Here is a 469,169-nt window from a genome sequence, read left to right as displayed (position 1 = left end):
CACTTCTGACTAGAACCTATATATATTAGCATTATCAGGAGATGATAATGTCAGTGAATAAATTTCATTTTTTCATCAATTGACTTTATAGACAAAATATATAATCAGAGAGAAAGATCACGACCGATCAAGAGAAAGAGTAGATGGTTGGTGAACTGCAGCAACGTGTTTCTGCCTTCATCAGTGCAGTACAGCCATATATCAAAGATGGAAAACACCTGGTCACCATCATGAAAGCTAAAGCATGCAGATTCACCAGTAGAAAACCGATATATGTGGATCCAGTCAGAATATGTTGTATTTATTCTATTACTTTACGTAATACAAAATATTAACAAATTCACTTTGAATTCAGACATGCATTAGTACTCTACAAGAACAAGTAATCTACTCAGGATACTGAAACACACTTTCGCTTCACGAGAGATCCCTGAATTTTGTTGGTATAGGATTTCTCAATCGTCCCCCTCTTAGGATTAGCGGTGAACAAAATTTCGCGAAAATCATGGCCAAACTGAGGTCATACTCAGGTCATGAGGTCATGTTTTCACAATGTTGCAGATTATTGCCCTGTGATAAAATGCATACTTTCAACAAGTCTGTTTTCATATTTTGTATTTTTAAATGGTTTCTATGGTTTTAACTGCTTCTTTGTGTTGTATTTCGTGACGTATCCTATATCATGTCACTTATAGGTCATGAGGTTATGTTTTCACAGTGTTGCAGATTATTGCCCTGTGATGAAATGCATACTTATTTCAACATGTCTGTTTCCATGTTCTGTGTTTTTTATATGATTCCTATGGTTTTAACTGCTTTTCTGTGTTGTATTTCTTGATATAACATAACATAACAATCATAATCAAAGAGAAAAATCACGGACAATCATAAAAAAAATAAACGGTTGGTGAACTGCAGAGATGTGTTTCTGGGTCATTATTCTTCGTCAGTGCATTATAGTCGAGTGAGAAGGATGAACAACGACAAGTTAATGACTTATTGGACTCTCTAGAGATGTATATCACACAGTAACTATTTGGGGTGGTCCTTATTACACTCAAGTTGATGTAGATTAATTAATTTTCAAGATTGTGGAAGGTTGAAAACCTGAAAACCATTAAAAATCATTTCAGTTTTGACTCGAATAGACTGTACTGAAATGAGGTAAATTCTGTGAGCAATATTCTTCAGGGAAACCGTTTTTCTGACTGACATTTGAAATTTTTTTCTGAAAAAAGTATCATTATTTTGAATCATATTCAAGTAGAATCTAGAATCAATTCCATAAAATACCCAATGTTTATTGAATGGTGTGTCAAGAGAACGAGACGAAATCCTGTTATATCCTCGAGAAAGGGTGATATCCTGAAATCGATTTTCCATCAAAATGTGCACAGAGCGTGAATTACAGCCATCGGAAAATTGCGTCGCGAAAATAAGGTCCGATACGAGTACGTGACCTACCTCACGTCCGACAAGATCAATACCATAAACCGAGACGTAGTTTAGGGCGACTACATTCATGAACGACGTAGTTAGGAAATTCATTCCAAGATTAATCGCATATATCAGCACTTTTGTTTCCAAAAATAAAGAAACGCTGTATCCAAATACATATCAAAAACATAGTTGACATTTTAACTTGCGAATGAAAGCAAGAGTCATCCGACCCCAATTTACACATGGCACCAATTGAGTTTCGAAAACGACCCACATAAAGGGTCGATAAGGAATAGAACCTGCACACTAGCTATCGACTGAGCTTTACCTACATTTCTTATGAATGAATAGCGGTTTAATGATGGATGATTTTGGTGGATACAGCTGCAGCACCCTTGACATCGAAGGCATTCAATATGGATCTTCTTAAACTTTGTGCCTCAAGGAGAAATAATCTTAATCAATCCTTGAGGGTGGTGAAAGAGTAAACGTGTGCTTTTGGTATGGTCCATTTCAAAAGATATTTATTCGCAGAGGAGTGTAGAGGAAAAAGCAGCTCATACCATCTGTATACCGGAGAGTTATGTGGAACAGCTCCACACCAAAAAGGTCATAGCAGTAAAGAACTTCCTTCGCAGCAAGTATCAACATAAACTTCATCAGATCTGATCACAGATCCGTGGCCAATGGAAGAACGTTCCTGCTACAAATATGTTCAAATCCAACTTTATGCCTATGTTGGTTTAATAAATTCCTACTCCAAACTTAGTCAAACTTTAATGGAACTAGCTGATGCTTGATATGAAAATCAATATCAAAACTCACTAATCTGATTGTTTGAAACACGAAACACTTATCGAAGTTTTGTAAATTTTTTATAGTGAAAAAAATAATGAATTTTGAATGAAATAGGAAGGAGCATGAAACGGACAAGTCGGCTGTGACAGAAGACGCACTCAGTGAAGGAGACTACATGATTCTGTTTGAGAATACGGAACTACTATGGTATCCCCGACCAGGGATACCATAGTCGACTGGTACGGGAGGCGATAGAAATTCACAAACACACGGACAACTTCAACAGAAAAGAAGAAGCTGTGAACCTCAATCGAATATGGCAATATGGAATCCCATTTTAAAAAGTTCAAGAATAACACACAACATGACGGCAGGTAGAAAAGAATCAACGAATTTTACTGACAATTTACCTAATCCAAGTACAGGTATTATCACACCAGACTACCTGATCAACATAAGCGCGCTTTACGTTATTAACCTAAGCCAGGTTCAGGTATTGACACACCAAACTACTTGAAGAGTCAACATAAATACGCGGGGGCTTCATGTGTCTCGCTTCCGAGAGAGAGAGAGAGGTATGCTCTTAAGCTGGGGCTGCACTGCAGGAAGGTGAGAGTCATAGTTACGACCGCACCGGGGGGCCTGGGGGGCCGGTTAGGCCCCCCAGACGCACCCTGGCGTTGGTTGCGATCGGGTGTGGAGGGGTGGATTTTCATGAAATCCTTGCGGGTACCGCCCTTCACCCCACACCAACAGGATTTCGCAGGGCTTCCTCCCGCTCACCGAACCCGGAGTTGCCTCCTTACATCTACTTAGTGTGGCTAACCAAGAGACAGGACCATCGGCAGCGTTCGACCGAACGTTCGTACAAGTTAACTAAGCTCTTCTTTCGCCAGAGAGTGCTCGCGTCGCACACCTGCCCCCGCCAACCATGCCAAATCAGTTGGGAATATGGTCCCGGAAGTGGCCGGTCGGGGTCCTAAGCTTGGATACTAGTAGCTCCGTCCAACCGGGGTCCGACACCTCAAGCGTCTGCCTTGGTGCCCTCCAAGACTAGACTCGGATACTAGAGCCCGGAAGGACCGCGAGCCCCGACACCTCGAACGCTCGGATCCGTACAGAAGCAGGCGAGGATCACGGAACAGCATAAGCCGTCCAGTGCCTCGGTATGGGGCTGCAATGCACCCATGAATGGATTACCGCAACCCTGTATCCCTTTACCCGCTAGTGGAGCCGCTGCCCCTAAGAGGCCAACGCCAGTTGGAGATGAGGCTCGCTAGCCTCCAGCCGCGAGCGGGCACTCACCTCCCCCCTAGAACGCATGTTAGGAAAGTTCCCTTTCCAACGTTTGATGAGTAACCGTCGAGGACTCTTTCGAGCATCCTCTACCACACATCATATGTCGAAGATGTCGCGCCCATTACCCGTGTAGGTGCGGGATAGGGCGGTTCATCAACAACTTTTGGGTGTACGCCGTATGGTCTGCACCGCATACCCTTACGTTACCCTGAAGGTGCGTATTCATTTGCAACAAAACCAGCCGAACGAAGAAAGCGCGCAGCGCGCGCAGAACAAATTCCCCTAGTGAGTACGTCGCGCCGAACGCGCCAAACATTTTCCGAGATTTGTCGGTAAATGCGATTTGCACAAAGGAAATTTATTCGTTCGCCGGTCTTCAGTTAGTACGAGAGTAAGGAGCATTACGCGCGTTTGTGGTTTTTTCGTGAGTTTTTGGTGGTTATATTATTTTATTAATTTGATACAAATAATATTTTAAAATAAATTGATATGGATTGGAGTAAGGAAAAATGTTTGGAACTGATAGATGAGTATGAAAGACAACTCGTGTTATGGGACCCAAAAAATAATTGTCATTATAATAAAATAAAAAAGTATGATGCTTGGGTGGCGAATAAGTATTGTAGGCTACTGTACGAGTCCCCTGTTGCTAAAAAGCGAAGTGTGACTGCCAGACGATCTTGCACCGGAATTGCCTTTCGAAAAGTTGTGTCTTTTTTGGCTATTTTAGGACCTACTAAACATATCAAATTTTCAAAATCTTCTGCACCCATCCTTGTAAAATTTTGCATATACATATCATCTAGGTCATTAAGTAATGCCATATTTTGACGACGCAAAAAAAGGCGCCTCGCCCACATTCTTCGTTGTTTTCTTTTTTTATTTTTTTAAGCCTCCATTAATGCCTCTATAATTGAGAAAGCACCAGTAGCTATGGCAATATCGTTTGCATCCATCCTAAATACCAAGAGACTGAGTACTAAACACAGAAATTACAAGTATAATCGCAGCGAACAACTCAGGCGGAACGCTCCGCGCAAAAATGTTTGTTGCAGGTTGTTCGGCGCGATGGAAAAAATTTTGTTGCAGAGGGCGCGCGCGCTTTGTTCGTTCGGACTGTTTTGTTGCAAATGAATACGCACCTTGAGAGGCACTCATGTTAGGAAAGTTACCTTTCCAGCGTTGGATGAGTAACCGCCGAGGGCTCTTGCGAGACACCTCTCCCACACATCTAGCTTGAAACCGGCCAACGCCTGTTACCCGCAGGCGCGGGATTGGGTGGTTGACCGATAACTTTACTGGGTGAGTGCCGTGTGGTCTGCACCGGGGGACTGTCAAACACCCATAAGAGAGAGACAGTGATCCCCCGCCACTCACCCCCTGGCGAACATCATGCTATTTATAAACGTGAGTAACAGAACGACGGTAGCCGCAGTGGCCCCCAACACCATCTAACCTCCAGAAACCATCCGAAGGTACGCCAGGCGTCTATCCAACCTAATCTGTCGTGTTTGATATTCCAGCCGGGTAGCCTAGCTATGGAGGAAAGCGTAATAAGTTCGGTGTACAAAAGAAGGGCAATTTGCGACCTTTCAGTTGTCGCGGGTCCTGGCGCGACAAAAATGATCGCGGATGTGTCTCTCATCAGATACTCGACTTAAACTAATGAAAACTGTTCATTCATTTGACTCGAGGATGATAGTAAACAACGATTGAATGCCATAATGTTATTATAACATGTAATTTTCAAAATAAAAGTGATTCTTAAAATTAAAATGGGTAATATTTATCACATAAAATTGGTGAAAACTTCAAGAACTGTAAATCAGTAAATGGATACCTTTAAATCTTCTTTTCTTAGTAGCACCTGCACAACCATCTCGACAAACGTTGCTAGAATGTTGGAGACAGAGATGTGTCCCGCAGGAGGAACATTGAATTTTTTTTAATTTCGTACGCTTCTCTCTCTCTGACATAGTACACAACGTTTACGCTTTGGGTCATTATTTTGAATACTTGGTTGCTGCAAATTTTCTTCTGGATCAACTATTTCTCTGAGCCGGGTTGATATCATATGCGACAGACCAGTGTCTGTCGCAGGTGTTCTCTCACCAACTCATTACCAAGGGTTCGTAAGAAATGCCGCCGCTTTTCAGTTTGACATCCATTTCCAATATTGATAACTTGAGAGTTGATTCCTCCTACACTGAGCATGCTAAAGAATATTAACATTGGCCAACGTCTAGTATTCCGGGCTATATTGTATGAGGATCACAATTTATCTACCACGCCGACTCCTCCTTCAGTTTCATTATAAAACGTAATGATCTCAGTTTTAATTTTGTCCTCGGTAGATTCATCAATTTTATCATCGAAATGTAAACTTGATATGAGTACAATATGTTTGTTTTCTTTCTGTTTTCTTTTCTGAAACCAAACATACTGGATGGTACAGGACGGTATTTCAGGACTTTCAACTAGTTTGGAATTTGCCATTTGTTCTTTTTCAGTGTTTCTACTATGGACAAATTATGGTTTGTAGATAAATCTTGCAGAAGTGAAACATCGCAGAAACAATTATCCATAGTCACGTTTCGTCCAGTGTTATGTATGGGTGATATCATCCTTTTCACCACATCAATGCTTTTATTGCTCATGGAACATGGTCCATCTGGTTGTAGTCCGGCATATATTTCCATATTACTAGTATAATATGTTTTGGCATCAACGAGGGCAAAAGTCTTAATACCATACTTGGTTTTGATGGTATATATTGAATGAAATTGCATAGGCCACGAAAAGCTTCAAGCTTTTCATCAATTGTCACATTTACTTCTAGTGAATAACACTTTGTACTGTTGGTTACGAACATTTCGAATATTTCTCTTATAGGAGCTAAACGATCATTCTTTTTTCTCTCATCTCTGGTCTCTCGATTATCAAACCTTATAGAACGAAATAGAAACCTGAAGCGCATCAATCCCATGGTCAATCTAAAAATTTCGACACCGTGTCCTTCTGTATCCCACAGCTTCTCTAAATTCAATCGACCGCCTTTATACAGTCCAGCCAAATAAAGCAGCCCTATGAATGCTTTGATTTCAATGAGATTAGTAGTACGGGCGTCTCTAACTCTGCTGAAATTTACTTGTATACTCATTATATGCTGATTGGTATAGGTCACTATCAAGTTCAGAATGGTTTCATCGAATAGACATTGCCATATTTCAAGGCACCCCCTTGCTTGACCAGCCTTACCAATAACTCCTGGTAGGCGCAAAAGAATATTTTGCTTCTCTAACCTTCTTCTTCTTCTGTTGTAGCGTGTCTTTTTCCAAACGTAATTGTCGGTAATGTTTCCATTTTTCTTTCTGAGAGTTATATAACAATTTTCATTTTCGTTATCTGACGCTATACTTCCGTCCGAATCGTTTTGTTCACTATCCGAACATCCATCTCTTTCTTCTATGTGTTCAGAAGAGTCTGTGTCATTTGCTTCATCTAAGACCTCCCCAACTGGATCATCATCGTCTTCAAGAAGGAACCTTTGCAGCTCAAATACATCTGCTTCATTATCAAACTCATACACTCTTTTGGATGCCATAATTCACTGTAAGAATAAAAAACTATGATAAGTTATAAAAATATTTTCGCTAAGACAATTGTAGTCGCGGGTATCTCTCAGATACAAGTGACTCTTCATGTATTGGTTCTTAGTCCAAGAGAAAAATATTCAAAGGTATTGTTGGTAAAACATAAAGTATTGCCTTCACGTTGATAAAACAACAAGGATTATTGAAACTTACATTAATGATCACGGGGTATCTCTCAGATACAAATAGCACTTTTTAGCTGAACCGTTCACTGCGACGAGTTCTTACCAATACTAACATTTTCCAGTTTGTGAGACAGGAAGGTAGACGACGGCACAACCCCATTACTCAGCAGATTCACAACCAATGCGCTGAAGAATTTCCGGCATATATCTGTCAGATACGCGCGACTACTGGAAGGTTAAGGAAAAATTTGCAATCTGGAAAAAGAAATCAGCTTCGAAGAAGATCCAGATTTGTGTTTCTTCAGGAGTTTACTTCCATATATGCGGGAATTAAGCTCAGGCCATAGTCTGAGTCCATGGGAAAATTCGAAACCTTATCTTGAATGAATATGAAAAAAGAAATTTGTCTGTGGGAGCCCCTCAATTTGGCCACGAGTATGATAAATGTACCCAGTACTCATCATTGTCAAATTCTACTGATGTTTCATGCTTTTCAATGGAACAACAATCATTAGATTCGTATGGTGGAACATCTACAACTCAACAGCAAGTTCCTTTTTTAATAATATGTAACTCTTTTATTTAACGTTTATGTTCTAATGTTTAGTTTCAATGATTTTGTTTATTTATTAAAGAGAGGTATGATTGTTACTTTTCCGCTGTCAGTTAGATACTGGCTTCATTTCACTGCGTCCAGGATGCATTGCCCCTCCACCATCCACCTTTACCATCCACCCTCCAAGCGACCATCTAGCATCCTGCAGTGCGGCCCCGAGTTTAGCGCCACAAAGCAACGAGTCCAATGGAGCTTTCAGACGAAAAGTGGGAGCCGCCACGTCTAGGGAGACGATAGCTTTTACGTCTCCTGCACCTCGAGCCGGGGAGCCACGTCTCCACCTCAAAATGCATAAGGATGAGTGGGGACTTCCTCACGAGGAGTGAAAACGGCTCTCCCTAGTTAACGCTTTGCACTATCATGGCAGATAATTACTGTCTATAACCGACCCGCTCTTTGGTATAAAAGTCTCGGCATTTATAAGGACCGAAATGAAGTCGTGAAAAGTTGGGTGGAAGTCTGCAAGGTGCTGAACGTAGATTTCATAACTGTATCCATCCCATTCTTGAACGTTGACTTTTCTGTCGACGGTAGAGGAGGTACATGGCAAGGAACCTCAAGGAGCCAGGAGCTAAACAGGCTCCCGATGTGAATGGACGGTAGGTAAGAGTGGTAAACGTTCCTTTATGGGAGCAAGAGACGTGAAGCACCCCTTGTGAAAGTGTCCTTACGCTGCGGTAATATCTAGTCATCGGAGATATCAACTCAGGATGCATAAATTTCTGAAAAAAGATGGTGGATCTCCTACGCCTTTGTAAGAAAATGATGAATCGATGAAAAGCAAAATTTGTTAAAATTATTAAAAGTATTCCATAATATTTCGAATGAGGATAAGGTTATTATAAAAACACTATAACACACGATCATCGATACAGGGCCGACACGTTTTGAAACCATTCATTGTTATTATACAAACAATTAATAATGAATCATATGAACTTGACCACGTATATAAATGTGAAAAACCACATGTCATGGATAATCGATTGACCTAATGAAAATTGATCTTGTCACTTTTGTGTAATATAAGTCGATACATCTGCAGCCTCCTCTAAAATGTACCTAGCCCAATGAACTATCTGTATTATCTCATGATCAAGACTGGCAGACTGTTGTAAGTATAGAAATAAAGTACCTACTTACTCGTAAGTTCATAACGGCTGTGTCAAATACGTACTTTTTATTTCTCCAAAGTATTACTCACTAAGTATAGAGTACTAAAATTTGGTACTCAAGTATTAAGCATCCTTTACCTTACTCGAAAACCAAGTATCAGGTACCACTACTTTCGAAGTACGTTTCAATAATTAAGTTACCATCATCAAGAGACGAGACAGTTCTATAATACTGGTGTGGTGAAAGTGTTTTTAAATTCTCGAGTACTGAATTTTTCTTATAACTTTATTATTTTTCGTTAAACTTGGATTCTGAAAGATAATATTCACACTGCTTGAAGAAAATCATGGCAAACATATTCTATACTCTTGACAGGTTCTCAATACTTGAAAAACAAAATTTAGGTACGCAGTACCAGTCACTCAAAGTACAGATTCAAATTCAAATACCAGTACTTTCATTTCGAAGGAAAAAAATTCAAGTATCATCATCTTTTTTATGAAAGTACTTTAAAGCATATTACTTGGAGTTGCCAAAATACTGAGTATTACACCTCAAACAGCGTATTTGTATATAACGTGGACCAATCAGATGAACTCAGCAAAAGTGCGGTCCAATCAAGAGTGAGTATTCGCTTGGACTTCCTGGACCTCCCCCCGCCATTCCCCCACCACCATCCAGAATTATAAATATGAGTAAATACGGAGCTCGCCACTCAGTCGATGCTAAAACTTTGAGATATAACGTCCGTCTTCGCAGTCAACGCATATACCACTGCCGCAGTAGCAGACGAAACGTTTCGTACACGTTTCAACAATGGCCTCCCGGATTTTGTTTTCTCTGATAGTGACTCCGGTTGTGAGAGCATGTTCTTTCATAACTTAGGTATATTTTTGTTTTCAGGTGAAATATCTGTAGAGGAAAGGCAGAATTCTTATATATCACTTGAAACGAGCAGCTAGGGACTGGGGGATTTCGGATCCAATTCTCTGTATGATCCACACGACAGCAGGGGAAGCAACTGAACATTGCTTGATTTTTGACAATGGAAGTGATCCAAAAAATAAGCACTGCCCAATTCTTTGGAAATACTCAATTACTGGAAGATAATCATCGACATTGAAGAAAAACGATATTGGTTAAGTTGCAGATTTCAGCATTTGAGAATGTTCAACAATATGCTAGAAGATGGATGAGAACTGCTAATTAAGGTTTGAAAATTGTCATATTGAAATGAGTAAGATGGAAACAAAAAATTCCTTTGTTTTTTTTTTCGTTGGAAGTGTGGATGGTAACCCAATGTGCGTGGACCACATGAATATCTCGGATTAGTATGTGGGTATATAATGGGATGCACGAATGACTAAATTGTTTGTTGTTTATTACGACTTTCCAAATTATGACTGTCGAAATATTAGAGAGATATGATCATAACTTTCTCATTTACGAATTTACAGCGCGAGATTTATTTCTGAAGGAATGCGTTTACGAAATGTGTTTGTACGCTTTTGAAAACAAATAAGTTAACATTTATCCTTGTTGGAGAATATCACCCTTTGAATAGGTACAAGAAATACTTTTTTATGCCATAATTGAATACAACTGGCCGATACTTGATAAAAATCCATATTGAAACAAATTAATACAGTTTATTGCATGATTTTCATTAGGTATAAAGGGTTTTACAAAAACCGCGACACGTGTTTCGCTATACAATAGCTTCCTTAAGCTTCCATGTCATGTTGTATGAAAGTTTTTAAAGAAAGTTTGAAAAACATATTAGAAAAATGTTTATTTAGGCTTGATGAATATATATAGTTTGTTAAACCAGGCATTTTGATAAACAAGCCCTTAAATATCCAATGATACAGACAAATCACAAAACGTTACCCGAATTATCAAATCTAATACAAAAATAAACTACTCAAAATGAATATAGAGACATGTCCTCAAAATGCAATAAGTAAAAAAATATGTATTATTTTGTCAAGCATTTATATTTATAAAATAGTTTATAGGTGCCTTTAATAAATTTAACTCAAATTGTTTTCAAAATGCTGTTTGGTAATACGATTAAAAAGAAATACAAATGAGTGTCAAAAACAAATGAAATTTATTTCAGAAAAAAATTAAGAAATATGTACATTGATAGTGAGTATGTCCAACCCTGGCTCTAAGAAGTTCGGCACAACGACGAGACATGCTTTCCACCAAATTTCTAATTATTTGTTGTGGTAACTGCTTGTAAATCGTCAAAAGACCATCTGCAATTCGCTTCAGATTTTGGAAAGGTTGATGATCCTTCAAACGTCTTTCCAGTTCATCCCAGAGCTGCTCAATAGGATTTAAATCCGGACTATTAGCTGACCATCTCATGACAGTAATAGTGTGGTCCTGTAAACATTACATTGGCCCACTGCTCTGAATTCCAATTACGATGCTCTTGACAAAAGTTTCTACGATTTCCTCGATGAGCTGGAGTTAATCTAGGGGCTCTAGCAGGTCATCTTGCATGGAGTTGTACTTCGTGATGTCGGTTTCGTATCGTTTGGTTCGAAATTCGCGTTCCCGTAGCTTCTATAAGGCGATTTTGCAGTGTTCTAGCAAAATCGATGCGACCTCTAATTGCCCAAAGTCGTAACAAACGATCTTCTCTGCGGGTTGTTGCCCTTTGTCGATTGGGATAATGGGCTTTTTTTACTATGCCGTAAAAATGGTAGCGATTCCAAGCACTGGAAACCTACTTCGATCAATGCCACTGCTCTAGCAATACATCAACATTCATTGTTTGAATTTTAAAATTTAATACCTATCACGAACTAAAGTAAAGTGAAACTAAATACAGAATTTTTCATATTAATGATTTTATAGCTAAAAGTACAAAAACAAGTAAAAATAGTAAAAAAGTAAACAACTACCGAATGGAACATGATAAGAATTAGTATGGAGTACACACCAGAAGTGTTTATCATGAAATAATACATATTTTTTTACTTATTGGATTTTAAGGATGTGTCTCTATATTCATTTCGAGTAGTTTATAACTATTTAACTATTATAATATATCATTATATTGGTATTAGTATTGGTTGTATTGGTATTGATCATTCAGGTAACATTTCCATCACATCCGAAACTTTGTAGAGCAACCCCAATTATGAAGAGAGGTAATATAAATAACTGTGACAATTATGGATATATAACAACTACTCCAATGATATCAAAAATAACTGAAGTAATTATCAAAGACAGAATAACGGACTTTTTGGAAAACGGAAAACATCTCGATGACCATCAGTATGGATTTCGATCGCTCAGATCAACGTCACAAGCTGTTACTGGATAGTTCACTCAATAGCAAAAAATCTAGACATACACGTGCAATCCTATGTGACTTGTCGAAAGCCTTCGACATTGTCTCACACGGCATCCTATCAGAAAAGCTCCATAAATACAAGATACGTGGACCAGCACTTCGACTCATTGAAACATTCATAACGGGCAGACTACAATACTGTGACCTCTAGGAGTATACAAATCAAACATGGTGTGCCTCAGGGTTAAGTACTGGGGCCACTGTTGTTTGTAATCTATATGAATGATCTGCCAACCTTCTTAGACATCGCAGATGTATTTATGTAAGCAGACGACTGAACTTTCTTAATCAGAAGCAGGAATTTAAAGCATATAGAACAGATAGAGATAGAATGTCAAGTGAGACACTGTCACGAGGTGAAGCTTACTTCAACGCTAATATTTTATCCTTGAAAAAACAAAACATAACTGATTACGGTCAGACTGGTAGGCAAATGATCCATTCCAAGTAGTATTTTATCAGTTTTTTCATAAATGATTCTCCTAAGATTATTTAAGTACCAGTTTATTGTTTACAAAACCAGATTTTCATCAAGTATCGGCCACTTCCATCACACTCCTCAGATTATTTGGAAAACTTTCAAATTCACATTTTGATATAGGAATCGCTGCTATTCAAATATAATTGGAAGCGAGGAATTTACCCTAGTCCCTGAAGATGCTAACTCGGTAGGTGGAGGAAAGTACTACAGTTCTGTTCAGTGGGAGAATAAGTGTCTCTGTTTTATTTACTTATTACCTACTTCGATATAGTAAGTAAAATGTTCGTTGATGCTAGAATACCTTTTTGGGGTTTCAAAAAATTGAATTGAAATCGGGGCACTACCGGCCCTGACCGATTGCCACACTCTCCCAGAGAGTGCAAAGTGCAACAATAGTAGCCCACTACCCCAGACTTGTGCCCGAGTGAAAACGGTACAGATGGATGGCGTGGCATTATAAGGATACTTCATCAAAGACACGCGTATCAATTCCTTGCACAACACCAACTTCTAGCTCACTTTCGTTATGACATAAGTTGCCGGGATATACTTTCCTAAGTGCGCCAGTGTTATTCTGTGGTTCTACTGCGTGCGCATAGACATTGTGTACATTTCTCTAGCGCCATCAGTTAACAGGGGATCGATAAAGTTCAGTTGACATCCGTTTCCTGAAGAAAGAACACGTAGTCCTTCCTCATTTTATGTAAACATTGGATAAAGTTTTCTGTTATGACTAACGGTAAGTGCTTATGATTTGCCCTGGTCAAATACTAACGATATACATGCCGGTAAATTTGACAGATATCGACATTCCTCACTCACTGCTTATGCTTGTGTACCCTTCTCCATTTTTTATAAATGGATGATCCCGACTAGTTTCTATCGAATATTGCAAATTGAGAGAGAAAATCACACGTTCTTAGTCATGATTCTTGTTACAAATTTTTTTTAAGCTATTTTGATAATTACTAATAGTTGTGTACAACCGGCTAAACAAAAAGGTGTAACTTTCTGTAAATTTTTCCATCGACCGGTATGTGTGAAACGAACTTTAGGAAATCATTGTTTATATTTTACTTTCATCATATTCATTCCATGAAAGGTCATATTGAAATTGAGACACTTGTCTAAGATTATCATTAATTCCCTGAAACGTCCCATTATAATTCACCTGCACATCTCCATTATTAAGAGTTGGGATTTATTCAAATTTTCATTGTGTAACTGTTATGCCTCCAAAATAAGCTGATTCTATTTATATACTCGTATTGCTAGTGCCAACGCAAGCAAATTTCATTTTGTCAGGAATTCTGAGTTGTGACGTCATATCTTGAACACTGAACAGCGAGGATGCTCGAATTGTACTTCATTTGGCATCCTTATTGATTAATTAATTGCCGAAACAATTATCGGGCCTGAATGAAATACACATGGTAGAAATGAAAATGTCTTCCTTTGAAGTAATCATTTCTATTGGAAAAATATACATATCAGATAGCAACATAATAACCTTTGTATACTCTCACTAGCGACCCGCCCCGGTTCCGCACGGGTGCAATGCTGATACTATATGTAAATTCACCCACCGGAAATTTAACGGCGTAGATAAACAGTGAGGAAAAAGTAACTCTATTTTATGAAAGTGACATTTTTCCTCGCGGCTGGCCCCCCAGTAGGAATATTTAAAAATCATTTTTCATTCCACATCTTTAACATAAAACGAACCTACATTAAAAATGTCATCCTCCAAAAATATAGTGGTACGGAGAAACGGTGATGAAAAGGTAGGTTAGGTTAGGTCTGAAGCGAGTGGGTCTATTCGACCCTCCACCGCAACCCGCAAGGGTTTATTGTGACTTCACACTCACTTCACACTCGGCTAAATAAACCCAGCTTCTTAACGAAGCCGATTAGTTTGTAAGAGTACGGCTCTGCCGAACTCCATAATTCTTCTCGCCATCCAGGTGTTCAAAGTTTGTATGGCAAAGCCTAAAGCGGATGCCAATGACAGGTTGTGGTCCGGTGAAGCTGCTTGCAGTACCCTCCTTTGCAAGGGAGTCAGCAGCTTCGTTGCCTTCCAGGCCAGTATGGCTAGGAATCCAGACCAGAGACAATCTGTTAAGTCTTCCTATCGAGGAGAGTCGTTTTTGGCAATTTGCTACCAATTTAGATGTTGCTCGGTAGGAACCAAGAGCTACCAACGCCGCTTGAATGTCCGAGAATATTTTTATTGACTAGTGTGTTGGATTTATCCAATCTCTCCGCACACAATTCAATAGCGAAAGTTTCCGCTTGAAATAAAGACGCATAAGTTACTAGGCAAGTAGATATCTCTGTCCTGGGTCTGCGACTAAAAACACCTGCACCAGAACCGGAAGGTGTTTTTGATCCATCTTTGAACCAACAACTATCTGCTCTTAACATTTCCTTCTCCTGGAGGATCCAGTCCTCTCTACTCGGGAATAGTACTTTAAAAGGCAGTTCGTAGTTGACAGTTGGAGGCATAAAGCCAGAGATCATTTCCAGAATGCTGTGACTTCCAATGTCAACCAACAGTCTGTTGCACTCTGCATTAAATTGATTTGTGCAATTGGCAATGTGCACAAGTCTGTATACAGTCCATCTAACGTCTCTCTCCAGAAAAATGTAGAGAGGAGGTAGATCTAGAAGGATCTACATGGCCGCTTACGGTGTGGTACTGATGGCACCACTGATAGCCAGACAAGCCTGTCTCTGTAAGCCAGAGAACTTCGCTTGGGCCGTTTTCTGTAAAGCTTTCGGCCACCAGGCAATTGCACCATAAGTGATCATTGGTCTAACCCCAAGTTTTACCACAAATCCTTCGACATGTCCATAGATACAGTCTGGCTTTGTGTAAAACTTTTTCCAAGTGAGCGTTCCAGGTGAATCTTTTATCAAGGATAATGCCAAGATATTTCACATCCGTTCCAAATGGAATGACCTTACCATTGAGGAAAAGTGGCGTTAGTTCGTCCAATTCTCTCCTCTTGGTGAAGGGGATCAACAAAGCTTTGCTGGGGTTGACAGACATCTGCTCCCTCAAGCACCAACTGGGAACAACGTCCAACGCGCTTTAGAGGATATTTCAAGCTACCCTTCCTGACGGGGATCTTGCCAGAATAACAAGGTCATCTGCATAAGCTTACAGATCAACTTTTTTTTTGTCGAAGGCATCAAGCAGACTATCCATCAGGAGAGACCACAGAAGGGGAGATAGTACCCCACCTTGAGGGTAGCCCCTGGTGACCCTCAAGAGGGTCACCAGGGGCTAGAAGAGTCGTAGTTGCAGTTCTGTTTACTAGCATATCATAGATCCAGTCAGTTATGGTCGGTTCTATACCCTTCCTAGCCAGAGACAATCCTATAGATTTAGGTAGTGCATTGTCAAATGCTCCTTCAATATCAAGAAATACAGCAACCGCAATCTCCTTGTTGTCAAGGGATTAGGAGATTTTCTCAACGAGGTTGTTTAAAGCTAAATCTGTCGATTATTTGCCGGTTTGACAAGCATACTGGTGGTTATTCAGGGAAGATGCATATAATGCTACCCTAATGAAAAAGTAACTTTCATATGTAAACGCGCCCCTTTTACCCAACTATGGCGCCAACTATGGCGCCCCACGGGGGCGCCATAGTTGGAATATTCAAAATTCCTTCCTCAGTGCGCATCTCTGACATAAGAAGCACGTATATACCAAATTTTAGCTTCCTAGGACCCACCAGTACGGAGAAACAGAGATGAATGAGTGTTAAATGGGTGACATTCGCATTTATCTGTTTCTGTTTTTGTTAACCAGCTGTCGCACCCCTACGAACAACAACCCTCAGAAGTCGAAACTTGTGCGAGCTAAGGACTAACAAGGTCTTACCTTTTAACGTGTGATTCCTAACACGGGTTGGACGATAGCAAGTGAAAATCGATTGTTCAGCCTGGAGCCTGAACCATCGACCAACACGGTGGTCGATTTGAACGAGTAAATAAAGCACCCGCGTGGAACCGACCGACCGATTTATATATATATATATATATACATATATATATATATATATATATATATATATATATATATATATATTATATATATATATATATATATATATATATATATATATATATATATATATATATATTATATATATATATATATATATATATATATATATATATATATATATATATATATATATATATATATATATATATATATATATATATATATATATATATTGTAAATAACCAAAAAATATATATGAATTGTAAATAGACGGTAAGGAGATTCCTCAGGGAAAAATCGAAAATTAGAGCTTTAGAGCTTTTTCAAATGAAGTTTTAGAGTTTAGGAAACTCCGATTAGTTTCAAAGATATTCAAAACTAACCAAAATTCTCAAGATTCGTTCTAAGTTTTCTCAAATATTGTACAAGAAGATATCGAAAACAAAAACCACTTTCTTATTGTTACTTTTCAAGCTGCATAAGATGACGTTTACAGATTTTTCATCTACGAGAAAGCATCACAAATTTTTAGTTTTTATGTAGACCGGAAAAAAGAATCACTAGGTACCTATTAGTTTGATATTTTGGGGCAAGCAATTTCACTGATGGATCACCATAATCGTTTTTGATTCAATCGGTTTCCCGTTTTCCTATGTTGGACCTCTTTACCTATTACACACTGAATAAGCGAATAATTTTTTTTTCAAAAATGTTTGATGAAATTTCGTTTGCATATATGACAACGGTCCTATTTTTGTTCAATGTCAATTTTCGAAAATGGTAGGTGCTCTAATATTACAGCACATATGTTTAATTGCAAAAACCTACATAAGCCTCTTTATGAATAAGCCTTCATTTCTGATAATAATTACAAATATCCACAATATATTGTGAAGATATGCAGTTATTAAAGGTTTGTTTGAAGGTGATTGATAATGTTTCATGATGAATTTCACTAAATCGGACTTCTATTGTCTACTATATAAAATGATTTGAAATCCCTGAAACAACAAAAAAAAATGAATAGCTGAAAATAACAATTATATTAAGCAAAATAAACCTGAAATGAAATAATAGTGAAATAAAATACAAGTAAAAATAGAACAATTGAATAAATAAAAATAAAGAAATGTGGAGATATTCCAAGTCACGTTAGTTCACGACGTTTCGATTATAGTATCTACAATCGTCTTCGGGTGATGACTGGACTGATTCCTCCGAGAGATGACTTTATAGGTCGTTCGAGTACTTTATCCCCGCTTTCCATTTTCCGCTTCACTGGTTCCGTGGGAGATGACCGTTTAGCGGGAGTTGGCCATTTTTCGCTTGATGATGGGTTTCCATATGTTGCGTATTTCTACGCTGGCTTGGCTTAATACGTTGTTGGACAACATGTATGCGGCTTCCTTGAATTTTCTCCTAAACCAATGTTCCTCTCTGTGCAAGATCTCAGCTTGGGACCACTCGATGTTGTGTTGATGGGTCCAAACATGGTCTGCTATTCCTGATTTCCCCTCGCTGTGTGTGTTTCTTGAGCTCGGCAATGCGAACATTCAATGGCCTCTTAGTGTCACCAATATAGGATTTTCCGCACTCACAGGGTAGTGTATTTTATTTCACTATTATTTCATTTCAGGTTTATTTTGCTTAATATAATTGTTTTCAGCTATTCATTTTTAATTCTACTTTTTTAGTTGTTTCAAGGATTTCAAATCATTTTATATAACAATGGAAGTCCGATTTAGTGAAATTCAGTTATTGAAGGATTTGTAATTATTATCATGAATGGTGTTATTAATTTTCATCAGTGCATTGCAAACTCTCACAACTTTGATGAATTTATTTTTCTACGAAGGATTTTTCCTGGTATATTTTCAAAAAACTGATGGAAACCGTAGTGAATCCGAGACTTATGATGTTTTCAAGAGTTTGGATCAAACCCTAGTTGCTTTCAGAAAGAATAGCTCCACTCTTAAAACTTATTTTGAAGTTTTTGGATAGTTTCAAAAGGGATAATCATACTCTCTTGACTCTGTGCGACTCCAATAAAACTTTCAAACTGTGTTTCCCACAATCTACCTTTGGAAAAACGTCAATGGAGTCAGAGGTTTGGTAATCAATATCATTAAATTTTATCTTGCCATATATTGCAATCAGTGTGATTCGATAATGTAATACTTTCACCACGGTGTGCCCCAGGCTGCGTGTTGGGGCAATTTCTATTAATAACTTATCTAAATGATATCTTTCATTCCTCATCTTTAGGTTATGTTTGGCGGATACCACTTATCTCATCCAGTAGCATAAAAACGAATTCTCGTCTGATTTGGTTAATGAAGTAAAAAAATGGTTCACAACAAATTTTTCTCGTCCAACATAAACATACGCGAATCTCGGTCAGTCCAACTGTTTGGAGTTACTTTGGATGAGAGCTTGAGATGGCAACATGGATGAGTGGAAAAATGGCATTCTACTAAACACCATCACATGAAATGAAGACCACTTATTACTATGGATTGTTTTAAAAGTTTTGTCCGTTTTGAAGTCGTGTACGTGTTTTTGTTGCTTCATATCTCAATAAATATTTAATGTACTGCCTTCTTTCACCTCATTAGTATATACTTTTTCATAAACACTGATCAGTAAAGTCAGTAACCAACTAAAATGGGCGCAGTTTACACATAATCCCTTCGTAAAAATAACTTGACAAAGATTGATTGATATTACAGAAATAAATCCGTGATAATAAAACTCGTGGAATAAATGTGATCGATAAGTTATGGAATATTTCAGTCCATTTGAATTCGGGAATTCTGTTATCAGACTTGGCAAAAACAATTTAATTCCGGACGTCAGCAGAATTCGTTTATTTTGAGTGTTGAACCCGATGTAGTGAAAAAATTCTCACCTACGCTCTATTTTCGCTATAGACCATTATCCTGTACTTGGTGCCAAGTTTAAATACGAGACGAGGTGAGTCTAAAATTGAAAACGTCGGATATCATTCAAGGATAATTTATGGTGACATTTCAAATTTGTATTTTCGAATCGTGAACATAGTTTTAAGTTTTTTTCAACTTCTCATAATCGCTTTTAAGAAGAAAAAAAACTAATAAATAGAGTTTATCCTATGATTTTCACTATAAGGGTTTTATAAAAACCGCGACAACTATGCTTGAAGAAGCTATTGTATAGCGAAACACGTGTCGCGGTTTTTGTAAAACCCTTATAGTGAAAATCATAGAATAAACTCTATTTATTAGTTTTCAAATATGGATTTTCATCAAGTATCGGCCAGTTCTATTCAATTATCGCTTATAAGTGTTCCATGTATAGTTCAAGTAAACGATATAGTGCAACGTACCTTCCACCTCCCCAACTTCCCAGCTCCCCTTTAATAGTATAGTTATGGAGCTAACTAATTTCGTTATTCAATTATCATTTCTGATTATATAAGAATCACAATAACTATGTAATATACAGGGCTTTTCATGATGAGCGTTAATTAGCCGTTTCTTGCAAACTATTCAACGGATCAACCTGAAAATTCCACAGTATGCATAAGACAATATGACCTACACGCCTAGACGAAGCGGCGTTGTCGCTTCTACTATAAAGTAGCGGCTTTTTTGATTTTTCAAAAGGAACACCCCATATATAATATCATATTATGATTCATTATCCCTTTGTCAACAAATTCATATACTATTTCCCTATACCTATCTATTACCGTTTAGAAGATATAAATTAATTTCGATATTTTTTTACCAAACATGAACTTTTATAAATGCTGATAATCTTGAACTCTCTTGCCCTAAAACGATCAAATTTGAAATGGAGTGGAGTGATACTATGAGGATCTTCACTCCGAGTCATATCTTCATTTGCCTCATACAGGGTCTTCAAAAAATGCAGATACTTTGATCTCATGAAAAAATGAGTGGAACTCAATTTTTTCAAAAGGAACACCCTGTATATTTCAACATTTTTGAGCTCTACATCCAATTTTAGATTAACTTTGTTCAGATAATACTATTTCTATTTTGAACCGTTTTCGAGATAAACTGTTTCAAACGGAAATTGACATGGTTTCCTTGTTCATCACTCATTTTTGTAAAACAGATTTCGTTTGATGTTTCTCAATTAGTCACAGATAATACAATGAAAAGATAATTATTAAAATACTCCTCAACCATCGAATGAAACTTCTCTTCAAACAATAGTTTTATTAACGCTGAAACACGAACTGAAAATAATAAACCCATAAATTAATGAGTTAATATAATCGTCAGTGTATTTCAGAATATGTTCAAACACATATCCACTTCTACTTAAACAAACATGTAATCTCTTCAAAAGATTGTCATGTGTAGTGCTTCTGATTAAGTCTGGAGTCAAACTATTGAAAGCAGTTGTAACTCTCGATTTCATATCTTCCATTGTTGATATTGGAGTAAACCATATTTTTAATGAAACCCCACACGAAATAATCTAATGGATTGCCATCTGGTGTTCATTATTACCAATCCATCTGTCTTCGAAGATTTCGGTTAAAGCTTCTCTGACTGAATGAGAATTATGGGGTGAAGCAGCATCCATTTGGTACCATACACGTTCTCTTCCTGGTCTATTATTTAAAATCTTTTGAATTCCCCATTCCTCAGTAAATCTTCATATTTTGATGCATTCAAATTATCATCATAAAACTCGATATAAAAAATTACCTCATTCTTTATGGCACAAAATACATTGAATTGCCATCTTTCTTGAAAACCCCTTTGGCGGACAACATGGGGATTTTCTGGCGCCCAATAATGACTGTTGTGTCTATTGAAAACTTCATTTTTTGTGAACTTATCTGTCCATATGATATTGTCAAGGAAATGTTCATCCTCTTGAGTCTTGACAAGTAACCATTCAAAGAATTCCACTCTACGAGGTAAATCAGTCTCTTTCAAATGTTGGACACAGTAGAACTTATAGGGATGCCATTTATGCTTATTAAGAATTAGTAGTTGTTTACAGCTGATTCTCGGCCTCCCCCCACCACTATGACGTATTAATTGCTTTTTTTATTGGTTGTTGTTTGGTGAAGTTTTTTTGTTGTGCAGTGAAGTCAAGGCGTTGTGACCTTGAAGTGTCTGGTGCATGGATCGTTCAGATTTTTTTTTCATATGAGATTTTGTGTGTTTATGTGTGTGTGTAGGAGAATGCACGGTACAGGGTTTCATCATGTGCTTGTTTGTCTATGTACAAACATACGTCTGCATACTTCGAAGATCCTCCAAGTAATAAATGCTCCATCGGTGTTAGGGTACCAACTTAGTAGTGGAGTGACGTCACAGCAATAACCGTTCAACGGCTAGAGAGCGACATGTTCACTCCACGACGTGTGGCAGAGTAATGCGTATTCATCGGTCTGCTCTCACCTCTCCCGAAGCGATGAAGGTTCGCTCTAGCCCCGCTATCGATGGTGACACAACGGCAGCCGAGGACCGTTTGCCTAGCGTCTACCCTCTCCGAGACCGCAACGACCATTGCTTGCTCGTACCGGCAACTGTTATCGCATCAAGTTGGGAGATGGGCTTGGCTGTGACGTCAGGCATCTCTAGTGGATAGCAACTAGCAATGTGAATCTTTCACGGTTTCATGGTGGGGGTGACTCACACTGTTTAATATAAAAGAAATGCCTGGCACACTATGAAATCAGTAGACGAATATATCTGCAGCAGTTAGCAATTGGTAGAGTGTTATTCAGTTCGTAATAGAAGGAAGACGGTGAGTGTATTTGTCTGTTGGAAATTGTTTATATTTTCATATATATTTTCATCATGTCCGTTTCAAAAGTAGACTTGAATAAAATTAATAATTTGATTGTACAGGAGGTTGAAATACTAGAGCAAAAGGCCTTATCATCATTGCCAATTGATGAAGTGTACATAATTAAAAATATGTCAACTTATTCTACACGATTTGGTAAATCAATTTTATTAACTTTGCAAGATGTGAGCAATGATAAATTATTTAAAACATGGCTACCAAAACGTATTTCGTTGCAATTCAGTGATGACGATATATCTTGTATCAACTCATCAGGTGGTAAATATACGATGATGTATTTAGGACAGAGCCAACAAAGTTTTGCTGGCATGAAAACGCGATCTCTAGTCAAATTCAATATGATTGAATAATAGTAATAATTTATAGTGAATTTCTTTAGGTCATAGCTTACAAAGTTTTTTTGGTGTGAAAACGATAACTCTAGTCAAATTCAATATGATTGAATAATAATAGTAATTATAATGAATTTCTTATTGTTTTATTAATATTCATATATTAGATGATAATTATATGGAAATATAAACATTACTAACTTAGTTGAATACACTCACTTTGTAACTACAAGTAAAATGGGAATGTGAGTATTATATCACTGAAAAATTGGAGGTTGCTTATTGTTTTTTTTATTCGATTTCAGTTCCACCATTTAAAGATGTGGATGCAGTACGCAAGTCAAGATTGGGTCGATATTGTAGATCTCAAATCATCGGTTCAACATTTGTCGTCTAAATTGAAGGTGTTGGGTGATGGAGCCGAACATGCAAGCGTTTATGATATGAGTGTATGCTATGATGGAAAACAAATCGAATTATGCCTTCGTGATGCTGAGAACTATTGGAGTGGTGCAGAAGTTTGCAACAAATTTTTGGATAATGAATTGGAATTGTGGCAACTTTGTGAGGTTATGATTGAACTGAACCTAAGAAGATTCCTGTATAGCCTCCAACCATACTTGCCAGAATGGATTATTCATCACTTTGAATTGAATGATGAAAATCGAGAGGAAATTGAAGATGGTCGCGAAAATGATGATTATGAGGAAGAAGTTATTTTAGATAGTCTGTATGTTCCTGTAAATCATAAATAATGTCAAATAAAAAACTTTGTATTATTTTCATGTTTTATTTATTTAAATCTGATGAAATACAATAGAAAATGATTACAAAACAATAAATATGATATAAAATACAATACATGATATAAGTCAGTTACAAATAAAAAAAAAAAAAAAGATCATAAAACAGTACATGATAGAGTGAAAAAAAAAGTGTCAATATCTGCTATGAACTGAACCATCCAATGCATTGTATGTTAAAACTGTATCATGCAAAATCAATGCATATACTTTAGTGTTGTCTGGAAACTTGGTCTTCCTCGTCTCAAACTCAATCTTTATATCAATAGTTGATGATTTTGTTGCATTCGGTTGATGGGAACAATCGATGACGAATAGTGGATTCTCTCTAAATTGTCCAATGTCCATCAGAGGTTCACTCATATCTTTATCATAATAACTTCGCTGGAAACTCTCAAAAGCATAATAAGCAGGAGCATCAAGTTTTTTATCGAAATTCAAATTCCAACGCTCATATGGATAAACTTCAGAATTCAAGTATACTCGAATACTATTGATATCAGCAGTTGTGAATTTTGTAATATCTTGTGTTCTATCTTCAGATGTGGTAGTACTTTGGAATGCGATGATGACAAAACGAGGAGTTTCCAATGCGTTAGTTGTTTTGATGGCCCATATGTCTGAAGAAGTCCCACGTAATGATGGTAGTTCATAGAGGTCCCACATACGATACGCCAACTTGATTTTGGCATTCAGACCGCTTTTGTTTATTCTACTCAAAAGTTTGAGCTTGTGTTTATCATCTGGTACAATATGCCTTATTTTCCATTCGATTTTATTTATTTCCAAATCAGCATCAACCTCACCTATATATGAGTTTTTGAATGATCGAGCGATAATCAAAATCAATTCCTGTTTGGCATTCAAGATACTTTTGTTGTAATCTTCAGCAAAACCCATCAAATATTTCAGTGGTAGTTTTCCACTAAAAACATGACTGTTTGTATCCAAGATATCTTGCTTCAATTGTGAAAGTCCCCAACCAGATGTCAATAATGTGTTAGCATGAGATTGTCCAAATGATATCATGGTTTTCATTGTAGATGTTATCCCAGGTTTTCTAACAACAGCCACTTGTTCACCACCCATTTCATAACGAATTTCGTCAAAGAGAAATGCAATTGCATTATTCGAGAGATAGCATGTTTTCGCTACATCTTTGGGGGTGAATTTACCTTCTATGTAAATGAAGCTCTCGGCAATATCTAGTATAACATCTTGATTATTGATTGCAATTCTGATTTCATCCGAATTCCTGAATAGCGGTGATCCATAGGGCTTATATGTGTGCTCATGTAAACTTATGAGAGAATGATCGAGCACTGGTTCATTGAATATATTCAACTTTTCATTGTTTGTTTCGAGCACCATTGTTATTTTCTCACTTTCAATCCAATCGATTTCAAAAATTTAAGATCACTCACAGACAGAGCGTTATGTGCTAACTGTTTAGCATACACTTGTGGAATGAGCTTCTTTTTATGCACACCTTTCTTTTTGATAGTGCAACTCGTTTGGGATTGTTCAATGCGATTTTGTCTATTATAAATGAAACCCATAACAACAGTTATTCGATTTTCTTCAATTCCAAAATAATGAAAATCTCTTCTTCACTTCCAAAATCGATAAGGTTATTTTTTTCATCCAAAATACGCACTGTAATGTTGTGAATCAATTGACGACCTTCTGGACTGACAGGCATATATATAATACTGTGTGGTTCTTTAGTGAGATTGTAGCCAGGTTCAACATCAATATCGAATGAGAAAAGAATGTGGGATTCTTCACCATTTATATATGAACCAGATATTATATTGCAATCTAAGCGGATAAGTCTCACAGTTGTAATGTTTATTGGTAATGATGATTCATGTATCTGATTTGGTGGAAATATTTCATGAGCGAACCCCATCATTTCTGCTATTGAATTTGGATGTGTCAGATCAATTTCATATTTGGATCGCATTTCACATTTGAATGTATTATTATTGGCGTGTAGATAGAAAATATCATCTGCAACGACATCATTTGGTTTTTTATCATGAAACAATCTGAACATGATATGTTTCTGTATGACGGCATTGATCTCTTCTATTTCATAAGCACCACATGGAATTTCAATTGTCAACTTTTGGGGTATCGATGAGTTGTCATTACTGATTCTAAAACTAACTAAGTTATTAGCTTCAGTTATATTATTGATTGTATTGCACCCATAGAATCCCAAAAGTCCTAATCCATAACGACTGTTCCTATCCAATTCAATTGGTGGAAAAAAATCCGCACTCAAGACACTTGTCCCGACAGCTTGTAGCTCGAACTTTCGTGACATGACTGATGAATATTTTGAAACACATTTCAATTTATTATTGTACACAGCAACAGCACATTTGAGACAATTTACACTTTTTGGAAGGTGTTGTATTGTAATAAGTATCATTTTTATTGATACCAATATTCACATCCTCTATATTACAAATACAACACATAGATTTCCGAGGTATAGGACCGTCATTAACATCCGATTCTGAATTTTGATCGTGGTGGTGGTGCTCATAACAATATCTATGTTTCATTATATCGATGTCATCTTGCAGATGCTTAGGCAACTTTTCCCAAACATATGCAATCTCATGTGCAACACATGCAAGTATCACTTCCTTAGGCATATTTGCAAGCATCACTTTATCCATTTTTTTCAAGGTACCATATTTTGAAAACATTCTAAGTGAAAACCCCATTCCCTTGATAGCCTCCCGATCCAGTTTTGGTGTTGAATCCATTTTTATTTGGAAAATTATTTAGAGAGAAACTGCAAGCACAAGTGACCACAGAGAACTGTATTAAATTTCTGTTGTCGATCATAGTTATATTTGATTTTTACATTCGAACATTTTCGAAAGAATCGAGTCAATTCCAATGGTGGGGGTAGATCTCCAAAACTATCGAAATATGTGACTTCTTTCCCACATTTTTTATATGCCACCCAATGTGTTCCTGGTCCACTTATTCCATCTAAATTAACAATAGCTGTCTCGTTTTGTTTTGGACCTGAAGATGGTAATCTATCACGCATAAAAACACCACGAAAATGTGGAATTTTCATTTTTTGTGCATAATAACTGAGATCGAGATCAGTAAGAGGCCTCTGAGGTAGGGGTTCAATTAGTTTTTTGTTTTGTTTGTGGCTTTGTATGGTTTTAAATATAGTCCTAAACCTTTACGGTATGGTTTGAGATATATTCCACTTCCGCGTTTGCCTAATGCTACAGCCTCCATGGTTTTATTGTGACGATTGGCTTCCATTAAAGCCGCTCTGCTGGCTTTTGCCGAATTCACGGCCTTGGTAATACCAGCAGCGGCTCCCGCCAAACTTCCTAGTGCGGATAGTCCAGCAAAAATTGGTATCAATGGTAAAAGTCCACCGATCTTGGGAACAGGAATTATGCGTGGTGTGCGGATTTTCTTCTTTCCACCGGCAGCTTTAAGGTATTTACGTGCCGCCTGCAATGCCACAGTGATAGCTTTTTTGCTATTATTCGTCACAAATTGATTCCCACCAGCTTTCTTCAATACATTTCGCACTTTATGGACTATCCCAGCACCAAATGCAACTTTTTTAATTTTATTTTTCTTCGTTTGTTTCCTCTTACATTTTTTCTTATTGGTACTACAACCCATGCCCATATGTCTTTTCGCTTTCATAATGTTGGTGACAAGTAATGCAGCTGCTCTTTCCCCAATACTCGCGTCCTTCGATTTAACCCTATCCCAAGCGCTGTATTCAAGTTCTTTGTCGGCTAAATGTCTTGCTGCAAGATCGGATGGATGCTTAGAATATTGAATATCGTGTTTTTTGCATTCAATATCTAATTTATTGATTCCAGGGTCGTTACGAGCTAAACGTTGTTTCAATTTTGTACCCGGTCCACAGTATTGATAACCTCCGGGTAGATGTAATTCGAAAGGAAGTTTGTTTATTAAATCATTAACAAAACCACAACCTCTTTTAATTTTACGATCACTTTCAATACGTCCGTATCGTTTGATGGTACACATTGAAATGAATAAGCTAATAACATTTATATAGTCTCCAACCACGGCACGATGCGCATTGTAAAACAGAAAGAAAAGTTTGCTGTAGATAATCTAGATGAGAAATTTGGTTGTGGATTGAATGGACAAAGGGTATTCAGACATGGTCCACTACTTCCATCATCAGTTCGAGGACTCATTATAGGACCTTCAAATTGTGGAAAGACGAATGCAATGATATCACTATTAACACATCCACAAGGACTGAGATTTAGAAATGTGTATCTCTATTCGAAATCACTCAATCAACCTAAATATCAGTACTTGCGAAGTGTTTTGGAACCTATAAAAGGATTAGGTTTTTATACATTCAGCAATAATGCAGAAATAGTGGAACCCTCCGACGCTAAGCCTAATTCTGTTTTCATTTTCGATGATGTGATATGTGAAAAGCAAGATATTATTAGATCATATTTCTGTATGGGACGTCATAAGGATGTTGATTGTTTTTATCTAGCACAGACATATTCACGGGTACCCAAACAGTTAGTGCGTGACAATACCAATTTCATTATAATGTTCAAACAAGATGAGACGAATTTACATCACATTTATTCAGATCATGTTTCACCCGATGTAACATTCAAACAATTCCAATTGATGTGTGTTAAATGCTGGGAGGACCAATATGGATTTCTAGTCATTGATAAGGATAGAAAAATAGATGAAGGTAGATATCGCAAAGGATTCGATAGTTTTATATACCCATGATCTTGTTTTTGGAACTTATTCGATCACTGAATATTGTAGTGGTCACTTCACCAACGAATTAAGCTTTAATTCAAAAAAAGGGCATTATGAATACAAAAAAAGATCCTGAAAATAAAAACAATGAAATAAATTTGAAACGTCAACTAGTAGAGACAACAGAAGCTGTCAGGCAGAAATTCAACTCTATCAAGAATGATAATATTGAAAATCGTACGACACTTGAAAGATTGTATGAGCCCATAATGAAACCATTGAATGTTTTATCATCAAACGCTACTTCTAAATCACCAGTGTTATCACCAAATCATGGAACTGTTCAATCTACTTCAAATTATCCCATGAGTACTCCAATAGGAAGAAAACAATCTTTTGGTAGTGTATCATCTGTGAATAGTGACACGAGCACACTTCAAGACGATATGAGAACAACTCTATTCGAAACACCATCATCGTCCCACATCGATTCCTCGGATCCTGACATCTCACCTGTTATGAATGAAAGTGGTGAAGATGTTTTGATGAAACATTTGAATAATATAAAATCTAGAAATCCAGCATATGATGGAACATTTGGCGTACGTATGGATCCAATTACACAAAAGCTGAAAATGGGAAGTCTAGTGGTAAATTTCAAAGATGGAAACATTTCATTTTGGGATGCTAATAAAGTGAAAAAATATGAATGCGCAGGTAGTCCAGAATTGTATGATATGATTTTTTTGAAGAATCCACAAGATGTTGATAATGAAGAAACTCGTCAAGTATATTCCAAAATATTGAAAATAACGAATGCTCCATATAAACAATATCATCTGAAGAATGGTTTTAAAAATACAAATTCTAAAAAATTTCGTGAAGTTATCAAACCTCTATTAGACTCACGACAATATCCAATAAGAAGTAGAAGTAAAATTGGTGGAGCACTCAAACGAGTGAAAATGGAGAAAATATATAATTCTAAACCTGTGAATTATGTGTACTGGAATTCACCGAAAGAGTTAGTTGCTCGCCTACGACTATTGGTAGCTTCAAAGTCAGCCGGACATACCGGACATGATAATGAAATAATTTCAATAATTGAAGAATTACGTGAAGAAGGTATAATATATTAACATATTCACATGTAATGATCACTGTCACATCATCATTCAATGCAGTAACATTATCACTTTTTCTCTTTAATCATATTGAAATAGAATGACTAATGAAATAAGTGATGTCAAACGACAAGTTGTTAATGAATTACATAAACCTGCAAGACGTAATTTTCGTAGAAGAATAACCACCATCAAAGGTTTTGCAGATCTATGGCAAATAGATTTAGCTGAACTGCAACCTTATGCAAAAAGTAATGAAGGATACCGATATATACTTGTAGTGATAGATTGTTACTCCAAATATCTGTGGACTGTAGCAGTTAAAGATAAAACAGGTAGTACAGTAACTAATGCAATGAAACATGTACTGAAAGAAGCCAAATACTCCCCCAAACACATACAAAGCGATCAAGGGAAAGAATTTTTCAATAAAAGCTTCTCATCTCTCATGCGAGAATATAATATCAATCATTATTCAACATTTAGCACAAAGAAGGCAGCTATAGCAGAAAGAGTGATTCGTACAATAAAGGCATGGCTCTACAAGGAATTTTCGATGAGAGGTCACCACAAATGGCTTGATATTCTTCCAATTATAACTAGTAGATATAATAATAAAGTTCATCGTACAATAGGTATGGCACCCATCAATGTTGATTCAACAACAAAATTAAAATTCAAGGGTATCAATGGAATTGGAGGAAGACAAAGTAAACCCAAATTCCAATTAAATGATATTGTACGTATAAGTAAATACAAACATATTTTTGAAAAGTCTTACACTGCGAATTTTACCACGGAGCTATTCAAGATTGTTAAAATTAATAAAACCATCCCAACGACTTATAATCTTGAAGATATGAATGAACAGCCGATTAGAGGATGTTTTTACGAAGAAGAGTTATTACGAACCGAGAATCCTGACGTATATCTGATTGAGAAGGTGTTGAAGAGAAGAAAAAATAAAGTATATGTAAAGTGGTTAGGCCTTCCTAGCGAACAAAATTCTTGGATTGATGAATCAAATATGGTTTAAATGTATATAATAGTGACTTTTATGAATAAAGTAATATTAAAGTTCATTATTGTTTTCATTTCAATTATAAGTATGTGAACTGAAAAATATTGCAGCGGTAAACATTGCCCCAGCCATTCGCAATGTTCTGTGTATACCAAACCAAATTAATTGTATACTCCATTCCCGCTTATATTTTTCAACTCACGATATTGAAAACACATTATCATTCCCAAAACTAATCGCCGTCACTTTGAAATGCAGTATCCAACTCTTTTTGCCAATTATCTCTCACTGATAATGCTGTCTCATAAAGCTTAGTCGACTCCTCAAGCTCAGCCTGAGCTTGCATTCTCGAACGTTGATGGAATTGCTTATCTTTACCAATTTTTGAACGGAGTTCATCAGCATCTTTAGACATTCTAGCCAATTCAACTTCGCTAATGCAATCTTGGCATCTAATGCTTCAAGAGTTTCATTATTAGCATTAATAGCTCGCTCACTCTTTTCAAGTTCAGCAATAGTCATCTGTGCCTTTACAAGACGGCATTTTGCTTTCCTTTTCATTTCCCCAAACCGATGGAGGGGGCTGAAAGAAGATAGCGGTTCAGCTTTCAAATCACTCTTCATTTCTTTAGGAGTACCTTTTGGCTTCCTCTTCGATCTGTCACTTTTCGTTGCGGGTTTTTTCTGTCGCACAACACTTTTGGATTCTTTCTTTTCTTTAAAGTCAGTGACAATCGATGAAGATGCCTTAGTAACCTTCCTCTTGATTGTTCTAGATTTCTTATCAACACCAAGAGGAAGGGTAGATGAAGAGTGTTTGAGTGATGATAATTGCGAAACGATCGGATTTTCAATAATAATTTGCCCATTTGGTTCTGGCACATCTGCAAAGTTAACGAAGTCGTTAATATCAAAATCATTTATCGAATCTTGACTCGATAAATGTAATACTGGAATATTTTCAAAATCAGTCTGATCGATATCAACAAGTGGTGAACCATCTTCAGCAATCAATAGCGGCATAGAGCTCATGATTATTAAGGTCTGAGGAATGATATGTGATAGCAATAGAATGTGGATAGGAAAGGTGATGATGTTACTGAGACCTCACCATTTATAGAAGAAAATAAACTAGCGCATGCGCTCTTTCATCAACTGACACATGCGCTCTCTCACTAAACTATTCACGCATGTAACAATCTTTGTCATTTAAGAGGAAAACTTTGTGTTGCATGCATGTATTTTTAAATGTTAGAAAATAATACAAATAAATTCAAAATATATATATTTATTAATAATAGAGGACAATAACGATAATAAAAAATGAAAAATGTTAATATGTCTCTGTGGATGTGGAACTTTCTTTGACTCTATTCCTCAATAGTTGTTGCTCGTGCGTCAAACACCAACATTGAAAAAAATGGATTCTCCTATTGGGGTAGAGTTGACCAACCTTCTCACACAGATCCCAAGTACTTCTACATGCATTGCATACATGATTCCAACAATTCATGGAATATGTATCACAACGCAAACAACGTTGCAGTGGAGTTGGAACGGCAGCACAGGTACCACAAATATTTCTACAGATACCTATATTGTTAAATATTATAGGTTCGGAACACTTCAGACACTGTAACTGTTGTTGACGATAATCCGATTTTGTTCGCTTCGGTGGATGAGAAGGAGGCGATAGTTGAATCCGCAACACGCAATCACTACACATACCAGTACATGGATTGATTGAATCCTTAGGTCTACTTATTTGACAAAAGTAGCACACAATAGCCCCTGCAATCATCATTGGGTAGACACACACTTTTGGTTTTTCATTCCACTCTTTTGGAAACGGCATTTTACTAATTCGATTAGAAATATTAAGAGATGACTTACAGAAACTCTGAATGCTCTCTCCTATACCTACGATCTCTATTTATACAAATCAACATCATGTGGAAGTATAGTGGGATAACTTCTCCTACTATTCCACTCTAAACGAGTCAAGTGGGAGTCGCATCACCTCCTATATAAGTTGACTTGCAAACCTAGAGTTCATTCATTCACTCTCTACAACTGTGAGCAAACAACAACAAGATGAATTCTGCAAAAATAAATGCTGCATTAAATAGAATAGCTGCTGTTGATGAAAACAATTGGATAGACGAATCAGATGATGAGGATGTCAATGTTCCGCTAGAGGAAGTAATAGTTGAAGCAGAAGATGTTGGAGTCGATGAAGATGAGATAGACGAAGTTGAAAACGAGGCCAACCAAAGCGACGAAGATGATGACGTGATGGAGTTTGAGAGGGTCATGGATGAAGAAGGAGATGATGAAGGGATAGAAGCTGACACAACTGAAGGTGATGGTGCTATGAGGATCGGTATGCGAACACTCAATGTCAGTGAGACACTGGAAGATCCCTTGGATTTGTATTGTGCATTGGATGCATACGTATTGATCAGCACAATAGATGGAGAGAACAAAAAACTATGTTGGTGCTGCTTTCGGTTTTATTCGCATAGAAACAATAATGGAGGGTGGTATGCCCATGTCAACACCCACAACACTGTCTCAATTATGGAAATGGGACAGAATTGGTGTGAAGCTTGCGAGAGGCCACTAACAAACTTCACCCGAGTATCTACATGTATTATATGTAATAATGTCCAACCTGTGGCACAATAACCGTGGACCAACTGGTCAAAAAAAACAACAGCCCTTTTCAGGGCTACATTATTCACACAAACAGTAGTTAGTTGTATTAGTATTCATAGATTATGTGACAAATGAATACTTTGACTAATAAAAGTCTAAGTTGGAAATTTGTTAGTCTTTGAATATCTATACATTATATGACAAATAAATTACTATTTGTTAGTCTTTGAATATATATACATTATATGACAAATAAATTACTACTTTGACTGAAAAGTCGAAATTTGGAATTTGATAGTCATTGAATATCTATGCATATGATGAGTACTACTTTAAATGAAAGTTGAAGTTGGCATTTGTCAATCATTCATATGCATATAATGATGAATACTTTCACATACATATATTTCGTTTGAGATTATAATGTTAACATAATGTTAACAATGGTATGAATCTGTTTCTGTTTGAAAGTATAATGGTAGCTCTGAAAAGAGCTATTTTTTTATTGTTTCAGTCTTTAATTGTAGCCCTGAAAAGGGCTGTTATTTTTTATTAATCCATGCAATGATATGGACTAACGCTCCTCATCTTCAGAAACAATAATTATGGTATCGTCATCTGAATCAGATGATATACTAATGATATCATCCTCATAGTAGTCATCTGAATCAGATGATATACTCATGATGTCGTCGTCGTCATAATCATCTGAATCAGATGATATACTAATCACATCATCCGCATTATTATCGTCAACAGCATCTATGTCGTCCTGAATACCTTGTTCCACTCGTTCTGCGAAATCATCAGGAAGATCATAGATTCGCTGCAGAAATTGAGCGAAGGTTGTACTCAAATGATCAGACGTTGAATCTATTTCATGTACTTGGATGGGTCCTGTACTCGACATTGTGGAAGAATGATATAGAACTGGGATTGTTGCTATATTTATATTGGAAGAAATGAAATGGAGGGGGTGAAATGTAGAACAGTGTTTGAGATTCGAAAACATCAAGAATGAAACTCTGAGCGATTATTAGGAGAAATTCTTAGTGATTATTATGGAAAAAAAACTAATAAGAGGGGGAGGAAGGGAGAGGAAGGGAGGAAGACACTGCCCCAGCCTCGCAGTGCCTCGTGTACACCAACCAAAAAGTGTGTACTCCGTGGAAGGAAAGGAAAGGAAATGATGGACGAGTAGATGATTATATGTCATCATCGGAATTGAGGACATCATCATCGATCAGGATTGGGGATGGCGGAGGACTATCCTCGATGAGGATAGGGGATGGTGGAGGACGTCTAACGTCAAGCTCGTCATCAGCATCATCGCCAGAGTCGTCGTCGTCATCATCGTCGTCGTCGCTGCTCATTGGGACAATGTCATCATAAGCAGGGTCCCACCATCCGTCAGGATCTGGATATTCCGAATCGTCCAAGTGTCCTTCGTCACTGCCAGTGACATGTTGAACTTGCATCCTGATGTCGTGATCCTGGTATTCATATGGCGGACTGTGGGGTTCCGTGGTGGAAGAGACTACCTGTACCTGGCTGTTATCCCAGTAATTGAAGTTGTACCCCTGATCCGGGCAGCTATAGGGTTCGGAGGTTGAATCGGGTTCCATCTCGATGCTAGCTGATCAACTGAATGTTTCATCAGATGATTTCTACTTTTATACTTTCGAGAGGGAGTGGGAGAGGAGTGGGACATTGAGTAGGGGTAAATTGCAGTGAGACATAAGACATATTCAATGAGTAGGGGTAAATTGCAAAGTGACATAAGACATATTCAATGAAAGAGATACTTGAATGGATAAAATACAAATGAAATATACTTGTCGATTTCACTATGAAACATGTCTATTTTTTTATTTTTTAAATTTTCTTCACATGGAATTATTTACAAGTGATTAGAGAACACAAAAATTGATGTGAGGTATTTGTCTAGAAGAACTTGGAATTGAAATAAAAAAATAATAATAATAATAAGAGGAAGTGAAGAAAAATGCTCCAACCATCGCATTGTTCAATGTGTACCAAACCAAAAAACAGTGTACACCCTTTATTTCACTTCCTTTTCCTTTATTCAATATAAACTTAACAAATATAAACTTAAAACTACCATAATTAAATATTCCTAACTAACCTAAAACTAATCTTATATTTATACTTAATCTACAAAAAAGGGTCCATAGCTGTCCATAACCTTTTGTGTAGCTCTATCGAAGAGGTTGCCGCTTCACACCTTTCCTCCAGAGATGCAATGTCACGATCTAGTTCGGCCATTTCTTTCTCTATTTCCCTACGTCGCTTAACCTTTTCACCCTTTAGGCGGTTCATGTTAGTCAACGCGGCCTCACTAGATCGGGCAGCATGTTCTATTTCTTTGCATCTCTGTAGAAAAGTATTCATCTTTTCACTCACCTCTCCGATAGGCTGTCGCACTTGTGGCACCAACACCTCAGGATCCGCCGGTGTCGCTGGCAGCGGTGGTAGTCGCGTCACCAACGGCGACAATATCACCAACTCCGGAGAAGGACTCCTCGGAATTTCCACTGCTGCTGGTGCTGCTGCTGGTATGGAGGCCCTCTTACGAGAGGTCGAAAAACTACCTGCATAAGGATTAGTCCTATTGCAAGTAGCTCGGTACTTTGAAATAGGACCAACCCTTGCTGCAGGTCGTTGGCAAACCTTCTTCACAGCCCTGACTTCCTCCTCCTCCTCGAATAAGTCAGGGCTAGAAGATCTACACCTAACTCGCGAACGCGAAGTGGTTGCCTGGTCACCCGTCACCGCTCTCGAAGATGCTGCCTCCTCCTGGTCAGCGGACACCGGCAGAATAGACGCCACAGCATTATTCACCTCCTGTGTATTGGTTGCCATTCTGAAAAAGAAGAAATAATACAAAGTTAGTTGATATAAAAAAAATAACATTCTTAATTTACTTACTCAAATGTCAAGTTAGTCGTCGGAAGCTACTGCCTTGAAGTGGAGTGGACTGCTCTCGATGAGATGACTTCTCGAACTGAATGTTGTGTAGTGCTCTCCGGAGGGTATCGACTTCGATGCGTGAGTGGTGGGAAAATGGTGGGAGCGCACATGCGCGTTGAGGGTAGGGGTGTACATGCGCAAATGTTGGGAGTCGGGGGGGGGGCGGGGCTTCGGGGAGGGGAGGGGCGGGGCTTCGGAAAGGGGGCGGGGCTTCGAGAAGGGGCAAAAAACGCGCCCCGGATGCAAGTGGTGGATGTTGAGCGCTAAAATTCGGCCGCTCCGCGGTCGAGCGGTCGCTTGCGGTCGCTCGGCCGCGGAGCGGCCGAATTTTAGCGCTCAACATCCACCACTTACATCCGGGCCGGATGCAAGTGGCGGATGTTGAGCGCCCCAGGCCGCGAAGCGGCCTGCTGAGCGATCGCTTCATGATCGCGAAGCGATCGCTTCGCGATCGCCTATTAACCTAACGTAAGTATGCAGCTAACCTAACGTAACTGTTAACCTAACCTAACGAGGGAATACTAACCTAACACCTAACCTAACGTAACTATGCAGCTAACCTAACGTAACTATTAACCTAACATAACGAGGGAATACATTCACCATGTTGGTTCCATTAATACATCATCAGTTGGTTTTGGTTTTGGTTGTATTATTCTATGATTTGGATTAACGTTCAGTCCTGGATATCCCAGTCCACCTGATGATGATGGCTTGACTTTATAGTTTCTCTCCAAAACTTCTTTATGGTTTTTCTCCAATACTTCAACTCTCTGTTCCAGTACATCATACTTTTTCATTGTAGTCCCTGTTATGTTTGACATAGCATCAAATTTTTTATTTGTAGACGCTGTTATGTCAGACATTTTTATGTCTACATCACTTGTAAGTTTGTCAAATTTACGAGTGAAAGTTATCCGAGCCTCTGCAATTTTATCGTCAAATGCTTGCCGGGCGTCCCGAGCAATATTGCCTATTGTGGATTGTATTGCAGCTTGTAGGGCTAGAAGTATAACTTCCTTTGCTCCATTAATTTCCCCCTCAAGATATGATACAGTTACACAATCACTCTTGTCAATTGGTTCACTTGTATTTTTCAATATTTTCCTTTGCATGTCATAATGACCATCTTTTGTTAATTTAAAACCATTCCCAGGAGGACCTCGAATGACATTACCACCCCATTTTCTTTTTCTACCAAACTTATCGATTGTTTTAGACATTGTGCACTCTACGATGATTCTCTTCAAACTGATATTTCTGTCATTTACATTATACTATATATTGCAGTAATTGATTAGGGAAATAGAAATAATACAAATAAAATTTTAATCATTTTATATTCATTACAGTAATACATATACATACATACATAATACATTAATATCACATTACTTCTATCATATATTATTAATTATAAATGGCTACATAAATATCAATATTGAATTTTCCGGTTTTGAAGATATTGAATGATATTTCAATCATTGATCTCGGCAGATAATAAATTAATCAATTGATCCAATGGAGTCTCCTGAGATTGTGATTGTTGAATAATATTACTTATCCAACGAATGTTCTCATTTGGATCGTTTTCATAAAATTCAATATCATTATGACCCCAAGGAAGAGTGTGGGTAGTATTCGGAATGATAAATCGTTTATCGTCGTGATATGATAATGCAACTTTATTTTTCAATTCAGTATACATATCATGTAACACGCTTCTAAATGAATTCATCTTTCTGAATATCATACCACCTTGTTCGACGATTTTTTGATAATCTTCGCATGTCAATTCATTCTTTATTACAGATCGTTTAACCCCTTTGGCTTTCTTAAATTCACCATCAACAGATTTCACATAATATGCTTTAGCACCTGTACCATAAAAACTCATGATTGGATCATTTGGAAATTCATCTTTGAAGTTACCCAAGACTGAACTTGTTACTGGAATATTGAATTGGTTAACTATACTGTAATTGGATGTATCAAATCTACTTATGTTAGTTTTTATGAATTCATAAAAATTTTCTGTGTTTACTTTAAGAATGAGCGAGTCGGTATCTGTGTAAAGTAAAGAGACATTTTCATCAAAGTGTTGTTTGATGCATCCATAGAAAAAGTCATACATGACTGTTTTAGATAATTCTAATATGGAAAATCCCAAATATAATGGTTTATCGTAATGAACCTTCACTCTACCCAATTGAATGGCAACGAAATTATCAGTGAAAATTGAACAATTTTTGAAATTTGGTTTGGCTATGAGAGTGCTGGCACCTATATTTTTCTTTATATTTTCCCAATGTGTAACGAGTCTAACATCAATTCGATTATCTACATTCTCCATTGTCTTTCCATACACCGCATTATTCATTAGTTTATAGAAATCTTTAACAGATTTGTTGTTAGACCTATTACGCATTTCAGTATTAAGATCTATATAGGGTTTCATCCAGCATGATTGTTTGAATTTCAATACTCTATGTGTATTCATTACAATCAATCCATTTTTGACAGCTTGCTGTAGATTCCTATAATGAACAATATATTTTCTTTTATCATTCAAATTTGGAATTAATTTGGGAATTTTCGATTGTGTACGAGGTGGTATTATTTTTTCGACTAAAAATGGAAGGTCAGAATGTTTATCATGCAACTCTTGTGGATAATGAATGTCCACTTCAAATACATACCCATACGGACTATCAGTACTCACATCCATCACATCAAGATTAAGAATTTCATTTGGTGTCAACCATGTAAATTCACTTATTGGTAGAGGTTGTGACATACTGTGACCGTATAGATTTGTTGCATCTAAATATGTAATGAATGTGGAAGGTTCATTGGGATTATAATTGGGTAAAAATCTATTATTTGCTATATGTTTCCTCTCGCTACATTGACTAATTCCACCTCGTATACCTTTTTGAAAAAAGTGAATCATATCAATGTCAGTTAGTAATTCCAATTCAACATTAGTGAACTTCAACATGGCATCCCATGATAATCCAGGTGCAGTGTAATATTGTGCCGGATCTAAGTTATATATCTCTAAACTTGTGGTGCGGAAATTTTCAAAAATATCACATAGTAGCAATACATCCGACTTCAAATACAAATCAGAGTATTCCCCCAAATTCTGACACTCGAATAAATTCCAAACATTTCTAGCCCTATCATAATCAGTTTCCGATATATGTTCACAATTGAGTGTGTCATAAAACTGATTTTTTGTCGGAAGTAATGGATAATTCAATTTGTCAATGTCATCAACAAAACTATATGGAAATACACCTTTCTGTCTCATCAAATTGAATTTCTCAATTTGTGGGAAATGTTTGTGCATCTCCAAACATTGATCGGAGGTCAAGTTTGCACCCAACTTCTCCAACGAATTAGTCATAAATTTATAACTATCGATAAATCTCATTTTGAGATAATTCTTCCTAACCACACCATCTTTATCGGTATAGCTGTGTGTAAAGAGATGCTTCGTGAAAGATATATATTTCTCTTTAGTTTGCGGGATAACATCAACTTTCTCTTTATTCCTATACAATTCTTTTATGAATAAATGACAATCATAACCACTTAAATTATGAAAAATGATAGGTATGAAGTTTGGTATTTTGAAATTTAAATTACATTTCGAGTGAGCGGCATGTGATCTTTTCTTTCCTGTGACATGACAATGATCTCTTACTTTGACGTCACCATCAGTAAATGCTTTATTACATATACCACAAGTTCTGGCTGCAGCAAACTGTTCTTCTTCTTCGACAGTTTGTGTATCCATTGGTTTAGGGTTTCTGAGATGATTTTCATGTATCTCTTTCAAATCATCTTCAATGCTACTCACAAATTTCTGAGCTGCATCTACACCCCTATATGTAACAAATTTTGTCAAATCATCATTATATGAACACTTTATCAAATAAGCAAATGAATATGGGGCATGTTTGAATGTTTTAATCGTGTATGAACTTCCAGGATTTGGCTCATTCACATGAATCGGTTTAAGCACTGATTCAAAATCAGCATACACTACAAATGGCACCCTCATTTGCCTCTCAAAGTTTTCAAACATTAGTTTATTTTCCGCAACCATTCTACCATATTTATTGATCTTTAAATTAGTAGTTGGTGTTGTGGTACTAATGTGATTACAATCATACATATTATGACGTAAAAGCAATCTCTCATCAGAAAAATATATCAAACATCCGTCACAAAAATATTTTTTCTGTCTATGAGCTGATAGTTGATTAGAAACTAATCTTGAAAGATCTTTGATCCAACAATAGTGACCATTACCGGAGTCATCAGTTATAAACAACAAATTGACATGTCTCCGGAGTCTTCTCTGTGAGTATCGCAATGGACCAATCACTTCATACTTCATTTTACCCTTCTCAAATGTACTCTCTAAACCGTAAACATTAATTGAAATATCATTCCTATCTTCGAATATTTCGATACTCTTATTATTAACTTTAACCGGAAAATCCATACCTGTGACATCTAAAACAGTGGAAAAATGTGGATATGACGTAAGTTCGGACACTCGACTATCTGCAGGATATAATGCTGATGTTATAGCCCAAGCAAAACAATATTGATCTTCATTACGAACATTCACAACAGCTTTCTTCCATTGAATACATTGAGGCAGCTTCACATATGAACGTCCTTCCAGTGGACTGTATTTATTAATGTTGACCTCGAGAAACAATATTTTTTCACAAGTCCAACCTGAATTATAAAAAAAAAAATATTACTATTCAATCTTATTGAAATTTTTAAAAAATAAATACCTGAGTCACGATCCTGGAACTCAGTCGTTTGAGCCACAATTACATCACGGAATCCATCAAAAACAGCATTCAAATCTGATGATTGGTCCACTATTTTATTTTGGGAATTAAATGACTTCGTGTCCCTCGAATCATCAGTCTGAAGAATATAATTCCCAAAAACTTCCATATTCACCTTGATGCTTTTATGGATCCTGATGGCTGATTCCAGTAATTCAATGACCTTCTGCCTAATCTTATTGAAAAATGACATGTAGTCACTGGTTACAATCGAACTCTCCACCCTGTATGTAGCAATGCGGCAATTGAATGCATTCGTTATAATTTGAACACCGTCAGACAATTGAACACATGCATTATTTTTATGACTCATGGTTCTTCGGTGAGAATTCACTTGGCTCATAGGAATTGTCACATTACAACAATTGCACGTATACATAGGTGTTGCATTATCCACTCTCACCCGTTTCACTGCAGGCCCTCCTTGGCAACTCTGGAGCTGATGCCGACGAAGATTATCACTACGAGTGAAAGATTTACCACAGTCACAGGAATACATTTTATTTAATAGTTCTCACTAACTCACTTGATGTAAACTGACATAGCCAACACTCGTACGCTTCTTAAATACACTCTGATAGGACCCGTCAAGACGTCATAGCCAACCCCACTTCTCAACTACATGCGCCAAGATTACCTCCCAACTGAATGCGATAACAGATGTCGATATACGAGCAAGCAGTGGTCGTTGCGGTCTCGGAGAGGGTAGACGCTAGGCAAACGGTCCTCGGCTGCCGTTGTGTCACCATCGATAGCGGGGCTAGAGCGAACCTTCATCGCTTCGGGAGAGGTGAGGGCAGACCGATGAATACGCATTACTCTGCCACACGTCGTGGAGTGAACATGTCGCTCTCTAGCCGTTGAACGGTTATTGCTGTGACGTCACTCCACTACTAACTTGGTGCCCTAACACCGATGGAGCATTTATTACTTGGAGGATCTTCGAAGTATGCAGACGTATGTTTGTACATAGACAAACAAGCACATGATGAAACCCTGTACCGTGCATTCTCCTACACACACACACACACACACACACACACACACACATAAACACACAAAATCTCATATGAAAAAAAAATCTGAACGATCCATGCACCAGACACTTCAAGGTCACAACGCCTTGACTTCACTGCACAACAAAAAAACTTCACCAAACAACAACCAATAAAAAAAGCAATTAATACGTCATAGTGGTGGGGGGAGGCCGAGAATCAGCTGTAAACAACTACTAGAATTCGACAAATTGTCACGTAGGGTATACCTAACTCCCTTTCAGCCTCGTGCAGAGAAGCATTTGGAAATGCATGAAAGTATCCCAAAACTGTAATACCATTGTCATCATCATCCACTTTAGTCTTCTTACGAATGATTTTTGGACGGAAGGTTCCATTCAACCTACAGTTTTTTAGTAGTCGATTCATCACAATATTATTCGGCTTCGGAAGTTGTGGATATCTTTCATGAAATACTCGACATGTTCTACTTGCAATTCTATTGCACTCACCATAAATTATTAATAAATTCAAGAAATCTTCATTACTGTAACCTAATCTTGACATTATTCTATTATAATTGGTAGCTATCACAATCAGTCAAAACCACCAACGAAAGTCTGACGTTAAATAATTGGTTTATTTATTCATTTTTCCAAAGCACACTATTAAAAAATATTAATGTGTACTGTTGTACGTTAGAGACCAATACCTCAATGTTTACAAATTGTAACTTTTTCTAAGGTAGGTACATACCAATTTCGAAATGACTGATCTGAGACAGTTAAAAAACTGGATCAAAATATTACTGAGTATAAAAAAAATGTTGAATATCTAAAATAAGTGATGAATTCAGTTTCAGTTTGAAACAGTTTATCTCGAAAACGGTTCAAAATAGAAATAGTATTATCTGAACAAAGTTAATCTAAAATTGGATGTAGAGCTCAAAAATGTTGAAATATACAGGGTGTTCTATTTGAAAAAATTGAGTTCCTCTCATTTTTTCATGAGATCAAAGTATCTGCATTTTTTGAAGACCCTGTATGAGGCAAATGAAAATATGACTCGGAGTGAAGATCCTCATAGTATTACTCCACTCCATTTCAAATTTGATCGTTTTAGTGCAAGAGAGTTCAAGATTATCAGCATTTATAAAAGTTCATGTTTGGTAAAAAAATATCGAAATTAATTTATATCTTCTAAACGGTAATAGATAGGTATAGGGAAATAGTATATGAATTTGTTGACAAAGTGATAATGAATCATAATATGATATATTATATACGGGGTGTTCCATTTGAAAAATCAAAGAAGCCGCAACTTTATAGTAGAAGCGACAACGCTGCTTCGTCTGAAATATTTTAGGCGTGTAAGTCATATTGATTTATGCATACTGTTAAATTTTCAGGTTGATCCGTTGAATATTTTGTCAGAAACGGCTAATTAACGCTCATCATGAAAAGCCCTGTATATTCGGTCAAATCTGATGTTGCTTATAATAGTTTGTTCCCCCCCGAAATCAAACTTGCGATATAGATTCTTATATAAATGGAAACTTACTCTCTGTGTTTCAGTATTCAAATGCATCCGAATCTTATTTACTGTTATCTTTTTTTTGCATTGTTCACCATCGCTATTGGAATCACTACACAGGAAGAAATCTGCATTGTTATCAATCTCGTCATTACTATTAGTACTTGTCCAAGGACGCCACATTTTAAACAGAAAATTTTAAGTAATTATAACTACCCCAATATCGAATTTCAACACTCAAATTGCGATCAGTCAATCATAAAACTCGATTGCCAAGTCTACAGTCTACCTGGACTAATTCGCTGCCGGTTCAATTCTATGTATTGATTTTTTCGCCTTTGAGAGTGCCGCCAACTTTAAGATTGTAAAATATGGTTTACTTCAACTATACCTACTTTGGAATATTCATAATAGGATCTTAACTTTTACTGAAATATTCTTCGTTTAAATTTTTTAATTTTATTTTTCATTGTTTTTTATTTCCAACAGTAGAATGTTAAATAGAAAATAACCTGATTTTTCAATCTCTTAGTATGCTGAGCAGAACTGATCAGAAATTCCATGATACTGAATTAAAATCATTCCCAAACCATGTGTGACTTCCTTACAAAATAAAAAGAATTTAGGAATTTCTTGATATGCAGCGAAGAGAATTCTCTAGAACCGGTGAAAGAAACTGTCTTCGAAAACGTTAGTAATAATAATAATTGCATGTTCCAGTTAATGTCTTCGTGAGGGGAATGTCAACGCCGTTTCCAAGCGTTTACTTCTTTTCATTGTTTGTCATATAAACATAATATTTCATTTTACTTTCACAGGGAATGAAGATACAAACAGACAAAGTTCGCTACTGTATCCACAATTAGGTTTTTAGCCCATTTTTATGAGTCTACTTTGAACTTTGAATACTACTTCAATTCAATTAAAATAAGCGCCACTTTTATCACTTTTCCAGCGTTTTGGCCTTTTCAATACGTTTCAAACCACCAAAAACCGAATGGGAACTGACGCCCAGTTTTTCCGCCATCCAATGCACTGCTTGTGATGGGTCAGTCTCTACTAGGGTCTCCAAATGTTCATCCTGGATTACTGGATCCTGGATTTCAGGGTTCATCTTCAAGGTTAAAATTTCCGCAACGAAATTTCGCAAATCAAAGTCGCACTGTGTGTTCATTAACACTATCATTCGTAAAGGATAATTGACCTAATATCTAATATCCTAATATACCTAATATCCGCTGTATGATACCCAGATTTGTCGTGAAAGAAACCATATTCAATTCAATACCACAAAAACCCAGGCAGTGGTTTTCTCCAAGAAGATAAATGTCTCCGAACCGGATGTCAGGTCAGATAATTCCGCTTTCTGCTTTGATAAGTTTGTTGGGGGTTGAATTGGACACTAATATGTATCACTTCTATATATACTTTCAGAGGGGGGGGGCTTGTTCAAGTGACTTGGCACATTTGATTCCACCAAAAGCGGTACATATCAAAAATACGCGACGGACTGTGGCTCCTCATCGTTTTGAGGTTCAACTCAGTACACCTCGAACTTTACTGATTAAAAAATCGTTCATCTGGAGAACTGTGTTTATGTGGAATCAACTTCCTGAGAATGTTTTTCGAAATGAATTTAATCGCCAGCGATTCAAATCCAATGTGAATCGCTACTTTCGCACAGGCACCGCTCTGAGAGCGCTTTGAGGATTTTCCTGTAGTGCTTGTGTTTTGTCCATTGAAAAATGACGTATAAAGTGGTATAAGGTCGAGGTAACCCTACCAATGAAATATTTTGAAAAATATGTTGTTGAATATGTCACATCAACCAGTGAGAAAAATGTTTTTGAAGGATTTTGGTGCAGATAAAAAATTGCAATTGTTATTAACAAAATAAGATAAAAAAAATGGTATTTAGATTTTCGTTAATAACTCAAAAAAAATAATAATTAAGCAATTTTGAAAAAAGCTCGTTAAAAAGGAGGAAATTTTTAATGAAAAAATCCTGACTTCCGAAATTCTACCTCCAATATTTTTAATTTTAATTTGACGTTGAAAATAGGGTTCCGCGCGGCTATTACGGCATGCGCGCGCTGCCGCTAAACAGAGTTTATCAAAAGAAATAATTTTTTTATAACATAAAATTTGAAAAAATCTAGTATCTTCTTAACACTTGAATGAATCGAGTTCCGTAGAAAAAAAAGTTTCATTACCATTTTTCAAAAAGTTATTCAAATGTTAACTAACAAATTTTTTTCCATTCTCCGTTGGTATAAATAATGGGATAAAAGGTACAAATAATTGGCTTATACATTTAAAACTTCGTGGAGCCCTTTTGAATTTGTTTATTAAATTGTTTTAAACAAATAGAAAAATTCAATATTTTTGAAAAATTTTTTTTGCTATTTTTTTGTCTAGAGATAATTATGATTAAAAAAATTTTGTTTCCAAATTTTAATTTTTAACTGTTTGAAATCGATTTTTTTATTTCGATTGTTTAAATGATTGGTTAAGAAATAATTTTGCTTTTAAAAATCATAATGTACACTTTCAAATAGTTTGTCAAAAAAAAGTTTATTAGTTTAACAATTTGTTATAAACAAATATTGACCAACGTTATATTTTTTCTGAAGCAGAAAAAAAATTATAAAAACAGCTATATATAAAAAAATTCATAATTTTTTTTTATTTATTAAATTAGAATTTTTTTCTGTTTCAGAAAAAAAATATAACGTTGGTAAATATTTGTTTATAACAAATTGTTAAACTAAAAAACACTAAAATGAAAAATTAAAAATAATTTTTTTGCTCAACTAATTATTCAAACAATGGAAATATGAAAAAATATGAAAGCTATAATTATCTCTAGACCACAAAATAGTGAAAAAATTTTTTTTTTCAAATATTGAATTTCTCTATTTGTTTAAAACAATTTCATAAACAAATCACTTAAAAATTCATATCCTCTGGTAATAACTGCCATTGTTTAATGTGAAAACAGACAGCTAAATATCAATTAATTGAAAAAAATGTTTATCAACAATTTTTAGATATTTCATTTTGCAATAGTTATAGAAAATCATGATTAACAAATTGATAAATGTTTATGAACCTTTATAGCAGGATCGTGTGAAGTATATATATCAAAAGGGCTCCACGAAGTTTAAAATTTATAGGCCAATTATTTATACCTTTTATCCCATTATTTATGCCAACGGAGATTGGGAAAAAATTTGTTAGTTAACAATTGAATAACTTTTGGAAAAATAGTGATAAAACTTTTTTTTCTACGGGACTCGATTCATTCAAGTGTTAAGAAGATACTAGATTTTTTCAAATTTTTAAAATGAAATTTTATATTAAAAAAAAATATTTCTTTTGATAAAATTCTTTAGCGGCAGCGCGCGCATGCCGTAACAGCCGCGCGGAACCCTATTTTCAACGTCAAATTAAAATTATAAATAATGGAGATAGAGTTTCGGGAGTCGGGACTTTTTTATCGAAAATTTCCACCTCTTCAACGAGCTTTTTTCAAAATTGCTTAAATATTAATATATTTTGAGTTATTAACGAAAAACTAAATACCATTTTTTTCAAATCTTATTTAGTTAATAACAATTGCAATTTTTTACCTGCACCAAAATCCTTCAAAAACATTTTTCTAATGGTGATTCCGAATCGAATGAGCTATCGCCAATGTTTTTAGGACCTTTATCTCTATTTTTCATGTTTTTGAACTTGTTGATTAGACTATTCACGATAGAGTTGCCAGATTGCAACCTTAGGGTTGCCAAATCCCGAAACATAAAAAGCAACCTATCGAATTTTACATAGCTGAAACTGTGAAAATTATCCTTATATGTTACGAAAAATGACACTAATTTGCAATGCCCAGAACCCCCCATACTGATATGTGTAACACCACTGCCTTATCTATCGTGTAGTTTTCGTCAACCCTGTATATTTTGTAGTTCACAAAGTTAAAACTGTAAAAAATATGTTACGAAAAATCACACTAATTTGCAATGCCTAGAACCCTACACACCGATATCTGTCAATACCGCCGCCCTATCTAACGCTTCATTTCGTCAACCCTGTATTTTCCTTATTTTGCAGGTTCGAACTAGTCAGCGTCCGAGACCGAATAGTGTGTGGCGGGCCGGACTCAGGCACATGCTGAAATTTCGACTGGTTTCAACGCACTTTTTGAAACAGCCATAGATTGCCATGTGTCGTGATAGAGATATGAACCCGCTGTGTTTGACATCGTCCATCATCTACTAAGAACAACTCGTTCATTTTTGTCGTAGCTAGTAAAAGTTTCTTTATCGCGAGTAACCGCGGCCGACACCGATCTAGTTTTAAAAAATCTTCCAGAGGCTGCCCATCAGATACTACGATTCAGGTAAGCATATTTTTCATGTAATTTTTTTTCATTTTTGACGTATTTTATTCAACATCAACAGTTCAGAATACAACAAACAAAATAAATATTTTCTAGCGGGGTGGATTTAAGATTTGATACTGGAGGAAGCTCTCAGAAGCCCAACCGTTATTAGTCTAATCAACAGGTTCAAAAACATGAAAAATAGAGATAAAGATCCTAAAAATATGAGCGATAACTCATTCGATTCGGAATCACCTCTAGAAAAATGTTTTTGAAGGATTTTGGTGCAGGTAAAAAATTGCAATTGCAATTAACAAAATAAGATTAAAAAAATGGTATTTAGTTTTTCGCTGATAACTCGAAAAATATTAATATTTAAGCAATTTTGAAAAAAGTTCTGATAAAAAAGTCCCTACACCCGAAACTCTATCTCCATCGTTTATAATTTTAATTTGACATTAAAAATAGGGTTCCGCGCGGTTGTTACGGCATGCGCGCGCTGCCGCTAAAGAGAGTTTATCAAAAGAAATAATTTTTTTATAACATAAAATGTCATTTTAAAAATTTGAAAAAAATCTAGTATCTTTTTAACACTTCAGTGGAGCGAGTCCCGTAGGAAAAAAAGTTTTATCATCATTTTTCATAATGTTATTCAATTGTTAATTAACAAATTTTTTCCCAATCTCCGTTGTCATAAATAATGGGATGAAAGGTATAAATAATTGCCCTATAAATTTTAAACTTCGTGGATCATACGATCCTGCGATAAAAGTTCATAAAAATTTATTAATTTGTTAATTATGATTTTTTATAACCATTGCAAAGGGAAATATCTAAAAATTGTTGATAAATTTTTTTTTCAATTGATATTTAGCTATGTCTGGTTTCACATTGAGCAATGGCAGTTATTATTGTGGGATATGATTTTTTTACGTTATCTGTTTATTAAATTGTTTTAAATAAATAGAGAAATTAAATATATTCGAAGAATTTTTTTTGCTATTTTGTTGTCTAGAGATAATTATGATTTAAAAAAAAATATTTTTTTCAATTTTAATTTTTAATTGTTTAAAATTGATTTTTTTTCATTTCGATTGTTTAAATAATTAGTTAAGAAATAATTTTGCTTTTGAAAATCATAATTCACACTTTTAAATAGTTTGTCAAAAAAAAATTTGTTATTTAATTGGTAATTAGTTTAACAATTTGTTATGAACAAATATTGACCAACGTTATATTTTTTCTGAAGCAGAAAAAAATTATAAAAACAGCTATATATAAAAAAGTGTCATAAAAACATTGTTTAAATTTATTATAATATGATTTTTTATGGCACTATTTTATATATATATCTATTTTTATAATTTTTTTTCTGCTACAGAAAAAAGTGCCATAAAAACATTGTTTAAATTTATTATAATATAATTTTTTATGCAATAGATTATTATTCAGCCAAAGAAGAATTTTTCTCACATTGATTTCAGCAGTTTCATAGACTGTATCCCAACCTTCACCAGTGAAGATCAAGGCCGTATCATCAGCATAACACACTATATGACCGTGAAATTCATTAATTTGTGCAATTGCGTTTATGTAAACAAGAAAAAGAATCGGGCCAAGTACTGAACCTTGGGGTATACCAACATTGATTTGTAATGTTGTACTGAGCTTGCTACCAATTTTAACAGTTTGGGTCCGTTCTTTTAAATAATTCTGCATTAGTTGCAGAGCATGACCTCTAATACCATAATTACACAATTTTTGGAGTAGGATTTCATGTGACACAGTATCGAACGCCTTTGCCAAGTCCATAAATACCGCAAGACATTTCGAAGATTTGTCCAAGGCCCTTACTGTTTGTTCTACGAAGTCGAGCACGGCATTTTCTGTATTCGATTTGTTTATGAACCCGAATTGTTGTTGTGTTATTACCTGATGTTTACTAAAGAAATCCATTATTCGATTTTTGACAGATTGCTCGAATAGTTTCGCAAAATTATTGATGACAGAAATTGGTCGGTAATTGCATATTTCACTTTGACTTCCAGATTTAAAGACAAGTAACATTCATTTTATCTTGTACTTAAAAATGGCTCTACCATATTCACCGGATATTACCTCACAATAGATCACCTTTCCATATTTTGCAGTGTGAAACAAACATTTGATCATCACCTTGAACCTGTCTTTTATGTAACAGGCAATTCAATCCATTACGATTTTATATTCATTAGTATTTTCATTGTGGAACGAAATTTTAAAACCAGTTTTGGCACCAGTAACTCTAAAATTATTAAACTGGTGACAACCGTTGAAATTATTTTGTGTCATATATAGGGCGATTCTTCATAATATTCAAGGAGATTATTGGGTAAATATTCGTTTTGAAGGCACCCGACAATTTTGAAAAAATGTTAGAGTGTACTTACGTATTTTGATGTTACGGCTCTTCAAAGTTCAGAAAAGGGCAACTTGTCAGCCTTCTTCTTCACAAGATTGACTATTTAAAAACACAAGCATTTATTTACTAGGTCACCTTTACACCATATTCCTCCTTCCTTGACACTTTTCACTTTAACAATCAACATTTTTTCAACAAAAATGTTAAAAAATGTACGGAGCTGCTTTTTGGTTATATATCTCTGTATTTTACGTTTTTAAGGTTAAAGGCATTCTTGGTACGACTGATGCTGTCAGTATTCCTAAAGTAATTCAAATGTTTTTCATTCTTTAGATCATAAGTTAGTTTTTGGTGGTATATAAAATGAATTTAAGAACTAAACTAACAGCAGCTTATATTCCGCAAAATAAACCTAGTGAGTATGAGTTATACACAAATTTTGTACAGCACAATTTTTTCCAATTCCAATTTACAGTCAAATAAGGTTCCCATTCTAGCACTTTTTTTAAAACTACAGCAAATGTACGAAGCTTCTTTCTTCGGTATTTTGATTTTCCGTTTTTTGCTACATCTATACAATGAAGTGTCATAATTCAATTTGCACTTCTCATTGCAATTGGTTCGACGTATTGTTGCTGCAAACACTCCTACTTGAACTAAATAAAGAATTAAATTTTCTCTTACTGTCACAAAATTATTAATTTCATTCAAATTAATGTTGTGTTTTTCTAATCACTCACGTCAAACTAAAAATCCAAATCTACGAATTTGAAATAGTAGGCGGCGGCAAATACCAACCGCTTTTTTCTGAAATGTCACTAGTAAATAACCTAGAAATAAAAGAATATCACCAGGAAAAGCATTCGTTTTTAAATTAAGTTTTTTATAAGAAAAATGTTGATTATTGAATTGAAAATTGTCAATTAAGGAGGAATAAGGTGTAAAAGTGACCTAGTGAATAAATGCTTGTGTTTCTAAATAGTTTATCTTGTGAAAAAATAAGGATGAAAAGTTGCCCTTTTCTGAACTTTGAAGGGCCTTAACTTTGTGAATAATGGAGAGCGCCGCTTTTTCCTCTCGGATTCGTAATCTACACATCAAAATACGTAAGTACACTAAAAAATTTTTTCAAAATCGCCGGGTGCCCTCATATCGAATATTTACCCTAAAGTTTGAAATATTTTTTTTAACGATAACTTTGGTATGATTCTGAAATTCTCGTGAAACACACATATAGTATGTATGAAAACATAATTTTTCTGTTTTGGCTAGTGGTGTCTGTGTCGAATTTGAAGAAGAATTGAAAATGAATAGCTGAAAATAACAATTATATTAACCAAAAAAAACTTGAAATGAAATAATAGTGAAATAAAATACAAGTAAAAATAGAACAATTGAATAAATAAAAATAAAGAAATGAATAAAGAAAATAAAAATAAAAAGTGGTGAGATTCCAAGTCACGTTAGTTCACGACGTTTCGATTGTTAGTATCTACAATCGTCTTCAGGTGATGACTGGACTGATTCCTCCGAGAGATGACTATTTATAGGTCGTTCGAGTACTTTCACTTATCCCCGCTTTCCATTTTCCGCTTCACTGGTTCCGTGGGAGATGACCGTTTTGGCGGGAGTTGGCCATTTTTCGCTTGATGATGGGTTTCCATATGTTTGTTTGAAGGTGATTGACAATGTTTCGTGATGAATTTCACTAGTTCGGACTTTCATTGTCTACTATATAAAATGATTTGAAATCCCTGAAACAAGTAAAAAAGAATAATTAAAAAAGAATAGTTGAAAATAACAATTATATTAAGCAACAATAAACCTGAAATGAAATGATAGTGAAATAACCTACAAGTAAAAATATAATAATTGAATAAATAAAAAATTAAAGGAATGCAAAAAAGAAAATAATAAAAAATAAAAAAGTGTAGAGATTCCAAGTCACGTTAGTTCACGACGTTTCGATTGTTGGTATCTACAATCGTCTTCGGGTGATGACTGGACTGATTCCTCCGAGAGATGACTATTTTATAGGTCGTTGAAATACTTTCACTTTCTCTACTTTCCATTTTCCACTTCACTGATTCCGTGAGAGATGACCGATTTGGCGGGAGTTGGTCATTTTCCGTTTGATGATGGGTTTCCATATGTTTCGTATATATACGCTAGCCTGGCTGAATACGTTGTTGGACAACATGTATGCGGCTTCCTTAAATTTTCTCCTGAACCAATGTTCCTCTCTGTGCAAGATATCAGCTTGGGACCACTCGATGTTGTGTTGATGGGTCCAAACATGGTCTGCTATTCCTGATTTGCTGGTTTCTCCTCGCTGTGTGTGTTTCTTGTGCTCGGCAATGCGAACATTCAATGGCCTCTTAGTTTCACCAATATAGGATTTTCCACACTCACAGGGTATCCGGTAAATGCAATTCTTGGAATCGCAGTCCGCGTTTGGTGGCCTGATTTTCGTGAGGCTGCTACGGATAGTGTTACCGGATCTGAAGCAGGTTCTGATGTTATACTTGGAACCAATTCTTCTTATCCTCTCCGATATTCCTCTAATGTAGGGAAGTGCAAGCACTGGTTGTGACGGCTTCTCTTCCTTGCGAGGCTCCTGCTGTCTTCTAGCCAAAGTCTTTTCTACCATCGCTTTAGAGTAGCCATTCCGTTGAAGATCATTTTTGATGATGTCTAATTCCTTCTCAAGACCTTCCTTCGTATTACAAAGCCCAAAAGCACGGTCTAATAGAGTCTTGATGATTTCTTTTTTTTTTGAGGTCACACAGGATGATCAACTAATTAGTTTCGACGTGGAAAGCCGTTACACCAACGTTCCGGTCGAAGAAGCACTCCAAATCATACAGAGAAAGCTATCCGAAGACGAGAACCTGAAAGAGAGAACGAATCTACCTATAGAAGTAATCATGGAATTACTAGGATGCTGTGCACGAAACTGTTATTTCCAAGTGAAAGACGAATTCTTTACACAAGATGAGGGACTGCCAATGGGATCGCCACTTTCACTAACGTGACTTGGAATCTCTCCACTTTTTATTTTTATTTTCTTTTTTCATTTCTTTATTTTTATTTGTTCAATTTTTCTATTTTTACTTGTATTTTATTTCACTATTATTTCATTTCAGGTTTTTTTTGGTTAATATAATTGTTATTTTCAGCTATTCATTTTCAATTCTTCTTTTTTTACTTGTTTCAGGGATTTCAAATCATTTTATATAGTAGATAATGGAAGTCCGAACTAATGAAATTCATCATGAAACATTGTCAATCACCTTCAAACAAATAGAAAGTTTCAATTCTATTTTCTTCATTATGATTTCCTACCACGTAATAACGGCTATAGATCCATCAATTTATTATTTGTTATTCTTGGAAATTCCGAGGTAAATGTCGAAATGACAATTTCATGCTCGTTCTTGGAGTAAAAATCATTTCTGAAATCCTCTATACTTTCCACGGAAGTCTAGAAGGGCCATACACTATCATTTGTTTCTCTTAGAGATTCCGACCTCAAAAATCCAAATTTCTAATTGATTCTAAGGAAAAGAGGCCTTAAGATATGAAAAATGAAAATATTTTCTGTATTTTTTTAAACAGATTTTTAAACCTACTTTCCTGTGTTGGAGTTATCTATTTTTTGTACTTCAAAAGCCTATAGACTTTTTTGGATTTTCCTTGACTTTCTACCCTATCAACATTCACCTAACTGTTCACATAGCATTTACATTTTTCTAAAATATATATACTGCCCAGTACTTGTGAATATCACTTCGAACGTCAGTACCTATTTATCTAAATTTGTAGATTATAAACCAGTATTATCTTATCTGGTAACCCATTTTGTCTTATAATCTATTCCCTATAATCCAGTATTATCAGTATTAACTTTTTGAGGTTGAGTTTCATCTCTGGTATCTTTCACCCTTGTTATGTTCTCTTTTAGTTGTGTACAGATTTGCTTAGCGCTTTAACTTAACGTAACTTTTTGTATCATCGCCATAAGATCCTCTGGAGGACGTAAAATAAATAAATCAATATATGTGAGTGTGTGGTAAGTACGTAGTTTCAAAAATATCATTTCAATAGCATAACCTCTAATATTAATCTCTCAAAGGAGTTTTTTCATTATTTGTTTTTGAGAGATTATTATTGTGCTTACATGGAAGTTTCAACATTTCTAAATTCTGCTGATCAAAATTCAATGCTTGGTGCCAGAAACTCTCCCAGTATCAACTAGTCGGTTCTAGGCACAGTTTGTATTTTAATCCTGGTTCTATGGCTCATGCTATTTCACTTTCGGTTTAACAACACAACAAAAGAAAAAAGTCACTGTGAACAATATTGAGTCCTGAATAAAATAGCGTCGAGTATTACTGTTGTATTATACAAGATGTAATATTCGTTTGTTTACTCTAACTTTACTTAATTTGGTCTGATTGGCGTTCAAGATATCAAATGCATTAATAGGGTTTTTGTTAAATAATTACATCATTTTAGTGATTTGTACCTACTATCAACATGCCTATTTCTATACCGGGTGTCCCAGAGCTTTTAGGCCAGCAGATATCTCAGTCACCTGCAGAAAAAAATTGAAAAAAAATATGTATATCATAGAAGACCACCAGCACTTTCATGTAGCAGAGCAAAATCCACCCCCTCGCGAGCAACCCCTGCGAAACCACCCCTAACTTTTGTTTTTCAAATGGCAACCCCATGTTTGTTTTGGTTCAACTTACAGTCTTTTTCATTTCTCGGTCAATGATGTATCATGGTAGGTAGAATGACATGCAGAATCATAGAAAATAAAAACACAAATGAAATATTAATGTTTAAGGTCATCTGTATTTTGATACATGATACTACAGAAAATGTTCAAAATGTTGGCCAGCACTTGCCACACATGCTTCAAGTCGCCGAATCAGCGCGCGAGTACAGGAAGCCCTAATCATTTCCGGAGTAACGGTATGACAAGCCTCTAAAATTTTTTGGGTTAAATCGTCAATATTGATTGGTTGTGTTTCGAAGGCAACTCGTTTCAGATATCCCCACAGGAAAAAGTCCAGTGGCGTGAGATCTGGAAACGTGCAGGCCATCGCACAGGTCCACTATTTCCAATCCAACGGTCTCGAAAAGTATCATTGAGGAATGTAGTAACTACATTATGGTTATGTGCAGGAGCACCATCTTGTTGCCACCACATTTGTTGTCGTTCTTCAAGTGGAATATTTTCCAGGAGGGCAGGTGAACAATTTTCCAAGAAATGTAAATATCGGTGGCCCGTCAAAGTGTCTTGGAAAAAATGGGGCCCGATGAGTCGTCCATTATGTAAACCACACCACACGTTCACACCCCACATTGTTTGGAAATTGGTTTCTCTAATCCAGTGAGGGTTGTCCTGTGACCAATAGTGCATGTTATGTCGATTAACAGTACCATTATTATGGAAGCGGGATTCGTCACTCCACAAGATTTGATTGAGGATGTTTGGATTGTCATGGACTAAAACTTGAATGTGAGCAATTAATGCCGTTCGTCTTTCGAAATCGGTAGGTCTGAGTCCTTGGTGTAAATGAATTTTGAAGGGATGATACTTGTACTGTTTGAAAATTCTTTGCACAGATGACTTACTGATCCCAATCTCTACCGCCAATGCACGAACCGAAATATGAGGATGTGCTTCGGCGTAGGCCAACACATTTATGCAATTTTCCTGAGTTCGCACGGGAGTAGGATGTACTTGATCTGTTTTTCCTGAAAATGATCCCGTTCACATGGTATTTTCTACATACGAAAACGTATTACGACCTGGTTGTCGACGATCAGGAAAGCGCTGCCCATACAGCCTCTCCGCAGCACGTTTATTCTTTCGGCATTCACCAAAAATTAAAAGCATATCAACGTATTCGTTGGGAGTGAAGGTAAAAGGCATTTTGATATACAACAACAATATCACGACTGATGGCAATGTGTCATCCAGATATCAGAGGAATGAAAGGAAGCACAAAAAGTTCTAACATTTTATCGCCTCTTTTTCTGCGTAGCGTCCACTTTTTCTGGTGTCTACAATGCAGAACAATTCGATCAGTCCAGTTAATAGTACCCACTAACGTATTCAATTTTCTCGAACAATTATAATATATCGTTGGTTGAGAAATAACAAGAGCTGTCAGTTGAACGACAAACAACATGGGGTTGCCATTTGAAAAACAAAAGTTAGGGGTGGTTTCGCAGTGGTTGCTCGCGAGGGGGTGGATTTTGCTCTGCTACATGAAAGTGCTGGTGGTCTTCTATGATATACATATTTTTTTTCAATTTTTTTCTGCAGGTGACTGAGATACCTGCTGGCCTGAAAGCTCTGGGACACCCGGTATATGTTATTTTTGAGCATACATTTTCGAAAATGATGTTCGCCAAGTGTGCATTTGAAAGACAATTTGTTTACCTACTTATTTTGTATATTGAATGTCACAAGATATTTTGTTATTCAAATTATCCTCGGTTTTTCCTCAATATTGTGGTACCGTTTGCAAACAAGAGTTAGTTTACAAACATTCAAAAGGTCATGAACATAAATCAGGAAGAGCATTAGGCCTAGAACTGACCCTTGTGGAAGTCCATAACTCATTCCAGTTATGACATGTCAGATATGATTCAAACCGCCTTCACAGCCTTATGCGTGAAAATTCCTCATTATTATATATTATTTGCTAACTAGAAACCTGATTAATGTAGTATTTCAATTATTTCTGTATATTTGTGTTATTTGTGATCATTATTGCGAGAGCTTTGATCAACAACTCGATTGAACCTACTATGCGTGAAATAAGCGATTAGTAAACGGATAACGTTTATTTTCATGATTCTATTTTTAGGAAAACACTTCCGATTAGAGTTAATTCTGAAAACAAACATTGGATTTGTCATAACAGAGGCGTACCAGTAGACGAAAACACTTTAAGCCTTGACTGTTATCACATTTCCCCTCCACTTCTGTTTTGTAATTTTTATCAAGAAAGTTGGACGCTCAATGTGAAATTGGATGATGCCGTAGATTTTTATTTTGGATTTAACTGAAATTAATGTGAACAATCGTCTATTGTAGCCTATTGTAGAATACAAAAAAATAGATTCTGGTTTTCGGCACCAAAAGGTGCCGAAAATTTACGGGAAATTTTCAAAAATCCGAATTTTCCGAAATTCTAATATTTGGTTATTCATATCTTCTTTTTTGAGTTTATTTCGGAAAAAGATATATTTGAGGCGCCAAAAAATCTTAATACAAGATAACTACTAGTATCGATATGATGTTCAGTTTCATCGTGAATAATTGTATCTTTTTGTTCAATCTCGCTATAACTTCTTCCTTCCTGTTCGTGTGTGCCCTATACTGAAAAAAAAAAAATTCAGAACGTTTCAAAATCACCATTTAAAAATTACGTCTCAAATGTACCTAGTGAGTTCCAAAATTACCTTTAAAAAAAGATATCCCAGTACGTTTCAAAATAACGTGTCAAAATCACTTAGTATGTTCCAAATTTACCTGGAAAGGGATATCCCGGTACATTTCAAAATTACCGTTTTGAAATTACGTACCAAAATTGCCGTTTCAAAATTACCTAGTATGTTCCAAAATTACCGTAAAAAATATATATAAGTGCGTTTTACCTGAAAAAAGAAGCCCTTGTGCGTTTCAAAATTACGTATGAAAATTACCGTTTCAAAATCAACTAGAACGTTTCAAAGTTACCTGAAAATAGATATTATGGAACGTTTCAAAATTACCGTTTCAAAATTACGTATCAAAATTACCTAGTGCGTTTCAAAATTACCTAAAAAAATAGATATCCCTGTACGTTTCACAAAATTGCGTGTCAAAATTACGTAGTACGTCTCAAAATTACCTGAAAAACATATCCCAGTACGTTTCAAAATTACGTGTCAAAATCAACGGTTCAAAATTACCTACTAGGTTTCAATATTGTCTTGACAAAAAGATATTCTAGTACGTATCAAAATCACCGTTTCATAATTACGTGTCGAAATTACCTAGTGCGTTTTAAAATTACCTGAAAAATGATATAGTACGTTTCAAAATAACCTTTTCAAAATTACCTGGTACGTTTCAAAATTACCAAGAGGCAATAATCTGCCTCTTTTATAAATTGTTTGATTACACTCAAAAACATATTTTTTGGCAGGTAACAAATAATATATTAGTTTACTAACATTATACCACCATAAGTCTTTCATTACTAACCTCACTTTTCATTATCAATTATCCTGTCTGAATTTAAATACATGGGTTTCACGGATTCTCTGATACTAAATTCTAAGTTATGTTGACAGAAAGCAGTTTATTGAATACAAGTTGTTGAAATCTCATAATTATTCTGTTAGTTCAGGAATGTCACTGGGTTCTAACTTGGACTCGTTGTTATTCATAATTTTTATAAGCAATGTCAAACCATAAACGTTCCAAATCAATTTTTTGAAAAGAATTTGAAGTGTTACAGCATAATTCAATCCTTTCCAGGCTGTCATCATTTGCAATCTGCTTGCGATAGTAATTGTATTGGAATATTGCGAAATACCACATTGTATACCACACTAAGGAAATTATCAGCTTGTTCTATAACTGCACTACTCGCCATAGTACTATAAATCGTTAAGAGGAAACAAAAGATTTGGGCATTATATACCTATTACAGAAAGTTTGTTTAACGCTAATTGACGAAATTGATGAACAGCTACGTTCAACAATGTATGGCAAAAAATCATGTTTCAACAAAAATTATATTCTTAATAAATTTAACAACGTTGCATTCATTTTAATCTTTTAATACAAACAAAATTTACTTTCATAAATAATTCTGTTTATGATTATTTGGTTTGCTGTAAAACATTCAAAGCACAAGTTTTAAATGAAACGAAATGTGGCAAATGACTAAATTAGACGATATTTTGACTTTTGAGCAGCCGTATATCCGAAAGTATATAAATTGGCTTTTATTAACAGCGTATCAGCGGACATAAATATGTATGTATCTGCGAGACCGCAAAGCTAGTTAATTAACTAATTGCCTTTGGGAGAAAATCGACCCACCGCCAACCCATCTCAGCCACCCATGACTAAACACAATTATCCATCTATTTCAGTCGATCAAGGCAACTGAATGGAATTTTTTCACAACGTGGCAAAACATCTGACATTGTGTCACAACCTCTAGGAAGGATACCCCGCATCATTTCCACCGTACTTGAAAGGATCTTTATTTATTGATTGCTTTTCCTTGTTTATTTTCAATAGTGGCAAGTGAGTGACAGGATGAATAACGTCGAGGTAGAATTAGAGTGTGAAAGCAAAGAAAGTTACAATTTCTCGGATATCGATAACGTTTTGCTGCTCCTTTTTTGCGATCATGTGGAACTTTGGCAAATGGTGCAAATACGTCGGTAAGCTTAATTTTCAGATAGAGAGTTGCCAATGATCTTTTATTTCGTGGATTCAACAGATATAGTCAATTTACAAACTTAGCTGAAAATGATATTTTATCTGACAGCTCAACTTTCTGGTCTTTCATACACAGTAAAAAAGATCATTCACGTATACCGGGTATAAATGAAACTTGATGATGAAGTATTTGATAAGCCTGGGCATATTGTCAATCAATTCGCCAAGTACTTCAGAAGTTATAGTTGGTTTCGGACGAGAATATGCTTCGTGAAAATTCTCATGATTCTGATTTAGATGCATTAAACATCCCTGCCTTCTCTAAAATCGATATTATATCTGCTTCAAAAAAATTAAGAAATAAACTCATTGCAGGCGTTGACAATGTTCCTAGTCTTGTGATAAAGGACTGTATCGACGTTCTCTGTATACCTCTAATAGGGATATTCAACTTAATTTTATCAACTTGTGCCTTCCCTGAGCAATGGAAAACGGCTCGAACTTGTCCGATATTAAAAAAAGGCGACTCTAGCGATATCACAAACTACAGGGCAATTTCAACTTTATGTAACTTTTCTAAACTCTTAGAGATACGTGTGCAAAGTGTTATGTACTCCCATATTCAAAAAGTTATTTCTCCTGCTCAGCATGGTTTCGTACAACAAAGATCATGTATGACAAATCTTGCATGTTCAAGTCAATATCTCTGTACGTACCTGGTCAAGAAAGAACAAGTCGATGTTGTTTATTTAGACTTTTAAAATGCCTTCGATAGAATAGACCATTACGTTATTTTCAGCAAATTGACAAAATTGGGACTCTCGAACCAACTGCTTACTCTAATCGAATCATATTTTGTTAACAGAAAACAATTCGTCGAATATGAATCTTTCAAATCGGTCCAGTACTCAGTTACATCTGGGGTACCACAAGGTTCTAATTTTGGACCTCTTTTATTTTTATTTTTTATTAATGACCTGGCAACGTCTTTGAATATTCCCAGCCTACTATTTGCAGACGACCTGAAACTATATTATAAAATCGACTCTGGTTACAACCTCTGGTTATAAGCAGAGGTTGTAACCAGAGTCGTAACTCTGGTTATAACCAGAGGTTGCAACCGGTTGAAACCACAGGGAAAAATCCTCCTGTTACAACCTTATTATTTTCATCGGAGTCTTTAAGAAATTAAAAACCTCATCAATTATATAATTATAAACAAATGTTAAATATAAGAACAAAAACATTCCCATAAAATATAAAAAATAAACATTTCCAACATAATAACTTTCATTGACTGATAAGAGTTTAGTTGTGGTGATAACTGAAATACCTAACCCAGTCGAATTAGGATTTGAAGAGTTGTAATGATCTCCTGAGGACGCTAACTTGGTTAGCAAAACGTCGAGAGACCGTATTTTTATCCTGGTATTGGGAAAGTGTTTTCAATAGATACAAAAAATTTTACTGACAATTTTCTTTCGGAATCCTTTGAAGGGGCTCACTGGCAATCTTATCATTGTATTATCAGGTTTATTTTCAATTTCACGAGAAAAATTGTGATGAATGAAGTTGTATAAAATTAAATTTCTCACAATTTTGGTCCCCATCAATTTTTTCGTAGAATCGATATTTTTCGATTTATACCTGAGAAGAGGTGAGGGTTAACCTAAGTATTCTATTATCGCGTTTATTATTGATGTTTTCGTATTATTATTTTTTGTTTTTTTTTTTGTTGATTGTCTTTGAAAATTTGATGTGTTGATAATGTGATTTGTTAAAATTATAATACCGATTATGATTCTGCCATAAGTAAATTCACATCAGCAAATATTGCAGTAATTATGAGTTGAAGAGAACCTGAATTATAGAAAATTCCAAACAACTTTGGTTATGAACATTTTTTTGTGTCCAATGAAGATTTAACTAGTTATTCAATACACGAAAAATATTTCCCTCTTTTCGAACGTGATTCGAAAAATAACGATCGTACGAAAAAATTGATAGGGACCAAAATTGTAGAAAATTTGATTTTTAAACTTTGTTTCATATAATAAAAAAAAGCGAGTTGTTCAATAAAGAAAATCACCCCCTTTTTCCGGGTATAAATCGAAAAATATCGATCCTAGGCAAAAATTGATGACAACCAAAATTATAGGAAAATTGATTTTCATCAAGTATCGGCCAGTCATATTCAATTAATTTTGTTATAAACAACTTTATGCTTGGAAGATTTTTCTGGCCCTATTTTTCGTGTAAAACTGACAATAACGATTTATTCGAAAAACAAAAAATCAACCCACAAATTCAAGATGGCGGATGGCGCCACAGGTCCGGTACCCCGGAAACTTGAATTAAGAATGCTGTTAACCCCCTAAAGAATTCTGAAATTGACAGTAAAAATGTTTGCACTGCTGGCCCCTTTTTTGAGCTAATTCGACTGGGCTAACTAAATATGTTTACTATTAGTTTCTTTACTTCAGCTGGAGCTTGGTCCGTATATTTCCAAATACAGAATAGACTCGCTCACTTGCAATATATCTGTGTATATATTGCTGTGTAGGTTTGCACTAAATCACATTAAACAATCAACACTTTAGACTCTGATGATTCGTAGTTCTTATTTGATTTAAACAATCTGCTACCATTTGCGAATAGAAATATTGTTTATCATACATTGAAAGGGAAAGATTTTTACGAGAGTTAATTATTGGAAAATAAAGGTTTTGGTTTTCTTAACTTTATACAACAAAATGTAGGAATCTTCCAAAGGATGAAAATTAACTCTTTACAGAGATGTGTAGATTATCCAAAGAAGTAACTTTCAGACTCAAACTGGAAAAAAAAGCCTTTTTGAAACAGCTCCTTCCATGTAAACATTGAATTGCACGAAAACAAAACCTATATGAACATTTATATGTCTTAGAATAAATGACATGAAACCTGAAATGACTGAAAAACTCCTCAGAAGATTATACACTGAGTAAACCGAATTCTCTTGAAAAACAAATTGTTTGATACTCAGATTGTTGAGTCTCATCTCAATTATTATATTGATAGTACAATTTTCATTAAATCCACATTCTATTATTTTTATCATATTGCGCCTTTTAACGGGATTGAGTCATAAAATACCAAGCCTTAAGATTGTTACTTTCAGAAATTCTCATCATTCAAATTTCAATTAGTTTTTATACCTAAGATTGTATCCCTCAAAATCCTTATAAAAATCCTTATAAATGGCCAGCTTACCTATTGCTCCGTAATCCATCACAAATCTCGAGAAATATTTGAAATTAGTAGAATTATAAAAGTACCCTATTGTATTTACTCTCTTGGGTTTTTCTAAGATTACACAAAGGATTAAGTCTGGTTCTGTAATATTTCTTTCATGAGTATTTCCATCTAGCTGTAGAAACTGAAAAGGTTGGTATTTGTGAATTTTCTCACCTGTGGGATGGGCGTTTTCAAATGTCTACCCAATGAGGTGCCTCCACCCCCGAATTATTCTCCTACCATAGAAAGTTGCTCAAATCTCAGTTCGATATTGTAATTTCAAAATTAAGTTAGTATAAGTTGAACCTTTGTAGAGAACAGTTGAAATAAACACTTATCTGTGCTATCTTAGCATTCCTTTTATTTGACACAAGACTTAGTGCAAGCCTTGTGTGTAACTCAAATACGGGCGATAAAACAATCATACGTCAAAACATTGGTCCTTCGAGCCGGATTAGTGTAAAAATGATCAGTGTTGTTTCTATAATCCGGAAAGCAGTAAGCTTTATTCATCGCAACTTTGCTGTAATTGCACAGTGATCATCCATATTCATTTGTGTGTCATTCATCGAAAGCCGGAAGTTCGCGCAACAAATCAGAGTCAAAAAAACCATCCAGTGTTCATCGACAACTTGAAGAAAATTAGTGCGATTTTCATTAATCATCATTCATTTGCTGACACTCCGACGAGTTAGTCGCCAGGAGCAAAACTCCAGTTCCCGGTGCCAATAGTCAATCATAATCTTGCCGAGTCTATTTCAATTACAGTTGGACAACAACAGTATCAGGAGATCCATATTCAGCGTGCAGGTAAGTCAGTTGGTACCACCTAAAACATACTTTTTTTTCTTTTTACTTCACCGCATCTATTTCGTACCGTATATTGTTATATACCATAATAAGATTCCAGTAATTGTATTAAAATGGCAGCGGAACAAATCAAAGCCTTGAAAAACAAACGCGCAGGTGCTAAACAATCGTTAACCAGGTATTCAAATTGCCTTAAAGCATTTGATCCATCTAGGGATTTTCCTGCTCTGGAAAAGAGATACAAGGAAATTGAAACAACTCGTGAAAAATTTGAAAGCGCTCAATCAGAGCTCGAATCGCTCTGTGAGCTTAGCGATGAGCATCACGAGTATGGCGATGAATTCGAAGATCTATATTTTGAAACTTATTCAATTGCTACAAACCTTTTATCTAACCGATTGCTCGAAACTACTGTTACAGCAACTCCTACAAAAACAAACGTATCGGTAACACACGCGAGTACAGATTCTGTTTCTGATCCGGAATCCCACAATTATAGCCAAACTAACAATATTGCCAACCCTGTAACTCAAGTTAATGTCGATTTAACATTCACTAGTACCGTTTCATTACCATCCAACGTCAGCCCTGCGTCAGTAAGCGCAGATCAGCCTCAGCAATCAATTACACAGCAACAACAGTTTGCTTCTGTTATCCCAAGCTCGCAACTTAGCGCAAAACTACCAACCATTGGTCTTCCTACATTTGATGGATCCATTAATACATGGTTGGATTTTCGTAACTTGTTTACTTCTTTAATCCATGAAGAGCCTAGCATCCCGTCTGTTCATAAGTTATTTTATCTTAAAGGCTGTTTACGCAAAGATGCTCTCGAGCGATATCATCTATGGACTTGTCGGCTCAAAACTATCTCATAGCTTGGAATTTACTGAAAGAGCAATACGATGATCCAAAATTCATTCGCGATAGCCATATAAATACACTACTGGACTTACCTAGTATATCGAAAGAATTTTAAACGCGAGAATTCGTAGATGGCGTCCAAACAAATATTCGGGTTCTTCAGACGTTGGGAGAACCCATCGATCAGTGGAATTCAATTTCAGTTTTAGTATTTCGAAGAAAGCTTGGCGAGCGTCTCTAAGAACGTTGGCAAGATTACAGAATTGACATTCCTAACCCGACACTTTCGCAGATGCTCACATTTTTCAACCGGCACGCTCGGCTGGAGGGTACTAAATCTCAAAATCAAGCACCGTTAGCCAAACCGTCTATATCTCGAGAAAGGGGTGAGACTGCTTACCAAAAGGCGGACTCACGCCCTCAGAAGGTCTACATGGCTGCTACTTCGCCAAATAGATGTCTTCATTGTGAAGGTGATCATTGGATATACTATTGCCCTGAATTCCTTACACTTAAGCCAAAACAGCGTCATGAAATTGCCAAAACGAGCAATTGGTGCAATAACTGTCTTCGCAAAGGTCATCGATCAGCTCAGTGTTCCTCTAGTAATTGCCGCACTTGCAATCGGAAACATCACACTCTATTGCATTTCGACAGCAACAAGCCAGCAGCTCCTAAAACTTCATCGTCGACAGCGGCTGCATCTTCCACTTTAACCTTACATACTCGCGTTGCTTCGGAAGCAAGATAGTGTCACCACCAAGATTCGTGTCGTGTTCGATGGATCAGCAAAGTCTTCAACCGGTATCTCACTAAATGATACCTTAATGGTTGGTCCCAAGCTGTCCCGCTGACATCGAAAAGATGTATAGGCAAATTCTCGTCGACTCAATTGACGCTCGTTATCAAAAAATTGTCCATCGGGACCATCCACCGGCTGTCATTAACAACTATGTCCTCAATTCTCTTACTTACGGTACAGCTTGTGCATCTCATTTGGCTGTTCGATCCTTGTACCAGCTAGCACAGGACCAATGTCATCTGTACCCTTTGACGGCTGTCGTTCTGACTAGGGACTTCTATGTTGACGACGTCCTCACTGGTGCCAACACCCATGAGGAGGCGTCCTGCCTGCGAGATCAGCTCGTCGAGCTTTTGAGAAAGGGAGGTTTTTACTTGCGCAAATGGGCCTCAAACGAACCCTCTCTTATCGTCAATTGTGCCGAGCATCCCACTTCTACACATATGTCTCTAGACCTCGAAGCTTCTATCAAAACTCTCGGTATACGGTGGAATGCTCGGAAAGATACGCTATTTTACCGCGTAAACATAGTTGCGCAAGAATCACACACCAAGCGAAGTATCCTTTCCCAAATTGCTAAATTATTTCATCCACTGGGTTTGCTAGGCCCAGTGATAGTATATGCCAAAATAATTACCTGGGATGAATCAGTCCCTCAAAACATACATGATATGTGGATCGCATATCAGTAACAACTTCCACTCCTGGAAAAATTACTCTTTCCTCGTTGTCTCATTAGCCCGAACGTTGTAAGTATTCAAATGCATGGATTCTGTGACGCGAGTTAAAAGGCCTACGGGGCTTGTATTTATTTGCGCACCACAAACTGCGAAGGTATTGTGCAAATTACTCTCATATGTTCTAAATCTCGTGTAGCGCCCGTCAGCGCGGTAAGTCTACCTCGCTTAGAGCTGTGCGCAGCAGCTTTGTTGGCAAATCTTTATTGTACTGTGCGAGAGTCACTTTTGAAGCCTATTAACGAGGTTCACCTCTGGTCAGATTCCACAATCACTCTACATTGGCTGCAAACAGCCCCTCATCGACTTAAAACTTTCGTAGCCAATCGCGTGGCAGACGTTCAGCGGAAAACTTCATACTGTCGTTGGCGCCACCTTTTTTCCACACAACACAATCCCGCCGATTACATATCTCGTGGCCAGCTGCCTAGCGAATTCATTCGAAATGGTTTATGGTCACAAGGCCCTTCTTGGCTGCCTCTACAGTCAAGTGCGTGGCCCGAAGGAGCTTTACAATTAGTCGAGATTCCCGAGTTAAAAACAAGCTCTGAAAAAATAACTGCTTGTATTGCTTTAAATTCAACGGGGGCAAGCATTCTGGAACGATATAGCTCATATATTCTACGAATTATTTTCAACACGCGTAATAAAAACCAGCCTCGTCGCGAAAACTTATCATTGAAGGATATCTCGGAGGCTCATACGCTAATTATTAAGCTTATCCAGTGCTCGACATTCTCAAAAGAAATTAATTGCCTCAAGAGAAACGAAAGTCTTTCCACGAATAGCCGGCTAATCCTACTCAACCCCTATCTCGATGATGTCGGCTTACTCAGGGTTGGTGGGTGACTCCAACTCTCGGAGCTACCAGAAAAATCTCGGCACCGTATATTGCTGCCGCAATCGAATCAAGATAAAGGTTTATGTAGCTATATATGTATGCATGGTCACCAAGGCCGTACATTTAGAATTGGTGTGTGACATCACCACCGAGGCCTTTTTAGCTAGCCTTAGGCGTCTTTTTGCCCGACGGGGAAAATCCCTAGAGATTCACTCTGATAACGCGGCTAATTTCGTAGGAGCTTCAAGAGTTATTCGAGTCCACAGATCATAAAACTGCTATGCAAAAGTTCATTGAGCATGAACGTATAGTTTGGCATTTTATACCACCCAGAGCACCTCATTTCGGAGGGCTTTGGGAGGCCGCCGTGAAATCTTTCAAGTTACATTTGATTCGATCTGTTGGCGACACACTATTAACTTACGATCAATTGGATACATACGTTGTTGAAATAGAAGCGATATTGAATCCCCGACCACTTTCCGCCATGTCTTCCGACCCTAACGATCTCCTTCCCTTGACCGCTGGTCATTTCCTCATTGGTGGTCCACTGACTACCTTTCCACAGGAAAATTTGGCGGACCTTCCTGCAAACCGCCTCTCAGCTTGGCAGCACGCTCAGAAGCTGAAACAGCACTTCTGGAATCGATGGCATCATGAATATCTCAACAATATCATCAGTCTTCACCGTCAAACCAAAGGACCTGAACTTAAAGTTGGCGATCTGGTTATCATGCATGAAGATAATCTGCCACCATTGGCCTGGGCCGTTGGCCGCATCATAGCTACCCATCCGGGTCCGGATGGCGTCATACGAGTTGCAACCGTGAGGACCAAGAACGGCGAATATAAGCGATGCAGCAAAAAAACTATGCCCACTGCTTATAGAATAGCGGTTCCCTAATGCTCTCATTTCTTTGAACTCAGTAGTTCAAGGGGGGCGGCCATGTTGAGTCTCATCTCAATTATTATATTGATAGTACAATTTTCATTAAATCCACATTCTATTATTTTTATCATATTGCGCCTTTTAACGGGATTGAGTCATGAAATACCAAGCCCTAAGATTGTTACTTTTAGAAATTCTCATCATTCAAATTTCAATCAGTTTTTATACCTAAGATTGTATCCCTCAAAATCAAAATCAAAAGGCTTATAAATGGCCAGCTTATTGCTCCGTAATCCATCACAAATCTCGAGAAATATTTGAAATTAGTAGAATTATAAATGTACCCTATTGTATTTGCTCTCTTGGATTTTTCTAAGATTACACAAAGGATTAAGTCTGGTTCTGTAATATTTCTTTCATGAATATTTCCATCTAGCTGTAGAAACTGAAAAGGTTGGTATTTGTGAATTTTCTCACCTGTGGGGTGGGCCTTTTCAAATGTCTACCCAATGAGGTGCCTCCACCCCCGAATTATTCTCCTACCATAGAAAGTTGCTCAAATCTCAGTTCGATATTAAAATTTTAAAATTAAGTTAGTATAAGTTGAACCTTTGTAGAGAACAGTTGAAATGAACACTTATCTGTGCTATCTTCGCATTCCTTTTATTTGACACAAGACTTAGTGCAAGCCTTGTGTGTAACTCAAATACGGACGATAAAACAATCGTACGTCAAAACACAGATAACGAATTTATATATCTGAAACAATTTTGACGAGGCGGAAATCGGAAATTAGTTGTTGATTCACAAATAACCTTAATTGAAAAACAGGCAAAAAAATATTGTGCCGGCTAAGAATTCGGAAAATATTTCAAAACTGACCGGCAGCTTCAAAACATTATCACCATGGCGTCAATTTATCATTGTTTTAATCTCATTAACCCACTGAATTAAATATCGGTACGGTTCACTGAACGAAATCGAGGCTCTCAGGCAGAGTTTCCATTCATCAAGTCCAAAGTCCATTTATAATACTTGGTGTTAGTTTTCATGCCGATTTGCTGATGATTCATGTAAATCTTTACAGTTCGCCTCGGATCAATGGATAATGCAAGGCTCTAACAAGGTTCACCATTATTAAATGCAAAATGAGCGAAGAATTTTTCGAATCGAAGATTTTACAACACACAAAAAATTCCAATTGTAACTAACAAATTGAGAACGAAAAAGAAGGCAATTAATGTTTCGTTAATAACTCAAAATCTGTCAGTACTCAACAGTTAAAAATAAAAGACATAACTCTAATTCAAATATTTTTATACAGGATCTTGCAAAAGGGATTTCTGAACTTTGACAATTGATAACGGTCATCTTGTTATAGCTAGCTACATCTGTCAAATTATTTGTCATTCATGGTGATTTTGCCAAATCACCATGGACTGATATAGCATTCAATGACACGTGCAAATAATGAAATTGTTTCATAAAAAAAGGGTGTTCTGTTCGAGCAACGTACCGCGCGCTTCGCCTATTTTTCGGTCGCCATAATTGTTCTACCGAGAGGACTATTCGCAATGTGGTAGATAAATTGGAGTCTTCTGGTTCAGTAAACGATCGACCAACACTCGTACGTCGACGAAACGCAAGATCTTCCGAAAACATCGCCGCTATCTGTGAGAGTGAGAGATGTTTCGGAATAAGACACTTGCCTCACTGCCTCTTCAGCACCAATTTGAATAATATTTCAAGATGAAGCATTCATTTCATTCATGAAATTACGAATTCATGTTACAAATGAGTTAAATCAACTCATGTTATTGATTACATGACGTTTATTCGCTTATTTGATTCAATCCGAGCCATAGAAATCTTGTTTAAATTGAAAGGAGTATATCTTTATGAAAGATTAATTTTTGGAAAAGAAAGGTTTTGGTTTTCTACTTTCATCGGAAGATTCCCACATTTTTTAGCCAGAACGCTTCTCTTCCACTATTTTTGTTCTATTATTGATATTTCAATATTATTATTATTATTTAGTAATATATTTTGCCAATCGATGGTTTACACTGTCGATTATGGCTAATAGACAGTTTGGATCGCCGATTATAGCTGTATCGACAGTTTCACCAGTCGATCGTGGCTAATAGACAGTTTGGATCGTCTATCATAGCTATATCGTCAGTTTGAACAATCGATTATGGCGAATCGATGTTTTGTACTGTCGTTTGTGGCTAATATATAGTTTGGATTGTCAATTATCAATAGTATCAACCATTGATTATGGCCAATCGATTGTTTGAACTGTCGATTATGGCTAGTTGACAATTTGTTTCGTCGATTATGGCTGATCGATAGTCTGAACTGTCGATTAAACCGTTTGAATCATTGATTATAGGTGTATCAACATTTTGAACAGTCGATTATGGCTATTAGACAGTTTGTATCGTCGATTATAGCTATATCCACAGGTTGAACAATCGAATACGGCTAATCGTTAGTCTGAACGGTCGATAATGGGTAATCGATAGTCTGAACTGTCGATTATGGCCAATCGATGGTTTGTACTGTTGATTGTGGCTGATTATTAGACAGTTTGGATTATCGAACTGTAGATTATGGCTAATCGATAGTCTAAATCGTTGATAATGGCCAATCGATTGTTTGAACTATCGACTATGGCTAGTTGAAAGTTTGGATTATCGATTATGGCTAATCGATAGTCTGAACTTTCGAGTATGTCTATAAGACCGTTTGGATCGTTGATTATAGCTGTATCGACAGTTTGAACAATCGATTATGGCTAATTGATATTCTGAATTGTCGATAATGGGTAATCGATAGTCTGAACTGTTAATTATGGCCAATCGATGGTTTGTACTGTCTATTGTGGCTATTGTAGATAGTTTGGATTGTCGATTATAGCTATATCGACAGTTTGAACTGTCGATTATGGCTAATCGATAGTCTGAACTGTTGATTATGGCTAATCGATTGTTTGAACTGTCGATTATGGCTAGTTGAAAGTTTGGATCGTTGATTATAGCTATATCGAGAGTTTAAAGTGTTGATTATAGCTAATCGATAGTCTGAACTGTCGATTATGGCTAGTTGACAGTTTGGATCGTCGAATATGGCTAATCGATAGTTTGAACCGTTGATAATGGCCAATCGATTGTTTGCACTGTCGATTATGGCTTGTTGAAAGTTTGTATCGTTGATTATAGCTATATCGAGAGTTTAAACTGTTGATTATAGCTGATCGATAGTCTGAACTGTCGAGTATGGCTAATCGATATTCTGAACTGTCAATTATGGCTAATCGATAGTCTGGACTATCGATGGTTTGAACTGTCGATTATGTCTAATAAACAGTTTGAATTGTTGATTATAGATAATCGACAGTTTGCACTGTTGATTATAGACAATTCTGTGAACTGTCGCTTATTGCTAATCGCCAGTTTGAACGTCGATTGAAAAATGAGAATGAAATGTGGTCCTTCAATGCCCCAATGATCAAATGAAATATTCTCAAATAAACATTGCCATCTCTTCCACAGCACGAAGAATGAAAGGACCTACAAGGAAAGATGATGCTTCGCCGAAAACGTGCAAGGCGAAGAGACTCGCCAACACCGTAAAAGCGCCGACAATCCCCACCACGTTCGACGAAGCGAAGGCGGCCATCAAAGCGAGAAAGCGAAAAGAAAGACAAGAGAGCATCAGCTCGCTGTACCAGGAGCGGAAAGTGATCAGGTCCAACTCGGAAGAGCGACCCACGCAGAAGAAACACGTCGAGATAGTGGACAGCATCAGGAGAGTGTCTAGCAGCGAGGACTTCCAGAGTCAGAGGTCGACGTCTTCGGAAAGGAATGCGTCGCCGTACAGGGGCGGAACCAGCGACAAGATTTTGTTGTACGAGGACTGCGAACATGAGAAAAGAAGGTAAGGCTAGTAATATAGAGAGAAACGTTTGAAAAAAGTTGCCAAGTACACACGACGATCCAGTTGAACTCACCTCAACTTATATACAGTGCGACCACTAAATTTATTAGAAACTAAATTAACAATATCAGGTAACAATCATTTCCGAAACAGGTTGATTATGATTTTGATTTTTTGTAAAAAAAACAATTCACCACTGATGAGACCTGTGACGGGTCGAAACAGCACTGTCTGGTGTTGGATCATGAATGCGTTGAGTTTGGACTCAAGGTTAATTTTGGTCAATAGAAACTCAGTATCTATAGATCGTCAACAATTCAACTTTCAAATTCAGTAAATATTAATTATGAATATATATTTTCACAAGTAAATCTAATATCAATATATAATATTTAGTTGGAATTGACGCCACAACTCTTATCTTTCCCAAAATCTTCAAAAAGAGGGTTGGGGAAAGTCGAAAAGGAATTTGAACTAAAGTTTGATAATTGACCCTTTCAGTCTCCTGTTTTCTTTCCCCCCCTCCAATCCTTTCTTTGCAAAGAGCTTCCTGAATCCCTTCGATTCTTGCTGAAGAATTTGAAACTACAATGTCACGAAAACGATTTTTTGCACAATATTCTTTTTCACGACGGTGAGGATCCTACCAACTGCGCCAATTATGTATTAGAAATCGAAAACTCAATTTTTTGAAACGAAAATCGATTCCACCTAAGACAAAAAAGCGTTCGCTCGTATTCTCTTCTAAAGCAGTACAAAGAATCAATTTTTATTGAGACAGTTATTAAGAGATTTGTAATGCAGGTAATGAGTTTGGATTTCCTGGAAAGTCTCGGGCTCCTGTAGATAAGGCATATTGATAGCCGGTACCGTGTAACTAGCTCTGAGCTTCTTCAGTAAGTTGACGAGGAGTCAAGATTAAAACATGCTTGAACTATTGAACTCAGCTACCCATTCAGGATAGCCTCATTGAGATTTTTCTTCAGAAAAGGTGCAGATAAATTAAAATACTCTGAGGGCATTTTATTTAGCTGATGAGGTACTAAGTAGGAAAAGGATGGCTAGAAAATTGAAGAACGATGGACAAAAATAGAAAATCTATCATTGATGTTCTTCATTGACCTGTTGTGAATGTCCTCCCTTCGAACTATTTTTGAGGCAAGGTACTTGGGTAGTCCAGTAGCCATAATATTATTGACAAGACAAGCATTGAGAACAAAACGTGTTTCAGCCAATTTCAAAAGTTGAATGTCCAAAATTGTGATTTTGATCTGCACAAAGCGACAGTGTCCTTTAGCTGCTTCATAGGATAACTGAAGTTGTTCCTGTACATGGTCTGTACAAGACCATGTACACGGGTTCCAAAAATGCAGTGTATTTATTTTATTGAGGCACTATTACAGTGCTAACATATTCGCGTACTGACAAAGGACTCTATAAGTATCATATTTATATCTAAGCTCTGAATGAGTAGAAAATATAACCAAGAAACATTACCGAAGACGTAGATTATTTTATTGTCGGTCAGATATATATTTCCTTATAAATATTACAGCTACCCCGGACTGAGTCATGACCTGTGGAAGAAATCGTATCTGCGTAAAGTTTGGGTCGTAAAATTGCGTATGTATATGCAATTCACTTTTAAACTCCATCACTAATTGAATACGACCCTGAATTTGGATGTTTACCGCTCGAGTAATCTGACAGACTGATAATAGATTTCTACACATCTACTGCACATCTTGAGGGCGGGGCTTCTCACCGGCCAGGACACAGTCCGGCAGCAGTATATGATGAATTAATTTGTCTCAGAATGGTTGAAAATCACAACACCATCACACCTCAATACAACAATTGAATTTATATGGTAGCCCAACTCAAAATATTTATTTCAGCCACTTTATAGATTACATTAAATATCGTTATTTTGTTTTCCGTACCGTAATGTTACCGACTCCTTTGGTGATAATTAGTATATGCAATGCAATGAATATTGATGTACCTACAAAGTTTTTATTATCACTCACAACGTGATATTGAAATGTGATTGCAACTTTCATTTTTATGAAAAAATTTTACCGTAAATTATACAGTCACGCACTATTCAGTAGGATTGAACATCTTTTCAGAGACAAAATGCCTACTGCTGGAATATAGGTAATGGGAGAATAAAGTTCATTAGCCGCAACCTCTCTTTAAATTTAAATCAAACAAATTGTATGTGAGATATCATCCAAATTTTTTATTCGTTGAAAGACCTATTAATGACATTATGTGTGGAATAAAACATCGTTCAAACACAGTAGAATAATACAACCAGTAGGCTCTCTTACACGTGATCCGTCCGAGTTGCCGGGGATCTTCAACCGCTCTTAGGATGAGTTCTCAACCAACGCGTTCAGTGCTGTAGTATCGAAGGATTCGACGGTACGACGAGCATCGGATTAGTTATAATAAACGGTCGGAAATTGATATTTTGTTTAGTTTATTCGCTATTGTTATTATTGTTTTTCGTTTTTGTAGTAGATTATAAGAAATTTACCACAAAATATTCTATAATAACCTTGAATTTCGTTTTCCATTTTGATAAAACAATTTCATGCTATATCCATCCATGGTTATTTGACAAAAAAGATTGAATAAATGATATTTGACAGAGTAACTTCAAGAAGCTGACTGTAATCAATTGTCAAAGTTCGGTAGTCCCTATCAAGAATATGATAGGTACTCTTTCAATAACCCTAATTATAGATATTTGAAATAAAATAAACTCACACATTCTAGTGAAACATCGATTCCAAACATAAGAAACTCCAAAATATAATTCCAAAATTTTGTGAAATTCGGGTTCAAAAACTCTAAATGTGGGGTTATAATAAAAAGTTGGCGAAACCCGTTGAGAAGTGATTAGGGGATCTATTAATTACGTGAGGCGTTTAGTGGGGGAGGCGGTCGAGTCGAATTGCACGAGGGGGAGAGGGATCTCGGCTAATATCACGCATTTTTTTCCTAAGAAACAACCCACCAACAATGTGTTAAGTTCTGACCCTCATTGTCTTGAAATAAGTTCTCACGCTGTTGAAAGTTCCTGCTCGATTAAAAGTTTCAACGAGTTGAGAATTGGCATGCTAACCTCACTGAATGCCTCGTTGTTTAAAATAAACGTGACTTCTTTGAACTTCCTTTCAAACCAGTGTTCCTTCTCATCTCTCACTTGGATGATCTTGATCCTAGTCTTGACTTTCTGGACCACTTGGTGGTTTTTCTTCTAGTTGGGTGTTCTTGTGCTCTTTACATCGTATCGTCGTCAAATGACTTCCTGTGAAAGTAGATCTTAGAGTTATTAGCATTAGGTGGTTTGGTATTTTTTATACTTTTACGTTCTCTGTCCTCTGATCTGAATCGTTCTAAGTTGTACTTAGCTCTAGTACGTTTCATCTTCTTCGACGTAATTTCTGATATCAGAGTATTGTCTGACGTTATTCCTCACGTCAGTGGAACAGAGAACACAGGTTGTAACGACTTCTTTTACTTGAGAAGTTCTTGTAATCTTCTGGCCAGTGTCTATTCCAAATTCTTGGACAATGTCTGGAAATGCATTAAATCACTTTATGATAGAGCCAAAGTGAATTCATCCCCAACACACAATTTTGACAACGAAATTGCCTTTATTAAAGATGATTTCATAGTTAGAAATAAATGTAATTATAATGTTGCTGAAATTGCAAATAATAAAATTTGTTTGTATAATTTTAACGCGCTCGACCCTGACTAGTAGATCGTGATGTTTTGTTATTATTGTAACCTCGGCCTCATAATGTAACTACAAGAATCAACAAAAACTATTGAAATTCTGTTAGTATTTTTTGACAATCAAGTGGAATAGGAGCTCATTCAATATTTTATACAAAAGCTTAAACAGTGGAGTTGATTTCTGAACTACTATCCAACACCGATATACAGGGTGGACTAGCGACCATGTACCGCAAGGCGTAGCTGTCAAGAATTTTTTTTCATAAAAACAAAAACCTGTGCAAAAGCTTTAACCTTTGATCGAAGAGTTGCCCCTAAAATATTAAAATTCCTCAGTGAAAAGGGTTTTCGATTTCTTACAATTATTTTTAGATCAAAACTTACTCACTTTATAAAGAAACCTGACAATTTTTTGGATTTTTGCATTGCAGTCCCTATTTGATGACCCATCTGTAGTTTTACCTAATCAAACATCTCGACAAAACTGTACCTATTCATAAACAGACGCAAAGTAACATCTATAAACTGTTATGGAATTTGTGATTATTGTTTTCTCACACTCTATGATCATACCTGCTTCTATTTTTTGTTCAAAACATTCCCAAATAAATAATCATTATAAATATTTTCTAGGTCCCACGAAAGATTCGCTAGACCCTTAACCCTCAAGAGCCGAAAGCACCCGAACAAACGCTTAAAGGTCAAATATTTCCCGAGGACGAAATACAAGCCCGAACCACCAATCGAAAACAGAGAGCCTAAGAAAGCGACGCCGCCTGTGATCTCCAAAACCACCGATTACGAACCACCTTCGGATTTCCTCCAGATCCACGGCCACGACAGAGGCCGATCGCCCAGCCCTACTGAAGAACTCGTATCTCCGGTGGTCGATTGGTCCACCATCCACGAACTGGTTGATGGTTCGGAGCCTGTTCTGGCGCAAACTTCCAGGCAGATCAGCGAAAATACGGAAACCATGCCCGGGCTATCGGTGGCCTTGAACCGCCTTCTATCATCTCCTAGGAACTCGATCATAGCGACCCACAAAATATACCTCGACCCGGACGTTCCCAAAACGACCTCCGATTTGGATAAGAAGCCGCAAAACCCCGTGGATGAAAGATTGCACAAAACCGCGAAGAAGATCAACAGCTTGAAGAAGAAGATAAAGAAATGTGAGGCGGACTTTGAAGTAAAGCACGGATACTTACCCTCGCACACAGATAAGATGAACGATAAGAATTTGAAGAAGCTCTATGCCGACATCAACAAACTCAAGAAGGAGCAGAAGCACTTGGCGGAAATTTCCTCCAGCTGTTCTTTGCTGATGAACGCGGGAGAGAAGTCGGAACAGCTGAGCCTGGTTAGTCTGCAGATCACCATAAGCGAGATAGAAAAGGTAAGTTGGAGAAAAAGCAAGCAGACTCTAGATCGCAAAACTAAAAATGGGATGAAATTTTTGAGACAAAGTAAGAAAATCATGTTTTCAAAAATCAGAGGATTCTCTGTTGGAGTAAGATAAAAAACCTCGATCAATGGGTAACATAGGCACTATAGATATTTTGAGCCTTATAATAAATTTTCTGATTGATTTGGCCGTTACTTAATGAAGATCTACAGTAATTTCATAAACTACCACACCCCACGATTTTATCTCCACAAACTTAATTTTTTTTTTAATATCGTAGTAACGTAATAGTAGTGAATAACGTACTTAGGTGGGTAGTTCTCTATGAAAAAGCTACTGTGTTAGCAAAACATTCCGTGAGGTATCATGAGGTATAATTTATGAAACTTTATAATAAAAATAAACAGTAATTAACATGTGATTGAACATTTATTAATTTGTTAAGTGTATTATACATCCAATTGAAGAGATCTGTTCACAAATGTATCTCTTCAACAGACAATCAAAGATGGATGTGACACTGTCAGTCCTTGACAGACATCCATCTGAGAATGGGGAATGTTCCTCAATTTGGGTTATTACAGCAAACGCAAGTTTGAACAAAATAAAGTTGAGTTTAATTCATGAGTTTTTCAAATTCACTCCGAAAAGTATTCAAATTGATGTTTCAAATGTTGGGTTTTAATTTTTAAAGGGATTTGTTTCTAATTAACATATTGGCAACAGCGCCTATATCAAGTTGAAATAATTCATACGTACCTAGATATTCTGCTTTAAAAAAGTAAAATTATCTTTATAAATCAACAATTAAGGCAAAATATTAATTATAGTTCAATACCACCTCCACAAGCCACATAAACAACAGTTGTTTTGTTATTTATTTATATAGAGGAAGATAGGTTAGATGCACAAAATGTCATATGTCACAGAATGTCTCGGAACTCGGAACATAAGTAAACAGAACAGCACGCCTCTGAAATATGTCATCTTTGTTTGTCTCATCCAGGTAACAGATTCATTGTCCTTTATTAGATATAACCGATGTTGCCAAATGGTGAAATAGAAACGAATCCCTTTAAATGTTGAATGCATTTTAAGTATTTAAATAATTTTTTGAAGAAAAAGGTTGAAATGATAAGTTTAAAATGCGTTGTTTTAGAGCTCTTTCATGAAAACTACTTGATTTTCGTCAGGAGGAACATTCCCCATTGTCAAAGTTCGAAGTCCATGTTGGATGACCCTATGCTTTGTTAAAAATATATTCTATTTGATGATAAATGGACTGTAAATTATGTTATTTTCTGAGAAAGGTATAACTTTGTACAAGATTTCAGGATAAATGACTTCAATAGACAAGACGGGTTTGTTATCACTGTCTTTCACATGAAACTAACGTCTCTGCCTTGTTTTCGCACTGGTATATATGACCCTTGGAGTACAGGAATGCATGTTTTCTATTAGCAGGTATAAATGCCATGGGCGTACGGCCACTTAGTTGCATATAGGTACGATTGATTAAATTCAGTTAATTGAAAATAATGACAAGAAATTAGATATGAATATATGCAAGGGAATCTTGAATAGTGAGAATTCTCATACAGATATAAAACTCTCCATTTTCTAAAAAAAATAGTACCCTAAAGACGAAGAGCTCTTGACTTTTTCATTAGAAAGTACTAAAAATTACATAAATTTTGTCCGACCTTGATATCTTATCACATTCATAAATTGAGAAGGAATGAGGACTTTTTACATCTGCACTATATGTGATAGAATAACTGTTTTGATGTATTTTTTTGAAAACTATCTCCTATGCACAACAGTCCAAAGGTGTAGAAATCACATGTTTTTCAATATCTTCCATAGACTTGTTGTACCAACTTCTGCAATTTTTATTCGTTTCTCTTCAAAAATGATATTCTCTGAAGTAGTGTAAGAATTTACTCAACAATTGTGGTTGCTTCCAGTGCTCTTTAGATGAAGTCTATTCTGGTTCTCTTCAAATACTGAATCACCCTGGTCGATGTTTATCACACCGTAGGTTCTGGTAAATGCCTGCTGGCAAACAACTACTTCCCCGGCTAATACCACGCTTGATATTGAATTATATCCAACAGACATTTATACAAGATACCTCACAGAGGTTAGTCAACACCTGATGACGCCAATTTTTTTAATGAAACGGGTTGAGGTGTGTGGGAGAAATGTTTATGTTAGTTCAAGTGATAAATTCCTAACTCACCCGTTTTCGTCAAAATAATGGCTTCATTGAATTTGTCTCGTTTTTCAGAAACTGACTGCAAAGAGGGAAGCAGCGAACAGGAGCTTCAACATAGAGGAAATGTCTGCAGAACAACTGATGGAGGAGAAGATAGCCGTACAGAAAGCATTACTTTTCTTAGAGTCTATCCACGGTAGACCAAACTCCAGGGAGGATCGCGACATTGTCAGACCTTTTTACGATAGGTACAGGACATTGAAACGAAAAATATCTGCGGTAAGTTTAGAATATGGACAAAATTTTTCAAGTACTCATTACTTTTCCAATATCGATATCCAATTGGATAGTGTTGATCACCATATGGTGAATTCCATTGTATGAGTACTGGTCAAAACGTTAAATATACAATGAATCAGAAAGGATGGTATTATTATCAATTGGCGAAAATTTGGTTGAGTCGTACGACGTCTTTCTGCAAAATCTTCCCTTCAAGCTCTTAGTACAACCCAAAATAAAACGAACCAGTTGTTCGTTCTTCTCTAGGGATCTGATAGGAAAATGGTTCACTAAATCTAGACAGCCTTGAGCTGAGCAAATAATAAATTAAATTTGAGAATAGGTTGCTCAGCCCGTTCTCAAAGAAAGTTCAAGAGACTCTGGCGTTGAATAAGATGGACCTAAGACTAGTAACAACATACCTCATAGGTCACATAGGACACTGAAGTATCATCTCAGTATATCACTGTATTCCGCAAAAGTTACAAATACCTTGAAATAATTCTTTCAATCTCTGCCATGAAAAGTCTAACCTGCAGGAAAATAACCCTCCACTGTAACCCGCAAAGGGTTATTCTCTACCGAATAAATCCAGTTTCGTGACGAAACCAATTACTTGATTTGCTGAGTGATCTTTCAGGTCAACTAGCGAGAGTTGGAATCTACCAAAGGCAGAAAACCTGAATCTACTCCAAAATTGACATAGCATGGTACATTTTCCTCAAATAGTGAGGATCTGATCTGGTCCATTAAGCTACTACCTTCGTCAGGTACGTAAGCAATACTAATGTGTGGCTTGGCTGTAATGCCCTTCAGAGGGACGCTCTCCCATGGCTGCAGGATCCTAAATGCACCCACCATACAGGAGGCACCCTATTTATCTTCCCAAGTCACCTCTAGTCATCCAGGTCGAAATGTGCAAATCTGGAATAGTACCTGTGAACCATCTTCTGAAACACCCTCTGCGACAGCCATGATGACATACTGGAGAGATTTCATTTGATAGGTCGATATTGTGGTTGTCAGATATTTAAGATGCAGATTTCCAGCTGACCACAGCAACCTTCCAATATGAAGGCATCTGTAACCTAATGATACAATTTTTACTCCATTGGTTTGTGTGAATCATCGTTTGAACGTAAGCTTTTGCTGACGTGCTCAAGGATAATTTGTTTTCTCTTCTGATGCAGATTTTGCTTCTGCTGCTCAGGAGTTTGCTACAAAGGAGATTCATAAGATATCTCGCTGTTGAAGAGGTAATAAGTCGCTTCCTAGCTGCATTACCTTACCTCCTAGGTTTGTAAGCAGGATTAAGAGTTGGCGGACTGAGATCTTGCTCTTTTCCGATGTTACGGGTAGTCGGGTTCAGTCCATATCATCTGTAGTCTTAAGGTCGGATTTTTTGGTTCTGCATAGTCCATGAAGGGTCCCACGAGTATATAGGGGAAGCACAGCAAAGCCCCCTATTATCGCGACAAAGCCGGGTTGCGATTTTGACACAAAGTGGGCCGAGAGACATACATCCCTCAGGGAAACTCTCACCATTTCTAGTGTCAACTCACCTAAAAGAGCTATTCTAGCTTGGGTAGGAGAAATATTTGTGAAACTGAAAAGTACCTTCACAATCTATAAACAAAATATAATTTAATTTTCTTTCCAGAACAACCCCTCCGGGGCCGAGTTGGCCACCATCCACGAGAACGAAACGATGAACTTTGTAACACCAACTTCTTCGTCCCAATCAAACGACACCGAATCTGAGAAAACGACGGTACCGCCATCTATGAGCACCGACAGCAGCGACTCGGACAGTTCTGTGGGCGAAAACCTCCACTCGCTCTCCAAATCCGAAATGATAGAACAGCTCAAACTAGCGATGGAAGAGAAAAAGCGGTTGAAGCGAAAAATAAAAGAATTTGAAATGAATATCCAGCTCAAAACGGGAAAGATGATTCAGAAGGAGGAAAGAGCTCCGATGGAGAGTATATACGCGGCTTATAAGAATGCGAAAGCGAAAGCGAGACTGCTTGAAGCTTTGGTTGGAAAACAGGGTAGCGTCTAAAGCTAACTATAAATACAGGTGGTTAAACATGAGATTGATTTTAGAATTATTTTTCAGACTGGGTATAGTGTCACAAACTCACAACAAACTTGTAACAAGCGAAAGTTTATTGATGAAATAATTTTCATGCCTCAGTTATTCACAGCAATCATAACTGCCAATAGACCTTTACAATTCCCTAGAAAAAATTCATGAAGTTAATGTTATTCTTCAGTTCTGAAAGAAAATTGTTCATTCTTCAGGAGGCAACTCCAAAATTTTCCATTTCGGAGGAAATTCGGAGTTTCAAGAATGAATGTGACGTCACTACTATTGAGACTTGCCCCCTCTTTAAAATCGCGTTCCAAAATGAATGATTTTCGTAAAGGAGAAAAAAGTACATGAATGTACTACTCAATCAAATATCTCTTGAACAAAATTTTAAATATAGACTCCGTTTTGTGATATAAAACGCTTGTTAATTTCGAAAATGACCATCAAATCGACCTTAATAACAAGTTGGCAACGTCGCACGCACAAGAATACAGGAAGAAGAAAATGTTAGTGACCTTCATTTTTACTCCCTATTGATAAAACTGGTGACAAAAAAGTGTAAACAGTATAAAACGAGGCACTATCATGCATATAGTTTTCACCTATGCAGTTATCCCGGTTAGTGAAAAAGTGCATTAGAATTTGAATAATTCAAATGAATTTCAACCTCTGACAGACTAGGAGGATATCTCAGTGTATGTGGTCACAAAAATTTTTCAAATAGAAACTAATAATCTTTTGGAATTGAATAACTAATTTCAGCGCCTTTATCGCACAACTACCGGACTATTGAAATAGCACGATTTTTGCAAAGGAATTCAATAAGCTTCGTCACGCTGGAACCCGCTTTGAAAAAATCTGCCTTTTTTTAGTCTACTTCACCTGCAAACGATAGGTACTGATGAATGTAATAATGTTCATTTTTTTGTAGTCTAATCGGTTACTGAGAAAGCACTATCGATATTATTCAAACTACGAAATACAAGTAATAATGCGATAAAAAGTTTTGAAATAGGTTCTGAATTGATTGTAGTTTATTGAAGTAACAACACAATATCAATTTATTTTATATACTTTCGAAGTATAGCAAAAAAAAACTACGATAACAAGACTTCAAATCATAAAATAACAATTGTCCCCAAACTACAAAATTTGGAGTTGACTGTACCTGAAATTAGATGTTTAGTTACCATTAAAATAAAGCTTTCTAAAATACGTTAGTTTTTACTTCAGATTTCAGGTTACTTATGTTGGTTAAGTTAGGTTAGGTTAGTTTAGTTGAAAAATTCTCGATTTTGTTTCATTCATTTGTGATGTGTTTAATGTCAACTACAAACATCTAATTTCAGCTACAATCAACCCCATCGTTTGTAGTTTGAGGACAATTGTTATTTTATGATTTGAAGTCTTGTTATCGTAGCTTTTGCTATACTTCAAAAGAATTTAAAATATAGTAAAATATATATATAATAATAGATAAACTACAATCAATTTAAAACCTATTTCAGAACTTTTTGGCACAATATTACTCGTCATTCGTAGTTAGAATAATATCAATAGTGCTTTCTCACCAACCGATGAGACTACAAAAAAATGAACATCACTACATTTATTAGTATCGTTTGTAGGTAAAGTAGGCTAAAAAAAAGATAGATTTTTTCAATGGAGACATTGTATTGACACATATGTCGTGGCCCCAGTCTCTGATATGATCAAGGCTCACTTTCGAATCAGATACCATTTTTGTTTTTGTAAATTGTTCACAGTTTTTGTTTGACCACCCTGTATATGTTTAGAATAGAAATTCGAATGTAATAAAACCACTAAACCGATATTAGCCTTGCAAAAATTCTGGATGCGATAAAACATCCAAGGGCGTTTTTGCACAGATTATTCTTCATTCCACAAGTTTCTCTGATAAACGTTAAGATTAGTTTGGCGTGTAAATATCTTACTATATCCAAGAACAAATATCTGAATAAGTCTGAACCTTCCAGATAATTTGGAAGTCTCTAATTGTTGTGAGATTGCTCGAATGATTATTGTCATTCGTGTTCATGATTCTTTAAATTTTTTTTATGTATTTCTCCCCTAGATGGACAAGATACGCAACAATCTGTTGTAACACTTCAAGCGTTAGAGGTAATCTCAAAAAAAAAGTTGTTAGCTGTAGTTGTAATAATGTAACACAAGGAATGTTTTATAATTGATTACGTTTTTGAAATATATTATTTATGTTGACGATTTTATATGTTATATTTTAATGTTCAATCAGTGATTAGTACTCATCAGTACTAAACATTGTAATATTTGTCGCTCACAAGTGAGTAATATTTCAGCTTATTGAAAATATTATGTTATAATAATATTGTGAAGGCCGAAAAATTTCGGATATATTTTGGGGACCCACCCATTGTTTGTATCTAATGCCTCTAAAAAATATATGGACTATATATAATTATTGGTTTTATTCTTCTTCTTTTTCTTATCTTTTTTATGGTCTTTGCTTCCTTTCGGCGCAGTAGACCAATTCGTTTTATTCTTGTGTTCGCTTATATTGCAACGGAAATCAACAATTGTAATGACCACAAAAAATACGGATTCAGAAGAATTTTTTCAGTAACTTTCTCAGTGACTGATTAACTTACGCGATTTTTGAATGCCCAACATACTATTAGGTTATTTCAAAGGTTTTCTCCGTTTTTATGAGTGCTTCAAGCTGAAATATATCAGTGAATACTTATAGAAATAAAAATAGATTGGAAATATATGTCCTAATATAAATAAAGATTATACGCATATATCAGTTATAAAACTAAATACAAAATATACAAAAACATATAAAACCTATATAGTAGAATATAGTGTGTAAAAACGTAGCAGTAGTAAATGATGACGAGATTAATAGATTCAATTCAATCGAGCTTTGCGCAATTTGAATCGATACACTTGTGCCAACACAAGTCGCATAATTTCGCTTTGAATTTGGATGCTCGGGATTCGATGACATCGACGAAGGCCGTTTTTTTCCTGGTCGTGATTGGCGAAAGTTATCGAAGTGCTTGAAAAGATGGTAGTCGGTTGGCGAGAGGTCTGGAAAGTATGGTGGGTGAGGCAAACTTTGACGCTCAATTCGTTCAATTTTCCGCTGGTGATTTGTGAAACGTCCAGACGGGCGTTGTCATGGAGCAGAATCGGACCTCTTTTGTTGACCAGTGCTGTCGATTTCTTCACAATAGGACTCTGCTGTGATGGTTTGGCCTGGTTGTAGAAAGTTTTAGTGAATTATATCAGTCGATGACCACCGTAAAGTAACCATGGTCTTTTTTGGTGAGTTTTCGCCTTTGGGAGGTGCCTGAATGGCTCATCTGTATCCAACCTGAACGTCTCCTGTTGTCGTAGAGGATCCACTTTTCATCACCCGTGATGATCCGATCCAAAAAAGGATCGTTTTGGTAGCGCATTCAAATCTTGGGGCACCCACTTTTCGAGCTTTATGACCTTTACAATACATTTTAAACCATCAAAAACAACCGCATGGGAGTCAACGCCCAGTTCTTCTAATTTAATTCAATTCAAGAATGTATATTCAAATTTGCATCAAAATATATTCAGTTTGAGATAGTGTTTTGAGGGATCCCTGCTATAGGCCTATGCCTCTTCAGGGTTAGGACTTAGTGTGAATGTTGTATATAGTAGGGAGCACTTAGTAGGCACATGTGACCCATTGTACATCCTCCCGAGGAGTTGTCCTTCTAGGTCAAGTTTCTGGAAGGTGCAGCGACATTACTGTCTTTGCGCGGCTTCTTCAATCTTCTTGAGGTTACCCTAGTGTAGGTGTTCAAGTGAGGGCGCTTTCCTGCAGGGGCAGCTGGTGCCTTGCCTTTATTCAAGGCGAAGATCTTGGCGCCTGCCGCAGGAAGTGCTCTTGCTGTTGGAGGTGGAGTGGGAGAGGAGGAAAATGCACTTTTAGTCGCTGGACATAGCTGATCACGAAGTGATCTGACTGCCCCTGACCAGGAGTCTGGCGATCCCGTCCGTAAGGCCATAAATAGGCTTCCCGGACAGGGCCCCCAGTCCCCTGGCCGGTCCTCCTATCCGCCACCTGGGGACGCGCCCGATAGATAGCCAACCCACGGAGTGTTTAGTTTGTTTTTCCGTTTGTAGTTCTGTTGGGGTAGTCCGGGTCCGTTGCAGTTGCAGTTTTTGCATATGTTCAGGTTGTTAGGCCAGGAGTGGATGTTGTACGGTTTCAGTTCCTTCAGGGATATAGCTGTACGCTATCTGATTTCCAATTTGTACTCCTCCAGGATATCTTGGATCTACTCCGATGGATCTTCCATTGCTCCCAGGAGCCTGGCTGGGGGAAATTGGAGCTTCTTCCCAGGTATCCTTCTGGGTCCTCCACGAGGAGTCGATGATGTGGTCAGCGTGTTGATGGCATCGGTGTTGCTGCTGCTCATCGTTCTGGCCTCGACCAGTTCTTCCGCCATCTCACGCACCGTTTGTGATAGTCAGTCTCCACCAGGGCTATCAAATACTCGTCCTGGGTTACTGTATATCGACCATTTTGGGGCTCATCTTCAAAGGTGAACTCTCTGGAATGAAATTTCGCAAACCAACGTCGAACAGGACGTTCATTAAAATCATCATTGCCAAATTCCTGCTAGCTTTTTCGAGATTTCAGCGATTTATTGAGATTGGAGCTACAAAAATAAATTGAAATACACAACACTTTTGAAACAACCCGATACAGTCTCAAAGTGTATACAAGTTTAATAAACGACACGGCAAATATATTCAAACGATCCACAAGACAAGATTAGTGAAAAGGAATTTATCTGAACTAGAGTGTTTGGAGTTGAGATATCTCTGTACTTTGTATGAAAACACCGACTATTCAGAAACAGTATCAAATACACTGAAGTCAAAAATACAGAAACACAAATCATAAAATCGATTGCATTCATTGCCAAGATTGCCTCAATTAATTTTTTCTATACAGGTAAATATAAATCGATGATAGTTTAGGCAAGTAAAAAAAAATATCGATTAAATTATATAACGAATTATCAAGGCGATATTGAAAAACTGTTACAGTTTGTCGTCCATACTGCAAAAATTTACGAGCGGCCTTCAGATTGTGCAAACAGCGGAAATTGTAAACAAAACTTTAACACTCTTAAGATACACTAATCCAACAGAAATAGGATGATTTCTGGTTTCCATACATATTTACATGCAGACTAGTTTTTCCAAATCATTAGTGAGTATCGATTGAGAGTTCATCTTTTGAGCCATAACTCAACAAAAAATTACCACGCACACAGTTACGTCATAATATGGACTGGCCATTGAAGAGAGAACATTGACTCCAACAATTAAACAAATATGAGGATATTTACGTTTCGGCATTTGCGTCACTTATACACTCAACGTCAGATACTGCTACAGCGTCATATTTTACGTGTTGAATACTTCAACTATGAAAATTGTAGGATTTGATTTGTTACACAGTGACCTGTCAATATTATCATGTCTCAGTGGCGAATCCAGTGCGGGGAGAGAGCTACCCCTACTTGGACGCAGAAAAACTTTTTAATTATGGGGCCTAAGCCAATCTTACACTCTTGCCCATTACCATGAAATAAACAGAATATATAACGCCAAGTACAGTAGTTGGTTTCATTTGAAACCCTCATCATGTTCTCTAAATATTTTAATTCTTTTTTTATTCATTGTGGAAAATTTATCTCAAGTGCGCCCCCTTAATAAATTCCTAGATCCGTTCCAGTCGTGTCTATGGCACACAAAACATGAGTTTTTGGGCATTTGATAAATATTCTGAAACTCGAGATAAGAAGAATGTTGAAGCTTTGGCACGTGAAACACTACGATTAGCCATATTCAGTTCTATAAGTCTGTCACTGAGGTTTTTGAGGTCGCTGAACACGAATCTGAGATCAGATTATCGATATCGTGACACATAGCAGATCTCCCAAAATGAGGCAAGGGCCTCCGAACATTGAGCTGCTGCTCTAGCTGATTCATTTTTGAGCTTTGCATACATTAAACTCTTTGTTCTTCATATGAAAAACAAACTTATTCCCAAATATCAGAAAATTTGACGGGTATTCACAACTTACATATTTTGTGTGTCCTTTTCGCGAGTGTCTAAAATTAGTTTAAAATACCACTATCATTATAGTATATATGATTATCATCATATTATATGTTGTATAGTTCAGTCTCGAATGATTAAAACATGGATGATGTTCACTGTAAACCGTAAATTGGAAAACTTTTATCAAACATTTTTTCCTGGCTTTCCAGGCTTTCCCACATAGACCCCTAACAGATTTAACGCATGAATTCCATCATTATTAAACAAATCCTACGGACTGCGCCGATTATTACGTATTTTGAATGTATTACAAAACTAGTTTCAAGAACTTACAACTGAATTTTATAAACTCAAAATAACGTGTCTCTACTAACACGTCTGTTGAAGCTTTGTACAGTGAAACACGTGTATGGATTTATATGCAATGCTATAATTGAAATTCGACAGATGATTTAAATAGTATATACTGGCATGTGCCTACTCTACCAAAAGAACCTAGCATTTTCAAGTTGAATTGGTCGATATGAATTTTCTGTCTTTGAGCTTATACAAAATCTTGAGAAGCGTATTTCCGGAAAACACAAGTGACCTTCGCATTTCTAAATACGGCGTTTGCATTCCTCATGGCCGACATTTTTATTTCAACTTTTTTCATAAATCTAATCAGTGGTAATATTCTTGTGTGCACAGTAGCGTAAAATTCGATATTTATAAAAGAGAACTGCGTTAAAACTTTTACAAAGAAACTAAATTTGCGGAAGCAGCACTACAGTGAATGAAAGAAAATGGTGAGTGTTTGTCAAACCTTCAATCGTCCTATTTGAATCTTTGAAAAATGTCCTATTCCCGACAGTATATACAAAATATCTAAGCTTAACATTAAACTTCTTGTGATCCACTATTTGGAACCTTTGGTGTTGTAATGAATATTATTGGAGTGTAATCCCAACACCAAACCTTTAAAACCTCGACACGTGTTTTAATCACCAAGTGATCATGTTCCAGAGGAAGATTAAACCAAACTACATACACTATTGAATACCTCTGCTACGTACCTGCGTCTTAATTATCTGAAATTAATTTTACATGTTGCCTTATCCACTAGTATTAAATTAATTCCACAATATTGCCTCATCTGGGTTAGGTTAGCCTAGGTCAAAAGTGAGTGGCTCTATTCAAACCTCCATCGCAACCCGCAAGGGTTTATTGTGGCTCACATATATTCATACTTGATCAAATAAAACCGGATTCGGTCCGCAGCGGGGCAGGAATAAAGTATGTGCTCTGCTGTTTCATCATTTTTCAAATAGAGGCGACAGACACTGTCTACCGACAGTCCGAGTCTCTGCATATGATGATTCAAATGACAGTGACCTGTGAGAAGGACTGTTAGACATCATAGCTCATCCCTACTATTGTCCAACAACTGTTTGGTATGAAGCTTCGAAGGGTGAATAAACGCCTTGGAGTGAGCCAATCCTGGAAGAGTCTGCCAGAAGTTCATAAATCTTCTTGCCATCCAGGTGTTCAATGTTTGTTTGGCAAAGCCCAAAGCGATGCCAATGACAGGTTCTGGTCCAATGAAGCTGCTTGCAGCTCCCTCCTTTGCAAGAGAGTCAGCAGCGTCATTGCTTTCCAGGCCAGTATAGCCAGGAATCCAGACCAGAGACAATCTGTTGATTCTTCCTATCGAGGAGAGTCGTTTTTGGCAATTTGCTACCAATTTATAGGTTGCTCGATAGGAGCCAAAGGCCTTACCTAACGGTCAGGTAAATCTGATAATAAAATATTATTTCAACAAGCTATATAGTATACTATAAGGTATCGGTTCACTATCGTTATTCATAATATTTCTACATTCTCATAGGCATCTAGATGCCTGTTGTTGTTAACTTGTCCAACTAATCCTAATGAACTGAAGTTTATAGAAAGGTTTTTTGCAAAATATTATAGGCGGCTGCTGATTTTCCTGGTCTGCCATATTGTAGGTGTGCTAAGTATTCCTTATATCTTATTTTAATAGATCTTTCAGTCTGTCCATAATATTTTGCATCGCAGTTCTCATTTAATTTAGTGAATTCCAGATTTTTCCGAATTCTCGACTTTGTCCTTAGGATTTCCTAAAAGGCTCTGTAGTGTAAGACTTGTTTTAAATACCACCTTGAAAATCTTTCCAAAGTTATTCGTATATTGGTGGTATGGAACTGAGATATATTCGTCTTTTTATTTATTCATTTATTTTTATTTATTCTAAATTCGGGACACATACAGGTAAGAGAACCCAAACAAGTATCCACTAAAATACAGATTGTGCTAACAAAACTGGCGTTCAACAGGTAAATGATCTAAATGCTTAATCTAAAACATAAATGATTAAAAATTGAATATTTTCCTTATGTTACTTTTACACATTTGTAAGGACATGGAGAAAACGTCCAAATTGGAACAGTATCTGTTGAATGAGTCTGTAATTCTATTTATTGGAGAGTTTTTCCCCACATTGGTGTTATATGTGGAAGTAGCTAATAAATATTTATTCCTTGTGTTTCTCTGGGGTACATGAAAGGACATCATTGCTATCAACTCAGGCGAGTCAATAAGATTCGTTAAAATTTTATAGCCAAACACTAGATCCGAAGTGATTCTCCGTTGTTCTAGAGGCTGAATGTTATAATAGTTACGGATTTGATTAATACCGTGAGTTACATAGACATTAGTGATTCGGTAATGAAGATGTCTAACGAACCTATTTTGCAGTCGTTCTAAACGCAATTTGAATGTATTATAGCAAGGATTCCATATAATGCTAGCGAAATTCAACTTGCTATAAACAAATGCATAATAGATAGTTTTAATAGCGGCTCCGTTGTTGAAGTCTCTGCACATTCTATTGAAGAAACCCAGTGTTCTGTTGCTTCTATTTATGACATATTCAACATGGCGATTGAAATTCAATTTTGTGTCAAAGTATACTCCAAGGTCCTTGATATATTCTACTCTATTCAATTCAATACTATTCAACAAATACTGAAACAATATGGGTGAATGATTTCTATAAAACGAAATACATGTACATTTTTCCACGTTGAGTTTCAGCTTATTGAATTGAATAAAACTGGCTGATGTTTGATGAAAATCCATAGTAAAAAACTAATCAATAAAGTTTATTGTATGATTTTCACCATAAAGGATTTTACAAAAACCGCGACACGTGTTTCGCTATACAATAGCTTCCTCAAGCATACCTGAGACTTACTTCTGAATTACAATCATTTTATATTCTAACCTAGTACCTACTCGTCTACCTAAATAATGAATCTACCTGAAAAGGTCAGGTATGAATTCATTAACAAAATCAATAAATTTTTTGAAAGTGTACCTGAAAATATACCTAACTATTTTTACCTGGAAATGAACAGATTCAATAATGGCGAATTATTCAATTCAGTTTAATCGTTCATGAGCTGTTGAGAGTTTTTGTTTATTTCCACACTCTCCAACAGGTTAAGTTTCAAACCTTTCTGTGTCCAGCGGTGCAGCAGCTTCATCAGCGGAATTGTCAAAAACACGGAAATACAATTATTTGGGAGATAATTTCATTTTTTATGCAATAGGAATCGAAACATTTGGTACCTTAGGCCCCCAAGCATTGGAGTTCATTCGTGAAATCGACATTAGCATATCCAAAGAGACAAATGACCCAAGAGCTACCCCTTTTTTGATACAAAAAATCAGCATTCTATTTCAAAGAGGAAATGCAGCTTCATGTTTAGGTACAATTCCTCAATCAAAAACCCTAAGTTAATTACCAATGTTTTCCATGAACAAAATATATCAGCATGTACAGACAGTGCAAGAAATGGTGAATCATCGTATCCGTGTTTACTCAGAAGAAGATAGTAGTGGCAAATGTAGTTGCAACAATAAATCGGTGATACATTCTTCAGTAAATACACTTGGGTTCAATGGTTTGAAAAATCTTGGAAACACCTGTTATATGAACAATATAATCCAATGTTTATCAAACACGGGATGGTTGCTGGAATACCTAAAGAAGGATACATGCATGGAAGATATCAGTACTAGTATTTCTAGTATGAAAGGTGTTTTAATCAAAGCGTTCGCAGAAGTAATCAATTAATTGTGGTCAGAAGATTCATCTGATAGAGTAATCAACACAGTCTACTTCAAAAATCAGATTCAAAGATTTGCCTCTCGATTCATGGGTTCTGCCCATCAAGACGCTCACGACTTCCTTCGATATCTTTTAGAAGGTTTACATGAGGACCTCAACAGAATTACTGAGAAACCTGAACCGATATAAACTGAGATTGACGAAAAATTGACCGATAACGGAAAAGCACAAGAGTCCTGGCAGAGATATTTGAAAATGAACAACTCCAAGATTGTAGACTATTTCGTTGGTCAATTAAAATCCACTATGAAGTGCACACACTGTGGACACTCATCAGTAACCTTTGATCCTTTCTGGGATTTGTCTCTACCCATACCACAAAGAACTGGCCGCATTGCTTGGATTCTTTCACAAGAGTGGAAACTCTGGATGGAGATGAAAAACCAATGTGTTCGAGGTGCAAGCAAAAGAGAAAATGTACAAAATCATTATCAATCTATAAGTTTCCCCGTATTTTAGTAATTCATTTGAAAATATTCTCTCCAACGGAAAGATTCAGAGACAAATTGAATGTTTCCATTGACTTTTCTTCAGATGGATTAAATATGAGCAGTTATGCAGCAGACAATATGGCTCCTTGTCGTTATAATCTATATGCACTTTCAAATCACAGTGGGACTACTTACAACGGACATTACACAGCATATTGCAGACACCCATATAGTGGCACGTGGCATGAATACAACGATTCACACGTGTTCCCAATTTCGCCAAAATCACTTGTGAGCAATGAGGCATATGTCCTCTTTTATGAACAGGAGGGAACGAAGCAGCACCTTTGATGTGATTTTTTTTATAATTTTAGTTTTTTGAATTGTGTTGTATTTCATGATTGTTCCAAATTTCATATCCTAGGGAAATACTGAATTTTATTTGGCCACGAACAGGTTTGCCAGGTAGGGAGACAAGGGTTTATACATAGCAATTCCCTCCTCTTGTTCATAAAAGCAATCTTCTACCTGGAAACGGTTCCATGACACGTGTTTCAATCACTTGGTGATTGAAACACGTGTCGAGGTGTTGAAAATAACGGTTTGGTGTTGGAATGAAACTCCAGTAATATTCATATTCATGTAACTACTGGCAATATCTCAATTATCTCTTGTTGTGAAGTTCACTATAGTTACTGCTATCTGAAGACTACTCAATTGCATCTAACACGTTTGAAGACGAAATCACTGATATATTTGAAGATTCAAATATCTCTGACAAAGACATTTTAATCGACAATTTATTGTAAGATTGAAATACAGAAGAAAGAAAATAAATAATTTGGTTGTCGAAACGCTCGTCGAGAGACATCATTTTTGTTCTGATTAAGGAAAGATGTAAAAAGATGTAAAAGGTGTAAAAAGTGCGGACAATAATGTGTCATCACTCGTCGTAGAGGGCGTTCTCAACTTTTTTGTTTCAAATAGAAGGGGTGTCTTGTGGCCATCGCTCGAAATATTTTTCAATTCTCTTTACAATTACCTTTACTGTTTTGAATTTGGATAACCGGGGCGGAGTTATTGGTGCATGAATTGGAGACTAGTGAAAATGATAATTCGTATATAACTTTGCAACCAAAAGAGGATTAAAACAGCTCCAAACTCAGTCATCACAGGTTACACACAGGTTTTGTGACGAATGTACTTTTTAACGGAAATGTTAATCACCAAAATGTGCGAGATTGGTCAGATATGAACCCACATAATTTTCGAGACAGTGACACTAAAACTCCTAAAAAACTAAATGTCATATCATTGGTTATAGCCAACAATTAGGATGATTTCGAAAATCCAGTTGTTGAGTGGTTTTCCAATATGGCAGCGCGTCCCCCACATCATTAGGCCTGTGAGGGATTATTTGGATCACACATACAAAGGCATGTGGATTGGCAGGCTCGGTCTGTAGGAATGGCCTGCTCGTTCACCGAATTTGACTCCTCCCGATTAATTTCTTTGAGGCATTATCAAATCGAAAGTTATTGTTACGCAACTAGGGATAATACGGTAACTTAGGGACAGAATTACCAGAACTTGTGCCAGCATTACCCCAAAAACATTCGAAAATAAACTGTTTTACTGTCAGGGGGTTCAAGGAGAACATTTTGTACATTTGTTCAAATGATTTTTTCCTGTTTAAGATAAATAACAACGAGATCGAAATAATCCTTTCAATCCTGTATCTTTTTTTGCCAACAAAAGTCCGAACACCATGTTTACTATTTTGAAAAATATCGATATTCCAATCATCGACGCGGCAATTAATACCTCTCAGTCTCGAAACTACCGTCCAACTTTCTCTGGACCCATCCGTTTCATGTTCCGGTGACTTTCGCTAACATAGTCTGTAAAAAACGTTCGCGATTGCAAGTCGACCACGTATTTTGAGCGAAGTATGGGAAAAGGTGGAAATAACATTCATAACTGGGTATGTCGCAATTTTTATAGTCATCACACTACGTGTATGTGATCTCGTAACACACCTTGCATAAGATTTTACAATTGGAATCTACCCAATGGTAGAGAGAATTTTGTTACGGTCTAAGAATGCGCTATTTCTAAAACGTTTTCAGTAATGAAATTATAGAGGGAATTCCCTCCACAGAAGTCTTCGATTTTTCAAATTTCGCCCATAATCTGTTTCTAAATAGTAAAAAGTAATAAACGCGCATTATAAATGCAAAACGGAATGCTCAAACAAAATTTTCGTTATAATTTGCAACAGCTGATTAGGCAAACACGAGGGTTTTTCAGATTCTTGTTTATTTCTCAACACAGTCTCCTCTCAACTCTATACACTTATTCCGCTGATTATACCATCTTTGTAACCCGTCCAAATAGTAGGTACTCGGCGTTTTTTCTCTGCAAAATAATTGCTCACAAACGTAATTTCCTATTCATTTGACGAAAATATCTGTCCTTCAAGCGCAATTTTCAGATGAGGAAACAAAAAGAAGTCGCTTGAGGCTAGATATGATGAGTGGAGTTTCGCCATGGCAACCGCGAGGTGTGAGACGGGGCTTTGTTTTGGTGAAACATGATTTTCTTTTTCGTTTGCAAATGTGGCAGTTTTTCTGCAAGTCCTGTCTTCAGCTTGTCAAGTAATGATGCGTAGTATGCTCCTGAAATGGCTGTTCCTTTTTTAATATAATCAAAAATCAAAATAAATTCATTGATGCCCCTAAAAACAGTCGCCATCACTTTCCCAGCCGAAGAAACAGTTTTTACTTTTTTGCAGCCGACTGTTTGGACTGTATTTTTGTTTCGGACGTATAACGGTGTATCCAAGTTTCATCATTTATCGACCCCAAAACTGGGATTTATTGCGTCTAAAATGTTCATGTTCATTACCTTTGCTATCTCTTTCACTTTATTTCGGCGGTCGTCTAGCACCGTTTGGTGCTAGGGCCTAGTGTATTATTCTAAGCTTCATACACTGTGTCAATTTTAAAAATTACAATGGGCTATATCTCACGAACGAAAGCTGATATCGAAACCGTTTCTAGGAAAAACAGATTTCAAACAGAGATTGGAGTAGTGGAGCGACATACTTGCGTAATTCTTTCTCGCAATTCCCCAAGTGACGCAGGTTGAGTTTTAACTGACTTGAGGTGACCCCACAGAAAAAAGTCAGGTGACGCCAAGTCTGGTGACCTCGGTGGCCACTCAATGGGACCTCTCCTTCCAATCTATTTGTTCGGATAATTAGTATCCAACCAGTGCCTAACTGGAGCTGCATAGTGAGGAGGTGCTCCATCTTGTTGGAAGTGCAGCAAATCTTCGTCTACAGCGAAGTTGCTTTGGTCGTCCCTTTGGTCCTCTAATTCATGCACAATTAAAGGTTCGATGGTGCTTTCCAGCATATCGAGATAAATGTCGCCACTTAAATTGCCTGGTATGAACAAGGGACCCATCGCCTAATATTCCTGCCCAATTCAGGGCATTCAGTTTTTCAGGATATTGAGTGAGACCTTCTCTGAATCGATGCGGGTTTGCATCACTTCAGTACCGACAATTTTGTTTATTTACATTACCATTCAGCATAAAAGTGAAACAAATATTTTTTAATATTCTCGGTACAATGCGAATTCTTTCAGTCATGAGTTCACAAAACTCAATTCGTCGGTCTGGATTATCATCGCCTAGTTCTTGAAGAATTTGTATTTTATACAGGTGAAACTTATGTAATTCCAACACCTTTCTAACCGACTCATGTGAAAGTCCTGTCACTGCAGATACTTGACGTGTTGATGCAGTAGGCTCCATTGCTCCAAGGACCTCATTTGGGTTGCTTTATTCAGTAATTTCGGGGCATTCCTTTTTTTATTTTGCACTGATCCCGTTTCTCTAAACTTTTCAACTAAATCGCGGACGGACAGACTCACATTTTTGTCCGGATACCTTTCATGAAATATGTTTTTAAATAATACTGGTTCTGGGAAGCAAATATGAAAATTATCTCCACGCGCTCAGGTATACTGTAAACTATCGTGACAACTACAGGTGAATGACAGTACAGATCGTACAAATGATGAAAACTAATGACATTTAAAAGTCTCAAACAAACCAAAAATTATTGACTCTGACAGAACCCAAAAAAAAACAGATCTTTCCAAGTTGTTTTGCAAAAACGGCAAATTAAATTTTTATTTAACAAAAAAAGTATCGACGGACACTTATCATTTGAAATAATAGTCCGGGAGGTAGCATTACAAATAAAAAAGTCATAGTAAGAAGGCTGATATTAAAGTAGGTGCAGACTTTGACAATATACTATATTATTGTTTACAAAACAATGGAACCCACTTTGAACATTTACTTAATTGACATTTTTAATAAATTTGTAGTCCAAAAAAAACCTTAATATTCCATTTAAGCCAAAGTTTCACAATTATTGTTTCAACCTGTACAATTATTATTTATACCATCGGATATAATTTTTTATCATCTTTTCAATGATGTATCCACAAGTAGGGGTTTGCAATGTAAACTCTTTGAGTTTTGGTGGGTGGGGCCTAGGGGGTTGATGGGGGTGAGTTTTCTTTCATGTCACTTTAGTTCCTCCTTACTATCCTAGAAACAGTTTCAAGCATTTTTCGATATCAGCTTTCGTTCGTGAGATATAGTGTTCGTGAGATATAGTGAGTAAGTTTTAAAATTGACACATTATATAAATATTACCATTTGGGGACACCCATCAGAAATAAATAAAATCTTTATAATGCAATGATCTCAAATACAGAGGATCTTGTAAGTAAACATTCAAAGACAAAAAAATTTCACATTACCATGTATTCATCTCTACAAAATATTGACCTACGTTCATACAAATTCCCATTAGGAAATGAGGAAATTCGCTCTCATCAAACGAGACAGAGAAACGACTTCCACCAGAAAACAATAAACCGTAACGAGTACAAAGGTTCGTCACTTTATGCCGGGGCGAAATATTTTAACTTATTACCGCAGAGCATCTGAAGTGGAACAAATTTGCTCAAATTCAGGAAAAAAGTCAAAGACTTTATGGTAACAAGTTGTTTTTACTCCCTGAAAGAGTATGAAAATAATATGTTTGTGTAACATGTGTTGTAAACTATATAAGTGATATTATATCAAAAATATTTGTGAATGATGAATAAATATTGACTTGATTGAATAAATTCAGGTAGTGATCACATATAAGTGATCACTTACTAAAGTGATCTCACTCACAAATATCGAGTGATCTGACATAGAGACAATACAAGTTCTCAAGGAAATTAAATGAATTTTAACTGTGTCATGATTTCGTTATTTGTTGTTAAAATCCACTTCAAGATCCTAATTGCTGACTTTAGATGATATCTCTTGCTAGTACTGCTTGGATTTCTGTGGGAATATAGAAAGCTATTCAAGCTGATATGTGGTTCAACAGCTCTATACAATTTGATGTTATGAGATAATTGGAGGAGATTACATACTAGTTACAAGGTTGTTTCAAAAGTTTTGCCCGTTTGTTCCGTCAACACAAAAATGGTGTGCTTGCTATCTTGCCTGGCCCTGATTGGTGAAAGTTCTACCGGTGGGAAAAATATCGAAGTGCTTGACAAGATGGTGGTTTACGAAAGGTCTGGGATCCAACAGGACTCTGCTATGATGGTTTGGCCCGGTTGCAGAAAGTTATAGTGAATCACAACAGCCGCTGACCACCATACAGTAACCATGATCCTTTTTTGGTGGGTTTTTGCCTTTGGTAAGTGCCTAGGTGGCTCATCGGTGTCCAACCACTGTCCTCAACGTCTCCTGTTGTCGTAAAACAGTGGTTGCAAAAGTGGTCCAGAAGGACCACTGCTGTGATGGTTTGACCCGGTTGCAGAAAGTTATAGTGAACCTCACCAGCCGCTGACCACAATACAGTAACCATTGTATTGGTTGGATTTTGCCTTTGGAAAGTACCTGATCATGAACGTCTCCTGTTGTCGTAGATCGTTTATGTAGATCGTTCAAATCAAGCTTTGTAACCTTTTCAATACGTTTTAAACCTTCCAAAACCGTTTCAATTTAATTTTCTTTTTGCAGGAGATCCAAAAAGCAACCAACGTGAAACTACAATCCCATCATGTGTCCCGTGAAAAAAGAAGTCGAATTATGGGAAAAAATGGGAATGACAGATTCCGTGGATGCACGATATGGTTCACAGGGCTTTCAGGAGCTGGAAAAACAACAGTTTCATTCTCCTTGGAAGAACGCCTCGTGTCTATTGGATTGGCAGCTTACAGCCTCGATGGTGACAACATGAGGCACGGATTGAACAAAAACTTGGGATTTTCCGAGGAAGATAGAAAAGAGAATATCAGGAGGGTTGCAGAGGTAAAAAAACTTCAGTAGTTCTATTTGATCAACAAAAAATAATGAAATCGAAAAGTAAGTAAGAGTAAGTAGTTGTGCATTGAAAAACAACAGCTAATTGTTTGCGATGTTTGCTATTTGTTACATTTATTACATTTATTGTTGTTGCAATGGATACTTACAGTATTGATACATAGAAGGATTTTTTCAGAAAAGTCCAACAACCTGTATTTTGGAACAATTTATTTTCGGACATTCGTTTATATGAACTATTTGTCATGAAATTAACTCCTAAACAAATTCCAATACTTTTTCACCACAGTTTTAAAAACCCAATTTGAATAAAGTTCTTTAAAATGTTCAAAATTTAAAATTTTCTATAATGTGACCAGCAATATTTTTAGTGTTTTAGAAAATATACAGCGAATTTCTTTAATGCCCCCCCTCTTTTATTTTTTGAACGGGTCAACTAAAAAAATTGAAATTTGGGATAATGAAATTAATGCATGAATACTTTATTTTGAAGTGAAATTGACAGATAAAACTCTCAAGATGGCGACTGGGCGGCCAATCCAACGACCGGAAATCCAAATAATTTTTTACTTGTCTGTAGTAATGTGGTGGTGCTCCATCTTGTTGGAATACCATATCCATATCGAATTCATTAGGATTCGCTTCGACCATTTAAGAGGGTCAACAGTAGTTTCCAGCATATTCAAATACAATTCCCCTGTTAAATTTTGATCAATAAATAGAGGTCCTACAATATGGTTTCCCAATATTCCTGCCCAAACGTTAATTTTTTCTGGATACTGGGTATGTGTTTCCTGGAAAACGTGAGGGTTGGTGTCACTCCAATAACGGCAATTTTGTCTGTGAATATTGCCGGTTAAAAAAATGTACATTCGTCACTAAAACAAATATTGTAGAGATAGGTAGGATTCCTTGCAATGATTTCCGTCATGATTCGCAGAATTCTGTTCTTCGATCAGGGTCATCTTCAGTTAATTGGTGTACCATTTTAATTTCGTATGGATGATACATTTGCTGCGGAATAGGTAGACTGTTCAGGAATTAGTACCATCTCACCAATTATTTGCAGTTGCTGTTCTTCAGGAATGGACGGATGACCTGGGGACTTTTTGTTATGTACACTACCGGTAGTTGTGAATTTGGATACAAGTTCCCTCAAATATTTTCGGAAAAAGTTCATTGAAAATCCTTTCGGTCTCGTGAAAGTTACGCGTCGCACCGTAAATAAAAATCGCTTCAATTTTTTCTTCCAATGGACGAGATTTGACCATTTTAGAGATTGTTGACGTGGTACCTTTCTACTAGTAAAACCGAAAACTAAATTAGAATATTCTAACTAAACAAAATATAACTTAATAAACCTTATCGGGTTGTTGGAATTGCCATATGGCAGATAAAAAGGAATATTTCTAGAAATATCGATAATAATGTAATTGTCTTCAGAAAATTATTAAATGTTTGACCATTTTGTAGTAGGTGAAGATATTGACTTCATATTCTAGGAATGTGAAGTATTCATCAGGATCTTCACAATGATGTATCACAAGACCCCTGTCCATTTAATTTTTTTTCGTCCCAGTCGCCATCTTGAAAGTTTAATCTGTTAATTTCACTTCAAAATAAATATGCATGAATTAATTTCATTGTCCCAAATTTCAATTTTGAAATTTGGGAAATTTGACTCGTTCAAAAAATAAAAGGGGTGCATTAAAGAAATGCACTGTATACTGTAATAAAACTGAAAAACGGTGTATTTACAATTGTCTACTCCAACCTTGAAGATTCTGATTTTCTAAAAGAACTTCATAATTTAATATTTTCAAAATGTAGTTCCACGGTACAAAGAAATAATTTCACCTCAGCAGTCGTCAAGTTATCGTTCTCCTCCAAACTTTAAACCAACCCTCAATACTGATCCAAAGGAAGTCCAGCTAGTAATAACATGGCAATGGTTTGGTCAGTAAGCTCAATTTTTCCCCGAATAAGTTTTCTGTTCAAGCCTTGCATCTTTGAGAAATATTCTTGCATATTCATATCATTTGTCTTCTCTAACCCTGTCATGTATTTTATGGTAATTATACTATGTAGCAATGTAAAAGTACCATATAATCCTATCAACGTTTACCAGATAGTTTTTGCAAGTTATATATCTCCTATGTTTTCTAAAATAGCATCTGACACCAAAGAAAAAATCAAGGACCTTGCTTTCCTGTTTTGACGAGCTTTGTCATTATTCAGACCGTTAATATCATTTCCAAATCCTGGCTCTATAGCTTTCGAAGTATTTTCACTCACCAACTTGGCTTCAGTTCTAACTGACCAGGCAAAGTAGTTGTCTTCACCTTGCAGCACGTATAATTTCTTATTGTCCTCCGCAATTTTGCACTTTGATAACCTCCGTTCTCGTTCACAATCAATAATTTCCAATCTTCATTATCGATCCAATCTGCATTCCAATCTTTAATTCGGATACCCTAATTAATCACCTTAACAAAAATGGATTCTACACAATTGCATACGCAGATGACATAGTTATCTTGCAGACCGGCAAATTTGTAAACACACTGTGCGATAGAGTGCAGGATGGGCTCAAATTGATAGAAACATGGTGTAAGGAACACTCACTGTCGATCAATCCCAAGAAGACTGAGATGGTCCTTTTCACCAGGAAAAGAAGTTTAACGGGCTTAAAACCTCCCGAAATCTTCAAAAGCCAACTAAACTTCTCTGAAGAGGTGAAATACCTTGGTATTATCCTCGACAAGAAGCTAACATGGAACTCTCATCTACAGAGTAGAGCAAAAAGAGCATACGTGGCTTATGAGCAATGTCGGAGGACAGTGGGACGCGCATGGGGTCTTTCACCCCGTGTAGTCGCCTGGATCTACACTGCAATAATAAGACCTATGTTAACGTATGGAGCCATTGCATGGGGACCGAAAGTTCTACAAGCAACGGCCATCCAAAAATTATATCAAATACAGCGACTGGCTTGTTTAAACATCACAGGAGCCATGAGAACAACACCAACCGCGGCAATGGAAGTAATCACGGGTCTGACCCCTCTGGATCTGTTCGTTAAGGAGGTTGCGTTAATGGCCATGTTACGATTGCACACGGCTGGTGTAAACCTAGAAGTAGGAATGGGTCGATTGAGGCTGGGCCTGTGGCGGGAAGCGCTTACTGCGCAACCTCTGCTTCAGGCAACAAGTGATGCAATTGAACCCAGGTTTGTGTTTAATAAACCCTACAAAATACAAATTAAGCAGAACACAGAGTCAGATGCTACAAATGCAATACGGATTTATACAGATGGCTCAAAAACCAAAGAAGGTTCAGGATGTGGAGTGTACTCCAGATCACTAAGCCTAAGGATCAAATGGGGAATGGGAAGAAATACCAGCGTGGTCCAAACAGAACTGGCTGGTATCTCAATCGCCACAAAAGAAATAACCAAGAAAAGAATTTCGGGCAAAAACATAACAATCTGCACTGATAGCAGACAAGCACTATTAGCCTTGAACAGACACCGTGTTACTTCAGGGCTAGCACTAGAGTGCCACCAAGATTTAGCCAAAGCCTCGGTAGATAATAACATTATCCTGAGGTGGATTGAAGGGCACGAAAGGAGTAAAGGTAATCGCATTGCCGACTCTTTAGCCAAGGAAGCGGCTGGACTGAGAATTTTAGGACCAAGTGGCACCCACGGCCACAGATACAGCCACAGATACAGAACACTCGGGACCCATAACCTGTTGTTACATTCAATGTAAACTGTGAACAGTATACAACAAGACCAAAAAGTTAAAAATTTGGTAATGGAATGTAGCCCACGAAATTTGAAAATTCGCCTCATTTTTTTAATAGTCCCCGTACTTAGTAGTTAGTATAAACATCCCTCCTTTCACAGGTAGCAAAACTATTTGCCGACGCAGGACACATCTGCCTATGCAGTTTCATCTCCCCTCAAGCCTCAGATCGCGAGATGGCTAGAAAAATCCATGAAAATAGCGACCTTCCTTTCTTCGAAGTCTTTGTTGATACGCCTTTAAATGTTTGCGAAGAGCGAGATATCAAGGGCCTCTACAAGAAGGCTAGGCAAGGCCTCATCAAAGGATTCACTGGAATCGATCAAGAGTACCAAAAACCAGAGCATCCGGAATTGGTCCTGAAAACTGTCAGCGCATCCATAGCGGAGTCCGTCGAATTAGTTCTGGAGATGCTGACAGAAAACGTAAATATAACTGGAAAGTTTCCATATCTCAGATTTTATTAATTAATTTTCGATAACTGATACAATTTACTGCAAGATATTCGCTAAGAGGATGTTACAAAAACCTCTACATGTGTTTATCGCTTCCTCAAGCGATAATGTTGAATAAGTTAAAGTATAATACTTTCCAGTTCAATCAGGTGATTAATTGATTCAAATACAAATACAGAATTCAAATATAAAATTTAAAATCAAAATATAAATACGAATACAAGTACAAAATACAAATTCAAAATCCAGAATACAAAACACAGATACAAAATATAAATACAAATTCAAAATTAGAATATGAAATATTAAATATAATATACGAAATAAAAATACAGATTCACATACAAAATACAGATAATAAATACGATTACGAATACAATACAACATACAAGTACATTAATAGCCTACATACATAGCATACATTGAACGCCTACATTTCTATATACAAATACAAATTACATTACAACATACAAATACGAGTCTAAAATAAAAATACAACATCCAAATACAACATATGAAGACAACTCACAAATAAATAATACCCATTCAAGTACAAAAACCTCGACAACCGCTTTTCGCTATACAATAGGTCCCTCAAACGATAATTTTGAATAACATAATTCACAATCATTTTGATACTCTCCAGTTCAATCAGATAATCAATCAATTCAACTACCGAAACGACCGTTGAATTCATGTTTCCATTCTGGAAGCTGTTTCTATGTTCTCTCATGCGTACATCGAAAGTTCTTCCAGTTTGACCTATGTAATTCATCTGACGTCAAACAGGTAGCTAGTTGCCTGATTGTTTGGAAATGATATAACAATATTTTTAGGAAATCATACCAAAATATCTGGACAGTACCCAAGTGAATGGGATGTCTAATGGAGATGTGTTTTCCGGGAAGCATGATATCACTGTTCCAGAATTATTTGTTCCTGAACATAAACTGAAAGAAACGTTACTCGAAGCTGAAAAAAACCCGAAACTCGATATAGGAGTGGTGGATCTGCAGTGGATTCAAGTACTAAGTGAAGGGTGGGCATATCCTCTGAAAGGCTTCATGAGAGAAAACGAATTATTACAGGTATGAGCAAGTGAATTTTATTAAAGATTTCATCAATCATCGGATATTAACTCCTGCATCAATTTTTATAATGGAGACAGTGTTCTTAGCCCATAAAAATAGAGTTATTTATTTATTTATTTCATACACTATTCTACAGGATGAACCCAATTACAGAATAGGGAGTAACAGGGGCATTTACAAATATGTACTCACATAATATAATTTGTGAATCTATATAAAAAAAATTAAAAACAGAACTGTCAGTTAGCTAGTAAATGTCTTTTGATTTGTATAATCTGGCAGTTGAATATATCTAGGACATGACTAACAGAATTAGAGGAATCGCACACTGTATGAATTTAAGATTTTTTCATTATATTTGTACGCGGGGTGTTGAGATGAAATGTGACACTATTCCTAGATGACCGTCTAGGAACCCAAAAATTCAACATATGTAACAGTTGAGAGCAGGTGATGATATTGTTTATGATCTTGAATAAAAAAAGAAATGAATAATATTCACGCCTTACCTCGATACCACAAAAAATGTGAGTTACAAGCAATTCATAATAGGGTATTCCTACAGTAGGATACGTGACTTCAACTTTAAAAGACACATATTTAAGGAAGCGCCTCTGTAGGGCTTCTAGTTGATTTATATGAAGCTGATAGTAGGGACTCCACACGACAGATGCATATTCCAACCTAGATCGAACAAAAGTGAAATAAAGTAATTTCAATCTTGAAGCTTTTTCGAAGTCTTTTGTATTTCTAACTGAGAATCCATACATGCGATAAGCTGCTGTTAGAATAGTGTCAATATGTTTGTTGAAAGAGAGGGATGAATCAAAAGTAACACCTAGATCAGTGAGTGTGTCAGGACGCTCCAGAACTTGATTGTTCATGACGTAGTTGTGTAAATTCAAGTTCGTTTTTAGTTAGTGAGACATTACTTTTGGATATGTTGAGAGATAGATTATTCTTCCGACATCATGTAGCAAAGCGATTTAAATACAGACGTTCCCAATCATTAGAACATGTTATATTGTGATACAGTTTCAAAGCATCTGCGGATAAAAGGAAATTGACATCAATCTCAGCTCCGACATCATTAATGAACATATTGAACAGTAGGGGTCCTAGATTTGATCCTTGTGGTACACCAGATGTGACTATATATTCGACAGATTTGAGGCCATTGAGTTGGACGTACTGCTTACGGTTGTAAAAATACGATTTGAAGAGGGTAATGGATTGGATAACACAAACGTCGAAAGCTTGTTGAGAAGAATACCATGGTCAAGTATGTCGAACGTTTTAGAAAAATCAGTGTAGATGACATCAGTCTGAGCCTGACAATCAGTAGCCCCTGGAATACATTGAGTGATTGTTATAAGATTGGTGGTGGTTGAACGTCCTTTCATGTTGCTGACATAACAATAGTTTGTCTTTTCAAGAAGAAGCATCTCAAACACTTTACTAAAGTTGCATATGATAGAAATTGGTCTGTAATTTTTTATCTCACTTTTATCTCCTTTTTTGAAAATTTGGCAGACTTTCGAACATTTTTAATATTGATTGATTGATATTGATGCTACAGTTGATGTTTTCGGGCATATATTAATTAGGGTTGTTAGTGGTTCAACCAGAGCAGAGGCACAATATTTAATGATGAATGCTGGAAAAAATGATCAGGTCCTGCAGTAAATTTTGGCTTTATTTTTTTAGGGTAGGATAAACATCTTCAATACTAAAGTTTTTATGATGCACTGTTTGGAACCTTTGGTGTAGTAATGAATATTACTGGAGTTTTTTCCCAACACCAAATCGTTATTTTTAACACCTCGACACGTGTTTCGATCATCAAGTGATCATCTTCATCATCCTCTTCGAAGATGATCACTTGGTGATCGAAACACGTGTCGAGGTGTTGAAAATAACGATTTGGTGTTGGAAAAAAACTCCAGTAATATTTACTGATTACTAAGCTGGGAATATCACTACTGTTGTTCGCATGGTCACTTGATGTTGACACTATATAAAAACCACTGAAGAAATCTGCAAAACCATCAAGAATATCTGAGGGATTATCGAGTAGCGTGCCTTCATGTAACATTTTATCTCCGATTCCATTCGTATATTTTGACATGTTATTGAATGACCAAAACTTATTGGACTTATGGGTAATCTTGCTCTCAGTTTTCTGAATAAATTTTTTATAAGCTGATCTAATGGCTCTTTTGATGCCTGCCCGAAGACGTTTGAATTCGTGAAAAGCGTGAATGTCGCCCTTTTTTTGTATTTAGACCAAAATTTTGTTTTAGTTCGAATTTTCTTTATCAATGCACCATCGAAGAAGGCTGGATAATTATTTTTATCTAGAATTTTGGCACGCAGCGATCAAATACACTGTATAATTTTTCATGAAAATGAAGACAGGCATCATCTGCATTGCGAAACGCATTTAGAAACGCGGTTTTTTGTTCAAAATTAGCTTTATTCATCAACGTGATCTCCATCAAGAGCCATACAATTGCAGCTTCAATACCACTTCTGTAGAACGATTTATCGTTTGCCACAGAATAGGCCTCAGTTTCAGGTCTTCATTCGAGCCAAATTTCCCACCAGTGAGCATTTTTTGAAGTATACCAACAGCCAGTAGTCGCTAGGAGCCAAATCTGGCGAATACGGTGGTTTTGATTGACTTGTTTCAGGGTACGTTTTCTTGATGAAACAATTTTTTTTTCTTTACCAAAGGCGGTCGTTTTTTTGCAATTTCGGTCTCAAACGCTCCAACAACGCTATACAATATTCACTGTTGATGATATTTGCCTCCTCAAAATAGTCGATGAATATTACACCACGCACATGCCAAATTACCGAGGGCATAGCCTTTCCAGTCGTTTGTTGTGCTTTGAGGCACTTTGAATGAGGTTCACCACTCAGATGACGATCGTTTTGGTTCTGGAATGAAGTGATAGATCCATGTTTCATCCATTCTCACATATCGATGCAAAAATTCAGGTTTGTTATGTTCAAACCTTGGCAAACCCTGCTCAGAATCAGAATGACGTTCTTGTTTTTGGTCCCATGTTTTATGAAAAAAAGTCCTGAGGACTAATCTTATAACATTTTATGACCTACTATATGTAGGCAATGGTCAATAAATATCATTAATCATATCATTATTATTTTAGGCTTTGCATTTCAATACCGTAGAGAAAGACGGTGAAAGGATCAGCCAGAGCATTCCTATTGTGCTAGCCATTGGTACGAGCGATAAAGAGAGATTGGAAGGATGTAACGCAATTTCACTGTATTATGATAACCAGCTGTATGCAGTTATGAGAAATCCCGAAATTTACCATCACAGAAAAGAAGAAAGAGTAGCGAGGCAGTTTGGAACTACAGATAAAGGTCACCCATACATCAAGGTGAATATACGCTATTCATTTGATGTTAGTTTCAACCACAACCCTTCCTGCGATTTTGTAAATAAGTAACCAACTTCATTAACACCTTTGCAGTAGATTTGGTACATTTCATTTGTTTACAAACTTACCTCTTTCCATCTCCATCTCCAACTGACGATATATTGATCAATTTAAAGGGGTGTATTATTTGGAGAGATTCATTTTTGGGAAAAAAGGGCTTTTTATTTCTCTACCTATATACAAAAATGTAAGAATCTTCTAAAGAAAAGAAGACAGCAATCAATTTCAAAACAAACCCTTTACAAAAATGTGTAGATCATGCAAAGAAGTAACTTTCAGACATTGGAAGAAAAATCTCTCTCAAAACAAATAAATACATAATATACAACTATATTTATACATTTTTAAGAACACACAAAATTATATTCTAAAAGTTGATAAGCCCAAGCTGTAATTTCATCTACAGTTTTTTAATAAGACATTGGCCTCATTTCAAATGTTTGATATTTGAAACAGGCCACTCTTTTACTGCCTATTTTTTTCATGTTATTGTTTGATTATCGTGCTTGCTCTTGCTTCAGTCTTCTTCCAATTACTAGTCGAATGTTCTACATCAGCTTCAGTTTTTGTTCTCCTTCCAAGATTAACTTTCAATGAGTAAATGAAACGCTAGCTGGAAAATATCTGAGAGAAAGAAGTTTTTTATTGCATACAAACACGGGTAAAATTCGCAATTTTACTCTCGCTTTCTAATAATATTTGAGTATCTAACATTTATATCGTTCTTACGTGTTTATCTACTGAATTAAGAAAATAATATTCGTTTTTTCCTCAGCATAAACTTTGTTTATAGCTGGATTACATACAACAAAACCTATTCCTAAAACTTATTAATCACTAGTGAAACATTTGCTTATACTGTATCAGCGTTAACTACCTAACAATTCAAATTACAGAAAAATCACACACCGACTCAACTTGGTAGATTGATACAGTAAGGAAATAAATAAGAGGTGGACTGACATAACAAATGAGAAGTATATATTTTCTTCTTCTCTTTTTTATGTTATTTGCTTCCCTTACGGTGCAGTGGACCAATGTCTATTTGAATTCCATTTTATAGAATAAAAAACCTAACGAGTAACTATTCACATTGAAATTGGGATTTACCTATTCCAGATGATCTACGACTCTGGCGACTGGTTGGTAGGCGGCGACTTGGAAGTTATGAAACCCATAAAATGGAACGACAATTTAGACGAATACCGTTTGACTCCCAACCAACTCCGAGGGAAATTCAAGGAAATGAAGGCGGACGCTGTTTTTGCTTTCCAACTTCGCAATCCCATTCACAACGGGCATGCACTCCTGATGACTGATACAAATAGGCAGCTCCGCCAAAGGGGGTACAAGAAGCCGGTGCTGCTCTTGAATCCTTTAGGTGGTTGGACGAAAGACGACGACGTTCCGCTAGAAATACGCATGAGGCAGCACCAGGCAGTGCTTGAACAGGGCATTTTGGATAAAGACAGTACCGTGTTGGCGATCTTTCCCAGTCCTATGATGTACGCGGGTCCAACAGAGGTAAAATTATTACAATTGACTTAAACTTTACAAAAAGATAACCTTAACCAAATATTGTCCAAAAGCATCGTTCTCCAATCTTATGACTATTTTCTTTCCTCTTGAAATTGAATCAGACTTTATTGAACTATTGAGGCCTAAAAAATCCTAACCATTTGGAGAAGATGATGTAGAAAAATTCTACCTAACCCAACTTCTTGTACTTCTCATAAATTGATTTCTGGACTGAAGGTATCTTCCCAGTCAAACGTAAAATAGCTGAAATAAAACCAGTGTGAGTATAATATAAATGAGGTGCTGGTACTGAAATTAACAATTCAATTCGTTACAATAATTCTATTTGCCCAGATACTAGAAAGAAGTTCAAGAATAGCAAACAGCATGCAGGTAAAAGACTGTCGACGAATGTTATTGACACTTTACCTAATCCAGGTACCGATATTATCACATCAGACTACCTGAGTCAACATACAACCGCTTTACTCAATTTACCTAATCCAGGTACGGTATTAACACACCAAACTACCTAAGTGAAAATGAATACGTTTTACGCAGTCATAATACTTAGTCATCGGTGATGAAATAAAGATGTATGAACCAGTGAATAAGCTAGCCACTTGCGTCAGCGAAACGCCAGGAAAAAATCTAAAAATTGACGATCTTCAAACCCAAAATATAGTAACACTGTACGATATACTCTGTATGATATACTTCAGAATCAATAAATAATTTACTTGGAATGAAGCGTACAATAAAAAGTATCTTAATTATAAACTACCCCTAATCCAGGTCCAATGGCATGCAAAAGCAAGGATGGTAGCAGGTGCCAACCACTACATAGTAGGAAGAGATCCAGCAGGGGTGCCACATCCACAAGGAAAACACGCTTCAATAGATGGAAACTTATATGAAGCCACGCATGGGGGGCGCGTTCTCAAAATGGCTCCCGGATTAACTTCTCTCGAAATCATTCCATTTAGAGTGGCAGCATATGACATGACAAACAAAAAAATGGATTTCTTCAAACCACAAAGGAAGGACGAATTCGATTTTATCTCAGGAACCAAAATGCGAAGTGAGTATGCTTTTCTAGCAGCTACTGTAGAGGTTACTGATTATATCAGTAACCTTGTAGAGGCTAGGTAACCTCTACAAAAGCTTTATACTTTTTTCCAAAATAATAGTCTCTTTTAGATGATCTGAATGAGAAAAACTTCGTAAACTCAAAATGCATTTGTTCAAAATGTATAAATTAATAAATCGAGTAAAACTTTTTTTCAGAATTTGCAAGAACAGGAGAAGATCCACCAGAAGGTTTCATGGCCCCGAAAGCATGGCAAATCATATCGGATTACTACCAATCTCTAGACATCAAATCGTAATTTTAACTCTAACTTTGAATAGATTCATGACGTATTTAGTAATGCAAAAAGCAAAAATTATAATACTTATAACCACTCACCAGAAGTACTGCTCTGAAAAATGGTTACAATAATAGGGGAAGCCCAAGCGGGGATTTCGGGATTTACTAAAGCGCGGCAGATTAATACACAGGGAGATACCTTGTATGAGCCCCATATATAAGGCCGCCTGTGAGGGATAAAGGATCAGATTAGTAAAAAAAATTGATCATCAGAAATTCTCGAGCGCATCAGATTAAGATAGGGTGAGTTAATTACCTGCTAAAGAGTGTATATTCCAGTAATCTGACAATTTGAGAGTGACGTAAAGAAAGGGGAGGGTAGCAAAGTTGTAAAAAAATAACGTCATTTCGACATTATCGAGCGTAGCTAATTTTTTTTTATTTTGAAGGAGATAATTCAAAATTCAATGCGTGCAGCTGTGTGATACCTATATTTCTCTTTCCGAGTTTCTATTTCTCTACTCGCTTTTTCTGTATCTATTACTCTCTCACTCTGTCCCCACTCTGAATTCTGATTCATTGAAAATGTCCTTATATATTGTATAAGTTTGAAAATGTCCTTATAGGACGAAACTGCAGTAACGTTAGTTACAAATAAAAGTGGTAAAAAAAACATAAAAAGTTTCATTTCTCTTTTCTTCATTAATTATTCAATTGATTATAAAAAATTAAATTTTTTTGAGCATTTCTTTAAAATTATTTTCTTATAAATACAAGTATTCTACTTGAAAAATATACACTTATTTATTTGCATGCTATTTCCTGAGCTTTTCAATTAATTAAGTTCAATGAATTAAAAAAAAAATTAAAAATATTGTTTTTGTCAGATTAAGCGAATCCCTCTAGATAATCGTCAGATTATGAGACAGCACGTCTAAAACATAAAGATGAACCATATATATCTTAATCTGACGCGCTTGAGTATTTCAAAATGACGAATTTTTTTTGCACATATCGTCTCTCATTGCATCGTCTCTAATTGCATAATCGTCAGATTATTGAATGAGAGCTTTTTTTTGTTGCACTTAACACCCCCTTAGAAAATCTGACACGCTCGATTAAATTTGTTTCTTTTCACTTTTAACCCTTACGTACAACCGCCCACATCATGCAAAGGATCAGATTAACATACCAACATTATTAAAAATACGTAGGGCATTGATGCTATCAATATCTGAGGCGCTCGAGTATGTCCATGCAACAGTATTTTTTTACATATTCAAAAATCTATAGCTGCTTCCCCCACCGATGAAAAGGTATATATTATATAACATTTTTTTCTTATCATCCAAGTTTTGCAACCTAATATGTCTCAATGACGCTCGAGTAAATCCCCATTTTGCATCGTGGGCTCCCCTGCTACAAGTGAATATAAATGCATCTAAGCATAAATTTTAAAGGAGACTTCTAGAGGATTGTTAATAGAAATTTATTCTAACTTACTTAAGTTAAAGTAAAAAAAATATGTATTCCAATTGACTGTAAGAAATCGTCCTTTGTAAATATACAATATTTTGTTAAATAGTGGACTTATTATTCATTTGAATTGTCTAAAAATGTGTTGACAAAATATGAGAGAAGATGAATAAAGTATTAGAAATACTAAGACCAAAACATTTTGTCAGGCTACTGGAGGAAGTCAAAATCACAGAATCAGTTTTGACGAGGTATGCCTATATACCAAAGTCTTCATTGTGAAAGCAGCAGAGAGAGCTCTGTATCTGTAGAGTAGAGACCACACGGGACCCATTGTACATCCTCCCAAAGAGTTGTCCTCCTAGGTCATCCTCCATCCTGTTCTTTCCAGGAAGGTGGACAGGTCACTAGGAGACATCTCCTTTATATTGGCAGGTGTAGGTCAAGACTCGTCGAACACACACTCCCTTTGGGAACCTTGAGGTGTCTTACGGTGGCCTCCGCGAATGTTTTGGAAGGTGCAGCAACATTACTGTCGTTGCACAGCTTCTTCAACCTTCTTGGGGTTCCCTCCGTGGAGGTGCACAAGGTTTCCTGCATGGGCAGCCGGTTCCTTGCCTTTCTTCAAAGCGGAGCTTTTGGCGCCCATCGCAGGAAATGCCCTTGCTGTTGGAGGTGGAGTGGGGGAGGTGGGAGGGTGCACTTATAGTTGCTGCCACTCCTTCTCCTTTTTGACCTCGGCGCCACAAATGCGCTCACGCCTTGGCCTTTGTATTACATCACGAGGTGATGGTGATCAGCCTCATTCCAAGCGGTAGATTGGAGTGGACATTTCTGTTCATCCCCAGCCACCGCCTTAGATTGAGGTGAGCACTTCTGTCCAGCCTCGGGATTGGTTTTTGTTGTTTCTCTTTTCGTGTTTGTTTCATTCACGTGTGTTCCCACGAGTAGCAAAGGAAGAGTTGGTCATCTCTGGCAGAGCCCCGCATTACCAGAGGTAGGCTGATTACAATGAGATTTCGCCCAGTTCCCCAAGGGATCGTTCGTAACCGCATATCACCCTGCTGCCATTCAGCTGTCGGCACGATTCCTTAGCTTGGATAGACTGTTTGCAAAGGCTTGCAAACAGCCCTTTGCAACGACATGTTTTACACAGGCTTCTGTGGGATTTTAGTTCCCCTCACCCTACTTATTTCTGCCACTGACCACAAGTCCGGCGACCCCGTCCGTAAAGCCACATTGGCTTCCTGGACAGGGCCTCCAGTCCCTTGGCTTTTCCCCTATCCGCCACCTGGGGACGCGCCCGATAGGTAGCTCAACCCACGGGAGCAGAGAGAGCTACCCTAAGATATTGTTTTGGAAGTCAGAATGAAGTTAGCAATGAGAGGAATAACTAGGTTCCTGTGTGAAAATTCTTGATGTTTGAAGGCCTTGGATTTTTGGAATTTCTTCCTGAAGTTTCGCTGGCGTGAGTGGTTACCTTCTTCAGGGGTTTATACATCTTGAGTTAATATCTCTGATGACTAGATATTACGGCTACGTTCAGCTGACTCCTCAGGTAGTTTGGTGTGTTAATACCTGTACCTGGCTTAAGTAAATTTCGTAAAGCGTTTTTCTGTTGATTCAGGTAGTCTGGTGTGATAATATCTGTATCTGATGACCTGCCGTCATGCTGTTTGTTATTCATGAACTCCTTAGGATGGTATTCCATATGCGATTGAGAATAACAGCTTCTTCTTTTCTGTTGAAATCATTCGTATGTTTGTGGATTTCTATTGCTTCCCATACCAGGCTATGGTATCCCTGGTCGGGAGAAATGAGATCCGTGTTTTCAAATAGAATCCTGTAGTTTCCTTCAGTGAGTGCGTTTTCTGCCACAGCCTCATAACAACATGATATGACAACATTTTTCCTATGGATCTTTTGGTGGCTCAGATTTATTACCTTCCCACAAGTGCAAGTCAGGGTTGATACTAATCTTCCAGAGGTTGGCCCACTCGCGTAGTCTGTCCGCTTGTTATCGCAAGTATCCTGTAGCTAACGCGTGGATGGTGGATTACGCCAGTAGGGCTGTGTCGTCTGCGTAGAGTGCCAACTTGTTGAAGTTGTTCTCTGGCATTGGCACGTCTGCTGTGTACACCGAAAAGAGTTGTGATCATGAAACTACTCCTTGTGGGACTCCTATGTCAAGAAGTCGCCTGGTGGAGAGTTCTTATCCTACTCTGCATTGGCATCAGCTGGAAAAGAATCGATTAGTCTTTCCATCGGTCTTGAATATCCAAAATTTGTCATTTTGACTACGACTCCATCGTACCAGACTCTATCGAACACCTTAGAGACGTCTAAGAATATCGCTCCGGTATGGTAACCATCAATCGCGTAGTATAAAAGCATTGCTGGACTCAACGGTCTTCGGAGAACAATCCTGAGTAAACAAGAGCGATGACATCTGCCCTCGCGAATACCGTCATCTATCTGGGATCAACAGAGAACTCAATCCTCGAATATCAAAGATTAATGTGTTGCTACTGATCGTTTTGGGGATCCTCGTTTATCTTTGATATTTGAAGATTGAGTTACCTGTCGATACCACAGATAGTGTCTTCGTAAAGGGAGATGCCATCGTCCCAGATACAAGTTTGAACCGGTTTTCAGGAATAACTAAAAACTGATCCACTTTCGGAGGCCCTTGACTCATTTTGGGCCCACGACCTTCTGTGGGTCACGATATCCACAATCTGACATCAGATTCAATTCCATGACCTCAAAAACCTCATTAGGTTTACCATCATAAAAATGTTTTTTCACTACTAACCTGAGAAATTGCTATTATTTACTCCATTCTCCTAACGAGAATTAATATTTCTCACCCTTGGTAAATAATGATAATAAAAAAACACCTAGGTAAATAATGAGAACAATTCTATAATTTTAAAGATATTCACAGAAACTTTTGTTAACTTTAACTAGAAGTAGGAAATTGAACATTGGAAATACGCTTGGAAATTATTTGAAATTATAATTAATTGTACAATTGTGACAAAGTGACAAATCATGTGTATTCCAGCATTTCCTGTATTAATGGAACTAACATTTGGACCAGGTAAATTCACTTCTGTGTTACAAACAATCCTCGTATTTTGAACGCATTAATTACCATTTTCCACTAAATTATCTTCAACATGGACGTTTTCTAAGACAGCATCTTGACTTGCAGAAGAAGTTATATTTGAAGCTTCATTGGGTAAATTACATTTTTGCACTAATTCGGCGATTCTCTTCTTATCAGCTATTGATTCCTCAATATATCCTTCAGCCACTGCAGCCGACTTCCACCCACCGTGCCGTTTCAGGCTTAGTAAGTCTCCTCCGTTTTCTGCGAGAAGTGTTGCTGAGCTACGTCTTAGAGAATGACCAGTATAACACTCAGGATTTTCTAATTTGAGATAATTAGCCACGACATATGGTACTTTACTAATAGTATTGTGCCCAATATTTTGTTTAATATGTAATGTCAGTTGGCCTATTAGCTAAGTATTTTTTAATAACAATAACCCATTGTAGCTCAACAACAACAAACTTCCTTGATGTTCTGTTCTTTGAATTAAGAATATTTATTAAGATAATATCATCGCATACATCTAAATCGTCAAGGAGCATATTGCATAATTCATCTGTTCTGCAAACACAGGCAACACCAATTACCATAACATCCTAAATATCATTTCATTACAAAATTAAAAACAATCTAATAATGAAAAAGTATACTTTTTTTGATAAATGTTCGTCACCAGGAGCTTCAACTATAAATTTGTCAATTTCTTCCTTTATAAATACTTTTGATTTCTCAGGTTTATAATTGTTGTTTTTTCGTTTTAAAAATGCTACAAGCTTGAAAAACTTTGAAATATCAATATTTTCTTTTATTGCTAGTGTCGATTTTAGCATGGAATAATTTGCCCACAATGTCGATACCTTTTTCCAGACTATCTGAAAAAATAAGACGAATTGGAAATAGTTATGATGTTAGCAAAGCAAAAAATACACTGAGATCTATACTCACACATACAAAACCCAACAACAATGAAGAAAAAACAAAAAATTGTATTTATAAAATACCTTGTTCTTGTGGTAAAAGTTACATTGGTGAAACCTCAAGACCATGGAAATGCGTGAGAATGAACATCGAGATTATATAAAAAATAGATAATTGACAGGATCAAAATTATCAGAACACATTTTAAAATCAGACGATGAACATCGGGTGGAATGGAATAGGACAAGAAAAATTACCAATGAGCCTCATTCTAAGAGACGTAAGCTAAAAGAATCAACGTATATTCTCATGTCTGGAGAGAATTGTATCTCGAATAGCTCCTTAGAAATAGACCGTACTTGGCTACCCATCTTGAAGAAAACTTTGGATAGTGGCGAAATGGCAACAAACTGATATCGAAGAGTACCTTGTATTACATCGAATGTTTCAGTTGTCAATCAACAACATTAACATAATTTCATATTTCAAAAATTTGACATCTGTCGAAAAAGTAAAGAAATAAGCTATCAAAAAAGGAATAACTGCGTATATATTCGAATTTTTATCCATTTCTGAAGACGGAGACAGATTTTGGCATCCGAAACGTAAAAGATAAGTATTATTTCCTAATAATTTTTTTGATAGGCAAAATTGTTAAATACGACAAGTTACTGATAAATAGAAGATTTTTCTTTGTGAAAAATACTTTGATTTTCATGCAGTAACTTATCGGGGTAAACTAAAAAGTTTGCCCTTCTACACTTGTATAAAGTTCTCCATTATAATTTTTCTATTTTTTCAGATTGTGGAAGGTAACAATTACCCAAAAAAGGTCGATAAAAAAACTGATCTTTTAACTTCTTCAAAATGACATCTAAATTTGAATTAAAACCGCATTTGGCAGACTGACAGCAATAATAATCATTGTAGTGTTTGGTTGTCATGGAAACGCCGGCAAACGTTTTCATGGCCTAAGTAGATGTTGCGCGCTTATCATCGACATCGCGTATTCAACATGGAAACTGTACCGTTTCAATTTGACATGCAACAATTCATAGCTGCCTTGGGAAGGAAATTTTTTTCTCACTATAATGCAGAATTGAGAAATTCTAAGTTGTGCACATACAGAAGCGATGAGAGAAGTGGAACATTGAAATATATAAAAAATGCAATGAGGCATTTCCTAGATTCATATTAAAATTTGACACATGCCAAATTTTCACATAAATAAAGCCAGTCTGATTAGAAACACGCTCCAGTCTACTTGATATTCCGATATATTCAACAAATTGTTAGAAAATTACTAATGCCAAAATTAAAATTGTTAATATATCAATGTAAGTAGTGAAAAAAATTCTATATATACCTCGGCTGAGAAAGCTATTATGAAAATGCTCGGTAAATAATAGCTCACTTCTCACCCTAGATATATAATATACTATTTATATAGGGAACCGAAAATAGGCTGAATGTGCTGTTTTACGCATGAAAGCTCTAGCTTTGAGCTGTTCTAGCTCAAAACCGGTTCATTTTTAAGTGGCACTCATGAAACTTTTCATTCTACTCATCAAAAACCAACTTTTTTCGACTTCGTTGAAAATTTGACAGATATCCAAAATCTCACGTATTGTGTGCGTGGTCCTTTTGTCAACTCACACACAACAAAAATCATTTTTATACATTTCACTATTTTAGAAAAGTTGACGTTTTCAACCACAAGTTCTCTTCAACTTATTTTCAACTAGATAATTTTGTGAACTGTGGAAATTAACAGATATTTGAGGGGCTCAGAGGTAAAGGTGACTAAACCACAAACTATAATTTTTTGTGTTACATATCGCATCTACTTATTTTGGTACGTTATAATCCGTGTGGCAATTGTGTCTAAGCCTACAGCTATTATTACGTGTATCCATCTGTCGAGTAGTTTTTGAACTGACAAATAATCATAGAACGTGTGTGACAAAACTGCCTAACCAACACAAACATGGCGGCCGTCAACATGAGCAGTGATGAACACGAGCCTTTTGGTTCGGATTATAGCGATCAGGATAGTGATTATAATCCAGACTCATCAAGAAGTAAGTCTTCATGTGAGTTTCAAGAGTTTTTTTAATGTTTTATTGGCCGAGAAGCAAATCGTTTGATGCAAAAATGACTTAGTAAAGAATATGGGTTAGGCACTTTTGCCGCACATTTTATTTAGTTTTCTTTTGTTTGGTTCCTAGGCGAGAATAATGCAGAAAATGGTATGTCAGCTTTCAAAACTCATTCATACTCCAAGAAAAGATTGCGAAGGCCTGAAACTCACGCGAGATTCATTATGAAGCTGGCAAGGGGAAGAGGAGCAAAGTACAAGACAGAAAAAGGAAAAAATAAAGATGCAAAACAACTGGTTATTAGACCATGTTCTTGTAAAACGGAATGCCATTTGAAAATTTCTGATGAAAGAAAAAAAGCATCTTTGACAATTTTTACACTCTCAACTGGACCATGAAAAATGCTTTCATTCAGGGTCAAATAAAAGTTACAGACAAAAAACGAACTTACACTAATAATCAAATATCACGGAGATCGAAAACCCGTGTAGGTATATACTCTACATGACGACAATGGTTGCGACCAACGTGTCTGTAAATCCTTTTTCAAACAAACTCTATCCATAACTGATGGAAAAATTTCATTAGCCCTGAAAAGAAAACAACATCCTGGGACACCCCTTCAGGATGGCAGAGGCAGGCATTCTCCTCCTAACAAAACAAATCTTGAAGACCAACAATTTTTATGTGAATTTATTAATCTTTTTCCGGCATATGAGTCCCATTATGCCAGAAAAGATAATATAAATAGAAAATTTCTGTCACCGACTCTAAACATGTCAATAATGTACAGATAATATAAACAAAAATGTTCAGATAGCTCTAGACAACCTTTGTCCCTATTCATGTTTCGCCATATTTTTAATACTAAATTCAATTTACAGTTTCATGCACCTCATACGTGTCAGAAATGTGATGCTCTTAATGCGGAAATAAAGTCATCTGGTACTTCAGAAGACCGCGAACGTGTCGCACATACCGAGCTGGAATTTCACCAAAGGCGAGCACAAGCAGTTAAGGCAAATAAAACCCAAAATGTTTACAAAGTAAAGGGATCTGATGGGAGGATTTCTGTCTTGGTGTTTGAACTTCAAAAAACTCTTCCGACGCCAGAGTTACAGACAGGCGTGGTTTACTACAAACGACAACTTTGGACGTACAATTTGGGCATCCATGATGAAGTTTTGCAAAAGGGATTCATGTATGTATGGAGTGAAAATATAGCTTCCAGGGGGTCTCAAGAAGTAGCTTCATGTTTGATAAAGCATTTATCAACAAACTTCTGTTAAAAAAAAAAAAAAATCTGTTTTTCCGTTAACCAGCTGTCGCACCCCTACGAACGACAACCCTCAGAAGTCGAAACTTGTGCGAGCTAAGGATTAACGAGGTCTTACCTTTTAACGTGTGATTCCTAACACGAGTTGGACGGTAGCAAGTGAAGATCGATCGTTCAGACTAGGGCTTGAACCACCGACCAACACGGCAGTCAATTCGAGTGAGTGAACAAAGCACCCACGCCGAACCGCTTGGCTACCGACTGACCAATAGCAAATGTTCTGCACAAACAGAACATTTGCTATTGTACAGTGACGCATGTGGTGGTCAAAACCGAAATATCAATATGGCTGTTATGTTGAACGATTACCTCCAAAGAAGTACTACATCACTAAAAAGTATTGAACAAAGATTTTTTGTGCCCGGTCACAGTTTTAGTTCTTGTGATCAGGATTTCGGCATTATTGAAAAGGAAAAAAGATACCATGACCGTATTTTCAGTCCTGAAGATTGGATATCCATCAATAAATCTGCAAAGAAAAGAAATCCAAAATTCGAGGTGACGACAATGAGGTGCAACGACTTTTTTAGAAGTAAATCTCTTACCCAAAAAATAACAAACCGGAAAATATCTACAACTGGCGAAAAAATAGAATGGCTAAAAATACAGCAAATAAAGTACATAAAAAATGAACCTAAAAAGATTTATGTAAAATATACCACTTAGGAGGAAGGTTTTTTTTATGAGGTTGACCTAAGCAAAAAATCTAAAGGGAGACCATCGAAGAACACAGTCAATGACCTGGACCTTCTTTATCCAACTGGTAGAGCAATAACTAAGGAGAAGAAGAAAGACTTGCTAAAGTTTATTCCACCAGAGTTCCATGATTTTTATGAAGGGCTAAGGGATAGTTCTGAGACAGTTGACAATGATTTGGCTGAAGAAGCTGCTGAACAGGAATAAATATGAAATGTTAGAGTATTATTAGTCATTATGTTTCGTTCTGTTGGGGCCTAACCCACATGTTATTTCTTATAAAATACATTTTTTGTAACAGCAAAGGTGCCTATTATTCTAAAGCACATAATACTAATATCAAAACATAGGATATATTTTTTTTCATAGCATAATGTGATTTAGAACTTTCTCTATGAAATCGTGAAATAATTCTCTTGACCTTTCATCAAAAGGTGCATTTTATTATTTGGTTTCGACTTTACCCCAACCTAACAAAAAACTGCGGTATTGTGGCTTAGTCACCTTTACCTCTGAGCCCCTCATTTCATGTACTTCTCACTCTTCTTAACGTGCGTTTCACCAAATGTCTTGGCATTTTAAGGAGACATACTTTATATCCTGGAGACGCCAACTTGGTTTGTGAAACGCGCGTCGAAAAAGTGTTGCAGGTCAGGTGTTTGGGAAAAATGTTCACACTAGAAGTTCCAGTTGTAGCTTTCATTTCAAATTCATACCTATTCAGTGAAAACTCTCACAGTAATAAAAACAAAGATCCTATCAAAATACAAAATTTAATTTGGTATAAAATGCTTTTTACAAAAAAATAAAAGAATATCAAAAAATTTGAGAGAATAAAAACATTGAGCGCACCACATGGCAAAATTCACAAACTCGTCATAGCCGGAGGCCTGGCGTAGGCCTTAGGAATGAACCCATACTTCCTGGTCTTCGGGGCGTAAGCCCACAACCAGCCATCCACCGTTTGATTATTGAGATCTGCGTAAATCCAATCTCCCCTTCGGACAGTCAAGTCATCGGGGGCTTGGGCTTTGTAATCGTAAAGCATCACAAGTTCTGTACCATGGAACCTAAGATCCTCAGCGGCAGACGTCGTCAACGAGTGAGGGTTGGCCGGGTTAGGAAAGCTGCCAGCACCATTTTGATTCGAGGAGTTCAAGTGGCCTGAGGAGAGAATATTTGCATTCAAAACGTTCAAGGTTTGTAAGCTGGGAGAATCTTATTTTGGTCTCGTCATGAACACTGACCTTGTATCACATTATCAGCCGGATATACAAATCCAGAGGGGATGAAGCCTTCTTGTCCGTCACTGCGCACAATCCAGTACCAATCGGGGTCTTCTCTATTGAGAACTATAAGAAATACCAAATATTTAACACATATTGCAAGAGGAGTGAGTATTTTGAAGCAGTTCGGAACTGAAATTGTTGGATATGGTTTAGAGATCATCTTAGATATCTTGTTCCGAAACAAACACTGTTTCCACTAACGAGAAATGCAATACTCATCTCGACGCGCGTCATCAACCAAATTGACGTCTTCAGGGGATGAAGAAAACAGTTTCTTCTCTCTCGAGGACGCGCGTCTCACCAATCAAGTTGACGTCTTCAAGTCATTAAAAAAACCGTTTCTTCTCTCCTGAAGACGCCAACTTGGTTAGTGAAACACGCGTGAAGAGTGGTATTACATTTCTGGTGATTAGAAAGAGTGCTTGTTCTGTATGTATTCCAGAGATTCCAGTTTTACTTTTTACCTTTTTCCAATCGAGGGACATGAGGATAGGAGAGGTACACATTTTCCATGATAATTTTTGAAACAATGGTTACTCAAAATTCTGAATGCTCACCATAGATATGTTATGTTTGTTTTTAAGTTACCAAACGTTATGAAAAAAAAAATAGGAGGAGCTTTGGAAGAGGTATATGTATGTATCTTATATCATGTCTCCAGGATCTGCTTAAGAATTTTGTGTAGCAGCTGTTTGGATTGTTTAAATATGATCTACTATCAGTAAAAATATTAATTACACCAAGCCATAATATTGTCAGACCAGATGGTGAGTAAAACAAGGATCTTTTTGAATCACTCTAGGGTATTTATTTATTTATATACACTAGAATATCTCTAATCCGGCACTATTGAAAACCAGAGAGTGTCGGATTATTGGAATGTTGGGATTACTGAATTATAAAGAAAAAATCATAACAAACAAAATAGTGTCGTGTTTCCGTTCACTTGACATTTTTAACTATTCACTATTCTCACTTCAAAACAATATGAAAATACACGTGCACATGATAAGTTGTGAGGTTAGACCATAGTCGAGTTTACGACTCCAACGGACCTCCCTGTAAATTTATTTCAGGAGCGAGTCTACAGAGGAGATGGATGTCGAGTTAACGACTCCAACTGACCTCCCTGTAGGTAAATCTAGTTCAGGAGCGAGTCTACAGAGGAGATGGATGTCGAGTTAACGACTCCAACTGACCTCCCTGTAAATTTAGTTCAGGAGCGAGTCTACAGAGATGGATGTCGAGTTTACGACTCCAACTGACCTCCCTGTAGGTAAATCTAGTTCAGGAGCGAGTCTACAGAGAAGATGGATGTCGAGTTTACGACTCCAACTGACCTCCCTGTAAATTTAGTTCAGGAGCGAGTCTACAGAGGAGATGGATGTTGAGTTTACGACTCCAACGGATCTCTCAGTGAATTTAGTTCAGGAGCGAGTCTACAGAGAAGATGGATGTCGAGTTTACGACTCCAACTGACCTCCCTGTAAATTTAGTTCAGGAGCGAGTCTACAGAGAAGATGGATGTCGAGTTTACGACTCCAACGGATCTCTCAGTAAATTTAGTTCAGGAGCGAGTCTACAGAGGAGATGAATTTCGAGTTTACGACTCCAACGGACCTCACTGTAAATTTAGTTCAGGAGCGAGTCTACAGAGATGGATGTCGAGTTTACGACTCCAATTGACATCCCTGTAAATTCAGTTCAGGAGCGAGAGCTGCGGCGTACGCAGAATCTGTCTCAGGTGGAGGAACTAACCCCCCATGAGCAAGTTAGCAAGCGTTTGCGCTCAAGTGAGGTTTCAGAGGCGAAAAAGCCCTGCACGGCTGAATCCAAGGCATCGTCAGGTGTAGCTGACATGCAAAAACCCTCATATGGAAAGGTTGTCGTGGGTATCAACGTGGGAATCTTGCAACTTGACTATCCGACTACCTCATTAACAGAGCATAAGCTTAGTGCCTGCCCCGCTGGGGACCGAATCAGATCTTTAAAGTTCGGCAGAGCCGTAATCTAACCATCTAACCTGAAATACCGCTCACCATATAAACCAATCGGCTTCGTTAAGAAGCTGGGTTTGTTTGGCCGAGTGAGAATTGGTGTGAGCTACAATAAACCCTTGCGGGTTGCGGTGGAGGGTCGAATAGACAAGTTTTCGGTGACCTCGAATCGAAGTGCGGAGCCAATTTCGTCCTTTTACCATAGCCGTGCGCTCATATAAAAACGAAATTTAAGGTTATTATAGAATATTTTATGGTAGATTACTTATAAACAACTACAAAAACTAAAAACAATTATAACAACAGCGAATAAACTAAACACAATATCAATTTCCGACCGTCAAATCCTTCGATACTACAGCACTGAGCGCGTTGGATGAGAATCTCATCCTAAGAGCGGTTGAAGGTCCCCGGCAACTCGGGCGGATCACGTGGTAAGAGGGCCTACTGGTTGGTTAGACTGTGATTAGACTTCTAGACGACGACGTCGCTACAGAGCGCATAGGGATAGAGTGGCTAGGGAGGCGCGGGCGGAGGGTGCCGAATTATTGGAGGGTGCCGAATTATTGGAGGGTGCCGAATTATTGGACGTACCGGTCTATTGAGGTGCCGGATAAGTGAGATTCTACTGTAATTGTTTTTCTGGTCCAGACAACATACATATGCCCATCAGACATTCATTTTGATATATTATGGATTTTCATAAGAACGTCTCACTACGTCAAAATCCTACTAGGTCAAAATATCACTACGCCGAAAGCTATCGTCAGCGTGACGTCAGCGGAAGACTGACGTCACCAAAATACGGAAGTTGTCGAATAATTCGACGTAGTGAGATTTCGACGTAGTGATACTCCTTCAGTCAAATTATTCTTACGTCGAATTCCCGTCATGTAAAATGAATTTGAATAATATCCTTCATATTTTGGTGACGTCAGGGGAAGGGATCGACGTACTGAGATTTCGGCGTAGTGGTAAACATCCACTTTCATAAGATATCCTTCAAAGATGCTCTTGAAGATTTTCATTTCATTTCATTTTTATTTGTCTCAAAAAAATTTTACATTTTATAGACACGTCCAAACCTTAACCCAAATAACTAAAGATAGATGATAATTTGTAGTCCTGGGAATATAATCGAGGTTGAAAATAATTGTGATATGGGATATTGAAGAATAAAATCATATATGATCTACATACAAGGTAAAATACATTTTAAGGGATGACTAAATATGAATATATAAAATGTAAAACGTATGAATTATATATAAAAAGTAAATGTATAAAATATACATATGAAGTATGACCGCTCTGGATTGAATGATTCCGTACAGTCCATCTCGTCTTGTGTCTGTAAATTTTTTGCTGGAAAAATCCTCACTTATTTACTTTGTAGTAAATGTTCAAGAGGTAGCGAAAACTTATGTGAACTTCTGGAACTCCATCTAGCTTTTCCTAGTATGACTAATAACCAGTCCGTGCTAAGCTTATTGTTAAATCATCTGAAAATGGAATTTTTAACAGGTGATGATCGACTGTATTGCCAAACATGTGCCAAACTAACTGACTGTTATAAGGAAACAAGTATAGCTGAGGCACCAGTCAATCTAATAATAAGACTGATGATCTTCAAACAAGACTCAACCTCTGACGGAAGCAAGAAACTCTCTGGAAGGTTCGAAATAGATAAACATTTCAATCTAGCAGACCACTATTATAATATTCATGCAGTCATTGTTCACTGTGGTTCTGGCGTTGAATTTGGACATTATTACGCCTTGGTCAAAGACGAAACGGACTGGTTTAAGTTTGACGATAGTCGTGTCACGAAGTGTTCTGGCGATGTATTGAATCTATTGGAGCCTCTGGAGACACCCTACATTTTGTTTTATAAGAAAGAGGACATTGGTAGATCAAGATCTTCAAATGATGTGGTGCTGCAGGTTTTTCTGGGTTTTCCTGCAGCTGAAAAAGCAAATGCGCCACTGGAATCAATGAAGTCGCCCCAGAGCACCAATTAATTTTTATTGTTGTTTTTATTTTTATGGTTGTTTTAATAAATATTTAATCACTGAAGTATGATGTATAAAATGTAAAAAAATATGTAATGTGAAATGTATAGAATGTCTAATGAATGAAATATAGATAAATATATACCGTAACAATAAAATGGGAATTTATATTCAATCACTGTGATTATCCATGAACAAATGCTGATTTTCATCGATCAACTGAGTAAATTCTTGGAAGTTGTAAATACAGTTACTAGATAAGATACATTTCAATTTGGATTTGAATTTTTTTGGAGGTAAATCTCGAAATTGAGATGGTAAGTTGTTATATCAGTATCAATTTTGGTGGTTTTATGAAGTCTTGTTTTTGGTTCAACTATTCTTGAAATAGCCTTTGAAAGTGATCAATTTCAAGTGACACGTATTTAGGAAAAAAGGGAATTTCCTAAACAAAAAATTACAGTTATTCTTATACAAGAAAGCATATTAGCAAGGTACAAGTAATCGAAAAATCAAAAAGGTAAAGAAAAAAAGTTCGACATTTTTATGGATGTCTATATTTGATATCCATTTCAGGCTTATGGACATCCAGTACATGTCTGGGATATTCCCACCTGAAATGGATGTGAATGGGATATCTGTAGGATATCCACCAATGATTAAAATTGTCAAAATTCAACTTTTCGCACAAAATTTGAAGGTGAAATATATTTTTGAGAACCTCCAGATATATTTATGGAAATTTTGAAAATCATATTGAATACAGGTGTCGTGACTCCTCTAACAACTTTTTTTGGACTATTATCTGCATATACTTTAGTTCAATTTCTTTCAGTTTGCTAGTATTTAACAAAATAAACAGGTCAAAAATAATATTTCAAAACACTAAAAGAGAAATCCTCTCAGGTATCTCAAAGGTGCGGGGTTTCCTCCTTTTCATAACAGAGGGCGTATGCCTCTCTACTCACAGGCGATAATATTGGATCATTCAGTAAAACTAATTGTGTTGATATGTCATATTGAATATTTAGAAACGACAAGATTGTCATAATAAACCAAAACGTGTCTTAGTCTTACTTTGAAGCTATTCAACCTCCATATTAGACATTTTCAATCACCGGGCAGGTGTTTTTCATAGATGAACAACAGGTTTTGTTGAGATTATTTTTGTGAAGTTGGAGCCCAGTTGAAGAAAATAACAAGCAAGTAAATTCTTATAATTCATTCCTAAGTATTTCACGGCTTACCTGTTACAAACTCTCCTCTTTCAACAGAAACGTCATTTTCATCTCTAGCGATAAAAGTGTATAGTACGATAAATCTGCCGGAAGGATCCTTTGAAAAAGGTATCATGTCTGGCTCAGAATGTATACTAATAGGCGAAGCTGCCTCTGTATCGTCCTTTTTACCCAGGGAATCACAGTCACTAGTGTCCACAACAACCGCATCACTAAAATATGAAAACAAAGTATTTACCTACATTTAAAATGGAGTGACAACCTGATAATTCAACAAAAAATCTTACCAATCATTGTTGGTGTCTAAACTCTCACCGGATGCTACATGCCCTTCCCTTGGCAGTTTTTTCTTTATGGCAAGTTCCGCCAAATGATTATTATAAGGAGTGCAATAGGAGTATGGTATGAAACCTTCCTGTCTCGTATCCAGTCCTATCACATACACCCAATCATTTTCTCTATATAAAATATTAACAATCTGAAAATGAAAGCAACAAAAATTATTTTTAGTGTGACTTGTGGGAAAGAGGCAATCAGCTGAATGTTTGTCTAATATGAACAATGCCCTCTTTCAAAGAACAAAAAAAAGACTCTAGGCAAGTTTAAGTCATATTCTCTTCAAAGGAATCCCACATGCCAAGTAAAACTCTACCAATGAACTCATCATATTCCACTACCCCAATAACCTCTTTTTCATGTTACATTTATGATGATATGCACAATAGTTTCAGGTGACGAATGAATTTTGATTGATTAGACTGATCAATTTCAACGACATTACTGTATTCCTATCGAAACTGAATTATATAAATTGAGTATCAGCTATTGCATGAACTCCTCTCGGTTCAGAATCTAAATTCGTCATTGTTTTATTTCTCAATATATTTGATGGAATGTGACTTTCCGGCCCTCACCTGTCCTCGTTTCACCTCTAGTTCATCATCCACACAGGGGGTGAAATCATGCAGCACAACCATTTTGCTATCAGGAGATAATCCATGTTCTTTCTCAATGCCAACTCTGACAAGAGTTTCAATACTTGCAGAACCTGTAATTCTTCCCATTCCTGGTGTAACCCCATTATTGGATCTGGCAAGTTCTTTCTCCAAATCAACACTGGATGCTAAAATTAAGACATTCAATAAAGGAACATGCTTCAGATGAATAATTAAATGAGTACTTACATTTTTTCTTTGTACCACGTCTGATGCGAACAGGGCATAAAAATGCCATTTTATGTATTGTTTACATACTTTTTTTACATTAACGTTATTCCTTGCACCTCATTTTTGCTCGATACGTTGACCTCGAATCAGAATCTTCATGTTACATACAGAAACAGTCAAGCTAAAGATGATTTTCAGCAAAATGTTATCAAGCAATGAAAAATAATTGATTTCCGATTTGAGTTGATTCCTAAGCACATTCGGTTTTCGTTAAATAAAAAAGTGCAAATAAATGTAGTGACTTCTCACAAAACAACTCATAACAAACTTGTTTCTCAAGTCAAGTCTCTGGTCGCTGAGATTTGCTCCTTTGGGCTGCAAATTGCGGTGTCTAAACTTCCGGCGCCGTTTCCGTTTTGGCACAAAATTTCAAATAGGAATTCGTCTTTTCACGCACGGTGAGAGGAATTAACAATGTGACGTTCAGTTCGAATGTTATTTATGTTTCACGTTTTCTAATCCACGTATACTGGATTAGAATCTATATACTTACCTAGCTACTTTTGTTATGCTGGACACGATGAAAATTTAGTGGTTTTAATCCATTTGAAATTAAAATCAATCAACAATTTTGAGCAGAAATGTTTTTATGTACCTATTTGAATGAAGTTCAAGTGGAAAAGATTATTATTCACCAGATGTTAGGTGGCATAACCGTTCAAACATATCAAATTTAGAGCAGAAAAGACAAAAGTTGTAACAATAAAAATTGATATTGCAGGAAAGGTTTTTACAATTCCAAGAATTATTCAAATCATTTTTGAAAGCAATATTGGATGGAGCACAAACTATATGCTCAGGCAGATTGTCCCATCGGATGAACACATTACACATTTAATATTGACGACACAGTTTTAGAAATCTTTCTCGCACTATTTTGAATGGGTGTCCTCTCAGTCTTTCATTATTAATCCGTGAAGGATTTTGAATGTTTCAATAAGATCACCTCGTAAACGACGATCTGATAGTGATGTATGATATGTAGTTCAAGTAATTCAAGGCGACGATTATATGTTAGGTAACGAATTTATGAACACAACTTGGCAAGGTATTCAGTGACTTGATGTTGCGCCTTTGGCGGGTTTGCTCAAGCTCATAAATGTCTTTGTCAAAGTACTATTTCAAACTGGCACAACATACTCGAGGATTGGTCTAATGTAAGGTTTAACCAACGTTCTCCTGGAAATGGAAAGTTTTGAATTAACGATTGATGAAATCTTGAGGAATGATATTTTGGCCAATAGTAGTATGAAGATTTCAAACTTTGAAATCACACATTGAAATTAAAAAAGACACGAGTTTAGTGTCAGAGTTTATGAATTGTCGTGAGGTTAATAACCAAAGCTTCACATTGGTCAAACTGGAAGAATATTTGAAGCACGCATAAAAGAACACAGTAAGAGTTTTCAGAATGAAAAAATGAATTCAACGTCGATCCTTACAGATGGAAACAAGTTCAATCATGAATTCAAAACCCTTCATTTTCAGAAAAAATATATGAAAATTAACCAATTTAGAAATATTCGATATTCAAAGAACGATCAACTAGATTATCCCTTGTTAACCAGATAATTATTCTTAGAACCAGCAGAAAATTTGATGTAATTTATTGACTTTGTATTTACCTGCTTTTACTAGTAAATTCAGGATTACATCCAGTCTTTTCAAGTACTGAAATTTAGCCTAGAATTAATTATCTGATTTTTCCGAGAATAATAGCTAAAGTTATAAACCATGTCAGTAAGTTTTGATAGGGATTTTCATCAAATATGTTACAAATCTCATGGAAACAACCCCAAATCTTCAATTGCAACTGAAAATAATGATAATAATGTTCAAGGAACTCAAAAAATACAATACTATGGCTATCACAAGAATCTATACTTATCTTGGAACGAGCATTTATAATCACGGAAGTTTAAGAAGCTTATGCCTGGTAATGGGAAATATGATTTTTAAAATTTCATGACAGGTAGAGAATTCATTGAAACACAAAGCAGAGTATTTTTGTTGTTTGAAATGAAACTTCTTCATAGAAGCGCATGACGAACATATACAAGAAATTATATTCCTAATATGGGAATGAAAGTTGAGTTTAACATCGAATGTAACATCTGAATTAAGCACTTCATCCACTTGTTTGACGGGAGTGATTTCAAAAAAATTCTTTATATTCAAGTCAACCGTAATAACTGAGCCTCAATCGTAAAATAGTGAAAGTTCAGCTTGCAGTACATCTGTATCATTCTCATCCTCAATACTTTCAAAACTGTTGAAGTCTTTGGCAAACAATAATAATTCAGAATGTTCAACAATCAGTGAAATGTGTGAGAGCTATTTTCTGGGTTTTTTGGCCGTGGTCTGAAAGTTTTCATGCCTGATGTTCCGTCTACTGCGGCAGACATTATCGAAGGCCTTATGGAAACGTTGGGTACACCGAGAACAACAACTTAAGCACCAACCTGGGCACTCCACCGTTACCACATCATCTGTGATGATGTCTACCGCAGTAGTAGACGAATCGTTAGGCTAGGAAACTTGCAGACTACGGCCAAAAAATCCGGAAATAGCTCTCACACAGTTATCTCCGGCTGGGAAAGTTTACATTCTTTAAAAAGTGAAATATTATTGATAAATGAGTTGAAGAAAAGCAGGTCACGGTGAGAGCCCTGGGGAGCTCTTATATGAAGGGGCGCTGTATGTCAGTCAAATATGGAGGCACCATGTCAGATGAGCATGCTGTTTCTCAGGACTCAGTTTTAAGACCATTATTATTCATTATATTTGTCAATGATTTGCCTGAATATGTGAGGGACTGCCACATAACGATGTTTACAGATGACACCACTGTTACAGTCACTAGACATACTATGGACGACGTGGTAACCAAAATTATTATCATTATCGATGAATTCACTTCTTGGTGTGAACGCGACCGACTAGTCTTGAACACCTCAAAATCATTGACAATGAAGTTTTATAACAGAAATAATAATACTCAAGACGCAGTGTTCTCTATTGATGAAATCGATATGTCACAAGAAGTAAAATGTTTAGGAACAATTGTGGATGAAGCCTTGAATTTGAATTCTCATATTGATGGTGTCTGCAAGAAACTCAATAAAGCATTTTTTGCAATAAAGCTGATGAAAAACTGTGTAGATCAGAAAAGTCTACTTAGCATCTATTATGCAATGGTTTTTTAACATATTTCCTTGAACATCATGTCTTGGGGTGCGGTTCGGATTTTAACAGGGTGTTTATAGGACATAAACGTATTCTGAGACTAATTTTTGACATGGAATATCGTGAAAGTTGTAAACCAGTATTCATAAGAATGAAATTGCTATCTGTCCCAGCAGTGTATATTTTAAAATGTGTAGTTTTTATTAGAAAATATCTTACAACTCTCACAACTAATGGATCCTCTCACAATTTATACACCTCATGCTGATCAATTGAGAATACCCCTCCACATGACAACTTAATTCCAAAAATCACCCCTATATAATGGGATCATCCTGTATAATAATCTGCCAACTTCGATTAAAACTCTGAAATCCGAAAATGTGTTCTAAAACCGTGTTAAATCCTTGCTCATTGAAAAGTGTTACTATAGTCGCCAGGAATAGCTAAACGATAATTTAATGTAGTTATTTTCTAAATAAGTCTTACTGCATTTATTACAACATAGTACTTTTTCACTAGTGTCTGTTTTTAACGTTTTGAATTTATATGTTGTATGTATATATATGACTGACTGATCACCTTTGAAATTGGTATCCGAATAATTATTTAGCACAGGCGGATATCCTTTTTGATTAAAAAATTATTTATTGACTAATTGACCTTTTTGTTACAGTTTAATCGAGACAAACCACAACAGGTGCTAGTGTCTGAGATATAATTAGTTTTTATTGTATGTCTTGAATAACTTGCAAATCAGTTAGCCTTGCTCAGGTTCGATTTTTTCAGGCAAGGTCATAAAAGTTGACAAGGTCTCACAGTCACATTCGTAAAAAACCGCAAGATTTGTAAATAGGTATCGAACATTTCGAGGAATCATTCGCGAGAAATAAGTGTTTGGCTTCAGTAAATCTCTTGATGCGTTAAAATTCAATTGATGCATTTTTCAGTACATATTTAGCACTGCATAAAGATTCACTTGAACTGTATAGGATCATTTTTTGTGACTACCTATTTACAATGATATGAGAAATGTAACATTTATCGTAAACTTCACAAATTGAGTGTCCAACCTTTCTTCGATGTTCCAGACTATCAAGGTTGCAAATGATGTTCGCGTCTCCAATCAGGCAGATGGCTCTTTTCTGTATGGAATCCAGCAGCTTCAGAGTTTGCTTAAGAGTGGAGCTCCATATGAATAATACTCCAAATAAGGCTGATCTTAGCTTTATACAGCATCAAAAGTTGCTGGGGATTGTACAGTTTTCTGGTTCGAAACAGTATTCCAAGCTTTTGAGAAACAGTCTTTGCAATTCCAGCGACATGATTGTGCCGAGACATATTACAAATTAGTGTCCATTCTCCCCCAAAATGCTGTCCGTATGAATTTCGAGATAGAGTAATGTTCAACGGTTCTCCTCAGGAGAGGACGATGCTGGAGTTACGGAAAGCATGTACCAGCACGTAGATGAAAGCATCCTGGACCATCTAGATGGTCCAGGATGCGAACTCGAAACGTCGTGAACTAACGTGACTTGGAATCTCTCCACTTTTTATTTTTATTTTCTTTTTTCATTTCTTTATTTTAATTTATTCAATTGTTCTATTTTTACTTGTATTTTATTTCACTATTATTTCATTTCAGGTTTATTTTGGTTAATATAATTGTTATTTTCAGCTATTCATTTTCAATTCTTTTTATTTTTTTCAGGGATTTCAAATCATTTTATATAACAGACAATGGAAGTCCGAACTAGTGAAATTCTTTAAGGTAGCTGCTCGAGCAGCGGATGAACTTGGTTCAGTGTTCGACACTGAACGAGTGGATCAAAAACCTGTCACGGTGTTAGAACCCGTTCAGCAAAAAACATTCATAAAAGTCGTAGAGATGAGTTCATTCCTGCCTCAACACAAGGCTGAGCCGATATATAAAACAACATTGAAGATCCCGGCTCATCAAAGCACCCAAAGCGTTCGCTTTCTTCAGGTCATGTTGGCTCAAGTCGGAAACTGAGAGGTTCATCATGACCTGCCAGGATGGTGTCTTCAACAACTTGGTCTATAGTAGTCGCGTGATGGTTATAGAGGTCCCTGACTGCAGGTGTAGGACCTGCCACGAAGAACATAACTTGCTGTCGGCATGTCTAGTATGATCAGTCCCAACCTATATCCATCGACCTTACTTTATAGTCTTACGCTCCGGGAGATATTGGAACCGTTGCGTTGTGGAGAATGAGAGGTCACACATTCATTGGAACCAGGGCCGTAGTGAAAAGTAAAACCAGGGGGAGAGGGAATCCAAATTTTCCCAACCCCACCAGCAAAATTTCCCAACTTTCGAAAAAATGAAAGCCGAGGGATCAGTTACTACTATAATACAGGGTGTAACTGAATAAGTATAAAACATTTAAGGAGGTGATTCCTCATCGAAAAAAGATAGAATCTTTCACATAAAGAAATTTCATTGGATCATCCCTTGTTAAGATACACCCCCTTAAAGGGGGTACATAAAATTTGTATAACAATTTTTTTCACAAGTACTGAAAAAGTTACAATATTGAAATTAACCCAACGTTTTGTACTACCAAAAAGACACTTAGCCAGAAATTTATTTGGTTTACCCCATGGTTGTAAGGTGTGGAAAACGCAACCCCTAAAATGTATTTCCCATGTAACTTTCTGTCTTATTATTTGTTTACCATTTAAAAATTTATTTCCGATAGCCTGTTTCATTCTAAACAAAAATGTTTCTTGGGTTTTTTGCCCAGAATAAACCAGTTCGCAGCAAAAAATTATTTTACGAACAACTACAGAGATACATCGTCATAAATGCGAACTGGATTTATTGTTATTTCGTAGTTAGTACCTGCATTAACGATTAAAGGGTAATGAACAAAACTAATTTATTAATAACAAAACATACAACATGTGGAAATCATAGTAAATGTTCAATATGTCATATGTTATTTAGTTACACCCTGTATATTTTATTTAACATATGAAAAAACGTTTTATGTACTTATCAACGTAATGGGGACCCAGATACTTCTGAAACATTTTGACACAGTAATAACTTTCCTTGCAATGAGCAAGAATTTACCTCGAAGATTCTAAACGAATGGCTCAATACTCATTGTAAATATCGTTGTATAATTGAACTAAATCTGTTATTGCCTCATTAATTAGTGAACCCTGTGTATTACTTCAATGTTTTCATTCACAAAGCGTATTTTCTAGTAAATGTAATTGTACAGTACGTGAGTGAAAGTATTCACCTTCGTCTGAGCATAATGATGATTTGATGTTAGGTCTTTTTTCGAAGTTGTCCGCAATTTGTGCTTGGGCGGCTACACGACATTGGTAGTCGAGTCATTACACAAATCCGTTTTTTCTGTTTGAAGATGTAGACAACGTCAAGTTGCAAAATAACGGCGCGGCGATTCGTCCACAATATGGTGAATGCTTAATTTCTTTGATTTGTCATGTTATGCACGGCACGAAATTCAACGACACAAAATTAGGCGATTTGCAAGTTTCTGAATTCGATATATTTTCGACTGCGGCAAATTTATTGTAATTTCGTTCCTGTTACATATTTGTTCAGAGACAATGAAAATAATGTTCTACGCTGTGAAAATCCCAAATTGGACTGTCTTCATTTGTCTTACATTTTGTTATTTATTCATTTATTAACGGGTTCAAAACCAATTTCACTCAGCACAATTTAAAAATTTAAATTTCATTATGGAAAGTAGTACATTTCGTCTCTACAAGAAAATAAAAAAATCTCCCCTGGACCAGAGTCTATTCATCTCTGTTCCGCTGAGCTGAGAAATGAGATCAGATTTTTTTTAAGAATTCTGATCTGATCACTTCAATAACTTTTAATGGCTCACAATGGTCGCATATTTGGCTCACATCTTCAGTGCTCTTGACGATCTGAACTTAGGTCTACAAGATAAAATAGAAACTATGACAGTGAAGATTGACCCTTTTCTACACTGGTAGCGTTTTTGAAATCCTCTGGCGGGGAAATGTTTCCAATGCAAGTAAAAGACAAAATGATTAAACATCTCCGCGGTTTGAAGTCGTCTTTTCGGGATTATTTTCCAAAACTCAACAGAAATATAAATTGGATAGTAGACCCTTTCAACACAGATACTTCAGATATCATCATCGGCTGGTCAACGGTACAGGAAACTGATTTACTGATTTTTTATATGCCACTGCTTTACATACATACAGGGCTTTTCATGATGAGCGTTAATTAGCCGTTTCTTACAAACTATTTGACGGATCAACCTGAAAATTACATAGTATGCATAAATTAATATGCATATAGTATTATCTGAAAGAAGTTAATCTAAAATTGGATGTAGAGCTCAAAAATGTTGAAATATACAGGGTGTTCCATTTGAAAAAATTGAGTTCCAATCATTTTTTCATGAGTTCAAAGTATCTGCATTTTTTGAAGACCCTGTATGAGGCAAATGAAAATATGACTCGGAGTGAAGATCCTCATAGTATCACTCCACTCCATTTCAAATTTGATCGTTTTAGTGTAAGAGAGTTCAAGATTATCAGCATTTATAAAAGTTCATGTTTGGTAAAAAAATATCGAAATTAATTTATATCTTCTAAACGGTAATAGATAGGTATAGGGAAATAGTATATGAATTTGTTGACAAAGTGATAATGAATCATAATATGATATTATATACGGGGTGTTCCATTTGAAAAATCAAAGAAGCCGCTACTTTATAGTAGAAGCGACAACGCCGCTTCGTCTGAAATATTTTAGGAGTGTAGGTCATATTGACTTATGCATACTGTGGAATTTTCAGGTTGATCCGTTGAATAATTTTCCAGAAACGGCTAATTAACGCTCATCATGAAACCCTGTATATCAAAAATGATTACAGAAACAGATCACAACTGGATTCCGATTTGAGATTACTTACAAGTAAGTAATAACACTAACCGAAATAGTACTCATTTTGCTGCAAAGAAACAGCACCAACCTGCACATTGAAAAAGTTATTTTTCGGCAGTGGGTATTATACTGAAATATAATGTCTGAAATGTATTCCTGTGTTTTTTATTAAGGGGGTTACATCGGCAGGAAAACAATTGTTTTTTTTTAATTGATCCTGTTACCAAACCAACCTTTTTTCAGAGCTATTATGAGACCCATTAAATCGGGATCAATTTATAAGAAAATCATAGTACCGGATGAAGTTATCGAAGTAAAAGATTTGGTTACATTATATTCTCAATTAGCGAACGTTGACGCATCATATAGAGATATCAGTCAGCAATCAACAAAAAGATACAGGCAACAGTTGCAAGAAAATGGAAAAAAAAACAATCGATCTGAGGATAGCCAACTCAACTAATAAAACATAAGCCACGTGGCAGTTTGTTAACCAAATAAAAAAGAAACCCAACCAAGTAACAGAATTATCCACTAGAGAAATGGTCGAGAAATTCAATAATCATTTTACACCCAATCCAGTAAAAATCGGACTTGATCTTGAATTTACGCAAAAAATTATAGGTACCTATTTGTTCAGTTCACTATGTTTTCCCCAATTTCTGAATTTGAGGTAATAGATTTGATTCATAACCTGAAAAACACGTATTCATGTGGGCATGATAGGCTATATAACAATATTATTAAGAAATGTAGTCATGAACTGAGTTTTTCCCTGGCTTATCTAACAAATTTGTCAGTAGAAAAAGAGATTTTCCCAGACAAACTCAAGTCTGGGCTTATAAACCCAGTATATAAAAAAGGTGACCCCCACTCCACTGAAAAGTATAGAGTAATAAGTCTTTTATCAAGCTTTAGCAAGCTTCATGAGTTGAATATAAGAAAACAACTGCTTTCATTTTCAACTATGAATAAGCTGCTATCTTCAAGTCACCTTGGTTTTACAAATGGCAGAAGTACTGAAATTGCTTTATATAATTTTCAAGAAAATGTAATAACAGCCTTGTATGGAAAATTACAGATTTGTGGGCTATTTATTGACTTTTCTCGGGCCTTTGATTGTGTTAATCATGACCACTTATTGATTAAGCTTGAGCGATATGGTATAAAGGGTGTAGCCTCGAATTTAATGAAATCATACTTAACTGATCGATCCCAGAGTGTAATCATCAACACAAATCAGAGCCAATCTCTCAATATTAAACAGGGAGTTCTCCAAGGTTCAATTCTTGGACCTTTGTTATTTTCAATCTATGCTAATGATCTCATTAATTTTCTTCTTGACATCTCTGAAGTCCAAATAATATCATATGCTGATGATACAAATCTACTCATAACTGGTGAAGATACTACTGAACTTGTGATAACATCAGAAATGGTATACACTAAAGTGATGGAATGGTCCGAAATGAATCTTCTAACGGTTAATGTATCTAAAACCTCTTTGTTGGAATTTACTTTGAGGGGAGCTATGGAACAGTTTCAAATTTTCAAGGACAATGACATGAAAATATATGCTAGTGAAACGACTAAGTTGCTTGGACTAACAATCGACTATAAATTGTGCTAGGAACCACACGTCGATATACTTTGTAAAAAGTTAAGAAAAAAATGTTATGCTTTAGAGTTCTTATCAAATCATTGTCACGAAAACATACTATTAATCGTTTATTATGCAAACATCAACTGTCATCTGCGATATGGTATTCTTGACTGGAGTACATGTACCTCTTGGTCACATGTTTTCGCTCTGCAAAAATTTGCTGTGATAATTGTTGCAGGACTAGTCATGTAGAGAGGCTTTTAAGCGACTAAAGATCTTAACTGTGACAGGCTTGTATCTGTATGAACTGTGTATATATGTATGCAAACATAAAGATGAATTCTTCAATAGAACAGATCATCAATATGACACTAGATCCTGAAATCTTCTGGTGCCTGCTTTGCACAGAACTAACCTATACCAAAAAAGCCATTTATACAGCGTGACTCACGGTCGATGGTAGGTTAGACGTTTCTGGAAAACGCAAAACATGATTTTTCTTAAAATTTCACCTCCCACATTTCCTTACCTGTTCTATCGATCTAAAATATTTTCAGCATTGCGGCGTTGCCACTTCCATCAAAAAGTCCTAGCAACTTTATTTTTTTAAATAGAACACTCTGTATATTAATATATTTTTGGAATCGCTCTGGTATTTTAATACTTTTTTTGTTGATAATGTCCTATACCTATCTCTATCTGTTTTCGAGATAGAAAATAAATTTTGCTAAATATGGTCCAAAACATAGCCTTAATTGAAATTAAGTACATCAGTACTCTCAATTCATGAAAAGTTAATATGATAGTTTAGACAAACTCGAAATATTCAAATAACACCAAAAAATCGACTCCATATTATACAGGTCAAGTTTTCTCAATAAAGTCGCTTCATCTAGAAACATTATTTTTTTTTAGAATTTGGATTTAGGTAGCAGTGGAATTATCAAGCTTATAGCAGTTCGGTTACTTTTATAAGTAATTCACAAAGAGTTATCGACGGTGTTTCGAATCATCTGCCAAAATGAATGCAAATATCGATTATTCAAACGAAGTTCTTGTGAAATTATTTATTATACACATGAACAAAGTGATCAAATCATTATCAGAACGTGTAAAATATTCAACCAAATGTATACTGAATTAACACCAATGAACGAGAGGAAGTTTGTAAGGTTACAAAATAATTTCCTTAACTATGGCTCAAAGTTTCCAGGGAACAACTGTACCAAAAATCAGTCATTTCTAGGTAAAAAGTAAGATTTTGTGAGCTAAAACATGTGAAAGTACAGACAGTAACATAATAGGATAATTCAAAATACCAGAATTGTGAACAAAATATCACATTTTCACAATTAATGCTGAAAATATTGTCGTTTACATTCTGAACACTTTAAAATGTTTTTTTGTACGCGACTTGTGGTTGCTTTTTCAATTTCTTGGGGATCCAGATCTTCAATACTCCGCACTATTCGCCGTCGCAATTCTTCTTTGGTAGGCACTGGAGTACTGTATACCCTTTCTTTTAAAACACCCCATAAAAAAGTCAAGTGGCGTGAGATCAGGTGATCTCGGTGGCCAATCCCACGGCCCTAAACGCCTAAACCAACGATCGTCGGAGAATTCGTCAAGTTTTCTGGAAACTTCCTGGGTGGAATGAACTGGCGCTCCGTCCAGTTGAAACCACGAATTTCTATATTCCTCTAAAGACAAATTTTCAAAAAATTGGTTACAGTCGTCCTTAATATTTGGAGATATCTCTCTGTATTCAGTGTGTCTTCATAAATAAAAAAGCTAATTTTATTGTTCTTCAGAATACTGAAAACGTTCAGGTCAAATTTTTCTTGAAAACCCATTTCTTCTGTAACATGAGGATTATGATCAGCCCAAAAATGTTTATTCCTTCTAATGAAAATACCATCCCTCGTAAATTTTGATTCGTCGCTCCAAATTATTTTTGACAAAAATTCCCGATCTTCCTGTGTATGAATCAAAAGGGATTCACAAAAATGCATTCTACGTTCGAAGTCTTCTGCTTTTAGAGCTTGAACTTTGGTAAATTTATACGGATGCATTCCGTGATTTTTCAAAATTCGTTGTACTGAAGCATGTGATACACCTAAATCTTTTTCTGCACTGCGAATGGAAGCTTCTGGATATGCATAAAAATATGCCAAAACGTTAACAGTATTGTCCTCATTTGAAGTAACAGGTTTTGGTAATGTTGAAGGCGCTTTTAACATGGAGCCATAGTTAAGGAAATTATTTTGTAATCTTACAAACTTCCTCTCGTTCATTGGTGTTAATTCAGGATACATTTGGTTGAATTTTCTACAAGTTCTGGCAATGATTTGATCACACTGTCCGTGTATAATAAATAATTTCATAAAAACTTCGTTTGAATAATCAATATTTGCATTCATTTTTGGCGATTTTTTAAAACACCGTCAATAACCATTCATCGATTACTTATAAAAGGCACCAAACTGTCATAAGCTTGATTTTTCCACGGCTACCTAGAAATCAAATTCTTTAAAAATTACTTTTTGTACAACTGTTATTGAAAATCTCTTATAGAAACACTTCAATCAGAACACCTACCAAAAAATCATTTAGAAAAGTTCACACATGCAGTTCGTGCTATTGGTAATATTAAATCCCTGTGAAGTTACTGACGATGACAAAGTAGTATTCAGTCCAACTGTAGAAAGTCCTTCATGACTAACCAATAATCCTCCCTAAAATAACGTGAGTTGGCGTATATAGTTGTAACATGTCTTGTAATCCAAAGATCGTGTGTTCAAATCCCATGGACCCTATAATTTTTTTTATTATCAGCAGTAACGTTATACAAAAAAAAATTGTATGATACATTTGTTAAAAGTGATTTTATTTTGCTCGTGAGTTTGCTCCACTTGCTGACGCTCGTTTTGCAATAATCCCCACTCACAAAATAAAATGCCACTTTCAACACTTGTAAGTAAAACGGTAAAACGTGAATAACTTTTTTTCCACAAAACGGCTTTATTAGGAAAACTTGACGATTTAGGTATAGGGATATGTATATCATCTTGAAGCATTTTTCACCATCTTTCAATTTATCGAGTAATATACAGGGGGTTTCATTTGAAAAAATGAACTATCGACTACTTTTATGCACAATGGAAGTAATAGTAATTTTAGCACGCCCTGTATGATATGGAGTCGATTTCTTGGTGTTATTTGAATATTTCGAGTTTTTCCAAACTATCATCAAAATATCAACTTTTCATTAATTGAGAGTACTGAAGTACTTAATTTCAATTAAGGCTATGTTTTGGACCATATGCAGCACAATTTATTTTTTATCTCGAAAACAGATAGAGATAGGTATAGGACATCATCAACAAAAAAGTATTAAAATACTAGTGTAGTGAATACTAGTATTAGTGAATTTATGACATAATACTATATGTTATAAAGATGTTTTCTTTTTGACAATCAAATGTTATATTTGTGCTGTTGTTTTCAAATAACATTTGTCATCCGTACTATGACACTTTTAACCTTTTTCTAATATGTTCTTGTTGTGTCTTTTTTTATTGAGTCGGTTGGTTCTATCATTATTTTATATTTCTATATAAATATATATTTTTCTTCTTTTATATTAATAACTCATGATTGTGTTCATAACATTTAAATTATTTTCTATATTAATTATGACGTTTTTGTCCGTTACTGCTTGAATTTATTCATACATTCATGCTTTTTAAGTGAAAAATAAAGATTTATTATTATTATTATTATTATCAAAAACGTGCTGGTAACCAGCGCGCAGCTTGCTCCCAATACATTAATTTAAACATTACCATTTGCTATTGCAATTAGATCGTCTGAAGGAGTCAATTGTATTGCCCTAATATCCGTTCACCATCACTTTCATTGCGGTGCCACACACGGGTATGACCCGAAGCCCCCTCTAATTGCCGAAGTAGGTCCTAAGCTCTTGAGTTCTTCAGCGACAATCCTCGAGCGAGCTACAATCTATCGGTGTCTTCAGCAAGAAGTGCGTGCGATGTTAGAGGAAGATATTTTAGCCTCTCAATGTTCGGTATTACTTTCGGTACCAGCGCGATCTTGAAATTCAAATAACTGCCAAGTGATTTCAGTGGTCAGTGAAATGGTTTCGGAAATGAAAATCATATTTTTTGTAAGTGCAATGATATGTTCTTGAAGAAAAACGTGTATGAAATAAATTGTTTTTATTGGTTTTCCAACTATTCACCTTACAAGTATCAAATTTTCAAAATTTGTATCCAAAATGGGGAGTTTTCAGATTTTCAAGGCTCAGTTGAAACTATATTTATTCAACCTCTCTTGCTAATAATCTTCAGAATTCTCGTTTCAAATTAGCTGCTGCTAAGAAAGTTATAGAACATGAATTATACTTGTATCGTGGTGTATTTAGTTGTAATTAGTTTCGTTTATTCGATATGGTATAGTTCAAGTAAACAATATAGTGCCACCTACTTTCGTTATTCAATATCATTTCTGATAATATAAGAATCACAATAACTATATATATATATATATATATATATATATATATATATATATTATATATATATATATATATATATATATATATATATATATATATATATATATATATATATATTATATATATATATATATATATATATATATATATATATTATTATATATATATATATATATTATATATATATATATATATATATATATATATATATATATATATATATATATATAATCGATAGCTTCAAAAACACTTCACTAACTCTCTTCGGAAGCTTCTGATAATTCCTCTTCCATGTTCTCTGTTTCACTATCACTGTCAATGATGAATTCATTTCCACCATCAATGTGGAAGTGTCCAATCTCCATATAGACTTTTTCAACTAAAATTATTTTTTTAAAACTTTTCTGCCAGTCTTTTTCGGTAATATTAGATACTTCTTCTTTAATTAGCTCTGTTACCTTCTAATCAAATTTTGGAAAATTATTTTTACGCCTGATGCTTTGTTTCAATTTTCCCCAAATCAACTCGATGGGATTGAAAACAGGAATTGAAAACACAGTATGGTGTGCCTATACTTTTCAGCAATACTTTCCAGGGCATACACTTTTTCAAATATCAAAAACTACACCTCACGATTTGATCTTCATAAACTTTATTTTGAAAAATATATCACATGTTTCCTTGAATTTTTATTCGGTACTTTGATGAGCTGTCGCGAATGATAGGAAGGGTTGTCATTCGCATCCAAATTTGGGATCAATGTGTTTTCAAACCATTCCTCGAAAATATTATCTTTCATGTTCTTATGATAGTCAACATTGCAGTCCTTTACTACCTCCGCAATGCACAATGATTATTCACGATCCTTTATTTGCAGGCATGTTAGGCGTACACATTCTCGAACCATCAGTCCACTCTTTCGTGTGAGTGTCATACCAAGTTTCGTCCAAATAGAAAATTTGCCATTGTTCTTGTCTATATTTGGTTATTTCTTCCAAGTATTTGTTATGCACTTCCGCTATTCTTCTGCTTTTCATAACTGCTTGACGTCTGTTTATTATTTTAAATCTGAATCCTAGTTTCATTATTCAATTATGGAGAGATTTGTCACAGCAGCTCACGTTATGGCCAAAAGTATTCAATTTCTTCCTTATGATTTCAGTTGTAGGAATCTCATTGCTTTTGTAACAGTCGTATATTGTTTTTTTCAATGATTTTAGTAGATGAACATCTAAAGGTTTTGGTAATCCTGTATCACATCGCGTTTTGCGTTCATAAGGTTTGTTTTTGACTATTTTACGTACAGTTGAGAAAAAAATTTCGGTCAAATCTGATGTTGCTTGTAATAGTTTGTTTCCCCCGAAACCAATCTTGAGATGTAGATTCTTATATACATTGAAATATACTCTCTGTGTTCCAATATTCAAATGCATTCGAATCTCATTCACTGTTATCTCTTTTTCGTATTTTTAACCATCTCTATTGGAATCACTACACTGTAAAAAGTCTGCGTTGTTATCACACTTGCTATTACTATTAGTACTTGTCCAAAAACGTCACATTTCAAACAGATAACAAAAATTTTAAGTAATTATAACTGCACCAATATCGAATTTCAGCACTCAAATCGCGATAAGTTCCTTAACTGAACACGACTGCGATAACCAACCCCGCATTCCCGGTTTCTATTCGTCACAGTAACATGACTTCAAATTTAATTTTATGACTCTTCAGCCAATCATAAAACTCGGTTAGTAAAAATTATCCAATACGAACCGCCAAATCTGCAGTCTACATAGACTAGTTTGTTGCCGGTTCATTTCTATGTATTGATTTTTTTGGCCTTTGAGGGTACCGCCAACTTTAAGACTGCACAATACCGTTTACTACGACTATACACCTATTTACACGAGCCCCAGGTCAAATTATGCGGCATTCATCGGGAACAGATCTTTTTTCAACCTAATTGTTGTAATATGCCAATAGGCATATAGAGTATAGATGTTTTTTTTGAGATCTCAACTGATTTTGGTCACCATTCACAAGATTTTAGTTCCAGGATAATTCCTGAACATTCCACCGAATTCCAGAATGTTCCTGGAGAGTTCCAGAATGTTGTAGAATTCTATCGCATATTGTGAACCATTCTAGAACTTTCTGAAGGTCGAAACTTCCAGGCCTTATATTTTCAAAAGCACGGCCTTCAGAAAAAACGGTAGTCTCCTTCATGGCAAGCTATGACAGAAAAAATGTAGTTGTATATGTTCTGCTACCTGTGCGAAGCCAAGTCACTAACTTGTATGTAATCCTCCTTATAACTTCAATCAATAAGTGTAGATTTCAGGCTTGAAGGTTTTTGCCTTCAGTTTTTTTCATCGATGCGAAACGTCGCATTGCAAATTGGTTTATAGCAGTTTATAACAAATAGGAAACAGTATTGAAAGTCCCTCTGCCATTCTATTCTAGTTTTTGGCGAATATTTCTAAAACAACCAGTGATATTTTCGATCTGAAAAAAAATTATTCTAGTTCTCCAAAATATGCAAATTTTGACCGACCTTGTAGGTCGGTCATTCACTTTGTAATCATAAACTATTTCATTTCAACTCGTTCATTGAAGGATTGCTTAATATCTGAGATGAAATGCTGACTCACAGAAATAAAAGTGACCAAATCTTGATGACCGATCCTTTTTTCAAAATTGAATTTCTCATAAGTGATTTCAATTCAACCAAATTTTGTTCTGCGATTACTTCATCAGTGAAAATATCGCATTAAACATAAGAACAGGTGTTAGTTAAGTCATCAAAGACCACTCATTGTTTTTAATGCAATCTCCATTATTCAATTGCGATCAGTTAATAAAATACCTGCATGCATTAGGCAATTAATTAATTTCACACTCTAGCAGAGAACAATAACAACAGACAACGCTAAACATAAACCGTCAAGTGGTACTATAAGTTATGTGGAACTTACCATGTTGTAGCTTATTAGCAATTATTGAAAAAACAGATATTAGATTTTGATAGAATATCATTAAGAATTTTTCATTTATTTGATACCTACTAACGAAAAATGCCCAAATCCATAGTAAAAATGATTCAGTAAGCTGTTGGATTTGAAAGAGGAGAAAATAAGAAATCTATTATTAGATCTGTTTCCACTATACGATAGGTTGCCTTTTATGTTTCGGGATTTGGCAACCCTAGTGTTGTTTATAGAAACTTAAAAGATTCATCACGGCCCAAAAATGGAATTAAATCGTGAACATTTTCTTGCTATTATTTTTCACAACTTTCTACGTGGAATAACTCAACAACAGTGGATGGATGGACTTAATTCAATTTTTGGCGATGAAGCTCCATCAAGAACCAGTGTTTATCGATGGTATGGTGAATTCAATCGTGGTCGTAGTTCACTCCACGACGAATTTCGTCAAGGTCGTCCAAAATCAGTTGTTGTTTCGAAAACCATTGATGCTGTGCGCGAACTGATATTGCAAGATCGTCATGTGACCTATCGTGAGATTGAGACAACCTTAGGCATTAGTGAGACCAGCATGCATTCAATATTGCTTAAACATTTGACTGTCAAACAAATTTGTTCGCGTTGGATCCCACGCAATTTATTATTTGCTCAAAAAAAGGCTCGTGTCGATTGGTCGATGGAAATGCTCAAAAAATACGATCGCGGTGCTTTGAAACACGTCTATGACATCGTGACAGGTGATGAATCGTGAATTTACGCGTATGAGCACGAAAGTAAACAGCAGTCGACTGTAATGGTGTTTCAAGACGAGCCAAATCCAGTAAAAGTGGTTCGCGCACGAAGCACTTCCAAGCAAATGGTCGCTTGTTTTTACGGAAAAACTGGACATGTCGCAACCGTACCACTAGAATAACGCAGAACAGTCAATTCTGAGTGATACACAACCATTAGTTTGCCAGGTGTCTTCCAAGAAATCAGGAAAACCAACCGCCGAAGAGGGATCACTCTTCACCACGACAATGCGAGCTCTCACACATCGGCTCAAACAACTGCATTTTTGAGGACCCCAAACATCGATTTGATGAGTCATCCGCCGTATAGTCCTAACTTGGCACTGAATGACTTCTTTTTATTCCCCCACGTAAAAAACAAACTGAGAAGTCAACGTTTTTCGACACCTGAAGAAGCGGTTGCTGCATTCAGAATGCATGTTTTGGAGATACCTCAATCAGAGTGGCAAAAGTGCTTCGACAATTGGTTCAAACGCATGCAAAAGTGTATAGATCTTCATGGGGAATATTTTGAAAAACAATAAAGTGATTTTCGATGATTAATATTTGTTTTTGTTCTCTAATCCCGAATTATAAAAGGCAATAGACAAATTTATAATATTATTATCAGCACTAATTGGGAAGAATGGGACCAGTATAAAAAGTCCCTAACTGAACACAACAAAGTTCTGAGGATGTCTAAGAGAGATTGGAGAAAGCATTGCGAGGGGGTTGGACAAATCCAAGTATGGATTGGACTCTATGAGATACTCTTCAAATATTCTCCGTTCTCAATGAATAATCCAAATTCAAACACTTGGGAGTAGATAGAAGCAGGAGGAGAGAGAGCCTTCCTGGACCAAAAACCCCTAACTATCAACGTAGTCCTGGACAGATTCAGAACTGGGGGCCCCCAAAAGAGTCAAAGAAAATTTTTGATTTGCAGAAATTCAAATGCGCCATAAATTCAACCATATAAATCGCCTGAAATAGATGACATTCATACAGTAGTGTTACAAAGAAAACTGGAACTTTCACTTCAAAAACAATCAGGGCAAATTTGGCTCTGGATTACATACATAAGCCATCAAACTGATTAGGGCTCCTTCCAGTCTGAAATCTGGGATAAGATTTGACATAGCCCTTGGGATCGATCAATACCATGTCATTTGCATTTAAAACATTTGATATCGAGACCAATATGCTTACATGTCAGTTACACAGTTAACTCGGGTTATTCCGTGGATATCTTTTTTTTATATCATTTTCAGGTCTGGAATAACCTTGCTTCGAAAGGATTATCCTGTAGATATTCATGAAGGACATGCTTATGGATATCCATAGGATATACGAAAAATAATGCAATGTCATATCAATCGAAATTATAATCAAAATAATACAATATTCAATAATCTTAGTTCTAGGCGTTTTTCTCTGCAAAATAATTGATATTACTGGAGTTTTTCCCCAACACCAAATCGTTATTTTTAACACTTCGACACGTATTTCGATCACCAAGTGATCATCTTCATAGAGGAAGTTTAAAACTAGAAACTAATGCGAGCTAACCCTATTTATGCTATATAGGTAATCCGTACTGGTAAACCATCCAGGAGTACCAACCATACAGGTATACCAACCTAAATTTATTTTACAATTTTTCCTTAACTATCATTTTACAATATATGTTTATATAAAACAATTGTCAGCCATATAATTAATTTCACAATATTGCCTATCCAAATTTATTTTTGCAATGTGTCCTTATGTAGTAATCAGTAAACCAAACAACATTATTTTATTTCAACAAGCTCTATAGTATGCTCTTTGGTATAGGTCCGTCATCGTTATTCATAATATTATTGTGTTTACTCACTCTCATAGGCATCTAGTTGCCTATTGTTGTTAACTTGTCCAACTAATCTTAATGAACTGAAGTCTATGGAATGGTTTTGTTCCAAAATATGTTGGGCTACTGCTAATTTTTCAGGTCTTCCATATTTTAAGTGTGCTATGTTCCTTATATCTTACTTTAATAGATCTTTTTGTCTGTCCATAATATTTTGCATCACAGTCCTTACATTCAATTTCGTAAATTCCATACTTTTCCGTATTCTCGACTTTGTCTTTTGGACTTCCCAAAAGGCTCTGTAGTGTATGACTTGTTTTAAAAACCACCTTCATACCTAGTTCCTTGAAAATCTTTCGAAAGTTCCTCGTATATTGGTGGTATGGAACTGAGATGTATTTATCTTGGTTTTTGTCCTTTCTGAAAGTCGAGATTTCGTCCATTCTTAACCTAAACTTCTTTTTCCTTATTATGTCATCTACAGCACGTTTGTGCTGTCCACAGTGATGTAAACTGTCAGGAATATATCTGCACGTGCTTGTTTCTTTCCTAAATATATCGTATTCTAACCCTACATATTGGCTCCTTCATTACCAAAACGTCAAGAAATGGTAGTTTTCCATTATTTTCTAACTCATACGTGAATTTTATTGATGGACATCTATCATTTAAAATGGAAACAAAGTCGTCAGAGAGTCGTGAGAGAAAAGGACGTTTTTTTTATTTGACAGCCGACAAAGGTAACAAAGTAGTAATTCTGGATAAATCAGACTACTACGAAAGGGTCAATACTCTCATTACTAATGAGATCTCATTACTAATGATCGAAACATGTGTCGAGGTGTTACAAATAACGATTTGGTATTGGGAAAAAACTCCAGTAATATTCATTACAACACCAAAGGTTCCAAACAGTGCATCATGAATATGCAAAATAATTGTTTACGAAGGTGATTGCCTCTTCATTTGATGAAAACCTCTGTTCCCCGAGCGCAATTTTCAGATGAGGGACCAAAAAGAAGTCGATTGAGGCTAGATCTGGTAAGGTAGGTGGTCAAGCAGTTCAAACCGTAATTCGTGTCAGACAGTGCATTGTCTTGGTGGAACGGAATTTTCCTTTTCTACGACGTACCTTTTTTCACATATTCTCAAAGCTCTGAAAGTACGCGAACCTGCCGTTACAGAAAGTGCGCCAAAAGTCAGCACTATAAATGACACGGTAGAAAAGAGAGCTTCAGTTTCAGTTGATACCAAGCCACTGAAGATGACTGGCGCAGTTGCAGTTGAAACGTTTAGAGAATATAACCAAAGAAGACCACGGCAAGACCCCTGGAAACCAACCAAAACGAAAACAACATTGTTTGGAAAATGAATGAATTAATTCGCATAGTGAATGTTTTTGTGTAATACACCTTTCAATCATTTCAAAAAACCTTACTCTCAATGCGAATCCGAAATTTCGTTATTTCAACCTGTAATACCTTGAGCCTCAATAAGAAAATCCCGCTAAGTTCATTTCCAATTATTGAGTCATTAAATATTGTAGACGATAATGGTTGTGGCATTAGAGCTAGCATATATTATGTAAATAGGCACCACTTTCTTCGAGCTTACCTATTTGATTCTTCAAATAAATTCATACAGAGTGACAATGGGAAATGTGATTTCATAAGTTATATAAACTACCTTATTGACATTTCAAATCGAGTGCAATCCAATGAAATTCCTTAGTTCATGTCGAAGTTTTTGAGAATCCTCTGATGAATTATTTCCATCCGACTTGAAGAAGAAAAAATGGATCATTATTATTGTATCACGGCTAAAAATTGAAGACACCATTCCACACATTGCAAGAAGATAAACATGCGTATTGATATTCGAAACAGTTCCCAATAGTACGGATCTGAAAAACAACTACTTTCCTGGCTAATATTCAAATTTATTAGCAAATGTACAATATCAAATGAATGTCTACAAATATTAAAAAATTGTAATTACATGTATAATACTTTAACACAATCTGCTAAGTGTAAACACTTGTGTTTGACTGGGTTAGTTGAAAAATAAAGATAATGTTAACTGTTAATAGATATTGTTCATGAAACAATATATAGAAAAGGAAAAATGTATCAATAATGAATCAGTTACAGCTATTTCTGATCAAATTTCTATCGTACGTATATCAGCAGTGCATTGAAAACAAGTGTTTCTTATAGGCCTTCTTGAATCTTTGCAAAATGTAGGATATGAACATGGTAGGGACCTGATTTGTATATTGAACATATTTGATAAATATAACCACGCCTGAATATTTCCAATCTGAAGACTGGCGATGAAAAGGTTCCTTCATAACGGATATTTAGATTATGTATGTTGGATCGATAGGTGATTTTTCTCTGGAAATATGAGGGTGTTTCATCGAAAATATTTTTTTGAAAAAGAATAGCAGCATGTAATCTCCTTCTATTGCTCATATTTAGCCAACCATTATCTTTCAATTTGTGTGAAATACGTTCTCTTCTTCGGATACCAAATACTATTTATTAGTCAGTGGGTTATGATTGAAGACTGGCAGTAAACAAATCTAAAGAAATGAACTTTAAACGTTCAAGCCAGTCTCGAATATACCTACACAGTAGGTTGAATGGACTGACGCCTATCAGAAAACAACTACTCCCCTGGCTAATACCACGAAGGCCGTTGGATTATATCAGACATGCGTCAGTGCAGAAATCTTCACAAAAAATTTTCTGCATATGCAAATGGCAATACAACTGAAAAAGTCCACCTTCAATTTTCGAACAGGCAGACTTGCAGACCGGTTTCGGGCTCATTAGCCACTCATCAGTGCAAGATAGTGGCCATCATCGACCTAAAGTCAATGATACTCCATAATTGAAAATCGGAATTCTTTCAGAGTATTTCATTTGTCTTCCTAAGTTGGAGCGAACAACAAAATGCCACTCCATCTAGTGAACGAGGTACTAACTAACTGCATATCCGAAAAGTGCCCGATTCCTCTGAATAAGGAATAGGCGTCAGTCCATTCAACCTACCGTGTACGTATATTCGAGACTGTCTTGCACATTTAAAGTTAATTTCTTTTCATTTGTTTACTGCCAGTCTTCAATCACAGTCCACTGACTAATAAGAAAGTTTTTCTTCCTTATTTAGAGGAATGAAGTACTCTGAAAGAATTCCGATTTTCAATTATGGAGTATCATTGACAGTAGGCCGATGATGACCACTATCTTTCATTGATGAGTGGCTAATGAGCCTGAAACCGGTCTGCAAGTGTGCCCGTTCCAGAATTGAAGGTCGACTCTTTCAGTTGTATTGCCATTTGCATATGCAGGAAATTTTCTCTGAAGATTCCTGCACTGACGCCTGTCGGATATAATCCAACGCCCTTCATGGTATTAGCTAGGGGAGTAGTTGTTTTCCGATAGGCGTCAGTCCATTCAACCTACTGTGTAGGTATATTCGAGACTGGCTTGAACGTTTGAAGTTAATTTCTTTAGATTACCAAATATTAATCGTAAGCATGGGTTTTGTACTTTTTGTATTTTTATTTGATATTGGCTGGACAAGAATGGGCTATAGAGTACATCTGCATAATTAAATATGGACAGTATTGATGACTCACATAAATTTGATTTTATTTGAATAGAGACAAAATATCCATTGCCATATATGGTTTCAAGAGTGAAGTATGCACGTTGAATAAGCTGATTTATGTATTTTTCAAATTTCAATTGGAGTCCAATATTATACTCAAACTTTTGGCTTCACGTTTTGAAGTACTTCATTTTTATTACAATATCTACACTGTCAGAAATGTCATCTCTTTTGTTTTTGTTGCCAAAAAGAATAACATCAGATTTAGTGCAATTAATACTGAGACAGTGATCCTCTGCAACTTTAATGAACCTATCAAGTTCCTCATTCATAAGGTCACATGACTCCATTACCAAACTGGGGTGAAAACTATAATAAATTTGAGTATTATCCCCATAAAAGTGTACATTTCAAATCTGAAGAGTTTTCACTAGGCAGGAAGTATATATAGAAAAAAGCAATGGCCCCAAAATGGAACCCTGGGGTACAAATCCATATAATTGTTTTATAGGCCAGAATTCAGCAATTTTGGAACGAACTTCTTTGTCACTCGCTTCGTGCACATACCCAGAAACTTCTCTAAAAGTGATTTGACCATTCCCCATAACAATTTCCTTTATTTTCTCAACATTTTCATCGGTTGTTAATGTACTGGGGTGTCCAGGGCGAACCTCGTTGTTCACATCTTCTCGACCTACTGTGAACATCTTGTACCACTCATTAACAATTTTGTCACTAAGAGTACAATCACTGTATGCCACTGTGAACGTTTCAAGTATTTTTGAGCACCAATTCAATTTTTTTACACAAGATTTGATGCAAATAATTTTATCGTTGCAAAAAATCGTCGAATACGCAAAACACTTCCAACTTTTATGCCTCTCACCAATAAAGTGAACATGCTATATAGTTGAAGGTCTGAACATCTGTTCGAGACGAAATGAAAATTCCAAATCAACTTGGAATACTTTAAGGACTCTTGATATCCTGAGGAATAATAGAAATACACATGTCCCTGATGAATTGAATGACGTCAATCTTATTAACCAGCACTTCAATCCCTTACCTTAAACTATCATATCTGCATACCAACTGTCCTTATTAGATCGATATGTTAATTTGAAAAAATCTGAATACTCTCTTCACTTTATCCCAGTCACCATTGAGATGGGATAAAACGGGATATGCCTCAAAATGATCAATCTCATTTATTCTTTTTCGATAAATCATTTCACCTCACTCATAAACTCCATCATAACCAGTTGCCAATTTCCAAAATTTTAGAAAGGTGGATTGGATATCCCTCTGGCTAAGTGTAACTCACCTATAGCCCTTTTTGGCCTGAGACCAGTTACAATTCTGCCACGTTTTTTTAAAATAGTGGAATTGATACTGAAAGATCAGATTATCAAATATGTCAATGAAAATCATATTTTAACATCGGTCCAATCAGGATTCATATCACAGCATAGTACCACCACGGCTCTTTTGTCAATTACTGAAGATCTTTTTAAAGCTGTAGATGATGAGAATGTGACCTGTTTGGTACTTCTGGAGTATAGCAAAGCATTCGACACTATTGATCAAGAGATTTTGTGTAAGAAACTTGTCTATTTTGGGTTTTCTCAGAACGCAGTGTCACTTTTAGGAAACTATCTAAAAATATCGTACTCAAAAAGTTGTTGTGGATGGAGTTGTATCGGATGCTCTACCGGTATCAAAGTGAGTGCCACAAGGATCTATCTTTGGGCCCTTTATTTTTAACTAATACATATGCGATTTTTATCAACTTATTAAAAAATGCATTATTATGCCGACGACACGCAGTTATATTTCATTTTTCCGCCTCGTAATTCCACCTCTGCCCAGTCATATATTAATAAGGATATTTTAGCCATCTTTGACATTTCTACAGTCCATAAGCTCAAGCTAAATCCTAATAGATCTGCAATAATGATGTTTGGATCCAAGAAGAACCGAGAGCTCACCAATTCCACTTTTCAAGTCCGCATCAAAAATGAAATACTTCCCTCCGTGACCGAGATGAAAAACTTAGGATTGTGGTTTGATCCAGAACTTCGCTTAACTAAACATGTCAGCTATCTGATCTAAATTTCCTTCAACGTTCTCGGCAGCTGTTTCCAAATCGTGATTTGCTCAACACAAACTTGAGAATGAGACTATGCGAGTCACTGATCATGTTAAAAATGTCTTATTGCGACAGTGTTTATGGATCTGCTTTGAGACAATCGGATGCTCTTCGTCTACAGCGTATTCAAAATATCTGTCTACGTTTTTCGTTTGTTATCAAGAAATGTAACCATATAACGGGAGATTTTTTACGAGGTATAGGATTTGATTTTCAAAGCATATCGACCGGTATTTCACGTATAAATGCTTCAATATTGGCTTCCAGAGCGTCAGTCGTTTATCCCTGTAGACATGAGCCTTAACATGACCCCACAAGAAATAATCCAAAGGCGTTAAATCACACGATCTAGGCGGCCAATTGACGGGCCCCAAACGTGAGATAAACTGTTCACCGAGGGCGGCTCTAAATTGGGCCATTGTTTCGCGTGTCTTGTGGCATGTGGCACCGTCTTGTTGAAACCAGGCATCAGGCATGTCCAAATCTTCCATTTTGGGCACCAAACAGGCATCAATCATCACACGGTAGCGCTCGCCATTCACAGTAACGTTCCGACCATTGTCGTCTTTGAAGAAGTACGGCCCGATGATGCCACCGACCAATAATCCACACCAAACAGTGACTTTTTCAGGATGCATCGGTAGCTCTTGCAATGCTTGTGGCTGGTTTTCATTCCAGATGCGGTAAGTTTGCTTGTTAACGTATCCATTCAACCAGAAATGAGCTCGTCGCTGAACACAATGTGGATCTTCCTCCAACTTTGCCAGCGCCCATTCACCAAATGTTGGACGTTGTGGGAGGTCGTGTGGCTTCAACTCTTGCACCAGCTGTATCTTATAAGGTTTTACACCCAAATCCTTTCGCAAAATTTTCCACGTAGTGGAGTAACAGTGGCCCAATTGCTGCGAACGGCGGCGAATCGACATTTCACGGTCATTACGAACACTGGCGGATACAACCGCAATATTTTCTTCAGTCATCACTCTGCGTATGCGTGTTGGTGGTTTAATGTCCAATAATGTAAACTGGGTTCGAAATTTAGTCACAAGCTTCCAATTAGCTCCCTCAGTAGGCCGACGAATCTGCCCATAAATTGGAAGAAGTGCACGATGCACTTTCTTCACCGAGCATGAATTTTGATAATTAAATTCAATAATTTGCAAGCGTTGTTCATTTGCAAGTTCATGTGCAATTATAGACCAAACTGAACAAGTTTGACAATGACAAAAGACACGATTCACACGTGATCTGTCAAAAACAGTGTTGCCAAAAAGATAACAGCAAAAAATCACTCATTATCTTCAGCCATGCAAGAATCAGGATGGTTAAAAGTTGAGAAACTGCATCTACTCATCAACACCCATAAAGTTTTGATATCTCGTCAATCTGATTACCTACTGATAATCAATAATAAATAGTTTTACCACAAGGAACGGTTTAGTTTTAGTCATCTCCAAACACAAATCTTAACCAGTGGCTTCTCGTATAATACACCTAAACATTGCAATCAACTACCCCGTGAGTTTAGATCTTATACAATAAAAAACTTTAAAAAAAGACTTAAATCCTATTGAACTGTCTAGTCTCTTGTCCATTCCCGACTTCGGCATTACAAAAAGAAATTTTCTACAGCGATTGCATTCATTTTTTCATCTCGTTATGACAGTATCACTGTTAACACTGTTTAATTATTGCTATTTCTAGGTTGAGTTGAAAAACAGCCTTGGCTGATACTCCGCAGATTCACCTTTATACTGAAAGTTGTTTTCTTTTTCCTCTTTTTGTTAGTTTCAATTGTACTTTTATGGTGAATGAAGACGTACCTTTTATTATTATGAGTGTACCAACATGAAAAAATCAATAATCGAATGTATCTAGTACGCAAAATTTGAATATTTCCCTTATTTTTCGAACAGCCTAGGTACATGTAACAGTAATACAATATTTTTCCACATTCTTCTATTACTGCCATTGAATAATATCCATCCAAAATAACGGATGTACTCAAATGAAAGTAAACCAATAATGCGAAATTACTTATTTCATTTCAAAAACCCACGCGATTTCGTAACGAACCGATGTGTCACATTTCTCTAATGGTTTCAATATCTAGTCTCCGCAACATACCAGTCTGAAGTTCAAAGGTACTTAAATTATGTTAAAACGTGATGAATCCGTCTAGAATCTAGTTTCTCCAGTAGAAAGCTCATAAATTATCGTGTAAAATCGAGTATGCATATTTCCAATGATGCTTTACTGCTATTTGGAAGATAAAAATCGCCTTTAATTCCTTCGCAAACAATAAATTCATATTATTCGAATAACAGAGTGTCAACAATATTTATCAGTTTGATAATAAAATATTTATTTGTTATCAGAATGCCTCAGAAGGTCTATTCTAAGAATTGTGAACCTGCAACATTCAAAGATAATAGATTATAAATGACAATATTTTTCGGGTTTGAAAGCTGTCGATTTTTGAAACTTCTTCCTGACGTTTCGCTCTTCACAGGTTGATACATGGTGAAAGTTCAGAATAGCATCTCGTGAAAAATTTTCTTTGTCCGTAAATAAAATAATTGGTAAAAAAATTATTATCGTGTGCCATCGTATGAATCAACCACCTGCAAAACATTAATCTTGGGTGAAAATCCTGAGGCAGTAGAGCTTGAACCCGCAGTATGCGATACGGGTATAGAAGGTTTGTTCTTATAACTGTTCATACGGTATTCTGGTACTATTTGATCAATCTTCTTCTATCGCATCAAGTATAGCTTCTCCCAGTTCAGGCATTGTTACAGTTTCTGGTCCTCCACCACCTGCATTTTTATCGAAACTCCCAGTTTCACATATTCTTGCATGTAGCGTTCTAAATGTTTCAGCACATGGAATTACTCTGCTAAGATATCTGTCCTGGTTAATTATTCGTGCTTCTTTGACATTTCCATTTGCTACCACTGTTGATTGACAACTCTGACTTTCACTGATATGACAACACTATCACTGTCAGCTGGTCTCTAAAGCAGATGTTCATGATATGCATAGTGGCTTCAATTTGTTTCTCAAAAAAAAACAAAAACACAAGCGACGAAAAAGTTGTATTGTTGTTTATTAAAAACTGCAACAAGTCAGTTTTCTGTGGTGCACACTAAGACTCCACTGGACCTAATAATTTCAATTTAGTTCGGACTAAATGAGCGCCTTATTACTTCGAATAACTAGCAAATTTCAACCAAATCGGTGTAAGGATATTTATGATATTTTAAAAATACCGTTTTTTTAACTTCTATCTCAGAAATGAAGCAATTCCGGACAAATGTTTATAAAAACTTTTTTCTTAAAACAATCTAACGAATCACCGTCTGAAGTTTCGTATCGTAGTTGGGAAACACTCTGTATATTCTATGATTTCTATGTGCCACTGTATTACAACCTGAGATTTAAAATACAAGTTTGTCCTCCAGAACCAAAACAAAATCATTGGTGTTAAATCTTCAGCTGCTGGACTATTTTTTCTTGAGATCCAAATGCATTTTTGGAGATTTGCCAACTTTCACGAATGATTTCGAATCTGGTTGAATGGAGGTCTATTAGGTATACAGGGTATATATATCTTGACGAGTTAACTATATAAAGAAAACTGAAAGTAGGGAGATTCTGAAAATTGATAGTATGGATGAAGAACTGATGTAGAATTCAACTGAATTATTTTCGTTGAGGTGACATTTCGGGTTTCACCAGAAGTAACGTCATCTTTGTTATTTTTAATAGCACACCCTGTATTTCACCTCATTTTTTAATTCTTCCCATGATTTAAATTCTCATTCATGCATCATACCCTATAACCAACCTCTCGAACGTACGTCATTTTCATGTAAATTAACATTTTCAAAAATATGCAGCTAGTGAATCGTGATAATTGAAGGTTGAACAGATCACACATCATTTTCACGTCTACTGAATAACCCACAGGGTGCGCAAAAATTGAGGTCCAATAAGTGAATGAGAAAAATTAAAAATCTCAACTTTTTCAAATAGGAACCCCCATTTTTTTCCTCAATTCTATTATGAAAATAAGCCCTAGTTATGATACACTTCCCTATACCCAAAACTTATAATTTCGGTGATATTCCGCGATAGAAGTTATTATCACGCGAGGATTTATGTTTTTACCCCCCAATTTTGTCCGATAAAATTTCTTAATGGCCTAGTTTCCATTGAATCTCATGAAAAATAATCCCATATTCAAGACAAAAATCATTATTAGAATAAACAACAATCTCAAATTTAGTTTCAATGCTAAACAAGAACCTGTGACTCTTTTGTCAACCGCTTTTTTTATTGCAACAAATGTTCAAATACATTGCCTCCAACTTCTAAGCATTCTACACTTCTCCGTATGACGTCTCCTACAGCTCGTCTTATCATGTCCGGTGAAATAGAGTTGAAAACAGTATGAACCCTCTGCTGAAAATCTGTTTTGTTGTTGTCGTGTTGGAATACACCTCGTTTTTTATATAACCTTAAATAAAAAACTCCATTGGAGTTAAATCGGGCGATCGCGGTGGCCATAATTGCGGACCGTCGGTTCCAAACCACTGGTCGTAATAAGTTTCTTCTAAATACATCTTCACATTTTTTACATGAAATTACAAGGACTACCTCTAAATATATAAAGAATTAGGCATAGGTACGTTATATGGCCGCCAAAGATAGAGATCTCTGCAAAAAGAATCCCGAAAGTATTCTTCCAGGGTATAGTAGGCCCTCCCAACTATGAGCATTTTTACAGATTTTCTGAACTTGACTTCCCTTTTGATGACACGCAAGGTTAGGGGAAGGTGATTGAAAATTTTCTTGCCCTCAAAAATTAGAGAGTTGCGAGTTAAGGTTGAGGAGGGAATTGGAAGCGAGATCAAGTGAGAGGAGCGAGTGTTATAGGTTGACTCAGAAGTAATTATAGCTTGGTATTTCTTGTGCATGAGGCAAGTCATTTGCAAAATGTAGATACAAACAAATGTCAGAACTCCATGTTGCATAAACAAGGGACGGCAGGATTCACGGTAATCAGAACTACATAGGTATCTAATTGCCCTTTTTTGGAGAGATAATACTCTTTGAAATGAATACTGAGCACAAGCGCCCCAGAAGCAGATTCCATAACGAAGATGAGATTCTATTAGTGCGTAGTATACGTTCTTCGCCATACCCAAATTCAACTCATTAGCAAAGCATTAGCACGAACCGCAAAGCAACCTGAAGTTAATCGATTGCATAGTTTTGTAATATGGTTACCAAACTTCAATTCATTATCAATCAGAAGTCGCAGAAATTTATTATCCGTAGAAATGGAGATTTGTTCCTTGTCCAAATAAACATCATCTAAGTCGCCCTTGAATGTTATGATATTTGTTTTGCTTATATTGAAAGCTAGACGATTGGAATCACACCAATTCTTAACTTTTTCTATATCTATGCTTATGTGGTGGTTAAGTTCTGAAGAGCTTTTGTTGTGCCATAGAATCGATGTATCATCTGCAAAAATAGTAATTTCACCATTGATGTCTAAGTTGGTCAGCTTCAGCTGGTGAGCTTCAGTAGTGAGAATTCCACTTGTTGAATATCCCATTTTTGGTAAATTTCGCTTCGTCGCTCCATACAATATTCCTCAAAAATTGGTCGTTTTCTTGATTTTTCATAATGAAGAACTCCGTAAAGTATGCCATTTATGTTTTGCTAATATTCTCTGCATGGACATTTTATTCAATCCCAAATCTCGTGCCGCATCTTTCAAAGATGCTCCTGAAAAAGCAGTGAAGTACACAAGCACTGTAATCGCATTATCTTCATTGTCAACCACCGTTTTAGTTTTGATAATTTTCCTTTCGAATGATCCAAAGTTCGTAAGATTGAAGATTAATCATCTAATGATATCTGGAGATGGTTTCGGTTTTTCTGGATACCTTGTAGCCTAAGCATCACATGTTCTTGTTATCACCTTATTGCGTTCGCCATAAATCACCAATAAGTTTAAAAAATCGTAATTATTATAATCAGCACGAGCCATATTGTAGTTTCTGAGAGCACGAATCTGACAATAAACAACTTTATTTCATTTGTCACCAAACATTGTGTTGAAAGATGGACAGCAGCCTATTAGAAAAATCAACATTTCGGGAAAGTATTTGAATATAATGAAATATCTCCAAAATTATAAGTTTTGGGTATAGAGAAGTGCATCATAGTTAGGGCTTATTTTCATTAAAAAAAACTGATCAATAGAGTTTATTCTATGATTTTCACTAAAAGGGTTTTACAAAAACCGCGACACGTGTTTCGCTATACAATAGCTTCTTCAAGCATAACTGAGAGTTACTTCTAAATTACAACCTAGTACCTATTCATCTACCTAAGTAATAAATCTGCCTGAAAAAGTCAGGTATCAGGTTTGTATTCATGGTTGAACTCATGTCTCTCTGAGATTAGATGACTGGCATATGTGGAATTTATTTTTCCGTTCTGAAAACTATATGTGTGTTCCTTTATGCGGGTTTTGAACGTTCTTCCAGTATGACCTATATAAAACATCGGACATGACCCACGCGATAATTTATACACTCCTGATTTTTCTGAAACTGAACTTTTATCATTGTTATTTTTAATGTGCATGCCCAAGTTGTTGTTGGTTTTGAAAGCAGTATTTACACCTTTGCTGTGCAGAAAATCTGAAATATTTGAAGTGGGTTGGCCTAAGTAGGTTAAGGTTCTATATTTTTTATCCTCTTTTCTTCGAATTGGGTAAACTTCTTTCAAAGCTTGACTGTATAACTTCTTTGATAATAAAGAAGTTATACAGTCAAGCTTTGAAAGAAGTTTACCCAATTAACCTAACCTCAACATGACTTTTTCAGGTAGATTTATTACTTAGGTAGACGAACAAGTACTAAGTTATAGTATATAAGGTTGTCATTCAGAAGTTATGCTTGAAGAAGCTATTGTATAGCGAAACACGTGTCGCGGTTTTTGTAACACGTGTAACCCTTTTAGTGAAAATCATAGAATAAACTCTATTGATTAGTTTTTTAAATATGGATTTTCATCAAGTATCGGCCAGTTCTATTCGCTTATTTTCACAATTGAGTTGAACCTTGAGGAAAAAAATTGGGTTCCCATTTGAAAAAGTTGATTTTCAATTTTTCTCATTTACTTATTGGACCCTAGTTTTTGCGCATCCTGTGGATTATTCAGTGGACGTGAAAATGATACGTAATCCGTTCAACCTTCAATTATGGCGATTCACATGTTAATTCACATAAAAATGACGTATATTCGAAAGGCTGCATCTGTCACTTTTTCTAAAAAACGCGAATAACTCAAAAACGGTTAATTTTGGATATAGGGTATGATGTATGAGTTAGAATCTAAATCATGGGAAGAATTCAGAAATGAGGTGAAATACAGTGTGTGCTATTAAAAATAACAAAGATGAGGTCTCTTCCGGTGAAACCCGAAACGTCACCTCAACGATAATATTTCAGATGAATTCTTTATTAGTTCTTCACCCATCCTACCAATTTTCAGAATCGCCCCACTCTCAGTTTTCTATAAATAGATTGCGTTAACTCGTCAAGATATACCATGTATACTACAATAGGGGTAATTGAATTTTAAAGAAGCTGTAGCTTTTATGACTTATCTATGTTCTATTTACTGTTCTAATCTGTAATAATTGGTGTGATTAGGAATACACTACCTTCGTAGTCAAGTGTACTGAATGCTACAATTCTTGCCAACCATTGCAGTATATTCCTGGGAAGTTAACTTTATGGGTATCATCAGATTTCAGGATTTGCCGAAATTGATCTACTGTTGATCTTTCGAATAAAAAACTATTCAGAGCAAACAAAATTTCCTAGCACTGTTTATCGAAATATTGTGGTTTCAGATAAAAAACTTTTTTATAGATGTTTCTCGTATGACAATTTTTCAAAAATAGTATTACAATTTTGTATTCCCACCTTTCATTTATATGTATTTATTGCTCCCGCCGTACCTCTAGATGTTTAGACAATGAAAGACCCTGCCCCACTTAATCTTTTCCTGTCCGCTTCAAAAATGAACATGAGAGTTATTCGAATCACTTGACAATGAAGAACGTAGAGATACCAATCGCATCCACTTTGTATTGTTACGGTAGAAAATCACTTTCTAATTGTGCCCTCGATGATCTGCTGAATATGAATGAGCAAAATAAAAATAATATCAACAGAGCTCTATTACGTTCCTGCCATAAAGCTGTCTGTAAGTCGATCAATAATTCATTACATCAACTGAAGGTGAAAACATACGAGTTTATGCGTTGTTCTAACATGATGACTGAAATAAGTTCACTTTTACTTGAGGGACAAGTGAATTGATCCTTACCGCTAAATAGATACTGTTCAACGTGTGGGACGTTAGATAGACACTTATGAATAATATTTGATACTTGGAATAGTTGCGTGGTCGTTTATGTTAGGTTAGGAAATCCGTCTACAGCCGTTGACATATCTGACATCTACATTAAGGCTAATTCACATTATATCAAACAGGCACAGCGGTTTTATTTTAAAGGAAGGGATCAGCGACGAAAATCAAATTTTCATCAAGAGAATAGTTTACCAGCTAATATAAAGTTGATTGAAACCAAAAGAGAGAGCCCATATGTATCAACTACTTTCACTTCCTTCTGAAGATCCAAAGAGAACTTTTATATCAATACTCACTTCAATGTCAAATATTAGTGAGAATTACTGTTCCATGTAGATTCGTTTTGTCATCAAATTTGAATTGATAATACCTCCCTACGAAAAAATTGTATATTGTTTTGTAAATTATTTTAATGAATATAATAAAAAAGATTAAAGTTGATTGACAAAAGAGAAAAACCATTTCAACTTTGATTCATTACATTTGAAAAATATGATTGTGTTTGGCACGTTCTGAGACGTAATAACTATAATTTGCAACTCATTCCTCGTTAATTCCAGCTTTCATCTCATTCAGAAGCTCAAGATCGATATCTAACTTGATTGATTATCCACTCTACATATTATTATAAAATAAACGTGACACACCTTCGCACAACAATAAATAATATATAAAAAACCGTTTAACAATAACATTGATCATTTATTAAACTAGAGCACTTAAATAAATCAACGTGCTGAACAATGTCATGGATATAAATCGACCACTTGTCCTTCACAAAGGATTAGTTATGGTAGATGCATCCATTCTAATCAGAATACCAAGAACAAACTGGAATGTGAATGACAAACTAATTTTCACACCAACAGCAGAAAGAAACATTTTGGTTGTACTCACATCAGAAATTTTATTTCTTGCATTCATTTCCTTTTTTTATTACTGAATCCTCCACGAGGAGACGTAGCTTATGAGTTCGTTGGACACCACTGAGGCCAAATTGGAGTGGCACAAGGATGAAAATTTTTCTCAAATATCTCAGGTTGTTCTATATAGAAAAAACATTCTAGACGAAAAGTTCCATAAACATACTGATAGAACCAACGGAAATTCTTCGTTCCACTGGTCATTCTTTTGAAAAAAAAACTGATAGAGGAAAGTCTTGAATCCTACCATCAAGATATACAATATTTTGTTTACACCAACCCATGACGATTCTGGCATAAATTGCGATATTGGACGCCTTGCAGGGAGATATTGAAGCCACGTTTTTGTCTTTTCCTCTTCAAGAAACATTTCCATATAATTTTCTTCTTTCCTCACCGAACCATCTTCCCAAACCTTTCTTTTCCCATAAGATACAACAATAAAGCTGATGAATGTTCCATGAATGTATCATTATCTCTATATGTTGACCCTGAATCAGATGTAGCACGGGATTGGTTCAGAAAATAAATAAATAAGAAACAGAGGATACTGATGGGAAACTATACCTGGAAAAACACACATGAAAACCTTAATGCAAGGACCGTCTAAGAAAAGAACTATGGAATTGCTTTAGCAAAGCAGAAATCGACACACTTCAAATTGTGTCCAGAAGAAAATGACGCAAACCTTCTACAAAGGAAAAATTTCGAGTGGTGAAAGAAATGTACTGAGAGCCAATTTCAATGATTGTTAACAAATTTGACTTGTCACGTCTGCTTTCAACATATGAGATGAAAGCACCTCTAAAGAAGCTAGTCATATGTGTTAGCGAAACGTCAGGAAGAAATTCCACAATGTAACTGCCCTCAAATCTGACAAAAGAGACGGATATCGTAGATCATGGCCACACTAAAAGGCCTCAAAATATATTTTTCACAATCAATAGATTAGACTATGTTAGCACGAATTGTATGCGGATGATACAACTCTAGCAACTAATGCTGAAAGTCCCGAGGAACTTATTGTCATTTGAATTCACGAATTGGTGCAAGAAGAATTCATTAGTAGTTGATTCAAGTGAAACAGTATTGATGCAATTTTACTCTAGAACAACCAGAAAAATTGAAGAATTTGTTGTTAGGGTAGGAAATGAGAACATTGAGTCATCAGATAAAACCAAATTTCTTGGTACCTTGATAGATAGTAATATGGCATGGGAATCAAGTATAGCACAAGTGAGTAAAAAAGTTAATTCGGGTAACTTTGCTATTAGATAGTTAAAATCATTATTTAACAGAAAACAGCTGCTCAATGTTTATTTTGCCCTGGTATATTCCCACATTTCCTATAATATAGCTGTATGGGGTTGCTCCACCAAGCTACATAAAATATTTGTTTTCCAGAAAAGTGTTATGCGCTTAATATTCAAATTAGACTACTGGGAGTCATGTAAAACATATTTTATTGAAAATGGAATTATGTGTGTACCATGTATATACATCTACAAGTGCATACTATTTTTTAAGAAATACATACATGATCATCACCGAAATTCTGAAATGCATTCGTACCCAATGAGACATGGTGATTTGATAAGACTTCAACAACATTCAACCTAGTTTTTTGAAAACTGCCCGTCTTTTGCTGGTGCAAATTTTTTTAATAATCTACCTCTCATAATTAGAAGTGAAAAAAGCGATATTATCTTCAGAGCCAAACTTAAAAAGTTTCTGATTAGCGGTTGCTTTTACAGTATTGCAGAATATTTGAGTCAATGTGAGGACTAATAATAGATGCTATGTTAAGTTCTATTTGCTAACTAGTTTATCTATACCTATACCTATATGTATGTACGTTTATTTGCGTTCATTTATACTTATGTGTATGTATTATCTTTATCGTTGCATTTACACTTATATTTATAATTATATGTATGTATATTTATATTTATGTTTGTATGTATATATTTTATGTAATAAATATTTATAGATCAAACTTGGAATTTTCTATAATTTTGAAGTATTTACTATGATTAATCGATAATTTGAACTCTCGATTATGTAAAATATACCTTGTGTCTCTTTAGCACCTTCATATTAGACACAAAAGCATAATTTTTGAGTCGTCTTGAAACGATATTGTGTTTTAAAAAATAGTTATTGAATTGTCTAACTTTATCTTGTAGAGAAAACTGCAGATCCACCAATTCAAAGTGATACAGGGGTGAAACCTGACTTATAATTAATTTTTACATATTCTTTCTAAATTTTCACATGTAGCTATTTCTAATCGATATTTAAAATTGTGGCTACAACTTTTCAATCACCCTGTAGACGATATTCAATTCTTATATTTCATAAGGTACTCCATTTGAAAAAAAGTCAGCTTTTTCCAACTTCAGTAATATTTGTATTTTTGCAGCTAATATCGATAATTTCGACCGTCACCGTATACTGTCACACTGGATGCTCCCCTGTATATGGAAGCGAACCCTGTGCGTTCCTGCCAGCACCTCCTGGTAAAACACCATCTTGTGCCCTTCATGGATTAACGTATTGCGAACATCCGGATCATTACCCCGGGTAAGTTCAAAGATGCATGTTGTTTAAAAACATTTTTAGCGATGAATCAATATTGCCACGAATTGACGCACAATTTACAAGTTCCATTCAAATAACCTTCCACATATTAATCTTAGGAAATAGACCTAAAAACGATTCAGATTACTGTTATGAAAAATTGTGTTGACCTAACTATTTTCTTGAATACTTTTCTCTCTTTCTCTCTCTCTCTCTCTCCGTTTATTCTGTTTTATGATTCTCTACTGATATTTGCTATTTCATCTCTTTTTTGTGGCTTCCTTCATTTGTATGCTCAACATTATATACTTTTCTGATACCTATAAAGTTCATGTGACATTCGGAAGACATGTCAAAACTTGTCTTGCAGTTGATAGACTCTATTCTTACTTCAGCATTTCATTACGTATTTTGTATTTTCCTGTTTGACTCTCAATTTTTCGCATCCCCATCGAGTTCTTTATTGATGTATGCATCACTGCTATATTGGCGATCTATTTTCTTTATTACCTTGTTTTTTTCTTCAATTTTTTTGTTCTCCCAACAACTCTTTACAATGTAAGTGAATTTAATGAATTGTTTAATGTCAACAGAATGTACAAGTACCTTTAAGCGTGGGTGTTCTTCGCTTCGATCATGCAGAGTGCCCACCAGAACTATATAAAATGTATTTGTTTAATATCAGGTTATACTTCTTACTATCTCTTCCTTTCTTCATTCTGTTTACTATGTTTGGTTATACAGGAAAAGATATAGGTACTACTTAGTTTGCTGGCTACAATACAAGCTTGCTTAGGTAGCCGTAACTTTCATTAGAATTGTATAATATCTACATTTCATGTATCTTTATTCATTTATTTTATTTTATATCCTTTCGTCATAGACGACTATGTATTTTGTCTTATAAGTGAATTGAATAAATTTACTTACTTACTTACTGAATATTACTGGAGTTTAAATCTTCCTCTTTGAAGATGATCACTTGGTGATCGAAACATGTGTCGAGGTGTTAAAAATAACGATTTGGTGTTGGGAAAAAACTCCAGTAATTCATTACTACACCAAAGGTTCCAAACAGTGCATCATACTTACTTACTTCTACTTCATAATTCGTACTTTTATAATAATTATAGTGATTACTATAAAAGCACGGCTCAAAATTGGTTCAAACAGTATCCAACAAAATCAGTTCCTTCAATTATATTTTTTTCCAATATATTTTCTACCGTATCACGAATTATTTTGAGTAATCCAGAAATTCAAGAATACATTCGTATACAGGCTGATTCACGGTGGATGGCACATTAGACGTTTCTGGTGAACCAGACAACGGATCACTTTGAAAATTTAATGGAGGGCATATTCGGACATTCTCTAGCCAACTAAAATATTTTCGACAATGCGGTGTTGCCGCTTCTATTAGAAAGCAGTAGCAACTTTGATTTTTCAAATGGAACACTCTGTATATAATATTATTTTTGGAATCTCCAACAATTGCCCGACAACTTTTCTTGATATTTCCCTATACCTATCTATTACCGTTTTCGAAATAAAAATTAATTTCAATTTTTTTCTTCGAAAATCATGACTTCTAAAAATGCCGATATCTTTTAGTTAAGAAGTAATATGATATCGAAATTTGGTTTGGAGTTAGGTGATACTTGGACACTTCCCACACGTCAGCCTAATCTCCGTTACTTCAACACAGGGTGGTAAAAAAATACAGTTTTTTCGTTTGCTTGAAAAAGTTGCTGAAATTTGATTATTTCAAATGGAACACCCTGTATATTATTGAAAATTCGGAAAGCTGCTGAAATTTGCTTTCTTTTTATGTATATCATACCTATACCTAACTAGTCAAGTTTCCTAATAATATCGACATTTTCGTCACTTCAGAAGTTGCAAATACCTTCAAAACGATGGAACAAAACTATTCAAACGAAGTTCTTATGAATTTGTTTATTATTTTTGGACAGTGTGACAAAATTATCAGCAGAACATGTAGAAAGTTCAATGAAATGTATCCGAATCTACCGCCAATGAACCTCAAGAAATTATATACGAGGAGTCGTTAACATCCAGAAGCTACCTGAATATTTTGGAGAATACTGTAGACAGTTTCGTGGATAATCTGCCACTTCAAGATTATCGAAACTCTTGGTACCAACTAGACGGAGCTCCTGCACATTGCACAAGAGAAGTGAGCGCAGAACTGGATAGACTATTTGACGATCGGTGGATGAGGCGCTTGGGACCATGGAATTGGCCAGCGAGATCACCCGATCTTAATCCATTAGATTTTTATTTGTGGGGAATGTTTAAAGAAAAAGTTTACAAAATACCCGTGCGTTCGAGAGATGAATTGTTAGAAAGGATTGCCCAAACATTTGAAGATTTGGATCCCAATGAAATCAGATCTGCCACCACGAAAGCAGTCAACACCCGCATTTTAAAGTGCTTGGAAGTGAACGGCCAGCGATTCGAACATATTTTGAAATATTCCACATGATTGTTTTACTTTTTTATAATTATTCATATCAATATTTCCAATTTCAAGTTTCTTGGTGCTTTTTTAAAGTTTATCCCAACATATTGAAATTGTTCTGAATTCGTATAAATTTCTTGAGGTTCATTGGCGGTAGATTCGGATACATTTCATTGAACTTTCTACATGTTCTGCTGATAATTTTGTCACACTGTCCAAAAATAATAAACAAATTCATAAGAACTTCGTTTGAATAGTTTTGTTCCATCGTTTTGAAGGTATTTGCAACTTCTGAAGTGACGAAAATGTCGATATTATTAGAAGAATGTCACAACGCTACTGTCAAATAGTAATCATGGCCTGCTTACCAAATACCGAATGGAAATACCATTCTGAAGGGACATTTTCACAAATAAATGTTCATAAGTCCGAAACTTGACTAGTTAGGTATAGGTATGATATACATAGAAAGAAAGCAAATTTCAGCAGCTTTCCGAATTTTCAATAATATACAGGGTGTTCCATTTAAAATAATCAAATTTCAGCAACTTTTTCAAGCAAACGAAAAAACTGTATTTTTTTACCACCCTGTATTGAAGTAACGGAGATTAGGCTGACGTGTGGGAAGTGTCCAAGTATCACCTAACTCCAAATCAAATTTCGATATCATAGTACTTCTTAACTGAAAGATATCGGCATTTTTAGAAGTCATGATTTTCGAAGAAAAAAATTGAAATTAATTTTTATTTCGAAAACGGTAACAGATAGGTATAGGGAAATATCAAGAAAAGTTGTCGGGCAATTGTTGGAGATTCCAAAAATAATATTATATACAGAGTGTTCCATTTGAAAAATCAAAGTTGCTACTGCTTTCTAATAGAAGCGGCAACACCGCATTGTCGAAAATATTTTAGTTGGCTAGAGAATGTCCGAATATGCCCTCCATTAAATTTTCAAAGTGATCCATTGTCTGGTTCACCAGAAACGTCTAATGTGCCATCCACCGTGAATCAGCCTGTATGCTAGCAATACATCCGTCATGTATAAATCAAGCTATTTCTCTAAAATCGAAATCTAATCTCTATGTTAATTGTGATTGATAGTAACGTTCAAATTATGATAATATTTGTCAGAAAGATTCAAATTAATGTCGTTAGAATAACCTAATAATGCAATTTATGGAATATTTGAGCTCGTGCCGATCCGTAATGGGGAAGGAAAAGAAAATAATCAACAAAATTGTCAGAAGCCCTCTACAGAATTATACCTACAGTTGAAATTGGCTGATACTAGTTTAAAATCCATACCGTACCTATTCAAGTTACACTTCTTTGTGATATTTTTACCGAACACTTCACAAAACCGCAACAAATGTTTTGCTATTCAGGCGTGTTTATACTGAAAACGCTAAGAAAGTTATTGTACAGCAAGTGCTAATGAAGGATTTCGGCCTGGAGCATTACAAATTCAGATTCTCAACTACGGAAGTCACCTGCTTTTTTGCAGCCACTAGGTATTTGTATCCTAGCAATGTAGTGAAGCTTGATGGTCATCAGTACCCCCAAAAGAGCTCACAGATGATGCAATTTGTTATACTACCGATCGAACGGTAGATTCATAGTCCGGACAAAATAGACGACGAGAAGGATTGAGTTTGTAAAAATTCCCAACACGCTTAATTTTAGTACGAACTTTGAATACGTCGTCACAAATGAAACGTTTGTTTAAAGTCTCTATCTATCCCACTTGTGCGTTGTTTTTTATTCGAGGTCAAAGGTTAAACATTTTTTGGTTTTGGCATACCTATATTTCCTGAATTGCAATTTTAATTCCCTCTAAATAGATAACAGATCATCCAAACGACATCCATTGAAGCTGGTACCGACAGCAATTATTTTTACACTTCGTCAAAACTAATTCAAAACAAACAGTGTTAAATCTGTTGGAAACGTTCATTTTGCAGTTGTTACAATAATTATTTTTTCCAGGCAGTTAATCCACTTTTTGATCCAGAAATGGCGATTTGATCATTCCACTCTCATCACCTCCGAATCGAGGGAAGACTTCTCTTCTTTCTTTTTCCCGCCACCAAATCCCACTTACGGGCCTCCTAACTACCATAGCTACGGTCCTCCTGCTTTCAATCACCATCCTACCAACTACCCCGAACCCATCTACATTCCGAAACCCCAGTATCCCTTTCAAGACTACGGCAATGTCTACCTCCCTCCTAACTCGTATCCAGTTCAAAACATAACCGGGTATCCAGATAGAAGACAGCAAAACAGCGGACGTCAGATGAATTTCAAATACAGCTTTCCACTGGATAGCAGACTGCAGTACCAACCCCAGAACTATTTTCCAGGCAATGACGAGCCGCGATATGGGCCTTACAATAACCATATTTGGAGAAGGTGAGTTCGACATATTGTGCAGAGTTGTTATTCAGGAATTTTCAGTTGTGCCCAAACTAGAGTGAAAATAGTGCCCAAAAGTGATTGAAAATGTCCATTTGTCATTATCCTCTTCCCATTTGTGACTGAACATTGGAGAAAGCACTTTCCTTATTTTCGTAATAAATCTATAACTATTAAATATTTGTATTACGTTATCACGTTATGCTGTAGCACAATCTATTACTCTTTCATATTTCGATTACCAGTGTTTATTGTTGTCAGCATCAGGAGTTGAATCAACTGGTCTTTGAGTATTTAGCAGACACTATTTGAGATATAGCAACTACCTGGTCTTCAAAAGGAATCTATAAAATAGATTAAATATTGATTTGAATGTATATGGGAATTTCAATTCACTACTTACTTGTCCAGCAACTTTGAAGTGTATTTTCTAAATTATAAAACGTAAACCATTAAACAAATGTACTACATGAAAATACTGTTACATAAAAATAAACCTTCATTCAGATAATAAACGGATATTTTAAATATTATATTATTATATTCTTAAAAAGACAATTTTTGACTTTTTGAGGGTAATGTTGGGATTCTTAATAATCAATTGAGAATATTTCACTATGCCATACATTTTTGTTCTACGGTAGTGGTTCTTAACCTTATAGTCATGCGGGACCATTTGACAAAATTTCAATTAGTTTGTATTAGTTAATATAAAGTAAATTACAATAATAATATTATCGAAACCGTTGTGGGGAACGAGAAGTGCCGAATTTATTGGAACTATTCGTTCCCCACCCTCAGGCTCATACAAGGTAATAAGCCTGATGTGGTCCTTCTTGACCACCAGAGCAAAACAATATTTGTCGTGGAGTTTTCAGCTCCTGGCGAGACGAATATCGTCAGAAAAGAGGAGGAAAAACGGATAAAATATCGAGATTTTCTCTTCGAACTCCGCAGACTCTATCCAGATCACTCTGTCAAGATGGTTGTTCTGATGATTGGAGTCCTTGGTGGAATGATGTCCTCTCTACTCTCGAATCTTAAGATCATGCCGGCGTGCCGCACTAAGGCAGAAATCTTAGCCGCACAGAAGCAGAAGGCTGTCATTCTTGGCTCACTGCGCTTGCTCAGGGCACATGATTCTCGGACCCAATGATTACTTACCCCACGGTGTGGGGAGTGGTCATTGGTTGATAATGCTGGCGCGCCCTCCCGACTGTATCGGGGATTCGGGGGATAGGGCCTGACCAGCGCACACTACGGTGAAAAAAAAATAATAATAATACGTCTTCATTCACCATAAAAATACAAATGGAATAGACAAAAATAAAATGAAATAGTATACAGGAACAATAACAAAAACAAAGAAAAAAACTTTCAGTATATGGTGAATGGGCGGAGTATCAGCCAAGGCTATTTTTCAACTCAACCTGGGAAAAATTATAAATAATATGAACACAAGTCGAGTTAACAATATACCAAAATTTTAGTTATTGCTTTACTTTAGAAAATTCATTTTAGAAATGCCAAGGTCGGGAATGGACAAGAGGCTAATGAGATAAATAAGTCTTCGCAGGGTAGTTGATTATAATATTTGGGTACATTATACGAGAAGCAGCGGGTGAAGATGGAAGATTTGTGTTTGGGGATGACTAGGACTGAACTATTCCTTGTAGTAAAGTTGTTATTCGTAGAGAACGTTTCAAGCTTCTTCAGTAAGTAATCAGGTTGTCGAGTTATCAAAACTTTGTGTGTTTTCTAAGAGAAAACAAAATAACTACCATAAACAAACATTAATCAAAAACATACCACTAACAACCAAGTCTAAAAAGCATAACCATATAAAGAACAAAGACGAAAGAAGAGAATGAATGAACTGCCCAAGTCAGTCCAAGCAAGTCCAAGGCAAGTATCGAAATGACGATACAGAAATCGATTCCTGAATCGTACACTTTATGGTTGGATCACTTAACGAATGGTACCAAGTATCGTCAACTTTTGGTTGAAACAGCTTTTATTCAATGCGCATGTGTATGTAACCAAATGTAACGAGTTGGAACAAACCTATCTTGTCACAAAGGTGTGTCTTATCGAATGAATCGATTGGTTCAAACGTTTAACAATCTAATGTTGACAATCATTCTAACGTCTGAACATTTGGCGATTATACAGCTTGTCATTTATTATGCTTTAATTTGGCATTTTGGTCCTGAGGAACGTTTGGCACTCGTTTGACAACGTAACAGATATGCTGATTATACTTTTTTCCAAATTTGTGACACACTTCTGTCGACAAAATAACATCAGAGTACCAAACATATATCACTTCTGTCATACCGCATACTCTGCCCTTGAACACTTCATTTTTTCCATTTTTCATTTTTCCGTGAAGATAGAAAAATTGAAAACTTCTCAACAAATTTTGAAGTGACAATTTTACAAATTTCCCAACTTTTCGCTGTTTATTCGACTTGGAAAAGTTGGGAAATTTCGGGCCGTGAAGATAGAAAAAATAATAATAGAAAACAATAAGCACAATATTATTTAAGTGTTGTTTCCTTTCATTTGTATTGAATATTCCTATAAATGGTGGAAGACCAAGGACCTTGGTCCAAAGTAGAATAATTCCCATTATTATTTTTATAATTACCAACATTTATTTTTGTTTGTGCATACCCTAACGGTCATAAGCATTCAGCCAATCTTTGGATAGCTAAGTAAAAAAATTAATATATTATAGTAGCTAATCCCTCGGCTTTCATTTTTTCGAAAGTTGGGAAATTTTGCTGGTGGGGTTAGGAAAATTTGGATTCCCTCCCCCCCTGGTTTTTCTTTCCGCTACGACCCTGGTCCTCATCAATTCCAAGGGAGTAATTTCGATAGATTTGACGTTTGGTAGAGTACAACCCTCTATAGTTGGGGGGTTGCTGCCCCCAGTAGAAGGTCACACCACTAGCTGCCACCAAAATAGTTTACTTTGGACCCTTTGAGTTCCTGTATTACCCACCAATTCCAGCGTATGAACCTCACAATAGGGTTTTTTGCCCCTCTAGGCTTCTTTATAAGTAAACTTTTCTTATTTGTTCAAATTTGTTGATGTTCAATTCCTTTTTAATTTTTCAAAACTTTACTTCGGAAAAAAATATTAAAAATCAACCAGTTGTACTACGATGAATAAAATAATATTTCAAAAATTGAAAGTACTATAAAGAGGTAAAAAACTAAGACAATCCCTATCTCTGACAAGTTACGACGCTTGGCGGTTCGTTCGCAAATGTTATTAATGTTTACTTTCTTCTCTAATTCAGGCGACTCGAGAACAACTACCAAAGACTGAAGCGATCTCTGAAATACAAGCGATCCCAAGTTTCCATTCAAGAACGGTTCGAAGATGGTCGTCACTCGAACAGCACCTCCTCGAGAATCAAACGACAAAGCCCAACTCGAAGCGAAACTTTATGCAGGACTCGATCCCAGTACATCATGCCCCGGGCTGCTCTTAACAACAAGGGAAACTGGATGTACGTCGTCAATATGCCCGAAGTGGACAATCAGTACACCCAGCTGGTCAAAAGTGAAACATGTGTGTAAGTATATTTCATCCAACAACCTCAAATGTTTCGCTTGTGGGGTACAACAATTAGTCAAATATAAACCCAGTAATACTGAAGATGTCAAAACAACTATAAAGATGGTTCCTGCCCTTCGATAATGGAATTATTTGACACTTACATGTTTGGCAGCCCATCAAAGTGGCAAAAATAGTAGCAAGTTTATTAACGCTCACAAGGAATGTGAATTACGAATGAACGGAAGTACCGCACAACCAGAGAATTAAAAACCAACTTCTTGCCAGTCCGATTATTCTAGATATTTCTGGTCAGAGACTAAAACTGTTGATCAAAATTCAACCAAGTTTATAATGATACCAATAGGCGCAATTATGTTTGAATGAATAAAATCTATGGATTAGTACTAGCACATAGAGTGGCAGGTTTGTAATCAATATGCCAACAAATTCCTATAAAATAGTATTTCATAGCCTTATATAATCATATATTTCTAATGAAATGTATAAAAATACTTACTATATAAATACAATCTCTGCTAATTCGCTTCAGCTGATATCTTGTAACAACTAAGCACATGGTGCTGTGGGAAATTCTATGTAATGACGTTCTGTGCTGTGGAATTTCCAAAACAGTTCCATGCCATGTGTTATGTTCGTGATCAGATCTGTTGGTCGCTAGTACTGAGTAATATAGCTGCAAGAGTTCTGAGCCAAAATCCCATGTATTTTCTTATGGAGCTAAATTCTGGCGTTTTTTGGACTTCGGGCCCACTTCACACGGAAGGGGCAGAGGTCAGCGCCTTGTCTCTGCCAGACGTCCATTATATGTAAACTTGGCCTTAGCCTTCAAAGCCCACTTCAGACCACCTCCACTTTTACCGTCATTCAGTCAACCAATCAGCTATCGCGCATACTGCGGGAAATTCAAATCAGTAGATGAACAAGGCCGGTACGAGTTCAAAACCCCATGTGAGAATTTTTCCAGCAAAAGATTTACAAACACAGGAGTATTGATTCTGCTATCATTCTGCTCACGAAGAGTAATTCAACACGTCAAATTGTAAATGTAAAGTGAGGGTTAGATTTTTTCATACAAAGATAGATCGGCAGGTGTACGTAAAGTTCAAATTAAATATCGACCTCTAGTATCTCTATTGAGCTTCAAAACTTTGATAAGATATCTGGCTCTTCCTCAAGCCATGTTGTTCAACCTAAGATGGTAGTAATCTATGGCGTAATATACGAGTATATTAAGGAAGCCAGCTTCATCTATGCTGGACTTCAACTGTCATATAACAGCACACACGTGGTTGATTTGTTCTTCTCAAATTAGGTTGATATCGTATCAATAATGAAATTTTGTTCATAGGTCCGAAATTTGCAGTGGTATCTGCAGCCTACCTCAAGGGTACTCTTCAAGATGTGAACAGAAATACATACAGAAGAGACTCGTGGCACTTGAAGAAGGAGGAAATCAGTTATATACGGATCTGTTTTGGATTCCCAGTTGCTGTGTATGCACGATTTCTAGTGGATGAGATAAGTAATGAATCCAAGTTAGGAAATGTTTGAGTTAGAAATTTGAAAAAAGTATTTTTTTGAGGCACGAGTTTCCTTCCTTCACTACAATTTATGAATGAATGTATATCAATAGAGACATTTTGAACAAAAATAACTCTGATATAGAATGCGGTTCATTGAGTTTGCAACTAATTGGATTTTTTGATTCATCGCACAATGGGACAAGAATAAACTACCTTTTGCTTCAAAAAATATATGTTATTGATACTGGAGAGTTGTGAAAAAGAAAAGGCGCTCAAATACTAAGTTGTGGTTTCACGTCGTACTTCAATGTGATATATTCATATTTGAAACATCTACAACCATATCACTCTGGTGAAACTTTTCTCAAATTGCAGTACATTTGTGAATAGACCGGCACTTTCTCGTGTGAAATGGGATGAAGTTAAATTTTCCGAAATTTTGTCAAAGTTCAGTACTGATTAAAGTTGAAGTTATATACTCTCGATTAGCAAGTAGCGAGTAATAAGTATCAATATCAATTATCTATGACGGCTATCATTGGTGTGACCGCCAGAGGGCGCTGAGGATCAAGAGATCAATAGCTGCAGCTAACTAGGTGCCTAAAAGATATATGTTTGATTTTAGCTTGTTTTGGTAATTTTCAGTTTGTTTTGCGAGGTTTTGACATATAAATTGGGTGTGATTAACATGCCACATATTGATCGGGACGTCTATGATACGTACGTAGCTCCGATCACCAATTTCTAAATGATGAACAAATTATCCAAATGACATATCAAGTGTTTGGAAATTATTAGGTTAGGTTGCCCCTCATTTCTTCTCTCTGTGTTCTGCGATAAGCCAATCGGTGGTAATTTACGCAGTGGATAATAGTTATGGAATAATATAATTGTCACTTCCTGTTGTTCTTGCCCATCTAGCGTGCATAAATTCATCTTTACAGTTTTTATTATGTCCGACAGTGAGCGTTGTTGACTGCAATGATCTTGTTCCGAGGAAGTGCGGGCTACTTTCTGACAAAACTACAAAAGTAATCACCAAGTTTGAAATTGTTGACACATTAAAAGACCGATGATGGTACTGACGCCACACCTCAAAAAATATTGAAAAATGTGTCCCCAGGTCTATATCACTGAAAACAATTATTTTTGGACTTTGAAATTCCACAGAACAGAAAGTAAGGTTTTATTACCTATATAAAAACTGCAGAAATGCCAAACCCAGTTTGTACTGGAGAAAGTTATTTGTCGATTGAGAAAGAGTAAAAACCGATAAATTATACTGTTTATGATATCGTGAATTCTTGACAAAATAATAACTTTGAGACAAAAGATCTATACGTGAACAAATTACATCCTTTTATCAAGAATTCCCTTTAGAATTTAATAAAAAGAGATGAGTCAATTCTAATCATACCAAAAGAATTACCATTTTTGATCTGTGATTATGCAAGAAATAAAAAAAATCCCATTTGTTGCACCACTAATGGATCACACTGTAGAATGAACGACTTCTACATACTATGTTTCAGATAATACACGCGTTTATTTACTTTTTGACACGATAATGTTTTTAATTAGACCAAGTGATTTCAAATGTACATATTAGACGTATTCCATTAATTTATTGAGAAAACATGTAGGTTTATAATGTAAACAGAAAGTTCAGTGTACGTGAATTCAATGGACAACTATAATAGAAATATTTTCAGATGTGAAATTTAGCAAAGGTCACGTAAGAGTTCCAGTTTAACATATTCACTATCACATTTATGTGGAATTAGAATGATTCTTGATGTCTGTGTTTCATATAAATAATTATGGTTGTGAATTTTAAGCGAGAGAACCAAATTTATTTGAGTAGGGAAAAATAACATGTATATTGTATAGTTAAAACACCTATATTAGGTAAAACTAGAATAATGTAATTATAACAACTTTTTTTAATAGTAATAAATAATTTACCCAAAAATTTTGTTTCACTTTATAGAAATGAAATTAATATAGGACAAGGTTTTCAGGCAATTATAAAGGCAGGTTGCCTAATTCATAACTTTGTCCTAGAGAAGCATCAACAGTTTTTATTGTGATGAGACTATAACATCAAATATCACGTTGAAATAACTAGATTATGTGGACAGTTCAAAAAATAAGATGCATTTTCAAATTTCGCGGGCTACGTAAATTCGATTAGCGATTTTTTTTATGTTGGTACCTTTGGGTATAGTTGGTACACTCTTCTCGACTCGAATATATGTTAACAGTTTCAGCTAATTAGCATGTTCAATTAGAAGTGTTTCATGTGTTGGGCGATTTTTTGCTATATAAAAAAATTAAGAATTTGCAACTTCCTGTTGCAACAACGACATATCTGAATTCTTGAATTTGGAAGAGTTTTTGAAAACAGCTCAACAAGAGGATTTGTTCGCTATATAGTCCGACCAAGACCTTTCATTTGTGCGGAGTTTGAATTCGGAGGTTTTCCGAGGTGGTTGCTGAGAGATAATGATATTGAAGTATGAACATGAAATTCGTTATCAGATTTTTCAACGTTCTCTTACCAATACTTGCATCCCTTCAATTCATAAACGGTGTACCGATATTGATGTTTCAAGTGGAGAACGAATATGCCGTTTCGGGAAAAAAGATTTAGATTATCTGAAACTTTTGAGGCAACAAATGTTAGATCATGGAATAAAGGAATAACTTGTAACATCAGATAATCCACCATCAAAACGAAATTACCTGACGTTCCAGAAAAATCAGAAATCACTGCTTATACTTCTGTCGCTATACAAGAACAACTATCCATTGAATCAGCACTAGAAACTCTAACATCTCTACAGTCCACGAAATTGTTGCCAATGGAAATGTTAAACATAAACAAAAATGGTGGTCAAAGCTATGGATACATAGTATGGAAGAAAGAATCTTCATATAACGGCCAATGCAGTCTAGAGAATAGAAGGCGCAGAGTATATGATACTGTCAAGGTTCTTGTAAATGGGGTTTTGGTGTCATCATTGTTGCAGATTTAATTAATTTTGGAATCTTCAGAGTGGAAAATGGTACACTGGTTCTCTCAACAGTTCAGTTAACTGGTGCTACCTTGGACTTGATGGTGGAAAACTGGGGTAGAGTAAATGTCAGAGTGTAAAAACAATTCAAAGGTATTTGGCAAAGAGGTGTTTTGTTGAATGACGAACATATTTCCAATTGGATGATTTTTCCTCTTGAATTCAAGAAATCCTGAACCAATGAGCCGAGTCCATGGCGAACATTCGATAAATCTGCAACAGGACCATCGTTATATAAACCTTCTCTTGTAGTCAACAATCCGTTAAAAGACACCTTTCTCGATATGAGTAGATGGACAAAAGGAATTGTTATGGTGAAAGACTTTGTTTTGGGGAGGAACGCTAGAATGGGTCCAATTCAGACATTGTACTTACCTGCACCATTTTTGAAACATGGGAGAAATAACATCATCATTTTTGAACATTTCAAGCCTCATTCTGAGATATCTTTCACTGAAGACCACATATATTCTTCTCATTGATCCTGTCAAATGAATAGTTTGTTAGAGATAAGATTTTTTATTCGTGAAAGATTAAAAGAAACTCTCGTTACTACATATGAAATGGACTCCATGAAATATTACCCAACGTAATATGAACGAATATCTCTCAGTATCATAAGATGTCCAAAGAAAATTCAAGATAACGACTTCTGGAACAACCTTGTAGTAAAGATATAAGAGGCAATTCTTCAGAAATATATATGAAAAAAAGCTTGAGGAACGAAACTCTTATTGTCTCATTTAGCCATTTTCATATGAAATTAAACAAAATATTTTCAGGAGTATAATATATTTCATCTTTTCAATAACAGTCAATATATCCAACAGAAAATCCTTCAATCACCATACACCACACATCAAAATTTAAATTCTCAATGTACCTATCACACAGTTCTGAGGCAAATTATGCCTTCCTCAAGAAACTACAACCAATATACCATATCCCCACGAGGATTTCATTTGGAAAACATATATTTTTTCCAAGTTAGCTAGTCTCTTTAAGACATTAATGTCAATTGCCATGATATTGTTCACACCATTAACTTAACTAAATAGAAAAAATACAATAAAAACAGCAAATATAGGTCAAAAATAGACAATATAAACATCAACTACAATTGACACTGCCAACAAAATCCTTATTGATATAGACATTGAAATAAATACAATAAAAACAGCTCTCAAAAGGCAAATAAAACTAAAAATGTAGGTAATAGAAATATCATTCATATATGACAGCTGACACTAATGGTATATAACATATGACAGCTGACACTAATGACAAATGAACAGCGTAGCCAACATTGAAGAATACATGTTCTCCAAATGAAATTCTAGTCCTACATGATGTGTTATATAATTGCACAATACAAGGATATTTGAAGAAACAAATACATCCATTAATATTTATTACTGGTTTACAAAATATAAAATATCTGAAAATGCACTATTCTGGTCACATGTTCCGACGTAATTATGATACAGGGTGGTTCAAAAATTAGAAAAACTTTTTCCTTCAAATGTACAGGATAAATCATTATTTTAATATTCACTTTAGTATTTTCACTGTACAATTCCGATAGTGCCTATTACATATTGATGCTCAGTAAAATTATATAGATATATTGCCTAATTGTACGAACACGATATTTAATAATAAAAGACTGATGATTTTTGTAAATTATTATAAATACATTCCTATTTAAAACAGTATCATTTCTTATTTATGTTTTAGAGAAAAAATAACCTTGAATGCGATTTCTCAACAATCTCTTCCATTTGGTGGGTTAGCAATGATAATAATAATTAGAAGTAGAGCTTTCAGCTCCGACTGAGATGAATTTCGACCGAACAGCGAAGCAAAAACGGATGAAATTTAGAAATTTTTCTCTTCGAACTCCGCAGACCCTAATCAGACCACTCTGGTTGTTCTGATTATTGTAAACCTAGGTGGAACGAAGCCCTCTCTACTCGAATCTCAAGATAATGCCGATTTGCCATACTAAAGCAAAAATCTTAGCTGGACAAATGCAGAAGGCTGTCATTCACGGCTAATTGGTCAAGGCACATGATTCTCGGACCAAATGATCACTAACGGTGTGGGAAGTGGTCATTGGTTGACGATGGTGACAGATAAGGCTCGACCTTAAATAGTTTAGATAATATTTTTTCTAGCATAATAATATATTTGCGAAGAAAACAATTATAAATGCAAATCCTGAATCTGTTGGGAAAGTATACTTGATCTGGGACAAAATCATGGATATCAATTTCACTCATCCTGCAAAGATATACAGTAGGAATGCTGATATTATTTTTAACGATTTCCAATGTTTGAAGTACATTTTGACAAACAAAAATCACGAATTAATTCGAAAAAATATTTATTGCTTTAAAACTGTATGTATATGTGGACATGTGTGTGTATAAATATACTATCTGACAGATGTACATGTGTACAATGTTGTATATTCAATCTTTTTTTTTTTCTTCAGTTTTGGTGCACTTTCTTTTGTTGCTCTGTTCGTACGTAGTTATGTAATTAATGTTTTTCCTTACATGTATGTATCTTGGTGAAATGAATCGATACTATTATAATTTCTCAATACCAATAGTCTGGAAAAATTCCGAAATATCCTGCACAAGCTCCTTCAATGAGAGCTTGACTTTCTCACAATCATGACCCACCCTGTATACATAACATGATTTACAAAAAATTACATGCTTCACTTACATATCCTACTTCGGAAGGGGCACTCAATCAGGACTCAGTCTCGACACGGTTTTGTGTGAATTCATTTAAGGGATACTTGCAACTCCAAGCTTCTAGGAAAACGCTGAATAATGCCAAAATTAATGATAGCATATACATTACGATTATGTATCGAAATTAAACCAAAACAGAAAAATGAAAAAAAATTATTCGTCCCCCGATCAGCATGAAGACAGAAAGATGTTTTTGTGAAAAAAAGTGATGCGGTCAACCCGGAAATGCAAGATACGTTCAAAAAATTTCCTTATCGCCTATTCCATAGTCCATCAATGGTGTCACCTCACTAGCCTAAACGATTAATCTATTTAAAGACAACAAGGAGGTACATTCAACTATACTGTAAGAGCCAGGTTGCGGGGAACTTGAAAACAAACTACTTTTTCACTAGAAGCAAAAAACCCTGTAGAAAAGTTTCCTAGTCCCCTGCAGGCGGCAGGAAACGTACATTTATCTAACAGATTTCTAACGCATCAAGTACGTACAAGTTTAAACACGTATAAACAAGATCGATAACTCTGAGAATATTCAACGAAAATTAAACATTTCTATTGCAAACTATTAACATAAAACGTTAATGGCACGAATAAATAAATAAATATATTAAAATTCATAAAAATATGAAATACATCACTGTATAAAAAAATTATTCAACAGGTACCAAGACGTTAGTACTTTCTAGGTGTTCCTTCAACTTATAGAAAAGTTGTAACTGCTGATCGGGCTCCAGGAAGAGCACCTCCGACAGGAGTTTCTGGGGGCTTTCTAATTTGATGAAACTGGTTATGTAGACGTTAACGAAAGTAGCCATCAAGAACTGACAGTCAAAACGGTCCATCACACCTCCATGTCCGGGAATAACGTCGCCAAAATCCTGAAAATTAAAAAAAAAAAAACTTTTTCTGCATGTGAAATTAAGTGACATGTGTTTTATAGAGAACCTAAGAAAATGAGGCACCAACTTTCATTAAAAAATCAATCTTTCCTCAGTTTTAACGATTACTTCTTCATCGGCACTAAATTTCTTTCAGCGGGCATTTTCTTGAGGTCTGAGCACTGGAAAAAGTTGCTGGAAGCCAAATCTGGAGAATACGGTGGATGCGAAAGCAATTTGAAGCCCAACTCATGCAATTTTGCCAAAGTTTTCATTGATTTGTGACAAGGTGCATTATCTTGATTAAAAAGAATTTTTTTTTGTCCAAATAGGACCGTTTTTCCGCCTTTTCAGTCCTTACAACGTTCCAATAACGCTATGCAATTGCCCTTTTCAAGATATTATACCATGCCCATTCCAAAATACTGATAACATAACCGTTTTGATTATGGTGTGAAATGATGATATCGACGCATAAATTCGGGTTTCTTATGGTGGATCAGCTCCAAACTCTGCTCAGAAACATCACTTCGTTGTTGTTTTTGGTCGATTGTGAGCACGCGCGGCACCCACTTTGAACAGAGCTTTCGCATACCCAAATATTCATATACAATATGTCCCAAAAGTTCCTTTGATATCTTTAGATCTTCAGCCTTCTCGATAAATTTCACTTTGCGGTTATCCAAATTTATTTTGTGGACTTTTTTTGTTTTCCTCGGTAACAGTCTCTATGAAAGTCCACTGTGTGCATCATCCTTGGTCACCTCACAAACCACTTCTCAACGGTTGATTTTCCTAGGTTCAAAGTCCGAATAATGTTTATCAAGCCATGCCTTGGCTTCAACAGTATTTTTTTCGTCAAAAAGCAATGCTATATTAACACACGAAATTTCCTCTTATCCATTTTTTTCAAACTGACAAACGTTGCTTCATTCAAAATGTTCTATCCCACAAACTAATAGTCCGACAGCTGTGAAAGCTGTACATGTGTCTTTTGAAGGTTAGGGTTAACTTAAAATCATAAGTTTGTTGCCACAGTGCCAATATCTGAATTGTATGTGATGGAATATAGTCCAATGAAATGAAGATTCAAATTATCCCCTGAAAAGCAAGTCTGCATTTTTCAATATAAGTTGATCTCAACATACATTTAAAGGATTAATTGTTGAACAATGCTGATTTTCATTTGGGGGTATAAAGCATTTGAAAACTACCCCAAAAATAACTTTTTTGAACATATCTCAAAAACACGAAAAGATATGGAAAAAATAAGCGTAAAAAGTCTACATACCTTTATTTTGAAAGCTCTTTTGAAGCCAGAAGCAAAGAATCCACCAAAAGGTCCAATAACGCTGCTAAAAACAGACAGTGGCAACGAATGGAGAACAAACGGATATATGGACACACTAGTAGAAAGACCAAACTGAAACAGAAATCAAAAGTTCGTTCGTTGTAAATCAAATTCCTGAAAAAAAATCAGTACCATGCTCAAGAACCCGCTGAGGAAACTTGGCAATTCATAGTCTGCTGGTCGGAAGATGGGACTGGGTTCGCAGTCCATGGACATCCTTCCCAAGGTCTCACTGTACTCGATGGGGCATACGAAATAGGGGTATTGACACATCACATATGAAACCTATAATTTAAAAACACACTTCAAATATAAACCGCGTGTCTTTTATTTTATTAAAAAACCTTATAAAGGAGAAACTCACCAGAAAACCAAAAATCACAGTTGAAACTCCTCCTCCGATAAATCCTTCCCAAGTCTTTTTCGGCGATAGCTTGATCAGAGGTGTCTTGCCAAAAAAGAATCCGAATACATAAGCCATTATATCATTACAGATGATCATAGAAACGGGTACTATGAACCAAATCAGACCTTCAAAGATGTTCTTTATGATGAGATACGACTGTGTTACGACAATAATCAGAGCTACGTGTGTCCAAGCGAACAGTGAGAATTGCTTCATATAGTACTTCTTTACGAGGCTCAGCACAAAGAGAACGAAGCCCCCACAGTAGAGGCTGAATGAGATGAATCTGTGGTAAGTCACCAGGACTCTGAGAAAATCCTGAAAGATTATGAAATATCAATAATCTGGGAAACATCACTTGAGTGTGTTAGAATATATTCAGTAACTTATTTGTACTTATATCTTGAGAAATATAATATTTCGTGTGAAATTGTAAATAACAATCTCTCTCAGTAAATATAATCAAAAGTAAATAACTTGTATTCATCATTTCAATACAAATTCAATTTTTACTTTGATTTTAAAATGTTTCAAAATGAAAATCATGAAGAAAACATTTTCAAAGAGAAGCTTTTGCACAAATGCACTTAAAATGAAAAACTAGTTTTTTTCATTGTTTGATCTAGAGTTTTCTGTGAGTAAGAGGCTTGCCGCGGATACAAAATAGTGTTACGTTTTCCCCGTGGGTTTGACAATAATCAACTACACTGTACAATAATCAAACTCAACTTTATTTTACTGTTAATACAACCAAACACTTTAACTAAAACTTAAATCTAATATTCCAATATCTATAGCCCTATTTGAATTCACTTCGCACAGCACTGCCACATGACTTCTGCCGATATGCGAGTGGGAGGGGTTTATATATGGCAATGGAAGTCTTAGGAAGTCCGTAGAATTATTCTCGAAGCGAAGCGCCAGGCGAATTGAGCACGTCACCATTGATTTACAACGACCAGCGGCGGCCGGCGTAATATTTTTCAGGGGATGATTTACAACAATAGGTAATATTGCTTGGGAAGATTTCAAATATATTACAGAATAACTTGGATCAAACAATTGAAGAAATTATTTTTTTCAGTTTAGTGCATTTGTATAAAATCTTGTTCCCAAACACATTTTTTATTGATTCATCAATCTGATGGAAATATGAAACTTGTGGAAAAACAGTGCCGTACAATGATTTTTGCCATAAATACATAAATATCCAATCAGGTAACCCTCTGCGACGCCACTGGAATTATTATCCGTAATCTAATTTCATGAAAAGGAGCCTCTTGTTACTGCAAACAAACACACCTAGTTTCATTAAATTTGGTAAAATGACTTTGGAGTTATTAATAAAAAAACATTATTTTTAGTAAAACTTCTTTACATAAAATATGATAAGTAATCACCACCTCAAATTAATGACGTCATTTAAGATACACCCTGTATATTTGACGACTGTATACAATTTTTTAATTGTCACACAAGGGAATATATTCTACTCCATGATATACATGTTCTAGCAATTCAGAGAGCACCATGAGCATTGATCAAAGTTGCGAAACTTACCGTTCTATTTATGAGGACTCCAAAGTAATCGACGAGGCTTTCACCATAGAAAAAGTAATTCGAGGTAATCAGAAAGTACCATGACAAGGATCTGAACCAAGGAAGACCGTGAATTCGGTAGACAATGTAGCCTATATTGATGATTTCTTGGAAACACTTCACTTGAACCACAAGTGTCTGAAAAAAAAAAGTGTAATTTATATTGGAACAGATCGATAGTTGATTTGTACAGTAAAGTAGAAATTTAGAATTCCGAAGCTTATTTTTATACAGAAAAACAGTTCATATTATGAATGGCATAAAAAATTTGAATAACATTCCTATTTTTATTAACGATTACAAGATATTTCATTTATCCTGAAAAAAAGTCGCCCAGTTAGTCATTGTTATTTCAACAAGTCAACATCCATCGTTATACCCAGAGTTAATAGTTAGTCGTTTATTTCAACCCTTTACCACGTCTGACAACTAATATTCCTGAGATACTGAAGACTGGAAAAGTAATACCAATAGAATAGAAATAGAATACCAATAGAATAGAAAATTATAGTCCTATAATAATTGTGTGCTCATTCTCTAAAATTATTGAAACTATAATAAAGACAAGAATAATGGACTTTGTTGATCGTTATGTGGGATTTGATGGGTATCAGTATGGTTTTATCAAGGGTAGCAGCACTCTAAGCTCCATAAAGATTTCACTCATAATATTACATCGGAGTTGAATAAAAAAAAGAATGATTATTGCAGTGTTCATTGATTTAAGAAAGGCATTTGACGTTGTTGACCATACCGTTCTTCTGAACAAACTATGTTGCATGGGTATAAGGGGCAAACCTTATTCTCCCATTGAGACAGTTTTGAAGGAAAGATCCTAGTTTGTTGCTCTTGGTGAGAAATTAGTGAGCATATAAAAAATAATTGTGGCGTACCACAGGGATCCGTTTTGGGACCCCTGTTCTAAACACTGATGGTACTGTCACTGAGGCAGGCCAGGCTTAAGGGAAGGTATTTCACGTTCGCCGATGACACGGTCCTATTGAACAGTGGATATGATTTACATTTACTGGAGAACACAAGTTTAAAGCACGATTGAAAGCTTATCTCATCCAAAAAAACTGCTACACCATCAATGAATTTTTTGCAAACCAATAATTCTTCACTCTAGACGGGCAGCTATTAGTAAACAATTTACCCTCTCATATGTATGTTGACTATAAATGTTATAAATTTGTATTGTAATATATTTATTATGTTTTACACCCCATTTGTATGTTAGACGGTAAATGTTTTTAAATTTGTATTGTTTTATATTTAATATGTTTTACACTCCATTTTTTTAATTTGTATTGTATTATGTTTATTGTGTTTTACACACTATGGACGTCTTCCTTGTTACTGTGTACTATTTTGTGAAAGAAATTTTATACTTTTTAACGAGAGAAGTTAATAAATATTATTATTATTATTATTATTATTATTAATGAAGATCTCTCTGAATACTCTAAATACTAAATACTCTGAACACTCAAATTGGCTTGAACATAATAAACTTAAGGTGACCTCTGCAAAAACCGTTTACATGCTATTTAAACAAAAAAAAATTGTGGAAATATTCAATTAAGAATAAATAACTTACCCTTAATGAATGTTGCAAAAATCAAGTATTTGGGACTCATAATAGATGATAAATTAAACTGGTCAGGACACATTGAACATATTAATGATGAAATTGTACCAATGTTAGGAGGAGTTTCAGTTACAGTTTCAGTAATAGATACTTGGTTTACAATGCATATATATTGGCGAATCTTAGGTATCTGTTAATCATATGGGGTATTTGTGGCATTACTAATTTCAAAAAAATTCAAGATACAAAATAAATCAATAAACATTTCATTTCAAATTCCATTTCGAACCCACACAAATGATTTATTCTCACAGACGGAACTGCACCCAAATATCTACTTAAACTTGAGCAAAGCAAGAACATATATAAAATAAAAAACAAAAGAATCAAAAGCAACAACGATCTACTAGTCAACAACCAGTTTCATGAGTATAATACAAGGGGTAGAAATGACTTACACTTGAGCATGGTGAGAACGAACAAAGGATTATACACGCCTTATGCCAGAAATTTCCGAAACAGTTGCATAACATGAGCCAACCGATATGCTGACATTCTCAGCGACTTCTCTAATGGTGATTCGACGATTCTCTATAACAATTTTCTTCAATTTCTCAACATAAAAACTTAGCGAAATTTGAACATTCACCTTATTTTTTTCAACAGACCTCGTATGATGGGTTGGTACAATTTATCATTTCTTTTACTAATAGTTTGCTCTATTTCCTTCTGAACACTTTCGACCAACGTGTAAATTGTAAATGAATGGAAAAGTCAAAATTTTATTCACGGTGAAACAATTCCTGCAACTTTGCAATTGTGAAATACCACCCAAAGAAGAGCTAATATAAATCACGAATTCCAAAGCTTTACCAAAAAAAATTGAAAATAACTTGATATAAAAATAAAATAATTCAAGCTGAAAACAAAAGTAAAGAAACTTGGCAAATAATTAATGACCTCAGGGGTCACCAGTGCAAGATAAATGAAATACCTATTTCCCGGATATTTTAAACAATTACTTTTGTACAATTGCTAATCAGCTTAGTAATAGTCTAAATCTCATAGAAGATCCTTTTATTCATATAAAATATCATCAAATTAATGAAACTTTCATTTTGTATGACAGTGATCTCCAAGAACTGAAATTAACTATTTCAAATATTAAAAAAAAGAAAACATCCGGTATTGATGAAATATCAATCCGTATTATAGAAAGTCTACCTGATGAAACATTATCAATTCTGGTTCACCTGATTAATAAATCTTTCCATATTGGTCTATTTCCTCACCAACTTAAAACCTCTGTAATAATTCCATTATTTAAAGGAGGGGACCCCGAAGTTTCAGCCAACTACCGTCCAATTGCCATCATTCCCACTATTGCGAAAATAATAGAAAAATTAGTGAAACATAGACTCCTTAACTTTTTAGAAAAGCACAAAGTTATAAGTACTGCACAATTTGGGTTCCAAAATAAAAGAAATACAACTCATGCAATTTTTCACACACTTTTTGAAATTTACACTGGAATCAATGGTGGCGAAGGGGTTGCGGCAGTGTTTTGTGATCTGTCTAAAGCATTTGATTGCGTTGATCATAAAATTCTGCTGCAAAAACTTCACTACTATGGTTTCAGGGGTCTTTCCTACCAGTGGATTCAATCATACATATCAAAAAGAAAACAAATGGTCAAAACTACAGAATGCTCGGGTATGGAAAAAGTCAATTGCGGGGTTCCTCAGGGCTCCGTCCTCGGACCAATTCTATTCCTACTTTACATAAATGATTTAACATACATCAAAATCTCGGGCAAATTCACTCTATTTGCCGATGACATCTCTATTATTTGGCATAATAAAGACACTGATGTTCTAAAAATACAAGTTGAGAACGATTTAACAAAAGTCTTCATCTGGTGTGAATCGAATCGTCTCTCATTCAATATACAGAAAACCAATTTGATGACTTTCAAATGTAATTTTGATGACTTAAATATCAACTCGAAGAATATTGGAAATATAGGTACTGTTAAAACACTGGGAATACTAATTGATGATAGACTTAAATTTGATAATCACTTGACTGTTCTTAAAAAAAATTATCTTCCGGTTGCTATGCAGTTAGACTAATCTCTAAAGAATTAAGTTTTCCAACTGCTAAAATTGTATATTATTCATTATTTGAATCACACTTAAGATATGGCATTCCATTTTGGGGCAGTTGCTGTAATTTTCTGTTCAATAGCATATTCATTTTACAAAAACGTGCCATTAGATACATGTGTAAAGCTAAATTTAACGACCACTGTAAACCTCTATTTAAATCTCATAAAATTCTAACTGTAGTAGCATTGTATATTTTAGAAACGGTACTTATTGTAAAAAAACATTTGAATAAATTTGGTTCAAATTCTTCACATTACGTAACTCGGCAAAGTAATGACATCAAACTCCCACTGCCTACCACGTCTCTTGTATATGACTCTTTTATCTACAAAGGTGGCAAAATATATAATCACTTACCACTTGCAATAAAAACCATTGGATCCTTCTATAAATTCAAAAGAGCAGTAAAAAATCTATTATTAGACAGAGCCTATTACAGTCTGAATGAATACTTTAGTGAAACACTAGAATAATCCTTTTTTAATTTCCATATGTCGCATAGTGTTTCTCATCTTTTATTATGTATAGTTGTGTAGATTTATACAGTATTAAGTGTGACATGTTACCTTTTATTAACAAGTTTAATTGTTGTTGACATATTTTCTCTGGTATCAGTGCTATGTATATTTTATATTTTTTTTTTAATTTTTTAACTTTGTAACCATGATGTTATTCATGAACAATAAAGTACTTTCTCTCTCTCTCTATATGAAAAACATATTCGTGCACTTACTGTAATCATGAGCGCTAACGGTCCTCCATATATTACGACCAAGAAAAATGTGAGCATCAGAACACTAAAAACTCCCCTAACCACCCAATTCCTCCACTTGTCAGGCAAATCCTGAAGAAGGGAATCCAAAACGGATGGAGCCTTATCCGTTCCTGAAGGAATATTGTGTGATAAGTCCATGCTGTCCTTTCTGCCGAATTTGTCATCTTCACTGTCGATCTGAAAAAAGATGTTGACGAAAAGAAACCAAAAATTGAGGACGATTAGTTTACCTCGCTATCTCTCAGGTTTGTTTGCAGATTTTCTTTACTGCTACTTGTGTCGCCGCCATCAAAGTTTCGTTCTGCCTATTTACATACCACAGATTAAATATAAGAATAATATAAATAGATGATTTATAAACAGGGAAATTATGACTTTCTGAACCCCAGCATTGAAACATAATCTGTTGATAACTTGTTATACTTCGAAATAAAGAGAATTCTTCCATGAAAATGTGAGTAATCATGTTTCTACTCATTGTAAAATAATGAAATAAATGATGAATCGTTTCCTCAGAACTATCTCGAAGTTTTCTCACAAATTTGTGAATCCTAAAAATTCCTTGAAAACCCTCACAAAATTCTCTCACAACTACCTCAATTCCCTTATAACTCCCACATATTTATTTTTAGAAATGATAAAACCCTCAAAATTCCTCCGAACTTTTTTAAAACTTCATAACTTCTCTTTCCCGCCAACCACTCCGATGTCATCTGTCAACCTTACTTTTCTCATCATGTCATCTGTCAAACGTACTCCTTTTCCGCCATCAGTCAACCACTCATGTCATATGTCATCTGTCGAAAAGCCGTTCCCAAATCGAAGAACCATTACATTTTTTACGACTCACCTCTTGACTTCTTGTCATTGACAGCGGACTGCAACTCTGCAACGGACGTGTTTTTGAAGTTGACAAGTGACATTGTTAGCAATTCTGGTGGCACAAGAAGTGGCAGTTGGAAAATGACAGTGTTGGCACTGACAAGAGACATTGTTAGTATCAATTAACAGATGACAAGTGAAATCCATTGGAGCAGAGCCCTATGGGGCCTATAGGGGCTCAAGCACAGGGGTCCAGTGGAGCAAAACCCAAAGGGAGCGAATATAGGCCCCATTTTCGGAGACGATGCACCTACACACAATGACGGAATACCTACTGGATGTTATAAAATTTTCCATTATGTATTGATAACATGAATACGTTTTTTTTCATTATCGTATTATTTGAATTTAGAAACACTGATGAACATAATCTTATAATTAGTATTCAGGTTCATAGTTGGTGAAAAGCAGTTGTCCTATATATTCATCATTATATTTTCTTCATAGTCAATTACATGAAAAGAAATATAAATTATTGTAGTTAATTACTTGTTTTGTATAATTATTTTTTATCGCCTCATTAGCAAACTACTTGATGATTCATGTTTCAAGCTCCTAATTATCAATGGCAAATGGAAAAATATACATTAGAATATCTCACAGAATATTTATGTTGCTTTCAAGGACAAAAATAGACTAAAAAATTAATAATTAGCAAGAATTTGTTCTGGGTTCCAAACAAGTTTTCAAAAAATCGCAATATGGAATTAAATTCTTCATGCATATGATAGAATACTATATATAACTTCATTCCATAATCCAACATAAATTTCGGATAGATCATATCAATGATATTAATGTCAACAATGATGAAAAAATTTAAGGCTAGGCCATCAAAACAAAGTTTTATAGGAATAAAATAATTTTTCCTGACAGCTATAATACTGACAGGCATGAAATCAACATCTAGGTGTTATTATTTTTAAATCAGGACTTTCATTATTCCCACAATTTCGATCACTGTCATTGTCCCAATCAACCTGAACCAATGGAATCAAATATTCAAATATTATTGTGACTAAATAGTGAAACTGCGTAAATGCTATTGCAGAAATAAACAGGTTAAATTTTACATTATGATTATGAAAGTGACTAGACTCTTACTCTACTGAGAGAACTCAAATGAATATGTAAATCGAATAAAACTCTCCAATGCAATGAACAGATACAAGAGACCAAAATTAAAAATGAATTGCCACACTTCGCTGATTCAAAGAATCTCGCAAAAAGACAACAAACTTAATTCAAACTTCACACCACAATCAACAATCCACAATCAAAACTTATTCGTATAAGTTATTTTTTGATTTGAATGGAAATGACATTTATTCTTATATCGATGTATTCAGCTGAGAATATTTCAGGAAATAATCTTTACGAATACCACTCAACCAAAAAATTTTCTCAAATGAATATCCGTTTCTTCAAACTCAAACTTTGTTATTTTTGACCAATACCAATCGAGCAGCCAGAAATACATAAAACCTTTTGTCCTACGAACTCAAATTTGCAATAAAAAATGACTCGAGTCTTCTTTTGAAAGTCAACAGCAACAAACTTTCTCTCAACTCAATAACTTACTGGAGGAGTGTTGAAATATACTGTGAAATATATCTTAAGAAAACCCTTCTCCCACACGTGAATAAAAACACTGTCTTTCGAAGCGCGTTTCGGTGATTAAGTTAGCTTCATCAGGAAATGATCAGAGAGGAGTTTTTATACTTCATATTTATTTTACGACACAGGTACTGATTCTACCTACCAAGCTATTGAAATATATGTGAACATGACCTCAACTATAAGTATTAATTTGATGTACAAGAAAGTTCCTAACAAAACTGCTACAGAAATATAGGAATAGAAAAATTTCTATACAAGAATACCACTTCACTGCTCAGACTGAAAATCCTAAATTAGAATACTCAGACTGTCACAATAATCCATTCAGGAATAGAAAATTCCTTCGTGATCGTATGATCATTATGAATATTCAATAACTAAAAATTTCAAGTAAAGCTTTGTAATGATGACTTTTATGAATAAAATTTACATTTTGAAGATGTGAAACTACGCCTAAAGTTATAGCAATTCACTAACTTGAAGATATATGTGGTAAAATCAGACTCAAAACAAACAAATTAGTCATGTCAGAAGAAAAAAATACTCACATTTTCCGATTCCGAAACGTTACCGTGTCGTTTTCTCAGCTCTTCAGACATTGTGCTGGTGAGCAGTTTCAAAATGTGTAAGTCACAGTCGAAAACACATTCAGTAATTGATTTGAAACTCCAGTAAATCTAATTAGTTAATTTCCTATTGCCCACATAGAGAAATCAATACATCAACAAATAATTTTTTTTAAGGTTACAAGTTTTACCACTACCTCACCTTTACTTCTCCACCTATTAGCTACGCCATCTATTTAGACTAGAATCAACAACAAATTACGATTTGACCGACATCTCTACTTGATAGTATGAAGAGTTTCTCTATTCCCTTATATCAGAACTGGTTTCCTTTGTGAAAATGAAAAAGTTACGTTTAACTCCAGGAAAATGTCCTCTGTTTCTTAGTGTATTCATTACCCAGCTTCGTTGTCAGAGATGCAGGTCTGGTGTTCGGAAACAGTTCTTGTTTTTGTGTTATTAGAATATTTTATACTTGGATCGTCAACGTAAAGTACGTATTCAACGTCCGGTGAGGCAGTCGGTAGGTTATTAAATATAATAATGAATTACCACGAGAACTGATCTCACGCCCCTCAACGCGCTCTCGCGCCTAAATTTTCGTGGTTGTCTTCATTCTGAACGCCCCAACGAGTACAACTGTCAACTGAAACTACTGAAAGCTGGAAGTGACAACTGATAACTGACACGGTTGTCAACAAACTATCTCCAACAGGAAAAGTTGTACTTATCGCAAAAACAAAACATAAATTGATGCATACCTAGCCGGAATTATTTATAAAATGGTCAAAATACTTACAACTCAGTTTCACTGTTATTAAAATAATTCAACGAAAGCAACAGGCCGTTATTCCAAATGAATTACGAAGAGTGAAGTAGTTATATAAATGTTCTGACACCTTTGTTATCACGATTTAAAATGCCTCAACAATTTATCAAAGTTAAGGAAAATGCTGGAACCACAAACAAGACCACATTTACTAGTTCTGTGAAAAATCAAGACTGGGATTCTGCTTCGAACTTATCAAATTCTGTTGGAGATATTTGCAGAATTTGTCACTGTGAAGCAGATATTGATAATCCTTTGCTCTCTCCTTGTTACTGTTCGGGGAGTTTGAAATATGTCCATCAAACCTGTTTGAGACAGTGGCTAGCTGCTTCTGACACGAGGTCTTGCGAATTATGCAAATTCAATTTTATTTTACACACCAAAATCAAGCCGTTTTCAGAGGTGAGTTGTCTTAACAGGAGATCGAATTAGTGAATTGTTCAGTTATACTGTTAGTTAATATCAATATAAATAATTAATATACCAAATTTTTATTCGCTGAGGATGAATCTGGATATCAGAACTTGCGAAGATTTGGCTACTCGGGAGTCAAAACTGGTGAAGAATCAACTATTTCAGGAACTGACTTGTAGTTCTGATAGTAAATATTCGTAAAATGACACATTCTTTTCACGACACCATGCTACCTGTCTTTATTCTCCCATTTTGAATTCTTTCACAGAATAAAAAACTTTTATTGTATCAATTCAAATCCACTTCATTTTTCCCAAGAAATTACAATTTAAAATATAAGACCTCAATAATGGAAAAATACATTTTTGAGGAAGTAATAATAATAATAATAACAATCTTTATTGGTTTCAAAGACCTAAAAGGCATAAAACAAGTCAAAAGAAATTTGAACATGGATTAGGCACACAACACATGTACTTTAAAATGCTATAAGGAGCAAAGAGAATTCACTACGAAGTTGAATGTTTTCTATAGAAAATAACTGTATAACAAGATTTTCCAAGCTATAACCTCGGTTTTCATTACCTGAAGTAAGTTTCCCGAGACTGTTGATTTTTCAACTTTCTAGTAGTCATATCTCCACATGTAGACCGGGGCACCAATTTTGACTCTAGATCCGTGATCAGCGAACAAAATACACAAGTCCAAGTGAAAAATTTTCAAAAACTAGCTCGAGCCTGAAAACAAATATTCACCAAACTATCTCCCATAAATATTTTGATATTTGACTTGTTCATTATTTCAGTGGAGAATATTGGAAATGAGCAGTGTTGAGAGACGGAGATTGTTATGTGCCATTTTGTTTCATTTTGTAGCTGCCGTTTGTGTGATTTGGTCATTGTTTGTGTTGATTGATCGAGCTGCAGAAGAAGTGAAAAAAGGACTGATTGGTGAGCTTGCAACATCTCGCTCAATTTGTATTCGTTTGGTTTGTGTTTTCAGCGTGGCCGTTTTGGACGAAGCTCGTGGTAGTTTCAGTGGGATCTACTGGTGGTGTTGTCTTCATGTATATCCAGTGCAGGCAGTACTTACATTTATTTTCAAGATGGAAAGCACATAATCGGTGAGTTTTTCAAGGCAAATAATTTTTTTAGACCGAATTTTAATTATTTTGAATCGAGTAGGTTATCCAAAGAAAAAATAAGTAAAAAGGAAGTTAAGCAGACTAAAAAATAACTGACAAAGGATTGTAATATCAAAAACATAAATAGTACAATTGTTTAAGCTGTGGTAAACACTAAACTTCAATGGTTAGGTTATTCCATTTGTAGCAGAATATGTGTCCCCGATAAAAAAATTCTAACCTGAAAAGCCCACTGGGAAAAGGTTCTAAATAAAGCCATACATCTACAATTTGTATTTTTTAATTATTGAATAATCAAGTTCAGGTTTGGTATCTGATATTTTTTTTTGATGGCTGTCTTATACATCTTTTTATCATGTATTTTATTTATTTATTTACGGGCAAGCCCATTTGAAGTATAAATTACAATGTTAAATTATAATTAAAATAACATCAGATAAGGTACTAAATTATAAATTGCAACTAAGAATAGCTTGAAAGGGGTAAATTCAAAGTTCGAAAGGGGTTAATTTTGGAGTATAAAACGACAAAAAACAATGAGCGACAATAAAACATATACCACATATACTACCTTGAACTATACACTAAAACATTAAAGCACAGTATTCCGTAATTGAGTTTTAAAATGATGCAAGATGTTGATTATCTGAAGATCAACGTTACTATGGGCTAATCATAAGATTCTTGGAATACAGCCATTGAATGTGTGGTTCAAACAATAAAATGGTACATAAAATGTTTGTTGCTGTCGAGTTGAGCGGTTTTGAACATGTAGATAAATTTTTTTCTAGGAGTTCAGCACAACTGAATTTGCCGTTACTAATAATTGAAAAGTAGTGTCAGGTCTCTCTGTTTCCTCCTAGTTTCCAGGGAGAACGTAATCAGAAATTGCAGTAGCAACTCATACTCGCAACGAACACCCGATTTATATGCTATGTATCTGAGGAAGTTGTGTTGGACATTTTCGATATTCTAAATATAAGTTACACAATGAGGGGACCAGACAGCAGAACAATACTCCAGGTGTGGATGGACCAGTGAACAATAAAGGGCTTTAATAGCAGTTGGGTCACTGAATTCTTGGGTTAGCTGTTTGATGTTCCCTAGCATTTGTATGGCTTTATGAATAGCCATGGGTATATGTAGATTGAGGCTCAAGAACAACCCCAAGGTCTTTTATTAGTGAAATAAAGTTATTACTCTTATCATTCTTATTATTCAAGTTTTTCCATCTAAGATTTAGATAGTCAACTGCTAAAATCAGTTACTTAGATAACAGTTAAACCTTTGAAATCTTTCATGTATGAAATTTTTATCAACTGGAATATTTCCTGGTATTTTTGAAATTTCAAGGGTGGCAACTCTGTTCAAGAAGGGCTTCAGATCAATATCAAATAACTACCGTCCGATTTGCATGATTCCTATCTACACATTACCAAACTTCCTAACCTGAAAGTATCGATACATAGATACCCAGCTCCTCATCTCAGTTGTTTCCGAAGAATAATTGCAACTTGTATATTCTGATTTCAGTATAATTCTTGTACAAAATGCACCAGAAAAACCGTCAGCACCACCTTCCTCCCCGTACTTTCAAAGAGATACCAGGCAGCACATGCCAACGCAGGTGGTGACAGTCGCCGAATATAATCAACCCTCTTCTGTGACCAATTCGAATTCCAGAAACGATATGCAGATGTGTTATGTTTTCGAAAACGAATGTAAGGTACGTTGATCTGTGGAAATTACAATAGAGTGATAGCTAGATTAGCTTTATAGCACCAGAACTTCAATACCCTTCACCAACCAAGGTGGCGTCTTCAGGAGATGAAGTTAACTGATGCCTAACCCTAAAATTGGCCTCTATTTATATCTAATTCTACATTTTGAATTTTCGACACAAATCAATTATTTCGGGTAGAAATTCGTGGGAATAACAGACTGATTCAATAAAAAAGTAGACAATTGGCTGTTTTAGCGGTGAATTGTTTGAATTTAATTAATGCTGTGCAGTACAATAATGTACCAAACGGGCTCAATAGATACATGGATTTAGTAATTAGTAATTGTTCCATCAGTTTAGAAAAATGTGATATGTCACTTGTGGAGAATGAACACCACCCATCATTATTTTTCAACTTGAAAGTGTACCCTAGAAGTGAAACTAACCAATCAAATGAGAATTTTAACCCTAAATTCAATTTAAAAAAAGCTGATTTCAGAAAACTGTATGATATCTTGAAGGAAACATGTTGGGATCACTTCGGTTGATAGCCAGTTGAGCAAAATTGTAATTTTGTTCAATAAATTACAATTATTACAAAAAAGTTGAAAATTAAAAAAACAGAATTTTCATTTAAAAATCGAAAACTCATGTACACAACACTGAATTTAAAAAAAGGTCAATTGAATAAAGCTGATTTTGCTTTCTGCAATTTCTTGAACACATTTTAGTTTTCAACTTTCCCAACTAAGTTTCGCAAGACTTGCAAATGAAAAAAGGTTGGGAAGAATGAAACAATCATTGGGAAAGATCGCAGTTTGAATTGAATTGAAAATGAATAATAATGCAATGGAAGGTCTAGACGCAAATGGTGAAGATATTTATTTTGTGATAATGGAAAATAACATGAGTTTCAATAGCTATCTTATTATAATAAGGAAAATCAAACCGGATGTTAGATAGTAAATGCAAATGCATAAATAATGAGGAAACTTGATAAAGTAACTCAATAACATTTAGTGTCAGGAAGTCCTATAAACAAATGAATGATAATGTATCAGCAGAGAAAATTATTTATTTGAAACACAATAACATTTTCTGTATGGTATAATCACAAAATTGACTTCAAATGGAGGTATTTTTCTAAATGCTCTCAAAATAAATCAAGAAAGTGATTTTCATCACATCAATCCCTTATCAAGGAAAAACAGTGGGGGAAACGGGTGATTAAAAGTGAAATTCATGTAAGTGAAGGAAAGAAAACATTTTGCTGACAACTGGATAGAAGGGAAAGAAGGGGAAGGGAGAAATTGGGAGACAGTGGAAAATAATAATGAACAAAGATAAACATTAGACTATTAAAAAATATTTTATCCTGATTTTGAATATGTTAATAGGTAGAAATCTTATTTTTTGTGGTAATTTATTGTAAAATTTCACAGCCCAAAAATTTGGTCCATTTTGACATCTTTTTAAGCGGCAGTAGTTTGTACTCAAATATGAGTTCATGATAATGAACAAAGAAAAAGATTAGACTGAAGAATTGAAATGAAACTATGATTTGAAGGAAAAAATTGGGAAAAGGATGATAATGATGTATTCAGTAAATCAATTACTTTTTATTCAGTCGACCACTAAATTATATATGATAGTAATAAAACAAATTTCATTATTTTGTCACAGATTTTTCGAGTGAGACCAACTTGTGTATAAATCTTTGACTGCAAAAAACTATTTTTGAATACACTTTTGTTGAATTGATTTCCTTTCAGGTGAAATGTTGTAGTAGCAGTGCCTCTTCGATCCAGAAAGCTGATGTTCACGTCGAAGATTTGTGTGATACACCCAGAAACGAAGACTCCCCAAACTCTTCGGAATCATCCAGAAATAACATATTAGCATTAGATATCGAGTGCCCTAATAGTAGCAGAAAGAAATTTTCCTTACAGAATTCTTTGAAGACTGAGGTAGTTAAAAACAGGAGCAGTGTTTTTAAATCTTTGCCTAACTTAAGTACTAGTAGCGAAAACTTACTGCTATAAATAAGTTATATTTTACCATCTCAAAGTGAATTTACAATAAATTATTTATTATATCTAAACCCCTCCAAGTGTGTGTTTTTATTTAAGCCTTACGAGCATCACGATCATTACCTCAACGCCTTTGATAATGTCTATGGCAGTAGTAGACAAAACGTTAGGCAAAAAACCCTGCAGAGTACGGCCAAAAAACTTGTCATCTCCAGGCGTGACAATTTACATTCTATACAATTTAGATTCTTTACAATTTACATTCTTTACAGTTTACATTCTTTACATTGCGGTTGGAATATGTGAGGTCTTCAATGAAATCAGAAATTATATGTCTATACAGGGTGTAACTGAATACGTGTAAAACATTTAAGGATGTGATTCCTCATTGAAAAAAAGATAGGATCTTTCATATAAAAAAACTTCATTGGAGCATCCCTTGTTAAGATACAGCCCCTTAAAGGGGGTACATAAAATTTGTATAACAATTTTTTTCACAAGCACTGTGAAATTAACCTGTCGTTTTGTACTACCAAGAAGACACTAGGCCAGTAATTTATTTGGTTTACCCCGTGGTTGCAAGGGGTAGAAAACGCAACCCCTAAAATTTATTTCCAATGTAACTTTTTGTCTTATTATTTGTTTACCATTTAAAAATTCATTTCCGATAGCCTGTTTCATTCTACACAAAAAATGTGTCTGGGGTTTTTTGCCCGAAATGTACCAGTTCACAGCAAAAAATTATTTTACGAACAACTACAGAGATACATTATCATAAATGCGAAGTGGATTTATTGTTATTTTGTAGTTAGTACCTGCATTAAACGATAAAAGGGTAATAAACAAAACTAATTTATTAATAACAAAACAAACAACATGTAGAAATCAGAGTAAATGTTCAATATGTCTACCTTCAGACATTAGGCATGCGTCTAGACGTCGGCGCATTGAGCCACGTATTCGCTCATATATTTCTGGAGTCTCTCTGATTACCTTGCACGCATTGATGATGCGGTTTCTCAAGTCCTCTACATCGCGAACAGGAGTACGATAAACCAAATGCTGTAAATGGCCCCAAATAGAGAAATCGAGAGGATTGAGATCCGGGGATCGAGCAGGCCAGTTCTGTGGTCCTCCTCGACCTATCCACTGATTTGCATATGTTTCAGTTAAATGCTGACGTGCTACTTGACTAAAATGGGCGGGAGCCCCATCATGCATAAAAAACATTCCTTCTGACGCCCAAAGGAACTTCCTCTAGCAGTACTGGACACTTCTCTTAAAAATTGAACGTATGCCTCACCATTTAATCGAGGAAGTAGAAAATGAGGCCCAATTAAATCATCCCTAATAACTCCGAGCCACACGTTAAGATAAAACTGTTCTTGATGGTTAGTTTCGACAATAGCGTGAAGGTTTTCATCAGTCCATATGTGGTAATTATGAAAATTAATAATCTTGTCCCGAGAATAACTACATTCGTCTGTGAATTCTATCGTCTTAGAAAGTCACAATTTCTTCTAATCATTTCCAGCATTCAATTGCAAAATTCAAGACGGTTCGGAAAGTCTCTCGGTAACAGTGCCTGTACTCGTTGCAGATGGTAAGGGTATAAGAGGTGTTCCTTTAAAATTCGAAATAACGTCATATGATTAACATTCAGCTGGAAAGCAATCTTTCTAGTACTGGTAGTAGGTTGTTCTTCAATCAAATTAAGTACTGCTTTCTCAAGCTGTGGTGTTCGTACTTCTCGATGGCGACCACAATCCTGTGTTCTTTTGTCGAATGAACCATATTCTCGTAATCTTTGATGAAGTCGAGCAAATATTCTATGTGAAGGATGCTGCCGTTGAGGATACATTTCAGCATATCTTCTAGAAGCTTCTAACCGGTTCCCCTGCAACAGACCGTAAACGTAATGCATATCAGCCATTTCCTCATTTGTTTATGCCATTTTAATAACAAGTGAATTTCTAAAATTCACAAACTGACAGCGTCATACCAATTTAATTGTCACTATCGCTAATAGCGACCTACTAGATAGATTAGTTCCGTATTTTCGCATTTATGACGATGTATCTTTGTAGTTGTTCCTAAAATAATTTTTTTCTGCAAACTGGTTTATTTTGGGCAAAAAACCCAAGAGACATTTTTTGTTTAGAATGAATCAGGCTATCGGAAATACATTTTTAAATGGTAAACAAATAATAAGACAAAAAGTTACATTGGAAATAAATTTTAGGGGTTGCTTTTTCCACCCCTTACAACCATGGGGTAAACCAAATAAATTTCTGGCTAAGTGTCTTTTTGGTTCTACAAAACGTCAGCTTAATTTCAATATTGTAACTTTTTTAGTGCTTGTGAAAAAAATTGTTATATAAATTTTATGTACCCCCTTTAAGGGGCTGATCTTAACAAGAGATGCTCCAATGAAATATCTTTATATGAAATATCCTATCTTTTTTCCGATGAGGAATCACCTCCTTAAATGTTTTACACTTATTTAGTTACATCCTGTATTGTTGCAAATTATTTAATCAAACTCAGACGGCTTTCTACTTTCATAGAAAAATGTCATTTACGAATTTTTTCTAAGATATTTCAGCTTCAAACAATGCCATGTATTAAATGATATTCCCCTTGAATAGCTTATAGCAGGGCTCGAAAAATTCAAGCCTAAACTATTACAAAAAACTGTTTTTTTACTAGTATTTTAAGGAAGAATTGATACATTTGCCTTTCTAAGAATTGCATAATTTCCTAACAACTCATTATTTTTCGGACGTAAAACATTGATAACTAAAACTAAACAAGGACGTTTTTTGGAGTCCGAAACTAAGTAAAAACTGGCAAAAGTTGATTTCAAGCAGACTAATTTGCAACTTGAAAATTATTCAAAAAAGATAAGATTCGAATAATGTTTATATTTATTCTAATCGATTAAACTTTGGACTACTAAGCTGTCAGAGCATTGACATGAGACATCGTAATAACTTTTACGTTAAACCCTATAGATACCACCTAACTGGGATTGAAAGTGTTTAACAAGTTACCTCTTTCTGTTAGAGAGATTGATAGAATCCATGTTTTCAAACATAATTTGACGCATACCTGACTATTCCATACATGTTTGTCTTACGGAAAATAAATATTATTATTATTATAGGATAAAGGTTCTTTATATTTGCTCCCCCCGGAACATCCTAAATAAGTCGCTACAAAACGAAGCATAACAGATTGTACAACAAAATTGTTAATTCATACTTTATTCTCTAAATAAACTACACATACATTTACGTAGCATAATATTCTTGTAATTCTTCATTTTGAGGCTTCAGAATGACCTCATCTTTCAAATTGATGATCCAGCCTGGATGTAACCCGTAAAATATCTGTCGAGGGTCTTTTCTCTCTGTCAGCATTTGGTAATCTGGATCATCTTCAATTTTGGGTACCGTGTAACCATATTTTTGTGCCAGAACCAGTCGTTCTTCAGATATTTTCTCGGGGTCAGCCAAATAGCCTCTTTTAGATGGATCTGTGTAATATTCAATGGCATCTGGTGGAGGTATCATTCTTCTCGGGATTGGGACGCCTGAAAACATACAACTTGAATGCAAGTAAAGGCAAACTATCAACAGTTGTTGAATGGGGATAAGTTGAACACAAAACAAATCAACGTCTCCATTCAAAGACTCTAAAATGTAAATAGAAACAGTTATACTTTGAAATTACGTTACAAATATAATTCTTTCACATATATTCCACTGTTTAACATTTGCTTGCTAACTCTGTCTTAACATATACTGAACTTAAACTGATCTGGCTGTTTTTTGTAAGTACATTAAGCAATATGAGCACACTTTATCCCCTCCTCCTCAGTAAAAGTATAAGAAACATACTGAATCAGTATAGATCAGTTGCTTCACTATCTATAGCTATAAATTAAGCAGTCTTGAATATTTGTATTATTTCTATATCTTGAGCAATGGAGGTGTTTTCTGCTGAAATTCTCATCTGTTTTAGATAGAAAATATCAACTCCTTTACATTCACATCTCTAGACTTCATTTGAATCTCCTTCAGAAAAATATAAAACATGATATGATATAAATCAGCAAAGGCATGGGAAAGTTTCAATATTGGAGATAATTTCTAAATAATTGAATTAGTAAATCATTTTAATCCAATAAATACAGTAAGATAGAATACTGTTCGCTGTGTGGCTATATAATTGTTCTGTAGACAGTTGTTTTGGAAGAAAAAGACACATCAGTTCATTTATTTCATGCAAAAGGTTTATACTACTCGATACTGAAAATAGCCCCCTAAATACACTGTATTTCCCTAACATAAACTATAACAGTTTTTTGAGAAATTAAAGATTACTATTATTATAATTTGTGTTTAAAAATGTTTTGTACAAAAATAAACTGATGAAAAAACAATCATTATAAATATTCAATGACGTACCTCTTTCAAAAAATTTTCTGCTATTCACCATAGCTTGCAAGCTGTGCGGGTCATAATAAGCCGTTGTAATGACTCCTCCTGATCTCTCTACCGCAGCAATTACTAATTCATTAGCCCATTGGACTTCCAAGTTGATTTTCGCACAGAAAATGTCTGCCCCTTCATCAGTCAACTGAACCCCAAATTCAAGCTGGTCCGGAGACAGCTTATAGAGACCAGTGTTCAAAATTGCTTGCAAATCTATTGGTTTCGAAGTGTCAATTCGGTTTGTATCTATGAGTTTCTGTAAGTCGATCATAGAAAGGGGAGGATATTGCCTTTTCAAGCTAAAACGAGCAATATATCAATAATATTAGTGAATATATACAAATGTAAATTTATTTTTGAGGGAAAATAAATGATATGAAATGAGATATTGCCAGTTTGAGGTAAACATTTATCTTACTGATGGCGTTTGTAGTATGGCTCCCATGGGAAACGTAGATAGAATGGGTTGTTGCCAGTTTCATATCCTAATCGCATGAAGTTTTGTCTTTGACCAGAACCTTTGTTACCAGCACCATGGTAATCACCTCCATGTTGTGCCCTACCTCTTCGAGGTTTCTGAAAGGTTCACAAATAATAGGGAGTTTGGCAAATTTATGAACTTACTTTTCTTGAGCCTGGATTGTCTCTGATATTGGCGAGACAGACTCTGGGGAGGTAACGAAGAAGGTTAAGAGCTTTATCTGTAGTGCTGGCCATTTTCTCTGTATTAGTCGTTAGACATTTTAGGTTACATGCCTACATCATTTTAGGGTTAAGCTGTCACGTCAACTGTCACTTGTGACAAAAGAGTAAACAACCAGTAGAGGGACTTCTCCATCTATATAAGATACACAATTTCGGTGACCTCAAACTTTTTGTGTCGACTCAACAGTTTACAAAACTGGACTCGTGTTTCATTTCACAATGGATTCTTCAATATTGAACACGCCTCTGAGTGAACACTTCTCAAAATGGATATTTATCAAATATCGACCAGTTCCCTCACATATAGTAAATTATCCTTTTTCTTGGTTAGAATGTCTGAAACGGATTGTTCGTTCTCTGAAGTGAGCTTCAACCAAAAAGAAACTCGTTGTGAGAAGATGATAACCTGTCTACGTGAAAAAGTCCTTCTAGTTTTCCCGCATTTTTAGGTTACAATTTTGATATTTTACAATTCTGGGCACTTTTATGGGAATAAGACATTTTCAAGATACATAAAACATCCCTGGTGTGATCACTTGAACCCTTTCCTTATGTGAAATATATTGTTGAACTGTTGACCTACGGCACTCTTGATGAGAATACTATTGCATTTCTGGTTATTGAGAAAAGTGCTTGTTTTGGGTTATTTTGAATATTCAGCTTCTCAAAGTAATGTTTATGTTTGAAAAAATACATTTTTCATTCTCGTGGTTTTTTGATGTCTGAATCCATCTTGAATCAGGACACTTCTGACACCAAATTCATAAGTTCCCTTCTTAGTTTACAGATTAGTCTTGATTTTTTGCCTTGAATACAGTTAAAAAGTTCAAATCTACGAGGAAGCCTCAGGTAAAACCAACTATAATAAGCAATCCTTTATTCAATGTAAATAAACAAAATACACAATACAGAAATGAATGAATAATCAAATATGTCTTGAAAAGTTCAGCCTAATAGCCCTAGTGAGATAAGATACACTGGTCTTGACTTCACCATTCAGCAGTATCTTGCAAAGTATAAATCAGAAAATATGTAATGTGGAAGGCGAAAAGAAATTAGTGACCGAGAAAAAAATTTAATTATATTATTGAAAGTGGAATTTTCAATGAAATGATTTCGTTCGAAGGTGTATTCTGAAACCAGTGATATAAATTATTTGCTAGGGATGTCTGGTGTGCAAAGGATCCATGGAAGAGGAAATAGACTGCTATCTAGGTAGCAAATCAGTGGCGTAGATACGTTACTAGATGAGCTCCCACACGCAGCCTCCGCCAAAAAATAATTCAGCGAAATCATTTTCCGGCGAACGTGTTGAAATCATTTTCATTCACAGTTGGGAATACAGGAGACTTGGTTCGATAAAATCTATCCTGCCCAACACAACTTCAGTTTTACTTTGCTCCTCAGAATTCAAAGATAACTTACCTTCAACGTTCGCTCTACCATTCGCGCCGAACTAGTAGCCGAGGAGATTCTTTGACGTTATCGAACGGGGCTGATAGGGTCCTGCCTTCGATGAAGTGACGCGATTCACGTGATCGTCAGAATTCCTCTGTCTCTTGCGGCTGGTTTTACTTACCCTATAGCCAAGGATAAGTTTTCCTTGAAGTTTGAGGAATAGAGTGAAATTGAGGTTATGTTGGGCTGGACAGATTTTATCGAACCAAGGCTCCTGTATTGAAAACTGTTAATGAAAATGATCTCAAGCAAAAGTGTGGAATCAGGCCAAAGTCTTTTTTTTCTTGTTTATTACCTTTTTTTCCATTTGAACCCTCAGAAGTGATTTTTTTTGTATTTCGTTAAATATTTTATGTAATTCTTTAAATTACATTTCTTTGAATTGAATTTCAAATATAACTGTTTTTTCCACAGTCCCTCATTTCTTTGCCCCATTGAGTAGTTTATTGAATACTACTTAACTAACTTACTAATTAACTTAACTTACATCATATAATTAACATAACAATACAAGATCTGTTCAGAAAATTATACTATGTTTATATTATCAATTCTAATAGCGCTAGTTACATATTGAAATATATATTTTAACAATTGAAAATAGCTTATAAAACGACATTCATGAGAAATACATTCTGAATAATTGGAGGTAACTCTTTCAAAAATAAGGAAAAATTCAGAACTAACCTTTATATTAATCTTATAATCAAGTTGGCAATGTTATACTCATAGTCAGAACAACAGGATACTGGAAGAAAAAAATTAAATATGAATAAGTTTAACGGTGTTGCCAAGTTCATATCAGATATTGGTGACGTCACGACCATTGTGTTTGCTCAAGTTTGAAAATAGTACTGTACTGAAAAAAATTGTGAAAAATAAACAACAAGGTACTATCATGCATGTAGTTTTCATCTATGCCGTTATCCCAAAATCAGTAAGAAGGTCCACTGACATCTGCACATATGATTTTGGAAGGATACTATTTGAATTCAAGATATTTGAAATATAACAGTTCAAAATTAAAAAAGCTATTTCTTACAGATATAAACATACCCTTAATTATTGTATCAACATCCACATATGATAAATATAGGGATATTTAAAGAAAAGGAAAGAAATCCAAGGTAATCGCTTTTCGAGGAATTGAATATTATGATTGTTTTATGTCAATTGGTGGATACCATCTAAATTCACTAAAGAGAAAGTTCCTTTCTTCATTCAACTTGTACTTGAAGAAACAAATACCTAAAGATATTTTCAGACATGACAATTGGAAATTTCTACGACCATGTTGAAAAATAACTTTCTCCAAGCAAGTTTTTTCCACTGGGATAATGAAGGAAAGAGAATATTGTAAATATTACGATCGTACATATCAAAATATGCAGTAATTCTGAATAAAAAATGACTTTAGAGCTACAAAAACAAAATAATCATACAAAATCTTTTGTGCAAGCTCCGACAATAAAAATTGTATATAAATTTTGAATGAAGCTACCAATGAAACTACAGTGTTAGAAAAACGTGTCTAGATAAAAAAAAAATTAAAATTGTCATGGATGAATTATATTTAAATAACATTCGAATTTGCTGCACCAGAAATATATAAAAACAAAAAGAAGATATTGAATCCATAGGTAATCTTGAAAAAATTGGAACTTCCAAATATCCACAATCAAAAGGTTTCCTTGAATATCCCTGAACAAGAGGATGTACCCCAATAAAGATGTACAACAACGAATAGAAACAAGAAGGTAAACTCTCAATGAAAAATAAGATAGATATTGAGTATAATAACAACAAAAAATCTTTCAATCATTTACTCCATGCAACCCTAAATCGAATTTTTGAATATGTATCACACCATTCTTCTGAATTAACTAGTAACAGAGTTTCAATGATAGAAATGTGGGAAATATTGGGGGATTATTCGAAATAATACCATGAAAAAATCAAAGAAGGCATTTTCACCATTTCTAGTGGTTGGTTTACATTTCCGAATCAGATGATTTGGAATCTAGAAAACCTTGAAGAGAATGGCAGGTTGAATCTGCGATTTTCTATTGTAAATTACCTTTTGATTTGATGTTTTTCCGAGCAGATGCTAATTCTCAGTCTTTGTTACAATTTCAGTTCTGACAGAAAATAAAAGACAAAAAAAAACTATTCGAAATTGATACAAAACTGTAGAATGACGACCTCTTAACATTACATTATTACTTTTTCAATTAAGACCCCCGATGATGGATTTCTTCATATGCCACTACTCACAACTGAAGTGAAGTAGTTTTACACCTCTTACAAAAAATCCACATCGGAGAATTCGCTAAATTTAATTCTAGTATAAAAGAATTCTCTTCTCAACGGCTTTTCTGCAGATCGGACATTCCGTCATCTGGTCACCGCACATTTGACACAGGCCGTGTCCACAGAGAAAGATCATGTTCTTCAGTCTATCCAGACAGACTGGACACATGGTCTGAAAAAAAAACACAATCGGATATTATCGAAAGCAAAATTATGAAAGAGGTGCCTCGAGGGTCAATTTTGAGACCTCTGTTACGTTTGGCAACAGTTCCTAAATCAGCGACAAGAATTACATCAATATACAGAGTAGAGCGCAATGACAAGTTATCCGTATTTTGGGAGACAATAATTACATTAATATACAGAGTAGAATGAAATGACCAGCTAGCCGTATTTTGGGTAATAATTGGGGTCATATTCTGAAAATTGGCAAGAGCAGGTTTTTTGGTATGCTCTATTGAATGCAAATGATACAGTCATCGCATCACTTCCGGTTATAACATAAATGAGTAATGATGTTTAACCCCATCGTCCTGTAGATCCAAAATTTCCAAAATGTTATACAAAGTGTTCGGAATTGTGACCAATGGAACACCCTATATTCTAGAAAAGTCTTGGTTTTTCGAAATTAATACTTTCATGTAATTTCCCAATATCAAAAATCAATCGTTGGCAAGTTATTTGAGTTTTAGAAAAATTATCAAGATAAATGTCCAACATGAAACTACAGGTTACGAAATTTATATTTTGAATAGTTTTAGGAAGTTTGCTAGAGCAATTTATTTGCCAACCTGGTCTTAATGAAGGCATGGTTTCAGATTTGAGACCCTACAAAGCAACGTCTAAATTGGTAGCAAATTGCCAAAAACGACTCTACTCGATAGGAATACTCAACAGATTGTCTCTGGTCTGGATTCCTGGCCATACTGGCCTGAAAGGCAATGACGCTGCAGACTCTCTTGCAAAGGAGGGAGCTGCAAGCAGCTCCATTGGACCAGAACCTGTCATTGGCATCGCTTTGGGCTTTGCCAAACAAACACTGAATATCTGGATGGCAAGAAGAGTTATGGACTTCTGGCAGAATCTTTCAGGATTGGCTTACTTCAAGGCGTTTATTCACCCTTCGAAGCTTGATACCAAACAGTTGTTGGACTACAGTAGGGATGAACTACGATATCTTACAGGCCTTCTTACAGGTCACTGTCATTTGAATCACCATATGCAAAATTCTCAAAAATCCTTCAACTTACCTGCTCCTTGATGTCTTGCAGCTGTTGCTGCAGCTTCTGAATGTCGTTGGAATTAGTAGTATCCCTTCCTCCGTTGTTCATGATCGGTCCTTGAATAATCGTCGGGATTTCGCTGGTCGACGGCTTGATCTCTTCTTCGATGTCGGCCTCCACCTCCGATATAGTACCCAAACCGCCTGCGCAGACCGTTAGAGGAACCAAGCGTTCGATCTGAGCTCGACACATTACGCATTTCTTCATTATCTGCGCGCAGAATTCGCATGCGCACATGTGACCGCAGGGCTTGAAGAGGACGGATGCCTTCTTGTCGGAGCAAACGAGGCATTCTTCGATCTAAAATTGTGAAATATGATTTGGTTTCAATAGCTGTCATAGATGTGGCTGAGAGAGTAAGGGATTAAGCAAAAGTGAACATGAACCGTAGAGAAGTAACAGACATTAAATCACAAAGTTATTATGTTGGTGAATGTAATGTGGAGGTTCTCATACCTCGATCATATCTTATCAAAACTACTTTAATAATCACTAGGTAGCCTTTGAGGCAGATGTGGATACTTCCTCAGACTGGTTGGTTTTAAAATAAGAAATTCTATAAACTTATACTTCTTTTACAATGATTATTGTCCCATAGTCAGCTGAAGATCAAACGGAAATAATCTCTGGTGGAATTGAGATCTAGGATAAACTCAAAAAGTAGATGAGACCAATACAAAAGGTCTTTTGAATTCAACATAGCTCCGAAGATAAAAAGAGAGTGACTCATGGAGAAAATACGAGGAGGTGGAATAGCTCCAAGTATGGGTTAGACTCTAATAGATACGAGTTCTCTACTAGAAGGAACCTCAGGTCTCAAATAACCTAAAACAATTACCATAGAAAATGAACGGAAGAACTAAAGCCTCTCGCATCGAATGAATCTAGTACAGATACCAGTGTGTGATAGAAACGAAATGGTGTGTGTGGAAAGGTGTTTGTTGAAAATTCAGGCGGTATATTGAAACATACAAGGAGATTCTATGGAAGTGCTTCACCAATTGTGGCATTGACAATATAAGACTTATCTCTTGACAAGGCTATCAGGGATGTATATGCTAGCTCTTCCGGACCATGAGCTCTGGCTTTACAGACAATTGGTCATCCAGACCAAATATACCAATAATATAGTGAGGGGAAGCATGCAACTGGCTCTGAACATTGCTTTCAATAAGGATCGAGGAAGAAGAGCTTAAAATAAGCACAACTAAATCGATTGATTTCACCCAGAACATAAACGGACTAGGACCTCTGAAACTTTCAGATGAAGAAATTCATTTTGGACAAGATTTGATCACAGGTCGAGTTGAATCAACATCTGAAAATAGTTAAAGGCTGAGGTAGTCGTGATGCTGGCCAGGACAGTGAGACCACAAAAACTGAATAACTGTGTCACCAGAAAAGGGACCGGATCAAAATAGTTACAAGGATTTTCAGTGGTCACTGTCCGTGATTGATTTATTAACAAAATAAGGCTGTATAAAGTGAAGGGAGAACTTAGCCGTATGGAATGTAACAATGCTTATGTACTAGTATATTTTATAGGCATGTGTTACAATGCAATATGACGAATATTTAGGACCTGTACAAAGTAGAAAAAGAAACAAGCTTGTCAGAAAGGTTATTATGAAAAAATGGCAGTAAAAACACACTAAGCCCATCAAGCTGGCGAGTTTTTCGTGAAATTGGTAGTAATGGACAGATCAAATAATTTCCAAGCAGAAAAAAAGAGATTTGGTTCAACCATTACATCAATTCAACCTGATGGTTCTATATTACCAAATGTTGGATTATTTCATGCAGCAGAATCTTGATTGAACTTCACTATTTCTGAATCAACAGTAAATCATTCGTGCTAGACATAAATTTACAACAGAATAACCATTAAATAATAAATTCAACTTTTTCAAGTAGCTATTCATGTATTAAATAAATATCGATCTAAAAATCTCACCTTAACTCTGGTAATCACCGATTCTCTACAAATCAGGCACTTCTTAACCCTGGGTGCGCAGGCCGAACAGCACATAACGTGCCCACACGGTTGAAAGATCATATCTCTCTTGGCATCAGAGCAGACCAAGCACTCCTCCAGAGTAGAATTGGTGTTGGAGTTTTGAGTATTCTGGTTGGGCCCCATTTCCATCTCGCCGCTCTGCTTATCCTTGTGGCACTTGGTGAGCGTTTTGCAAAGGTTCGGATCTGGACAGAGGTCCAGAGGCGTCTGCCCTTTCTTGTTCTTGATGGTGAGATCGGCGCCGTTGCCAGCAAGGAAACAGGCAATGCTAGCTGAAGATTTTTTGTCGGAACCTTGGGTGCCAAGTCCCATCAGTAGTTTTCCTACGTCTTGGACGTCCTGAAGCTGACGTAGTTGGGAAAGAGTGTGATGGCGAAGCGCCTCATGCAAAGGAGTATCTCCGTCCTTATCGGCTATGTTCAAATTGGCCCCTTCCCTCACTAGAAGCTGAAATAAAATATTCGGCTCATTCGAATTCAACTGACAGTCTCACATTGGATATTGGACTTTGGCATTGATGACTTGCGGCCATTAATGTTTTGCTTTAAATAACACCTTGAGATAAAGTCTGGAGGACTCAAATATGGAAATCGTTGTGGCCAATGATACTGCCAGTCTCGTCTTATTTGGTTTGGAACATTTGGTTGTTTAATGCCCATACAGAATGTGGAGAATGCAGTTACGGAGTGCTGTTCAAATATGAGAGCACAAATTATGAGAAACTCCGTTAATACTTTAGCAAAACTGTCATTTGTTGGTGGACGAACCCTGACATTAAGTCTGATGAATTGTTCAAAACTACGAAGTCAGTCATATTTAATTGGGTAACTTTCACATTTTCAGCCTTATTGTAACTTGAAATACATAAAACTCAACGATATACGAGTATTTCGAAGCGTTATGAATTTTTCAGTTGTATTCAATTAATGAAAAAGTAAATTTTCGTAATTTTTTAGAAAACCGTAAAACTGTTTGAACTCTGCTCAAATTTTAGGATTGTTTATATAATTTGTATCTAAATTGCATTTCAAATAACAAATTATAGTATAAAAACTAAACAGTATGACAAGGCATCAACAAAAAACTGAATGTGATCATTTTTGTTGAAAATAGCAAAAATTCAATTAAGTGCTATCTTAATGAAATTTGGTATATGATAATAAAATTGCAAAAGTTGACAACTCTTTCAAATTCGGGCAGAAGTGTCAATTCTGATTTGTTTAACAAAAAATATCAATTTTAGTCATGCTGATTTTTCATATTATTCTTGATCTAATTGACGTAAAAATTAATGCCAAATTCTATATGATTGTGTTGATGATAAAATTCATTGAATTGTCGACTCAAATGGTGTCAGTTTATAGTGCAACTCTCTACAGATAATGTGAACTTGCACATATTTTTTAATATACAGGGTGTAACATAAGTACCTTAAAATATTCAAGAGATACATTACTGAGACAATTGTAAGAAAGAAGTCTTTATAAACTTGTGCCCGGAAATGCTTCGTTTCGGAGATACAGGGTGTTGAAATTAAATTTTCTTGCTCGTTTTTTAAAAATTACTTTTTCAAAAAATGAGTTATTTGCACGAAATTTGGTACCCGAGTTTTTTTTGACCTGTATATCATAATTTCGTATTGATTTTCATGTAACATCTAGAGGGCCTGCGTACGCTGTGATAATTTATTTCAAATTGCCCCAACTTTTTTGACAGTAGACTTTTGGTACTTTTCATGAGAAAACCCAATTTCCCATTATCCATTTCTTCCCATTGGGTTGACCAATAATTCACTACACTGAATAATCAAACTTAACTTTATTTCACTTTAAATACAATAAACACTTTTATTCGAATGCCTATCGCCGTACTAAATCGCTTCGCTTACCACACTGTAACTTCCACTTGACTGTATCGATATGCACATAGCTAGCGTTTATATATCGTAATGGAATGCGCTAGAAAATTTCGCTGAAATTCCGTCGAAATCGGTAGCGAATATCTTACATTCGCGTGCTCTTAGCTACATCACGATTGGTTACGGCTACCAGTGGCGGCCGGTATTATTTTCTTCAGGGTATGATTTACAACAATACCATATAAAACTTCCCACATAAAAATAATGATTACATCTCGTATGAATTTCTTACCAATCACTCAGAGTATTGCAGTTCGATAACTATTTAGTTTTTGTGCCATTCGAATTGACTTTGTATGTATAGGTACTACACATGAATTATCTGAATTTCGTAAAATACATCCTAAATATATTTCTTAGGTGTAAACTACGTGTAAAATAATGAAGAATTAATTTAAATTAATTGGCGAGTTTGACGATTAGTGAAAAATTATTGAATTCGTATAAGAGTTGAAAAAATTCTTACCCTGACTATCTGAGTATGCTGGCGTTCAACAGCAAGATGAAGGGCAGTCTGTAGGTTAACGTTTTGGAGGTCCATGTTCGCCTTTCCGTTCAAAACGAGTTGTTCTGCCACCTCCACGTGGTTGTTTAGGGCTGCTAAATGAAGAGCTGTATATCCGTCGTCTTTCTTCTCGTCCACGATCCATGGCCTTGGCAGTTTTGCCAGCAAAATCTTCATAGCACTGAAAATTAGAATAGTGTTAATTTATCATTTCATCGATTCCTAGAAAGCATTTACTGTATTGTCCACAAATCACATTTTTTGAATGAATAGAACTGGCCGATACTTGATGAAAATCCTTATTAACACTAATTAATACAGTTTATTGTATGATTTTCACTATAAAGGGTTTTACAAAAACCGCGACACGTATTTCGCTATACAATAGCTTTCCCAAGCGAAAACAGAGTTTCTTTCCACTCCAGTTTGTTTTCATTATTTTGATAAGCAGCACGGCAGCAATAAGGAAGAATACATGAATTCATAACCCGTTGAAAAATTCGGTTACGTGAAATGTTCGTACCAGAAATAAGAAATTTCATTATCATATTTCAGCAATTCAAAAAGTGCCTCACCCTAGATTTATGTCTTCGTCCCGGCGGAAAAAACGTTTTTATTACCAAATTTTTCATATTATCCACTACATCAGTATATTGTATGAAAGGAACGAGTCCCAGTGTTGCCGATTCAGTAAAGTTGTTTTCCGCGAAACACTGTGGAAAAATGGACACATACTTGAACATAACCTTGAAAAAGACAAGCAGTTTATTTGCTGTTGACGGGTTCATTAACAATGGTCTGCAGAAGTTTGGGCATTGCCGTATCACCTGGAATAATATCTGCCGAAACCCCAGGCCCAAAAATCGGCAGAGCATGGCTAATAAAAACAGCAAATGATCTGTATTTGTTTTACTTTCAGTTCCATCTTATGTCTTTGTCACTTTTCTACGAAGGCCACTTTTTCGAGGAAAATATTCAGCATATATCGATCACTAGTTGGTACACGGATTATAAAAGAACTGAAGAGGTGTTGTGGTCAACCTGTTTGGACCGATAGTTTCACCAAAAAGGGCCCCGCAAAAAAATACAAAGAAAAAAGTATGCAGAAATTTATTCTCGATGAAATTTCTTGGTGTAGTACGTCCCAAAAGTTACAAAATTTTAAGAGAGTAACAGCATGCATATGCGTAACAGATATATGGAACACTCGACAATTATGGAGACATTAATAATAAAGATTCATCAGCAGCAGTGTTCTGTGACTTTGGTAAAGCCCTTGGCTGTGTAGATTACGGAATACTGCTGGAAAAACTATCACTATGGCATCCGAGGAATTACTCATTAATGGTTCTAGAATTATCTCATAGAGAGACATTGTTAAAGCCTCATCATCTACATCAAGAGGCGATTTAAAAAATAGCGTAACACAAGGTTCAATACTGGGACCGATACTTTTCTTGATATACATAAACAATTTGTTATCTATTGATATAGAAAGAAAATTTACCCTGTACCCCGATGATACCACTATATTATGGCGTAATCAAACTTTTTGTGATCTCCACGAGATTATAAGCTCAGACATAAAAAAACTGGTACGACTCCAATCTGCTGTCTGTTAGTGTTTCCGCTGTTTTATTGGCAGCATACCATTAACAACAAAAGACGCAGACAGGATGATTGAAAACATACCTAGTTCTACATTTTTTGGGTAATAATTGACAATAAACTTGAATTCGCCGATCACATTCTAACCCTCAATAAAAAGCTAGGTTCAGGGTGTTTTGCCGTGATAATAACTTATAAGAAACTTGGTTTGTCTGTCGCTGAATCGGCTCATTTCTCACTTATTGATTTTCATTCAAGGTATGAAATTCTTTTCTGGGGAGTATGATGCAAAACTCAATTGTAGACTGTTTTTATCATACAGAAAAGAGCTATGAGATTCATATGCAACTTCAAACGTCGAGATTGCAAACCCTTGTTTGAACTACATAAAATTTTGACAGCCTTTTGAATTTTTATTTTAGAAATAGTCTGTTTGATTAACAAATTAATAATAAGTGCCTACTCCAATAATTATGCCCTTCGTCAAGCTAATGACCTAAGATTACCCATACCAGCCTCCACTCTAGTTAAAGGCTAGAAATTTCATTCTGCGTCGCAAAATGCGCACAAAAAGCGCAACAAATGGTCAAATGTACTGAAAATACAGAGTTGTTGCGTATTTTGGGTCTTGTTGGCAATGCTGGGAGTCCTTAGTTCGTCGATCTTTTGGCACAGACTCGCCCTGCAATATCTTCGAACGTTATAAACTGCTATTTTCGTCGACTTTATCGCTGACATTTGCCCATCTCATAAATCCACATCCAGCACGCACTCATACCGAAAAAGCCGCACTTTTATTATTTTTAAAACGACCGAATGAATGTTTGCAGAATCAGCTCAAGAGGGAGAAGAGACTTTTATTTAGTCTATTCTGTACCTTAATTTAATAACTTTGGCCGGATCGTAAAAGTGAACCCGAGAAAAATCTCCAGTCAATACATATAAAACGGTTCGTTTCTGTATTTTTATTGATATGATACGTTCAAAAAGAAGAGGCATCCTTGCCTCCTGTTTGAGGAGTTCGAGTTTTATTGTCCAGGGAACTGTCCTGTTTTGACTGTTCGAGGATAAGATTACATATATTGTAACACAATCTTCCAATATATGAACACGAACATTACGTTTGCAATGAAATAAATATGAATGGGATTGCCTCCAAAACTTTTCTAGGGGAAAGTAGTTATTTTAAATAGACATTCTTCTTTGAATACGAATGAAAAATATATGGATATCATTTAAACGAATAGTTTTCAACGAAATGGTTTTAATATTTTTTCCTTATACCGGGAGTTTTCTCGTAATATGCTGATATTTAATATGAAGATTATTTTTGGATTCATTTTGAAAAAAATATCAGAAGAAAAGATGTCGTGAAAGTTACAACTGTGTTCTGTCGATGTCTTGAATTTATTGGAGCCTCTAGAGACACCCTACATTTTGTTTTATGACAGAGAGGACATTGGCAAATCAAGATCTTCAGATGATGTGGTACTGCAGGTTTTTCCGGGTTTTCCTGCAGCTGAAAAAGCAAATGCGCCACTGGAATCAATGAAGTTGCCCCGGAGCGCCAATTAATTTTTGTTGTTTCATAATTCCATGATTTGTATTACTTTCTTCTTATTTAAAAACTGTTACAACTTTAAATCTACAGGGTAGTTTTGATTTTTTAATTTTGGTTAGGTATTTCTGTAGAACGTTTTGTGAATTTTTGAGTGAGTGAGTGAATTTTTTGCTGATATCTTTTTGGCAACACTGTTTTTGACAGATCACGCGTGTCTTGTGTCATTGTCAACCTTGTTCAGTTTGGTCTATAATTTAACCATGAATCGACTTACGAATGAACAACGCTTGCTAATTATTGAATTTCATTATCAAAATTCATGCTCGGTGAAGAAAGTGCATCGTGCACTTCTTCCAATTTATGGGCAGTTTCATCGGCCTATTGGGGGAGCTATTCAGAAGCTTGTGACTAAATTTCGAACCCAGTTTACATTATTGGACATTAAACCACCAACACGCATATATAGAGTGAGAACCGAAGAAAATATTGCGGCTGTATCCGCCGACATTTGCAGCAATTGGGCCTCTGTTACTCCACTATGTGGAAAATTTTGCGAAAGAATTTGGGTGTTAAACCTTATAAGATACAGCTGGTGCAAGAATTGAAGCCACATGACCTCCTACAACGTCTAACATTTGGTGAATGGACGCTGGGAAAGTTGGAGGAAGATCCAAATTTTTATCGAAAAATTGTGTTCAGCGACGAAGCTCATTTCTGGTTGAATGGATACGTTAACAAGCAAAATTGCTGCATCAGGAGTGAAGACCAGCCACAAGCATTGCAAGAGCTACCGATGCATCCCGAAAAAGTCACTGTTTGGTGTAAATTTTGGGCTGGATGCATCATCGATCCAAACTTTCTTTAATTGTGGCCCAAACCATTTCAATTGGATTGCACACACAATAGTATGGAGAATATGACCACGTCTTTCACACATCGAATCAATAATATACTCTTTTTTGAAATTACGTTGTTTTATGGTCGCCAGTAATACCTTTTTCATTGGAATCTTTTCGGGTATTTCCATGTCATGATTTCGCATGAAATCAACAATATCTGCTTTTTTGTGTTATTGTTTGGTAACCAATAACCGAGAATGATACGAAGCGTTATCCATAACAATAACCGAGTTTAGAGGAATATTTGGGAGAAGCTGCTCACTGAACCAGGTTTCGAATAAAGCCGCAGTCATATCTTCGTGGTAATCAGCAGACGAATCTTTTATATTTTTGGCCGACAGAAGCAAAGCGTTAGATATGAAACCACTTTCATTCCCGGCATGCAAAATTATAACACGTTTCCCCCTTGAAGAAGGTGTGTTCAAAGCACAATACTTGGTTTCATCTACCCAGCCATATTTGTAAACATCATGGGTGTCAAACCAAGTTTCGTCGAGGTAGATTATATGTCTGCTGGACTCTCGGTAGCTTTTCATTCGCCTCAAATATTCTTGTCGGAGTTGAACAATGCGTGTCGATTCCATTATGACCATCCGTTTGTTCAATTTTTTATATTTGAAACCACAAGACAATAAGATACCTCGTAGAGTTTCTAAAGATTTGTAATTGTAAACGGGATAGTCGAGTAATTTATAACAAATCATTTCCAAGGTTGGTACTTAATTTTTTGGTATATACCATAAATTGTTCGCCGAATCACATCTTTTGTAGCACCATCAACGTTTGCGAATTTTTTATTCCTTTGTTTTCGTTTCATTGCATGTTCAATGACATCCCCTATTTTAATGACTCAAAGAACTGTCAAACGAGATAGTTTCATTAACTCGCATATTCTATTCACAATAGCATTTTGTGAAGTGTGACAGTTTTTCTTCTTCAAGCATTCATGAATATTTAAAATTACTTGCTGAACTCGAACATCTAAGTCCTTATTTTCAAATTCCCGATCCCTGTCGATTGACACAGATTCCTCACACGTAATGTTATAATTTATTTCAAAAGGTCTCCAGAAAGCCATATCTATTGTTGACAAATTAATTTGTATATTTAGGTATATAAACAGCTAGCCCTTGTCTTTAGATTCAGTATCAATTTGCTTCTCCTGAAGATGCTAACCTTGTTAGCGAAACGCGCGTCGGGTGCAAAAATATCAATTTGGTGTTAGGGTAATTGATCTCTAGAAATAGTATTCAAAAATCGGTTTGCAAAACCACTCACTACCTCACCTAACCCCACGAACACACGGCACTGATAAAGAAATATTGTGAAACGACAAAAAATTAGTATTCAGCCAGTCCAGCTAACCGAGCCTTTACTCCTCAACTACATTTGATAGCACGTTTACTAATTATCTGGGCGACTAGGGGCCACAGGCAAGAAATGTTTATGACTGTACTCATCTTTTTATTGCCAGTTCCAATTGGGAATGGATATACTATAAATGAATTGAGATTCTATTTTATCATACTAAATTATACAACAATCGAATTTTGACTAAAAACTGATATTTTCGATACTTTCAGGATTGAGAATTATAAAAATATTACGAATTATAACTGATTAGGAAAAATAGGTCTTGAAAGAAGGATTACGGCCATACAAAAATTTCCAAAACAAAAAAGTACGAATTTTCATTGTGTTGTACCTACCTATCGAATTTATTAGGTTTTGTCTGAATTATATTTCGAAGAAATCAAAACAATTCACAAAAGAAGTAACGATAGGACCGTAATTTAAAATTGTTGTCATTGATGATGATAGTTATTTCAAAAGAAACGATTAAAAATATCAAATGTGATAAACCATTGGATTGTGAATTTATTACTTTATCAATATCTGTGATAAAACATACAGATTAAAAAAAAAGTTGATGGTGGCCATGTTGACACGAAACGTTTTATCGAATATTTATTATTACATCGTGATAGTACACTTCGAATATATGTAATAACATTTTCAGTTTCCATTTTTTTATATTCTCAGAAAAAACAATTCCATTAGAAGAAAACGAAAAACAGCATTTTTGTCCCCGTAATTTTCGACCCCGTTAGACTTTTTCTTGTGGGGTTTTCTCAAGTCGCAGGTGTATGGGAATAAGCCACAGCGGTCCTCCAAGCCAACATAACCCATGCCACCGGTCAAATTCAGCCTGATCTATGCGCCAGAGTAATAAATCGATACCTAAAAGAGGGCAAATACGGATCTGCTTTCCGATACAGATTGCTACTGATTATTCGGTAGGCAAAGGCTAGACAGGCCAAGTCATCAACATATGCGTTACTCAAGTGGGAGAGCCCCATCAGAGACGTCCTAAGAGGTTTGCAGAAGGAAACAGAATATTTCTATGTTGATGAAAAAAAAATCGGAAATGGTGTATCTTGGCATGTCATGATATTTGCAAATTTGGGAGGCGATAATTTCCACACCACACAATTTGAATTATAATAATAATATGTATTTATTCGCTTTCGTAAATTTGTTTACAGTAAATATACATGTACATATAGAACTGAATAGTGAACAAATAAAATACATCTTACGAGACAAAATGATCTGCTTGTGTGTAAGGAATGAGAATACCGAATGTGACATTGAATGAGATTCATGCATTGAATTAAGTACTAAGATATAAATTTAAAATAGCAACATTTCAACAGAATATAAATAAATGAAACCAATCAATCTATTGGAATAAGTACTAGATATAGATAACAATATAAGTTTAAACTGGACATATTTGAACAGAATAAAAACAATCAAACAATCAATGGATACAAAGATTTTAATCATAAGGGTTCCAGACTACAAACAAATTAATACACAATATATATCCACAATCGTGGAAGTAAGTATTTAAATTTATATTTGTCTATGTATCTCTGCTCGTGGTTTATTATTGACAAATAATTTAATCTTTGTCATAAATTTTTTGAGACTTGATTCGCATCTTAAATTTTCAGGAAGAAAACTGTAGAGTTTTGGTCCTAAATACCGATAGGATTTCTGCCCAACTGAGCATTAATGGTATGACGATACTATGATTCCGACGTGTAGCATATTTATGGTGATAAGTAGTTAATTCTTTTTTGTTTTTATGCTGTACAACAGTAATATTTATAAAAAACAGTTTTCTGGGACCAAATATTCCAGAATAAAGTAGATCGCTAGGGTAGTCGTAACCTTTCCGTAGGATAAATCTCTTCTGCATAACCTCAAGGGAATGTAGATGAGTTTTCGACACTCCACCCCAACCAATTATACCATATCTCAGATGGGGCTCTACTAAACTCTTATAAAATATTTTTTTCAGGATTTGATTGAGTATGTCTACTATCCGTTTGAATTTGTAAAGTATGCAACGTAATTTTTTAACTATGCGGTCTATGTGCTGATTCCATCTGAGATTGCTGTCTAAAATTATTCCAAGATATTTTCTTTTCTTTGTGGGTTTGATGATTTCTGTATTGGAGATTTTGATGTCATATTCTGGTAGAGAGTTATCTTTGGAGCGCTGCGACAATCGTGATGAAAAAAGACTGCATTTGCGTTTATAGGTAGTGAATAATTTCGAAGAACAAGATCAAAATTTTGTTTTTTGTTATCTTTAGTTAGATAGGTACTTTCCCATTTCGAAATTGCAATCGGTTGTTGGTAATATACTTTTATTTGAGTGACTTTTATCAAGTGACATAAAAAAATTCATCATATGTTCTGCTATCCAGTCTAAAAATGTTATAATAATAGTAAACATTGAATAAATTGATGGATGTAGGGTAGCCGTCACTACGTGGTAGGAAATCATAATGAAGAAAAGAGAAATTAAACTTTCTATGTTTTTTACCATATCTATGTTTGAAAAATATAGAAAGAAACATTGAATAATTCATGAAATCATTGGACGTTATTTTGAAACAGGAAAACAGGATACTTATTAAAACTTTTAGTACCCGCAAAGCACAAACAATCCGGGACGGATATGTCTCACGGCGAAACGATTTTAATTGAAACTGTATGGCGTTTCCAAATACCATTCGCTTATTTGGCAGTCACAGTACACAGTATGTACTACTAATTATTCTAAAGCTAAAATAATAATTCGTTTTTCAGACGGGAATCTTCACTAGTGTTTTGTCGCGGGATTCGAGTATACTACAGCTCGCAATTACAGATTGTCAGAACGAAATCGTTAAGCATTTGTTTTTAATGAATGTCATTTACATAATTGGTGAAGTCATTTGTGTCTGTTTGGATGACGTGCTCTGAAGAGAGGATTTTTGCTCGAAGGTGTTTGGTCAAATACATTTCTGCGATATTCTTTTGTATTGTAAGTAGATACTTTCTATTTCCATTCGAAAGATTCGAACACTCTTGATACATATAAAAGAATGCCTGTAACAATTATGACATTAACACCAATCAAGAGTACAATTAACTCCTTTCTAATAATAACAATAGATACTAATTTATTTTCTACTGGAAAGTGAAGTATTCAGGTATCTACTCAAACTATAATAACAATAATTCATTTATTTGTCTTGTTGAAAAATGAAAAATATACCACAAGGCATATGTCAGAACACATGTATCATATACCGTGTGACTATTTGAAGAGTTGCAATTTAGCAATTAGTTTTGAATATAGAATAACATCAAAAACACGACATAAAAGTCGAATTTAGTTTCAATAGAGACGCACTGTTGATTTTTTAATATCTTTCTTTACTGGTACTTTGTGTCATCGTTGAATTTCTCATTAGTAAATCAGAGCCCGTTGAGAATTCATTAGGATTCCCTTCGACGATTTCAGTGGTGAGAGGATCAATAGTAGTTTCCACAATATTCAAATACAGTTCCCCTGTTAAACTTTGATCAATAAATAGGGGCCCTACAATATGGTTTCCCAATATTCCTGCCCAAACGCTAATTTTTGCTGAATATTGGGTATGTGTTTTCCGGAAAACGTGAAGGTTGGTGTCACTCCACTAACGACAATTTGGTCTGTGAACATTGCCGTTTAAAAAAAACATTCGTCATTAATACAAATATTGTGGAGATAGGTAGAATGCCTTGCAATGGTTTCCGTCATGATTTCACAGAATTCTGTTCTTCGATCAGGGTCATCTTCAGTTAATTAGTGTACCATTTTGATTTTGTATGTATGATACCTATTCCTCTTCAAATGTCTCCACATAGTAGAAGGAGACACCTCACAAACATTCGCGACGGAATAAGTAGACTGTTTAGAATTTAATACCATCTCACCAATTATTTGCACTTGATGTTTTTCAGGAATGGACGGATGACCTGGAAGGCTTTTTGTTATGTACACTACCGGTAGTTGTGAATTTGGATACAAGTTTCTTCAAATATTTTATACAGATAGAACGATTGGGAAAACGTTCATTGAAAATCCTTTCGGTCTTGTGAAAGTAACGCGTCGCACAGTAAATAAATATCGCTTCATTTTTTTGTTCCAATGGACGAGAGTTGACCATTTAAAGATTGTAGAAGTGGTACCTTTCTACTAGTAAAACCGAAAACTAAATGAGAATATTCTGAGCAATGTTCACTGTCGTACTGACATTTTTGTCGTTTTTATAAACAAAAAATAACTCAACAAACCTTATCGGGTTGTTGGAATTGCCATGGCAGATAAAAAGAAATATTTCTAGAAATATCGAAATTAATGTGTTTGTCTTCAGGAAATTATTGAATGTTCCGCCATTTTGTAGCAGGTGAAGATATTGACTTCATATTCTAGCTTATGATGCACTGTTTGGAACCTTTGGTGTAGTAATGAATATTTCTAGTGTTTTCCCCAACACCAAATCGCTATTTTCAACACCTCGACACGTGTTTCGATCACCAAGTGATCATCTTCAAGAGGAAGATTTTAAACTGTTTAATCTCGACACGTGTTTTGATCACCAAGTGAAGATGATCACTTGGTGATCGAAACACGTGTCGAGGTGTTAAAAATAGCGATTTGGTGTTGGGAAAAAACTCCAGTAATATTCATATTCTAGGGTCGTGAAGTATTCGTCAAGAGCTTCAAAATGATGTGTCACAAGACCCCCCTTTCCATTAAATTTTTTTACCCAGTTTCATGAAAGTTTCATCTGTCAATTTCATTTCAAAATAAAGTATTCATGTTCATAGGTGTATATATATGTGTATACTACAGATATAATAAAATAAAATAATTCAGTAGTCATATAGTAACTTACCAACTGTTCCTTAGTAATGTTTTTCTCATTCTGAATGATACCTTTTTTTAACAAAAAATTAGGAACTTCAAACATCTCTAACAAATATTATCAATTGAAAAAAACATTAAAAAAAATATCAAAAATATTATCCATTGTTCATTTAAAATGCCTTGTTATCATACATTCATTTTTCAAAATCGAGACTAGAGAAATGTAAAAATTCCTACGCACGAATCTAAGAATGATTTCAGTGGGGCTTTCTTCTTTCTTTATTTCTGTGTCAAAAATTGTAATTAGAAGATGAGTCCTAATGTTAAAATGTGAAATGAAGTCTATTTTTCACCGTAGTGTGCGCTGGTCAGGCCCTATCCCCCGAAGCCCCGATACATTCGGGAGGGCGCGCCAGCATAATCAACCAATGACCACTCCCCACACCGTGGGGTAAGTGATCATTGGGTCCGAGAATCATGTGCCCTGAGCAAGCGCAGTGAGCCAAGAATGACAGCCTTCTGCATCTGTGCGGCTAAGATTTCTGCCTTAGTGCGACAAGCCGGTATAATTTTAAGATTCGAGAGTAGAGAGAACATCATTCCACCAAGGATTCCAATAATCAGAACAACCATCTTGACAGAGTGATCTGGATAGAGTCTGCGGAGTTCGAAGAGAAAATCTCGATATTTTATACGTTTTTCCTCCTCTTTTCTGACGATATTCGTCTCGCCAGGAACTGAAAACTCCACGACAAATATCGTTTTGCTCTGGTGGTCGAGATGGACCACTTCAGGCTTATTAGCTTGTATGAGCCTGAGGGTGGGGAACGAATAGTTCCAATAAATTCGGCACTTCTCGTTTCCCACAAAGGATTCAATATCCCCCGGAGCGTGGGGCAACACCGGTGTCTCGTCAATATCGTAAGAGTGCCGTAGATGGTAAAATAGCACTCTTAGGGCCGCGTTATGTCGATGGATATAGGCCGAGATCGTATATGCTGGACATACTGGTAGCAAGTGCATTAGGGTCTCGAGCGCCTCGCGGCAGGCCCTGCACCTTGTGTCAGGAACCTCTATACCCATCACGCGACTGCGTTAGACTAAGGTGTTGAAGACACCATCCTGGCAAGCCATGATGAACCCCTCAGTTTCCGACTTCAGCCCACTCGACCTGAGGAAAGCGAACGTCAGGCGCTTTGATAAGCCAAGGTCTTCAATGTTATTGAAGAAGACCCCATGCATTGGCTTATCCTTGTGTCTCTGCAGAAGTAAGGTGATCTCTGCGGCTTTTATCTGAGCTTTTTGCTGAACGGGTTCCAACTCGGTGACAGAGTTGTGGTCACCTCGTTCAGAGTCGAAAACTATACGTAGTTCATCAGCTGCTCGGACAGCTGCTCTAAGGAGAAATGCTCCAATTCCTGCTCTCTCATGGTCACGGACCATGAAGAGAAGGGAATCCGAACTCCTGATGACTTTACAGGCTGTATCCAGTACCATTCTGTCATGTAGACACTCCAAATTCAAAAGTCCACGGCCTTCCTGTTGTCGGGGGACGTACAACCGTGGAATGGACGATTTGGGATACAAACTCCTATAGAGATGCATCATTTTTCGGGTCTTCACGTCGAGTTGATACAGCTCCTACCGAGTCCACTTCACTACTCCAAACGAGTAGAGTAAGTTTGGAACGGCAAGGATATTTGTTGCAGCAACTTTGTTCTTCCCCGACAGTTCCGATGACCAGATCTGTCGAAGTTTGTGCTGATACTTGCCGCGAAGAGAGTTTTTCACTGCTGTTACCTCTTGTGTTGTTCCAAATGTTAATGTTAAATGTGAAATAAAGTTATTATTATCATTATAATTATTAATTTCATTATTCCAAATTTCAATATTTTGAGTTGTCACGTTTAAAAAATAAAAGATAGGGGACATTAAAGAAATGCCCTGTATACAGTTTGGGGAATGACATCATCAATACTTTGTCTTGAGATGTACAACAATTTATTTTTATTATTATTATTATTATTATTATTATTACTATCAAACATATATTTCCCGTTATTATTGAACCACTAACTTTTCTTATAGATCAGTCTCTGGTGCAAGGAATCTTTTCTGATGTTTTGAAAAAGGCACTTGTGATTCCTCTCCACAAAAAAGGCAATTTGAATGAAATTGACAATTACAGGCAAATATCGCTGCTCTGTTCTTTATCCAAATTATTAGAAAAGATAATAGTAAATAGAATAACCGATTACTTGGAAAGCAACAACATACTTTCAACTTCTCAGCACGGTTTTGTTAAAAACATATCCATTGAAACAGCTTCCTACCATCTTCTCGATTACATTTACACTCAGATTGATAAAAATAACTACGTCTTATCACTATTTTTTGACCTATCGAAGGCATTTGATACGGTGTGCGTAGAATATCATTTGAAAAAATAAGACAATGTAATTTCTCATCTAACATCATGAATTGGATCAAATCCTACATGACGGGAAGAACTATGTATGTCTCTTGTAATAATGTACTTTCTGATTCTCATGCCGTAAAACTTGGTATACCTCAAGGATCTGTTATCGGACCACTACTCTTCCTCCTATATGTTAATGACATGCCGCAACATATAACAACAGGTTATGTTACAATGTTTGCCGATGATACTACCATTACCGTATCAGGTTCAACTGTTGAACAACTTGTCTCCAACATGAAGACCGTGATCGAATGGCGACCCCACAATGTTAACGACATTGAAGACTTGCACACGTCTACAGAAGTTAAATTCCTGGGTATTCATCTTGACGCCAACTTAAATTGGGCAAAACAAATCAATCATGTATGTGCAAATCTGAACAAAGCTTTTTATGCTATACGGCAGATGAAGCCCAGTTTAGATAAAGCAGGCTTACTAAATATCTACTACGCAATGGTTCACTCTCGACTTAGTTCAAATATCATGGCTTGGGGAAGAGCAAGAGACTTAAATAGAGTTTTTGTGGCTCAGAAAAGAATCCTTAGACTTATATTTAATTTGAATTTCAGGGATAGTTGTCGGCCTATTTTTATAGAAAAAAAGATTTTAACCCTCATATCCATTTATATTTCAAAATGTGTTTTGTTCGCAAGACATAACTTATCGGTTCTTGCGACAAATGGATCTGAGCACGAACATAATACACGGCATGGAGCTTCTTTAAGAATTCCACAGCACAGAACCTCATTATATGAGAACTCCCCACGGTACAATGTAATCAGTTCTTACAATAAGTTACCAAATCAGCTGAAACAAATTGCCGATGATAAGGTATTTCAAAACAAAATTAAAATTTTTTTACTTAGAAAGTGCTATTATACTTACAAAGAGTTTATAAATGATAATTTGATAGACACAGATTTTACATGACTGTCAAGTTTTTAAATGGTAAACGATATTGATTGTTTGTTTTTTATATATACTGACGCTCAAATTCATATGTACGAATTGAAAGATTTTATTTATTTATACATATGTCCGTTTATTTTTTATTTTTTAGTGTAACAAATTGTAATATAATTTTGACTTACCATATGTACCTAATGTACTAACAAACGGTTAATAAACTATTATTATTATTATTATTATTATCTATAGTATATTAACTATTCAGCCCTGAAAATGGCGACAACCGTCGCCGAAACGTTGATAAGTGAATTGAAAATTATTGAATACATGTTTTAATACTCAGTAATACCCCTTATAGTGAAACTCATACAAAAAACTGTATTAATCAGTTTTAATATGGATTTTCAGTTCTATATAATTACATGTTATAATGTCCAACTGCAAGTAAATACCTTGCATTCATCAAGGTTGATAAAAATGTTCTTCATTTATCACCATGCACATTTTATGCTGGTGTAGGAGTGCCAAAAAATCCACAATTCATTCTTTCATTACACGCTCTATTTATAGCCGTCTAAACGCAGGAGTTCAAGACAATAAGCAGATGCAGTCCACACTCCACGCATCGAATAGTTTCCAACTGATTCTTTTTAATTTTAGATTGCTGCCGTTAACTTCTATTTTCGAATCATTCATTACCAGAATGTTCGCAGTAAAAGAGCAAGTAAACCAAGAGAGATCGTCTCTATGGCCTTAGGTGTGGTAAGAGCTCTTTTCTGTTATTCGAAACAGATGTAAAAGTTGTGTAATATTTATATTTGCCTTCCGATGGTAAGGAGGGGGATTTCCCAAGCTGCAGGAAGGAAGGGAATATTTTATTTATGACTGTTTCATCTTGGCTGCCGATACTTCTTTTGTAAAAATAAGTCAGAAACCTGGCGGCATTCTGAGTATTCGAAATGAAATAATAATCCTAAATAGGATATTCGGTTAGGATCGGAGAAGTCTCTCTAGGATGTACTCTTGTGTGGATTTCTCATATCAGTTAAGTCTCATGTGAATTGTGTCATACATTTCGGTCTTTCAACCGACTCAAGAATAGAATATATTACTACCGGAGTCCCACAGTGCTCGGTACTCGGACCCATCCAATTTTCAATATTTTATCAATTGTGATACTTTTCTGAAAATTAGCGCCACAATAATTTTATTTGTTGACAACAGTACTCTTTCAAAGGCAAGGAAAGAACATGGCCGATCCCTTCTGAATTTCAAGGAAACGAGTTTACTCACATTCAACTGCAATTCACCAGTCCTGAACTAGGACGGTCCTAGTCTAGAAACCAAGACATATATATTCGTAGAACTACAAATCGATAATAAACTGAAATTCGACAACCACGTTTTCAAATTAAATAAAGCACTTACATCAGGATGTTATGTTATCAGGACACTTTATAAAGAAATTGGAATGAAGTTCGCAAAACAGCATATTTTGCTTATATTGTGGTGTGGAATTTTAGTCTTACTAAAAACCAATATTACCAACAAAAACTTGCCACAGTGAAAGGAAATTCTAAACAGACTTGGAAAATAATTAATGAAATATCAAATAGTACTAAATCAAAAACAAAAATCCTAGATTTGCCAATAAAGTTGCAAAATGGAGAAGTGGTGTCTGAAAACCATGAAAAATCAAACGTCTTGAATAATTTTTTCTCAACCATTGGCGCTAAAGTGTCGGAAAATATTGAAAAGCCTGACATTGCATCTGAAGATCTCGTGGAGGATACTTTTTTGAACAAAACATTTTTTTTAAATCCAGTAACATGCAACGAACTGATAGATATTATATCTAAATTAAAAAATAATTGCTCTCCTGGACCGGATAAAATAAACACACAAACTGTAAAGTCCATACATTTGCATATTATTAAACCAATGGAATATTTAATAAACCTATGTTATGCAAAAGGAAAAATCCCTAAGCAATGGAAACAGGGAGATCGAGGATTACCGGGCAATTATAGGCCAATCTCTGTAATAAATACTTTCACAAAAATCTTTGAGCACAGTTTTAAAAGAAGGCTTATCAACTTTTTCGATGCAAATGATGTATTAACCGATAGTCAATACGGATTCATAAAAAATAAAATACGGAAAATGCTGTTCTAGACTTCGTGAGGAACGGCGTGGAGGCACTGGACAGATCGGACAGATGCATAGCCATTTTTCTTGACCTTGCCAAAGCCTTTGACACCGTTTCCCACGAAATTCTCTTGCATAAGCTATATAGGTATGGAGTTCGGGGTTTGACACTTGATTTACTTCGAGACTATCTATCAGAGAGAACACAAAGAGTAAAGATAAACGAAGAACTTAGTGATTTCTCAACAATTACCGCCGGTGTACCACAGGGTACTGTATTAGGACCTATTCTATTCTTGGTATACATAAATAGTATTAGTAAAATTAAAACTTTTCAGGGACATATTATATCCTACGCTGACGATACAGTCATTATCTTCTCAGGGGACTCATGGCAAGGAGTCTACAGAAAAGCGGAAAATCAAATGAAAAAGATGAAAGCATGGCTCGATTATAATCTTCTTAGCCTAAATGTTGAAAAAACAAAATTCATGACAATCACTTTAACAAAAAGCGACCAACCAAATGAAAAGTTTTTGAAGATACATAAAATAAATTGCGCTCAAAATATCTGCCAATGTCCTACGATCGAAAAATCGATTAAACTTAAATATTTAGGAGTCATAATTGACCAGCATTTACGATGGGATGAGCATACGCAGTATATAATCAAGAGACTAAGGCAACTCATTCACAAATTTTACTCCCTGAGAGATATCCTAACCCGTAAGAACATGCTTACCTTATATTATGCACTGGCAGAGTCTGTTCTTAAGTATTGCATTACAGCATGGGGAGGAACGTTTGAAAAAAATTTAGGAGGTTTACAAATAATGCAAAACACATTACTGAAAATTATTTGTAAGAAGGACCGTTTATTTTCCACAAAAAAGCTGTATGAAGAAATCAACTTATTCAACATCAGAAGTCTCTACTCTTACTCTTGTTTAATATGGATATTTCATAACAAAGTAAATTACCAAAGTTCAACTATTGAAAAAGAGACCAGATCTGTTACAAAAAGGTCTATCCATCTACCTTTATTCAAAAAAAGTCATTCACAGAAATCTGTATATTACTTTGGCCCAAAACTTTTCAATTTACTACCACCCGAGTCCAGGAATATTATAGACATAAAGAAATACAAAATTGCTATAAAATCATTTCTACGCTACAATCAACTTATTATTGAAAAATTATATTGAACACATATACTTGAAAGCTCCATTCTCCAGAAATATCAAATGTATATAAAATGTCTGACAGAATAAAAATCTCCTTTTAAAAAAAGGGATACCTATCACAACACAAGCGCATTTGCGCTTAGGTGAAAGGTCCCAATATATGAAAGGGGATAAGAAATATTTATATATTATTATTAATTTTGTATTATTATTAATTTGTAATTATTATTTGTAATTATTATTTGTAATATTATTTGTAATCTGTATACGTTGTGAAATTCCAAGAAATCTAAGATATACAACTTAAAAGATATTTTCGAAGATAAAATCTCATTGTCAAAGTGTTACTATTTTAAGGAAAATAAGATATACAAATTAAAAGTAGTACTTGAATATTTGATGATTTCAGAATTTTGGAGTGAAAAAGTAGTCAGAAAGTAAAAATATATATGCTACATTGAGAAATAAATAATAATGAATATTCTCATGCAACACATAAATGTAGATATTAGAATATGAAAACTATAAAGCATAAAAATATGGAAAGTGAATGCAGAGAAAATAAAAGTAAGTATCTACTTCGTAAACATTTTCAACTATACAGTTCAGAACCAAATGTAAACATCAAGCAAAAAGGTAAAATAGTCACACAGTTTAAATACCTGTAGGTATTAAAACACAATAATAAAAATTAATTGTTTATAGAATTCAAATTTCTGTCTGAATAGAACTCGTCTAAAGAATAACAGGCCTTTGAAATCAGAAGCTTTTTTACAGACTTTTTAAATTTAGTGGTACATGTTATGCCTTTGATCTCAATTGGTAGATGGTTAAACATTTTTCCATTATATATGAAAGACCTCTGAATTTTTGATGATATTGGGATCGGTACACTTATATTGAGATTATTTTTGGTATTTCGTCGAGGCGAAATGAAAATTTCCGTCCTTTATTTTTTTTTTGTATCAGACATACTATTTCCAAGATAAGTATGGAAGGCAAGGTCAAAATTTTATGACTTCTGAATCTAACTCTACACATATTTCTAACTAATCTTTCTTATAGTACAAACACCCTATCAAACATGTATTGGCAACACGTTCCCCAAAAACAGATACCGTATTTCAGAGGGGAATCGATTAGAGCAAAGTACACATTTTTTGCCATATTAGTGCCTAGTTCATTTGCTTATACTCTCACTGCAAAGCATCCTAATATCCAGTGTGGGGAGCACTAGTTTTTGAGATATTGAATAACAAGAGATTAGCATCACACCAGTCTATTATTTTTATAATATCCATGCTAATCAAATCATGCAGTTCCCATTCATTCTTGCAATGCCAAAATAATGTAGTGTCATCTGCGAATTGGGTTATTTCTGTAGCTATATTAATGGTTAAGTCGTTAAAATATAACAAGAAGAGAATTGGATCTAGAACCGATCCTTGTGGAATACCACAAGTAACTGTCTGGGGATGGGATATGTTGCCCGGGAGTTACAATTTTTGAGTACGCTCTGACAGGTACAATCTGAACCATTTCAATGATATATCCCTAAAGCCACATACTTCTAGTTTTCGCAGCAGAATTTCATGATCCACGCAATCGAAAGTTTTTGAAAGATCACAAAAAACTGCCGCTGCTATTTCACGATTCCAGTAGATGAAACATAGCATCTTCCGTGTTGTTTAAACTCTAAAACCAAAACTGACTGCTACTAATAATATTATGCATATTCACAAACATCATAATTCTTAATTCTTGCTAAGTGTTTTTGTGCTTCAGAAAAGAACCATTATTTGTAACCTATTATTTATTCAATAGCGAATCCTGACAGTCTGTTCTCTATTTATGTTGGAAACTGCGAGTTTGATTCACTCAAATATTTCTATATTTCATTGTATGTGAAATTCGCACCACAATACTCCCAATAACAATGCGATCATCATCGTTATCTTTATCAATCTTGTTGAAAAATTCTGTCTTATAAAACTGAGTAGAACATGTAATGTTGTAAATCATCTCCTGAAAAAAATACAGCTGGACGCCGCTGGTCTTCGTCAATCGATTGTGATTTGTCCAAGGTCCCGCTCAACTCGATTTGCGCTTCGAGACCGTTCTAGATGTTGTGTCTCTTCAAGAGACTTCCAGAGACGACCCTATCGGTTTCCAGAGACTTTCATTACCAATTATAAACACTACCAACAGGCATATCGAGGATAAGGCGATATGAAATTGAGCGTTTTGCATTCATATTGAGCAACTGTTAGGAAACAGAATATAGCTCACAGCTCAGTTTCTTGATCAATGACCAGAAAAACCATCATTCACCCAAATCGGAATGCTCGGTTTTCTACGCAATTCCAATGCTAAAAAATAAGAAAAAAAATTATTCAGAACAACGCCGTAGCACTTAGAGGCTTGTTTAATGCCGTTATTAAAATTCAAATTGAACTTCGTAAGCCTTCATGAAAGCAATTCTGAAAACATGGGGCACTGTAATTACCTAGAATACTAATAAAAAGACTCATTACTGGAAATTGATTCGATGTTCATCCAGCTATATTTGTTGAGTGCCGAGCATTGCGAGTCTCGGATTTGTGTAATATAGTCTAGTTTACTTTTGCAACTTTTGAGTTCGTCTTTACTGAAAAACATGATTGAGATGTTATTAGATTCTTAATTTCACCTAGAATAATTTGAGATTCAAGCCAAGTTTCGTAAACAAATAGTTTGAAAATTATAAGCAATTCAGTTGAAAAAAAAGAGATTCATTTTTTACCAAAATCTCAAAAACCATTGGAAATATATAACAAATTTCACAAAATATCCTGTTAACTCCCTCTCAAATTATCCCAATTTTTTTCCATGTTGAAAGTTACCTATTATAAAAAGAAATGTATTTCAAGCCAAACAATTTTTTCAAGAAACGATTTTTCCTCTAAAATATACATTCATGTATGTAAACTGAACAGTTCACAAAACCGCAACATTGTGTTACACTATACCAAAACTTCTTCAGGCATGTTTACACAATATAAAAACCACAACACGTATAGTTATACTATAACTTTACTATAGCTATGGTATATCTATACTGTAGCTACACTCTATAAAATAATCACAACATATATATAGCTATAGTACACCTGTCGCTACAGTATATCTATAGCAAGACAAGATATATACTATAACTACTGTTAAGTGTCCATACAGTACAACTTCAATTGTTTCACTATACAAAAGTTTTTTCAATAGTGTTCATACTCAACGTGTATTACTGTATAAAGAAGGAAGATTTTATCTGTAGCATAGCTATCGTCCCGATATCAGCTAAAAGGAAGGTATAGTTTATCAGTAGAGGGAAGCTGGTGTAAATAGTATAGCTATTGTACAGTGTGACAGCCGAAACACGTGTTTAACTGTTCAATAGCTTTTCTTGATCATGTTCATTCTCAACGTGTATTACTGTATATATAAAGAAGCTATTATCTATAGCATAGCTATTGTCTGTATTGTAGCTAGGAGGTATATATTGTATATAGATTGAATATAGGAAGAAACTATTGTTTCTTCAATAATGTGGTCATACTTAACGTGTATTATTGTATATAGAAGGAAGCTATTATCTGTAGCATAGCTATCCCTATATTAGCTAAAAGGAAGATATAGTTTATCTGTAGGAGGAAGCTAGTATAAATAGTGTAGCTATTGTATGGTGTTCATACAGCCGCAACACGTGTTTTACTTTACAATAGCTTTTCTTAATCATGTTCATACTCAACGTGTATTATTGTATATATAAAGAAGCTATTATCTATAGCATAGCTATTGTCCGTATTGTAGCTAGGAGGTATATATTGTATATAGATTAAATATAGGAAGAAGCTATTGTTTCTTCAATAATGTGGTCATACTCAATGTGTATATAGAAGGAAGGTATTTTCTGTAGCATAGATATTGTCCCTATATTAGTTAAAAGGAAGATATAGTTTATCTGTAGGAGGAAGCTAGTATAAATAGTGTAGCTATTGTATGGTGTTCATACAGCCGCAACACGTGTTTTACTTTACAATAGCTTTCTCATTCATGTTCATACCCAACGTGTATTATTGTTTATTTAAGGAAGCTATTACTTATAGCATAGCTATTGTCTCTATTGTATCTAGGAGGTAGATATTGTATATAGTTTAGATATAGGAAGAAGCTATTGTAAAGTGTGAAAACCGTAACAGGTGTTGCGTTATATAGGAAGCTATTATATATAGTATAGCTATTGTATAGTGTTCATAGAGTATGAAAACCGCAACACCACTGTACCATAGCTTTCTCAGGTGTGTTCATACAGTCCAGTATGAACGCACCTGAGGAAGCTATTGTTCATACAGTGTTCATACAGTGTACTTTGGGTCAGTCCCACCTCAATTTCAATCGTCAAAAGTTGAGAAATGTCACTTGCGAACTCGACTATATTATGAGTCGAAGGATTCGTGTAATAATTTAATTTCTAATTCGCAATGCGGTCGTCGGCCCACCGAATCCGTCTCCGTTATTAAAATATCTCTCGAGAAGAAGAAGAAGTATGAATACGTAATATGCAAATCTGGCGGAATAATAAACGAAGTGACGAAAGACTGTGCACTGCGATGCTAGCGTCGCAAACACGGAGTTTTACGACAACGACACTCGAAACGAGGAGTAGAACTATAGAAAAAAAACACTTTGCTTACGAAACGGGTTACTGTCCTGTGATATAATAAGCTTTTTTTATCGGCGGTTAGAGGGGTGGAATTATGGAAAGGCCTTTCAGCTTGTTATAAGAAATGTGTTTCTTCTCCTTACTGGAACTACTCGTGTTCATCTCATACCCATGAAAGTTGCTTCATTCACTATTAGTGATATCAAAAATCTTGGAAAAAGCCGTTAATCGCTAATTCTCCAATATATGATGGAATCGGCCGATACTTGATGAAAATCCATAAGTAACGTATTCCAAAAACACTTTATTGTGAGATTTTCACTAAATTGTTTTACAAAAACGCAACACGTGTTTCGCCATACAATGGCTTCATCTGGCGTGTCTTTCAACTAATTCTACACATTCAATACTAAATATATATATATAGTTTATGGAGTACCTGAAATCAAAGTACCTGTAAACGATGTACCTGAATTTTAAGTAGCTGATATTTTACCTGAGTTTCTAACGAATTAAATTACCTACACTTATGTTCCATTTTCACATTTGAAAAAATATATTCAGTAACGGAGAGTTATTGAGTTCTAATTGATCATTCAGTAAATTACCCGAATTCCTGAATCTATTGATTTCTAAACATTCTAGAAGATTAAGTTTCAAACTCTTCTCTTCTAAATGTAACACCTCGTACTCATGATTGAACTCATGTCCTTCTGCCAAAAGATGGTTTGCAAATGTGGAATTGGTCTTTCTATTTACAAAACTACTCCTATGTTCTTTAATTCGTTGGAAAAATGTTCTTCCTGTTTGGCCAATATACAGTTTTGGACAAGAGCCACAAGTCAGTTTATATACTCCTGATCTATCCGACACCAAAGTTTTGTCCTTATTATTTTAATAAATTTACTTAGGTTATTATTAGTTCTATAAGCTACGTTTACGCCTTCTTTCTTCAAAAAACGGGCAATATTCCTGTTTGGTTCCCCCACATATGTCAATGTCTTATAACTAACGTTATCGCATCTTGAGTATGGGTAGACCAGATCCATGGCTTGCTTTTGTCCTTTTTTGGAAAGAATGGAGCTTACAATATCTACCTTATAACCGTTATTAATCGCGATTTGTTTGATCAAATTCAGCTCTTTCTGGAAATCCCTATCAGACAGTGGAATATTCAATAATCTGTGAAGCATACTATTGAATGCAGCAACTTTATGCTGGTACGGGTGTGTGGAGGAATTATGTATGATAATGTCCGTGTACGATGGTTTGTGGAAAATTGCAAACTCATGTTTATTGTTATTTTTCGTAATGGTTAAGTCCAGGTAATTTATTGAATTATTTACCTCCCTCTCAGTGGTGAATTTTATTGACGGGTGGATGGAATTGGCATATTCAATGAACTTGCCTAATTGCCTATCTGTACCAGTAAAACATACTAAGATATCATCTACGTATCTGTACCAATACAAAAAATTGTTGGCTAACTGATTATTATGGATTTCATACTCTATGTTATCCATGAAAATTTCCGCCAGTAAGGGACTCAAAGGATTCCCCATTATTAGTCCTTCATTGCATGAAAAGAATACTCCGTCAAACTGGAAATAATTTTGAGACACACAAATGGTGAGTAAATCAACAATCTCCTGTTTTATCAGTGGATTCACGTGGTTTTTGTCTAAGAGACACTCCACTAGTCCAATTGTTTCAGTTGGCGGGATACTGGGAAATAAATTTTGGACATCGAGCGATATTAATTTTGAGTTATCTGGGAGGATTACGTCTTTAATATTATCCACTAATTGATAATAATTATTTATACTAAATTTAGGCTTGAAATTGGTATAGGTTTGAATCAATTTAATCAGGATTTCTGAGATTTTAACGGTAGGTGCCGTTACGAACGATACCACTGGTCTAATCGGGAAATTGGTTTTATGTAATTTAATAAGAGAATACAGTTTTGGTGGTTGTGGATTCATGATCAATACTCTACATTTATCCTTTCCATTCATAACCAATTCTATTGTTTTGAGAGTTTCCTTAACCTTTTTCTGGTACATAGTTGTCGGATCCATCCTCAGAATCTCGTAGCTTCCTGAATTAAGGAAATCTAGAGTTTTTCCTATGTAGTCCTTTTTATTCAATGCAATAACCGTTCGACCTTTATCTGACACGCCAGATGAAGCCATAGTATGGCGAAACACGTGTTGCGTTTTTGTAAAACAATTTAGTGAAAATCTCACAATAAAGTGTTTTTGGAATACGTTAATTCTCCAATATTTGAAATGTTCTAACATTTTGGTGGTCATCAAACTGGTTTCCGAAAGCAAAAACCAACGGGCCTTAGAACAAGCGGCCGTGAAAACATATTGTTGGCTGCGTTATGTTGATCACAAGTTCGTGATCAACATAACGGTGACAAGACGGTGAAGAGACTCTAAACGATTTTCTATTACATCTAAACTTGTTCAAGTCAAAACTCCAATTCACAATGGAACGAGAAACCCAACGGACTCTAGACTTCTTGGATGTTCTTGTGAACAAACGTGAAGATGGTACATGGGCCACAGAGTGTACAGGAAACCAATACACACAGCAGGTACCTGGACGAAACATCTAACCACCAGCCACAACAAAAGAGAGAGAGGTCATTAAAATGTTGGTTGAGAGAGCAAGACGTATCTGTGAACCTGAGAGTCTTCCTGAGAAACCTGAAAAATGCCTTCAAAGGAAAAGGTAAAGCGCAGGATAATTTTAGCGGGTCATTCGGCCCAGGAGGAAGAACGCAAAAGCAACCCCAGCTAGACTGGTCAACCTATGTTGAATATGTTTTACAGACCGGATATGGAGAATCTTAAAGGAACACGACGTGAAACCAATATTTAGGCCAGAGAACCTTCAGCAGTACCCGGGGCATACTGGATTCCTTGTAGCTGCGGGTAGGTCTACATTGGAACCATGAAAATATGTGTAGGTTCCCGTTCCTCTGAGAATAAGTGTAAAGTTTTGTCGACTCGGCTAAACCGACAAATCAGTTGTAGCCGAACATGCTCTTAATAAAGAAGGCATTCACATTATCTCATTCGAAAGTACAGTAATACTCCATAGAACTAAAAATTACTATAAAAGAGTATGTGTATAGGGAGACAAAAGAAATTCAAGAACACAGGAATAATTTCAATAGAAAAGAAGAGGCAGTGAACATCAAAAAAATCTGGCTACCTGTCCTCAAAGGGTCACAAACAAGTTCAAGTAATCCAATTGAGAGAAATCAACTCGGGCACTGCGATCGTTACCAGATTGCAGTAGTAGACTGAACGTCAGGCATAAAAACCTGCAAAACACGCCCAAAAAACCCGAAAAATAGTTTTCACACCTACGGAGGATCGTTCAATATACCACACTATGACTTTGTGCAACACCCTGTACTACGCTAAATGATTTCAAATTTCGTCGTTCATAATGATTGGCATGTGTTGTTTGCCATTTTTTTCTTTAAATAATTGCATTGATTACTTCATTCAGAACTATGAATCACAATCTAGTAATTATGATGCACTCTTTGGAACCTTTGGTTTCGTAATGAATATTACTGGAGTTTTTCCCAACACCAAACCGTTATTTTAACACCTCGACACGTGTTTCGATCACCAAGTGATCATCTTCAACAAGAAGATCAAACTGAATATACGTACAATGTTATCCTTATTTATTATTGCAAAATATGATGGGCCACTGCTGATTTTTCAGGTCTTCCATATTTTAAGTGTGCTAAGTGTTCCTTATATCTTATTTTAATATATCTTTTTGTCTCTTCATAATGTTTTGCATCGCAGTTCTTACATTTAATTTCGGCTCTATAGTCTATGACTCATTTTAAAAACCACCTTCATACATAGTTTCTTGAAAATCTTTCCAAAGTTCTTCGTAGATTGGTGAGATGGAACTGATATATATTCATCTTGGTTTTTGTCGTTTTTAAAAGTCGAGATTTCGTTCATTCCCAAGCTGAACTTTTTCTTCCTTATTATATCATCTAAAATACCCCTTGAGAAACCGTTACTGGCTGTAACGGTATCGATGGTATAAATAAGGGTAACTTTGTGAGTATATTTTGTTTGATCTTCCTCTTGAAGATGATCACTTGGTGATCGAAACGTGACAAGGTGTTAAAATAACGGTTTGGGGTTAGGAAAAACTAGTAATAGTGACAACGGGCATTGTTGAAATTTCAGTAAAAATTTTAGATAACCTTCCCGATTCCGCTTTGAATATATTAGTGATGGGTATAAATAAATCCTTTGCCCTTGGAAATTTCCCCCCGTGTCTAATTCCTATTTTCAAAGGCGGTAATGCAGAAGATCCAAATAACTTCAGACCTATCTCCATGCTCTCAACACGCTCAAAAATCATAGAAAAAACGGTGAAAAAAAAGTATATTAGCTTTTCTTTATGAATACAACATGTCTACACACATCTCAACAATGGTGAAGTCGTAGCTGCAGTATTCTGCAATTTCTCCAAAGCTTTTTGATTGTGTAAATCATGAATTTCTTTTGCAAAAGTTGAACTACTATAGCTTTAGAGGAGTGTGCAATGACTGGTTCAGGTCTTACTTAAGTGATAGAAAACAGTTAGTAAGATCAAACGAAAAACTATCACACGCTAAGGATATCTTATGAGGCGTTCCACAAGGATCAGTACTGAGTCCGATTCTTTTCCTCATTTATGTAAATGACCTTGTTACTCTTTTAATTCAAGGAATTTTTACGATCTTTGCGTATGACACCACGCTCCTTTGGCATGGAAATAATACTTCAAATATGAAAGAAACTATCTCTAGTGATTAAGAAGTAGTGAAAAAATGGTATGACGTAAACCTACTCACCTTCAGCTGTAATATTAACAATTTATACTTGAATGGACAAATTATTGAGAATAAAAACCAATTCCTGGGAATCTTCATGGATAACAAATTAAAATTTGATCAACATATTTCAGCTTTGAATAAACAGCTTTCAACAAACAGAACACCTCAGTTGAAAGGAATTATCCTTGAGAGCCATCTAGATCGGACTTTGTTGGAAATTACCTCCACTGGCAACAGAGCTAATAACATATCTTGCCAAAACAGATTCTCTCTATTGTTGGCATCACTCCTTATTGAAAGTGGCAATCTCTGGAAAAGTCACACACGGAAACCCAAATGTGTCGAGATAATCTGGAATCTTTAATTTAGAGCTTTTCTGTCGTAGTCTGAGTAAACTCGCAATTAAGATAAGGCCGATCGTTGAAATGCCTTGCCTAATTTATTGCAGGGTCTCTTTTGTTTTAATATCCGCTATAAATATAAAAGAATTGGCGGTATCAGTTTTGGTACTGCAGAGATAGTGACGGTACAGGTATTCTGTCGGAGTCGAGAGAAACAAACTGTTAATTACGGCTCTGAAACGAGACTCTTCTATAAATCTCTAGAATTTATCTTGAAAATACAATCATATGCTATTCTTACTTTAGGTACTGAATCCTATTTTTGTTCCTGATCTGAACCTATCCACTCAGATACTGGAACCTTTTAATAATAATAATAATAATAATCGGCTTTATTCATTGAATAATTACAAATTAAACACAGTGTAACAATCGATGAAAGGCGAAGTTAAGCTTGTGCTGTTTTTCAACTTAAACTAAGTTAAGCTAACCTAAAACTCTTTCAAATATTACTTTGGAAACTGTTTTAATCAATATCATCATATAACAAATTGCTGTCAACAACGGTTTCAAAAATAAGCCATGGACCAGGTCTAAACAAATTCAAGAAATGATTGCGTCCGGACATTGTCATATCTTGATGAACCTACCAATAATATCGCTTGATTTTTAAAAAAAGGATGCTTGTGCTTACAGAAAAAATAATAATTCAATGAAAACGAATTAAAGATAACTTCAATGTCGGATAGATCAGGGGTATATAAGTTGACTTGTGACTTTTGCCCAAAACGTTATATTGGCCAAACGGGTAGAACTTTTTCCCAAACAAATAAAGAGAATAGAAGTAGTTTCTTGAATGGAAAGATCAATCCCACAATTGCAAACCATATTTTAGCAGAAGGACATGAGTTCAATCACGACTATGGCGTGTTACATTTGAAAGGAATAAGTTTGAAACTCAATCTTTTAGAATGTTTATAAATAAACAGATTCAGGAATTCGGGTCATATACTGAATGACTGAATAGAATTGAATAACTCCCCGTTACTGAATATCTTTTCAAATGTGGAAACTGGTAATTAACTGATACATTTACTCAAATAATTTCATTCATAACTTGTTTATTTAAACAAGTTTGTGAAATGTATCTTCTTTTCTTTATATGAAGCATTGAATATGTAGTTTTTAGTTAGTTAGTATAGTTATACCTGTTCTACAAAGGACACTTTGTCCTTGTCCTTCTTGAAATTTAACTTGACATTATTTTTCATTGCTCTATTCAAAACTTCTTTGATTGTTGGAAAAGAAAGTTTTTGGCTTTCTACTACTCCATCTGATACAAAAAAAGGAATGAGAGAATCCAAAGAAAGGAAGGAAGTAATCAATTTGAAAATAAGTAACTCTATACATGGATGTGTAGATGTAGATTTAAATCCAAATTGTTTTCTGAAGTAATTTTGTTCATTCATACCTCATAAAAGATATTTAGTAAATGTGAAATTACTCTCGTATAAATCCTTCCCTTAGTTTAATTGCGTTGTAATTTTTCGTAATTAGTAAATCAAAGTTTAACTGTTTGAAAAGTGCAGTAAAGAATAAATTATTGACTTTTCATTGATATTGTTTTTTAATTATGCTTATGTATCAAGCTATTTTGCAAAAAGTAGAAATAAAGTGAAATATTTATTTGTTTTTAAAAACTGTATCAACTTTGCATCATTTTTGGCATAATTTTTTCTGGTGTTTTAAATTTTTGCGAAATAAGTTGTATTTAGAATTGCAATTGGTAATAAAAATGCGTTGGAAAGATAAGTTAAGCATAAAGCACTAACTTTGTTGAGGTTTGGCTGAATTTGAGAAATCGGCAAATGTCAAATTTTCGAAAAACTGTAAAAAAACTAAATTTGTACTAGAGAGCTAAAAATTGGTATATGAGTAAAAAATGAGAAGAATGGCTATCTTGATATCCTCTTGAATTTCAGATTTATCAGATGCTTTCAGATATATTTCCAATTTTTGTTTCCAAATTGACCAATTTTGTCATATTCAGTTAACGGGCTCGGGGGTTTGTAATAAAGACGTCATTTTGACTTCACCAAATGCCAAATGATTTTTTTTAATACTTTTCTTGAATTATGGGTATGAGTAGCTACTTCTGACACAATTTATAAGCCTTTTAAAACATCAACAAACGGGAACAAACTTTATTAACTTTTAGTATTATATTTTTGATTTCTGTAACCTTTTTTAAAATATATAATATACTGTACGATATATGTTTTCGAGTGAGTTTTTGCACCAGAGAGTATCAGAAGGAAACGTCAGTTATTTTCAAAGAATAAAGTTGTCAAATTTCATGATCAGACAAACTACATTCATCATGAAGAATTTATTTCAAGCAGTATCATGTCATTTATGTATCATGTCTATTGGTATCATGCAGAGCACCAGAAGTTTATAATATATACGTATTCTCCTTGCACATGCCAGTTATGGGTTTTACTAATGGGAGGAAAACTCCACGACTATAAATAATTTCCTCTGACTTGAATTATTTTATGAAAAATTAAGTAATCAAAATTAAATTCCTCCTACAACTCCGATGAGATAATATTAAATGAGTTAATTATACAGCGTGCGCAAGAACCGAGAGTATAAATAGAACTCGGAATTTCACGTGGGCCAAAGTTTTATAATAAATATCACATGCTTTTGTTTGGATGAACATTACGCAAGCGATTAGCATGGTTACTAACCGGGGGTTCGGATCAAGGGAAATAGTTTTGGAAGTTAATCACTACTGGAAATTTACTTGATGCGGGAACGAAACATGTACACAGGAGAATCAATTCATATAACAAAATTTATATGATGGAATTGGCCGATACTTGATGAAAATCCATAACGTATTCAAAAATACACTGTAAATAGACGCCCGAAGAAGCCACTGTATGGCGAAACACTTGTTACGTTTAGTGAAAATCTCACAATAAAGTGTTTTTTTTGAATAACTGAATTTAATTAACTCATATTATACAGAAGTACGAGAATGTACTGAAAAATTCTTAGTCTTCTATACAAGCAAACACAATATAATAAGCGTTTCTTATCTTTAAATTAAAAAATGAATATAGTTCAAAAAACTAAAGAACACGCTTTCAAAGAACATCGAACTGAAAACTGAAATATAATTTTTAAAGAATAAGCTTGAAACAATAACGAACGAAAAATATAATATTATTGTGAAAACAGCGACGGGCGCTGGATACCTATACAAAAAATATGGCACAAAGTGCCAATGCTTTATTCTATAATACTAGTATTTTTCGTTCGTTATTGTTTCAAGCTTATTGAATTTTTTTTTTCAACTTTTTAGTTCGATGTTCTCTGAAAGCATGTTTTTTAGATTTTTAAACTATATTTATTTTATCTAAAATTTGGGATCCATCAGCCGTATATTGTTTAGAAAAATTACCACTGATATTTTCCGATTCTGGAGAGGGAACCTGAAAATTAGCTATCAAGCCCAAGGCAGCGGGCGCGCAAGGGAGGGTTACAAATAATGCAGTAGGCACGCGTGTTGATAAAAAAATACTTTTTTTCAAATGAAGAACCCATATTCCCCTTTTTAACTCACAATGTAAACTCATATATCGGATTCATATACATATCAATCACGTGATCTGCCGTTTCCGGCTCCCCATACTCACACGGGCAGGGAACCTCCGGGCCCAGGTTAAATCACGCCAGGTATCCCGGGAAATTCCCATGCCCCGTGAGAAGCTGGATCACCTTTCGCGACAGATCCAATGATTCATTCCCCTTGCCATCCCCTCTTGATGCTCTCTTTTATGCGCTTTCTCTCATCCAATTCATTGTGTATTTGCCTCACGTTTAACGAGACCTGCCTCTTTATTCATGCCCTTATGGTTTTCTTCATGAGCCTTCACATTTCCCATATTGCCGGCTACGTGTCCTCTCCTCTATATGATTTGGGTACGTATACTCCCCTTTCTCTCCTTTCCTCAATCATCCTCTGTATCCTTGCTATTCTTTTATTCACCACTCTTCCTACTTTCACTCGTTCTACAGCCATAGCAGAGTTACTAACTATTTTCAAATTCTCCTCCATACTCCACTCCGCTCTATCGCCATTGACTCTGCTTCATTCACGTCCAGGTGATCCTTTCATTCCCTGTGGTCCATTCATTCCCTCTCCTTTTATACGCCCATCCTATTCCCATTCTTTCTTCCTCCATTATCGCTCCGGCGTCCACGGATAAGTCACTCATTTCCTCTCCCTTCATCTCCTCCAGCAACCCCTCTTGCATCCAGGGGAAAATTTTGTCTTCTCGATTCACTCTGTCTTCTATCTTCCTTATTCCATTCACTCTCCATTCATGATATCTGGCCCATCCTTCAATTCGGCGCCATTCCGGTGATGATGCTGAGTGCCGCTGTTGGCGTCGTTCTGTATGCTCCACATGAAGCTAATAGAAACGGCCTAAGCCGCACTCAGTTGTCTGTTCACCCTACTATAATGTGCCCTTTCCCCCCACCGGGCTGACAGAAAGCATGTGCTCTGCTGTTTCATCATTTTCGAAACAGAGGCGACACACATTGTCTTCCGACAATCCGAGTCTACGCATATGATGATTGAAATGACAGTGACCTGTTAAAGGCCTGTTAAACATCGTAGTTTATCCCTACTGTAGTCCAACAACTGTTTGGTATCAAGTTTCGAGTGAGCTAATTCTAGAAGATTCTGCCAGAAGTCCATAAATCTTCTTGCCATCCAAGTTTTCAATTTTTGTTTGGCAAAACCTAAAGCGATGCCAATGACAGGTTCTGGTTCGATGAAGATGCTTGCAGCAGCCTCCTTTGCAAGGGAGTCAGCAGCCTCAATGCCTTCCAGGCCAGTATGGCCAGGAATACAGACCAGAGACAATGTGTTACGTCTTCTTGTCGAGGAGAGCCGTTTATGGTAATTTGCTACTGATTTAGACGTTGCTCTGTAGGAGCCAAGAGCTTCCAACACCGCATGACTGTCCGAGAATACTTTTATTGACTTGTGTATGAGGTTGGATTCTACCAATCTCTCCGCACACGATTCAACAGCGTAAATTTCCGCTTGAAATACAGTCGCATAGGTTCCTAGGCAGGGTGATATCTCTGTATGCAGTCCAGCTAGCCTCTCTCTCCAGAAAAATGTGGAGATGAGGATCTCCATGGTCGCTGACGGTGTGGTACTGATGGCACCACTGATGACTGGACAAACCTGTCTCTATAAGCCAGAGAGCTTCGCTTGGGCAGTTTTCTGTAAAGCCTTCGGCCACCAAGCAATTGCACCATAAGTGATCATTGGTCTGACAATCATCACATAAATTCAATGGATTTATTTGGGTCCTAAACCACAAGTTTTACCAAAACTACAAATACTTCGACATGTCTATAGGTAGGATTGAAACCTCTGACGTGAAATAGAGGCTCTTCCTGATGAGTCATCAGAAGATAAGTCTTCAGAATACAAGTCATCTCTTGAGGAGTCATCAACTTCATCATCTAAATGCGGGTTCTTCGATTCTGATGGGGGAAGAGTATTTCAATCATGTAAAGCTGAAGGTTGATTCCTACAAAATCAAAAACCACATCATTGCTTGCTTCTACAATTACATCGGGAATAGTACGGAGAGTTCTCAGAAAAAAGTGCATCGAAGGAAAAATCCAACCCTCTTCACCATGATCAAGTCGACATGCCGAGACGTTGTGTTTAATCCTGGATTGAGATTTTGAGGTCAAGAGGGACAACGAAAAGACAGATATGTCTTGAAGGGCACTTAGTACGGTTCGTCGCTTTTTAGTATGATGTTTATCTGGATGACCCTTCAATGTGCCAGGACTACTCCAGCAATAATGGCCTAATCGTTTTATACAGTTTTTTACTTTGATGCTTTCCAGTTGCGGTCGAAGCAAGTACAGTTGAGATATGAACCGGTCGGTATTCAGTTTAGGGTTTTTATTGAATTAAGAAAGACGAACAAGAGTCTGATTAAGAAATAACGGTTTTTATGGACAATATATCAATTATTAATTATTACGTTTCATTAATTTCTGACTGTGTGAATCATAAATATGTGATTCTAATTTGATTGGTACTTGGTGAAACTCTTGGAGACAACTTGGACGAATAAAAAGTTGAGCCACTCTGAGGTTCGGTTGTAGAAAATCTGTGCTTTCTCTGTTAGAAATTCTAATCTACGAAAGCATAGAAATTGATCAACATCGCCAGAAGTTGCAGTGTCTTGAAGCATGACTAAAACAAGGTTATGTACAGAAAAGACACCATAGGCCGCTGTATCGTCAGATTCTCATTGATAATATTCACTAGACTGCTTCGCCTCTTGGAGCGCGTGTCAGTTTCAAAAAATTATCCGTAACGTAACGAAGATCATGTAACGTTACAGCTACTGGAGACGAAGTACTGATGCATGTTATCCGTAACCACTTCGATTCGCGTAAATGTAAAAAGTCAAATCATAATTTGTTGGTTTTAGTCATAGTATTGTATCATCTCTCAACGAAACGAATATGTTCGGTGTTACGTTTCGGGACATTACCTAATATTCATATCATATCTGACCTTGAACATAGCCGCGAACATGTTACGTTACGGTTAGTGGAAACGGGGTACTGATGTATGTTATCCGTAACCAATCAACTCGCGTACCTGTGAAAAGTTAAACCACCATTTGTAAGTTTCAGGCATCGCATAAAAAAGAACTGTTAGGTTACGCACTGAGATAAAATGGCAAGATTATATGTAAATCGCGTATCTCTGCCTGTTGCATGCGGCGTTGTTCCGTTGTTTCAGTTACGTTGTGAGATTATTGACACGGCCAAAACTCATAATGCTTCCTAAACGTCTTGTATCAACTCCTAACAAAATTAATATATTCGATATAACATTTCAGGACATAACCTCATATTCATATCTTATCTGACCTAGAAGTGCTAATGCATGTTATCCGTAACCACTTTGAGATGCGTAACCGTTACGAACCGAACCACCATTTGTCGCTTTTTGATTTTTGCATCAAACGACTGCGTGTCATATCGTAACTGATCAAACATGTTCCGTGTTGTTTCGGGACATTACCACATCACATCTGACTTCGCGTATCCATTTGTAACAAACGACATGTAACGTAACCACTAACATGTCACGATACGGTTATTTTAGACGAAGTGCTGATGCATGTTATCCGTAACCGTTACGAGCCGACCCACCATTTTCCGCTTTTCAATTGTTGCATCAAATGACTGCGTGCCATGTCGCAACGGAATAAACATGCTCCTTGTTGTTTTGGGACGTTACATCATATCCTATCTAACCTTGAAGGTGGGTATTCATTTGTAACAAATGACCAGCAACGTAACGATGAAAATGTTACGTTACGGTTGGGAGAGATGGAGTACTGTTGCAAGTTATCCATTACCACTTCGACATGCGTAACCGTTACGAGCCGAACTACCATTTGTCGCTTTTTGATTGTTGCATCAAACGACTGCGTGTCATATCGCAACTGATTAAACATGTTTTTTGTTATTTCGGGACATTATCACATCACACATGACCTTGCGTATCCATTTGTAACAAATGACCTGTAGCGTAACCGCTAACATGTTACGTTACGGTTAGTGGATACAAAGTACTGATGCATGTTATCCGTAATCGTTACGAGCCGACCCACCATTTGTCACTTTTCAATTATTGCATCAAACGACTGCGTGCCATGTTGCAATGAAACAAACATGCTCCTTGTTGTTTTGAGACATTACATCATATCCTATCTAACCTTGAAGGTGGGTATTCATTTGTAACAAATAACCTGCAACGTAACGTGAACATGTTAGTGTTAGTGAAGACGGATTACTGATTCATATTATCCGTGACCACTTTGACATGAGTAACCGTTACAAGCCAAACCACCAGTTGTCGCTTTTTCATTGTTGCATCAAACGGCTACGTGTCATATCGTAACGGTTCAAGCATGTCCCATGTTACTACATCACATCTGACCTTCAGTATCCATTCGTAACAAATAACCTGAAACGTAACCGCTAACATATTACGTTACGGTTAGTGGAGAAGAAGTACTGATGCATGTTATCCGTAACCATTACGAGCCGAACCACCATTTGTCGCTTCTCAATTGTTGCAAACTAACCATGTTAGCGGTCATTTTCTCCTAATAATATAGAACAATAGCTTTGGAAGTCACTGATAGCAATGAGAGATCTTTCTCGAATGTATTTTATGCTTATGTATCTCTTCCCTCTTAGGGTATGAGAGAAAATCCTGAAATACTAGTCGTAAAGCTAGACGTTAGCGATAATATTGACGCACAGCCAGTATCCGGAGATAGCGTTGACATAAACCCAAACACCGGAAAAAAATGTATATTTATCCTACGTGCGCGCGGATAAAAAGTACGCAGACGTGGCTGAGAGTGATCAAAGAGGCGTCACGACGCCAATGCGGTCGGCTATTCGCGACGTCCGATTCGATATCTCCCAAGATAGTGCGAGCGATTCGGTGCGATCTTGTGTTACGTGATAGAAAAGTGTTGTGATCTGTCATTCTTGATGCAATTCGAGTCTACCAGACTAACATGGCATTATTACTACGTATAAAATATAGTAGGTTTTCAGCTCCTGAATAATAATTGATACTTGATGAAAATACATGATGATGTTCACAAAACAGTAACACGTGTTCAGCAGGCGTGTTCAAATCTGTGAAGTAGTTATTGCATAGTGAAACACGTGTTGCCGTTTTGTGAACTGCTCAGAGAAAATCTCATATTAAGGTAGAAATTGATTTAAAAATATTATAGAACTGACCGATACTTGAATATTATTTGGAGTTGTATCCCAACACCAAACCGTTATTTTTAACACCTCGACACGTGTTTCAATCATCAAGTGATCCTCTTCAAGAGGAAGAATAAACTTTTAATTGATTGAAACACGTGTCGAGGTATAAAAAATAACGGTTTGGCGTAGTAATATTCGTTACTACATAAAAGGTTCCAAACAGTGCCTCACAATTGACCGATACTTGATGAAAATCCGTTATTACGGATTCAAAAACACACTTCAATGTGAGATTTCCACTGGAAAGTTCACAAAATTGCGACACGTGTTTCACTATACAATAATGTGACGCCCGAAGATGATATACAGAGTGTTCCTTAAACACATGCTAATATTTAAGGAGGTAATTCTTAGACCCATTTCAAGAAAAAAACTTCCTATGAACGTATGTCCTAAACGCCTTAACTTTTGAGATACAGGGTGGCAAAGTTTTCAAAAATAATCAGTTTTTTAATAATAACTGAGATAATTTTGTAGACATCTTTGGCATATTTGGTACATATGTTCCATGCCTCAAGGCGCATTTTCTGATGTACACAAATTTGTATTTTTCCAAACAGTGGCATCCCTACGGGTTTCGCATTGAATATTTTTGGGGAAAAAGTACTACGCCAATGCTTTCTTTTCAAAATAAAATAATTTTTAAAATCCTCATTTATTTTTGAGAAAATTTGATCTCCTGGTATTTCTTTGTCCGACGCATGATTTTCACTCAAAAAAATAAAAATCGACAGAAAGCAAATCAAGAAATTAGATCAATTCTAAAATGAATGAGAATCTGAAAATTGCTTCATAACGCATTACCAATTCCCTAATAATATTTGAAAACATAATCTGCAAAAAAATAAATTTTTCACAAAAACGAGTTTTATTTTATTTTGTGACAGTAAGTCTAAACGAATAGCACAAATTTGTTAATTAGTAATAATACCAAAACTGATTATAAAAATTGTTGGAAGTGGCCACCTGCACTTAGTATGTATGCTTCCGCCCTTCTACGCATGGAATTACGCACCCGTTCAAATATTCCCGGCGTATTTCGTATAGTTTCACATGAGGCAACTATTCGCTCTCTTAAATCTTCTAAAGTATTAACGGGAGTTTTATACACAAGAGTTTTAAGGTGACCCCATAAAAAAAATCTAAACTGTTGAGATCGGGGGATCTTGCTGGCCATTGCTGAGGTCCTCCGCGACCTATCCAACGATTAGGATAAACTGTATTTGAATGGTTTCGAACAATTACATTGAAATGAGCAGGGGCGCCATCGTGCATGTACCATATTCGATTCCTCAACGCAAGTGGCACATCTTCCAATAACCCAGGTAAGTCTTCTTCGAGAAAGTGTAAATAAGAACGACCATCAAGGCGTCCTGGTAGAAAAAATGGGCCTATTAGATGATCACCTATAATTCGGTTATTGCATGGGGATTTTCTTCAGCCATCGCATGATTGTTATGGAAATTTTGAATGGCATTCCGAGAAAAAATTTGCTTCGTCTGTGAACAAAATTTGTGTCTCAAACTGCGGATTTAGTGCAATACTTTGTAGATACCACTGACTGAAGTTCACATGCTGTGGAAAATCTCTGGGGAGTAATGCCTGCACTATTGAAATATGGTATGGGTATAACAAAAAATTAACCAAAATACACCAAACAATTTGATGACAAATATCCAGAGTTCTAGCGATCTTCCTCGTACTCGTCTCAGGATGTTCCTCAATTTCTTGCAGCACCGCTTCCTCAATTTCAGGAGTTCTTACTACACGAGGTCTACCTTCCGGAGTCCCTTTCTTGAAACTACCAGTTTCCCCAAGTCGACGATGAATATTTGAAAAGGTTCGGCTATCTGGTAAGGCACGATTAGGATATCTTTCCTGATAAATGCGCCTGGCTTCTGTTGCATTACCATCGGCAAGGCCATATACGTAATGCATTCGCGCCATTTCCGCATTCGTATAATTTACCATATTTACTGATATTCAGAAAAACAGCAGACTACTAAAATAACTTCAATAACACTTCAAAATCAATCAAAACGCGCTGTGACAGTTTTTAACACCAACACCTTACTATAAACCAACATCAATATTAGCTACTGACGTTTGTACATACAGAGAATTCGTTTTTTATTGCTATGGTGGGTGCTAAATATGCCAAATATGCTGAAGATGTCTACAAAATTATCTCAGTTATTATTAAAAAACTGATTATTTTCGAAAACTTTGCCACCCTGTATCTCAAAAGTTAAGGCGTTTAGGACATACGTCCATAGGACGTTTTTTCCTTAAAATAGGCCTAAGAATTACGTCCTTGAATATTAGCATGTGTTCAAGAAACACCCTGTATATATATATATATATATATATATATATATATATATATGCATATATATATATATATATATATATATATATATATATATATATATATATATATATATATATGCATATCATAGTGTCTAAAATTAAGGATGAATTAAAAACATTGAATTTACTTATGGGGTATCTATACTCAATAAAAATCAAATATTTAGAAGTTGCTGAAGAGCTAATTTCCACCACGATATCGATGGTGTCCCACTTGAATAACTAAACAGAAATATTCTTACTAAACATAACTAAAATTTTGAAGAATTTTTCAAAACTGTGATTAGGAATCGATGTCAGCTGGTTGTTAAATGCTGCATTTTATTCTTGGTGGCAGCAAATATATATTAGCAAAAGCAATTTGATTTTATAACAGTTATATTAGTGTTTTTGAATTGTAGTAAATATACCATGCTATAAAATAGTTGGGAAATTTTCATTGAAGTGACAGTATGGTAATAAAAATAAAATAGTATCTGAAAGCATTCTAATAAAATAATTTCATTGAAGCTACAGGAAACATTTATAAAATGAGCTTGAAATAGTTTTATAACTATCATGAATATCTCACAGAAAAGTGTTATAAAACTGCTACATAACAATTTACTTTTATAGGAAAATAAGTTTTATAAGTTAGTTTCATAAACGTTTCTATGACAAATTTATAAAACACTTTTTTGCCTATAACTGTATTGTGTTCACTGATCATCTAATATAATCAATTAGCATTTTGGAAGTAATTATAAAATACTATTAAAATAAAACTGTTGCAACACCGTGGAATTATAAAACAACTTTGCTGGTTGAGTGGAGTGACACCAACCTTTATGTTTCCGGAAAACACATACCAAACATCCAGAAAAAATTAACGTGTGGGCAGGAATAATGGGGAACCATATTGAAGGACCTCTATTTATTGATGAAAATCTAACAGGGGAACTGAATTTGAATATGCTGGAAACTACTGTTGACCCTCTCATCACTGAAATCGTCGAAGCGAATCCTAATGAATTCGATTAATGAATTCGATATCGATATTGTATTCCAACAAGATGGAGCACCAGATAAGTAAGAAACTATTTGGATACCTACTACTTTTCCCGGTCGTTAGATTGGCCGTCGAGGTCCTACAGAATGGCCAGCCTGCTCGCCAGATTTGACATATTTGGACTTTTTTTATTGGGCTATTTGAAACCAAAGGTGCCGTATATCCAGTATTGGATGTACGGCAGAGAATAATAAATATTTGTAGAGATACTGACGTTACTGTGTTCGAAAATGTTCGGTGTGAAATATCGGATAGGCTGTTCATGTGTCAGAAGTTCAAGGCAACCGTTTAGAGCATCTTCTGAACTGATCTCAAGCTCATTACCTCATATTATGTAGTTAAATGTCAATGTATTCAGGCAATTATTGAAAATTCCGCCATTTTGTAGTAGTTGTAGATATTGACTTTATATTCTAGGGTTGTGAAGCATTTGCCAGGAGCCTCATAAAGATGTATCACAAGATAGCACCCAGTCGCCATCTTAAAGTTTCCTCTGTCAATTTCACTTCAAAAAAAAGTATTCTTGCATTAATTTCATTATCCCAAATTTCAATTCTTTGAGCTGACTCGTTCAAAAAATAAAAGGAGAGGACATTAAAGAAAAGCACTGTATTGTTTGTGTATTTCTCTAATTTCTAAGTTGTGTAAAATGAAACCTTCCACGATCCCGAATCATTGAAAGAAGAAAGTAGTTTCATTTATTGTCGATGGGTAAAAAGTACGACGTCTACGCCAACGTAACCGCAGATGGCTAGACACACAACATGTAATCGGAAACAATATCCTCAGCAAGAGACGTAACCCCAGCATCGCTGTTTTCCGCAGTCATCAAAGCCCACAAACAATTTTCCAAGGCATCTTAAACGTTTGAAATTACAGATCTCTCCGTCAGGCCCGCACGATCAAAAATACCCCGCGTAGTTGCCAACTTTAACATCTGGCGAAGAACGGTCGCCAAGATAGTGAGAAATTATTTTTATATTCTTGAATAACGCACAGTGATTATGAGTTTGTGTCTGTCGTTCAGTTTGAAAATGACTCGGAAAAAAGAATACGCGCTACGGATTCTGGGAAATGTAAATTCAGTGGACGGTAATTTGGAAAATTTCATTTTGAAACATGAGTACGTGAGTGCCAAAAGAGTTTTTGGTTTGGAACCGTCATCAGTTTCGAAGGTTTTTTGAAACACTTTTTTCGAGTTCTTTTCATAAACAACAAATATGTTGTGTACAAATAACAAATTGGCAGTTCGTCAGTGAGAACAACCATATACGTTCGTTTTTACCATTTATCAATTTGTCCATTTAGAAGTTTCATAAATCTTCCATAAAAAAAAAACATCAGAAACTGTATCAGATCACACAATTTCAAAAATGGGTGATATCAAGGTAATTTTCAGAGAAAATTGATTTTGCATGAATGGAATCATAGAGACGATCCAATTACAGACTGTTGCAACTTTTTTTTCATTGACTCATTTACTGTGGCTTTCCAGCTTTATTTATCAAATTTTCCACCAACTACATATCCTCATCGTAAAAGTTCATTCCAGTCGAATTCTGAAAGATATACCTACGTGTTAATTTCTTTTCTTATAGTAAATCACTTCTATTCAATAATGTTGTTCTGTGTTTTTTTCTGGTGATTGATTTTTGTTATATATTGTTCTTTAATATGAAGTACTTCGCTTTATTACATCTTTTATTCGGTCTCACTATTTCCTGTGTCCCATGATTGTCCTAATATTCAGAAAAAGTTTTCCCATTTTTTTAAAATTGTTGTTGTTTGTGTGATAACAGGTGAGTCAATGTTTATACAGTTGATTCCCTGAATGGAATCATTATTGATTTCTATGCTCATTTATTTGATCTACTGGCAGTTCTTATAGGTAGTTACGATTAGTCAGTCATGTACGGTTTTAATGAAATAAATACACTGTCTAATTTCCACTATTTTATTTTTACGATCGGTTTCGGTTTTTATCCTATTATCAAGTAAACAACTCATTAATTACATAAATCATACATTAGTTTAAAAACTGAAGTGAAAGCGACATATATATATATATATATATATATATATATATATATATATATATATATATATATATATATATATATATATATATATATATATATATATATATATATATATGTTGAAATTATATATATATATATATATATATATATATATATGTTGAAAATATATATATATATATATATATATATATATATATATATATATATATATATAGTTCTGTTATACATTTTTTCTTTCTCTAAGTTGAGTTATTCCTTGTCTAAATTCGTTACCTTGATTCTGTGAAAGAAAACAAATAGTATGTGTTATGTGACTTCTCATATCAATAATTTTTATTTTACATATTTTTTGAAAACTTTTATTGCCCACTACAAACATTTAATAAAAGATAAGACAAATAAAATCTTAGTGGCGCCACTTTCCACTATTTCAAGTCATATCTTTTAGAATCTTTAGAAAAATTGTAATTCTTGTTAAAGTTTCAACAACAATAAAAACTTATTTTTAAAGAGAAGAATAATAAAATCTCAGTGGCACCACTTTCAAGTCATATATATCTTTTAGAATGAAGTCAAATATTTATATGTAGCCACAATAATTTTTCCGTTATCAGAAATTCCTGTTCTTGTTTTGTTCATATATTTTTCCGTTAATAATATAATCAATAATTTCAAATAAACTCTTTCAACCACTTTTACATTTTTTTTTATTTGTAATAGTTACAATATTTCATTGTTGGTGAGATTGACATAAAAATAACCTTCAGGGAATGCAACTTGAATAATAATAATAATATAAACACTGACATCGTCCACTTCGTTACAAATTATAAGTGTTTCAATCAAGATCATACAGTGTCATCCCCAAAATATGCACCATATGGGAAACTTATTTATTAAGGGTTTTTCGACAAAAAGTTATTCCTGATAAAAGTTTGTGCATCCCCTAAAAGTAAACAGGCACCAACAAAATACAGTGAAATACACGTAATATAAGAGGAGCCTTCAAATATTTGGTTTTGAGATAGGAGTAAAGTACTCTTATTTTGGAAAATCTCGTAAAATGTTACTGAAAAAAGTTGAAAAATACATCTAGATTTGAAGTCATGGCTATCTTAGTGAAGTTTTATTTTTTTACATTTTTTTTTAAATGGGGACTACGAAAAACAATTTTTGCTTAAACGATAAATAGACAGCATCCTGTATACGACAGTTTATTTTAAAACCTGTAATATTACAAATTACACAACTATGGTGTTAACCACGGCAAATTTTTGTGAAGAGTGAAATAATTTTCAAAGTTTTTGGTGCAGAGTTATTTTTATTTTTTGTTTACACCAAAAATTACCCAAAATAAACAGTATTGTAACAAGAACTTAATATTCAATAATATCAAATCACAAAACATCAAAATAAAATTGATATTTTGGAACAAACTCATTGATTTTCCTGGAGAATATTTTGGAGAATTATTTTGGACAAGAAAATCTCCAGAAAATCAATGAGTTTGTTTCGAAATACCAATTTCATTTTAATGTTTTGTGATTTGATATTATTGAATATTGAGTTCTTGTTACAATACTGTATAATTTTGAGTAACTTTCGTTGTTAACAAAAAATAAAAATAACTTTGCACCAAAAACTTTGAAAATTATTTTACTCTTCAAATAAATTAACCGTGGTTGACATCATAGTTGTGTGATTCTTAATATTACAAGCCTCTGAAATAAACCGTCGTATACAAAATGATGTCTATTTATCGTTTTGCCAATTATTTTTTCGTAGTCCCTATTAAAAAAATCAGTAAAAAAATAAAACTGCACTTAGATGGCCATACCTCAAATCTAGATGTATTTTTGAATGCTGAACAACTTTTCTCAATAACATTTCTTGAAATTTTTCAAAATAAGAGTACTTTACTCTTGTCTCAATATCAAATATTCGAAGGCTCCTCGTATATCATGTGTGTTTTACTGTATTGTGTTGGTGCATGTTCAGTTTAAGGAGATGCACAAACTTTCATCAAGAATAACTTTTTGTCGAAAAACCCTTAATAAATAAGTTTCCCATATGGTGCATACTTTGGAGATGACACTGTATAACCACAACAAACAAAAACCCAGCCAAATCTAAAATATCGGCTTGTCAATTTCAAAACTCGCAAGCAAGTGTTAACACTAATGGAGAATATAAGAGGTATCAATATCCACCAACAAAATTTCCCAATTCCTAAGACGTAACAAATGTGGCAACGCCGCTACGCAATGTAAACCTAGGAGGCCGTGCACATGTGTTGCCACATGGGCTAAAATTATACGGCAGGGGTGGTGGGGACCGCCTGCCAGGCTCCCAGATCCCAGATGTATTTTAGGAAAAGACAAATTTGGATAGAGGGGTAGTCCACCAATCGAGTGCAAGGCACCATTTTTAGAAACTCAGCTACCTAAGAGGCGACAAGATGGGAGGTGAAGTCAGTTCTAGTTGCAGAGCCGTCAAGTGTGGTACCAAGGACGAGAATCGAAGTCCCTCAGGTTCCGTACTTCCTTACTATCCCATAGTGATTTCGACATATGGAATGTAAAGAAGTATGGAGCATCGATGGCTTCTTATCATCACGTTTGGAAAGTGGACCTGTGCGCGTTCCTTGCGGAATACCTGAGACGGAAAGTGAACGTACAGTGTCGCCGGTGTTCTGTTACGTATGTGCGATGGGGGGGTTCTAAAACACGAGTGTATAGGATAGGAAACTTATGATAGATGCTCGTATAGTATATTACAGTTGTGTATATATATTTTCTACGCTCCAGTGAAAGGTATCATTGTGTAATTTCTCTATAGAAAATAAAAACGCCGATCACCCTGTGGCAATGGATTGGATTGACTTCATTTGAGAACATGGTATGGGCTATTGAAAGGGGAGATTAATTACTCCTGGATCAATATTGTTATTTAGACAGCAAATAAGATATTTTTATCAAATTCCGTTAAACTCTAGAATATAATTTGAGCCTCCGCTAAATTCAATATAAGGAACATCACATTTTCCCTTCTTATATTACTTGAAAAAATCGATATGATATTTTTTATATTAACAAAACTCAAAACTCAAAACCTTTGGGCCAACAGAGTGATTTTTATAGTTTTGAAATATGGTATTTGTAAATTTCATGGCATTTTGATTTGTTCCGATTTTAGTACAAACCATTTACAGTATACTGTTAAAAATGCAATCAGACATAATTGATCAACTATCAGAATAACACCGATTGTTTCATGGAACTAAATCAATCATTGAACAAAATGAGGAAATAATCTATGTTAACATATTACAACAGTACTTTCTTTATAACCTGTAAACGATATATTCTTCAGCTATTACGTAATACTAAATGATGAAAGTTATAAGGAGTTTGTAGAAAATGTATTCGCAAAGATGTGGTTATATTTCAAGAGGTAAACTGTTTTGGGTGGTTTTCGGGTTTTGCTGTGGTCTTCTTTGATTATAATCTCCAAACGTTTCGACTGCAACTGCGGCAGTCATCTTCAGTGGCGTGATCCAAGTAATCTCCTTGACGTGTCAACTGAAACTTGGAAACCATCCAAAACATTACCATTGAATCTACAACCCTAAGTGCTATCGATAGTATTTGTTTTTCTGTGGCTATTGAAGAAACCGTCAATTGTTACCGTTTCGTATTGAAATAAACAGTTAAAATGACCCATAACACAACTTTGAAACTTGCGTATTCCAAAACTAGCTGAGGTCTGTGTACAGGGTGACCTCTTGAGATGGCTCTCATATTTTCAACCGAAGTCAAATTATGAACGTAAACGGATACAGATCTGCACCTTTCGTAGTCACTTCGAGTGTTCCGCAGGGGACACACCGGGGCCCGTTGTCGTTTTCAGTTTTCATAAATGACTTGGAAGCTTGCTTTTAATATTCAATCAATCTTTTATATGCTGACGACCAGAAAATTTTCAGAAAAGTAATTACAATAAGAGACAGTCTGAAAATGCAACAATACCTAGAAGATTTCTTTGAATACTACAACCATAACAAGTTGAAACCTAATATGAGAAAATGTGCTTGTATTTCAGTCTTCAGAAATAACACTTCCATAAGTTTCCAATACACACTCGATAATAGAGGTTAACAGAGTTGACCGAATAAAACATCTGGTATATAATTCAACTCTAAAATAGGCTTCTATTACCATATCGAACAAGTTTTTGTAGGCTATATAGAGACTTCGGTAATAAAACAGCAATATAAATTGTTTATTATGTATTTGTTCACATCATGTTGAGCTTTGGGAACGTTATATCGAATCCACATTATAATTTCAATGATTCGAGGCTAGAAAAACTTTGAAACAAATTTGAAAGATTTCTCCACTCAATACTGTGATGATCTCGGTTTCCTCCGTCTTTATTTGATCTCCAGAATTTCAAAAACTATTTTCAATCATTCAATTTTTGTTTCATAATCAGTAGTAGATTAACACCTATTTATGTATTTGGTATCCATGGTTATTGATTGTTAGGAGATTTAATTGGGTTTCAACTGTTTGTATCCCAAATTGCAAATGAATAAATCACAGTTGATCAGATTCATAACTCTCTACCTCGAGGCAAATCACAGATAAGGAAATTCATAACTTTATAGTTGCGTTTTATTTATTTTCAATCATAAATGAACTATGAAAATTTTCTACGTCAAAATAAGTTCTAAACCGTCAAACCTGTTCATTGAAGTGACATTTCGTTTTTAAATATATTCTTTTCAACAAAAAACAAAGATGAAAACATGGACTTGAGAACTGAAAACGATTGTGTCTCACTAAAACGTTGTAATGTGGTGAAAAAAATTGATATTTATCAAAAGTGCCTCACCTAATTGGAAATTAGGGTAGTTTATAATTCGAGTAGGTTTATGTCTCACTAATTTGTGAACTTTTTCGTGGTGTAGTTGTTGAACGTTGGACTCAAGCGGCAGGGGTCCTGAGTTCAAGTCACTATTTTTTTTTCATTCAATTTTCTAACTATTTGAAGTTGAACGAGGAAACGAAAATGGAGAGTATTTTTCAATGGTTTTTAAGGTTGGTATTTTAGAATATTCCTGTTTTAAGTCATAGAAGAAGTATAGTACTCTACTCCCGAAAAATTATTATTACTGGCTTGAATAATTAACGACAAACTTCATTTTTACGAGTAATGGGCCACATTTCTCGCTCGTTGAATAATATACTATTACCTATATCTCTAGCTATATCTATTATTGGAATAACTAGTGAGGGTATCAATTGTGGATATATGTTATATACAATAATTTTAAGATGGATTATTATTACATATTGATATTTCACCATTGTTATGCTATGTATATATTTGCTTGGAATTCTGTTTATGTACGTTTTGAAAATGAACAGTTTGATTATAATGACCACTGAACATGTCTCTATTATATATATATATATATATATATATATATATATATATATATATATATATATATATATATATATATATATATATAAATAATTATTGTGGCAGGTCAAAATGGAAGAGGTCTAATCTCCACAATGAAAAAAAAACGAAAAAGAATTTGAAGTACAATCAATTTTAAAACCAAATGCTTCAAATTTTGAATTAATTAATACTGCTATTGATAATTCCAAACATTTGAATCGAGAAGACATAGTCATTCTATGGCCGCAATCAGTAAATGAGCAATTAGTAGATCATTTTCTTATGAAAGTACAACACACACGTCCTCTTATAATTACACAACCCTATGATTTTACAAACCGAAAAGAACTAAATTATGCCAAATACGAAGGAAACCTATCCTTATTCAAAGAAATACATAGTAGAGGAATTGATAAAAAGTGTATCTTCGATTGTAACTACGTATTAAGGAGATCAAATTTCGGAAAAGATGGTTATTATATAAACAAATCAGGTGTATTTCATGTAGGAAAAGGATTAGTGAATCATATAAATGACATATTTCAAGACTCTCAAGTAAGTCAAATTGAATCTTCAATTATTGCAATTCAGCCAGAAGCATCTGCTGAGGAAATATCCCCTCGGAACACTATTACACTGTACGATGAATTGTTGCAAAACTGTACTTTTGACGACGGAGTTTCTAAGAGTAATAGTAAGGAACCACAAAAGATAACTGATAATAATGAACATTTTTTATATCCAAGACTCTCTCAAATTACTCTGGACAATTAGCCGATGAAAAGCCCCAAATGAAGTCAATAAAAAAAGTAAAAATCTTACATCAGAATATACAAAGTATTAGGAACAAATTGAATTCACTTGAAATGGCTTTAAATGAACTACATATAGATATCGTCATGCTATCCGAACACTGGTTAAAGGAAGAAGAAGTTGCTTTTTATAATATAAATAACTATAAATTAGCTTGTTATTTTACTAGGAAAAATAAAATCCATGGTGGGGTTTGCATTTATATGAAAGGTGAGTATCTTTGGCAGCCATTTAATTTAACGAATCTCTGCATTGAAGAAGATTTTGAAATGAGTGTTTGCACTGTGTACGAGTTAAAATGTGTTGTGGCAGTGTTGTATCGAAATCCAGTAGGAAATTTAACAATTTTCAAAGATCATCTACATGATAGTCTTCAAAAAATTGAGGCAAATTTTTCTAAGTATCGAATAATAGTTGGAGGCGATTTTAACATTAATTTCATTGAGAAATCGACTATTTGTCGTGGGGTTGTTGATATTTTCTCAGCTTTTGGGTTGGAAAGGAATATTATAGAACCGACAAGAGGTCACTCCTGTATTGATAATATTTTTACAAATTTCGTTGTCGATAAAGCAGAAGTTAGAGATTTGCACCTATCCGATCACAAAGCACAATCGGTTGAATTCACAAATATTTTGGAAAGGGCGAATATCACTAGTAAATTAGTTTTCAACAAAAACAATGAAAATAAGCAACTATTTAAAAATTTTCTTTCTGCAGAAAATTGGGTTGCTTTAGATGAAATAACAGATTCCAATGAGTGCACTGATACATTTCTGAATATTTTTCAATATTACCACGAAATGAGCTTTCCGTTAATCAAGGTGAAGGGTGATAATTACCGGAGAAATAAAGAAACTATAGTCGATGTTAGCATTATAAAAGCCAAGACAGAAATTACCAACTTGAACCATTTAATAGAGTTGAAATTACCAAATAATGAAGAATTAAAAGAACAATTCAAATTAAAGAAATACGAGTATGAACAACTACTCATTAATAGGAAAAAGCAAGTGACGCTGAATAATATTCGCGAGTCGTCTAATAGACCAAAAGCTATCTGGGAGCACATCAACACCAATACAGGAAGGAAACCTAAAAAAAAGACAACTACGACGATATCTGCCGAAGAATTCAACAATTACTTTGTTAATATTGTAAATGAAATAATTAATGAAATCCCACCCTCGAAAGCTCATTTCTCGACATATCTAGGTAAATCCCCTACTACCGTAAATGGAAATTCACTTTTCATCTATCCTCCATCAGAAGAAGAAATAACTGATATAATAAAATCATTCAAGAATTCCAATTCAACTGACATCTACAACCACTCAGTGTGTATGTATAAAGAAAACTTAGATGCATTACTAAAGCCAATAACTCAGATAATAAATAATATATTAACAACTGGAATATTTCCGGATAAACTAAAAATAGCGAAAGTGATACCAATATTCAAATCAGGAGATACAACATCGATATCAAACCACAGACCAATTGCATTGGTCCCCATTTTGGGTAAAATTGCTGAAAAAATAATTGCAATACGAATAGCCTCATTTTTAGAACAAAATAATTTATTCACGAGTTCGCAGTTTGGATTTAGAAAGCGGAAAAGTACTGCTGGGGCAGTTTTTGAGCTAGCCAATTTCATAGGAGAGGGATTCGACGACAAAGTATCAACTTTGGCCGTATTTGTTGATCTGAGTAAAGCTTTCGATTGTGTCTCAAAAAATATTTTACTCGAAAAACTGGAATACTATGGTCTCAGAGGTATATCTCTTGATTTGATGCGATCTTATATGACAAATCGAACACAATCTGTGTACCATGACAATAAATTCAGTAGACAATCCCCAATAGAATATGGAGTACCACAAGGCAGTATTCTTGGACCCTTGCTGTTTCTTATATATATAAACGATTTGCCCTCTTCAATTAATATGAAGACTATCTTATATGCCGACGACACAACATTTTATACGAGTGTAAGACAAGGAGAGGAAACCACCGTTATCCAGGACATAACTGAGTCAGCTAATGATTGGTTCAACGCAAATAAATTACAAATCAATAAAGCGAAAACAGCTTCTATGATATTCTCAAACCAACTCAATGATGCTCAGTCATTAAAGTTTTTAGGAATCCACTTGGACAGCAACTTGTCGTGGAAAACTCACACAGACAATCTTTCGAGTAGGTTATATAAGGCCATTTATGCTATTAGACAAGTTAAAATTAATTTAGGTAGGGAAGCGGCTATCATGACATACCATTCACTATTTCATAATGTTATGACATATGGATTATTAAATTGGGGACACTCTATCTACTTACAGCCTATTTTTTTACTCCAAAAAAGAGCAATTAGAGCAATTGTAGGTTTAAACAGATTGGAAAGTTGTAAGCCGTGGTTTGTACAGCTAGGTATTTTGACGTTACCTTCATCAGTCATATATACTAACTTGGTATTCATAAAAAAAATATCAGCAACTATCAGACACTTAGTGATAATCATAATTATAATACAAGAAATAGAGACAACTTGCTGATTCCACAACATAAATTAGCAAGTACTAGTCGCAATTATCTAGGAATGAGACTGTTCAATGAATTAACTATTGAAATGAAAGATACACACCTGGAAATATTCAAAAAGAAACTGAAGAGTATTCTGTTGAGGAAAGCCTACTACGAAGTAAATGATTTCGAATTGTCCTAAGTTAATTTGAATTACAGTTCCTGTTATTTTTTCATTCTTTTGGTTAAATTTGTTTCAAATTATTACATAATACTCCTAACTCTTATTTATAAATATGACTTACAGATTTGTTAATAATCTATATGGATCTTAATATGTTTATGTTTCACTTTTAAATTTTGTTTCATATGTCATGTGTTAGTAATCATGTTGTAATTTTACAATGTAAATGCTTTATAATTTACAATTTTATATATGTCATATATGTGTATTTTATGTGACTTGTCCAGACACCATGGTGTACTTGTGACCAATAAAAAAACTAAACTAAACTAAACTATATATATATATGTGCAAGAAAGGAATTAGAAAAGAAAATATAACTACGGTGTTACGGAGTTATAGGTGACCCTGTTTCTATGAATGCAAGACTTTAAAAATGTTTTATATATATATATATATATATATATATATATATATATATATATATATATATATATATATATATATATATATATATATATATATATATATATATATATATAGTGGTTTGAAACTTTGGCCATTGAAGAAGCCCACAAGAAACCTTGAGTCTGGTTGAGATATGTTGACGACACCTTCATAATATGGAACCATGGGAATACTGAACTAGACGCCTTCCTGAAACACATCAACAGCGTGACCTTCCATCAATTTCACAATGGGGAAGAAAATCCACAACGAATTGCCATTCTTAGACGTTTTAGTGAAGAGGACCGACACTATGTGGGAAACATATGTATACCGAAAACCCACTCATACGGGACAGTATCTGAACCACGAATCCAACCACCATCAATCGACTAAAAGAGGAATCATCAAGACTCTATTAGATCGTGCTTTTGGGCTCTGTAATACGAAAGAAGTTCTCGAAAAGGAACTAGACATCATCAAAAATGATGTTCAACGGAATGGCTACTCCAAAGCGATGGTAGAAAAGACTTTGGCTAGAAGACAGCAGGAGCCTCGCAAGGAAGAGAAGCCGTCATAACCAGTGCTTGCACTTCCCTACATCATATGATTATCGGAGAGGATAAGAAGAATTGGTTCCAAGTACAACATCAGAACCTGCTTCAGATCCGGTAACACTATCCGTAGCAGCCTCACGAAAACCAGGCCACCAAACGCGGACTGCGATTCCAAGAATTGCATTTACCGGATACCCTGTGAGTGCGGAAAATCCTATATTGGTGAAACTAAGAGGCCATTGAATGTTCGCATTGCCAAGCACAAGAAACACACACAGCGAGGGGAAACCAGCAAATCAGGAATAGCAGACCATGTTTGGAACCATCAATACAACATCGAGTGGTCCCAAGCTGAGATCTTGCACAGAGAGGAACATTGGTTTAGGAGAAAATTCAAAAAAGCCGCATACATGTTGTCCAACAACGTATTCAGCCAAGCCAGCGTAGAAATACGCAACATATGGAAACCCATCATCAAGCGAAAAATGGCCATTTCCCGCCAAAACGGCCATCTCCCACGGAACCAGTGAAGCGGAAAATGAAAAGTGGGGATAAGTGAAAGTACTCGAACGACCTTTAAATAGTCATCTCTCGGAGGAATCAGTCCAGTCATCACCCGAAGACGATTGTAGATAATAACAATCGAAACGTCGTGAACTAACGTGACTTGGAATCTCTCCACTTTTTATTTTTATTTTCTTTTTTTCATTTCTTTATTTTTATTTATTCAATTGTTCTATTTTGACTTGAATTTTATTTCACTATTATTTCATTTCAGGTTTATTTTGGTTAATATAATTGTTATTTTTAGCTATTCATTTTCAATTCTTCTTTTTTAGTTGTTTCAGGGATTTCAAATCATTTTATATAGAAAACAATGGAAGTCCGAACTAGTGAAATTCGTAAGTGAGGTATCAATTAGTGAGGTATTAATTGTGAGTGATGCAGACGTATCTCTGTGAAGGTCAAATTGTAAATTGCCAGGAATACTGGGCGAAGTAGATGCATCTCTGAGAAACGGCCGTTTTGCTTAGAAATATGAGTTACGTCCAAACTGCTTTGGTTTTTGTTTCATTTTTGAGATACGTCTTATATGCACAATATGGACGAGATACGTCTTTTTGGCTTAGGAGGGCAATATCGTGAATACAATATAGTGGAATTTGTTAAACAAATTCTAATGACTTTCATATCTTTCTATAGTCCCAATTTCCAAAAACTTCACAAAAAATTGACTTCTGATCGATAAACATTTAAAAAGATATAAAAAATTGAAAATCACAAAAATAATCAACTGAAACCTGAATGCAGGGCTTGCAAAACTTTTCATTGGAACCCGAACACCAATTACCATAAAATCCATTTAAAAATCCCACATCCTGCAACAAAATTCCTTAGTTTTCCGCCGCATTATCGATAAGGGAATGCATCGACGCAAAAATGCAAAATGAAAATAAAGCCCTCGAATGACACAGCATAAATTACCAATCAAATTAGAGGCAGTCATACATGAAATTTCCAATTAAGAGTTTGTTCGCAGCTTACCCGGTGACACGGACGTAAGAAACTTTTTTAATATGATCGCCACTAACGCGAAATATTTTAACTGGATCGGAAAAACTTCCGAAGTCACAGGAGAGAGATCGCATTAGATACGCTTCATCTTGTCGGAGCAATTTCGAACATTCGCAGCGGTGCTTCGACAGCATGCAATTTTTCCTAACCGAAATATTACGACAAACAGAAAATGATAAATGAAGAGATGCTAGAAGGTCTGAAAAGTACGTAGGCTAACATACAGATGGAGATACTAGTATTGAATCCAAATGATTAAACAGGTCTGCGAAAAAAAAATTTTTGTCAGCTGCATGAGATATTTTTACTGAATTATATGTTTTAAAGTACGCTGATTTCAAAAGTGATGACAATTTTTTTCTATCACATAAGGATTTTTTGCAAATTCAAACACAAAAAATTGGTTAAAACACTCCTTTATTCAAAATTTTCAAATAATAAATATTTTTTTAAAGCAAACGAAACATTATTTTGATACATATACTTATTCATGTTCTTTATGGAACCTCTTCTTCTTTTCCTTTATACTTTGACGAGTCCTTTTCCGATTTCCATCTTCAGTTTCTCGCTTAAGCAGCCAACAGTAGTCAGCAAGCATAGTGACATCCCATCGCCCTTGGTACCTTCTCTCAATATCACGGACATCCTGGTGAAATCGCTCCCCCTGCTCTTCACTGTAAGCTCCCAGGGTTTTAGGAATATAGTCTATGTGAGAGTGTAAAAAATGGACCTTCAAGCTCATCTTGCAGCCTTGACCTTCATATGCTGCTAGCATCCGTTGCACAATGATTTTATAGTTAGGATCCTTAGTATTTCCCAAAAACTTTCGTACTACGTCCTTGAACGATACCCAAGCTTCTTTTTCCTACTCATTCATAGTTTCCACAAATGAAGGGTCCGTTTAAAGTTTTCTTATGTCGGGGCCGGTGAAAACTCCCTCTTTCAACTTTGCTTCTGATAGCTTCGGGAATTTTGTACATAAATATTTGAAACAGTCTCCATCCATCTACAAATTGTTTCATCAACCCCAATTTGATATGGAGAGGAGGCAACAAAACCTTTTCTGGTGGTACCAAGGTAGTGTTTATAACATTTTTCTCTCCAATCACTTTTTTCCAGTGCATAAGAAGCATGGATATTTGGTAAAACCTGCCTGCTGACCCAAAAGCATTGTCAGTATTTTGAAGTCCCCACAAATCATCCACTGATGCTCTTGATACTTGATTTTTTCCAGGATAATAGCCAAATCGGGTGAATCAATCTGAGCTTGATTCACCCGGAGGAGGCAATGTAGCTTCGTCCTCCAACTCACTAGGGTATTCATCCAAACAGGAAGGTGGCTGCGGGATAGATATCTCGAAGCTATGGGGCACTGGACGTATAGTTAGAGTCAAGATTAGGATGAGTTATGTTTCTTTTGTTTTTTGAATTGAATCCCTTTACGTCAACTGAGCAGAAGTAGCAGTCAGTGGTGTGATTTTTCTGCTTACGCCATATCATAGGAATTCCAAATCGAAATGCATTTTTCTTTCCCTTAAACCACAAACGAAGATCTTTTTCGCATCTTCTACACACCTTATGCGGGGCCCATGGTTTATCTTGATCACCAATTTTTAATTTGAAGTAGGCAAAATAAACTTTCCTTACAAAATCACTTATATTTCTCTGTTGACTTTTAATAGCGAATTCACCACAGATATAACAAAAACTGTTTGGAGAAATAACACAACCCCTGTAGCCATAATTAACAGACAACAGCACTGTTCACTTGAATATCAGTATGTCTACTGAGAGCTTTTCTTTGGTTCAAGCGATATACACTAGGCGTCAATTGAAGGTATAAATGCAACTTAATATGCTAGAACTTATTTTGCGCCAAAATAACGGGAAAAGATTGTAGCAGAGAATAAAAAATGAGAAATCAAATCAAAGAAGAAATGATTATCGCTATTTTTATTTAAAAATTATGTGTCTCAAAATGTTAAAACATTCCCTGTCTCACCAACAGCTCAGGTTATTTTTCTCCATTATCAAATAAAAATTATATAGGTTTATTACCAATGAACATAGATACTGCAATATACTTAAAAACTTATGTGATATAATAATTTGAATATTTTTTCTGTTTTTGGGAGGTCAAAATCTGTAAGAAAATGTAAAAAAATCCTATGCAGTTTTTTGGTCGCAGACCTGAGTTATTATTTAACACCAACCTTCACGTGTACAACTTTCACAGCTATCGGACTATTAGTTTGTGGGATAGATCATTTTGACCGAAGCAACTTTCGTTAGTTTGAAGAAAATGGACAAAAAAAAATTTCGTGTGGTAATAAAGCATTGTTGTTTGGCAAAAAACTTAAACTTAAACTTTATGTTTGCTAAATATGTCATATTTCAGTTGTTACTACCTTAACTCCGAAGTAGGCTAAAATTTCTGCAACTCGATTTGCTCGTATTCATGATCAGGACGAATATTACAGTATATTTCAAATAAGGTATGTATCTAGGAGAGATACATACGTGCGAGAAAATTATTATTCCGAAATAAAATCTCGAAATATTCATCGGTGTCAACTACATACACAGTAGTTTCTGGTAAATGCCGGTCGGAAAACAACGACTTTCCCGTCCAATACCACTCTGGACATCGATTTATAACTGACAGACGTTTATGCAAGATATCTCACAGAGGTCAGTCTTGCTGATGTTTTCCGATTTCTAGGTAATGCCCCTCATCAGTGCAGGACAGATCCGACCCCAACAGCAGTGTGTCTAGGACTCGATTGACTTCATCTAAGAGAAAGAGATGAACCTACTGTGTAGATACGTTGGCAAAGAGTAATGTTTTGAAATTCTGTTTCGGAATATTCATTTTCTTATATTTAGATATTGAAAATGTACCAAAAGATTTTTGTTAGTAAATAAATTAGCTAGGTTTACAATTTTATCTTGGCCATTCGAGAAAACAAAATAACTGCCGATCCAAAGTGAGCGCAGAAAAAATACATACTTATAAAACACTTTGCAAAACAGTTGAATGACGTAGTTGGATCTGTTCCAAAAAAGTTCATATCTAACGAGTTTTAAATAACTTTGCCGAATCATTGCAAATATTAATTACGTTTGGACGTTGATGTAGGCATGTCTATTTTGAACGTTCAGTCCAGTTTTTGTGTTGTCCATGGACTGAAAGTAACCTACATGTTAACATTTTTAACAAAGGGCTCCCTTTATTCACGCCGGTATCCAGGCCGGGGGCTTCAGATAAGCACGTAAAGAAGGCCTAGTTCAAGATTGCTGCGCCCCCTAGGAAAGCATCTGTCAACTGTTGACGGGAGGGTGAAAATTGTGGATTTTACTAAACTCTATTCTCCCACAATCTTTGATGGTTCAGGATGATTTTTGAGTTTTCGAAGGAATAAAAATATTAGAAGAAATATAAAACATTCAACAAAAAAATGGAACTTTTATGTATATTTTTATATTTCATTGCAAAGAATAGTTCCACATGTGATTTTTTTAAACAAATTGAGAAACCTTCAAAATAAGACCAACTTCTCTGCCTATTTCAGATATTAGTAATTGTTTTTGTATTCACCAAGGATCACGTTGATGCTCGGTATATTCGTTTCTGATTTTTTTAAAACGCCCTATATTTTTAAGAAAAGAGATTTCAAAGATGCTGCTTCATGATTTCAGCAATTTCATTTATGAAGGTTTATAGTGAATTATTAAAATTGATGAATTTATTATTGGGGTAATCTATCCGGGTACGAGATTTATGGTGTCACTTTGAAATGAATAAAGAGATATTTGAATAGACGCAATGACTATGTGGTCATCGGAAATAGTCAACCATTATGCAAATATTTTCAAATTGGAGTTCCCCAGAGTTCAGTGCTGGGACCTTGTTCAGTCTTCCTCTATATCAATTACACTTTAAGCATCTGTAACGGTTCAATAACAGTTCGCGCGGAAGACAACATCGTAATCGTAATTGACAACTTGATATTTCTGGGTCTATTAATGTTTTCATTGCTCAATGTTCAGTTTATAATCTAGAAATTTACATTGATATGTACAAAACAAACAATAATTTTGAAGTTTTTTTTCATTTCAATAATTCCTGTACATAACACTAGAATATATAAGGTAGCTGAATGTACCGTTTCCAGGGTTAAGGTATTATAAGAAATTAACTGACCATATAAAGAACTGTTCCTTCAAAGAATACCTTGAATAATTTTTATTTGCAAAAGTTACTATGAGGTGATTCATAATGGTTCATAAGATTATAGGGATTGCAAATATGTATTCTTCTTTTCATGTATGTTTTCTAAATCTGAGTACTGGTACCTACTTGCTGTAATTAAAATGCAACAATAGAATAAAAGATTACCTGAATACCCCGTTTCCAGGGTTCAGATATATTGAAATAGTTCTAATTCACTAGGTTTTATTTTAAATAAGCCTCAGCGCTGTTGAAAAAGACTTGAAAATCTTGCTTTCTGTGAGACCTTTTTATAGCTAAGCTGTAATATCTACAGTATTTATTGATTTGGTTTGATTTAATTTATTTTATTTTAATGACCATGTTATTATATATATATATATATATATATATATATATATATATATATATATATATATATATATATATAAAGTTGAGAATCTTAGCGACTGGAGAAATGTACAGTAAAATGGATTAACGGGTCTCTCAGTCGAAAAATCAAAACTCTGCTCTACTTTGTCAAGCTTTCGCTTCTAGTGGGAAGCTTTCTCAGGGCCTATAATTTATTGAGTTGTGGGTTTTTATGTAAAGGTATGACATTTGTCAAATTCAAAAAATCCATACATGTTTAACTTCATTTCGTCAGTTATATGTTCAATTCATTGTCTTCAACTTATTTTTACTGCCCTGAAGAAGCTTCCCATTAGAAGCGAAAGCTTGGCAAAGTACCTTTTGTGATTTCATTTATATTTTTCACAAGGCTTTGTCAATAAGAATTTCTTGTTCGGACAATGAAGTATATTTTGAATTGAATTGAATCACTTGTTCATATAGAGAACTGCTTGTCATTTTATGGATTACAAACATGTTTTGTGATTACACACACAATATTTAATCTATCAAATTTTCATTCAAATTGATGAAAACATCTAATTGAAACATTCTTTGAAACTCAAGGCATAGCCAACTATGTTGACATTATATTAAACCTTTCCAGAGATATTATCTCGAGAACATAATTATCTTGTTGACAGTCGAGTATTTTAATGTACATAATATTCCATATGTTATCAATTGAAACAGGTAATGACATTTTCAACAAAAATAGTTCTCCTGAAATTCGAATTTTTTCTGGAAAAGCTTTGCTATGAATAATTCATTTTTTAGTTCTTATTGTCAACTCTCTATATGATTATTATCTGAAGAAGATGCCCAATTTTCGGTTTTTAAATTTTTGTCAAATTTGTCACTGCAAGAAAGTAGTCAACCTTTGTATTTTGTAACAATGTTCTGCTAATATAAAACTTGTGTGAAACGATGTCCCACTAGATATATAAATATCTATTTTATATTTGTAGGGGTTGTCTCTGATTTCCCATAAGTTAAAAAACCTATACGTATACTTTTCTCCTTGTACATAGTTATGGATTAATCATTTGCCAGTTTTTGATTTCTTATATGATACCCTGTCAATTTTTCTTATTTTGTCCTCAGTTTGACAGCGAAAACTGTCACAAATTACAAATTGATATTTCTATAGATTTTTTCGATGGTGAAACACTTTTGCCTCTAAACTCGTCAAACTCAAAAGTTGGTGCCCCCTTCCTGAGAAACCAATATTACTTAAAAAGCTTTCAAAAATACTGCTGTATCAAAATTTTATAGACAAAACTTCTGAGCTAAGAGTTGTGTTCTTCGTAATGAGGGTTTTATCCATCGTCCTTTTACGGCTTCGAAAAATATAACCAGAAATCCCTCTCAGAATTTCAAAATTCAATAAGAAACTGGTAGAGTTTTACGAGTGCTATTTGATAAAAGTCGTTAAAGAATATGACCTTGTTTGGGTAAATACCCGTCTGTGCCATCCCATCCAGTGTTCAAGAGTAACGGTAGGAGGTAGCTGCCGACAAATATGCTATCCAGATGGTGTGCTTATGAATTTATGATTTTCAGGATTGTCTGGCCGATTGTTGACTGTTTATGTTCGAGCCATGGATGAGTAACAGGAAGCTCGGGAATTTTACAAGCATGCTACAAATAAGACCTTCCAATGGCGTTCGATTGTGATTTTTGCTTCGTTTCGAATAAAGACGAGAAAAGTTCACCAGTCTAGACGTGCTTGTCTGAATACGTCAATGTTCGATTTATTACCCTTTTATGTTATATGATTCGAAGAGGAAACGGATTCATTTATTTTAATAATAATAATAATGATAATCGTCTTTATTCATCAACATAATAAAATTAAAATTCAAAATTTCAGAACAATAATTAAGTGTCGACGAAAAGGTGAATTGTCAGCCTAGGCTGCTTCACAACTTTAACTTGCAAAAAATAAATAAATGCTTAAATCAGAGAAAACTATATATATATATATATATCTATATATATATGATATATGATGTGTTGTTTTTCCAGGTGTTCATCCGTTGTGTACTATTCGATAGTCGACGTTTCGCCATCATCTCAGATGGCATTATCAAGACCAGTTACTGCTTCGCTTCGAGAGGTGTAACTGATGTTAGGTTCTTCTTGTGGTGTTTTTATACGGTTTCGCTTGCGTAAGTTGTATGGATTTGTTACCTGTTTTTCCATCTGAGGGTTGTTGATAGATTTTGGTAGTTCTCCTACCTGTTTTTCTACCTGAGGGTTGTTAATGGCTACTGGCGGTTCTCCTACCTGCGATGGTTCATTATCAATTTGTAGTTGTCTTTGGGGGTTGTTTTTAATTATTGTTTTTCAAATCCTTGGGATGTTTAGTGAGTCATCCCTTTTATTGATGAGGCCTTGCTTTTCGATTTCGATAGCTTCCCTGATTTGTCGAATTCTTGGGTTTTGCACCTGTGCTATCTGTTTTGTGGACTCAAAATTAATCTTGTGACCTGTTTGTAGATGGTGTTGAAAGAGGGCAGAGGAGGTTTGTTTTGTTCTTATCGAGTTTTTGTGCTCCTGTGTTCTGGCAGATATACGTCTGTTGGTCTGACCGATATATTGTTGTCCACAGTCCTCGCATGTGATGCTATATACTTCTTGGTTTTCTAGGGAAATTCTCTCTTTCGGTCTGGGCAGCCAACTGGATATCGTTTTGTGCGGTTTGTAGGTTGTCCGAATGTTTTTACGTCTTAGTATTCTCCCGATTTTGTCGGTCACACCTTTGATATAAGGTAGTGTCACAGATTGTCTGTCGTGTGGAGAGTCTTCTGTCGATCTAGTGGATGTTTTTTTGGTTCTTCTTTGTCTGTCGATGGCATCCATTATACGAAACCTTATAAAAACACCACAAGAAGAACCTAACATCAGTTACACCTCTCGAAGCGAAGCAGTAACTGGTCTTGATAATGCCATCTGAGATGATGGCGAAACGTCGACTATCGAATAGTACACAACGGATGAACACCTGGAAAAACAACACATCATATTCTACCATCCGTGAAAACCTACATTGTAATATATATATATATATATATATATATATATATATATATATATATATATATATATATAGATAGATAAGTACTTCTTGTACTTATCTATCTATATATATATATACTCCTTGATCATTTCCATATTGATTTCAATTTAAGAGACACCGGTATACAGCTGTTTCAGCCTATTGGGCATCGTCAGTACCGGGCAGGCGGTCCTCGCCTGCTACCGCAGTTGTCGGTTGATTGGTCAAACCATAAAAACTTGCCAAGTTGACTTGGATGTCACACCAATAGGTGGTTCCACTTATGTTTCGCTTGCGTTTACGCAGCTATTTTTATCAAGTACTTTCTTGGTTTTTCTCATTTTGTCTTCAATCGAGATATGTATAATTATAAAGATATAAATTTCTCAAAAATATTTTTCACTTCATTTGTAGATAACCATGGCATAAATAATAATCATATGCAGCAAATCTATAGTGACTGAAGTGAGATTTTCAATTTCTTCTTGAAATTATATAAGAAGAAGTTCCAAAACTCCTTGGGAAGAAAGTTATAAAATTTGGATGCTGAATAAGAAAAAGAACATTGGTACAGGACACTCGAGTTGTTTTAAATAACTAGCACATTATTTTTTCTTGTGTTCACCCTATTGAGGTTTGAAAACATGGAAGTTGATCAAGGAGATACGTAGGTTTGCCAGATGTTGAAACTTTGTGCATCAACGTAAGTTAATGGAGTTTTCGGAAGTTATCTAATTTGAGCCACCCTGTTTCCTTAAATTTCATAGTAATATGATGATGATGATGAAATTTCCGTATTCAATGAGAAAAACGTAAGCAGGAATTTTGAATTTTTTGTAATCTAGCTGCATCTACCTGTAGAAGTGCTGGATCATATATACTTTCACAATAGGATAATTTAGAAATCACCAACGATTCGCACAACTCAAGTTTCATTTTGGTAGATAACAATTCAAGACTAGGATACAGCTGTCTCAGAATATCGAACGAGCTCTGGCACAGGTAGCTGACGTGCTTGGTAAATCTTAGGCCAACATCAAACCACAGATCTAGGCATTACAAGGCAAAAACACGGCATTCCTGCTCACCTGATTTGAAAACCTTGAGTTGCCTGATTACGTTTGGATTGAGTGTGAAATTATCATTTTTTGTAAAAGAGAATTCAGGGTAGCCAGTTAGAGCAACAGACCTGTCACCTCTAGATATTTTTATGAGGACACTCATAATATATAATATATGGAATTTGGATATTCGCAAAGAAAACAGTTGTACAAATGTCAGTAGTTACTCCACAATCTCCACAAGTATTAACAAATTGTTTAAAATTTGAGCAATTGCATTGAGGTATAGAAGTAGATGGAAGTTACTTTGGGCATTGATTACTCAATTAGAACTATAGTTAATTTTCTAACTCAATTTTTAATCTCATTGTTACTCAACTTTGATCTCACTTTTTATTCTGATAGTTTTGGTCGGTCGGTAGCCGGTCGGTGGGTGCTTTGTTCACTCAATCAATCGGTTGATGTGTGCGTCGATGGTTCAAGCAGCACGCTGAACGCTCGATTTTCACTTACTATTTACCAACCCGTGTTAGGAATCACACGTTAAAAGGTAAGACCTTGTCAGTCCTTAGCTCGCACAAGTTTCAACTTTTGAGGGTTATTGATCGTAGGGGTACGATAGCTGGCTAACGGAAAAAACATATTTTAAACATACTTCTTAAATAAAGTTACCAAATTTTTGAAAATAACGAATGAATATGTAGTCGTAATTAATCCCTTTTAATATTATAAATGCGAATGCAAGTTTGTTTGTTACGGTTTCACGCCAAAACTACTCAACCAATCATCATGAAATTTTGTACACATGTTCTTGGATGTATTAGAAGTAACATAGGATACTTTTTATTGAAAAAAAATTATGTAAGATAAAAAAATTGTTTGTCAAAAAATCTCAAAATCTAGCTACTTTGTTAGTTAGGATAGGTTAGGTTAGGTTAGGTTAGGATAGGTTAGGTTAGGTTAGAGTAGAGTAGAGTAGATTAGGTTAGATAATAATTTTTTAAAATTGATAATCCCAGCCAAGCATTAAAATATAGTTCTCATATTGATTCATTTCTATTGTACTGACACTTATTTAATGACATAAATACGAGCGGAGCCGCTGGAAAAAGTTAGTTATTTTAAAAAAATCAATCCTTCATCAAACTTATCGATGATTGGTATAAGATCTCAACAAAAGTGAAGAAAAATTGAATGAGATGAAATAATTGAATATAGGGTGTTTCATTTGAAGAAAAACCTGTCTGAAAATTACTTTCTGACGTGGCATTACATCTCAGGTAATATGGAATCACACGTTAAAAGGTAAGACTTCGTTAATCCTTAGCTCGCACAAGTTTCGACTTCTGAGGGTTGTCGTTCGTAAGGGTGCGACAGCTGGTTAACGGAAAAACAGATTTTAAACAGATTTCAAACAGAATATAACCATTTATAAAATTTTAGATACTGAAAATCGTTCAAAATATATTGGTAGAAAAAAGGAGCACATTTTATGTTTTCAAAAAAAAAACATTCGTTTTGCTGCATTTATGAATACATCACACCTATCTTTCTGCTATGAAATGTGGTTTCGTAGTGATACAGATTCCTCCTAATAGTGGAGCCCAAGCGGGGATTTCGGGATTTACTGAAGCGCGGCAGATTAATATACAGGGGGATACATTGTACCCGGTTGAGTACCTCCACCAAATATGAGCCCCGTATATAAGGCCGCCCGTGAAGGATAAAGGATCAGATTAGTAAAAAAAAATTGATCATCAGAAATTCTCGAGCGCGTCAGATTAAGGTTAGGTGAGTTAATTACATACTGAAAAGTGTATATTCCACTAATCTGACAATTTGAGAGTGACGTAAAGAAAGGGGAGGGCAGCAAAGTTGTAAAAAATAACGTTATTTCGACATTCTCAAGGACATTTTGAAGGAAATAATTCAAGGATAACGAAAAATATATGATATGACGATTTCCGCAAGCCGAAATAACAAAAATTCGTCGATGAAGTTTAATGCGTGCAGCTGTATGATACCTATATTTCCCTCTCCGAGTTTCTATTCCTCTTTCACTTTTTCTCTATCTATTACTCTCTCACTCCGTCCCCACTCTGAATTGTGTTGCCATGACGCCATCACAGCTAATCACAGAGACTCTTTCGTGATGAAGATGATGATCAATTAATCAATCAATAATAAAAAATTTATTTTTTTTTGAGCATTTTTTGAAAATTATTTTCTTATAAATACAAGTATTCTACTTAAAAAACATACACGTATTTATTTGCATGGTATTTCCTGAGCTTTTCAATTATTTAAGTTCGATGATTTGAAAAAAAAAATTTGTCAGATTAGGCGAATCCCTCTAGATAATCGTCAGATTATGAGACATCATGTCTAGAACATAAAGATGAACCATATATATCTCAATCTGAGGCGCTGGAGTATATCAAAATGACGAATTTTTTTGCACATTATAATAATAGCCGCGAGTTTGCGTCAGATCGAAATCGTCAGATTATTAAATGAGAGCTGTTTTTTGTTGCACTTAATACCCCCTTAGAAAATCTGACGCGCTCGATTGAATTTTGTTCTCTTTTCACTTTCAACCCTTACGTACAACCACCTGCATCATGCAAACGATCAGATAAACATACGAACATTATTAAAAATACGTAGGACATTGATACTATCAATATCTGACGCGCTCGCGTATGTCCATGCAACAGTATTTTTTTACATATTTGAAAATTTATAGCCGCTTTCCCCACCGATGAAAAGGTATATATTATATATCATTTTTTTCTTCTTATTTTCTAAGTTCTCCGTGGGCTCTCCTACTATCCAATGCTAGAACTAAAAAAAAATGGAAAAATGATAGATACAAAGATGTAGAGAATGATTAAACTCATTATTGCATTTAGAATGAAAACAACCATCAACAAATTGAACTTTCATTTCAAATAGTTAATAACCGATTTGTTCTGGAATTCAAGTGGTTATGCATCTGAACCGAAAAGATAAGAATGTGTAGAAAATAATGAAGAAGTCTTGTTCTGCTTGAAGAATCTTTTCTAATAACCGCGATTCAACAAAACAACACACTGAAAAAGTCAGCATGCTCAGGAAGTCAAGAATAATTATCTTTATAAAAAGAACTGACCTCGATCTACTCACAATTTTTTTATTCATCGTATTTGATCTGCAAGAGAAAAATAATTATCTATTTATTGCGATGTGAAAACATATAAAATATAATTTATTGAGAACATATAAAAATAAAAAAGAAAATAATATTGAAAAATGGGAAGAAATAAACAAATAGGATAACAAAAATAAAAGAACGTTTATTTGTGAATGTAACAAATTATTGTGACTCGGAATTGAAAGTGAGTGCGAGAGTAAATATATTTCAAAGTAAATATTTGAAATGAGTGAAATTGTGATAATATACAAGCAACCAAAATGAAAATTTAAAATTAAGCGAATTGCAGAAAATGAAAAAAAGTTGTAAATCCGGCTACTTCGCGATGTTTCGATAGTTAGTGTCCACAAGCATCTTTGGATGATAATTTTGTTTCAATTTGAATACACTATTCCATGTGAACCTGTAAAACAAATTTTCTTCTGAAAATAGAAAAATACCAACCATAAAAAATTTTTTCAGTTCAAGAATTTACTGAGGATGCCCCTAGACATCAGAACATTGCGAATTTTGCAGAATCATGTCAGTTAGAAGCCAAGCTGATCAGGTTTGCGGACGTTAATACCCACCCCTCTCTCAACTTCCAAACTGTTTGATAAAAAAGTTAATGGTGTGACATGACATCCCTCGCTGCAGAGGGGGAGCTATTTGTCACCTTTGTTTTTCAAATAGAAAAGGGTGGTCCTATGATTTGTCGATAGAAATATTTTTCAATTCGCTGTAAAACGATCTCAACTGTTTTAAATTTGGACAACCGTTCGCGAAGTTATTGGTGTTCCAGGAAAGAGGATTGAAACAGCTTCTAAGTTAGTTGTCACAGTTTACACAAAGTGTGTAATGTGTGAGAGGAAAAAATTGTTCACAGAAATTAATCGTACTTATAATAAAATTATACCGTTGTATTTGACAAAAAAGTGAAGTTCTGTTTTAACCCGATTTAGGATTTTTTGTACATGGAAAAATTCGACGGACTCCAATCTAAAGTTCCAAGCCTCCAGCCCCCCCACGAAAATTAATTTTTTGCAGATGCAAGGAAAACTTTGTGGAAATATGTGTGGTTGCCCAAAAGCGGGCCTCTAATGCTCTGCAGTGTGCCTCAATTGTTTTGGTGATCGGGCCTACTGGGGATACCACGTAAAAAAATCGCGCCTCCAGATTCTATGTCATAGTAGTGTTAAAAAAAATGATGAATTATATGAATAAATGAAAATATCATAGAAAACTAAGCGTAATGGTTCGTTTTTATCGTATTCAACTTCGGAGCGCTGTGAAACCCAGATAAATTAATGAAATTAAACAAATCTCTAGTGAAAATTATTAAAAAAAAACTCTATAAGATTGCTCTGATGTCATTTTAATATGAAATGACCAGAAAAAAAGGTATAACGCCCAAAAAGAGGCTGCGTTAATGGCCACAGTTGGTGTAATGGGTCAATTGAGGCTAAGCCTATGGTGAGAAGCACTTACTGCGCAACCTCTGCTGCAGGTAGCCAGTGATGCAATTGAAACCAGGTTTGTGTTTAATAAACCCTACAAAATACAAATAAAACAGAACACAAAGTCAGATGCTACAAATGCAATACGCATATTTACAGACGGCTCAAAAACCAAAGAAGGCTCAGGATGTGGAGTTTACTCACACTAAGCCTAAAGATCAAGAGGGGAATGGGAAAAAATACCAGTATGGTCCAAACAGAACTGGCTGGTATCTCAATCGCCACAAAAGAAATAACCAGGGAAGGAATTTCTGACAAAAACATAACAATCTGCACTGACAGCAGACAAGCCCTATTAGCCTTGAACAGACAACGTGTAACCTCAGGGCTAGTACTAGAGTGCCACCAAGATTTAGCCAAAGACTCGGTAGATAATACCATTATCCTGAGGTGAGTTAAGGGGCACGACATGAGTAAAGGTAATCGCATTGCCGACTCTTCAGCCAAGGAAGCGGCTGGACTAAGAATTTTAGGACCCAGTGGCACCTACGACCTGTAATACTTAGATAATTGTGAAACTAGCCAAACGTCACACCTATGCTCAAGCCCTTAAGAGATGGGATGAAATCAAAGGATGCAGTCTTGCCAGGATCACCCTGGGCGACCCTGGGAAGCTGGCGTCGAGAAAATATTTGGCGATGACCAGGAAATACCTACGCTTGACAGTAGAATTTCTGACTGGCCACTGTCAACTAAGGAAACACCTCCATGTTATGGAGCTAGTGGACACACTTCTATGCAGGTGTGTGAACAGGAATATGGAACTGTCAGGCATGTCTTATGCGAGTGTCCGGAGTTACCGTCAACAAGAGAGTGTGTGTACGGCGAGTCTTAGCCTTCACCTGCCGATATAAAAGATATGTCTTCTAGTGACCTCTCCACAATCCTGGAAAGTACAGGATGGACGATGACCTAGGAGGACAACTCAGCGGGAGAATGTACAATGAGTCACATGTGGTCTAAGTGCTGTAGGCCTATACTCACCCTCCCTACTCTACAGACAGACAGCACGCCCAAAAGAAAATTTGTACAAACATTTTCAGTTATTTTTGTTTATAATTTTTTATTTTCCATTTAACAATGAAAAGTAATAGGAAAAGAGTTGTAGACAATTCAATGTGCTTCAAATAATGCCTAGTAAAATTTTCTGTAGGGTTGCTAGTTCACGATATACAGCGCGAAAATCTTTTGTATCCCTTTTTCCAAGATGGCGGCCTAGGGACAAGGGTTGCGACCCCACAAACTTGAACTTAAGCTTATATTTACCCCCCTAAACATCGAAAAAACTGAATTGCATTCTCTGAAAAACGCATGCCAAGGTATAAAATATGTAACATTTCAATGGACTATATCCATTCATAGCTCAGTGTCGTCTGCTCATATTCCAGACTGGTGCATTTCTCATAGTTTAAATTTAAAGTAGAAAGCATATCGAGTTACCAGCTGCAAATCGCACACACACAGTGAATTCTCCTGTTCTAAAATTAAAACACCCTTCACACGAGAGAACGTCTCTAAGTTCATTGAAAATACCAACTCGTGCGCTCCGAAATATATCCAGTTTTAGTATCATATTGAATTTCAGACGAGCTATCTCGTAATTTCGTAACTTTTATTCATAAGTTGGCAGATGGGGGTCACTCACATTTAGTAACATATGGCATGATCTGGGTAGCGATTGTTGACCGAACTGAAGAATGTGTGAAATCACATAAAATTTCGTCGAATGATACCAAAATTATATTTAGGGTCTTTCATTAGGGGCTTCCTATCTTGAAATTTAATTGAAACAATGTGTGTGTGAGATATCATCGACTTTTTTTTCATTAATTTGAAAGACCTACTGATGACATTATGTGTGAAGTAAAACATCGTTCGAGGACCGCTGTAGTTGGTGACTTATTCGCATACACTTGCGATTTAAGAACCGCCCCCCCCCCCAGAAAAAGTCTAACGGGGTCAAATTGCATGATCTCGGTGGACGGTTCACATCACCTCCACGTGAGAATACCATAACCTCAAATATCTTGTGCAGAATATTCAATGTGGCAGGAACGTAGTACCGTCCTGTGGAAACCATATCTCATTGGTGTCCATATCATCCAATTCAGGCCATAGTCGGAGAGCTGATGACGAATTTTGGGAAGGTTTTTTAGGCAAGCTGAAATTGCGAAAAACTATAATTTTGTCAGTTGGTGAATCCGGTTCTGAAAGTCGTTTAGCGAATTAGCGGTTATTTCGCTACTGCGCAGCATGTAACATTTGGCAACTTGAATTTTTTTTATCTTTTATTTTATAATTTTTAGAACTCAAAAAGAAAATCCCTGACGTTTTAGTCGGTTATTAAGTATTAACTGACGTCTCCAAAATTAATTTTTTTAAATTACCAAAAAATATTCTTTAGGTAATCAGAAATTTAAATCACGTATTTATTAAGTAATTTCAGTAATACCTGCAAATTGCCTGACGATTTTGCGGGTTATAAATAATTATTTGACGTTAATAAAGTTTGTAAATGAGCGCAATAAAAAGTCTCACGCGCAGCCGTAAGTGCGACAAGGATAGCTAATTGAGGCATTCTGGCAGCTGCCGGGGCCCGAGCTCCTCGCGCTGTGATTGGCTATTGAGAAACCTCGTGTTTCCAGCTTACTTGCGGCACTGCGTTCACAACAGTGAACAGTGTTTTTATATCTTTTTTAAAAATTTTATTAAAATATTGTCTTAATACCTGAATTACGAATTTTTACCTGACTCTCCCTCCAAGTTTTCTATTGTAGCAAGTGAATTAGGCTTTACAATTTTAATTTTTTTTTCTTTTTATTTTATTTTAACAGAGTTAAGTCTGTCTCATTTTTGTCATGTGAAAAAATGTTTCCTTTAAGATTTTAGTTAACACTGTTTTATATAAAACTAAAATTTTTTAAAAACAATTGAGCGAATTATAAACCTTCAGACTCCTCGATTTAATTTTTAGGTATTGAATTTCAATTATAAAATTTTAGCAAAAAAAAATTTTTAAAATTAAATATTTCTGTTTTGAACACAGTGCTGTAAACACGTGGTTTCTCAATAACCACTCACAGCGCGAGGAGCTCGGGCTCCGGCAGCTGCCAGCATGCCTCTATTAGCTATCCTTGTCGCACTTACGGCTGCGCGTGAGACTTTTTGTTGCGCTTATTTACAAACTTTATCAACGTCAAATAATTATTTATAACCCGCAAAATCGTCAGGCAATTTGCAGGTATTACTGAAATTACTTAATAAATACGTGATTTAAATTTCTGATTGCCTAAAGAATATTTTTTGGTAATTTAAAAAAATTTATTTTGGAGACGTCAGTTAATACTTAATAACCGACTAAAACGTCAGGGATTTTTTTTTGAGTTCTAAAAATTATAAATTAAAATATAAAAAAAAATTCAAGTTGCCAAAAATATATTTTTTTGATTTTTTTTTGCAAATGTTACATGCTGCGCAGTAGCAAAATAACCGCTAATTCGCTAAACGACTTTCAGGACCGGATTCACCAATTGACAAAACTATAATTTTTCGCCATTTCAGCTTGCTTAAAAAACCTTCCCAAAATTCGTCATCAGCTCTTGTACTACCAGAAGAAGTTGATGATCATCAACCTACAGTGATGGTCTGGCCAACGTTGTTCTCAAAGATATACAGGGTGTTGATTAAGTATGTACCATAAATTCAACAGACGATTCTTTATGTAATTTTGAAACGAAATGTTCATGTAAACATGGGTCCGCAAGTCCTTCGTTCTCAAGATACAGGGTGTTAAAATAAAAAAAAAATTCTTATATATCTTAAATATCCTTCACCTAATTTTGTTGTACTTTGGCAATGGTATTTATAACACTAAGGAGATGATTCAGCTCTAACGTGATACAATTTATCAAGTCCAGTGGCGTCCCGAGCGGGATTTGAAAGAATATTTTTGACTTAAAAATGTACGCCACTGACTTTTGTGCAATTTTTATCATTTCTTAGGATTAAGCAATTAAAAATACAGCTTTTTTGTCTCTTGATTTTTTTTCGTATCTTGCTTAGTTTTTAAGAAAAAAAAAGTCGACCTAGCATATTCCTGGACCTCACAAGGAATAATATGGGGAATTAAATGTTCCTTTTGGAAATTATTATTTCTACAATTTTTCATTACCAATTATGTAACAATAATAACAAATATTGAATAACATTAACATCTAGACTAACGAATTGCACTGAATTAAGTGTTGGAAATGGCCTCCTTCGGCTTCAATACAACCGTCTAGCCGCCGCATCATTGAATTTCACTCTTCTGAAAATACCTGGCGTATTTTTTATTATGTCACATGAATCAATGGTTTTATTCAGTAAATCCTCATCACTTTGAATAGCAGTTTTGTATACCAACGCATTAAGGTGTCCCCAGAGAAAATAATTTAAGAGATTCAATTCGGGCGAGCGAGGTGGCCATGGATGTAGGCCTGCTCTCCCAATCCAGCGATTATGATAATTTTCATCCAAAAATTGCCGTGCCACTACACTAAAGTGTGGTGGAGCATCGTCGTGCATGTACCACATACGGAATCTTTCCATGACTGGAATTTCTTCTAAAAGTCCAGGTATAACAAATTCAAAAACCTTCGGTATTCTTCTCCATTAAGTCTAGGTGGGAAGAAAGTGAGGCCCAATGAGATGGTCACCGACAATTCCAACCCAAATATTGAAAGAAAACTGTTTTTGAAAATTATTTTTTATCAAGGCGTGTGGATTGTTTTCGGCCCAAATGTGGTTGTTGTGAAAGTTAATAATTGAATTGCGAGAAAAACAAACTTCGTCTGTAAACAAAATTCGACTTAGGAAACCTGGATTTCTTCTTATTTTACACCGCGTAACCTATTAGACAAAGCTAGTCTTACAGGCAAATATCTGGGCAATAGAGCTTGCACACGTTGCATGTGATAGGGATATAGCTGCTGGGCTCTTAAAAGCTGCCACACTGTGACAATGGAAATATTCAGTTCTTCAAATATTTTCCGAGTACTGATATGAGCATGCACTTCAATCTCATTTAAAACAGCTTCTTCAATTTGAACTGTCCGTACCGTTGCAGGCCTCCCAGTGACAACCGTCGATCTTTTAAAGCTGCCTGTTTCAGAAAGTCGTGCATGGAGACGTACAAAAGTTCTTCTATTAGGCACTACACGCTGAAGAAATCTTTCATGGTAAATGCGTCTTGCGGCATTCGAGTTTCAGTGAACCATTCTATAACAGAAATGCATATCTGCCATTTCACTGTTAGTAAATTGAACCATGTTTTACGAAAAATAACCACTAAACACACTTTTTATAACAATTATAAATTAAGAGCTTATAAACTTGACAACAAGTGTCAAGTTGTTTATTAAATTCTGCAATCGTTTTCCAAGGCAACCCTTGATTATCATTCGTGGTATTTTCAGAAGAGTGCGAAATTCAATGATGCGGTGGCTAGACGGTTGTATTGAAGCCGAAGGAGGCCATTTCCAACACTGAATTTAGTGCAATTCGTTAGTCTAGATGTTAATGTTATTCAATACTTGTTGTTATTGTTACATAATTAGTAATGAAAAATTGTAAAAATAATAATTTCCAAAAGAAACATCTAATTCCCCATATTATTCCTTGTGAAATCCAGGGATATGCAATTAGGTCGCCTTTTTTTTTTGAGAACTAAGCAAGATACGAAAAAAATTCAAGAGACAAAAAAGTTTTTCTAATTGCTTAATCCAAAGAAATAATAAAAGTTGCACAAAAGTCAGTGGCGTATATCTTTAAGTCAAAAATATTCGTTCAAATCCCGCTCGAAATGCCACCACTGGACTTAATAATTCGAATCACGTTCAGGCTAAATCAGCTCCTTAATTTCATAAATACCATTGCCAAATTACAACAAAATTAGGTAAAGGATATTTAAGATATTTACGAATAACTTTTTTTTTTATTTCAACACCCTGTATCTTGAAAACGAAGGATTTGCGGACCCATGTTTATATGAACACTTCGTCTTAAAATTACCTGAAGAATCGTCTGTTAAATTTATGGTACATACTTAATTAACACCCTGTATGGACAGACAGTGACTTTTTCGGGATGCATTGGTCTATGGTCGTTTTTCTTCCTGGAACAGTTGAATTTTATACTGGTGCAGGCGTAAGTCACGACGCGAAATTCGCCAAGTTGTGGTCTGCGAAAGGCCGAGTTCTTGTGAGCGACGCGAAATCGACTGCTTCGGATTCTCTTGCACACTCTCATAAACAGCGGCAATATTTTCGACAGATCTTATATTTTGTCGACGTACGTGTTGGTCGATTGTTTACAGAACCAGTGGACTCAAATTTATCTACTACATTAGTCCTAACAGGTAGGTATATCAGTATTAGTCAAACAGGTATACAGATTATTGATATGTTGTATTGAACTGAACTGTTTAAAAGTGTGTTACTGTATTATACTACTATTTGTTTTCATATTTTTATTTTAATTCAAATGAAAATTGAACACCATCTGTTCATTCAAAGTAGAACTCATGTGAATGATATCTGATTCTTATTCCACAACAAATGTTTGAAATACAAACTGAGTAGAGAAAAGTATCCTCTGTATAATTCAGTGTTCATATAGAAGTATTTGTTTCGAAAGAATTATTTTCTTTCGTGTAATTCAATGTTTATATGAAAGTAGCTGTTTCAGGAGGACTTTCTTTCAGTTTGTGTCTGAAAGTTACTTCTTTGCATGATCTACACATTCATGTATAGAGTTAGTGATTTTCAAATTGATTACTTCCTTCCTTTCTTTGGAAGAGTCTCTCATCCCTTTTTTTGTATCAGATGGAGTAGTAGAAAGCCAAAAACTTTCTTTCCCAAAAATTAATCATTCCTAAAAATATAACCCCTTCAATTGAAATAAGAATTTTCTGTTTCTCGTCTATTGTAGTCGACTTCATATCTTAAATAATCTTTTTTGAAAAATAGATAAACGGAATCGAATCGGAAGAACGAATAGGCCACTCAATTTCACCACTTTTATGGATCCACCTATTATAAATGATAAGACTGAGGTGGGTTTTTACTTCCATTGCAAAATATGGTGTATCTGTAGTGTATCTTCATCCTATTGACATCATATATCTTTATCGATTTCATTAGGATTGTCATCATCCAGAGAAAGTTTTCTCAACAACGATTTTGAGAAATTTCGGAAGAAAACCAAGTAACGCGAACCAGTTCATGTGTTATAGAAAAAATATCAGTTCATGAATTCAAAATTCATTTAAACAGCCTAAAAGTTCACCTTCTCAAGATATTTGGCTATCCAAAATCCAATGTGGGTTTTGTGTACTTCAGTAAATGAAGTTGAGTTTGCTGGTTGTTCCATTTGAACCAAATGTTTTTTTATTGAATGGAAGATGTTTTTTTATGAATAACTCCAAGTTTTGATTGTGAATGAAAATATTATTATTTGTGAGATAACTCCATCTGTAACTTGAGTTACAGATGGAGTTCAATATTCATTATGGCGTATATTTTACGCCCACAAAATTGTTATTCTGCCAGAATGTTTTACGTTTCTTCTTCACAAAAATTAAAAATTCAAAACGAATTCCATTTCTCATCGTTATATTTTCACGTGTTGGCGCTTTTCATTTCCATTATGAAATTTAGGCGGTTGAGGTCAGCTCAAAGTATTTACAAATCGAGAATAACCGAGCTTTTTAAGCAAGTAAGTTATGTGCCAAAACACCATTCCGAACTTTAGCATTACGACATAAAAACCCGTCTCATGAACGTAATAAAAGTTCCGAAACACAGAATAACTCCATGAAGGGTAGTTTTTTCATTAGCCTGATTGTTACGAAGTAATTTCAGTATCCATAAATTTGAATTAAAACTCCACTCAAAATTATTTTTATATTCTATGTATCATGTGATGAAGCTGCATGACGGCAGTTTGAATTTTACGATGCACTTTCTGTTTTAATTACCTCTATGAATTATTAATTCCATAGGTCAATTACTGAGAGAGGAGTTTGCTGGATATGATGAAGATTCTTCCAGTATTCGAGTCGAATCGAGCCGATCTTTGACTTTAGCTCCGCTTGGCTCGACTCGAACCGAGCTTCGAGCGGAATCAGCCAGCCCCAGAAAGCTCAAATTGGACATATACGCACCTTACAACGCTAAGGCAAGGACTATGAAGAGATTTTTTGAAATTCCACCGCTAAAAGGGTGAAATGCTAGGTAGACTCGCTCACGACACGTCATTTCCAACATTATGAATATGAAACTTGGTTTTTTGGATTGATTTGGCCGTTACTTGATGAAGATCTATAGTAGGTGCTTTTCAGATAAAAGTATCCACCTTTAAAAACTTTTGTAATACTGGTATTTAGGAAAAATCCAAAAACACGTCAATTTATGTTGGAAGGGGCAAGCATTATGGCTTATTTAAACTTACTGGAAAAGCCACCCCCTCACCCCTAGCATCATCCCATTTTTTTTAAATTACTTCTCATAGTTTTTATGTAAAATTTGGATACTCCTCTTTGAGCTGATTTCAAAAATGTATAATACTTGTAGGTTAAAGTGGTTACTTTATGAGATAAACAATGTTTCTTTTAATAGCACAAATTTTACTTATTTTTTACTTTCACCTTATTTGCCTGTACTAAAATGGATAGTCTTTAAAACGTCACTAGATGATACATATTTCTTTTAATATGCAAAATCTTTTAAATTCAAGTTAATGACAAATTAGATTTTTTTCCAAAAAGCTAATTTATCAAATGTAGTAACTTTTTGCCCTTTCTACATTCGTATTTATTTGAAAATTTAATATTCTGATTATTTTATAGATCTGTAGAATGTAACAGTTCTAAATAAAAAAAAACTATTTCAAATGTAAATTGTCCTTCCCAAAATGAAATATATCAATATATCAATGGAAAATTTATATTAATACCCCCAGTACGACGCCTATTAATATTATCTTAAAGGTAATATCAGAAAAAACATCGAGCGGTTCTTTTGGCAGTATTTTCGCATTCTTTGTCGGTGTTTTCGAATATCCCTATTTTAATGGCTCGTTAGCGGTGTCCTCAAGGGATATAGAGGATAGACATATCTCAATGATTTTGTGGGTGAATTGCTTGAGACGACTATGTAGCGACATATTTGCATTCTTGAAATTCTTTTACTCTCAGACAATACTGGACAAACTATAGCATGAAGAGTCAAGAGCTGTTGCGGTTGATATTTCTAAGGCATTTGACCGTGTGTGGATGAGAGTTCGCTGGCCAAACTTAGATGCTATGGCTTGTCGAATCTTTTTGTCTATGACTTTCCAGCTTCCTGGAAAAACGTTCCCTGCAAGTGGCCGTCGATGGATATCTCCCGAATACATCAACGCCGGTGTTCCCCAGGGATCCATAATGTTTCCTACCCTCTTTTTATTGTATCAATCAATCAACCAATCAAAATATACTTTATTGTCGAAAAAACTGTTGTTTTGTTGACAAAGTAGAATATACACATACAGAAAAAAAATTTAGGCAAAATACACACAATTATGTAATATATAAATAAAATAGAATGAAAATAAAAATAAAATTATTATATAAACAAGCAGTATATAAACATATACATTTATCAATTATACATTTTATTCAATAGAATAAGTGTCAATGAATAAATAAAATATCAATCATGAAATGTTATTTGAACATTTTGTCAATTTATTTACGACTTATAATTTAACAGTCTAATCGAGTAAGCTATACAGTACCCGCAATAAATTACAATTTCACTGGAAGTTGTCATTGTAAAATTCTTGCAAACTGTATAGGGTCTGCTCGCGAGAAGTTTTTTTGTGTATTTTCTGAAGCTGTCAATACTATCGTAGCTATTTCTAAAATGAGACGGTAAGTGATTATACATTTTAACAACGTTATAGAAAATGGAGTCCTTTACTAGGGATGAAGAAGGCAATGGTAATTTAAAATAATTTTTAGAATTTAGGCGAGTTCTATGACACGAAGAAATATATTCAAATTTTGACCTATGTTTGTGTATAAGACACGCAGTTTCCATTACAAAGAGAGCCACAACTGTCAATATATTTTTTCTGCAAATAACTGCCTACATGAATTGCGCGATCCTAGTTTGAACACATATCTAATGGCTCTCTTTTGCAGTTTAAGTACTGAATCTAGCAGAGTAGAGTTACATACCCCCCAGAAAGGAATGGCATATCTCAGTTGAGATTCAAATAATGCATAATATGCTTTCTTAGCCGTGGCAGTACCAAGTTTCCTTGAAATAATTCTCATTGCATAGCACCCTGAGGAGATTTTATTCTTCAATTGGTTGACGTGTGCTTCAAACTTCAATTTACTGTCAATATATAGGCCCAAAAATTTTGTGCAGTCTTTATTTTCAATCTTCTCATTTTCTAGAGGCATATCTTCTAAAGTACATTTGAAAGTTAATATATTTGTTTTTTTTATATTGGAAGAGAGAAGATTTGTGTCGCACCAAGACTTGATTACATTAATATCTCTGCTTATCTTATTATTCAAATCTTCAACAGTTTTACTATGCCATAAAATGGTGGTGTCGTCAGCAAATGAGGTAATTTTTCCAGAAGTATTTATACACAGTAAATCATTGATATATACAAGAAAAAGAGTGGGTCCCAAAACCGATCCTTGTGGCACTCCATAATCTATAATAATATATTTTGAAGTCACTTTTTACGACTTGACTGCGCCCAGTTAGGTAAGATTCGAACCAATCCAAAGTAGCTCCCTCACAGCCGTAGCAATGTAGTTTCCGCAAAAGTATTTTGTGGTCTACACAGTCAAAAGCCTTTTTTAGGTCACAAAATACTGCTGCAGCTAAATCTCCGGCATTTATATCTGAATATACCTCATACAGGAAGGAAAAAATTGCATCTTGGGTGTTCTTTTTAGCCTGAAATCCGAATTGATTTTCTTTGATGATTTTATGAGCAATAAGGAATTCATTGAGCCTTTTTTTCACTAGTTTTTCAATTATTTTTGCTAGGGTCGGTATAAGTGATATTGGACGATAGTTAGAAGGATCATCTAAGTTTCCGCCTTTGTGCAAGGGAATTATCACAGACTTTTTCAAGAATGAAGGAAATTTTCCGTTGCGAAACGAAAGATTAATTAATGCGACAAGAGTTTCAAGCGCTAGTCTTGGAAGATTCTGAAATATATTCATGGAGATGTCATCGTATCCAGATGATTTTTTATTCCTAATATCACTAAACACTTCGATAATTTCATCAAAACTAGTATCGTATAATGTAAAAGTATCTCCTGTATGACAGTTATGAACATTGATAAGAGGGTCGTAAGGGACGATCATGTTATTATTAAGCTTGCGAGCGATTGAACGACTTATTGGAAAAAACCAAGAATCCAGTATATTGCTTTGCTGACGACAGCACACTTGTCTCGTCATTCCATTATGAATTTTATGAAAGTGGAATGTTTTTTCACTTTGACCTGTAGACCCCCAAATTTTCATTTTGCTAAATAACCAACGACAAATGAAGGCTAGATTGATTGTTCTATATATCTGAAATGCTCATGCCTTTCTTTATATTACATAGTTATTAGTAAAAAAAATTTATGAACAATTATAGTGAGCAATTACTTTTGAATTCTAATCAATGTTATAACGATTGCTCATACGAATAACCAAGTAACAGCGACATGTATGTAAGAATACCCAAACGACGATTAAAGATATTCGATAGCGAAAGTTTCATAAAAACTAGATATTTATAATAAAAGCATGATGAAGTTGTTATTAGATCCGATATTACTCTCTCTCAGCACACGTTCGACCAATGATTTAATTAGAGCAACACAGCAGTCACTTTTAGACTTTTTGGCGAAAGGTGAAAGACTGCGATAACAATGATTATGCAGGAATTATCATGAAATTCACAGAAATGTAGCAGATAGGGACTACAGCTTTGATAAATTATTTTCTGTCAATCAATACATAGTGAAATGTTGAAATATTTCATACAAATGAAAAATACAGGGTGTTCCATTTGAAAAAGTTGAATTATGTCTGTTTGAAAATGAATGAATCTTGACCGGTTCTACCGAGCACCCTATATATTGTTTCCGAAAGTTGAAATTCCTGAAATTATCATAGTGATGTTAACTGACTATTCCTTAAAAAACCGACTTAATTGCTGGAATAACTTGGCAATGCCGCAATGGAAATTCGAAAATAAAAAATCCTTAGAGAGCTACAAAAATATGGAATCGAATAACGTATTCATATACTGGGTGTTCCATTTGAAAAAAATATAACTTTGGTTGGCCTCGCTCGGTTGAAACACCCAGTATGCGAGAAAATAATTTTGAAAGATAGTATTTATCGATATGACCGCGAAAAAAAATTGATCAATTTGGAAAATTGTTTTCCCTGATAGCAATGGACCGAGGGAATGTTGTTGACCCTGTATATACAGTGTGACCCATTTTTAATGGAAACACCCACTAAAATTTGAAGTTGTAAATCGATTTTAATGATTTTTTTTAAATGTCAAGTACTGAAAGGTCTATCTTGGGACAAAATTTGAAATGTTTATTGAAGTTTCAAGGCATACTACGATATTTTTTCTTAGTCGAAAATTGGGATTTTTTATTAGCGATTTTTTTATTGAAAAAATCACTACACCACTGGATTCAGAGTGTCTCTAAATAGGTGTGACCAAAGTTTTATGAAAAAATATTCATTATTAACAGAGTTATGACAACTCAAAAATTCGAAAACTTACACAGCTAACAGTCACAATATATAATTTTTTTTATGATTTCAACAATAAAGTGCCGCCAGATGAAAAAAAAACAAATAGTGTAAATATTTTTAATGAAAATAACGGAATTATATTCACACAATTCAACTAAAAAAAAATTTTAATAAACGTAACTAATAACTAATTATTGAAATGTTTCGATTCAGTGCAACAATTCTAACTCATATTCTAGTAGCCTCTACTAATCCACCACGTATTTCGATACATGTGTCGTAGCGCTTACGAATGTTTCTGATTACGTTCCTTAGTTCTTGAGGGCTAATATCTGCACATACCTGTCGAATTCTTGCACAAAGTTCATTTCTATCTCTTGAGCGGTTTTTGTAAACCTTTTGTGTGAGAAGTCCCCAGAGAAAAGAGTCCAAAACTGTGAGGTCTGGAGATCTGGGTGGCCACTCTATAAACGGACTACCACGGCCTATCCATCGGTTTGGAAAATGTTCGTTAAGCCATTGCCTCACAGCTCTGGCATAATAAACCGAACACCCATCTAACTGGACAATTAAATTTGATCGTTCATTGATTGGCAGCTCGTAAATAGCATCCCAAAACTCTGTGTTTAAAAATTCTAGAAACCTCTGCGCATTAATGTTTTCCTCAAAAAAGAAAGGACCAATGATTCGTTCGTTCAATATCCCACACCAGACGTTAATTTTTTGGGAATACTGGCTTTTACAGTTTATTACCCAGTTAGGATTATCCGCTGCCCAATAGCGACAATTCTGTGATGACACTACTCCATTTGTAGTGAAAGTGGCTTCGTCGGTATATAAAATATTTTTCAGGAAATTTCTATTGTTTAAATATTCCCCTTGGGCCCATAAACAATATTCCAGGCGTCGCCTTCGTCGCCTTCTTGAAGTGTGTGTAAAAATTTTGGCTTGAAAAGTTTGATATTTTTCGCCTTGAGATATCCACAACTTCCGAAGCCGAATAATAATGTGATAAATCGACTACTGAAAAACTGTAGGTTGAATGGAACCTTCCGTCCAAAAATCATTCGTAAGAAGACTAAAGTGGATGATGATGACAATGGTATAACAGTTTTGGGATACTTTCATGCATTTCCAAATGCTTCTCTGCACGAGGCTGAAAGGGAGATAGGTATACCCAGAATGAGTCAATTTTTTATATAGAGTTTTATGATGATAATTTGAATGCATCAAAATATGAAGATTTACTGAGGAATGGAATTCAAATGATTTTAAATAATAGACCAGGAAGAGAACGTGTATGGTACCAAATGGATGGTGCTCCACCCCATAATTCTCATTCAGTCAGCGAAGCTTTAACCGAAATCTTCGAAGACAGATGGATTGGTAATAATGGATCTTTTAGTTGGCCTCCTAGAACACCAGATGGCAATCCATTAGATTATTTCGTGTGTGGTTTCATTGAAAATGTGGTTTACTCTACTCCAATAACAACAATGGAAGAAATGAAATCGAGAGTTACAACTGCTTTCAATAGTTTGACTCCAGACTTGATCAGAAGCGCTACACATGACAATCTTTTGAAGAGATTACATGTTTGTTTAAGTAGAGGTGGATATGTGTTCGAACATATTCTGAAATACACTGACGATTAAATTAACTCATTAATTTATGGGTTTATTATTTTCAGTTCGTGTTTCAGCGTTAATAAAACTATTGTTTGAAGAGAAGTTTCATTTGATGGTTGAGGAGTATTTTAATAATTATCTTTCCATTGTATTATCTGTGACTAATTGAGAAACATCAAACGAAATCTGTTTTACAAAAATGAGTGATGAACAAGGAAACCATGTCAATTTCCGTTTGAAACAGTTTATCTCGAAAACGGTTCAAAATAGAAATAGTATTATCTGAACAAATCTAAAATTGGATGTAGAGCTCAAAAATGTTGAAATATACAGGGTGTTCTATTTGAAAAAATTGAGTTCCAATCATTTTTTCATGAGATCAAAGTATCTGCATTTTTTGAAGACCCTGTATGAGACAAATGAAAATATGACTCGTAGTGAAGATCCTCATAGTATCACTCCACTCCATTTCAAATTTGATCGTTTTAGTGCAAGAGAGTTCAAGATTATCAGCATTTATAAAAGTTCATGTTTGGTAAAAAAAAATATCGAAATTAATTTATATCTTCTAAACTGTAATAGATAGGTATAGGAAAATAGTATATGAATTTGTTGACAAAGTGATAATGAATCATAATATGATATTATATACGGGGTGTTCCATTTGAAAAATCAAAGAAGCCGCTACTTTATAGTAGAAGCGACAACGCCGCTTCGTCAGAAATATTTTAGGCGTGCAGGTCATATTGACTTATGCATACAGTGGAATTTTCAGGTTGATCCGTTCAATAGTTTGCCAGAAACGGTTAATTAACGCTCATCATGAAAAGCCCTGTATACTTGTATTATAGGTATTGTCGTCTATTTGTCTATTTGTCTATTTGTCGTCTAGGATGAGCCTATGCAGGTATATGTAAATTCATTTGTTTCTGTGATGTTCCTTTTCACAGTGGAAGTATTGGTCTTTCTATTTAAATTGTACATTAATTCAGTTCTTGTTCCGAAAGGTGGAACACTGACTTGCTACAAATGTATTGTTTGGATATGTAACGTGGCCAATAAAGTTCCATTCTATTCTATTCTATATTCACTAACTTATACCTTCCTCTCATTTTCCGTTCGCCTCGCCCGATCACACTTTTCGTAACACTCTCGTCATACATTCGCCAGCTCATTCTCCAAGTCAAACGCTCGTAAAGAAGTTTCACTTCAAAAATTGAAATTTGTTTGGAATAAATTCAAATGAAAATATCTGGAGAGTTCAGAAAGAAATGTTCAAGAAGAATTTGAATTTAAAGTAGTTCTAAGGAAAGTCTCAATTTGAACCGGAAAGTCAGTTCAGTGACCGCATACAGCCAATCTTTATCATTTTTATATTATTGAATTTCAAAAATACAGATACAAAGGTTCCTCCACAAAGCTAATCGGATCGAAAACTTCAATTTCTATTTTCTGAGCGCATTGTATTCGTCGAAGCAATTTCTTGGGCATTTCATTTTATTATCTTCCAAACCATAATTCCGCCCTCCAAATTGAGAGGTAATTTCCTATTGTGACTTTTAGTCACGCGCGTTCTTCTGTATCTGGCTCCTGCAAAAGCTATTCCCAATGCGACACAGTAAAAATTATGCAGAATAAATTGAATGTGCACAAAATAAACGTTGAATTGTTTATCATTGCGATGGCGAATCGTGACAGCTTTACTGAATGACCGATTTCAATTCAGCGTTTTTGAATTATGGCATCGGAGAGGGCCGGATTTCGCTCACGAAACATTTGCATATCGATTGATGACTATTACAAAACTATGTGTATTGGGTTGCTATTCTGGTACTGTCCATCAAGCAGTGTTACAGCAACCCTTTGAAATAAGTAATAGAGAACGATCGAAAAAAGTAATAGATAGAACACGAAAGTACTAAAATTGTGAAACCGTCAATAGGTATAGTTCAAGTAAACGATATAGTGCAACCTACTTTCCAACAGTTACCCTTCAATGATGTAGCTAGGGAGCTGAATCGCTGGAGATTGAATTCATTTGGAAAAACGTTCTCAGGGAGTTTCTTCTACACAAACAGCATCATGGAAAAATATTATAAAGTCAAAACACGAGTTGACAATATTTTAGGGTTTCAAATGTACTGAATCTAAGAATAAAATAATAAATCGGTAACACATTTATCAAATAACGATACTCTCAGAGCCAATTCCATAAGAAGCCGCGAAGAGAGAGAGGGAGACAGAGAGAAACATAAGCGGCAACATTGTCCAGGGTCCTATATTATGAAAGTAAGGTTAACCCCAATGAGGATTAGTTCTATCACTATTTATGATCAACTTGGGATTGAGAGGTTGAAAAGAATTCAAAGATCAACTACATTTCATTACCACAAATGAAAAAACTCTGTAATAGCAATTTTGAGAACTGGAAAGGTGTTTCAGAAACAAAACTTGTCAATTGGTGAAAACGTTTTGGGTAGCACATTATTTCCAACCCTCTTCCTTTCGAATCTGACTTCTTGTGTTTGCGTCGAAAGCATTCAAATAAACTGAAAAATAATTGAATAGAACTGGGCGATACTCGATAAAAATCCATGTAAAGACTCATTAATACTGTTTGTTGTATGATTTTCACTAAAAAGGGTTTAACAAAAACCGTGACACGTGTTTCGCTATACATTTTTACTGAATAGTTTCGAATTTCATCAATATTTCCCAGACTATTGAAAAACACATTGTCGTGATCCTCAGTCTTCATATTCTTGACGTGACCAAAAAAAAAGTTTACAAATGTATCGATATTATTACTTGAGATAAACATAAACAGTGGAACATTGAACACTGAACATATTTTTGGAGCCAGTTTTCAGAGAACTCACCGATATTGTTCAGATTTCTGATATAAGAATACTTTTTCAATTCCAAAGCATGCTAATCGTTGATATTCAGGTTTTTTCAATAAAAAATAATATATCCCCAATGAGTTTTTTCTCTCTAAAACATTTTTCACACACTGAAATTCTTCGTTAAGAAGATATTCAAGTTTTTCTACATTTTTTAGTGGACTTGCTTTCATAAAATAATTAAAATAATCTTTATGTTGTATTATTTGTGTTTGAATTCATCCCTTGACATTTTTTCACATCCAAGAGAGTACATTTTCTTTACATTTCTTTTTTGATACGTATTATTCTACCATACTCCAGTTTATATTGCAGTGAGGGCACCAAATTTTTTTGGTCAAACTAGACAAGTTATTGAAACACTTTTCAAAGATGCGTAGCGCATATCTCATTTGGAAGACCAATAAATCTTGCGAAATGGCAGTAAAATTAATTGAATTTACTGCTCGAATTACTAAGATCGATATATTTCATCAGACTTCTGAATATTATCTGAAAATATAAATGGTAATGAACAGTAACAAAGGAATCATATAAACCAGCTCGTTGTTTATTATTTTTTTTCCCGAAATTATCAGTAATTATTATATTATCAAACATTCACACATTTATTAATGGCCATTAGTTTCTAAAAGCCGGCCCTGGTCTATGGGCATTGATTTATATATGAATGCCAGTTTTCACTCTAAATACACTACAATAATGAAGGCTATTTCAAACAAATAACAACGAGAAATTCATTTATTTCTACCATGGATTATTCAGTCAAATTTCAGTTATACAGAATAAACAAAAATAATAGAGAATCTCCTCAAATGTAATGGAGGTCAAACTGGAATGTATACCTCGAAAAGTCACTGCATAATATGAACTTTCGAAGCGTTCAATGGGGAATTTTCTTCAATTTGGGTTATTACAGCAAATGCAAGTTTGAACAAAATGAAGTTGAGTTTAATTCATGAGTTTTTTAAATTCACTACGAAAAGTATTCAAATTGATGTTTCAAATGTTAGGTTTTAATTTTTAAAGGGATTTGTTTATAATTCACATATTGGCAACAGCGCCTATGTCAAGTTGAAATAATATATACGTACCTAGATATTCTACTTTAAAAAAGGAAAACTATCTTTATAAATCAACAATTAAGGCAAAATATAAATTATAGTTCAATACCACCTCCACAAGCCACATAAACCCACAGTTGTTTTGTTATTTATTTATACAGAGGAAGATAGGTTAAGTGCACAAAATGTCATATGTCACAGAATGTCTCGGAACTCGGAACATAAGTAAACAGAACAGAATAGCACGCCTCTGAAATATGTCATCTTTGTTTGTCTCACACAGGTAACAGATTCATTGTCCTTTATTAGCTATAACCGATGTTATCAAATGGTGAAATAGAAACGAATCCCTTTAAATGTTGAATGCATTATTTCATTCCTCTTTTTTGAGTATTTAAATAATATTTTAAAGAAAAAAGTTGAAATGATAAGTTCAAAATGCGTTGTTTTAGAGCTCTTTTATAAAAACTACTTGATTTTCGTCAGGAGGAACATTCTCCATTGGTCAGTTACTGTTTTTAAGGTTATGAGAACGAAAAAGGACTACTTTCCGAAACGGAGAACCCCAGGTTCTCCTCGCTAAATAGCTGGGGGGGGGGGAAGCTTCTACTTCAGGGCACTCAACCCGGGAGGGGGCATGGGAGGGGGCAGATCAGAAGAATATTTCGGCATATTATTGACGGTAGTCATGACTTCAGTGACCTTGAGTAGTTACTTGGCAACGAATCAACGTTCTTTTGTCTTGCACACTGTCACAACTCAATGAGAACGATGGTAAAATTGCATGAATTGGGCTTTGACCTTAAGAGAATTCTGTGAAGAAGTTTACCTCCGATGAAGAGGTAATCGCTGAAACTTTTGAGGCTGAAGAGGCTGTGTTAGCCTACAAACTATTCAATCCAGTTCATTCACAATTCATATTATACATTGTGTAGCAATTATGTGAATAATATCTGTTTCATTTTCCATAACGACTTTTATTTTGACGGTTTTTCCTTTCTTGTTAATTTTGGAAGTTCTGGAAGTTCTGAAGATGGGAAGGAGAAAGCCAAAACACTTTTACACAAAAAGTAATCTCTCCTAAAATGTTCCCTTTCCAGTTTGAAGTCTTCAAAATACTGTCATTTCAAAGAATATGCTATATTTTCCAGACGAGGCTGTAATTATAATCTTTTCAATGAATTTGCTACGGTTTCTCTTCGAGAATTAATTGTGTCGCATTTGATTCACAAGTTGGTTGATTTATTGGTTGTTAATACTCTCAAGCTTCAGTATGTCTTCGTATAGCTTTCAAATCAAACGTAATATTTCCTCTCAATGATGTTTAGTCCTCACTATGAATGAGTTTGCATAATTCAAATTATCTCATTTTATTATGTTTCTTCACTTCACATTTTTGTTGTATTTCATGAATCAATATATCCTTTTCACGTGCATTACATTCGTTATAAATGAGTTTTGTAAATAAGTTTTGAATTCCTTGTTGCATTGAAATAATGAATAAATAAATGTTGCCTTTGCCAAAACAGACTCGGTATGTGAGTCATGTGTGAGTATTTGAGTCATAATCAACAGCAGAAGAGACCTTCCTCATAAAAATGTGCAAAAAATCCATGAATAATAAACAGTGCTTTCTACAAACTTGGGAATTTGGTGAAAGTCCTACTGTTTCAACTCATTATACAATGAAAATATTTTTTTATAAAGAGTATTTCTCATAACTATATACGGAAATCATCTCAAGTATCGGAAAATCTGGAAATAAGAATATATAACAAAATTGAGAAATTCCTACTCGATCTATTGATGCACTTCCACCGCATTATAGTTTTGTGAATAACAGACGCACCGTCTAGTCACTCCGTTGTAAACTGATTCCACCTTTCACTAGATTAGATCCGTTCATATGCACCTACCTATAAAAGACTAATAGTACCCAAGTTTCTTGATCACTTCCATTCTAGTGTCCTTGTGGATATATTCACATATCACAATGATTATATTAACCGTAAGTACTGCATTATTTTTTGATTCACAATCAGTAAAAATTCAACACAAACATTCTTTCTGATTATACAAGCCATTTTCAGAACGAATTGTTTGATTTTAACCTCCAGGATTGTACTATCTACAGTAATATTCATAATACATTAATTGAAAATGTACAGTAATATTCAGAAAACGTCGTTTCTTGAAGTTTATTTACTTCTAATCTTATGGTATCTATCCTGGTATTCCATATGAATCTCTCACAATACCATTCAATATTGAAAGTTTTGAATTACGCAGAAAACTTGCTGGAATAATTTTTCTGTATAAATTACTGAACAACAATCTAGATGCTATGGAGGTGTTCTCTTAAAAATTTCTGTGTGCTTCATTTTAGAACTAGAAGTACAAAAACTTTTTACAGCCGACTGGCTAGAACCAATTTGTACCTCAAGTCACCTATCTTTTGCGATAATTTTAATTCAATTTCAAATTTGTGTGATATCAATTTTGATTCCCTAGAACCCTAGAATATATTGTTGACACTACATCTCTGTATTTCATTGACAATTTTTTTAATTTTCTGGTAGTTTTTTTATTTTATTTTATCATATTATAATATTGTTATTCATTTTCTCAAATTGTAACTTTGTAATTATAAGGATCTATATTACTTTTTCAACATACTTAGTTAACCCTGGTATCAAAGGCTATTATTATTATATAATTTAGGTTCAAGTGAGCAGAGAAAAAATGAAATCTATGAATTATTATTGCCAAATTTTGTTGGATTGTTTAAATATTGGAAAAATTTCAGCACGAATAGAGATAGCAATAAATAATAATCTATAGTGCTTGCATTTTCAGTTCCGTCTGATGAAATCTTATTTGAAAAACAATCATTTTTCTTGAGATATTCAACAGCTCACAATCTGAAGATAATTGAAGTGTACTGTCAGAAAATCATTTCTGTTTCTGTACCGGAATCTTCCAGAAGGCTTCAGAAATCGAAGAGGCAGAAGTTTAACCTTCTAGCCTAATGATTCGAATGTTTGATAAGTCTGAAATTCATCTACAGGTTAACTGATAATTGTAAAGTATCCTGACCCGAAAAAAACGTGTATTTGTTCACTGAATAAGTAGAAAAATTCTATTGAATAGATAGTATTGTGCTCGAACTAATTTTCTATTTTAAATTTCTTTCACTTCCATAGTTTCGAAGACAAAGAATTTTGTTCATGATTGATTCGTTGTTTTCTGCTCCAAACAAATGGTAATGCAATTTGTGACAAGAGCTAGTAAACATTTTGCAACAAATGTAAGGTGTAGTATAGTTTGATATTCCATAATTTTGTTCTTCAATAATGAGTACCAACCATTCGAGGATCAAACTTTTATTGAAAAGTTATATAATCCATCTTTGACATTATTGAATTTTCAAAACACATTATTGAATTTTGAAAAAATATCCGCCTAGAATGATTCAATCACAATTCGGATCATAATATTTTAATACCTATTACTTGAATACTGGTTAACGACCAATGGAATTAATAATAGAGAAAAAGGAGTTGAAATGACTTTTTTGCTCAATGGGATGCATAGAAAAATTTTAAAACCATTTTAAAGTAATTGTTCAGTTTTTACTGAAAGAAAACTTAGACCAGCAGATTTATTCAATATACACATATCCGGATATCTGTGAATGAAGCGATAGTTCCTGAGATATTGAGGATTTTTTTGAAACCTCAATCGAATGAAAAGTCATTCCTGGATTTGCTCGAAATTTCCAGAAATTGGTCTTTCAATCATTCCATACTAATCGTGTAAATCCAGATGAAACTAGATGAATCCAGAGCTCGGATACTTTGTATCTGGGCTCTAGTTATTTTATCTTTCGAAATAATGTTTTTTTTTATTTCAAGGTCTTATAAAGAAACCTGAAAATTGTCATAGTTTTCCGAATCACTGAGTAGACCGAAAACGTTTCTCACACTACCTGGATTATTATTCATTATTCAATTATTATTGAATAACATCGTATTTCATCAATACTGAATCAAGTCTAAAGAAATGAACTTGAAATGTTCGTGGCATTAGCCAGTGGAGTAGTTGTTTTCTGATAGGCATCAGTCTATTCAACCTACTTTGTAGGTATATCCCAGACGGGCTTGAACATTCAAAGTTCATTTCTTTAGATTTGTTTACTGCCCGTCTTCAAGCATAGCCCACTGTCTAAAATAGGAAAATACTGAATCAAAGAAAGTTTAAAAATTCAAATTGTGAGATTTGGCCGCCTCTTGCTCATTCAACTGATCTTGTTTGCCAAATTCTTTTTCTGGAACATAATATTCAATTTTTCTTGTAGATAGATGCATCCATATATAGTACATTTCTTGAGATAACGTTTTGTTTGTCCTATGTAAGTTGTATCTTGTATATCACAACATATATTGTGATTTCAATGTAGTGACGGTTTCAAGTTTGGAAAATACTTTCTGGAAAGTGTTTTCATTTCTATTAGCTGTTTGTGCATTTTCGTCTTCAAGGATGTGAGATACTGTTTCGGACAAATGACTTATGTACGAGATTTTGAAAAATACTTTTTGAGTTTACTGCGATAATTTCTGTCGTTTTTGTTTCATGTTTGTTTATTTTGTTCTGAAGTTTGTCTGATGAATTATTAAGATTCAGATACTGTCCCTATATTTGGAGTTAGATATCCATAGAACTGAATAAATTTGGGACCAAATCAATTCATTTTTGGGAATCAATGGAATCAAATTGGAAATTTTGTTTCTCATGACAAGATCAAATACTTGTTTTGAAAATAAAAGAGGTAGCTTCTTCAAGAAAAAAATATTTTCCAAAAAAACAACCATCTGATGTTAACATACAATTTGTTTCTTGTATATTCTAGTTTTACTGGTATATTCTTCTTGGGTCACCAAAGAACTCAACAATAAAAAAAATGTTTCAAAAACCGAAAAAACATGGTAACTCGAAACCTAAGAATGATAATAATAATTATAATAATAATAATAACAATAATTTAGTTGCTCATAATATTCAGATGTATAACAGACAAGGGCCATGACGATATCGAAGTAGTTGAATACAGATAAAATCAAACTTTCGCATAAAATGATGTTGATGTTTCGACTGAAAAAATGTCTGTTCGAATAAAGTTTTTTTAACAATCCATAAGCTTTACGTAATAGTAAGTTGACATGTGGTTGAAAGCGTAATTTGTAGTCAATATTAAGTCCCAAACATTTAATTTCATCGCTGAATTCAACCTCTTGATTGTCGATCCTAATTTTGATACTATCTATGGCCTTCTGTCTGTCTTTAGAATTTCTGAATACAATACAAGATGATTTACCTGAAAAATATAAATTTGTATCGTCTGTGTAGGAGTGCATTTCAGATATTTCAAGTGCTTTGCCAAAGTCAAAAGTATAAGTCATAAAGAGTAACGGAGATAAAATGGATCCTTGGGGTGCTCTATGTGAGATTTGAATATGATCTATTTTTTTCCTTGAGTTTTTTATAAATCTCTTCTGATGTTCACAAATATAAGCAGTATATTCAAGGCAGTTCAAGTTAAATGTACTTCAAAGTTTTCTGTGTCTAAGTGTTGTTAGAATCCAATTTGTATTGAACCAAATTTCTCTTTGAAAAGCTTTGAGAATTAGTTCGAGGGGCTGGTTTGAAATCCATATACCATCAACTTCTTTCAAAATAGCAAACGACTATCGAGTGTTTTTATTTCATTTAGGATTTTTCTGTAAATTATCGTGCATAGGTAAGAGACAGTTTTTTGTAGTTTCAACCTTTGGTATTCTGGTTGTTTGACCAAACGAAGTACAGTTGTAAATAGCTTAGATTGTTGGAAGAGTATATCTGACGGAAATATGTAACTTTTATTATACATTATCTTTATCAGCCATTTTTGTGTCACTTCTAGGTTTTTAATATAATTATTAGTTGTCCCACCCCAAACAAGTATGCCATAGTTTACATGTGTTTGGGCTAGTATGTTCATTCGTGTCGAGTGGAATAATTTTTCTATAGTTTAAATTTTGTTATCAATGGTCTCAATTTTTTTGTTACGTTTTGATACATTCACTAGTCCGTTTTCAGCAATAGCTCAACGAAAGTTGCAATCGATTCACTTCACAGAAGAATTACCTGAATATGTACGAGTAATTGAACTTTCTATGCTTCGATCTAGTCCGTGCATTTCTTTTTCTGTGCTACGAGCAAAAATTCCCTTTCAAGTTCAATCAATCCGTTACTCTTCACGGAGCATGACGGTCGTGGGCATGATTTTAATTATTATGTTCATTCGTAGCTTTGTCCGTGCTGTGATTATCTTCATTAGTATATTGCATATATTCGGATTCCTCGTTTGCGAGTATATTCAAATTTCTCGAAGCACCTCGTTGGAGATTGTTTCGAAGAGAATCTGCATACATATGAGTAGTTCACATAAATTCATAGATATGATGGGCATATTATGAGGGGTTTCAAAGCAAAGGATATGTCTACTTTGTGGAAGATTCGTTTCTGTATTGATTAGTTTAAAAATTAATGCTTATTAGTTGAAGAATATTTACATGTGATTCAGTCCCATTTTCAGAGATATGAAAATCAATAAAACTCCTGATTATGATTCCGGTTTTATTCATATTCTTTGGGAAATATTTGGAAGCTTCGATGAGCTGAGATCAAGACAGATTTCGAATTAGAAATTCCAAGTGGAAAGTCGTAATTTGAGTTTGAAGTCAAAATTTGGGATTAAAGGCCACATTGCGAAGTTTAAAGTCGACATTTGGAGACTAAACTCGAAATTTTGAAATTGAAGTTAGAATTCAAAGTTTAAAGTCATAATTTCGAGTTTAAAGTCGAAATTTCGAGATTAAAATCAAAGTCTCACGTTTTAAGTCGTAATTTCGAGTTTAGAGTCGTAATTTTGAGTTTAAAGCAATATTTCGAAAAACAATATTTCGAAACTTCAATTTTGAGACTAAAGTCGTAATTTAAAGTTTGAAGTTGTTATTTTGAATTTAAAATCAAAATTTCGAGGTTGAAGTCTAAATTTTGAGATAAAAATCATAATTTGAAGTTTAAAGTCGATTTTTCGAGTATAAAGTCGATTTTTCGAGTTTAGTGTCGAGATTTCAGAACTGAAGTCGAAATTTTGAGATAAAAGTGGAAATTTACAGTTTAAAAATGTAATTTCGAGTTCAATGTCAAAATTTTAAGAACAAAGTCAAAATTTCAAGTTTGAAGTCGCAATTTTTGAGTTCAGAGTCGTAATTTCGAGTTAGGAGTAGTAATTTGGAGTTTGAAGTTGATATTTCAAAACTAAAGTCTAAATTTTGAGATAAAAATCGTAATTTGAAGTTAAAAGTCGATTTTTCGAGTATAAAGTCGATTTTTCGAGTTCAGTATCGAGATTTCGGAATTGGAGTCGAAATTTTGAGATAAAAGTGGTAAATTACAGTTTGAAGTCGTAATTACGACTTCAGTGTCGAAATTTCGAGAATAAAGTCGAAATTTCAAGTTTGATGTCGCAATTTTCGAGTTCAGAGTCGTAATTTCGAGTTAGAAGTTATAATTTGGAGTTTAAAGTTGATATTTCAAAACTCAAGTCCAAATATCGAGATAAAAGTCGTAATTTTAAGTTTAAAGTCGTAATTTTAAGTTTAAAGTCGAGACTTCGGAACTGAAGTTAAAATTTTGAGTTTAAAGTCCTAATTTCGAGTTCAAAGTCGAAATTTCAAGAATAAAGTTGAAGTTTCGAGTTTAAATTCCTTATTTCGAGTTCAGAGTCGTAATTTCGAGTTTCAAGTCGATATTACAAAACTAAAGTCGGAATTTTTCAGACTAAAGTGGTAATTTACGGTCCGAAGTCGAAAATGAAGTCGAATTTTTTAGATAAAAGTTGTAATTTAGAATTCAAAGCCGTAATTTCGAGTTTTAAGTCAAAATTTCAAGAATAAAGTCGAAGTTTCGAGTTTAAAAGTCCCAATTTCGAGTTCAAAGTTGATATTTTGAGATTGAATTTCGAAAGTAAAGTTGAAATTTTGAAATTGAAGTCGTAATTTATAGTTTTAAGTGGTAATTCCAAGTTCAAAATCGAAATTTCGAGAGTAAAGTCGACATGTCGAAACTGAAGTGAAAATTTTGAGTTTGAAGTCGTTATTTAGAGTTTGAAGTCGTGATTTCAAGTTTAAAGTCGAGATTTCAAAACTGAAGTCGAAATATTGAGATCAATGTCATAATTTGACGTTTGAAGTAATTTTGATTTTGAAGTCAAAAATTCAAAATTTGAGTAAAAATTTCGAGTTCAAGGTCGACATTCGAGGATGAGACTTGAAATTTTGGGATCAAAATTGAAATTTTGAGATAAAAGTCGTAATTTAGAGTTCAAAGTCGTAATTTCGAGGTCAAAATCGAAATTCAAGTGTAAAGTAGAATTTTCAAGTTGAAAGTGGTATTTTTGATTTTAAAGACGGCATTTTGAGATTAAAGTCGTAATTCAGAATTTACTGTGGAAATTTCGAGAATTAAGTTTCGGGTTTAAAGTACTAACTTTGAGTTCAAAGTCGAAATTAGCAGATCAAAGCCGAAATTTGGTAAAATATATGGCACTTCTGCGCTTCTATAGTTTTGAAAAAATGGTTCATACAAAAGTTGATATTTCTCACAACTCTTGTATCCAACTTTTTTCAGTGTAATGTCTGGTTTCACTAAAAATCATAAAAAAAACATTTTCAACTCCTAATATTCATCCTTCGTACCTTGAATCGACTTAAATTTATTTTTCATGTAAAAAATACAACATTTTCGTGTTCTCTAATGATTTTCACGCCATCATTCAAATTTTCTCTTCCTTGCGTTCCTAACACGTATTTGCCCCGTTCTGAAAACACTTCACCTGGTTTCATCTATCATTTCTGTATATGTGTATATGTTTTTTCCTTTTGCAGATCGCAACATCTCTCTTCGCCCTCATTTCAACGACTTCCGCTGGTTACACAGAACACGACTTCCAATCAGGAAATATTGAAGGTTTCGGCCACGGAGTACATTCATCAGTCGAGCACAAGTACGACCACGGACCGGAAGTAGTCCAGCAAACGAAACCGTACGCGATACCGGTTGTGAAAAAAGTGGGGGTCCCAGAACCGCACCCAGTAAAATTTCCCGTACCGCAGGTCATCAAGGTCGGCGTACCATCCCCATATGCGGTACACGTGAACGTACCGGAACCAGTGGCGGTGCCGATTTACAAACTGGTACCGGAAGAGATCGAAAAGAAGATACCCATCCACGTCAACAAACTGGTACCGGTGTACGTCAAAAAACCGTACACGGTCGTACTGGAGAAGCACTACCCTGTGTACGTTGACAAGCCTTACCCCGTTCATGTGCCTATTTTCAAGCATGTGTACTACAAGAAAGTCCACAAGTCTTATAGCGGTTTCGACAAACATGATGAACATCATTAGAACGAAAAAAAAGTTGAAAATCTCATGTTTTATATCTGTGTATCGATTTCTGACTGAAAACTTTTTATGTAAGAATGTGTGTTACGCCTGCTTTTTTGTTATTGTTGTTGTTGTTGTTTCTTATATTTGTTATATTTTTGTTAATAAAGCACCCCATTGAAAATCGTCTGATTTTTTTATTTAATTGTAGGTAGCAGTAGTAGTAGTAGCAGTTTATTAATCACTAAATTACATGTATTTATAAAAGCATACGATAGAAAAAAATTGGCGATTAATATAGATATAAGGAAAGGTTTGTTAAATCGAGTCTTATTATTGAATTTTTATCTGAGGAAACATAGGTATTGATGATTTACTTAAGTTTTTGGAAAACTTGTCGGCGAAACATCAATATCGAAATTATTTCCTTTGAAGATGGTCAAGATATACTGTATTTTGAGTTACTCGGGCAAAACATTTTAGTGCTTATATTTATAAATAGTATTAATAATGTCGATATTATCTTTTCCTAAAAAGTAGTGAATAATATTCTCAATATACTACAAAAAAGACAAATTGAATATGAAATCTAAAAGTATAAAATCTCTAAACGTGTACATAATGTAAAACATATAAAAGGTAAAAATTCAAATGTGTAAACGTACAAAAATATGAATATTACAATATAAAATACAAACTCGTCTTAAATTAAAAGTATTCAAAATGCTAGGTAGGGATGAAAAATATATATGGAAAGTTAATACATTAATTCAGTAGAATTTGTTTATAATAATGTTATATTTTCATTTTTGAGCCATTTGATTGGTACTGCTGATTATACTGCGTATGCAGACGATTTTTCATTGTTTTTGCCCTCTACGAATAATGAATAGCTATGAACGAAATGTATTGGAGCAATTCATGCAGTTTCATCTTTTTTCAATAGTAGAAACCTAATTTTCAACATTCAAAAAACTCAGATGTTAAGATTTCACTGTCGCCAAAGAAATATTGATGATTTTGAAGTCAAAATTGGTGAAATCACAATGCAGAATACACATGCAGAGGTTAGGTTTTTGGGAGTATCTCTGGATGAACATCTCTCTTGGAAATTCCATTGCCAACAATTATTTTCCAAACTGAATTCTTTAAAATATCTCTTTATCAATAAATTGATGGATGTAGCCGTTACTACGTGGTAGGAGATCACAATGAAAAGAGAAATCAAAATTTCTATGTTTTTTACCACTTTTATTTGTAACTAACGTTACTGCAGTTTCGTCCTATATGGACATTCTCAAACTGTTCTCACATGTTAATCAAAACAATGGCAAAACTACATGAATTGAACTTCGAATTGCTCCCACATCCACCGTATTGTCCAGATTTGGCTCCCAGCGACTACTGACTGTTCGCAGACCTCCAAATAATGCTCGCTGGTAAAAAATTTCGTTCGAATGAAGAGGTTATTGCTGAAACTGATGCCTATTTCGAGCAAAAGATAAATCGTTCAAAAAAAGTGGTACTGAAATGTTAGAACCGCGCTGCAATGATTGTGTAGATCTCGATAGGGATTACATTGATGAATGAAGCCAATTTTGAACAAAAAAACAACGCGTTTTCTTTCTTAGGTCCGGGACTTTCCAGCCCATGTGTTCCAGTTTCATTACAACAAAATGTTTGAATTCAAAATAATTTTGGTTCATACATGCCGATGGTAGAGTAAGGATTTCTCAATGAATTGAAGGGTTTTCGTGATTTTCAAGTATAGCATTTTATCTATGAATAAGTACGACTCTTCTGAAGGGACGCTTGGATATTAATTTGTGACATTGCACAAAACAAATTTGGAATTACCTGGAAGTTGAACATTGGGGGTTCGAAGAGGAATTTACATTCAACCTATTTTTTCATTTTTTACATAGAATAGATAGATAGATAGACATTTACTTTATTGTCCAAGAAAATACAATTTTATTGACAAAAAATCTGGTATGTAAAGCACTTCAAAGAATCAAAGGAAAGAAACAATTCAAAAACACAAATACCCAGAAACACAATTTGGGCAAAACTAAGTTCACATATCTGATAGATGAAATATAACAATAAAAAATAAAATTTAACAAAGTTGCAAAATTGCAAAAAAAAAATTAACCAATTTGTAACTAATCAGTTGCTAATTAGTAGCCAAAACAACGATTTTGTTGCTCGTGCCGATCACTAGAAATCGCAAATAATGCTATGGTGATATCAAGGTAGCAAGGTAACTCAATAAATTATATACTTTCCCTTCGATCTTTACAGAATATTTAGTTGCTATTTGGTTGCTAACCATGGATATAGCGAAAAATTTTCAAATAATTTATTTTTTATGATCTTGCTATCTTGAAACTGTTTTGTCCTGGAATGAAAGATGTTCTTAATTTATTGCTCACCAAAAGTAAACTTGAATATACCTTGAGTAACAGCAACAAAATAGTTGAAACCGATCGGCCAATTTAAAATGTTTTTTTCCACGTTGTTGCTACCTTGGAACTGGTTTTACTCAGAATAAAAAGTGTTTCAAATTTGTTTGCTCACCAGGAGTATACTCAAATACACCTTGAGTATCAGCAAAAAATATTTGAAACCGACCGGCCGATTTCAATTTTTTTTTTCAGTTTCCTCATTTTTGCTACCTTGAAACTGCTTTTCATTGAAATGAAAAGTATTTTAAATTTATTGCTCTTCAGGAGGGTACTAAAATACACCTTGAGTATCAGAAACAAAATAGTTGAAACCGATCGGCCGATTATTATTATTTTTTTTTGTAATTACCCTCGTTCTTACTATCCAGTTTCACCAGTTTCACTATCCAGTTTAACCAGTTTCAAGATAACAAGAACGAGGAAAATAAAAAAAAAATTAAAATCGACCGATCGGTTTCAACTATTTTGTTGCTGATACTCAAGGTGTATTTGAGTATACTCCTGGTGAGCAACAAATTTGAAACACTTTTTATTCTTAGGAAAACCAGTTTTAAGATAGCAAGAACGTGAAAATTAAAAAAAAAATAGAAAATCGGCCGATCGGTTTCAACTATTTTGTTGGTGTTACTTAAGGTGTATTCAAGTTTACTCTTGGTGAGCAACAAATTTAGATCATCTTTAGTTCCAGGAAAAAACAGTTTCAAGATAGCAAGATCATAAAAAATTTAAAACAAAATATTTAAAAATTTTTCGCTATATCCAAGGTTTAGCAACTAAATAGCAACTAAATATTCTGTAAAGATCAAAGGGAAAGTATACAATTTATTGAGTTACCTTGCTAACTTGATATTACGATAGCATTATTTGCGATTTCCAACACTGAATGAAAAAGTTGTTGACTGCAAAATATCCAGAAAGCAACACCATATCTCAGGTGGGACTCAATCGGGGAATGATATACAATTATTGTTGTGGATGAACTCAGTTCATTTGAAACTATTCGAAGTGTATAACATCCTGATGCCAATTCTTTATTCAAAGCTGAAATATGTTGATCAAATTTCAATTTGTTATCCATGAAGTTTACCAGGAATTTGGATTGGTTTTTATTCTCAAGAATATGTCCATTCAAATACAAATTGTTAATATTACAGCTGAAGGTGAGTAGGTTTGTTTTTTTAATATTAAAGCACAAGTATCTTGCGTCCCACCATTTTTTCACAACTTTTAAATCCCTAGGGATAGTTTATTTCATATTAGAAGTATTTTTTCCATGCCAAAGGAGCGTGGTGTCGTCCGCAAAGATGGTAAAAATTCCTTTAATTGAGAGAGGAACAAGGTCATTTACAAAAATAAGGAAAAAATTGGATCCAGTACTGATCCTTGTGTAACGCCCCATGAGATATCCTTAGTGTGTAATAGTTTTTCGTTTGATCTTAGTAACTGTTTTTTATCACTTAAGTAATAGGTTTATATCGAACAGAAATCTTTGATGTATTTTCATTTCATTAAGATATATTCGAATAAATATTAATCATTTTCAGAAACTAGCAGTACAGTAGCATCTTGAAAATGCATTCATATATGAAATTTTCATCTACCTTAAGTAAAAATATATCCAATTCCGAATATCAGTTACGTAATGTGTAATCATTATCCATTTCCCGCCATTCACTTGTCAAATTATAAAGTTCGCATTCCTTCACCAGCAATGTCGGAAGAGCTACAATTTCCACTTTTCAGCGAACTTCCATAATATCTTCAATAGAAGGAAAGGCATCTGACAGCGGTATCCAACCAAAGTGATGCGGAACATTGGTGGGTCGGTGTTTGCGAGGATTGTGTCTAACATTCCGGAAGCAGGAAAAGTAAACTTTCATAACTGTATATAGGGATGACAGTTACCAACTCCATTTCGATATCATCAAATTGCAGGAAACGAAATTATTAGAAATAGGTTCACATATTTCCTTTAACATCTATATGAACATTGGTGAAAGTGTTTTTTACTTATTTCCAAAAAAATATGTGAGAGGGTTTCATTTGTAGATGAAAAAATTAATATAGAATAGAATACAATTCACTAATGCATAAATGAGCTTAGAGCAAGCTATTAGACAAGTCAAATTTTACAAAAATAACAGTTCAACTTGAACAGAACAGACATGACAATACCAGTACATCAAATGACATATAATGTAAAAAGTACAATGAAATATTGAGAATAGTCAAAGTATTTTTCGATATCATAGGGCGTCATTTGTAATAAAATCTTTATTGTTCTTTTCCCAAAAACATGATCCAGATGTATATCTTTTACTTCATTGGGAGAAACGTTGTATAGTTTGAGACCCAAAACACTGAAGCAATTTTGAGTCATGGTTGCTTACATCTTATACAAAACTCTGTTTTGCCCCTAGTAAGTATTGTAGTTATGAAAATTACTTTGCTATTAATGCATATTTATTTTTATGAATCCAAGTAAGAACTTTTAAGTCAGAGTAAGCATTCCTTATCTTCTGAAGGGAGCTCGAATTTACGCTGTAAACTATTAGCTCTATAACGGATTAGAGATACCTCAAATTGTTATTGCATATAATGAGTCTCGATTATACCTAAGCATTACAAAACATTTATGAAATTTGAGTATCCATCACTTCTCTCAAAACGCTTATTTGATAACAAATAGAATCAAGGGAACCACTGAGATTTTTGCTGAAGTCTTCGTCAAGAGTAACACCTGAACATTTTGCAGAGGTACTTTGAACAAGATCACTTTTTTGTATAGTATGGAAAGTGATGTAACTAAAAGTTAAGGAAAAGTGACTTACTTGTCAACCAGCTGTTTAGGGTAATCGTGGTGTTACGGATCAAATTTTGCACGTGATGACCACTAGATTTATCATAAAATAATGATATAGCATCCTATACATTTAAACAAGTGAAAGCTTCAGGTGTTAATGAAGGGAATTCATTTATTCGAATGATGAATTAGAAATGTGCCAGGAAAGACCCATGGGTTCCACCTATATTGCTCAGCTATAAATATGACAACGTAACAGAAGTTTTCGAATCAGCACTCAGTTCTATGACTGATTTTCCATCTGGGTTCTCTATCTATGAGACAACAATGAAACCACGGACCAGAGGAATGTTATATTTCTTCTTACAACTGCTCATTTCACTGACTTAGGATTATTTCATTGAATTTATAAGAGCACTGTCAAAAACTTGATATTTCTTAAATAAATCACTAGCCGAGCGATCTCTATGATGACAAAAGTGAGCTAATTTTGCCATGTAATCAGAAATGCATTGACATAATTAGATTGTTTTTGTTTTCACTTCAATAAAATTCTGATTTCGTTGAATATCTTAAAATATGGATTAAGTGAATCAAGTTTCAAAAAACCATATCGGTGATGAGAAATAGTAAGAGTAATGTTATAGTGTTACTATTTTTCGGGTTCGAAAACCGTGTGGTGGCACCACTGATGGCCAGACAAGCCTGTCTCTGTAAGCCAGAGAGCTTCGCCTGGACTTTTTCTGAGGAGATGGTTGTCGGTTGGCTAGAGGTCTGCAGAGCTTGGTGGTAAGGTCAGTGCCGGTTACTTCTGACGCAACTTTCGGTATATTTCATCAATTTCCTCACTCTGCTGTGAGGGTTTGGCCCGGTTGCAGAAAGTTGTAGTGAATCACACCAGCCGCAGACCACCATACAGTAACTTTTTTGGTAGGTTTTTGCCTTTAATAAGTGGATCATTGGTGTCTAACCACTGTTCTGAACGTTTCCTGTTATCGTAGGGGATCCATTTCTCATCAAACATGACAATACGATTGAAAAAAAAAGATCGTTTGGGTTGCGCAAAACCAAAGAAAAACAGATCTCGAAACGTGAAAATTTCTGTCATCGTTCAAATCGTGTAGAACCCACTTTTGGGAGCTTTTTAACCTTTCCAATACGTTTTAAACTATCAAAAACCGCATGGTAGCTGACGCCCAATTCTTACCCTATCCCACGCACCGTTTGTGATGGATCAGTCACTTCGAGGAAAATCTCCGGAACGAAATTTTTCTAACCAACGTCGAACTGTTTTGTCGGGCTGTTTTGGCAGCGCTTTGGTTCAACTCAAATTCGTAGAGAAAAATTGGCTGAAAATTGCTTAACGACATCCTAGAACAATGAGCTGAAAAGGGACAAAAAATAAAAAGTTGGAAATGAATGAAAAGCAAAAATGTATAGAAAATAAAATTTGTCTATCGATCACTACATATTTCTTGAGATATGCAGCTACAATTACACATGACGTTGAAACAGACAAAACTTTCAAAATAACCTAATGGATCAAGACCGAACCTGACATCACCCGATATTTGTTTCTAATTTCTGAATCTATCAAGGCACTTATAGTGTTGAGTTCTTGGATAACCCCACTATATTTAGTTTTAATTGTAAGCATATGTCAGAATATATTTCGGATTGGGCATCACCCCGTATATGTTTATTTCCTCGCGCATATCGTCAAGGGGACTAGCCAAAAAATTGGTTTCCGCGATAGACGAATAGAATGTTTGAGTTTGACAGTGACAGTAAGGATGTAAACACGTACGAGCCGGTGGTGCTATCACTTGATACTGGATACTTATCCAGAAATCAAAATGCCGATTTACGTGTGCTCCTTTATACCCACAAAGTAATCAACCCCCTTACAGTCCACTATTCGCTGCTAATTGCAGCGAAGCTGCAGAGCTGCAGAAGCAGATTGCTGTTCTTACTCTGCAGCACCCGAAGCTGCAGAGTAAGAACAGGTTAGGTGAAAACCTTTGACGATTTTATCCGACATTTTGGGGATACATGCCAAACTCAATCAATACCGCAACATACAGTATCCAGAGACGCAAATACAAAAATTCACACGAATTCAATACATAGCAAACAAGTATATTTCCGTCATGTGGGACCCAAGACAGTGCCAAGACAGGAATCTTCTTTGAGAGTTCGTCGTACGGGAGATGCATCATTCGAACGTATTATATCCCTGTGCACTGTCACGGGAATGTAATAAAACATCTCTACGAACCAGACACATATCAGCTTTAAGGTTATAAGTACACACAGCGTGACACCATATGCAATATCCGTGGGGGGGGCTTGGCTCAGGTCAGGGTCGAACGGAAATTTGCAGACTATATTCCATTAACGGCTTCAGATCATTTCAGATGATTTGGAATTCAAGATTTTAATCGCCGAGTTTAAAACTACTTTTGAACAAAAAAAGCAGTTTGAATTTGATGTTCTTTTTTATTAACTTTCACCAGCGAGTACTTTCCTTTCCTGATTTAGAAATTTCAATTTGAATATTTTCAATAGTACAGTAGAATTAGCTCAAAACTATATTCAATAACTAAAAATCAGGCATAATCTCCAAAACCTACTTTCCAACGAATGAATCTACCTGAAAAGGTCAGGTATGAATTCATTAAATAAAAATTTTTCGTAAGTACCGTAAATATACTCAACTATTTTTTCCTGGTAATAAACAAGATTCAATAATGGTGAATAATTAAATTCAGTTTAATCGTTCAGGTTAAATTTCAAATCTTTCTTCTGGAAATGGAGGGGCTTGAATTCATGGTTGAACTCATGTCCCTCTGTGATTAAATGAGTGGTATATGTGGAATTTATTTTTCCATTTTTTCCAAGTAGCAGCTTTCAACAGTATGATCCACAGACTGATAAATGTGCCCTTGCCGGAGGCAAATTTCAATTAAGAACTGAACATAATAAACCAAATAGCCGTCAACAACGATTACGATAGCAGTCTAATACATTCCTTGTTATCAAAAAAGTTATACAGCCAAGCTTTGAAGAAAGTTTACACAATTCGAACAGAGGATAAAAGTTATAGAGCCTCAACCTACTTAGGCCGAGCCACTACAAATATTTCGAATTTTCTGCACAAAAAAGGTGTAAATACTGATTTCGAAACCAACAAAAACTTAGGCATGCACATCAAGAATAACAAAGATAAAAGTTCAGTTTCAGAAAAATCGGGAGTATGTAAATTATCATGTAGGTCATGTCCGATGTTTCATATAGGTCAAACTGGAAGAATGTGGAAAGCACGCATCAAGGAACACAAAAATAGTTTCCAGTTTCCTAATTTTTTGAACAGACCTCGTATTATAAATCTTTGAGTGACACAATGGACCACAAAAAAATCATATCTCCAGCAGAATTTCGAAAATAATGATTTAAAATATTGGCCACTTTATCTGGAGACTCTTCCATACAATCGTTGTTTATTATTATTATATTTTTGGGTTTTTGTATAGACTCACCCAAATACATTTCGAAGCATTCTTTTCTTTCACAAGTAAAAGAGGGAGACAAAACAATCAAAGTTTATGTTTATTCAGTGAAATTGCTTGGAAGATAGCTTGAACCAGTGGCGGCGCAAGACCTAAATTTAATTTGGGCAACGTACATTTCGTGGGGCCCTCTTATGGTGCAAGAAGAAGGGTTCATACAATTAAAAAAAATTGGCAAAAGTTTTACTCAAGTAGATACTGTCAAATTTAAAAAAAAACCCGACTCAAAAGTAATAAAAAAACTTCATGTCTAAGTCGCCGTATCAAAACCTCAGTCACAGTCACTGACACTGTGGCTATTTACTCATTGAGACATTCAAAATGAGCCCAAACACGTCACGTCTGCTGTAAGTTGTCCAGGAGTTGATCCTTTGCAGAGTGATTGCAACGCCAGAACACTCAGTGACACGACTATCGTCGATTTAAACCAGTCCGTTTCGTCTTTGATTAAGGCGTAATAATGATCAGATTCAACGCCAGAACCACAGTGAACAATGACTTCATGAAGATTATAATAATGGTCTGTTAGATTGAAGTGTTCATTTATTTCGAACCTTCGTAAGAGTTTGGTGCTTCCGTTTGAGGTTGAGTCATGTTTGAAGAACATCATTGTTATTATCAGATTGACTGGTGCCTCAGCTATACTTGTTTTCTTATAACAGTCAGTTAGTTGGGCGCATGTTTGGCAATACAGTCGATCATCACCTGTTTAAAGTTCCATTTTCAGATAATTTAACAATAAACTTTGCACGGACTGATTATTACTCATATTAGGAAACGCTAGTTGAAGTTCCAGAAATTCACATACGTTTTTGCTACCTTTTGAACATTTACTACAAAGTAAACAAGTGAGGATTTTTCCAGCAAAGGATTTACAAAAACAAGACGAGATAGACTGTATGGAATTATTCAATCCAGAGCGGTCAGGTATATTGATTCTGCTAATGTTTTGCTCACGAAGAGTATTCAACAAGAACCCCAAGAATTCGGAACAATCCTCTTGTTGTCCTAACGAGTATCTAGTGGACTCCAAAGACTCCAGGAAATCGGTTGGTGGGAAAGATGATACACCCATACGAAACTGCAGCTGCATGAACAGGAGTTTGAGTTTGGTGAATAGGCAGGAAACATTCTTGTTCTCGTTCAGCATTAAAACCTCGTTCTTGAAATTCTTCGTCATGAACAACAGTTGTAAAATGCTATTCATGTAGCAAGTGATTCCTAAATTATCTAATCTAATTTTCTTCTCAAGATTTTCAGGGCAACTCTACTGATTCGTAAGGAAGAACATGTTTCACAGAATCTGCATAAGAACCATTTCTCAAGCTGCAATCGATTTTTCCAAGTTTCTCATAGTAAGCCACTGCTGCCAATATTCAAAAGAAAACACCGATCTAGAAGGTATATGCACCCTTTCGAATGAAATACGTATTTAGATGGAAAAGCAATATAAATAGAATAATACATGAGACACATCTGCTCGTAATTCATAACCCAATTTCTCTGCACCGAAACCGCATACAAATCCTGTTCGAGATCAAACGAGAAACTGGAGGATTTATTTATTTACACGGAAAAGTGTGACAGTATCAGATATACGGATCTGCGAGTAATCTACACTCAGAGTTAGGGAATTCAACAATGAATTGTAACCGCGCACTCTGATAGTCTATTTGTTTTACTCCCAGCGAACTACGATGAACGGGAATGAATTATACAATGATTACATCGATAAATATTCGAAATACGACGACTAATACACTGGACCTTCATTCAAAGTGTTGAGAATTTGCCTTGAATATTGAACCTCAAAGTATCAACTAATTCATAAGTGGCAACATTGGCTGAAATCAGGATAATCATTTCCAATGACTTTCCTTCAAGTTCTATAAATTCCGTGTGAAAAAAAAACAAAAACTAGCAAGAATGCCTTGAGAAACCAGATGATCTAAATTCAGGTATTATTGACTAAGAAAATATGTAATAACATCCCAATTAGTCGTATACTACTATTTCAAGGTGAATATTTACCTATATAGCCGACTCAATGTAAAACTTCATGGGCAAGGAATAAAAAGGTTACTAAAAACGACAAGTACATCCAATTATTAACTTATTAGCACACCAATAGATAAGGATCTATTTGAACATGGTTTCCAGCTAATACATACCACCTTTTAGTTTGGCTTGCTATTTAAAGTCCATTTGTTTAGATATAAAATATATACGCATGCACAGACAGTGTGGTTATCTCATTTGCTCTCATACAAATACTGTGTGAGGAAATTATTTAATCCTGGCCTGGCGATACTGATCAGGATATTTATGATTTTTAGAAATGTGATGTTGATAATTGATAACGAATATTTTGTTTTTGTATTAATTTTTTTTTATTTGAATTTTATTTTTTGAGTTTTCATTTTTATTGTTTGTTTAATCAAATGTAATATTATTCTTCAGGTAGATATCTTATCTTACAGATATTTCTTACCTTGATTAGCTCAGTCGGATTTCTATAAGCATGCAGCGCCCTCTCTCTCTACAGGTAGAGTTCTTGGAAAGGTCTTGTTTGTTTTCAAAAATATTGTGCCAAATAAATTTTCACGAAGGATAATAAATATAATATTGAATTCCAAAATTATGGCACTAATACAATCAACCTTAACCTACCTACACCTGCGAAAAATATCTCAAATTTTAAATCATGAACAGAATTACACCACAAAGTACCACTCTATAATAATTGCTGTTCTGTGGTATAACCTTGTTGAAATTAAAATGCTACAACGTTCTCTGCCTTATGACAGATTACTAAAATGGCTGTTCATTGAATGTTTATAAATTAATTATTAATATCAATTTTACAAATGGTTATTGTTCTCAATGTGTTTTAAAATGGTGAATGAATGTTCAGTGAGTTTTCAAACACTGAGAAATTGAAATGTCTCTCCTAGATTCCTTCTATCAGCAAACAGGTTCAGTGATGGCGGTTTGAGTTTTATAAATGGTTTCTAAATATCTTGAATTTTTCCTTTTTGGTGCAGTGAATTGATCTGGATGTTTCTTCCTTCTACTCCAATTTTTCCAATTGATACTATGGAAGGTTCAATTGTCTGCTTTCCACTATATATTTTTATTTATAATTGAATCTATATGTATTTTAATAAGTTTGATTTATCAATTCTCAATTGATAAATCAAACTTTCAAAAATTGTACGTGATTCTCGTTCCAGCGTTGATCATCGACTCCTTTGGCTTCCCCTTTCAACAAACTCCCTATCTCCTTGGCAACCAATTTTTGGAAAATTCTAGATGCTGTCAAAACCTTCTAATTTGTAAATTTTGGCACTTCACTCAAACTACACTTAGTTTATTTACCATTTGTACTCATAAACAAACTCTAATATCTAATATTTACAATATTGGTTGTTTTATAACAATTCATGTTCTGTATTTTACAAAATTAATTTTTGAGATTTGCATTTGTCAAAATTCATGAGCTCCTCTCCAATTCTCTTACCTAGTAGGCTAGACAATATTTTAGCTACATGGTTTTTTCCTATACTGAGTGTTTTTCCTTTCACAAATTGAAATTCTTTCAAATTATTGATTTGGATAATTTGAATAAATTGTAATGTTGTTTTGTTTTCTAATATTGATCTGAATGGTTTTATTAATTTGTTTTTGTGTTTCAGGAAAATATATATCTGGTGACTATCTTTTCAATACTGGATTGTGACATTTGAATTTCAATGGAAACCAACTAAGGAATGATTTAGTTGTTACATTGTGTGCGTAACCATTTTTCTGATAACAAAAGATAAGAAATTTCTAACTGAGGTAACGTATTTAACCTATATTATAAATGAACAAACTTATTAACTAGTCTCGTTGGTCAAGATTTTTATAAACAATAAATATCATAACAATATATATATATATATATATATATATATATATATATATATATATATATATATATATATATATATATATATAAAATTTCTTGAGGGTACTCATCGTTGTTTTGGAAATACAATTGTTTCATTTTCTTGAGTATAAAATTAACAGAGAAGACGTCAGTGTTCATGTAAAGTAGATTAAAACTCATAAAGATAAAATGTTTTTTGTATAAAAAACTTTTTCAGTCTTGGTTTAAACAATGAACCGTCTAATTTGTTGGCACATACACTAAATATTTACTCGTATTACGATAATTATCAGTTGAATTGCAACCCCCCTTCTGGCACGCCTATGTGGGATTAACTACATAAACATCACTGTACGCCTATCATGTTCAAAAGTATTAAACACAGCTTAGAATTTCTCGACTAGCAACCAGTTATACACTATAAGGCTTAGTATGATGCCTACATTTAGTCGACACCGAGAAATTTCTCTCTATCGTTAAAGGCAAGGTAAGAGAAGGTTTTACATTACCGGGTGTTTGATGATGTAAATTTCCTTGACCCTGATTCGCATGGAGGACGCCTGTATTTATCAAAGTGCCAAGATCTCGAACACTGGTTCATATAATATGTTTCAGAATTGTTTTTAGATTTGGCAATGTAATTAGGATATCGTAAGAGCTATTTTCATTGGTATAGACGTAGGTCTGTGTCGTGAATATAGATATTTCATCCACTGGTTCAAAATAGAGGGTTTTATTTACCTGTGATCAGTATCTACTGTCGATGGAAGTAAGGTTTACTTAGGATATTTGCCAAGTTAATCATTTATATATACATACATTGAAATTAAGATGAAAGTTTATAATTTCAAAATGATTATGACATCGAAATCAATTTACGCGGCGTTATTTCTCGAATAATCAATTTGAAATTGTGAAAAAAGTTGATATTTTCAACCTAACCTAATCAAAACTTGGATAAAAAATCCTGTATATTTTTGACCTAGAATAGAAAATTATGTTTTCGAGTGGCCATTTGCTTTCAGAATGGTGGAGTCAAATTCAATAGAGCGGCTCGATGATGAAATTTTTTTTATTAATTTTTGTAGCTCAGGATATATTTTTTAAAATAGAAAAAAAAACGAATTTTGCCAAGAAGGGGTGAAAATGCCCAAAATTTCTATGCAGGAATCACACGTTAAAAGGTAAGACCTCGTTAGTCCTAAGCTCGCACAAGTTTCGACATCTGAGGGTTGTCGTTCGTAGGGGTGTGACAGCTGGTTAACAAAAAAACAATGTTTTGAACAGATTTGAACAGATGAACAGTCGACTTTGTTCACAATAGCGAGTTCTGTAGAATACTGAAAAATTGATCGATTGTTTTGAATATTTTTTGACTTTTTAGCGTGGTCGTAGTGTTCGCTTTATTGGTATTGGTATCCAATTATGGTATGGATACGAGTATTATTTCATACAGAATTGAGTTCTATCTGGTCTATGTTCGGTTATGGTAATCACATAATTGGTATTCAATGATACTTTCAAAAACAAAATCAACAAAATCAATCAATCAATCAATCCATGTCCTTCAAATTTTATGCTCTTTATCAACTTCTATGCTTTTCAATTTTTAATATCTTCAATTTCTACGTTCTACAACTTCTACGTTTTACAATTCCTACGTTCTTCAACTTCTACCCTCTTCGACTTCTCCGCTTTTCATTTCCTACACTTTACAACTTCAACACTCTTCAAATTCAGTGCTCTACAACTTTCACGCTCTCCAACTTCTTCGCTCTCCCACATTTACGCTCTTCAAAATACATGCCCTCCAAATTATATGCCCTTCTTCAACTTCTATGCTAATTTCTTCAACAATTACAATTTCTACGTTCTTCAACTTCAACACTCCTCAACTTCAACGCTCTGCAAAGTTTACGCTCTTCAACATCAATGCTCTCCACCTTCTAATGCTCTCATCAACTTCTGTGCTCTCTATTTTCTAGTCTCTTCAATTTCTACGACTTCTACGCTCTACAACTTCTATGTCCAACAATTTCTTCGCTCTTCAACTTCAACTTCTTTGCTTTTCATCTCCTACGCTCTTCAACGTCAACACTTTCCAACTTCAACGCTCTACAACGTTTACGCTTTTCAACATCTAAGCTTTCCAACTTCTAATGCTTTTCGTCAACTTCTGTCTTCTTCATTTTCTACTCTCTTCAACTTCTACATTCTACGACTCATACGCTCTACAACTTCTAATGTTTTCCAATTTCTTCGCTCTTCAACGTCTACGCTGTTCAACTTTTCTGCGTTTTATCTCCTACTCTTTTCAACTTCAACGCTCTACAGCATTCACACGAATCAACTTTTTTGCTCTACAGCGTTTACGCTCTTTAACGTTTACGCTCTTCAACTTCAATGCTCCACAACGTTTACTCTCTCCAACATCTATACTCTTTACGTTCTAATGCTCTCCATCAACTTCTGTGCTCTCTATTCTCTACTCTCTTCAACTTCTACGACTTCTACGCTCTACCACTTCTATATCTAACAATGTATTCGCTCTCCAACACCTAGACTCTTCAACTCCTCTGCTTTTCATTTCCTACGTTCTTCAATTTCAACACTTCATCAACTTCTGTGCTCTCTATTTTCTACTCTCTTCAACTTATACGTTCTACGACTTCTACGTTCTACAACTTCTATGTTTTCCAATTTCTAGCGCATCAACGTCAATGCTCTTCTACTTTTCTGCTTTTCATCTCCTACTCTTTTCAACTTCCACGCTCTACAGCTTTCACGCTCATCAACTTTTTCGCTCTTCAACATTTACGCACTCCTTCATTTATTTTCTTCAACTTCTTAAGCCCTTCATCAACTTCTATTATCATCATTTAATACTATCTTCAACTAATACGCTCTACAATTTCTACGCTCCACAACTTCTACGTTCTTCTATTTCTTCGCTCTTCAACGTCCATGCTCTTCAACTTCTATGCTTCTGGCCCCTTACGCTCTTCAAATTCAACGCTCTACAACTTTCACACTCTTCAACTTCTTCGCTCTTCGACGTTAAATGATTTTGAACATACATGCTCTTCCACTTCTACGCTTTTCATCAACTTCTATGCTCTCCAACTTCTATGTACTCCTACTTCTTTGCCCTTCAACTTCAACGCTCTTCAACTTCTGTGCTCTCTAACTGCTACCTTCTTCAACTTCTATATTCCTCAACTTCTACGTAGTGTTAGAACCTAGATATCAAATATTTCCCAGAGAACTATTCGATCTTCCCCCGTACTCCCAAGTTCCTGCTACGAGCCCCGACACCCTGCGGACTAACTTCTCGGGGTGGGCGGAAGTTAAGAGGGTGGTTCATTTGTGGTAGGCGCATCACGTTCTGCCGAGCCCGCTGTTGGCCCCAATTCGAACTTCTTGCACACAACATGCATTCCTGCTGGCAACACAACTTCTCTCCGCAACAAATAAAAGAATTCCGAACGAGAGCGTGCACAAAAATTTGTTTGTACAACGGACGAGTTGAAAGCAAATTCCTGCCACAATCTCATTGGCTGGGATCCGAGATAAAGGGATCCGCTCGAGTGGAAAGTAATCAGGGTGGCAAGTGTCGCAACATGCACAAGTTCGATAGCGACCAGCGATATTGGAGCTGAAGTTGTTCGATGACTAGGCGAAACTGTTCACAAAGAGCCAACTTGGATTATGAATATGTACATCCATCAAATAGACGATAGATCGTTCAATAATTTTATTTCGTATATGCTCAATGGATGAATAGACGTTTTCAGCAGAATTAGGGACAAAAATGGAAGCTTTCTAGTCGGATATAACGTGTCAACAGTTATAGTGCAAAAGTGCATCTTTGCTATTAGTCTGAGTCACAAGATCCTTTTTTTTGGAACTTCTGTCCAAGAGCACCGAAAATTATGATCCAGGATTCGGAATGACCTCTGGCAACTTTTTCAAAAGTTTCAAGAGGGGCTCGAAAAAATTGCAAAAGTTATAAACAATTTAGTAAAAAAAAGGGGGGGATTAGTTTTCTGCAAATATATCGGAAAATATTAAAGATATGCGAAATTTGATCCTTAAAAAAGAGGAAAATTACTAAAAAAAGGGTCCCATTTTCCGGAACTCTATCCCCAATATTTATAATTTTGATTTAGAGGCGAAAATAGCGCTAAAAGTGGACGATGCACGTTCCGCACGCGCCGACCAATACGGACCTTTGAACAATAAAAATTATTTTAATCCATGAAATATCATTATTAAGAAAAAAATATTACATGCCTTCTAGATACTAGAATAAACGAAAATCCCGTGATTATTTCATTAGATACACAAAGCTTATTGTTAAATCATCTGAAAATGGGATTTCTAACAGGTGATGATCGACTGTATTGTCGAAAATGCGCCAAACTAACTGGCTGTTATAAGGAAACAAGTATAGCTGAGGCACCAGTCAATCTAATAATAACACTGATGATTTTCAAACAAGACTCAACCTCTAACGGAAGCAAGAAACTCTTTGGAAGGTTCGAAATAGATGAACATCTCAACCTAGCAGACCACTATTATAATATTCATGCAGTCATTGTTCACTGTGGTTCTGGCATTGAATCTGATCATTATTACGCCTTGGTCAAATACGAAACGGGCTGGTTTAAGTTTGACGATAGTCGTGTCACGAAGTGTTCTGGCGATACATTGAATTTATTGGAGCCTCTGGAGACACCCTACATTTTGTTATATGAGAGAGAGAACATTGGCAGATTAAGATCTTCAGAAGATGTGGTGCTGCAGGTTTTCCGGTTTTTTCTGCAGCTGAAAAAGCAAATGCGCCACTGGAATCAATGAAGTCGCCCCGGAGCGCCAATTAATGTTTATTGTTGTTTTTATTTTATTATTAACACACAATAGTTATGAGGCAAACGTAAGGTTATATAACTAATTTTCACGAGTTATTAAATTGTTTTAAACAAATATAACAATATTATAGAAAATTTTTTTTGCTATTTTGTTTTTCTAGAGATAATAATGATTTAAAAAACAAGATTTCTCAATTTTAATTTTTAATTGTTTAAAATCGGTATTTTTATATTTCGATTGTTTAAATAATCAGTTAAGAAATAATTTTGCTTAAAAAAATCATAATTTACACTTTTAAATAGTTTGGCAAAAAAAATTAATATTTGATTGTTTATTAGTTTAACAATTCGTTATCAACAAATATTGACCAACGTTGTATTTTTTTTCTGAAGCAGAAAAAAATTATATATAAAAAGGTGTCATAATTTTTTTTATTCATTATAGTACTTTCTAATATCATTCGATACGGTATATAGTTTTTTTTGCTTCAGAAAAAAATATAACGTTGGTCAATATTTGTTTACAACAAATTGTTAAACTAATAAACAATTAAATACTAAATAAAAAAAATGTTTTTGTGAAACTATTCAAAAGTGTGAATTATGATTTTCAAAAGTAAAATTATTTCTCAACTAATCATTTAAACAATCGAATTATAAAAAAATCGATTTTAAACAATTAAAAATTAAAATTGAATTTTTTTTTCTAATCATAATTATCTCCAGACAACAAATAGCAAAAAAATGTTTTTCAAAAATATTGATTTTCTCTATTTGTTTTTAAACAATTTAATAAACAAATTACGTAAAAAATTCATATCCTATGTTGACAACTGCCATTGTTTAATGTGAAAACAGACATAGCTGAGTATCAATTGAAAAAAAATTATCAACAATTTTTAGAAATTTCGGGAGTCGGAACTTTTTTATTGGAAATTTTCTCCTCTTTAACGAGCTGTTTTCAAAATTGCTAAATACTTTTTTTTTATCTTATCTTTTTAATAATAATTGCAATTTTTTACCTGCACCAAAATCCTTCAAAAACATATTTCTAGAAGTGATTCCGAATCGAATTACCTATCGCTCATATTTTTAGGACCTTTATCTCTATTTTTCATGTTTTTGAACTTATTGATCAGACTAAACGGCGAGCACTATAGGTTTTCTAGCTTGAATTGGCATATTGGCATCAATAAGTCTATCAAACGAATGAAAAATTTCGATATCTGTTACACACTTTATTTCATTTCAATTTAAAGATAGGAAGCCCTTAATGAAAGACCCTATATAATTTCCTTCATGCTAGTAACACACATCTCTCTGAATATTTCAGTAATGGAACGTAGTAGCGTACGTTATGAACCTGTTTATTAGAGCGAATTTTCCTGTATACATTATAATATACAACAATATGTACCAGAATTTGGATTCGAAAATTAACGGGCTCGTTAATTGGATAACACACAGTATAAACGATAATATCCACCAATTATTCGTCGTTAGAATTAATAGGCAAACCCTGTTCGGTGGTGATGCTACGTAATCCACATCGAACGTACCGTATCCCCGGATATTTTAGAGTTAATCCAGCTGGGCCATTACAAACAAACCGGCTGCCAATCACTTTCCTTTAAAAAGCCACTTGGAAGTTTTCAGATTTCATTCGATTCTAAAATTTGCAATGTCCTCTTCTAAGTCTTTGGTAAAAAAAATTCTGCTTACGTAGAAAAATGTTTATTTTTTGTTTTGAAAATGATGGATGACTTTCATAATTAGGTTACAATTTCTGAAGTTGTATAATCTCAATCATATTTCCGTCTCGAAAATATGATGGAAATTTTGAGTGTGGCGAAAATGAAGACGTTACAATTTTCGGAGTTGTATAAACATTAATATATCCTGAATCATAATTGAGTCTCGAAAAAGACGTACAGAATATGACAGAAATTTTGACTATGGTGAAAATGATGGATGTCATCACAAAGACTTTCATGATGACGTTCCAATTTCCGGAATTGTATAAACACAATATAACCTGAATTATATTTACGTTTCGATAAGAACATATAAAATATGATGGAAATTTTGAGTATGGTGAAGATATTGGACAGCATTATAATGATGTTCTAATTTCCGGAATTGTATAAACACAATATAACCTGAATCATAAGTGGGGAATGGGAAAAAATACCAGCGTGATCCAAACAGAACTGGCTGGTATCTTAATCGTCACAAAAGAAATAACCAGGAAAGAAAATTCTGGTAAAAACATAGCAATCTGCACTGATAGTAGACAAGCCCTATTAGCCTTGAACAGACAACGTGTTACCTCAGGGCTAGTACTAGAGTGCCACCAAGATTTAACCAAAGCCTCGGTAGATAATAACATTATCCTGAGGTGGATATAAAAGCACGACAGGGGTAAAGGTAATCGCATTGCCGACTCTTTAGCCAAGGAAGCGGCTGGACTAAGAATTTTAGGACCCAGTGGCATCTACGGCCTGATGACTTCGACAATTGCGGAACTAGCAAAATGTTATACCCATGCTCAATCCCTAAAGAGATGAGATGGAATCGAAGGATGCAATCTTGTCAGGATCACCTTGGGCGACCCTGGGAAGCTGGCGTTGAAGAAATATCTGGCGATGACCAGGGAAAATCTACGCTTAACAGTAGGATTTTCCACTGGCCACTGTCAACTAAGGAAACACCTTCGTAATATGGGGCTAGTGGACACACCTCTATGCAAGATGTGTGAACAGGAAGATGAGACTATCAGGCATATCCTATGCGAGTGGTCGGAGTTATCGTCAATAAGAGAGTGTGTGTTCGACGAGTCTTTGCCTACACCTGCCGATATAAAGGAGATGTCTCCAAGTGACCTGTCCACCTTCCTGGAAAGGACAGGATGGACGATGATCTAGGAGGACAACTTATCGGGAGGATGTACAATGGGTCACATGCGGCTTGGGTTTACACTCACCCTCCCTACTCTACAGATACCTGAATCATATTAACGTTTCGACAAGAAAATTCAAAATATGATGGAAACTTTGAATATGGTGAAAATGATGAACAACAGTTGTATAAAAAAGAATCATATTTACGTCTCGGAGAGAACATTCATTTCAAATATTCGTCCAATTTCTTATTCTCATCATTGCTACTAATGGAAGGCTCTGTAGTGTATGACTTGTTCTGAATACTATCTTCATACCAAGTTCCTTGAAAATTTTTCAAAAGGTCTTCGTGTATTGGTGGTATGGAACTGAGATATATTTATCTTGATTATTGTCTTTTCTAAAAGCCGATATTTCGTTCATTCTTAACCTAACCTAACCTTTTTCTTCCTTATAATATCATCTACAATGGTAGGTTCTCCAAAGTAGGTTCAGGTACTAAAAAGTATCGTTTTTTGAAACTGGATAGACAATTCCAGGATTAATAATATGCTGTTAATAAATATGAAAAATTTCGATTGTTTTCGAAAATATACTTGAAAGCGAAATTTGCCGAAACTGATTCGTGAGTTTTCATCTTATACGACAACGTATACAGATTTCCAGTGCAACGTTTCGTTTTGGAAAAATCATCATCAAATTTTCAACCATCTTCGCGTCTCGTATGTTTCCCGAGATCCTCATGATAGACCTCGTTAAATTGGACGACACACTGTATTTGGCTCCTAGTGTTTTTAAATTTTATTTTTTTTTATTATATATACTTTATTGTCCAAAGAAAAAGTCTTGTTGACGAAGTGAATAAATATAAAAGAATACATAAATGTCCTATGAATATAAAAATGTAGATAAAATATTCTGTAAACTAAAGTATGAAAACACTGAATGAAAAACCAAAAGCAATAGTTGAAACACACATACACATAAAACAAGCAAAGTTGAAAATAATCTGTATAGAACTCAGTCAAACTGTGATAGGGTCTACTACTCAAAATTTCTTTAATAATTTTTCTGTACTGATTGGTATCAATATTTATCTCTTTAGTGTAATTCGGCAGATTGTTATACATCTTCACACCATTGTAAAATAAGGAGTCCTTGACCAGAGTGTTGCAAGGGATAGGTAATTTCAAAATTTTTTGCATGCTCTGACGAGTTGTATAGTGGTAGGTGGTAACCTTAATTTTCACAAGATGTTTCTTAATTAAACACACTGTCTCCAGAGTAAATAGAGCTACAACCGTCAATTTTTTTTATGTACAAACAGTTGCCTGCATGAGTCAGTAGGTTCGTATAGCTCTCTTCTGTAATACAAATACAGACTCCAGCAAATTAAGGCTACACAAACCCCAAAAAGATATACCGTACGTTAAGTGAGACTCTACCAAAGCGTGATATGCTGTTTTCGCAGTATAAACTTCCAGTTCTCTACCAATAACTCTCAATGCATAACAACCGGTGGAAATTCTACTTTTCATTCCACCGTCTATATACAGCCCCAGAACTTTAGTACACTCTCTGTTCTCAATGATACCACCGCTACAGATAAATTCTGAAGTGAACATTTGAAAGTCATAATATTTGTTTTAGAAATATTGAGGGAGAGTAGATTGGAATCACACCAAGACTTGATTTTTTGTATATGATAAGCTATTGTCTCATTGAGTGTATCTATACCTTTATTATGCCACAATATAGTGGTGTCGTCAGCGAAAAGAGTAAATGTTCCAGATATATTTATGTTCATCAAATCGTTAATATACAACAGAAACAATATGGGACCGAGAACCGATCCCTGTGGTACACCAGTATTTATTTCAATGCTGTTTGAACATTTAATCGTTTTCACAATCTGACTGCGACCATTGAGATACGACTCAAACCACCGTAGTGTTATTTATTAATTCATCTTCTCATTTTTTCATACAATGGAATATCAGCACCACGACCCTTTCACCTATTAGCTCCGAAACAATCGTGAAAACTTTCGAAAAGCGTCACATTCATTCGATTCCGAATGGGAAGGAAGAAGAAACTCCGCTCCTCATCCAATTCCATTCTATCCCATTCCACGGTAAACATACACTTCTAAACGCTATTATTCCAGAATAATGCAACTCGTTCCAGCACAAGAACCAAATTGTTTTGATCTTGCAGCAGAGGCACATACACAACTTTATCCGCCGTCGCGGAGAAACTGCAAAGATTCCGTGGAAACAAAAGACGAAACTTCATTTTAAATTCCAATCTATCCGAGAAAACTTCTGATAGCCTTTTGTCTATAAGAAATGGAGCGAAACGGAACTTTTCCAGGTCCCACCGACGCAGCTATATGAATTTCCCACCCTCCATCATGCCCAATGGTTATAGAGTTTCGAAGTAGTATCGTTCCCCCTTTTTTCTCCGAACAACTGTTTTTCGTGCTGAATGTGTTACACAACGCAATGCATTTTATAAGAACCGGGGAATGTTATTTAAATTTCCGAAGAATGTTATTTGTGTCTGGTGGAGTTATGGGAAAGTGGAATGGGATTGTAATGGAAAAACGAAACGGCGGAAACCTATCACTTTGGCGGAATAATTTATTTGGACAACCATTTTCGTTCGGAAAGGCATTCATATTATAATATTATGGGAATTGGGCTAAAAATTTGAATGAACTACAACTGGAGAAATTGATTTTTTTGTCTCATTATTCGGAAAAATTGAAACAGTCATGGGTTTTCCTCTGCTGATGTTCATCTATTCACTCATTTATTCAATTGAAAGGGCTCGCTCCTTTACAATTTACGTCAAAAACGTCGATTATCGAATGAAAATATTTAGCAATATGATGCATACAGGGTGATTCAAAAGTACTTTGACAAACTTCAGGAGGTGATTCCTCACAATATTCTAATATGAATTGTCCAAATAAATAAATGTCCGGAAACGCTTTGTTTCCAAGATACAGAATGTTGAAGTTTTATTTTTATTTTCGTTTTTTTCAAATAACTTTTGAAATACTGAACTTAATTAAACGAAACTTAGTAATAGAAGGTTTTTGAGGTGTCGAATTCGAACCTGATGTTCTTATTGCTCTTACTCGTAGGGGGCGCCACTTACACGTCTTTTTCTTTTTTAAAGGTTCATAACTTTTTTGGGCATACTTCTAGCACATTTTTCAGTAAAAAAAATCGATTCCTCTATCATATCTACGTAAATAAGCTACCCTTGTTAGTAGTCGCTGTAAGCAACCGTTTTCTAAATATTTGGACTTGAAAACTTCAAGTCGATTATTTGATAATCGATGCATGTTGAAGTTATTACGAATATTTTGCATTTTTCACAAGAATGCTTTGGAAAGAAATTTGATGTCTCGATTCATTTCTTCGAAAGCATATGATAATTTCTCCAAATCAGCATGGATTCCGAAGTGGTTTTTCGACGGTTATGGCTTTAAATGCATTTTATGAAAGTTCGTCCCGTTCCTTGATCTCAGCAGGGCATTTGACTGCGTCAACCACGATATATTGTTGAAGAAATTGGAGGAATACGGTATCAGGGGAACAGCATTGGACTGGCTCTTATCATTTCTGACTGATCGAAAACAGTTTATCAGTCTGAATTTTTTTGAGGAGGAAGAATTAAAACAGTAAAATCACATCAAGTTTCAGTTGATATTGGAGTTCCACAGGGTTATATTTTGGGTCCTGTGTTATTCTCTCTGTATGTGAACAAAATAGGTTCATCAACACCTCACGCTCTCATTACACAATATGCCGATGACACATCTTCAATTATATCAGATAGACTGGCAATCGATTTGGAAAACAAATATAATAGGATAGTTTCTATAATGAATAACTGGTTTTCTCAAAACTTACTACTTCTTAATCCAACCAAAACCAACATTTAATGTGTTCATAACAAACAAAAAGCAGAAAAGATAATCAACGTTTATCTTGAAAATGCTCAGATGTAACAAAAAATAATGTTGAATTTTTAGGTATTGAGGTTGATAAGCATCTCGATTGGAAACTGCATTGCTCTGGAATTGTCTCTAAGTTGAACTCCATAACATATTTGTTTTATAACCTGAAATCGAATTTGAATGCAGGTCAAAAGATAAATTTATACTTTGCTCAGGTCGACTCAAGGCTGCGATATGGTATTTGGGTATGGGGAAATTCTATTTCCACTCCGGAAATATTAAAATCACAAAAAAAATACTGAGATGTATTATTGGTCTCCCAAAAAGGACATCTTGCCGGCAATATTTTAGAAAATATAAAATTTTAACTGTTGTGTCGTTGTATGTTTATGGAATGTGCCTGTATGTTTTTGAAAACAGAAATAAATTCATCCGTGTCAGTGAATATCACTCTTTTAATACAAGACAAACTGAAAACGATGTCATACCATTTGCAAAAACTAAATTAACGTCATGTGCGCCAAGCTGTTTAGGTTTGAGATTACTTAATGCTCTTCCAATACATGTTAGTGACTGTAATAATGTAAATATTCAAAAAAAAATTGAAGGACTTCCTGTTAGATAAATATCTGTATTCACTTAGTGTATACTTTAAGGTTTACATTTCTATTGTAATGAAGGACGACTCCTATACTGATTATTGTCAGTCTCTTGAGAAAGTAAATTTATTTTAATTTATTTTCATTTCATTTATATCATAGTGTAATGGAGTTATGTTCATAAGGGTATAGTTACATTAAATTTACTAGTTGAGTTTGTAGAGGTAGAAATTCACTTTCAAATAATCTCATATGCAGAATTGTTTTGACAACGGAAAACGAACAATGATAAAAAAATTAACAGCGTTTACACAATATGTCATATCTCTCCACCCTTATTTTCTTCCTCTCGAACATCCAAATTCCGCGAACGTTCCAAACAGCGCCATCTCGGAAGATACAGCAGGTGTTTGCTTTGGGGTTTATTTCCCCATAGTGACAACTGTTATTGAGGAGATAAATCAAGAGAGTATCCGTCAATAAAAACTCCACGAAAGCTAACATTTACCAGCCTCTCAGGAACATTTCGGAGTTCTCAGTTGGGATAAATATTTATCGGTAAACTTCGAGCTGCCAGAAATTCGTCGAAAACAACGAAATAAATTAAAAATTTACCAGATCCTCTAATATAAATTTGCGAGGGAAGATCTCTTGTTTACCGAGTTTTGATGAAATCTGGAATTTCAGGGGAAATCTTCTCAAACAATGATATACGGGAATGCGACACTGAGACGAAAGACGAAAATATGTCGAGAATTTTCATGTAACAGTATGAAAATCATGGTTGTGAAGGATGACAGTTAACATTTATTCTAACTGTAGTATTTGAGTTTAATCGTTGGTTTTATTTTGCGGGGTGAAGAGGTATAGAAAAGGCTGCAAGAAAAATCAAGGAGGAAACAGTTATCCTGTTTTACTGTCAGGAAAGCTTAGGTATATAAAAATTTCAATCGAAATTGGTGATATCGAGACTGTTAACAACTGCTGCCGGGTTTTCTTCAACCATTTGAAACAAATGTTTAGTAAATCATATTTTCCAGAGGCTACTGTTCCTTTTCCAACTACACTTTTGAAGTGGAAACTATAAATTCTCTACTTGGACTCATTGATTTCTAATATAGCAATAAGCGAAGGGAAACATTGAGAAATATTTTCAGTGATGTTGTTGTTGAGGTTGTCATTGCTTCCGTCATTCCTAAATATTTCCAGTTTGTTCAAAGTGATCGCTTATTCCATCTTTGGTTGGGTTGAATCATCTTTATATACAGTCAATGAATCATGTCTGGTTTTAGACCCCATGTATTTCCATTGATATGTCTTACCTAGCAACAGTACTACCTTCACTTTACTTTTGCGGTTGATCAAATGTTAGATCCACAACAATCTGGAATCTAGTATAACTCCTAGATGTTCTACCTTCTTTTTTCGCCTAGAAGTTTCAGAGTTCCCACTCCTTCTATATCTTTTTCCTCTTTGTAGATGCTGCTACAATCTAACAGGATCGGATTAGTTGTTTTATTTCATAACCACTATGATACAGAAAATATCTAATATCTCGCCTTCTATCAGGTTACACAGAAGTGAAGATGAAACTATTGCTACCCGCACCAAAAACTGAAAACAATTTTCTCTAAATTTGTATTGTATTCACCTTTTGCTTCTATTGTTGACATCTCTTCTATTTGATTCTGCAGCCGTATTTCTTCTTCGTTAACAGTTATGGCTGTCTCATCAACTCACGTATTCAGATAAGGAGCAACTGCATTATTTCCCACATGATGTTACAAGAGTTCATAGATTACTTTGAGATCACAGGGGAGGTGGAAAGATATGGGCGTGATTTAGAAAATTTCTCAAAACGCATGTTTTAAAATCCTTTTCTGAAAAATTTATACTTCGTTCAGTCTACTATTGAATAGTGAATAGAGTGAATATAAGCAAAATAAAATTTTTACATTACAAATTGGGGCAAATTTACGGAGTCATTGTGATGTCCTGGTTAAAAGATATGACCTTTATAGACCTTTTTTTGGGTATTTGTTAATTCGTTACCTTCCACAATCTGAAAAATATAAAAATTATAATGGAGAACTTTATACAAGTGTAGAAAGGCAAACTTTTTAGTTTACCCCGATAAGTTACTGCGTAAAAACCAAAGTATTTTTCACAAAGAAAAATCTTCTATTTATCAATAACTTTGTTATTGTTAAGAAATGATACGACACTTACCTTAACGTTTCGGAGGCCAAAATCTGCCTCCGTCTTCAGAAATGGACAAAAAAATTCTAATATATTGGCAGTTATTCCTTTTTGATTATTTATTTCTTCACTTCTTCGACAGATGTCAAAGGAGCTTTTTTATCGTATTATTTCTTAACAATTTTTTGACAGGTAAAATTGTTAAATATGACAAGTTACTGATGAATAGAAGATTTTTCTTTGTGAAAAATTCGTTGATTTTCACGTGATTTTCACATCGGGGTAAACTAAAAAGTTTGCCCTTCTACACTTGTATAAAGTTCTCCATTATAATTTTTATATTTTTCAGATTGTGGAAGGTAACAAATAGCCTGAAAAGGTCGATAAAAACTGATTTTCCTCCACAAAAAATGACTCTCGTAAAATATTTGACTAAACTATTTTTGCTGAGTAGTTTTATTGTTTGACGACAGTAATACACAATAAGAATCCAGTTTTCTGAAGTAAAACACGATGGCCTTGGAACTCTCCAATCTAGAACAGTAGTCTAGCCTAATAGCAAGTGCGTTGCTCAAACATTGAGAAACAAAACAGAGCTCACAGCCAAATTCATGTTCCGCTTCCTTACTTGTTTCTTGATCGAGAGCCGTACATGTGCCCAGTTGGAATGACTAGCTCTTGATTTGCAGAGACAAGGCGAAGGTCGGTTCTTGATTATTTATAGAAATTCAATTATGAGTGTTGAAAGAGGTCACCAAATTGAAAGATCTTATTTGGACGCCACCGTCATCTACAGAAATTTACAGAAATACTGTACCCCTTTTCAACACCTATCTTTGTAGACCCACAAAGTTACAGTGGGATATGAGACACTTCAACAATATCAATAAAACAAGGAATACGGTTTACTTGAGAGTTTTACTATTGAACGTGAATTGTCACAAGATAAAGGAAACAGAGTGTCAAGGTTCTGAAATTTTCTAGTCTTCCCAATGGTTGATTCAATGAGAAATATTACAAACTACAGGGTCTTATAGAGTCTAATGTATTAAACTTTACAACTTCTGATCGAAATCCTATTACCAGAAACCATCAAGGTTACTTGAAGCTGTTGTTTCACACTCCACCAAATAGTCTCCTCTGATTCTTGAGATCCTGGATTCCGGCAATCTTTTCTTTGTGTCCAATTCATTCCTGTTTTTATGCTATTAGTGGTTCTTATACTCTGATATTTTTGAGCTTGTATGCCTTTTATGCTTGTACGCTTTTTATGCTTGTACGATTTTCATGCTTGTATGATTTTTATGCTTGTACGCTTTTCATGACTTTGTGCTCTTACGATTTTGCATGGCAGAACTGTAATATAAAGAACTGTAATAAAAATATCTATGAAAACCTCAAAAGATGCAATTAATTCTTAATGATGATTCTCAAAAATTTTACCACGACGTGTTCTCTATCTGAAGTCAGGCACGGAAAATAACCTTTCAAAATGCAATCCTTTACACATATAATCGGTTCACAGTTCAGGCAATACTATCACCTGTTCCACTAGTCTCTTCAGACATACATACCGATTCTAAGTATGACATTACTAAAAGTAGAACTCTCTGTCTGTACCTCACCTCTCACTCTACGTTGATCACTATGGAAAACAACTCATCGTCAGGAAACAATGACGATATGGTTACTTCAATAATTCGCGAATAAAGAGAAGATAGTAGTCTGTAAAATACTAGCCTAAAGATCACTAGTTGTAATATCACGCTTTCCAGAATCTTATTTCACTTTGTGAGATGGCTACCTACCTCTTAATAAATACTTGCTAGTTGAAGATATTTGTGGAAGGGTTGTATTTATTGAGTACTTGGTAATTGAAGATATTTTAATGAGGACTTTGCAGCATGCTGAGATAGAGGGGAGGGATTTCTATTATCGAGCAACCACCCGTCGGATAATGACTGAGGTGGTAACAAAAAATGTTGCATCTGTAGTTGAACCGGCTTTCTTTTTGAAAAACTTCACTCATTCGTGCACATGGATTTATATGCATCATATGCATATATGTTGTGGAATTGGCCGCGGTGGTAGTGCGCCCGACTCACGATCGGAAGGCCGTGGATTCGATCCACGCCTCGACCAGATATTTTTCTCGAAAGAATTCATCTGGTTGAAGCTGGGATGATTCTGCAACCGTGTTATGAATCACACGTTAAAAGGTAAAACCTCGTTAGCCCTTAGCTCGCACGAGTTTCTCAACTTCTGAGAGTTGTCGTTCGTATGGGGGCGACAGCTGATTAACTGAAAAACAGATTTTGAACAAATTTAAACAGATTTGTAGAAATGATCTCTCCAAACGGTCTCTGCGAATACCTAAAACAAATGTGGTATACATTATGTTATCCATATTTGCTGCTGAAGAGCCGATAAAGGATATTATATAAAAGGAAAATGTTTAATTTTATAAAATGAAAGAACTAGAACAAAGGAAATGCCGCCAATTTTATCGTGGTATTTACTATTAATCTAACCTGTTCAATAATTACAAATGCGCCAGCTCGGTACAAAATACTCTTAGTTTTACTTTTCCTTCAGGGAGAGTGGTGTATAACTTCAAATTTTCGCCCTTTTCTGTAATTGTATTATCAACTTCAGCTAAACAATCAGCACTTGGAACCCCACAATATATAATCTCTTTGCAAATGGAAGTGGACACAGACAAAATATTATGTGAACTCTCTCTAAATATCAACTGGTAAGTAAAAAAAAATAACAAACACTCACATAACGCCTCTTTGAGTGTTCATGGTCAACCATAGGTTCCGTTGACCTACCAACACTTTTATTTCAAACTCTCCTGTATCCATTACAGGTTTATAATTTAACTACACGGATTTTTCTTAAATTTTGCACCACCCGCTTACAAATAAATTAACTACGCCGATTTAGGCCACTTTCCTCAGCCTCGAAAGCTGAGGGATGAGACTCCCTATCTCGTCTCGACGGGGTCCGGTGACCGACTTTTTTCCTGTCTCGCAAGAAACTCCCAAGCCCTCGCGTCAGCTACGCTATTCACAAAAAACTCATATCAGCGTTTTTTCAACCTTCCCAAGTGTATGATCATCGGCAGGATGCAATACATTTATTTGTTCAGTCTAAGTAAATTTTAACATGACCACAACGACGCTCGAAGGTCCGACAGTCATAAAGTAATTCAGCGCTTTCTCAACTGGAAAAATATCAACACCGAAGAAACGGGTGATCGACCTCGATCTCAATGAATAAAATAATATTTTATGTTACTCTCTCAATGGCCGTTATTACAGTCTGAAAGTTACTTTTTTGCATGATCTACACATCTTTATATAATGTTAACTTTTGAAATTGATTGGTTCCTTCCTTTCTTTGGAAGATTACCACAATTTTTGTATCAAGATGGAGAAGTAGAAGGCCAAAAACTTTCTTTGACAAACATTAATCTGTCCTAAAAATATGCCCTTCAATTTGAGGTTTTTATATATTGCACACTCTCACAGGAAAAGACAATATCGAATCATAAATTTTCATCAAGTCGAATTATATGGAGGATTTGGTCTTCCACGTCTTCGAATGGAGTATTTCTGTAAACGAAATTTTTAATCAAGACTGCACCCGACGTAAGGAATCATATCTATTTCCATTTTCTTTCAATAAATTTCATCAGTAGCGAAGTCTCGATCAGTATTACAGAAGTATGATTGCATTCTTCATCTATTCGGCTGAATGGGGTACAGATTTTCATTTCGAGGATATTCTCCCATTGAACAAAATCGATATTTATGCTGCCTATCGACGCAAAATTACTTCCGAATATATAACACCACTAAGTAAATGGAAATGCCTCACCCTACTTGGACTTTATGAAAGGTGTGTTTTCTTCCGGGGCTGGTTACGTGCATTAAGAAGTTCCAGGGTGAACGATTAGTTTCAAGATTGTTTTCAGTATGGTAGAATCCAGGACTAGATTGATTTCTGTCAATTTCCTGATTTTCTTTTTAGTACTTTTATCAATGACGCCCAGCAGTTATTATGAGGGTGGATATCCTATACATAGCATATCCTTTTGGCATACACTTTTTTTTTACTTTCTTGTTACTCAGATACTCAAATTATATTGTTCACACAGTGTCATCCACAAAGTTTGCACCATATGGGAAACTTATTTATTAACCTCAGGGCTAGTACTAGAGTGGCACGACAGGAGTAAAGGTAATCGCATTGCCGACTCTTTAGCCAAGGAAGCGGCTGGACTAAGAATTTTAGGACCCAGTGGCATCTAGTGCCTAATGACTTCGACAATTGCGGAACTAGTCAAGTGTTACACCCATGCTCGATCCTTAAAGAGATGGTACGGAACCAAAGGATGTAATCTTACCAGGATCACCTTGAGTGACCCTGGGAAGCTGGCGCCGAAGAAATATTTGGTAATGACCAGGAAAAATCTACGCCTAACAGTAGGATTTCTGACTGGTCACCTTTGAAGATGATCACTTGGTGATCGAAACGCGTGTCGAGGTGTTAAAAATAACGATTTGGCGTTGGGAAAAAACTCCAGTAATATTCTTTACTCCTATTTTGAAAAATCTCGGGAAATGTTATTTAGAAAAGTTGTTCAGCATCAAAAAATACATCTAGATTTGAAATCATGTCCATCTAAGCAAAGTTTTATTCTTTTATCCATTTTTTTAAATGGGCATTAAGAAAAAAACATTTGCTAAAACGATAAATAGACAGCACCCTGTATACGACGTTTTATTTTGAAAGCCTGTAATATTACGAACTACACAAGTATGGTGTTAACCACGGTCAATTATTTTGGAAAGTAATATAATTTTCAAAGTTTTTGATGCAAAGTTATATTTATTTTTTGTTAACACCGAAAATTACTAAACATAATATAGAATTGTAACAAAACCTTAATATTCAATAATATCAAATCACAAAACATCAAAATAAAATAGGTATGAACTCATTGATTTTCTGGAGATTTTCTGGTCAAAAATAATTCTCCAAAATAATCTCCAGTTTATTCCAAAATACCCATTATATTTTGATGTTTTGTGATTTTATATCATTGATCATTAACTTCTTGTTATATACTGTATAATTTTGAGTAATTTTTGGTGTTGACAAAAAATAAAAATTACTTTCCACCCAAAATTTTGAAAATTATTTTACTATTCAAAAAAATTGAACGTGGTTAACACCATAGTTGTGTAATTTGTAATATTGCAGGCTTTTAAATAAACCGTCGTATATAAGATGCTGTCTATTTATCGTTTTAGCAATTCTTTTTTCGTAGTCCCCACTTAAAAAAATGGGTAAAAAATAAAGCTTCGCTTGGATGGCCATTCATTCAAAGACTAATATACGGGTGTATTACATTTTCTTGAATTACAAAAGAAATGTCATATAGTGCAAAGTAGACCGAATTGTGTCAAATTCTATGACTAACTCAATGGTGAAAATCGCATATCGATATCTGTCATCGTTTCTGAGTTATAGCATATTTTTCGAAAATGTACATTTTCGAAACGTTGTTGTAACTTTTTTCTGTCATTAATTTCTTGTTTCTATGAAAACATTTGCAAAGCAATATTTATGGTTGGAAAACATTTTTTATGAGTCACCCTGTATATTCTTGCATATTGAAATAGAGCCTAAAATTACCTTTCCAAAAATGTAGAACACTTGATATTTTACTAGAGTCATGTTTGAAATACAGAGCTTTTAGGTTTTTTCATGTAGACTTTGAAACGCACACTTTGATCTCAAGTAGGCTTTGGACGATGCGGCGACAAAACAGAATGCAAATATTAACTGGTAGCTGTAAAATTTTGATTTAAGCAGTAAAGACGCTCTTGGAATAGTGGTTTTTGTTCAATTTTCCAACACATTCGCAATGAAGTATGGGAATTATGAAAAATGTGATACGTTAGTCTGTTTTATACAAACCAGGCAAAATGTAGAAACAGCAAACAATTTGTATCACGAGAGGTATCCAGAGAGAAGAAAACCTTTCATAGATATTTTCGCAAGATTGCGACACAACCTCATTAATGGTGGTCAATTTGAAAAGAAAAGACCAAAATTACATAAATCAAATAGGGGTAAGGAGTTAGAAATAGTTGTTTTAGGAGCTGTTGAAAATAATCCCAAAGCGTCAACCCGAAATTTGGAAATATCAACAGGCCTTCTAAGAATTAACGTTAGGAGAATTTTGAAAAAATACAAATTCGAACCGTACAGGAACCGTACCAGGGTTATATTTTTGTCGAAAAAGCCTCAATAAATAAGTTTCCCATATGGTGCATCCTTTGAGGATAACACTGTATAATTTTGTTGTCACTGATCAATATACTGATTTATTAGGATTGTGGCTCCTCACTCACTTTTTTTCCTCTGTAGAGATCCGGTATGCCGTGACTGTCATCGTCACAGACCACCAATGGGGAATGTTCCTCCTGACGAAAATCAAGTAGTTTTCATAAAAGAGCTCTAAAACAACGCCTTTTAAACTTATCATTTCAACCTTTTCCTTTAAAAAATTATTTACATACTAAAAAAGAGGAATGAAATAATGCTTTCAACATTTAAAGGGATTCGTTTCTATTTCACCATTTGGCAACATCGGTTATAGCTAATAAAGGACAATGAATCTGTTACCTGTATGAGACAAACAATGATGACATATTGCAGAGGAGTGCTGTTCTGTTTACTTATGTTCCGAGTTCCGAGACATTATGTGACATATGACATTTTGTGCACGTAACCTATCTTCCTCTATATAAATAAATAACAAAACAACTGTTGTTTATGTGGCTCGTGGAAGTGGTATTGAACTATAGTTTATATTTTGCCTTAATTGTTGATTTATGAAGATAATTTTCCTTTTTTTTAAAGTAGAATATCTAGGTACGTATAATTTATTTCAACTTGATATAAGCGCTGTTGCCAATATGTGAATCAGAAACAAATCCTTTCAAAAATCAAAACCCAACATTTGAAACATCAATTTGAATACTTTTCGAAGTGAATTTGAAAAACTCATGAATTAAACTCAACTTTATTTTGTTCAAACTTGCATTTGCTGTAATAACCCAAATTGAGGAACATTCCCCATTATAACTCTTAGCGTAGCGGGTTACATTTTTGGCGCCCAACGTGGGGCGCAATCAGGGTTCTGAAAACGGAAATATTTCTCAAAACGTCAACCTTTTATTCCATTAGAATTGAAAATGTCTTATTATACGACTTATAAAATTCCGGACTGAATTCTTTGGTTTCCACAATTGTGAAATTAAGTATAAGCTAGAAAAAAAAAAAACGAATAACAAGCAAATGAATGCATTTTCTTTTCCACCTTAAAAACCGTTCGTCGAACGAAAAAGAGGCAGGAGACCATTTTAATGAGAAGATAGATGGAAATTAAAAAATTATATTTATATGAAAGAAGGACAGTGGCGTTACCAAGATTTTGATAGAAATATGGCAGGGCATGTTAACAGGGACGCCACTGGCGCCAAGGACGCCATTAGAAAAACCTCAACCATATAAAAATGTCTTTTTATGCGTACTCTGCATGTTATATAATTTTTAAAAAGCCATAGCGGTTTCAAAGATATCAGGGGGACTATTAATTTTTTGTGAAATTTCAACAACTTGTATTTCAAAAATGAAGCGATTGCGGACCTATGTTTATAAGAGAAATTTTTCTCAAAATCATCCAAGGATTATCGCTCTTCAGGATCCGCATTCAATTATGAAACACACTTCATTGAAACCTACAATTTGAGGTTATACTAACTGAATGAAACCTGTATCTTTTGCTATCCTAATAACAATAAAATAATTGCCAACAGAAAGACATACAAAAGTTGAAAATATATGTCATATTTTGATTAAATATTGAAATGTGAGGAATTGGTGGGTGATACGTTTGTTTTTGAAAAATCAGCATACTAATTTACATGGGAATTAACTGAAGTTGTTGAAAATGTTTTTTCATCATTGTCCTGTGTTGCCACAGGTATTTGAGCCAAAATAGGGCGACATACAATCATGGACAATCATTGTAGCAACCTCTTCAATGAAACAGTGTTCTTAATAATAGATAGATAGATACATTTATTCAGGTAATAACATATTTTAATAATGATATAACATTGAATGATAAGTAAACAATTTTGAAGGCTGAGCTACCTGAGCAGAGCTTGAGTTGTAGGATCAACCTATAAACAACTCAAACGTTGATTATATATATACACATATGCATACGTATACACATATATACACATGCATATATACATACATATATACATACATAATCACATACATATAATATGAAGTATCATTGTTGCATAATAAAGCAAATACTCATACTGACAATGTAAATACAAATTATACAAATAGTTGGAAGGAAGGAAAACTGATGGAAAGAGAGAGTTATAGTCGAAGAGGAGGTGGAATTGGATTGTTTAACACATGCAAGATTTTACCTACAATAGGATGTAGTTTATATCCATAGCCTAGAGAGAACTTCGATTAGGAATCCAGTTCATAGACAGATTTCTATATGTCATAGTTCTGATTCACATATTCTTTCAGTTTTGACTTGAAATTGTATTTATAGGAGACTGCTTTAATGTCTTAAGGAACTAGGTTTATTAGTTTTGAGCCAGAGTATGATATAAATCCCTGACTGCTGTTGATCTACACAACAAGGGACATTCGTTTTTTGATGAAGTTTGACTCGGGTTTTATAATTATGATTTATATTGGGGTGGGGTTATTATGCATCCATAATATGTAGTGTATAATTTTCTCACATCAAATGAGTCTGATATAGTGTACTGATATATTGTATAGTGCTACTGTGGAGTATCTTTTTTTACGATTGAAAATGGTTTCCAGGATAGTATTTTGCATTACCTCCATGTGTGCATAATTCCATGTGTTTTTCATATACTTATTTATTCAAAAAATAAGGTGAATATTCATTTTTCTCAAAAAAATATTTATTCAATTATCAATTTTCATTTTGTTTCAAGTTAGCAACGACTATATCAACAATATCATCGGTTGTTGATTTGCTGAGACCCTCGATGCATTTTTTTTTCGATAGCAGAAAATTGACGAGCACAAAAAACATTTTTAACTTTTATGCCTTCCAGCAATAAACTAGACATTCTGAATAGATGAAAGTGAGAACATAGGGCCGACGCGAGTATCCAACATAAAAATAATGAAAAATCGCTAATCGAATCTACGTAGCCCGCGAAATTTGAACATTTTACTTTTTTTTTAACAGCACACGTATCTTTGTGATCTTATAACATTTCAGAACTACCAAAACGAAACAGTTTAATCAACAAACGAACATTTTCATGTACTAACAACAAACAGTGGAAAATAATTCGGGCAGAAAAGTCTCAATAATTGACGGGCGAGAAATATATAGCTGCAATATTTTACAGCCCGTTAAGATTTACATCAAAACAGCTCTAATATATTGTTCTCATTCAAAATTTAACGTATAAAGCACAAAGTCGTTGCTACAAGTTTTTTGATAAACATCGACTGAGATTGCCGACGGTGAAAAGCTTTCCGAGATTTATGATTCCGCTTGATTTTTCCACGGTCGCAAACAGTTCAGAGTGGATTCGGGATATGAATTTTTCAGATTTATTTTTTGCGAGGTAATTGTGTTGTCCAACTGCGGTAAATTCACTTGGGAATTTTCTTTGGAGGAACTCTCAAGAGGGTCAATTGAGTGCTGAAGTATTAGAAATTTGATACATTCATGTCGAGCTCAAGTATATGAATTTCAAAAAAAAAGAAAAAAATATTTTTTGTCAATCAACATAATTATGCAGTGACACCAATGTGATCTCGGCACTATTGCTATTTTTTTTTGTAGTGGACTGAGAAACAGAAATAAATACGCTAGCTCATTTTGAAGTAATTCGAGATAATTCCATACGAGATTGCTTGGGTTTCAAAAATGTTTCAACGATGTGTATCTCCAAAAGTATTCCAATTCTGTCTGTGACCTTAAAAGTACAGTGCTTTTCTTTAATGTCCCCCTCTTTATTTTTTGAACAGGACAACTCAAAAAATTGAAGTTTGGGAAAATGAAATTAATGAGTGAATACTTTATTTTAAAGTAAAATTGACAGATGGAACTTTCAAGATGGCAACTGGGCGCCATCTGGAAAAAAAATTAAATAGAAAGGAGGGTCTTCTGACATATTTTGTTGAAGCTCCTGACAAATGCTTCATATCCCTAGAATATAATGTCAATATCTTCAACTACTACAAAAAGGCGGAACTTTTAATAATTGCCTGAATATATTGACATTTAACTACATAATAAGAGGTAATGAGCTTGAGGTCAGTTCAGAAGATGCTCGATATGGTTGCCTTGAACTTCTTGACACATGATCAGCCTATCTGATATTTCATGGCGAACATTTTCGAACACAGTAACGTCAATATCGCTACAAATATTTATTATTCTGTGCCGTATATCCAACATTGAAGCAGGTTCGATTTCGTACACCTTTTGCTTCAAATAGCCCCACAAAAAAGTCCCAAGGTGTGAACCTGGCGAGCGGGATGGCCATTCTGTAGGACCTCGACGGCCAATCCAACGACCGGGAAAAGTAGTATCCAAATAGTTTCTTCGACGATTTCAGTGATGAGAAGGTCAACAGTAGTTTCCAGCATATTCAAATACAGTTCCCCAATAGAATTTTGATCAAATGGTTTCCTAATATTCCTGCCCAAACGTTATTATTGGGTATGTGTATCCCGGAAAACGTGAGGGTTGGTGTCACTTCAATAACGGAAATTTTTTTTGTAAATATTGCGGTTTAAAAAAATGTACATTCGTCACTAAAACAAATATTATGGAGATAGGTAGGATGCTTTGCAATGGTTTCCGTCATGGCCATCTTCAGTTAATTGGTGTACCATTTCAATTTTGTATGGATGATACCTATTCCTCTTCAAAAGTCTCCACACAGTAGAATGAGACACCTCACAAACACTCGCGACGGAATAAGTAGACTGTTCAGGATTGATTACCATCTCACCAATTATTTGCACTTGCTGTTCTTCCGGAATGGACGGATGACCTGGGGGCTTTTCGTTATGTACACTACCGGTAGTTGTGAATTTGGATACAAGTTCCCTCAAATATTTTTTATAGATGAGACGATTCGGAAAACGCTCATTGAAATCGTTTCGGTCTCGTGAAAGTTACGCGTCGCACCGTAAATAAATCGCTTCAATTTTTTTTTCCAATGGACGAGAATTGACCATTTCAGAGATTGTTGACGTGATACCTTTCTACTAGTAAAACAGAAAACTAAATGAGAATATTCTAACTGAACAATGATATTCATTGTCGTACTGACATTTTTTGTCGTCTTTATAAACAAATAATACATTAACAAACCTTACCGGGTTATTGGAATTGCCATATGAGAGATAAAAAGGAATATTCCTAGAAATATCGATATTAATATGTTTGTCTTCAGGAAATTATTAAATGTTCCGCCATTTTGTAGTAGGTGAAAATATTGACTTCGCCATCAACTGTCAATTTCACTTCGAAATAAAGTATTCATGCATTAATTTCATTATCCCAAATTTCAATTTTTTCAGTTGACCTGTTCAAAAAATAAAATGGGGGGGAACTGAAAGAAACGCACTGTATATGGTGGTAACGCACGTGCAACTCACTAAGAAGATACAACAAAACCTCGGGCTGGAGACAAAAGAGACCCACTATCAGTAGCAGGGGTATATCGCATACCGTGCAGTTGCGAAAAGGTATACATTGGACAACCAAAAGATCCATGAAAATAAGACTGAAGGAGCATGGAAGAAACAGTAGACTAGGCCAAACGGACAAGTCGGCTGTGCGGAACACGCTCTCAATGAAGGAAACCACAGGATTCTGTTTGAAAACACGAAACTAATTGCTCCCGACCAGGGATACCATAGCCAACTGATACGGGAGGCAATAGAAATCCACATACACACGGATAATTTCAACCGAAAAGAAGGAGATATGAACCCCAATCGAATATGGAATTCCATTCTAAGAAGTTCAAGAATAGAAAACACCATGACGGCAGGTAGAAAAGCGCCAACGAATGTTATTAACAATGTACCTAATCCAGTTACAGATATTAGCACACCAAACTACCTGAGTCAACATAAATACGCTTTACGCAGTCGTAATTTCTAGTCATCGGAGATAAATTCAAGATTAATAAATCTCTGAGGGAGCTAGCCGAAAAATCTACGGTCTTCAAACCCAAGAAATAGTGACACTGAAAACCTCAGTCGCGAAAGCCTCAACCATTTTGTACAGACCTACTCGGTATTTTAACATGGCGACCAGGTATGAACAAAATCAAAATGTTCTTTATTGACTATTCTCCATACAATTTTAAGGTATTTTTTTGTGGTGTTTATAAAATATATACAATACAAAATATATATACAAATATACAAAATGTACACAAGGGTTTCCCCAATGGAGTGGGACAATGGGAAGGATTGGGATGGGTAGTGAATGGGGTAGAGGGAGTGGCAGGAAAAGACCCCGATACATTTGCGCTCTCAAGAATTCCGCACGGAAGAGAAAAGCGCCTCCACACAGTCCCCCGATGGGACAGTGGGAGACGCCCTCGCTGGTGTTGGCGGTTGGCTCTCCACTCAAAAACGCCTTATATCAGCCTCATCTATAGTTTTCTGCTTCCTGCCGAGGCTTACGCGGAAGTTGTCATTCTGTCGCGTTTCGGTACTTCTCAGAGAATCATTCGTCTGTTTGTTGGTAGCAGTTGTCGATAACCCCCTGGAAAAAGTTCATTAAAAAACCAGGTAAGAGTATTTCTGCTATCACGTCATCATGTGTGCGTGAATACTCTTATCCAATTTTCCCATGAACTAAGCGCGATCGCATTCGCGCCGTTCACGGTATATATCCAGTTCTTCATAGACTAGCCCGCGCTTACGGCGCTGTCCATGATAGCTTCTAACTGCCGTGACGTCCCTCGTCAGCGGGCTTTTCGGTAGAAAGAACTTGAAGCATTTCTGAGCCAGTCTCCTGATATGGTCGGTGACTGACTCCACTTCTGCCAGATCTAACAGATTGTTCAATGAAATGTATCTGTCACTGTTAGTGTAAATACGGAGCACCTTATTCTGCATTATCTCGAGGTATGAACAGGTATGTTTCAGTATAAATGTATAGTGCGGTATTATCAAGGCAAAAATCAATGGACACGTTTTTACGATGGTACTTAGAAAATTGAGAGTTATCTGGAGTTTCATAGAACCATATTCGTAGAGATTTTTGATAATCTCAACGTAACTGATCGTAAAAGAGTGTTCTTTCAACAAAACGGTGCGCCTCCAGATGTAATATCTAGCAAAAGCTATGCATGTTATTATATATTCTAGCTTCGGAAACAAATACATTTTTTTTTATTCTGAAATTAAAAGACGGTCCTGTGCTTCATACAATGTAACATTTCGGCCAGACCGTGGAAGTGTTCATAAAAAATGCATCTGCTTTTCCTTGGCCAGACGCATGAAAAATACAAACTTATCGAAATTTAACAAAACGGGCAGACAAGCATATCAGTCCAAACCATGAAATCTACAGATTGCAAGTCAAGCAAAATATCGGTTTTCCGTTGAACCAGTGTTTCGGGGGGGAGGATTGAAGACACACGGATAAACGGAAGCTAAGGATTGGACATGAACCACCAAAGAGGCGTTATGCAAGTGTTTTTTTTGTTTATATACTAACCACTTGATATTGAGAGAGAGAGAGAGAGTTTACATATTATTTTGTCTGAGTTTACTTTCTATTTACAAAGAGGCTATAACATATTGTTGGGTTCCTAGTGTGGATTGTTGAGCCAGAGTTCAGATTACAATTGAAAAAACAGGAAGCAAATTTAAGATTATGCACCACTCTTTCTAAAGTGAAAGGGAATCCAAAGGTATTTTGTATTGAATTGGTGGGTTTGTAGTTGTTTAAGAAGTAAATAGTACAGACAAATTGCTGGCGTTTCCATCGTTCTATTTTCTTTTATTTTATAGAATTTAACAATTTTTTTTTAGGATTTCACACATTTTTATTTTTGTTTGTCCATGAAGTCATGTTTGTCCAAGAGTTTTACTCATTTTCTCTTGGACTGAGAAAGACACCATCCTCGTAGAGTAAGATGAAGATAAGAAAACAAAAACTAGAGATTTCTCAGCCTATCTATCGAGAACAGAATAGTGAGTGAAAAGTATTTTAACTGATACGTAGCTAATGAGCCCGAAACCGATCTGCAAGTGTGCCCGTTCCAAAATTGAAGGTCAACTCTTTCAGTTGTATTGCCAATTGCATATGCAGGAAATTTTCCTGCACTGAGGCCTGTCGGATATAATACAACGCCCTTCGTGGTATTAGCCAGGAGAGTAGTTGTTTTCTGATAGGCATAAGTTCATTCAATCTACTGTGTAGGTATATTCGAGACTGGCTTGAACGTTTGAAGTTCGTTTCTTTAGATTTAACTGATATTGAAATTCAATTATAGCATATTCAGCATCGTTCTGAAACCACGTAATGAGAGAGGAATATAAAGAGGTGTACCAAATGATCGGAATTCCACAAGACTGGCTCTTCGTACAACCAGCGGAACTTAAGAAAGATCAAGCTCTCGAAAACAAAAAATTAGAATACTTTTAATGAGAGACCTTCATAAACACTCCATTGTATACAGTCTACGTATGGCCAGCTATTACACTGGTGAGCCCAGTCAAAGCTAAGGATACTACAGTGGTGACTTTTCTAATGATCGTGTTATTACTACCAAAAGACCAGTTTGTTGGCTACTTTGTAACAAAACGTGTGTTTTTCTAAAGTTATAATTGTGACAAATGTTTCATTATCAAGAACAATGAGCCGAAACTTCATGTCATAAACTGTCTTCTTTAATGTGAGCCTGATATTCCCAGGGGTATATTAACAGTATATGAACCTCCTGATAGACTTCAATAGCTGCTCGTCAATTAAATTAGAGCCAATCGCTTTTCATTCATCTAATTGACGAGGTACATAGAGAGACATCATGTCGTCCCACTCTCGCAGATGATGCATTTGATTAGTTATGGCAATTCGGTCAGAATCTGATGGGCCGTTATAATGTGAATTCAGAGAATTTGCTTATGAGACATGTGGAACGCTGGGAAATTGAAGAGGAATGTCGAAGTACGTAATTATGTAGGAGGTACACACGAAAAATAAATATCTTTTTGGTTTACGAAATTTCAAACAAAAATTCCGTTGGATATGAATGTTCCCAACAATTTTCAGTTCACTGAAAACCTGTAAACATTTTAGTAATGTCACAAGAAACTGTAAAAGGATCAAATGTTGCTCATAGCAGGCATAATTGTTACCATTTCTAGTTTGTTGCAAGCTCAAAAAAATAGCAGCATGACTACCCTTATAAATATTTTCACCTCCGATTGATATCAGGTCCTAGAAGTCCTCTTTCAAAAATTGAGTGCTACATAGGTCAGAATATGTCACTACCACATACCGTCGCTGATTTCAATGAAAACTTCTATTTTCTTCGAGGAAGTGTTGGAACCTGAGATACTAACGACGATGAATAATTTGAAAAATAAATCATCGAGTGGATTTGATGATATAACAGTGAAAGCTCTGAAATATGTCATCCTAACAGTATCGGGCATTCTAGTGAAGCTCATAAATAAATCAATATTTGAGGGAGTTTTTCCTGAAGTCTGGAAAACTGCAAAGGTTATACCAATACATAAAAAAGGCTACAAAGTAGATATTGACAACTATCGCCATATTTCATCAAGTGTGCCATCAAAACTACTAGAAAAAATAGTTGCAAATAAAGTTGTTTCATTTCTTGAAGAATACAAAATCTCATCTGATCAGCAACATGGCTTTAGAAAAGCTAAATCGGTTGAAACAGCTATTGCTAGTAAATTTGAGTTCATTTACAATAGCATTGATAAGGGAAAGTATGTAGTCTCAATCTTATTTGATCTAGCGAAAGCCTTTGATTCAGTAAGAAATGAAATTATGTAAATTGTACAACATTGGTATCAGAGGATTCGTACTTGAATGGGTTAAGTCATTTTTATGTGACAGAAAAATGATTGTGACTCTGAATAACACCGCATCACATATTCAAGATATTATACGTTTGTTTGAAGGTGATTGACAATGTTTCGTGATGAATTTCACTAGTTCGGACTTCCATTGTCTACTATATAAAATGATTTGAAATCCCTGAAACAAGTAAAAAAGAATAGTTAAAAAAGAATAGTTGAGAATAACAATTATATTAAGCAACAATAAACCTGAAATGAAATGATAGTGAAGTAACCTACAAGTAAAAATATAATAATTGAATAAATAAAAATCAAAGGAATGCAAAAAGAAAATAATAAAAAATAGAAAAGTGTAGAGATTCCAAGTCACGTTAGTTCACGACGTTTCGATTGTTGGTATCTACAATCGTCTTCGGGTGATGACTGGACTGATTCCTCCTCCTCCTCCAACTGAAGGACGAATTCTTTACACAAGATGAGGGACTACCAATGGGATCGCCACTTTCACCAGTCATAGCCAACATATATATGGAGTGGTTTGAAACTCTGGCCATTGAAGAAGCCCACAAGAAACCTCGAGTCTGGTTGAGATATGTTGACGACACCTTCATAATATGGAACCATGGGAATACTGAACTAGACGCCTTTCTGAAACACATCAACAGCGTGAGACCTTCCATCACTTTCACAATGGAGAAGGAAATCCACAATGAATTGCCATTCTTAGACGTTTTGGTGAAGAGGACCGACACTAAGTGGGAAACATCTGTATACCGAAAACCCACTCATACGGGACAGTATCTGAACCACGAATCCAACCACCATCAATCGACAAAAAGAGGAATCATCAAGACTCTATTAGACCGTGCTTTTGGGCTCTGTAATACAAAGGAAGGTCTCGAGAAGGAACTAGACATCATCAAAAACGATCTTCAGCGAAATGGATACTCCAAAGCGATGGTAGAAAAGACTTTGGCTAAAAGACAGCAGAAGCCTCGCAAGGAAGAGAAGCCGTCACAACCAGTGCTTGCACTTCCCTACATCAGAGGATTATCGGAGAGGATAAGAAGAATTGGTTCCAAGTACAACATTAGAACCTGTTTCAGATCCGGTAACACTATTCGTAGCAGCCTCACGAAAACCAAGCCCCCAAACGCGGACTGCGATTCCAAGAATTGCATTTAGCGGATACCCTGTGAGTGCGGAAAATCCTATATTGGTGAAACTAAGAGGCCATTGAATGTTCGCATTGCCGAGCACAAGAAACACACACAGCGAGGAGAAACCAGCAAATCAGGAATAGCAGACCATGTTTGGACCCATCAACACAACATCGAGTGGTCCCAAGCTGAGATCTTGCACAGAGAGGAACATTGGTTCAGGAGAAAATTTAAGGAAGCCGCATACATGTTGTCCAACAACGTATTCAGCCAGGCCAGCGTAGATATACAAAACATATGGAAACCCATCATCAAACGGAAAATGGCCAACTCCCGCCAAATCGGTCATCTCTCACGGAATCAGTGAAGCGGAAAATGGAAAGTAGAGAAAGTGAAAGTATTTCAACGACCTATAAAATAGTCATCTCTCGGAGGAATCAGTCCAGTCATCACCCGAAGACGATTGTAGATACCAACAATCGAAACGTCGTGAACTAACGTGACTTGGAATCTCTACACTTTTTTATTTTTTATTATTTTCTTTTTGCATTCCTTTGATTTTTATTTATTCAATTATTATATTTTTACTTGTAGGTTACTTCACTATCATTTCATTTCAGGTTTATTGTTGCTTAATATAATTGTTATTCTCAACTATTCTTTTTTAACTATTCTTTTTTACTTGTTTCAGGGATTTCAAATCATTTTATATAGTAGACAATGGAAGTCCGAACTAGTGAAATTCATCAAGATATTATACTTGGTGTACCACAAGGTTCAATATTAGGCCCGCTGCTGTTTTCAATCTATATTAGATGAGTTAGAAGAGGACAAAAATTGGTAGGTTAAAGACACTGTAGTTCAAATTCAAGAAAGAACTAAAAAATTGGCTCAGAAATTCTGATCGAACTCTGTTTCATTAAATCAATAATCAGCACACTTTCTGAAAAATAAATTAATTGTAATGCCTATCTCACTAAATACAATATGACTTTTATACGTGAGAATAAAACCCCCTGTAGAATGAACTCAATCCCATCAAGTCCTTATTTATTTCATATTATGTATTCAGTTTGATTTCAATTCATTATGCTTATTGATTTTTAATAGTTTATATCTATTTATTGTATGGAATTCAATTCATTATGCCAATTTATAGTTAACAGTTTATAATCTATTCATTGTATGGGATACTCTCATGACATCATCATGCTACAAGAAATGCAGATCTGTTCATACAGCCTCGATACAAACTCACAAGGTCTATTAAAAATTCATTGGATATCAATCTCTACAATCATCTTCCTAATTCGTTCAAAGTGCTCAAAGCTCCTTCAAAAACAGAATCAGAACTGTTTAAGTACTTCAATTATGCCGATTTAGATTTGATTTTATTTCATCTGATATGTGAAGCTCATGTTTATACATATTTGTTTTTTGACACTTTCAAAAATGTTAGACTGATTATTGTAATGTTCAAAATCATCTTTCATTTTATTCACAATTTATAATTCAATATTTTCAATATTTAACGAAAGTCATTTTTTGTGGAAGAAAAAATCAGTTTTTCATCGACTTTTTTTGGGTATTTGTTACCTTCCACAATCTGAAAAATATAAAAATTATAATGGAGAACTTTATACAAGTGTAGAAGGGCAAACTTTTAAGTTTACCCCGATAAGTTACTGCGTAAAAATCAAAGTATTTTTTACAAAGAAAAATCTTCTATTTATCAGTAACTTGTCGTATTTAACAATTTTGCCTATCAAAAAAAAATTAAGAAATAATACTTATCTTTTACGTTTCGGGGGCCAAAATCTGCCTCCGTCTTCAGAAATGGATAGAAAAAATGGATTTGAATATATTCGCAGTTATTCCTTTTTTGATATCTTATTTCTTTACTTCTTCGACAGATGTCAAAGAAGTTTTGAAATATGAAATTATTAAATGTTGTTGATTGACAACTGAAACATTCGATGTAATACAAGGTACTCTCCGATATCAGTTTGTTGCCATTTCGCCACTATCCAAAGTTTTCTTCAAGATGGGTAGCCAAGTACGGTCTATTTCTAAGGAGTTATTCGAGATACAATTCTCTCCAGACATGAGAATATACGCTGATTCTTTTAGCTTACGTCTCTTAGAATGAGGCTCATTGGTAATCATTCTTGTCCTATTCCATTCCACCCGATGTTCACCGTCTGATTTCAAAATGTGTTCTGATAATTTTGATCCCGTCAATTGTCTATTTTTTATATAATTTCGATGTTCATTCTCACGCACTTACAATGGTCTCGAGGTTTCACCAATGTAACTTCTACCACAAGAACAAGGTATTTCATAAATACAATTTTTTGTTTTATCTTCAGTGTTGTTGGGTTTTGTATGTGTGAGTATAGATCTCAGTGTATTTTTTGTTTTGAAAGTAGTTCTAACATCATACCTATTTCCAATTCGTCTTATTTTTTCAGATAGTCTTGGAGTGTAAGGTATAACGTTAGTTGTGAAAGGTGTCACTGGATGTTGAGTCGGTAATTGTTTAGTTGGATGTTGTTGAATTTGTGAAGCTGTTTGTAAGTTCGTTTGGTTTTTAATTGACTCTTTATTTTTTATTGCATTTATCGTTGAATTCATGAACGAATCTGGATAAGTGTTATCTTTCAAAACAGATTTAATTAATGATATTTCTTTATTGAGTTTTTCAGTTGAATTGCATATCGTTTTAGGTCTTTTGTAAAGTCAATTCATTATACCTTTTTTAACACTTGCATGTTGATTTGATGTATAGTGAAGATATCTATTTGTATGTGTTTTCTTCCGATAAAAATGTGTATAAAATTGATCTGATGACGTCTCTAACATTATATCAAGGAAAGGGAGTCAACCATCGTGTTCAATCTCCATTGGGAATTTCATTGTCGGCTCCCGCTCGTTGATATAACTCAAAAAAGCATTCAGGTCATCATGGTTTCTATTCCAAACAGCAAAGATATCGTCAACGTATCTCCACCAAACTTTGGGACTATTCTGATAAGTTTCAACAAAAGATTCTTCAAAATACTCCATATATATGTTACTTAAGATGGGAGATAAAGGGGAACCCATAGCCATGCCAAATTCTTGTTGATAGAAATCATCTCCATATTGAAAATAGGTTTTGTCTATACTTACATAAAAGTTTGCCCTTCTACACTTGTATAAAGTTCTCCATTCTAATTTTTATATTTTTCAGATTGTGGAAGGTAACAAATACCCAAAAAAGGTCGATAAAAAAAATATTTTCAACTTGTGACTAGTTTTTTTTCTATGTATATTTTAACTGTCTTGCAAGAAACATTCAAGCGTAAAGTTGTCAAATAAATATATCTATCTGGGGTAAGTGATCATTGGGCTGAGCAAGCGCTCTGAGCAACGAATGACAGCCTATTAATGAACATTATAATTATTATCATTATTATTATTTATGATTTATAGGGAAAGTGTTTAGAATAAGTATTCCAGTTGAGAAGGTCAGTATTGAATAATCTCTTCAACTCAGACTCTATAATATTGAAAGTATGATGTAGAAAGGAAGAAAGAAATATCGATTTTACTGAGAGATTTTGAAGGTTTTAGACATTTAATTTAGCCAAGAAACACAATACGTTAAAGATTTTCATCAAGTATCGACCGATTCCGTATGATACATTCAATTCTCAACTTGATATTTTGTTTGGTGCTCTCCAACTTTTAGAAGGTTTAGATTTGTTCGCTTAAAGTTAAAGGCCTCCTTGTTTTCGTCTAAAATAGAGTAGCACATATATACAGTGTCTTAGCTTGATTTGTCAATATTCCATATAACATGAACCAAAAGAATATCCCAAAAACCCGCATTCAAATCTATCCGGCTCATCCCCAAACAGCAAACTTCTCCACTTCCATACCTCTTCAAGCTAGGATGGCTCTGAAAACCGATCGTCCCGAATATAAATCCTCTAGATACAAATATAAAATCGCAGACACAAACAAGAAAAAAAATCACCTGCTCATTCCAATAAATTTCCAATCTGACGCAACGCTTCCGCTTTTATTTATGGCGAAAAGAAGAAAAAACATTTCTGCAAGATATCCTTGAGATTGCGGAAAACTAGTTCAAAAGCCTCCCACCAATCGAGAATCAATAACCCGCACTCTCTATAAATCCGAGTTTTGCACGGTCGGAGCCCATACGACGAATACAGGGTGTCCAAGATTGGGACACCCTGTATTCGTGGGAAACAAGTGTAGCTCCTTGATTTATTCGAGATCGTTTATCGGTCCCTGATCGACGATATCAGTAACGTTCAGATGTTTTTTCGCATTCAAAAAGACGAAAACATCACACGCAAGAGCGATGTTGGTGTGCATTTGCTAGTTTGCCAAATGAATGTAAGGCAGGAGCAGAGTTGATACCTTTGAATTCTAATAGATATTTTCTACTGAAAATCGCGAAACTCTCAGTTTTCAATGATATATTGGTATAATACTAATGACCGAAATTGAATATAGATGCACGTCATGAGGGTTACGTGATTGATAACACTGATTCATTTTCCTTGACGAGGACAACCGAGACCTTATTCCAAAGAAAGGAAAAAAACAATTGATTTCAAAATGAAATCTTCATAAAGATGTCATGTTTCATGATTTTGTCAACCAAATTTTCAAAAAGTAATTAAAGATAAAACACCAATCGTTAGTAGGTATATAGCATGCATATACGCAAAGCTGACAACAAACAGAATATGAGACAATACCTGAATATGACAAAGCCCAAATATGACTTACACCCTGAACAGGATGTATCTACACCTCACTTATTACAAACATACCTACTACACTTACCCTGAATATGGAATTTACTATAAGTATCAATAGGAGAAAAATAATAAAATATAAAATAAATAATTATTCACTGTTTTATTCATATATTCACCAGTTGCAATTTTTTTTAACAAGATTATATATTGATGTGCTTCAAAATATGTATACTACTTTTTTATTATTGTATACTATATTGTTATATAGTATTTAGTTTCAAGTTTAATATCGCATACAAACGATAGTTTCATAATAAAGCTTCCTGAACATTTGATCCTCTTGTTTGTTCTTTTAATAATAATAATAATAATTATGCGGTCAGAACGCCTTAGTGCAGGTACTTCAGGTACTGTAGGTAAATTTGCCTATATTTGGGTTTCATCAGGTATTATCCTTTGTGTTGGATCTTCTCTAGGTTTACTGTTTCTATAAATATGTATTGCTTTGTGTAGTATATTGAATGTTCGGTCTTTCGTGAATAAACATTATTATTATTATTATTATGGAAAGAAGTAAATTTCAGAAACAAACTGAAAGAAAAAAACCCCTCGAAACAACTAATTTCATATGAACATTGGGTGACACAAAAAGAAAAATACTCTCGAAAACTGATTTTACATATAAAAAAGTTAATTATTTTTTTTCCTGTTATTCAATGTTTACATGAGAGTAGTTGTTTCGAGAGGGCTTTTTCTTATAGTTTGTATCTGAAAGTTACTTCTTTGCATGATCTACACATATTTATAGAGTTTATTTTGAAATAAATTGTTCATCTTCCTTTCTTTGGAAGAATCTCACACTTGTTTATGTAAAAGAATTATGTAGAAATCCAAAACACCTCTTTCCCAAAAAATAATCTCTCTTGAAAATATATTCCTTGCAATTGAGGACATTTAACATGTAAACATCTGAAGTGAGATATATATGAGGGTGATACAAAAACCACTTGAAAGGCAATACGCCTACGCAAATCGAAAATAAGTTGAATTCTGTGTATGGGTACTCTGCACCTTCATTTACCACAGTGAAATTTCAGGCAGCTGAATCTATAAGTGGCTGGAAGAACTTGAGAGACAATGAACGTTCGAGAAATCCAAAAACTGCAACTACCGATAAAAACATCGCCAAAGTTTACCAAATGGTGCTAGACGACTGCAGAATTGAAGTAAGAGAGATATCAGAGGTAACACACATATCATCAGAGGTAACACACATATCAAAAGAACGTGTTTGTCACATTCTCATATCAAATCCACATTTAGACATGAAAAAACTGTCCGCGCGTTGGGTGCCGCGTTTGCTCACGTAGGACCAAAAACGTGTTCGAATGGACATTTCCAATTCTCTGTTGGCGTAGTTTAGGTGCAATAAACCTAAGTTTTGGCGACGATTAATTGCTGTAGATGAAACTTGGATACACTATTATATACCCGAAACGAAAATACAGTCCAAAGAGTGGCATGCCAAGGGGGAACCAGCTCCAAAAAAAAGCAGAAACTGTTTTTTTCGCCGGGAAAGTCATGACGAATGTTTTTTGGAATAGTCATGGAGTTATTTCAATCGATTATCTTCAAAAAGCAAAAACCATTACAAGAGCATACCACGCATCATTACTTGACAAACTGATTGCAGAACTTGCGGGTGGAAAAACGGCCACATTTGCAAGCAACGGTTTGAACTGCTTGACCACCCACCTCATTCACCAGATCTAGTCCCAAGCGACTTATTTTTGTTCGCTCATCTGAAAATTGCGCCCAGAGGACAAAGATTCTCGTCAAATGAAAAGGAAATCACCTACGTGAACAATTATTTTGCAAAATGAAAAGAAATCTGAAAAATATTTTTGTTAGGTCGGAAACTTCTCTAAACCACCTTCGTAAAGTGTAACGAATGAATTCTTCACGAAGTTATGAAAAGCAACAACTTGTTTTATATTGTTTCAAGAACTTTTAGATTTCATGTTCAAAAGCTAGTCTCTGGAACTTAAAAAAAGTTTTTCAGAAAACTGTAAACACTGGAGTGGAGTTTAGCTATATCAAGATTGAAATATGTTTGGAATTGATTCAACTATATTGCAAGTGCACCAAGTTTAACAAGTTAAAGTAATAAATCGAAGTTTTGCTAACAAATAACTTGAATGAAAAATTATTTCAGGCCTAGGAATTTCAACTTGAACCATTATGTACGAAAGCGTTTGCTTGAGAGTGGAATTTCATCTTGGAACTTTTCTTCTCTTCACATTTTCACGATTTGTCCCATTTCTTTGCTTTTATATTATAATATTAATGTTGTATAAACATTTTGAAAACTTTGTCTCATAACAATAAATCATATTGAAATTCTTATCATGAAAATGACTTGGTACTTACGTGGAATTTTTTTCACAATAAAAAAAGTCGGCTCACCTGAAACAAAAAAAAAACATGAATAATTTGACCAGAAGTGAACTAAACACTGTACTAGTACTAATCATTTTGGACAAATTTTCTAAGGTATTTCAAATTCACTATATGTTTCTTTCATGGTGGATGAAGGAATAGAATAGAATAGAATAGTTTATTGGCTACGTGATACATTTGAACAAATATTTGTAGCAAGTCAAAACACAAAAATTTATAAATATGACGTCATATATACAAATAAAACTATCACAATGCTTGTATAACAGAGCAGTGTACATAATAATAATAAAAACAATCAATCAACTAATGTTAAAAATGAGAACAATTGTTACTCACTCAAAGTCACATGAATTATCTATGTTGTATAACATGTATTCATCTGTAGAATAAAAACATTGATTAAAAAAAAATTATTTCAGTTTTTGCTTGAAACAGTAGAAACTGAGTTGTTTTATGTGACATGGTAACTTATTATAGAATTTCAAATTCAATGAATTATTTTTTGAGGTGCTCAGTCTGAATCTCTCAGTTCTTATCAGATTTCCTGATCTTGTAGGATATTCATGTTGTTGCGATTGTAAAATGTATTTTGATTCATTTTTATGAATTTTAATCAATGTTTCATATACAAAAGCTGTAGGAAGCGGCATAATTTTGAGATGAATAACGTATAACTCTTGTTTGCAATATAAAATTTTTTTGGAATGACACAAATCTATGCCATATACCATGTGACTATGGTAGAGTCCGAAGTACGAAGATTTGACCGCTCTGATACCGGTGAAATCCTTCAGTCTACGAATCATAAATATTACACTTGATAATTTCTTGGCCAGTTTGTCAACATGACATGACCAGTTCAATCTGTCGTCTATATGAATCCCCAGTAGCTTAACACTTTTACCTGAAGTTAAATACGTATTTGTGGAAATTATAAGATTTTGATTTTTAGCCTCATTGAGGAGAAGTCTATTTGGCAACCAGTTACTTGCAGACTTCATGGTGACGTTGGCAGAAACACTCAAATCATCAACACTTCCGTGACAGTCCACCAAAGTGGTATCATCCGCAAAAAGGAAACATTTTTTAGGAAGTATATGGTAGTATAGGTCATTAATATATAGTATAAACAAGAGTGGTCCCAGTACAGAACCCTGGGGCACACCCTGGGGCATTCGAAGCCATCCCCCAAGTTATCAACAAATAAAAACATATTGAAAATGAAATTATGTCAAATTATCCTTAGCAAATACTAATTACAAAAAACAATTTCGACTAATTACTCTTGAACCATTTCAATATGCATTCAGTGAAGAACCAACATCAATATAATTCGGTGAGAAGATGAAAATGAAACAGTGCAGGGTTGGGGGGGGTTGTGCTGCGTTTTCTTTGAAACGCATTTCAATAGCTCGCTTAGTCAATTTGTCAACTTGTCACAATCCTCACTGCTAATTTCATATGTTCCCGATTTTTCATTCCCCAACATCTCGTACCCAGGGTTAACAAACATTTGTTGAATTGAACAAGAAGTTTGGAAGGCTACTGTCAATCTACAATAAAATCCATGTCAGAATAATCTTATTCACAATATGTGAATTATTCACGTTACTTTCAGCTACGTGTCCCTGATGAAATTTGTCCGAATATAGTACCTTTTTTACTCAAATTGAATGAAACAAGCCTATGGGCAAGAAAAATTAGACCTGCCTTTCTGTGTTGTGGACAATGGTGTGAGCAATCAGGGATATTTCTAAAATAATTGGTATTCTTCCTGCAAACATGAAATTCTAGACCCTGCTTACTTACATCCACGAATTGTAATGCCTCGTTGTTTTCAATTTGATATGTAAACTTATTTGGGGTTCTGTTGTTAAGAGTTGAAACAAAGTTCTCTACCTTCGATATCATTGTATTAAAAATCGCGAATACATCGTCTACATATTGGAAATAACGAAGGGATACTTTTTGATATGACGACATAGATTACCTGGAAAATCAGTTAGTGTTGCCTCATTTCACGACGGTTGCCATCCGTAGATTGGAGCAAACAAACGACATCTGTGAGACAAACTAACAACTCAATTCTCCTACTGAACTCGTTAAGAAACAATCTCCAGAAGTTAACATACACTCGGAACTGGTTCATCTAACCCTAGAATTCAACTCCCAAACAACCGCCCTATTCCCCACATTGTACTCGAAACAACCCTACCAGAATAACAAAACAACCTCAATGAAGTAGCTCGGATCCTTATTATAATAAGCAAACAGGAATTCCACGTTAACGTCTTCCTGTTTCCTTCCGACATTTTATTCTGTGTCATTTCCACGAATTCGCCAACTTCACAATCTCACATGGAGAAATCCGAACTGTAATTTTCATCTGGGGCTCAGTGTTGGTCCAATAAAATTCGTACAGTAATTACAGTTTTCGAAAAAATATTGAGAGCTGTTTTGTTATCTTGAGTAATCCTTATGTTTTTTGGTTTGTTGAATCCGAAAATGGCTTTCATTTTGTCATAGATCTTCACGTTTTCTGACAACGTATGTATCTATGTCAAACAAGTTATCTCAAAATGAAAGATAAAATAATAAAAAAAATATATATTCATAATTGAGTAACAAAACTTATTTTTTCATCTGAAATAAATTCAGTAGTGAGCAATTACCACACATCTTCTTCCAAGTGAGACTCTTTTTGGTACATTTTCATTTGTAGGAAGCATCTGGTAGTCTGCCTTTATTGAAACGCTCTATCTTTACTGGTATTTTTTTTCTCATCTCTTTAATATCTTGGTGAAATCGTCCACCTTCCTCTTCACTCACATCTTCCAAATTTTCAGGAAAGTAGTCAAGGTGCAAATGAAGAAAATATACTTTTACCAAAAGCTTGAAATGCTTTCAACATTCTTTCGACGATTTGTTTCTAGTTAGGTTCATTTTACTGCCTAAAAATTTCTCAATAACCTGTTTGAAGGTAATCCACCCTTCCCTTCGAGGATCCGTTATGGTTGTGATGGATTGTGGATCAGCCATATTCCATCTAATATCTGGTCCAACGAAGACACCTTCCTTCAACTTTTCCTCAGAGACCTGAAAACTTTGATTCACCCTTCTCTTCGAGAATCCCTCATGTTTGTGATGGATTGTGGATCAGCCATAAGCCATCTAATATCTGGTCCAACGAAGACACCTTCCTTCAACTTTTCCTCAGAAATCTGCCTCGAGAAGGGTGTGATGGATTGTGGATCAGCCATAATACATCTAATATCTGGTCCAACGAAGACACCTTCCTTCAACTTTGCCTCAGAGACCTGAAAACTTTGATCCACCCTTCTCTTCGGGAATCCCTCATGTTTGTGATGGATTGTGGATCAGCCATAAGCCATCTAATATCTGGTCCAACGAAGACACCTTCCTTCAACTTTGCCTCAGAGACCTGAAAACTTTGATCCACCCTTCTCTTCGAGAATCCCTCATGTTTGTGATAGATTGCGGATCAGCCATAAGCCATCTAATATCTGGTCCAATGAAGACACCTTCCTTCAACTTTGTCTCAGAGACCTGAACATTTGAGCCACTCTTCTCTTCGAAGATCCCTCATGGTTGTGATGGATTGTGGATCAGCCATAATCCATCTAATATCTGGTCCAATGAAGACACCTTCCTTCAACTTTGCCTCAGCTACCTGGAAAATTTGATCCACCCTTCTCTTCGAGAATCCCTCATGGTTGTGATGGATTGTGGGTCAGCCATAAGCCATCTAATATCTGGTCCAATGAAGACACCTTCCTTCAACTTTGCCTGAGACCTGAAAACTTTGATCCACCCTTCTCTTTAAGGATCCCTCATAGTTGTGATGGATTGTGAATCAGCCATAAGCCATCTAATATCTGGTCCAACGAAGACACCTTACTTCAACTTTGCCTCAGAGACCTGAAAACTTTGATCCACCCTTCTCTTCGAGGATCCCTCATGGTTGTGATGGATTGCCCCAACTTCATGTGAAGCGGTGGTAGAAGAACTTTATGAGGAGGCAGCCAAAGTTTCATTCATGAGACGTTAAGCCAACATTAAGCTTCCTCAGAGGCCAACACTTTTTGGTCCAGTGATTTTTTCGGTTTCTATTATCCCACAGACACAAAAAGCAAGGGAATTTGGTAAACCCAGATTGTTGTCCGAGCAGAATGCCCAAGATTTTCAAATCACCGCACTTTTGCCAACCATGGTCTTAATATTTCAATTTGCAAAGAATGAAAGTTTCTTCTGAAGCATTTATTTATGACTTCAAGTCAGCCTAAAAAAGTTATTTTTTATAATACAATTTTGCGTTTTGCAAAATAACCTCAAGTTTGTCTTTGTTTTCAGAACACTCAAATACATAGAAAATATCCATACAGCTTTTTTGCGCAGACTTGTATTATTGGACTTTATACCGGGCTGATGAGAGAGGTGAACTTGAAGCAACAAATCATTACACGAGCGTCAACATCATCTTCATGAAGTTAAGTTAATTCACTTGCAGTGAAATTATAGAGCCTTTTTTTCAGCAATTGATAACATTCAAATATAGTTCGAGAGTATACTGTTATGTTATGTAAAGATTCCACTGTTTGAGGCTGTGATTATTTTGCTCCATACAATTTTCTTAGTTCTGTTTTATGCTTCGAGTAGACAGATAGTTTTTCAACTTTTTCTCTGGCAACTGATACACTTAAATTTCAATAATGTTTTCTCAAGAGAAATGCTTTTTGAACTATAATTGTGAGACCTTGTAACGGAAGCAGAAGAATAAGCCACAACAACCGATATCATTTTGAGCAGAAGAGGTATTTTTCAGTAGAGAAAGTTCTGGAACACCACGTACAAGGAACCATAGTTCTAATATTTGTCTCCTCTAATATATTCCACCAATTATCCCATTGCAGAACCTACTATTTAATTTCCATGAATAACTTTTGAATATCGCAATATCGCGGTTGAATATTCTCGGAAGTTCTGTATTAACCGGGGAAAACTTCGTTTAAATGCATTGCAATTACTACATTATAATGGAGAACAAAAGAGGACTTCGACATTATTATCGAATTCCAATTGCCGACGAACGAACTACAAATGCGGACGAATCATTAGAGATTCAAAAGGAGAGTACACAAAAACACATCGACGGCGATGCACAAATTTTTAAGTTGTTCAAAATTGGAAAACAAAAGGTTATCCCAATGAAATTCCCTATTGAATATTGATGATAATCTTCGTGATATTGGGTGGATATTCCTGGAAGTGGAGGCATCGTTGAAAAAATAGAAGTTGACGTACCCATTTCATTTGAAAACTGTTATAGTGCTCACACTTCCAATATGGTAATCATTGTAGACATACCAAATAAAATGAACTGGTCAACACATGAATTCCAACTTTCCTATTCGATTCTGAAACTAGAAAAGAAAGACTTCAAAATTATTCTTTCAACTCAGCAAAAATAATAGTTTAATATCCCAGACCCTGTATAATCATGACTAGTAGAGCCCTTTGAATGTCAAATTCTTTATAATATCAGGCTATCTGTCATTTTTTCTCCATAATTTCCATAAGACAAATGACATATGTCTGTCAGGAGTTCTCTTTTTCTTAAGGCTAACCTCTGGTAGAAGCATGTGCTTCATTATACATTTATGTAGATTTTTCAGCTGAGAAAAGAAACACATAAAGAACTGCCGCAGTTTTATTAGCTTCAGGATAAAAATTAATTCTTCAGCTGTATATAAAATTCAATCTTTCAAGGCCACCCGCCACTTGAGGTAAGAGAACTACAAAGTTTTACCATCATTATCGTGATCTATCTACTAGCACCAACATGATCACCCGTTGTCATGTAATTTCAGGTCTTCTTATTCCTGTTTCATTATTAAATTATAGTTATATCAATTATAATCAATTTGAATTTAAACAATTATAGTTTAAATTTAAATATAAACTGCTCAACCCTATACACTTTTCATCATTATGAGACCAGAATAAGTCTAAGTAATGGATATCCTCTCCAGCATCCTAATAGATATTGGAACAATCCCAATTTTTTTTTATGTATTACTTTTTTTTTGTTTCAGCTTAGGTAGAATCTTTTTGAGGTTGAGTGGAAGAACAACTCAGAAGCACTTGTACTAACGGAGTTGAACTTCGACTTTTGTTATGTCAGCAACTAGCTGGGTAACAATAAAGACGATTATTATTTTATTATTATTATCATTATTATCCTACTTCGTTAATGCGCTACCTAGTACATTTTCTTGCTTAGTTGCATACAGTAGACTTTTTTTGAGCTTCCCCAATCTGTATGAACAGTCCAACTAACCTTAAACAGAGACGCAAGCAACGTACCTCTAGATCTATATTTCTACTTAGTCTGCATGAACCTTTTCATCGCCAAACGTCTGAGCAAGTGCCCTGGATGTGTCACCAATCAAGACAAGTAAGATCTTTCCCTGTTTCTGCTTGGCGCTTATATCTGCTCGCTATACTGGCATTTCTGCTCTAGATCTACATTTCTACTCAGTCTGCATGAACCTTTTCATCGCCAAACGTCTGAGCAATTGCCCTGGATGTGTCACCAATCAAGACAAGTAAGATCTTTCCCTGTTTCTGCTTGGCGCTTATATCTGCTTGCTATACTGGCATTTCTGCTCTAGATCTACATTTCTACTGAGTCTGCATGAACCTTTTCATCGCCAAACGTCTGAGCAAGTGCCCTGGATGTGTCACCAATCAAGACAAGTAAGATCTTTTCCTGTTTCTGCTTGACGCTTATATCTGCTTGCTATACTGGCATTTCTGCTCTAGATCTACATTTCTACTCAGTCTGCATGAACCTTTTCATCGTCAAAGGTCAGAGCAAATGTCCTGGATGTGTCACCAATCAAGACAAGTAAGATCTTTCCCTGTTTCTGCTTGGCGCTTATATCTGCTTGCTATACTGGCATTTCTGCTCTAGATCTACATTTCTACTCAGTCTGCATGAACCTTTTCATCGTCAAAGGTCAGAGCAAGTGTCCTGGATGTGTCACCAATCAAGACAAGTAAGATCTTTCCCTGTTTCTGCTTGGCGCTTATATCTGCTTCCTATACTGGCATTTCTGCTCTAGATCTACATTTCTACTCAGTCTGCATGAACCTTTTCATCGTCAAAGGTCAGAGCAAGTGCCCTGGATGTAACACCAACCATGACAAGTAAGATCCTATTCTGTTTCTGCTTGGCGCTTATATCTGCTTGCTATACTGACATTTTTGCTCTAGATCTATATTTCTACTCAGTCTGCATGAACCTTTTCATCGCCAAAGGTCAGAGCAAGTGCCCTGGATGTAACACCAATCAAGACAAGTAAGATCTTATCCCGTTTCTGCTTGGCGCTTATATCTGATTGCTATACTGGCATCACTGCTCCGGATCTACATTTCCACTTAGTCTGCATGAACCTTTTTATCGCCAAACGTCTGAGCAAGTGCCCTGGATGTATCACCAACCTAGACAAGTAAGATCTTCCCCTGTTTCTGCTTGGCGCTTATATCTGCTTGCTATACTGGCTTTCGGCATGCATTTGCTTACGGCATGTTAGGTCCAACTATCTGTAAAACACATCCCAGAAGCACAGAAGATTGTCAACTCATTGGATGGAAACCTCAAGAATTTTTTGGAAAACCACTTAACTTGTCAGTCTGATGCATAATAACTGATAGAGACATTGCGGCGAACCTTGGTAAAGGTTATTTAACGCAGCATCCCTTGAAGAGCTATTAAAATAATGTTAGAAAATGTATGTGTATAACTTTGAACAAAAATATTCCAATTTTTGGAATGTGGTGTGGTCTTATTAATTTATGTTGAAACTCTATATGGGCTTTATTGATGGTTTTCATTTTTGAAGGGTTGAAAATATGATATTTTCTGGACTCTGGACGTCTGTTATACAGAGCGATGTATATACTTTTTTAATTTCAATTACACCAGTGTATAGCGGTGGAGGAGGAAGCGCCGCCATTTTGATGTAATTCTGCTGCGTTTTAAGATTTCCATTTAGTATTTAGTACCTTGACTCCGAGAAGTTACGATGTTTGTTCAAATTACAATCGTCAGCTCTCGTCAAAAGCAATCAACCATGCATATAAAATGAAAATTTTACATAGCTACAGTGTGTATATAGTGAAATGAAAAAATATATGATGTTGGACGCGTAAAGAAACCGAATCAAAATATCATATGACCGAGTGTAGCAGTGCCGGGAATAAGAAAATATTACCCTTAAAGTACACATATTCACGTACAACACAGGGCTATAGCAATCATAATAATAATAATAGCTTTATTGTCCAACCGTTATCCATTTACAGGACACTATAAAATTTTATTCACAATACTTAACCATAAACGAAAAATAAAAACTGAGTCTAATTACCTTCTTCAAGTACACGTTAGCAATTCCAATAATGTTATGGAGGTTAATGAAGAATAAATCACCATGGGCACAAATGCTATTGAAATTTGTGCACATAACATATATTGCGGAATTGAGCATAATGTTAGTTCTTGTTCTGAGAGGTCTAAAAATGGATTGAGATCGTGAAGCTGGCCGTGGTACGAGTTAATTTGTTCAAGAATTTTAGGACAGTCAACTCTCTCATTCACTAACTTGAATAAAAATATGAGCGACGCACATTTTCTGCGATGCTCTAAACTAAAAAGTTCCAAACGTTCATATATGACATCATTACTGATACCTCTCAAAACTTTCTTTGAACTCTTTCAATGGCTATGTTATGAATCTCATAGAATGGACTCCAGAACGGTACTTGCATATTCTATCTTCGAACGTACGTAGGTGAAATACAACAGCTTCATGGCTTTAATATTATGAAAGTTTCTGCAATTTCTAACGATGAAACCATAAGCTCTGAGAGATTCTGAAACTTTTTGTGAAATAGGTGAAATACAACAGCTTCATGGCTTCAATATTATGAAAGTTTCTGCAATTTCTAAGGATGAAACCATAAGCTCTGAGAGATTCTGAAATGTCTACCAAATTTCAATTTATGATCGAATATTACCTCTAGGTCTTTGATCTCATTACATCTCAGCAGATCTGAATCCTGTATTACATACGGGAATATATCAAATCAAATCATTTTTTTCAAAATCAAATCATTTTATTCTCAAATATGAAATGAAAACCATACATACTATTTATTTTAAGACTTAGAATGTAAGAATAACAATTAATACAATTTTAAGTGATTTGAGAATAAATTCAAAATCCCACTGAGGTTACAAACCTATGTGTGGTTAAAAAATTTGAAAATATTGAGAAATACATAATAAAATACGAAATACATATATCGGAACGAATAATAATATTAAGTAAATACAATAATAAAATGATATGACATAAAATATAAAATGTAATAAATAAAATAGATAAAAATAAATCCTTAAGTTACATATAATATGAAAGTTGGGAATATAAAAGTAACCTTTTTTTTTTTTTTATTAAAAACTAATAAGCGAAGTAAGGTAGAGGTACTATAAGGAATTCAATCAATATATTCTCGTATTTTTCTTCTTTCTTTACTTGATATATGTTTTTTCAACAGTATTTTGAATTTTTCCAAAGAAGTTTCAGATTTTAAGTTCTCAGGTAGGTCATTATATATTTTAGGTGCTATATGATGAAAACATTTCTATCCAACTGTTTTATTAATTTTGGGAATGACATATCTATTTCTCTGTCTAGTATTATATGAATGGGCAGGTAATATCAGATTTTTTTGTTTAAACGTTGTTTTATACAAACCTGAATATAAAAAAGTTGCCTAACATCCATTATTTGTGTTTCGAGGAAGAGATTTTCGCTAGGATATCTTCTATCCTTCTGTAGGATCATTCTCAGAAATCTCTTCTGGGAGACTTCGAGCATATGCATGGACGTCCGTGATACCCCTCCCCATGCTATAATGCCATAGTTAAGGTGAGTTTCAACGAGACTTTTGTAAACAATTTGTTTTTGTTTGTATATAAACCTCATTTTTCGACTATAACTCACTACTTTACATTTCTCCACATTGAGTTTCAATTTATTATTGCTACACCAAGCAACAAGAAATTGTAATTGAGATTGAAGATTTACACAATCACCTACTTCCTTAATTATAGAAAATAATTTCAAGTCATCCGCAAAGCATAACCGCTCAAGAGCTAAACTTTCACATAAGTCATTAATAAACAATAAAAACAAAAGAGGACCTAGGTTGGAGCTCTGAGGCAAACCAGAAGAAGCCATAAAAATTCTAGATTTATATCCGTTATAGGACACGAATTGTTTTCTACATGTCAGACAGGATTGCATCAGCAACAGGCAGTATTTGAAAAACCGAAACTCATCAGTTTATTGGGCAAGATAACATGGTCAAGTTTATCAAATGCTTTAGAGAAATCCGTGTATGTAACATCCACTTGGCCAATGTTATCTAATGCTTCGGAAATAAATTGAGTAATAATGACTAGAACAGTAGAACGCTTAGTAACAAATCCACGTTTGGTTGCCGGTGAACAGAAGCATATATGCGATTATATAAAATAATCTCAAAAATTTTGGAAAACATACATGAAATGACAGCCTCATCCCAGTTTATTCTTAGTTCTTAGTCCTTAGTTCACCCTTGCTTGCATTTCCGATCTCAATTTACGATTCCCAGATCGTTTTCCCCTAACAAACAACCTCGAATGATCCCGTCCAACGAACAACAACAGCGATAGATCAAAACTCGATAACCATTCATCACGAGCAGAGATAAGCAACGAAAGAAAGGATAACCTCCGGAGCTTCGCAGAGATTCCTCGCATAAAGACTTTCCCGTAATGAAATTCTTGTCCGTTCGAGCCGAGCCGCTTCTGAAAAATCTCCGCCCGTTCGCGAAACGAATTCTACGTAAGTAGTAGAAAAGGAAAGCTCGCCTGGGGAATAATAAGGACGTTTGTATAAATAATGAATAATCGATAAGAGACGAGAGGTCCCTAAGTCCGGGCACAGCGTTACTCCAGATATCGACTGGATCGTGGTCCCGTCCCTGCCACCTGAACAACTCCGGGATTAGGCACTAGATCACACACATTTCGGTCATTAGCGCCGAGGGACTGCCCTTTTCTGTGTCGAATCCGGAGCAACGAAAGCGAACAATCGTTGGTGTTGGTGTCGAACAAAACATAATCCTCTATACCCCAGTATCGTGTTGATTGGCAGGTGGCGATCAGAAGATTGTATCAAGAAAGTGATTTAGATGGAGGATTGTGATATATATACAGACGGGATATTGGTAGAAATTCTAAGAGGAAGATGAATGTTATAATGAAATAGAAATGTACTGCGTTGGGTTCAAGATTTTTATCGAATAAATCAGCAACTCAGCAACAAGTAGTATTCCACAGGGATCTGTAATTGGTCCACTGCTTTTCAATGTATTTGTCATCTATGTCGTCAGTGAATTACAAACCAACGATTCCCTCTATACTGACGATATAAAATCATATGCAAGCCAAAATCTGAAATGAATATCGCGATATCATATCACTACGCATGGCTATGTCTAGTGCTATCAGCAATACACCGTCAGTGTATCTTTCTGTACAGAGAGGCTCATACAGGCTCAACCAAAATATACTGGCCATCACTGAAGGACAATGACCTTCAAAGTAATGCCTTATCTAGTCTTAATCCCGAGTGGGGAGGACGAAATCTGCCTTCAGATGTTGAAAAGCGGGTAGCTGTTGATTTACTGATTGGACTGAAAAAAATCTTCAGATTTTGGTACAGTTGTATACAATTCGATAGACATTTCAACTTATTCCTATAACCGCATTTTAGGATGAAATCTTATTTATGTATGAAGATATTGGCAGAAACCAACCTCGCAAGTTGGCGAAGGAAAGTTGATAGTAAACTGTCAAAATACTCTGCTCAATAGTCTGGATTCCTGGCCAAACTAGGTTCGGTAATGAAGCTGCTGACTCCCTGACAGTTGGGGGAATGCTACAAGCAGGTTCACCGTACACGAAATTGTCTTCAGTGTTGCTTCATATATTGGTGAACGTTACATGTGTAAATCTTAGGAACATTGGAATTTGATGATTGGCAATCAAAAATAGAAGCATCGTCACGTATTTGGAATTCCAAGTTTCTTATCATAGATTTTTCTCAAGTGTTAATTTTCAAATCTCCAGACAAGTGGACTGTGTTTATTGGCAAGTGATATTTTCGAAAACAGTGCCGAGCAGAGAAGAGACCGAACTTGGTCGAGAGTCATATACTACTGACGATTTTCTTGATAGGACCGTATAGCGAGTATTTGATTGCTACTATTTCTATAGTCTATATATATATATATATATATATATATATATATATATATATAAATGAATGAATAAGTACTTCTTGATCATTCCCATATTGATTTCAATTTAAGAGCCACCGGTATACAGCTGTTTCAGCCTATTGGGCATCGTCAGTACCGGGCAGGCGGTACTCGATTGAAGACAAAATGAGAAAAAACCAAGAAAGTACTTGAGAAAAATAGCTGCGTAAACGCAAGCGAAACATAGGTGGAACCACCTATGAGTGTGACACCCAAGTCAACTTGACAAGTTTTTATGTCAGTGTTGGTGGTTTGACCAATCAACCGACAACTGCGGTAGCAGAAATTTGGGAAGGTGGTTTCACTTATGTTTCGCTTGCGTTTACGCAGCTATTTTCATCAAGTACTTTCTTGGTTTTTTCTCATTTTATAATATACATATATATATATATATATATATATATATATATATATATATATATATATATATATATATATATATATATATATATATATATATATATATGTATATTATATATATTTGAAGCTCTATAACTTCTAATCTATCTGAACGTGTCATTCTATTGTGTGTCCTTTCATACGGTCCGAACGCCTCAATACAGGTACTACAGGTACTTTAGGTAAACTTGCCTGTATTTGGATCACATCAGGTACTAGGATTCTAGGATTGTGTCTTGATTTGTTTAATATATTGAATGTTAGGTTTTGTTGTGTTTTGATTTGTACTTGTTCCTCGATAAGTGATTTATGACTGTTACATTTATGGATGTTTAAGTTTTCCCAAATGTCAATGCGGTTTCCCTTATTGACTTGTTTTATGAGTTTTATGTTCTCTGGTGGGGGAAAATTATGTTCGTTTTGTATGGCGTGTTTGATTTATATACTATTGGGCTTATGTATGCCTTTTTGTGCTCATCGTACCTTTGGATCAGTTTTTTCTTGGTTTGGCCGATATAGAATTTGTTGCAGTCCGAGCATTGTATACTGTATATCCCGTTTTGGTTATTGTCTTCTTCTTTTTCATAGCTGTTTATTTCTTGTGTTATTTTCGCGTTTGGTTTGTATGTAATGTAGAGTCCGCAGTCAGTAACGGTTTGTAAAATATGAGTGCCAGTAGTGGAAGGTTAATACGGTTTAGGAGGACATAACCAATGTGGTATGACTACATCCAAATGGTTGCTATTGTTGCGAATGAGATTATACATTATATGGACTGCAGTCAGGATATTCATCTTTATGGTAGTTACTACTTATGACGGTTCAAATGCAAGGTCCTCTTTTCCTAATCCTAGAGTTCCAGTCCTAAGCATTATTTACACGAAATTCCCCCCTCTCCCGTAAATGAACCTGAAGTCTATTCTCCCGTTGTATTCCATTATATTCCCAGGTTTTCTTTAGTCTCCGAGATTGAGATCAACCCACATTTACCTATCGCACTTTCTCGGTTACACAGCAAAGATCTCAAGAGTTTGCACAAAACTCTGATACAGGTAATTTAGATAAGGGCGTTTCATACTAGATTACGTTTCAACAAATAACACAACACGCGCCGTAAAACCTGAATGGAACAGATGGCACAAAAATACTGCCGCTCCGTTTCGTTTGTGTAAATAGCCGGGAATTTTTATCATTGAAGTGCCAGTTACTTCGCGGATTGTACGGTGAATTTATTGGACGGTTTATGTCTGAAACATTATGAAAATTGCCTTGTTTAGAAAGGCGTGGATGAAAAATATTTCCTCGAAGTGAGGATGAGGAGGAACGTTATTCCATTCAATATGTTGATGTCAACGTTTTGAGATTGTTCAATATATCATTCGCTGGAATAATTTGCGTGTTTGCACGAAGAAGAAGAAGATATTGCAACTTTAATAAACTTCACTTTACTAATTCATTAATTTTGCTATTGAAGAACATAAAGATTTCGAAATGAAGTCTCCTGCACGGGGCATGAAGAACATCTACAAGATAAACCTCTGTGGGGTATCTTACATATGGATATAATCAAATCTCCAGAGTGGTATTAGCCTGGAAAGTATTTGTTTTCCGGCAGGATAAGATGATTGAGTCAAGATTTCATTTCGGAGTATTTGTTTTCTTATATGTATGTATTTCTCCTCGATGCAATATTCAAACTCATCTTGATATCCGCCAGAGAATTGAAACATGAGATCTTTCTTCTCCACTTAGAGCTTTGTTCACGAGATGGAGCTGCTGCTAGTTAAGAATCTTTCTCTTAGACGAATCTTTCACACATTCAGTAGAGCCGCGATGAAATTAATCGAGTCCCAAGCACACTGCTGTTTAGAAGCCCAAACATGGAACGGGAGCTGAAATATATAGAGCGGATAGAAATTTAAACTACAGCTATCCGCTAGGTCTATACACATCCGTCTTTCAGGCGGAAGTGTATGCTATCTTGCAGTGTGTAAGGTTTATTAAATTGAGACCTCAAAGAAATGAGCGGATCAATATTTTTACAGAGAGCAAGAGCGCACTAGGGGCTCTGACAAACCCGAAGGTGACATCAAAACTGGTCTGGGAATGCCATGAAGGACTGAATCAACTTGCAAACAGAAACAAATTACCTTTGTACTGGGTGCCAGGGCATTCAGGAATCACAGGTAATGATGAAGTTGATGAATGCGCTAGACGCGGACCATCAACTTCATATAAGTAAGTAAGTAAGTAAGTAATTTTATTCAATTTTCATGTCAATCAATTATTCAGTAACATGATTTATTTTCCGTGCGATTTACAATTCAAATGTCTTATCATATAACCATATATTACACAATCTGTAGCCACCTAAGCTAGGCTTGTGTCGTGGCTACAGACTGATATAAGGTGTGTTATATAATGTATAATAAAATAAATACAAAAAAAGAAAAAACTAAAATAGGTCGTTTGGTTACATAATACTATCCACCTCACTAGGTTAAAAACCGCAGTTGGAGAGTGATGGCTATAGTGAGGAAATAAGAAGAGAGAAAGAGAGAGCAGGTAATTCAGCTTAAACATTTTCAAAGATATCCTGCAATTGATCATAATGATTTCTGATGAAAACTTTCAGTTCCTTCTTCAATTTATGATAATTATTAATATTCTTCAAATGGAGTGGTAGCTTATTGTATAATTTCGGGCCAAAATATGTCACAAATTTCTGGTTATGAACCAGCTCTGGGGGTACCAAAATCTTTGATACGAAACCAGATTAGGACATGGACCAATAAGAAGCACACAGAGTACTGGACAAAAGTACCTGGCAATAAACACAGTAGAACCTTAATTAGGGAACCGTCCAAGAAAAGAACCGAAGAACTACTTCAATATGGTAGGGATCGGCTCAGAATAATTACAGGGTTACTAACCGGGCACTGTCCGCTTGGAGGACACCTGAATAAAATGGGACTGTACGAAACCGGTCTGTGGGTGTAGCAGCATGGTCCTGCTGCTGAATAAACGAAAACAATCTGTAAAACTTTCTCTGCGGGGTAGCTTGCATAAATGTCTTGACCTTCGGAAATAAATCGCAGAAATAACAATTCTGGCAATGAAGAAATCCCTTAAAAACTCCCTAGCAACCCATTGCCATATTAAAGCGATTCACAGATGGCAAAGTATTCACGAGATATTTATTCTGAAAGATATGTGCTATAGAAAAACTGTTATGAAGAATTACATGATTTTCATAAATTAAATGCAGAAATAAAAATTCTGGCAATGACGAAATCTCTCAGAAACTCCCTAGCAACCCATAGTAATATTGAAATGATCCACAGATGGCAAAGTATTCATGAGTTATTCATTCTGAAAGATATGTGCTGTAGAAAAACTGTTATGAAGAATTACTTGATTTTCATAAATAAAATGCAGAAATAAAAATTCTGGCAATGACGAAATCCCTCAGAAACTCCCTAGCAACCCATAGCAATATTGAATGGATCTAACAATCCACACATAGCAAAGTATTCATGAAGTATTCGTTCTAAAAAACATGAGACTTCGAAAAACAACTATCAAGAAAAATTACTTGACCTTTAGAAATGAAACGCAGAAATAAAAATGTTGGCAATAAATGAATCCCTCAGAAAGTCCCTAGCAACGCATAGCAATATTGAAACGTCCCACAGATGGTAAAGTATTTATGAACTATTCATTCTAAAAAACATGTGCTTCAGAAAAAAAAAACTATTAAGAAAAATAACTAGACCTTCAGGAATGAATCGCAGAAATAAAAATTCTGGTAATGAAAAAATCCCTTAGAAACTCCCTAGTTACCCATAGTAATATTGAAACGATCCACAGATGACAAATTATTTATGAGAATTTGTTTTAAAATATTTGTGCAGAAATGAAAATTTTGGCAATTAAGAAATCCCTCAGAAACTCCCTAGCAACCCATAGCAATATTGAAACGATTCACAGATGGCAAAGTATTCATAAGATATTTATTCTGAAAGATATGTGCTATAGAAAAAACTCTTATGAAGAATTACTTGACCTTCAGAAATAAAACGCAGAAATGAAAATTCTGCCAATGGAAAAATCCCTCAGAAACTCCCTAGCAACCCATAGCAATATTGAAACCATTCACAGAGTATTTATGAACTATTCGTTTCAAAAAACATGTGCTTTAGAAAATATAGCTATTAAGAAAAATAACTTGACGCAGAAATGAAAATTTTGGCAACGAAGAAATCCCTTACTACCCCGCTAGCAGCCCATAGAAATAATAAAACTATAAAACTATTACGTGATTTTCATCCTCTATTTCATTGTTTTCACCAAAAACCTCCAATGACTGTCCCACTATGCGTTGGCTCGAACCGTAGACGTAATTACTCCGTAGTAAAATAACGGAATTTATGTCGTTTCGGACAGCTTTGGATACCGCGCGCTTTTTGCCGGCAAGCGTCCCGAGTATGGCCGCGTTTTTGGCCATCGCCGTCCCAGTCAGGGGTCTTTGTTCGGCAGATGATTGACGCCTCTGTCCATCGGTCCGATAACGGAAAGTTGGAATGGCACATAAATCTGATGACGTCCAAACAGTTTTTCGCGTTTCGACGATGATATATAAAGGTAATATGCATTGGGAGTCGTGGATTTATGAGGCTCATTAAAGTCCGGAGAAGAGCGACCGACGGTGTTTTGTTGGAATTTCGGATGGAAAAACTCGCTGGTTTTCGTTGTCGTTTGGTCGGCGGCTCTCTGGACTGAACGTTAATCCAGGAAGGAGTTCAATTTTGACTTTCATTGGCTTCATTTATATGTTCCGATTGAAAACAAAAACTAATGAAAGTATTGTTGTAGGTTCTTGCTATCGTTATTACACAGCGTAAATTTCAGCGATTCTCATACCTAAACGACGATTTTCAGTCACCATTTCCTTTACTTCAGCGACGTTGAGCTCAAACTAAATGACGGACGGCACCTAAACTCCTCGTAAGTATAGAAGACCTTGCTACAAAAATTCAATTGAATTGTATTGAATTAAACTTTATTGTCCAAAGAAAAAAATCATGTCGAAAAAGCTAGTAAATAAAAATAAAATAAAGTACATAAATCCTATAGAAAATGAAAAATATAGATCAAATTTAATGTTAGGTTAGGTTAGGTCAAAAGTGAGTGGGTCAATCTGACGATCCACCGCAACCCGCAAGGGTTTATTGTGGCTCACACCTATTCACACTCGACCAAATAAACCCAGCTGCTCAACGAAGCCGATTAGATTTTATGGTGAGTGGTCTTTCAGGTCAGATGGTTAGAGTACGGCTCTGCCAAATTCTGAAAACCTGATTTGGTCCACAATGGGCAAGCACGAATTATATGCTCTGTGTTTCCAATGATGATGGAAAATAATGAAACATCAGAATATAGTGTACGCTAAACTAGAGTAGAAAAAACAACAAACAATGGTTGAAACAAACATACACATAAAACATGTTTAGTTAGAACTCAGTCAAACTGTCATAGCGTCTACTACTCAGAAGCAGCACAGGCACTCTGAGAGCGGTGCCTGCGCCGCTGGAGATTAAATCCTTTTGCAAAAACGCTCAAGAAGTATATTCCACATAAACACCGTTCTCCAAATGAAAGAGTTTTTGAACAGTGAAGTTAGAGGTGTACTGAGTTGAACCTCAGAACGATGAGCAGCCTCAGTCCGTCGCGTATTTCTGATATGTACCGCTCTTGGTAGAGTTACTTGAACACTTCCCGTGAAAGTATCTACAGAAGAGAGACAAATCTCGAACCCCAGTTGGATGTTTTAGGCTATCAAGGTTGAATGTGATGTTATCGTCTCCAATCAGGCGGATGGCTCTTTTCTGAATGGAATCCAGCAACTTTAGCATATGTTTGGGGACAGACCCCCATAAATGAGAGAGAAGGTCTGATCTAAGCATTATAAAGCATCAGAAGTTGCTGAGGTGCGTACAGTTTTCTGGTTCAGAACAGTGTTCCAAGCTTTGGAGAAGCAGTCTTTGCAATTCCTGCGATATGATTGTGCCAAGACATATAATAATAATAATAATAGTGACTTTATTTTCCATTTTACACAATAAATAATTATTTCCATCTTGAAATGCTAATTGTTGGCATAATAGGCGGAGTTCAGGTTAAAAAAATGACATGACAATGTTATTTGACTATTCAATTGAGCAGCTCTTTCACTCAACCTCATAACGCGCCATATAACGAAAAAGTAAATAAATTAAAAAACATTCTTAACATTATTATCGAGGGGTGTTCTGCTTCTTCAATGAAATTATTTTCAGATTATCTTTAAACTTATCTAACTTCATCTCTTTCAAACTGTTTCGGAATTTCATTGTGAATTTTTGAGATCTGATAACTGTAGGATCTTACATATTGTTGTGTTTTGTGCAATGGGGGTGTTAAAAGCTCTTTAAACCTCAAGTTCAATGTATGTACGTCAGTTCGGAATTTGATTTTATTATATAGATATTCTGGTGTTTTAGTTTTAATTATACTATGATATAAGCTTGCAGAGTGGAGCAACATCCGATTTTCCATATTCAACCAGTTTATATATTTCAAAGTATGGGTAATGCTTTCATATTTACGAATACCGAAAATCAATCTCAAGCAAGAATTTTGTATTTTCTGTATTTTCTTTTTATAAAAAACTGTGAGATTTGGACCATACAGACAATCTACCAAATCAAAATTGGACAAAACCAAGCACTCGCCAAGCATTTATTTGATTTTTCTTGATAAATATTGTCTACTACTGTATATCAATTTCAAATGTCCATATGCTCTGCGAATTAGTTCATTCACATGTTTTTCTCATAGATTCTCATCTATAATGACTCCTAGGTTTTTAGCACAATCAACCACATCGAGTATATTTTGTCCTATTTTAATTTTCACAAGATTTTTTACACACAGACCACAGACTGAAATATTTGACTTACTAGCACTAATTTCTAGACCGTGGTTTGAAGATGAAGCTACAAATGCATTAATATCAATATTTATGCGTTCACATACATCAGCAATGTCATTAGGATCAAATGAATGATGAATTTGAGTATCGTCTGCATAAAGGTGCATTCGACAATATTCCAAATGTTTGATAATTTGACTTACATTATTATATCCGGTTCGGAGACTTTTATCTTCTTGGAGAAAACCGATGGGTTTTTGTGGCATTGAATTGAACCTGGTTACTTTTACCTCAATTCGAAATCACTTCTAGATCCTTATTAAGATTTGCAACCTCCTGCTGCCGGTGAAAATGTGCCTCCGTAGCCGATGTCCTAGAATCCAAATGGAATGACGAGACAAGTGTGTTGTCATCAGCAAAGCAATATATTGGATTTTGGTTTTTTCCAACGAGTCGTTGATATACAATAAAAAAAGGGTTGGAGACAATATGGATCCCTGGGGAACACCAGCGTTGATGGTGAAAGTATTCGAGAAATATCCATCGACGGCCACTTGCAGGGCTGTATTGATTGGTATAAATATTTTTCTCCTTAGATTAACTCGGCAGATGGTTATAAACCATTGTAAAATGAGTCCTTGAGCAGAGTGTTGCAAGGGATAGGTAATTTTACAATATTTTGTATGATTTGACGGTAGTAATCATATGTTCATTAATCAAACACACTGTCTCCAGAATGAAAAGAGTTGTAACTGTCAAAATGTTTCATCTTCAAACAGTTGCCTGCACGAATCACGAAGTGTTTAGCTTTACAGAAGTATGGTGATACAAATACAGACTCCAACAAATTGAGGCTACACATACCCCAAAAAGATATACCGTACCTTAAGTGAGACTCTCCCAAAGCGTGATATGCTGTTTTCGCAGTACAAACACCCAGTTCTCTGTCAATAACTCTCACTGCTTAACAGCCGGTAGAACATTTGCTTTTCATCTTTCTGTATGAGTGTAAAATTACAATCCACCGTTACAGATGAATTCTGAAGTGAACATTCAAAAGTCATAATATTTGGTTTGAAAATATTAAAAAATGATAGATCAGAGTCACACCAAGACTTGATTTTTTGTATATCACGAACTATTGTCTCATTGAGTATATCTATACCTTTAATATGGCACAATATAGTAGTATTTTGCGAAAAGAGTGAATGTTTCAGATATAATAATGTTTACCAAATCGTTTACATACAACAAGAACAAAATGGGACCAAGAACCGATCCCTGTGGTAGGCCAGTATTTATTTCAATACCGTTTGAACATTGTGATGTTCAAACGGTATTGATAATGATGTTTTTACAATCTGACTGCGAGCTTTGAGATACGACTCAAACCGCCGTAGTGGTACGCCTCTACATCCATAGGTATTCTTACGTAACAGTATTTCATGATCAACGCAGTCAAACGCTTTCATAAGGTCACAAAACACTGCTACAGCAGCATCTTCATCAATCATATTGGAATACATCCCAAACAGGAAAGAGAATACTGCATCATGTGTGCTTTTATTGTTCTTGAATCCAAATTGATCTATTACTTATGATGTAACTTCGGAAATCCATTACGCGGGCTTATTAAATGTTCGGTTTCTGGTACTAGCTTGACAGAATGTTCTCTTAAGTATCACCTATTAAATATCTCATTATTGGTGATTTTCCTATATGCAACATTACTTTTTAGAATCAGAAGACTCTACCGTAGTAGGAGGAAGTTACTCCATCGATTGCCTTTGCGAAAAAGCAAATTATCGAACACACAGAAACTAAACTGAACATTTTCATTAGAATTTTCGTTGAGTACGTGCCTCATTCGGTTCAGTATTAACTTCGCCGATTTCGGGCCTCAGGCCCGTTCTCGGGCCTAATTAATATGTAGAAACAGTGTAGCTATAATCATTTTCCACGAAACAAATAAACGTTAATAGAAACCGGGGTGAGCACGGACGTTGCCGGGGAGAATTCTATTTGCTCGTACAGAGAGGATCAAATAAACAACCCTTGATTCGGAGATGATGAGAAAGGTGGAGTTGAATGCGAACAACGCCGGCATCTAATGTTGAAGTTGTTGCCATTTATTTTGGGCGGGGATGATGAATGTACCGGGGGTGGTTCAAGTTGTGCTACACAAAAAGACTCGACGAGGTTAATGTGAAACGTCTGCGAGGAACAATTGATTGCTCGACACTTATGAGTGAAATTATTTATTTTCGTAATCTCTTGCTTAGACGTTAATTTGAGAATATTATGAGATTTTTGACTTGGTCAGGTTAATGAATCTACGGCCCCAATTCAGACTGGTTTTGTTTCGAATTATATACTAACATTCTTGTAATTGACGTTGAGAAAATGAATGACTCTTATTGTCCATTTTTAGTGTCCGCATATTTTCAACCTTGTTACTTCAACTTCCTCTTTGGAATAGAACCCGACCTCAAAGTCTTAAATCGGATTTGAGGCTAATTGATATAGGGTTTGAAAGGTCATCTATTTCTGTCCTCAAAGCTACCTATGAATGCATGCTTAGAGAAAGACTGGTACATAAGACCATTATGGTAGAAATACTAGTGCACGAGTAATAAGGGGTTCTTCTCAGGAAGGAATTATAATGGACGAGTTTCTTCTGGACCTCAATCAAAATAGAGTACTGTGCTATGAAGACGGCTATGAAGAGTGCTTCAACTTCAGGGCAAAAATAATAATATAGTGGGGAGACGCATGCAGCTGACGCTATATATTGTAACAAGATGCAGGAAGGGATAAGGGCTGATGGAAACCCAATGAAATCGACCATAAATACAAGTCAGAAGGGACTAGAGTACAAGACAGATGGCCTGGAACCTATGAAACTTCGAGTTGAAGGAAAGCGTGGAGAAGTCAAATATCTAGGAGTGATAGTAGACTCTATGCTGACCTGGAACCAACACCCGGAAAGACTGAAAAGAAAGGCATGGAGCTAAAACCAGTAATGATATATTTGCTGTGCACCGTGGTGGTTGAATCAATGACAACATAAGCATTTATGGTATGGTGGCCGACAATCAATCATATTACCGCAATTCACCAACTTGCAGGGTGCAAAGACTTGCTTGCTCGAAAATAACGGATGCGCGAAAAACTACACTGATAGCAATATGAAAAAATTCAGTTATAATGGGTAAGGCAAGAGAGGGCCAATTCAGAATTGAAAATTCACTGACTACATTGTATCTGGTGACACAAAAATTTTGAACTACGTGGAGGAGTGAATATCTGAAATATTCGAAACAAACCTCACGATTGAAGTCCAGAAATACCTGATGAACCAATGGATCGAAAACCGAACATGGGACTGTATTTCCTGACCTGCGTTCAATCTTGCAATGCGCAACGAACACCAATTTCAGGCCTCAACGGAATGAGCGTCAGTACAAACAGCTGTTTTCTACTTGAGACAATAATGAACCTAAAAGTCACAACAATACTTGCTTGAGGAATGCCGCGACGAGTTGGGAATACAAGCGAACAGGAATAGATTGATTCTGTACTGGCGACGGAAAAGTTGATGAATGAGCCAGATACGGTTCCTCATAGACCCTAAACTGATTGCGGTGGTACCAAAATCTTTAGTACGAAACCTGATTGGTAAGTGGATCTATGAGAACCATAGAACAGTTCAGGCTTCTCACTGGACATTTTCCACTGAGAGGACACCTGAACGAAAAATGACTGTACAACAGATAACTTAACTGTAGACAATGCAACAAATTCAAGTTGAAAAAAATTATGTTTCTACTCACTGAATCTTTAATTACAATTCAACATTATCTTATATATAAAATTCTCTTGTCAGTGTTAGTTGCCTTACTCCTCGGAAACGGCTGAACCGATTTTCATGAAATTTCATAAGGAAATTCAGTAGGTCTGAGAATAGGTTTCATTCTATTTTTCATGCTCGCAAGTGATAAGGGTGTTCCACCCCATATTTTTTTGAAATTTTTTCGACAAAATGTTTTGTTTTGACTCTTTCATGCATTAAAAAATACATATTACCCTCAATTTTTACCCTTTTATCGCCAACCCCTATTTAAAAGAGCAATTTGAGTAATTATTTAAAATTTTCAACCCTGATCATAGATCAATTACTTCCGCCAGGCGTCTACCGGTGATACTTATCACTTTTTGTGAACTCACTCAGTTAACACAATAAGCCTTCTCTTACCGCCAACACAGTTTTCGGTCACTATTATCGAGCGTATATTCAGTTTGCGATGCCACCGAAGCTGAGAATGAAGGTTGAATCGCTCCGTAATTTGAATTTACCACGGCCGTGCAACGGCACCTGATTAGTCACTTAATAATAACGAAAAACGTTGTTGAAACCAGCATTTTGAATGGCAAGTTCCGAGGTAAAGATATATCGATACCACGGATCCCTATTATACCTACAGACGTGCCTATTCATTTTGAACATGTGCAATTTTCAAATAGATTGACATTTATTTGCAATGATTATTAACTGAGGTCATACAATGTACATTTGTGGCTTGGATTTGAGCACACCATGTACAATTATACGTGGCATGCTCTCGAGTGGGCAAACCATCCGTTATACTTGTGTTAGCTAAGCAAGGACTAAATAAAAATATTGTACACTCTGTTGGATTGGTGGATTGATATTATTTGTAAGTAATTGAATAGAACTGGCCGATACTTGATGAAAATCCATATTAAAAAAAACTAATTAATACAGTTTATTGTATAATTTTCACTATAATAAAGTTTTTTTTAAAAAAACCGCGACACGTGTTTTGTTATAAATAGCTTTCTCAAGCATACGTTTATGCTTGAGCAAACTATTGTATAGCGGTTTTTGTAAAACCCTTTGTAGTGAAAATCATACAATAAACTGTGTTAATTAGTTTTTTTTCTTTATTTGTAAGTGTTATTGTTCTGATAGAAATAATATATGTGGTTGGGCTACCTATAAGGTGCGTCCCAAGGTGGCGGTTAGGGGAACGGCCAGGTGACTGGAGGTTCTGTCCGGGAAGCCAATGTGGCTTTACGGACGGGGTCGCTGGACTCCTGTGGCAGTGGCAGAAATAAGTGGGGCGAAGGGAACTGAAACTCCCCAAAAGCCTTTGCAAAACATGCCACCGTAGACCAGGCTACCCAAGCAAAGATGTAAGGGATCGGGCCGATAGCTGAATGGCCGCAGGGTGATATGCGGTCACAAACGATCCCCTTGGGAATCTGGGCGAAACCTCATTGTAATTGCCCTACCTCTGGTAATGTGGAGCTCTGCCACTTGAGCACCTCCACGGAGGGGACCCCAAGAAGGTTTAAGAAGCCTCACAACGACAGTAATATTGCTGCACCTTCCAAAATCTTCGCGGAGGCCACCGTGAGACACCTCAAGGTTGCCAAAGAGAGTGTGTTTTCGGGGAGTCTTGGCCTACACCTGCCAATATAAAGGAGATGTCTTTTAGTGAGCTGTCCACCTACCAGAAAAGGACAGGATGGACGATGACCTAGGAGGACAACTCTTCGGGAAGATGTATAATGGGTCACATGTGGCCTAAGTGCTGTGAGTCTACACTTACCCTTCCTACTCTACAGATACAGATATATGTGGTAAAACAACGTTTACTGGGTCACCAAGTATAATATATCGTTTTGTTAAAAGTGCAAATTGCGCGACAAGAATCTCTCTCTTCTTACCAGAGATGTATCAATTTATTTTGGCTTTCCTGGGTTTTTCCGTGGTATGCCACAATTTAAAAGACTTCAGGAGACGAAGTAAACTGTCTTCATCTCCTGAAAAGGCCAACTTGGTTGGTGGAAAGAGTGCCAATAAGAGTATTGCGATTCTGGTGTTTGGGGCCAGTGCTTGCATTAGGTTCATATCTCAACTCACAAGAAGTAATATACCGAATTTTCGTAAAATATGACTCGAGAAAATGCCATGCCATAGAATCGCACTCCCTTGTTTGGAGCACATCCCTCTAAGAGAGAAAACCACAGCAATTCATCTTCTACTAGGGATGATCGAACCGTTCAGCTTTCATCAGGTGTAATCGCAAACTCCTAATACCGACAAAAGGGAGGATATTCCGGTATTTGTCAGCGCCGAAAAAGCCTATAAACGTAAAACTCCATAATATCCCCTTTAATTATTCATTAGAAAACGTGAGTGGCGTTTCTAGGTGGAGTATTTACTGTCGAGGAAGGATTTTACGTTTTTCGTCGAAAACGATAACTTGTTGAAATGGCACCGAGTGTGCTGAGATCACGCTGGTGCTTTTCAGCGCAAAAAAAGAAAGGATCCGAGCTGACGCATTACGTGCCCTAAAAGGGATCCTGTTTTTTTGTTTCGCACACACACTTCAGTCCCATTTTGAATATTTGCGACCGGAATAACAATCGGAAATATCTCATTTACGATATCAACAGTGTTAGGAAGGAAAATGGGATGAATATGTTTGGGTGTATCAATTAACAAAAAGAAGATTTTTATACTGTTAAAAATGATACATAGTTGCATACGCCTTCAAAAACAAATCTGGTAGCCACAAAAATTTGAAAAAGTGTATTACAAAAAATAGTTTTCTATTTGGCATTACATTCATAGTAAATAATCCTTTCATTGAGGAAGAAAGATAGAGATAGTTCTATTGCAGAAAAGGTAAATTTTACAACCAGTTCTTCAACAGAACATTCTATCCTGTTAATCCAGCAGGATATCAATACCTTTTATGATTACTGTGAGGTGAATAGTCTGTATCTGAACTTCGAAAAGTTATACCACATTTTGTTTGGACTCGGAAAAAACAATCTAAATCAGTCATATCAGATATCTTCTCGTTCCTTATAAACTATCATGGAAATAAAGGACTCAGGAACAAATATTTGATTCTGAAATGCTTTTCGATAAATATAAATTCTACATTTCTAAAAAGGCTCACAAAATTTTAGGTTTCGTAATGAGAACTTGTCGAGAATTTAAGAATATTCAAACTCTCCTTACGTCAATATTGTTATGGCAAGTTATGGCTCTGTAATATGGAACCCTGGATACGAAATTTACATAAATGAACTTGAGAGGGTACAGAATATATTTATAGACTATATCAATGAAAAATGTTTTTCATTCCATCCTCATAAACGGATTTAGGTTCAGAATGTAGTAAACATTTCAACACTAGCGAATAGCAGGGAAATTTCAGATGTGAAGTTCCTTTTCAAAGTCACAAATAATTTAATTGATTCGCCTTCTATCCTTAGTAAGATTTAGCCTAATGCTATCACATATATTACTAGGCATCAGCATCCATTCCGTTACGAAAAATCCCAAATAAACTATTTTTTGAAGTCTTCGAAGCAAAGGTGCATCATACAATAGGATGTCAAATTCGATCTCTATTGATATTTTCTCTTTCTCACTTTCAAAGTTTTCCTACACATTGAAAAAACATTTTCTTGCTTCTTGTGTGTATACAGGGTGTAACTGAATAAGTATAAAACATTTAAGAAGGTGATTCCTCATCGAAAAAAAGATAGGATCTTTCATATAAAGAAACTTCATTGGAGCATCCCTTTTTAAGATACAGCCCCTTAAAGGGGGTACATAAAATTTGTATAGCAATTTTTTTCACAAGCACTAAGAAAGTTACAATATTGAAATTAACCTGACGTTTTGTACTACCAAAAAGACACTTAGCAAGTAATTTATTTGGTTTACCCCATGGCTGTAAGGGGTGGAAAACGCAACCCCTAAAATTTATTTCCAATGTAACTTTTTGTATTATTATTTGTTTACCATTTGAAAATTTATTTCCGATAGCCTGTTTCATTCTAAACAAAAAATGTCTCCAGGGTTTTTTGCCCAAAATAAACCAGTTCGCAGCAAAAAATTATTTTACGAACAACTACAGAGATACATCGTCATAAATGCGAACTGGATTAATTGTTATTTTGTAGTTAGTACCTGCATTAAACGATTAAAGGATAATAAACAAAACGAATTAATCAATAACAAAACACACAACATGTAGAAATCATAGTAAATGTTCAATATGTCTACCTTCAGACATTACGCATGCGTCTAGACGTCGGCGCATTGAGCCACGTATTCGCTCGAATATTTCTGGAGACTCTCTGATTACCCTGCACGCATCGATGATGCGGTTTCTTAAGTCCTCTACATCGCGAACAGGAGTACGATAAACCAAATGCTGTAAACGGCCCCAAATAGAGAAACCGAGAGGATTGAGATCCGGGAATCGAGCGGGCCAGTTCTGTGGTCCTCCTTGACCTATCCACTGATTCAGTTAGATGCTGACGTGCTTCTTGACTTAAATGGGCGGGAGCCCCATCAAGCATAAAACACATATCCCTTCTGACGCCCAAAGGAACTTCCTCCAGCACTACTGAATGCACTTCTCTTAAAAATTGAATGCATGCCTCACCTTTTAATCAAGGAGGTAGAAAATGAGGCCCAATTAAATCATCTCCAATAACTCCGAGCCACACGTTAAGAGAAAACTGTTCTTGATGGTTAGTTTCGACAATAGCGTGAGGGTTTTTATCAGCCCATATGTGGTAATTACGTAAATTATTAATCTTGTCCCGAGAAAAACTACATTCGTCTGTGAATTCTATCGTCTTCAGAAAGTCACAATTTCTTCTAATCGTTTCCAGCATCCAATTGCAAAATTCAAGACGGTTCGGAAAGTCTCGCGGTAACAGTGCCTGTACTCGTTGCAGATGGTAAGGGTATAAGAGTTGTTCCTTTAAAAATCGAAATACCGTCATATAATCAACATTTAGCAGGAAAGCAATCTTTCTAGTACTGGTAGTAGGTTGTTCTTCAATCAAATTAAGTACTGCTTCCTCGAGCTGTGGTGTTCGTACTTCTCGATGGCGACCACAATCGTGCGTTCTTTTGTCGAATGAACCATATTCTCGTTATCGTTGATGAAGTCGAGCAAATATTCTATGTGAAGAATGCTGCCATTGAGAATACATTTCTGCATATCTTCCTATCCCATTCCCCTGCGACAGGCCGTAAACGTAATGCGTATCAGCCATTTTGTCATTTGTGAATGACATTTTAATAACAAGTGAATTATTGAAATAACAAATTAAGAACAGAACAACAACACACAATTAGTATTAATTTAATTTCGAAAATTCTCAAACTGACAGCGTCATACCAATTTAATTATCACTATCGCTAATAGCGACCTACTAGATAGATTAGTTTCGTATTTTCGCATTTGTGACGATGTATCTCTATAGTTCCTAAAATAATTTTTTGCTGCGAACTGGTTTATTTTGGGCAAAAAATCCAAAAACATTTTTTGTTTAGAATGAAACAGGCTATCGGAAATAAATTTTTATATGGTGAACAAATAAATAAGACAAAAAGTTACATTGGAAATAAATTTAAGGGGTTGCGTTTTCCACCCCTTACAACCATGGAGTAAACCAAATAAATTTCTGGCTAAGTGTCTTTTTGGTAGTATAAAACGTCAGGTCAATTTCAATATTGTAACTTTTTTAGTGCTTGTGAAAAAAAAATGTTATAAATATAATATAAATGTTGTTAAGATACAGCCCCCTTTGAGGGGGCTCCAATGAAATTTTTTATATGAAAGATCCTATCTTTTTTTCGATGAGGAATCACCTCCTTAACTGTTTCACACTCATTTAGTTACACCCTGTATATGTTTATGTATATGTATATTATTAAGTATATCAAATCTTTTCTTTTTATATTATTTTCTTTCTCTCAACTTCGTAATAATTTTAAAACCTATTTGTAGATATAGTTTGAGAAATAACATATCTGTAAATACTATTTTGAGTCAGTCCCATTTATATTCCTTCTATATCAATAAATACATGAAGAAATGAACTTAAAAATTTATTTGGAAGTTAGAAAAAAACGAGAAATTACAGCAAGAAAATTTGAACGTTCGTAAACGACTAAATTGGTATTTGTCAACAATAGCCAACCTACTTTACGCGGCTAGATTTATCATATACGTCGCGTATTCTTGTCGGTTTCAATGAAATTCATTGTCTTGTTTTCGTGAGGTTATGTGAATCAGTGATGTGTGGTTCATCATTTCGGTTTCTTTTAGCTGTTCTTTGTATTGGTGATATCCATTTGAGTTGTCTCGAGTAGAGTTAGGATCTAGTCGTTGTCATAATCATAATGTCAAATGAAACCTATAGAAGCATTTATGTAACGTTTTGATATTTAGTCATAAAAAAATATTTATTTAAATTGACTCAACAATAACAACAATAACAGGACAATAACAGTGATGAAAATGATATGAATATTGCATAACTAAACCCTAAGAGTCACGAATGATTTAAGGATAATGACACCTAGATATAAATTTCATGGACATCAATGTGAACGTTGTTGGGAAGAAGCGTTTCATCATTGTAACTCTGTATTGGTAACTCAACCCTTAAATTTTTGCATTATTTTATCTCTTCAAAGAAAATAATCTAAATGAACTCTTTCCCTTAATACAATTTCATTTGCATTTGAAACCTCCACCGTATCTCATCAATTTGAACATACCGAACTAAATACTTTCGTTCAATCTTCCAATCTCAAAATGGCGCCGCGATAATCTTTCACTCCATAATGGAAACTTGAAAAGTTAAATCGAGGCCCAGAAATATATCGTCGATCGCTTTACATTACTTACATGTCGATGAACCCGCTCTGTAATTTATATAAGTAATCCGATCGAATCTCGGCTAATAAGATATGGGTTCGTGGAGGCGGTAATTACCGAAGATATCAATAAATCATCCAGTTGCGAAGTGACAGTGACGTCACTGGCAAGGCTTCGTCAAGAAGAAGGGCGTGTGGCTTTGTGAGCTATAATAGTTGAAGCAAATATTCTAGACAATTTTCGAATTATCAAATGATGTATGTGAACGCAACCGTAAGATTATCACGTTTCAATGTATTCCATAAAATCTTGAAGTATCATTTCGAGTGAAAATCCCACATTCAAAGAAAGAATACGTAGATCGTGGAAAAGCTAAAGTTCAGACTATACAACAAGTTGTAAAAGTTTCGAACGGATCTTCCAATAGGGACTTTCAAACTTTGGCAATTGATAACGGCCATCTTGTTGAAGCTACATCTGTCAAATTCGTTGTTTTGTTCGTGCAACGTATCGCAAGCTTCGCGTATTTAACGGGAGTCATAATTGTCCTACCAAGACGACTATTCGCAATGTAGTGGATAAATTTGAGTCCACTGTATGTTGACGAAACGCAAGATCTGCCGAAAACATCGCCGGTATCTGTGAGAGTGTGCAGGAGAACCCAAGGTAGTCGATTTCGCGTCGCTAACAAAAACTCGGCCTTTCGCAGACCACAACTTGACGAATTTTGCGTCGTGACTTTAGCTTGCACCCATTAAAAATTCAACAAGGAACTGAAGGTAAACGATCCAATGAATGGGTACGTGAACAAACAAAATTGTTGAATTTAAGACGATACCAATCCACATGAGATCCAAGAGTGTCCAATGCATCGCGAAAAAGACCTATGTCGGTATGAACAAGCGTCAAGGCTGTGTTATGTTGTGTTATAACTATATTGCTATAAGTTATGATACTTGATATTTACCTATTTTCCACCCATGGAAAACTGCCAAGGTTTGTCCAATACATAAAACTCAAGATCGAAATGAAATCAATAATTATAGACCTATTTCAATTCTAAACAACTTTGCCAAGCTTCTAGAAGCAATTCTGTATAGTCCTATCTATCAATCCTCTCGACATATAATATCTGATCACCAACATGGTTTTGTGTACTACAGATCCACCATCAGTAATTCAGCTGTTTTTGATCAATATTTATGTGAATCGTTAGACCGTAGAGGGCAAGTAGATATGGTGTACACGGACTTCTCTAAAGCATTCGATAGGGTCTGCCATGAGTTACTAATTTGTAAACTTTCTTGCATGTGTTTCAATGAAATTTATTGTCAACTTTTGGAATCATACCTTAACAGACGTAATCAATACGTATATTATCGCGGCTTTTCTTCAGATGTGTATTTAGCAACCAGCGGAGTCCCGCAAGGATCCAATATTGGTCCCTTATTGTTTTTACTATTTATTAATGACCTGTGCAACTCAATAACTTGCAATAAATTAATGTTTGCTGATGATTTGGAACTGTATACATCTATAAACAATTTATATGATTGTAACATTATGCAAGAGGAGATTGTTCTTTTACAAAATTGGTGTCTCAAGAATCGCCTCCATTTGAATATATCTAAATGTAAAATTGTTTCATTCGGTAGAAAACTCAGTACACTAGAATTTCCTTACCACATCGACAACATTATATTGGAAAGAGCTGAGAATATTAGGGATCTAGGAATCTATTTTGATCATCAACTAAACTAACTTTCAACTACCATATTAATCATATTATAAATTCAGCTTACCGCTCATACGGTTTTATAATGAGGAACTGCAACAATTTTCATAATATGCTCACTTATATGGAATCCCATATATCATTAATATATATCAGCAATTGATAGAGTCCAAAAGAAGTTCATAAAATGTCTTACTTTTAGAATGACCAGGACTTATCCTCCAAGAAACTGTGATTACCCTGATCTGCTATGCAGATTTGACTTTGTAGCCTTAGAAAAAAAAGAAATCAGGCATCTGTTTTATTTCTATATAAGCTATTGAATGGCAAATTGATTGTCCTGTACTATTATCAGAAATTGTTATCTTTGTTCCAAGAATATCTTCTAGGCACATCAATACTTTTTTATGCAAAAGGGCACAAACTAACTTAATGTAATCACCAATCAATCTGATGTGTCGTAATGCGAACAAGCTCTCTACTAACATCGATATTTTTTCTTGCAGTATTTGTGAAATTAAAAATAAGTCTTGTGCGTACCTATAAGTCATTTATGTTTTTTATATCAAATAATATTGATCTTATATCAAATAGTATTAATTCTTCAAGTATGTTAGTTTTGCTCTGTTAATGGGAAACTGTTGGGCAATAAACGCTTTTATTATTATTATTATAATTGAGTACCACAGAAAACAATGGGTTGTTTGGAATAGGACACTTATCCCATTCCAAACAACCCATTGTAAATTCAAGTATCAGTTATCAGAAGAAATGAAACTCAGGTTACTTAAAACTCTTATTTACCCCCATATCGAGTATTGTTGTTTGGTGTATTACAATTTTTTGCATAATTTTTGGGAGGGCTGGAAGATAGCCTTTGGCTAACCCTTTTTCTTTTATGTATGAATGTATTTTTTATGCATATAATTGATATCATTATTATTTTTTTTTCACCGTAGTGTGCGCTGGTCAGGCCCTATCCCCCGAAGCCCCGATACATTCGTGAGGGCGCCAATGACCACTCCCCATTATTATCATTGTAATTATTATTATTTTTATGTATCGGTCTCGACAATTTCAAGAATTCTTCACTTATTTTGTGGCCGGTCTCCAAGTCATGTTGGACTACACTGAACTTCTTTAGTCTATAGAAGCGAATATGTTGAATATGTTCCTTTCAATAAGCCGTCACAGACCACTTAGCTTGACCAACATATTTTTCATCACAATTTGTAGAGTTTATTCCGCAAATCGAATTTTTTTTCATTTCTGTTATCTGGTTTTTCGGGTTGCCAACACTTGTTGAAGTGTACAAGTGATTATGAAAGCCACTTGTATATTCAGTTGTTTGATATTTTGAACCAATCTGTTGGTATATTTCAGTTCGTAAGGATAACCAAAACCCAAATTAGCATCTCTTATAACTGGAACACTCCGTGATTTTCAATTCCATATTCAAGCTTTAAGACAAAACTCAAAGTCATGTACTGTTTTTTGATTACTTCACGTTGAAACTTTCAATTTTGGTATTTGACAAATAGGAACCAATTTCCAATAAGATCTGTACAAATTGGATCTATAGAGACTGTATACACATATCATCATAATACTGATGAATCGGTTGCCGCGAAAACAGTCTAGGAGACAATAGTTGATATTCCGTGGTTTTTCACATCTATATATTGCTGTTTCCGCCGATTTGTCATTGAATGTCTAGACCAGGTGTCTCCAAACTACGGCCCGCAGGCCAAATCCGGCCCGCCAGTGTCATCAATCTGGCCCGCGACAGCCAATGATTACCTAATTATTGTTACTATTGCTGTGATAAGCTGAAGAAGAAAACACAGAATGATAATTACTCGGTTTTATTTACTTGCAAGGTAAAACTTAATGACAGAAATGATGAAAAAGAAAACTTAAATTAAGTATCTAAGTTTAAGCATATTAATAACTAACAAATAATCGAAATGAATCACAGTGAAACAAAAACACAAATGAGATTTATGTAATTGTGATTTTCCACCGACAATACTTTGTAGTTGTGGATCAATTTTACTTGTACCAATTATCAAAAGAGATTTAAGATGTTCATCGGTTAATTGAGAACTGTAAACATTCTTTGTGTACTCCATCTTGGAAAACGTTTTCTCACACAAGTAAGTGTGAAACATTTTTTACGTCATTGCGATTGAAATAGTATTATTTTCTGCCAGAAGGATTTGATATTGGTGTATAAATCAGTGAGGAGCTGATTCTCTCCTTGCAATCTCAAATTCAGTTCGTTCATATGATTTGTCAAACCGACATAGAAGACAAACTTCCACATCCATTCACTATTTTCTAAATCGGCAAAAGGGCGCTGCTTCTCATTTAAAAAAATTTCGATCTCTGCTCGAAGTTCAAAAAAGCGCTTGAGGACTTTTCCGCAACTAAACCAGCGTACGACAGTATGATATGGTAAATCATTTTCTCCAATATGTTGAATAAACTCGAGGAATTGTCAGTGATTCAGCCCAGTGGATCTGATGAAGTTAACAACTGATATGACTGGTTTTAGAACTTCAGACATATCCAAACATTTTCCGTACAAGGACTGTTGATGAATGATACAATGTAAGACTAATGGTTTTGAACCACCATCATTTTTTACAGCCTTTGACACAAGTGCAACCACTCCTTTATTTTTACCATACATATTTTTGCCTCCATAAGTTGTTATAGATTTCGAATTTCTCCATGGAAGATTCTTTTCATTAATGGCATTTTCAATTTCCAATATCAAAAAGTTCTTCATACACTTCATAGTTTTTATCTACTCCGCGAATAAAAATCAACACCTGAACAGTATCTGACACATCCGTTGACTCATCCAATGCTAGAGAAAACCACTCATGATGTCCATTTTTGTCAGACAGTTGAGATGATATATTTTCTGCGATGTCTTGCACCCTCCGAGCCACGGTGTTTGCTGACAAACTGACACTTTTAAATAAATTTACCATTTCGGGGCATATTTCTTCGGCTACTGCAATCAAGCATTCTTTCATCATTTCTCCATCAGTGAATGGTTTGCCACGTTTTCCGATTTCAAGAGCCATACGAAATCTGGCGCGAGTTGCAGACTCTTGTTCAGTATTCGCTTTGGTAAACAAAGATTGCTGCGATTTGGGTCCGCGTTTCAAAGCTTCAAATTTTTCCTTCCGCAAAGTTCCTGTATACTTGGAGTAACTTTGAAGATGTTTCGATTCATAGTGTCGTTAAATGTTATATAGTCTTTGAGAACAAATATGGTTCATTACAAATTAAACATAGCGCCTTATTACTGGACTCAATCACAAAATACTGAAAGTTCCATTTTTTTTGGAACGTTTTGCATTCACTGTCGATTTTTCGCTTCTTTTCCATACTAAAAAATCACACATAAAAACCATAAGTCAAATCAAAATACTTTTATTGACGGGTGTTACTTTATTTCACAATAGACAGTTTCGCTTCCTTCGCCTTTCCTATATAAGAAGACTAACTCACAGTTGCGCCGCTAGCCTTTTTATATGCAATTATTACTGCCATCTCGAGGTGATCGGAATACACTATCTAGAACCAGAACTTTCTCGAACCAACGCGGTAATTCCAAATATTTAATTACGCCTAATGCCACCTAGCGGGTAGCTAAAGAAGATAGTACGTAGTACCACTACTCGCCACTAGATGTGTCACAATACACAATAATAGTTGAAATGCAAAAAAAGCGTAAGTTTGCTTAGGTCACGCACTTTGCGACTATCCTAGTCTAGAAATATAGTTAAGGGCAGAAATTGGCCCTTGGAACAAACTGAAAAAATCATTATGGCCCGAAGGCTTCAAAGTTTGGAGACCCCCGGTCTAGACTATAAGATTTTGTCCTGTCCTTCAGCCTGTTTGTGTGAAGCCGCGTGTTGATGATAAAGGAACCGACTTACTTATCGCACCGATTTTGACACCACCAGTACAAATCGTCTGGAAAACAACCCCACACATCGAACGAACCATTCCCACCAGCTAGTTATCGAATAAATCGGCCTATATTTTATTCTCGCTGCCGTTCTTCATCGTGAGTTGACAAATTTACGTGATATATCGCACATCACATGCCATGAGTGTACATCAAAAAGTGTACAAGCCAACAGATCTCTGATAGATTATCTCTAACGTAGCGGAAGAAAATTGACCCACAAAAAATGGGATCGCCGCATCGAACAACGCGAATAAAAAATATCAATAAAAAGTTATCGGATGGCCGTAACAGCGATGCGTTGGATGATTGATAAATGGATTATTGAAAAACGGACATACGGATATTGGACCGGTAATGAGGATGGTGCATCTACTAGAGCTGTGGGAGATTTTGTTCCATTTCGATAGCGATGAGCTTCAAGGGATAAAATTTTCATTTGGCGGAGCTTATAAAATATGGACTGAGTTGTAAGAGTTCAGAATATTCCGGATAATCAAATGATAGTCTTTGTTATGGTTGGCTAATGCCGAACAACAACAAAATAATCGCAAGCGCTCTCACCGACTCTATTCTGGATTTACTAACTGACTGAGTACTGCTAACTACTGTTGATTTTATTATCAAAGTATTACTATACGCTGTCTGTTCAGAAAATCAGATGAATTTTCATTTTTCCCGAAGGATATTTATTTATTCATCAATTTATATGTTGTTCTCTTCGAAGTTGTTCCTTTCAGATACAATAAACTTGTGCCAATCCTTCAAGCAGTGTTGTTATGCAATTTTTTGTATCCGAGCTCTCTCAGCGATGGGGGTTTTATCTCCTCAATCGTTGCAACACACCGTCATTTCATGGGTCTCTTCGATCTTGAGAACGGGAAAAAGTCACAGGGGTTCAAATCTGATAAATCCGGAGGCTAAGGTATGAGTACGGTGTTGTTTTTGACCAAAAAGTTTCGAACAAGCAATGACGAGTAATACCAGAAGTTGTCTTCTTCTTATGTGCCACTGCTTCTAGCAAGCGGCGCATAACTCCAAAATGATACTTCTTATTGACCGTACGACCATGTGGCGAGGACTCCTGATGCATTACGCCACGGTAATCGAAGAAAAAGTGAGAAAAACCTTGATATTTGATCGAATTTGGCGTGCTTCTGTTGGCCTTGCCTCTTCTGGGATTTTCCATTGGGATGATTGGAGTTCGATTTCGAAGTCATAACCATATTCTCATGATTCGTCATAGAACCTTTGAAAACATCTGGATTGCCGTTGGCGTCGTTCAATAATTCCTGAGCGATACTCAGGTGACGGTTTTCTGATCAAAATTCAGCAATTTTGGAAAGGACTTCGCTGCCGGACGCTTCATGCCCAAAATTTTTTAAAAAACTATATGGCAGGAACCAACCGATATGCCGATATCTTCAGCAATTTTTCTAATAGTGATTCGACGACTCTTCATGACAATTTCTCTCATTTTCTTAGCATTTTCATCGGTTGTTCTTGTGCTAGGGCGTCCAGAGAGAGCGTCATCATTCACATCCTATCGACCTTCTGTGAAAAGGTGGTACCACTTGTAAACATTTTTCTAACTCAGAGTATCATCACCGTACCATCCGTAATATCCTCCAAAGCACGTTGGACGTTGTTCACAATTGGTGCCTGAGGGATCAGATGTATGTCAACCCCAGCAAAACTGTGATAATCCCCTTCACCAAGAGGAGAAAATTGGACGAACTAACGCAATATTTCTTCAATTGTGAGGACATTCCATTTGGAACTAAGGTGAAATATCTTGGCATTGTACTTGATGAAAGACTCACCTGGAACGCACATTCGGAAAAAGTTTTACACAAAGCCAGACTGTCCCTGTGGACATGTCCAAGGATTAGTGGTAAACTTTGGAATTTATGTGATGATTGTTAGACCAACGACCACTTATGGTGCAATTGCCTGGTGGCCGAAGGCTTTACAAAAAATGACACAAGCGAAGCTCTCTTGCTTACAGAGACAGGCTTGTTTGGCTATCAGTGGTGCCATCAGTACTACACCGTCAGCAGCCATAGAGATCCTTCTAGATCTACCGCTTCTCCAAATTTTTCTGGAGAGAGAGGCTAAATGGACTGTATACAGACTTGTGCACAGACTTGCCAATTGCACAAATCAATTTGATGCAGAGTGCAACAAACTGTTGGTTGACACTGGAAGTCACAGCATTCTGGAAATGACCTCTGGCTATATGCCTCCAACTGTCAACTACGAACTGCCTTATTAAGTTCTGTTCTCGAGAAGAGAGGAATGTATCCCCCGGGAGAAGGAAATATTAAGAGCAGATAGTTGTTGGTTCACAGATGGATCAAAAACACCTTCCGGTTCTGGTGCAGGTGTTTTTAGTCGCAGACCTAGGACAGAGATATCAACCTACCTACGAACCTATGCGACTGTATTTCAAGCAGAAATTAACGCTATTGAATTGTGTACGGAGAGATTGGAAGAATCCAACCTCATACACAAGTCAATGAAAATATTCAGTCATGCGGCGTTGGAAGCTCTTGGATCCTACCGAGCAACGTCTCAATTGGTAGCAAATTGTCAAAAACGACTCTCCTCGATAGGAAGACTTAACAGATTGCATCTGGTCTGGATTCTTGGCCATACTGTACCAGCGTACAGATTGCATCTGTACGTAACCAGCGAATGTACGTAACCAGCGAAACATTCATCTTATTTTTTGAGCAGTCCACGTTATTGAGTGATTATCCATGATTATTTTGATGTCACTTACTCTGAGCACAGTAAGGAAGACTATGGCATCTTCCGAATAAAAAACATCATCGTTGGGATCCATAGACAACTCAATCTTCGGATATCATAGATAAACGAGGCTCCCCAAGGCGGTCAGTTGCGAAGCCAAACTTTTACATCGACCGCCGACGAGATTCATCCTCTGCCTGTCACTGCTTTCAGCGCAAGACAACCAGTGCCCAAGCATATCACAAGTACTTAATAAAAGTGAACTTTGAAGTGGTGAAAGTTAGTATTGTTGATTGGTGTAGTAATTAGGGGATGGTTTTCACATTTTTTGGTCATCAAATAATAAATATCAACATTATTCACGCCATAGTTTGCCTAATTTCTATAATAGGGACTTGAAAAAAATTAATAAAAGTTTATTCAAACCTTTCAAAAACGGTTCTATTCCGTTTTTTCCGACTTCATAACTTTAATTTCGGCATTTGACAAATAAAAACCAACCATCAACTATTACTCCGTGTGTATTGAATCTACAGACACCATTTATCGACCATTATTTTGGTTTTTAAGCTTCATTTTCACTCGGAATGACTTTTTCGATGAAATGTCTACTTTTTGAGTTACTCGCGAATATTCAAAAACAAAAGTTGCTTATAATCAGTCAATTCATCTATTATTTACCATAAAACTCCTTAGAAGGGGTGGCATCCACTCCCAGGGTAGAAACAACCCCCAATACAGGATCAACTTTGTTGTAGAGGTCGAGTAAAATCTAAATTATAAAAAATTTGTGTGCTGTTTGTCGAAATCATACAGTAACCACGTGTTTTACCTTCAATGATTGTACCAGCATTATCCGTTCTCAAGAATTGCTTCAATAGATACTTTTTTCAAGAATAAAACACAAGCACTTTAGGAAAATCTTTAAGGCGCTCTAAGAGCTGTGCCTGTGCGAAAGTAGCAATTCACATTGGATTTGAATCGCTGGATATACTATACTATACTATACTATACTTTACTATACTATACTATACTATACTATACTATACTATACTATACTATACTATACTATACTATACTATACTATACTATACTATACTATACTATACTATACTATACTATACTATACTATACTATACTATACTATACTATACTATACTATACTATACTATACTATACTATACTATACTATACTATACTATACTATACTATACTATACTATACTATACTATACTATACTATATTATACTATACTATACTAGACTATACTATTCTAAGATATACTATAATATACTATGCTTTACTATACCATACTGTACCATTTTATTTTATTGTTAAAATATTAGAAACGCATTTGTTGCATTAAAAGGCGCAATTCAGTTTTTTATAAAATATAGTCAAGTTATAAAAACATATATCCATTCAAGCTGCTCTTCCACTTGGAAAAGTATAAAGAAAACTAAATATATAATTGATATGGGGGGCTATTTTGTCAGCAAAATATTTTTCAGATACTTTTTAAATTCATCTACAGTCATCTCTGTCAAACTGTTTGGAATTTCATTGTATATTTTCGATATGTGATAACTTTAAGACCTTTTATATCGTTTAAGTGCATGTAGAGGGAGCTTTACAAGTCTTTTCAGTTTTTCAAGAAAATATTCTGACGTTTTAGTTTTGATTATATTGATCATCATATAAGCCTGCAAAGTGAAGGAACCTCCGGTTATCCATATTCAACCAGCTCTTATCTTACAGAGTATGTGTCATTCTTTCATGTTTACGAATTCCGAAAATGAACCTCAAGACAAATATTTTGCAACTTATCTTTTCCAAAAAACCATAAGATTGCTCAGTATTGATTCAAATTGAAAAGATAAAATTTCATTCATTACCATAAATTAGTTTCAAACAACCATATATTCTAATCGATAAATATACCTAGATTTTTGACGCAGTCAACTACTTCGTGTTTATTTTGTCCTATTTCAATTTTTGTCAGACTTTTTAGCAAGTTCCTGCTATTTTTAGGGTCAAAATAATATTCAACTATACTAGACTACACTATACTATACTATACTAAACCATACTATACTATAATATACTGTACTGTACTGTACAGTACTGTACTGCACTGTACTGTACTGTACTGTACTGTACTGTACTGTACTGTACTGTACTGTACTATACTATACTATACTATACTATACTATACTATACTATACTATACTATACTATACTATACTATACTATACTATACTATACTATACTATACTATACTATACTATACCATACTATACTATACTTTACTTTACTTTACTTTACTATACTATACTATACTACAGTATACGATACTAAACTATAACAATACTAGTTTTTTCTGGCATCTGAAGAATTCAAGCAGCGGATGAGAAAATTTAATCACGACCAAATCTCCAGCGAATCCGCCCCTGTACGAAGAGCTTTCGAGTGAAGAGAACGGATCTCGACTGTGTTGCTATGGAGCACCTTCAGACAATCTGCATAATGCGCTCCATGCCCGGTCTAATTGCGAGCACTAATGAAGTTTGTGTATGAGACACGCCGATAGAAGTGAATTGGTCATAATTTACGGGGTTGCAGAGATAATGGGAAGGATGATTATACTAGGAAGGTAATAGTGCGGTTTTTGCTTATGATTTGTGTCTCGGCTGCTGGATGAAGATACCGTACAGCGTCGCACTATGTGAAAATAGTGAAGTACACAAGATAAGATTTATCTCAGAAAAATGTCACCAATTTCAAAAATGAGGACAAAAAAATATTTTCAATTGGAAATGAAAAGGAAGCTGGATTATCCACTGAATTTTTCTACTAAGACAAGTAGCCAGAAAATATTTTGAAAAGGAATATATACATATAAATTCATCATCAATTGATATGTCTCTATGCAATACAAAGAATAGTAGATCCAGTTTTCTGAAAAAAGTTCAATCCGTCAACAATGAAGACTTGGATTGGCCCATTCTTGATGAAAATCCATAACTAACGTAACAACACGTGCTTCCCATACAATGGGCTTCTTCGGGTGTGTGAAGACACACCCAAAGAAGCCTGATTGAAAACAAGAACATCACTTGCAACCTTTATAGTTTGGAAATCTGTTTAAAATCTGTTTTTCCGTTAACCAGCTGTTGCACCCCTACGAACGACAACCCTCAGAAGTCGAAACGTGTGCGAGCTAAGGACTAACGAGGTCTTACCTTTTAACGAGTGATTCCTAAGACGGGTTGGACGATAGCAAGTGAAAATCGATCGTTCAGCCTGGGGCTTGCACCACCGACCAACACGGCGGTCGATTGGAGTTCATCATAGATCTTCTCGTAGTCTTTGAGTGTATCAATGAAAATAATTGATATTTCAGAAACAATTACGTGAACGTGATTTAATAAAAGAATTGATATTGCAGGAACTAAAAACCGTTGTATATCTGAAAAATTGGAAACCTCACGAGCTATGTTTTATTATTTCGCCAAGAACTTGATTATCTCTCTCTCTCTCTCTCTGGAGATATTTATTTTTCAACAAAAACTAAAAAGTGAGTCTTGAATTACAGGGCAATCCTAATAAAACAGAGTCTATTTACTTTTCTTCGACATCAAAGCACACTTCATTAAAATGAAGCAATAGAAAGACAAGAGAGAGAATAACGCCGAGGATTTCGCTACGGACCGATGAATCCGTACATTTCAATCATTGTGTCCGAAGCAATAAAGAGAACTAGCCGGAACTACAATTGGATTAACTCCGAACACAATGTATTTTACTCTATTACGAGGAATTTCTTGCATGATTGCTAAAGGTTTGCTTGACCAGACACGCCGAGGAAAGATAAAAAGGTGCAGAGAGAATTTTATAGCGGAGGTATTCATTTTGTTCGGAAAAGATTGAGAAAAAGTGATATTATTTGGAAGTTGAAGTCACTGAGCTGAACTTGAAACAAGAGTTGGCTGTGAATACTATTACAGCAAAAATATGATGGTGATGATACTCTGAATATAACCAACAATAAAGTTTTTACTTTTCTACGAACGCCTAAGGCAGTGGTAGCGGCAACGTTGCGGTGAGCGATCTGCCGCTGACGCCATCAAGCTAGAATCGGCCAGAACCGACCAGCCGGACCAGCGCGTTAATGTTTGAGAACGATCTGGATTGCTTTGAACGGGATAAATACGCACGGCGCGGCGACATTGCGCTTAGTTTAAAACTGAATGCGTAACCAACGTCTAGCGGTTGGATTAGTAGAGAACAACAAAAGTAATATTATGGCAAGCAGTCTTCATTCCACTTTCATTCGGAATGGGAAGAACAATACTTTTTTACAGAAGTTAAAGATAAAAATGTGTGTTTGTAATACTTCGGTCTCCGTTGCTAAAAAAAGAAATATTGAGAGACATCATAAAACTGTACATTCTAATTCTGAAAAATCATTCCCACTACATTCTGCCGCCAGAAAGGAGAAACTGAAACAGTTAAAAAAGCTGTTAATTGGACGACAATCAATATTTTTAAGAACAGTCGACAAAAATAAGGCTGCAACTGAAGCATCGCACCGTGTGTCCCAGATAATTGCACAAAAAAGAAACCTCATGAAGACGGGGAAATGATAAAACAGGCGTTTTTAGAAGCTGCTGATTCGTTATTTGCCATGTTTGAATAAAGACGAGATAGTTTCAGCTATAAAATCTATGCAACTTTCTGCTAATACAGTGATGAGACGTGTAGAAGTAATGAGCAATGATATTTTTTCACAGTTAAGAACTGACTTAGATAACTATGTTTATTTTTCACTTCAACTGGATGAATCAACAGATGTCGTTGACACTGCCCAGATGGCCGTGTTCGTCAGGATGGTTTTTAGATTTTACGATTAAAGATCTTTTGAAGTTCATTCCACTGAAAGGACACACTACTGGACATGAGTTGTTTTCTCATTTAAAAAATATTATTTCTTCCGAGAAAATTCCAATATCGAAAATGGTAGGCTTGACAACCGATGGCGCTCCAGCTATGGTGGGTTGTGATAAGGGTCTGATGGCGTTATGTCGTAAAGATGAAACTTTTCCGCAATTTCTCTGTTACCACTGCATTACCCATCAGCAAGCATTATGCGGAAATTTCCTGAAACTAAACAACGTCTTGAAACTGGTGGTAAAAATTGTGAACAAGATTAGGGCTCAAGCGTTACAAAGAAGATTATTCAGAACCTTGGCCGATGAAGTTGACTGTCAATACGGGGACCTACTCCTTCACTCTGAAGTCCGATGGTTAAGTAGAGGACGGGTGCTGAAACGTTCTTATGATGCCTATCTGGCATAGTTCAATTTTTCAAACAACGCGATGAACCGACTCCGGAACTAGAAAATTCAATCTGGCTTAGAAATTTTGGTTTTCTCGTGGACATTACAGAGAAATTAAACGAACTTAATTTGCAGCTTCAGGGGGGAGACAAAGAACTAGAGAAAATGATTTCTGATATAAAGGCATTTATCAAAAAGCTGGAGTTTTGGGAACAAAACCTAATTAACAGCGATGCCAAGCATTTTCCTATTTTTTCCAGAAAAAATATCTCAAAATTCATTAGAACCCTATGACAACAAATGTCATGTAGGAATAATTTCTACCCTGAAGAATAACTTCAAAAATCGTTTTGAGTATTTCAATGAAATGGTTTTAGTAGCGCAGTTTGTTGTTTCACCCTTTATGGAAATTGATATTCAACAGTTTGCAACTTGTGTTATGCAGAACTTTGGCGAAGACATCGCTGCAACAGAAATGGAAGTCATTGAGTTTCAAAATGATTTAGCCTTAAAATCGTTAGTCTCAAGTACTGAATGTATCTGGCCTATTGTAAGTAAAGACAAATATTCAGTTCTATGCCGTGTTGCCTTGAAAGTGAAAGCATTATTCAGTTCAACCTATTTGTGTGAATCTTCTTTTCCAATATGAAGTTTATTAAGAACAAATATCGCAATCGACTTACAGATGAACATTTGGATAATTGTATGCGAATGGCTGCATCAAATTATACTGCAAACATTAAAAAAATTATCGATGAGTCTGTGTGTCAGCCTTCTCATTGAACGTGCTTTTTTATTTTTCAATGTTTATGTTCATGATAGTGCGTTACTTTTTTGTTGTTATTATTAACTATTTTTAAATCATACGTGACATGCCGTTGTGGCTGGATAAAAGTTTGTGTTTATTTTTAAAACACCTTCGTTTGATAGGTAGGAATGTAGCTATGAACAAGTACGTACTAGTAATATTAGTTATTTTGTTATTAGTTTATTATTAGTACCTATGTATTATGTATTACCAGTTAAATAGTAAAATAAATACATATAATTATAAATTAACTGTGGATCATTTCATTTACGTTGCGTTACGTGGCTTCCGTGTGGCTAGCTCGCTGTTTAGTCCAAAATTAACAAAGTAGCTCAACACATTGAAGAGGTTGGCGATCAGTGGCCTAAGGGGTCTAAGGACACAATACCTACGAAGCACATATAAGAAGTATCATGCTCCACCTGCTTCTTCAAAATTCACATCGGCCATACCAACAGAAGAGTCTCCAATAGAGCTTATGAACATAAGCTTACTGTTTGTAAATCGGATCCAGCGTCATTCCTCTTCAAACAGCATCATGTAACAGGCCACAAAATAAGCTTCGGATCCAAAACACCAAACCATCGCCACCAAAAAAAATCTGGTCCAGGATAATCCACGAAGCTTCGAAATTGAAAAACGTCCCAAAACGTGAGTACAATTTATTACCATTCATTCAAAGTAGAACTCATGTGAATGATATCTGATTCTTATTCCAAAACAAATGTTTGAAATACAAACTGAGTAGAGAAAAGTATCTTCTGTATAATTCAGTGTTCATATAGATGTATTTGTTTCGAAAGAATTATTTTCTTTCGTGTAATTCAATGTTTATATGAAAGTAGCTGTTTCAGGAGGACTTTCTTCCAGTTCGTGTCTGAAAGTTACTTCTTTGCATGATCTACACATTCATGTATAGAGTTTCCAATTGATTACTTCCTTCCTTTCTTTGGAAGATTCTCTCATCCCTTTTTTTGTATCAGATGGAGTAGTAGAAAGCCAAAAACTTTCTTTCCCAAAAAAAGTGATTGACAATGTTTCATGATGAATTTCACTAGTTCGGTCTTCCATTGTTTACTATATAAAATGATTTGAAATCCCTGAAACAACTAAAAAAGAAGAATTGAAAATGAATAGCTGAAAATAACAATTATATCAACCAAAATAAACCTGAAATGAAATAATAGTGAAATAAAATACAAGTAAAAATAGAACAATTGAATGAATGAAAATAAAGAAATGAAAAAAAAAAATAAAAATAAAAAGTGGAGAGATTCCAAGTCACGTTAGTTCATGACGTTTCGATTGTTAGTATCTACAATCGTCTTCGGGTGATGACTGGACTGATTCCTCCGAGAGATGACTACTTATAGGTCGTTCGAGTACTTTCACTTATCCCCGCTTTCCATTTTCCTCTTCACTGGTTCCGTGGGAGATGACCGTTTTGGCGGGAGTTGGCCATTTTTCGCTTGTTCATTTTCGCAAATGAACACTGATAACCTTGTTGTTTGAGTTCAGTATTTATGTCTCTGTGAATCTTCTTGTTTGTTGAGACAGTTAGGATGTTTTTCCAATTTCAATGGCTTTACGGATTATCCTGGCCTGAGGAGTCTCTTCCGTAGCAAAGGTTTTGGTATTTTTGAAGCTTATTGTGTGGCCTGTTTCAAAGTGACGTTTAAAGATAGATGAAGCTCGATCGGATTTGCGAACAGATAGTTCATGTTCATAGGCTCTGTTGGAAATTCTTTTATCGGTCTGGCCGATGTAAGTTGTGGGGCAGGTATAACATGGTATTTCGTATACACCCTGTGTCTCATTTCGTATCGTTTCATTGGGTGTTCGTGAAAGAGTGGAGATTTGATTGCTGACTGTAAATACACTTTGTCGGTAACTCCATGGATGTAAGGGAGCTATCATTTTCAACTTCCCTTGTGAATTTTAGGTTAGGGAGTTGATGTGGTTAAAGAATGCATGAAGACCTTCGAATCCATGGGGCCGTATCGAAAACAATACATGGGTTTGAGATGAGATGTGTCAGTGGCTCTGGTTTCAATGTCCTCCGTGTAGAGGTTTGCAAGGACTAGATAGAGTGGAGAACCCTTTGGGGCACTTTTCACTTGTTTGTGAAATTTGCCCTGGAAACGGAAATATGTGGTGGATATGCAGTGGCTGATGAGAACTGCACACACCTACATTTTATACATAAAAAATGTGTGTAAGTGGTCCTTGTACCAAATTTCATAATTCAATACAAACAGTCTTTGAACAATATTCAGGAAAAACTTTCCTCGAATTCTTACGTAGCTAAAACTAGGTACAAACATATTTATCAACAGATGTCGACGAACATGTTTCAATTCCCAGTCTGTCCAAAGAAGTAAATATTGACGGTTCTGTATTCCCATCTGAAACTTCGCCAAACTCGCCTAAGTAAGCTATTGTCGTTCGGGACCGAAACAAGAAGTGACCATCGAGTTCAGAGTAGTTTTTGTAATGGATGCCAAGATCGAGGATCGACCGAAGCTTTTTGTAGGGACAGAAGTACGTCAATTTATACACATCCTGCCGGAGGTTTCTACCGCATAGCCATAGAGTGACCCAAAAAAGAAAATTTGTGCCTTACGGGCTTTTAGAATAATGGGGTGAAAACGGAGATAGTAACTTTTTCTTCATTTGAATGATTTCATTCATTTGAGTTTTTAAATTTGAAAGCAATGTTTGCATAAGCTCGCTTATATTTTCGAAAATGCGCGGAGAACACAAAAGAAAAATATCTATATTATAATATTTATGTAAGAACATCAACTTTATGGAATCACTAAAGCTAACTGAACTCCGGTTCCTACAGAAATTGAGAAATTTTACAAAATGCTAGAGTCAGTGGCTGAAGATTGAAACACCTTTCCGCAAATCAAACATATCCTTACAATCGGATTGATGATTTCATGGCTACATAGTGTTACGTATTCAAAGTGGGTTTGATAATAATTGACGATACTGTACAATTGAACTCAAATTTATTTCACTGCTACACTGACAGTACAACACAAACACTTCAACTGAACCTAAAATATCTATCGCTTTGCATTTTTGACTGAACTTTCTCGATCTGCGTGTTGGTAGTGTTTATATATCGCAATGGAAATCTCTAGAAGCCGATAGGGAAGTTCGTGAAAGCCTCTCGAAGCGATGCGACATCTAGAACTATCGTGAAGCGCAATTTTAGTTGAGCGCGACCTTCACCGAGTCACAATCGATTGACGAAGACCAGCGGCGGCCGACGTTATTTTTTTCAGGGAATGTTTAATGAAAATTGAATCTTGTATTAGAGAATGGGAGAGCATGAGAGTGGAATGAGAGTTGTATCTACTGTATCTATGTACCGAATTTCAAAAACCAAACATGAAATGATATCAGAATTTAACGTAGCATCTGAATATGTAATGATATACATGGCGTTCTATTTTAAAAAATGGAATTTTGGTCTGTAGCACCTATGCGTATGGCATTAGAATCATGCATTATACTATTCTCAAGTCATTTTGGTCGACAACTGGTGTCGTATGAACAAACGATTTTAGATATTCTCAAAGAAAGTAATCCAGAGGGTTCAAGTCTAGAGATCTAGGTGGCCATGATTGAAGTTCACCACGACCTATCCACTGGTAAGCAGAAGTATCAGTAAGATATTCACGAGCAGTTATTTGAGCAAGTACCCCGTCGTGCATAAAACAAGGGTACATTCTCTAATAATTCTGGCAATGAGTCTCCTAGAAACTGTGCAAAACTTTAGAGTTATAAATGACAAACAATACCCCGAAGCAAGTTACGACACACGTTCATATGAAATTTAATTCATAAAATATGACGAGAAACCATCACCTGAAATTAATGACATCATTCAAGATACAGCCAAAATTTTGATTGCATATGATTTTAAAATTAAATTTATGTTTCTAAGCAACAAGAATCATATAATTTTTTAACGCAGACAGCTTTTATCACGTGCGTCTATCTCTTTATTCGAATTTTGAATGTAAAACACCCTAAACTCACCACATTACAGATTTTATTATAGTTCTAGCGATCGTCACAGCCACAACGGAAGAAAAATCTGTCTTCCCCCTGGAAGTTATACTACAAAAGGTTCCTCAAATAACGTTGTTTCGTCGTCACGTCTCTCCTCATCTGATTCGCAGACATCCATCAAGACGAAACTTTCTCGCGTTCAGAAAATAGGCATTAGTAATTCATGAAACCGCGCCTGGAAAGACGTAAGGCGTAAACCTCTGTTTATGAGACTGACTCTTCATATATTATTATGCCAGGCATGGCGTGGAGATGTCAGTTTACACATAAAGAAAACGTTGAGTCTTGATAAACCCTGTAGGTTCATTTGAAGTTTTAATATCCCACGCACATATCGAGGAAGAATACCGAATAATATGAGAAAATGGATATGGCAGTTGCCCAACAGTGTTGAATTCATGATTCAAATGATTTTGATGTGCAATGGATTTCACCAATGATACTCAACAGGGTGATGAAGGCAACGTTGAAATCTACTCTCTGAAGAAGAACAATCATAATTCACTGATCAATACTGATTTTCTCACAAGAAATTTGTGTAATGTTTTTTGTTTATGTTGGCGTATCCTCATTATAAATACATGGTGTTCATTAACTACGGTATGAAACTTCAGAGAGTCAATTGAATGCCACAAAAACCCAGGCATCGGTGTTCTCAAACAGGATAAATGTCAAGACATATCATACCGCTTTCTGCTTCGATAGGTTATTAATAATAATAATAATAACTTTATTCGTCTTTTCGATCATATACATGATATAAGACATGTCATAAATAAAAATATGAAAATTATATAAAACAATAATAACGGTCCACAGTATAACATAGATCGGACACTTGAAACAGGTACTTAACTATATACATATATAAAAAATAACACAAACACACATACACACATATATGAATACACATACATAAATATACATAAAGTAAATTTATCTTTAACTAGGATGAAAGAAATGCAGTGAAAGCAATAATTATGATAACAGTGTATCCCGTTCTAAGAATTCTTCTACGCTATAATATCTCTTATTAGTTAATAGCTCCTTTATTTGTTTTTTAAATGATATAATATGCAAATCTTTGATATCTTGAGGCAACGTATTGAATAATGTTATGCCATTATATACAAGTGATTCCTTGAATGTCGATGTACGTTAGCATCTTGTTCTTGCAGAAAGCAGGTTGTTGGGGGTTAAAATGGACAACATTATGTCTTGGCACAATCATGTCGCTGGAGTTGCAAAGGCTGCTTCTTGAAAGCTTGGAACACTGTTCCGAACCAGAAAACTGTACACACCTTAGCTCTGCTCCCAAACATTCCCTGAAGTTGCTGGATTCCACAGTTCGCTACGAAAAAAATGTTATTTCATTAAAACACTGTATTAGCCCACAGGTCCATAAACTCAATGACCAAAATTAACGAATTTAAGTTTGAATTGTTACCTCATGCACCGTATTCGCCAAATTTAGCCCCTCGGATCATTTTCTGTTACCAAACTTGAAAAAATGGTCTGTGGTCAAAGATTCACCAATGATGAGGTGTAATACAATTTTTATTATAAAAATGGTCTTGAACGTCGCTGGGAAAAGTGTATAGAGAATGTGTTGAAAAATAAATCCTTTTTTGTGTTGTTTTTGTTGGTCCGGTTACTTTTGGGTCTACCCTCGTAACATGTCAATGTACATTGTACATTGTGAAAGTACATTTGCATCAGTAAGCTAAATGTCCAAATGAACTACGTCACCAATAATTGTAACGTGAAGGCTAGGCATGCATGATATAACCCTGTAAGTACAAGTGTTCCATTGCTCGATTTTCTTCCAGATTCTTGTGGATATTGGATTAAAACTGGAAACAAGGAGCGTAACTCATGTTTGCACTCGGCGTTAGCGGTTTAATTTATTACGTGGTCATGTTGGCGAAACGTTTACTTTTTATTCGTTTGTTTGTTGTTTTCCGGCATTATATATGTCCTGAGCTGAGAATAATGACAGACTATTCCTTACGTTTTATCTATAAAACTTCCTCCTCATAATTTCTTGGTGCATCGTTATTCAAATATAAAAATGGAGCATTTAGGGCCTTAAGGTAGATACAAGGTTCATAAGGTGACATAGATTACAGAATGATGTATGAGAAAACTAATTATTACACTTCCTTGTATGATTTTCACTAGAAAGGGTTTTACAAAAACCGCGACACGTGTTTCGCTATATACAATAGCGTAGGCTTGAGAAATCGGATCAAATACTGATATCTAAGAGCAAAGTAAAAGATGGAAAAGTACTTAATGATGAATTTCAATATGGGAGATTTATATATGTCTATGTGAAAATGTGTGTTCTTTTATTCTTTGGAAAAAGATTCTGCCCGTATGACCAATATAAAGTTTTGGGCTAGAACCTCAAGTCAACTAATATACTCCTGATCTATCTGACACTGAAGTTTTGTCTACATTGTTTCTGATATATTTGCTCAAATTATTATGTACTGTAAGCAACGTCCACTTTTGTACCAGTTCATCCAAAAGTGATGGCATTTTTATCACAAATGCCATCAAAAGTAAAATTACAATTTTTCATTCTCAAGTAATTTCATTATATGATGTTTTTTGATTATGAAATCCAACATTCCTTCAGAATATTTTTGGAGGAGATTAATCATGATACTAATCACAAATTTTTATAATGTAGACATAGACTTGACTTCCAATTAGCGTTACTCTATTATTAAACATGGAAAAGTATTATGAACAGAACTTAACTTCAGCTTGGGTAGAAATTATATATTTTTCTTCCTTATGACATAAAATAACACTTGAAAAAGAAATGAAAAAAAATCAATAATACCTATAGAAAGAAAATATTATTTTATTGAGAACCACATAGAGTAATACTTGTTACTAGTCATTGTATTCATAGTGATAGTGATCCAATCAAAAAAAAGTTTGAATGAAATAACTCACCATTTTTTCATATAATTTCTCATATCCTATTTTTTATTATTATCATACCTCCACGTCAGATACTAACCACAAAATGTATGTTGTATCAATATTTGTATCTGTTTTCAAATAGTTAGTTGCTCATTATATTGATGTTTGTATCTGTATACTCAACAATGAATACCTACGTACATATTACAAAAGATCATATTTGTAAAACTTTGATATCCCCCTGTCCTTCTCTACGCACATACTTGATCTTCTGTAGGGTTTCCATTTTATTCCAATCCACTGTTTTATCTGAACAAATATAACTGTTTTTCATTGGGAATATTTTTTTTCAACCAGAGTTTGCGCTGGCCAGGCCTTATTCCTCGAAGCCCCGATACATTCGAAAGGGGGCGCCAACATTATCAAGTGATCATTGGGTCCGATAATCATGTGCCCTGAGTAAGCGCAGTGAACAATGAATGACAACCGTCTTCATTTGTCCGGCTGAGATTTCTGCCTTAGTGCGGCAAGCCGGCATTATTTTGAGATTCGAGAGTAAAGAGGGAATCATTCCATCAAGGACTCCAATAATCAGAACAACCATCTTGACAGAGTAGTCTGGATAGAGTCATTCCACGACAATTATCGTCTTGCTCAGGTGCTCGAGAAAGACTACACCAGCTTTATTAGTTCCGATAAATTCGACATTTCTCATTCCCCACAAAGGATTCAATAACCCCGAAGCGTAGGGCAACACCGGTGTCTCGTCAATACCGTAAGAGTGCTGTAGGTGGTAATGAAGCACTCTAAGGGCCGCGTTATCTCGATGGATATAGGCCGTGACCGCATATGTTGGACATGCTAACAGCAGGTGCATTAGAGTCTCAGATGCCTCACGGCAGGACCTGCAACTTGTGTCAGGAACCACTATACCCATCCAGAGTAAGATACTGAAGACACCATCCTAGCAAACCATAATGAACCCCTCAGTTTCTGACTTGAACTGGTCCAACTGAGAAAACTACTGTTGTATCAGAAAGCAAAGCTTTTTTCACAAAAGCTTCCAATCACCATCTAACTTTATATTGTGTTTGTCTGATTGAGTAGACTTTCTGTTTTATTTCACTTTTTTTTGTCATACCTATCGTGAAATGACTGTGGTTTTCCGTGATAATGTTCGAGAATTTTCAAAGAGCTAATAAATATATGCCAACAAGTCACTCAATATTAAACAATACCCCAAAGTTGGAATGTTTTTGCTGTTTGTTAGCTTCGAACTTCATGAATAACAAATGAAAAAATGACTTGAAACATTATGTTTTTAGAGCCAAAACCATTTTTCGCACTCTAAAATAGCTCTCGAAAAATGCAAAACCCGCAAACACGGCCTTTATGGCAGATTAGCCGTTATTGTGGCTATATGAGTTGTAAGAGGGTGTCATTCAACAGAATTAGTATCGTAGTCCCCGGAACGTTATAAAACGATCTGGATTTCCGCTTTTACGATCCTTGGAAGTCCTTTGAATCCTAATGTCCAACTTAAAATTCCTTCTCCTCGGGGTACACTCCACTTATAGCAAATGTCGGAATTATTCAGGGAGTGCCTACTATCAATTCAGAATGTAATTGTGAAGTTAATTTTCTTATACTCCCAAGGAAGGGCAGAGACGGATCGAATGAAATCAAATAAATGGCATTCTTATTCATGTAAATGACTGGAGACATTCTTCGTGAGAACCAGTTGGATGGGACGGATATCAGGGGAGTCATTAAGAAAATCAACTGTTTTTGTATGCAGATGTCGGGAAACTTGAGTAGTTAATTTATCTAAATAATTTATTAACTTCAAAAGAGTGATTTAGCGCAAATTAACACGTAGGTCGTCATAATTACTTCGATGCAAAGCGACAAGAATTTTTTAGTGCTTGTATATCTCTGAAAAACATTCGTTTCTTTCGCTAATTAAAATTTTCAGTGTACCAATGTAAAAATTACGTGTTGAAAATATTTCGACTTTGCCTTTATGTATAGACAACGATTATGCGAGCTGTCAACATCCGCTCTTACAACATCTGTTGTTGAAACATCCGCTGCTACATCTGTTCTTGTAACATCCTTTGTTATAACATGCGTTGTTATAACATCCGTTGTTATAACAACCGATGTTCCAACATCCACCATTTGGAAAGTATTTACTTATTCAGGGTGGGATTTCAGCAGAGCTGCCTAGCTTTAAATATTCCCATAATTTTTTCGGTTCGAAGGGAATAATTACCAAAAATGTACTACTAGATGAACCACTTCAATAAATTTTCATATCCTTTATCCGTCGTCACATTTTGTGGTAATTATATTAAAGGGTTCTGTTACAAGAACTTCGCCAAAACTTTGAAATTCTGCGCGGATTTCGCATTCACCAAAACTTTCAATGAATATATTTCATAGCAGAGACACGAATATAGCCACTGAGATAGAATAATGGTACTCTTATAGGTACTAGTTGGTTTGAAAATATGTGAAAATCAATTTCTCTAGTGAGGAAATACCTGCAACTGAATATTTGTCGCATGATGAATTTTCCATTGAAACTCCACTCTACAGTTTTTGAGATCAATATTCACTAGCTAAATAGCTAAAGTGGATATTTAGCAATGGGTCTTGTAGGTTTTATAAGTGAATTTATCAGGTATAGGATTAATAGAAAACATCCTATATTTTTGGGATGAGACATAATACTTTCCAAAAAGTAAATGCTTTCACATCTTTCTTAAATTCATCCCATTTCAGAGAAATAGTATGTAGATTTCTTTAGTACAAAAAAAGTCGCAGGGGTACATGATTACGCTGTTGATTTTGGCCAAAAAATTACGAAGAAGCCATGACAAATGAGCAGGTGTAATATCGTGTTGCAAAAGCAAACTTCGTCATTCGCATCTTCTCGATTTTGTAGCTTGTATCACTTATAAACATTTTTACGACTCAGAGTACAATCACTGTAAGCCACTATCAACATTTCAACTGTTTATGGGTACTTAATTTCATTTGTTATACAAAATTTTATGCAAATTCTTTGATCCGTTTTCTTCGATAGCGGAAATCGCCGAACACGAAAAAACACTTCTATCATGGTTATCACGAACAAAATAAATATGATCAACAGCTGAAACTGTGAATATACGTTTGAGACCAGTGTAAACATAAAAAAATAAACATTCACCTCCTTTTTCCAACAGTAAACGTACATACAATCACCTTCTTTTTTCGACAGTCCACATATAAGCATTCACCTTCTTCATCCAACAGTCCACGTATATCCATTCAGATTTATTTTCAACAGTCCACATATATGCATTCACTTTCTTTATTCAACAGTCCACGTATATACATTCACCTTCTTTTTTCAACAGTCCACTTGTATACATTCACCTTCTTCCCTTAATATTTCACTTTTCTTTTTTAACAGTCCACGTATATACATTCACCTTCTTTTTTTCAACAGTCCACATATATTCATTCACTTTCTTTATTCAACAGTCCACGTATATACATTTATCATCCTTTTTCAACAGTCCACATATATAGATTCACCTTCTTTATTCAACAGTCCACGTATATACAGTCACATTATTTTTTCAACAGTCCACATATTTGCATTCATTTTATTTATTCAACAGTCCACGTATATACATTCACCTTCTTTTTTCAACAGTCCACATATATGCATTCACCTTCTTTATTCAACAGTCCACATATATACATTCACCTTCTTTTTTTCAACAGTCCACATATATGCATTCACTTTCTTTTTTCAACGGTCCACATATAAGCATTCAGCTTCTTTATTCAACAGTCCACGTATATACATTCACCTTCTTTTTTCAACAGTCAACGTACATACATTCACCTTCTTTTTTTCAACAGTCCACATATATGCATTCACTTTCTTTTTCAACAGTCCACATATAAGCATTCACCTTCTTTATTCAACAGTCCACGCATATACATTCACCTTCTTTTTTCAACAGTCCACATATATGCATTCACCTTCTTTATTCAACAGCCCACGTATATACATTAACTTTCTTTTTTCAACAGTCTATATATATATATACACTTAATCATTCCTGATTGAAAGATTCGTTTGACATTTTCAACGACAAATGAAAAGCTATAGAAGTTGACATTTCTTTCGACTTCAATTTCGTTTCTCTTTCGTTTCACTTCAATTCAATTCCATACAAGCCAAATTGAATATTAAGAAAACTTGACAAGGAACAAGTGACCTCGAAAGTGATAATTAACGGCATGACTTGAAATCTTTATAGTTCGAACAGGACCGCACTAATAGCGTGGTTGGTTAGTGTTAGTTTTGGTTGAATGAAAAAATTGTGAAGCGCTTTGTGATGACCTTAATATTCATTCTCACTGAAATCCGAGAAAATTTTACTGATTTTAATAGGTATGGTACTTGCTGGGAAATTTTTTGTTGCAAATGCAAAAATGTGATCGTTTTGAAAATTTTGGTTTTTTGTTACTGTTTTGCTGTTCATCATTATTGAAGGAGCAATTAACATTTGCTGACCTAAATTGATATAAGGTCAGTTGACAATATTCAAACTTCTGGTCATGCTAGAAAAATAGTTTCTTAATTTTGTTTTTCCAATATAAGACATGAAAGTTATCTCTTAGTTTTCCTCGTTATTTTGATCTTCTAGACTATTTTTAGTCCATCTTAAGTGAGAAATATCAGTCGTGAATGAAGGAACACCCATGATTATATTGTTTCTATTTGAAAACAACTAATTTTGAGAACAATGCGCCGAATAGTAGAAAATGGGAACATTTTTAAATAAAAAATTTGAAGAATATTCGTGTTTCTAAATTGCTTTTCCCAATTCTAATAGTGAGTTGGTGAAACTCATTCATACTGTACCATTAACGTATGGACTCGTGCCATAAAATTTTCTAACAGTTAAGTTAAACCGCCTTCGTAACAACTCGTGTTTGAATTTTTATCTCTTTGCCTAGTAACCCACCACTAAATCCATTCTTTGTTGTAATTTGTTTTATTCATTTATGAAACTATTGAATTTGTTTGAAATTTCTTGGGTACATTTCATGGAAATTTCCTCACCATCTTTGACAATGTTTATCGCTGTTGTAGACGAAACATCAGGCACAAAAACCTACAGAATATGTCTGCTATTCTTGTATTAAATTTTTATGCATGCTTCTATACTCTTTTATAGAAAAGAACTAATTCTTGATATATACATAAAACCCCCAATGATTCAAAAATATATCAGCAAACAAGCTACATCTATCTCAGTCAAGCGTCAAATTCGCGTATTTTATCTACTCTTAGATAGGTACGGGTAGCTAGATTTCATTAATGTACATTGCCTCTTTTTTTCTATCGACATTATTCCTGTGTTTTCGAATTTATAGTGCCTACTTTTTGTGATACACAATCCGGTTTGTAACATTGTTAATATAGGGAAGGAAAGCTTTTATCTTGACTATCCTAACTGGGGTAACTTCGACGTTCTCTCTCCTGGGTCGTATGGCCCGTTCGAATTCTTATTTGCTGAACCCATTTCCTTCGAAGACATTTTTTAGGTGAGTGAGTTCCTCAGAAAGACTCTAAGGTTCACAGATAAGTCATGCTCTCTCAACAAACGTTTCAATAATAATAATAATAATAAGACGAATATCGTCAGAAAAGAGGAGGAAAAACAGACAAAATATCCCGAATCTTAAAATCATACCGGCTTGCCGCACTAAGGCAGAAATCTTAGCCGCACAGATGCAGAAGTCTGTCATTCTTCGCTCACTGCGCTTGCTCAGGGCACATGATTCTCGGACCCAATGATTACTTACCCCACGGTGTGGGGAGTGGTCATTGGTTGATAATGCTGGCGCGCCCTCCCGATAGGGCCTGACCAGCTACGGTGAAAAAAAAATAATAATGATTATAATTCCCCTTCACTTCTGCATCTCACTATTGCCATTATCCGTTGCGCTCAGAAACACTCGAGGGTATAACTGTGGCACCCCCGGAAACCGGAGGCACAAGGTCAGCTATTTGTTTTATATGGATGATCTTAAACTTTATGCCTCTGAAGAGAAGGATCTCCATCAGTCCTTGAGGGTGGTGGAAGAGTACACGCATGCTATTGGTATGAAATTCGGGATAGACAAATGTGCAATGGTCCATCTCAAAAGAGGAAGATGCGGGGACTACGGGGAGGATGTGCAGCTCGTAGATAGAAGCATCTTACACCACCTGGATGCCGGAGAGACGTATACTTACTTCGGGGTGGAACAACGCCACTCACAAGAGGTAACAGCAGTGAAAAACTCTCTCCACGGCAAGTATCAGCACAAACTTCGACAGATATGGTCATCGGAACTGTCGAGGAAGAACAGAGTTGCTGCAACAAATATGCTTGCCGTTCCAATCTTACTCTACTCGTTTGGAGTAGTGGAGTGGACTCGGGAGGAGCTGTATCAACTCGACGTAAAGACCCGAAAAATGATGCATCTCTATAGGAGTTTGCATCCCAAATCGTCCGTTCCAAGGTTGTACTTCCCCCGACAACAGAGAGGCCGTGGACTATTGAGTTTGAAGTGTCTGCATGACAGAATGGTGCTGGATACAGCCTGTAAAGTCGTCAGGAGTTCGGATCCCCTTCTCTGCATGGGCCGTGACCATGAGAGAGCAGGAATTGGAGCATTTCTCTTTAGGACAGCTGCCCGAGCAGCTAATGAACTCGGTATAGTTTTCGACACTAAACGAAGCCGCAGAGATCACCTTACTTCTGCGGAAACACAAGGATGAGACAATGCATGGAGTCTTCTTCAATAACATTGGAGACCTTGGCTTAACAAAGCGCCTGACCTTGGCTTTTCTCAGGTCGAGTGGACTGAAGTCGGAAACTGAGGGGTTCATCATGGCTTACCAGGATGGTGTCTTCAACACCTCAGTCTACCGCAGTCGCGTGATGAGTATAGAGGTTCCTGACACAAGGTGCAGGGCCAGCCGCGAGTCACCCGAGACCCTAATCCACTTGCTATCAGCATGTCTAGCATATGCGGTCTCGGCCTATACTCATCGATATAACGCGGCCCTAAGAGTGCTATATTACCATCTACGACACTCTTACGGTATTGACGAGACACCGGTGTTGCCCTACGCTCCGGGATATATTGAATCCGCTGTGGGGAACGAGAAGTGCCGAATTTATTGGACCTATTCGTTCCCCACCCTCAGGCTCATACAAGCTAATAAGCCTGATGTGGTCCTTCTCGACCACCAGAGCAAAACGATATTTTTCGTGGAGTTTTCAGCTAGTGGCGAGACGAATATTGTCAGAAAAGAGGAGGAAAAATGAATAAAATATCGAGATTTTCTCTTCGAACTGCGCAGACTATATCCAGATCACTCTGTCAAGATGGTTGTTCTGATTATTGGAGTCCTTGGTGAAATGATGTCCTCTCTACTCTCGAATCTTAAGATCATACCGGCTTGCCGCACTGAGGCAGAAATCTCAGCCGCACAGATGCAGAAGGCTGTCATTCTTGGCTCACCTCGCTTGCTCAGGGCACATGATTCTCGGACCCAATGATCACTTACCCCACGGTGTGGGGAGTGGTCATTGGTTGATTATGCTGGCGCGCCCTCCCGAATGTATCGGGGCTTCGGGGGATAGGGCCTGACCAGCGCACACTACGGTGAAAAAAAAAATAAAAATAATAATGTTTCAAATCACAAAAATAAATAACTGTGTGGTGAAAAGGATATCCAAAGGAAAAAAATTAATGATGACCCCTCTATCTTCAGGTCGTTTGTAAATAATAAGGGCCCAGAATAGGATCCTTGAGTGATCCCAAATATGACCATAAGTGTTCTGGAAATCAAATCATTGATTTTAAAATGTTGTATAGCTCAGAGGTTGATGGAAAAAATAACCAGTGACACCCTAAGCTTTGAGTTTGGTGATAATCAAAACATAAATAAATGCTTGAGCATAAACCATGTACACCGATTCAATTTGTAATTTATCACAAAGTATAGAATTAACTGCGACGTAAAAGTACTTTGGTCAGACTATTACCTGAAGTCCGGCAACGTGAATGTGAGACCAACTCGCTAGGATCCGTGTTCTTATAGACCCTCGACTCGTTTGAAACTTCGACGTAGCTTTTCATAAAAAATATTTTTCGAAATTATATGTTCACTTGAGTATTAGGCTACCCAGAAGACAAAACGATGGGAACTCAAGAGACTCACATTCATAAAAGATTGCGACAAAAAAGGACGTTGGTCAAACTGACCAATGAATTGAAATGCGTCTCAAAGCACACAGGCGATTCCATTGAGTCCGCACGAATGTGCAGACACCGGAAAAATTATGTTTGTCCTGAATACCAACCTGCGTCCGGCCCTGCCAAAGTGTGGCCAACTCGCCCCGATCCGCCATCTTCGAATCCGATCAGAGATTCCGCAAGAATATCCAAAGACTGTCCGAAAGTTTATCGGCGGAGAGCAAAGCGTGCAGGCCATCACAAGTACGGCTGATGAACCGCTCGCATCCTTAATCGAGACGTCACCTGCCGCCACTACCACAACCGACCCAGTTGTCCTCTGAAAAGTTTTTTCATTTCTTCGTTCGCCTTTTCACGAGTCCTGGCTCTTGTCGACTGCTTTGTATGATAATGGGGAAATGCAGGAAGCAATTTGGAAAATAATGATCATGAAATCATTCGGCGCGGAGAAGGATCTTTTATGTGGGTTCTGATCCTAACGATATGTTCTCCATGTTGAGAAGGGATAACCGTATTATACTATTACCAGCATACAATTTTGAATCCCACAGAGAAAATTTTCCTTGTCCAAACATGATTCCTGAAAGTTTTCAGTTGTTGAGCAATTACCACTGAACAGTATTAGCAGACAATTCAGTGACATACGATTATATGACTTGGCACAATTAAAATGACCAAAAAAATAAACGAAAAATACAGTGAAAGAATTCACAGAACGGTCAAGTAATGAAGAGAGTCCGGAAATAGCAAAGTATGATGTGGGAATTGAGAACGATGGAAAACTTCCCAAGTCATACAGGTCATTGTTTATTTGTTGAACATTTTGTCTGAAATTAAGGGAAAATTAGTAGTTAACAAATTATTGACTTATAAATAGAAGTGAAAAGAAAGACGTTCACCTTATAGATGAACAAAGTGGGTTGATATTTAGGAATCAGTTCAAACCTTCTTCTGGTGACAACTTGGTTGGTTCCAATCCTCTTTCGAAGACCTACCCAGTACACGAAAATGATGACCATGCTACGTAATTTATTTACCGTATCGCAAGCTGAGAGTACCCAGGGTGATGTTCAAGAGCTAGCTAGTGCTTTTTGTACACTATAGTTGGAGAGGGGTGCTGGGTCAATACCCTTCAACTTCATAGGAAATGATATCTGATATTACCGAGGATTACTCCATATACTCTAGTAGTTATTGAGCATATATCAGTAGACAATTTGAGTGGGTATCTAAAGTATACTTGAGGTTTACACCCAGTAAGTTGAATTAATGTCAATACATGTCATTTTATTCAATAGTCTTCATAAATCTACGGTGCTTCCATGCCTCAAGTGAATGAATGCGTCTTGTTTGGTGTCATATCTAGGGCACTTGCTATGACCTTTGGTAATTAACAGGTTCTGGCAGATTAAGGTGGGCAGAAATCTAGATTTCGGGTTACGTTACGTACGTCCCTATATTAGATCAGTTGGGGGGAGGAGATGATCATGCAAATTGGGGAAGCTCAACGAAAGCAGATGAACCAGATAGGTTGTTGATGAAGTAGGGTTTCAATGAAGCAGGAACAAGAAGGTCTGAAATTATATGACGATGGATATAACCATCAGTAAATTTCCTAACTACTACAAAATATATACTGATAGATCAAAGACCGAGTATGGGGTGGGCTGTGCATTCCTTGTAGATGGACACCTCCATAGCTGGTTAATGTACTCAACGACCAGCGTATACACAGCAGAATTATACGCTATATACCAGTCTTCATTATTCTGTGAATTCGCAAGAAACGAAACTCATTTCCTAATTTGTACCGACTCGATGAATTCCATAAGATCATTTCAAAATAAACTTACTCCTGACCCCCTTGTAAGGATTATTCTTGCCAGAATTCATATTATGAAAGAAAACCGTAGAACTGTCAGCTACATGCGGGTGCCTAGTCATTGTGGCATAAAGAACAACGGGGATGTGGATAAGGCAGCTAAAACGATTGCTAACTCTAACGAACATGAAGATGTACCACTTGATGATGACAAATGTTGATGATTTTATAATGTTTATACATTTTTATGTATAATGATAGTGAAACTCAGCAGTTCTCTTACCTTAGGTGGTGTGTAGCTTTGGAGGTTAGAGTTCTACATATAGCGCAGAAACAATTGAAGGATTATATGTTATCCTGAAGCAGCTATTCTATTTGTTTCTTTTTTCAGCTCGAAAAACCACATAAATGTGTAATGAAGCTCGTGCTTCTAAAAGAGATTAGCCTTTGGTAGAAAAAGAAATATGAAAAAGACAGAACATTTGCCATATGGCAGTAATAAAAAGAGATGTATAATACATTGTGTGGAGAGTTCAGAAAGCTTGATATTATGAATACTTTGACGAACATAATTATACAAAGTCTGGGATATTTTATAATTCTTTTTGATGAATTGAGAGAACATCAACGTTTTTCTTTTCTAGTTGTAAAATTCAATAGGAAAGTTGAGATGCAGTTCGTTTTATTTGGTACTTTTACGGTAATCACGAAATTGAAAGTGTGAGCACTGCATAATCATTTCAACTGACGTCATTTTCACTGAGAAAAAACTTGCTTGGTTTGACTAGTGTCGAGGTAACTGTTGAAATTCGGGTGAGTGGAAGAAATTTTGATTGTTGATTTTTATTTTAAAAAACGTCATCAACTGCTGGAAGATTCCTTTCCATTTTTCAACGAACAAAGAATTAGACCAGCCAAAAGAAATCCCGCATACCTACTTACCCTTGTACGCGAAAAAACAAAACCTTCGAGTTTGTCAAGCGAGGTGTTGAAGGTGTTTACAAATGCTCACGGACGCCCGTTCGTAGAACAAATAAAAACTCAGAGAACGAGGCTGACGACGGCGGTTTGTTTGCTTTGCTCTCGACTCGAGGTCCGAGTAAATCAAGGGCCGGTTCTTATTAGTCGCCTCTGCTAGAAACAGCAGCGCCGGCATCGAGTTCACTCCGTCGTCTTTGTCCCTTTCGGCCGTCGACGGTACCTAAATATTAGAGGACGTGAATACAACAAACCACTGTTAGGAAATAAGAACATCTGAGAGACTGAAGATTCATTCAAGTTAACTATTTAATCAATATTCACTTCATGAAGTCAAATATTCACCATTATCTTCTAATGAGAAAATGTTAAGAAGGTTATAATTTGTCAAGGAAAGGAAAGAAGCATTTTATTTCAGAATAAACTCTTTACAAAGGTGTGTGGATCATGCAAAGAAGTAACTTTCAGACACAAATTGAAAGAAAAAACCTTCATGAAACAACTACTTTCATATAAAAATTGAATTATACAAAAACGCTTTTTTCTAGCAAGTTTGCACTCTAAGCGTTAGTTATGAAAAACTGAATCGGTTATCATTGCTACAACACATCATAATAGAGAAATTGGTAAAATTTCACTTGAAACACTGTCATTCTTGATGGCGGATATCGATGTTTCGGATTGAGACACTTGTCTTATTGCCTCTTCAGCACCAATCTGGGTAACATTGAAAGATATAGCAATCAATTCAATAAAAACATTACAACTTTATCGCAGATGACATAAACCCTGTCCCGATGACAGTACTACGTACTGTCATCGGGACAGTACTACGTACTGTCATCGGGACAGTAGCTTATTTGCTTCAGTTCCAGCCATAGGAATCCTGTTCAAATTGGAAGAGGGACATTTTCAGGAGACATCAATTCTTGGGAAAAAAGTTTTAGCTTGCTACTTCTCAATCTTTATACAAAAATACAATACAAAAATTGGGAATCTTCCAAAGAAATCAAGGAAGCAAATAATTTCAAATTGAACTTTTTATAAAGTTGTGTGGATCATACAAGAAAGTAACTTTCAGACACAAACTGGACAAAAAATTCTTCTCGAAACAACTACTTTAGTTGTATGTTACGTTGTAAATTTCACTTGGCACAAGTCATCTAGTTAACCCAACACTTGGTATAAACGCCATAATTCTTTATTATTGCAATATCTCAAGTTACACTTCTCAAGCCTAACTTGAGTCCCAACTTGTGAAAGAAAACCCCATTTTCAGGGTGAGTGTATTTTTTTCCACATTCACAGATGATTCCTGTGGATGAAAAGACCCCTATATGTTTCATTCGAATCAATTTGAATCGTCCAGTCATCTAATCAATTGAACCGATGACATCGACTATTCTAAATTCCCATTCAGTACTAGATTCAAGTTGAAGTTGAATACTTGTAGAATTTTCATAGTAATGTCTTGGCAAGGCAGATTCTTATAGTTCTTCTGCTCCAGTGTCAATTATTTTATACTCTTATTAACTTACTATTTGATTCACGTTGGGTACAGAGTGTCCCATCTGGCATTCTGTTGAAAAGGAATTACTTAGTTAATTGACACATTAACTGGGACTTCATTATGATAATTGATGTATATAGGGGAGTAAATACTTTATTGATTCAGAGACATACAGGTTGTCCCGAAGATTCATTTAATCAGAGGGTAACGGGTGCTCCTTTGAAATATTGGATCTCCACACACATAGGGTTGTCAGTAAAGTTCATTTCAAACTGGGAGGGGAATAACAGTTAAGTTTGCGTTCTGATAGAAATTTCCTTTCGTAGGGTTTTTCTTTCTGGGGTGTAGAACACCTTGTTGACAAACTCCCCAGACTTGGAGGTGTTCAGCTACCTTTGGTGTCCTATTTCGTGATCCATTCCTAGTTCATTTTGTTGTGCCCTACAGGGTGGTGCCCTGGTGGTGCTACAGGGTGATCCACCTCCGTCGAACTACGGGGCGATCCACCTTTGCGGTGATAGCAGCGTGATTCATCTCCGTCGAACTACAAGGTAGTCTAACACCATATACCGGGTGGCTCAAAAGGAGCACACAAGTTATAATTCGTTTATTCGGATATTTGTGTATTACTGAGTTATTTGAATAATTGTTTGCCCGTTTTGTTTAATGATACCAGATTGATATATTGATTGCCTTTCTGGCCGAATTCACCGGTAGTTGGCAACGTGTTTGGTTTCATTTGTAAAACGGAAATTGAGGTGTTTTCTTCCTTTCACAATTGCCTGTTGACATCGATGCGCCTACCTTTCAATACTAGTATTTACGATTTCGCCCACACCTACCCAATTTTTGTGGTAGTTTTACTTGACGTATTGTAGTTTTCTTTTAAGCGTCGTTACTACCATAATTTATGGCTGATTTGATTTGCGGTTATATACACCGTGCTCAACGACCTCTTGTATTGATATTTGAACATCGCATAATAGTTTGAATATCGCGTTGTTGATTTAGAAGCGTTGTCGATTAACCCATGTGAAGTTAGGTTTACTAGGTTTACATATTGGGGATCTTTATCTTTTATTTCCAATGTTAATTGGTAAGTTATTGGTATTGTAAGTCACTTAGGGTATCTGGTGGGTTGAATTTATCTGGCGCCCATTTACATCTAATTTTGAATTTATTAATTCGTTGAACCCCTCCCGTCTCTACTGTTTGTCTTAGCTGCGGATACCCATCTGTCTTATTTGTTACCGACAGATGATTTAGTCTCCTCTTGTGGTTTGTGAGGTGACAAGTAGTAGCAGTAGCAGTAGTAGCAGTAGCAGTAGTAACAGTAGCAGTAGTGACAATAGTAGTCGCAGAAGCGGTAGCAGTAGCGGTATTAGTAGTAGTAGTAGTAGTAGTAGCAGCAGTAGCAGTAGTAGCAATAGTAGCAGCAGTAGCAGTAGCAGTAGCGGTAGTAGTAGTAGTAGTAGTAGTAGTAGTAGTAGTAGTAGTAGAAGTAGTAGAAGTAGAAGTAGTAGTAGCAGTAGTAGCAGTAGTAGTAGTAGTAGTAGTAGTAGAAGTAGTAGTAGCAGTAGTAGCAGTAGTAGTAGTAGCAGCAGCAGCAGCAGCAGTAGCAGTGGCAGTAGCAGTAGCAGTAGTAGTAGTAGCAGTAGTAGTAGTAGCAGCAGCAGCAGCAGCAGTAGTAGTAGTAGTAGTAGTTGTAGTAGTAGTAGTAGTAGTAGTAGTAGTAGAACTTCATTAAACTGTTTTCATTGATGTGCCACCATCCGTCCTTGGCCGATTCAAATTCTTGAGGTTATTGTCACCCAGAAGCGGGAAGAAGTATTACATTCGAGGTTATGATAGAAAGACGTCCCTTTTGAAATAAAAATCGAGTTTGAATTGTTATCCCAATAAATGTGCCTTGAAATTTTTCGATCTGCTTCGTTTTCGGTATCGCACACTGTATGTAAAATAAAATGTACCTTTTCGTTTATCCCGATTTTGAAGCATTGTATCAACACACGATTTTCCTGATTTTGTTACTAGTTTTGAAAAAACTGGTATGAAAAGTCTCAATATAGAAGTATTGCTGAAAAAAGAACGGTGCATGACTCCGTCTTTCTCGTTGATGGAATCAGATAGTCTGATTCCGAATTCCGGGATGCTGTTCATGAGAGTCTAGAGCGTTGGTGTTGAGTTGTTATGATCTGCGGCATCGCTGAGCAATCATGTCAGAACTGCCCGGAACAGAATCTACGACGGCCTGCAACTCGACACGTTGTTGACGAACTTGATTAGTTCAATGGCAACAGAAGCACGAAGGGAATTCCCGTGTTGGGTAACAGGACATATGGGGGGCACAAGGACTAACCCTGCATTTCAGTCGAGTTACATATTGAATAATATCAGAAAGTGATCTTTCCATTCTAATAATGATAATGATGATGTTTTATACAACATAGTGAATAAAAATACAAAAATATGAACCATTTACAAGTGACTCAACAGTATGTGATGGATTTGGCTGATTCTTGATGAAAATCTTCAAAGTATTGTCAAACAAAGATTTCAATATGGTGGATAGACCACTCGTGGTCACACACACACACAAATTAAATTTAATTAGAGTCAGTGAATTGATTTGCATTATTACGACGCCAAAAATGAACAACATATGGAAAATATAATATTTCAAATGAAAACGTCTTTGGTTTAAATTTCAAAAGTTTTTTCAACAGTAGTTGTTAACATGAAATTGCGGAAAGGGAGAAGCTACGAAACTCCCTCCACTCCCTCCTACTGTCGATCAATGCAATATTCAAGATTTCCTGTTGGAATTCCATTCGTGTCTGATGTTTACGATCTGGAGGATGGACATTATTTGCTGACATGGATATTCGGTTTGATGTGAGTCCATTTGCAGGGGTAAGGGTTTTCAGAAGACCACTTAGGATAATTCTGTCCAATATTTTATTAACCGGTAACGCTACAAAAATATTGGGGAAATGTAACAATGAAATAAATCAATAACTTATTTTACACACGGTGTTCCTTGATTGTATTTTAGGAGGTCAATTTTGATTTCATTTTAATTAAAAATTTTATATGAACATATGTCCTGAAGTTCCTGGCTTTTAAACATATATAATAAATATATATAAAAATAGTATGAATATATGTAAGACCAGTAGAGCCATGACCAAAAAAGCACGCCAAGTTCGATCAAATGTCAAGGTTTTGCTCACTGTTTTCTTCAAATACCGTTTAGTAATTCACCAGATATAAGCAATACGAAAAAAACGTCAAGTATTATGGAAAACAATGTTGTTTGTATCATGATAATACACCTGCTCACTCGGCATTGCCTGTTCGTAATTTTTTTGCCGAAAACAACACCGTAATCATGCCTTAGACACCGTATTAACCAGATTTGGTCTCCTGCGACTTTTTCCTTATCCCAAGATTGGAGAGTCCTATGAAAGGATGCAGTTTTGCGCAGAAAAATTGTTGAATAAATAAATATTTATTGAGAAAAATCAAAACTCATCTTACTTTTTGAACAGGTCTCGTATAGCTAGAATCACTACACCTCTTGCGTTCACCCGATACAATTTATCATTCAAGAAACAATAGTCGCACTGTTTTATTTTCTCGTCTACATTCAACTCTCCTAACAACTCGAAACTGATCGTCTTATAATCTGTTGTGGTTCACGCGGGAAATTTTCCGATGTTTTATATTAATACCTCGTTCACTGGCTAGAAAGTTTCCTTTCGAAATCCCCTTGGTTCGCCACTTTGCACGTCAAAAACTCCTCGCACCAACTTCCGACACAGAACTTAACATCATTATAATAACAAAAAGTCTTTCTGTCGAAAATAAATGATACTCCGTGCAAAAAGATCGGCGAAAAAGTTTCGCAATATATTCTTTCGAAACAGTACCTACATTTAATAAGTGAACATTTGCGTCTTGGAAGTTGTTTTCGCGAAAGCATTTATCATTCAAGTTAAATTTAGTAGTTAGTCCTGAAAAGTTTGCCGCTTTGAGCTTTCGGTGAGTTCCCTGATGATGGGGTCACTTTTAATTGACTTTGTTGTTTTTGTTGGAGTGTTAAAAGTGGTTATCTTAATCTTGTATCATTCCAAGATATTCGTGAGGAGTGTTTATTTCACCAAAAGACTTCGTTTCTTGTTGAGTGGGAATGAAATAAAATACATAATTTTCCTAGTTCTTTCATCGGCCTTTTATCGACCCTATATAAAGTATAAATGAGATTAGCTATCTCAACTGTAAGGCATTGGACGCTGATAAAACTCGATGGTGTTTTAAAAAACAGTGTTTTATGCAGTCTAAGGATTTCATGAAGAAATTTTCAATAGGTCGTAAGTTCTGAAATTATTGAATTCCAACACCCTGTATTTTGAAAAAGTAGTATAAAAAATATTTCATCAGTTCGGAGTTGTCTAATATAATATAAATTGATTTGATAACCCTGAAAAAAATCAAAAAGATTAACCGAAAATAACAATTTTATCCAACAAAAAACTAAAATTACATAGAAATAATATACAACAACAACCAAACAAATAAAAATTGAAATATTAGGAAAATCTGAAAAAATTTGAAGAATTAAAAATATTATTAACAAAAATTAAAAGAAATAAGACCTTGGAAGAGGATCATGGACCAATCTTTGCCAAGATTGAAAGCACGTGCTTGAAAATCCGACAAGACATGGGGAATACCCACAACAGAGAGTGGGGAAAGTTGGTGAGGAAACAATGCCCAAATGCAGAACGAGAACAAGACAACTATGAAGCCGCCAACGTCATCAACATGAGTTCCCGCCCGCTCACGGACAAAGAGAAATCTTTGTTGAGGAAAGGTCTAAACTTCGCCATTGCACCAACATCTGTGCCCACTTTGGAAATAATAACTGCAGTATTGATCAGATCGAGGCAGAAGAATTCGGATGGAAAATCAGAGAACAGCTAGATCGATAACCAGTTCCAACTTCTAACGTCAGCAATAAAGAACGAAGAGCCCTGAACGGGCTACGTAGAGACAACACCATCAAGATCTTACCTGCAGATAAGGGAAACGCTACTGTTGTAATGGATACTGATCTCTACAAACAGAAGATCGAAGAGGTGCTTCAGAAAGGAAAATACACGAAGATCGTAAGAGACCCTACTGCATCAATTGAAAGGAAGTTGTACCAGACTTTGAAAAAACACCAAGTCTATTTTACGGAAAAAAAAGATCATCGCTAATACCGCACCACAGTAAGCCCCCTCACTTGTAGGATGTTCCGCTCAGACCGATCATTAGCTCCAGAGATTCAGCCACTCAGAAATTGTCCAGATTTTTACTACCAATAATTAAACCACTGCAAGGTAAAACATCATCTTTTGTGAGAAATTAAAGGCATTTCGTTGAACTACTAGGGGAAATCGAAGTCAAAGAGCAGAATCAACTGATCAGTTTCGACGTGGAAAGCCTCTACACCAACGTTCCTGTCGAAGAAGCACTTCAATTCATACAGAAGAAGCTATCCGAAGATGGGGACCTGAAAGATAGAACAAATTTACCGATACAAGTAATCATGGAATTACTAGGATGCTGTGTACGAAATTGTTACTTTCAACTGAAGGACGAATTCTTTACGCAAGATGAGGAACTGCCAATGGGTTCGCCACTTTCACCTGTTATAGCCAATTTATATATGGAGAGGTTTGAAACTTTGGCCATTGAAGAAGCCCAGAAGAAGCCACGAGTCTAGTTGAGATACGTAGACGACACCTTCATAATATGGAACCATGGGAATGCAGAACTAGACACTTTCCTGAAGCACATCAACAACGTAAGACCTTCCATCACTTTCACAATAGAAAACGAAATCCACAACGAATTACCTTTCTTAGACGTATTGGTGATGAGAACCGACACTAAATGGGAAACATCTGTATATCGAAAACTCACTCACATAGGACAATATCTGAACCAGAAATCCAACCACCATCAATCGTGTTTTTGGGCTCTGTAATACAAAAGAAGGTCTCGAAAAGTAACTAGGCATCATCGAAAATGAACTTCAACGGAATGGATACTCCAAAGTGATGGTAGAACAGGCCTAAGCTAGAAAACAGCAAGAACTCCACAAGGAAGACAAGCCGCCACAACCAGTACTTGTACTTCCCTACATCAGAGGAGTATCGGGAAGGATAAAGTGGATTGGGTCCAAGTATAACATCAGGACCTGCTTCAGATCTGGGAACACTATCCGTAGCAGCCTCACGAAAAACCAGGCCACCAAACGCGGACTGCGATTCCAAGAATTGCTTTTACCGGATACCCTGCGAGTGCGGAGAATCATACATCGGTGAAACTGAGAGACCATTGAAAGTTCGCACTGCTGAGCACAAGAAACACACACAGCGAGGGGAAACCAGCAAATCCGGAATAGCAGAGCTTGTTTGGACTCATTAACACAACATCAAATGGGCTCAAGCTGAAATCATCCACAAAGAGAAACACTGGTTTAGGAGAAAATTCAAAGAAGCCGCTTATATGTTGTCCAACAAAGCATTCAGTCAAGCTAGCGTAGAGATACGTAACATATGAAAACCTCTTATCAAGCAAAAAACGACCAACTCCCGCCAAACGGTAATATCCCGCCATAACCAATGAAGCGGAAAGAGTGAAGAGGGGATAGGTGAAAGCACTCGAATGATCTATAAATAGTCAGATATCGGAGGAAGTTCAGTTATCACCCGAAGAAGATTGTGGATACCAACAATTGAAACGTCATCACGTAACTTGGTTTTCATTTTTTGTTAATAATAATTTTAATTTTTTCAATGTTTTCAACTTTTATTAATATTTCAATTTTTATTTGTTTGGTTGTTGTTGTTGTTATTTCTTTGTAATTTCAGTTTTTTGTTTGATAAAATTGTTATTTTCGGTTGATATTTTTGATTTTGTTGAGGGTTATCAAATCAATTTATATTATATTAGACAATGGAAGTCCAAACTGATGAAATACACCACGAAACATTGTCAACCAACTTCAAACAAATAAAAAATATTCATAATAGGAGTCTCTTCTATAAATTTGAAAACCATTTTCGTCAATGTCTCAAACGGCTCGCTTTCGAAAGAACGTTTCAAAATTGTTGCCATCTAACAAAAATTTTCGAGCCGCAGCGTCATCTTCAATATTGAAAAATTTGAATCGACTCTCATGTCAAGTTGAATCATCATTCCTGTGAACTCAGCAGAGTCCGTGTAATGAAAATATATTTTCTAGTTTTTGGTGAAATCCCTTGTATTACCGGACTTTGGGTGAAATTTATATTTCCACGCTGACATTTCCGTGAAAGCGACGTGTCCGATTGACAAAATCATTCAGCCAAAATGATGTCCGTTTTTCACTCTTTCCACCTCCAATCTCGTTATCCTCGTGGACGAAATACCAGAATTGAACCTTTTCATCAACAGTTGAGTTCTCCATCATTTACATGCTTTTAAATCCGAAGCACCTTCACCCTTTTCATTTCCCGCTCATTTACCCTTCTATATCCGCACGCTTGGGGTCCATTTAGAGAACACAATAAAGAAACGGAGCGCGAGCAACATGTACGAAATAAAGTATCAGTTGTTAAATAATTTCACAGGATCGTCAGTAATCCCTCAATGTCCCGGTAAGACTGGCCGTCTCATAATTTACTCTACTAATTCACCTGACAGCTGCAAAAGCGTTGCCTCTCCATCATTCTTTGTAAACGTCTTCCGAAATAGTCCTGTTCCGTTTTGTTCGTCGAAGAGTAACTGTTGAGTTTCGGAGAGGGAAATGATCATTTTTCCACGTACATCTCCATAAGAAAAAAGTAGGTACATTTTGTTGATAGATTTCCTCAAAATCACCTAGATTTTCTCAAAAAAGTCACTAGATTCCCCCAGATGTCGCTAGGTTCTATAATGGATCTTCAAGAACCGAATTCCTCAGTTTTCCATTTGAATCTCTCACAAGATAAGTGAAGATGGTGCCGCCGCCAAAGATGGTGACTTTGCTCGTACTCTTCTTACTAATTTACATGAAAAATTCTGTCCTTTAAGCCTCATTATCCAGTGAATTTTGGGAATCATCTAGTGATTTTTTGAGAAACGCTATACCTCCAACACTAGAGGCGTTAGCACAGTTCTCTGAAGATACTAGCAATTTGCGTCGGCGAAACGTCAGAAATAAATTACAACAAACGACGGCCCAAAAATTCGAAACCGCGAACAGTTCAAGAAGAGGTCAGGAGAGCCTACATTTTTATATTAGTTTTATTACTGAGCATGAAGCATTCAATAAGTACGATAAAAACATTTGAATTTCGAGCAGAATAACAGTGAAATAGAAAAAAACGTCGTGATCAATCGAAAATCGAAATCGTGAAATATTAATTGAAAAATTAAAAAAATATGGCATTATAGGAAAAGTACTTGATTGGATCAGTGATTACCTCACAGGAAATGAGCAGGTAACCAAAATCAATGAACTTGTATCAACAGCAATAAGCATAGACCACGGGGTTCCGCAGGGAAGTATTTTGGGGCCATTGCTATTCTTAATTTACATTAATGATATCAGCAAATGTAATGAATGTGAATATTATCTTATGAACGATCAAGCTGAATTGAATAATTCGCCATTATTGAATCTGTTCATTCACAGGTAAAAATAGTAAGGTATATTTACAGGTAGACTTTCGAAAAAAGTATTGATACCTGACTTTTTCAGGTATATTTTTTCAGGTAGATTTATTACTTAGGTAGACGAATAGGTACTAGGTTATAGTATATAAGGTTGTAATTTAGAAGTAACTTTCAGTTATGCTTGAAGAAGCTATTGTATAACGAAACACGTGTCGCGGTTTTTGTAAAACCCTTATAGTGAAAATCATAGAATAAACTCTATTGATTAGTTTTTTTTTATACAGACTTTAGTAAAAAAGTAGCGGTAGATTCAAACTGTAATAAAAGAAATTTAAAATAATTATGAATTTCAGATTCATTTCGGTATGAAATATGAATCAAATATAGATGGTAATGAAATGAATTCAATTAAATACAATAAATGGATATAATTCAATAAAGGATTGAGGTTATATCTCATTCTAATCAATGGCAAATAATTATGAAAAATTTACTATTCATTTCATGTTTAGAGCATACATATGAATATTCATTTATATATTTTTTGCACTGTTAAATCCACTCTCCTCGAAGTATGTATCCATTTCTTAAATCTAACCTCATTAATATGAGGTTTCATAAAGGGTATAAAAACACGTTTCCTTCCGGATATCGATTATCCAACGTACAATTCGCAAAACAGCAATGCTTTGTTGGCATTATAATAGCACAAAATAATTTCTTATATCAGATTAATATGTTCTAATAATAAATTAATATTACGTAAATAACACTGTTTTACATGTGAATAGTTTATGTTTGTCCCCACTACTAGTGCTGCCTCTCGTGACACGTTCGCTGTACTATTGAACTGTTATACTGTAATGGTTTCATTTTGAGCCAACCTCTGAAAAGAATGCTCTGTGATAGTTTGGTGCTAAGCCATTTCAACTACTGTGACTTCATATATGGGCCATACTTATATTATTCAGATAAAAATAGAATACAAAAAAGGCAAAATTCTTATTTCCGCCTAATTTATGGACTTCGTAAGTATGATTCAATTTCTGAAGCCTTTAAAACTCCCGCTGGCTCAATATGAAAATCCGTGTGATTCATCATTTAGGTTGTTTTGTCCATAAATTGATAACCCTTCCCCATTCTCCTCTTTTAATACAAAAACTAATTCTGCGTGAAAATATTCACTCAAGAAATATTAGACATAAAAACAAGTTAACTATGCCACAACATCGCACTGCACAGTTTCAGAGATCATTTCTGTTTGGTGCTGTAAAACTATAATTCATTGCCTGAGCAATTGAAGAGATTCAATATCAGGAAATTCAAATACAAGTATAAAAATTATATCTATGATAGTCCGAAATGTCAACTTTTGCTTTTTAGACAACAGATCAATTGAATTAAATTATTTATTAACTATCTTCAGAAGGTAATCACAAATTATTATTTTATTAACGGTTCTCATTTCGTGGTACCATCACTGTTAATTACTTTTATTTTTGTATGTTTGTGTGCATTATGGAGTGGTGCTTGTTGGTCGAGTTAAAGTAGCTTTGAGCTAGACTTCGCTAAGGAGTACCAGAATCTCCTGTAAACTATTTTCATTTTCAAATATATCTTTGTATTGTTTTATTTTTGTATTATCAATAAAGCCGATTTATTATTTATTATTATTATTCTCAGGAAAAAGGCTCATTAGTACAGAATGGTACATCCAAAATAATTCAAATGAAAAATATACATTTTCAAGATAACTTCAACTCATGTTTTTTTTTGTACCTTGGGAGCTATCTGACATCCATTTAGTCCAAGTCTCCAGAAAACACTGCAGCCTCTTGGGCTTCCCATGACCCCATTCTATCAGTCTCGTTCCCTGTACTAGTTTGTACAGGTTCCGTGTTGGAAGTTCGTCATATTCTTCTGGTCGTAATTTTGTACGTCCATATATTGCGTATATACGTCCGTTTAATGGGGCTACCAGCCCCATTTTATTCAGTTGTCCTCTAAGCGGACAATAACCGGTTAGTAACCCTGTAATTATTCTGAGCCAATCCCTACTCGGTTCTTTTCTCGGACGTTTCCCTAATGAAGGTTCCACTGTGTTTGTTGCCAGGTACTTTTGTCCAGTACTCTGTTTACTTCTTATTGGTCCATGTCCTAATCTGGTTTCGTACCAATGATTTTGGTACCCCCAGAGCTGGTTCCGGACCTATATGAAGTTGATGATCCGCGTCTAGCGCATTCATCAGCTTCATCATTACCTGTGATTCCTGAATGCCCTGGCACCCAGTACAAAGGTAATTTGTTCCTGGCATTCCCAGACCAGTTTTGATGTCACCTTCGGGTTTGTCAGAGCCCCCCCTAGTGCGCTCTTGCTCTCTGTAAAAATATTGATCTGCTCATTACTTTGAGGTCTCAATTTAATGAGCCTTGTACACTGCAAGATAGCACACACTTCCGCCTGAAAGACGGATGTGCATAGTCCTAGCGGATAGCTGTAGTTTAGATTTCTATCCGCTTGGTATATTCCAGCTCTCGCTCCCGTTCCATGTTTGGTCTTCGATCCATCTGTATACCAGGTGTTTTTTCCAAACATGTTTTCGGGATGACTAATGTTCTTCCACTCTTCACGGCTTATGATTTTGGCCGTGAAGTTTGTGTTAAAGGTGTACTTCGGTGTCATGTGGTCCGTGCACATATTCAATATGTGCTCCTCCACTTGTTCCGAAATTTCTGTTCGGTCCGATCTTTTGTAGTTCGGTGAGTTTTCCAGTCTGAATTGGCCCATTCTGGCCTACCCCATTATCACAAAGTGTAAAGGACTCATGGGTTTACTCTAATTTCATAAACAGCGGTGTATTTTAAGTGGAGCATATTTGCTGTTGCTTGTGATATGCTAAGATACCAGAACCCTGTATACTCACAAATATGAATTTTGGTCCTTATTACTAGATGAGTTGAATACGAGTTTCCATCGTTTGAAATCGTCAGGATGTAATAGCCAATTAACCTCCAGAATTTTCCGGTCTGCGAACATTGTAAGTACAAAAACGCCGTTACCATACGTCCTGAACTCATTAGATTCTGATGTTGCCCGCTCCCACCATATGGAAAGCTTTCTTGGAATTACAGCTCCTGCCTCCATTTCATTACATTTCTCGGGCTGGGTAAATAAAAGAAAACGAACACAGAAATACACTGATTGCTCCGTGTATACGCGATATGATCTTGTTTTGATAGAGATGAAATGTTCGACCGTTATGGAAGGGGTGTATTTCAAAAAGTTTCGAAACGTCATTACAGTAGCTTCGTTCCCGAGTTTTATTAGTCGGCGCTATTGGTTCGGGCGGAGGGCATGAAATTGGGGTCACTGCGTATGAAATTGCCGTTCGACTTGGATGACATTGGAGAAAATAGGTCTACCACCTGGAGAGAGTGGAAGAAATATGTTTTCATTAGCGGAGAAAATATTTCCTGGAAGTACGCAGAATTAACTTAGTTACGGAGGATATGATTGCCATTGGAGTAATTCATTTATATTTGTTTAACCAAAAAATTAGATTTCGATAAAGTCAGAGAAATATATCGAACTCAATGGAATAACTCTCTAAAAAGATGTTTAGATCATACACAAAAGATTCTTTCAGGTGAAAACTGTAGGAGAAATCCAGCCGAATCAACTACTTTCAAGGATATGAGAAAAAATATAACCCCTTTAATTCATGAATAATGAATTTCATGGAAATCACCCTTTTTCATTAGGTTAGGGTAGTTGGAGGCAAAAACACGCAGTTTCGTTATCTCCTGTCGTCTTCAAAAATTATAACAGTTTAGAACTTTTCCAATGTTATAACGGGAGAGCTTATATATTGTTTTTCCATTTTAAGTATCGACAGTAGTTCTATAAGTTCACTAATGAATGAAAAATAATCTTCATTTGCGTACTCTTGCCCCTACAAATGGGGCAATAGTACAGAAGAGGGTATTTTTTCCCCAAAACTAAAATGTATAAAACCGAAGATAGAAGAGATGGTAGGCGTTTGAAAGAAACCAATCTTTATTGAAAAAAACCAAACATAAAATACAAAACGTTGATCTAAAAGAGAACTGTATTGAGCGAGGTCATCAAAGAATCCTACTGAATTTGAAAATCTGAAAGAGCTGGTTTTTATTGGCTTTAAAACAATATCGTCCTTTCGAAAAAAGGCATCTTCCGTTGTCTCACGAAAACGACATGTTGTGGGCAAACGCTTAAAAAATACGCCTTCATAACATCATCATTTACTTGACAGACTTTGGCGACAAATAATCTGTATGATTTTTTTCCAAAAACCCTTATTACGACAAAGTCATCAGGTAAAATATTTGGTACAACATCAATGTCTTCTTCTTTATCGTTATCGGAAAAATGAATGTCACAAGAATCAATACTTTCTTGATACCTTTTGGTAGCACGAACTTTAGCACTTTGAGATTTGATCTTTTGATTCTTCAGTAATGTTCTCCTCTCCTTCTCTTTTTCTGCTTCCTTCTTTTCTTCTTGTTCTTGTAAAAGTCGCTCCTTAGTAGGTGTCGATGTTAGTAGGGTTGACTTCAAACTTTTCCTGGTTCGTTTCCTTTTTATCTTAATTTTTGGGAAGGGAATAATGTCTGGAGTTGAAATTACTGACTGTTCTGATTTTGGTGACGGCTGGGGCTCTTTCGTGTCGGTAAAAGTTTCTTTTTCAATATTTGAAGGACCAGGTACAGAAATTCTGACTTCCGATTTTGATGACGGCTGGGGATCTATCGCATCAGTAACAAGTTCTTTTTCTTCTTGCTGGAACTGGATAAAAACATGACCTTCATCGTCTGAATGTTCACCTTAATCTTGCTCTGTTACTTCCGCTGGCATAAAATCTACGTCCGAAAAAATATGTTCATCTAGTGGGTAGATTCCTGTAGACCAAAAGCCCTCTCTTGCTATATCTACAGTAGCAGTTTTTGCAAATGCTGTGGAAAAGATACCAGTCACAAGGTAAATGAAGAGTACCTGTCCTGGATGGGAACTGGTCCAGCTGTCAGCGACGCTCTTATAATAAGCTTTTAATGGTTTGAAAAATACCCGATCGAGTAATTGTTTGTCCTTGCTCGGCAGCTACAGCTTTTGCTACATCTCTCTTTCCAACTGGTGCAACATGTTTGGGCAGATGGTTTGGGACTGTCTGAATGCCGGTTTCATCGACGTTATAGACACGGTTGGGAGGTGACTTATATTTTTTTATAGTGTTCTCCAAAATTTCAAAATACTGAGCTAGTTGCAATCTATTGAAGCCCATGGTTCTAGCAATACTTGTTTTTCGTGGAACTCGTAAAGATAGTCGGTTCCTTTTCATGAAAGATCTAGTGAAGTCCCGACCAGCCAACTGATTTACAGGTGAAAATGGATGCTCAATACGGTTGCTTACACAATAAGAGTAAATTAAGAAACGCAATGACTTCAGCGTCATTCCATAAAATCGTTTGTCGAATTCTTTGCAATGCTGAACTATTTCGTTTTCTTGGATCTTGGTTAAAACTGCTTTAAATTTGCCTAAAGACTGGACACCATTTCCTTTTCTTAACGTTTGCCATAGTGTCGCTTCATGAAATCCCACAGCTTTTGCTGTCTGACTTATAGAAACGCCATTATTAATAAGTTCACGAGCTTCTGTCGAAGGATTGCGCTCTGATTTTCTTTTGTAGTTTCTGGAAAATAGAAACCAAGATTTAAATGAATTAAATATTTATTTCCGAAATTAATAGAAACAAAATTAATTTATGATAATGGGGCAAAAATACGCATCCGTACTTTTGCCCCATAATTCTCGCGTATTTTTGCTCCATTCGGCAACACGGTCAAAACCATCTGTTGAGATTTTAAGGATCTAACCTCAATCGAAAACTCTTAACATAATAACTCACAATCAAGCCAAGAAAATACCCGAATAAACTAATTCAACAAAAAATGCCAATTTGATTTTATCACAAATTAATTTTGTTTTGCCAATATTACAGTGTAATAGTAAAAAATAATATTTCCCTCATAGTTTGTGAATAACGCCTTGAATCAGCTTCAAACTTGGAACAACACATATGGCACACTGTTGCCAAACATTTGTAATTAAAATCGGTTCAAACTGAACATGAGCAGCAAATTTAAATGAGGTGCGTTCTTTTGCCCCGTACGTGTTTTACCCCAACTACCCTAATATTTGCAACAACCGTAATGGAGTTGAAACACATATCATCCATAGACATGTTGCACAACCTAGTATATATACTATTCTGTTCAGAATTTTTCTCAAAAATATTTATTGATTCATCAATTTCCATTTCATCCCCTTCAAAGGAGTCTTCCTCAGACATACACATGTGCAAGCTTTTTTCCAATCCTCCAAGCAGTTCTGATAGACACTTTTTGGTATGTCTTTGAGTTCTCCCAGTGATTCGGTTTTTACCTCCTCAGTCGTCACAAAAAGCCGTCCTCTCATGAGTCTTCTCAATCTTGGGATCAAAAAAAAAGTCGCAGAGGGGCAAATCTTGTGGTTTCGGTGGCTCAAGCATTATCATGAAATGAGCTCTTTTGAATGAATTATGTATTTTATTAATTAAATCCTCAGCTCATTTCATAGTTCATTATCAGTAAAATGAACCAAAATCAGCAATTATATAAACAAATGACGATTCCGAAGGTCAATTCAATTTCAACAAACTACCAAATGCGTCACAAAGAATATCATGTGGGCGAGGCGTGGATCGGCTGGACTCCATCGGACCACTTCTGTCCTTTTGGCAAAACACCCTCTATACACTATACGCATTATATTAGGGTTCTTTTGCCACTCCTTCTTCTCCTTCAAACCTTTCTGATCATTAACAATCGAAACCAACAGGGTTGCTCAAGAAGTTACGTCAGTCCATTGGCTTCTCTCTTAACCCTCAGGGTGTATTAAGGTTCTTTTGACATTTTTCTTCGTTGACGACAACACCCTTCTGGTCATTAACGATATCCTCTACAAAAACTAACAAGGGTGAACAAAAACTTACGTCATTCTATTGTCCTCGGGGGTACATTTAAGCCATTTTGACAACTCTTCACATACCTACGTCACCCTTAGATCTGAAGGTTGAGAGAACTCGATGGACTGTATCTAGTATAGCGTCTATATTAATACTGACTATACTTCATAACAATTTCCTACACTTTCTCAATATTTTCATCAGTTGTTGATGTGCTGGGGCGATGTCTAGAGCTAGCGTCATTAATCACATTTTTGCGACCCTCTGTGAGAGGCTTGTACCACTTTCAAACATTTTTTCGACTCAAAGGACAATCACCGTATGCCACTGTCAACAGTTCAAGTGCTTTTGAGCACTTAATTCAATGCTTTAGAGTTATCTGCCTCTCACCAACAAAAATAAACATACTAAATAGGTGAAATTGTGAACAAACAACATATCAACATAAACAAAATAAAAAATCGCTGATCGACTATATGTAGCCACATAATTTGAACATATATAGTTTTTGATGAGTGCTGACGATTGAAATTCGTAGGAACATCGTAGTTTCTCCGAATCAAAAGTTATACTTAACGTCCTCACTTAGTATACCGATTCCTTTTATCCACTACAGAAGCAGTTCTAAAGTAACTAAAACTTTTGTGACGAAAACGTAGTTTTGGCAAGTGAATGAACATCCACAGCATGTCATTATGTGAAAAAGATGGCTTGCTAGAACTCCACATCCTCGATTAGCAGCCGAAAGCAGTTAAATAGCAGAGCTAAAAATTCAGCACTATTACGATTTGCTGTTGCAATAAGCAAATGTTAATTTTGCAAGTACATCGACCGATCTGAAAGAATAGGGTCCACCCTATAAGAGGGAATGCAATCGCTGACTTCTGAACCGTACTGTCCATCTTCGCTGCAGCCGTCTCTACTAATGCGAAATTAAATGACCCCAGATGGCGGTTGCTCGGAATCAAAGAACGTGCTTTTTACGAGTGACGTGAACCGAGGAAAAGCCTTCGAGATTACGTGCCCGTCTGATTCCGATCCAGTGGCCTTTGATTATCGAGACCATCTTCACATTTCTAAGTTGTTTAGAGTAGGGGTGGTCGTCCGACCGCACCGTTTGTCATTGTTGATTTTTAGGGATCGAGAAAATGGTCTTTATGCAACTGAACCATGGCAAATATTTGAGATCCACTTGATCCTAAATATTTCCTTAACTGTTTCAAGTACTAATGAGGCTCAAAAATACCGAAATGAGTTTAGAATGCCTATGCCACAACTCACTGAAAACATTTGTTGGATTCAAATCGAAAAAGAAATATTTGTTTAAAAGTGTGAGACATCATCAAAATTTTCATTCGTTTCGAAGACCTATTGATGCCATTATATGTGAACTAAACATCGTTCAAATGTTCGCCACGGTTTCTCGGGGTGGAGAGCATCCAAAAAGTCCAATTTTCTATGACTCTGGCGTAGAAACTGGTAATCATCGATCTATAGGGTTCGCCGTTGACAGTGATGGCTTGGCCAACGTTGTTCTCGAAGAAATATGGACCTATGACGCCACCAGACCAAAATTCACACCGAAGAGCACGTGTGGATCTCACGTGGATTGTTATCGTTCCCAATTCGACAATTTTGTTTGTTCACGTACTAATCATCGATAAAATCAGAGACAGTTGCCAACTGTTCGCTGAATGAGATCTAGAGCAGTTGGGAATTGCTACTAATTTTCACAGAAAAATCATCTTCAGCGATGACGCCTATTTCTGGAAGGTTGGGTACGCGAACAAACAAAATTGTCGAATTTGGGACGATAGCACGTGAGATCCAAAAGCGTCCAATGCCTCCTGAAAAAAATCACTGTTTGGTATGGAGCAACAAGATTTACACCACTAAGCAAAATAAATTGAACAACAAAACAACGATGTGCCAAATAAATGAATAAAATAACATGCCGAAAAAAAAATTACATTTCGTACATATATAAAGAATTAAATATATAAAGAATTAGGCATACGTTATTTGACCGCCGCCAAAGAGAGATATTTCAGCAAAAAGAATCCTGAAAGTATTCTTCCAGGGTATAGTAAGCCCTCCCAACTATGAGCGTTTTTATATATTTTCTGAACTTGACTTTGCTTTTGATGACACGCAAGGTTAGGGGAAGGTGATTGAAAATTTTCTTGCCCTCAAAAATTGAAGAGTTCCGAGTTAAGGTTGAGGAGGGAATTAGAAGCCAGATCAAGTGAGAGGAGCGAGTGTTATAGGTTGACTCAGAAATAATTATAGCTTGGTATTTCTTGTGCATGAGGCAAGCCATTTCCAAAATGTAGATACAAACCAATGTCAGAACTCCATGTTGCATAAACAAAGGACGACAGTAGTCACGGTAAGCAGAACTACATAGGAATCTAATTGCCCTCTTTGAAATAAATACTGAGCACAAGCGCCCCAGAAGCAGATTCCATAACGAAGATGTGATTTAATTAGTGCGTAGTATACGTTCTTCGCTATACCCAAATTCAACTCATTAGCAACGACACGAAACGCAAAACAACCTGATGCTAATCGATTGCATAGTTTTGTAATATGGTTACCAAACTTCAATTTATTATCAATCAGAAGTCCCAGAAATTTATTATCCGTTGAAATGGAGATTTGTTCCTTGTCCAAATTAACATCATCTAAGTCGCCCTTGAATGTGATGATATTTGTTTCGCTTATATTGAAAGCTATGCTTATGTGGTAGTTAAGATCTAAGGAGCTTTTGTTGTGCCATAGAGTCGATGTATCATCTGCAAAAATAGTAATTTCACCATTGATGTCTAAGTGGGTGAGGTCGTTAATATAAATGAGAAATAGAATCGGGCCCAAAACTAATCCTTGAGGAACTCCACTCTCAATTACTTGCTTTCCAGACTTAATACCATTATCAACAGATAATTTTTTGCAGGCTTTAGAGCGACTTTTATCTCGGAGAGGACCTTGCACTGTAATTCCGATCAGGGTACAAATTTCGTGGGCGCGAAGACTGTTCTTCGGGAAATTAATGAGTTCGTCAATTCCAAGCGGTACAAAAAGGCGTTTCAAACAGAATTAGCTATAAAAGGTATTGAGTGGAAGCTCAATACTCCGGCGGCTTCACACATGGGTGGATTGTGGGAAAGCCACTTTGTTGATACAAGTTGAAGCATTATTAAACTCTCGTCCTCTTTGTAGTTTATCAGCGGACCCATCAGCACCTGCAGATAATTTGACAGAATTGATCGGTTCCAGCTAATATATAGGATGGTTCAAGATTATTGGAAGCGTTAGCATTCAGAGTATCTCACTACTTTACAAGTGAGAGGAAAATGGAATACAAAATGTCCCAATATAAAGGTCGGGACAACCGTTGTTTTGAAAAATGATAATTCGCCACCGCTTCCTTGGCCATTAGCTATTATTACCGATGTTATCCAGGAAAGGATGGAATTATTCGTGATGAACCAGTAAGAACTAATAAAGGCACCTAGTCTAAGCCGGTGCTTAAGGTGTGTCCTATATCTATTCAATAAAACGAATTTTTTCTTAAATCTTCGATTCATATATTGTTTTATTTATTTTATGGAATTGAAATTCTTCATGAAGTGGTTATTTTGGGGATATTTACATTTGACATTATTATAATGGGTTAGATATTATTATCGTTGTACCGGTTCAGTATCTCCCACCTATTCGTTCATGGTGTTAACAAGTTAGCTGAAAAACAATTTTTCAGAGTGGCGGGTATGTTGTAGCGTTAGTATTTTATTATTAGAATGAAGGATTTTTGTTTGATGATTTGGCAACATTGCTTCTCAGAAGTTTTACCTGCGAATGGAAATTCGAGAAGCAAGAGAGAAGAGCAAGAAGAAAATTGTCGGGAGTCGGTCGGTCCGGTTCATATTGTTGAAACTATTAACGGTAATTAGGGATAGTTTTTCGTTGAAAGTCAATATAGCGTGCTTTCGATCCGTTATTCATTAGTTCACTGATTGTTTCCAGCACCATCAGAAGACAAATTCGGGATTAAGTAAAGGTAAGAATTTTCTTCATATTTCTTACAGAACATTATCGGTATGTTCTAGAAATGAACAAAACATAGGGTTTTGTTGAGTTGTAGGTGTATGCGAATAAGCCACAAACCACAACAGTCCTCAAAGTCAACATAATCCTTGCCATCGGTCAAATTCAGCCTGATTTATGCGCTAGTGTGATAAAAAATCAAACGTTTCGGATTCACTCCGTGACTGACATTTCAACGATGAATTATTCCACACATAATAACATCAATAGGTCTTTCAAACGAATTGAAAATTTGATGATATCTCACACCACACTTTGTTTCAAAATATGAAATAACAACAAAAATTAATTGGCGCCCCGGGCGACCCTCAACCCCCTAGACAAATGTTCAGAATTTCCACTGCAGACCTGGCACTCGCCCTGCTTATCTACTGTCGGAATTTTCAAATTCGCACATCTTCCTTGGACCATCATCAGGGTTGTTTCCTGTAATTCAACCAACTCCTCAGCCTTCTCCAAATCCAAATTTTTCCCACTCAACAATAAAACGCCAGTTTCTTTCATAAGGTCCTTTCGCAGCCCCACCTTGAATTGATTCAGGATAAGTTCACGATTTTTTCTTTTTATCCCAGCTTCCTCGTCAGCATCAGCTCCTGCTAAGTCTTCCTTGTAAGTTAGACCCCAAAATTCTTAACCTAGTACAAAATCACGATACGTCATCGTCATGTCGTTGAAAACATTTACTTGAATTCCACTGATTTTCGCCTCGTGGTTGGAATGGAGTAAATTATCCAGTCTTGCACGCAACTGTAATTTCTTGAAATACCTTACAACCTCCTTGATTTAGCTGCAGGAAAACCCGGATAAACCTGTAGCACCACTCCTCTTTTTCATAGAATACAATGTAGGGTGTCTCAAGAAGCTCCAATAAATTCAAGACATCGCCAGAACAGTGAAACCTGTCCGTTTCATCTTTGATCAATGCATAATAATGACCAGAATCATTTCAAATCGAAGATAGGAAGCGCTGAATGAAATACCCTGTATAATTCATCAAAATAAGACATCCTGGCTTCAACGCCACGTTTGTTCATCATATCCCCCCGCCAATGCGATTTGGTAAGACGCATAGCGCATAGAAATACCGAAATCGATAATACCGAAGACGATGGGAATTTGAACCCGCATCATCGTATTCCGATTCGAGGATATCTGCTACTCGAGAATACACAATGAGTTTCTTGCATTTCGGCAACTACCAACTAGCACGGTCATTTAAAGTTCTGATCTATTTCGCAGAAAGAAGTTTGAAGTGCGCGGCTCGTTAGCAGAGATCGCTCCGAGCGGTTTTTTCGGGGGATAGTATTTCGAGAATATTCTAATTGTTCGAAAGCGTTCAGGAGTTCAGTTTTTTTTCGGTCATCCATGTATTTATTCAAGAACAACTTCGGATGTAATGTAGGTTAGTGGAAAAGTTTGAAATGCGACTTCAAATACTAATAATAATAATTATTATCATTATTATTCCCCACCCTCAGGCTCATACAAGCTAATAAGCCTGATGTAGTCCTTCTTGACCACCAGACCAAAACGATATTTATCGTGGAGTTTTCAGCTCCTGGCGAGACGAATATCGTCAGAAAAGAGGAGGAAAAACGGATAAAATATCGAGATTTTCTCTTCGAACTCCGCAGACTCTATCCAGATCACTCTGTCAAGATGGTCGTTCTGATTGTTGGAGTCCTTGGTGGAATGATGTCTTCTCTACTCTAGAATCTCAAAATCATACCGGCTTGCCGCACTAAGGCAGAAATCTTAGCCGCACAGATGCAGAAGGCTGTCATTCTTGGCTCACTGCGTTTGCTCAGGGCACATGATTCTCGGACCCAATGATCACTTACCCCACGGTGTGGGGAGTGGTCATTGGTTGATCATGCTGGCGCGCCCTCCCGAATGTATCGGGGCTTCGGGGGATAGGGTCTGACCAACATACACTACGGTGAAAAAAAAATGATAATAATAATAATAATAATGGCACCCGTATATCCGAATCATTACGTGGTAGATTCATTTTGAGAAATGCTTCAAACAAATCTTTCACAGTGATAATTTTTAATTTTTGACAATTATACATGGAATAAATCAGAAGTGACTGACTATAATACATGAAAATTGGCAGTGAACTTTTAATGGGAGTGCTCAATTCATTTCTATACTGCTCACAAGCAATCTGGCTGAAATATTCGAGAAAATCTTAAAAGAAAGAATAATGAATTATTTAAATAAACACAAAATTCCATCAGACAAACAGTTCGGGTTTAGAGAGGGTATGTTGACGGAAGATGCAACGGCATATGTAACAACACAGATCTACAAAAATTTAGATAAAACTAGACCTTCCCTATACATTTTCGTCGACCTAGCTGAGGCATCTAAAACTGTTAGTGACGAGAAACTTTTGAAATGTCTAGACAAAATTGGATTTCGTGGAATCGCATATTAACTTTTTGAAAACTATTAAAAAAATAGGCGATATAAAGACATGGTTGGAGAGACAATGAACTCAAACAAAAAAAATGGAATACGGGGTACCACAAGGAACAGTCCTCGGTCCAATCCTTTTTAATATACATCTAAATGACCTTTTCAATCTTGATATATCTGGTGACATAGTTAGTTTTGCTGATGACACGGTAGTTATTTATCATTTGAACACATGGGCTGAATTGAAAACCATCGTCGAAAATGACTTCCCAAATATTATCGAATGGTTTGCCAGTAGAACTCTCACGATAAATTCAGCTGAGACTTTTTCATACCTTTCGCACAATATTCCAAAATCATGCCGATGTACAAAACTTTGAAAATCAATACGAGTGATATGGAAATAGAAATTAAATCCAAAGATAAAATCAAATACATTCGAATATTCATAGATAGCAAATTGAAATGGAATCACCACGTTGAACATATTGTTAAAAAAATAAGATCATTGATTCTCATGTTCAAGTTCTTGAAACAGGTATTTGATCGAAAGCAATTGGAAATTCTGTAAAACTCTTTTGTTAGACCACATATAAGTTATGGCATTCTAGCATGAGTGGAGTAACCAACAACTTCCTCAAAAACCTAGAAGTCACCCAAAAGTGGATCTTGAAAATAATCCATAATAAAAATTTCAATTATCCTTCATATCTTTTATATAAAGAGAGTAAAGCTCTATACTTCCAAAGTATAATATTGCATTTTTATGAAAATAAAACTGATTTTGAACGAATAGATCATGTATACAACAGAAGAAATGAAGCGAAAACAACTGCTATACCAAAAGTTGAAAAAACATTATCGCAGAGACACTTTACGTACCTAGGACCCATAATATACTTTAAAATACCAACAAACCTCACTCAAATCCATTCACTAGGTTCATTCCAGAAGATTCCCAATAAATGGCTTCATTCTACGCCAAGAATGGAAATAAACAAATGGATTGATATGAAAAATAATTACTATACTTAGTTCCATATTTTTTCATATATACACACGTCGGAAAAGTCTAGGGATATTTTTAAAAATGGCAATAATTTTTTTTTAGATCGCTTTAGGGAAAAAAAGTTGACGGGTGATTATTAAACGAATGTAACTTACAACAAAATTTATTAAATGGTCAAAAATACTGAGTGCGCATATAAGCAAAACTAAAAAAAATGGCTCTTCTTTGGCACCCCGAAAAAAAATCATAATACAAAAAAAATTGGAATCAGTACAAAGTATGGCCTCCACGCTGGCCCTTCATCTATCGTGCATTGACAAAATGAGATTGTCAATGTCTTGTTGAGGTAAATTTGCCCATTCAGCGATTAAAAGCTCTCTCAATTGAAACGTTGTGTGAATGTTCCCCATATGCGGAGTAATTCTTCGTTGAAGCATGTCCCACACATGCTCGATGGGATTCAGGTCCGGTGATTGTGCTGGCCATGGCAATACATCAACTCCTTCGTTGGTGAGCCAGTCAGTCACTAGACGCGCGACATGTGGACGAGCATTATCGTGCATTAGGTGGAAGTTTTCACCAACAGCACCAGCAAACGGACGGACGATAGGTAGAAGAATGGTGTCGAGGTACTGTCGAGCTGTGAGGGAGCGATTTGGAAAAACGAGATCGGTTCTGCCGCCGATCATGATTCCGCCCCATAGCATTACTGTCCCACCTCTGTATGTGTGGACTTCCTGGACGTGTCTCAAACGTTCATTATTTTCAGGTCGTCTCCACAGTCTTACTCGACGAGAATCTGGATGAAATCCAAATCTGGATTCGTCTGTAAACAAAACTGTGGCCCAATCATTTGCATCCCAGTTTTGATGTTCTTGACACTACTCTAATCTTCTACCGCGATTGCCTCTCGACAAAGGTGGACATCTAAGTGGCCTTCTGTTGTGGAGATCTGCTTCATGCAGTCGATTTCTGACAGTATCACGACCAATGGTTACTTGGTGCGTCTGCTGCAACACGTTAACCAACTCAGGTGCTGTAATTGTCGGTTGTCTTCTTGCGTTTAAGACCAAAAATCGGTCTTGAACAGCAGTTTTAGCGTGTCCTCGCCCTGGATGTTGTTCGGCTGGACTGCCAGTTTCACGGAAACGCCGCCACAATCGACTGATAACACTTTGAGAGATCCCCAAACGAAGAGCTACATCATTTTGTCGCATGCCACCTTGAAGAAGCCCTACAGCTCTATTCATCTCAGCCAATGGTAAGTGATGGCGTTCCATGTTAAAGCACAATATATTTCCAGTTTAATTGCTGAGCAAGAACTGCATAGAATGTACAAACTCGACACTTTCAGATTATTCATTTTAGCCGAAAACCTACAGTTTGTAAAAAACTTGATAAAAGATTAGTTACTGTTTTTGCAGGCTTTGTTCTACCCATAGAAATCTACAGGGTGGTCGATTGCACCAATTTAATCGAAATTAAACGACCTCATGCATTTATTTTTAAAATATTTAGTATGTTATAAAAATATCCCTATATATATATATATATATATATATATATATATATATATATATATATATATATATATATATATATATATATATATATATATATATATATGTGTGTGTATTTTTGTGTCTATATATGTATGTATGTATGTCCTACTCATTATTTATTCATACCCGTTTTTTATCCTGATATTTTCATAAAATTAATTTCAAAAATTTCTTCTCGTAGATTAAAAACCTGCGGTCGACCACCTTGAAATAAAAGTAAAGATATTGAAAATTATAACGATTAATTATGTTTATCTTATGGCGGAGGGGTTTTGGTGATAGTGTAGTACACAAATCTTGGCGAAGGTGCCCCATAGACGTTTTTGGCGGAGGTGTGAACGATCACAAAGTAATTTGAAATAAATTTAGTACATGTATTATTGAAACTTAGTGACATTTTTAATGGACAAAATACGAGCACTACAAAAAAATCTTTAAGGCGTTCTAAGAGCGGTGCCTGTGCTAAAGTAGTACGTTGGATGTGAATAGCTGATGGAGAATTCATTTGGAGAAACGTTTTCAGAAAGTTTATTTCACATACAGGCAGTTCTACAAATGAAATTGTTTAAACAGTGAAGTTCGAGGTGTTCCGAGTTGAACCTCGAAACGATGAGCAGCCACAGTCCAACGCGTATTTCTGATATGTACCGCTCTTGATGGAATCAAGTCACTTGAACATCTCCCGTGAAAGTATCTGTAGAAGACTGAAAAATCTCCAACCTTTCTTCGATACACCAGACTATCAAGGTTACAAGTGATGTTTCTATCTCTATCATAAATGAGAATAATACTGCATAGAAAGTCTGATCTGAGCTTTGTGAAGCATCAAAAATGCTGAGGTTTGTACAGTTTTCAAGTTTGGAACAGTGTTCCAAGCTTTTGAGGAGCAGAATTTGCAATTCCGGCGACATGATTGTGCTAAGACATATTGGTGTCCATTTTAACCCCCAACAAACTTATCGAAAATATACCCCCGCTTTTTTGATACGTTTTGCAGCAGATTTGTCTGTCCTGTCTCCGGTTCGGAGACATTCATATTTTTGGAAAAAACCGTTGCCTGGGTTTTCGTGGCATCGGTTTTTCCCAACAAGTCGTTGATATACAATAAAAAGAGGGTTGGAGACAATATGAATCCCCGGAGAACATCAGCCTTGCTGGTGAAAGAATTCGAGAGATATCCTTCGTTAGCCACTTCCAGGGAAAGTTCTCTCAGGAAGCTGGAAGGCCACACACAAAAATGATCCGACAAGCCATATAGCATTGAAGTTTGGCCAGCGAACCCTCATGCCACACACGGTCAAAGGCCTTGGAAATATCAAGCGCAACAGCTCACGACTCCCGATTGGGTTTTTCCAAATATGGGTGACATACGACAAAAGGTCGCCTGTTGAACTTTTTTTCCGAAAGCCATATTGATGATCACTCAAGATGCTAAAGCCTCCCAAATATTTAAGGATGTGGTGATTTACGGCTTTCTCCAAAATTTTCAATTTTTTTAATGATACTATATTTTCAAACTAGCGACGCGTCCCAGCTCCGCACGGGGGCAATGCTGATACTAAATGTACTACTGAATATCTATATATACAACGTTCACAGCTTTTTTGTCAGTAGAAAATACAAACATGTTTTCTTCAGAAAAGAACAACATACGGTGCGGTCCATATGCATGGAATAAATTCATTTTTAGCGTTATTATGTACTATGTGAAAAAAACCTGAAACAGGTCGATTTTTATTCTTAAATTGACAATTCACAGTATGAAAATATTATCCCCCTCCAGCACTCCTTCTGAATTATAAGCACCCTCAGGAAAATTTTAAATAGCAAAGGGGGTCGTGTGGCACCTTGTTGGAAAGGGATTTTAGTCCTCTGTTCAGCAATATACAGTTTTTTAAGTTTGGTGCAATCATAACTGAGAAAATTGATTTTTAGGATGTAAAATTTTTATAATGTCTCTAGGTATCACAAAACTTTACGTAGAAGGAAGATAATAATGACACATAATATTCAGAATGTATTTTTCAATGTACTTTACAATTAAATTAAATGTTTGAAATGACCACCATTAACTTTTTGACAATAACCGAGGCGATTTTGGAATTCTTGTACCACATTTTGTGTGACCTCGGAGGTTATTTTGTTGATTTCTTCCGTTATCGTAACTTTTAAATCAGTAATATTGTTTGGTCTCTTAAAATATACTTTAGATTTTAAAAAACTCCATGAGAAGTAATCGAGAGGAGTCAAATCGGGGGATCTAGCCGGCCATTCGATCGTTCCACGTCTTTCAATCCACGTATTGGGAAAAACCTCGTTTAACTAATTTCTAACTGAACGTGCAAAATGCAGTGGAGCTCCGTCTTGTTGGTAGTAAATAGTTCGATCTATCTCATTTGGATGATTAACATAAGGATGATGTATTTGTAATGTAGGCACTAAAAAGTTAATCAAAAAATCTAGATAAACCTCACCATTAACAGTGCCCTCAAAAAATAAGGCCCAATAGTTTTATTGTTAATGATACCAGCCCAAACATTGACTTTTTTAGGATATTGAGTGTGAGTCGCACACATCCAGTGAGGATTATCTCTGCTCCAATATCTACAGTTCTGTCTGTAAACTGTTCCGTTTAAATGAAACGTAGCTTCATCAGAAAACACTATTTTGTGTATGAACTGCAAATCTGCGTTCATTCTCTCCATCATCAATTCACAGAATTCTTGCCTTCTATCAAGATCATCTTCGATTAACTCCTGAAACAAATGAACTTTGTAAGGGTGGTATTTTTCTTTATGCAAAACTCTCAAAATAGTTGATTTACTTACATCATTGTCAGCAGCAAGTTCTAGAAGTACATCTAATTTTTTTCATCAGTAAATTGAACATTTTCCAATATTTTTTATATGTCCAGTTTCACGAAACTTTTTTTCAATTTTGCTAACTGTAGACTGCGACACGTGTTGACCAGGGTATTTATTATTGAAAATTTCACAAATCTCCTTTTGAGTTTTTGTTTTATTACCATAACCAATCGTAATTAAAATATCTATTCTTTGAGTCTCGGACAAATGAGCCATAATTAAATTTAATACGCCCACAAATATTATACTGAACATTTTGAACGTTTAATTTAATTGTAGAAATTAATTCTCTCAGTTATGATTGCACCAAACTTAAAAAAACTTTATATTGTTGAACAGAGGACTAAAATCCCTTTCCAACAAGATGCCACACGACCCACTTTGCTATTTAAAATTTTCGAGGAGTTGCTTATAATTCAGAAGGGGTGGTAATATTTTCATACAGTAAATTGTCAATTTAAGAATGAAAATCTACCTGTTTCAAGTTTTTTTCACATAGTACGTAATAACGCTAAAAATTAATTTATTAAAAATACATGTGAACCGCAGTGTATAACTGACCCGGTACCGCCGCAACCACTGTGCCTGCATTTTGAATCTGTTATATCCTCGAAAATATTCATTCAAATTACATGCTATAAGGGGCCATATTAATCACTTTATGGACAAATTTGATGAAGGATGGGATATCCGTGAAAAAATTACTCATTTTTTTCCCGGGGAAAAAAGTTATTTCATAAAAAGTGACATTTTGTTACCTGTTATCAGAGACAAAATGTCAAACTTTTTTCCCGTCACAGAAAAAAAGATATTGTCACAGGTGAGGTAAAAAAATGATTCATAAATTGTACTATGGAACATGATCTAAGAACAAAACCAGATGAAAATGGTTCGTGATTCTTTTCTATGCTATTCTATTCTGAGGGAGTACGAGTATAACTTGATGAAAATGAAGAGACCGTCACAATCGATTCCGGATAATACGAATCAAATATATATTCATACCGAGTTTGTTTTCGAGACAAACATTTCCAATACGAAAGACGATGAGATTGCATTGTATAATGACGGAGGACTTCCCACTTCAACGACTATATTGCAAATTGAATCTGCTCCGAGTGTTATTACCAGAGATCCGACGTCGCATTTCTGCAATTTTGTCGGATACAAAACGTTTCTATTGCAGACCTGATGCTTCGTTTGTGCGGAAATTAAGATGATTCTTCGGAATTATGAAAACTTTATTTGAACATCTATAAAATATCCTGTATAGCATATAAGAAGTCTATTCGAATGGCATGAAAACCAAATAGTTACCGAATGTCGGCAGATTCTTTGAATGGCACGAGCGGCGTGGTATAATTACGAGGTCTATTCATTTTTTTATGCGGGAAGTTTTATATGGTATTAACTAGTACATTTATCAGGCTCAGTACATTAGTCTTTCATTTGGATGTTCGAATTGACTTCGTATAGACAATATAATAACTGAGAATAGTGAAATTATTTTTTACAAGTTCACTACGTTCCTAAACTGGAAACAGAGAGTACAGGGTGTGGAGTTTTTCGTATGATAACTTTGGTATAACTATAGATGATAATTTGTTTTGATTCGATATGAACTGAAAATTATATTTGGAATCCTTATCAATTTCTGTGAGAATTTGGTCTGATGTTTTTTGTTTATTTAACACAAGTAGATATGCTATGCAGCTACGAGGACAAAAAAACCATTTTCCCATGTGAATCACCTTAAGGAAAAAGCAGGTTCATCATGTTGATGTTGTCACTGACCTTTCCAAAAACTCATTAGATGCATAGAAATGCTACTGAATATCTCAAAAAAGTTACTAGATTGACCCAAAGAGTCACTAGATTTATTGAAAAATCATTATATTTATCCAAAAAGTAATTAGATTTGGCACCATATTTGATGCATGGCTCATATAATATTACGAGGATCGAATTCCACATTTTCTCCTGCGAATTTCTATAAAGAAAAAGTAAGGCCAACTTAATTGAATTGAACTGGCCGATACTTGATGAAAATCTATATTAAAATCAATTAATATAGTTTATTGTAGGATTTTCACTATAGAGGGTTTCACTAAAACCGCGACACGTGTTTCGCTATTCAATAGCTTTCTCAAGCGTTAATAATAATAAATTCTCTTACTTTTTCCTTGGGCTTGGAAGCTGATTTTCAGACTCCCTCTCTGGAATCGGAAAATATCAATGGTCATTTTTCTGAACAATATACCACTGATTGATCCCAAAGTTTAGATAAAATAAATATAGTTTAAAGAAACTGAAAAACACGCTTTTATAGCATACGAAACTAAAAAATGAAAAATAAATATAGTTAAAAAAACTAAAAAACGCTTTTGAAGAACATCGAACTAAAAGGTTAATTTTTTTTCAAATAAGCTTAAAACAATAACGAACGAAAAAAGCGTGGGCGCTTTTGCCATATTTTTTATAACGGGTGATTTTTTAAGAGGTATAGGATTTGATTTTCAAAACAACACGTATAAATGTTTCACGCAAAATTTCACGTATAAATGCTTTAATATTGGCTTCCAGAGCGTCAGTCGTTGCTGATTTATCCCTGTAGACATGAGCCTTAACATGACCCCAAAAAAATAATCCAAATGCGTTAAATCACATGATCTAGGCGGCCAAGTGACGGACCCCAAACGTGAGATAAACTATTTACCGAATCCGGCTCTTAATTGGGCCATTGTTTCGCGTGCCGTGTGACATGTGGCACCGTCTTGTTGAAACCACATGTCAGGCATGTCCAATTCTTCCATTTCGAACAACAAAAAGTTGTCAATCGTCACACGGTAGCGCTCGCCATTCACAGTAACGTTCCGGCCATTGTCGTCTTTAAAGAAGTATGGCCCGATGATGCCACCAACCCATAATCCACACCAAACAGTGACTTTTTCGGGATGCATCGGTAGCTTTTGCAATGCTTGTGGCTGGTCTTCACTCCATATGTGGCAATTTTGCTTGTTAACGTATCCATTCAACCAGAAATGAGTCTCGTCGCTGAACACAATTTTTCGATAAGAATGTGTATCTTCCTCCAACTTTGCCAGCGCCTATGCACCTATGTTAGACGTTGTGGGAGGTTGTGTGGCTTCAATTCCTGCACCAGCTGTATCTTATAAGGTTTTACATCCAAATCATTTCGCAAAATTTTCCACGTAACAAAGGCCCAATTGCTGCGAACGGCGCGAATAAACATTTCACGGTCATCACGAACTCTGGCGGATACAGCCGCACTCTACGTATGCGTGTTGGTGGTTTAATGTCCAATAATGTAAACTGGGTTCGAAATTCAGTCACAAGTTTTCCAATAGCTCCCTCAGTAGGCCTACGAAACTGCCCATAAATTGGAAGAAGTGCACGATGCAGTTTCTTCACCGAGCATGAATTCTGATAATAAAATTCAATAATTTGCAAGCGTTGTTCATTCGTAAGTCGATTCATGGTTAAATTATAGACCAAACTGAATAAGTTTGACAATGACACAAGGCACGATTCACGCGTGATCTGTCAAAAACATTGTTGCCAAAAAGATACCAGCAAAAAAAAACATTTGTTATATCAAGCGTGCGTTATTGTTTTAAGCTTATTTGGAAAAAATATTTTCAACTTTTTAGTTCCATGTTCTTTAAAAGCGTGTTTTTTAGTTTCTTAAACTATATTTATTTTATACCTTAAATCAAAATTCCTAACGCCCACGTCATGAGAAACGAATCGATTCCCACGATTTTTTCTCGCCGTGAAGCTTCCCTGACAAGTGGCTTCCATCGCGTTTGATATTCCGTATGATACGGCCATCGCTTTGTTTGCGGGGACCGTAAAGAAGCCAGGTTATGACTCCGTTCATGAAATATGTAGTCGGCTGAAGTTTCTGCGAGCGGCTCACATGAGAATTTTGAAGGATCGTCTTCCGAGAGGCGAAGTAAACGAAGCGTGCTATCTGGCTAGGTGTTTATGGTTTTCAACTCGAATTGAAAGGGTGTTATTTGGACTCTTGTCTTCTACGCTATAACCGAAGTATTTTTGAAGTGAAGCAGTTACTTTCGAAAGTGGAAAAGGATAAACATTCCCGGTGTGTGAACAAAATATTTTCTATATATATATATATATATATATATATATATATATATATATATATATATATATATATATATATATATATATATATATATATATATCAATGTAGGTTTTCACGGATGGTAGAATATGATGTGTTGTTTTTCCGGGTGTTCATCCGTTATGTACTATTCGATAGTCGACGTTTCGCCATCATCTCAGATGGCATTATCAAGACGAGTTACACCTCTCGAAGCGAAGCAGTAACTCGTCTTGATAATGCCATCTGAGATGATGGCGAAACGTCGACTATCGAATAGTACACAACGGATGAACACCCGGAAAAACAACACATCATATATATATATATATATATATATATATATATATATATATATATATATATATATATATATATTTACATACATTCGTGAGAAAATACTCAGAAGTCATCAAGTGAGTAGAAATTTTTCTCAAGTAAAATGTTTTTCAATCTATACTTGAAGCTTTTCAACGTAGGTGAGTTCTTCACTGAGTCATCCAGCTTATTGAAGAATTTCGGGCCGAGATAAAGGAAACTTTTTTGGAATAAGGTCGTTCTGTGAGTGTTGGGCATCAGAAAATCTCTATTACGTATTATATATCGATGTTGCTGGGTTGGAAATATAAGTTTTTTCATGTAAACATAACTACATAACTCATAGATATACAAACCGGCAACTGTAAGTATTCCATGGTTTTTGAAAACGTTTCTACATGAGTCTCTCCACCCTATACCAGCTAAAATTCTGACGTCTCTTTTTTGGAGAATAAACACTCTTTTAGCAGAAGAGCTTGTACCCCAATTCAAGATTCCGTATCTTAAATGGCAGTTTATAGTCGCATAGTACAAACTTAATAAGACTTTTTCACTACAGAAATTAGCCATGAACCTGAGAGCATAACAGTTCTTTATTAGTTTATTACAGAGAGTATCTATGTGAGGAGTCCAAGTAAGTTTATAATCAAGAGTTAGACCTAGCATTTTGGTGGTTGCACAAGATTCAATTTGTCGATCTTCGTTTATATATGTATAAAAAATTTTCTTGAACATTGCTCATTGTGAATTTCATTAGCGTGGTTTTAGATATGTTGAGTTCAAGGTGATTATTTTTTGCCCATGTTTGCACCTTTTCATACACAATTTGGGTACGATGTACTAAATTTGATGCATCTTGTGCTTTGATGATAAAGTTTGTGTCGTCCGCATATGTTATTAATTGAACTGTCGTCATTTCATGAAAATAACTCATCAAATCATTTGCATATATCAGGAATAGTAAAGGCCCAAGAATTGAACCCTGAGGTAACCCATGTTTGATATTTGCCAAATTGCTAACTTTATCACCAATCTTGACGCTTGAACTCTGTTTTCTAAATAAGACCTCATCAAATTCAAGGCAACACCCCTCACACCATATCTTTGCAATTTCCGTAGTAGCAGATCGTGGTTCACATAATCAAATGCTTTTGAAAAGTCTATGAACAAACTGCAAATATTTAATTTGCCATCGAGTGCATTTATTATGGTCGTTAAATTGGTAAAGTGCTGTCTCTGTGCTTTTACTTCTAGTAAATCCGTGTTGATTTGGGGAAAGAAGTTTATTATTTGCGTAACATCAACTTGGCCATTGTTATCTAATGCCTCGGCAATAAATTGAATAATGACTAGATTTGTAACAGTAGAACGCTTAGTAACAAATCCATGTTGATATTGAGATAGTTGCCGTTGAACAGAAGCGTATATGCGATAATATAAAATAATCTCAAAAATTTTATAAAACATACATAAAATAGATATGGGTCTGTAATTCTCATATATGATTTTTCACCACTTTTGTATACAGGACATACTTTAGCTAATTTCCAAATATCTGGGAATGTTCCAGATGTCAGACATGAATTAAAAATTCTCGTTGAAGGTTTTGTCAATGCTCCAGCACAATCCTTCAACAAAAATGATGGGATCATATCTGGGCCTGATGTCAGTTTGTCCTTTAGTTTTTTAGTTGCAGATACAACCTCATTTTCTTGAATGGGGTGAATGGGTTAAAAATGAATATGAACAGTATTATTCACTGTACCGATTTTGTTCAAAAGTGAGCCAGATTTTGAATACGCCTCACTGAAAAAATTACTGAAGGCATCAACAATATCTTAAGGATTTTCGAGTTTGTTTCCTAAGTAGGTTACTGATCCTGGTATTCTTGTGCTGTTATTCTTAGAGTGAACATATGACCAGAATCTGCTAGGATCTCTAGACAACATTGTTTGTATGTTTGCAAGATAGTTATCATGTGCGGTTTTTATTTGGCTTTTAATCAAAGCACGCAAATGTTGGAATTCAAATCTATCCTCATCACGTCTAAATTTCCTGAATTTTTTTCTGAATGTAACCTTCTGTTTAATGTTCTTTATGATTTCAGAATGAAATCATTTAGGATAAACATGACTGAAATTTTTGAATAGCAGACCTTCTTCAAAGTATTGTTCTCATATCGCTGAAATTATTTGAAAGCTATCTTTCTGATAGGAAACAGTGCGTCAAAATAAATGAAACACTTATTTCTTACTGTACAATAGAATATGGAGTCCTCCAAGGAAGGGTATTGGGGCCTCTCCTATTTGATATCTACTTGAATGATTTGTTTAGGGTCAATTCAGAAGGTACCATTGCTAGTTTCGTTGATGACACAGCCGTACTATATCACGCTGAAACTTGGAAAGAATTGAAGGACAAGGTTGAGGCAGATTTCATAAAAATTGTCAGTAGGTTTAAGAGCAGGTTGCTGACAATCAATACAAAAAAAACTCACTTTGTACCTTTCACTTATTTCAGCAACAAGGGGCCAAATTATACTTCGTTGGAAATCCATTATGACAATGACACAACGATTATAAATATGAAAGAATATATAAAATATCTTGGCATAATAAAAATGAAGGATGGACTAAGCACGCAAAATATGTTGCGAATAAAATAAGGTTTCTACTGAACAAATTCAAGTTTTTCAAAAAGATTTTTGACATAGCACAGCTATGAACATTATATTTCAGTCTAGTACATTCCCATATCAACTATGGTATAATTGTGTGGGGAAGTATTACTGATAATCATCCCAGGGTTATCAATGTTATTCAAAAATTTCTCATTAAAATTATTTTCAATAGAGACTATACCTACCTACCCGTCTGAAACACTTTTCACAGAATCTAAATTTGTTACATGTAGACATCTATATTTTCTAAGTCTTGCAATGTATCGTAGAAGATATGAAGCAAAATTATTGTCTGAGAATCACTTGTACAATACCAGATTCAAACAAAAATCGTTTAGGATTCTTAAAGTAAGCACATCTCGAAATCAAAGATTTCTCACATACGTGTGCCCTATTGCCTATACAGAAGTTACATTTGAAATAAAGTCTATTACAAGTGATAACAGATTTAAAAAAGAACTGAAATTAAGGCTAACTGATATAACAATAGGTAAGATAAATGAAATATTGGAACGAAAAAAAATGAAGTAGTGATACAGACAGAAAAAGCACATGTTCTCACAAAAAAAAATGTAAATATTTACAAGTACCTATAAATGGAAATTATTTTACAATTCATGATCTACACTAATTGATGGATGTAGCCGTTACTACGTAATAGGAGATCATAATGAAAAGAGAAATGAAAATTTCTATGTTTTTTACCACTTTTATTTGTAACTAACGTTACTGCAATTTCGTCCTATATGGACATTCTCAAACTTATACAATGAACTCTATTATTATTAAGAATATAAATAAATATTATATAACATTGAATGAAATATAAGACATTTGACTTTCAATTATTCTACGTATATGCTATATGAATGATGAATGTTATGACCGATAGTTTAGTTTGTAATGTTGTTTCTTCACTGATTCATGTCCATATTTTTATTTATTTTTCCATCTCAACTGACATCAATCAACACGTCTTAAAGTATTTTTTTTCAGTTGTTTTTGTCATACACAAGCTCTATGAGCTTCAGTAGCTAGTCATGTTTATTTGTGCATTTCTTCTTGTTTATATAAATATGTATTCAATCTCATGAAATAAACATTATTATTATTATTGTTGTGTAATTGGCCGCGGTGGTAGTGCGCCCGACTCACGATAGAAAGGTCGTGGGTTCGATTCACGCCTCGACTAGATATTTTTCTCGAGAGAATTTATCTGTCCTTAGCTCGCACAAGTTTCTGAACTTTTAAGGGTTGTTGCTCGTATGGGGGCGACAACTGATTAACGGAAAAACAGATTTTGAACAGATTATATATGGAGTTCCGCCCCTAAGTATACCCTGAAGCTGCTGGATTCCTTCCAGAACAGCCACCATATTACCGGATTCACCCCCATAAGATTGAAGAGCCCCGTGAAAGGATGGCGTTTGGTGAGGATTGAGAAGAGAAAAACCGAATAGCTGTGTGGACGACACAAACTTTATCATTGAATGGTGGGGTCAACTGTCAGAATTGTAGGTACTGGACCAAAGAAAACCCCCACTGGATGCGTGAGCATCATACACAATACCCGCAAAACAGCATCATCTGACCCTACTTTTTCGACGGTACTTTACACGGGCACATACCTTCAGTTTCTAAGGGGATATCTTGTACCTACTTTAATCAATTTATTCCCCAGTAGAACCAATACTGGAAGTTTTGATGAAAGTTTATGGTTTCAGCAGGATGGTGTGCCTCTACATTATGCTATATATGTTCGATGGTATCTCGACCAAATGTTTACAATCCGATGGATTGGTAGACGTGGACATATTGAATGGCCAGCTAGGTCGCCAGACTTAAGTCCGTTGGATTACTTCATGTGGGACCATCTGAAGAATGTTGTTTATAAAACTAAACCAGCAAATATTCAAGAATTAAAAGAGAGAATTCGAACAGAAATGAACACTATTTCTAAAGAAACCATAAACAAGGCTCAACAAGAATTTATTCAACGTTTAGGTTACTGTCAAATACAGCAAGGACTACAGTTCGAAAATTTAAAGTAAGGTCATGTATTTATTACTGGATTACTTTCCCATTGTTAAATGAATCATTAGAAAATTAATATAAAATAATTAATTATTTTCTACTTTTATTAGATATCAATAAAATTTATTTTCTAAGCGCACATCTTTCAAATTCTGTTCGTTAGACCCCAATTATCATACCATTTCGGAATCAGCTCGTTACGGATTATATAAATCAATACAGGGTGTTGCATTTAAAAAAATTACTGATGACGTCATCACAATAATATGTATCACCCTGTATAATTACATTTTTCGTAAAATGTAAAATAATAAAATTACAAATCGACATATTTCAGGTTTTTGTAAAACGACCTTTGGTTTTGGAAATATCGTATTTATTCCATACTTTGCGGTCACACTGTATACCTTCAAAACAACTGTCAGACGGTCCTTAATGACTTTATTACCTGAATATCGTTTACCTGTGAGAATGTGATTTCTTGTTACAAAATATAAGTAGTCAATTAGTAATCATATTCCCCATTCTGTATTCTGTCGCTGATTTAAACATAATGCTAGTTGGTACTTAGATTATATATAAAAAAGTACTATGTACAGAGTGCCACACTAAAATTACTATATACAGGATGTCACAATTCTAAATAAATCAACTGAAAATGCGAATCAAAATATAACTCGATTAACAAGTATTATTCATCCGGAGCAGTCTCCTTCAATTGTTTTTTGAAGATTAGGGTTGACTAAAAATCATATGGATTTAATACTAGTAACCCCATCTGTGTGTTTGCCTACGAACTTCATAGCCCTCCTAATATATCAGGGTCCGCCAAATAACTTTTTTTTGAAGGGGCAAAATAGATATGAATGAATAAATATTTTTGAAGAAACATGGAAATTCACTTCATTTTTTCAACAGACCCCGTGTACCACGCCGAAACACAATATTTTTCAACATTCCCAGGGTAACATTGACGACACTACTGAAGCTTACAAGACATAAAACCGTATTAAAATGGTCTACCCAATTTAGTGCACACCGACAACTATTTTCGAACACATATAACGTCAGAATGGAAAATTAAATTTCCGACAAGACTAAACTCCGGCGAGAAAATCCTGAAATGTATATTGAAACTAATCTGAACGCCGGTTCTATCGTGTGTGTCAGCAGAATATCTCATAAGACGACGTCGAATTTCCGAAGCCAAATCTCCCCTTATTTAAATCAATCACGTAATGCACTTAAATTTGAAGTTTTTGCAATTTGGCACCGATGCGATAGCTGTGCGTCAATAAAGTTGAACTTTCTTCCCATTCCGTTTGGAATTTTTGAAACTACGGGCATTAACTTCAGCGACAGAGATTGTGAAACTTTATCAATAAACTCAGCTTTCGATGATGAATCGGGAACGGAAATAGGGGCATTGTTTTGCGAATTTCGCCGTCAAAGAAAAGATATGATAACTCTGAAAATTTAGAAATAACAGCATCAACCTCATGGTTATTAGCGGCGGAAAAGATATTTACAAGCAGAGTAACTGGATTAATCACAACATAATGGGTCTATAGCGTGGTCAATCTGCTTGGAAATTATCTGCTGAACCGTTCTGAGTGTGTCATACTCAATAATAAAAAATAAATAATGGGGCCCCTCAATGATCGATTTTAGGCCCACTTCTCTTTGTTTTATATACTTATCAGTTCTCACACTGCCTTCTTCACACTTCCATGCATTGTTACGCCGACGATACACAGTTGTATTCACAATTCGATGAAAATTCACTCAGTATTGCGCTCAAACAAATGAGTCATGACCTGCTCTCTCTGATAACTGAATCAAGTAAATATTGTCTCTCTGTGAACCCATCTAAATCTTGTGTCATGTTCTTCGGTAGGCCAAATGGAAAGAACATTTCCATCGATGGGGTTCAATTACCAAAAAGTGACGTCACGAAAAATTTAAGCCTTCACATATTTCTCAAATTCTTAGGAAGGGTTATATGAATCTAAAATTAGTATACTGTAGTAAAAATCTTTTGAACAAAAAAAAATATTACGCTGCGACGCTCTGGTACTATCTCATGTCAACTATGCTGATACTGTTTATAGCCCAGGACTCTTGAAAGCTGATAGGCAGAGACTTCAAAAACTGCTGAATTCGAGCATAAGGATAGTCACAGGCGTAAGGAGACGTGAGCATGTGTCTCAATAATGAGAACAACTCGGGTGATTGGAAATTGATGCTAGGCGCACACTAAATACTGCTAGTTTATTCCATAAGGTCATATCCACTGGGAAACCTGCCTACCTATTCACGAAACTGTCCTTTAGAAGCGATATACATAATCTAAATTTGAGTTTCAAACATCTTTTGACTGCACCTAAACATAAAACTTCTCTTTTTCGAGGATCTTTTTCTGCTAACATTGCACGCTTATATAATCAGCTACCCATTGAACTTAATGTGCTTAAAAATTGGACCGATCGTGTAGCCTACTGCATGGCCAGCCGAGGCAGCCATTTTAATGAAATTATTTTCCATTATCAACCGGAAGGATTGTACTTTTAAATAAAAAAAGAAATTTGAGAAAATATTCAGTAGTTTTTTTTTAATAGTATTAAAAAAAAGTTATTTGGCGGACCCTGATATATTAGGAGGGCTATGAAGTTCGTAGGCAAACACACATATGGGGCTACTAGTATCAAATCCATATGATTTTAAGTTAACCCTAATTTTCAAAAATCAATTGAAGGAGACTGCTCCGGATGAAACATACTTGTTAATCGAGTTATATTTTGATTCGCATTTTCAGTTGATTTATTTAGAATTGTGACATCCTGTATATAGTAATTTCAGTGTGGCACTCTGTACATAGTACTTTTTTATATATAATCTAAGTACCAACTAGCATTATGTTTAAATCAGCGACATAATAAAGAATGAGGAATATGATAACTAATTGACTACTCATATTTTGTATCAAGAAATCACATTCTCACAGGTAAACGATATTCAGGTAATAAAGTCATTAAGGACCGTCTGACAGTTGTTTTGAAGGTATACAGTGTGTCCGCAAAGTATGGAATAAATTCGATATTTCCAAAACCAATGGTCGTTTTACAAAAACCTTAAATATGTCGATTTTTAATTTTAATATTTTACATTTGATGAAATATTTAATTATACAGGGTGATACATATCATTGTGATGCCGTCATCAGTAATTTTTTAAATGCAACACCCTGTATTGTTGTATATAATCCGTAACGAGCTGATTCCGAAATGGTATGATACTTGTGGTCTAACGAACAAAATTTGAAAGATGTGCGCTTGGAAAATAAATTTTATTGATATTCAATAAAAGTAGAAATTAATTAATTATTTTATATTATTTTTCTAATGATTCATTTAACAATGGGAAAGTAATCCAGTTATAAATACATGACTTTATTTCAAATGTTCAAATGTTCAACTGTAGTCCTTGCTGTATCTGACAGTAACCTAAACGTTGAATAAATTCTTGTTGAACCTTGTTTATGGTTTCTTGAGAAATATTGTTTATTTCTGTTCGAATTATCTCTTTTAATTCTTGAATATTTGCTGGTTTCGTTTTATAAACAACATTCTTCAGATGGTCAAACATAAAGTAATCCAACGGATTTAAGTCTGGCGACCTCGCTGGCCATTCAATATGTCCACGCCTACCAATCCATCGGTTTGTAAACATTTGGTCGAGATACCATATATAGCATAATGTGGAGGCACACCATCCTGCTGAAACCATAAACTTTCATCAAAACTTCCAGGATTGATTCTACTTGGGAATAAGTTAATCAAAGTAGGTACAAGGTATCCCCTTGAAAACTGAAGGTATGTGCCCGTCTTAAGTACCGTCGGAAAAGTAGGGTCCGATGAAAATGTTTCTTACAATGCCAGCCCATACATTTACCTTTTGCAGGTATTGTGTATGATGCTCACGCATCCAGTGGGGGTTTTCTTTGGTCCAGTACCTACAATTCTGACGATTGACCACACCATTTAATGTAAAAGTGGCTTAATAAAAAAAATATATATTTTTTACGAGAAGTCGGTCTCGGTGACAGTTATCCGTCATGGCTTCACGAAATTCTATTCTTCTATCTGGATCATCCTTGTTTAATTCCCGTAGAAGTTCGATTTTGAAGAGATGCCATTTTTCCAAATTTAATACTTTGTGTGCAGTTGTTTTACTGACATCGAAATCACGACTAATTACGAACAGAAGTGTGCACATCTTCTTCAAAAGCAAGTAGAACATCAGGTTTTGTATCATCATTCACAAAAGCGCGACCTGATTCGCGTGAATTTTCAACTCTACCAGTTTCTCGAAATTTCTTTTCAATCATGACTGCTTTATGCATCTTTTTGGATAATTCTCATTAAATAAGTTACACACTTCCATCTGAGTTCGCGATCTGTCTCCATAGCCAATCGTCATTAGTATTTCAATTCTTTGCTATACACTTGAATTGATTACTATTTCAAAGTAATTCGAAGCAATACTACAGAAAATTCACGAATTAATACAACTACTGTCCTATTTAACAGTTACTGAACGTCAATCGAAATAATGACATTAAAAAAAAAAAACTAGGCGCGTAGTTTTTTGAAAGCACTACGAAATACTTGTTAGCACGGTTACTGTTAACTATAGCAAGGACTACAGTTCGAACATTTGAAATAAAGTCGTGTATTTATTACTGGATTACTTTTCCATTGATAAATTATTCATTAGAAAAAAATATAAAATGATTTATAATTTCTACTTTTATAAGATATCAATAAAATTTATTTTCTAAGCGCACATCTTTCAAATTATGTCCGTTAGACCCCAAGTATCATACCTTTTCGGAATCAGCTCGTTACGGATTATCTAAAACTGGCACCAAATACAGGGTGATGCATTTAAAAAAATTACCGATGAATGAAATTTTGTTGTAAAATGTAGAATATTAAAATTAAAAGTCGTCGTATTTTAGGTTTTTATGACCTTTGGTTTTGGAAATATCGAATTTATTCCATACTTTGCCGACACACTGTATAAGGATATACATTGTTAATCATTTCAATTTATTGTATTCGTTTGAAAATGTCCTTGCAAGACGAAACTGGAGTAACGCTAGTTACAATTACACGTGGTAAAAAAATATAGGAAGTTTTAATTCTATAGGGAAAGAAAGTTTTTGACTTTCTACTATTCCATCTTGATACAAAAAAAGATGAGGGAATCTTCCCAAAAATTAATCACTCCTAAAAGTATGACCCCTTCAATTCAAATAAGATTCCTCTTGGCTGGGATTGAATGAAATAGGCGAATGAATGTCATTACGATGTCATCGATGACATAAGCAGATCAAGCTTATTCCGTGACATTAAAAATCGTAATTCATGAATGAAGTGTGTGTATTTTCTATAATGCTATCCAATTTGGTACTGAAGAGCCTTAGGGCAAGTGTCTTAAGGCGAAACATCGATGTATACCAGTGAGGATGACAGTGTTCCATGTAAGTGCAATTTGTTACCATTCATTTGAAGTAGAACTCATGTGAATGATATCTAATTTTTATTCCACAACAATGTTTGAAATACAAACTGAGTAGTGAAAAGTATCTTCTGTATAATTCAGTGTTCATATAGAAGTATTTGTTTAGAATTTTTTTCTTTCGTGTAATTCAATGTTTATGTGAAAGAAGCTGTTTCAGAAGGACTTTCTTTCAGGTTGTGTCTGAAAGTTACTTCTTTGCATGATCTACACATCCATGTATAGAGTTACTTATTTTCAAATTGATTACTTCCTTCCTTTCTTTGGAAGATTCCCTCATCCTTTTTTTGTATCAAGATGGAGTAGTAGAAAGCTAAAAACTTTCTTTCCCAAAAATTAATCACTCCTAAAAATATAACCCCTTCAATTTTAATTCTATTTTCTCATACTTCATTTTTCTTTTATCTGTCCCAGATGGAAATATACCAAATATTCATGTCTACCTGCACTATAGAAGTGAAAAAACGAAATAAAAACTGAGCTTATTTTCTTTTAGCATGTTCAGCTTTGCATAATCGATATCTGAATATACCTTTGCGTGAACCATCGCTGGTACGAATTGGACTTTAATTTCGTGTAATTACATAATATTTTACATATCGGAATTAAACGGTACTTCGCGAAGCAAAACGCGAGATATGGATCACCGTGATTTCGATTTTTCGCTGGAAAGCACATACTAATCAAGGACCGTTAACAACACATTTGCGAATAGTTAGTTGAAGAGATTCTTTGAGGAATTGACGGGCAATTTCACAGCTTTGATGGAATCGTATAGTACGTACCTAAACACCATTCTTTCTGATCCCACATACTGACCTGAAACAAAAAGGATTAGATTGAATCGCTGTCAAATCAGTGAATATATAAAAAATGAACTGTCTTGTCTATTTATATTTGAATTACGAAACAAAAAACTACCGAATGAATAAAGAAATCTTGAAAATATCATTAAAAACTTTCAGAAACATATGTAGACCACACTCAGATGTTTTTTCCGCATAGAAACTGGAAACGTTCATCTGCAACAACCGTTTCTCTTAGAAACATCATCGATTGTGCATTTCATTAGTTTGGAGCTCCTTTGTCTAATATGATATAAATTGATTTGAAATATCTGAAATAATCTGTAAAAATAAAAAAGATTAGATGAAAA

At 35.5% G+C, this 469,169-nt stretch overlaps 10 protein-coding genes across 18 annotated transcripts; 5 read left to right on the top strand and 5 right to left on the bottom strand.

Moving 5' to 3' along the window:
- The first annotated feature begins 13,431 nt into the window (after positions 1-13,431).
- On the top strand, positions 13,432-84,515 carry LOC111515710 (protein FAM13C). 5 transcript variants are annotated; one of them, XM_074171110.1, is made up of 6 exons: positions 13,443-13,643; positions 47,997-48,285; positions 71,917-72,301; positions 76,691-77,456; positions 79,756-79,962; positions 81,623-84,515. In XM_074171110.1, the coding sequence occupies exons 3-6, from the start codon at positions 71,925-71,927 to the stop codon at positions 82,022-82,024; spliced, it is 1,752 nt and encodes a 583-aa protein (XP_074027211.1). In that variant the 5' UTR covers positions 13,443-13,643; positions 47,997-48,285; positions 71,917-71,924; the 3' UTR covers positions 82,025-84,515. The 5 variants fall into 5 exon arrangements, with proteins under 5 accessions (XP_074027210.1, XP_074027211.1, XP_074027212.1 ...); XM_074171111.1 differs by lacking the exon at positions 13,443-13,643 and adding an exon at positions 19,752-19,893; XM_074171109.1 differs by lacking the exon at positions 47,997-48,285 and having other exon boundaries at positions 13,432-13,643.
- On the bottom strand, positions 35,466-36,644 carry LOC141480729 (uncharacterized). The gene is made up of 2 exons (XM_074171107.1): positions 36,428-36,644; positions 35,466-36,362 (listed from the first exon to the last, which is right to left on the bottom strand). Exon 2 carries the CDS (start codon positions 36,359-36,361, stop codon positions 35,654-35,656), a length of 708 nt encoding a protein of 235 aa, XP_074027208.1. The 5' UTR covers position 36,362; positions 36,428-36,644; the 3' UTR covers positions 35,466-35,653.
- Positions 84,516-88,864: 4,349 nt separating the features above from the next.
- LOC111513485 (bifunctional 3'-phosphoadenosine 5'-phosphosulfate synthase 2) lies at positions 88,865-111,687 on the top strand. 2 transcript variants are annotated; one of them, XM_074171106.1, is made up of 8 exons: positions 88,865-88,969; positions 98,922-99,212; positions 103,135-103,458; positions 104,325-104,576; positions 107,756-107,992; positions 109,172-109,576; positions 110,366-110,651; positions 110,858-111,687. In XM_074171106.1, the coding sequence occupies exons 1-8, from the start codon at positions 88,967-88,969 to the stop codon at positions 110,956-110,958; spliced, it is 1,899 nt and encodes a 632-aa protein (XP_074027207.1). In that variant the 5' UTR covers positions 88,865-88,966; the 3' UTR covers positions 110,959-111,687. The 2 variants fall into 2 exon arrangements, with proteins under 2 accessions (XP_074027207.1, XP_023025472.2); XM_023169704.2 differs by lacking the exon at positions 88,865-88,969 and adding an exon at positions 94,697-94,791.
- Positions 111,688-121,336: 9,649 nt separating this feature from the next.
- On the bottom strand, positions 121,337-128,687 carry Dlish (Dachs ligand with SH3s). Its single transcript, XM_023172426.2, has 6 exons — positions 128,303-128,687; positions 128,033-128,241; positions 127,406-127,596; positions 127,128-127,330; positions 121,830-121,934; positions 121,337-121,746 (listed from the first exon to the last, which is right to left on the bottom strand). The coding sequence occupies exons 1-6, from the start codon at positions 128,349-128,351 to the stop codon at positions 121,448-121,450; spliced, it is 1,056 nt and encodes a 351-aa protein (XP_023028194.2). The 5' UTR covers positions 128,352-128,687; the 3' UTR covers positions 121,337-121,447.
- Positions 128,688-141,988: 13,301 nt separating this feature from the next.
- On the top strand, positions 141,989-180,709 carry spz5 (spatzle 5 Toll-1 receptor). The gene is made up of 5 exons (XM_074171105.1): positions 141,989-142,252; positions 165,794-165,954; positions 170,425-170,850; positions 174,162-174,440; positions 175,794-180,709. The coding sequence occupies exons 1-5, from the start codon at positions 142,223-142,225 to the stop codon at positions 175,960-175,962; spliced, it is 1,065 nt and encodes a 354-aa protein (XP_074027206.1). The 5' UTR covers positions 141,989-142,222; the 3' UTR covers positions 175,963-180,709.
- A 1,688-nt stretch (positions 180,710-182,397) lies between these two features.
- Positions 182,398-193,880, bottom strand: Cds (CDP-diacylglycerol synthase). Of its 2 annotated transcripts, none has more exons than XM_074171103.1 (8): positions 193,632-193,880; positions 190,812-190,886; positions 190,540-190,758; positions 186,009-186,185; positions 184,407-184,766; positions 184,175-184,327; positions 183,983-184,114; positions 182,398-182,691 (listed from the first exon to the last, which is right to left on the bottom strand). In XM_074171103.1, exons 1-8 carry the CDS (start codon positions 193,680-193,682, stop codon positions 182,464-182,466), a joined length of 1,395 nt encoding a protein of 464 aa, XP_074027204.1. In that variant the 5' UTR covers positions 193,683-193,880; the 3' UTR covers positions 182,398-182,463. The 2 variants fall into 2 exon arrangements, with proteins under 2 accessions (XP_074027204.1, XP_074027205.1); XM_074171104.1 differs by lacking the exon at positions 193,632-193,880 and adding an exon at positions 191,432-191,464.
- Positions 193,881-194,316: 436 nt separating this feature from the next.
- Positions 194,317-199,869, top strand: LOC111510327 (uncharacterized). The gene is made up of 5 exons (XM_023166229.2): positions 194,317-194,880; positions 195,698-195,842; positions 195,895-196,015; positions 197,570-197,762; positions 199,532-199,869. Exons 1-5 carry the CDS (start codon positions 194,569-194,571, stop codon positions 199,799-199,801), a joined length of 1,041 nt encoding a protein of 346 aa, XP_023021997.2. The 5' UTR covers positions 194,317-194,568; the 3' UTR covers positions 199,802-199,869.
- Positions 199,870-203,039: 3,170 nt separating this feature from the next.
- On the bottom strand, positions 203,040-205,091 carry mRpL15 (mitochondrial ribosomal protein L15). The gene is made up of 4 exons (XM_023166230.2): positions 204,913-205,091; positions 204,707-204,864; positions 204,262-204,587; positions 203,040-203,384 (listed from the first exon to the last, which is right to left on the bottom strand). Exons 1-4 carry the CDS (start codon positions 205,003-205,005, stop codon positions 203,083-203,085), a joined length of 879 nt encoding a protein of 292 aa, XP_023021998.2. The 5' UTR covers positions 205,006-205,091; the 3' UTR covers positions 203,040-203,082.
- Positions 205,092-205,855: 764 nt separating this feature from the next.
- LOC111510325 (E3 ubiquitin-protein ligase MIB1) lies at positions 205,856-468,824 on the bottom strand. Of its 2 annotated transcripts, none has more exons than XM_074171102.1 (5): positions 468,799-468,824; positions 214,446-214,665; positions 211,999-212,508; positions 210,012-210,344; positions 205,856-208,933 (listed from the first exon to the last, which is right to left on the bottom strand). In XM_074171102.1, the coding sequence occupies exons 1-5, from the start codon at positions 468,807-468,809 to the stop codon at positions 208,793-208,795; spliced, it is 1,215 nt and encodes a 404-aa protein (XP_074027203.1). In that variant the 5' UTR covers positions 468,810-468,824; the 3' UTR covers positions 205,856-208,792. The 2 variants fall into 2 exon arrangements, with proteins under 2 accessions (XP_074027203.1, XP_074027202.1); XM_074171101.1 differs by lacking the exon at positions 468,799-468,824 and adding an exon at positions 338,861-338,898.
- LOC111508682 (uncharacterized) lies at positions 258,394-308,952 on the top strand. Of its 2 annotated transcripts, none has more exons than XM_074171100.1 (2): positions 258,394-258,742; positions 308,263-308,952. In XM_074171100.1, the coding sequence occupies exons 1-2, from the start codon at positions 258,740-258,742 to the stop codon at positions 308,782-308,784; spliced, it is 525 nt and encodes a 174-aa protein (XP_074027201.1). In that variant the 5' UTR covers positions 258,394-258,739; the 3' UTR covers positions 308,785-308,952. The 2 variants fall into 2 exon arrangements, with proteins under 2 accessions (XP_074027201.1, XP_074027200.1); XM_074171099.1 differs by lacking the exon at positions 258,394-258,742 and adding an exon at positions 301,129-301,280.
- Positions 468,825-469,169: the final 345 nt, after the last annotated feature.

This window comes from Leptinotarsa decemlineata, unplaced genomic scaffold (assembly GCF_025532065.1).
Source record: "Leptinotarsa decemlineata unplaced genomic scaffold, Ldec_3_MD MMD2_tig00000008_RagTag_RagTag, whole genome shotgun sequence".
NCBI classification, from domain to species: domain Eukaryota; kingdom Metazoa; phylum Arthropoda; class Insecta; order Coleoptera; family Chrysomelidae; genus Leptinotarsa; species Leptinotarsa decemlineata.
Note: the sequence above shows the minus strand (reverse complement) of the source record. Positions and strands in the feature narration are given on the sequence as shown.

Coding starts and splice junctions, on each gene's coding strand:
- LOC141480729 (XM_074171107.1), bottom strand. CDS start 36,361: ATGGCAACCAATACACAGGAGGTGAATAATGCTGTGGCGTCTATTCTG.
- LOC111515710 (XM_074171108.1), top strand. CDS start 60,109: ATGTGGAACTTTGGCAAATGGTGCAAATACGTCG. Junction 60,143..71,916: donor CAAATGGTGCAAATACGTCG/GTAAGCTTAATT, acceptor TCTCTTCCACAG/CACGAAGAATGAAAGGACCT. Junction 72,302..76,690: donor TGCGAACATGAGAAAAGAAG/GTAAGGCTAGTA, acceptor AATATTTTCTAG/GTCCCACGAAAGATTCGCTA.
- LOC111513485 (XM_023169704.2), top strand. CDS start 94,759: ATGGGAAAAGGTGGAAATAACATTCATAACTGG. Junction 104,577..107,755: donor GAGAAAACGAATTATTACAG/GTATGAGCAAGT, acceptor TTATTATTTTAG/GCTTTGCATTTCAATACCGT. Junction 107,993..109,171: donor AAGGTCACCCATACATCAAG/GTGAATATACGC, acceptor TACCTATTCCAG/ATGATCTACGACTCTGGCGA.
- Dlish (XM_023172426.2), bottom strand. CDS start 128,351: ATGGCATTTTTATGCCCTGTTCGCATCAGACGTGGTACAAAGAAAAAA. Junction 127,331..127,405: donor TTAGACACCAACAATGATTG/GTAAGATTTTTT, acceptor TTCATATTTTAG/TGATGCGGTTGTTGTGGACA. Junction 121,747..121,829: donor GGCTGATAATGTGATACAAG/GTCAGTGTTCAT, acceptor TTCTCTCCTCAG/GCCACTTGAACTCCTCGAAT.
- spz5 (XM_074171105.1), top strand. CDS start 142,223: ATGGTTTCGGAAATGAAAATCATATTTTTT. Junction 142,253..165,793: donor AAATGAAAATCATATTTTTT/GTAAGTGCAATG, acceptor GTATTTTTGCAG/CTAATATCGATAATTTCGAC. Junction 170,851..174,161: donor AATAACCATATTTGGAGAAG/GTGAGTTCGACA, acceptor TCTCTAATTCAG/GCGACTCGAGAACAACTACC.
- Cds (XM_074171103.1), bottom strand. CDS start 193,682: ATGTCTGAAGAGCTGAGAAAACGACACGGTAACGTTTCGGAATCGGAA. Junction 184,328..184,406: donor CTGTGATTTTTGGTTTTCTG/GTGAGTTTCTCC, acceptor TTTAAATTATAG/GTTTCATATGTGATGTGTCA. Junction 182,692..183,982: donor AAAGAGCTTTCAAAATAAAG/GTATGTAGACTT, acceptor TTTAATTTTCAG/GATTTTGGCGACGTTATTCC.
- LOC111510327 (XM_023166229.2), top strand. CDS start 194,569: ATGCCTCAACAATTTATCAAAGTTAAGGAAAATGCTGGAACCACAAAC. Junction 195,843..195,894: donor AGTGAAAAAAGGACTGATTG/GTGAGCTTGCAA, acceptor TTGTGTTTTCAG/CGTGGCCGTTTTGGACGAAG. Junction 196,016..197,569: donor AGATGGAAAGCACATAATCG/GTGAGTTTTTCA, acceptor TTCTGATTTCAG/TATAATTCTTGTACAAAATG.
- mRpL15 (XM_023166230.2), bottom strand. CDS start 205,005: ATGGCCAGCACTACAGATAAAGCTCTTAACCTTCTTCGTTACCTCCCC. Junction 204,865..204,912: donor ACAATCCAGGCTCAAGAAAA/GTAAGTTCATAA, acceptor TGAACCTTTCAG/AAACCTCGAAGAGGTAGGGC. Junction 203,385..204,261: donor CAGAAAATTTTTTGAAAGAG/GTACGTCATTGA, acceptor GTATGTTTTCAG/GCGTCCCAATCCCGAGAAGA.
- LOC111510325 (XM_074171101.1), bottom strand. CDS start 338,883: ATGAACACTCAAAGAGGCGTTAT. Junction 214,666..338,860: donor AACACTCAAAGAGGCGTTAT/GTGAGTGTTTGT, acceptor TCTAATTTTCAG/TGCTATGAAGATTTTGCTGG. Junction 210,345..211,998: donor CGGTGATTACCAGAGTTAAG/GTGAGATTTTTA, acceptor TCACAATTTTAG/ATCGAAGAATGCCTCGTTTG.